The sequence below is a fragment of the Aotus nancymaae genome, unplaced genomic scaffold (assembly GCF_030222135.1).
Source record: "Aotus nancymaae isolate 86718 unplaced genomic scaffold, 86718_ANA_hifiasm-v0.15.2.pri h1tg000012l, whole genome shotgun sequence".
NCBI classification, from domain to species: Eukaryota; Metazoa; Chordata; class Mammalia; order Primates; family Aotidae; genus Aotus; species Aotus nancymaae.
Window position 1 is genome coordinate 11,494,661 of NW_026988423.1, and position 576,716 is coordinate 12,071,376.

Genomic DNA, 576,716 nt, shown 5'->3' on the forward strand with positions numbered 1-576,716 from the left:
TCAGTTGGCCTGGGTAAGAATTCCAGAAATCTAAAGAAGTGATTGAATGAGTTATAAACCTGCTAGCCCATGCAGAATAATTAATTTAATACCAACAAAATGCTTTGCCATATTTTTATGCTAACTAAGCCAGTATTAAAATACTAAGATAAGCAATTTGAATGAACTCCAAGTTTCAAGTCAATTTACCTGTGGTCAGCCAGGTAATTTAATAAACAGTGATATGCACCTAAGCTAAAATAATAAAATTGGTATTTAAGAGGATATAAGCTCAATGTTAGGTATGGACTCATGGAGAGCCTTGATGGTCTCCTGCTTCTTCCTGAGTCCTTAAAGCTTCCATTATTAAAAGCTCTGTATTCCATGACTCGTCATGGAATAGATAAAATGATGTAAATAAAATACATATGTACATGCCCATATATGATGTTGTTACCGTTCTAAGTTTCTGTAAGTTTATACCAATGTTTGTTTTGTCAAATCCCTAATCCTGAGAAAGAGAACTTCAGTTCATTCCTGCTACCTGATGGACCACTTGAACATTAATAGAGGAATTTCATTTAACTGCCATTTTCATTGCATGTTTTCTGGTTTTATAGAAATTCTCTCAATCAGGAAGGTCAATGATATAACAGTACCTAAAATGTTGTTAGGAACTGTATTTTTTTCATGAGATATTACTTGAGAAATATTCATTGATAGAAGTACTTCTCTTACTAGACATTCTGTAAAAGAATTAAATAAGACATTACAGATACAATAGCATTAGGCAAAACTAACTGAATTGAGGATTGCCTTGGTGAAAGGTATTATAGTTTTGTGACAATTAGATCCACTCTCAGTGTAAAGCAGAAGTTGACCTCCTATAAAATAGTCAGTGGGAGGCTATTTATGTTTCTTATTTATATCTTCCCATATATCTTCCACTGCTAAACTCTGCTGTGTCTAAATGCTGTGAGGCTTTAGTGCATTATGCCAAAGTGTATTTTCTGTAGGTAAAGGAAGCTTTTCATGATCTACTGACTGACAGCAATCAAACCCTTCATGATCTAGAACTTAGAGATTGTGTCTTCCAAAAACCAAGAGAAAAACTGCCTTTTCACACACGCTTCCATAAAACTTTGGGACTTCAAACCTCAGGTCTGTAGTCTTACAACTCAGAAGGGTTTCACCAAATTCTTGGAATATGGCACACTCATTGGAAACCATAAGGTAAAGCCGGTCAAGAAAGCTGTCCCCAGAAGGAGATGACATCCTAGATAGGGACAGTTTCCCCAAGATTACAAATCAAGACTTCTCTGCCATCACAATACTTTTAACTCTCTTAATTGTTTTCCTTGCTATGAACAATAGAACTGGAAAGGGGGCCTTTGTAATAACCCACTTTTATTTGTGAAGGATTTTGCACCCTATCTTATACATGGACAGTGTTATGTCTTGATAAATGGAAGATGGAAGTCTGCTGTGGGTTAGAAATTTTAATAGCACCTTTGTTACTTCATAGTTAAAAGCATAACATTGGTCAGCTCCTCTCAACCTACATCATGGGTTAAAGAGAACAGTTCCAGGAGGCCTTTACCTTTCTGGCTGGGCATCAGTTTTAGTTCCCATTTTCCATGGCTTAGAATAAATGGGGCAATAATTTAAAATGCATCCCTTATAATAAGCTCTGTAGCAGGATTCCACTGCGAGTTTATTGTTGCACAATAGAATTTCAAAAATTATCTTGCTAAAACTGTACTAGATTATTGAATTGCTCAAGGTTGCCTACTGGATGACAAAGGAAAAATTTGTGCAGTTGCTGATACTTTTTGTTGCACACAGATGAATGCATAATACCTTATAAAGACTCAGTTGCAAGGGGTTAATGAACAGACTGCTTGGTTAAAGCAAGTAAACTCTTCATTTGGGTCATTCTTTGATTTGATTCTAGTTGGTTTGGATCATGGGGACTCTAGCTAAGGAACATACTGAAAATTTTGGTATTATCCTCCTAATAATCATATGGTAGTCTCCTTGGTGTGCTATATTCTTTCAAAAGTTGAAATGTTTACATATAGCCCTTAATACAATGTCAAATGGTCTCTCTTTGGCTTGAATGACAACAACTCAAAGAAATGCATATTCATAAGGACAACATTATCCACAAATGATATGCTGAGATTGAAAACAAAAAATGATGGTAACTGAAAGTAGCATTAAAGCCGCAAGCTTGGTCACACTCTCACCTAACTGAGAATCTCATCAAAAGGGTGTAATTGTAAAACAAAATTATGGGAGGCAATTGTTTTGGACAGAGCTTGTACACTACACCACAACAGACCAAACCAAAATAAAGTCACTCATGCTAAATGCAATATAATCAAACTGAAACTTTAAGCAAACAGATATAATCCTAAACAGACCAGCTTTTTTTTCCTGCTAGAAATAGGAGATTTCAGCAAAGTAAGAAAGTATTCTCAGCTCTAATCCTTATAAAAACGTAACCTGAAGTGACCTTATGTTAACTCATTAGGTATTTTTTTTTTCTATTTTCTGTTTCCTTGTTTCCAGCATACAAAACCCACTGATTTATTATTTCCCAGATATGTGGGAATAAGTGGGAACAGATAAGTGTACCAGTAAGTTCATGTATCATGGTAACAGAGTAATGTTAATGCCTCAAGTTTTGATCAACTCTTTGGTCAAAATTGAGAGGTTGACCAAAAGGGAGGAATTACCATATTAAGTTTATCCTAAAGTTGCCTCCTTACATATTTTATGTTTGGCCTAAAGGTATTTCCATATATTTAGGGTTAATATTGTTATGTGTGAATTTGATACTGCCATTTTGATGCTAGCTGGCTGTTTTGCCCTTTAGTTGATGCAGTTTCTTCATTGTGTTGATGCTCTTTACCATTTGGTGTGGTTTTAGAGTGGCTGGTACTGGTTGTTCCTTTCTATGTGTACTGCCTCTTTCAGGAGCTCTTGTAAAGCAGGCCTGGTGGTGATGAAATCTCTGAGTACTTGCTTGTTCACAAAGGATTTTATTTTTCCTTCACTTTTGAAGCTTAGTTTGGCTGGATATGAAATTGTGGGTTGAAAGTTCTTTTCTTTAAGGATGTTGAATATCAGCCCCCACTCTCTTCTGGCTTGCAGGGTTTCTGCTGAGAGATCTGCTGTGAGTCTGATGGGCTTCCCTTTGTGGGTAACCCGACCTTTCTCTCTGGCTGCCCTTAGTATTTTCTCCTTCATTTCAACCCTGCTGAATCTGATGATTATGTGCCTTGGGGTTGCTCTTCTTGAGGAATATCTTTGTGTTGTTCTCTGTATTTCCTGGACTTAAATATTGGTCTGCCTTGCTAGGTTGGGGAAGTTTTCCTGGATAATATCCTGAAGAGTATTTTCCAGCTTGGATTCATTCTCTCCGTCACATTCAGGTACACCTATCAAATGTAGATTAGGTCTTTTCATATAGTCCCATATTTCTTGGAGACTTTGTTCATTCCTTTTTACTCTTTTTTCTCTAATCTTGCCTTCTCATTTTATTTCATTGAGTTGATCTTCGACCTCTGATATCCTTTCTTCTGCTTGGTCAATTCAGCTGTTGAAACTTGTGTATGCTTTGTGAAATTCTCGTGTTGTGTTTTTCAGCTCCATCAATTCACTTATATTCCTCTCTAAGTTGTCCATTCTCATTAGCATTTTGTCAAATCTTTTTTCAAGGTTCTTAGTTTCTTTGCATTGGATTAGAACATGTTCTTTTAGCTCACAGAAGTTTCTTATTACCCACCTTCTGAAGCCTGATTCTGTCAATTCATCACATTCATTCTCCATCCAGCCTTGTTCCCTTGCTGGTGAGGAGTTGTGATCCCTTGTAGGAGGAGAGGCGTTCTGGTTTTGGGTGTTTTCATCCTTTTTGTGCTGGTTTCTTCCCATCTTTGTTGATTTATCTACCTGTCATCTTTGTAGTTGTTGACTTTCAGGTTGGGTCTCTGAGTGGATGTCCAGTTTGTTGATGATGAAGTTATTTCTTTCTGTTTCTTAGTCTTCCTTCTAACAGTCTTTCCCCTCTGCTGTAGGGCTGCTGAGGTCCACTCCAGGCCCTGCTTGCCTGGGAATCACCTGCAGCGTCTGCAGAACAGTAAAGGTTGCTACCAGTTTCTTCTTCTGCTATCTTTGTCCCAGAAGGATACCCGCCAAATGTCAATCTGAGCTCTCCTTTGTGAGGTGACTCTTTGGATATACAGGGGTCAGGGAGCCACTTGAAGAGACAGTCTGTCTTTTATAGGAGCTCAAGTGCTCAGCTGTGAGCTCCGTTGTTCATTTAGAGCTGCTGTGCAAGTACATTTAAGTCTGCTGCAGCAGAACTCATAAACCACCTTTTTTTCCCCCATGCTCTGTCCTGGGGAGTTAGGGCTTTATTTATGAGTTTCTGTTGTGCTGCTGCCTTTTTTTCAGGGCTGCCCTGCCCAGCGAGGAGGCAGCCTAGTCACTGTCTGCCTGCGGAGGCTTTGCTGAGCTGCTGTGGGCTCCGCCCAGGTGCCGTGTGAACTTCCCTGCAGTCCTGTTTATACAGGTATAGTTAGAACTGCCTTGGCAATGGCAGCCCACCTCCGTGATGGCAGACTCTCTCTGTAATGGTGGGTTGCCTCGGCAACTGCGGGCTGCCTCAGCAATGGCGGACTACCTCTGTAGTGGTGGAGTGCCTCAGTAATGGTGGATTCCCCTCCCCCACAGAGCTGGACCTTCCCGGGTTCAGCTGTGCTTGCTGTGAAACTCTGAACCCAGAGTGTTTCCAATTGCTGTTTTTTTGTGGGGGTGGGACCAGCCGAGCCTGATCACCTGGCTCCCTGCCTCAGAGCCTTTTTTTAGTTGAATGGTCGACTCTCTCCCAGGTGTTCCAGTTGCCTGTTGAAAAGGTGCCGGGATCTGTGTAATTTCCTGTGTGGCGACCCACTGTGCTGGCTGAAACAGCGGTGCTGAGATTCGTGGCACTTTTTTGCCTGGGAATCTCCTGGCCTGACTCCCTGTTTCAGTCCCCTTTTTAATCAGATGAATGGGTGACTCTGCCTTCCCGGAGCTCCAATCACCAGCTAAAACGGTGCCCAGACCCGTGTATTTTGTATGGAGAACCACCATGCCAGGGCACCGACAAAACAGCCACGCCAGCCATATATACTAAAGTATAGCATAATGAATGTGCCAACAAACTGTAACCTACTCATGTAACAAGCAGCAGACTCTCAGCCAGTCACAAGCACACCCAGCAGTGACCAGTTCAGTTGTTTCTGTACCTTGCTTTCATTTTCCTTCTCTGTCTGTAAATGTTATCAGACCATGTGGCAGCTGGACTCACTCTGAACCTATTCAGATTTTGGGGGCTGCCTGTGTGAATCATTTTTTGCTCAATAAACTGGTAAATTTAGGTCATCTGAAAAGTGTTCTTTTAACACTTAAAAATGCCAATTGGATGAAAGGCTTCCTAGAAAAATGCAATCTATTAAAAATGACTCTATTAGACATAGAAATTTTGACAGAACAATTCAATAGAGGAAAAAAAATGGAAAAAAGCCTACCAAGCTTTTAAATATCACATATTTCTAATGCTACTTAAACTGTATCAAAGTTGAAAAAGAAAACTAATGAAAAGTATATAATATTATTACAAAAATTTGATAAAGATTATATTAAAAAGTAAAACTACATACCACTTATTAATATAGTTATAAAAGCCTAACCATTCTGCTATATAATTCAACTGCATATTCAAAAATGCATTATATACTGGGGTTCATTCCATGGATCCACATTCAATAAGTGGAAAATCAATACAATTCATTATATAAGTAGATCTGAAAAAGAAAAATTCTGCTTATCTCCATAGATATTTTAAAATCTGCTAGCTCTTTAACTACTAGGGAATCATTAGAGGTATCCTAGTAAAGTGAAGATATGACACAAGCATGGTGATTTTTGCTACTATTTGGCAAGCTATTGGTAGCATTATGATACGTATTTAGGTAAGTAAAAGCAATTAGTCTGATATCTAGAAACACACAACCTAACAAAACTGACTCATGAAAAAATAGAAAGTCTAAATAAAACTATGCTACTAAGGAAACTGAATCAAAAACCTCCAACAAGTCCATAACCAGAAAACTTTACTGATGATTTTTACCAAATATTTGTAGAATTATCACCAATGCTCCTTAAATTTTTTCCAAAAAACTGAAGAAAGGAGAATACTTTTCACAATGGTCACAAGCTCTCTCAAATGGGAAATGCAGTCTTTTTGACGAACAGTTTTGGGAAAACTGCATATCAACATAGTTACAGAAAACTTTGGGCAAAGAGCTAAAGGAAATCAGAAAAATACATACATTAAATGGGAATATCAATAAAGAGATATAAAAAAGAACCAAGCATAATTTCTGTGCCGAAAAGTACATTAACTAAAATGAAAAATTTGCTACATGGGTCAACAGCAGGTTTGAGCAGGCAGAAGAAAAATATAAGTGAATTTACATTTATATTATATAAGTGAAATTATCCAGTCTGAGAAGCAGAAAGAAAAAGAATGAGATTGCCAATTCTAACCTCTCCTATATAGGTTCCAGAGCTGCCACTAAAGATAAAATATTCCATTTCAGCCCTCTTCACAACTCAATTGTCTGTATTCCCTTTGCAAATAATTCTACTTCAGGATGAAGAAAGTGCTAGATGAAGGAAGATTATCCTTTCTGGTCAGCTCCAAGGGTTTGCTATGTCCTGGTTGCCTTTTTGGGTTAATACCCAAAAAGCACTTTGGAAGTCAAGAAAGCCTAGGCAATTCTGTGCTTCAGTGATGTTTACAGATTGTGCCTAGGCCTCCTCAAAATATATTTTTCACTGCACACAGTGTCCTCATTAGTGGGAGTTGATATTTAGATTCATAGGAAGCCATTTACCTGAGTATAGAACATTTACCTTAAACTGAAAAATCTGAGATCCCATCATCTCAAAGCATTTTCCAAATACTTATCTCACTTTGCAGAAGTGTTCCAAGTCTTCTTCCTTGTATATACTTTTGACATTTTCAGCTTCTTTTTTTAAACATCTCTCTGGAAGCTCTTCAGAGACCTATAGTTTATCCTGATTATATAATGTCAGATTCTTTTTGTAAACTAATTCCTTAGGGAACACATTGTTTTTCTAGATTTAAGAAGGAAAACTTATACTTCAACCTTCTCAATGTTCTGTATTTAATTAAGGATAGCTAACCCTTTGCCTTTTCTTCACATACCAGTAAGCCTCATGTTGTGAAAATTAAAGTTTCAAAACTTATGAATTCAATCAAAATGGGTAAGTTAAATTTTACTATTGTTTATATTTCTGTTCTCATTTGTTCACACATAAATACAAGGTATGATAAAGTTAACAAAAATTGAATACAACCAAAAATGGACTCAATTAACTGGAACTCTGCCAGCCTACATTTCTGATTAAACACTATGTAGTGTTATTGGAACTTTATTAAATAGCCTTGAAGCACTTCAAGAAATTTTAAAAAATTGAATCAGTATCAAATTTTTAAAAGTAAAACCTGCATGAATTTGGTATACTTTTAGGCCTGAATACATTTGATTGAACAATTGTAAACTGGTAATTTTTTAGTGATGTGTATAGAAATTTTCTTTTAACTGAAATATTGAATTATTTAATATTTATTAAACATTGATTAAATCCTGATATATCAAAACAAGAGTGACAGTCAAAATATTTAACAACTTGTATGTATGGTACAGATAACTTCATTAGAATGGGAATCAGTCATAAACAACCAGTTTGACCATACTACTGAGTCTCTATTATAACTGTTTTTGGGAGTTTTAACCCCAGGTTTTTTTTTGTTTGTTTTTTTGTTTTTTTTAGCTTTAATACTAGGCCATCTTCCTCACCACCATGCTGTTTATATTAAGCTTTAAAAATGTAACTTAATGGCAATATGCTGAAACCTTTCAATGAGAACATTTCAAATGGTTCAAGATATATTAGATAACAGAATTTTATTTTGCTCTATATTCTCTTATATCATCCAATCAACAAAAAATATGTATGGTCTCTTAAATAACGTCTAACTTGTGATCTAGCTCTGATTTCTTGAAATACGAGGGGGCTGTTGTACATTTCTTTGATTGAAAAAAGTGGGATTCAGACAGATAAAAGTAGTCTAAGACAGATACAGTCATATACAGTGTGATAAAAACTATTTAAGTACATTTAAGGTGGTTAGTATTTCTTTATGTAGGCTTTGGAAATAGGTCACAGAGGAGGTAATACTTCAGGTGAATTTTGAGGATAAGTGAGTTTATTTTTTTTTTGTACTTTAGGTTCTGGGGTACATGTGCAGATCGTGCAGGATTGTTGCATAGGTACATACATGGCAAGGTAGTTTGCTGCCTCCATCCCTCATCACCTATATCTGGCATTTCTCCCTTTGTTATCCCTCCCCAACCTCCCCATCCCCCACTGTCCCTCACCTAAACACCCCAAACAGTCCCCAGTGTGTGATGCTTCCCTCCTGTGTCCATGTGTTCTCACCGTTCAATGCCCGCCTATGAATGAGAACATGCAATGTTCAATTTTCTGTTCTTGTGTCAGTTTGTTGAGAATGATGGTTTCCAGATTCATCCATGTCCCTACAGAGGACACAAACGCATCATTTTTTATGGCTGCATAGTATTCCATGGTGTATATGTGCCACATTTTCCTTGTCCAGTCTATCATCAATGGGCATTTGGATTGGTTAGAGGTCTTTGCTATTGTAAACAGTGCTGCAATGAGCATATGTGTGTGTGTGTCTTTGTAATAGAATGATTGATAATCCTTTGTGTATATACCCAGTAATGGGATTGCTGGATCAAATGGAATTTCTATTTCTAGGTCCTTGAGGAATTGCCACACTGTCTTCCATAATGGTTGAACTAATTTACACTCCCACCTACAGTGTAAAAGTGTTCCTATGTCTCCACATCCTCTCCAGCATCTGTTGTCTCCAGATTTTTTAATAATCACCATTCTAACTGGCATGAGATGATAATCTCAATGTGGTTTTGATTTGCATTTCTCTAATGACCGGTGATGATAGCATTTTTTCATATGTTTATTGGTCTCATATATGTCTTCTTTCGAAATGTGTCTGTTTATCTTCTTTGTCCACATTTGAATGGATTTATTTGTTTGTTTCTTGTATATCTGCTTTAGTTCTTTGTAGATTCTGGATATTAGAATTTTGTCAGATGGGTAGATTCCAAAATTTTTTTCCCATTCTGTTGGTTGCTGGTTCATTCTAATGATTGTTTCTTTTGCTGTACAGAAACTCTGGAGTTTAATTAGATCCCATTTGTCTATTTTGGCTTTTATTGCCGATGCTTTTGGTGATTTAGTCATGAAGTCCTTGCCTATGCCTATGTCCTGAATGGTTTTGCCTAGGTTTTCTTCTAGGGTTTTTATGGTGTTAGGTCTTATGTTTAAGTCTTAATCCATCTAGAGTTAATTTTAGTGTAAGGTGTCAGGAAGGGGTCCAGTTCCTGCTTTCTGCACATTGCTAGCCAGTTTTCCCAACACCATTTATTAAAAGGGAATCTTTTCCACATTGCTTGTTTTTGTCAGCTTTGTCAAAGATCAGATGGTTATACATGTGTGGCATTGCCTCTGAGGCCTCTGTTCTGTTCCATTGGTCTATATCTCTGTTTTGGTACCAGAACCATGCTGTTTTGATTACTGTAGCCTAGTATAGTTTGAAGTCAGGTAGTGTGATGCCTCCAGCTGTGTTCTTTTTTCTTAGGATTGACTTGGCTATGCAGGCTCTCTTTTGGTTCCATATAAAATTTAAGGTGGTTTTTTCCAGTTCTTTGAAGAAGGTCATTGGTAGCTTGATGGGGATAGCATTGAATCTATAAATTACTTCGAGCAGTATGGCCTTTTTCATGATATTGATTCTTTGTAACCATGAGCATGGAATGTTTTTCCATCTGTTTGTGTCCTCTCTTATTTCCTTGAGCAGTGGTTTGTAGTTCTCCTTGAAGAGGTCATTTACATCCTTTGTTAGTTGTATTCCTAGGTATTTTATTCTCTTTGTAGCAATTGTGAATGGCAGTTTGCTTTTTCTTTGGCTCTCTTTAGGACTGTTATTGGTGTATAGGAATGCTTGTGATTTTTGCACATTGATTTTGTATCTTGAGACTTTGCTAAAGTTGCTTATCAGTTTCAGGAGATTTTGGGCTGAGACAATGGGGTCTTCTAAATATACAATCATGTCACCTGCAAATAGAGACAATTTGACTTCTTCTTTTCCTAATTGAATACCCTTTATTTCCTTTTCTTGCCTGACTGCTCTGGCTGGAACTTCCAGTACTATATTGAATAGGAGTGGTGAGAGAGGGCATCCTCGTCTAGTGCCAGATTTCAAAAGGAATGCTTCCAGTTTTTGCCTGTTCAGTATGATATTGGTTGTGTGTTTGTCATACATAGCTTTTATTATTTTGAGATACGTTCCATCGATACCTAGTTTATTGAGATTTTTTAGCATAAAGGGCTGTTGAATTTTGTCAAAGGCCTTCTCTGCATCTGTTGAGATAATCATATTGTTTTTGTCATTGGTTCTGTTTATGTGGTAGATTACATTTATAGACTTGCATATGTTGAACCAGCCTTACGTCCCCAGGATGAAGCCTACTTGATCATGATGGATAAGCTTTTGATGTGCTGTTACATTCGGTTTGCCAGTATAATACCGAAGATTTTTGCATTAATATTCATCATGGATATTGGCCTGAAGTTTTCTTTTTTTGTTGAGTCTCTGCTGTGTTTTGGTATCAGGATGATATTGGTCTCATAAAATGATTCGGGAAAGATTCCCTTTTTTTTTATATTGTTTGGAATAGTGTCAGAAGGAGTGGTATCAGCTCCTCTTTGTATGTCTGGTAGAATTCGGCTGTGAATCTTTCTGGACCTGGGCTTTTGTTGGTTGGTAGGCTCTTAATTGCTACCTCCTGAGATTTTACAAGTCAGAGAAGTAAGGTGATGATTTCAAGATGCCAGAATAGTACATGCTGCTCCTATACCTAGAAATGATATCCTATACTTTCTATTTTTATTTATTTTTATTCTTATCCTTAACACATCATTACTCTTAAAATATATCTCAAGCAAATAAAATTATTTAGAGAAAAATATAATGAGCACCATGTGCCATCCCATTATTTAGCTTTATCAAATATTATTTTAGTTATATTTGTTTCCACTCACTCTCTTTTAAGAAATTATTAAACCAATACCTGCAAAGTGATACAATCTGAATACCCATGTCTGAACATATTCATCACCAGACATTATCAATATTCTGAATTTATCCATATTAATACATGCATTTCTCATTCTAGCTTATTAGAATTATATTGTATGACTATATTACATTTTTGAACTCTTTTCGTACATGCCTTCTTCTGTACATATGCATACATTTCTCCTGCTTATTCTACATACATTTCAAGTTACTGGATTCATAATACGTGGTATCTGCAGCTTCAAATTGGCCAAACCATTAGGTGGGGATTGTTTTGTTTTGGTTATTTATGTATGTTTTATTTCACTTTAAATTGACACATATTTGTACATATTTATAAAGTTCAGTTTATTAGTCTTCTTGCACTGCTGATAGACATGCCTAAGAGTGGGTAACTTATAAAGAAAAAGAGGTTTAATGGACTCACAGTTCCACGTGACTGAGCAGGCCTCACAATCATGGTTGAAGGTGAAAGGCACATCTTACATGGTGGCAGACAAGAGAGAATGAGAATGAAGTTAAAGGGGAAACCCCATCAAAACCATCAGATGTCATGAGACTTATTCATCACCACAAGAACTGTATGGGGGACACTGCCCCCAGTGATTCAATTATCTCTCACCATGTCCCTTTGACAACATGTGGGAATTATGGGAGCTACAATTCAGTACAAAATTTGGGTAAGGACACACCAAATTATATAATTCCTCCCCTGGCCCCTCCCAAATCTCATGTTCTCACATTTCAAAACCAATCATACCTTCCCAACAGTCTCCCAAAATCTTGATTTATTTCAGCAGTAACTCAAAAGTCCATAGTCCAAAGTCTCATCTGAGACAAAGCAAGTCATTTCTACCTATGAGCCTGCAAAATCAAAAGGAAGTTAGTTATTTCCTAGATCCAATGGGGGTATGGGCATTGAATAAATATAGCCATTCAAAGTGAGAGAAATTGGCCAAAACAAAGGGACTAAAGCCCCCATGCAAGTCCAAAATCCAGCAGGGCAGTCAAATCTTAGAGCTCCAAAATGATCTTCTTTGATTCCATGTCTCACATCCAAGTCACACTGATGCAAGAGGTAGGCTCCCATGGTGTTGGGTATCTCTGTCATTGCGACTTTGCAGGGTACAGTCCACCTCTTGGCTGCTTTCATAGGCTGGCATTAAATGTCTGTGGCTTTTCCAGGCACATGGTGCATGCTGGCTGTGGAGCTACCATTCTGGGGTCTGGAGGACTGGCCCTCTTATCACAGCTCCACTAGGCAGTGTCCCAGTGGGGACTCTGGGTGGGCACTTTAACTCCACATTTCCCTTCCACACTGCCCTAGCAGAGGTTCTCATGAGGGCCCTGCCCCTGTAGCAAACTTTTTCCTGGGCATTCAGGCATTTCCATATGTCCTCTGAAATCTAGGCAGAGGTTCCAAAATCTCAGTTCTTGACTCTGCACCTGCAGGCTCAACACCACATGTAAGCTGCCAAGGCTTGTGGCTTGCACCCTGTGAAGCTGTGGCCTGAGCTGTATGTTGGCCCCTTTTAGCCATTGCTGAAGCAGGTTAGATGCAGGGCACCAAGTCCTTAGGCTGCACACAGCAACAGAGGGCTGAGCCCACAAAACCATTTTTTCCTCATCGGCCTCTGAGCCTGTGATGGGAGGAGCTACCACAAAGATCTCTGACATTCCCTGGAGACATTTCCCCCATTGTTTCAGCAATTAACATTTGGCTCTTCATCACTTATGCAAGTTTCTGCAGCGAGCTTTTATTTCTCCTCAGAAAATGGGCTTTTGTTTTCAATTGCAATGTCAGGCTGCAAATTTTCTGAATTTTGTTTTATTTCTTTCATAAAACTGGATAATTTTAACAGCACCGAAGTCACCTCTTGATTGCCTTGCTGCTTAGAAATTTCTTCTGCCAGATACCGTAAATCATTTCCCTCAAGTTCAAAGTCCCATAAATCTCTATGGCAGGGGCAAAATGCTGCCAGCCTCTTTGCTCCAACATAGCAGGAGCCACCGTTACTCTGATTTCCAACAAGTTCCTCATCTCCACTCGAGACCACCTCAGCCTGAATTTTATTGTTGAAATCATGAGAATTTTGGTCAAAACCATTTAACAAGTCTCTAGGAAGTTCAAATAGGGAGGCCTCACAGTCATTGTGGAAGGCAAAAGCCATGTCTTACATGGTGGCAGACAAGAGAGAATGAGAGCCAAGTGAAAGGGGAAAGCACTTATAAAACTATCAGATCTCATGAGACTTATTCATTACCGAGAGAACATTATGGGGGAAACTGTCTCCATAATTAATTATCTACTACTAGATCCCTCCCACAACACATGAAAATTATGGGATCTGCAATTCAAGATGAAATTTGGGGGAGATATAGCCAAACCATATTATGCATTGTGGTCTTTTGATACATATATATTGTTTAATGATCAAATCAGGGTATTCAGCTTATTCATCATCTCAAACATTTATTTATTTATTTTTTGTGACACTTCAAAATCTCTCTCTTCTAGTTATTTTGAAATATACAATATTGTTAACTATAATCATCTTACTTTGTTTTGCAATGGAACACCAGGACTTATTTCTCCTATCTTTAATAATAATCTTTTCCTGTAATATTTTTCTTTATAGTTTCCCTGGGGCTTTCATTAAAAATCTTGTAGAAGATTATTTTCAGCTAGTAACAACTTAACATTGCTCATATACAAATATTCTAGCCATTTATCTTCCTCCCCCACAGTTTGTAATTTTGTTACCTTTATCTGCATTTTTGTAGGATATATTCCTTGACTTATGTAGTTATAGATATCAATGACCATTTTGATGTTTCATCGTCACAGGAGATACTTCAAAGATTATATGCCACTATTAGAGTAATGAAGTCTTCTGGGTTTTATTATGCATTTACCTCTACCAGTCAGTTTTATACTTTCATTCAATTTCATGGTAGTCATTGGTATCCTTTCACTTCTAGTTGAAGCATTGCCTTAAGCGTTTCTTTGTAAGGCTGCTCTAGGGTTGATGAATTCCCTCAGCTTTTGTTTGCTTCACTTCTGAAAGATAGCTTTGCTGGGGATATTATTTTTTGATAACTGTTGTCTACTTTCAGCATTTTGAATATATCATCCCATTCTCTCCTGGCCGAGAAATCTGCTGATAATCTAATGAGGATTAGATATGACTTGACACTTTTCCCTTGCTGATTTTGAAATGTTCTCTCTGTCTTTGATGTTTGGCAGTTTGATTATAATGTGCCTTGAAGAAGGCCTCTATTGGTTGATTCTAATTGCAGCCTTTAAACTTCATGTATATCAATGTCCATGTCTCTCTCATGACCTGGGAAGTTTTTAGCTTTTATTTTGCTACATAGCTTACTGTGCCTTTCTGTCTCTTCTCCCTTTGCAGTGCCCATAATACAGATATTCCTTTATGAGTCCACAGGTCTTGAAGGATATTTTCACACTTTTTCATATTAGTTCTTTATTTTCCCTCTGACTAGGCTGTTTGAAAACACTTATTTGAAGTTCAGAAATTGTTTCTTGATCTAGTCAATTGTCTACTTGATCTAGTCTGTTCTCAAAGCTCTGAATCGTATTTTTTATTTTACTCATCAAAGGCTTTAGCTCAAAGATTTCTGGTTTTATTAATATCTATCTCTGTTAAATTTTTCATTCAGACCATGAATTGTTTTTCTGATTTCACTGAATTATCTCTCTTTGTTCTCTTTTATCTTGTTGAGTTTCCTAAGATCATCATTTTGGACTCCTTTTCAGGCAATTTATAAATTTTCTTTGGGGTCAGTTATTGGAGAATTATTTTGTTTCTTTGGTGGTTTCAACTTTCTTTGCTTTTCCATGTTTTTTTTCCCCTGCGTTTATATCTGTGCATCTGGTGGAAGAGTTACCTCTTCCAATTATATAGAGCATCTTTCACTGGGAAAGATTATCAGCTGCAGATATGTTTTCTGGTGTTGGTTAGGTGGGATGCATTGACTTGGTTCCAGGCAGGCAAAGAAGTGTTGTTTCATGCAGTTTCTTTAGCTGTAGTCAACCTCAGTGATGCCTGCCAGTGACTTAGTGGCCTAGGCTACAGAAGTTTGTGCAGCTTCTCAAGAGCAGCCTCCCCACTGGATCCAAGGGCACCAGATTGTTCCATGCACCAAAGGTATAGAGGGGCTGCTTCACCATTGGGACTGGCATGACTTCCCTGCTGGTTATGGCATCACTGGATTGTACCATGCTCAAGGGTGCCTGGAGGCAGCTACACCACCAGATCAGTCACAGCCTCCATGCTGGGCAGCACTGCCTGTTCCTTGGAAGGCAGGGCAACTTGTAAGATTGAGTGCCAGTATTATGGCTATTGTTTTGGGCCTAGGCTTTGAGTAACAAGGGTCAGGACTCTGAATCAACTTGGATAGGAAAAAGAGAGTGCCTCCTATGCAGTTTATTCTCAGAAGGTAAAGCTGTAGCTGCTTGGCTAGGGAATGGTGTGTTGTCATGTGTGAGCACTGTGTAGTGGCAGCAGAGCCTCAGGTTTGGGGAGTTGCAGTGGCTACTGGCCCCCAGTGCAGGACACACTCTAGCAGTGGCTTCGGTCTCAAGAGAGCACCTTACAGCAGCAGCTTGGATCATGTCATGAGATAGAGGAAGCACAATGTAGCCTTCCGCTTTGGAGCAATGCAGTCATGTGAACACTTGGCAGCCCCACTGTAGACTGGGCTCAGGGCCTGAGAGTACTAGATCGTTCTCAAGGAACAAAGACAGTAAGTTTTGACAGTTTTATTTGGGACTTCTGGAGGCCTCTTGGTTACCAACTAGGGAGATGGAGTAGCAAAAACACAGTGTTTAGTTTCCTTTTCTGTGCATCCATCCTGATATGGTTTGACTGTGTCCCCACTCAAATGTCATTTTGAATTGTAATCCCCATAATTCCCACATATCATGGGAGGGACCCAGTGGGAGGTAGTTGAATTATTGGGGGCGGTTACCCCCATGATGTTTTTGTGATAGTGAGTGAGTTACCATAAAATCTGATGATTTTATAAGCATCTGGTATTTCCCCTGCTGGCATTCGTTCTTTCTCCAGTCACTCTGTGAAGAGGTGCCTTCCACCATGATTATAAGTTTTCTGAGGCCTCCCCAGCCATTGAAACTGTGAGTCAATTAAACATTTTTTTTTTTTTTAATAAATTACCCAGTCTCAGATATTTATTTATTGCAGCCCAAGAACGGACTATTACACATTCTGTGCCCCTGTGCTCTATAGGCATCTGCTAGGCCCCTGCTACATACCAGGACTCTCCTTCAAGTACTTTGGCCAAAATATGGTTGTTTATTGTTTGAATCCTTTTTCTTGTAGGGGAAAGATGAATATTAGGCACCTCTAGTTAGCCATCTTGCTGACATCACTCTGAAACCTTAATTTTGTAACACTTTTTAATTTTTCCCAATAGCTGGATTTGAAATGGGGTATCATTGTCTTAATTTGCATTTCCATGATTATTAGTGAGTTGCACACCCTTCACATATTTATTGGCCATTTGTGCTTCCTCTTTTGTGCCAATCATTCTCATGCTTTTCCTTTGTAGTTTCTGTATCTGTACATTTGTCTCTTCCTGAAAAATATATTCTTCAATTTATCTGCTCTTTAATATTATATAAATAAAATCATATTGATATTGATTTTAAAAATGTGTTTCTTTTGGTCCACATTATATTTTAAAGATTTATTAATGTTTCACCATATTTTACTTTATAATTTAACATGCCTTTTCTTACATCATTTTAAAAGCTTACCATAACTGAATTAAGCTATTGTTGATAGACATATGATTGATAGACATTTTGGGGGTTTTTGCCTTAAAACAAGTATTTTGTAAATATCTTTGAACCTGATTTCTGGTGTGCATGAAAAATTTCTCTCACATATATATATAGTAGTGGAATTAAGAAGTCATAAGTTACAGGTATGTTGTGTATATTCAGCTTTAATAAGTAATGCAAAACTGGTTTTTAAAATAATTTTCCCTATTTTATATTCCTACCAAAAATGAACAAAGCATTTCACTTTCTCTGCACACTCTAGTCATCACTTGATATTGTTTGACTATTTAATTTTGTCCATCTGGCGGATGAAATGATGTCACATGGTGGTTTCAATTTGTATATCCTAAATGTTTAATGGCTTTAACATTCTTCATATGTTTGGAACAATTATAGTATCTCTTTTGTGAAATTTCTTTTTCTTTTGTTTATTTATTAGGTAGTTGGGTTTTTTAAACTTATTTTTAGAAGTTCTTTAATATAGGTTGTGTATTTCTTATCCAAAATGCTTGGAAAGAAAACTTTTCTGATTTTGGAATATTTTCATATACATAATAAAATATCTTGGAATGAGATCATATTTAAACACAAAATGTATTTATGTTTCATGTAGACCTTATAAACATAGACTGCAGGTAATTTTATATAGTATTTTTAATAATTTTGAGCACAAAACAGTTTGTGTACGTTAAACCATCAAAAAGCAAAGGTGTCACTACCTCAGCTACCCATGCGGACAATCTGTGGTTGTTTGACATCACCATCCTTCTAACTATACATTTATAAGCTACCTATTGGTAGCAATCTTTATTTTACATTTATTCATACATAAGTACTTACCAGTAAAAATATGCCATATTTAACACAGTGAAAAAACAATGTTTTCAGGGTTACTAAACAACACAGTAGCATCACCAGAACACCTGTATCAGTTATTCAACAACAGCAACAGCAAACAATATTGTTTTTCTGGCCTCCATCTATGATTCTGTATTTTGATGAAATGGTTACTAGACACTGTATTTTAAATTTTTGATGAGAAGAAACATCAGAAGGAATTGAGGGCCCAGAAAGTAGGTTATCTGAGGATGAGCAGGCATTCTGCTGGATGGGCTTTTAAAACTTTCTTCCAGAGTCATTTGTCTCATTAAAAATTGTTTCTGTCTTGGAAGTCTCTCTTTAATTTTATAAACTGATGCGATTTCTTGTTTTGTTATGAGGGCATGCTGCTCTAGTACTACAAAAGCCCATCACACATTTTTATCATGTCATCTATAGGCAGTTTTTCTCTAGTGTTAACATCTTCACTATTCTCACAATCACCTTAACTTGGAAAGATTTTAATTAATTTACCATGGGTTAATGAATGAACAACTGGAGCCTCATTATTGATGTTAAATCTTCAATATCCACTTCTTCCAGCTTACAGATGGATTCTGAAGGTATATATTTAGCACATAAAGGAGGTAAGGCATTACTTTTTTCTCATTTGAATACAGAATCAAAGTCACCATCTTTTTCATCATCACTGTACATAGCTCAGGCCAGAGGTTGTGCCAGGCTTGCACACTGTGTCTCTAGTCACTGTGTTCCAAGTAATGGGGACAGCATATATGGCGTCCTTCATGATAAACTTATTTTGACGACCTTCCACACCCACACCTTTGTTCACTGCTATTTCCATGCTGTTCAAGAAAGTGTTTTTATATTTACTCTTCATTGATCTAAGGGTACCTGGTCACAGAGTTGAATTAATACAGTCATATTTGGAAGAAAGTACATGACATAAACATTATTTTCAATGGAAGTTTCAGCTGGAGAATAACAAACTCTTATAGTCATTATCCAGTACTACTTCACTGCGTTCAGCATGTGCCGCTAGTACAAAATCTTTGTGAAACCAATCAAAAAAGATGTCCCTGGGGATCTATACCTTTTTGTTAGCAAAATAATGGATGTAAGAAACTCACTACTTGAATACAGAGATAATACAAATTTTTGCCTATCCCAGCAAGTTTACACTTAGACATACTTGCTGTATTAGCACATCCCCACACAATTATTCTTTACTTGGCATCTTTAATTTCAAGGCTGAGTCATCAACTGTAGTCAATGTCTTCTGAATAAAAATGCCAAAATAGTGATTCTTCATCAGTGTTTTAGACTTGTTCTGGCATTGTATTTTCACCAGCAATGACCTTGGCAAGCTCATCAATGAATTTCTCCACTGCTTCATCATCAGTGGATGTTTTCTTACCACAAATCTTTAGAAGTTTAATGCTATATCTTTTCTAAAATTTCTGCAACCAACCTGTTGAATATTCAGTTCTCTTTCATTTTTAATTCATTGTGATAGTTTTTTCTTGTTTCATAATCATCATACAATTAAGTGACACATGGTTTTCTGTGATGCTGATGGATCCACTCATTCACTATACTATTGAGATCTTCAGTATTAGCTTCATGCAATGTTTCTGTATTTTTCATTAATCTTGTTCATCACTTGCAGCATAGAACTCAATAGTTTTTTCCTTCTGTTTCTTCTGGTCATATTTGCTGGTCATTCCAACACCATACTTCTCTGTAAGATGTTTCGTACTTACACTGCTGTCCAATTTCTCCAAGAATGACTTTCTGTGCTATAGCTAAACATGAATGCTTCTCTTTTTCTAATTAGTATTATCCATATAGGTATCTGCAAGTCTTTTTGACATTTGTAACAATATTTTTATATCACAGAGCAGAGAATAAGCAAAAACAAAAACAGAAAACAAAAACACAGTGAGTAATACAGATAGACCTTGGCCTCATATGGGTCGCTGTAGGGAACATGCCTTTGGCATGTCCAACCTGCAGATGTGCCGTTTTATTGTCCTTTTTGAGCATGCTTGCATGAGAGAATCTGGGCATGCACAAAAAAACGGGTCTAACAGCTGAAGGAGGGTTTTTTTTCTCTCAGAGATGCTGAATAATTGTGTGTTGTGTGCCCACATTTTGACTGTGACTCATCACATGAGGTCAGGGCTAAAATTTCCACTTACAGTGTCATTTCAGCGCTCAAAAATTTTGGATATTGGAACGTTTTGAATTAGTGCTAAAGGTAAATATTCTGAATATAAATGCTTTATTGATCATACGTGATGCAAACATGTTTTTCCAGTTTGCACTTCTTTTTCCACTTCCTTTGTGGTTCTTAAAAAAATAATAATGTAGATGAATATGCCAGCATTTTCTTTATGACTTCATACTTTTTCTGTCTCAGTGAGATATCCTTCCCTGCCCTACGGTCATATAGATTTTCTGCTCTGTTTTCTTCTAAAGTTTTATAGTGTAGCCTTGCACATTTAAATTTTTAAACCACCTGAAATTTGTCTTATATGTGATACGAGATAGAGGTTTGGTTTCACTTTTTCACATGAATGTTATGAAGATCACCATAGAAACCTTACCATTTTGGCATCATAATATTCAAATGATTTGTGGGTCAAAGAACAAATCATAAGGAAACTTAAATAATAATTAGAACTGAAAAAAAGCAATCCTTTGAAATTTGTTAGGATGTGTCATGTAGCAGAGAATGGAAAATCTTCAAACTATTTTGTGCACTTGAAAAGGGTATTCTGCATCAGTTAGATAAAATGTTCTATACATGTTGTTAAATGTATACATGTGTTAAATTCAATTATTTCACATCCTTATGAATTTTGTATCTGCTTGATCTATCAATTACTGAGTAAAGTGTGTGTAAAAAGTATTTTTCACTAAGATTGTTGATTTGCCTGTTTTACTTATCCTTTCTGCCTACTTTTGTTCGTACATAGATCGTTTACATATGATTATCTGTCTATTTGTCTGTCTGTCTCTCTCTCTCTCTCTCCAGCCAGCCCTCCATATTTGCATCCTTGAAATAAACCCACCACAGGTCAAAACCTGAGGACATGGAGGACCAACTACATGGTATTTTCTTCTGCAGTTGGTTAAATCCTAAGATGTGGAGGGTGCAAATATAAAGCACAACTAAGCTGTACTGTTTTATATAAAAGGCTTAAGCATCTGGGAATGTTGTTATCTGTGGAGGGTCCTAGAACTTCCACATTTGGAGGGCCAATATATCTGTTCATCATACACACATCCATACACACGCACACATAAACCTCTCCTTTACTACTGGCAAGTTTATAATTTTACTATCGTTAAGTAAATGGAACATTTCATAATTGTGAAAGTGACATTCTTTTTTTTTTTTTTTTTCTTTTCTTTTTTTAATTTTTTATTTATTTATGTATTTTAATTTATTATACTTTAAGTTCTGGAGTACAGGTGCAGAACGTGCAGATTTGTTACATAGGTATACACACGCCATGGTGGTTTGCTGCATCCATCACCCCGTCATGTACAGTAGGTATTTCTCCTAATGCTATCCCTCCCCTATCCCTCTACCCCCTGCTATCCCTCCCCAGCCCCCCACCTGCTGACAGGCCCCGGTGTATGATGTTCCCCTCCCTGTCCATGCGTGTTCTTATTGTTCAACACCCACTTACGAGTGAAAATATGCAGTGTTTGCTTTTCTGTTCTTGTGTCGGTTTGCTGAGAATGATGGTTTGCAGATTCATCCTTGTCCCTGCAAAGGACATAAACTCATCCTTTTTTATGGCTGCGTAGTATTCCATAATGTGTATGTGCCACATTTTCTTTTTTTTTTTTTTTTTTTTATTGCATTTTAGGTTTTGGGGTACATGTGAAAAACATGCAAGGTTGTTGCTTAGGTGCATACGTGGCAGTGTGATTTGCTGCCTTCCTCCCCTTCACCCATATCTGGCATTTCTCCCCATGCTATCCCTCCCCAATTCCCCACCCCCCCCGCTGTCCCCCCCACTCCCCCACAACAGACCCCCATGTATAGTGCTCCCCTCCCTGTGTCCATGTGTTCTCCTTGTTCAACACCCGCCTATGAGTGAGAACATGTGGTGTTTGATTTTGTGTTCTTGTGTCAGTTTGCTGAGAATGATGGTTTCCAGGTTCATCCATGTCCCTACAAAGGACGCGAACTCCTCGTTTTTAATGGCTGCATAATATTCCATGGTGTATATGTGCCACATTTTTCCTGTCCAGTCTATCATCGATGGGCATTTGGGTTGGTTCCAGGTCTTTGCTATTGTAAACTGTGCTGTAATGAACATTCGTGTGCATGTGTCCTTATAGTAGAACGATTTATAATCCTTTGGATATATGCCCAGTAATGGGATTGCTGGGTCAAATGGAATTTCTATTTCTAGGTCCTTGAGGAATCGCCACACTGTTTTCCACAATGGTTGAACTAATTTACACTCCCACCAACAGTGTAAAAGTGTTCCTATTTCTCCACATCCTCTCCAGCATCTGTTGTCTCCAGATTTTTTAATGATTGCCATTCTAACTGGCGTGAGATGGTATCTCAATGTAGTTTTGATTTGCATTTCTCTAATGGCCAGTGATGATGAGCATTTTTTCATATGCTTGTTGGCCTCATGTATGTCTTCTTTTGTAAAGTATCTGTTCATGTCCTTCGCCCACTTTTGAATGGGCTTGTTTGTTTTTTTCTTGTAAATCTTTTTTAGCTCGTTGTAAATTCTGGATATCAGCCCTTTGTCAGATGGGTAGGCTGCAAAAATTTTTTCCCATTCTGTTGGTTGCCGATTCACTCTATTGACTGTTTCTTTTGCTGTGCAGAAGCTGTGGAGTTTGATTAGGTCCCATTTGTCTATTTTGGCTTTTGTTGCCAATGCTTTTGGTGTTTTGGTCATGAAGTCCTTGCCTACGCCTATGTCCTGAATGGTTTTGTCTAGGTTTCCTTCTAGTGTTTTTATGGTGTTAGGTCTTATGTTTAAGTCTTTAATCCATCTGGAGTCAATTTTAGTGTAAGGTGTCAGGAAGGGGTCCAGTTTCTGCTTTCTGCATATGGCTAGCCAGTTTTCCCAACACCACTTATTGAACAGGGAATCCTTTCCCCATTGCTTGTTTTTATCAGGTTTGTCAAAGACCAGGTGGTTGTAGATATGTTGTGTTGCCTCCGACGCCTCTGTTCTGTTCCATTGGTCTATATCTCTGTTTTGGTACCAGTACCATGCTGTTTTGATTACTGTAGCCTTGTAGTAGAGTTTGATGTCTGGTAGTGTGATGCCTCCTGCTTTGTTCTTTTTGCTTAGAATTGACTTGGCTATGCGGGCTCTCTTTTGGTTCCATATGAAGTTTAAGGTGGTTTTTTCCAGTTCTGTGAAGAAGGTCATTGGTAGCTTGATGGGGATAGCATTGAATCTGTATATTACTTTGGGCAGTATGGCCATTTTCACGATATTAATTCTTCCTAACCATGAACATGGAATGTTTCTCCATCTGTTTGTGTCCTCTCTTATTTCGTTGAGCAGTGATTTGTAGTTCTCCTTGAAGAGGTCCTTTACATTCCTTGTTAGTTGTATTCCTAGGCATTTTATTCTCTTTGTAGCAATTGTGAATGGCAGTTCGTTCTTGATTTGGCTCTCTTTAAGTCTGTTATTGGTGTATAGGAACGCTTGTGATTTTTGCACATTGATTTTGTATCCTGAGACTTTGCTGAAGTTGCTTATCAGTTTCAGGAGCTTTTGGGCTGAGATGAGGGGATCTTCTAGATATACAATCATGTCGTCTGCAAATAGAGACAATTTGACTTCCTCCTTTCCTAATTGAATACCCTTTATTTCTTTTTCTTGCCTGATTGCTCTGGCTAGAACTTCCAGTACTATATTGAATAGGAGTGGTGAGAGAGGGCATCCTTGTCTAGTGCCAGATTTCAAAGGGAATGCTTCCAGTTTTTGCCCGTTCAGTATGATATTGGCTGTCGGTTTGTCGTAAATAGCTTTTATTATTTTGAGATACGTTCCGTCAATACCTAGTTTATTGAGGGTTTTTAGCATAAAGGGCTGTTGAATTTTGTCGAAGGCCTTCTCTGCATCAATTGAGATAATCATGTGGTTTTTGTCTTTGGTTCTGTTTATGTGGTGAATTACATTTATAGACTTGCGTATATTGAACCAGCCTTGCATCCCCGGGATGAATCCTACTTGATCATGGTGGAGAAGCTTTTTGATGTGCTGTTGTAATCGGCTTGCCATTATTTTATTGAAGATTTTTGCATCTATGTTCATCATGGATATTGGCCTGTAGTTTTCTTTTCTTGTTGAGTCTCTGCCAGGTTTTGGTATTAGGATGATGTTGGTCTCATAAAATGATTTGGGAAGGATTCCCTCTTTTTGGATTATTTGGAATAGTTTCAGTAGGAATGGTATCAGTTCCTCTTTGTATGTCTGGTAGAATTCGGCTGTGAAGCCATCTGGACCTGGGCTTTTTTTGGGTGGTAGGCTCTTAATTGCTGCCTCGACTTCAGACCTTGTTATTGGTCTATTCAGGGTTTCGACTTCTTCCTGGTTTAGGCTTGGCAGGAGGCAGCTGTCCAGGAATTTATCCATTTCCTCCAGGTTTTCTAATTTATGTGCATAGAGTTGTTTGTAATAATCTCTGATGATGGTCTGAATTTCTGTAGCATCTGTGGTGATATCCCCTTTGTCATTTTTTATTGCATCTATTTGATTATTCTCTCTTTTCTTTTTTATTAGTCTGGCTAGTGGTCTGTCTATTTTGTTGATCTTTTCAAAAAACCAGCTCCTGGATTTATTGATTTTTTGAAGGGTTTTTCGTGTCTCTATCTCCTTCAATTCTGCTTTGATCTTAGTTATTTCTTGTCTTCTGCTAGGTTTTGAGTTTTTTTGATCTTGCTCCTCTAGCTCTTTCAATTTTGATGATAGGGTGTCAATTTTAGATCTCTCCTTTCTTCTCATGTGGGCACTTATTGCTATATATTTTCCTCTAGAGACTGCTTTAAATGTGTCCCAGAGATTCTGGTATGTGGTGTCTTCATTCTCGTTGGTTTCGAAGAACGTCTTTATTTCTGCCTTCATTTCATTGTTTATCCAGTCAACATTCAGGAGAAAGTTGTTCATTTTCCATGAGGCTGTGCGGTTCTGGGTTGGTTTCTGAATTCTGAATTCTAACTTGATTGCACTGTGGTCTGAGAGACTGTTTGTTATGGTTTCCGTTCTTTTGCATTTGCTGAGGAGTGATTTACTTCCAATTATGTGGTCAATTTTAGAGTAGGTGTGATGTGGTGCTGAGAAGAATGTATATTCTGTGGATTTGGGGTGGAGAGTTCTGTAAATGTCTATTAGGTTTGCTTGTTCCAGGTCTGAGTTCAAGTCCTGGATATCCTTATTAATTTTCTGTCTCGTTGATCTGTCTAATATTGACAATGGTGTGTTGAAGTCTCCCACTATTATTGTGTGGGAGTCTAAGTCTCTTTGTAAGTCTTTAAGAACTTGCCTTATGTATCTGGGTGCTCCTGTATTAGGTGCATATATATTTAGGATCGTTAGCTCTTCTTACTGCATTGATCCTTTTACCATTATGTAACGTCCTTCTTTGTCTCTTTTGATCTTTGTTGCTTTAAAGTCTATTTTATCAGAGATGAGAATTGCAACTCCTGCTTTTTTTTGCTCTCCATTTGCTTGGTAAATCTTCCTCCATCCCTTTATTTTGAGCCTTTGTGTATCCTTGCATGCGAGATGGGTTTCCTGGATACAGCACACTGATGGGTTTTGGCTTTTTATCCAATTTGCCAGTCTGTGTCTTTTGATTGGGGCATTTAGTCCGTTTACATTTAGGGTTAATATTGTTATGTGTGAATTCAATCCTGTCATTTTGGTGCTAGGTGACTGTTTTGCCCTTTGGTTGATGCAGATTCTTCATTGTGTTGATGCTCTTTACCTTTTCGTGTGTTTTTGGAGTGACTGGTACTGGTTGTTCTTTTCTATGTGTAGTGCCTCCTTCAGGAGCTCTTGTAGAGCTGGTCTGGTGGTGATGAACTCTCTGAGTTCTTGCTTGTTCACAAAGGATTTTATTTTTCCTTCACTTATGAAGCTTAGTTTGGCTGGATACGAAATTCTGGGTTGAAAGTTCTTTTCCTTAAGGATGTTGAATATCGGCCCCCACTCTCTTCTGGCCTGTAGGGTTTCTGCTGAGAGATCTGCAGTGAGTCTGATGGGCTTCCCTTTGTGGGTAACCCGACCTTTCTCTCTGGCTGCCCTTAGTATTTTCTCCTTCATTTCAACCCTGGTGAATCTGATGATTATGTGTCTTGGGGTTGCTCTTCTAGAGGAGTATCGTTGTGGTGTTCTCTGTATTTCCTGGACTTGAATCTCGGCCTGCCTTGTTAGGTTGGGGAAGTTTTCCTGGATAATATCCTGAAGAGTATTTTCCAGCTTGGATGCATTCTCTTCGTCACATTCAGGTACACCTATCAAACGTAGATTAGGTCTTTTCACATAGTCCCATATTTCTTGTTGACTTTGTTCATTCCTTTTTACCCTGTTTTCTCTAATCTTGCCTTCTCGTTTTATTTCATTGAGTTGATCTTCGACCTCTGATATCCTTTCTTCTGCTTGGTCAATTCGGCTGTTGAAACTTGTGCATGCTTCACGAAGTTCTCGTGTTGTGTTTTTCAGCTCCATCAATTCGCTCATATTCCTCTCTAAGTTGTCCATTCTTGTTAGCATTTCGTCAAGTCTTTTTTCAAGGTTCTTAGTTTCTTTGCATTGGGTTAGAACATGTTCTTTTAGCTCACGGAAGTTTCTTATTATCCACTTTCTGAAAGCTGATTCTGTCATTTCATCACACTCATTCTCCATCCAGTCTTGTTCCCTTGCTGGTGAGGAGTTGTGATCCCTTGTAGGAGGAGAAGTGTTCTGGTTTTGGGTGTTTTCATCCTTTTTGCGCTGGTTTCTTCCCATCTTTGTGGATTTATCCACCTGTTGACTTTGTAGTTGTCTTTCTGATTTTGGTAATTTTAAGTCTGCTGTGGCAGAACTCATAAACCCCCTGCTCTTCCCCCCAGGTGTTCTGTCCCAGGGAGTTACGGTTTTATGATGTTCCCCTGTGCGGTTGCTGTTTTCCCTGCCCACAAGGTGGCAGCTTAGTCACACTCAGGTTGCAGAGGCTTCGCTAAGCTGCTGTGGGCTCCACCCAGCTTCCGTGTGAACTTCTGGGTGTAGTTAGAACTGCTTCCGATATGTTGGCCCGCCCCTGTAGTGACGGAGTCTCTGTAGTGGCGGATTGCCTTGGTAGAGAACAGCAGGGTGCCTATGGAGAACGCCCCTCCTCCACAGAGCTGGACCGTCCTGGTTTCAGTTGTGTTTCAGGTCTTCTTGCTGGGTAAGAGGGGACACCGTCTCATCTGATCTGCCTCAGGAGCCGCTGCGTTGGCTAAAGCCGCGGCTCTGAGATTCGTGGCGCTGGCCTGGCTCCCCGTTTCAGCTCCCCTTGCTGGCTTATAGGGGACTCAGACTCTCTCACTTTGTACAGTGAGCCGTTGCCTCAGGGTGCCGGCCCAGCGGCTGCGCCGTTCAAGCCAGCGGCGCCAGCAGCGCTGGCAACCCGTGTGGCTTCTCTGCGTGTGAATCTCCTGGTCTGTGGGCAGTAAAAATCAGTCTGGAAATACGGCGTCCACTCACCCTCTGTGCTTTCTCTCGGAGCTGCATTCCCGAGTTCCTCCTAAGCGGCCATCTTGGATCCAGTATCGACATTCTTAATATCTAGTGGTGTTTTTTGCCTAAAGTCTATCTTCTATGATATGAATATAGCTACATTTTGAGAGGGGGAATCTCAGTATTTTTTTTCTATCTTTTTATTTCTACTTTTCTGTACGTTTATGTTATAAATATATTTCTCATAAATAACATATAGATAAACCTTCCCCCAGTCTGACAATTTTTCATTTTTAACATGACCTCTAATTTTGTCTCTTTTTAAAATTTAATGACATATTTTGATTTATTGCTCACATGATTTTGTGCTTTTATTTCTCCCAGTATTTTCTGTTTCTTTTTCTTTGATTCTTGTCTTATTTTGGATTGAGTGACTATTTTATTTTTCCTCTACTAATCTGGATATAATTTATTTATACTATTTTAATATGTATCTGTAAATTTAAAAATATACATGCAACTTACCAAAATCTCATGTTAATCAATACCTTTATTTAGCCTCTGGCAAATGACACAGGGTCTATTCTTAGAACATTTAAGGATATATAAATATCTTTTATATTATCTGTGATTGGCCTGTCCCAACCTATATGATATTGTTGTCTTATGTTCTGGTTTAGTTTTATAATTTATAATCCCAAAATATTATAATAATTGTTTTACGTGGCCAATGTATTTTTTGATTTATTCACTTTTTTGGCTATTTTAAAAATTAATTGTAGAGTCTTACATTCTTTTCCTCTGGGTTCATTTTGCTTTCATCTGAAGCACATTCTTTAGAAGGTTCTTCAAAAAAGTTCTGGCCAGGCACAGTGGCTCATGTCTGTAATCCCAGCACTTTGGGAGGCTGAGGTGGGCGGATCTTGAGGTTAGGAGTTCTAGACCAGCCTAGCCAACGTGGTGAAACCCCATCTCTACTAAAAATGCAAAAATTGCTGGACATGGTGGCAGGCACCTATAGTCCCAGCTTTTTGGGAAGCTGAGGCAGGATAATTACATGAACCCAGGAGGCGAAAGTTACAGTGAGCTGAGATCCTGCCACTGCACTCCAGTCTGGGTGACAGAGCAAGACTCCGTCTCAAAAAAAAAAAAAAAAAAATGTTCTGTCAGAGACAAATTGAGATCATTTCTTTTCTTTTACCTTAAAGATTTTATTTTGTATCCACTCTTGAAAAATTTTGGTTGGGTATAGAGTTTAATAAATGAACATTAATTTTTTTAACACACTCTGGAAACCGTCTCACTGTCTTATGGCATCTAATGTTACTGTTAGTTCATTTTTCACTATTTTAATAGCCAATCTCTTTTTTTTCTTACTAGTTTTAAAATCCTCATCTTCAAAGTTCTGCAGTTATACTATAATATATCTAGCTCTGGATTTCTTTTTATTTGTTTTATTTTGATGTTGTTTGACTTCTAAGTTTTCTGGAAATTTTAAACTGTTACCTATTCAAATATTACCACTGCCACATTCTCCCCCACCACCCTCATTCTGTTCCTCTTCGCATCTCAGTTAAACCTGTGTTAGCCTTTCTGACTTTATCTTCCATTTCTCTATATCTTTATATTTCTATCTCTTTATTTACCTAATATACCTTCCCATATTTTAAATTCTATCATCCCATTCGCTATTCTTTTCTAATTCTGTCTAATCTGTGGTTAGGCTTAAAGATTGAGTTTTAAGTTACATTATTATATTTATTCATTTCTATAAATTTTGTCAGCTCTGTTTATATCCTGCTCGCTATTTGTTCTTGTTGTAAAGCTTCTTTAAATTTCTTGAAACTGTTAAATATACTCATTATATATTCTGTGTTCTTTTACTTCCAACATCTGAAAAATTTTACTGCATTAATTCTGCCACTTTTTTTTAGTTGCCTCTGTCTCATAATGCCTGATTTCCTTTGGCTATTTTTATCTGTTAAACACTTTCCTTGAAACTTATCTGAGTAGTGTCTTTATAGCCAGGGCAAAGTTAGGTTCCTCCAAAATAACTTGTCTCCTTGCTTCTCAGATGCCTGGGATACAACTGGTTTGATAAGACTCAAAATAATCCTTGGCTTGAGGTTATTGGCCAGCCTAGGCAATTTTCATTTGACTTGCTCACCTGTATTAGAATCAAGATGCGGTTATAATTGCTTAAGGGAGATTTTTAAATTTCGTCCTCTAATTGGTGCTAAGGAATGAACCAGGCAGTTTTCTTTGCTATTTTCAGAGTGGTAGGGAGAAGAAATTACATTTTTGTTTACTCTTACATCAAAAGTATAGCTCTTTGTGGTCTGAGTTTATGGAACAAAGGCAAAATCCTGGGTTTATCTTGTGTTTTCTAATGATACCAAGTTCTCAACTCATCCATGTTCAATTCTACTGGGTATGATAAAATGTTCAATGGTAGGTTGGCTTTATGGCTTTTAATACTTGGCTCCTGCTCTATTTCTTATACCTCAATTACACATATATAAACACCCACACACAAGCGTGTGTGCATGCACACACACACATAGATAATTTTAGTATTCCATAGAAAGGCTGCATGGGTGAACTAAGTGCCTGCAAAATTTATGTTATAATCTTAACCCCCAAGGTGGTGGCATTAGGAGGTAGGGCCTTTGGGAAGTGATTAAATCATGCGGTAGAACCCTCACAACAGGATTTGTAACCTTATAAAGGCCCAAAGGACTTATTTATTCTTTTTGTCAGGTGAGGACACAGCTAGATGGCATCGTCTATGAGGACGCTGGCCTTCACCAGACACTAAGTATGTGTGTGTTTTGATCTTGAACTTTCCAGACTATAGAAATGTGAGAAATAAAATTTTGCCATTTGTAAGCTACCTAGTTTATGGTATTTCACTATAGCAGCCTTGAAAGACTAAGACCAAGGCCTAGACACCTGGACTTTCATCTTTGGAGAAATTGAACAAAGCATTTTTCTTTACCACTTAAGCTGAAAATTATCATTATTTGGACTGGCAGCATTAATTGATTTACATTATTGCCATTACTGTTATATTTATACACATTCTATTTTATATTTTTTTCTTGACCATGCCTATGTATTCTCTTTTTCTGTTTTTTTTTTTTTTTGTATTAATTGAAGCTTTTTTAGTTTCTTTCCACATATTTTTTGTTTTGTTTTCTCTATGTTTGAAAGTTTACAATTTAATTCTGTTTCTTTTGAATTTAAATTGTAACAGGCATAACTCATGTAGAAAGTCTAATGTTAATCAACCTTTATATCCTCCTCTCGAGGATATAAGACTTAAAAAACTTAACTCCGATCACTTATTTTCATTTTACATGTTGTTCTTTTCTGAATTATTCACTTTGATTTTTTAATCTCCTAAATTAGCATTATGGTTATTATGTATGTATATAGTCAATGCTTATTTGGATTTACCAAAGCATGCGTTAATATCTTCCTTCTTATTCTTCTATGTCTCAGATCATCTTTCTGAGATTTTTTCTAATTTCTTCCAGAAATATATTTTTAAGTAGCTTTTTGTGATGAGTTCATCTTTATGTAAAAATGTCTTTATTTTGCCCTAACTTGTGAATTCTAAATTTATAGTCTTTTTCTCTCAGCACACAAAAATATACCAACTCCTTTTTGACTTGTGTTATGGTTACTGAGAAACATGCTGCTTGTCTAAATATTAGTCCTCTGTGGAAATTCTATTTCTTTCCTCAGGTTACTTTTAAGGTCTACTCTTTTATAAGATAATTCTTTTGTGTTTACTGAGATTAACAATTCTTCTCCTTTCCGTCTTTTTCTGTTTGTACATTTCTGGTGGAAGGTTTTTTTCTGCTTCTATGTCTTGAAATTTTAGATTGTGAACTAATGTTTGGTAGTGCTTAATCCTTAGAAACTCTATTTCTTCTGGGTTGGAATACTCTCATTCCAGAGATATTTTGCATTTTCTTTTTGCTAGGCACCCAAGGAGTTTTAGCATTTCAGGGTAAACTATTTTATGGTAGCATAATTTCAATAGCCTAACTCTGGCCTGTGGTCATCAATACTTAGGAGAAATTATTATTTGTGCCCACCTGAGTCAGTATATACTGAGACAGAAAAACTTCCTCTATGCAACTATCCAGGAGAAGGTGGATTTTTTTTTTCTCCCCAGTCCACCTTTTTTACTGACCCCATATACGTTTTGAATTTCTCCCAAGTGTTTTCAATTCCCTTTGGCCTATGATCTTGTGCCTGTTAGATGTTAAAGTTTCTTATTTAATGAGACCAACATCCATCTTTTTTTCATCATACCACTACAGGGCTTCTCATTTTACATGTTGTTATTTTCTCTATTATTCCACTTTTATTTATTTTTATTTTTTTATTTTTTGGAGGATGGAGTTTTGCTCTTGTTACCCAGACTGGAATGCAATGGCGCAATCTCGGCTCACCACAACCTCCGCCTCCTGGGTTCAGGCAATTCTCCTGCCTCAGCCTCCTGAGTAGCTGGGATTACAGGCACGTGCCACCATGCCCAGCTAATTTTTTGTATTTTTAGTAGAGACGAGGTTTCACCATGTTGACCAGGATGGTCTCGATCTCTTGACCTCGTGATCCACCCACCTTGGACTCCCAAAGTGTTGGAATTCTAGGTGTGAGCCACCGCGCCCGGCCCCCACTTCGATTTTTTAAATTTTCTCTCATCATACCAAGACCTAAAGGGCTTCAGAAGCATCAGCTCAAGTGTTTCTGTGACTTTTTAGCTTCCAGTTCATCCTCTTACTTTCTTGTATACCAATCTGTGTATTTCATTCTTCATTTCTACCTCTTTTTTAGAGGGGCATTTTAGGCTTTCTCCTCTTGTTACGGTGCTGGAGATAGAGACCTCCCTCTACTATTTTTTTGTAGAACTCCTACTCACCCATCAGAACTCAGCTCAAAATCTACATTCTCAGTGATTTTTTTCCTTCCTCTCTGTTGTACGTATCACAGTACTTCTTAAGTTTCCCACATCACATCATTCACAATTTGTGTTTGTATATTTGATTGTGCAATTGTGATTAATCTTTGTCTCCTTTACCATGTATTCAGTTCCCTCATGGGAGGAAACGTGTTTACTCATGATTGTCCAAGAGTCAAGCACAGTTCTAAGCACAAAGTTTATGTTTAGTAAATAAATATTTGATGAATTAATGAATGTGAGAACCTGGATAAGGATGATGAAAAATTAACACATACCATTCAAAGGTTGCAATTCAGGCTCTTTAATGTAAGATGAAGAAAACTGGAGGTGGTTTTAAGTTAAGACAGGGAAAAATACCAAATGGAAAGATTTAGTGTTCCTCTGTAAGTATTGGAGAAATACAGGTAATAACACTGAATCTGTTATTTAGCTCTGTAATCTACCAGCTGATTTTGGAAAAGTTGCTAATTCTCGATATTTTTTTTTTTTTTTTGATAGATAATAGCAAATACCCAATAGCAAATACCCACATACTAATGTTGTCAAGATGGGGACAAAATGAAAAAATAATGTAAAATGGACCCTTCCACATAGTCCAAATTTACTAATAACCATAGCCCTTCTTACCTGGAAAACTTTAAAAGATAATTTACTATTAAACTTAGCCTTAAGAAACCCCTTCTGAATAAAGATGTGAAGGATTGGCTAAGAGACTTGGAGATAATTTGGCATCTTCTGTTGGAAACCTGCATGTGGGGTCATTGTGATTATGTACAGTGGTTCCAGTCATCTTGTGCTGAGGTAGTGGGTGGATTAGGTGCCCATCCTTACCTGTGAGTCTTGATTAATTGCACATAACAAGAAAAAGCAGCAAAAGTTATTTGCAGAGTCCTTTTCATCTTAACTGGCTGAAAGTCTTGCTCTACATTTAAATGTGTTACTCAGTGTGTAGCAGGTACTTAAATCACTCTCTTACATAAGCACTAATAGACTCAAAGTTGCATTAACTTATTGAGACATCTTAATAAAGAAGTCTTCCATCTGTGGTCCCAAAGGAGAAAAATCAATCTTCTGGCTAGATGGGGTTCCTACAAGTTTAGTATTATCATTGATCATGGACCTCCTTCCAGAGAGAATGTAGGAACCCTTCCAGGTGAATAATAAGGAGCAGACAGAAGGTAGAGAGACAGACATTAAAAAATCTGTTTAAATTAAGATAATATCTCTCCACATGAGAGATTCTCTCTCAAAGTCCCTACCCTCAATACAGTTAATAATTTAAAAGAGACATGATTTAGCCGTGATAGTAAAGCTCACATTACCTTTTGTCTGGTCATAGAACTGCCTTTATGCTTACACAAAGCAGGAGGCTACCTACATGATGTGACTTATAGAATACTAGGAACCAGAACTAATCTTCATCTGGAAATATTACCTTTGATGCACTATTTCACCACTAGTGTTGATTCCTACTTTGAAAATGCAAATATCTCTACTATACTGAATTGGTTACACTGGGGTAATAGATATGTCTAAAATAGGTTGTGTGTTTTGGGTGACCCACTGGCAGGTTAAATAATCCTGAAATATCTGTAATAATTATGGCAAGCCCACTAAATCCACTCCATATTTTTCCCTTTTTGTTGGGTAAGTACCAATCAACAGCTGCATGGATGCTTACTTACTGCCATAAACTAATGGTAAAATTTTCTCCCCCTTTAATTCATGCTGAGTTCAGGGTTGTATTATAATCCAGCTTCCATAAGTGAGGGTACAGCATTCCTCTGGTCAAAGCAATTATTTTAAATTTTATACTTTAAAATTTTAAACTTTCAAATTATTTTAAAGTTTTATGCTTCACATCAGAACATAATCCAGAGGAAGAGAGAGGATCTTGTTTTCCTTCAATGACTGAAGAAAAGTATAACAAAGCCATTTTGTTTTCACAAGAGAAGCCAGTCTGAGGACCAGACTGACAGGCAAAAGAGGGTGGAGTCACAGGTACACAAAATCTGTGTGTACCACATCTGAATTCTTAATTCTATGCACGTATAATTTTTCTTTATCTTTGTAAAAGCCCATTGAGTTGGACTTTCTATTACTTGCCAGTATAGCCATCTTAAAAGACACACTTGCTATTAATGATTAATGGTTCCATTCTGTTTATGTTCCTAAGGTTGGGATGATCTCACTCTGATACTAATGTTCCACAGTGGCATTAAAGGGTGTTCGAGAGAAGATAAGAAAGATTACACAAAGGCAGAGATAATAGTAGTCACATTGAATAATGGATAAACATTCTCTAGGTAGGTCAGGACAATGAGCAAATATTCCTGCAAACTAAAGAATATTAAAAATAAACATCTGTTGTTAACCGTGTCTCTCAATACAGCTAAATTGGTCTTTCTGTTACTCAACCTCTAAATTAAAAACTGGCTTTCAAATTGAATTGATTTAGCATCATGTATTTTTGCTTTTATGAACAAAGAAAAGTTTTTAAAGATAAGTGCTGTTTTGTGGACGAGTGCTAGTGAAGCATTGTCTAGGTAAGAGACAGTCGCACCTGCCGTATCCATGACAGCAAGAACCACAATGCTGTGGTTGAGGGTGGAAAAGAAGTTCTCTAAGGCAGAAACTTCAGGATTTGGTGATAGCAAACAGGTATTATGTGTTACATTTAATTATGTGACAGATTGTGCTTGTGTGATCTCATCTCTAAAAACTCAGTGACATTTTGAATTTAAATCCTCTCCCTCAAGTTTAAACAGATCTTTTGGGGAGGACATCTCTTCCACAGACTGTTAAACTAATTACCTGGGTGTTGAGACAGCATTCCTTATTGTCTAGGCAGCATGTGAGTCCTTAGCAGAACAACTTCTCCAGCTTTGGCTTTTGGGCTTCCTTCCTATAAGAGTTCACATTGAGTCTCTGGGGCCAGGCTGGGGAACAGATACTGTATACTCATTTTTGATTTTTTCTGTTTTTCTCCTTGGAGCCCACCTATGTCTCCTCCTTGACTTTAGCATATGAATAAGTATCTTCAGGTTAATCAACTCATGCAAATAAGCAACTATGCTTATTCATCCAATTACTTCTTAAGCTTAGTTAGGACACTCTGTAACCCATTTTTTCCTTTTAATTTTATTTGCCACATAATAATTGTACATGTTTATTGAATACAGAATGATATTTTGATACATGTATACAATGTATAATCTTATTGGGACAATTAGCATATCTATCACCGCAAACATTTATCATTTCTTTGTGTTGGAAACATTCAAAATCTTTGAGCTTTTTTAAAAATAATTTATCATTATTAACTTTACACACCCTACAATGATATAGAGCCCTAGACATTTTTCCTCCTATAAAGCTATAACTTTTTATCCATTAACAGTCCTCTCCCTGTCCTCCTCTGTCTCCTCCTCTTCTCAGGATCTAATCACCATGATTCTCCTCTTGACCTCCACGTGCTCACCTTTGTAGATCCCACATGAGTGAGAACGTGGATTATTTATCTTTCTGTGCCTGACTCACTTCACTTAATGTAATGTCCTCCAAGCTCATCCATGTTGCTTCTAATGACAGGATGTTATTCTTCTTTATGACTGAATAGTGCTCCTTTGTGTATATATTAGACATTTTCTTTATTCATCTGTTGATGGACATTTGGGCAGATTTTGTATACTGGCTATTGGGAATAGTGCTGCAATTAACATGGAGACACAGATATCTTTTTGAAACACTGATTTCCTTTCCTTTGCATAAATACCCAGTAGTGGGACTGCTGGATCATATGGTTCTGTTTTTAGTTTTGTTGAGGACTCTCCATACTGTTTACCATCATGGCTGTATAATTAACATTTCCACCAATAATGTATAGGAGCTCCCTTTTCTCTGCATCCTTGTCAGCATTTGGGGTAAGGTGATATCTCATAGTGGTTTTAATTTGTATTTCCCTGATGATTAGTGATCTTGAGAATTTTTTCATATACTTCTTGGCCACTTGAATGTCTTTTTTTGAAAAGTGTCTATTTGTATCCCATATTTTAATGGGATTTTAAAAGAACTCTTGTGTTGTTTGAATCTCTTGCATATTCTGGATGTTATATGGATACTTGTCACATGGATAGTTTGCAAATATTTTCTCCCATTCTACAAGTTGTCTTCTCACTCTGTTGATTATTTCCTTGGCTGTGCAGAAGCTTTTTAGTTTGAGATAGCACCATTTGTCTGTTTTTGTTTTTGCTGTCTGTGCTTTTTAAATCTTATCTATAAAGTATTTTATGAAATAGCTGTCCATTGAAATCCTTACTCTTCTTTCTGGTGACAGTGACTCTCTCCTTGACCAAATCTGAGTCAGGGTCCTCTCAGTCCTCTGTCTGACTAGGCCCCAACTTGTCCTGCTTAGCCAGTTGTAGCATTAATCCTGCTGAGTCAGCTTAGAGAAAATGGTTGAACGCTTGATATCTGATCACACTCAATATTTGAACGAATTCCTCATCTTCTACTCTCAATAACCCATCATGCTGACCTGCCATCAGCAAGAATCCTGTCATAGGTTTAGCCAGAATTTCCCTAGCTTTGATGTTTTCTTTTGGTAATTTTCCATCCATTGATCTGCACTCTGCTCCTTGCCCTTGTTGGAGTTAGAGTTGAGCCCAATCTCTCTCCCCTACTGCAAAACCCCATGGCAGTATCCCACAAATAAAGTCTGCCTTATCATCTTTAACAAGTCATTGAAAGATTTTTCTTTAACACTGGTATGCAAGTGGAATACCTTTTACATCTTTTTTGCAGTTTGATATGGCTGTGTGACTGACTCCAGAGGTAGGAATGTGAGTGACAGTGATCTGTGCTGTTATTAGGCCTGGCCTATGAAATCTTACCAGGTAGAGTCCTCGTCAGCCTGGGCCTCTAAATAAATATGAAGCAGCTTTACTCCAATCTGGTATCTTTCTGACCTGATATATTAGTGGGAAGTACACGTTTATTGCAAGAGGTCTTCATCTGTTTAGATTGTTTAACCTAGCCTAACTAATACGCAGATTATGAAGCCTTGAAGATGAGTGCTCACATAACAAAAGCCTAAATGCTGTGGCCCTGGCTAAGAACCAAGGTGGGAGTTTCTGACACAAAAAACTAGGTGGTAGCAAAACACTTAGTAAAAATGTTGACTCTGGATAACTTGGAAGGCGGATCAAGTGCTCTCAGTGTCTACATTTAAAGGGGAGTGGTTGAGGGGAACCAGAATATCAGTAAGTGCTGGCTTCTTGTGTTACAAGGAAATTTAGGACAAACCTAGGTTGTTTGCAGACAGAAAATGAAGAATGCCAATGATTCTGTCCTTCAAAAAAAGGAGACAAGACTGATAAGGACTGAGCAACAGAGACTCATTAAAACTTCTCATTTTACCGAAGGGACTCAGCCCCCTAGCAAAGATTGGACAAAGAGTCCTGCATTCCCTCCCAAACCTTCCTTCCAGTTCTGTGTGAAATCAAAGTAGCTGCCATTAAATTAAGGGACAAAGAAATAAGGCAGGAATAAAAACTTTACCTAGGAGAGAACCTTGGTTTGGATGTCTTACATAGGACAGATTGGAAGCAAGCAGATGAGAAGGCTTTCAAGTTTTAAAGCGACCGTTCCATCCAACAATAAAGACAAATGTGATCTGTCCTGGATCATATTTCAAAATGATCCAGTGAGTCAAATTGAATGTTTCAACATGCAAACATATACTAGCAAGCAGTAGTCTATGAAAAGTATAAAGCTCCCAAGGAGGGCATATTTCCTAATACTCACTTCACATGCAGCCGTGGTATGGAACAAACAAACAAGACCATCCCAGCCAATGGAGACAAGTGCCACAGATGGAGCTGGAGGTCGTAGATAATGATTCCCCATAGGGACTCGAGCCAGGGCAGGGGCATCTTATTACCTGTCTATCATGCTGTGAAACGGAGAATTAAAATGTGCTTTCCCTTTCTTCCTTGAAAATTTTTATTGAAATTATGCCTTTGTCTTTGTCTGTCACTCATCTATCTATATGAACAGGAATACACACATACATTTATGCGGGAGTGCGGGTAGAGAGGGAGAAAGCAGACATTTGTGTTTTGGTTCCTAAGTGACTATGTGGTGATGGAGATGAACACATATCACCCAGCATATCTGGACGTGAGCCAGCTGTTGTAACCGAAAGAAACTCTTATGTTGTCTTTCTTGTAGAGGGACGTGAAGGCATTCAACTTGTTCAGGAAAGTGTGCAAATCAATATTTGGCATGCAGAAGGTCAATTGTGTCAAAAACTGCTGGTTCTTTACCAAAACCATTTCTAGTTTTCCTCAGCACAATATCACTTAACTACAGTCTGTCTTGTAGTTAAGTTCTAGAAAGTTCAAACTATTAACAAAAAGTAGTCTTCAGTCTCATCATGTGTTAAGTAGCAACCACCTTGTCTGTTACAGACAACTTCTTAGTCTCTCTCTCTCTGCTTAAATTTTCTCACCTCTAAAATGAAGAGAGCAGATTTTCATAGGATTATTAGGATGTAATTGAGAAAATGGTTCATAAAAGCATTCTACATTGATTATCGTTTAATAACTATTCATTAAGTGTTTCTTCTTCATTTACCTATTCAATGTCAGTTCTCTTATGGTCAGGGAAGTGGCTCTCAGGGGTGGCATGGCTTCTGAGCAGCAGATAATATGAAGACAAGGGCAGATGATGAGAACAGCCCTGTTTTGTGAACACAAGATGAAGACTCCCTTAAGAACTTCTAGAAACAGATGGAAATTTGTCTGGTTGAGGCTAAATGATTATAGAGGAGAGGGCAATTAAATAACAAAGATAACTCATTTCTGTATAGGTAGGCTGCAGAGTGTTCCAGAACACTGGAATAAAATGGTCTTGTAGGTATGTGCTGCAGCTCATCTAGTTGATGGGTGTGCTCTTGAAAGTTACTCAGTGGACATTCAACTGACATTTAATTCTAATAGTAATATGAACCCTTTTCTCTGTCCTTTCAAGAAAGCAACTGGCTAGTCAGAAGACAAGTGAGCTATGTCTTTTCTTTGTGATATGTATTTGGGGTACATACAGTAATTATAATGTGTGCTCTTTGGTTTTGCAAGAGGACAAAAGAGAGATTTCAGGTTAAAAAAAATTCAAATTGGCTTTGTCAGATATTGTGTCAGCAGCTGCATCTGCACCCATAAAGGCACTGCATTATAAATACCCCTTTCACTCCTTTACTTGTTCCCCCATTCTTTCATCTATTATTCATTCATATTCTTAGGCATTGTTATTCACCTTCACTTTAGGGAAAAGATGCTAAAAAGAATATTAAGATGCTTTTTTGATATTATTTATTGATTTAAATATTTTATAAGTGACAGTTTGGACACTTTTAAGGTAAATAAATGCATGATTTAACTAGACAATTTTGTAATGAATTATGTAAATATAACACACAACTGTCATTTCCATTTTGTTTTATAAGAATCCCATGTTTCCATCACTCATTTTTCAGACACAAATTCACCTTGTTCTACAGTCTGTAAATACGAAGACATTTTGTATCATGAAACATGCTATTTACATTGTGAATGCTTTAGAATAACAAACAAAAGAATGAGTAAAAAGTGGTGTTACATGAAAAGCAAAGACGATATTGTGGATATTTATAATCTTATATGCGTTATACTTTTACATGTATTCTTAAAATTCTAGTGAAATGAGGCATATTTTATTATTTCAATCAGAAAAAGTTTCTCTAAACCTGTACTACTAGATAAAGAAAAATATTTTAAAATATAATATGAAATACCAAATGAAACTTTTTAAAAATTAATGGTACAGGTTTAAGAGATGCATTCATTAAAAAAAAATAGTTTGACATTTCAAAATATATGTAATTTAATCATGCCCTACATATATATTAGTATATTTACCTGGTATTAGTTGATGACATTATAATTTAAGTTTGTGATAACTACATTTTTAAAAGATATTATTCACAAAGTAAATCTAATAGCAAGGGAGCAGATGTACAATATAATTTACATTGCAAGCCAAACCAAAAATTTAGACCCATGAAATTGCAGCAAACAAATTAGCCAAAATGTTAAAGTAATTCAGGTTAAATAAAAACCACCCCATGCAGAGGATGCTAATGAAGGCCTAGCACATTATAACTATGTGTTTTTATTAAGTGATTTTGGAAACCTACTTATTATTATAGTGCCTGAAAACTTGATGGAAATGCATTGGCTGTTTATTTTATGCATTGCAATGAGTATTAACAGGATTAAGTTTGATATTTAAAGTACTGTTTGGGAAGTGAGACCCTTTGGTTTTGTAAAATGGCTACTCACAGTTGAAGAGTCAGAATTCAGGTAGGTTGATTTTGAAATGAAGAATGATATGTATTATTTCTGGAATGCACTTAATCGAGATTTTAAAAGCATAATGAGACAGTTTTGTCACTTGATTACTGAAGTTATAATGTAGCTACAGGCAGCTGTTATAAAACTTTTGACTTCTTCCAAGGCAGAATTCTCAGGAGGACTTTTTTTTTAAATAAAGAAAAAGCTTTTCATCCAACTTCAAGAAAAATCAGAAAGTATTTCTCTCCATGGACCATTATTCTATTTGAACCTAACCTGGATTCTCTCATAGTCAAAACCTGCCATGATGATGTGAATCGATTTCCGCATAGTCGGAATAATTTTCGCTCCAAATTCTTAAGGGAGGCAATGAATTAGTAGCTTGTAAATTCTGCAGATCTGGGCCTTCAATAACTCAGTAGAAGGCACTAAAATAGAGGGAAAAATGAAAATGGGACTGTGGAGTACAGCTGTTCAAATTTCATCTTAATTTCTGTTTTTCTCATATTTATTCTACTTTTACAATCATTATTACAATATTTCCCTAAAGAAATAAAAATGGTAAAGGTATTGAAAGTCATATTTCTTTATCTGAACAAGTATTAAGATTGTCTATCATTTCAAGACAAAGGTTTTCTTAACATGAAAATCACAGGAAGAAAGTAATCAGTATTTTCATAGGTACCAATTTATATGGTAGCTGCCTGTTTTTTCACAATTTCAAAATAATTTAGTCAGTGTGGAATAAACAGAAGTTAATTAACAGAGAAATTAGTCCTTTTTGAAGTTTTAATTTTTTCTAAATATTTTCTACCCCTTTCTTTGACTACCTCATCTGTTAGAATTTAAGACCCCTGAAGCACATAACAAAAAAGTCGAAATAAGAAATGAGAACCAAAATTCAAGGGTATTTAACTCATTGAAGCATATCTTTCCACAGAGGCACAAAGAATAATTTTTTCTATATGATTTTCTATTAATTAAAACAAACTATGTCATGAAGACAATTTGTTAAATGGTTTGAATATAATCTTAATACATGAAAATAAACCAGAAAGAACACAATTTTAAGTTAGGGAGATTATAGATTCTTTAAATCTTGTTCAAGATTTGTTCAAGTTATTATAAAGTCAATGAGAAGTACCTACAGTGGAAGAATATACTTACTCTTAAAGAAGATACTTGACTTATCTTCCCTTAGGAATCAAATACTCTGCTAGAAATGATTTAATTATCCCTGAAAAATAATGGCTTTGGATTGAGATTTGTAAATTATTGATCTCTTGATCCAAGCTGTATTTTTTTGTATTTAGTAACATGGCAATTTGTAAATTCTGGCGAATACTCAAAATTGTAGTTAAAAACAGCTATCTGAATACAGGTTAAAACTTCGAAGACACAGAACTAAGAAATATGGAATACATTGTATATTGCTTTTTCAGTAGAGTAGACATAAAATTGATGACAAATATTTCCAAACCCTTAATAAGAACTCAAAACATAATACTATGCCAAGCTGAATTACAAAGGAGTATCTAAGAAACAAGACAGTGCATCAGTTATCTCTAGATACAGAGCCAGTAAAATCAAGTTGCATTTGATGTATACACCTTATTGGAAAGTAGTTTTCAGAAATCGATTTCCCTACAAATAGAAAAAGCATTTTTTCTATTTCAATCTTTAGCAGTGTGGTACTCACATTTAAAAAAAAAAATGGCTACTTGAAAATAAGAGGATTTTTCTAACTTAAGACATTTGTAGCGGCTAAAAATAGGAGATTGTCTAAACAGATTGACCCTGATACTTCTTGAAAATGTGTTTAAATTCACTGAAAACAAACACACATATTTTTATAGACCCACGTTTCTCTTGACATACAAAGTCTCTGGAAGTCAAGGTCCCAATTCTCTCCATTACGTCTATCCTCAAATGATCTGTATTTATGTGCTCATCTTCTTTCCCCTTCCCTCACAAATCCACAAAGTTTTCAATCATGTGAAAGTGAAAAAGAGAGGAAGCCCCAGCCCAAACAGTAAAATACTATTGTCATTTATCTTATAAGAGTTAGAAAGAAATAAAGCAAAGAGGGCAGGAGGGAGGGAGGGAGGGAGGGAGGAGGGAGAAGGAAGGAAGCAAGGAGGGAGGGAGGGAGGGAGGGAGGGAAGGAAGGAAGGAAGGAAAATTAAAAAGGAGGAGCTAACCATGCTAACAAATTTTAAAGCCTACTTAATTTACTGCACATAAAACCTATATATGCAACCCGTTTGTTTTACATTCATTAAGCCTTTTATTCAGGAACACCAAACTCTGTTGATTCAAGTTATAGCCACACTTGATATTTGGACTCTTGCAATGGTTTCTCACTAGCAGAGAGACTATACTAATGTTTAATTAGATAATACAGCAAATATTGTTTGAATACATAATACCAAATTTTCCCAGTAGTGGGGAGACATCTATGATGTGACAAGTTCTTTTTGTCTCTTTAAATATTCACTCTAATTAGCATATTTATTAAATCTATTGTTTGTTTTAGCAAAGTTTTGACATGCTGAATTTCATGGCATTCTGTCATTTTTATGACATTCTATTAAATAGGAATACTGTGTTTAAAAATCTATAATCATTTATCCTTACCATCTATTTTCAGCTTTATTCTTAGGTTAACAGGATTTGATGACAGAATTTTAATGTAAGCAAAGTTTGATTTTTCTGTCTCTTTTCATCTTCTCTACTGGTATCCATTCCTTTCTCTGAGTTGCATTCCAGCTGAATCCAACTAAATATTTCATAAATGCTCATAAAATGAGACTTCTCCTATAGTCAAGTAATAATTTGCATTTTAGTAGGAGAATTCTTTTAGACAGAATAAAAGTGTTTTTAAGGATCAAAAGAAAAAGCAACAAGCACCTATTATTTCAGGTCACTGAGTTATAAAACAAATAAAAGAAATCAACGTTATGAATGCCTAGTGACACACTTGAAACGAATTTTAAAAGAAAATAATAATTTGGGCTGCCATCCATTAATTTTACACAAGAACAAAAATTAAAGAATTTTTCTAAAAATCCCCCTGTATTACTTTAGATAATTATACAGTTCTCTAGTTGATCTAGACCTTCTTGGCTAGAGTTGGAGCCACTATAAGACATAATTTATTTTTTTTGAGAATACTTTCTAGTCAAAGAACAAAAAAGCAATTTATCTGAGAGTCCGAGCCAAGGTTAAGTTTTGGTTTCAATGTGGTAATTTTTACCAATAAAATTCAGAAGGAGGGTTTCACATTGTTGATAAATCGACCAAGTGGTTTCATATTTTGTTTCATTTTATAAAAATTTTTAACTTAAAAGGCTAAAAAAGGAGATGGCCTTTCAAATGGTTAGATACATACATATTGATCCAGATCCCCCAAGCCTCAGCAGAAAGTCATGTTCATTTGCTATCCTTTAAAGAGTGATATTGACCATGAAGAAATACTTCCTGGGAGGCAATAAAAGTACAATGGTTCTAGGAATTGAGGTTTCATTGGGTATGGAAATGCATAGTTTCTTGTTAGTCGGAGGTGATGTAGCAATATTCATATTTGTTGTTCAAATGATTTGAACATGAATTGCTTTTGACTTAGATTTTATTCCAACAAGTTTACTATGCATTGTTCTATATTCTAATGTGAACAAGACAGAAATACAGTATTATTTGACTCTTATCCTTAATTCTTATATTATTTCAAAAAAATGTAGTATTTTAAGTAAAATAATATTGCCAAATTTGCAAACCCTGGCTCAATGCCACGATTTGTAAGTCTGTCATATTTATGACTTTTTTTCCTGTAACAAATGGAAGATATAAAGTAAAAATCAGTGAAACGTATTTCACAATTAGGTGTTATCATCAGAGGACAAAACGCGAAGGAACCTAGGAACAAAATTAATTTTATTTCTCATTGCTGGAGAACTTCATACATCCAGAAAACTTTCAAAAGTCTCTGACATTCTAAGTTTTGGATATGAGTAAGTTGACTCTTTCAGGACAATAAATCTTTGTCCTAAATTCTTTTTCTAGCTGATAATTTTGTATAAAAATTGTTTGGATTTGTTCCCTGCTTTTAAAGTTTCTGTTCTAAGCGAACTCTGCACTAATTAACCAGTTACATGTAAGTGAAAAATCTTTTTGATGATTAAAGTAGTACCTAACCACTTTTAAGTTTAGAAGACTAGAATCTTCATGTCTCTTACACAATACCATTAAATGCTATGGGGTGATTCTCTGTCCAGCTCAAATACTCTAGCACATTCTCTAAGGGATAGATGGACATCTTCCTGCTCTAAAGTTGCACCTGTTTTGCTAGCAGCCAAACCCAGCTTGAGAGTGTGTGAAGAATATGGCACAGAGCACAGCCTCCAAAAGAAGTTTACAAATTTCAGGAAACAAAATAAATATTTCCTATTATTTGTGATTAAATTTTTCAACTAAAGGAATATGACATTTCTTTAATGTCAGAACAACAACAGTTTTTTTTTTTTAATGGTGCATGAGATAAAAGCATATTCTTCTCACTGAATGCTAGCTCAGCCAGGCATGTTATAAAAGGAAAAATAATTGTTTTAATATCACTTGCATACTGTTAGTCTGTTTTTCTGTGCTAATTTTAGGAGGCTTTTCTGTGGCATATGGCAGAGCTGGTATTTGGCCTTCTTTGCTCCTTCAATCCAGATGTTCTGACACTTTCATTTACCTTCATCATTGTAACCAAGGCTAGTTCTCTCTGCCACCTTCAGAAAGTATCTATTTGTAGCTCTGTAAGCTTCTATCCCAGCTTCGCTGAGATGTGCAGCTGCCAAGAGGTTGGCACTACCTCAGGAAAACTAAAAATGGCTTGTGAAGGGTTTCTCTTTTTTTGTCTTTCTCTTTTCTTTTTAAACGTGAGTGACCAGTAGTCAAATAAATCATTTGGCTTTTAAGCCAAAGGTGTTCGCTATAGAAATTGCCTCTTCTTTAAGAGTCTCTACATTATCCTGAAGAAAAAATTAACTCTCTTTGCATCATCTCATCTAAAGCTCCTGCCCACCTCACTCACTCCATTTGTCCCTTTGTCCTGAGTCTGATGTGTAAATGCCAGGCAGCAAAATGCAATGAATTGTCTTCAGAAAGTGAGGTGGTATAAAGAAACCATTTTGCACATTCCTGATTTTATTCCAGTAATTACTTTCCTGTTAGACATAGGCTTAATGTCATTTAATAGAGTACAGTGAAAATATGTTAAGTAGAATTCCTTCTTTATCTGCAAATAGTGAAAAGTCCACAGAGGAAGACTGAATATACAGGGATTTCTTCACTTCAAAAATATGTATCAAAAGAATCAAAAACAAACTTATTACTCCGACTTGCCATTTAGTTTTTCTTTTCTGCTTTCAAATAATAAGCAACAGTACTTAAGTCAAATATTAAGAAACTTTGGGAGGCCGAGGCGGGTGGATCACGAGGTCAAGAGATCGAGACCATCCTGGTCAACATGGTGAAACCCCGTCTCTACTAATACAAAAAAATTAGCTGGGCATGGTGGCGTGTGCCTGTAATCCCAGCTACTCAGGAGGCTGAGGCAGGAGAATTGCCTGAACCCAGGAGGCGGAGGTTGCGGTGAGCCGAGATAGCGCCATTGCACTCCAGCCTGGGTAACAAGAGCGAAACTCCGTCTCAAAAAAAAAAAAAAAAAAAAAGAATGATCTGATCAGCAACTAGATGAATTAACTGAAAGAATAAATTCAGTGTAATTTAATAGATTCAAATTAAATGTTTTCCATTATTTATTAAGCTCAAAAGCATTCTTACTAAGGATTTAAGGATCCAGTGATATTCAAGAGGATAATTGTCATAACCTCAGTGAATCAACAATCCTGTTTGCTCTTGATAGGGAATTTTTCCATACTGTGGGAAGGAAGATGCTAAATTAACTTTTGCTATGAGTAATAGGAAGGTAAAGACAAAATGCTACCAGACACACCCACCATTCAAATGTGTTTGTATTGATGTTTAGAGGAGAATTTACCTTGCTAGGCAATAATAGGAGCTGTCATCTTATGTAAATGCTAAGGAATGCTTATGTGCTAAATAACAATCTGATGTTTAGATATTGTTCAGTGTAAACATAAATTTACCAGTTGATTTTAGCTGTAATGCTCATACATTATTCCAAATGATGGAGAAGTAAATTTAACTACTAAAGAACTGGTTAGCAGTGACTATGCCACATTCTATTAAAATTGTATTTTAAGAAGACTAAAAATATGATTTTTTCATTTCAAAATCTGAAAGCTTTAATGTTTGTCAATATTACTGAATAATCATTTTCAGACATTTATTAATTGTACTACAGGCAACTTTCAGCCAGTCATGTTCTGAAGTCAAAATACTATCCTACTTACCAAACATTTGCATAGCTATCATTGAAAACAGTGATAATGAGCTCTTTTATCTTTATTCTTTCATCTTCCAAGACCTTATCAAACCAACATTTGAATTAGTTAATCTGCCTGAGACTCATCTGTATTTTTGCAAACCCTACTTTCTCAATCCCCTCTTCCAACCTATGCTTTACTTCCACTCATTTAGCCATCCTTAACTTCTTCTTTACTATTACATACTACAAAGATCCAAAAATTAGGCAACATTACAAACAATACAGAAATCTCTTTGACAGGGATAGAAATCATATTTTGATAGCCATTTTTTAAATTATGCACCAGAAATAATCCGATATATATTAATCACTTTACAGCATGTTTGCAAGTGAGTAACTTCTAAGATAGATTACGCATGTCATTTGCTCAGATATTTTTAATATGAGTTATCACTTGCTGCTCATTTTGCTATAGAATAATGAATATCTTTAAAAAGTCCACACCAGCTATATTATTGCTTGTATAAAACATGTGTCTGTTTTCACAAAGGTTCTATGAAATGCAAAGAAGTGCAAGCTTCATATGGCATCATCACCATGGCTTAAATTATTGCTTGAAAGGTCGTTATAATGTATTGCTTGGAAATCACTTTCAGATAATGTACAATTCAATATGAAAAGTACATAGTGAGACTCAGTATTAAGTTGGTGTCTTTTCATAACATAAAAATCGAAGTATTCAGAAGTAAGGCTGTCTCTTTGACATTTGCTTCTGTGTCCCAAAGGTCATAGTTTTTACCTCGGTGGTGAGGATTAGCAAATGTAATATACTGCACAGCTCTGGCAGTAACTAAGAAAATGGTGCTGTATCTAGTATGCCTAATAGCCCTATAGTGAGCAATATTCATCCCTCATGCTTATCAGCGTTGATATCTGTCTCTAAGTTTGAAGATTTATGCTCAGAAAGAAAACCACAAATTGGAAATCAAAGCTAAAATTAAAATTTGTGAAACAAATAATGGTATGAGGCCTAGAGTATTTAACTTTTCAAAATAACTACAAATGAAATAACATTACTATTCCAATCAACTTGTATTTACTCCTAGTAATTGGGATTATTTGAATACTTTTCAATGATTCCCAAGTCTGGCGGTATATTAGCATTACTTAGAGTGATTTACTAAACACAGGTTCCTAGGCCCTACCTGAGACCTACTGAATCCCACTCTCTGAAGGCAAAGCCTAGTCATTTGTATTCCTAAAATTCCCTACAGAATTCTTATGAAGCCAGCCAGATACTTCAAAGCAGATCAGCTGAACCACTGAACTAGGTCATTTCTTAATAAGGATGGAATGACAATGAGGTGCTTAACTGAAACCCTGATCTGGTTATAACAAATTAGAAATAAAGACACAAACTTCTCTGCATTCCTAAGTCCTTCCAGAGAAAGTTATTTCTTTCAATGATGTATCATCTACTTTCCATAAACACACACATACACAAACTGAAAATGTTAATCACATTATAAAACGATTTTAGAATATGAGATTAGCTGTGATACTTCCTATGCTATAAATGTATCAATGACTTATTTTAATTAAAGGAAAGAAAGAACAAAGGAAGGAAGAAAACAAAGGCTAGAAGAACAGTAGTATGTAGGTTTCAATTATTTGGATCAAGTGTGAGGAAGGAATTTTGCACACTATCTATCTCAATATAGTCTGACAAGATTGTGTTATTCTGTATATTATATCAGTGTCTGCTCTTCATTCACCACCATGAGGATCTTGAAATTGAGTCCATAGCTGGGGTCAACTTACCCATTTAACAATAATTTTTTTTCAATTACATGAACACAATTTATGTGTATGTTAAACCAGCTGGTTGTGGCTTAGGAATATTCATATCAAGAGCTGTCCATAAATCGTTTAGAAATATGTTAAACTTTAATGATTCAGTCTCATATATATCATGATTTTTGGGCTATATCAAACTATGCTTATAGAAGCCTCTGAAATGACATAATTTTTAGTTGAACATGTATATAATCTAATAGTAGGAATAAGCTATAGATATGGGGCTTGGTTCTTGGACTTGAGTTTTGAGATACTGTTGACTGAAAGGCTTCTGGTACCACCCAAAGCCTATACAGAGTCATGTATAATTAATTTCAAAGGAACATCCAGTGAAGTTGCATGAAGTGCTTTGAGTCAGACTGTTTTGAAGAAAGAGCAGAGGGAGAAGCTGCAGATATAATCTATGCCCCAGCACATCTGGTTCATTACTACACTGCAGAAGTAATTGTTACTCAGGTCTGACTTTGTGTGGTCCTTCCTAGCTGCAGGAATGAGGTACCAGCAACTCTTTGTAGCCATTCTGGGTTCAGAAGTGAAGAGAGCATGCTGTTTGCTGGGGCCAGGCTTGAGGGGGTGAGACGGTTTCTGGTGACAGAACAGAGTAAGAAAGGGTCTAGAATGGGCTAAGTCATTCTCAAAGTGTCAAGACAGAAACCTGTGTTTACAAGTTTTACTTTTTGCCTTAATCATCCACATCACCTGCCCCCAGAAATTCAGGAACCCAAGGAGACTTGAAAAATATATTTAATGATGGTCATAATTTTGAGCTCCTTCTTGATGCCTCATAACTTCACATATGCAGTTTCATTCAGCAGCAATATGATTCTGTGTAAAACACAGAGCCTAGTGAGGTTTTCAGAATTCTCCATGGCTTTGCCTTTTGTATCTATCAATTTAAATTTGCTTTATTGCTGGAACTCTTTGGAGGCATTTGGAAAGTTGAAAGTCTTGCTCCCCTTGTGAATGAGATTTTAAGTTGTTATTGCCCTCTTTTGCTTTGTTTTTCTAGGAGAGATATGCACATTCACACTAAATGCTGTGTCCTGACACCACTGTCACTGGACAAGAGGAAGGTGTGCAAGACTATGAGAAATAGCATTTGAAGCGCTGAACCTGTGGACCCACTCTCAAGTCTCAGGTATCAAAGTCGGTCTCAGAGTCCCAGACCAAAGCTCACTTAATTCCACACAAAATCAGATGTTAAAAGGAAGATCTGAAATTATTTGAAATGTAGAATAAGAGATGAATATAGAGGCAGTTGGTAGGCAGTTGGGTCCCATTTTAGCTGGAAGCTGTCTTATTCCCCTTCTCTACATTATATAGACAAGAGATCCAACTACTGTGTTTCTGAGGTATATTCTTATTTTTATTATGGCCAATGTTACCTAATTGTTAAGGTCCACAAAGAAGATACAGGTGTGTACATTCTGAGTACATATTGGGGGATTCTCATTTTGTTAGATAACTGATTTATTTGCAAATGATGACATTATCTCCATCAAAATAATCCTGATGCCAGTGTGATGCTTTGGTACTAATGGCTAGTTATAAGGTGCCTTCTTTAAAATAGCAGCTTAAAAGAATATTAAAATACAACAGCTATAGGTGCCAAATTATATTTTAAAGTATCTCTTGTAGAGTGGGTTAAAGCCATTTCCCCAATTTAATATCATTTGGTTTCTAAGGGAACATCACATAAATTCTTTTTATCTGCCATACTAAAATGCATGCTGTTGGTAATAGTTTGTAAGTAAGTGAGAATATAGATATAAGTCAAATGAAATAACACATGCCACCACATTGTTACAATCACAATTCGTAAGAGAAGAGATGTAGATGGCATTGTTTAGGACAAATAAAAATATAATTCTTCTCCAGCTTGAAGTTTGAATGAACAGACATTTTATATAGTACCTCACAATATATAGCAACATTGTAACTACAATAATCAACTCTAATAGATTATCAAAATGATAACAGTTTGGACCATTATCTCAGACTATAGCTTTGAAAATGCACTTAGATTATAATGTGTGAAAGATGTAGTTGACATCCTGTCGGGGGTAGATAAGAAATCTCTGGCATGTTCTTCATCGTGACATATGTCCAATGTAAATGGATACTTCTCTAGGTAAAATCATATGAACTAATGTAGAGTTTGTGATTCTCCAGGCCTATCACTAGTAATGAAGTGGATTTCCAATGATGCTTTTCAAATATGCTTCCCGTAGATACTCTTAAGTATAGAGAGAATAACTATGTGTTTAGAGTAGTTGCTTAGACAAATCTTTACAAAAAGCAAGAGAAATAGATTGGATATTCCAGGAAGTCCCTTTAAGCCTAATGATTACAAAATACGTTGTTTATCAGCAACATGTTTATCGATTTAATATGCCATACTAAGTTCTAAGTTACTGAAGACAATAGGCGTAAATGACATCAGTGAGCTTGTTCTCTCCCATGCTTCAGTGCTACAAGGAGCCCATTAACATTGCTAAGGCATTTTCTAATATCAGCATGAGGACTGATGTGCTCCCAGCCTGCTCTCTGTCCATACTGGCTGTGAACTTCCCCATTGTCCAGAGACAGACGCTCACAGAAAAGGGGGATCGGGCAAAGATTTAGAGCTCAAGGTCTATTTCCTGTCTTCTCCACATAAAGAGTATTACACGCATGTCCTTGTAAACCCCCAGGGCAAGAAAATAACTCAAATCATAACAGGGATCATGATTATAACAAATATTTGCATATCTAGAAATGCCTTATAGCCACACACATAGAAAATTTAAAAAATTAAATAAGCCTCATAGACTACATTGGAAACTAGTAAATATACTCCTTAACTGAGTTGAGTTATAACCAAACCATAATGCAGCCAAAATCCCTGAACAGAAAAGAAATATATTGCATTCAAGTAGACATAAGCTATCAATGAGTAAGAAAATGACCTCTCCAAGGTTTCAAGGAAACAAACAAATGCTTCCAGCTTCTTAACCTCAATAGAAACTTAGATTTCATATCTGATCCAAAACAGAAAAACTCTGGACACATGGTGCTCCTAATTTTAGTGTGAGTCAGTAATAACATTTTCATGCAGTATTGATTAATGGAAACAGGTCTTCATTTGAGCAGGACATGCAATGGAATCCTACCTGTAACTATAATGATTCCTAGTTCTGAAGATTATACCTACTTCAGTGTTCATGAAGCCGATTCACTGAATTTAAAAGCCATATCAATCAAACTGCAGAACATTCTTTAAAACCTCAAAGCCATAAAATACAGAGGTTTCCTTGCTTTGTGTCGTACAAGAAGAAACAACATTCTTGGCAAAATGTCCTGACACTTCTTTGTCACTAATGCCAGTATCCAGGAATTTGCTCTCGAGAATAGCAGTCAGCTCTTAGGAGGCATCAATTGGGGAAGGGGAAGGGGGTAACTAACATGTCATTTAGTTGAATGCTGTTTATTTCAATGCAGTTTAGTGTTGCGAAAGCTACTATATTTGTAAGTGCTAAGTTGAAAAGGGTCCAATGTAGCAAAGCATTTCATTTTAACTGATGTTTGTTAGAAGGTGGCAAAAAGACCTTTCTTTAATCTTGGTTACAGATATATCTGGTATTAGGAAATTCCATTTCCTCTGGATTCCATGCTACATTAATTAAATCTAAAAGATAAGATAATATTTACTAAGCAGACATATAATTCTTTCTCAATATCTGAAATCCTTGGTTATAGGTATTCTCAGCCCAAGCACTAATTTCTCTAAGCGAAAATATATGAGATTACTAGGTTAGCATTATCTAATATATTAACGATACAGAAGCAGATTCTGAAAATCTAATCATGTTGTGTGAAATGTAGTTATCTAGAAGAGATATGTATAAAAATAGGTAATATCCCTAAAATATTTTGCCGAGTTACAATTCTTCCAGTTGAGAAGTTTACCACACTGCCATGATACATGTATGAAATGTCTGTTCAGAAAAAGAAAATTAGAAAATATTCCTCACTCACCAGTTTACTAAATGTAGGAATATATAATCAAAACTGGCTCTTAAAAGTGGTACAAATATGTAGGGAAAGATACTTGTATGCATGATAAACAAGAAAACATGGAATCTATTTATTGATTAGTTGTGAAAGGGGGCCCACACTTGTAATTAAAATATATGAATATATATGACCAAAAACACTTATATGAATGGACACATCTTATTTCCCTCATCCTCCGGCTTTTTATTGACAGCGGTCACCTCCACCTTTTAGTAGGATTATTGCCTGACATAATACAGAAATTTGTGGGTTGTTCTCAGCAAAGCAATGAAAGAGACACAATCTCTTTCCACTCTCCTGTGGTGACCCATGTTCTGGGCTTGTGCTTTTTGGAGGAGTCTTTGATCTGCAGCAGGTCTCAGAGGCTTGTCTCCCGGAGAAACATGGTGCCGATGTTGTAGGAAACCTTTTTTATTCTCGACGAAGAAAGAGAAGGCTTTGGTGGCTTTGGACCAGTCCTTACCTCCAGGAAATAGCAGATCCCAGGAATTTCCTTTGGAAAGTTGTCTGGAAGCTCTTCACGAGACCGCGGAATGAATGTGAAACTTTCTTCCCGTTTTAATAATCTAAGAAGAAAATACAGAGCACATGAATCAAGGAGGCCAGGGAAATGTAAATACATGGAAAGAAATTTTAAAGGCTCAGGAAGCCTATCTCTGACTGCTCAAGGTAACACCTCTATTTCTTTGTATAGATGTGGCCTTCATAGGATTCCAACTGCTAGGAAATGTTATAACCTAGAAAAGATCCCTTCATGTAATAGTAATTAAAAAGAAAACACCAAAGCTGGGTATGTTACTACCTGAAAATATTTGTTCAAGATTGATTTCTTTCTAAACAGCATTCCTTGAAAATTCTTGTTCAAATATGATCGTTTTCCCTAAACAAAGGGCCAAGAAAACTGTATAATACAAGTTTTATTTCAAGCACGCAGGATTGACCTTGTCTGTTTTTAAAACCTGCCCAAATGCTAGTGCACTCCTTTTACATTTGGTAAACCATAAGCTTTAAATGTGCATTCTGTATGTAGAAAACATTAATCAAGTATTTAACTTTGTAGGACATTTCATGACTCCCAATGTCTCTGATATCTGCTTGCTGATTTCTAGCCAAGCATGCTATCCAAATGCACTAGCATTATTGGTTAAACAGCTTGATTCTTCTCTTCCAGTCACATTTACAGAATCTTTTTCAGGACACTGACATTGGAATAAATTTATTCTTTAAACTTGTCCAGTTCCATGAAAGGTTCAGTTTGATACTTATTTCTGTAAGTGTGGCCCAACAATTCTACAGTTTGTTATAGAATATTTCCTATTTCCCAACAAGAGCCTCCTAGACAATTATGTGAATATAAAAAGTAGAGCACTCCTAAAAAGCTCACAGTTTTGTCAACAGATACAGAAACAGAGAATACAAGAAGTAAAAAAAAAATCAATACACGAACAAAACATAGAATAATATAAAAGTATAAAACAGAATAGGCTAGATGCCATTCAGAAAAGTAGACACAAAAATTGCAGAAGTATAGAAGAAAAAAAGTATTTGCAGTGGGAGGACCACAAAGCCTTCATGGACTAGATGTTATTTAAAGTCATGTACAGTTTCAACAAGTGGATACAGAAAACAATGTAATCAAAGGGTTAGAAACAAGGAAACTGTAAAGTTTCTAACCATATAATAGGATTATCCAGTGAGGTAAGAATAAGGATTAAGGCGGGGAAAGTAGGTTAGGAAAAAGTTTTAAAGCCCTAAACTAAGTGTTTAGACTTTATTTGGAAAGCACCTTGGAGCCAAACTCATTATCTTTTTCTTAAAAGCAACTCATTCTCCTAAAACAGGTTAATGTTAGCAGTAGATCCAAGTTACGCTGTGTAGGAGACAGGTCCTGGCAAAAGAAAATGAGCACAAGAAGAATAAAGGATGTATGAACATATAAAAGAACACGGCACAATCAATTATGATAATCTCTACACTAAGGGGAAGAAGAAAACATTACTCCTTCTCGAATGCTATTAACGGATAGAAAATACTACCTAAAATAACAGCTGGTAGTACTAGTAAGTTATAATATGAACAGTCTATATTTACTTTTAAAAATAAGAGCTACAGTATTTTGATTGCTAAAGGATATAACGGCGGTTCTAATTGATCATTGCTTTAAAAAACACATGATTATATTCATTTGGTATATAAAAAATGAGGCTCTTTCTAAGATTTCAAAATTCTTTCAAAAGCTTCACCTGATTTTATTCATATAATATAGTTGTATGCAAAAGTTAAAAGTACATATTATGCATCCAACAAAGGTCTAATATCCAGCATCTATAAGAAACATAAATTTACAAGGAAAAAAACCCCACATTAAACAGTGGACAAAGGACATGAACAGACACTTCTCAAAAGACCTACATGAAGCCAACAAGCATATGAAAAAAAGCTCAACATCACTGATGATCATTAGAGAAATGCAAATCAAAACCACAATGAGATACCATTTAACACCAGTCAGAATGGCTATTATTAAAAAGTCAAAAGCCAGGCACGTTGGCTCAAGCCTGTAATCCCAGCACTTTGGGAGTCTGAGGTGGGTGGATCACCAGGTCAGGAGTTCGAGACCAGCCTGGCCAACATGGTGAAACCCATCTTCTCTAAAAATACAAAAAAATTAGCCTGGTGTGTTGGCGCATGCCTATAATCCCAGCTACTTAGGAGGCTGAGGCAGGAGAATCTCTTGAATTCAGGAGGTGCAGGTTGCAGTGAGCTGAGATCATGTCACTGCACTCCAGCCTGGGTAACAGAGTGAGACACCGTCTCAGAAACAAAAAAAAAAAAGTCAAAAAATAACTGACACTGGCGAGGTTTTAGAGAAAAAGGAACATATGTACATAGTTGGTGAGAGTATAAATTGGTTCAGCCATTGTGGAATACAGTGTGGAGACTCCTCAAAGACCTACAGACAGAAATACCATTAATCCAGCAATCCCATTATTTGGAATATACCCAAAGGAATATAAATCATTCCATTATATAGACACATGCACGTGTATGTTCATTGCAGCACTATTCACAATAGCAAAGACCTAAATGTCCATCAGTGGTAAACTGGATAAAGAAATGTGGTATATACACGCCATGGAATACTATGCATCCATGAAAAAATAATTATCATTAGCAAACCAATGCAGTAACAGAAAACCAAATACTGCATGTTCTCATTTATAAAAGTCAGAGCTAAATGATGAGACCACATGGACACATAGAGGAGAACAACACACACTGGGGACTTTTGGAGGCTGGACAGTGGAGGAAGGGAGGAGGGAGAGGTTCAGAAAAAAAACTAATGGGCAGTAGTGTTAATACCTAGGTGATAAAATAATCTATATAACAAATCCCCATGACACTTATATACCAATATAATAACCTTGCACTTGTACCACTGAACTTAAAAAAAACTGCAAACTCTGCTTTTCTTTTTTTTTTTTTCTCTCCATTTGCTTGGTAAATCTTCCTCTATTCCTTTATTTTGAACCTATATGTGTCTTTGCACATAAGATGGGTCTCCTAAATACAGCACACCAATGGGTCTTAACTCTTTATCCAATTTGCCAGTCTGTGTCTTTTGATTGGGGTGTTTAGCCCATTTACATTTAAGGTTAATATTGTTATGTGTGAATTTGATCCTGCCATTTTGATGCTAGCTGGTTGTTTTGCCCATTAGTTGATGCAGTTTTTTCATAGTGTCCATGGCCTTTACAATTTGGTATGCTTTTGCAGTGGCTGGTACTGGTTGTTTCTTTCCATGTTTAGTGCCTCCTTCAGGAGCTCTTGTAAGGCAGGCCTGGTGCTGACAACATCTCTCAGCAGTTGGTTGTCCATAAAGGATTTTCTTTCTCCTTCGTTTATGAAGCTTAGGTTGGCTGGATATGAAATTCTGGCTTGAAAATTCTTTTCTTTAAGGAAGTTGAATATTGGCCCTCCCTCTCTTTTGGCTTGTAGCATTTCTGCCGAGAGATCCACTGTGAGTCTGATGGGCTTCCGTTTGTGGGTAACCTGACTTTTCTCTCTGGCTGCACTTAGCATTTTTTACTTCATTTCAACCCTGGTGAATTTGACCATCATGTGTCTTGGGGTTGCTCTTCTTGAGGAATATCTTTATGGTGTTATTTGTATTTCCTGGATTTGAATGTTGGTCTGCTTTGCTAGGTTGGGGAAGTTCTCCTGGATAATATACTGAAGAGTGTTTTTCACCTTGGTTTCATTCTCCCCGTCACTTTCAGGTACAACAATCAAATGTCGATTGGGCCTTTTCAAATAATCCCATATTTCTTGGAGGCTTTGTTCATTTCTTTTCACTCTTTTTTTCTCTAATCTTGCCTTCTTGCTTTATTTCATTGAGTTGATCTTCAGTCTCTGATATCCTTTCTTCTGCTTGATCGATATGGCTATTGAAACTTGTATATGCGTCATGGAGTTCTAGTGCTGTGTTTTTCAGTTCCATCAGGTCATTTATGTTCTACTCTGTGCTGGTTATTCTACTTAGGATTTCATCTAACCTTTTCCTAATCTCTGATAAAACAGACTTTAAAACAACAAAGATCAAAAGAAACAAAGAAGGGCATTACATAATGGTAAAGGGATCAATACAACAAGAAGAGCTAACTATCCTAAATAGATACGCACCCCAATACAGGAGCACCCAGATACATAATGCGAGTTCTTAATGACCTACAAAGAGACTTGGACTCCCACACAATAATAGAGACTTTAACACCCCACTGTCAATATTAGACAGATCAATGAGACAGAAAATTAACAAGGATATCCAGGACTTGAACTCAGATCCAGACCAAGTGGACCTAATAGACACCTGCAGAACTCTTCATCCCAAATCCACAGAATATACATTCTTCTCAACACCACATGAAATTTATTCTAAAATTGACCACATAATTGGAAGTAAAACACTCCTAGCAAATGCAAAAGGATGGAAATCATAACCGTCTCTCAGACCACAGTGCAATCAGATTAGAACTCAGGATTAAGAAACTCACTCAAAACCACACAACTACATGGAAACTGAACAACCTGCTCCTGAATGACTACTGGATAAATAATGACTACTGTAGAAATAAAGATGTTCTTTGAAACCAATGAGAATGAAGACACAACGTACCAGAATCTCTGGGACACATTTAAAGCAGTGTCTAGAGGGAAATTTTTATAGCACTAAATGCCCACAAGAGAAACATGGAAAGATCTAAAACTGACCCTGTAATGTCACAATTAAAAGAACTAGAGGAGCAAGATGAAACAAATTCAAAAGCTAGCAGAAGACAAGATCACAGCAGAACTGAAGGAGACAGACACACAAAAAAATCAGTGAATACAGGAGCTGGTTTTTTGAAAAGATCAACAAAATAGACCACTAGCCAGACTAATGAAGAAAAGAGAGATTTAAATAGATGAAATAAAATTTGCTAAAGGTGATTTCACTACTGATCCCACATAAATACAAACTACCATCAGAGAATACTACAAACACCTCCATGCAAATAAACCAGTAAATCTAGAAGAAATTATAAATTTCTGAACACTTAAAGCCTCCTAAGTCTAAACCAGGAAAAGGTCAAATCCCTGAATAGAACAATAACAAGGTCTGAAATTGAGGCAGCAATGAATAGCCTACAAACCAAAAAAATTCCAGGACCAGACAGTTCACAGATGAATTCTACCAGAGGTACAAAAGGAGCTGGTAACATTCCTTCTGAAACTATTCCAAACAATACAAAAAAAGGGAATCCTCTCTAACTCATTTTATGAGACCAACATCATCCTGATACCAAAACCTGGCAGAGACACAACTAAAAAAGAAAATTTCAGGCCAATATCCCTGATGAACATTGGTGAGCAAATCTTCAGTAAAATACTGGCAAAGCAAATCCAACATCACATCAAAAAGCTTATCCGTCATGATCAAGTTGGCTTCATCTCTGAAATGCAAGACTGGTTTAACATACACAAATCTATAAATACAATCCATCAGTAAACAAAACCAAAAACGAAAACACATGATTATTTCAATAGATGCAGAGAAGGCCTTCGACACAATTCAACAGCCCTTTATGCTAAAAACTCTCAACAAACTAGGTATCAATGGAACATATCTCAAAATAATAAAAGCTATTTATGACAAAACCACAGGCAATATCATACTGAATGGGCAAAAGCTGGAAGCATTCCCTTTGAAAACTGGCACAAGATAAGGATGCCCTTTCTTACTACTATTCAACATAGTATTGGAAGTTCTGGCCAGGGCAGTCAGGCAAGAAAAAGAAATAAAGGGTATTCAATTAGGAAAAGAGGAAGTCAAATTGTCTCTATTTGCAGAAAACATGATTGTATGTTTAGAAGACCCCATCATCTCAGTCCAAAATCTTAAGTTGATAAGCAACTTCAGCAGTCTCAGGATACAAAATCAATGTGCAAAAACCACAAGCATTCCTATACACCAGTAATAAAGAGCCAAATAATGAGTTAACTCCCATTCACAATTGCTACAAATAGAATAAAATACCTAGGAATACAACTAACAAGGGATGTGAAGGACCTCTTCAAGGAGAACTACAAACCACTGCTCAAGGAAATAAGAGAGGACACAAACAGATGGGAAAACATTCCATGCTCATTGTTAGGAAGAAAGAATATTGTAAAAACTGCCATACTGCCCAAAGTTATCTACAGATTTGATGCTATCCCCATCAAGCTACTATTGACTTTCTTCACAGAATTGAAACAAACCACTTTAAACTTCATATGGAACCAAAAGAGAGCCCACATGGCCAAGACAATCCTCAGCAAAAACTAAAACAAACAAAAACAAAGCTGGAGGCATCACACTACCTGACTTCAAACTATACTAAAAGGCTACAGAGTAATCAAAACAGCATGGTACTGGTACCAAAACAGAGATATAGACCAATGGAACAGAACAGAGGCCTCAGAAATAATGCCACACATCTACAACCATCTGATGTTTGACAAACCTGACAAAAACAAGCAATGGGGAAAGGATCTGTACTTAATAAATGGTATCAGGAAAACTGGCTAGCCATATGCAGAAAGCTGAAACTGGATCCATTCTTTACACCTTACACAAAAATTAACTTCAGATGGATTAAAGATTTAAACATAAGACCTAACACCCTAAAAACCCTAAAAGAAAACCTAGGCAATACCATTCAGGACATAGTCATAGGCAATGACTTCATGACTAAAACACCAAAAGCAATGGCAACAAAAGCCAAAATAGACAAATGGGATCTAATTAAACTAAAGAGTTTCTAAACAGCAAAAGAAACTATCATTAGAGTGAACCAGCAACCAACACAATAAGAAAAAATTTTTTCAATCTACCCATCTGACAAAGGGCTAATATCCAGAATCTACAACAAACTTAAATGTACAAGAGAAAAACAACCCCATCAAAAAGTGGGTGAAGGATATGAACAGACACTTTTCAAAAGAAGACATAAATGAGGCCAACAAACATGAAAAAAGCTCATCATCATTGGTCATTGGAGAAATGCAAATCAAAACCACATTGAGATTCTATCTCACACCAGTTAGAATGGCGATCATTAAAAAATCAGACAACAGATGATGGAGAGGATGTGGAGAAATAGAAATGCTGTTGCACTGTTGGTGGGAGTGTAAATTAGTTCAACCATTGTGGAAGACAGTGTGGCAATTCCTCAAGGATCTAGAAATAGAAATTCCATTTGACCCAGCAATCCCATTACTGGATATATACCCAAAGGATTATCAATCATTCTATTATAAAGACATATGCATTCACAATAGCAAAGACTTGGAACCAACGCAAATGATAGATTGGATAAAGAAAATGTGGCATATACACACCATGGAATACTATGTAGCCATAAAAGAGGATGAGTTCATGTCCTTTGCAGGGATGAATCAATCTGGAAACTATCATTCTCAGCAAACTGACACAAGAACAGAAAACCAAATACCACATGTTCTCACTCATAAGCGTGCTGAACAACGAGAACACAAGGACACAGAGAGGGGAACATCACAAATCGGGGCCTGTGGTGGGGTGGAGTCTAGGGGAGGGATAGCAGGGGGTCGGGGGACAGGGGAAGGATAGCATTAGGAGAACTATCTAATGTCGGTGACGGGGTGATGGATGCAGCAAACCACCATGGCACATTTATACTATGTAACAAACCTGCATGTTCTGCACATGTACCCCAAACTTAAAGTATAAAAAAAAATTTGAAAAAGAAAAATGCTTATCTCCACCAAATTTATAGAGGGTGACACTGAGTTCAGAATAAGTTAGACTTATTTGCTCAAGGAAATAGGAAGACACTAATGACAATGGAATTGGAATCTAGGTCTGTAAGCATAGTCAAGTTTAGCCCAGCAATAAATAACAAGACTACGTAAGATAGCTGTCCATCACAAAACAATTAAACTGAGATGAAATTAATGACAATAAGAATAGAAGTCATCAGTACTGTTTGCTTTCTTTTCATTTTCACAAATGTCAGTTTTTTCATTATCAATATATAATCAGTCACTTCAGAAATAAAATGTAAAAAGCCTTAAACAGTAGTTTAATTCAGCAGTAAATTCCAGAACTGTTTTACTGAGCTCAAATAGAACAGTCATCAATGTGTACTATGTGGGTGTCAATCATTGATGTCAATCAAACAACAAACTTTTTTTTTTTTTTTAGTGGTTATGACATGCTAAATAGTCCTCTGAATGGAGGCAAATAAGTGGGGATTCACAGAAAAAGTTAATATAATTAAAAAGATAAGAAATGCTCATAGAAACAAATTAGCAATACACAACAGTATATGATACAACATTCGATACAATCCGAAGGAAGAAATTCTATAGGAGAAAGGGAGGGGTGATGACTATGAATTTAAGTACGAAAGTTAAGAACCACATATTGCTATAGTTCAGTCTTTCCAAAAAGTTTCCTTAAAGCCCGTAATCAACAATTAGGACTCCACATGAGCTACTTTCCCTCCTCCCTGTCTTTTAAGTCCTCAATTGTATCTTTTACAGTTTGTTTGTCTTACCAAGATCTTTATGTTTTGCTATATTGAGATTTTCAGTGCAAAAGAAATTGGGGTTCCATCTATGAAAGTACTCGTAAATGACTGAAAGAAGTTGGTACTGGCTGCTTCAGATGTCAGAACTTTTAAATAATTAACTGTATGTTGGCTGGGAGGAAACTCTTCACAATGACTTGATCTTGACATTTTAAATAAATCTCACGTACTTTGCTAGAAATCACAGAGACAACAGCTTTTATGAAATTGTATTTTATTTTCCAAGTAAACATTTTGGTATCCATAAACTAAATACAGTTTTAGATTTCAGTAATAAAAATGAGAGCACATAGGATAAACTGATTCAAGCTTCTATGATATCCAGTATTTATTACAGCAGACTTAGTAGATAAGAACACTGAAGTGCAATATTCAGTTGACTCCCAATAGGACAATCTCAATGACTTACTGGGGGGTTTGTGGAGGAGGTCAGGGAATCATTTCACACAGCATTGCTGGTGATGATATGAGTCATGGTGCTGAGTAAACAATCAAATGTATACAAGGATTAGGAATTATTTAGAACCTGATCATCCCAGAGCCTCAGATCCTCTCTGAAATGTTTTATTAAGTCCAAGTTGGCTCTAAAGCTCTCAATTTATTTCTTTAGCACCTCAGGGCTGATATGGAAGCTTAGATTCTATATAAATCTAAATTAATCCCCAGCTGTAATCCCCAACTGGTTGTTATACACTCTGGGAGTTTTGGCAACATGCTTAATAAGCATTTGGAAATCACACAAATCCTAGTTTACCTGCCTGTCACCCTATCGCTGCTCAACAGTTTTTTCTAGAAATTGATTTTCAAAATTACAACCCACTGCTGCTTTGATCAATGGATGGCTCCTAATCACGTGCAGGAAGCTTGTTTCATGGAGGTCCATAGAGCTTCTCCATCACAGCTTCAGAAATGAAGCTGGTCTCTGACTCTCTCACCTCTTGTTTGCATGCCCATTTCCCCCAATTTTCACTAAGCTCCGTGCTTTGTCCTATATCTTACCTTGGGAAAGGGTCTGACACTTATTCAAATTGAAGTACAAATGATCTAAATGTTGTTTAAATTTTAACACAAGACTCAGTTTTTAAAAAGAGTCAGTGAGTTCAGCAGTCAACCAGTCAACAGGTTAAGGTTAAGTGCCTTCTATGAGCTAGGGCTGAACCAATACTTTCCTACCTCTGATCATAATATGTATGGGACAGGATAACACTGAGAGGGAAACGAGAGAATTTTGAGTTTTGCTGTAAGTGTCTTTCCATAAAGGGATTATTTGCTGAGTTGACCCCATGGACAGAATAAACCATGCTGAAATGAATAAACCATGCTGAAATGAATAAACCATGCTGAAATGAATACATCCAGTTTCAGCCTCTAACAGTGGTGGACTAGTATATATAGCCCTCTGACACCTGCAGGGTTAAAATCATTGTGTGAAATTGGAAAAATTTTTGTTTCTTTCAAGAACTGGAAAGATCTGTATGATGTACAGGGCTGTAAGAGAGTGACATTCACAGAGTGACATTCTCAATGCTGTCTACCAGAGGGTAATCACTAATTTGTCTACTCACTACCCAGCTACTGCTCACCAAGGGATACTTTAAGGGGAAGGCAAAAGACAGTAAAATATGCATCTTGCAGAGGGCTATAAAAGATGTGAGGACAGTGACCTTTTTTTTTTTTTTTTTTTTGCTCTACCAAAATATTGGAAGATAGAAATGAGAATAATCAGGGCAGGGGAGACAGGTTTGTTTGCAAGTTCTTTATTGGCCAGGCTGAGATGTTCTGAGGACAGATTAAGGTTTTTTCTCTACAAATTGAAGACTTAGTTTCTGAATGTTGAAGAATCTATGTTTTTATTTTGTTTTTGTTTTTGTTTTTTTATCTATCTCAGTCTTTATGAGATTTAATACATGCAATGTGAGTTGATATATGTAATAATCTTTGGCACACTTTTTTTTTTTTTGGCTGCATAAGAAAGAAAGAGAGAAAGAAAAAAAAGAATGAAGGAGAGGAAGAAAAAGGAAGAGAAAGAGGGAGAGAGAATGGGAGTATTGCTTTATTGCCCAGGCTAGAATGCAGTCTAGAAATGAGTATTGGAAACCTCTTTTATGCCAATAATTATGCTTAACGATGGAGACAGGAAGGAATAAGGGAAGAAAATAACAAACAAGCAGCCAACCAATATTTCATTTAAACCTATGAAATGCTATGCAATTACTGAGGAGTGATTTACTTCCAATTATATAGTCACTTTTGGAATAGGTGTGATGTGGTACTGATAAGAATGTATGTTTTGCGTATTTGAAGTGGAGAGTTCTATAAATGTTTATTAAGTTTACTTGTTCCGGGTCTGAGTTCAAGTCCTGGATGTCCTTGTTAATTTTCTGTCTCGTTGATCAGTCTAATATTGACAATGTGATGTTACAGTCTCCCACTATTATTGTGTGGAAATCTAAGTCTCTATAAGTCATTAAGAACTTGTCTTATGCATCTGGGTGCTCCTGTATTGGGTGCGTGTATATTTAGAATTGTTAGCTCTTCTTGTTGCATTGATCCTTTTACCATTATGTAATGTCCTTCTTTGTCTCTTTTGATCTTTGTTGCTTTAAAGTCTATTTTATCAGAGGCGAGAATTGCAAATCCTGCTTTTTATTTATTTTTGCTCCTGTTTGGTTGGTAAATCTTCCTCCATCCCTTTGAGTCTTTGTGTATCGTTGCATGTGAGATGGGTCTGGATGCGGCATACCGATGGGTTTTGGCTTTTTATCCAATTTGAATAATAATATATATGAGTTTAATACTGCTATTTGATGCTAGCTGGCTGTTTTGCCCATTAGTTGGTGTAAATTTTTCATTGTATTGATGCTCTTTACTTTTTGATATATTTTTGGAAAGGCTGATACTGGTTGTTCCTTTATATGTGTAGTGCTTCTTTCAGAAGCTCTTGTAAAGCAGGCCTGGTGGTGGTGAAATCTCTAAGTACTTGCTTGTTCACAAAAGATTTTATTTTTCCTTCGCTTGTAAAGCTTAGTTTGGCTGGATATGAAATTCTGGGTTAAAAGTTATTTTCTTTAAGGATGTTGAATATTGGCCCCCACTCTTTTCTGGCTTGTAGGGTTTCTGCTGAGAGATCTGCTGTAAGTCTGATAGGCTTCCCTTTGTGGGTAACCTGACCTTTCTCTCTGGCTGCCCTTAATATTTTCTCCTTCATTTCAACCCTAATGAATCTGACGATTATGTGCCTTGGGCTTGGTCTTCTTGAGGAATATCTTTGTGGTGTTCTCTGTATTACCTGGAGTTGAATATTACCCTGCCTTGCCAGGTTGGGAAAGTTTTCCTGAATGATATCCTGAAGAGTATTTTCCAACTTGGATTCATTCTTTTTGTCACATTCAGGTACACCTATCAAACGTAGATTAGGTCTTTTCACATAGTCCCATATTTCTTGGAGACTTTGCTCATTCCTTTTTATCCTTTTTTCTCTAATTTTGTCTTCTCATTTCATTAAGTTGGTCTTCGACCTCTGATATCCTTTCTTCTGCTTGATCAATTCGACTCTTTAAACTTGTGCATACTTCGTGAAGTTCCCATGTTGTGTTTTTCAGCTCCATTAATTCACTTATATTCCTCTCTAAATTGTCTATTCTTGTTAGCATTTCGTCAAACCTTTTTTCAAGGTTCTTAGTTTCTTTGCATTGGGTTAGAACAAGTTCTTTTAATTCACAGAAGTTTCTTATCATCCACCTCTTGAAACCTACTTCTGTTATTGGAACACACTCGTTCTCCATCAGGCCTTGTTCCGTTGCTGATGAGGAACTGTGATCCCCTGTAGAGGGAGAGGCATTCTGATTTTGAGTATTCTCTGCCTTTTTAGGCTGGTTTCTTCCCTTTATTATATATTTATCCATCTGTCATCTTTGTAATTACTGACTTTCTAATTAGGTCACTGAGTGGACGTCCATCTTGTTGATTCCCAGCACCGAAATCTGAGCAATCCACTGCACTGGCCAAAACAACGGTGTTAAGATTGATGGTGCTTTTCTGCCCATGAATCTCTGGTCTGGCTCCCTTCTTGAGTCCCTCCTTCAATCAGCTGAATAGGTGACTCTGCCTTCCCAGAGCTCCAAACAACATCGGCCAAAAGGGGATCCAGTCCCGCTCACTCTGCACCAAAAACTGCCACGCCAAGGCACCAGTAAAATCGCCGCACTGGCCACAAGAGTCGCCCTGGCGACCCGTGGGGCTCCTCCACTGGGAATCTCTTGGTCTGTGAGCAACAAAAATTCGTCTGAAAGTGTGGCATCCTCTCGTTCTCTGCACTTTCACTGGAAGCTACAATCCCAAGCTGCTAGTGATCAGCCATCTTGGATCTTTTTTTTTTTTTTGGGAGACAGTTATTAACTTTTGTTTTATTTACATATGCATGCTTTCATTTATGCTTTTATGGGTTCATCCTAAAAAATCTTGTGGGTCAGTAACAGGATGGTGGAGTATGTTTCATTTTTTTCTGTAGTTATTTAAACACATGAGCTCTCACCTCCTACCATCGTACCCCACCCTCCCTAATGAAGAGTCTTTAATGTGACCTGGAGATACTTTTAAAAATTCTGTCCTAGGCAAGTAAAATCTCAATCTCTAGAGGATGAAGCCCAAACATGGGTATTTTGGGAAACCTACTCAGCTGATTCGAATCAGGGTTGAGATTGACTTTGTAGCCTAAGATCAGGCTGTGAATCAGGCCTCAGGAGCCATGGGTCTGACTTCAGCTCCACCTACAGCACCTGTCACCCCAGCTCAGAGGACAGTGACCTTTTAAGGACTTTAAATGACAATCCTAAGCAGAAAGAACAAAGCTGGAGGCATAACATTACCTGACTTCAAACTATACTGCAAAGATACAATAATCAAAACAGCATGGTACTGGTACCAAAACAGAGATATAGACCAATGGAACAGAACAGAGACCTCAGAAATAATGCCCCGCCTACAACCATCTAATCTTTGACAAACCTGACAAAAACAAGCAATGGGGAAAGGATTCCCTATTTAATAAATGGTGTTGGGAAAACTGGCTAGCCATATGCGGAAAGCTAAACTGGATCCCTTACTTACATCTTATACAAAAATTCACTTCAGATGGACTGAAGATTTAAACATAAGACCTAACACCATAAAAACCCTAGAAGAAAACCTAGGCAATACCATTCAGGACATAGGCATGGGCAAGGACTTCATGACTAAAACACCAGAAGCAATAGCAACAAAAGCCAAAATAGACAAATGGGATCTAATTAAATGTAAAAACTTCTTCTCAGCAAAAGAAACTCATTAGAGTGAACTAGCAACCAACAGACTAAGAAAAAAATTTTTCAATCTACCCATCTGACAAAGGGCTAATATCCAGAATCTACAAAGAACTTAATCAAATGTACAAGAAAAAAAAACCTCATCAAAAAGTGGGCAAAGGATATAAACAGACACTTCAAAAAAGAAGACATTTATGCAGCCAAAAAACATTAGAGAAATGCAAATTGAAATGCAAATTAAAACCACATTGAGATATCATCTTATGCCTGTTAGAATGGCCATCATTAAAAAAGCTGGAGACAACAGATGCTGGAGAGGATGTGGAGAAATGGAAACGCTTTTAAACTGTTGGTAAGGGCAGAAATTAGTTCAACCGTTGTGGAAGACAGTGTGGCAATTCCTGAAGGATCTAGAAATAGAAATACCATTTGACCCAGCAATCCCATTACTGGATATATACCCAAAGAATTATCAGTAATTCTATTATAAAGACACATGCACACGTATGTTCATTGTGGCACTGTTTACAATAGCAAAGGCTTGGAACCAACCCAAATGCCCATCAATGATAGACTGGATAAAGAAAATGTGACATTTTAAATCAAGAAAATTTACACCATGGAATACTATGCAGCCATAAAAAAGGATGAGTTCACGTCCTTTGCAGGGACATGGATGATGCCGGAAACCGTCATTCTCAGCAAACTGACACAAGAACAGAAAAACAAACACCACATGTTCTCACTCATAAGTGGATGTTGAACAATGAGAACACATGGACACAGGGAGAGAAACATGACACACTGGGGCCTGTCACGGGGTGAGAGGATTGGGGAGGGATAGCAGAGTGTGGGGCTTAGGGGAGGGATAGCATTAGGAGAAAAACCTAATGTAGATGACAGGGTGACAGATGCAGCAAACCACCATGGCAAATGTATCCCTATGTAACAAACCTGCACGTTCTACACATGTACCCCAAAACTTAAAGTATAATAAAATAAAAAATAAAAAAAAAATACTTTAAATGTCAGAAATATCTTTAGTTCATCCTTCTCTCAACTTGATTGGTTTAATTAGGCATTAAGTTCTTTTTAGAATTCATTTTCTCCTCAGGATTTGGCTGTTAAAAAGTCACATGTCATTCTGTTTTTTAATCCAGTGCATGTAAATTTTCTCCCAGTCTTTCTTATCTTTGTGGTCATCACCATCTTTTTATCGCTGGTATTGTGAAAATTAATAGTAATATGCCTAAGTGCATCTTTTTTATTTGTTACAATGACAATTAGTGGATCCTTTTGAAACTTTTGATGTAGCAAACTATGTCTTTCAGTTCTAGGAATTTTTAAAAAATTATTTATTTGATAATTTCATATGCCTTGTTTAATATGTTTTCTTTTTATGCATTTTGGCTTAGACATTGGATCTGGTAAATTAATCCTCTAATTTGTTTTCCTTTTCCTCAAAGTATTCTGTCATTTAAAAAAATTCTATTTTCTGGGAGATTGCATCCAACATTATTTTCCAACACATAAAGAATTTTAAAATTTCAGATACCTCATTTTTAATTTCCACTCTTGTAGTGATTGCTTACTTTTTCTTATGTTGTGTTCTTACTATTTTAAATCTATGAGAATATTAATCACCTTTTTGTAGTTTTCTTCTGTATAGTGTCTCTGTTTCCTCTAGATATTCACTGACTAGATTTTGTTGTTTGCTTTTTTGTTTTGGTCTCTTTTTTTTCATGTCAAGGCATTCAACAAATTACTAATGTCTGTAAATATCTTTCTATTTAAAATGTGAGGCATTACGATTTGCTTAGGTTTGTGTATAGCAAAATCTTGTAGGTTTCCCCTGACCATTACATTAGGGTTCCCAAATATGAATATATTTACTGTGTTTCCTTTGGTCCAGCTTGTCCAGGTAACAATATTCCAGTCATTCCTATGGGATTACACCTGGTTTCCAGCATTCTGGAAGTTAAATTTAGGAAATAACCTGGGAATCTCACTGTTATGAATGTAAATTTTTATTTAATCCTCCCATATTCACCTTCCTGAATTTAGAGTTCCTCTGGCTCAATGTCTCAGGATAACAAACCTCTTCCATTCTTCTAGAGTTAGCTGTCCCCCAACATTTGTTCTCCCTTTATTTATTGGTAATAAAGTTCTACATAAGTACATGGCTATCCAGCTTGCAACTATATTTCCCAATTTCCCTAGCTACTATGGTTCTGAGTAATTATTAGGTTCCTAAAATAAGATTGACTTGACAAAATTTTGAATGGCAGCAGTGAAGTAGATTCCATTTCCCTTGGCAACTGACCATTAACAGTGACTACTGATACTGGAGTTTTGCAGAAGCAGGCTCCAGTTTTTAGCGTGCTAAGTGTCAAGAAAATGGCCCAGTACTGGTGACATTTTAGTCTAACATCTAACTTCCTAATCATGGGAATGCATATTTAGGCATCCACTTTTTAGTTTCCTGAAGTCCAGAGGCTGGTATGGCTGTGATGGTTGTGACTATGACTCCAGGCCTAGACTATTACAGTTTTAGTGGTGAGCACAGGGGTAGGAGCTTGTGGATCTTGCCAGTTCTACGTTTTGTGGGTATCATTTAGTTTAGGACCTGACTTTTATTTCTTCCTGTGATTCTGTAATCACATTGTTCCCTGTATCGCTTCCTACTTAAAATACCTTAGAGTGTTTTCTGTCTCTTGTACTTTTTCTGGAATCTCTTTTGGTCATATTTTGGATCTTTTAGATTATCCTTCTAATTAGGTTCTGTGCGTGATATTTAGATTTAGAGTGAATATACTTGCTTCTTACCCACTCCCTCTCCTGTAGGACCTGAGATTTCAGCTTTCTTTGAATCATTAAGCCAAATATAACTCAGGCATACACTTTCCACCTTCCTCTCTTCCATTTTTAAATCCTCTTCCAGTCTTTGTTTGTATGAGTATTTGTCATTTTGTTCCAACAAAATGAAAGAGCGGAAGATGGAAAGTGCATACATGAGTGATATCTGGAAGTCATTTTGTTGTTGTTTCAAAAAAGATTATTCACTTCAGAAAAGGATAATGATAAACTCAGGGGCTCAATTTGCTGTGTTAAATTAGAAATGTCTGTTGTTGGAAATTATTCAGCTGAATATCTTTTTTGCTAAGGAATGCATTTGGATTCTATTTTAATGGCATTGGGCACTGAATTTTTGAGTGTAGGATAAGGATGATGGTTCTGAAAAATGAAAATAAAAAACATTGAGACACATTATGTTTTCGTAAGTGTTGCAAAGTTTACTGAATTTTTTCCTGTTTACCTTCTTCTTTCTACTTGAGTGAAAGAAAGGAAGGAACACTGCCCTGTATGTCTGCTTTGTGCTTCACTGCTCCAAGGTCTGATGCAGTCTGAAGACAGGTCCAATGAAACTGTAGTCATTGAATCAGCTAGACAGCCTGAAATCCCTTGAAATGCAATGATTCATTCTCTGGAAATACACCTTTCCAAATAAGGAAAGTAAGAATCTAGCTCACAATGAAACAAAACAGAAAAAAGATTTCACCAAATTTTTATGCATTTGAAGGTTGCAAACATTTTTACTTGCAAATGTAGAAGAAATTTTATCATTTGGGGCAATTTGTGGGTTCTAGCGTTCAGGCTAATGAATAAGTTCTCAGAAAGGAATAGTCCTCCTGTATATCCTCTGAAAATGATAAGGCAGAGAGTCTCAGAGGCACTTTGGTGACACTCATGTTTATTTTTTTTTTTTCTGCAACCCACCCTGGAATAAGTACTAATGGCAAAGTGTGCTTACTATAGGTTCTGTACTCTGCACACCTGATACCTGCTAGAGAGTGTATATCTTCTGGGATGTTCCTATTTGAGTGGCAAAACTAATGCCTTTTACATTCTTGAATTTGAGAATGCTGAATAGCTAAAGTTCATTCTACTCCATTGACTTCTCGGACCCTGTCAATTTTGACCTTTAACAGTCCAAAAACTACATTTCTAGTAAATGTCAAGGGATTTTAAATTTAAAACACTCATCCAAAGTTTTAATATGTCTATAGTAAGAACTTTAAAAACAGATGATAAGTGAGAGACTAGAAAAGATAACTGTAACCAGTTCTTGTAAGTTAAATAATATCCTCACATTTTTCACTTCTCTGACCAACAGGCTTTCTTAAAAACAAGTCCATCATCATTGTGCTGATCTTTCTGTATAAAAGATAAGGGAAAAAGTGAAAATAAGAAAATAAGCACAACTATTTTAAACAACGAGTATTAGTTGATTTCATTACTTAAAAATTAGTGCCAAAATAGATTCCTAGACTTAAGAATTCTATGTTCTCTATTTTCCATATTATTCAACCAATGAGAAATAGAGTTAGCCTAAGTTTATTCTAAGGACATCATGTAGAATTGTAGTAACTTCAGCCCCAAGTAGGTAAGTCAACCTAAGAAAATATTTGAAGGCTAAAACAAGGGCATACATTTTTCCTTTCCTTTAAGAGTTCAACTGACCTCTTATATGAACAATGTTTGTTTTATAGAAAATAATCCTTGCAAATTCCACTAAAATGATGCTTCTCAGAAATACTCATTTTTGTAGAGAGAAACTATGAGCTAGGAGAAGAGGTCTAGATAAGTTCGGTAAATCTGATCCCTTATGTTTTAGGGATTTTCTTTTCCCCATACAGGTTAGATAGAAATAAATTAGTTGATGTCATTAGTTAAGTCACTTAAATTCTCTGGTTTCTTAATTTCCTTGTAGAGAAAGAAAGATTTGACTCTAATTTATTTCAAAAATTAGTTACAGCTCTCACATTTCGTGAAGCTTGAGAATTTACATACTACTCAGATGCTAGAGGATCATACAAAGCAGCATGACCAAACATGTTAGTTTCAGAGTTGCAAATCTGAAAAATGTTCAAATAAGATCTCTAGAGGAAACACTGTCATGATGGCCAATATCACAAAAACTGATACAGAGCAATTTTAATTTAGTAATGGGGGACTAAATGCATGAGAATCTTTGCACTTTAGTAAGAGCCATAGAAAGGATTCTTAATATAGCATTTAGAGCAATCCGAGTTTTCCCGATGCACAGTGTTACACACAAAAGAACAGTGAGAAGAACTGACTGCTAAAAGATTAAGGCCCGATTGTGACTGGTTTCAATTCTCTAGTTTAAAAATGAATACTCCAAACATACCGCATTTTATTAAATATTAAAATGTATTTAAATAATACAATTCATGATCAGTTTTTGGAAGGTACACTGCCTTGTTTTGAGGGGATTTGAAACATATTTACTTAATATAACATAGTACTATATACAAACAGTACAATATTAAATTATGCCATTTCCTTCAAAGGACAATGTACACACAATTGGAAAAAAGGAGAAATTTGAAATGATATAGAGGCTTGATTACATGCTAAACCCAAAAGTAAGAACATTAAAGTTAAAAATATATTCATAAGGCATTAATGCTAAAAGTGAGTACGACTTTCCAATTTCAAGGTACAGTATTAACTATACAATATATAAAATGGCTATGTGTTTTTGCCCAGTCAGCCCTGTCAATTATTTCTTTAAAGCTTTTTCATACCTTCTATACCTCTGTTCCCACGAGCATGGCCTTAGTTCATGACTGTACCTTAGGCCTGGAACAACGCTGTTACCTCTAGGTGTTCCCCACTCTACTCCCTGTGGAACATCGCTTCCAAGTAAGCTTTCCTTTGATTGTGTTGTTTCCAGGCTCAAAAACAGTCAGTGGGTCTTTAATAGTATTTCAGATCCTCTGTTACGTAAGCTGAAAATAAATTTTCAGCTTTCACTGAATGTTACATCTTTTTTTTTTTTGAGACAGGGTCTCACTCTGTTGCCGAAGCTGGAGTGATGTGATCACAGCTCATAGCAGCCTCCATCCCCTAGGCTTAAATGATCCTTCTCCTCCAGCCTGTTGAGTAACTGGGACCACAGGCACATGCACCATGTCCAGGTAATTTTTTTAAATTTTATTTTTAGTACAGCCAAGGTCTCGCTGTGTTGTCCACACTGATCTCAAACTCCTGAACTCAAGTGACCCTTTCCCCTTGGCCTCCCAAAATGCTAGGATTACAGGCATAAGCCATTGTGCCTGTCTGGATGTCAGAAGTATAATAATTTTTTTAAATACACCTTTTTTTTTGGAATAATGTTAGATTTACAGAAGAATTACAAAGATAGTATAGGGAGTTCTCTTAGAGTCTTTACTCAATTTCCTCTAATGTTAACATTCTACATAATCTGGGTACATTTGTCAAAACTAAGAAATTAACAATGGTATATTACTATTAAGTAAATTGCAGACTTTATTCAGATTTCACTGATTTTCTCTGAATGCTACTTTTTCTATTCCATGATTTAGTATAAAATATTTTGAGAATTATCTAGACCTGAGTTTTAGAATTTATAAGTAAATGAAAGATGAGATAATTTATGTGGCTTATCCAGGGTCATAAACTAATTAGAGGCAGAACAGGAATATGAAATTCACATTCTTTTATTTGGTCATTCATTTATTTAATCAGTCAGTAGTGGTTCTTAATATTTTCTGAATCATGGTCCACTTTGAAATATGATGAGAATATTTTTAAAAATTGTCTCCAGAAACATGCATATGTGAGTATGCATAAAAGATGCTTCATAAACACACTAATCGTAGGGTTTAAATGCAACAGCAGCCCCCAAAAACCTCAACAATAATTATTTTATCTATGTTCTACCTTGGATTTTAAGTCAGATATTACTTGAATTATTTCTACAGCCAAAACATGTTTAACACTTAGTTTTCTAAAGAACGTGGCCTTTTTAGCTAAACTGTGGACATCTAAAGGAAATTTCAGAAAGGATTATTTAACCGGTGTTAATTACAAAATAAATATTGACTTCCAGGCCACTAGAAATGGTGCCATTTTTAATGGAGAAAGGGAAAACTGAATGTAAGGAGTGACTTTTTCTTTTGCTTTAAGTCATGCTTAATTATCTGAGTAACTAATTTGCACTTTATAGTATTTTAGATAAGGCGGAAAATTTACTTAAGATTGACATTGTTTGTAAATGTTATTTATGACCAATGAAACAGTATTTATACTTCAAGGAAATTCTTTTTTGTGTGTGAAATTAACAGATGTCTACCATATAAATAGGAATTATCGACATGAATACCAGATTAGAGCCTTTGAATTCTAAATCCTAGAACTAGGTAATTAATTTTTTAGCATTGCCATCACGGGAAGAGAGAACCACTAAGGCTTTCCTTCATACTAGTTAGGAATGAGACCTAATAAAATAAAAGCAAAACTTTACTTCTGAATTTAATCTTAGGATAAATCATATAAACAAAACCTATACCAAATAATAAACTAAATCATAAAGAAAAATATGTCCAAATTGCAAGACATACCCTTCTCTTCGTTTCATACCTATGAAAATAAACACAGTACATAATTATATATTTTCTCATTGCTTCTTACAAATTTTAGCAATTAGACCTTTAAGAGTAAACTAATAGGTAAGTTTTTACTATTTTTACTATAAAAATAACTGCAACATTATATTCTGATTTGTAAAGACTTCACTGCAGTGGCCTTAAGTAATCTGGTAAATATATGGAATGATTGAAGTGGGATATTCTAAAAGCTCCCTACCCCCAAAAAAGACTTATTTATTTTTAAAAAATTAGGAAAGCATCAAATTACTGATCCACAAAACTACATTTTCTGGGGAAAATGCTTTTCGATATAGCAGGGAGGCAAAGAAAGAAAAAGCAAATCGAAATATTGAAATGAATGGAATAGCTCATTCAATTTTGCTAGATGTGACTTCTTTTATTGGCACATTTAAAAGGATAATATTAATGTTGCTGTCTATAATTGGAAAAATAGAAATATAATTCTTGAGGCACAGATCAAGTTTCTCCTTTTGGGAAAACTATTAAGTCATTTGTCTTTACTGATTGATTATATTTCTTTCGTAAAATATGTTTACTGTTTTGGCGCTTCCATAGAGAAAAGGATAAGATGATTAATAAAGTTATTTTAAAGACTGAAGCGTAGTAACATGCCAGCCCAAATACTTAATTTCTTTAAATATCAAATCACTAGTGCAGATGAGGATGTTGATTTTTTTTTTTTTTTTTTAAGAAAAGAAGGCTACAGGAAAACTACTAGATTAGACTTTCTTGAAGCTTCTTTGGATCTTTCCCCACATTAAATGTCCATAGGAAAAAGAGTAAATATTCATAACACAGTACCTCACCCTTGTAATAATAATTATATTGACAAAGGAACAGAAGCAGAGTTTCTAGCTAGTGTTTTTGACTAGTATTACTGATTATACCTCTAGTTCTCGTGTTCTGCAGCACTTAGGGTGAATACGGTTAATGATAATTTATTGTGTATTTTCAGAAAGCTAGAAGAGCAGAGTTTCAATGTTCCTCACACAAAGAAATGATAAATGTTTGAGGTGATTGGCATGCTAATTATCCTGATTTGACCATTATGCACTGTAACACTTATCAAAATGTTTCTCTGTGTCCTATAAATATGTACTATTATGTGTCAGCTAAAAGTTAAAAGAAGAAGTAATTATTGTTTTATTTCATGTTATTTCAAGTACTTATGAGCCCAGTGGGACAACTTGGCCATGGATAAGATCTCAGGCTTAAGAGTAGGGCAGCTATGGGTTTTAATCATGACTCCCACACTTATTTAGCCCAATGTTCTTAGTGACTTATTTAACCTATGTTTTAGTTTTTTTCATCTGAAAAACAAAGATAGTCACAATGCCGAAATCACACTCTTGCCTTAAGGATTAAATGATAATATAAATACATTGTAAGTAATCCAATAAATGGTTGCTGTGATTATCATGAGATATTGGAGCTAAAAGATACAAGAGAGCTCATCTAGGTCATCAAATAGCTTAACCAATATTAAATTCAGTTCTCTTAATTCCTACAATAGGAATTATGCACTATATTAAACTCTTGCACAGAAATGTGGTCGGTGCAATTTTAAACTTGGTGCTAGTGATCTAAAGATAAATTAAATATTATAACTTCTTCAGTTTTGTAAGAGATGATATGTGGGTAGCTATGTCTGAGGGCAGGTCAAGTAGTGAGAAGACTGCGATTATCTTTATAAAAACTCCTTATTTCACAGGATAGCTTCTTAGGCTTTCTTTGTCTCAAGCCAAGGACTCTACTGCTTCTTAAATAATATAGAAATAAATATAATTCAGTCCTATCTCAGGTGCCTCTCTTCAGGAATCTATATCTTAAGTCTCAGTAAAAATCCTTTAGAAGTCAGAGGTCTCATTTGTGAAAGTCCTTTTCCTCCCCTGATTTGCTTACATAATTTATATGTTTTTATTTAAGTAAGTCCTCAAAGACAGGGATGCAGAAGATTGGGCCTCTATTTCCAGGTAGGTTTTAGCATTTAAATTTTCCATTGTTGTAGGAAGAATTACCCCCACCTCCCAAGATGTCCACGTCCTAATACCAATCCCTGAAATCTGTGAATATGTTAGGTCTCATAATGTGATGGTTAATATTGAGTGTCAACTAGATTGGATTGAAGGATGAAAAGTATTGATCCTGGGTGTGTCTGTGAGGATATTGCCAAAGGAGATTAACATGTAAGTAAGTCAGTGGGCTGGGAAAGGCAGACCCACCGTCGAGCTGGGTGGGCACCATCTAATCAGTTCCCAGTACAGCCAGAATACAAGCAGGCAAAAGAATATGGAAAGATTAGACTGGCTTAGTATTCTGGCATCTTTCTCTTGTGCTGAATACTTCCTGCCCTTCTACATTGGACTCCAAGTTCGTCCGTTTTGGGACTTGGACTGACTTCTTGCTGCTCAGTTTGCAGATCACCTATTGTGGGACTTCACCTTGTCATCCTGTGAGTTAATACTCCTTAATAAACAACTCCCCTTTATACATACATCTAAGAACCCTGACTAATATGCATGGCAATGATGAATTAAGGTGGCAGATGGAATTAAGATTGCTATTCAGACGACATTAAAATAGAGAAATTATCAGGGATTATCCAATGGGCCCAAATAATCACAAGAGTCCTTAAAAGCAAAAGAGGGAAGAAGAGTCAGTAAAAGTTATGTGATGATGGAAGCAGTACCAGAAAGATGAAATATCTTGCATGATGGAAGACAGAGGCTCTGAACCAAGGAATGAAGATGGCTTCAAAACTGGAAAAGGCAAGAAAGCATATTATCACCTAGAACTTTCAGCAAAGAATAAAGGCATCGTGACACTCACCCTGATTTTAGCTAAGTGAGACCTGTGTCAGACTTGTGTCCTACAGAACTATAAAATATTTGTATTGTTGAAGCCAACAGTAAGCTAATTAGTAACTAATCACATATATATGTAATTACTTACTATATATATTAATCATATAATCACATATATATGATTACCCACTAATTACTATATATGATTACATACTTACATATATATGATTCCTACATTTAAGCAGAGATACATAATTAATCATATGAATTGAATTATGTACTTCTGCTTAAATGTGGGAATTTTTCATGTACACAGGCGATTTTTAATCATATGACTACGATTTAGACAGCCATCAGTAAAATGCTTTTGCTAATAAAAACACATAGGAATAAACTGATTACTATTTCAGCTCTTAGTTACAGCTCAAAATGCACCTTTGACCAAGTTACCAAACCCATTCTTTCTTTGGAATTTCCAGATGAGGTCTGTAATCCTACTAGCACATAGCATTCATCATGGCTAAATTTATAAATTATGAAATTTAAGCGCAGAAATAAGATGGTTTCTTCCTCTATGGAAATAATAGCAGGATGAAGAAGTAAATTAATGTCTACTAGGTTCCAAGTATTAGGAGCTTTAAAAACCTCACATTAAACAAACACTAACAGTATAAACGGATACAATTTAAAGATGAAAAAACTTGGTCCAAAGAAATGAAGTCACTAAATTTCATGTAGACAGTAAATATGTGTTAGAGCCTAGATTCTACATTAGGCACTTTGATTCTGAGCTTGTGCACTTCACCACTGTCTAATCTGCTCGACTGTACATCCCCTCATATAATGAGCTGCTCATGTAGCAGTGGTTAGGAAGAAGCTTGGTTTTAACAGAAAAAAACCTTTCACAGTGAATAAAAAATAGACATTCTAAAACATCTGGAAGTAGATCAATAGTAAAATAAGAAAAGCAAAAATGTTTAAAGATTAAGAAAAATTTCACATCAAAGTAATTTGAGTCTTTCTACATTTTTAGTTTGCACTGTAGCAAGAAAAAATAATTATGCTGAGATAAATCATTTGTTTCAAAATCTGCTAAAGCCATCCTTCATATAAGCAATTATTTATTTCTGTTTCACAGATCAGTAGCACGATGTTAAAGACAGTTGTTTATAAAATATGCACTATTTTTAAATTGGAATGATGGGAACAAAGATAGGTGTAAACACATTTTTTGAAGAAAAATGAAAACATCTAATTTGGAACACTTAAAACTCAATAAAAATTTCTTTTTTGTAATGTCAGGTACTGGGAGCAAGCTTTGTAATAATTAAAAAGTATAAAATATACCTAAGTGTTCATCAACAGAGGAATATATGTATGAAAAATTAAAATATGTTGGAGTCATACACTGGAATGTCATATAGCAATTAAAATGATGAGCTAGAGCTGTATGTTCCAACATGGATAGATCTTTAAAATATGAAATTTTGTTTAAACAAAACCAAAATTAGAGAAAGAGTCATATAGCAAAATACCATTTATAAAAATTAAAGCATGTAAAATAAAATTATATTGTTCATGGATACATGTGTAGAAAGTTAGTTAATATATAAAACACAGGACTTCAAAACACACCAAGCTCATTAGAATGTCACAATGAAAGATTTAGAAAATTCCAAAGCAAATGTTTAGTTCATTTAAAAAAAAAAATCTGAAGCAAAATATAAAGTGTTAAACTATGGTGGGATCATGGATATTATCTTTTCAGTACTTCACGATAGTTATAAAAATATTTTTAAAATTCAATTATTTGAAAATTTCTGACCAAATGCAGTTGGAATGAATCATTCAAAAAATGATTTTGATTTATCATAATATTGAAACAACCCACTTCCAATATTTATAATAATCATATAGTTTTGCTAAAAATAAATGGGATTAAAACCTCTCTGAAGATTTCAAGATAAACGGGTAATGTTGACATTCTACAGAATGTAATTCAGGGATAAAACAGAGATTACAAACTCTTATGAGCTTAATACTGGGTTTTACTTCATAAATTCTATTTGTTCTAAGAATCTACCCACCTGGCAGCTCGATGTGTCTATCTATGGCTCTGTTTGATTTTGGGGGCTCTAGGGGTAAGAATACAGAAAAATAACAGAACAGTAAGCTTCAGTGTATGCAGTAGTTGAAATGATTAAATTCCTCAGACCTTGTTGATCATTAAGGATAATCATAAACTCACTATGAAAAAGATTACAAAAACTCTGAGTCACCACCAAAATGCTTAGATTTGTGTGGCTGGCAATATTTTTTATCCATCACTATGTAAACAAGGCCAGCTACTGTTATGATGTCTAAGCTCAGGGCATGAACTCTTCACACAGGTTGGGCCCATTCTTTTCTTTTACACATCTTTTTTTTTTTAGTGAAGTTATCACAGAAGATATAAATCTACACTAAGTTACACAAACATGGAAAATAAGTATCAATACCATGATGGGATAAATGGAACTATGTAATAGGATATGAGTGAGGTAGTTGATCTTCAGTAACTTTTTTTCACCATCTAGAGCAGAAAGTGTCAGAATCACTGATCTCTACTAGAGAATTTGACAAAATTCAATTTGATATGGTAATAATTGTCAGATCATCTGTAATATGCCCAGAATTGTGTTGGGAAAACTGGCAGAAGTTTAAAAGATACAAAATTCTCTTATAAACATCCTGAAAATAGCAAGTAGTTTTTAGATAAGTAATGATTAGATGGAATCCTGAAACTTTGCCCAGAAGTTGTCTGTGAGGCCCTCAAAATCTCTTGTGCTCCTTAAAATTAGTAAGAGGTGTGTCTTTATTCAAAAACAGTAAAATCAAGATGTTCACTACTTTAATGAGCTTAGCAAGAGCTTTAAAATATATTTTTAATGTGAATTTACTCTTGATTTCGTATTTGTAATTTAAGTTTTCTTCCTCATCTGTTTTGCAGAATCTGGAAGTATTTGCTTTTCATTTAAAATCTTTTAATTCCCTCTCTGGGAATAAATATCACTTTTATTATATTCAACTTTTATTATCTTTATATTCATATTTTCTGATTGAGATTTTTGTAACCATGTCAATAAAAAAAATCAATGGCCTCTATTTCTACTTTACATTTTTTTAATATGATTCTAGATTATCTAAAACATGAAATTAATTAAATGGCTGTACAATAATGCCCAGAATAAAGCCAAAGTCTGATAAAGTAAGATATTTTCATGCTTTTCTTTGCTGTTAATCTTGGAGATGTCTATCTTATCAATGTATTTATTCATTGATTTGATAAATATTTATAGAGTGCTTATTATGTGCTAGACATTTTTATAAGTTTGGGGATATAACGATGAGCCTAACCAGACACAGTCCCTGCCCACATATGGGGCATAATATCTAATAGGGGAGATTTCTACCAGACACAAAATCAGAATGAGTTCAGGAGGCAAAAATGTGTAGTGTTGTCAAAGATTACCTTTAAGATAAAAATAATTTAACATTTACTCTGTACCTAATACAACAGAGCATCAAAGTCCAAAATGCTCCAAAATCTGTACTTATTGAGAACCAACATGACACTCAAAAGAAATGCTCTTCAGAACATATTGGATTTCAGATTTTCAGATTTGGGATGCTCACCAGGTAATATAATGCACAAATATTCCAAAAGTCAAAAAATTTCAAACTGTAAAACACTTGCGGTCCCAGGCATTTTGGATAAGGAATCATGTATGTATGTGCGTATGTGTGTGTGTATATTTAGAGTCTTTATTATTCAAAAAATAAAAACAGTCCAGCAACCTCTTCTATCATATTTGATTTTTGTAAACAATGGGAAACATTTTGGAAATACTGGGATTTCTATTATAATGCAGATCCTCAAGAACATTTGCTTTCCTGTATTTTAAACAAACAGGTATACTTAAGAAGGGCAGAGATAGCCCTGCTGGGTGGCTCATGCCTGTAATTTCAGCACTTTAGGAGGTAGAGGCAGCTGGAAGAAGGTCAAGCGATCAAGACCATCCTGGCCAACGTGGTGAAACTCCGTCTCTACTGTGAAAAAAGACTGTGAAAAATGACAACCTTATATTTACCTGTCAGTTATGTCAGATTTTTCATGCACTCTCACAGGGTGCAAATAAAATTTGTGTCACAATCACTATCTTTCAGGTTTGGGCGGTTCTACTCATAATATATCTTGGAGAATGACAGGATCAAGATAAAGAACAGGGTCTCACAGAGGACAGCACAGCAGTCCAAAACAAAGCCTCCACAGGCAGGAGGAGGCCAGAGAACACTTACTGGTAAGTGGTTGGGCTGACATTGATGCGCCGAGGGTGACTTCCTGACTCGAATTTGCTTGCCAGCGTGACATTATTTCCGAACAGGCAATAACGCGGCATTCGGACCCCAACAACTCCAGCCAGCACGGAGCCCGAGTGAATTCCTATCCTCATCTGAAGAAAAATGAAGGAAAAAAAGAACGCATTTGTTTCCATTTGGTATGCAACTATTTTAATGAAAGGCACTGCTAATTATTAAAAAGTTAAACTATGAGCTCCTCAAAGACAGGAACTGAGTCCTGGTCATTTTTGTGAGCCTAATAGCTGGACTATTATAGTGCTCAATGAACATATATGCTATGGAATAAACAAACAGATTAAGCATATGAAAAAATTTATGTTTAATTTGCTACATGAATCTGGTCCAGTTACAGGTTAACTCGGGTTTCATTTGTACATAATAAAGTCTAACTTAAAAAGCGTGTTTTTCTCCACTTTCTCCCTCCAGTTATTCTTACATAAAACCTTATTTGTTCCTTTCATAGCAGCAAACATAATTGTAAATTAAATATTGATTTCTGTTTATTTTGTTTAAATGTTGGATTTTCCCAATACAGAAGGAGCTATATGTACATACATGTATATATGATATCTATTTATTTACTGCTAAATATTCAACATTTAGCATAGTACCTAGAGCAAAGCAGGTATTCGACATTAAGTGATAAATGTTGAATAAATTGGCTGAATTCCCCAACATATTATTAAAATGGAGGTAAAATAGAGAATTCAACCCTTGAGACAGTCAATAGGTATTGATTAAAAATTCTGAAGGGTAAATTAAGTGCTGTATATTTACTCGCTGAGAACCTGATACATATCAGTCTGTCTGGTCCACGCCTTGGAAAAACCCTTAATTTACAGTTGATATACAATTAAACATGATCACAGAAATGGAGTTATATTGACACAGTCTACATCAAAATAACTGAAGCTAATGGAAAACAAGTGGGAGACGATATCCTTAGATGAATGTTTAGTGTTCCTTAGAGGGAAGAAACCTGACCCCTGGATGCCCACCAAGTAGCCAAACTATCACCCTTTCACCACCGGGCTCTCTTTGCCACTCTGGTTGTAAGGATAAAAGTCACTCTGAGAACAGCCTTTGTCTTGGGGCTGGATATTTCTGCATATAGCAACTCATAAAAAGATAGATAGGTGGAAACTAATGTGACCTAGCCGCATCTCCTGATAACCTTGTCACCTTCTTTTAAAAAACTGACTCTCAAATTTATTTGGAAATTTAGTATGGTAGAAAGAATCAAGATATATCTGAGAAAGATGACAAGTTCGAGTATTTGCCCTAGCAGATATCAAATGCTAGTATAAACATATCTAATTAGTGCATGGATACCATCATATAAACAAATAGACTAATGGAACATTTAATCTAGAAAGGCTGCCATGCATATGTAATACAAGATTTATAAAAGAGTTGGCATTTGAGGTAAGTGAGAAAAAGATCTTGATGTAACAGACATAACTTTACAGCTTTAAAAATGATTATATTAATTAAGAAACAATTGGTAGTATCAGTAAAACTACAAAATATACTTTAAAAACACAGACTTTTGTCTAGCAATAATAGTTCCTAGGTGGGTCATCCAGATTGCCAGGCCATTCTGTTCCCCTCAGTAATTCAGAGACCTGATCTTGTTCACTGGTCCTCCTCCATGTCTTGATACATATCCAGAGCACCCTCATGTTCCAACTCATGGGATGTGGAAAGAGCAAATTTATCATTTAAAATCATCTTCATTTATTTCTGTAGATTCAGATTTGGATCTGGCATCATTTTTCTTCTTCCTACAGGACTTCTTAAATATTTCTTATATTGTAGGCTGATAATAAATTCCCTCTTTTTTTTATGCTTGAGAAAGTCTTAATTTTGTCTTCATATGAGAAAGATATTTTCACTGCATACAGAATTTTAGGTTGAAAGAGTTTCTTTCTCCCAGTAGTTTAAAGATGCTGCTCCACTGGCTCCCCTCTTGCAATATTTTGGATACAAAATCTGCTATCATCTTTATCTTAATTCTTCTATATATAACATATCTTTTTCTTCTGGTTGCTTTTAAGTTTTCCTTTTATCATCAGTTTTAGGTAATTTAGTTATGATTTCCCTTGATTTTTTTTTTTTCTGTTTCTTGTGTTTTGGGTTTGTTGAGCTGTTGGATCTGTGGGTTTATAGTTTTTAATCAAATTTATAAGTTTTCTAGCCATTATTTCTTTGAATACTTTTTTTTTTTAGAGGTAGTTTTGCTCTTGTTGCCCAGGCTGGAGCGCAGTGGCACGATCTTGGCTCACTGCAACCTCCGCCTCTCAGGTTCAAGCCATTCTCCTGCCTCAGCCTCCCAAGTAGCTTGGATTACAGGCATGCGCCACCACACCCAGTTAATTTTGTATTTTTAGTAGAGATGAGGTTTCTCTGTGTTAGGCTGGTCTTGAACTCCTGACCTCAGGTGATCCGCCTGCCTTGGCCTCCCACAGTGCTGGGATTACAGGCATGAGCCACTGCACCCGGCTTCTTTGAATACTTTTTTCTGTCTATCTATCTCTCCCTCTCAGAGATTCCAATTACACATATGTTAGGAGCTTGAATTATTTCTAAAGTCCACTGATGATCTATTCAAATAATTTTCTCCATTTATTTGAGATAATTTCTATTGCTATGTCTTCAAATTTATATTTTCTTTTGCAATGTCTAATCTGTTAATCATATTCAAGATATTTTTCATCTCAGATATTGTAATTTTCCTCTACAGAAGTTCAATTTGGGATTTTAAAAAATTTTCTAGGTTTCAATTTAACTTTTGAACATATGGAATACAGTTTAAAAAATCATGGTTTTAATGCCCTTGTCTGGTAATGCTAACATCTGTTTCAGCTCTGCATCTATCCATTTGGATTCATTTTTCGCTTCATTATCAGTACTATGTCTCAGATTTTCTTTACGTCTAGTAATTTTTGATTGGATGCCAGATATCATAAATTTGACTTCTTGAGTGTTGGATATTTTTATAATCTCATAAATATTACTGAGCTTTGTTCTGGGATTCAGCTAAATGACTTGGAAACAGTTTGTTCCTTTCAAGTCTTGCTTTTAAGATTTGTTAGGCAAGACTGAACAGTGTTTCATGAAGGGCTAATTATCCTCCCTTACTAAGGCAAGAACCTTGGGTTCTCTCCCCAGTGTCCTTGATTTATGAGGTTTTCCAGTCTGCCTGATGGAAAGAGGCATTTTTTCCCCAAATACTGTATAAGTGCCAGGTGCTTTTTCATCTCATCTTTTTGGGTATCTCCCTCACACCCAGGGCTCAGGTAGTTTCCTCACATATGTGCATTAATCACTACTCTGCAGAATACATAACGAGTATCCTTGGAAGATCTCTGCGGGTCTTTGTGCCACTCTTACTTCTCTTTAGCCTCCTTGCTTTCCCAAGACTCTCAGCCCCATCTTTTCAACTCAAGAAGTTTGTTGGTTATCTCCTGGTTTGCCCCTCCCAGAGCCACAGCATGGATGCCTCTCAAGGCAGTTAGCTAGGGCAATCATAGGGCTCATTTAATTTGTTTCTTATCTCTCAGGAACCACTGTCTCCCATTGTCTAATGTACACTGTCATGAAAACTGTTCTTTTATATACTTTGTCCCAATTTCAAAAAAATTTTTAAAGATAGGAATATCAGTCTATTCGTTGTACTCCATATTGGCTGAAGGTAGACATGAGAGCTACTTTTTTTTTTTTTTTTTTTTTTTTTAAAGTAAACTGTTTGTTTGAAAACTTAAGCCTGTTCTGATGAGGGATTCTCCTTTTGGACTTAAAGCAAAACATGCTGAGTAACAGTATTCCTCTTAAATGAAGCAAGTGTAAAGCACCTTTCTCTAAGATTAGCAAAGCACACGGCAATATTACTATATTTCTTTGGGTTTGTTTACTTTCAACAGATTTATATTGTTACCTTGTGAAATGCATGCTTGCTTGAAGTACACCCAAACCTTAGATGCTGACTAAGCATCTAAGTCAGTTTGAGATTCTGATCACTATAGTGATCTTTTCAAGCAGGAGGAGAGCAGAAGTCAGTATTATATCCACACATTTTAAAGCCTCTTTTTTCTCTACTTTCTGTTAAAAAAAAAGACTCCATACACCATACCAACTATTTGAAAGGCTTATCTAGTTCTATTTCTGCCTCCTTTCAAAAGACCTGAGGATTGGAATAGTCATTAAATTAAAATAAAAAGTCATCTCTCTTAGAAACCTATCTAAAAGAAGCACAAGAGTATCAACAACCACAAAAACAGCACTGACCCACTGTCACCATCACTATCCTATCATGGAACAGGACTCAGAGAATTGTTTAGTTTGGGAAGTAAGGCGATACCACTGGAAACTTACAAGCTGAATCAGCAGACTGTTTTCTTTTTCATTTCTTTTGACAATTTATTGAGATTTCCCAGGAATTGTTGCCTATATAAGGAAGTCACTGATTGCCCCATTCAGAATGTGCCAAGAGTATCTAGCAGTAAGACAAACAGTGAGATACATTTAACTATCAATGAGGGCTTTACATTCATTTCAGCAAGATTTAACTTTGTTTAAATGGGTTAACTAAGCAGTAACACTTGCATTTTTCTGGCCAGTATGCTCTAGTTAAAGAGGATTACTTTGCACTAAACCAGTGGTTCTCACCTGGGCCATTTGAGCCCCTCAGTGGACATTTGGCAATGTCTGGAAGCATTTTGGTTTTTCACAACTGGGAGGGAGAGCTACTACTGGCATCTGTCTGGGTAGAGTTAGAAATTCCTAGAACAGTTCTCCAGCCCTGGAAAAGAATTTTCTAGCCTCAAATATCAATAGTGCCAAGTGTGAGAAACTCTGTACTCAACAGACCTCTAGCAACCTATTAATCTTAGTAAACCAGGATAAACAAAAATATAAATGCTTTCATCTAAAGTTTTGACAAAGCATACTAGACTTTACTTTTAAGAGAATGCTCATGGAAAAAAAAAATTGTCCTAGGGATTTACTGCAAAACACACAAACTTCAGGATATATCCTGAGATTAGGATATCGATCACCCAATGTTTTACATATTCAATGTATAAAATAATGCAAAATTCTGGGACACATTAAACTCCCCAATTATCAAAAGATTCAGTTATTCTCACAATATTCTACTTATTAACAATAAGTTCATAAACAACTGCATTTTAAAAAAAATTCCTCCTACAACTTTTAAAAGTAGAATGCTTGTACAGTTCTATCTCAGCAAGCCAAAACTCTCTCTAGCTTAATAAAGAAGGAATTTTGGGTTAGGAGAGCAGCACAGATCCTTTAGTCCAGCTCCCTCATTTTACAAATAGACTGAAGACCGGAGGAGCACAACAGAAACAGTGCATTAGTGTTAGGGTCAGCTCTAGATCATATTTCACTTGGCTCTGAGTTCAGCGCATTAGAAAAAAAATGCCCAAACTGAAGAGATGCCTCAGGCTGCTTCTATTAGGCTCATCAGACTTAATCAGATAAAACAACAAACAAAATCAGATTTGATCTGGTTTTACCTACTTCTTCTACACAGAAGAGCTAGCGTATTCCAGTTGAACCTCAGCAAATATAAGTTATGCATCTTATTGTTCATGCTTTTCTACACTAAATATGTCCTGACTGGTCTACTCAGCACACCTCCCAAAATGCTTAATGCATTCAAACCTGTCAGCTTTTACTCATATTGATTGCCTCATCTAAAATACATTCAACCTTAATCACAGACTCTCTTCCAAGTGCTCAGAATATAAAGAGAAATAAGTCTTCATTTGTTGTTTTAGAGTTGTCATTTGCTGTAAAAGATAAAATAGCTAACAAATTAGGATGATTGCTACGAAGTTAAAGTATAAAAGAGGGCAGGGCACTAGCGATGGGTGGGTGGGGCTGACCAAGTCGGGAGAATCAGTAGTCTCGCTCAAGAAAATACTCCCTAAACTCAATGCTTCCCCACCTAGGTGTGGAAAAGTGATACAGCTGTAGTCAGGAGGGTTGGAAGAAAACATCCAGGTAAAGTGAAAATAATGTTCAAAGATCCTAAAGCCCGAAGAGCTTTGGCATATTTAAGAAATTGAAAGGAGGCCTGTCAAGGCAGGTGCTGCTTAAAGAAAAGAGGAGGGAGGCGGTTTTAAAGCGGAGGGAATACGCCCGACAGCAGATCATACAGCACAGGGTTTCCCAATCTTGGCACTCTTGACATTTTGGGTTGGATAATTCCTTTTTGTGGGTGGCCTGCATTGTGCATTATAGGATGATCACCGTCCCTGGCCTCTAACCACTAGATGCCAGTCGTAAACAGAAGGAAGAAATCATGTCCTGTTAGTTCTGTGGCATAACCGACAGAGTGCAGACTTTATATCCAATCCCGGCTCTACTATCTACCCAGTGGTGGTAGAAATTCTCCAGCCAACAGCCCTGTGATTTTCTTTAGGCAATTCACTTTCTCCTGTTCTCAGCTCCACAGGTTTTGTGGGACTGACTCCACCCCCAGGTCTAGAAATAGATCCAGACTGCCTAGGGTATGACAGTCCCCCAAGGTTAGCAGATAATTTAAGAAAAGACAAGAGTAAATCTCAGGAATTGTAAGAGAGCTATAAGAAGAGACCTTCTTTTCCCCAGCTAGTGCGGGATACATTTGTGAACACTGTACAGCGTTCCCGTGAACAGCTAGAGCCAATTTGAAACCATGGTTGTGGGGGTGAGGGAGACTTGGGCTGTAGCAGACCCCCCTGTAGAGCCTGAGGATGAGGCCAATGCTGGGAAGGCAAGGCAAACCAAAGAGAACAACAGAGATGCCAAGTTCATGGTAATATAAAATTTGCAGCTATATCTAGCCTCTTAAAGAGCTACTCCTACCTCTGGGCTTCTGTTATTTGAGTCAATGGATTCCTTTAACTGTTTATGCCAGCTTATTTATTTTGTCACTTGCAAAAGAAAGACTCTTATAAAAGAGACTCTAGCTGTCTCTTTTAAGAGGTTAGGCCGGTCAGCTAACCTCTGTAAAGTTTTTATTCATAAGATAATAATGGTGATACCTTCTCTGCATTTTTAACATCTTCTTAGGTGGGCTGTTAGCAGAATCAACTCAGAGAAACAACAGGCCCACAGTAGACACCCAAAAAGCCGTAAGTTCCTTTCCCACACTTCCTGACATCCATTCTATTTCTCATGGTGTCAAGGACAATGCCACACACCCACTTATAATTAAGTAAATAGATGTACTAATTCTGGAATGTGCAAGTCAAACTGAAACCATGATTAACATTGTGAGCTAACAAGTTAATAAATAAAAATTTGTATTTAAACTGTCTTATTTGTGCAAGAAAACAATGTCCAAATTAAAATAGGTCTATAGTAGAAAAAGAAGAAAGTCTTTTAGTAGAAAAAGCCAGTAAGCTCTTCACTCATGCTTGCATTTAAGCGTTGCTTTTAGATTTATGTGATTTAGATTTTAGGCTTTGGAAAAGTCTTTAATTAACTGCTTTAATAGAAAGGAGCTTAAAATCATTGTACACATTGCGAGGTAAGGGTGAAACAAATATTTAATCCTTTAACCAGAATTAAAGTGTATTATAAAGTTTTATTATTAAATACTCCTTTAACCAATATAATGAGGTAGGTAAAATTTTTTACATTGTTGCTTCCTTCTTTTCTTAATAATCAATATTTTTCTTCAAGAAAGCCAATTAATATTTTTCATTCAAATTTTGGAAGCTCAGGATTCTTAGGAAGAAAACAATCAGCTCACTCTAGCTGCTTTTACAATTTCAGCTTATTTCTTAGATGTTCAAGGAAACAGGGTGAAATAATTTCTGTGGTTTTGTGGCATTTTTCTTTTTATCAGAGGACTCAGCCTCCAGTCCAATGGTGTCAGAATTTCACATTTTCAAGTAATACGCTAGGACAAATAGCACTTTGGGCTAAATACCTTACTGTGTTTTCTGTAAACATTACAGAAGCACCATTCATAGATAAATTTAACTTATAGAAAGTATTTGGCCAAATAATCATTTTCATCACTGGTAATTTCAGACCATATGATGTAAACTATTATGACTTATAAAATAAAACATGGTAAAATTTTAAATAATATTTTGCAGTTGGGGAAGAAAGTGGGTTTGTAATCTTGTTTACATTTTCTGGTGAGGAAGGATGAAAACCTACAAACCACTCATTAGGAGGACATGTCTCGAATCATAAAGCTGATGGCACTGAACAAAATATCAGATAATGCTGTGGGGTTACAGCCATATGGCTCGAATTCACCACTACCTTCTCACAGGGCACATATTAATGTGAATGTTGTTATTTAAATACATTTGATGCCTGATAAGATATTTAAATTTGACTCAGCTTGTAGGAGTGTTATTATTAACCCCTACAAGCTGAATCTGAAATTTACCTCTTTACGAAAAAAGCCTTAAAAATCTTCTCAAAGTAAGAAACTGATTTAAATCAACTGAGATACTTAGATTTAATATGCATGTACTTAGAAATAACCAGCATATAACTTAGCAGTTAAAAAAAATATTTTGTGTTAGAAATGTGGACAGTTGACATATTTAACAACATAGTGATATACTTTAAGCACATACAAACTGACCATTATACTGAAGAGTAACAGCAGAAATTCAAAGATGAAAAACATATTTAAGGAATTCAGGAAAACAATTGTGACTTTTTTCTATCATTTGATTTTCATACTCATACATAGAAAAGAATTGGAAACCTTTTGCTGACATCCAGTCTTTGGCGATCTAGCCAATGGTGCTAAGAAAACACTTACTCTAATAATCACATTTACAACATTAATCAAATCATTCTGTGATATTTTAGTTAGTAATACATATGTCTTTATTGTGTAATTGCCCAGATTGAAATCTACCTTTTATTAATATCCTTGTTAATGGCTTCGTTTTTAACAAAGTCTGCTAACTGCTAAAACTTCAAAGCTCTTAGAAGTTTCTATCTTGAGACTGCCACTGGAAAATATTCCTACCTACTTATCAATTCAGTCAGTTAATAAGGAAAATCATTTTCTGTCAAAATGCAGCTCTTAATAACAGATAATCTAGAACAAAATTTCTAGGAAGAAATTTCATAGCAGCATAAATTTAAAAATGATTTAAAAACTTTATGTAGAAAATAAATCCTTTGAAAATAGATAAAAAGATTTAGGAAAGGATTCTCATTGTATTACACGTGTGTTTATCAATTAGTAATTCATTCATCTAAATTACTTAGAGAAAAAACAATGCATTTGACAGAGGTGTAAGAAAAAAAGGAATTTTAGTAATGAGTTTGATTGTTAAATATAATGCTTATCATCTTAGTAAGCTGTATCTTCTTTTAAAAAGAAGAATAAAGCATGGCTAAGTTCATGCTCCAGAATAAAAGTACAGGAGCAATATTAAACCCCTGAGTTACAATATAGAACTCTTGGTACACACTGGAATCACCTGGGGAGCTTTAAAAATGCTGCTTTGAATTTGATTACTGGAGAGTAAGAGTTAACTGATCTGGAATGAGGATTAGGTATTGGGGCTTTTAACCCTCCCTAGGGTTTCTAATGTGCATCCAAGGTTGAAATCCATGAGTGTACAAAAATCACTTAACGTTTCACAGATATATTCACAAATAATATTGCAGGGTCCAAGTAATTTATATACCTCTACTCTTTGCCCAGCAAGTCACTTTAACCAGCATTCTGCACATTCCTTCACATGTACATACACATATATACTAGCTATTCAATTAGGAAATACGATATTCCATCCTGCTCCCAGGACACTGCAGTTATCAACAAAATGTTTCCGTACATCTCCTGATGGCTTTTAAAGGCCACAATAATACATGTTTAATTAAAATATTAGTAACCAGGACAGAATTGTGAACCCTCCTCAGACTTAATGCATTCCAGTTGGTGTAAGACAGAAGTTTCCTTGAGACCTCAGCACATCTGTTTTTGTGGCAAACACAAAACAGTTTGGGTGGCAATCCAGGCTCATGTATAGAACATTTTATATAAACTTTCTCTATAAAAATACAAAGTGCTTGTGGGGGGCAATGGGACTCCAAAGAGAAACGACTTCTTCTTGGGTGTTGATAATTACAGAATCCCTGGCAGTGCATGGCACTAGGGTAGAGGGCATTTTAAGCTTACGAATGCTGAAAGAGGTGTTAGCGTTTTGGAAGTTGTCATAGGCTTTGGAATATGACCCTTCATTTATTTATTATATTATCTTGGCACCCTTGGCAAGTTAAATATTTTGGTAATCCTCTTTCTTAACCCTGTTTTTCATTATTAGAGATGAATGATACATAATGATAGTGTATATCTATACAAACCCCTATAAAACTGAAATAGTCATACAGTGTTATCAAGGAAACAGAACAAGGGAAAGCGTTTTCTGCAAAGTTAAATTGTTTTAAACTTCTGAAAAATAACAGAAAGCTAAAATAAAATTTAAAGACATACAATACCAAATGTAAATCAAACTGTCATAACTAAGCCTAAGGGGGCATGATTAACAAATTTAATGCGTGTCCTTAAAACATAAAAGAATATAAGGGAAAAATTAAGAAAATATGAATAAATTATAGACTTTAGCTAATAATACTGTATTGATACTGGTTTCTTAATTGAGGCAATTGTGCCATATTAATTTTGGGTGAAACTGGGTGTGGGATATTTGAATATTCTCTGGACTATCTTTGCAAATTATTCTGAAAAACGAAAACCATTCTAAAATCAAAAGTTTATTTTAAAATGTCTCCAATAAAAATGACATATTTACAAAATGTGGTTTTGTTTTTTTTTTGTCACCCAGTCTGGAGTGCAGTGGTGCCATCTCGGCTCACTGCAACCTCCACCTCCCAGGTTCAAGCAATTCTTCTGTCTCAATCTCCTGAGTAGCTGGGACTACAGGCGTGTGCCACCATGCCCAGCTTATTTTTGTATCTTTAGTAGAGATGGGGTTTGACCACGTTGCCCAGGCTGCTCTCGAACTCCTGGCCTCAGGTGATCTGCCCACCTCAGCCTCCCAAAGTGCTGGGATTACAGGCATGAGCCACCATGCCCAGCCAACAAAATGTTTCTTATTGTTAAAAAAATGTTTCTTATTGTTTCTTATCTTCGAATTCAGACAGTAAGGAACTGTAATGTGAAATAAAAAGGTTGAAAATGACAGTATCAAAAACTAATTGACAAATGTTAGAGAGAAATGAGTCAAGCAACCATAACAAAGCTAATTTCTTTGGTACATACATCCCATACTCTAATCTTCTGTGTATTAATGTTGTTACCAACATTTATTCCGTTTGGGCATTAGATGGCGCTCATGTTCACTTTACTGAGCAGGTTGGCTCTTTAATGTCAGCAATAGGTCTCTCAACTGGAGAAGTCTTTAAGATTTGACCCAATATTACTTTCAGAGATTAAATATGAAAATGAAATCAACCTCGTAATAAGGCTAAAAGCTTTGGATTGGGTGACAAAATTCAAACAACGAACAAAACTGGAAATTAAGAAATTACTAAGCAAAATTCGTAAGTCTCAAGGAATCCAGTGGTGGGCTTGAAGGCATCCTCAGACCTACTGAAGTTATGAGGATAGATGTGCCTGTGTTGCATCCATAGTATCTGTCAACTTTTCAAAGAAGTTCATAGATTTCTCAAATTTTGAGAACCATTATCTTCAGTTTCTTTTCAGTCCAAATCATTGCTGCGTCATCAACACCCACCAGTGGATTTTGTATTTAGTACATAATCTTTAAATACTTGTTGATTGAATAAGTAAATTAATAAGCAGAAGAATAATTGAAAAGGAAAGGAAATGCTATGCCATACACAAATGTTCCTCTCTTTCTCTTCTAAATACTTGCAGCATGATATTTTTGACACTGAAGGCATCGGATGCTCATTCATCTTTGTACTCTTCAAGATTTGCAAAGAATGAGAAGCACCATTTAAACAAGAAATCTTGAATCAGTGCTTTATACCTAGTCCTACTTCTGCTTGTCAGATTATTCCAATAATTGATAAAGTAATATCAGACTAGACTTTATCAAATTATATGTTGAAATCCTCCCAAATCTAGCTATTAAAAAAAACAAACTAGTTAATGGCTGCAAAAAGAAAACAAAAAGTTTGGTAATGGGGGTGAAAATCACTACTCAAAACTCAAGATTTTTCTTTTAGTGCTTCAGTACAGCTGTGATGTTTTTATTTTAATAGTGCCCTTAGTACAAAATAAAAGAATAATAGAATTATGACCCAGTGAGTCTATGGACTAGAATATGTCATTTGATTTAACTAGAGCTCTTCTTTTAACCTGGGCTTTGAGAAAAAGCTCTGAAGTTTGAAATAAAAGGCTTAGTAGCATTTATTTGTGATTAGCGACTCATCCATCCCATTTAAGCAAACAAAAGAAAAAAAATAAAAAATTTTCTTTTTCAGAAAGGGGACTTGCTAAATGAAGAACCTATACAAAGTAGTCATCTAAGATCAATTCTGTCTGTGTGTGCGTGTTGCACACAGCGTCAATTTTAAGAAATCCCTTTGCCATCCCTAAATCAGAATGGGTAGTACTGATTTGTTTTGACCCCATTCCCCCAGACACATGAAATTCAGAATACGAAATGTGTAGTTTTAACCAAAGCAATATCTTCATTAGCAAATGAATTTTTCATTATTTATATGTTTACATATGTGTAATTTTATAGGACTATTAAAATAGTTATTTTGGTATATTTTATTATGATACAAAGTCACCTGTAGATCTTAAAACACACCAAGCTGTTTGTCTGCCCTGATCCTTTAGTATTGTTTCTTCTGACTGTGCCCCAATACTTCTCTTGAGAAATTCCCATCGCCACACAGGCCCAGCTTAGCCATCATCCCTGCTCCATGTCCGTGTATAAGTTGTTTCCTCTGGTTTCCTTAACCCTTCATCCAGCTGGATGGTTTCTCACTTTTCAGACCACAGCTTATAAGTCATTTATTCTGGGAAGACTTTCATCAGGAACTACTTAGGAATCCCTGGTATGAACTGTATGCACGATTCTTCTCTTCTAACATTTCCAACACTTTATTTTGATTGTTTTGTTTTGATTACCTGTCTCCTTTGCTTAGTACTGAGCTCTGGGAAAACAAAGATATAACAACATCTGTCTTACTCACTGTTACATTCCCAGAATCCACCAGAACCTTCCTGGTACATAGCTGTAACTCATTATTTAAGTAAATAATGGCCAGCCACAGTGAGTCACACCTATAATCCCAGCACTTTGGGAGGCCGAGGCAGGCAGATCACCTGAGGTGGAGTTCCAGACCAGCCTGGCCAATATGCCAAAGCCCCATCTCTGCTAAAAATAAAAAAATTAACTGGTCATGGTGGCGCATGCCTTTAGTCCCAGCTACCTGGGAGGCTGAGGCAGGAGAATCACTTGAACCTGGGAGGCAGAGGTTGCAGCAATTCAAGATCATGCCACTGCATTCCAGCCTGGGCAACAAGAGTGAAACTCCATCTCAAGAAAAAAAAATGAAGTAAATGTATGAATTTAAACTACTTCTTTCAAAATCTCTGAACATACATTAATATGCTTTTTGAATTAGATATTTGAAATGTATTTTGTTTTCTTCAACTATTTCACCTCCTAAAGGGAGTTTCCTAAAAAATGAATTTAAGTAAATTATAATTTGACAGAAACTTAAGGAATTCCTCCATTCCCTTTCAGTTTACTTTTTCTACCAAGTTAAAAACAACCACATGAATAAATGAAACAAGCCAGTTGTATCCACGCCATGGCACCTGCCCTGTGAAATTATCTAAGGGTAGCCTGAGCCTCTTTCAGCGATGTATACCAGGAACCAGTAACACAGCAGAAGGCCAGGACAGCTACTGTGGGCCTCAGCCCTGCAAGCAATCTAAGGGCATATGGCAGGCAGAATTGGCCAACACAAGAGTTTATTCATCAGACTCAATTTGTCAGACCCTTCTACTTCTCAAGTTAAAAGGAAGAAGAGTACAAGAACCCTACAAGGAACTTTTGTTGAGCTGGGTTTATTTTTCATATTGTCACATAACTAGATCCACATTGGCCTCAATCCCCTAATCTAATTACCTTGTACTTCCCTACTGTCCCATCTCACTCTCTTCGGTCACTTGCCCTTAAGTGCTTGTATCCTGTTTACATAGGAGGAAGCTGCGGCTCTCTTGCTCTTGAGCGCTGATACCATCCACACTGGGTAATCAAGGCTTTTTATTCTTCAAATTGTGAGAAGTCCTTGCTAACATCATGGTTTAAGAGTCTTGGATTTAAGCATATTTGAAAAATCAGTGTTCCATTCCCGGTTATGCAACATATTATCTGTTTGGCCTTATAAGTGAGTCATTGTTACTGTCTCAGCTTTCCTATCCCTGTGTGTGAAATGAGGATAACGTGGCTACCTGACAGTGCAGATTTGAGGATAACTAACTAGCCTCATCACTATCTCTAGCATTTATTGAGGACTTAGCGTGCCCCTCACTCTGTGTTAAGCCCCTCTCATCTGTTGTTTCACTTGAATTCACTTACTAGACTAGCTTTACCACCAAACCTTATTTTCCTAAATCCTCAGATAAGCTTATCTCCAAGTATACAGACAGCTTATGTTTATTAAAAGAAGCCCCCAACAATTGATGTTATTACTTTTTAAGAATATTAATTTTCATAATATAAATTTAATTACACTGTGCAGAAATAATTAGGATTGCAGACCCAATTATTTAAGAAATCCCTTATTGTGGTAGAGCACAACTCAGATATTTATGATATTTCTATGTATCTTCTTATTGACATAAATTCTTATTGGCTAAAATTCTAACTATGATACTTATTTGCATGCTGTAAATATAGGAGAGTATATTCTAAAATTATTAGAATTATACCAAATAGTTCAATTTTAAAATACATTTTAAAATGTTAATCAGGTAAAAATATTATCAAAACAAAAATCAAGCCATGGTAGAATATCATTTATAGTATACAGTAACATTTTAAAATGTAATTAATTTTTATCACAATATTAATAAAGTATTTGTTCCTGTGGATAGGGGTTAGTAATATTTCAGAATACTTTGAGCCAAATGTTTGAAATGGTAAATTATCTTATGAACTTACAAAGTAGTCATTGACAGGCATTTGCACGTTTAATTAAATGCTTGACTCTCCAGTGGCTACCACAATGACAGCAGTGAACCCTAGTTTCTTACTCCAGATTTTTTTTCCTCCTTTTATATATCCATCTATAGACTGTGCATTACTCTGGGGGGAAGGGAAGGGCGAGGAACAGTAGATCTTAACCAATGCAATTCCCCATTTTTCAACTGGTAGGCTGGAACAGACTAGGATTTTATGAACTACAAGGGCTTTCAACGGATTCTGAAAGACATTGAGTGTGAAATTGACTATGAATATTTTAATTATTGTGATAACACTGCTTCCTTCCACAGTGCCTGACATATAAAAAGCAGATCAATAAATGTATAAATATTGGGTAAGCAAGCAAAAATGAAGTAGTATATTGACAGATTGTATTTCTGTTTTAGAATAGTAATATGGGCTACAGGATGGATAATGACCTTAGATTTGGGGGTGGGCAGGAAAGACTACAGGCTAAAAGATTTTAGTGACATTTGAGTGGTAATGGTAATGAAAAGAAAGGAACTGATTAGAGACATATGTAGGAGGAAACTTGATAAGACTTGGTCACTGACTGGATATAAAAGATAAGAGATGGCATTATCAAGAAGGATATCCCAAACCCAGCTTCATGGTCTGTGCCATCGATTGGAATAAGAGCTAAAGGAAACCTAGCGAGTTCCCTTTGGGTGGGGTAAAGGTGGTGGCAGATTGTGAAATAATTTTGAATGAGAGACATCAGCTTTGAGATGGTTCTAGATGTTCTGGCTGTGGCAGGTTTACCAAAGAGTGTGTAGCCTGGGAAACAAAAAGAGCCGGATGAATAATTTTGGAAGGTGACCACTGAAAAGATTCATAATCATGGGTAAAACCAAGGACCTGAAGCCAAGTCAAGTATGTGAAATTTTGGAGCCAACAGGTTGGGATTGCCGGTCAGAACAAAATGGCAGAACAAAACTAGGAAGCAGGAGATGCACGAGAAGTCAAGTGTTGAAGTATGCAGGAAAGTGTGATAAAAAGAGTCCTTGATATCCATGCAGATCTCTTAGGACAAGAGCGAGTCCCAAAGCAAAGCCTGCCGAAGGTGTAGAGAAAGAAGGAAGATGCAAAGAAGGACATCCATGTTGTGGTGAGCCAAGTCAGGGTCCCATCCTGACAACACCAGACCAATTCAAAAGCTGTTCTGTGGGATGCAGCCCACCCTGAGAGTTTCCTGGCTCAGAGTCCTCGGAAGCAGGCTCACTGAATGTCAAACAGAAGCCACCCACTGGCCTTTTTCCACATCTGCAAGATGAAAACATGACATGAACTTCTCCATTAGATGACCTTAGTCCCTTGATCTTGGAAGAAAACCACATTCTTAATTTCTTATGCCCCTGAATGATTTTCAATCTACTAAATACAATGCTCGGGTCACATTTTTGAAGGGCTCCTTTGCTCCAGTCATTTAAAAAGAATTCAGTGAAAAAGTATATATACATTTACAGAAAAATATCACAGAGTTCTTAAAAATAAAAGGAAAAACCACTTATATTCAGAAGCTAGACTTTGTACACTAAAATTGCTTAGGAAGCGTCTTGCCAATTCTGCCTCCTAAATGTCTCTCAAATTTTCTTCTTTTCTTCATTCCTACTGTTCCAACTTTAGCAGAGGTTTTCATGCTCTTACCTGGACAATCACATGAATCTAATTTCTCCACCTGTCTCCAGGCAATTTCTCCTTCAAACTTCAATACACAGCTACCAAATGGTTCTTTCCAAAACATTCTAAGACATTCCTCTGAACAGGTTTCTTCCAAATTAGAAACTCCCAGTAGCTCCCAACTTCCCACTAATAATATCTAGAGGTCCCTGTGAAAGGAAGTCATAATGGTCTGGCTCCTCCTAAATGTCCCATTTCATCTGATGCTCCTCCTGCCTTTATAATTGTTTCTCTTAAAACACCATGAGTTGTTGTTGACTACATTTCCAAAATAATTTCATATTTCTCAATTTTTGTACATGCTATTTTTTCTTCTTGCACTATCCTACCTTAATTACCTGAGAGTTTCCTATTCGATCTGTTAATCTTCAATACTCGTGTCATATAACTTAACAGCAAAGGCTCTCCTGACTTCTTGCCTTCCTTTCTCTCACCCTTTACTAGCCACAGATCCTCTCTGCTATCTCAGTCTCTTGTACATTCCTGTATTTTAGTACATACAAATCATAGTAGAGTCTGATAATTCTACCAAAGAGATAGAGAAGACATCTCTTTGGAAATCCAAACAAATACTTGGAGATCCCTGAATTCATGATGCCACAGCATCAAATAATTTTTCCCCAAAAAATGTTTATCTAAGAATGAAACAGAACACAAGCCATGTGGATGTGCAGATGGTGAACAGTAATCTAAAATCACTGACTAGCTCTCTAAATGCATGCATGCTTAGGCAAAAATATATTTACTATATATAACTTCTCTGAGATCACTTCTGAATAGTTAAAACTGAAGATGTGAATTTTGTAATTACCAAGGATCAATATTATGACACTTATTTGTTTGCATATTTGCAACCCCATCTAAATCTACACTCTTTGAGAGGAGGGACTATGTCTATTTATCTTTGTGTAAGAAATAGTAGATGTTCAATAAGTGTTGATTGCAATGTTTAAACAATCACAAAATGTTCATTTCCCTATCCCTTACTTTTGAGAAGAATGACAATGTGACAATATCTTCGTATTTATGAAAAATATGATTGCCAAGGAAAAGATTTACTTCATTTAGTATTGATTTATTCCACTTACTTATTCATTCATTCACCAAACATTTGTTGAGTATGCAACACATGCTTTACATTGTTCCACGTGCTAGGTATAGAGGAATAAATAAGACAGATGAGGTATCTGCTTTTATGGTATTTAAAGTAATAAATACATGCTATAAGCAAGTAAATAAAAATCCCATACTGCCACAAATTCATTTTTTAAAGTCTTTTATTCTTTTTAAAACCTGGGAAGGAGTTAGGTGGGAGGAAGATATGGGGATTGAAGCTGGAAGGAAGAATTGGTGGGGACTGCTGTCTTACTGCCGTCATCCAATACAAACTCTGAGTGTTATCACTTCAGATTCTGAGGATCTTTCAAATCTTTGCAGTGTTCCTAATTACCTGTTTGTGTAAAAAGTGTTGCCAAATGAATGACTAAAATGTTTTTTTTTTAATTTCTGTGGGCTGGGTGTGTGACTTTGCAAATGAGCAACTTTGCCAGGAAACTGAGAAATATATTCAAAAGATCTTACTTTTGTCATAGGGACTATGTCTTAGCTGAGAAAAAATGGAAAGGAAATGAGAAGATACAGCCATTTTGTGGAAACTGCTCTTTCGAAGTTCAGGAAAATTTAATTAGAGACCATTTTCTGCAATGACACAAGCCAGCTTATTATTGTAGTATCAGCATGGCAAAAATTGACTCTCTCAGTGACAAAATAGCTCTTTCTGTAAATTTAAAAGATGTCATTCTTGCCAGAGTCATCACAATTAATTATGCCAAGTTAGAAAGAGTGAAAATATCCTGATATTGTTTCTCACAACTGTTACCTTATTTGGAATAATATCCCCTCTACATGTCTTTAAAGGTCTAGCTAAGGGATCACATTGTATTTAATTATTTTTATAAACCTATTTCCTCTCTCGATTGTAATCTTCTTTTGTCTATGTACATTTCTAACCCTCAGGAATTATCCTTCTGGAATGAATGTGTTGAATGAATAATTATAATCTATTTTCTACATTGGCATAACCAAGCATATTATTCTCAAGTGGTAAGCAAAAATGTCATTCCTTAATGACAAAATAGCTTTATTTAATCAGCATGGTATGTGTGTGTGTGTGTATATATGTATATACGTGTGTACACATATATATACGCTATATCATCTATCTATATATATATACCCTGTATATATTTATATAATATACCATGTATTTATATATACACACACATATACATACCATGTTGTACCACAAACACCCATGGCATGCAATTCAGTTCACCTATATAACAAACCTGCACGTGTACCCCCAAACCTAAAAGTTTTAAAAATGGTATAGGTAAATTGCATTGCATGTCATGGGTGTTTGTTGTACAGATAATTTTATCACCCAGGTAATAAGCATAGTACCCAATAGGTAGTTTTCCAATCCTCACTCTCCTCCTACCCTCTGCCCTAAAGTAGGCCCTAGTGTCTGCTGTCCCCTTCTTTGTGTCCATATGTACATGATGTCTAGCTCACGCTTAAAAGTGAAAGTGAACATGTGACATTTGGTTTTCTGTTCCTGTGTTAGTTCACTTACAATAATGGCTTCAGCTCCATCCATGTTGCTGCACAGAACCCAATCTCATTCTTTTTTTCAGCTGTGTAGTATTCAATAGTTTATACATACAACTTTTTCTTTATCCAGTCTACCACCGATGAACATTTAGATTGATTCCATATCTTTGCTATTGTGAATAGTGCTTCAGTGAACATACACATGCAAGTGTCTTTATAATGGAACAGTTTATATTCCTTTGGGTATATACCCAGTCATGAGATTGCTGGGTTGAATGATATTTCTGTGTTTAGGTCTCTGAAGAATCACCACACTGTCTTCCACAATGGTGGAACTAATTTACACTCCACCAACAGTGGTGGAGTCCTTTTTCTCCATAACCTTGTGAGCATCTGTTATTTTTTGACCTTTTAGTAACAGCCATTCTGACTGGTGTTAAATGGTATCTCATTGTGGTTTTGATTTGAATTTCTCTATGATTAGTGATGTTGAGCATTTTTTCTTACACTTACTGGCCATGTGTATGTCTTCTTTAGAAAACTGTCTGTTTGTGTCCTTTGCCCACTTTTTAATGAGATTGTTTTTGGCTTGAAAATACTTTTAAGTTCCTATAGATTCCAGTATTAGACCTTTGTCAGATGTGTATTTGTCAATATTTTCTCCCATTCTCTGCAGCTCATCTGTTTATTGACAGTTTCTTTTGCTGCGCAGGAGATCTTTAGTTTAATTAGATCTCCTTTGTCAACTTTTGGTTTCATTCCAATTGTTTTTGGCATCTTCCTTATAAAATCTTTTCCCATTCTTATGTCCAGAATGGTATTTCCTGAGGTTATTCTCCAGGGTTTTTTATAGTTTTAGGTCATATATTTAAGCTTTTAATGTGATTCATCAAATAAACAGAACTAAAAACAAAAACCACACGGTTAACTCAAAAGATGCAGAAAAGGCTTTGGATAAAATTCAAAATACTTTCATGTTAAAAACCTCAACAAGCTAGGCATTGAATGAACATATTTCAGAATAATAAGAGCCATCTATGACAAATCCACAACCGACATCATACTGCATGAGTGAAAGCTGGAAGCATTTCCTTTGAAAACTGGAACAAGACAAGGATGCCCTCTCTCAACACTCCTATTCAAAGTAGTTCTAGAAGTCCTCACCATGGTAATCAGGTAAGAGAAATAAATAAAAGGCATACAAATAGAAAGAGAGGATGTCGAACTAACCCTGTTTTCAAACAATATGATTCTATGCCTAGAAAACCATAGTCTCTATACCCCAAAACTCCTTGATGTGATAAACAACTTCAGCCAAGTTTCAGGATACAAAATTAATATTTAAAAATTATCAGTATTCTTGTACACCATCAATATCCAATCTGAGGCCCAAATCAAGAATGCAGTCCCATTCATAATAGCCACTAATAAACAAACAAACAAACAAACAACCTGGGAATACAACTATCAAGGGAGGTAAAAGATCTCTGCAATGAGATATACAAAACACTGCTCAAAGAAATCAGAGATGACATAGACAAATGGAAAAATATTCTATACTCATGGATAAGAAAAACCAATATTGTTAAAATAGCCATACTGCCCAAAGCAATTTAGAGATTCAATGCTATTCCTGTCAAACTACCAATGACATTCTTCATATAATTATAGAAAACTATTTTAAAATTCATATGGAACCAAAAAGAATGCAAATAGCCAAGGCAGCCCTAAGCAAACACATCCAAGCTGGAGGCATCACACTACCTAACTTCAAACTATACTGTAAGGCTACAGTAGCCAAAACAGCATGGTACTGGTACAAAAACAGACACACAGACCAATGGAACAGATGAGAGCCCAGAAATCAGGCCACAAACCTACAACCATGTGATCTTTGACAAAGTCGACAGAAACAAGCAATGGAGAAAGAACTCCCTATTTAATAAATGGTGTTGAGATAACTGGCTAGCCATATGCAGAAGATTTAAACTAGACCTCTTCCTTACAAAAATTAACTCAAGATGGATTAAATATGGTATATTTTTATATTCATATTCTTCAATTTTAAGTAAAGTTAGTTTCATAAAACATTTAGCTCTATTTGTTGAATTTGTTCACTATGATAAAATGGAATATTTAATGAATCTTTAAACTACTAGAAAATATGTAAATGTTAAAGACTGTTGTTGTCTTTCCATACTGCCAACAGTGCATTTAGATGGTGGTAATGATGATGATGAAGCATTTCCTTGAAATAAAACAAAACAAAATGTTATTCCTAACAGTAAAATGTTTAGTAGGATTAGACTTAGTGAAAAACCATTAGGAGAGCAATAAATTGTTCTATCCTTAGCATAGACAATGTTTCTTACTACAGAAATTAAGAAATGAAACATTATTGACTCCTTTGTGAACATATACACACAAAGCAAATTGATGCAGAAGTCATTTCCTAATGAAAGTAGAATGATAAGATCAATTTAAAAGAAAAGATACCAGAAACAAGACTGGAATAAAATATACCCTAGACTTCATAAAAACAATATCCTTACTTTCCCTGTCTCATTCATCTGCTATAAAATCACATGTAGAAATTTAGTCCCTGAGAAAAATAACACAGGAATGGAAAATTCAGATTTGGAATAATCACAGACAACTGTAATCTAAGATTATTTGTTACACTTTCTTTCAACACTATAATAGTTTCAAAAACACTTGTTTTTCAGCAAAGTAACATAAGCCACCAAACATATTCCTGTTCAAGCTTGCCAAAAGGACCTGTTACATATCAGGGTTTTTTAAACTGCTAGTTGCAATCTTTTAGTGAGTTATAAGGCTAGAAGTTTTATTTTTTAAATGAATCTTTTGTTTTGATTAGATGTACTTTGCATATACATATATATAAACATATATGTCTGTTCTGGGGTCAGGATGTAAAATATATTTATTATGAGTTGTCAAAATATTTGAAAGCCATTGCTTAGAGAGCACGAATATGCTAACAATGTTTAATGAATATTACTGTCAATAATATGTTCGTACTGGACCATAAGCAACATTTCCTCAAGAAGTTAACTCTTCAAACACTGGCCATGGCGTCATTCTCTCTTCTTCCCTTACCCAGAAAGTCTCACCATTTAGTACCTCTTTAAGGTTAAGAGAATAGCTGCTTAAAGATCGCATATAAAGTAATACTTTTTATGAATATGTGATAGAATTTTAAGTCTAGTTTATGAAAGCAGCACTTAGTAGACTGAAGATACAGAAAGACTGGCTCAGAAGAACAGAGATATGGAACATATACATCAGGTAGTTAGAAGTACTGAGCGAGCTGACCCAGTGGTGGGGACGGGCCAGGGGCACTGATTGGAACTAATTTGAAAAGGAAGAGGAGCTTGGACAGGGAATCCATTCCTTAGTAGCCAGGAGGAAAGAATAAGGATGCTGGCCCAGACGAAGAAGGAACCTTGGCAATGAGATGCCCAAACTTGGATATCAAAGGCAATCAGGGAATCTCTCTTAGAAATATTATCAGTCCTCTTTAGAAAATACATTCATCAACTCCTCCTAGGGGAGCATTCCCCTAACCCCTAGAGACTGAAACATTTGGCCACATGTAGACTGTAGGCTATAACTGGTCAGTCACAGTACATGACTTTGGATGTGAATAGGTAACAATATAATATTCTCCCTTGAGACAAACTATAATGAGTTTATTTTCTGTTTGTGCAACAGGCAAAAGAGGAAGAACAATTTAATATTTTATGGCACCTTTCAAATGCACTTTGAACGAACCTTATCAGTATCCCCAGAGAAAATGCAGAGGTGACACGACCCACACACGTCCACATACCCAGCAATCATTGGAGCAAGAAATCAAACCCGAGTCTGCACTCCAAATTCTTTGTCCTTTACTTACACTGACCTGCTTCTCTACTTGAGAGAGAACAGGAGTCAAAATCAAAGATATATTTTGCTTACCTCATGGCTCTGCCCTTAGCCTGCCTTGGTCTAAGGATATGTAAGAATATCCTATCAACTTGAGGGTCTTGCTCTGTCCTATCTTTTGTTTGTTTATGCACTCTTTACAATAGGTTTGAAAAAAAATGTATTTCATAGAATGTAAGATTCCATCAATAGCAAAAGATATGAGTATTTTGTGTACCACCAAGAAAAAATACAACCAATTAAACCATAACATGTTTTCACATCTCTCAGTATTTCCTTAACAATTGCTAAAATATTTTTAGACTGATTTAGATACAGTTTTCATCATATTCATTCTATTCACACGCAAAGAGAAGATATAAGTACAATAATTCCGTGAGGTTATTACCAAAGTTCCTCATGTTCAGGGTCTAACTCTTATGAATCATGTTTCAAGCTGCAGGTATTGTCCATGTTTTCCCACCTGTTTCATTCTCTGTGGCATCAAGAATATTTCTTAAGAAGCTTCACTCTTCAGGCTTTGAGAATGGAACATCTTGATTTTAACAGAAGATGAGCAAAATAATGTTTGCAATCACTAGGACCCATGATATTTTTTCAAATATGGCAAGACATATCCTGGGTTCAGTGATTTTAAATAGGAAGAAAAAAAATGTGTGTGTGAGAATTGGTGAAATAAAATATTCTCCTTTTTTAAAAAATTGTTTAATTTTGGATTTTTTATGAGTATATAGTAGGTATATATATTTATGTGGTACATAAGATATTTTGATACAGGCATACAATGGGCAATAATCACATCAGGGTAAATGAGGTATCCATCACTGCAAACATTAATCATTTATTTGTGTTATAAACATTCTAGGTGTATTCCCTCAGTTATTCTAAAATGTACAAAAGTTATTCCTGACTGCTGTCACCCTGTTGTGCTATCAGATGCTACATCTCATTCATTGTATCTATTTTTGTTCCGATTGGTCAACCCCATTTTCCTCTCTCTTTGACAGTACCCTTTCCAGTCTCTGGTAACCATCATTTTACTCTCTATCTTCATGTGTTCAACTGTTTTAATTTTTAGCTCCCACAAATGAGTGAGAACATGCAATATTTATCCTTCTGGGCTGGGCTTATTTCACTTAGCATAATGTCCTCCGGTTCCATTCATGTTGTTGCAAATAACAGGATCTCATTCTCATGGCTGAATAGTACTCCATGTGTATATGTACCACATTTTCTTTACTCATTTTTCTGTGGACAGGTTAAATGCAAATCTTGGTTATTGTGACTAGTGCTACAATAAACATGGGAGTGCAGTTACCTATTCAATATACTGATTTCCTTTCTTTTGGGTATATACCTAGCAGTGGGATTGCTGGATCATATGGTAGTTTTATTTTCAGATTTTTGGGGAAACTCCACACTCTTCTCCATCAGAACTGTACTAATTTATTTTCCCATCAACAGCATATGAGGGTTCCCCTTTCTCCAGATCCTTAACAGGATTCCTTATCATCTGTATTTTGGATAAAAGCCATTTTTATCTGGGTTGAGATGCTATTTCATTGTAGTTTTGTTTTGCATTTCTCTGATGATTAAAGATGTTTAGCACCTTTTCATATACCTGTTTTCCATTTGTGTGTCTTCTTTTGAGTAATTTCTATTCAGATATCTGTTCATTTTTAATAGAATTATTAGTTTTTTTCCTATTGAGTTGTTTGAGCTCCCTACATATTCTGTTTTTTAATCCCTCATCAGATAGATAGTTTTCAAATACTTTCTCCCATTCTGTGGGTTGTCTCTTCACTTTTTTGATTGTTTCCTTTGAGGTACAGAAGCTTAAGTTGATGTGATCCTATTTGTCCAGTTTTGCTTTGGTCACCTGTGCTTTTGAGCTATTACTAATTAAATCTTTGCCTGCTCCAATGTCCTGCAGTTTCTGCAGTGGTTCCTTTTAGTAGCTTCACAGTTTGAGGTCTGAGATTTTAGTCTTTAATTTATTTTGATTTGATTTGCATATGGTGAGATACAGTGGTCTAGTTCTTTTTTTTTACGTATGGATATCAAGTCTTCCCAGAACCATTTATTGAAGAGATGATCCTTTCCTCAATGCATGTTCTTGGCACTCTTGTCAAAAATGAGTTAACTATGGATGTATAAATTTATTTCTGAGTTATCTATTCTGTTCTATTAGCCTATGTGTCTGTTTTTATGCCAGTACCATGCTGTTTTGCTTACCATAGGTCTATAGTATAATTTAAGTCAGGTAATGTGATTTCCAGTTTCATTCTTTTTGCTTGTGATAGATTTGGCTATTTTAGGTCTACTGTGGTTCATATATATTTCAGAATTATTTTTTATATTTCTGTGAAGAATGTCATTAGTATTTTGATAGGGATTGCATTGAACCTGCAGATTGCTTTGGGTAGTATGAACATTTTAATGATATTGATTCTTCCAATACATTAAATATCTTTCCATGTCTGTGTGTCCTCTTCAATTTCTTGCATCAGTGTTGTATAATTTTCATTACAGAAATCTTTCATTGGTTAAGTTTATTCTTAGGTATTTTATTTTATTTATAGACATTGTAAAATGGGATTACTTTACTGATTACCTTTTCAGAGTATTCACTGTTGGCATACAGAAATGCTACTAATACACACACACACACACACACACACACACACTTATATATATATATTTTTTTTAATTTCAACTTTTACTTTAGATTCAGGAGTTACATGTGTGGGTTTGTTACATGTGTTATCTTTTTACTTTCTCTTTTAAAAATAATAGCTGAGAGATTGGAATCCAGTCATTTCACCCATCTAATTCTTTCCAGGGAATCAACCAAAAGAGGATAAATTTTCAAAGTTAGCCACGAGTAGTCAAACATAAAACTAACATTTATTGAACACTTACAGAGTGCCAGACACCATGTTTGTTTTACCTTGTTTCAAATTCTTAGACCTTACTTTTTACAGATGAGGAAACTGAAACTCAAAAGAGGATAAGCATCTTGCCTGTAACCTAAAGGCAGCACGGGCCAGCGCCTAAATTCAAACCTGTGGAGGACACTGAGCTGTAACCCTCAGTTCTCTCTTATGCTCCTAATTTGTTCCTTATTACCTAGAAAACATATCTTTAAGAATTATTTTCCCTACTTCATTTCTTTCTGCCTCTTTTTCCTTTGTTAATTTTTCCTCACTTAACAGACACTTTATGGTGAGCCATAAGATACCCCAATTCTCAGGAGACACACTATTGGAAGTGTTACTCTTGTGTGTCCCCTCCCTCCTGGAGTGATGCATGGGTGCCAGGCGAGCTACTTCCATTTCAGTAGCTAAAACCAGAGTTTAGCTCCTCAGAGGTCCCTAGCAGCATAAATGATGTAGCATCTTTCTAGTCTGTCGTAAGTAGCACTTCCTTTGCACCCTCATTGAGAAGAACCTTTATTTTCTCAATGGGAGTAGGTAAGGGAGTAGAAACAGATACTTTTTAAAAAACTGGTAAGAAGCTTAAAATATTTTTCTGAATAAATTTTTATTTTTCTGTGGTTGACCACAGAGCATTGATGTGATAAAATAATATTTGAAGTGACTGTCAATATGTCTTAACTTACATTGTTTTCCGTACTTGAAATGCTAATACCATTGCCCTCCTTCTATGATGATTCAGTATCACTTCTTCCATGGATATTTCCTCAAATGCCCTGTTAGAAATTATTATTCTTCTCTTTATACCCTCCTATGGATCTTATCACTTAATGATATTATAGTTACCTTCATATCTAGCTGCACAATCTTGGAGCAGAGAGCATGCCCTCTTTAACTCTAGTGTCCTTTATTGCAATGCTGTCCAATAGAAACACAATCTAGGCCTCAGATGTAGGCCATGTACACAATTTTAAAATTTCTAACAGCTATATTAAAAATGAAAAAGTCAAAATAATATTTAATTTAATACATTCAAAATATCAGTTCAAACTGCAATCAAGTTAAAAATCATTAATGACTTTTTATTCTTTTTTTTTGTAAAAGTCTTCAAATCTGGTATATAGTTTTTATTTACAGCACATCTCAATTTGGACTAGCCATATCTAAAGTATTCAATAGCCACATGAGGCTAGGGGCTACCATATTGGACAGCAGCTCTGGAGCTGCACTGAAGTGTATATGTGGGCTGGAAACCTTACATTTTTATTGAACAAAAAAGGCAGTACAATGTAAAGATCAGCAACATGTGAAGGCATTGCATATCAAAGGAGAAGGAAGAAGGAAAAGGAGAAAATAACCACAAAATGGAGCTTGGGAGAATAGGCTATGGTGTTCCATTAGTAGAAACCAATAAATGATTGGAAATAGAGCATGTAAGGGACCAAAATAAAAAATGACAAGTTTTGTACTATTGTTGTCAAAATTACCCTTGAGAAAGCAAACGTAATGCTTTTAACAAAAGTGTGGTGCTTCTACTAGCACCACCTACATATGGATATTTAGAAAAAAGCTTACAGTGGTGATAATGATGAGAAGACAAATACATGTAACCTTTCCTCATTTTGCAGTCACAAGCAATTACCATGAATCAATAGATTCTACAAATAAATAAAATGTCACAATCAATTGCACTGAATCCTTTTAGTTCTTAATCTAGATAATTGCTTCATGAATTTGACTCACATTCACTTCTACATAGTGCATACAGCTAGATAAAACTGAATGAAGTTATGACATTTGCATGCATAACTAGGTGGTTCATTTTTGTTCTCTCCAACTAATATATGTATCACTTGATTTAATAAAATGACCCTGATATACCTACTTAGTATTACTTACCTAGCAATTACTGCCTTTCAGTTACCTGCCATTTTATTCATAGTTCATGTTATCAAAATACACTCAACAAAATCAAATAGTAAGTGGGGATATAAAAGTAGCACATGAATGTCAGATGGATGAATTTTCTTTCCAACTTTTATTTTATGTGAAGTATGTGCAGGTTTGTTACATAGGTAAATGTGTGCTATGGTGGTTTGCTGACCAGATCATCCCATCACCTTAATATTAAGCTCAGTTTCTACGAGCTCTTGTTCCTGATGCTTTCCCTTCTTCCACCCACTACCCACTGAAGGTCCCCAGTGTGGATCGTTCCTCTCATGTGTCCATGTGTTCTCATCATTCAGCTCCCACTTATGAGTGAGAACATGCAGTATTTGGTTTTCTGTTCCTGTATTAGTTTACTGAGGATAATGGCTTTTAGGAACCATCTATGTCCCTGCAAAGGATATGATCTTGTTCCTTTTTATGGCTGCATAGTATTCCATGGAGTATATGTACCACATTTTCTTTATCTAGCCTATCACTGATGGGGATTTAGGTTGGTTCCACGTCTTTGCTATTGTGAATAGTACTGCAGTGAACATACATGTGCATGTATCTTTATAATTATATTCCTTTGGGTACATATCCAGTAATGGGATCCCTGGGTCAAATGGTATTTCTGCCTCTAGGTCTTCAAAGAATTGCCACACCGTATTCCACAATGGTTGAACTAATTTACACTCCTACCAACAGTGTAAAAGCATTCAAATGGATGAATTTTCAATAAGGAAACAGATATTTTAAAAGTTTTGAACTTCTGAAGTACCCTTTCATAAAGATCCAAATTTTGTTTGGTATTTGCCTATTAACCTGAGTTTTCAGTGTTGATAATATGGAAAAGTATAAATATATTTATTCTTTTGATGTTCAGTAGGTTCCCATTAATGTCACAGTATCATACCACTAAATTCCTGCTACCCAAGCTATAATCCTAAGAGCAGTCTTTCATTCCTTTGTGTACTTCATTTAATCAAGTAAGTTTATATTCATATATATTTTTGAGTCCTGCCCCATCTCTTCTTCTCTGTCTCTAACACTACTGCCTGACTGAGTTCAGGCTTTCATCAGCTTTCACATGACTCCTCTGGTCACCTCCTAACTGACCTTTCTGTTCCCAAGTTTGTCTCTTCAAATTCATAATACATAAACCTACCAGAGATGTACCTTCCCTACTTCAAAAAAGTCAGGCTTCTCAGATGACCACAGTGGTTCTAACAAAAGTGTGGGGCTCCTATTAGCTCCACCCACATATGGGTATTTAGAAGAAAGTTTACAGTGGTGATAATAAGAAGACAAATACATGTAACCTTTCCTCATTTGCAGTCACAAGCAATTACCATGAATATGACAGAATTTACCATTAAATAAATGTCACAATCAAGTGCATTGATGTGGTTTCTGCCCAGCACCTGTCTCTCTTCCTGTCACTCAATTACTCTCCATTGACTTTGTATTAATACTGAACTCATGGTTTCCATAACTATAGGGTGGGATTGGGACCTCCTTTACCTTTCATATGCTATCCATATACTAATTTTATACTTATTTTTCTGTATTTTAATTATGTTTCTGTGTCTGTCTCTTTCACTAGTTTGTAAACTCACCGAGGTCAGGGAAAGCCATTAGGTTTTTCAGTCTAGTTATTTGCATAATACAGAATGTGCTTCGATCTTGATTGGACAACCAGAGTCCTAGGGCAGTGCTTTACATGTAAAGTGGCACTGAGTAAATGTTTGTTGACATGAATTAAATCTATGAACATGCCTAGAACTAGACACAAGATTCCAGAGTTGAACACAATATTCAGAAAACTAAAAAGTTGCTTTTTTCTGTAAGTCCCTAGTTTAAGAATCCACCCCATTTTTAGAAGAATCATGTTCTAATTTAGAAACTAGTTCAGAAGTGAACTACCATGAAAACCATGGGTGTATAATATACATCATTATTAAATGAAGAGTATTCCTAGCCACCATTCGTTACTCCATCAAGGAAAGGAAATACAGTTTCCTATCATTCAGAATTGAAAAGAGTACTGAATATAAGAAAATTGAGGAGGAGATGAGAAACTTTGTAAATTTCCATTATAGCAAATATCTTTCTGTGTTTCATCAATATAAATGCTTTTAAAATTATCAGAATGGTTGCCTTCCTGAAGAATTTAACTTTTATCTTGTACAAGCTTTCCCCACCCTTATCCTTTTGACCTTACATTTTTCTTAGACATTTTGAGGATGTGCTTATAAAAAATAAGCAGGAAGGTTTTCTTGTCATGTCTTATAATAAGTTTGTTTTAGGAGTTATTCGAAGAGCAACATAAAACCTGTTTTACTGAGTGAACAAAGAAAGAGCTTGCTAGGACTTTCCTAACATTTAAAAACAGTAATTTATCATCATAGAATTATGGAGTGGGGGATAGGGGCAGAACTTATTTTATGGTCCATATAAAGGCAGCTAATTATGTACCTCATTAAAAATTATATTTTGTTGGGTACTTATGTTGTCAACATGAATAATAATTGACTTCTCTTTGTCCTTAAACTGCTACATACTTTAGTTAAGCATTACTACTCTGCCATTTCCAAAAAGGCTGCCCAACCAAATATTTTGATTTTTATAACAATCTTGTGAGTGTAAACTACTTTGTGTAACATTTTAAAAATACTATCTAAAACACTGTTAACTATGAAGGAAAAGAATAAAAATCATTAGATTTAAGAGAGGAAAACAGGTTAAATTTACCATAAGTTAACAAAGTATAGAAAAAAGGAAAGAAGGATTGAACTTTGTCATGGTTTATCCTCTGAAATATTCACAGTAAATGCAACTAGCAGTTACTAGATTACTACATTTAGACTGAAAACTAATTTAGTTTCTGTATTTTTATTTAATGCCATCTATATTTAAAAGGGTCTTACTAAATAAACCCCATTGTGTTTTAATGTGTGGTGACATGTGTAGACACACACGCACACACACGCACACTTTCTCTCTTAAAAAATAATTGAGAAGTACTTTGTCTAATTGGTTCTCCACTTCTTAAAAAAAACAGTGAAACTTATTAGCCATTTTATTATACCACTGTGTATTATAACTCTCATTGAATTGCCTCACATTTTTAAACAATAAAATCCTATCAAATATTTATTTTAATTGCCATTTGTTTCCACATACCAGTATTTAGTGAACTGAGATTTTAATATTCAAATGCTTTTTTGGCATGGTGTTTATTCTGTGGCAACAGAAGCTAAAGAATATTTCCTTCTTAACTACCAACCCGTCTGTACACAATAGATATTGCATAAATAATGACTAACCATGTGTGATGACTGTCCTAATATGCATACACAACTGTTCTCAGAATGAACTATATTTGCAAATGGGGCCCTTCATGGTCTCTGTCATGTCTTGCATCTGGATAACATGTTTCATCTTTTGCCATGAATTCTTCAAACATTTCTTACATCCTACTAAAATTCAGTGCTAATGACAGCCAGAGGGATATATTTTGAACCCAGCAAATTGGTGCTATCTACTATAACTTCTTCAGTTTATACTCCCTTTGAGTAGGCTTTGGCTCTCAAGCTTGCACATTTTCAGTCATTTTGGTGGCGCTTTTCAGTATCTGTTACAGAAACAAATGGCTAATTTCCATCTTTAGCCCCACTACTAAGGTAAAGAAACTGGGGCAAAAATAAAAGTCTTCTCTCTTTGGCTAAAGGCCAGGCACTGCCCGGCGAAGTAGAAGCTGTGAATGAAAGCCACTGGAATTTGGAGAGTCTATCAGTGCCTGGCACCTGAGAGATGATCAAGCCCGGAAAGCAGCAGCTCATAGTGCGGGGGGGAAAAGCTTTGATCAAAATGACCTAAGTTTGATTTTTGGTTCTGCCATATATTACCATGTGACTGGGGCAAGTCTTTTCTTTTTTCTTGGCCTATTTTATCTGTAAAGTGAAGAATGTCAAGACATAATTTATAGGGTTGCTGTTAAGGACTAAAAAAATTAACATTTACATATGCTCTAACATAATATTTGGGACGAAGTAGAATCTCAACAAACTACCATCACTACTACTAATAAAAGGATGATGATGATATTTGAATAAATGAATAAAGATTATACTTAGAGAAGTAAGTAATAACCGACATGCACAGCTGTATCCTCTGTTTTCCTTTTCCCTGGAAGTGAAGCTCATTACGTTTTCAGTACCCAACTCCATTCCACTTTAACGCTGATCTGGGACTAGCTGGGTGGAAACAGCAAAGGAGAAAAGGAGTTCACTCCTCTGGGGCTTGAAAATCACACTGAGACACCACGTGAATCAAGGGACAAAAATCAAGAATCAATACTGTGACATTTTTGATTTGCATATGCAAATAGCCATGATTTTGTAGTTTATGACCAATGTCACTGAGGTTGACACTGGAGGTACAATAAAAAAAAATACCTAGCATAGAAAGCTATGTTGTTTGAAGGGACGGGAGAATATTCCAAGGGAACTTAGAGGGACAAAGCATCATAGAAAAAGGAGTGTAAAGGCACCCGTGTGATACAAAACGGCACTCTGGGCAAAACGTTACTTTCCATACTGAGTTGTGCACATAGTCACTGTCCTTTTAAGAACTAAAAGATATGTTTTAAGAAGTAATAAATGTGAGAAAGTCTGGTTTTGAAAAGTTAAATTTCTTAAACTTGACACTTTTCAGAGTCATTAAAGTACACTGTGCTTTTCAAATCTTCATGTGGTAGGCAACACTTTACAAAAGTTACTTCACCACTAAATTGTCATTTCACAAGACACCAATTGACCTCATATGAGGTCAGTTTTCAGACTGCTCTACTGAAGGATCTATTGCAATGAGGAGAAGGCAGTAATTACCTAAGGACTGAAACTAATGGTGCTTATTAGAAACAGTTGTGTACTCAGTTGTAGAACACAGCCAGCAGTAGCAGGCAAAAGGCATATGACTTTCTGTTTTTTTGCATTTTTTTCCCTCTATCCATCCCTTTTGGGTTTTATTCTCCAGTAAGTGGAAGATAATCAATTACAACTGAGATTCTGTGAAATATTGATATTGATAGGTAACCTGTGAGCACATATTCCTGTGTTATCTTTCCCATGAGACAGATTTACAGGCGTGCTGAGGTGGGTTAGGGGTGCGGGCTTCCAGGAGGAGCCATACACAACAGCAAACGTGGAGCTTGTAAGCATGAAGGATCTGATGGAAAAGTTACAGCTGTTGTGAGGGTTACTATTTCCTTATTGTTCACTTACTCTTTAAACTGTACTCTTTTGTGAGACAAGTCTTACAACAGCAGTGCTTGTAGATCCCTGTGGCTGTGATATCCTTAAACACAACAGCTGACTGCAGAAAGAGGCAGCAAAGCCCATAGAAACGTGATGGGATTTCCCATCTTCTTAAGCTCTCATTTCCTCTAAAAAAAAAAATGAAGAAATAGGAAAGAATAAAGTAGTTCTTTAAAAAATCCATTTGATTTTGAGGGCAAGGTGGGTGGCTGAATTATGATGATACACCTTCAGAGCATAAAAATTATAGGTAATTTTCTCTTTTCTAAAAGGTGATTATGATAATGGAGCTCTCCTCTTAGGAGACTGAAAGCTCTTTCCCTATGAAAAGAAAAAAGAAGCTTAAAAGTGACAACTGTCAAAACAATAAACCTGAAACAAACATAAGATGCAAAAAGATCCTGAGATAGGGCACTAGCCAGCTCTACCTACAGAGCAGCATCTAGCTGCCCGTGTAGATGTGCATAAACTTACACAGGTTGCATACATGAATCTCCTCACTAAATGTGTATGAATTGGGATAGCAGGAAACACAGCAGCTGAGGTAAAACAAGGAGACACAGCACCTCATTCTTCAGCCCTTATGTGTTCCCTCCCTGTTAGTTCTCTTAGGGAGCTGGATGTTCTTTACCCATTTGTAGACTCTGAAATGCTGACAGATGAAATCCAGAACCATGGTACATGAAACCATGCTACTCTATTTTCTAATTTCTTAAGAATTTAGTCTAGTCTGTCTTAATTGACCTTAATGCTATGACCTTTATTTCTAAAAATTTCACTGTATATGGCTCCAGGTTACATGATTTTCATTGTTTTTAAGATGCTATCACTTACCTTCTAAGGTAAATTAATTTAATTATCTTTTCAGCCAGTGTTTTCCAAACCATGGGTTTGAAAATTACTTTAGGGAATTATGAAGAGCAGTGTTTAATTAAATAGAACAGATTAACACAGCATAGTACAGAATAGAAAATATCAGACGTCATTGTGCATAGTAAGAATATAATTTCATAAATTTTGGTCTCTGTAGCCCAGTAGAATCATACACAGCCATGTGTCACATAATGACATTTTGGACAAAAATGGGCTCACATACAGAATGGAAATCCCTTAAGATGATAATACCGTTTTTTCACTACACATTTTCTTGTTTGGATACACAAATACCATTGTTACAATTGCCTACAGTATTCAGTAGTCACATGATGTACAGGTGTGTAGCCTAGAAGCTCTAGGCTATATCAGATAGCTTAAGTTTTTAGCAAGCTGTACCATCTAGGTTTATTTAAGTATACTCTGTGACATTTGCATAATGATTAAATCATTTAGTGATGCATTTCTCAGATCATATCCCTGTCATTAAGCAACACATAATTGCATATGTTGTTCACAAGACAAAATATTTGATATCTATTGTTTTAGGTGCTATTTGGGTGTCATGTTTTCCTCTGGGCTGTGGAATCAATCATGTCACATACCCGCTGCCTAACGGAATCCTTCTGCTGTTCTCCTTCACAGTCTCTCAACCCACCTCTGAGTTCAGCCATAGCTGCTGGACTGTTCTTAGAACTTTTAGGCTTGTTCTGCACTGATCACCTTTTGCCTTGAGGTAAGTTAATGAAGTCTGGAAGTGAGAGGCAGTTAATGTCCTTGGGACATCAACCAATATAGGGGAACCAGTGGATATATGTTCTTGCCTGCTCTTCCCTAGACAGATAATTCAAGAGGTATCCTCTAGGCTTGTCAGGAGCAATCCCCAGCAGAATCAAGTCTACACTGTTCACAGGGGCATAATCTTGAAAATGTACCCATACATTGCCCTTTCCTCCATCTCTGTCTCACTCTTCACTCTCTTTCCTGACCCTATCTCCTTCCAAATAAATTACCTACACCCAAGACTTTATCTCAGACTCTTGAGAATTCACACCATAATATCACGTAAACATCTACCACTAAATGTCTAATAATACAATTGTATTAGTCAGGGTTCTCCAGAGGGACAGAACCAATTGGATCTATGTACATATAAAAGAGAAGTTATTAGGGAGAATTGGATCACATTACAAGGTGAAGTCCCATGATAGGCTGTCTGCAAGTTGGGGAGAGAAGGCTATAATTTCTGAGTCCAAGTCGAAAAGATGCAAAACCAGAAAAGCTGACAGTGCAGACTTCAGTCTGCTGCCGAAGTCCTGAGAGCCCTGAGGAAGCCACTGGCGCAAGTCTCCGATTCCGAAAGACAGTGAACATGGAGTCTGGTATCCGTGGGCAGAGAAGTGGAAGCAAGTGTCCAAAACGGGCAGAAGAAAAAGAGCCAGAAGATTCAGCAAGCCAGCTTATCCCGCCTTCTTCCCCGGGCTCTATTCTAACCATGCTGGCAGCTGATTGGACAGTGCTGGCCCAAACTGAGGGTGGGTCTTCCTCTCCTAACTCACTGAGGCAAATGTCAATCTCCTCTGGCAATACCCTCACTAACACACCCAGAAACAATGCTTCACCAGCCATCTAGGCATCCCTCAGTCCAATCAAGTTGATACCTAATATTAACCATCACAACAACATAACAAAATATTGAATATTTCGTGAGCTATTACAAAGCTAAAATTTTACATTATTATGCAGTAAAGGTAAGTCCTTGTGGCAATTAGAAAACAGTATCAATTCAAACTGCATAAAAATACAAAATGACACTACTATAAAAATGAAATGAATTCAGCACTACAAATGGTTGCTAAATAAGAAAGATATTTGATTTATACCAATTACCCCACAATTAACGCATTTTTCCAGTGTAGTGGTTTTAGCACCACAGAGGATATAAAAAAAAAATCCTGTATTTTCATCATAAATGAAGTTCTTAATCAGAAATGCAGTTTCCTTTTTTTTCTATAATATTTCTTTCTTTTCTCTTGGGAAATCTTTTCAAGGTGTCCCTGGATTGCAGGAATAGAAACACACTTGATGGATCCTACCTGTCAATCAAATTGACAGCTATAAAATAAAGTCAGTCATTCTGCTAAAGTATAACTTTTAAGGATGAATTTTTAGCTCAGAAATTTAATCATATGACTGCTTCTGAAATAAAATGATGATGCCTGGTTAATTATCTCTATGTGCCACTGCATATTAATTCACACATCTCCTCTTTAAGAATACCATTTTAATGGGATATTGTCACTGTGTAAAATATATGACTAGCCCAATTGTTGATGCAGTTTGTATTTTTTCTACTTTTCACTGCAAAGATTGATAGTGATAAATCTAATAACTAGTAAAGGGCAGAAATGCTAATTATTCAACCTTTGGTAACTTCACTGAATTCTGTAAGTAGTCCTCTATATTCAAGACATTAAAATGTACACATATCAAAAGGAAGAATCTGCTCTATTTCTAGAGTCTTGCCAGCTAAGGCAGTAAATGTGACACAGTAGAATTGGAAATGATCAGTTTGATTAAACCCAGCTTATAAAGATTTTGAAGTTTTATTCTCCTGTGGTTACTAGCATGCATCAAATCATTAGATAACATCCTCTTCTCTGGTCCCCTAGGGATTCCCTTCATGGGACTTGACACAGGACCAGGTTTTCAATGTGTCTGAGTACTATATGAATAGTACTATATTACATCCCAGGGTTCTGAGCTATGGTTCTTAAGAGACCACATGCAAACATTTCCAGTATTTTCTAATTTACATTTTAAAATAAACTTTCACATTTTTATTTTAAAATATAAAGTAAATACATTCCCCAAATGCTACCATAATGGATTTATTTGTAAAATTAGAAAACTGTTTATTTAGTGCCTTGTATCAAGCACATGGTAGTGTCTTGATAAATATTTTATATGTAAAATCAATGTATGAGAAAATGAATAAAGAATAAACGAATGCATATCAGGATATAATTTTCCATATTCTGCTGCAGAATTTTGTAATGTTCTACATTAGTACATCAGTTTAATTAACAAATAATACATTCCTTGCACTATGATATACAAAGATGAGCATGACATAGTCCTAAACAGGAAAGTTATCACAGCCTAGTCATACAGCACAGGAATTTACACCACACAATTCATTTGCAAGTTATCATATGTTAAATATCAACAGTAAATTGTGACAAAGTTATCAGTTTCCTAAGGAAGAAGCAAATAATTGCTACTAAAGAGACTGTGAGTGTTGGAAATGACTTCTTAGGATTTGAGCTGGTCAAGAAAGATGGACAGATTAGGAAAAGAAACAAAATACAAATATAACAAACAAACCCAAATATAAATATACCAAACCAATTAACAACATGGCTAAGGTAAATTTGGTGAATATGGTAAAGAGATAGCAATGTACAGAAGGGCAATAATCTGGAATGTTTAATGCCACAATATTATGGTTGAAAAAGATTTATTCAATAGAATATAGGTTTTAACAACTAGCTTGAGAACACATTAAAGGTACTTACTGAGTAGGATTTAGCTCTTATTTCATAGACAATGAAGAGTCAACAGAGTGGCTTTCCATTATTGTTTGATAATAAAGAAGCAGCATATAGCACAGTTAGAGAGGGAAGCTTTCAAAGAAAATGACATTTTTGCATTAAAGAGGAAATTTTCTTGACACACTGAGGCCAGCTGAAGGGGAGAGATGAAAGGAAGAGAAGATATTTGAAGAAAGAACAAGGTTGGGAGGGATATGGAAAGAATGTCGAGATCATTCATATTGATGACTTCTAGCGTTTTATCTAATTTGGAAAGGAGGAATCTGTTTGGAGTAAGAGTAGCAAAGTTAGAAAACAGACAAATGCAGTGAGTACGCTCACTACCTAGGTGATGGGATCATTTGTATCCCAAACCTCAGCGTCACACAACATATCCATGTAACAACCATGCACATATACCCCATAATCTAAAGTAAAAGTTGAAATTATTTTAAAAAATGACAAGTATTTTCAACAGTCACAGCTAGGGGATAGTGAAACAAGATCCCTACAGATTTAGGGCCCAGCTGAGTTCAAAAGGTATGCATTTTCAATGGGTATTTAATTACCATGATGACATAATTTTTACCAGTAATGTCCATTAATTCCAGAGCAAGAATTTTCTACTTAGGTAGCTCTGTATGATGAAAGACAAAGAAGAATAAAATTAGAGGGGTGTTAGGAGCCATGTTGAGATAGGAGATAATGGGATTCTTCTTTCCTAGATAAGAAAGAAGGCATTATGGATTTAATTGTGCCCTCCCCCATCAAATGCATATGGTGAGTTCCTAATCCCCAGTATCTCAGAATTTAATCTTAATTAGAAATAGGGTCACTGCTGATATAATTAGTCAAATTAATATGAGTTCATACCAGAGCAGGGTGGACCCCCCCCTTCAATCCAATATGACTAGTATCCTTATAAAAAGGAGAAATGGCCAGGCACTGTGGCTCACGCCTGTAATCTCAGCATTTTGGGAGGCCGAGGAGGGCAGATCACCTGAGGTCTGGAGTTCCAGACCATCCTGGCCAACATGGCGAAACCCTGTTTCTACTAAAAATACAAACAATTAGCTGATGCTTGGTGGCGGGAGCCTGTAATCCCAGCTACTGGAGAGGCTGATGCAGGAGAATCGCTTGAACCCTGGATACAGAGCTTGCAGTGAACCGAGATTGCGTCACCGCACTCCAACCTGGGTGACTACAGCAAAACTCCGTCTCAAAAAAAAAAAAAAAAAAAAAAAGAAGAAGAAGAAGAAGACATTTGGACACAGATACACACATGCCCACAGGGAGAATACCATGTAAAGTCTGGAGTTATGCTGCCAAGGAACTACCAGAATCTAGTAACAGTAGAGAGACCTGGAACTGCTCCTTCCCTAGTATGTTCAAATTAAACATGGTGTGGCCAACACGTTGATCTCAGGATTCTAGCCTCCAGAACTGTCAGACAACAAATTTCTGCTGTTCTAAGCCACTCAGTTTGTTGGTACTTTGTTATGTCAGACCTAGAAAACTAATATACTCCAAATAGACTGGAAACGTAAGGATGTATAAAGGTTACACATCACAGTGATGAGTGAGAATGGTAGAACAGAAAGTGGCAAAAGAACAAGTAATTTTAACTATGAAAAAACATTTGGAGTTGAGATTCTATCGTTGGAACAATTCTAAGCTACGATGAGTTTGGAGGCATGGCTATATGTGAATTTCTAAAGTAGACCGAACTTCAAGAAATTATACATAAAACTATCATTTATGTGAGCATATATTTTTATAATAGTCATAGTTTTTTACTTTTTAATAAATGAATAGTATTTATAATTTGATATTTGGACAAAGTAGGTAAAATAATTTTATCCTAACTTTTTTGACTTACTTGAGGATGGTAACAAAGAGAAGAAATGAGTAAAAAATAAATATTCCTAAAGATGCACCACTATTTTTAAAAGTCTGGTATTTTCAAAAAATTCATATTTTCTGAGAGCTAATACAGAAGAGGTGTGGGGATATAAAGGTACACATTTATTGTTTTCCTCCTTTTATAAGCTAACAAATAACTGGCCTAGAATATCCATAGAAAATGGTAAAGGTTAAAAGGAGAAAAAATCTATTTGTCAACTTTGGCTAAATTCTAGGTGAATAATTGACCCATAACTTATAGTTTTAAAAGATTAAAAATGAAACAGTAAAAATAGTAATACTCCGATAATAGAGAAATGATAAGAGGTCAAGATATTGGAACTTCTGCCACAGATTTGTGCAATTTTCCACCTTTTGTGTAATATCTTCAAAAACATTCTTTTCAAATGATATTTCTTCTATCATGATGAATAGTTGTCAGAAAAAGAAAAACTACAAAATTATTTCTCCTTCTTCTGGCTTTATCTTCTTCATTAGCTTCCCTGGTGAATTTTAAATGTTCAGATCCTAGCATTAACTAGTTACATAACTTAGGTATAATCAAATACTTTTTTGATATATTTTTTATCATGTATGAAATGAGAGTTGATCTTCAAATTTCCAACTTTTAAAAACCTAAAAAGTTTAGTTATTGTCAACTAAATTTCCTAAGCTACTATATAATTATCCTTTTATAAATTATCTCTGGTCCATTTCTGGCTAAACTAAACCATAAGAAAAGAAGGATGGATATCTTAACCCCAGTTGAGTAAAGCAAAACGGCTTAATTTACAGTCATAGTTGCACTGCTTTTTCAGATACCAGCAGCAAATCAGAAAACATCTGGAGACCTCGGGCAAATACATTTGGCTCTAGAATCTGGTATAAACTGGCCATCAAAAGAATGCCATACAGCTGGATAGAAATATATTTGCCTGAGATAATTTTTAAGTCTGAATATCAATCTAACACACTAATAACTTTCCCAATGTAAAATAGGAATTAGTAATTTTGGAGCAAATCTTTGAAGGCATAAACAGCCCTGAAGCACCAAGTTTGAAAGGGAAGCTCTGACATGATTTTTTTATGCTTAGATTTCTGATAAACTGTATATACTTAAAATATGGTTTGACTCTTGCTTCCCTGGGCATGCCTTCTTAACCACAAAGTAAGATAGAGTTAAAATGAAAAGAAAAATAACACGGAACAATGTTTGAATATAGCGTGTTACAATAACATAAACTAGTAAAGTGATTTTAATATAGCACAAGATGTTGAACTGCATACAGCACAGTATAATCACTATATCATAACCTCCTAATAAGGTATTCTCAATACCGGTGTAATGAGGCAGGTCTACTTTACTTCATTATACTTTGGGTAGCAAAATTACTCATTTATATTTTGAGTGCTGGGGTGAAATATGAGCCTGGGATAAGTTTAGTATTTTTCAAAAGGACAACATTCTGAATATGCAATTTAGAGTAAGAGAAAGATGAGAAAACACAATAAAAGAAAGGGGGAAGGCTGGGCACAGTGGTTCACCCCTGTAATCCCAGTACTTTGGGAGGCCGAGGCGGGCAGATCACAAGGTCAGGAGTTCAAGACCAGCCTCACCGATATGTTGAAACCCATCTCTCTACTAAAAATAGAAAAAATTAGCCGGGCATGGTGGTGGGTGCCTGTAGTCCCAGCTACTCAGGAGGCTGAGGCAGGAGAATTGCTTAAACCCGGGAGGCAGAGGTTGCAGTGAGATGAGATCATATCACTGTACTCCAGCCTGGGTGACAGAGCGAGACTCTGTCTCAAAAAAAAAAAAAAAAAAGAAAAAGAAAAAGAAAAGAAAAGAAAAAGAAATGGGGAACATTAAAAACCCGGAAGTCAATGTATTTACTTATTTATATATGAGGTAAATGCCATGGCAAAAAATTGCCAATATAAAAGAATATTTACTTGTGCAACTAAGGATCAGAGAGAAAAAAAATGATAATCATACAAAGATATAATAGCTATCACTGCCGCAACAACTAAATTCAATTCTCTACTTTCTCCAACCATTGGTAACATTTAATTCAGTTTATTGAGCATGAATGTCTAGAACAATGATACAGCTTCTGTTAATTCATCAAATATTTCCTTAGGCTAATAAAATAGTTATAGATCAAGACATTTGTACCCAAACAAAGAAGTACAAAGATTGAATGAAGAAATTTACTAATGCTGAAGAATTGTTATGAAGAAAATTATTTTCTGGACTAAATGCTATTAAGTCAATTTAATTCTTTTATCTATTTTCTATCTAAATTAATTCTAATATTTTATATTTCCAGTTGTGTCCCTCTGAAAGTATTTTAACTGGTATGAATTTTTTCCCATTGAAATTTTACAGTGATGGTTTATGACTCATTTAAGCAGTAGTTTGCTCACTTTAATTTCTGCCAGTATCGTTTTCTTTTATGGTCATTATTTCTACAGACCCTCAATAGGCTGCCAAATGTTTCACAACGTAATTTTGTCAAAAACATTGGATGCTCCCACCAATTTTTAGCCAATAAAAATTTTATTCTGGGCAATTTTAGGCATTGCCTGCTGATTATTTCCTATGAACCAAATACATAAGTGAGAATTTGTGTTTATGTCATTTAGAAATTTTGTTTATGAGTCATTTTAATATAGGAAACTTTAAAAAAGAAAAACGGTCCATGATGGCACCTCCCATATAATTTCTATTGATACTAAAAGTGAACACATAAATAAAAGTAATTCATACATAAATTTGGAAAATGTAAAAAGATCTAAAACTGCAAGATTAAAAATGGAAAAAGCACTTTCCCCTAAATTAACCAGTATCAACAGTTTTACCCACATTATCCATAACAACGTAATTTCTGTTGGTAAGTTATTCTTAGGTAATTCATGGAAAATTGATGTCACTTGTACAAAATTGAGACAGCAATGGAGCCTGAGGGGTCTGAGAGTTGGGGGCAGTGAGAGATGGGTGAGACCAACTCAAAAAGGATGGTGAACAGTGTAGGAAGCAGAAAACAACACCAAGTCTGTTAAAAAAAGCTTGATGGAGATGGGAGGAATAGAATCTGTGTTTTCTTCCCTCCATAACTGTACCTTTTCATAGGTAAGATGCCAAGTACTATTGAAATAACTAAATATAGGCTATTGCCTATTTGACATAACTTTCAGATAAACTAATTAATTAAAGCAAACAAGCTGAATAGAATCCTGGAGTCAGAAAATCTGGGCGGTCAATTGAATTTTTGACTGAATAGATTTAAGTGACCAGATGTTTGGGTATTGTGTAGACAGAATTTTGACTCGAGAGCCAAGAAAAAAAGCAGATTAGTATTTGGCACTCATGCAGTTCAGTCTGCAACTCAATTACATAGTTTTGCACATGAGAGAAATTCAGTAAAGGCCTACAGGCTGGCTGATCGAACTATTTGACTACATTTTTCATTTTGAATCAGTCCTTTTCGTTATTGTAAAGGAAAAAAAATGTGAGATAACTTAATATCCAAAAGGATCAACTGATACCATCTGGAAACTAATATGTCCAGAAGAGTAAATATGCCTTTTGGATTCTCTGATGTGGTTTTAAATCTCTACTTTCCTAGTTTTTGGATTATTATGTTGCCACAAAAAGAAAATCATTTCTTCCATTTTTTATAAAAAGCTAATATTACAGAAGTATATATTTCAATATTCCCAACTTAATTTTTTCTTCAGAGATTTTGAAATTCTATAGAACTATCAATTTTCAACTCTTTCTGTTAAATGTTGAAATAATTATCCTCATGACTTCAACATCTCTGTATAGAGGTATAGTCAATAGAGTTTGCCTTGAGTTGGAATGCCTTCAAGACATTGCACTGCTATTACGTCTTCACAATTCTTCCTTAAGGAAATGGGACAAGCGTTAATTTTTTAGGGAAGATTAACGTTACTAGTTTAGTCGTAAGTTCAGAAATCATATTAAATACATTCTAATTGTATTGTGAGTGGCAGCATAGGGTAATGGTTAAGAGCATTAACTTTGAAGTCAAACAGATTTGAATTTTAATTCTGAATCAACTCGTATTTAGTATTATTGATTTATTTAATCTTATTTGACAAAGTCTCTTAACCATTCTGAGTCTTGGTTTTCTCATTTATAAATAGAGATAACATCTAATTCATGGTCCATGACTGTGGTAATACTTATGTATATACAGTACAAGCATATTTCACAAATATGAAAATATGCCTAAAACATATCCATCCACATAAATAAATTAATTATACAGGTATATGTGTATATGTATGTGTATTAGGGAGGCAGAGGACATGTAAGAGAGTGCACATGCACTCTGGCTTGGCATAATACTGAGCACACAGTAAGCAGTAGGTGAAAGGTAACTCTTATTATGAAGTACTCAGGTAATAAAATTCTACTCTGGGCATTCTGGTGATGAATTCATTCTGGTGATGAATATAGCCAGTTTGCTATAATCAAAAAAGCCAAGTTTTTTCTTTTTTCCAAGAAGATATATCTGGATTCAAATTTAGTTTTGCAATTGGCTAGCTACATAACCTTGATCAAATTATATAAACTTTCTAAATCTCAAATTCTTTAAATGTAAAATAAGATAAATGAAACTTACTTTGCAGAGTTTTTTGGGGGGTCAGGAATAAAAAAAGTGCATAAAGACATGGCACAAGTCTGACATCTGGAAGACGTCTAATATGCATTTTTGTCTCCTTAATCTTATATATACTTTAACCCCTGATGTCTTATTTTTTGATCTTTTAAATATATAAAAATTGCATATATGCCCTTCATAGTTGTTGTGTATATTAAGTGAGATGATATGTAAACTGTCAATCTAACCACTACCACATAGTTGGTTTTCAATGCCTTTCAACCCCACTTCCCTAAGAACATATGAAATCTAAAAAGACACCAAAATAATATAGATCTGAATATAAATGACATCTTGAATATTTGCTCTACAAAGAATTTAAAGACTTTGACAGATATTTCTAAAAGCCTAACCAAAACCTCTTGATATTAAGGTGAAAACAGTATTGAGAGAAAACTGTCTATTTCTCCTTCCTCACCAAGTTAGTTATTTGTAGTTGTTGGTTCTATAGACTGTAATCGTTGAGGGGATCAGGGACATATCTGATTTGCTTACCATTACATTCCTAATACCTAGTCAATTGTTTAGAAAATAGTAAGCATTCAAAAAACATTTGTTGAACAAATAAGTAAAAGTCTCTGCCAGCAAGGCTCCAGCCAGATTCGTGTAGAATCAAGCTTCATTTGAGTTGCAATAGCAAGCCTCCAAAGTAAGCCCTTTCTCCCCTGAGACACCCCATGCATACTCTGGACCTGTGTTCTGTCAACCTTCTGATTACATGGTCATTTGACCATCAAAATTACTCTGTTTCTTCAACTTCAGGAGGTCTCCCTCTAAGAACTATTTGCATGTATTTTGGACATTGTTGTCAAAATTACCATATTTCCCTAAAGAATCTGAATTAATGAGGCTTTCTGAATTCATTTTTTTTATGATTGGTTTAACCTCTGAACAAACACATTAAAGGCAAGTGATAAGGCAAAATAATTTCTTAGAATTGAATCTACATGTAAATTTGGACTTATAACATTTGCACACAAGGTGACAATTTCTGATGCGGTAGAAAGCATTACAAATGTGCAGAAATCAATTCAGCCATTAGTAAAAGGTGAGAGTTGCTAGGAAACCATATTCTAAACAAGGAATATTATAGTGGTGACCCAGACAATTACCATATGCCTGACATGGCATCAACAAAAAGCTTAACATACTATGAAAAACACTTGTGACCCTGAACTGTTAGTACCACATTTGCAACTCAGGTCATTAAAGAGTTACCTTCCGGTGTCTCAAAAATTTAATTGTAGGAGCATAAAAATACAAAACCAAAGTGAATTAATAATAATGAAAGATGCTTCCTAGGGCTAACCAATGTTTTTTTCTGCATATTTATGCTGCATGCACATCTGTGGTACACTGTGTGTCATGACATCACCAAGCTGAATGAAGCTTATTCCGTTTTTAAAAGAATCTACTTTCTAAGTCTGTACCTTCTATTTCTATGCATTTGTATTGAATATATTAATATAAAAAAACTGTAAAGATAAATAAAAATGTAAAATACGGCTATAATTGGTAAATTACAGGTGATTTTAACTACTATAATACTAGTCTTCAGGGATCATTTTATTTTTGTAATTTTAGAAAACTAATAAAAAGAGGAAATAATTTTTAAACTTTTATTTGGAACTAGATATGAGATCTCAAAACCATAACAGGTCAAAAACGCAACAGCTAACTAAATCAATAGTGTGGTTAGCATGCAGATAGCACATTGTGTCTTACATATCGTATCTTGCTATTTTCATGTCATTTTTCATATTGTAAGTCGTGCTGCCAATGTTGGCCTATATGCATATAGCCTTAAAAGAGACATAGTGCCAGTAAAAGATGAAAAATCTGTTCAAAAACACCAAAAAAAGGGACCATATGGTAAAGATAATGGGCTCCTACTAAATAGGTTGATAAAATCACATCTTACTGTCTCTTTAGGGTAAAAAAATTTTGGCAGATGGAGATTCCTATTCTTTACATAAACCTCAGATAGATAAAATCATGAGCTTCCTAGCTGCCTGGAAGTTTCACATTTCTAAAACACACCACACAAAAATCAAATCAAAATGAGTACCTTTGCTAATATAACTTTTAGCCTCTTCTGTGGACATTTTATTAATAGTCTTAGTGGGACACTGGAGAAAAGCAGCAGGATAAAACACATGAAATAGATTAAAACTTATTTAGAAGTGTTTACCTTCATAGTGATAATATTTAACAGACTAACATTATAAAATACTCAAACCATGTCTCCACTAAAGAATATATTTCTCTTCCAAAAACGTGAAAATCAAAAGACTGCTGCACAAAGTCAAGCTAAGCAATTTTGTGCTTTGCCTGCACAGTTTCATGTGAATCAGTTTAGCTTATTTTTCCATCACTTGGTTTTATTTCTCCTTTCACTAACTTATTATTACTATTTTTTTGGTAGCATAAATATGCAAATATCTTCACAAAAGGACTTCTTGGGAAATATGTTTGACAAATATCATAATAAAACTTTTCAGTAACTCTAGCATTTTTAGAAATGTATGCCTGATAAACTATTTCATAGTCTGAAAATATGATTAAAATTCTGTGATCATATAAAATTAGAATCTTTCATGATTACAGATAAAAGCTAAAATAAACTAGCAGTGGAATTCTGTCTCATTGACATACACATAGCAGATGCAATATTGTTTTAAATCATTATGCTCACATCTTATGGAGGAATTGTAAGGCATAAAAGATGCTCAGTCTATTAAAGTTGAGCACTATAGCGTCATGCCAGAAGGGTAATCCTATGATTAAAACAAATAAATGTGCTCAATAAATAAAAATAATTAAATAGAATATGACCTAATCTTTAAATTCAATGACTACCCTATGAGATAATGTAAATATAACATGTTTAAATATGTAGCTTCTGTATTACAATCCACAACAAACAATAAACAAGGGGAAAATACAAAAAAAAAAAAAAAAAAAAAACCACCAGAAACAAAAACAGAGCATCATGACTAATAGATTCCCCCACCCAATCTGGCCAGTGATTCCAGTTTTAAATATCATTTTTTTCCCCACATAACTGATTTTAATCTTTCTTTATTTTTTTTAGACAAGGTATTGGTATGCTGTCAGCCTAGGCTGGTATCAAACTCCTGGAGTAAAGCCATCTTCCCTCCTCAGCCTCCCGAGTATCTGGGACTACAGGCATGTCCCACCACCTCCACATGCAGCTAGAATCTCTTTTACTTTCTAATTTAAAAATTAATTACTTTATGTTTGGATGGAATATCTTTAAAATAGAGAACTTACTTCCACTTTTTCCTTCTTTATTTTATTTTTTAAAATTATATTTTAAGTTCTGAGATACCTGTGCAGAAGGTGCAGGTATGTTACATAGGTATACACATGCCATGGTGGTTTACTGCACCCATCAACCCTCATCTACATTAGGTATTTCTCCTAATGCTATTTCTCCCCTAACCCTCACCTGACAGGCCCCAGCGCATGATGTTTCCTTCCCTGTGTCCATGTGTTCTCATTGTTCAACTCCCACTTATGAGTGAGAACATGCGGTGTTTGGTTTTCTGTTCCTGTGTTAGTTTGCTGAGAATGATGGTTTCCAGCTTTATCCATGTCCTTGCAAAGGACATGAACTCATCCTTTTTTTATAGCTGCATAGTATTCCATGGTGTATATGTGCCACATTTTCTTTATCCAGTCAATCATTTGGGTTGGTTCCAAGTCTTTTGCTATTGTGAATAGTACTACAATAAACATATGTGTGCATGTGTCTTTATAGTAGAAAGATTGACAATCCTTTGGGTATATAGCCAGTAACGGGATTGCTGGGTCAAATGGTATTTCTAGTTCTAGATCCTTGAGGAATTATCACACTGTCTTCCACATAGTTGAACTAATTCATACTCCCACCAACAACGTAAAAACTTTTCTAATTCTCCACATCCTCTCCAGCATCTGTTGTTTCCTGACTTTTTAATGATCACCATTCTAACTGGCGTGAGATGGTATCTCATTGTGGTTTTGAAAAGAGGACATATAATATACATTTAAATTTATTGAAGATTAAAGCCATGAAAAGTCTAACTTTAATGGACTATTCAAGGAAATAGGAAAATATGACAATACAAATTTTATTTAGCATGCTTCTATTTAATGTATACGCAGTATATTCATTAGGAGCTCTGGTTAGCTATTTTTTTTCTTCTTTACTTATTTACAACATGGAATTAATAGCCATACTTCCTGCACAGAATTATTGCAAAACTTAGCATATATACATATTAAATAACAGATTATACCATTTGAATTACCCTATGCTGGTCAGCTAACAAGGTAATGAAAAAGGATTGTATCAAGATATGGCAGAAGATAAACCTGAGAAGTGAACAGTAAACTTGGGGGTGCTTTTATCCTGTGAGCATCTTCTGGCTCCAGAAAAGGTAATGGAAAGGTTGAGAAGCTGAGCAGCATTTTTGGCAGGCAGGGCTAAGGGAACATAAACTGGAGTCTAAGAATTCCTAGGGGAAAGACCTTAGAAAGCCATCCCCACTTTGAGATGGGACCATGGTCACAGGTAAAAGGGTAGTGACAAAACATGGAGGTGAACCAGAAGTAAACAGGTCCTCACAGAGACCAAAACCCAGCTTTAGATCCCCTAATCCCTGAATGCTAGAGCCGCCAGTCTCTTTCAAGAAGCACACTAACATTTGCCTGCAAAATTATTCTAAGTCTTAAATTATTTCTATGATATTTTACATACAATCTCCCACACTCAAACAAAAAAATAGTAATTTGTTGCACAGGAAACAAGTAATATGACTAAAAATTAAGTGAAAGAGCAGATTATGTAATAGACAGCAGGAGTTCTAGAGATGGACTTACCAGAAGTGTTTATAATCATTACTGATGATGGATTCAAGAAAATATATAAAAACAGTATGAAAAATTTTGTCAGATAAATGGAAATGTAAAACACTATAAGCTGCTATAATCAGCATTTAAGGATTAAGTGGATGACTTTCATACATAATTTTTACAACCAACTGATGGAAGTATTAGGTTAGAAAACAGTTCTAAGGAGAGTATATAGAATAAGGCGTTGATTATTAAAAGAAAGCAAACTACAGAAGAGATTCATAACTTTGCTGGTAAACTCAAAAATATTAAAATTTTAAATACTTTTTAAAACATAAACAAATTTATAGTTCCCAATAAATTTACTATGCAGAATGAATCTATTGGAAAATGTATCTATCTAGTCATAAATTTCACCAGTAATATTATATAGTATTTTTCTATACTATTGCTACAACACAACAGTGACTTATGAAAGCTGCCACTATATGCATTATCTAGGAGATTAAAAGCAAATTTAAATAATCCTAATTGATAAACATGAAAAGTGAGGATAACTGGGATCAATAACAGTAATTTTATATAATGCCTATGTAGTTTCTTCTGACCCTTTAGCTTTTTCTCCTTATATGTATATATAGTCTCTAGAAATAGAACATTTCAAATAAATACACACACATTGAGATGAAAAAAAACTAATTTGAGTTTTATAAATAATTATCAAAGAATCTTAGAAAATTAATTAGGTGACCAAATACAGTCGACCCCCTGTATTCACAGGTTCCACATCTGCATGTTCAACCAAGTGTGGATTGAAAATAAGGCATTAAAAAATTGAAATAAAAATATAAACAAACAAATAAATAAAAATTCAACAATTAAAAAATACAAACAAAATGATATTACCATAAATCATTACAATGATTTATGTAGTATTTACTTTTTATTAGATATTATAAGTAATATAAGAGACTTTTGGCCCTTATATTAAGTAGTGTTGTATATGCATATAACCTATGAACATTCTCCTACATACTTTAACATGTACTTTTAAAGTACATTTACTTATAATATGTAATGTGTTGTAGATAATGAGTAAGTAGTTGTTATGCCGTATTAGAAAATAATGACAAGAAAAAAAAGTCTATACATGCTCGGTACAGATACAACTATCATTGGCCTACCTACATATTTGACCTGCAGTTGGCTGAATCAGAGGATGCAGAACTCATGGATATGGAGCGCTCACTGTAATTAGTTTTTCATTTTTCTAAATACTGTGTCATGCTGTAATCTGACAGGTTTAATTAAATATTGAAATATTTCCAAAAACCAAATCCCTTCAAATATTAAAATAACAACATCAGGTTTCCTTTGCACATAGCAACAACTATTTAAAAATTAAAAATTAATTAGAGAATAATTACTGCATAATCTCAAAAAGTCCTGTAAGCTCATTAAAAGTTGAAGCGTAAGGAGCTATAATTTAATACATTACAATACATGTAAATTTTATGTTAATATTCCCGCTTTTGCACCAGTCAGTAATACTAATGTGTTTAGCAATCTCAATTGCAAATCAGGGAAATGCTATGAGTCTTTTTCTCATAGCATTTCCCTGATTTGCAATTGAGATTGCTAAACACATTAGTATTACAACATGATTACACATTGTTTAACTCTATTTCAAAATGTCTCCATACTTGCCTCATTATATAAAATGTACTGTTCTTTGAACTAATGAAGAAAATTTGAATTTGTATGGCTATGAGATAAAATTTAATGAAAATAGCTTTTAAACTAAGTACAGAATTAAAAGACATTTGGACACAGTCAATATTCTTCAAAAGCCTTAAATCGTGAAAATGCTATTTGTCTTTCTAATATACCCTAAGCACATTCTTTAGTTAATCCTTGACCCAACTTCCCTTTTCCTATCAAGAGCTTTTTTTTTAAAAGAAAGAATAAATGATAGGCAGTAATAAATACCTGGTTATTTCAATCAAAGTGTGGTTAAACTATTAGTATAAGTTAGCCAGTCAGCACTAAAAACTATTCAAAATACCTTTATAAAATTAGGTTCCCAAGATTAAAGAACAGTGTAAAGTAATACATTTTTCTAGTGAATTCACAATATAGCTAGTGCAAACAAGGGAGAAACACTATAAATCTAATTTTACTTTTCAGTTCTCTACAGTTTAATATTTAAAAATTCAGGCCTGGCATGGTGGCTCATGCCTGTAATCCCAACATTTTAGGAGGCCAAGGCAGGAGGATTGCTTGAGGCCAGGAGTTTGAGGCCAGCCTGGGCAACATAGGGAGACCCCTATCTCTAGCAAAAAAAAAAAATTTTTAAATAATCATGTGTGATTCCACATGTCTGTGGTCCCAGCTACTCCAGAGACTGTGTTGGGAGGATCCCTTGAGCATAGGAGGTTGAGGCTGTAGTAATCTGTGATCATGCCACTGGACTCCAGCCTGGACAACAGAGCAAGACCCTGTGTCTCAGGCGGAAAAAAAAAGGAAAATCAGATTCTCCCTTGGGAGGAACAAAAAGGAAATAGTCATAATGCTGATTCTTCCATATTTTCAGCCAGCAGAAGAAATATCATACTGATCAAGTGTGAAAAAATTCTAATAACTCTTTACAAAAGCAGTCCTAATTAAAGTCACCATGAACTGAGTTTTCAGAATTTATTGTATAGATAGACCATTTTTATAGATGCCTTATAGATACAGTCTAGAAGTAGCCTCTAAGTTTCATTAGAGTACTTATAGAACAATAATTTTCTCGAGTATTTATAGACTAAAAAAACAAAATGCTACATTCTCTGGTTATTTTCAAAATTAAAAAAAGGAAATACAGGCGGTTTTACAATTAGTGAGTCAAGGGCATTCCCAGTCACTTCCAGGCAATTGTATACGGCAATTTTCGCTCCTATTTCCCATCGTTACAGCATGCCTCAAAGGTTATAAAACCATATAAAAATTATCAATTTACGCTTCAAAATTCAACTGGATTGAGTTTTGTGCAATTACAATTTTAATAACTAATAATTTAAATCACCTAAAAACTTATATAATTTGAGGTAAAGAATCAACTATCACGTCAACTCTACTACAACATCTCAGCATTTTTATAATAAAAGATTCTCTCAGTAAGTTTGGAAATGTTCCCATAGCACCAAGCTAGCAGGCAATTTAAAATCAAATTAATATGCTGAAAAATAATTCCAAACCATGAAAATACTATAAATTCGTAATGAAGTTAAAATTATTAAGGTGGGGCTTATTGTTTTGAATTCTCTGTCTGCATTCTTATTAAATCTTTGTGGACATTTCCTCTTCTGATTTAATAAGACTATCTGATTCATAAGAAAGAGCTAATATTATATCACACAAATGAAAATACTGATGAACACACTGTAAAACACAATTCCCTGGTTTTGTTCTCTGGTAATTTAACTGTGCTACCACAATGCTAAATTCAATACAAACATATTCTCCATAAAAGAAAATCCAACAACCAAAACAATCCCCAAATGAGAAGCCTGCCCAGCTGGTAGGCCTGAACATTTAAGAACTGATTAGTTCAGTCTGAAATGTCTGTATTTGCAGTGTGTAGCAGATCTGAGACACTATTCCTTTTGTTTGTTTTCCTGGCAGTGGTAGAGTACCATTCATATATTTGAATAACTCAATAATTATGCCCTAAGGGAACTTAAACTAGATTTTTATTTTGAATGCTCCATATTTTCCCATTTTCATCACTGGTAAAGTGGTTAGAAAACTCTCTTTCCACTTTTAAATGATCGAATATAAACATATATGTGCATATTACAGAATAAAAAATTTTATATTATGTTTATTTTCCCTATTGTATCCTCTTCCTTCCCATCATCTTGCTCTCAGAGATAAGCAACAGCCTGAATTTTGTATTACACATTCCCTCCCTTTTTAAACACTTTTTTCCATCAATGCAGGTATTTCTAAATAGAATTTTTTCAATTCTTCCAGCTTTAAACTTTAGTTAACTGGACTAATACTGTAGCATTCTTTAATGACTTCATTCTTTTGTTCAAGATTACGTTTTTGACATTCATCCATGTTGATGTCAGTAGCTGAGATCATTCATTTTCCCAACTATATGGTATACCAAGGTATAAATACATCACAGTTTATCCTACTGTTGATGGATATTTGAATTAGCTAGTTAGAGACTATTATTAAAACTATTCCTGTGAATAATCTTGTGTGTGACTTTTGCTATACTGCCAAGTACTTCCTTCCTACATGTGTAAACATCTAGGAGAGGAAATGCTGGACTGTAGGATATGCAAAAGTTAAATTTTACCAGCTAATGCCAAGTAAATTGTACCACTTATACTTCCACTAGCTATGGGTGAGATTTCCTGCTGCTTCAGATCCTCACCAACAGTGGCACTGTCAGACTTTCAAAGTTGTGTCAAACTACTAAAGAGAAATGCTAGATGATAGTGTTGTAAATTTATATTAATTTGATCACTGACAAGGTTAACTAGATACTTACTGATTACATGTGTTACAAAAAATATTCTCCTAGTTTGTGGTTGCATTTTTTAGTTATTCTTAACTAAACAGGAAGGTTTTAATTTTAATGTTCTAAACTTTTATTTTATGATTTGCAAATTTTTGACCTGGAGTTCACAAAAAAATCCTTCCCTACTTGTCAAAATTTTCTAATGACAAATTTAAAGTTTTATAGTATGAATCTTTACATTTACCTCCCCCCATCGAGAACTGATTTATATGCAGATTCATAAAGTAGAATGCCAATTTCAATTAGTTTTCCTCACGAATAGCCAATAGTCCCCCAACCATTCACTGAATACCTTGTCCTTTTCACACGGATCAATGTCAGTTTTATAATTTATCAAGTACTCTTTTTCTCTGATGCCCTGCAGTCTCATTAAGATGGGTTTAGTTTTGGATTCCTATGGCTTAACTTTCACAGAATTCTTTTAAATTACTCTGTCTAGGTACTGACTGACATCTTTTAATAGTTCCCGAAAATAATTATCTTTTTTGCATTCACTCTATTTGGAACCTCAGTTGAATAGATATTACATCTTTCCACTCTCTCCTCCCTGTCTCCCACATATTTTATATTTTACATTCTCTTATTCATATTTCCCCATTTTTAAATATCTGAACTTAAGTATTGATAATTTCTTCAGTTCTTTTAATGAACAAATTATTGTTGCATCTATGTCTAATTTGCTTTTAAACTCACCCACTTTGTTCTCTCTTCTTTTCTAAAGTATTACCTTGATTGCTTAGAAGTTCTCTGGTTCTTCCCCAAATCTTGTTCACTTCTCACAGTTTTCAGCTTCTCTTTTATTTCTTATAGTCACATTAAACATTGTGATTTTAATCCTGTGTATGATAAGCTTGATGTCGGAAAACATTCCAGATATGTCTTTCTCATCTATAATTTCCCCCAATTCTTCCCCATAGTACTTTGTTTTCGTGTGTGTGTCTGTGTGTATGTGTGTGTGACTTTTTTTTAGTATTATGTTATTACCACTTTTAATAACCTTTATCTTCCATATGGGTCAAGTGTAAAACTCCATACTATAAAACTATAGATTTATCATTAGAAAATTTTGACTTAAGTAGGAAAGGATTTTTTTGTGAACTAGTCAGGTCAAAAGTTTACAAATTATAAAATATATAAATATGTATCATTTAAAACATTAAAATTAAACCTTCCAGCTTATCAAGAAAAAATAAAAATATAACCACAAACTAGGACCATATTATTTAAAACACATAAAATCTGCGGAGTTTATTTGAAGATAGGATTGAAGTTGACATCTTCTAGGGGGAATAGTACTTCCTAGTTTCCCTCTATCATTGCTAATAACAGGGCCCTTAAGTTAAATTCACCAATTAGGGTTTTGTTTTTTTTTTAAATCTACACACATAGTATAACTGGCATGTCTCTCTTGCCTATGAGTTCAGCAAAGTGCCTAATAGTTTTTTTAAAAATATTTTTTAACATCTTTTACCCAATATTATCATAATTTTAATCAGATTGTTCAGGGTCCCCGGTCTGCTATAATACCAGAACTAGAACGGTACTCGCATTTTTGGCCATTTTTTTCCCATGTGTTTTCTTAACTCTTAGCTGGTGAGCTGTTATAAAAGGGTGGACCTGAATTCAAGTTTACTTCCCCAAATATAAGATTTCTGGTTTCAAAATAATGACACTTCTGGGATCCATCATTGGGCTGTAGCAGAAATACAACAGATGACCTCATTCATTCCCAGAGGCAAACCTCAGATTGCAGAAGACTATCAGAGCCAAGAGTACAACACATCAGGAGCTGGACTTGCCACCGTTTTAAAGTTTTTACAGTTATTGGGCTGCAATCTTCAAACTCTGCCACAAGAAAAACTGCTGAAGTAACCCTGAGGTCTGAAGCTTCACAAGGAAAACCTGTATACTACTTACGGAAGTTGTGTAGGTCCTCCATTTTCTTCATTTTTTGTGTGTTTTACTTCTTGGATTACCTCTAAAACTCCGAATCTCACCATCATTCTTGCTTGAATTTGGTGACCTGGTCACTGGCAGTAACCCTTGGGTCTAATCTTTTAGCTCTTTCTTTCCTCCACAAGTAATTTGCCTTCCACAAAACTTTTCCTATCTTGGACCATATTCCATTTGTTCTTTTCCTGGATTTATAGAGTTATCTCTAGTCATCCCTTGCCCTCCTTAAGCACCCAACTTGTCTAGATCTATAAATTATAAAAAGTAGGACTTGGAATGGAATTACTTGCCTCCTCCAGTTAATGGTGCACTTACTACTCAAACCAGATTGTTGGGAGGGTTACCTGAATCGGTCTTCCATCAGGTGTCAGCACCTCTTCTGAAAGTTCCATCATCTTCAAGGCCATCAGAGCAATGGGTTTAGCATGGCAGAGGCTTTTTCTGTGGAGTCCTGCTGCAACACAGTAGGCATCACCTATTGTTTCCACCTGCAGCAATCACAAATAAAATGCAAACGTATGATAATGAGCCCGAAGAGAAACGATTAGATATCTGCAATCACAAATGTTGCTGAAAAACATGTCAGCAAAACATCAATAAATTAAGCAATTAGACAACTGTGTATAATTACAGCAGAGTTTGCAAACAGCCACAGTCAAATACTGACATCTCACTCCAGGGCTGTTCATTAACATTATCACCAGAGATGATCATTGAAATTAGGAACAACTGTAATATAAAATAATTATCCCCCACAAAAATAGAACTGTCAGTATTTTGCCTAGATCACTTCCAAATAATTGCCTTTTGCAGGGCCATTCCTTCATCTCCTTCCAATTTCCAATAGTCTTTTGGAAAGTATTTTTTCCCCAATTTTTTCATCTGAAGGAAATTGTTCCATACTTTTAGATATATCTGTAATTTTTGGTCATGTATGTTCTTTCTTACTCTTAAAAATTGCAATGCGTAATGTTTCTTAAATATTCATACTCCATGTGTCAACTACTCTATGTACGTTGTCCCATTTTATCTTCACAAATATCATGCATGAAAGAAACAAGTATCGGGCCAGGTGTGGCGGCTCATGCCTGTAATCCCAGCACTTTGGGGGTCCGAAGATCATGAGGTCAGGACATCGAGAGCATCCTGGCCAACATGTTGAAATCCCGTCTCTACTAAAAATACAGAATTTGGCTGGGCATGAGGGTGCATTTGTAGTCCCAGCTACTCGGGAGGCTGAGGCAGGAGAATCACTTGAACCCCCATGAGGTGGAGGATGCAGTGAGCCCAGATCATGCCACTGCACTCCAGCCTGGAACAGAGCAAAATTCCATCTCAAAAAAAAAAAAAGAAAAGAAAAGGAAGAAAAGAAAAAAGAAAGAAGTATTAGTGATATTTGAAAGATGAAAAATTGAGGTGCAGAGATGCATCCACAACTATATAATTGAGAGTTAACAGGCACTATAGGGGTCTTTCTAGACTCTCTTCTAATTCTGTTGTCAACATCCATTCTGAATGCCCATTGCTGTTGATAAATATTTTACATATTTGCCACAGGTTAAAACTCCCGAATTTCCAAAGAATAGAACATGGGATAAAGTTCTATTATTTCAGAGAAAAGTTCTCTAATTATCCACGATACAGATCGTGGTACTAATGGCAAAAATGCAATTAGTTTCACACCAACCTAATAAAATCCTCAATAGTTTTAATATTATTAATTAGGCTGAAGTGATGAAAAATTATACTAAATGCACAGTTTCAATGTCACTTTTTCTGTAGTGTGCTCCATGTTCCTTCCATTAGTTTCTATCAGATAATTTATCAAAGAACTAATCCTTTCTTTATTCTGTTTCAACAGCACTTCCACAACTCTCTGCTTTAACATTCAGCACAGGCTATAATCAATATGTATCTATATAAAATCAGTACATATCCCTGGCTATGATATGAGCTTTTAAGAAATGGAACCATTTTTTTTTTCATCTCTGTATTCATAGAGCTTAGCATAGTGTCTATAACATAGCTATTTAATAAATATCTAATATTTATTGAGTATCTGCTAAATGAATGTTAGCCATGTTAACCATAATTACAATAAGTAATTTTAACTGTTTGCTTATTTTCATCATTCATTTTATGAGCGCCATCTAGAACTGTGTGTTATGTAAACCTGTATAGGAAAAATATGCATCAGTGATAGAGATGATTCCAGCATAGATATACCAAGACTTAGAAAATATTCTTAATTTTTAATATCAAAAATTAAATTTCCATGGAGAAGCATTCTAACACTATGGTATTAAAAAGATATACTGCATGAAATGATATGAGCACTAATTTAGGGAACATTGTGAAAACACTTAAGAACCTCATGGGACCAACACTGCAAAACTTATCACTTGATCATCAGGAAATATGCATCAAAACTGATTCAAATACCCCCAGATCTATTGTTATATTCAAAAATTTCACTTTGACTTGTTTTCTGATGCCAGAAAAATGAAAATAAAATTATACTGTAGGAATAGAAAGACAGTGCAATATGAGTTGGCAAAGGTTTTATTCTAAAGACTAAAATATATTTCCTGGAAATAATGCTCACTAAGAAAGACACCCATCAAAGAATAAACATTTAAAATGTGGCTATTTAACAATTTTCCCTTAATAAGACAATGTTCTTTGCTAATCCTCACATTATCCCACACTTTCATATTTGTATACACTTTAAATTTCTATGATGCTATTAGCTGTGTACTTGGAAATTTATTTCTGGTTTTCAGATAACAGAACATACAGTCAGTAAATTGCCTGCACAAACCAAAATGCTTTGCAGTCACTCTTAACATGCAAGTTCCTAGAGCACAATCACTTCCTGAAATGTCTATCATCATCCTCATCTTCATCCACATCTCAATTATCTTTTCAGAGAAACATGCATTGAATTCCACTAAATGTGCATTTCTAGAATTTGCACAAGAATACATGAAGATTAGTTATATGTTTCACTTTCTCCTTAGGAGTGTGTACTCTAATTGCATATAAAAGATGGACCAATATGTTATCAACTCATATAACATATAAGTGAATGAAGTACAAAATAAATATAGGCACAATGTAAATATAACAAATTCATATTACAATCCATACATGATTGTATAAAACTTTAAGGCTTGGCATGGTGGCTGACACCTGGAATCCCAACATTTTGGGATACCAAGGCAGGAGGACTGCTTGAGTCCAGGAGTTCAAGACCAGCTTGGGCAACATAGTGAGACCTCAATCTCTACAAAAAAAAATTTTAAAAATTAACCAGGTAAGGTGGCCCTTACCTGTAGTCTCAGCTACTTGGGATCAGTAGAATCCAGGAGATCAAGGCTGCAGTGGGCTATGACTTCACCACCACACCGCAGACTGGGTGAAAGAGTGAAAGCAAGACCTCTCTCTCCTCTCTCTCTCTCTCTCTCTCTCTATATATATATAAAATCTATCTATATATAATTATATATAAAATCTATCTATATATAATTATATATAAAATCTATCTATATATATAATCTATACACACACACACACACACATATATATGAAAACATTTTTTAAGTTTCTATATGTTGGGTATTGATGAATAATTGTGAGAATTTCACTTCCTAATATGTGTCACCGTTTTTTTGATGTCTATGTCTTTCCCAGCTCTTTGGTCCTATTATTTCTAATATTTGGAAACTAAATACATGTATTTAGTATGTATACTAAATACATGTATATACTTACTAAATATATGTACATACTAAATATATGTATATGTGTATATATATATGTATATACATACTAAATATATGCATGTGTATATATATACATACTAAATTTGGAAACTAAATATATGTATTAGTATGTATACTAAATATATGTATATACTTACTAAATATATGTACATACTAAATATATGTATGAATATATATGTATATACATACTAAATGTGTATGTGTGTGTGTGTACACACACATACTAAATACATATATTTAGTTTCCAAATATTAGAAATAATAGGACCAAAGAGCTGGGAAAGACATAGACATCAAAAAAACGGTGACACATATTAGGAAGTGAAATTCTCACAATTATTCATCAATACCCAACATATAGAAACTTAAAAAATGTTTTCATAGGCTAGGTTAGATTATGATACAGTAACAATATAACCTCCAAATCTTAATGCACTAAATAAGCAAAAGTTTATTTCTCATTCATTCTACATATCCCTTTGGGTTAAGACATTGGGGTGGAGGACAGAAACTCTGTGCCACAACTCTTCTCTTCAGGAACAATGCTATTAGAACCTTCACATCTGGAACTAGTTGCCACAGCAGAAGAAAAGAGGTTCTGACTAATTGTACAGGCTCTTTTAAAGCTTCCTCCTAGATGTGACATATATAGCTTCTTTTTGTCATTCATTGACCAGAGCAAGTTGCGTGGCTATGCTTAACGTATAGAGAATGGGAAATGGCAGACTACCTTGTGCCCAGAAAAGTATAGTCAGAAACACAGAAAAATTTAGTAAATAGCATTAATGAAGACATGAATGAAGAAACAATCACTTACACATTCTCTAATATCAAAATGTCTGGAAAGTTTAAGAGATTCACATATACATTAAGTAAAGTCTAAGTAATATATATCTGTGATTTTTTTTTCTTTCCAGATATATTTGACATCTTAAGAATTCTGGCAGAAACACAACTGTCTTAATGCAGTTTTCCATGAATGCTCCATTTTTCTCTCTTCTCCCTTCCTTTAAGGCAGCTCTATATAAGTTTAGCAAAATTAAATATATGTGGAAATGTTACTGGATTCCTTTGAAGTAATTAGTGGGTTTTTCTTCAAAAGGAGCAGGAAAAGTGAAAGTGGTATATATCAATTCTGTTGCTCCTGAGTTTATTTCCTTGAGCTAAACCAAAATGAAACAAGTGGACATTGTAAACAGACCACAAACAAAAAATGTCCAAAGAGTTGACTTTGTTCTGGATTCTTTTATAATTGCCTCAGTGTTTTTAGATAGTTTTAAATACAACAGACACAGTTGAAAATAGTGCATTTAATTTATTTTCACCATCTCCCACCTGTTCATGAATGGCATTGGATAAGAATAAAGATGGCTAAACTAAGCATGGAGATGGGAAAAAGATAATACTTATGCAAATGTCTGAAAAACTTACATTATTTTCTGAACATAGAAGAGGAGGTTTGAGTACTAAAAATACGTACAACGGCTGCCTTACATATTACTATAGCTGCTTTTATAAAACTTTAAAGAATTTGCCTATCTCAGTTTATCTTTTCTCAAAACTTTAGAATCTAAATCCTCACACTATTCCAGAACAGAAATAAAGGTGGTGTAAATAAATTTATTAGAGCTATGCATTCACCTTTTGTGTGTGCGTGTATGGCAGGGTCTTACTCTGTCACCCAGACTGGAGCACAATAGCATGATCTGGGCTCACTGCAACCTCTCCATCCAAGGCTCAAGCAATCCTCCCACCTCAGACTCCCAAGTAGCTTGGACTACAGGTGCATGCCACCATGCCTGGCTAATTTTTTTTTTAAATTTTTGTAGAGACAAGGTTTCACATGTTGCCCAGGCTAGTCTTGAATACCTGGGCTCAAGAGATCTGCCCACCTCAGCCTCCCAAAGTGCTGGGATTACAGGCATAAGCCATTGCACCCATCCCATTTACCTCATTTGTTTATTTTAGTTTTAGATAATTTTAAAGAATTTACTTTAGCTCCTAATAGAATTTCATTTTCATACCATTTTTCTCCTTACCCTCTAGGATAATACTCAAGAAATATCTGGTAATTTCTTGGATATTTGGGCACAAATGGAAAAACGAGTTGGGGTAGGGGGGTCAGTATTGAGGATAAGATTAGCCAAAAAGAATAATGTACACAGTTAGGCAATTAACCATCCCTGTTCCGTGGGACTCATGACCACCTCAGTCCTTCAATCCCACAGTCCTAGTTCTGTCCCTCTTTGAATTTTCTATGGGTGTAAGAGCAGAGGGTCCGAGAGGTCTGGTAGTCTATCTTACTGAACAATCTTCCCCAGACACAGCCAAGAGAAGCAGCACATTCGAAAGTTTGCTTTCTAGATATTTTGTATTCTGGGGCGTTCCAGTGCCTTAAAAAGAGAAAGGGAAGGAGAGAAGAGATATTGGAATGAGAGGTAGGCAGACAGATGTAGACAAAACTTAGAGATGAGAAACACCTTCTTTTCCCTCCTAGTATCTCACAGAGCACTGGGACACCTGATCATGCTCGCTGGGTGAAAGGGGACCGGTAAATGTCCCATATTCTTCATGGGTTTATTAGCTGTGGCCAAGAATGCTTGGTTCTTAGAAAGGATGCCATATTTCCCTTGCTGAGAGAACTGGGCCACACCTGCCCGCCCAATCACCTGACATTTGGTGTGGTTCCTAGGTGACAGGGAGGAGGGCACAGTAGAAGCTTTCTCCAGTGGTTGGCTGACGGTCTGAGTCCACAAGCAGTTGTGGAAGTCCTTGTTGACTAGAAACTGAACAATGAGGTCAGTGGCGCTCTGCACAAGAATATTCAAAAGGCTGTCCAGGACACACACACACACACACACAAACACACACACACGCACACACAAACACACACACACCCCAGGCCTTCGTGGATATTTACTAGTAACAGAAGAGCAGGAAAAACTATCGTCTACATTAAGAGGCCCTCTACTTTTTGTACTTCACCTCAGACACACACAGCAACTTGCCACTGTTTATGTCCCTGTTTTGCCAGATAGTAGGGTGGCTGAAATGATCTCCTAACCAAAGATGAAAATCTATGTGACTGTGGTCAAGCAAAGGTATTAGGTCCACGGAATGCCCACGGGACACACCCAAAGATGAGCAGCTTGCCGCCAGCCTTGCACCCAGCCTTTTGTTTTTCTTGAGGTTGAGGTTCTTAAAGATACACTGACCCTCTTTGAAGAAAACTCATAAAGATCCACATCAAAAAGAGACAGGAAGGCCCTGACACAGACGAGGGTTCCACCATGTAGATGAAAGAATGCAGTTTTCATCATTTTCCTGCCTTAGACAAAGTGATGGCCATGTTAATAAAAACCACATTCTTGAAGCTGGGAGCACTAAAAGTCCAGACAAGCCAAGATGCAAGCTGGTCAGCACATCGACATCGCTGTTGGCCAAGCACAGGTCCAACGATAGATGGCAGATAATCTGGAGCAGGGGTAACTTCCGAAAGTAGGAGTCAGCTACACTGATACCAAAACAGCCTGAGTATCTCCATGGGTTGTCCTGCTGAAGGTAACCTGGCTTTTCCTCCACATAACAGTTGGTATTTCAGGAGTTGGGCCAGAGATCCCTTTAAAAATAACAGCAATTTTATCAGGTTCTGGAAGGCTACAGTCTGAGGACCAGGTGAAGAACCGACAGGTGATATCCTGCTCCTATAGGAATGGGGCCTGGGGTCCTTGCCATGTAACTAGAATGAAAGGGAATGCCGCTTGTCCAGAGGATCTGACCCTGTATTTTTTAATGATTACCTTGTTTGTGAAGTAAAGGTTTGTTCAAAATAAGAATTTGAACATGTAGCATGTCCTTAGATGTCTAAACTCTTTTTACCTCTTAATTTAGATGATCCTCAGCAAATCTGCATCTTGGCCCCTATGCATGACCTTTGCGTGGGGGTGGTTTCAAAAGGTGGCATCCCAGAAGGTGAGTATGTGTATATTTTGTTTGATGAATCTGTGGTCTCCTCTGAGTATCACCATACCCACCCAAACTTGGGCTCCAGCTGGAGGAAGGCCCCATTAGCCTGTGCATATACTGTCTCCAGCTGCAGCCTTCAGAAAGTCCTTGGCATTTAGGGGCCAGGACTTTGCCTTCTCCTTCATCTCTGTCACTTTATTTTCCTTCATCATTTCCTCTCTTCTCTACATGGCAATCACCTCATCAACTCTTCTTCAACCTACATTTCTTCCTCCTCCAGCATCTCTCCACCTTCTTTTCACCCACCACCTCCTCAGCTTTCCTCACCTCTCCTGCTGGTATTGAGAAAATGGCACACTCCTCAGTTATCACTGTTTTAGCCAACTCACCACACCAGCTACTGCCTGAGTCCCAGTCCCAGCCACAACCCTGTAGGTTATTCTCCCAGTACTTATGGGGGTTGAGAGGCCACTCCTTCCTGAAAGCAGGATGCTCACCAGGCCCAGTGGAGCCAGTAGAAAGCTAAATCATGATAGGGGATGGCTGCAGGGTACCTGAAAACTGCCATACTTCTGTCACCCTAGCTCTAGAGGAGGGAGTGCCCCTGGTCCCAAGTTGCTGGGACCAGAACAAGAGATGAACAAAACTGAGTAATAAGAGGCTCCACCTCCCATAGGGAACAAAGAAGCGGCCTCTGCCTCAGCTGGGCATAAGCATACGCATTTTAATTAGACATTATAATGTGAATCTACTGCAACAGTTTAATTTTATTCTTCCCCATAAATGTGATTACCAAAAAGCAAAATTATTAGGATGTTCTTTTTTGTTTCTGTAAGTAATCTTGTAGTCATTAAATATTAACATCTACATCATATGATCTTATTTGATGATGCTAAAGGTTAATATTCTAGCAATAATTTTTGTATATTAATGAGATTTATGTTACAGAGGCTGGAGCTCCATACTTGTCCTCCATGTGAAGTCACGGGTAATATCTGCAGAACTAAGGAGTGATAAAAAGTCACTGAAGTAACCTTGTGATACCTCTAACTTTCTATGGGCTTACTATCTGTCATGTGAAGTAGTGAAAGTCCTCAGCTGGCATTGCCATTAACCTACACTGGCACTTCAGAGAGAAGAATCTGTGTACATAGGTATCCACTCCTTGCATAGGCTCAGGAAAATAAAAGGTCACCTGCTCCTAAGGCCCACCATCATTTTTAGATGTGGGCAGCTTTTTTCTCCACTACAGCTTTAAATTCAAAGCTGATTATTATCAGAGACCCTAAGAGAGAGGATGGATTGAAACTAGGCTTATTTACTCTTTCTAAAGGCCCCTGAAAGCCTCATGGATGCACATAATTACTTTTAAAGGAGAAGATGCAAAAAGAAAAGAAAAACTATTTCCACTTCACTGAGTACACAATTCTTTTAGGGCACATCCCTAACAAAACTGCAAACTAGGCATAGTCTGTCTCAGGACTCAGCCCACAGGATTTTCAAGTTTTCTTTTCCAGTTTCTGGATCTGTAATTTTTGTTTGGCAAGGGGAGAATCTGTGACTTTCTTACAACCATATCTGATGGACAAATTTCTATCACTCTCACAGTATGTATCGTGTGTGTGTGTGTGTGTGTGTGTGTGTGTGTATCTCCTCTCCCCCTACTAGATATTAACTTTGTATCCCTGGACCTGAGCACAGTATCAGGATGCCCATAAGAATTCTATTAGATGCTTTAAATTGCTTCCAATTTCTACATTTAGGGGTCAGAACTGGTCCTTAACAAAGTTTTCAATTGCAAAATTCAGGACAACCTGCTTAAGAATCACCAAGAGGATATTTGTTAAAAGTTAGATTCCCAGGCTCCACTTGATTTACTGAATCAAAAAATGGATATAAGGCCCAGCTATCTGCATTCACAAGCTCCAGCTGTTTAATGATTCCCAAGGTCTGAAGATTTCTGTGTATGAAGTGAGTTAAAAATAGTACAATATTCACCCAGATATTCACCTTTTTTTAAAGAGCAGTGGCTTTCGGAAAGGAGAAAAGCCATTCTGACCTGACCCCAGCTAGTCCCATGTACTCATTTTCTGTCTTCCACTCTATCCATAGGGATAATAAACTTTTCCAGATATTTCCTTGTTTGTTGCAAGTGCAGACCACAATGACCAGTCCAAACGTGCACATGCACTCGCACACACAACACACGCCGAGAGTCATCTGGCACAGTAGGCATTCAATGATCCAAAGAAAGTTTGTTGAGCTCAATTAAACACACCCAAGCTCATTGTACATAATGATTTAGCAATTCAAATGGAAACAAGTTTAACTAAGGATTTTACTGACAAGGATATTTAAAAAACAAAGCAAAAAAGTACCCCTTCCTTCTTTCTTTAAAAAAAAACCTGTCTAATTATACTCATTTGGGTTGATATTTTTGACCCAAATACGGTGCTTTTAAAGATGTCTCTACAGTGCTCAGCTGGTACAGTGTTGAAAAGGAGGTCACGGATATAAATAGAACAGTGATTTGGCCTGGGAACTACTCCCAAATGAAGGAAAATGGATTCCAAATGACTGCCTATCACAGAAAGCTCTCCTCCTGATAAAACTCTCAGTAGACCTTTCAATGTGCATTCCAGTTCCTGCACAGGAATCTCCATTGTGTGGAAAATACTCTTTCTACATCCCAGGTTGTTTATCATAAAGTATATTGAATACTGAGGCATGTTAGGAAAGAGAAATACATAAAAATATCCAGAAATACATCAAAATATCAAAATTTCATTCTAAATCATTGTTAGATGTGGGGCAATTCAAAATTTCTTTCTGATAAACAGTCCTGTAAGATCTTCAACAACAGGGCCCCAGTTTCCCAGGTTCATCCCCCTCTACCATTGTAATTTACTCCATGTTCCAATCAGAATGGATAACTCAATGTTCTCTGCAAACTTTCTGTACCTCCCACCACCATATTAATACTCAAAGTTATTGCTCTACCTAGAATTCATCCACTCACTCTTTTAATAAAATTATATTGAGTCTATTATTTTTCAAGGATTTCTGATTTACCAGAACTTTAAACATACCCTCAGAGAATGGCAAATGTCTGCTATATTTTGAAAAAACACGTAAGGAGTGCTAAATAATGTTAATTGATGTCACAAAAGTAAATTCCGTGACCCAATTAGCATATTAAGTGAAAATGTTTCATTAAGATTTTGTTTTCCAGTTTCTTTTTTATTAATTTTTTAATTTTAATTATGGGTACACAGTACCTTTATGAAAGAGATTTTAATAAAAGTGTGAAATGTGTAATAATCACATCAGGGTAAATGGAATATCTATAACCTCAAGCATTTACCCTTCGAGTTATAAACAATCCAATTATACTCTCTTAGTTATTTTTGAATGTACAATTAAATTATTTTTGACTATTATCATCTTGTTGTACCAGCAAATACTAGGTCTTATTCATGCTTTCTCTTTTTAGTGTCCATTAACTATCCCCACTTCCCCATGACTACCCTACTACCCTTCCTAGTGTCTGGTAACCATCCTTCTGCTGTCTATCTCCATGAATTCGATTGTTTAAATTTTAGCTCCCACAAGTAAGAATGTGGGAAGTTTGTCTTTCTGTACCTGGCTTGTTTCAATTAACCTAATGACTTTCAGGTCCATCCATCTTGTTGCAAATGACAGGATCTCATTCTTTTTATGGCTGAATAGTACCCTATTGTGTACATATGCCGTATTTTCTTAATTCACTCATCTGTTGATGGACACTAAGGTAGCTTTCAAATTCTGGCTATTGTGAATAATACTATAATAAACACGGGAGTGCAGATATCTCTTCCATACACTTACTTCCTTTCTTTTGGGCATATACCTAGGAGTAGGATTGCTGGATTGTACAATAGATCTATTTTCAGTTTTCTGAGGAACCTACAAACTATTCTCCATATAGGTTGTACTAATTTACATTCCCATCTACAATGTGCAAGGGTTCCCTTTGCCCCACATTTTCTCTAGTATTTGCTACTGCCTGTCTCTTGGATAAAAGCCATTTTAACTGAGGTGAGATACTATCATATTGTAGTTCTGACTGGCATAGCTGTTTGCCATTTCTCTTCTTTTAAGAAATATACACTCCGACCTTTTGTTCACTTTAAAATCAGATTATTAGATTTTTTTCCCTATTGAGTTGTTTGTACCCCTTATTCTGGTTATTAATCCCTTATCAGATGGGTAATTTGCAGTTATTTTCTCCCATTCTGTGGGGTGTCTTTTCACTTTGTTAATTGTTTCCTTTGCTGTGCAGAAGTTTTTTAACTTAATGTAATCCCATTTGTCCATTTTCACTTTCATTGCCTGTGCTTGTGGGAGATTACTCAAGAAATCTTTGCCCACTCCAATGTCCTGGAGAGTTTCCCTAATGTTTTCTTATAGTGGTTTCATAGTTTGAGGTCTTAGATTTAAGTGTTTCATCCATTTTATTTTGATTTTTCTATATGGCAAGACATAGTGGTCTAGTTTCATTCTTCTGCATAGGCATATCCAGTTTTCCCAGCATCATTTATTGAAAAGACTGTCCTTTCCCAAATGTGTGTTCTTGGCACCTTTGTCAAAAATTAGTTAACTGTAGACATATGGATATATTCTGGGTTCTCTGTTCTATTCCACTGCTCAATGCGTCTGTCTTTATGCCAGTACCATGATATTTTGGTTACTATGGCTCTGTAGTAAAATTTGAAGTTGGGTAATGTGATTCCTCCAGCTTTGTTCTTTTTGCTGTATAGCTTTAGCTATTCTGGGTCTTTTGTGATTCCATATACATTTTAAGATTAAGTTTTAAATTCGTGTAAAGCAAGTCATTGGTATTTTGACAGGAACTGCACTGAATCTGTAGTTTGCTTTGGGTACTATGAACTTTTTAACAACATTGATTCTTCCAATCCATGAACATGAAATATATTTCCATTTTTGTGTCTTCTTCAATTTCTTGAATCAATGTTGTATACCTTTCATTGTAGAGTTCTTTCACTTATTTGGTCAAGTTTATTCCTAGGTATTTTATTTTATTCCTCTGACAATGTATTTCAAATAGCTTGTCTTCAAGCTCACTAATTCTTTCTTCTGCTTGATCAGTTCTACTATTAAAGGGACTCTGATGCATCCTTCAGTATATCAATTGCATTTTTCAACTTCAGAATTTCTGCTTGAGTATTTTTAATTATGTCAATTTCTTTGTTAAATGTATCTGATAGAATTCTGAATTCCTTCTCTGTGTTATCTTAGATTTCTTAGTTTCCTCAAAACAGCAATTTTGAGTTCTCCGTCTGAAAGGTCACATATCTCTGTTTCTCCAAGATTAGTCGCTGGTGCTTTATTTAGTTTATTTGGTGAAGTCACGTTTTCCTGGATGATCTTGGTGCTAGTTGACTTTCAACTGTGTCTGTTCATGAAGAGTTCAGAATTTATTGTAGTCTTTATAGTTTGGTCTTGTTTATACATGTCCTTCTTTGGAAGGATCTCCAGGTATTTGAAAGGCCCTGGGTGTTGTGATCTAAGTCCTAGATCTACCGCCATCTGAATTCGATTTGCATTAGGGGGCACCCCAAGCCCAGTAACGCTGTGGTTTTTGTACACTCATAGAGGCACCACCTCAGTGGTCTTGGATGAGACTCAGAAGAATTATCTGGATTGCCAGGCAGAGACTCTTATTCTCTCCCTTACTTTCTCCCAAACAATAGGAGTCTCTCTCTCTGTGCTGAGCCACCGGGGCTTGGGATGGAGGGACACAAACAATGCTGTGGCCACCAACACTGGGACAGTGCTGGGTCAGACCTAAAGCCGACACAACACTGCTATAACTACAACCTGCCTACTGCCTTTGTTTTCATATGGCCCTTGGGCTTTAAAAGCAGCAGGTGGCAAAGTTAGTCAGGCTTGTGTCCTTGGCTTCATGGAAGCGAGTTACCCCAAGGCCCAGAGAGGTCCAGAGATGCCATCTGGAGAGCTAAGGATTGGAATAAAAACCTTAGAAGTCTACCTGGTTTTCTGTTCTGGTGTGGTTGAGCTCGCCCTGAAACCATGAGACACCTTCCTACTCTTCCCTCCCCTTTCCACAGTCAGAGGAGCCTCGCCCTGTGGCCAGCACTACCATAGGCCCAGTGGGACATCAGACAGGCTATTGCTGATATTCACTTAAGGCTCAAGGGCTCTTCAGTCAGCTTGCATGAATGCTACCAGACCTGGGGCCCATCCTTCAGGGCAACGGGCTGCCCTCTGGCCCAGGCCAGGTCCAGAAATGCTATGCAAGAGCAAGGCCTAGAATCAGGAACCTCGAATGGCCTACTTGTTGCTCTACCTCACTGTGGCCGTGTTGATACCTAAGGTGTAAGACAAAGGCCCCTTTACTTTCCCCTCTGCTTTTCTCAACCAGGTGGAGTTGCTCACTGTTGCCACCACAGCTAAGATTGTCGAGTCTCACTTGAAGCCAGTGCACCTAGAGTCTTGCTCAAGGCCCACAGACTAGGATCTGGGTATCATCTGTGATTACCCAGGGCCCAAGGTAACTCTTTGGATGATGGGTCCTGCCAGGACTGGATCTTTCCCTTCAATACAGTAGATTCCCTTGTGGTCCATGGTGTGTCTAGAAATGTCTGGGAACTAGTGTCTGGAATGGTGACCTCATGACTCTGACCAGTACACTATCCTGCTGTGGCTGAGCTGGTATCCAAGATGCAAGATAAAGTCCTCTTTACTTTTCCCTCTCCTCTCCTTAAGTGAAAGGAAGAAGTCTCTTTTGAAGGTGTAAGTTGCACTGCCTGGGGTTGGGGGAGGGGTGCTGCAAGCATTTCCTTAGCTGCCAAGTTGGTATCTCAGTAAGTTGTGTCTCCCACAAGTCCACTGGCTCCAAGCCCACCTCAGCACTAAAACTTGCAGTATTTGTGGCCTGGACTGACTCAAGTTTATTTAAGACCCCAGAGCACTTTAGTCCATGGTGGCAAGGTTTGGCAGAACTCGAGTTCTAACCACTGGCATGGGTGATTCCCTCTGCCTATAGCTGGTCTAAATGCTCACTCTGTGTGAGGATGTCAGCCGAGTTCAGCTCGGTTTTGCTTTCTGCTGTGACAGGACAGCACTGAGTTCAATGCAAAGTCTCACAATCACTGCAGTCTTCTCTCAAGTGCACACATTTCTCCATGCTTTGTAGCTCCTGCAGGGGAAATTGGGAAGGTGTAGTGTCAACGGTTGAGGACTGTCTTTCCCATATTCTCTTGAGTGCCTCTTTGAGCGATATGAAGTTTAAACTGGATACCATGAGTATTCACCTGATTTTGCTTCTTATGAAGGTACTTGTGTGTGTGTGTGTGTGTGCGCGCGTGCACGTGCAGATGGCTGTTCAGTTTGGTGTCTCTGAGAAGCAGACAATCAGTGGGACCTTCTAATCTGCCATCTTGCTCCACCCCTCAATAATTCATTTTTTAAAGAAGACAATCTTAGCCCATAAATCCTACAATTTTTATGTATCTATGGAATTACTATCTTTTATCCCCTCAGAATAAGTATAGATTTACAAAAAAGCCTCCCCAGTCCCTCTTCCAGAAGTCAAATTTGTCACATGCTTCCAAGTTCACTTCTTATACCATATCTTTTCTGAAAGGATCCCCAGTCCTCAGCAAAATAATATATTTGATTCCTTTAGAACACCAATAAAATTTGGTTTTATATATCTTATACTGAACTTATTTATGTCAGTTCCTACCGAAACTATTCCAAAAAATTGAGGAGGGACTCCTCCTAACTCATTCTATGAGGCCAGCATCATCCTGATACAAAAACATGGCAGAAATACAAGACAAAAAAAAAAAAAAACTTAGAGCCGATATCCTTGATGAACACTGATTCAAAACTCCTCCATAAAATATTGGCAAACTGAATCCAGCAACAAATGAAAAACCTTACCCACTGTTGGCTCACACCTGTAATCCAAGCACTTTGGGAGGCTGAGGCAGGTCGATCATGAAGTCAGGAGTTCAAGACCAGCCTAGCCAACATAGTGAAACCCTGTCTCTACTAAAAATACAAAAATTAGCTGGGCATGGTGGCAGGTGCCTGCAATCCCAGCTACTCAGGAGGTTGAAGCAGGACAATCGCTTGAATCCAGGAGGCAGAGGTTGCAGTGAGCTGAGATCACCCACTGCACTCCAGCCTGTGCAACAGAGCAAGACTGTCTGGAAAAAAAAAAAAAAAAGCTTACCCACTATCATCAAGTAGGCATTATCCCTGGGTTGCAAGTTTGGTTCAACATATGTAAATCAATAAATGTGATTCATCACAAAAACAGAACTAAAGATAAAAACCAAATGATTATCTCAATAGATGCAGAAAAAGTCTTTCAATAAAATTCAACATCTATTCATGTTAAAAACTCTCAATAAAATAGGTATTGAACATACCTCAAAATAATAAGAGTCATATATGACAAACCCATAGCCAACATCATACTGAATGGGCAAAAGCTGAAAGCATTCTCCTTGAAAACCAGCACAGGACAATGATGCCCTCTCTTCCCTATCATATTCAGCATAGTATTGAAAAAGAAATTAAGAAAATCCCATTTAAATTAGCAATGAAAAGAATAAACCACTTAAAATTAGTTTAATCAAGGATGTGAACAATCTGTACATTGAAAACTATCATATATTTGTTAGAGAAATTGAAGAAGACACATCAATGGAAAAATATGTGTTCATGGAATGGAAAAATTAATACTGTAAAAATGCCCACAGAACCTGAAGTGATTACAAATTCAATGCAATCCCTATAAAAATTCCAATGGCCTTTTTCACAGAAACAGAAAAAATAATCCTAAAATTCATATATAACTACAATAGTCAAAATAATCTTGAGAATAAAGAACAAAGCTGGAGCCTTTGGATTTCCTGATTTCAAACTAATCACTAAAGAATCATAATGAAAATAGTATGGTGCTGGCATAAAAAAACACACAAAACTAATGGAACAGAATGAGATACCAGAACTAAATCTACCCAATCTTTTATAAGGGCACTGAGAATACACAATGGAAGAAGGATCTTCTCTTAAATATATTGGTTGGGAAGCTAGATTGGGTTGGGGAAATGAAATTAGATCCTTTTTCTATGACATACAGAAAAATCCACTCAAAATGGGTTAAAGACACAAATGTAAGCCTCAAAACTATAAAACTCTTAGCTAAACACTTAAGGACAAAGCTCTGTGACACTGGCCTTAGCAATGAGTTTTTCAGATACACCAACAACACAGTCAACAAAAGCCATAAGCAAGTGGGATTACAGCAAACTAAAAATATTCTGTATAGAAAAAAAACAAAAAACAAAAAAATTAACATAATGAAAAAGGTAACCTACAGAAGGGGAGAAAATATTCGCAAACCACGTCTGATGAGAGGTTAATATCCAAAATATTCAAAGAACTCATACAACTCAATAGCAAAAACACCAAACAGCCTGATCTTAAAATGAACAAAGGACCTGAATAAACATTTTTCAAAACAATACATAAAAATGGCCAACAGGTATACAAAAGGACTCAAAATTATTAATCATCAGGGAAGTACAAATTAAAGCCACAATGAGATATCACCTCACACCTGTTAGAATAACTATTATCAAAAGTCTGAGATAACAATTGCTGGTGAGGGTATGGAGAAAAGGGAACATTTGTACACAGTTTGTGAGGATGTAAATTGGTACAGCCATTATGGAAAACACTATAAAGGTTCCTAAAAAATTAAAAGTACTATAATTTTCAGGAACCTCACTTCTGGATACATATCCAAAGGAAATGAAATCAGTATGTTGAAGAGATATCTGCACTTCCATGTTCATTGCAGCATTATTCAAAATAGCCAAAATGAGAGATCAACCTGTATCTATCAGCAGATAAATGAAGAAAATGTGATATACACACTCATACACACACACACACACACACACAGCTATATGTAATGAAATATTATTCAGCCATAAAAAATAACAAAATCCTGCCATTTGTGAATGAATCTGGAGGACATTACACTAAGTGAAATAAGCCAGACACTATATGATCTCACTTACAGTGAGAATCTAAATAATTCTCTGTGTTTCTCATATGAACAGAGAGTAGAATGGCGGTTGCCAAGGGGTGAGGGTGGAAAAACTGGGAAGATGTTAGTCAAATGGCAGAAATTTTCATTTATAAAGTGACTACATTCTGGAGACCTACCAGATAGTAAGCCAACTACAGTTAATAATATTGTATTTTATACTTGAAATCAGGTAAGAGAGTAGATCTTAAGTGTCCTCACCATACACAAACACACACACACACACACACACACATATACTCACAAACATAAAGTGTAATTATATCTAATAGATCAACTATGAATTAGATTGTAATAATCATTACACAATTTATGCATAAACCATCACACTGTAAATCTTAAATTTACACAATTTTTATTTAATTATTAATATAATTCAAAAAAGCTGGATAAACAAATACATAAATTCAATAAATAAAATCCAAATCTAATAAAATAAATAAAACATCTCAATAGTGTTATTACCCAATGCCTAGATTAGTACTTAAACACAGTATATGATAACTATTTATTAAAAATGAAATTAATGAATAAACATATATAAAAAGTTTAGCATGATACCTGGCAAGTATTAGGCATTCAACCAGTCCCTGTCCCTTCTTTCATAGCAAATTCCTCAAGACCTTCTCTCTGATTTTGGTCTTCCTTCATATGAATAACTCGTGATGGAGTCAACTGCTGCTACTGTTGCTTAATGTACAACAATTTTCCACATATATATCTCATTATTATTTTGAATTATGAATAGACAATTTCCAAACAACAATCATTTGCTGAACAAATTTTCTGTGTCAACTGCAACAAATATGTGAGACCTATAATATTGCTCCCATTTTATAGATGCAGAAGCTGAACACAGATAAGTTACATGACTTAATTAGGTGACAAAGATATAATTAAAATCAGGTTTTCAGACTTTAATATCCTTTCCCCTACATTTAGTTGTCATTTCACTGTCATAAGCAATAACAACAGTCCTCATCTGGGCTCTCTCTGATGGTCAAAGGACCTTATACTAATCAGAGTGCTGAAATATGCCCCATCAGACATGACGCAGTGAAACTAGTTATGGAATTTAGTAAGGGAAACAGAGAGAGACACAAAGTTGCCCTTTGATGACAGCATAAAAAGCTATCCAATATTAAACTTTGACTATCATAGGAAAATACAACATGGAAAATTGCTTTGGACAATCTTAAGAACAGCATTATCTTAATAGACAGCTTTCATAGATTCCAATACATTGTGCACGTGTACACCCTCCACCCTTGAAATACACAGCTAGATCAGCAGTCTAACAGGGATTTTGCTTCAACTTGAAGCAAATTTTTCCAACTTGAAAGTCATGTTACCCATTTCAAAACTTGCAAAATGCATCAAAACTTACATTTATATTCATTTTAACCCAAATTTAAGATGACAGAGTTAAATTCTCATCTTTCCACTTTAAAAGATGTTTGCAAAAATAAACGCAAATCATTTAAAACTTGCCATGGATGAATAACTTATTAATAGGGAGGCAACAGCATTGATTTGCAGTGTGAAAACATTTTCCTAGCAAACTACATACAGCTCCAACACTAAGAATTTAGACTCTTAGAATCTCACAGATTTAGGGACCTACTGGGAACTGTTCCTACCTGCCCCAACAAAAGGTGGTGGCATATCACCCCTGGGATCGGAGCATATGCTTCAGCCAGTCTGTTTCATTGTTAGGGACACGGATTTTCATAAGGATCTTCTACTGTGCTGAAATTATTCTTTTAACTTTTGTACAAAGATTCTCTTTAACCTCCGGGAGCCAAAGAGAACAAGTATTTATGATGTGTAACACATATTCAGAAATAGTGCACATTTGTTGAATACCTTAAAAAAGGAAACCTAGTTATGTTTTTACCTCTAGGCTAGAATTCAAATTGCAATTTACAAAGTCATGCTCATCCTTTAATTACAACAACGAGGGCCTCGTATTTGTAATAAGGACCTTTGGCTGTTAGTTCTTTTTAGCCTCAGAATAGTCCTGTGACATACTATTGTTTTATTTTAAAAAGATGAACTCTGGTAATTTGTCAGTCAGACAAAAAGTTGCTGGAGAGAACATACCAATTTGTAAATAAATAAATATCTCATTTATTTATTAAAAGGAATGGCAAAAACCACAATTACTTTTGCACAAACCTATAATATATAAGTGCCAGAATAATGTTTTTGTCCTGGTTCTGCATCTAGGTAACTAGAAACACTAGCTATCTGACTCTGACACATGAATGATTTAAACGATTGCATTCTTTTTTCTCTCGCTCTCCCTTTTTTTTTTTTTTTTTTTTTTTTGAGATGGAATCTCACTCTGTCACCCAGGCTGGAGTGCAGTGGTGCAATCTCGGCTCACTGCAACCTCTGCCTCCTGAGTTCAAGCAATTCTCCTGCCTCAGCCTCCAGAGTAGCTGGTATTACAGGCACGCACTACCATGCCCTGCTAATTTTTGTATTTTTAGTACAGACAGGGTTTCACCATGTGAGCCAGGATGGTATCGATCTCCTCACCTTGTGATCTGCCTGCCTCAGTCTCCTAGACTGTTGGAATTACAAGCATGAGCCACCATGCCTGGCCTAAACCATTGCTTTCTAAAATATGAGCTTTAAACTAAATCACAACTAAATTCAAGTAACATTTGCAATTTACTAAACTCATCTTCAAAAGGGACACTTAGTATTTGATAGCACAACAGAGTGATCATAGTTAATAATTTAATTGTACATCTTAAAAGAGTCTAACTGGATTGTTTGTAACACAAAAAGTAAATACTTGAGGGAACGGATACCCCATTTTCCATGATGCCATTATCATGCATGGCATGCCTGTATCACAACATCCCGTGTACCCATAAATGTATACACCTGCTATGGACTCACAAAAATTGAAATAAAAAATTTAAAAAGACAAAAGGGACATCATAACACCTATTCCACAAGATTGTTCTAGAAAATAAATATCACAACTTAAGCACTTAACACTGATTCAGGAACACAGTTTGTACTTAATAAATGTGAATTCCGTTAATTTCATTTTGCTTTCAGAAATTTTTACTTTTAAAATAACTGTTATTAAGTGGTATTTAGTGGGAGAAGTATTTACAGCATTTCTGCTACATAAAAGCATTGGTTAAAGGTTTGTTTATTTAAAAGAGGTAATAAGAACACCTCAATTCAGTGAGATTTGCACATTGTATTAAGGCTATCCTGTCAGATAAGTGAGAGATAGCTGTCCTGCCTAGAAAATCAATTTCCATTTTAGTTAACTTGCTCTATGTACAAACTAAAAGCAAATTGTTCATACTGTTCTGCTGAAGTGGTTAGTGGCAAAGATAAATGAGCAGTTTGAGCTTAGAGCTTAACATCTTTGCAGTTTATTGATATATATAAAAGAGAGATATTGTGTAATAACACAGTTAACTCTATAAGGCTAATGAAAATCTTTCATTTACATCATGGGGTAGCATTTATTCTTATTAGATATAGGATATCCTAGCAACACGGACTAATCTGCTAAGAGAACTTACTAGATACTTGTATCATGAATAAATTTCCACACTGCCTGTAGAAGTGATATATCTTCTCTTGGGATTTCAGTCTGCTCAGGCTGCAATGCCAGAATACCATAGACTGGGTGGCTTAAACAACAGGAATGTATTCCTCATAGTTCTGGAGGCTGGAAAGTCCAAGATCAAGATGCCAGACAATTCACTTCCCGGGTGAGGGCTCTCTTCCTGGCTTACAGGTGGCTGCCTTCTTACTGTGTCCTCACAAAGAGGAGAGAAAGCAGGCTCAGGTCTCTTCTTCTTATCATGATGCTAAGGCCATCACTGAGGACCCCACCTTCAAGACCTCATCTTAACTTAACTCCAAAGACTCCAGCTCTTAATAATATCACATTAAATAGGGCTTCAACACATGAATTTTGTGGGGGGGGGGGGTGGTCATAAATATTCAGTTCATACCACTTGGTTGTAAAAATCAAAAACATCAATCTCTTTGAAGTTGCCACCACTCTTTAGAAATTAAATATCAATAGGGACAAAAATAACCCCAAAACACTTCAAAAAATTCAGCAAGATACTTCATTAATATTAATTTCTGCTTAGCAATTGAAAGTATTTTAGTCTTCTATCTTCAGAATATGCCACAACACTAAAAGAAATGTTCTTTGAATATAGAGGAAAAATAATTCAGGCTGTCATATTAGAATATAAAAAATAGACATTTGGGGTTCAGTTTCACAGCATTGGTCACAGACATCCCACAAGTCATTATGACTTTAAGAAACACTGTCATCTTTATAAATTCCATATTATAATTCAGAGTATGCAGATGTATTCATCTTTAAGAGTCTTTGAGGCCCCATGAAGGTAACACAAATAATGCATTTCAGAAAGCTATTTCTCTCCCTCCCTCCTTATCTTTTATCTCTCTCTCTCTACCCTTCCTTCACAGTCTTTGGCTTACAATGCAATTCTAATAATTTGAAAGAATAAATCCAAATAAATAAGCATTTTATCTATTTCTAGTAAGCGTTGCATACACAATGTTTACATACATAAAAATGCCTGCACATATACACACACACTCACACAGACACACATGCTTCTCATACAGGACCAGATATACCTGTTTGAAAAGTAATAATAATTAATATGTACATTTACTACCATGAAGCAGACACTGTTCTAAGCACTTTACTTAAATCTCATTTAAAAGCTCATAAAATAGGACTATAAAGTGGTAAAATTAGTCTCTTATTTACAGATGATAAAACTGAGGCAGAGAGATTAAGCCATGAAAAGTGGGAAGATGAGAACTCCAACTAGTGCACTCAAGATAGCACTGGGATTCCACAGTCTCGGCTGAATGGAATGAAAGAAGAATATCTTACCCTTACCTCTTCCTTATCTCCAACCAAAGTGCTGCCAAAGGCAAACATATGAATGAGGTTAAACCCTCTTCAGGTAATTTTTACAGCATTATGGTATTTTGAAACTGACAATATAACTCCCCCCATAGAACTATCAGAACAGAATGCTTATCTGTGACTTTCACCTTACCTCCTAAAGCATATAAATGAGTTCTTTTCTATTCATTAAAATTGTTCTAAAAATACATGCTAATTTCCATAACATTTTTAAGGTTCTATGGAAGTCATGCCTCCTTATCAAATGAATTCTAAATGTTTATTGAGTGATGAATGAGTTGAATAAATTTTTTACTTAAGAAATTCTTTCCTAACTTACTAAAAAACATTGTTGCTTCATTTCTAACAAAAGAGCAAAAGTAAATGATGTTGATGTTGATGGATACTACTGAAGAGAATTAACACAAACCTTTAACAGTGCTCAATTTTAAAAGTGTGTACACTGATCATTAAAAGAGGAAATATGTAAATCTTCAAGAAAAAATGAAGCAGTTACTCTTTACTAAATGGAACTGGCATTTCATGCTGCAAATGAAGTAAAATAGCATATACATAATTTAAAAATTCCAACAATACCCTAAGTACCTGAGTACTTTGAAAGGCTGTTTTACAACAAAACAAGGTGGAAGTGAAGCATTTCATATTCCTGTTAAATCTAATTCATGCTAAAGTGATATCCTTGAGAATCTGCTGCATTTTCTGAAGGCTGGCTGAAGGTCCAGTGAAGAACAGAGCGCTTTAGTAGCTTCATATCAAATGTCAAGACAAATCAAAATTCTTGAGGCATAAAGTTGTGCAGCCTTGAAACTCTATGTCAGGAACATCTGTTTTCAGCTTTTACAAAGGTTAAAGATGGGGATTTAAGTCTGCTATAGCTCCTTATTCAATACACAAGCTCAGGTGCTGTGAGTATATCAATGCAAAGCCCTGGCAGTCTTCACCAAGATACTCAGACCAGAAGGGCTTGCCTGACTCTCAGTTTCCCTGGGATATTAACATTCACACTCAAAAGCCAACACTGATCATTTATATGTAAACTTATGTACAAGCATCTCTCTCATGGATATTTATCACTATTCACTTTTGCATTTTGTATTTAATTTTAGAATGTGCTATGGTTTGAACGTGTTCCTCAAAATTCATGTGTTGTAAACTTAATCCCCAGTACAACAGTGTTAAGGGTGGGACCTAATGGGAGGTCATGAGGATATAGCCACTATTTGAAGAGCTTGTAGGAATAGGTTCACCTCTGCTCTTTCTTGCCCTTTTGCATTCATCCATGTGGGGATACAGCAAGAAGACCCACACCAGATGCCAGCACCTTCATCTTGAACTTCCCAGTCTTAAGAACTGTGAGATATTAAATTTCTGTTCTTTATAAATAACCCAGTCTCAGGTATTCTATTATGACAGCACAAAGTGTATTAAGACAGAATGTCTAGATTTTTTTCCCCACAAAGTGGTGAAGGAATTATAGTTAGCAGGAGTCTACAGTTAATAGAAGACTAAAGCATAATAATATACTAGTATAAATTAAATAATGTACATGATCTTAATGGCTTTTCTAACTCTTTTAATTGTTATTGTATTTATGGAGTTAGGAATTTATAAAGTTAACACAGTGTTTTCATTGGCCTCAAAAGATTTTTAAAAGGACTCAATGTATCTTGTAATTTTCAAATTGTATTAATTCCAAGAGTGTCCCCAAGCACATTCTCTGCATTTTCAAGGAGGGATATAACCAACCTCCTAACTCTAGTATCTCAGTGAGTCTAATCCTGTTTTAGCATTTAAAAGCTCAGTGGACATCTCTATATCCTTCGATGAGGTTGCCATATTCAGTTCCCCTTTGATGCTGTAGACTTGTCCTGTGCACCCTCTGACTCTAAGCCTAATTCTGCCCAGGGAAAAGACTATGCTTCATCATAGTCTGCTCTGATACACATATTTGTACTTTCTCTCTAGACATGCTGCCTGGTTTCCAATTCCTGTCATCTAGTCCCCTTGTGCCCAGTCCCAAGGTCTTGCATTCCCTAAGAGTGTGCCTGGATTTCCTCCTACTTTGCTAATTGGCTTGAACTCTGCTTTTTCCAGCTAGACTTATAATACTTGCATTCCATGCCAAAATGAACTTTGTGTTCTTGTTTTTCAGATTTTCAACATGAGGTCCCCCAATCTAATAGAATTTTGGTCCTAGTATTTCCTGGTTGCCCTATCTTGTCTTACTGTTCCTTCTTCCCAATCCAAACCTGACACTCAATGTTTAACACCATGGATATTTGCAAACCACACTTGAAGGCTGTGATGGGAATACGCCACCTCTACCTTTACTCTGACAGGGAAAAGTATTTTGTCGCTAACATTTTTAGTTACCTGGGAAAGATGTTTTTTAAAACCAGATCAACTTTTATTCCATTTCATTATCTTAAAAATACACCTCTTATTGTCTGCAGCTGGGACCACTGCTCCCCAAATGCCTTTTTTGGTGTACCACTTTCCATAGTAGGAGTGAAGACAGAGGTGCTGGCTGGTTTCTAACATAGAGAAAAGATGACAGATGGGAGAATCTCCAACTCAATGTAACTACAGTTATTGATTATTTAACATCATTTTTAAACAGTTTCCATTCTTTATTTCTATAATTTATTCTTTGTCTAGATCACAGCCTAACTTGTACAAAACCTATAGGCTTTAGAATCAGACAAGTCTCAGTTCAAATTCTGACTTATGAGCTATGTTATCTGGATTATTTAACCTTTCCAAAACTCAGTTTTTTTAATCTGAAAATGTACATGCCACATATTATTCATGGAGGGATTAAATGAGGTCATATTTTGTTCTTTTCCAAAAAGCTCTGGACACACTAAGTATGTATATATATACATACACACAAACACATATAATCACATAACACATACCCCTGTGTGTCTAGATACACCTGTCTGAGAAGTTCTATTGGCAGCTAATATTTACATTTACTACCATGTACCAGATGCTAGTCTAAGCTCTTTGAGTATAGGAAAGCTCACTGAAATGCTTATGATGTAACTATGAGACTGATGCACTGAATATCTTTATTTAATGGGGTACAGACCTGGAGAAGAGTCAAGTTAAAGTGCTTAAAGGTGAAAAGATGGGAATGCTAAAGATTGTATTTAAAATAGAACTGGAATGCTGCAACCTTGGCAGAATGGAATGAGAAAAATTGGAGAAGTCTTTCACCCTGGCTTATCTAAAATCAAAGGTTTTGCCAAAGACAAATGTAAAATAAGGCAAAATCTACATTAATTTGCTTCAATAGCCAATGCCATTATTTGTTATTATTATTATGTATATGCCATTAAATTACAAAATCAGATGCTGGTTCTTTATGTCATTAATGTGAGAACAATCTGAGAAGCAAAATGTTATATAGTATGTTGTTTTATGTTGACTTTCACTGAAAATTTGCCTTTCTAATTACAAGAGAAACAAAATTATAACCCAGGCTTTCTTCAATCTGCCTAGCTCTTACTTAGTATTCAAACACCTGTAACATCTGGCAGTTAAGCATTGTAAAGGCCTTCATTTTCTCAGTGCTTCTATGTGCAGAGTAAAATCCACAGCTTCTTCCCCAACCCCCTATTTTATAGAAAGCTTGATTATTTTAGCAGAATGGCCTTATTATATCTTAATTTATCTGAATTCTACCACTAAAATTATAATCCTTTACTCTGTCACCTACCTAATGATAGGAAAACGTGGAGTAATGACATGAACAAGAGAGAGGCAACCACAAATTCAGAGACTAGTATCTCACCATGTAGCACACTGTGAAAGCCCCATGTGGGCCACTCCATCTAGTTCTTTCCTCTTGGCATCTAGTTTTACCTGGCTTCCTTTCACATTTCTAACATAAAAGGTGGGCTGTACCTTATTTTTCTCTGTGTTACGGTTATTATACATAATTACTCAACTTCTACACACACTTAAATCTAGCAAAGCTCTTTTCATTTCATAAAATCAGAAGATTTGTGGTCCTTATAAAAAATCTACTGCCTCTGGGATTTTTATTTCAACAGCAATTAAAAATTTAGCAAATAGATCATGGCTTAAAGTAGCACTGTGTATATTTTCTAGGAAATATACTAGAATGATTATGATTATTACAAATCAGGCTGGTCAAATAGAAGTTTTCTATTTATATCCCTTTTAAAGCATTTCTACCAATGTACTTTTTAAAATTCTATACAGGAGTAATACCTCTTTTTGTCTTTTCTTCTCTGGCCAAACCATTATTGCTATGGATTTAACCTATATTGTATTTCCAGTCTGGATCTCCCAAACTCAACCTCCCTAATCCTAAGCAGCCAAAACTGCCCTATACACTTATCATAGATACATACACTTACTAGCAGTGATGGTTAATATTGAGTGTCAACTTCATTGGATTGAAGGGTAAAAAATACTCTTCCTGGGTCTGTCTGTGAGAGTGTCGCCAAAGGAGATTAACATTTGAGTCAGTGGACTAGGAGAGGCAGATCCAGCCTCAATCCTGGTGGGCACCATCTAATCAGCTGCCAGCGTGACTAGGATAAAAGCAGGCAGAGGAATGTGGAAGGACGAGACTGGCTGAGTCTTCTGGCTTCCATCTTTCTCCTGTGCTGGATGCTTCCTGCCCTTGTACATTGGACTCCACGTTCTTCGGCTTTTGGACTGTTGGACCTACACCAGTGATCTGCTCAGGGTTCCCAGGTCTTCGGCCATAGACTGAAGGCTGCACTGGTGGCTTCCCTGCTTTTTGAGGTTTTGGGACTCAAACTGACTTCCTTGCTCCACAACTTGCAGATTTCACCTTGTGATCGTGTGAGTCAGTACTCCTTAACCAAGTCTCCTTTATATATACATCTATCCTATTAGCCTTGTCCCTCTAGAGAACCCTGGCTAATACCCTAGTATTGAAGGTACGTTAAGAACACCAAGCCATGGAATCTTATTTAGTTATAATTCATTGCAAAATTTCCTAAGAAAGTGTAGTTTATAAGTTGTGAACTAGAATTATATACACACACACACACACACATATATATATATAAACATTTTGTAAGTTAAAACTTGTTAATTTTTATTGATGACTATATGAAACTGTCCATGGTTTAATAACATTTGAAGATCACAGAGAATATTTCTACTGTTTTTCTTTTTCTGTGAGATATCCTAGCTTATGTCAAGGAAAGAAATGCTTGATGTCTTAAGAAAACAAATTATATTTTAAAACTTTGAACTTGCTTTGGTATACTCAGAAGCATCACATTTTTCCTTTTCTCAAAATCTAACTTATACAGCCAGGCATGGTAGTTTACGCCTGTAATCCCAGCACTTTGGGAGGCTGAGGTGGGTAGATCACAAGATCGGGAGTTCAAGACCTGCCTGACCAACATGGTGAAACCCTATCTCTAGAAAAATACAAAAATTAGCTGGGCATGGTGGTGTGTGCCTGTAATCCCAATTACTCAAGAGGCTGAGGCAGGAGAATCACTTGAACCTGGAAGGTGGACGCTGCAGTGAGCCAAGATCGTGCCACTGCACTCCAGTCTGGGCGACAGAGTGAGATTCCGTCTCAAAAAACAAACAAAAAACAAAAAAACTAACTTATAATTGTGTTTATCAAGGATTCTCATTTTTTTTTACAAAGAAGAATTTATTTATCTATTTATAATCTCATTTAGCTGTATGAATTTAGGGCTGAACAAAAAACATGATTGCTTAACTAGAGGAAGCAAACACTACAAAAATCAGTAGTTTAGAGGGAAAAGATCGGTTGTCGCAGAGATTGGTGTAATAGTGCCCCAAGTCTGGAGGAAGGAAAGTGCTGCCAAATTCAGCTGATCTCCTCTCTTCTGGAAGTGACAGTATAGCATTATAGTATCTCTCCAGTTTAGAATCAGACATTTGGCTACCTCTACTGCAAATTATATACCAATAAATTATAAGAGAATTAAAGATAATTCATAAGAACTTTATTTTCTATAACAAGGAAAATCCCTCATATATACTTCATACTGAATGTTTACCACACAGAAGAAACTCAAGTAAAATATTTAACATTTGCTATATATTCTACATAATGGAACTAAAGAATTCCTTTCCCCAAGAAGACACACCTTCATAAAAACACTCTCTGGATGATAATATGAAATTCACAAAGTGAATCAGACAGTTTCTTTCCAAATCTGCTTATGTGACGATCACATTATAAAAATGAGTAGCTGGTCAGTAAAGAAAAAAAAAATAAAACCTGCAGTTCACAACTATTTATACTAAAAGTACTTGATGCCCTTCATATAAAAAAGTCCTGCGCCCTGACATTGTGCAATCTACGTAAGATTCTAGGTAAAGTTGTAGAGTTATCAGTTAGGTAGATACGGAGCTAGATGACTCAACCTATTCCTATGATCTTAATAAGAAATTAATAAGGAGTTCACCAAATCAAACCAACAAATGGTAGTTAGCAACCGTTTTGAAAGTGTTTCCATTATGTAGCTTGGAAAATTAAGGTACTTCCTCTAAAACCCATTAGTCATTTGGGCAATAGCTAGAGTATTTATATACAGGTTTTTCTTTTTTTTTTTCTTTTCTTTTTTTTTTAGAATTTGAGAGATCTCAATTAATGATGCAGTGCAAAATACTGATTAGCATATTTGATAATACAATGCATATTTTAATATAACTTGCTATTTCTTTTTAACTATCAAAATAAAATTCTATGTTTATATTGGAACCCCATTTTCTAAGCAATAATAATTATGTGGTGAAAAGTTGCCTAGGATTCAACAAGTTTAATTTTTTAATAAAAATAAATTTAGAGGAGTAGCTATATAGAATTCTTCCTTACTGAGAAATGTCACGATTCTTCACAGTTATCTGTGCCCATACTACAAATCAACTCATATTGAAAGTTTACTCATAAAGAAGAAATACCTGTATTCTCTATAAAGATTTCTAAATTAAAGAGTTGTCAATTATTTAGTATCAAGTTTAAGTAAAAAAAATCAATTTAAATAAGATGACAATTTACTATTTAAAAACATTTATATATAAGTAACTAAACATCCTTACCTTATAAATATCCAAAAATCCACACTGGTGGTCAAATCTGGTGTACAGCTCGTTCAGCATGCTGATGACCTGCATGGGAGTGCACTGGGCACATATGGCTGTGAAGCCGACAATGTCTGAAAAGAGCATGGTGACATCGTCAAACTTTCTGGCCTGTACTTGCTGCCCTTGCCACAGTTGCTGGGCTACATCACCAGGGAAAATAGAATACAGAAGATCCACTGTCTTCTTTTTCTCTTCTTCCAGGGCCTGGTGAGTTCTTTCTAAAGTTGCCTTTAATTTATCCATCCTTTTCTTCAAGCCATCTTGAGCCTTTGCCTGCTCACCAACCAAAATGACATCTCGGGTGGCATCATGGATAGGGATGTCTGAGAGATGGAGCCCTCGGCCCATGAGTTCATCCAACTTGTCCACACATGGAGAGCCCAAAAATAAAATGGAATTTGATTCTGGAACATGGATCATTTGTCCTTTGACTTCCATCACCTGTGAAAGTAACATGGAATTTTGATCAGTACTCTTCACATAGTGGGTTCACAAAATTTAATATGTTATCTGATGAACAGGAAAAACAAAAATGTTTTATTAGCCATACTGCATTACTGCATTCATATAGGCAAATTAAAATCTAGTTTTTAGCCAATTTAAAATTCATGGTTCTAAAGAGAAACAATTATTTATACGTCACTCAGATACTTTCTAAAGACAATAATGAAGCAGAAAGTAAGATCAGTGAAAAATGAAACAGGAAAACATTTTTTATTCAAGATGATACTCCCAGGTACATCATGAAACTAGTTTATGAGCCAATTCAAAAGCTTTCAATGTGCAAGATACTAATAAAATTAGGATAAATCCAGTCAAAATAACTGTATTTAACTGTCATTACAATAATACTCCTTTCAGAAAATAAATCCAGGAGGTTACAATGAATCAAAGTAATTGTTTGGACTTACGTAAGTCATTTTTCAACAATTATAGTACTTTGAAAAGATACTAATCATCACACTAGTTAGATTAGTGGACAGTTCACTTATTCTTAAAAATAAAAGGATAAAACTAGATATCATTAAGCTAGCATTACCATAAAATAACTATCAATTAGCATGTTCATATATAGCTAAAAATAAATGAAAAAATATTAATTATAACACTAAAGGAATTTGGGTCATATGATAAAGAATCTGAGGGTACAATAATTTAAATCTATTCCTCTTTTCTGTGCCCTTTCACTAGAGAATTTAGGGAGGTGGTATTTAATGGAAAACTTAGTGAACACAAACTTATGCCTGGTAGCCTAATGAACACCTTCAGAGGGGACGAACAAGGAGCACCAGTAGGAAAGGAAGGTGACGTTAGGGTATGGCCACAACTATAGCTATTTGGATTGGACTAAGGTTAGACTAAGCACATCTGGAAAAGAAGCTAGTTGCAACTACTTAGAAAGAACAGGCTAAAAGTCGACCAACTGGGACTGTGCATCAGTTTCATGTATGTTCCACTACCATATGGAATGTGCTCAATACATGTATTTTCCTTCTTTATAGCTAAATAGTTAAGCTAGTTGATAAAAACTGGTGGCACTGAACAAATATGGAATAAACTATAGGGATTTGGATTTTTAAGTCTGTTACTATTTTTACTTTGCTCCCTTGTACCATTCACCAAGATCTTGTTTATAAGAAAATAAAATGAAATCATGCTTGATGTTATATTTTTTATGAAATTAAATGCCCACTTTATATAAAATTTCTGTATTTCATCCTTTTATTTATATTACTCTCATTTATTCACTAGAATATTTATTGAGCATTTTCTATTTACTAGTAATGCTCTACTCTGGGTGATAAAGATAGAAAGATAAAATAAGGTTCCCCTTTTCAAACATATCACAGTATGGTAGAGAACCAGATCAATACTGGCCAGAGGACAGGAGGAAGAAGACATTCTAAATTCACCACCTAAAACAGGCTTTCAAAATACTGTAGGCTATGGCTTGAGTAAAAATAAAATAATTGTCTAGTAAAATATGTATGGATTGTTTTATATATGTTTCGTATGCTTTTGGGAGGAGAAGTGTTGTTAATAATACATATTTTCTTGTTACTAGGATCTTAAGGGCATGGTAAGGAAGATATATATAGTTTAAAAAATAGTACACAATTTTTTTTTTTATTGCATTTTAGGTTTTGGGGTACATGTGAAAAACATGCAAGGTTGTTGCATAGGTGCATACGTGGCAGTATGATTTGCTGCCTCCCTCCCCTTCACCTATATCTGGCATTTCTCCCCATGCTATCCCTCCCCAACTCCCCACCCCTCCGCTGTCCCCCCTCCCCCCCAACAGACCCCCGTGTATAGTGCTCCCCTCCCTGTGTCCATGTGTTCTCCTTGTTCAATACCCGCCTATGAGTGAGAACATGTGGTGTTTGATTTTGTGTTCTTGTGTCAGTTTGCTGAGAATGATGGTTTCCAGGTTCATCCATGTCCCTACAAAGGACGTGAACTCCTCGTTTTTAATGGCTGCATAATATTCCATGGTGTATATGTGCCACATTTTTCCTGTCCAGTCTATCATCGATGGGCATTTGGGTTGGTTCCAGGTCTTTGCTATTGTAAACTGTGCTGCAATGAACATTCGTGTGCATGTGTCCTTATAGTAGAACGATTTATAATCCTTTGGATATATACCCAGTAATGGGATTGCTGGGTCAAATGGAATTTCTATTTCTAGGTCCTTGAGGAATCGCCACACTGTTTTCCACAGTGGTTGAACTAATTTACACTTCCACCAACAGTGTAAAAGTGTTCCTATTTCTCCATATCCTCTCCAGCGTCTGTTTTCTCCAGATTTTTTAATGATTGCCATTCTAATTGGCGTGAGATGGTATCTCAATGTAGTTTTGATTTGCATTTCTCTAATAACCAGTGATGATGAGCATTTTTTCATGTTTGTTGGCCTCATGTATGTCTTCTTTTGTAAAGTATCTGTTCATATCCTTCGCCCATTTTTGAATGGGCTTGTTTGTTTTTTTCTTGTAAATCTTTTTTAGCTCGTTGTAAATTCTGGATATCAGCCCTTTGTCAGACGGGTAGGCTGCAAAAATTTTTTCCCATTCTGTTGGTTGCCGATTCACTCTATTGACTGTTTCTTTTGCCGTGCAGAAGCTGTGGAGTTTGATTAGGTCCCATTTGTCTATTTTGGCTTTTGTTGCCAATGCTTTTGGTGTTTTGGTCATAAAGTCCTTGCCTACGCCTATGTCCTGAATGGTTTTGCCTAGGTTTCCTTCTAGTGTTTTTATGGTGTTACGTCTTACGTTTAAGTCTTTAATCCATCTGGAGTCAATTTTAGTGTAAGGTGTCAGGAAGGGGTCGAGTTTCTGCTTTCTGCATATGGCTAGCCAGTTTTCCCAACACCACTTATTGAACAGGGAATCCTTTCCCCATTGCTTGTTTTTGTCAGGTTTGTCAAAGATCGGGTGGTTGTAGATATGTTGTGTCGCCTCCAACGCCTCTGTTCTGTTCCATTGGTCTATATCTCTGTTTTGGTACCAGTACCATGCTGTTTTGATTACTGTAGCCTTGTAGTAGAGTTTGATGTCCGGTAGTGTGATGCCTCCCGCTTTGTTCTTTTTGCTTAGAATTGACTTGGCTATGCGGGCTCTCTTTTGGTTCCATATGAAGTTTAAGGTGGTTTTTTCCAGTTCTGTGAGGAAGGTCATCAGTAGCTTGATGGGGATAGTGTTGAATCTGTAAATTACTTTGGGTAGTATGGCCATCTTCACGATATTAATTCTTCCTAACCATGAACATGGAATGTTTCTCCATCTGTTTGTGTCCTCTCTTATTTCGTTGAGCAGTGATTTGTAGTCCTCCTTGAAGAGGTCCTTTACGTTCCTTGTTAGTTGTATTCCTAGGTATTTTATTCTCTTTGTAGCAATTGTGAATGGCAGTTCGTTCTTGATTTGGCTCTCTTTAAGTCTGTTATTGGTGTATAGGAATGCTTGTGATTTTTGCACATTGATTTTGTATCCTGAGACTTTGCTGAAGTTGCTTATCAGTTTCAGGAGATTTTGGGCTGAGGTGATAGGGTCTTCTAGATATACAATCATGTCGTCTGCAAATAGAGACAATTTGACTTCCTCCTTTCCTAATTGAATACCCTTTATTTCTTTTTCTTGCCTGATTGCTCTGGCTAGAACTTCCAGTACTATATTGAATAGGAGTGGTGAGAGAGGGCATCCTTGTCTCGTGCCAGATTTCAAAGGGAATGCTTCCAGTTTTTGCCCATTCAGTATGATATTGGCTGTCGGTTTGTCATAAATAGCTTTTATTATTTTGAGATACGTTCCGTCGATACCTAGTTTATCGAGAGTTTTTAGCATAAAGGGCTGTTGAATTTTGTTGAAGGCCTTCTCTGCATCAATTGAGATAATCATGTGGTTTTTGTTTTTGGTTCTGTTTATGTGGTGAATTACATTTATAGACTTGCATATATTGAACCAGCCTTGCATCCCCGGGATGAATCCTACTTGATCATGGTGGATAAGCTTTTTGATGTGCTGTTGTAATCGGCTTGCCAGTATTTTATTGAAGATTTTTGCATCTATGTTCATCATGGATATTGGCCTGTAGTTTTCTTTTTTTGTTCAGTCCCTGCCGGGTTTTGGTATTAGGATGATGTTGGTCTCATAAAATGATTTGGGAAGGATTCCCTCTTTTTGGATTATTTGGAATAGTTTCAGTAGGAATGGTACCAGTTCCTCTTTGTATGTCTGGTAGAATTCGGCTGTGAAACCATCTGGGCCTGGGCTTTTTTTGGGTGGTAGGCTCTTAATTGCTGCCTCGACTTCAGACCTTGTTATTGGTCTATTCAGGGTTTCGACTTCTTCCTGGTTTAGGCATGGGAGGAGGCTACTGTCCAGGAATTTATCCATTTCTTCCAGGTTTTCTAATTTATGTGCATAGAGTTGTTTGTAATAATCTCTGATGATGGTTTGAATTTCTGTGGCATCTGTGGTGGTATACCCTTTATCATTTTTTATTGCATCTATTTGGTTATTCTCTCTTTTCTTTTTTATTAGTCTGGCTAGTGGTCTGTCTATTTTGTTGATCTTTTCAAAAAACCAGCTCCTGGATTTATTGATTTTTTTGTACGGTTTTTCATGTCTCTATCTCCTTCAATTCTGCTTTGATCTTAGTTATTTCTTGTCTTCTGCTAGGTTTTGAGTTTTTTTGATCTTGCTCCTCTAGCTCTTTCAATTTTGACGATAGGGTGTCAATTTTAGATCTCTCCTTTCTTCTCATGTGGGCACTTATTGCTATATATTTTCCTCTAGAGACTGCTTTAAATGTGTCCCAGAGATTCTGGTATGTTGTGTCTTTGTTCTCGTTGGTTTCGAAGAACATCTTTATTTCTGCCTTCATTTCAGTGTTTATCCAGTCAACATTCAGGAGAAAGTTGTTCAATTTCTGAGGCCGTGCGGTTCTGGGTTGGCTTCTGAATTCTGAGTTCAAACTTGATTGCACTGTGGTCTGAGAGACTGTTTGTTATGGTTTCCGTTCTTTTGCATTTGCTGAGGAGTGATTTACTTCCAATTATGTGGTCAATTTTAGAGTAGGTGTGATGTGGTGCTGAGAAGAATGTATATTCTGTGGATTTGGGCTGGAGAGTTCTGTAAATGTCTATTAGGTTTGCTTGTTCCAGGTCTGAGTTCAAGTCCTGGATATCCTTATTAATTTTCTGTCTCGTTGATCTGTCTAATATTGACAATGGTGTGTTGAAGTCTCCCACTATTATTGTGTGGGAGTCTAAGTCTCTTTGCAAGTCTTTAAGAACTTGCCTTATGTATCTGGGTGCTCCTGTATTAGGTGCATATATATTTAGGATCGTTAGCTCTTCTTGTTGCATTGATCCTTTTACCATTATGTAATGTCCTTCTTTGTCTCTTTTGATCTTTGTTGCTTTAAAGTCTATTTTATCAGAGATGAGAATTGCAACTCCTGCTTTTTTTTTGCTCTCCATTTGCTTGGTAAATCTTCCTCCATCCCTTTATTTTGAGCCTTTGAGTACACAATTTTTTTAAAGATTAACATTAGAGCAAAAACCTTGATAAGTTTTCTAGAGTTAATCACATTTTTAAATGGCCATAATGACATCTGATATTCATATAGTTAAACTTCTACGTAGTCTCTCTCTCTCTCTCTCTCTTTACATTTCTTTCCAATTATTTCTTTTTTCTTCTCTATCTTGCTTTCTTCTCTCTTCTCTCTTCTGCTTTCTGGAGTTATACTTTTTTCATCTTCCTCTCTTCACTTGGTGCTTGTCTCTCCTTCTGCTGGTCTCCCTTCCTCATCGCTTGGACTCCACTCTCTCTCATTTTTTCCATTGGCTCCTGTTTTGTTTTTCTTTCTCTTTTCTCCCTAGGTATCAACTTCCACATTTACCATCACAACTAGACCTTATTCTCTTTTGCCTTTATCATCTTCATCTTAATTTTAAATATGGAATCAATGTATGTATGTATGCATGCATACATTAATATATATTATTTCCTATATATAATACATTTTAAAGATTTATAAAAAGTCTGAACTGAATAGTACAAATTCCTGTCTAAAAAATATAAAACAGCAAATATGTTCTTGATTTATATGTGACTTTTAGTTTGTTTTTTGAAATCTCTATGTAAAGAGACCCTGAAAGAAAAAAAAGTTACTGATTGGCTACACTACAGAAAAACATTGAAGAGAAGCCCTAACAAATAAAGTAAATAACTTCCTTTTCAATATTTTCTATCAATGAATTTTTATTTAATGTATGGGCAGATTCAATGGCACCATTTGTATCTCTACCATCAATGCATTTTTACTTAAATTGGGAAATAATATAAAGTACCCTTCTCAGATTTTCTCATTATAATTATAAATTCAGAAATTCACCCTGATCTGCATTTATTAACTTAGCAATAAGCAAAATTATTATAAGAACTATATATTTGTATGTAAAACAACTGTGGAAAATTGCTTAAAATAGAAACAGCTATATAAGGTTTTATTGCATCTTACATTATACTGAAGTTTCAATGAGATAGCACAGAAGACATCAGAAAAATAAATTGTCCTAACAATTGTCAGATTTCAGAAATTGGCAAGCATAACAAATGGGAGCATTATACTCTAAGCTATATAGTAAAGGGTTAAATGTCATACTATCACAAACCTTGATTGTTCAGGTTCTGTTAAACTATCTGCATTATTTCTTTTTGCATTTTACTTTTATTTTCATTTGGAGGGTACATGTGCAGGTTTGTTATATAGGTAAATTCATGTCATGGGGGTTTGGTGTATGTTAATGAACAGATATTTCTGTGAAAAGATTTACCACTGTTATCAATAAGTAATCAGAATGGAATAAGTCCAGGTCATATAACTGCACATTACACATTTTATGTTTTTGCATATCTCAAGCATAGACTAATCCATGCTCTCATGGAGATTCAAGTTTTATAAGAAAATACTTTGAGGCAGTGTTACATAATAGTTTGAAAAGAAGGATTTGGAAGAAGTCAGGCCTGAATTTGAATTTCAACTCTCCTGATGATTAAATGAAAAAACTGACCTAGGTTCAGTTCCTTATCCTTTCAAAGCCTAGGTTTCCTTATGTATAAACTGGAAAAGATGATAATGATTGATAAGGATGATGCCTGTAGCTAACTGAACCCATCTGTGAGTACTTGCTGTTGGCTATGTACTGTCTGAGTACTTAATTCTTAGTTAATACTTTGTTACTGATCAACTTTTTGCTAGGTATTACTATCCTCAGTTTTAAGACTTGGGGAGGTTAAGAGACTTGTTAAGAATACACAGCTAATAAGCAGTGAAGTCACCACTCAAACCCATTGGCTTGACTCCAAAGGGAACATTCTTAACCACTGTGGAAGCCTGATGCTGAAAGAGAGAGAAGGGAAACAAATAATTTTAAATATAAATCAATGTGAAGGCAAAACAACCCTAAAGAGAAGTTGGCAATGAGCAGTTGAAAAGAGAGAAACTGTTGCTACAGGTATAGATTAAGCTGCTATTTTCATGCCTATTCACTAAAATTCAGTTCAGTAACAAAAAATGGACACTTCTAGATGTGGTTTCTGGTCTTTCAGATCCCCGAAATGTAATTTATGAAAGTACTAATAGAATAATATGTCTCTGGTGCCTCAATGATTAAAGGGGCTTCCAGAAGGGCTATTTCTCTCACAGAGCATCATTTACTTTCAAAGAACTAGCTCTAGCTAAAAAAGCAGGATACAGTGACCAGCCTGAGAAGCTTCCATGTCCTTAAAGTCCTGATATTCTCCCTCTCACACCCACCATAACTCACCACCCAAGAAATTGTACTGCTAGAGTCACCAGCAAGAGAAATTTTGCGCAACAAACACCCAGCTAGGAATTATTCTTCATCCACATGGGCTGAAAAATCCCCTCCATATAGAGACATAAGGATACCGGACCGGCAGAAGCCTGTTCTGCACCCTCAAGCAGCATTAGCAAGGACAGTGGGAGCCATGAGGCATAAAATAAACCACGATGAAAAGAGCAGCACATAACCTCTGAAAATTACACAGTCACTGCAACTAAAACCCACAAAAGTAGACCAGGACCTACATGCCAAACCTAAACAGAGAAACTGACTGTGAAAATTTTAAATAGAATCTAGAGTCTCCTAACGCAATACCCAAATTATCCAGAATATAATAGAAAGTCAACCATCATAATAAGAATCAAGAAAATCACAACTTGAATGAGAAAAAACAATCGATTGACGCCAACACTAAAATGAATCAGAAGTTGGAATTATCGGTCAAGAATTTTAAAGAAGGCATGAGAAAATATTTCAACAGCAATTATAAATTCTTTTTAATTGAATTTTAAAAACACAAAATCTCAGTAAAGCAATAGAAATATAAAAACCAGTGGAAATTATAGAACTGAAAAATACAGCAACAAAAATAGAAAACATGCTGGGTGCGCTCAAAATTAGAATGGCAATGACAGAGGAGAATCAGTGAATTGAGGACAGCTTAATAGAATTTACTCGATCTGAACAACAGAGAGCAAATAGGCTTAAAAAATGTTTTAGGACTCTCTAGAACAATAAGAAAAGAAATCCACATTCATAAGAGTTAAAAAAAAAATAGGGAAGAGTAAGGTTGAAATAGTATTTGAAGAAACTGTAGATGAAAATGTCTTAAATGTGGTAAAAGACATAAACTCACAGATTTAACTATACGGATCCTAAATAAGGATAAACTCAAAGGAATTCATTCCAAGATGCATCATAGTTAAACTTCTGAAAATTAAATACAATTAAAAAAAATCCTGAAAATAGCCATAGAAACATGACACATTACTTATGGGAAACACCAATTTGAATGTCAGCTGATTTGTCATCTAAAATTATAGAGTTCAGAAGAAAGTAGCACATTATTTTTGAATAATTGAAAAAGAACTTTCAACTCTGAATTCTACATCTGGGGAAACTATCCTCCAAGAATTAAGCAGGGGTTGGGGGAAAGGACATCTCCAAACAAAAACTAAAAATCTTTGTCCTAGAAGATCTATTATTAAAGAATGGCTGAAGAAAAGTCTTTAAATGGAAATAAAAAGATGAGAGAAAAAATCGTTGAGCACCAGGAAGGAAGAAAATAAACAGAAAGACTAGAAATATGGGTAAATACACAGATTATCTTCTCCTCATGGGTTGTCTAAATCATATGTGATGACTGAGACAGATATGATAATATTATACATCCTGATACTTTGATCATTATGGAGTGGCCTTAACAAGAGGAAGGCAGAGGGAGACCAAACACGTGCACGCACGCACACACACACACAAACACACACACACACAAAAACACATGCACACCACACACAAAGAAGAAGGTGATGTGAACAAAGAGATATAGAGTGATGTGACCTCAAGTCAAGAAACCTCAAGACCTGCCAGCAGCCACAAGAAGCTAGAAGAAGCAACAAATGAATTCTACCCCACAGCCTCTGGAGACAGCATGGTCTTTTTGACACTATGACTTCTGGCATCCAACACTATGAAAGAATAAACTTATTATTTTTTTTTTTTAGACAGAGTCTCCTTCTGTAGCCAAGCTGGATGTAGTGACGTGATGTCAGCTCACTGCAACCTCCACCTCCCAGATTAAAGCAATTCTCCTGCCTCAGCCTCCCAAGTAGCTGGAAATACAGGCATGTGTCACACGCCCATCTAATTTTTCATTTTTAGTAGAGACAGGGTTTCACCATGTTGGCCAGGATGGTCTTGAACCCCTGACCTCATGATCTGCCCACCTCAGCCTCCCAAAACACTGGGATTGCAGGTGTGAGCCACTGCACCTGGCCAAACTTACGTTGTTTTAAGCTACCAAGTTTGTGGTAATTTGTTAGAGCAACCATAGAAAACTAATATCTTAACAACAAAATCTACAAAAACAACAAAATCTACAAATATGGTCTAATTAATATCTATAATAATTTGACAATCCAACAACAGCAGAATACTCTTTCTTTAAAAAAAAAAAGAAAGAAAAAAAAAAAAGGAGACATTGTGGAATATATACTGACCAAATCCTAGGCCATAAAAAAACATCAGAATAAATTTTAAAAGTTGAAATTACAGAGTATGTTAACTAAATGAAATAATACTAAAAATCAATAACTGAAAGACAACAGAAGAATCCCTACAATGTGAAAAGGAAACAATACTTTTCTACACAATTCATTTTAAAAGACGAATTAAGAGAAATTAAAATGCATAAAAAGAAATCAAAATGGTAAGTAGCATGCAGCCAAAGAAGGGAGGAGAGTGCTTAGAGTCAAGGCAAGAACAAATCACAAATCAATAACCAAAGTGTCTACCTCAGAGAATGAAAAATGTAAGAGCAAAATAAACCAAAGCAAGCAGAAGGGAGGCCACAATAACCATAAGAGAAGTGATCAGTGAAATCATAAACAGGAAAACAATAAAGAAAATGAACAAAAAACTGGTTTCTTTAAAAAAAATCAATAAAATCAGTAAAAGTCTAGCAACACTGATGAAAATGATAGATAAGTCAACAAATATCAACTTAAGGAACAAGATAGGGGATATCACTATAGCTAATAGAGCCATTAAAAGAATAATAAGGGAATATTACAAGCTGTTTTACATTAAAAAATTTGACAGTTTAAAAATGAATCAACCCCTTGAAAAAAACACAAACTACCAAAACTCAACCAAGATGAAACTGATCATCTGAATCATTTTATAACCATTAAAGACATTAAATGTACAATTTAAAATTTTTTGAAAAAAATCTTCAGGTCTAGATAGTTCTGATGGAAAATTCTAACAACTATTTGAAAAAGAATTCACACCATTTTTTCAGTCTCTTCCAGAAAATACAAGGGGAGGGAACATTTAAATGTGGTGCAATTCCACCCCTTCCTAAAGACTGCATCGGCTAAGTTAATGAAGAAATAATTTGTCCTGTAACGTTCATCTTCTAGCTAGGATATGATAAGCCCTATAAAATGACAGTCATATCTGGCCCAAATTAAACAATCACAAATGAATTTTCATTAAAACATATTGATAGATGTCATCTGGCTCCAAAGATTTATCATTATGCAAAGTTCATCCTTCATGTTTGGAGTATTCTGTCTATCTATAAGTATTTGCATGAGGACCTCCAGCAAAAATAGCTCCTATGACTTTAGTTCCAATAGCTCCTATTTAAGACTAGAAACTGTAAACTATTAGAAAAAAACATAGAGGAAAAGCTCCTTGACATTGCTCTGAACAGCGACTTTTTGGACACGACTCCAAAAGCACAGGCAATAAAAATGAGAAGAGATCAAAGAGATTCTATCAAATTATCAAATTAAAAAGCTTCAGCACAGCAAAGGAAACTTCAACAGAGTGAAGAGAGAACATACAAAACGGGAGAAAATATCTGCAAACCATATATCTTACACGGGTGCGAAGATCTCAAATAACTGATTAGGCAGAAAACAACCAAATTAAATGGGCAAAAGGCCCGAATACAGACATTTCTCAAAAGAAGGCATAAAATTAGCCAAGAGAAATATGAAAAAAAAAAATGCTCAACATCCTAATCATCAGATAAATGCAAATAAAACCATAGTGAGATATCACGTGACACTGGTTAGAATAGCTATTATCTAAATGATGAAAAATAATGAGTACCAGCAAAATGCAGAGAAAGATAACCTTTGAACACTGTTGGTAAGGGTGGAAATTAGTACATCTATTATGAAAAAGAGTATCAACATTCTTCAAAAAAGTAAAAATAGAATTACCATATGTCCAGCAACCTCACTACTGAGTATATATTCAAAAAATGAAATCAAATGACAGTTATCTGCACCCCACTACAGCATTATATGCACAGCCAAAATATAGAATAAACCTAACTGTCCATCAGCAGATGAATGGATAATTGTGGTGTGGAATGTGGTATATACAAGCATACCTCATTTTATTGTGCTTCACTTTACTGCCCTTTGCAGATATTGCATTGTTTTACAAATTGAAAGTATGTGACAACCTTCTGTTGAACAAATCTACTGGTGGCATTTTTCCAACAGCGTATGCTCACTTCATGTCTGTGTCATATTTTTTTGGGCAATTCTCATCATATTTCAGGCTCCTCATTACTGTATGTGCTATGGTAATCTGTGATCAGTGAGCCTTGATATTACTAAGGCAATTGTTTTGGGGCACCACAAACCACTCCCATATAAGACTGTGAACTTAATCACTCAACACGGTGTGTGTTCTGACTGCTCCGCCAACCAGCCATTCCCCAGTTCTCGTCCCTCTCCTCAGACCTCCCTATTCCTTGAGAACAACAACATCGAAATTAGACCAATGAATAATCCTACAATGGCCTGTAAGTATTCAAGTGAAAAGAAAAGTTGCAGGGCTCTCACTTTAAATCAAATGATAGAAATGGTAAGCTTAGTGAGAAAAGCATGTCAAAAGCTGAGATAGACGGAAAACTACACCTCTTAAGCCAGTTAGCCAAGTTGTGACTGAAAATGAAAGGTTCTTGGAGGAAATTTTTAAAAATGCTACTCCGGTGAACACAGGACTGAAAAGAAAGTAAAACAGTATTATTGCTGATAAGGAGAAAGTTTTAGTGGTATGCACAGAAGATCAAATCAGCCATAACATTCTGTTTAGCCAAAGCCTAATCCAGAGAAAGGCCTTAAATTTCAGTAATTCTGTGACGGCTGAGGGAGGTGAAGAAGCTGCAGAAGAAAGCTCGAAGCTAGCAGAGGATGGTTCATGAGGTTTAAAGAAAGACGCCATCTTCAGCATTAACTGTTTGGAAGAAGTTTATTTCAGCCCTCAATGATGACTTTGAGGGCTTCAAGATTTCAGTTGAGAATATCACTGCAGATATAGTAGAAATGGCAAAAAGCACTAGAATTAGAGGTGAAGCCTGAACATGTGGCGGAATCGCTGCAATCTCATGATAAAACTTAAATGAATGAGAAGTTACTGTTTTTAAAAATTTTATTGTACTTTAGCTTCTGGGGTACATGTGCAGATCATGCAAGATTGTTGCATAGGTACTTATGGATGAGCAAAGAAAGTGGATTCTTGAGAAGGAATCTACTCCTGGTGAAGATGCAGTGAACACTGTTGAAATGACAACAAAAGATTTAGAAGATTACATAAAATTAGTTGATAAAGCAGCACAGAATTTGAGAAGACATATTCAAATTTTGAAAGCAGTACTGCTGTGAATACAATGCTATCAAACAGCATTGCAAGCTATCAGGAAATATTTTGCGATAGGACAAGTCAATTGATGCAGCAAACTTCATTGCTGTCTCACTTTAAGAAATTGTTAGAACCCCAACCTTCACAGCCACCACCCTGATCAGTCAGCAGTCATCTACATCAAGGTAAGACCCTCCACCAGAAAAAGATTATGACTTGTTAAAGGTTCAGATAATCATTAGCATTTTTAGCAATAAGGTTTTTTATTAAGGTATATACATTTTTTAGACATAATGCTATTGCAAACTTAATACACTACAGTATAGTGTAAACAGAATGGTAAATGCACTGGAAAGCAAAAAACATTATGTAATTTGCCTTTTTGTAATATTTGATTGGGGTGGTTGTAACCAAACCCATAATATCTCTGAGATACACAAGAGAATACCATTCAGCCTTACAAAGGGAAAAAAAAAGAACATTATGTAAAGTGAAATAAGTCAAGCATAGAAAGACAAGTACCCAAATACTGCATGGCCTCACCTATATTTGAAGTATAAAATTCAAACTCATAGACAGAGATTAAAATGGTGGTTACCAGAGGCTGGGATATGGAAGGATGGAGGAGATGTTGATCAAAGAACACAAATTTTCAGTTAAAACATAAACAAATACAAATAATATAGGTTTGTTTTAATTGCTTATTTGTTTTTATCAATGTGTGTTTGTGTTTTGATTCTTAACAGTTATCAAAAAAAAAATAAGATGCTTTGAAACAAAACCAACTTTCCCCCATAGAGCTATTTTAAAAAAATAATCCTAATGTCTGAATTTATGATAATCATTCATTTATTTATTTGTTTTAAAAATATTTACTTAATATCTAAAACCTATCAATACTATGGTTTTCCTTAAGAAACTGTCACAGCCACCGGAACCTTCAGCACACACCACCTTGATTAGTGAGCAGCCAATACTAGGCTAAGCACTTTTAAAAAATTATAATTCATTTATTTAGAGATACAGTCTCACTCTGTCGCCCAGGCTGGAGTGCAGTGACAAGATACTGGCTCACTGCAACTTCTGTCTCCCAGGTTCAAGTGATTCTCCTGCCTTAGGCTCCCAAGTAGCTGGAACTGCAGGCACATGCCACCACTCCCTGCTAAGTTTTGTATTTTTAGTATAGACAGGGTTTCACCATGTTGGCCAGACTGGTCTTGAACTCCTAGCCTCAACTGATACACTGGCCTCAGCCTCAGGCATGAGCCACCACACCCACCCTAGCCTCTGCACTCTAAATTTGCAGGAACTAAAGCACAAAATATTTGCCTTTTTACTGAAGTGAACCCTTAGAAAATGTATGTGTGAGGAGGGAATATTAACTCAAGGCTAATTATGCTACTATTTATTCAATAGATTGAAATGTTGCCTTTGTTGAGATACTATATAATTCATATTGTTTATTCATTAAATAAACAAAAACTTCCTGTGCTTTAATTTTCCTGTGTGTTTGTATTTAGTTTCATTTATATTCTTTAAATCTCAGAAGTTCATTCTAAAAATGGATTTGAATTCTTTTTTGATAAAGAAGCCATAAACCACATAACCAAGTGGATTTAATATTCTATGATTAGATGCCACTTTTCTTTTTAAAATCACAGCAGGATTCATATAATATTTAAAAGAAATGGGTCTTTGCTTTATAGTTGAAAGAAGAATGTCAACAAATACTTTGGCATTCTGTTGTGCAAATTTTCCAAATATGAAAGGTTTGTGTTTTCCTTTTAGATTCTTTATTCAATTTTACTTAACAAGCACTAAATTTTATGCTACGTGGAGAATATTAAATTTATATGCAGTCTTTAACACCTTACATACACAAACTGCTTTTTTTCCCAAAGGGTGAAAAATGATTTTAGTTTTCAGCACATTTGCATAATCAGTAAATCATACACATTAAAGGCACAGAACTAAAAGTTTTCCTTGCTTTAAAACCAGCAGTTAGCCTGAATGCCTGGGGAGCTTTTGTCACCACACCCATTCACACATCCCATGGGAGATGTGGGCTCTATTTCTATATATCTGGTTTATATAACTACACTTCAAGAAGCTATAGTAATTATACAGCACCACCATTCAATGTTCTGCAAAGACAGAAAATTCTATACTTTCTTCAAGGCAATATTACAAGAATGATTCTGCACAAAGCACTAACACAGTGTTAATAGGACCGAATGAAAAACCTACTCCTAGTAATAGAGAGCCATTTGGATGTGTAAAATCGTATTCGCCATTCTGACTCAGCCAATTTAACACAGAATATTCTGATAAAGCCTTAAAAACCAAACATCCAATTATTATTATTTATGTGTTTATGTATTATTTATGCTATTATCACTAAATTATTATTATTTATGTTAAATATATTTGTTCTTCCAATCCTCATTTCAATTTCGTGGATTAAGGGTAAGGAACAAGTCAGGGGTAGTTCTTTCATATATTGCTTAAGAATAAGGATAGTGTTTTGGCATTCTGGTGAATTGAATTAAATATTTAAAAGAAATAACTAGAGTTTATGCTGGGACCCAAGTCAGCAAAGCCCATTGTTACATACTGAGAATCCTGGTTGTTGCATAAGCAGAATTCAGAAAATTTGAGTACAAAAGGAATTTTCTAATGGAATAATACAGCAGTTGCTTAGTCTATAGCTAAGAAATACAGATAGCTGCTAAATTTAGTTTTATTCATTTATTTTTCAAATTTTAGGATTTACGTAGATATTGGAGACTTATCTTTCTATATTACCATATAAACAATTTGGCTTTTTCCTTGCTTTGCTAAATATTAATTTTAATTGACTATGACACTGAAGTAAAATTATGAAAATTTCCACCATTTTTCTTTTCTTAACTTTTATTGTAGGTCCAAGGAGCATAACTGTAGGTTTGCTACATGGGTAAACTGTGTGTTGCTGGGATTTGATGTACAAATGATTTTATTACCCAAGTAGACAGCACAGTCCCCGACAGGTAGTTTTTCAACCCTCACCTCTTCTCACCCTCCTCCCTCAAGCAGGGCCCATTTTCTATTGTTCCCATCTTTGTGTCCATGTGTACTCAACGTTTAGCTTCCACTTATAAGTGAGAACATGCAGTATTTGGTTTTCTGTTCCTGTGTTAATTCACTTCGGATAATAGCCTCCAGCTGAACAATTTGAATAAGTAATACAAATTCTGAGAATTTTGTTCTCAAAAAGGTCTAGAGTTTCAGAAGAATATTTTTTAACTCCTGTACTCATCATTGTCCCTTATCAAAGTAAAGCATTTCTTTCACAGCTGATACAGTAATACCTCTGTTAACGAAGAAAAGACACATTTTAATATCACAATGTGTCATCAACAATTTTGTGGTTAAAATAATAGAAGCCATTGGAATGTGTTCTAGGAAGAGGGAGAATAGGGAATAGGATGCAGAAGATATTATCATGATTTGTAATTGTTAAACTTTAAAAAATGTAGACTGGGGGAACATGTGCATGTTTGTTGCATGGGTGTATTGAATAATGGTGGAGATCTGTCTTCTGGTGTACCCAAGGGGTAATTTGTCACTGCTCAGAGCCCTCCTACCTTCCCTGCTCTTGGTGTCCCCACTGTCTACTATTTCCCTTTTTATGTCCATGTGTACCCATTGTTTAGTGTAGACTTATAAGTGAGAACAGGTGATATCTGATTTTCTGCTCTGAGTTCATTCACTTAAGGTAATGGCCTCCAGCTCCATCTAAGTGCTGCAAAGGATATGACTTCATTCATTTTCATGACCACATAGTAGTCCTGGCATGTATATATCACAGTTTTTAAATAAAATCAACAGTTGGTAAACACTTAGGTTGGTTCTATGACTTTCCTATTATGAAGAACTGTAATGAACATTCAAGCTCAGGTGTCATTTTTAATATAATGACACCCAGTAGTGGGAGTGCTGGGTCCAACACTAGTTCTATTTTTAGTCCTTTGACCTATTTCCATACTGTTTTCCATAGAGGTTGAACTCATTTACATTCCCACCAACAGTGTATATGTGCTTCTTTTCTCTGCATCCGCACCATCTATTGTTTTTTGACTTTTTAATAATAACCCTTCTGACTGGTGTAAGATGTTATCTTAGCATGGTTTTAATTTGCATTTCTCCAAAGATTAATGATGGTGATCATTAGTTCATGTGTTTGTTGGCTGCTTGTATTTCTTCTTTTGAGAAATGTCTGTTCATGTCTTTTGCCCACTTTTAATGTACCTGTTCATTTTTTTCTTGAGTTGCTTGAGTTCCTTTTATAAATTCTGGCTATTAGTCCTTTGTTTCAGGCCTAATTTGCAAATATTTTCCCCCATTCTGTAGGTTTTCTGTTTACTCTGTTGATTTTTTTCTTTTGCTGTGTAGAAGGTTTTTAGTTTAATAAAGTCACATATGTCTGTTTTTGCTTTTGTTGCATTTGCTTTTGGGGTCATCACAAATTATTTGACTGGGCCCATGTTCAGAAAAGATTTTCCTGGATTTATTTTTTACGATTTTTATAGTTGCAAGTATTATGTTTAGGTCTTTGCTCCATCTTGAGTTGATTTTTGTATATGGTGAGAGATAGGAGTTCAGTTTTATACTTATGTATATGGCTAACCAATTTTCACAGTACCCTTTATTAAATAGGGTATCCTTTCCCTATTATTTTTGTCAACTTTGTGAAAGTTCAGTTGATTGCAGGTATGCGGCCTTATTTAAGAAGTTATTATTTTACTTTTAAAATTATTATTCTTTAAGTTCTGGGGTACATGTGAAGAAAATATTTTTTAACAACACCTACACGTGATTCAAAAAAAATCAACTAGACTGAGGAACTACTGTCTCAGATATCATCTGGTCCAATCCATCTATTCAATGGTATAAATGAAATCAATAAGGCATGGAGAAGAGAACAAGTTGCATGGTATCGCAAGGCAAACTAGCAAGAAGGCAAGGATTGAACCCTAACCTCTCAACCTAGAGAGCCCAGCATAGATGGCTCTGTGCCAGAATATACGTTTTCAAAGAATGAAGACTAGAATGTGGAGTTCAGTGGAATCCCAGAGCTAGGATGTGAACAAGTCCATCAAATAGCCTATAAATATATTAATCAAAGATGAATCATATAACTATTTCAATAAATGTTCCAGAGAGTATTTAATAACTTTATTAATGATTTTCCTCCACATTTGTGAAAACATTAGAGGTGTAAAGGGGCCCTGACATTTTCAGTGGCACTGCTGTATTTTCTAAGAGGAATTATACATTTGCTTTGTTTCCAATTTGGAGATTCGAATGCTCTGGGCATATCCTTACTTTTTTTTTTTTTTTTTTTTTTTTTTTTTGAGACGGAGTTTCGCCCTTGTTACCCAGGCTGGAGTGCAATGGCGCGATCTCGGCTCACCGCAACCTCCGCCTCCTGGGTTCAGGCAATTCTCCTGCCTCAGCCTCCCGAGTAGCTGGGATTACAGGCACGCGCCACCATGCCCAGCTAATTTTTTGTATTTTTAGTAGAGACGGGGTTTCACCATGTTGACCAGGATGGTCTCGATCTCTTGACCTCGTGATCCACCCGCCTCGGCCTCCCATACCCTTACTTTTTGCCAAGAGTCTGCTAGACAAACAAAGTCAATCTGTGACTCAATATTAATCTTCTAATTATCCCTTGGATTTGGAATTTTCAAGGTTTCCATATACCTTCTTGTATTTTGTCTTCCTGCAGTTGTGTGGAACACAATCATGATTACTGTAATCAGAGAAACGAAGATGAGGGAGGGTTGGGTGAATTGCCAGAGCTCACACAGTTTGTAGTTAGGGAGCCGTGACTGCGGCCTGGACTGCCTGTCTCGGTATTCTTTCCATACATAGTGTGGAAAGATGAAAAGAATGAGACTTTTGAAACTAAAAATGGCCTGACTGTAAAGCCTGGTTCTACCACTTGCTGGCTGAGTGACAACAGGCAGGTCACATGGCCTCTCAGGGTCTTAGCATCCTTATCTGTAAGACTCAGATAACGATAATTTTAACAGAACAGCATTAGGATGAATGTGATGGTTAATACTGAATGTCAACTTGATTGGATCGAAGGATGCAAAGTATTGAAGGATGCAACAATTCTATTAAGCTGGAAGTTAAAACTGCCACCAGGATACTTTGAGTTCTTCCTACTTTTAAGTCAACAGGCTAAGAAGGGAGTTACAGGGTTGGCTGGGAGACTGACCTGGACTATCAAGATGAAATCAGTCTACTATTTCACACTGGAGGTAAGGAAGAGTATGTGTGGAATACAGGAGATCCCTGAGGGTATCTTTTAGTATTACCATGCCCTGTGATGTGATTAAGGTCAATGGGAGACTAGAACAGCACAATCCGGGCAAGACTACAAACAGCCCAGACCCTTCAGTAATGAAGGTTTGGTGCACTCCACCAGGTAAAAAACCACGGCTTGCTGAGGTGCTTGCTGAAGGCAAAGGGAATACAGAATGGGTAGTATAAGAAGTAGTCATCAATACCAGCTACGACCACGTGACCAGTTGCAGAAATGAGGACTGTAATTGTCATGAGTATTTTCTCTTTATTATGTTAGGAACATGTTTGTGCATATATACACTTGTACTAAGAGAATCTTCATTTTATTTAATTTCTCCTTTATCATGTGACATAAGATTTATTGACTTCATGTCAGCATTTAAGTGTTGTTAACGTTATGTAATAGCATTTAGGTTGGGGATTGGTGCATTTCTGGTTGTGTGAAGGCGAGTTGTGTTATGTTAGGTATGATTATGATCTTATTATCATTATTTGAAGATTATGTATGATTTCAGGATATATGTATGGGTTCAAGTTGACAAGGAGTGGACTTGTGATGGTTAAAACTGAATGTCAACTTGACTGGATTGAAGGATGCAAAGTATTATTCCTGGGTGTATCTGTGAGGGTGTTTCCAAAGGAGATTAACAATTGAGTTGGTGGACTGGGAGAGCAGACCCACCTTTAGTCTGGGTGGGCACAATCTAATCAGCTGCCAGTGTGGCCAGATAAAAGCAGGCAGAAGAAAATTGAAAGATTAGACTGGCTTAGCCTCCAAGCCTACATCTTTCTCCCTTGCTGGATGCTTCCTGCCCTTGAGCATCAGACTCCAAGTTCTTCAGTTTTGGGACTCAGACTGGCTTCCATGCTCCTCAGCTTGCAGGTGGCCTAATGTGGGACTTCACCTTATGATCATGTGAGTTAAGACTCCTTAATAAACTCTCCTTTATGTATACATATATCCTATTAACTCCGTCCTTCTAGAGAACACTGACTAACGCAATAAAGTTAAAATGAAATAATACATATCAAAAGCATAGGCCAGTACCCATATATGCATACACACAACAACTATCAATTATTATTGTTATTAAGCATTATAACAATGATAATGATTATTCAGCTAGCATATGAAAGATACAACCAACAGGAACTATTAGTAATGAAATTATGTTGAAGAATTTATAATACATTTTATGAAGCTATATTGAATAAGCATGGAATACAGGTTAAAAATACATCCTTATTCAGTACAGCATTTTCAGTAACAGTGAAACTCGGAAATAACTATAATGTCTATGACGGATTTATTTAATTCTATAATAGAATTAAAAATAATTGATGAAACTAAGCAGAAATTAAAATTAAAAATAGTTTTACAAAGCATAAAACGTGCCACATAAATTATAATATCATGATGAAGGTTAACTTTGTACTAGCAAAATGTCTCAGACAGAGATCATCAGAATGTGTCTTTCTAGACATTCCCATGAACATGAACAACGTGTAAGAAACTCCTTGACACAATGATAGAGCTCAACTGAAGAAATGTTCTTTGGAGGCTTCCTGTGATGGCGAAAAGCATGCAAATTATTGCGATATACCAAGGAAGTGCCCAAGATGAGTAAAGGAAAGTTCAAAGGCCCACGGGAAAAGCAAAATTGCATATTTAGAGCACTGAAGAAAAGCCCATATGATGACAGCAGAAAGCAAAAGGTTATTGGTCAGAACCTTGTCAAGTTACAGCTATAGCGACTGAGCTATAATCATTAGAATGTGAGTTTAGCCCATGTGACTCTCCACTTCTCTCTCTACTCTTTCCTCAGTAATCATGGAGGCCACTTGTCTAAGATGGTAAAATCACAAGATAGGAGTGTGGATCCCGCAGTCTCTCTTGCAGCAGGGCTGCTCAGTAGAGACACCTAACCTGCCTCAGATCTCTGATGCGAACAAGAAATAAATGTTTCCTGTTTTAAAGGACTGTGATTTCAAGATTGTTTGTTATAACAGCTAGCAATATTTACCTCGACTAATACTGGGTCTTGGTAAGAAATCATTCTCTCCCAACTCCATTATACACTTGAGATGTGATCTAGACTCACACCTCCTCCAAGCTAGGACTGTAGTGAAAAGAATACATCAAGATCCTTTCCCAGCCCAATCTGACTATATTCACTCTCATTCTAATTAATATACTTCCCATTTTTAGGTTCTATGCCATAAATTAATTAACGGCAGGTCCTGAGATTAACACACATTTTAGTCTATAATTCTGAATCCAAAGCTTTGCTTAAAGGACTGATATTTAGTTGGTTTTATGCTCATTCAACATGAATCATCATGAATTATAATTTCATATCATTTTTTATCTCTTTGAAAGTAACAGTCTGTGTAGTTTGCATTCTATTCAGATGGTTTTAAAGCCTTTCAAGTATTCTCTAAATAATTTAAATGATTCTTAAATCTGAGTGTTCACAAGTAGTGTATAAATTAATACATTATTTGGGAATATATTGAGGGGATAATCCCTTTAAAATGAAATTCTCTAGGGCAAACTATGTATTAGAGACTTTACTCCTTTTGATGTTTATTTTAATGTTTAAAATTATCATCAGGCTTAATTTTATAATAACCTAGTTAGTATTAGGAGGTGTAAAATGGAGGCTGAAAGAAGTGATGTGCCCTGGGTCTATGGCTCAGGAAACAGAGGTGAAGGACTAGGACACAGGTGCTCTCGTCTGGAGCATGGCCTTTGCCTACATCTTTCACTATCGCTAGAGAATGTGCTTTTTAAAAAGTCGCATATGTGTACACGTGTTATGTGGCATCCTCAGGAAAATCTTCTATATAAGGTCTAAGAATGTCTGCCCTGCCATGTAATGTTTGCTTGAATGTTTTCCTGACATCTTTAAATTGGAAATAATAAATGAACCTATATAACACAATTGTTATTTGGACACATATTGGTTAATATTTACAAACTTTCAAGAATAGTCCCTGGTATATCACAAACATTATATATTTGTTAAATTAAATTAAATAGACCCTGGTATATCACAAACATTATATACTTGTTAAATTAGAGCTCTTAGCTCAGCATCTCCTATTGTCCTACATACTATTAAGCTGGCTATATTAGTTTTCTAGGGCTGCTGTAATAAAGTATCACAAATTGAGTGGCTTACACAACAGAAATTTATCGCCATATGTATTGGAGGCTAGAAGTCTGAGATCATGGTGTTGACAGAGCTCTAATCTCTCTCCTAGGTTCTGGTAGTTTCTTGGCTTGCAGCAGCATAACTAATTTTCACATGGTATTCTCCCTGTGTTTGTTGTATCTGTATCCAAATGTTTCCCTTTTTGTAAGGACAGAAGTTATACTGGATTGGAGCCCATCCTAATGGCATCATTATAACTTGATTATTTCTATAAAGAAGTAATAGAGAAACTTACCTATAAAAAAACTTATCTCCAAATAAGGTGACATTCAGAGAGACTGGGGGTTGGGACTTCAAGATATCTTAGGAAGAAGTACACAATAAACACATAACACTCACTCTCCTAAACAGTCTGTTCACTAGATTATGGGAATGATCCGCCTGTGATCTAACAGTCCACAGAATGCACTAAGAGCATGGTCAGAAACAGTGAATCCATCTATGCACTTAATATTACAACACCATTCTTGATTGCTTTTCCAAGCTTTATTTTTCTCCTTAGCATTTGCTATCTATTGTACCATTTACTTTAATACCTTTTCTCATTTATGTCTATCATGATGATAGGATGCTAAACCTGTGAGTGGAGATTTCTGTCTATATGTTCCTTGATATATTTTCTACCATGTGGAATAGTACATGCCATATAGGCACTCTGTAGATATTAATGGAATGGTTAATTTATATGAAATTAATAAACCATAACTAAAGATTATTAAAAGATTCCAAAGATTATTGGAAAAATAGACTAAATATTTATCTTTTTATGTCTTAGACTTCTTAATGAATCAATTCTCCATTTTTCCTTGAATTTTCCATTGCAAAACATATTAAAATAATGAAAAAAGAAGTTTTAAGAAGAGCTATACAGTAGTAGTCTCTGAGTGACTCAGTCACCACTTCTGTAAAACAGAAATTTTTTTTTCAGCCTTAAGGTACTATCGATAAATTAAAAATTGTATATATTCAACGTTTACATCATGATGTTTTGACACATTTATACATTGTGAATTGATTACCGCAATCAAGCTAATTAACATATCCATCACTTCATATATTTATTTTTTGTGGTAAGAATACTTAAGATCTACTTTTATAGCCTATTTCAAATATATAGTGCATTAACTACAGTCACCATGCTGTACATTAGGTCTCTAGAACTTACTCATCTTATACCTGCAAATTTGCACCCTTTGACCAACACCTGCCCATTTCTCCCATACCCCAATCCCTTGTAACTACTATTCTACTATTTGCTTCTATGTATTAGCCTTTTTGCAGTTTTCACATTTAAATGAGATCACACAGTAATTGTCTTTCTGTGCTTAGTTTATTTCACCTAGCATAATATCCTCTGGGTTCATTTTAAATATTTTACTAACACAATATTTTAGGTTGCATCCAAATAGCACAAAGTGCCAAGAATCAGTAGAGACTACTAAACTGGACAAATCAGATGCCAAGTTCATTTTTGTTTATTCTAAAGTGTTCCAGTTTGGCTTATCTATATTGATCAAAACCACATGATAATTTCCAGATTGACATTGTGCTATAGGCAAAAATACCTATCATTCAGCTTCTGGCCGTGGGCTGGAAAGAGCCTCATGAAAAACAAACAGAAAAAGTAGGTCTTGCATAAAATACAATTTTTGTAACACTGCTGGACTTAAAGTAGGTAAGGAAAATCTCCAAGGGGCCTAAGCAAAAGTAAAGGCAAAAACATCGAGCTAAAAGCTTAACTATGAGCTGTAAGTGCAAACTTAAGATAGGATAGCTTGAGGGTAAATGCCAATCTCTGCACTGCAGTTTGGAGATTTAGCTTTACCTTAGCAACAAGGAAGAGAAGCTGAAAATGAGATTTTTGGATTACACCTGAGACCTTGGGAGGGGCTAAATTGGTTCCAGGTTTGTAATGTCTTCAAGATCCCTGTGGAAACACATGAACCTTCTCTCACAGTTTTCCTCAGAATAAAATAAAGTCAAATATAAGGTAAAAATCAACAATCACCAAATTTATAATAAAACTCACCACCAGAGATGAGAGTAAGTAGAAAAACACACAATAGATTTAGCCCACCAAGGGTACCAAATACTAGATGCTAAGACTTGGAATACAAAATATACACAGGAGATTTAAAGAAGTAAAGGATGGCATCACAAAAATACAATGAGAGACAATTAAAACGGATGAGGAAGATGTGGAGAAGAAAATACAACCTCTATATATTAAAAATCGTGGTTGACAGCAAAACAAAACAGCAGATGGGTTAAAAATATATATATTAGATACCACTAAAGAAAGTAAGTAAACTAGAACTGGAAGATAGATCTAAAAATACTATAACATGTAGCACAAAGAGCTAAAGAGTAGAAAACATGAGGAGGATCAAGTGATATAGAAGATAGAATATGAAAATCTAAATTAATCAGAGTACCTGAGGGAAGAAGAGAGAGAATAGGGGAAAGGTAAAATTTGAAGTCCCAGATTGTGAAACTCTCTGAAGCAATAAAAAATATGAACTCATGATATCAAGCACAGACTCCAACAAGAAACATAAATAAAAATAAATCCAAAATTAGACATTTAGTCATGAATCTACAGATACTTAGCACACAGATCATAAAAGCAGAGAGAGTAGACTGACACTACACACTACATAGCAGTAATAGAAACTGGAACACAATGAAATAATATTTTCAATGGATTGAGAAATAATAACTGTCATCCTAGTGTGGTAAAGTCAGAAAAGCTGTATTTTTATAATGCTAATAAGATCAACACAAACCAAGACACTTCTCTACAAATAATCTAACACAAAAGAAACTTACAAAAGTGCATTTTTGAAAAAAAGAAAAATGAAACCCAGAATAGTCTAGGATTTAAAACATAGGAAACAAAGTTATTGGACAAATATAGGTAAATCTAAGCAAAAATTTTCTATGGAATATAATGGAATAATTATATTAATAGCAATTGTAGTATGCTATCTTTTACAAGCATCCCAAATGATTCTTTGTATTGGGTGAGTTTAAGAAACAATTATGTAATTGAAAAGCTTTATAAATCATATAGAGATTAAAAAGAGTAAATTATTAAGAATGAAAAAAGTGCAGTTGATCCTTGAACAACATGGGAATTAGGAGCGCTGGTACCCCATGCAGTTGAAATTCATGTGTAACTTTTGACTGCCCCAAAACCTAACTACTCATAGCCTACTGCTGACCAGAAGCCTTATCAGATGATAAATAGTTGATTAACACATATTTTGTATTGTATATGTATTAGATTCTTACAATAAAATAACCTAGAGAAAAATGTTATTAAGAAAATCATAAGGAAGAGAAATACATATATAATACTGTATTGTATTTATCAATACCATAAGTTTACATTGTCTGTTTACAAGATGAATCATCTGTCTGAAATGACAGGCAAATGCAGCTGCTGACCTCAATATACAGTATGTATAAAGTAATTCAACAGTTTCTTGTCATGTCCTGACTTTTCTCTGCCTCTTGGAAGCATATTCAACATCACTAGTGGGACTTCATGTGGGCCCCATGGTGTTATTCAAGAATTACATTATTGCACTGAACACATAAAAAATACACAAAATCCAAGAGAGGTAACTTTTTGCTGTATTACACAATTTACTGGAGAGATGAACTACTCGTGCAGATCTGATTAACATCACATGCTATTTTAAGAGGATACAACAGGCGCTCAATAGCAACAAGAGGTGGTTATGAAATTACTGCAATAGTATAGTATGTAATATAGATAATTCTATGCAGTTATGATTTAATACTACATCGTTACATTTCTCTCAACTGTTAGTGGTAGTGCCAGGTATAGTCAGTGTTTGTGTGCATAAGTTTTGATAAATTTCAACTTTTTGTGACACATTTATATATATTTTAGAGTATTAAATGATGAGATAGACTAGTATCTACACTTTTAAACTTTTATTTTAGGTTCAGGGGTACATGTGCATGTTTGTTATATAGGTAAACTTTTATAACAGGGGTTTGTTGTACAGATTATTTCATCACCCAGGTACTAAGCTTAGTACCCAATAGTTGTTTTTTTCTGATCCTCTCCTACCTCCTAACCTCTACCCTCAAGTAGGCTCCAGTCTGTTTCCCTCATTGTGTCCATGAGTTCTCATTATTTAGCTCCCACTTACAGGTGACAACATGAAATATTTGCTTTGCTTTTCTTGTATTAGTCTGCTAAGGATAATGGCCATCCATGTTCCTGCAAAAGACATGATGTCGTTCTTTCTTACAGCTGCATAGTATTCCATAGTGTATATGTACCACATTTTCTTTATCCAGTTGGTCATTGATGAGCATTTAGGTTGATTCCATGTTTTTGCTATTGTGAATAGTGCTGTAGTGAACATTTGTGTGCCTGTATCTGTATGGTAGAAAGATTTATATTCCTTTGGGTATATACCCAGTAATTCTGGGTCAAGGGGTAGTTCTGTTTCTAGCTCTTTAGACAATCACCACATTGCTTTCCACATGATATACCTAACTTCTAAATTATTTCGATATTTTTAGGCCACACAGTTCATCTGCAAGTTTTTTTCAAATTGTCGCAAATCTCCAAAACATTTTCCAATGTATTTATTGAAAAAAAAATCTGTGCATAAGTGGACCTGCACAGTTCAAATTTGTTCCTCAAGGGTCAACTGTATACTGAAAAATTAGTACATATAAATTACTGTCACTACTGAAGTGCAACTGTTCCCTTGCTGCAAACAAATGAATCCCCAGAGTATTATTAGTTTCTTCTTGAGAAGAACCCCTTTGCTATTTCTGTTTAATAATAGTTTTTGGCTGATGGGTACAGCAAACCACCATTGCACATGTATACCTATGTAACAAGCCTGCACATTCTGCACAGGTATACCAGAACTTAGAGCCTGACAAAAAAATAATAATACCTTTTTCCATTTGTAGAACATGTAGTCTGGTCACCATTCCAAGCCTTTTCAGGATTCAATCTTATTCCATGCTTTGCATCTTCTCTATTCTGAGTACACACTCTATGCTAATACTTTCCTCACAGGCTGGAAAAATGTGCTTTTCTCCTATCCTGCTATGTCTCTGTCCTATCCACTCTGGGAGATGCTTTCCCAATGTCACCTCCATTATAAAATTGTCCTTTATATACAACCCTACACTCTCAAGTAGAAATAACCTCGCTTACTTCAGATGCGGAATGGCTTTACACAAGTCTTTCTTTTGGTGCTTAGCACATTCTCTCTTGTCGTATGTCTTCGTGTCTTACCCCCCTTCTAGACTGAAAGTTTTTTGAAAGCAGAATCTGCTTAAAAGTTAACTTTAAAAATAGAATCTAGCATGGGACCTAACACACGCACGGTAATGTTTCAGTGGATATTTGGAGAATCAATCAATGTATGAATGAACAAATGAAAATGTATAAAGCTGAAAACAAGTAGAATTTCAGTTGCAATTTCAGAAGGATCAAATATTTGCAAATATATGTATATATATTCATAATTTTATTCTTATCTGTTAATAACTAATGGACAAATAAATTTACATCTTTATCTTTATAAGCAATCAGATACCATGAGCAACTGGTGTCATTTATCATAAACTATGTATTAGAGTAACCCCACATTTGGCAAGATCAGAGCCTACTATATACAAATTTTCCTGGTTTCTTTGTGATATGAAAAATGTCTACTGTAAAATAATTTAACATGAGCCACTGAATCCATAAAGTTTGAAAACGTGACATTGTAAGCTGGTTAAGAAATCATTCCTTCAATTGTGTCCATCCATCTATACATTCACCTAAGAAATAAGGTATCTCTCATCTGTGCCCAAAATGACAGTATTGTTACTGGAAGAAAAAAAGCACTATTTTTTTCTGTGTTAATATTCATCAGGGCTACTGTAGTGGTGAAAGAAAATATCTGGAAAAATAATAATGTGGAGAAACAAATGATTGGCAGGATCCCCAGTACTTCCGACAGTGATCTTATGATGGGTTTTGACAATAAATCTTTTTATGAAATGATACTGTCTGCATAAATGCTTCTAGCTCAAGAGGGACTCTGCATGTCTTTTTGTTTGGCTAGAATTCAAAGAAATACATATTCATTGTGATTTACCTTCTCCAGAAAGGCATAAAAACTATATTGATATAGAAATGTCAATAAGCTGAGGCAAGCAGATGAAGAAGTTAGAAGGTAACTGCTTTGCTGACAAAGAGATTAAACAATTCAAGCAGTAAGAATACACACATACATACACATAAAGAGGTGTGAAATTTATTTCCTAATTATTGACATAATTCTATAATACTTTTCGTGTCCTACTTTTGGCAAGAATCAATTTAAAAGGGTTCTATATTTTTAAGATTGTTAATAAAGAATACTTGCTAATTTCCTTTAAAAAGATATTACTACTTTAATATACAGCAAAAGATGACAGAAAATCCAGAACAATTCAGCTATTTTCTTACATTAGAAGAAAAAAGCTTTGGAAAAAATTTTCAGAAGAATTCATTCTTATGCTTATTTCTCAGAAAAACTTCAGAAATAAACAGTGTCAACATAAAGTTTTAGTTCAAAGTGATAGTAATATAAGTCCAAATTTTATATTCATAATTTTTCTATTTGATGGAGTGATTCATTTACTCAGAATATTGTAATACCTTTCCAGTGCTGTAGGATAAAGGACAAACACCACACTCCCTTTGCTTTCTGCTCCAGTTATAATAGATCGCTTTCACTTTGTTAAATATGCTATGATCTCTTTTCTCCCTGGGCCTTTTGAACACATGATCTTCTCTGCCCTTCTGCTAGTACGCCCCGACAAACACCCTCATCTCCACCGCCCCCTAGCTGCCCCTCACCTTACTATCCTCCATGACCTGAATAACCTTCTACTTATACTTCTTAAATGCTTCAAGGAGGCTTTTTTGGCTCCCCTATATAAGTTAAATATATTTGATATAAATTCCTAAAGAACTCCGTATTTCTCTTTTTAAAACACTTACCATGCTTGAATTGTGTAATTAAAGTCTATCTTTCCAACAAGATTACAAATTCCCTGTGGACAGGGACCAAATCATTTTTGATTCATTATTTGTTTTGAATTTCAGACTCAAAGACATAGCCTGGCATATAGCAGGTGCTTAGTAAAAATTGAATGAATGAAATAAAGCATTCCATTCCATGTGCGTATCATAATTTTATTTTATATTTTTGTCCTTTGACCAAGATCATAGCTCTCTGAGGAAGGGACCATGTTTTATAATTTAGTGTCCTTAGCAGTACCTACAAAGGGGTATGTGCCAAGTACAGATTAACAACATTTTCTTGCCTAAAACTTTCTACAGTAGAAGAAAGTATAAAAATGCCTCTTCAAAGCACACACTTTCTGCTACATCGCACTATTTCTTAAAAATTCCTCTTTGTGCTTAATATACATACATGTGTATGAACATATATGCAAACAAAACAAGCAAATGAAACCTTTCCATTAGAATTTTACTTTATTACCTTTTTTTATTTACAAATCCAACTATTTATCATGTTAGATATCTGAATTCCCTCTTCAAAATCACCTTCCACCTTCTGTTACTCTGTACACCAGGAAGTGACTTGTCTGGACTGCATCAAATCACTCCCCTGCAATCTAGTTTCCTGTTGGGTTTGGACAATGTTAGACAAGGGCAGGTGACCAAAGTGGGAGAGGAGAGAAAGTCTGGTTTATTTATTCTCTTGGTTTGCTCTCTGCTGATCTGTGATTTGGCAGTGGCTATATTCTTCCACCTAAGGCAAGAGCTCCCACAGTGGATCCTTCCCATAGTTAAAGCTTTCCCTAGGTTACCTCTTTTCCCTTGCTCCACCAAGACTGACAGTGTTAGTGGTTCCCACCATTGCTAGTCCCTACCGGCTTCACCATCACTTAGTGGTTTCCTTAAGATTGCACACAACTTTGTTAAAAAGACTCTTCAATTATCTCCATTGAGTGTGTCATTAAGTTCCTGTTGGGGCCCTGACTGATATGCTAATATAAACAGAGGCCACTGTATAGTCCCTTTCTTTGAGTCAACCTTGTAGACGAGACAGAGCACTGGACTGTCTACTAAATAAAATAAAATAATAAAAACCTTGCATTCTATATTCCAAGACTCTAAAGATGGCATTAGTGCCACTATTTCTTGTTCTTTTTGCCCACTGGGCTTCCAGCTGAGAATCAGTCAGTGTGGTGTGTGAAAGGACAAAATGAACACCACTCATCTCTATGGGTTAACTAGTCCAGTAGTTACTTTTCACATGGAGTTGCATCTATCTCTAAATCAGGGCTTAACAAACTTTACTGTGAAACAGATCACCGTGGTGAATAAAAAGCAGATAGGGAGGAACGAAGGGGGGTTGGGGGGGCAATAGAAGGGATCCTGTTAGAATGTAGATTCTGATTCAGTAGGTCCCACTGGAGCTTGATATTCTCTAATTAGCCTTTGAGATTCTGCTTCTCTAACCAGCTAATGCAGCTGATTACTGGACCACACTTTGAGTAGCAAGGCCCTTAGGTGTCCGTGGCAGTGCCACGTCAGTCTCACAAGGATGGGAAAGGCTAAAAGGGTAGGCCTCAAGGACTTCTCCTGCATCTTTGCCTTCATCTGTTTTACATATTATGATTCCAAGTAAGAGTTCATTCAAGGGAGAAAAAGGCTCTATTTATTTTGTAAAGTGAAATCATCAGTAAATTCCAAATGTTTTATGTTCTTCCACACATGCACAAATTCCAAAAAGGCTCTGCTTGTGAAAACAATTGCTACCATTTTGAAAACTTTATAAGGAAGGCATGGAGGCCTACGGTTGAGTAGCTTAAAGGAGTAATAAGATGCAGTATCTGAATGTTTTTAAGGAAAAAAAGTAATAAAACAAAATGATACATTGGACTTTGGGGAAAGGGTGGCGGGTATCGAGAAACAGAAGACTACACAGTGGGTACAGCCTATATATCACTGCTCGGGTGATGAGTACACCAGCATCTCAGAAATCACCACTAAAGAGCTGATTCATGTAACCAAACACCATCTGTTCCCCAAAAACCTATTGAAACAAAAAAATAAAAAAATGAATTAAAAAGTGAATGAACACAAAGGGCTACTGAAAGGCAGGGAAATAAACGTGCAGAGGCATATTGGATGTATTAGGGTGTAAGAGCAAGTGGGAGAAGTTGAAATTAAAAGCATACAAGCGTAAAGAATAGGAAAAAGATCAGAACATCAGCAACAGTTTAACTGTGTAAAAGTGAAGGAAAGAAACTTTTCTCTACTATACTTTATTGATAGATGTTCTGTTTCTTCAAAGATTTGGAAATTACTGAAATACTAGCCTAATGTTCATTTCACAAGTGAAATCAATAGGTAACATGATTTTCCCAAAGTCTCTAGCTAGTTGGTGACAGAGACACAACTAGAATTTAGTTCTCCTGACACGATACTAATTATTCTTACTACTTTACTGATTCTTTTTTTCCTTTTCTCCTTCCTATCCTTATTTTTTAATGTCACATTGCTTTGGAAATTGTGAGAAAAATCTTCTATTTATTATAACAAAGGTTGTTGACTCTTAGCACCATAGGATCCATCACAGAGCACCTAGAAACTTTCAGTAAATGAGGTCTAACATTGGTCAGCATCTTGTGATACCATTGTAAGGCACTCTTAAAGAAGTCATCGTATGAGAAAGACACCTGCACGTGCATGTTTATGAAGTAAGCATCTCCTTATACAGAACACCAAGGCAGTATTTTCAAATACAAAGAAAAATTGTCATTGTTTATGTTTCAAATTTGGCTGGCATTGCTTTTCCTCTGTATTCTGGAATCTGTGGACATAAATATTTTTAACCTCAGGTACTAATTTAGATTTTCAGTTTACTTTTGACATAGAAATATGGCCCATGCTCTCTGCCATTCAGCTTACATGATTTCTCTAAAACTTGTGCCCTTCTGAAAATATAATACAGGAAGAGAAAACATTTCCAAAGGATTTTTTCCATCTTTTTACATCTTTATGTATTTACGAATTTGGGATATGTGCAAAACCTAAGAAACATTTATCACCAGACAAATTCAATAGTATGTATCATCAATATTTACTCACATTCATCTTTAATTTGGCTAATCTCAGTGGGTATCAAAATTGAAACCTTACTCTGACAAAGTTGGTTTTATGCTTTTCATCTGGTAGCTACTTGTGACTCACAGCTCTTAATTACTATTCCTTCAAAATATTTATGTTATGCTTCTTGTATCTCACAATTAATATTTACAGGCTTGAAATACACTTTTTAAGCTTGGTCAAAGCAGAAACATAAAAACCAGGACTGTACTGTTTTGCTCTTTTTCAATATCATTGCTGTTATCAGACATGTTTTCAATAAACCCTGTTTTGTTTAATATCTTGCCATGGATAGGCCTGTTGAACAGAATTGGAGTGAAAGGGCTTATTGTGCTACAAATGATAAGTTGCAGGATGTTATCAAGAACAGTAATTTATCCTCTCTAATATCACAGAAATGCTTCTGCCTGTGATTCTCACAAACGAGTGTACTTTAAGGCATCATTTTTCCAATTACCTTTCAGGTAAACATAACAAAAAAAAAAAAAGCTTCATCTGTGGAAAAGAATGACAAATCCTTGCCGTCAGTAGGTTCATCTTTGCTTATACTATTCTCTTCACCTAAAGTTACCTCCCCCATCTCCATATGTCCTAATACCACACATCTTTCAAGGTGAAGTTACCTGTTCTTCCTAAAATTTCTCAACCCTGGCTGCACATTAGAATCACCTGGAGATGCTGTGAAATATTATCAATGTCCAGAGTCCACACCAGGCCAAGTAATGAGAAAGCAAACAGCTTATGTTTCATAGAAGTAATGCTTTCTTCTTATTTAAAATAAAACAAAAAACTAAGAAAAATCCCTGAGGCAGATTTTTAAAAAATACTCTATTTTCCTATAATAGGGTATGAAATTGGAAGTCCTTACAGTACTGCTCCCCCTCTTCTTTCAGAATGAGTTTGATATTTACAATTGGGCGTGTCTTAACTGTTTCCTTGAAGGAAAGGAGACATATCCAAGGATGAGTGCTAGAGACAACCATGTTACATGGATTGTCTTTGCTTCCCTGTGAGATCACTTAGGTGCTCATTGACTATCTCTTCCATAGTGAAGAAGTTAAAGAGCAGGTAAATGTAGATATACTTTGTGTTCCTGATGATCATTAGACACTTAATACTGCACTTATTTCTTTTTTGTAAAAGAGAGCTCACTGTAACCTACCAGATAGTTTTAAAAAAGAGGCCCAGAAAATTTGGGATAGCTACCTTAATGAGGTAGGTCATCACTGTACTCAAGAAGATTAGGGGTAGAATTAGAAAATAACCATTTTGCCACCACTGATATAATAATTGATTCTGGCAAGGATTATCAAAGACTGCTAAATGCATTCAATGTAAAGTTGCTGGAAAACAAGGTATGTTCACATCGTCTAAAGAACCACCCCACAGATAACTGGTTAATTACCAAATGAAAGTTATCCTTTCAATGAAAAGATTTACAGCCAACACCTTAACTAAGTAATTTGAGATAACATTACAAAGAATAGGATAAACTACTATTTTGTACCTCTTAATGTGATACAGTTCTTGGCAAAAACATTTGACCTAATCATGAGGAAACAATCAGAAATCTGAATTGTAGAACTCTAAAAAATGTTAACATCATAGAAATAACATGAAGAAACTATTTAGAATAAAGGATGTTAAAGAAATATGAAAACTAAATGCAATATGTAATACTCAACTGGATCATAGCAGAGACAATCTATAAATAAAATTGTTGAGAAAATTGGGAAAATTTGAATATAAATTACATTTTTGGTAATTACTTTCTAGTTAATTTTGGGGGGGCATTGTGACTGTGTAGATGAATCATCTTTGGAGACACATGATGAAATTTTAGAAGCAAGATGGTGGAATTTAATTTTAAAGAGTAATCAGTGAATCTAGATTTGTTTTAACATTTTGCTAGTTTCCAATTTTTCTGGATGCTTAAAACTTTTTAAAATCAAAAGTTGGTGGAAAAAAACTCTAGATTTTAAACTTAAGCATTAATATCTTTTGTCTATACAGGACTTAGCACACAGTAAATACACACTAAATGAGGGCTAAATACTAATTTAGAAAACAAGAAGAAGCAGTGCTCTATTTGTACTATTGTAGGGAGTTTATGATGGCTCATATGGAGATCTTTAGGGGAAACATTTTGATTGGGCTTCCCAGACATTCTGACCTCTTTATCACTACTTGTTCTGAACTGTACATCTGATACCTTTCCTTAATCTTTGCTTCTTATAATGTCTAACATCTACTTAGCATCTAACTAATTTGTATTTCCTCTTATTTTCCTAAAGTAGAGAACTGAACAAATGGAATACAAAATTATTCCAAGATATAATAGAGGAATATTTCTGTGAAATAGAGAATTCAATATTAAGATAGAAATGGCATACCATGTATCAAGGGAAAGGTTATTAAACTTCAAGATTAAATTTAAAATTCTATAGGCACCAAGCAGAAATAAAGTAAGTCTCAAGGGACCAAAAAGAGGCCAGTTTCAAATATTCCTAACAAGAAAATTATATATAAGAAAATAAAACGTTCTGAGGGGGAAAATGTAACCCAGATTTATTTTGCAGAGAATAATTTGCTCAAATTCTCATTATGAGCAGAAACAATCCTTATAAAACCATGATTTTTTATATATATACATATATATGTATATATATACACACACACACACATATATAAAACTGAAAAATTATATAAATCCATTCACTCATTCCACTAACATTTGATTGAATACTCAACATGTGCCTGGCAATCAAGATACACATTTGTTATAGTGATATTGCAAAACTCAAAATATATACACACACACACACACACACACACACACACAATTGTGTTTTATAAGGATTGTTTCTGTTCATATATACTCACATACATATTTATATGATTATACATGTGATAAAATATATACTCACACACATATTTATATTATACATGTGATAAAATATGATATATATAGTATATAAGATAAAGATGATAATAATATCTTTGCTGTAAGATACGTTTAAGAAATAAATAGGATCTTTCACATAAAGTATCTGACTCAAAGGAAATGCTTAATCAATACTAATCATTGCTATTATTATTATTGTTTAAGACAACTAAGAATTATACATAAATTACTGCAAGACAAGGCAAAATAAACAAAGCTACAAAGCCCTAGGGACCCAAAGGAAAGAGAGAGCATTTCAGTTGAGTTCCATTAGTGGAAGCTTCCTGAAAAGGTGATATTTCATTACATATCCCCTAAGTAAATTTCAGTGGCACAAAAAAAGATAAACTATCAATTAAAATTTGAGTTTATAGAGGCTGAGCCCTAGAAATTTTTGAAAGGTGTATAAATCCATTGTATTTCCTTCATTATCAATATATATACTTATTTATTCATGGGATAAGAGGCTAAAGAAAGGATACACCAAAAAATAAGCCAAAATCAAGTTCTGAAAAACACTAAAAGAAATACTTCTTTAAAATTAGAAATATAACCCATCGTAGCCGGGCGCGGTGGCTCACGCCTGTAATCCCAGCATTTTGGGAGGCCGAGGCTGGTGGATCACGAGGTCAAAAGATCGAGACCATCCGGGTCAACATGGTGAAACCCCGTCTCTACTAAAAATACAAAAAATTAGCTGGGCATGGTGGCACGTGCCTGTAATCCCAGCTACTCAGGAGGCTGAGGCAGGAGAATTGCCAGAACCCAGGAGGTGGAGGTTGTGGTGAGCCGAGATCGCGCCATTGCACTCCAGCCTGGGTAACAAGAGCGAAACTTCGTCTCAAAAAAAAAAAAAAAAGAAATATAACCCAATGTATTAAATGGGGAGGGCAAGAATATTATAAATGACTCCAGAAAATGACAGACTTTCACCAATATCTTTTAACTCTGTTCTACAAAGGACTAGGAGAGCAGCCACTGCAATAAGAGTGCAAAATACCATGACCAAATGAGGAAGGATTTGGACACTGATTACTTGAAGTAACTTAATGCATTCAAATCTGTAAGCCCAATGATGTTTACTATGCAGAAATTGGAAAACAGGTTGAAAGCATCACAGAGCTCTCCCAATCATAACAAAGAAGGCATGCAAAGTCGGTGAAAATGCTGGAGCAACTTTCCTTTTTCATGTGGTTCAATTTTTTTTTTTTTTTTTTGTAATTAGGCAGAAGCATATAAAAATCAACAGAATGTATGTCAATAGAAACAAGGCAGAAGCCATGAGCAGAAAAAAAGAGTTCCAACTGCAGGCATAAGCACAGAATCAGTATATGCAAACTGTGAACATGGAATAATTTGGTTTTGCAGAAACTTTTACAGTTATTGCTAAAGATGTACTCTCTTTAAAGTAACAGAAAAAATATATTAATTCATTCACTCGTTAAACCGATATTTAACTGGATTCTCAACATGTGCCTGGCAGTGAACCAAGATACACATTTGTCATAGCGAGATTGCAAAGCTCAAAATCCATTTTTAAAAACTGTAAATGGTAGCATATATTCTTAACAGTGGATATAATTTTGGAAGCACCCCAAAGTGATTCTGAGCTAACCCTAGAATGAAGTGGTTGACTAACCAGAGTATTATAGTTTTGGTTATAAACAATTATGATGGAAAAGTACCAAAATTGTTTATTCATGTAATTTGTACGCTGGCTTTGAGAGAAAGACAGACTTTCCAAAATAGCTCCAAAAATGATTTTATAATAGTAGCATTAGTGGGAAAAGTGTGCTGCCTGCCAAGGACCTCCTATGAAAGACGCTTATTTGAATGTTTAGTCATTTATTGAAAATTCCATCCTACTGCTGCATTACATCTTGCACATGTGGAATACTTGTACCATATGAAGTATTTTCAGCATTCGTTTTAAACTTTGCAAAATGTATGACAGGAAAAGTTAGGTTTTGAATTATATTTAGAATTCCAGTAAGTCAAAGTCTTCTAAGCCAATTCTATTTCACAGAGGTACCATTTTCTGTACAAAAACTAGCTACTCAATGATGAGCTTTGTAAGATCCTGTAGAGCGTCTTTAATCTTAAGCCATTCTACAATTCCCTGGATTACTGATAAAAGCCACTCGCATTAATGCTCAACCCCTTCTTTCTGGTGTAGAAACTGGCATTATCTACTACCCAACTAGAAACATTTATTAATTAGCTCATATATGTAGTGAACTGTGTTAGGCCTTTAGGAAACTTTAAAAAGCTTTCTTCTATTGGCTTATAATTTATAAATTAAGCTAAATATATATTATTATATGCAAATTATTGTTTTAGATATTATACATGTAATATATAGAGACATATATATTTAACTTTATACAACCCTGCATATGGTAATTATAAGCATATTATACAAAAAGTATTACAGAGGTTCAAAGGAGGTAGCAATTAGTGTTTCATGGTTTGAGCTGTTGGATTTGCAAGCTAGTACATAGTAATTATGGTAAATATATTTGATTGAGTATATTTTGAGGAATAATGTCAAAAAATAGGAGCTACAAAATGTAATTTGAGCCCTCCCCCAGCTCCAAAACTGAATTTTAAATCTTTTATCATATATCTACAGCTCTGTTTACATAAACATTTTATAATGTTCCAAAGGACAAGGTAACCCCCATTTAAGACACTCTTTTGAAAAATACTTGATGGAAAACCACCAAACCTACCTGAAATTTTCAGGGAAAGGAGAACTAATAATCCATCCCAACTGAGCATTATCTTAGAATTTAGGGAAAACAGTCACAGGAAGGAGAACATGACAGAGGTGAAGAGGCCCCTTTGTCTTTATTTTTAATAGTTTTCTTTAGATATAATTTGCATAACATAGAATTAACCCATTCAAAGTATACAAGTCAATGGATTTCACAGGTGATTCACAGAATTACAGAATCATCATCCCAAACTCTTTTAGAATATTTTCATCACCTCACAAAGAAACTTTGTATCCATTAGCAGTCAGTCTTCATCTCTCTCCCCCTCCCTGCCTCAGTCATAGGCAAACTACTAATCTTCTAGTCTTCACGGATTTGCCCATTCTGGATGTTTCATATAAATGGAACCATACTCCCATATTTCATTCTAAGAGATTTATTAATATCATTTGAGTTTTTACATTTAAGTCTACAATCCATTTTTTGTATGTCTTCCTTTGAGAAATGTCTGTTTAGCTTCTTTGCTGACTTTTTAATTGGGTTATTGAAGGGGAGATTACTGTTGAATTGCCTGAGCTCCTTGTATAGTCTGCATATTAATCTCTTGTTGGATAGTTTGCAAATATTTTCTCCCATTCTACAGGTTGTCTCATCACTGTTGATTTGCTGTGCAGAAGCTTCTTACTTTATATAGTCCCATTTACCTATATTTCTTTTTTGTCACCTGTGCTTTTAAAGTCTTACCCATAAATTATTTGCAAACACTAATGTCCTGAAGTGTTTTCCTTATGCTTTCTCCTAGTGGTTTTATAGTTTTTCATTTTAGATTTAAGCCTTTACTCCATCTTGAGTTGGTTTCTGTATATGGTGAGAGAGAGGGGTCTAGTTTCATTCTTCTGCATACTGATATCCAGTTTTCCCATCACTATTTATTAAAAAGTATATTCTTTACCCAATATATGTTCTTGGATCCTTTATTGAAAGTCAGTTGCTGTAAATACGTGGATTTACTTCTCTATTCTGTCCCATTGATCTATGTGTCTATTTTTATACCAGTAGCGTGCTATTTTGATGACTATTGTTTTGTAGTATACGTTGAAGCCAGGTGGTGTGATGTCTCCAGCTTTGATCTTTTGCTCAGTATTTCTTTTACAATAAGGGTATTTGGGGACCATACAAATTTTAGGATTTATTTTTCAAATTCTGTAAATAACGTTATTAATATTTTTGATAGAGATTGCATTCAATCTGTAAATTTTGGGGGGTAATATGGTCATTTTAACAATAAGCAAGGGATGTCATTCCATTTGAATCGTCTTCAATTTCCTTAATCAGTGTTTTATGGTCTTCATTGTAGCAATCTTTCACTCCTTTGGTTAAATTTATTTCTTGTAAATTTATTTCTTTGGTAAATTTATTTTTTGTAGCTATTGCGAATGACATAGTTTTGTTGATTTCTTCTTCAACTAGTTCATTATTGGTGCATATAAATGCAATTTTACTGAACTTGAGTATCACTTCTAAGAGATTTTTTAGGGGGTCTTTAGGTTTTTCCATATACAAGATCATGTTGTCTGCCAAGAGGGACAATTTGACTTCCTCTTCTCCATTTTAATACATTTCTTTCTCTTACCTGATTTCTCTGAATAGGACTTCCAGTACTACATTAAATACAAGTGGTGAAAGCAGGCATCCTTGTCTTGTCCCAGGTCTTAGAAGAAAAGCTTTCAGCTTTTCCCCATTCAGTATGTATGTTAACTGTGGGTTTCTCATATATGATTCTTATTATATTGATGTACGCTCTTTCTGTGACTAATCTGTTGAGTCTTTAGCATGAAGCGATGCTGAATTTTATCAAATGCTTTTTCTGCATATACTAAGATCAATATGACTTCTGCCCTTCATTCTGGTGATGTGACATATCATATTTATTGAGTTGTGTATGTTAAACAATCATTGAATGTCTGGGATTCCTATTTGATCATGGTAAAAGATCATTTTGATGTGTGATCGGGTTTGGTTTGCTAGATTTTGTTGAGGAGTTTTGCATCTTTGTCCATAGGGGATACTAGCCTGCACTTTTCTTTTTTCTTGTGTCCTTGCTTGCTTTTGATATGAGGGTAATGTTGGCCTCATATAATCAGTTAGAAAGAACTTCCTTCTATTTAATTTTCTGGAATTGTTTGAGAAGAATGTGTGTTACTTAAAAAATTTGGTAGAATTCAGGTTTGAAGCCATCTGATCATGGGCTTTTTTTTTGGTTGGGAACATTTTTATTACTGAGTTAATCTCATTATTTGCTATTGTTCTGTTCATGTTTTCTATTTCTTCCTAGTTCAATCTTAGTAGGTTATATGTATTCAGAAATTCATCAATTTCTCCGGTTTTTTCAATTTGTTAGCCTATAGTTGTTCACAGTAGTCTCTAAACATCACTTGCATTTCTGTGGTCAGTTAAATGCCTCCTTTTTGTTTCTAATTTTACTTATTTAGGTCTTTTCTCCTTTTTCCTTATTTAGTCTAACTAGTGGTTTACTGACTTTATCTTTTCAAAAAAATCAACTTTTTGTTTCATTAATACTTGTTTTTTTCATCTTTGTTTAGTTCTGCTCTGATCATTACTCATTCTTCTAAGTTCGGTTTGTTCTTGCTTTTCTAGTCACTTCAGGTGCATCATGAGGTTGCTTATTTGAAATCTATTTTTAATGGGTGTTTATTGGTATAAAATTCCTTGTTAGCGCTGCTTTTTCTGTATCCCATTTTGCCATATTGTTTCCATTTTGCATTTTTTCAAAAAAATATTAAATTTTCTTCTTAATTTCTTCATGGACCCAGTGATCACTGGGGAGAATGGTGCTTAATTTCCATGTATTTGTACACTTTCCAAAGTTCCTCTTGTTATTGATTTCTAGTTTTATTTCATTATCACCTTTGTCTCTTTTTATGTATTTGTTAATTTAAAGTCTATTTTGTCTTATACAAGTGTAGCTACTTTTGCACACTGTCAGTTTCTGTATGCATGGAATATTTTTTATCTTTTCACTTTCAGACTATGTCTGTCTTTACAGGTGAAGAAGTTTATTATAAGCCACATATAGTTGGTTCTCGCTTATTTTTTCAATTTCTTCAGCCAGTATATATATTTTAATAAAATAACTTAACCATTTACAGTCAAGGTTATATTGGTAAATGAAGAGGTACTCTTGTCATTTTGTTGTTTTAAGATTATTTTGTATATCCTTTTTCTTTTCTTACTCATGTTTTGTTTACCTTTACAATTTGGTGGTTTTTAGTAGTAATGACCATTGATTGCTTTCTCTTTCTCCTTTGTGTATCTGCTCTACCAGTGAGTTTTATACTTTGGGGTGTTTTTGTGAAGGTAGAGACTGTTCTCTAACTTCCAGATGCAGGACTCCCTTAAACACTTCTTGTAGGACTAGTCTAGTGGTGATGAAAGCCCTGTTTTTGCTTGTCTGAGACAGATTTATTTCTCCCTCATGTTTGAAAGACAGCTTTGCTTGGTATAGCAGTTTTGGCTGGCAGTATTTTTCTTTCATCACTTTGAATAAATCATTCTATTCTCTCCTGAGCTGTCAGACTTCTGTTGGAAAATCTGCTGTTAGTCTGATGTGGCTTCCCTCACATGTGACTGGATCCTTTTCTTTTGCTGTTTGTAGAACTGTCTTTTACTATTGACTGTTTGACTATAATATGCATCAGAAAATACATATGTTCAGGAATATTTCAACTTTCTGTATCTGGATGTCTCTATCTTCCACAAGACTTGAAAAATTTTCAGTTATTATTTCATTAAATAGGTTTTCTATAGCTTTGTCCATCTCTTCTGCTTCTGAAAATCCAAATATAAGAATATTTGTTTGCTTCACAGTGTCCCATTTGTCATATGAATGCTCTTCATTCCTTCTATTTTCTTTAGGATTTTTAAAAAATTGTTTTTTTTTTTTTTTTTTTTTTTTATTGGATCTGTGTTATTTCAGAAGATCTATCTTCAAATTTAATTATTTCTTCTGCTTAGTCTTTTGTTGAAGATATCAATTGTATTTTTAAAAATTAATTGACTTCTTCATGTCTACAATTTCTATTTCTTTTTTATTCCTAGCTCTGTCAAATTTCTCATTCAAATCATCAATTATTTTTCTGATTTCTTTATATTGCTTATCTGTGTTGTCTTGTATCTCACTGAGTTTCCTTAAGATCATTATTTTGAATTTTTTCCCGACATTTAATAGCCTTTTCTTTCTGTAGGATCTGTCACTGAGCAAGTATATTGCTTTGGAAGTGTCATGTTTCCTTGCTTTTTCATGATTCTGTGTCCTTATACTGATGTCTCTGCATCTGTTTTAATAGTTGCTTGTTCTAATCTTATGGACAGGCTTTAGTAGAGAAAGATTTTCACCCTGTAAGATCTTTATTGTTGGTTCAGTAGGGTATTTTGGCTTTGATTCTGGGAAGGTGCAGTAGTGTAGTCTCCATATGATTTGTTTGGCTGTAACAAATATGAGCGGAATCAGTGAGTTCCTCAGTGACATTGGCTGCAGTTGTTACCGGCTGCTGTGACAGGAGTTGCTGAGGACAAGGTCACTGGTGGGCTGGTCCTTGGGCATAAGTGATGTTGCTGGTAAACTAGGCATGCCAGTCCTAGGGCATTTAGGTGGTACACGATGGCACCAGTAATGGCTGTGGGGGGACCCAGGTAAGCTGATCCTCAAGCCCCAGGCAGCATGCTTTGGCATTAGTGGTAGATGAGGAGGGCCAGGTTGGCATGTCTTTGGGTCACTGGGCAGTGTGCACAGCACTGACAGTAACAATAGCAATAGTAGGACAGCCCGTGGGCCCATGAGAGTGCAGACACCAGAAGTAACGTTTGCAGCTGGGTAGACCACTCCCCAGGATATTGGATGAAATGCCTAGATAAAGAGCACAGCAGCAGGCTGAGCAGATGTCTCTAGGGGCCTGGGAAGTGCACATGTGCACTGGCAGTGACAATGACAGCAGATGGCAGCAGGCTGGTATCTGCCAGTGGCAGTGGACATGGTAGGCCTGTCCTCAGTCTTCTGGCTAGTAGACAAGGGAGCATATGGTAATGAGAAGGATGAGCTGATCTTCAGGCTCCAAAATAGTGCATGCAGGCAAAGAGGGTAGTACTATGTGAGGTGGGTGTGCCCTCAGGCTCCTGGACAGCATGCACAAGCATCAACAGTGGCGATCAGGGCAGGCCTGTCCTCAGGGCCCTGGATGAACAGGTGGTAGTGGTGGCAACTATCAGTGGGGCAGGCTGATATGCAGGCATCCAGAACATGCATGCAGGCATTAGAGACAGTAGTGCCTAGAGAAGTCCTGTCCTCAGGCCCTATGAAGGTGTATGCAGGTATGAAGCTGGAGTGGAGGGGAGGAGGTTTCTCTCAGTTGCAGCAGCCCAGGACAGGCACATCTAAGGCTCTGGGGAGTATCAGTTCCCTTTGTACTGGGACAGCCACCCTGGTGTGCTAAACCACCTGTTCCCCAGGGTGTAGTGCACTGCATAGGCCATAATCCTGGGGACCAAGCCACAGTGCTAGGTTTAGCTACCGTTGTAGTGTTGCAGCTTTCTGGGTGAACACAGAGGATAGAAGTGGGACTTTGGAGATGTGAAAGTGCAAGACCGGTTGGGTCCCAGAGAATAACATAGTCTAGTGGGAGCTGGGTTCTAAAAATGGCTCCATGCTGCAGCTGCTTTGGTCTTGGGGAGTGAGTGGGAGCCAGTGTGAATCCCTCTCCGGAACAATTCACTTGCACAGACCCTAGGCAGCTCCCTATACTAGGCTAAGGGCCTGTGAGTGCTGAGTGGCTCTCCTGCGGCTAGATTACCAGCAACTGTGGTGGGAAAGTGGACAGCAAGGGATCTCTCACCTACCTCTTCCCCACAATAAAGACACCTTCCTCATTCCAAGCTGTTCCTGGGTAGGCCAGCTGCTTGGCTGCCCTCTCCCTCTGTGCCTCGGAGGGTCCCTGTCACTTCCTTGCTGAATTTCAGTGTTCTATCTTAGACACTCTATTCAATGTGTGCTTACCCACTTGCTATTTTGGTCCTTTTTTGTGGAAAAGGTGAGTGCTAGACACTTCTAGTCAGCCATCTTGATCTTTATTCCTGGTCTACAATGCATTTTGAGTTAATTTCTGCATATGTTTTAAGGTAGCAGCCTGAGGTTATTTTTTCACATGGAAACAGACATTTGTCCTAAAAACATTTGTTGAAAAAAGACTATACTTTCCTTACTGAATTACCTTGGCACCTTCATCAACAATTAACTGACCATAAAGGTAAGGGTTTATTTTTGAACGCTCAATTCTATTACTGACCTATGTGTCTAGCTTTATAGCAGTACCACAGTCCAATTAAGACCACTGTCTTAATTACTGTAGTTTTTAAAATAAATTTTGGAATCAGAAAGCATTAGTCCTTCACACTTCAAGGGTGTTTTATCTGTTTGGGTCTCTTGTTTGCTTGTTTGTTTATTGTGACAGGGTCTCACTCTGTCACCCAGACTGGAGTGCAGTGATGTGACCTCAGCTTCCTGCAGCCTCGACTTCCTGGGCTCAGGTGATCCTCCCACCTCAGCCTCCCAAGTAGTGGGGACTACAGGCATGTGCCACCAAAAGCTGGCTAATTTTTTCTTTGTATTTTTTGTAGAGACAGGGTTAAAACTACATAAATTAGCCAGCCATTATGGTGGGTGCCTGTAATCCCAGCTACTTGGGAGGCTGAGGCAGGAAAATTGCTTGAGCCCAGGAAGCACAGCTTGCAGTGAGCTGAAATCATGCTACTGCACTCCAGCCTGGGTGACAGAACAAGACTCCATCTCAAAAAAGAAAAACACATGTTAGCTAGAAGAAAATTAATCCTTCTTTACATGCCCAAAAGCCTGTGCATTTTGTTCCACTGTCATTTTATATAAGTAATATGACAGAAAGAACCACAGAGAATAGAAAAGATCTACCTTTTTTTGTCCGAGTCTGAAGCTGTATGATTTTTGGCAATCTTACATTTCTTATCTGTAACTCGAAGATAAAACCATCAGTTCTACCTGTTTTCAAGGATTAATTTTGAAGATAAAGTGAAATTATGTTTGTAAAATCTTTCTGTAACTGGAAAGCTTCATTCCTTTATATCCTGATCCATTTATTATTTCTTGAATATAATATAAAAAATCTCTCTCTGCAGACAGTCAAAATTCCCATTAAGTGTCTGAGAAGCAAGCCTGGCACCTTCATCTATGTCCCTGGGGTATTACAGCAGCACATTGTGCACTGTACTGAAATGAACACCCATGGCAGTGTGAGTGTGTACCCAGTTCCTTTTTCTTTCCATCACTCTTTCTTCTAAACTCTACAGTGCCAAAAGTAGAAGTCAGAGCTCTGCCAACTTCCCTACTTGGTGATTCAATTATCTTTATAAGAAATGCAGACATCATCTGGACATTCTTTTCACTTAAACCGAACAGTTTATACTAGTCCCCATAGTGCTTTTCACTGCTAAGAAAACAAAGCTAATCTCCAAATAACTGGTGTGCTCTTTTAAAATGGATTATATCCTACCTGGACAATTACCTACATGAGTATGACATGTCTACTTCTATGTCCAAACCTAGCATTCAGAGTTAACTTCCTCATTTCTATAATCTTGAGAACAAATTTAGTCCTTGTCTTAGCTAGGGCTGCTGTAGCGAAATACCACAAACTGTACGGCTTAAACAGCATTGATTTCTCATAGTTTTGGAGGTTGAGGGTCTGAAATCAGTGTTCCAGAAGAGTCAGGTTCTTGGTGAGGACCCTGTTCCAGGTTTTAGACTGCTGACTTTTCACTGTATCCTCACATGACAGAAAGCTCTCTTTTTCTTACACGGGCACTAATCTCATTCATGAGGGCTCCATCCTCATGACCTAATTACTTCCCAAACGCACCACCTACAAATACCATCACATTTGGATTAGAATTTCAACATATGGATTTTGGAGGAAACATAAACATTCCATCAGTTGTAGTCCCCTGCTTACACATAGATCTATATAAAACCAGTCATTGCTGCTTCTCATATCTTACTCTCTCAACTGACCTGACCTTTATCCTAACTCCTCCTTCTATTGTAGGCCATCTTGCCTTTGCCAAAAGATTGATAATTTTTCAAGAATGTGAAGTCAGCCCTCCATATATGTGGGCTCCACATCCGTGGATTCAACCAACTGTGAATTTAAACTACTTGAAAATAAATTGCATCTGTACTAAACATGCATAGACTCTTTCTTGTCATTATTTCCTTAAAAACATAGTATAACAACTATTTACATAGCATTTACATTGCATTATGTATTCCAAGTAATCTACAGATAATTTAAAATATATAGGAGGATATGCATATGTTATATGCAAAGGTTATATGCAAACACTATAGCATTTTATATCTGGAACTTGAGCATCCTTAGATTTTGGTATCTGTCAGAGGTCCTGGAACCCATCCAGGACTCTAAAAAGGAAAAGTACAAAAGGAAGAAATATGTGATGGAAAGATTAAACTTCTTCAAGCTAAACCCAAGATAGGCCTCTCAGCAATGACAACCAACCTGAAAGGCAATGAGCCCCAAATGTACCTTTCACCAATATTGTCGAAAGCTTTCACTTCAATTCACTGTCATGCCTAAATCTTCAACAACTAATAGATTGCAAAAAATAAGGTATCTCTTAAAACATAAATAAGTCTTGGAGAGTTATGGTTACCAGTGACTCAAATCTTAGTAGAAATTAATACAGCTAGATTGCTTTCCTTTTAACATCTATTTAAATTCTATCAGTTATATAAAAAAGTGAATTATTTTATTTGTCAGGGAAAAAGCAGATTAGATCATCTTGAATGAGAAGCAATTGTTAAAGTTGAAACACTTTGGCTGCATACCATATTAAAGATTTAGGACACCATAATGTTAATACTCTTATATATTTAGTGAGCTACATCATTTAATCTTCTTGACAAGCCTCTCAAATAGGTACCATTGTTATCTCTGTTTTGTAGATTAGAAAACTGAGACTATGGGAGATTAGGAAACGTGGCTAGGAATGCATCATCAAGAGGTGGAGGCAGTAGGATTTAAACACAGGTCCCTCTAAACTCAGAACCAGAGTTCTAGACTTCTGTGATGACTGGCAGGTACAGACCCAAGACCAGAAGAATTTGTATTATAAGACAAATACAGATGGAGTACAAATATGTGAGACAAATTCCTTTGACAACCTTTGTTGGTATCAAATATTGCTCTAGTCCTAGATCTAGAAGACAAGGAGAAAAATCACTATGTTGCCAGCCCACTCCCAGCTTTCTTCAGGCCAAAATGTTAGATGAGTACAATTCCAGGCCACTCTATTTAGATAGTAAGCTGAGAACATAATAAGAAATAATGTCATATAAGCAGATAATTGTTGCTCTAATTGCAAATAGCTGATTTAAAATCGAAATATTGCAGCAGGGGCTATTCAATAGTTCCAGATTCCTTGATCACATATAAGATACATAGGTTATGAAATCCAAAATCTCTAAATTAAAATTAACCCTGGCCTCCTTTTGTCATAATTTTTAGGGACTGTAGTTCATTGTTACAATAATTTGACCTACTACTGACACTATGTAAAATTAATGAATTCAGATTAAAATGAAGGGTATGAGTGTGGTAATTATAAATAATCTTACATCTACAATTCAATAATCAGGCACTGAATTGTGAACAAAGATTGTCAGTGATCTGACAGCTTTAAATCTGAATCTAATCCTGTGTTAAGGCTTGGTATTTTTGTATGAACATTTGAACTTCCCTGAAGAAACAGTACTTTATTACCAACAGGGGATAACAGATACTGTCTCATACTTAAATGGAGCTGGCCATCCATGCTAAATTTATATATTTATTCTACTGAACCTCCTGTATTTTCCCTATCCTTTTAAAAAATAAATTGCAATAAAGGTATTGTGCCAATGGAATTGTACAACAGATTTAATTAATTGACTTCATAAAAGTTTACTGAGCATCTGTTATGCAAAAGGCATGATCAAAAATTTAACAGATTCATGTTCTCAAGAAAAGTGCATTTTTAAAAGTGAAATACGATTCCTCGAAAAATAATGACAACGATGCCAGGTAAAAGTACAGTCATGCGTCACCTAACAATGTTCCAGTCAATAACTGGCCACTTATACAACGGTGGTCCCATAAGATTATGATACCATATTTTTACTGTACCTTTTCTATGTTTAGATACACAAATCCCATCATGTCACAACTGCCTACAGTATTCAGTACAGTATCATTCTGTACAGGTTTGCAGCTTCAGAGCAATAGGCTACATACAGCCTAGGTGTGCAGTAGGCTCTACCATCTAGATTTATGTAAGTATGTACTCTATGATACCTACACAATGATGAAATCACCTAAAAATGCATTTCTCAGCAATTATCCCTATTGTTAAGTAATACATGACTGTACTGCAATCTATCGCTAACGGGAGGAGTTTCACCTAATTCAGCACAAATAAGATAAATGAAATTACATGCACCAATACGTATAAAGTGCTTTTAATCACTATTTTACTATTATTACTCAACATTTAAATTTTATAAATTGCTTATGTTTTAAAATAGCAAAATATGTTTCAGTTGTAACATACTGGGTTAAAAAGAACTAATATATACACACAATGCCCTGCTGTTTTCCAGAGTATCCAGACATAAATATTTCTCAAATCTAACAGTAATATTATGAAAACTGATTTTTTTTTACTGCAGTGTAATACAGTCATAATTGCAGAGGAAAAAAGGAAAAGACGTGACATGAACTAAGTGTCTAGTATTTATCAAACACTTTACATATTAAATATATACTAAAATGTATATTTCAATATTCATTCTAGTTCCTGTCTTTCAAATTATAGGTCATTTTCCTTTATAGCTCCATTGACATCAGGTTTTCCACTGTCACATTTGCTGTATTAGAGTCAATGCTTCCATCCAGTGTATTTTACCATACTGTATCTAATCTGTTGTGGACTGGAAAACCAGACAACCAAGCACATTCAAAAGAGAATAAGCGAGGGCTTAACAAACTCTTTGTAAGTGCCTGAGTGACTCAGATTTTGTGGTCTATATTTTAGCTTCTCAGAGCTTTCTATACACACTTAGCTGAGTTGTTAAAACATGAGACTGTCAGATAATGCAACGACATATAAATGAAGTGCAATGTCTATCCCTTGACTTATTGTTCTAATGCCTGAATTAACTCACAAAAATTAAGACAGTGCATCTTTTGTTGCTGCCACTGAATATGCAATGCCATCATAAATAGCTAAACAATACCCACCCCAACCCTCATTTCAGCTTGACTCCAGCCCAAGAGATGAATCATAGATAAAAGCTCCACTCTTCCTGATATAAACTTTCAGAAGGAGGAGGAGAAGGAGAAGAAGGAGATTATTGGCTTACATAGGGAAAGAAGGCAACTTCCTTCTCTTCTCCTCTTGAAAGAGTCTCCTTAGAAACACAATGTGCTTGAGTCCTTGTTCTAACCTATTAGATATAAATGGTCTCTCCAGGGTCTAGATAAACCCAGTCTCTAGTTTCACATTGCAATGATGTCTCCAAGGTTACAGGCCTCATAACCCCTTGAAATAGAAACACAGACCCTTAGAGTTAATCTAGAAGCCTATCTTGAGATATAACTGAGGAAACAAAAGAAATGTTATTTTATATTCTTCTTCTTTGCTGTATAAATTGTGTGAAACGTCATTCTGATTTCATAGGTTTTGTGGGCCCTCTATATGTATGTAGTCTACTGTGTTTACCCAATAACAAATCAGTGTTCTTTTCTCTCCCCAAATTGAATGTGGATAGGTATCTCTTTGTTGCTAGGACATTTTACTTATAAACTTCCCATTTGTCAGCCATGTTCCCATCAACTCTCAGTTCTGAAATAATCTTCTTCCCCAAAGTACCAAGCTTCAGAAACAAGTTTGGGATCTATCACCCAAGAGTCAACATAGCTACAGTTAGCAAGTTAAAGGGATGTATTTAGGATAATAAATACATCACTAATTCTGAAGGCAGAGATGTGTATGAAAGAAGAGCATTTAAAATTAGGATTTCCTTTTAGGTATCATACAGTCAAGCTTAAAATACGGTAATTGCAATTTTTTTCTTGAACAAATAAGCTATTAAAAATGAAATGCTCAAAATCAAATATGGGGAAATTGCTCATCTTTTTAAAAAACGCTTTTTTCTATCCCATTTTTATATATTTTATTATCTTAACAATGCTTATAATTATCTAACATTAGCTTTTATTCTACAAACCATTTCGTTATACCAAATTTTCTGTAAAATAATAAAACTGACAAACTAATGGTGAAAAGAGGAAAACTTCAAAAAACAAATGTTAAGTGCAGTTTTGGTTTTCTCCCTCATTAAACATTAGCTGGATTTTCTGATACATTAGGACAAAAACTTGGGAAGTATAAACTGCCCTTGTTTCTATGCTTTTACATTTCTCTCTTTCATTGAGATTCCTAGAGAAGATTTCTTCTGAAAAAATGCTATGCTTTGTAAACTAACAGGAAGAAAGATCTGCCAACTTTAGAGCATTTGTGAATCATATGTGACCTGGGACTGAGATGGCTGGGACTGAGGTGGCTGGGGCTGTCCGGGACTATGCTGCTCCCTTTCCCTTTTTAGGCCTCAAAGATAAACTTGTAAGAGATTTGTAATGAGACTAAACACAGAGGGAGAGTGAAAAATAATTCCTTTTGCTCTGCAGAAGCTCTTTAGTTTAATTAAATTACATTTGTCAACTTCGGCTTTTGTTGCTATTGCTTTTGGTGTTTTAGTCATGAAGTCTTTGCCCATGTCTATGTCCTGAATGGTATTGCCTAGGTTTTCTTCTAGGGTTTTTATGGTTTTAGATCTTATGTTTAAGTCTTTAATCCATCTCGAGTTAATTTCTGTATAAAGTGTAAGGAAGGGGTCCAGTTTCAGTTTTCTTCATATGGCTAGTTTCAGTTTTCTGCATATGGCTAGCCAATTTTTCCAGTACCATTTATTAAATAGGGAATTCTTTTCCCATTGCTTGTTTTTGTTAGGTTTGTGAAAATCAGATGGTTGTAAATGTGTAGTATGATTTCTGAGGCCTCTGTTCTATTCCATTGGTCTGTATCTCTGTTTTGGTACCAGTACCATGCTGTTTTGGTTACTGTAGCTTTGTTGTATAGTTTGAAGTTAGGTAGCATGATGCCCCACCTTTGTTCTTTTTGCTTAGGATTGTCTTGGCTATGCAGGCTCTTTTTTGGTTCCATATGAAATTTAAAGTAGTTTTTTCTAATTCCATGAAGAAAGTCAATGGTAGCCTGATTGGGATAGCATTGAATCTATAAATTACTTAGGCAGTATGGCCATTTTCACAATATTGATTCTTCCAATCCATGAGCATGAAATGTTTTTCCATGTGTTTGTATCCTCTCTTATTTCTTTGCACAGTGGTTTGTAGTTCTCCTTGAAGAGGTCCTTCACATCCCTTATAAGTTGTATTCCTAGGTATTTTATTCTCTTTGTAACAAATGTGAACAGGATTTCACTCATGATTTGGCTCTCTGTCTATTATTGGTGTATAGGAACTCTTGTGATTTTTGCACATTGATTTTATATCATGAGACTTTGCTGAAGTTGTTTATCAGCTTGAGATTTTGGGCTGAGACAATAGGGTTTTCTAAATATACAATCTTGTCAGCAGAAAACAGAGACAATCTGGCTTCCTCTCTTCCTATTTGAATAATGTTTAGTTCTTTCTCTTGCCTGATTGCCCCGGCCAGAACTTCCAATACTATGTTGAATAGGAGTGGTGAGAGAGGGCATCCTTGTCTTGTGCTGTTTTTCAAAGGGAATCCTTCCAGTTTTTGCCCATTCAGTATGATATTGGCTGTGGGTTTGTCATAATAGCTCTTATTATTTTGAGATATGTTCCATTGATACCTAGTTTATTGAGAGTTTTTAGCATGAAGGGCTGTTGAATTTTATTGAAGGCCTTTTCTGCATTTATTGAGATAATCATGTGGTTTTTGTCACTGGTTCTGTTTATGATGGATTATGTTTATTGATTTGTGTATGTTGAACCAGTCTTGCATCACAGGGATGAAATTGACTTGATCTTGGTGGATAAGCTTTTTGATGTGCTGCTAAATTTGGTTTGCCAGTATTTTACTAAGGATTTTCAAATAGATATTCATCAGGGATATTGGCCTGAAATTTTTTTTTGTCGTGTCTCTGCCAGTTTTTGGTATCAGAATGATGTTGGCCTCATAAAATGAGTTAGGGAGGATTCCCTCTATTGTTTAGAATCATTTCAGAAGGAAAGGTACCAGCTCCTCTTTGGACCTCTGATAGAATTTGGCAGTGAATCCATCTGGTCCTGGACTTTTTTTGGTTGGTAGGCTATTGATTATTGCCTGAATTTTAGAACTTGTTATTGGCCTCTTCAGGGATTTGACTTCTTCCTGGTCTAGTCTTGAGAGGGTGTACATGTCCAGGAATTCATCCATTTCTTCTAGATTTTCTAGTTTATTTGCATAGAGGTGTTTATAGTATTCTCTGATGGTAGTTTGTATTTCTGTGGGATCAGTGGTGATATCCTCTTTATCATTTTTTATTGCATCTGTTTGATTCTTCTCTCTTTTCTTCCTTATTAGCCTGGCTAGTGGTCTATTTTGTTAATCTTTTCAAAAAACCAGATCCTGGAATAATTGATTTTTTGAAGGGTTATTTGAGTCTCTATCTCCTTCAGTTCTGCTCTGATATTAGTTATTTCTTGTCTTCCACTAGCTTTTGAAATGTGGCACATATACACCATGGAATACTATGTGGCGATAAATAAGAATGAGTTCATGTCCTTGGCATGGACATGGATGAAGCTGGAAACCATCATTCTCAGCAAACTAACACAGGAACAAAAAACCAAACACCACATGTTCTCACTCATAAGTGGGAGTTGAACAATGGGACACATGGACATAGGGAAGGGAACATCACACACCAGGGCCTGTTGTGGCATTGGGGGCTACAAGAGGGATAGCATTAGGGGAAATACCTAATGTAGATGACAGGTTGATGGGTGCAGCAAACCACCATGACATGTGTGTACCTATGTAACAAACCTGCACGTTCTGCACATGTATTCCAGAACTTATAGTATAATAATAATAATAAAGATAATCCCAGACTTGAATCCTTTCTACTCAGGATTTTTTTAAAAAACTCTTATAGCAATTATAATTTATATATAATTACATAAAAATGTATATGGAAATTATTTCCTTTGGTAGAATGTAAACTACTTGAGAAAATAACAGTTGTCTTTTTCCTTGGTTTTCTCCACAACATCTAGTAAATGCACATAGTAAATGCTCAATACTTATGTGTTCAGGCTTATAATATTCACTTATGCTTTTATTTTAGAACGTGTATTATAAAGAAGCAGTGTATATGGTGCAACAAGAACTAGATCAGGAACATCTAGGAGCTAGTTCTGGCTCTGGCAATAATGAACCTGTTTGGGCCTTAATTTCCTCAAATGAAAAATTTAAATTGGATTATTGCTAATTTAACTTCAAGATCTTGAATTTTAAAAAAAGGAAAGAAGGAAAGAAGGAAAGGAGGACAGAAGGAAGAAAAGGGGGAGGTTAGGAGACAGAGAGGGAAGTAGAGAAATGATGCTTCTACTATTAGACTAATGAATTACCAAACATTTCCTAAGGAAGCATATTTGTCATTTAATGACTTCAGTGTATGGCTTAAGACACTGTGGAACTCGATGCTGCTATTCAACTAAAGACAAATTTCAGTAAATTTTAAAAGATTTGGAGAGAAAATGAACTACTCCATGCTCAGCTAGATTCAAGGAAGAGAATGTGGATGAGTCACTTAAAATTGCCAATTCCCAAGGTCATTCTGCAAGTTGGTCCTCCTACGTTGAGTTAGCACAATTGTACTTTTATTTGGTCTGTGGTTATAATGACATTTTTCCCTCAGTTTGCTAAAGCCTGAGCATTCATTTAGTGCCTCATCTTTGTAATTCAAAAGGTGAAGAGGCAAATCAATTAAAATGCACAGTATCTGTGGTGTGTACCTCAATGGCTTAGAATTCCTATCTGCTGCTCCATGGAATAACACAGGAAGTCTTTTCTAAAATGCAGGCAATGAGACTCTTATCTTGTACTAACAACCTCCAATAATGAATTATGTTGCCATTAGTGGATACTAGTAAAACCTTTTCCAATATCAAGAAAAAATCTATTTTAAAAGATACCACAGGTCATAGCTGCCTACCAAATTTCCACAAGTCCTACTGTCTTCTCTTAAGTATAAATATTAACCAAACTTTCTTTAGAATACTATTCACTTCAACAAATAATATCAAGTTTCCCCGAAATTAATTAATTGATAAGTCAATTAATTTAAAATAAAGTGCTACTGGACTCACTCCTTTAGGAAGCTAAAATATCTGATGGTTCTCGAAGAGGGACAATCATTTGTTGATTATAAACATAGATGGTTTTCCACAAAAATGTACAATTTATTTTTAAAACATTGTCCAAAGTATATTATGGGATAAACACTACACAGGGAAATGAAAGAGACATGAAAATATTTATCAGCCTGCTATCACAATCTCAATCTTTTTTTCTACCATTCTGAAGACACCGTAGCATCTGGGAGATAGTCACATGTATCAGTCACCAACACAACTATGAGCAACAGAGACTCTGCAGTTAGGAAGAGAAAACAGAACACACGCTAAAACAGCATTATTTCTAGTTGAGACTAGCTGAAAAGCCATCTTAATTTTTCAGTCTGTAGAGAATCCTCTAGAATTAAACTTTACTCAGACTGGCTAAGTTTTAGTACTGCCTCATCTAAGATTCAAAATATCTCATCAGCATCTTATAATATATTTAATTTAAGATAGACTACATTAAATACAAGTTCAAGGTCACAGCATGAATGCTAAGGACCATTATAACACTTTGAGAGCAAAATTAAAGCTTAATAGACTCCTCTGAATATGCTAAAAATTTCAAAATAAAACAGGCCAAATGAATTTCTGATGCAGATCACTGAATAGTTGATTTTCTTTCAAAGACAAGAATATCAATATTTACCACACAAAATAAAAAAGAGAATGGAATGGAATTGAGATGTTTTTAGGGATCATTGTGTGGTAGCTCAGCGCTAGTAAGCACAGGACTATTTATAAACTAATCTGCATACGGAATGACATGAATTCCAAATTATTCTTGAATCTCTGTGAGAATTGCCTCTCCCACCTCAAATACACAACTTCAACCCCCAAAAAACCCTCTGGTCAGGCGACAGATATGCAGAGCAAACTAAAAGTAAATCCTGAAAGTTCTATTCCTAAAGTGAGTCGCATATGTAGACTTTGGTTTCATGAAGTTCAAGATAAAATACTGAATAAACTAGATAAAACCCAGGTTGGATAACACAACTTAAAATTTGGTAGCTATACAGCTATGCCTGTATCTAGAAAAGGCAAGACTGAGTAGGTGAAGTGATAAGTAGTCATTACACTGAATGATAATTTACAATTAAGGAAAAGTGTGTCTCACATATTCAACCTAATAAGCAGTGCAGTTTGGGTCACAAATCTATCATAAATAGTGCTTGAGAGTAAGAAGAGGTTCCACAGGAATACAGTGATGCTGAAACATAAATGAAATGACCATATACACAGTCTTTAAAATTCTGTGTGAACACAGCACAGTGTTGACAGGTGGCTCTTAGAACACCTTTACAGTTACTGTAAATATTAACTGATAGACACATAAACACAAGTTTATTAAGTATCCAGCTCTGTGCAAATTAAGGGGGTTAAAGCAAAAGTTCTATTGCTTTTAAGTTACTTTTTTCTTTTTTTTTAGAGAAAAGTATAACATTATATATATATAAATATACATATATATATATTTATTGCACTTTAGGTTCTGGGGTACATGTGCAGAACATGCAGGATTGTTGCATAGGTACATACATGGCAATGTAGTTTGCTGCCTCCATCCCCCCATCACCTACAGCTGGCATTTCTCCCCATGTTATCCCTCCCCAACCTCCCTACCCCTCGATGTCCGTCCCCTAGTTCCCCCGCAACAGACCCCAGTGTGTGATGCTCCCCTCCCTGTGTCCATGTGTTCTCATGGTTCAACATCCACTTATGAATGAGAACATGCGGTGTTTGATTTTCTGTTCATGTCAGTTTGCTGAGACTGATGGTTTCCAGATTCATTAAGTTACTTTTTAAAAAAATGTTAATTCAACATTTTCAATATTGCCTTCATTCCATTCTCTGTTACTTAAAAACCCTATGTCACTAATTCACTATGGAAGAATTTGAAAGTAGTGGTAACCAAGTAGCCAATTTCTGAACAAGAATTTTCTGAAAAAACTCCTATATTGTAATGATATTTTATATTAATATTGTGCTTTAAGAAAGATTTTCATTAAACTAGATGCATTCATATTTGAATCCCTTCATCTAATAAAGTATCCAAATGCTCACTGATATTTACAAAGAAAATATTTTGGAAATGAATCTCTTTTAAAAAATCTGAAATCTAACAATTATCAAAACTATAATCGTTCAGTGTCTTGAAAAACAAAAATAAACAAGAGTCATCATTAACCAAAACAATGAGTATAAATAGCATAATTTAGAAACATATGAATACATGGTATGGTTTAATTTCAAATAGAACTCATTCTGTCAACTAAAATAACAAATTATAAGAATTAAACCATTCAACATATTAAGTATTTTATCCAGTTACCTTTCAATGTTTTATTAAGTCTGAGATATCACTGCTGTCCCATATGGTAGGGGCTACTGAACACCTGAAATGTAGCTTGCTTGAATGAGGAACTGAATTTTCAATTCTATTTAATTTCATTTGATTTAAATCTAAATAACCCCCTTTGGCTAATGGCTACTATATAGGACAATGCAGATCTGTACATTAAAAAGTTAGCATGCAATTTAATATGTGTTAACTCCACTCTCCAAATATAATAGCCAAGCTCAGTCCTGGAAGTGATTGGCTCGCTACCTACAAAAGACTTAAAACCCCATGAGGAAAAGAATCTGGTATTTTTAAGCCACCTCTATGTCACCAGTACTTGCCACAATACCTCAGTAACTATTTATTGCATAAATAAATATATACATACATACATACTTTTAAATGAGAAAATAAAACAGAATATCCTTCTTTTAATGATGTTTTACTAAGTCTTTATTACCTATGTGAATAAGGTCCAAACTGAAAAAACAAACAAACCTGATAGGAGAATGGCAAGACCAGGCCCATCTCTTGCCTTAAAATGTTTTAATGTAACACTTTTTCAAAATGGAATCAGTCCACCACATTTCTAACAAAATTTTAACTTATTATAGAATATACTTCGTATAACAAAATATTTTGAGTTATCGCTATGTATTATTACACAATTTAAGTGATTTTTTTGTTTGAATTTAGGTTATCTTTAGCTTTAAACAGCATAATTTTTATTATCATAGATTAATGAGAAACAAATTGGTTGTTTTTGCACTAAGTGAAAATGTAAGAATATCAGGATGCAATAGAGAGTATTTTACAGTGGTTGAAAAGGTTAGTACCAGAACTGAATTATTACCTGGTACATGGGAGTAAACCTATTTTATAATACACCTGCTGATAATGCTAATCTATGAGTTTGGCTACAGTCTTTAAAGCAGTCGATTGGAAAAAAGAATCTATGACTTTTGTTGAATTATTAAACTTAGCTAAATTTTTCTGTTAAACAGTCAAGCTTTGCCTTTGATAGTGTTACTTTTTATTCCTTCTTGTCCAGTTATAAATGTTTTAATGCCAAATATGTATATTTCTGTCATGAAATTTCATATTTTATTAAATTGCTAAATATTTGCTAACAGCTTTTGGTAAGCAAGAAAATCTTAGAGAAGAAATTGCATATTTTCATCCAAAGTTTCAAAGTACCATGCTGTTTTAATTAATGGTACATAGACAGGATAAAACATGTTACTAAAATAAGGAACTAATCTGGAAGTTTTTAAAAAACTACACTATAGCAGGTGCAACTTAGTTTCAGTGAACATTTGCTTTCATGTAATTTAATTGTTTAAACTATTGTCAAATTCAGTTTAATCGTTAAACTGAATTTGATTAGTTTTGTGGGAGTTTTTTGGTATAGTTTATAAATTTATTTTAGAGTTGTATGTGAATTACATGTACAAAATTCCAAATTACTTTTAGGTTTGAACATAACCAATTAACATCAACACAAAATAATTTAAGTAAATACTGGGGATCAATGACAAGTTATTTTGTATGTTTTTGTTGTTGTTGTTACGTGTTTCCGTTCCTTTGAAAGAGCTTCCTATACAACTAAAGTGCATAGAGGTGGAGTCATTATAATGAGTGCCTATGACCTTCAGAAAGAAATCCAAGATCTCTAATGAAGTAAGTCCGGCCAACTTTTCCAGCCTTTCTCCTCTCTGCCACTGACCATATTCCAAACAAATCTACTTACCCAGATTTCCAGAAAGCATCTTGTTCTCTCACATCTCCATGCTATGCAATGTTCTTTCATTCTTTTATTTTTAATTAATTGCCTTCTTTGGCTTAGCCTAAAGCCATAAATCATATTGCATCCAACCTTAAATTCAATGCTATGGAAAACTTCCCCAGGTAGGCCTATTCTTGCTTTCTCCTAGGACTGCAGGTATCCTCCTTCATTACACTTGTTGCTCTAAATTGTACTGATATTTTCATTGGCCTATCATCGTAAGCTTCTCAAGTCCAAGAACCATGTCCTTATTTCTAGTGTCTAGCTTAGTCTCAAGTGCCTAATTAGCAACTAACAAACAATTTTAAATGAGTAAATAGTGGAGTGAGTATACGACTACCTGAAATTTGTATAAACTTAGAGGAACACTAAAATATCCTGATAATGTGATGATTAATCTACCTTCAATAATCTTCAGAGAAACATAGAAAATCAAAACATTGCCAGAGAATTAAGATGGGTATATACTGACCTACTTTCAAAAAGGGGGTTAAAATGCAGTGTGGACACTAGCATTATGTCTAGGTTTCTTAATTTTCTACAAACTGGCAGTCTTAAACATTTATCCTTTCACAGTTTTGGAGTCTGGAAGTCCAAAATCAAGGTGTTGACAGGGTGGTGCTCTTTCTAAAGGCTTTAGGAAAGAACCTGTTCCATGCAGCTCTCTTAACTTCTGGTATTGTCAGCAATCCTTGCTGTCTCTCTGCCTTCAGAGATGTGACTCCCATTTCTGCCTCCATGGTCACAAGGAATTCTTCCTGTGTATCTGTCTTTGCGTTTCTTCTCTTCTTATAAGGACACCAGTTATATTGTATTAGAGACCCATCATAATGACCTCATCTTAAGGTCATTTGATTATATCTGTAAATAGCTTATTTCCAAATAAAGTCACATTCACATGGAAAATGAAATGGACATATTTCTGGAACTCAACAAATGTGCATTAAAGGAAAAGGTATGTCAAATTAACACCATTTCTATTTGTTTAAGGTTGTCAAACTATTCGACCTGGGTAATGTCAAAGATGCAGTATACTTTGATTTAAAAGGCATTTAACAGACTCATTATGAATTATGAGTATAGACAGGAAAATAGCTGGTTTAGGTGAATTAAACTAATTAGTCAAATCTCCTAAGTATTTTATATTGCACATTCTGCATATTACCAGCCTTGACGTGTGTTCTATAGATGTTGTAGATGTTGTAACATATCCTTTGAAATTCTACATTTTTATCAAAAGTTAGAATGAAAGTATATTTATCTAAGCTAAACAGTATTAAAAAACATAAGCAGTTGATAACACAGAGAAACAGACTGAAGATTTAACTATCTCTATAGGAAATTATGCTAGACCAAAATTAATTTTAACTAAATTGAACAAGAATAAATCTAAAACTTTGTGCATGGGGATCATCTGCAAGATTTCAGGACTGAGCAGAATCAACCCAGTAGTAAGTCATGAAAAACTAATCTATGGGTTTTAAAATCAATATATACAAATAATACAATGTAGTTAACAATTATAGCAATAAAAATACGAGCATTATCATAAGTGACACTCATATCCCTACTTGCAGAATCCAGAGAAAGGTCACAACATTGCTACACACCAGCCAAGCTGCTTATTAATTAGATTATCTACATTCTGAGGCTGGAATGTTCTAAGAAGAGCATGATAAATAGTTAGAATGACTGAAACTTTAATTCTGAAGACTAGCAGATAAGGAAGAGACACTTTTAAATATCCGAGGGATTGTCATATAAAAGAACATTATATCAATTTTAATTTATGAAGTCGGGAATAGGACCAGTGAATACAAATCAGAAAGACACAGATCTCAGCAAAATATATAAGCAAAAATGTCTGGCAATTAGCACTATTCAAAAGTGTAATTGCTGCTTTGTGAACTCTGGATATGAGCATGCTGTATGGATGACCCATTTAAGGCTCAATTCTTCAAAATGGTGAATGTGCAACACACATACACACACAAAAGCTGTTTTTTCTTTTTTTTAATCTTAAGTTCCGGTATACATGTGCAGAACGTGCAGGTACGTTACATAGGTATACATGTGCTATGGTGGCTTGCTGCACCTGCTGACCCATCCTTTAAGTTCCCTGCCCTCACAGTGATGTTGAGCTTTCTTTCATATGTTTGTTGGCTGCATAAATGTCTTCTTTTGATAAGTGTCTGTTCATGTCCTTTGCCCACTTTTTGATGGGGTTGTTTCGTTCTTGTAAATTTGTTTAATTCCTTTTAAATTCTGGATATTAGACCTGCATCAGATGGGTAGATTGCAAAAATTTTCTCCCATTCTGTAGGTTGCCTGTTCACTCTGACGATAGTTTCTTTTGTTGTGCAGAATCTCTTTAGTTTAATTAGATCCCATTTGTCAATTTTGACTTTTGTTGCAATTGTTAAAAAAGCTTTTCTTAATCTAGTCTTTATCAATAGATCAGTTTCATCTCATGTCAATCTGTTAATAATTCTCCAAATTGTCTGTGATCTCTCCATATCTCCATGTTTTGCGTATTTTCTCCTCTGCCTGCTGTGCTCTGTTTTCTAAGCTTCATGTTCAAAGTCTGACTCAAAGGTTAGAGCTTTCTAGAACCTCTGATATATATATACATCAATGTTCTCCTTTATTATAAGATATTTTAGTAGACTGTTCACTTCGTTCATCCATTTCATTACATTGAGAGTTTCAGCAGGAGGGTATTTTGCTCTTATCTATCCTTGATATGTAGCATGATGTCTTCTAATTAATATGTAATCAAAAAATATTTGCTGAATATATATTATATAGCGCAGTCTCTCACTGAGCATGATGTTATGTTAGATAACTTTATTTGAGGGCTTTTTAAAATCCAATAAACTGTGACCTTTGTAGAATAGGACTGAATACAGAAACCAAGTAGTGCAGGAATTGATTAATAAAGAAATAGCACATATACGTATTGAGGAACAAAGTCAGCTATCATACAGTAGCCTGATAATAATTAAAAGGTGATCTAATTATTCATCCAAGAAGAAAATTTTTCAATCTTCCCTTCCTCTGCCTATCTTATGTCAGTCTCAAAGCAGAGTTGTTCTGAATTGCACGCACTGCGTAGTGACTTTGCTCTGTTCATTTGTTTCTGAGTAATTTTAGTATGCCAATGTTATATTCCAAATATTTCTGCAGTGCCACCTATATGTAAAATTTAGACAATTTTCTTTTCCAAAGAAGAATGCTGACCTTATTATTGGCATAAAAATCTCAGCAAACCAGAAAAGAGAAATGGGCACAACTTCTGTAAGAGTTAGCAACAGAACTACTCCCTCTATATGGGGTGATGAGAAAGGAAAGCCACTAAAAGAAAAAAAAAAAAAAAGACAGGAAAAGATATTGTAATATTTAATCTTTAAAAAAAAAACTTAAAGTTTCTCCCTAAGCAGAGACTATGGAATGAGAATCAAGACAGACTCCTATCATTTACTGGATATTTCACGTTCAGTGAAATCTTTTAAGATTCTTTTAGCAAAACTATCTCTTACTCCTTATAAATACCCCAGGAATCCCCCAAAGTTTATCACTACTGAAATAAAGAAATAATCCATCATAGTTATATATAAATTGAAGACGGTCTTGTGCTCATTCCTCTAATTCCATTAACAAGAAAAATATGAAAAGATTTATCAACCAGGTTTTGGCTCCCATTATGACAATTAAATATTTTTTCCTTTAGAATCCCTGTATTGATGCTGCTAATAAGAGTACCATATTTGCAGAGAGTTGTATGACTCAGCAAATTACCAGCAGGTAGCAAGGAAATCTAGCTCGCTCCTTCTGCTAAGACACAAAGTAAGGAAGCTGAAGGGGAACCCTCAACACCTTGGCAAACATACCAGAGACGGACCTTGAAGAGACCTTGGAGCCCAAGTGAGAGTTCTGGTTGTACGGGTACTGCGCAAGAGTGGATTCTTGACAGAAACTGATAGATGAACAACTAAAATGAGCTTAAATAATGAAGAAAATGCACTGACATATAAACCAAAAGAAGCAGAGAAATATTTCAGTTTAAATCATGGTTGGATCCAGTGCTCAAATCATCTCACCAACACTGAGACTCTTTTTTATGGGCTTTGCTTTACTCTGCACTGATTTCATCATTAAGAAAACTCTCTCTAATGGTGACTCTCAGCAGCCCCAGACTTAAGACTTACCACCTAATCCACCTCAGTAGAGAGTGGGTGTCTTATCCCCATTGATCTAGCAAAAGTTCCAGCCACAGGTTACAGACCAACTATAGAATTCATTACTGATACTAAACGACCACCAATTAGAGTTGGAGAAGGGCAAAATTCATGGATTGCAACAGGTAAGGGATGGAGAAGGAGCATATTACCACAGGAAAAAAAAAGTACACATGCTAGGCAAGTGAAAACAATAAATATCTATAACGCATGCTGTCCTTTCCATTCTGGTGCCAGAGCAAACATGGCTCTTTACTCTGATGTTAAATATAATGAGGACACCATGGTCTTGGGACAATCAAAAAACACATCACAGTTAATATTCCATTACAATTAAAAAGGTGAATCCTTTTTATCCAACTAGTGTTGAACCTTTCCAGATGAAAGCAATGAAAGTTCCAGTTAAGATGTACTTAAGCCAGGCACAGTGGTTCACACCTGTTATCTCAGCACTTTAGGAGGTCAAGGCAGGCAGATCATGAGATCATGAAATCGAGACCATCCTGGCTAACACGGTGAAACCCGTCTCTACTAAAAATACAAAAAATTAGCTAAGCATCGTAGCATGCACCTGTAGTCCCAGCTACTCAGGAGGCTGAGGCAGGAGAATCACTTGAACCCAGGAGGCGGAGGTTGCAATGAACAGAGACTGTGCCACTGCACTCCAGCCTGGGCAAGAGAGTAAGACTCCATTTCCCCCACCCCCCAAAAAGATGTATTTCAAGTAAATATTCAGCCTGATGTCAGTATCTTCCACCTTGGAAGAATTCACTAATATCACCAATTTAATAATTAAAGAAGAAAATTTATAACAATACCTAAAAAAGTAATTTGTCATCCCTAACATAAAGTTACTTTCACAAGAACAAGGAAAATTTCTCTGAATGAGAAAAAGAAGAGTCCTTTCAGAATAGCCATTAGCACGTAGGTGTTAAGACAGAGGGAAAGATATGAGGAAGCAAAGAAAAACCACTGACTGACACTGCATAAATTGACAACCATCACTGTGGTCGAAACACAGATACGATATAAAATAACTGAACTGTAAACAGTTTAATAATTGCTACTTTAATTCAAAAATACAATTTTTGAGTCAATTTATAGAAATGTATCGTATCCAACATATGTAAATAACTATGCAAGTACCACATCTAACTGTACATTTGCCATTCTCCCTGCCATCAAACTTTCTCTCCGCCAGCCTGTTCTACAAATTATACATGACCAACCTCCCATAAATACCATTTTCATAACAGTAGCCACTTCTTTTTTTTTTTTTTTTGAGACGGAGTTTCGCTCTTGTTACCCAGGCTGGAGTGCAATGGCGCGATCTCGGCTCACTGCAACCTCCGCCTCCTGGGTTCAGGCAATTCTCCTACCTCAGCCTCCTGAGTAGCTGGGATTACAGGCACGCGCCACCATGCCCGGCTAATTTTTTGTATTTTTAGTAGAGACGGGGTTTCACCACGTTGACCAGGATGATCTCGATCTCTTGACCTCGTGATCCACCCACCTCGGCCTCCCAAAGTGCTGGGATTACAACAGTAGCCACTTCTTAAAAAAACTTGGAATGGCTCCCTGGTATTAACTGCATTAAATCTAAATCTCCTGTCCTGAGTTTTAAAGACCTGTGTTACTTAAACCAGCCTACTTAGCAATCCTATTTGCCACATTTCTTAATATGCACTTTACATTTCATTGTGATCTTTTTAGCATTCAGCTATACACTCCAAGCTTATTCCAACTTCCTTAACTTTGCTCATGATGATTTTCCCCCAATGGTAGAAAGAATAATGGTCCCCGAAAGATTAGGGGACCATTCTTAATAATGGTCCCAGTCTTAATTCCAAGAATCTGTAAATCTGTTATCTGACATGGTAAAAGAGATTTTGCAGAGGTAATTAAGTCAAAGATCTTGAGATGGAGCAATTATTCTAAATTGCTCAATTGGGCCCAATACAAATCACAGGGTCCTTATAAGAATGAAGCAAAGGTTATAGTGATGCACTCTGAAGATGCAGTAGAGGGCCATAAGCCAAGGATACAAGCAGCCTTTAGAAGCTGAAAAAGGGTTCCCCATCTGGCTCTCAGCTTGACTACTGTTGTTGTATAGAAATGCTAGTGATTTTTGTATGATGATTTTGTATACTGAGACTTTGTGAACTTGTTTATCATCATAAGGAGCTTTGGGGCTGCAACTACTGGGTTTCCTAGGTATAGGATCATGTCATCTGCAAACAGGGATAGTTTGACTTATTCTCTTCCTATTTGGATGTCCTTTATTTCTTTCTCTTGCCTCATTGCTGTGGTCAGAAGTAAGCAAAAATACCAAGGCAGGAGGCATCATGCTACCTGACTTCAAACTATACAACAGGGCTACAGTATCCAAAACAGCATGGTACTGGTACAAAAACAGACATGTAGACCAATGGAACAGAACAGAGAGCCCAGAAATAAGGCCACACACCTATGACTATCTGACTTTCAACAAAGGTGACAAAAACAAGTAATTCAATAACTGGTGCTGGGATAACTGGCTACCCACACAGAAGACTGAAGCTGGGCACTTCCTTACACCACATACAAAAAATTAATTCAAGATAGACTGAAGACTTAAATGTAAAACACAAAACTATAAAAACCTGGAAAGACAACTGAGGCAATACCATTCTTGGCACAGGTATGAACAAAGGTTTCATGATGAAGATTTCAAAAGTAATTTCAACAAAAGCAAAAATTGACAAATGGGATATAACTAAACTGAAGAGCTTCTACACAGCAAAAGAAACTACCAACAGAGTAAACAACCTACAGAATGAGAGAAAAATTTTGCAAAGTATGCATCTGACAAACTTATATCTGATATCCAGCATCTATAACAAACTTAAAGAAATTTACAAGAAAAAAATAACCCAAACAAACCCATTAAAAAGTGGACAAAGGACATAGACACTTTTCAAAGAAAACACACAAAGAGCTAACAAGCACATGAAAAAAAAAGCTCAACATCACTGATTATTAGAGAAATGCAAATCAAAACCACAATGAAGTATCATCTCACACCAGTAAGAATGTCTATTACTACAAAGTCAAAAAAATAACAGATGCTGGCAAGGTTGTAAAGAAAAAGGAGAATTTATACACTATCAATGGGAGTGTAAATCAGTTCAACCATTGTTGAAAACAATGTGATGATTCCTCAAAGACCTAAAAACATAAATACCATTTGACCCAGAAATCTCATCATTGGGTTATACCCAAAGGAATACAAACTGTTCTGTCACAAAGACACAAGAAACATCTATGTTCATTTCATCACTATTCATAATAGCACAGACATGGAATCAACCTAAATGCCCATCAATGATAGGCTGGATAAAGAAAATGTGGTACGTATATACCACAAAATACTATTCAACCATAAAAAAGAATGAGATCTTGTCCTTTGCAGGAACATGGATGTACCTAGGGGTCATTATCCTTAGCAAACTAACCCAGGAACAGAAAACCAAACACTGCATGTTCTCATTTATAAGTGGGAGCCAAAAGATCAGAACACTTGGAAACATAGATAGGAACACCAAACACTGGGGCCTACTCGGGGGTAGGGGGTGGGAAGAGGGAGAGACTCCGGAAGAATGACAAATGGGTACTAGGCTTAACACATGAGTGAGGAAATAATCTACAGAACCAAACCTGCCCACGATATGAGTTTATCTATGTAACAAACCTGCACATGTACCCCTGAACTTAAAAGTTAAAAAAAAAAAAAAAAGAAGTTGGAAAGGGGAAGCAAATGGACCTTTCCCTGGAGTCTCCAGAAGTAATGCGGCTCCACCAGTACCTTAATTCTGGCTTCATAAAACTCATTTCAGATGTCTGATCTACAGAACTATAAGATAATCTGTGTTGCTTTAAGACATTAAGTTTGTGCTAATTTTGTCACAACAGCACTCAGAAACTAATATAACCACCAACACTGCTTTCAATAATTACTGTTAATGTTCAACACTACTTTCTTTACAAAGTCTTCTATGATCTATTCCTTGTAATTGGTATGTCCTATATCAAGGGTTTCACATAAGAATGGTCTTTTTTTTTAAGTGTGTTGTCTGAAGTACACTCTAAACCTTTTGAGAGAAGGGATCATCAGAGCTAATGCTTCACATACTCTACTGTACACTTATGCATGCTTTCATCATATGTGTATTTATTCAGCAAACATTCATCAACGGCAGGATTCATACAAAGTAAATGCCCAGTACCTGTGGAACTTAGTAAAACAAGCTACTGTCCTTGTCCTCTAGAATAATATCTTGGGAGTGATGAAACATGTACTCAACAAACTAAAGGAAAATCCAAAACAGGGTAAGTAAAATTAGAGTCAAGAAAGAAAACCTTTAGGAGTTTAGATGTGGAAGAGTTCGAGACTCCATCTCAAAAAAAAAAAAAAAAAAAAAACCCTCCAGGAGACGGCATATTGCCCCATTTACTGTTAATGTGTCCATGTTTGATGTCTCTCCTTCCTTTCTACTTCCCTCACACTAATCATCTTCCTTGTATTACTTTCCGGTATTTTTACTTGATTTGAGGTTTGCTCCAGTGAGAAACAGATGGGCCTGAAACAACCTATCCTTCTCAAATGGCTCTGACTCTCTTCTCTCTCCTCTCTGTTTCCATTGCCATGGTCTAATACCTGTATTTCCATTACTAATTACTAAGTACCATTTTCATCAGTACGCCCTCCAATCAGTTTTCATTAGCTAGAACCTTATTCTCTCTCCCAAGTCCTTTCACTGAATCATGAAATGCAAAGATTTGAAAGCACTTACGGGATACTGACCTCTCTATTGAGCATCTGTCTATGTCCATTAAGGTAGAGCCATATGCTACCACTTGTTAATCTAATTTTAAAAATTAATCTGTCCTCTCCTGGATTCCATCTTTCTGGATTCTCTCACTCAGTGTGAGAGTTAGCTGTTTCTTTCTCTCTCCTTCTCCTGTTGCTCTCTCTCTCTCTAAATAAACCACTTTCTACAAACAAACAAAAAAAATTAATCTGTTATAGTTTATGGCAGATGCACCTGACAGCAATGATGACTTAAGCATACCCTTACAATGACCCTGTGTGGTCAACATAGCTGACAGCATTATACTGAAGCATACCTTGAGAATGCCCCTGTATGGCCAGTGACCTTGACAGCAATAACTTAAGCATGCCCTGAGAATGACCCTGTATGGCAGCTGCACCTGGCAACAATCACTTAAGCACGCCCTGAGAATGACCCCATGGCCTAAGAAGAATGTATGTTCAGAGTTCTGAGCTAAGAAATCCAGGAACAGCCAACCTGAAGATTCGTTTCTTATCTATAAGGAACCTCTGAACCCCTGACCCATCCTGTGGAATGCAGGCCCATGCAGGTGGATTAAAGCTTTTTGTTTTGGGTTAAATGATGGTTTGCCAGGGGATGGTTTGCCAGGGGAAGGTTGCTAAAGGGACGGTGCTGAGTGAAGACTGCATGCTTTTTACAAACTGTAGTGGTTCTCCCATCCAGCCCACTACCATTGGACAATCTATACGTGTAAGTCCCTCAATAAACCCCATGTCTCATTCACTGGATCCAAGTCTCCTCTTCATCGTCTTGAATATGGTGCTATCCCTATTGAAATCAAAAGAGGTTTGGCACGGCATATACAACCAAGCTGCATGCTAAGGAAAAACAATCTAATTTTATAGCATTATCCAAACTTTCTTCCTTAAAACGCACTGGTTGTTTAGTATAGAAGAGGTTCAGTTGTCAACAAATTTGGGGAAGAGTGGATTAAACGGTTACATAGATTCCTTTACTGTAGGGTTTTGTCAGAGATTTTACTATATTCAAGTGCACTGTGGATCCACGGCAGCATTTCAGAAAGTTACTGTGCCACAAAATGCTGATTTTGTTATTGTTGTTTGATTGTTTGTTTTGGTTTCACTCACATGAACAATTTTGGAAATGACAGTTTGGGAAACACCAATACAGTAGAAAGGAAGCAGAGAGTAAGCCCTGAAATCTGAGTTTTAGTGCTAGCTCTTGCTTTAACTAGCTGCATGACTTAAGCTTCTGTGGACTGCAATAATTTCCCTATTTATAATTGAAAGGAGTAAATTAAGTTATCTCTAAGGTTCCTTCCAGCTCTAGCATTCTATGATTCCATTTTCCCTGAATTAACCTAATTGTCCAGTGGTTTGGATTGTGTTCAGACAGTGAATAACTAATACTTTCACTTCCAATTGGAACATCCCTTTTAAATGTTGGAAGTCCTAACATAACTTTAACTTTATATACATATAAACAATGTTACTTTATAGGGTTAATTGCATATAAATATTAGTCACACTCCAAATGTTAAAAAAATAAATGAATTACAAATAATCTAATTGTTGGTGACAGAACTAAAGTAGCCTCAAAAGATGGGCATAACTCAGTCAACCTCTGACTTCATGAATTATTATACTTACTATTTTTGTTTTTGAGTTTTTACCAAAAATTTTTCGAGATCCAGAATGATTACACAACTTGATTGCAAATTCACAAAACTGGGCACTATTAAGTCTGCCTTATGGTATAGTATTTTTATTAAAAATTTATTACACATGAAAGTCTGCCTTGTGGTATATTATTTTAAATTTTTATATATGAAAAAGAATAAGAAAATGAATACCAATTTACTGACTGTCCACCTAAAGCTGTAAAATGTTACCAAATGTCACCTATGCTACATTCTTCCTCTTCACCCCAGATTTAATTCACATTACTTTCAACAGTAAATAAAACAAGAAAATAAAGAAAGCTCTACAGCAAATGCAAATTGCAACCAATTGGAAAGAATTGTCCAGATTAATTTGATGTATGGGTTTTATTGATTTACATGTTCTCTGCATGAGCATACATTTAGTTTTATAGGATTTCTGAAATGCTGATTACCAATAAAGGGATACTACAGAATTCATATATAAATGACTAGGCGATGATATAAATATCATCACAATATTTTTTAAAAATATCAATCAGAAAATCCTTCAGAATATTCCCAGACTATGTCCTGGCCTATCAATGACAAGGCTTCTAGCATGATGAGTAATTCTTTCTCCAGTGGAAATTTTCAAAAAGCATTTTCTCTCATTTACTTGCTTTTCCTTCCTTCCTTCCTCCTTCTTTCTTTTATTTCTTCACATTTTCTATACTATGCCAAAGAAAAATAAATATTGACTCAGCTTTTTACACTACATTTCAGTACATAACATCTGGAGGTGGGAGGTTTATAGATGTATCACCATTATCTAAGTGGCCAAGGCATTTACTAAAGGTTATTACATAATTTGTAGAGATGTGGAGATTCTAAAGGAAAGACACAGTGAGAGTGTGCTAGGAATTACATTGTGCAAAATGGAATTTTACGTGAATCTAATTATCCAGATGATTGCCAACTGTGCACCTTACTTTTCCCCAATAGCAGCAGCTTACAAAATGTTCTTGTAAGAATTTAATGGAGTCAAGATTTGTAAAAAGTAGCTCAAAACTGGGGCGGAGGGTGAAAAGGAGAAGAAAGAAAAAAAAGTTTGAACAATCATGAAAAATCATGTTTTATCTTACTGCTTTCTAATGGCTACAGTAAGATAAAACATGTATTAGAAGATTTAAAATATCTAGTGAACATAGACACAAAGCACTCTCCAAAGACTTTATAAATCTAATCCATAAGAGAAGCTATCTGGATATAGGGCTTGGCATGACTGTTCATTCTAACAGTATCTGTAATTTTCCCACCATTATGTCACAGAAAGTTACACATGTCAAAAATATGCACTTATTGCTATAAAAATGTGTCCCCCCAAGAAGAAAATTTGTCCCCAAAGGAAAAGGAGTAATTTACTTGGTAAAGAAATATAACAATATAATCAACTTACTTACATGAAAGAGATATGTTATTAATATTTTATCGGTTCTCATTGTGAAACTATAAAACCAACCCATTTAGAAGTTGCCCAATTCCTCATTCAGTCATTCAGATTCTCATCAGAAAAGCACATGAAAACTGAATTTTGAGGGTCATCATTTAGTTAAGTAGCAGATTTTCTAATATTTCTATGTCATCTCTGCATATACAAGCCTGTGTTTAGATAAATATAAATTATATTTGCCTTTGATATTACACATTAAAGGCGTCTAGAGAAAGTGAATTATTATTGAAGGAATTAAAATAACACTACTGAGCCATTTAAATTCATTCTGTCCTCTGTCTGTAATTGCATCTTTTAAGTCCCACAACACTGAGAACAACGCCTACATGCCAACCTCAAAACCAATGATTGGACATTGATCTTTCATTTTTTAACTATGCTTAACTCTCAGTTCAGCCAACAAATAAGGCGACTCCTGGATGCCTTTATCTATGTGTGTATAACTTACACAAAAGCTATTTTCATAATGTGTTATTTATATCTATAAAAACATATTCATTCATTCAAAAATATCTATTGTGCACTTAGTATGTGATGAACATTGTACTGGACACTGGGGATTAAGTTGTTAGAAAAGCAACATGGTTTCTGTCTCCATGGAGCTTACCATGTAATGTGTAGGAAGAAGAGCTAAATGATCCTATAAGATATATACCAATTTTATAAATCAGAATTCAGGTAAGGCTTCCCTGAACAAGTGATAATTAAATTTAGATCTAATTTAAATTTAATAATTAAATTTAGTCTTGCATATGCTATTCTTATGACAAATGTACCTTTAGAAAATTTACTCGACAAGAGGGTAAAAGTATTTTGTATTAATTTTATTGCCCCCGGGATAGAAATTATAAACTATGTCCAGTTGAGCAATGTACGTCACCAGCTCAAAACACCATGATTTGAGTGAGGTGTTGAAAGCGCTTCATTTTGCCTTTATGGTAATAACATTTACCAGGGCTCTGTTTTTACAAAGTAATATTGCAGAACAAAGATAGTGGAATTTTTGGATTACTTTATACAATGAATGTGTCAAAAAACCATTAACTTGTAGACAACTTTTGCAGTTACAACTGCAGGGAAATGCATGATTGATGAGTAAATTTATTTATCAGTACAACATTAACTGAGCAACGCCACACAATCTATCTGTCCTATTAAAAGAAGAAAACAGTTACAGCTAGGGGAAAATGGGATGCTCTTGACCCTGGCCAAGATACTATGTGAGAAAAATATTTTAAATGTTAATTTATCAAACAAATAAGAATTCACATCCACTCGCCTACATTCATTCAAATTAAAATACAAATCATATTCTAATTATCCTCTGTTCTCAAAAATTCATACTATTATTCCCTTCTATTGCTAACCCTAAAGTAGGAGTCAGTGAATATCAGTCTTAGTTTCAATATCAAACCACATAATTCCATTTCCCCACATATAAAATAGGGATAGTACAACATCCTGTTTACCTCAAAAATGTTATATAGATTATATAAGATGACAAGTGTGAATGTACTTTAGTAAATATTTTTAAAGCTCTATACAAATGCAACTTATTACAATCATCACATGTAGTATACACTAAGCCAATTACATAAACACAAGCATTTCAAAAATGCTTTTGCTTATAAAATGTTGTTATTGTCCACAAAATGTGTGTGGTTGTATGTTACTTCTATTGGAAGAACTTGTAAAAACACGCTCACACACATACACCCACCCACCCAGAGAGAGAAAGAGAGAGAGAGAGATTCTCTACATAGAATTACTGGGGGAAAGGAGGATAACTACATGTATCTGGCACAGAGAGCTCATTCTCACGAGCTTCTTCTTCCCCTTCTTGATCATAGAACAGCCATCACTGTTAACTGGGTATACCGCCATCCAGAAGGGATGATATTTTACAGCTGCTTTTGTAGCCAAGTGAGGCTCTAGGGCTAAGTTCTGGCCAATTAAATATAATTTAAAATGTCATGCTGAATGTGTCTCTATAGTAAAAGGGTCCTTTAAGTTTTCCATCCTTTCCTCCTTGCTGTTAGTTGGAATGTGCACATGATGCTGGAACTCAAGCAGACATCCTGGGCCATGGGGAAAACCTACAGGCTTTAAGAAGCAGAACAAAGTGATAAAAGGTGTCTAGATATATAAAACACAAATAACAACTCTAGACTGCCTACGTATTTCTTTCTCATGAAAGAAATACAAACTTCTGTTATTTTGGGTCTTCAGTAACTCATGGACAAACCTCATCCTATCTGGATATCACATATATATGAAATTATGTATATGTATTTGTATATACATATACAAAATGTGTGCTTATGCTATCTATAATGATTTGTACAATTGTTTATAAACTTAAATATATACAATTATTTATACTAATGTACATATAAATTTGTTCATGTTTAACTTGAAATAAAAAAACAAAATAAAAGACCATGTTTATTCAACTGTCTAATAGAACAGACACTTCAAATTGGAATACCCTAAAAAGGCCCACAGTATTACCCTCTTCAATAAAATCTCTAAACTGTCAAAAAGACAGTCATTGGAAATTCTGACTCTAAATTAGATCTTATCACAGTCCATCTTAGAGTCCTCCGATGGCTCTCTATTTCCTTCAGAACAAAGTCCAGATAATAATTCTGGGTTGCTAAGGGCGTTCCTTTATTCCTCCTCCACATGCATTTTGTACTCCGGCCTCACCCTGCATCTCTGCCTTTGTACAGAGAGGCATATGTCTCTTTTGCTTTGAATTCCTCACTCCAGCCCCTACAGTCACTGATAGCTGACTATCTTTCAAAATTCAACTCAAATCTTATCTCCTCTGGGTGTCTTTCCATGACACTCTTCCACATGCATCTGCCTATTGCCCCTTCTGGGTTAGTTCCTTCATGCAGTTATGATTTCATGCATAAATTTAGTCTTTTGATAAAAATCTAAGTACCTACCAAGCAGCAGGCACTACTTCTATTATAATCATCAGGTATATTAGTCATTAATTTTTCAAAACCTGTTACTGCCCAATCCTACAGCACATAAATATTATGTTTTCCAATTTATTTAATCCTTTACACCAGGTATACTGTGTTCAGTAACTGACTGATAAGTTAATTTGGGGGAATCTGCCCTACTCACCCTGTTGTCAGAGTTTCTTGACTTCATTTACTTCATTTATCTTCCTTTCTCCACTTACATGGCCTCCAAATTTAGACAGCATTATCCAGAGACAAAGTTATATTAAACTTCAAAATCTGAAAGTCATCTTTTTTATCCATGAAGTAACTTCTTGCACTGTTCGTTCTCCACCAAAACTCCACTTAAGCGTCCAGTCCGACTCCATGCTTTTTTCCAGCCACCAAGCTCCGCCTTTCACTTCATTTCAGATTCGGCTTAGACCTCAAGCCAATCACTTCAATGACTCTCAGTCACACTATTGAGTCTTTTATTCCTGCCACCCTTATGTTGTATCACAGCTACCCAAATTACACCTGGTTCAACTTAATTATTTGTTTACAATGGCAGATGCTACCTGGGAGAAGAAAAGGGAGCCTGTGACAGAGATGAAGATGCTTAGGTAAAGTGACAGGCATAAAAATTAAGGTAGGTAGAGATATTCAGTGATATACACTGATTAAAAGCCAGGAAATTAGGTCTCTCAAATCAGAATTCATTCCAGCCTTATATTTCCATTATTACACTAGAGATTGTCAACTGCTGCAATTTATAATGTCATCTTCATCTTTGGCCAGTAGGGCTAGAGTCCTACCTAGTTCTTTATCAGTCTTTGAAGGTTATTACCACAGCGCTCCTGGATAAATCACTTAAAAGCTTGCCTGAGAAAGTCTCTCTCTGACGGGCGGGAGTTGGGGGAATGAACAATCACCTGGGTCTACCTACTATATTCTCTGTGCAAGTTGTCCAAAAAAGTATTTTAATGATGCTGAAAACCAAAAATGATTTTGAATGAGCAGCCTATTTATTGCACAGGGTTCGAATGAGAAATTCATCATCACATGCTGCTGGGAAAGTGACATGACTGTTTTTGTTTCCCTTGCCTTCTGGTTTGAGAGGTGTCCCTTAGAGCCAACAGGTATTTGTACCACAATAAATGCAGTGATTAGAATCATTTTAAAGGTTCATTGCTCTAGTGCCATATTTTCTTTGATCATTGGAAAAGCAATTTGATTTCCTTTCCAATTAGACATCTTCATATATCCTTCTACTTTGGCCCATTCTCTACCTTAGAACAACCAATTATTTTAAGACTTCTTGAGGACAGGAAGACCAGGGAGAGCTATAGATAATACAAAATGGCTATTCAAGACAAAGCAAGAAAAGCCCCTTCAAAGGTACAACTTAGAAGGTTATAGGTTAATGCAGTATTCTCTATTTAGAAAAAAAAAAAAGTTAAAAATTATCCATTAGATTAATCAATGTACTGGGTTTTTGTTTGTTTGTTTTGAGATGTAGTCTCACTTTGTCACCAGGCTGGAGTGCAGTAGTGCGATCTCAGCTCACTGCAACCTCTGCCTCCTGGGTTCAAGTGATTTTCCCATCCCAGCCTCCCGAGTAGCTGGGATTACAGGTGCCCACTACCACGCCAGGCTAATTTTTGTATTTTTAGTAGAGTCGGAGTTTCACCATGTTGGTCAGGCTGGTCTCGATCTCCTGACCTGGTGATCCACCCATCTCAGCCTCCCAAAGTGCTGGAATTACAGGCGTGAGCCACCACGCCCAGCCATCTCTTAACATAATAAGCATTTCATAAATAAAAACTGGTTCCCCTAAATGGCTTTTCATTGCCATGCCTCTAGGTTTCCACTTTCTATTAGTCATTTAACAATATTTCCAAGAATAAAAATGTACTTTAACTCCTACCCTTCAGAAGACAATCACATTATACATTCTAAGAAGTTTAGATATAATATTTTTGGCATCTTTTTTAAAAAAATGTTCTCCAAGGTAAGTTCCTGTGTGTTTAAAAACACTCAGAAAAATTGTGGAGATAGAAGCTTAAAAAAAGACAAATCAGACAAAAGTAAAATGACAGAAAATAAATGACCACGTAACAGATTCTCATAAACTTCTGAAGAAACCATAGAGAATCCTGACTTCCTTTCTCAGATCTGCCTACATCTAACCCCTCATGTCTCAAGAATTTCAAAATCTATTCCAATTGTCTTGCAGCTCACTTCCACAGCAAAGAAAAGTCCAGTGCTAACACATTTATTACAGGACCTTTGAAACCTGAAGAAATTTTGGAGCAAAGATGAAAAAATGATTTTATTTTACTCAAGTGCTAAAACTGTTAGGTTTTTTTTCTTCATTTTGAAATCCCTTGAGATGTCTGCAAACCTATTTTACGTCTTGGCTGCTTCACCGTTCGCTGTCCAATAAAATTCCAGTTATTTCACAGTATCAGTCAACTACATATTGTGCATGTGGCTCTACATACCTGCTGAAAGATGTCTATAGAAACTGAAGGCTATATTACAGTCAAAGCTCCTTCAGTGTGATAAAGTATATTAATTTTTGGCATTATGCAATTTAATGTATTTCAGAGGGTTAATACTGATTTTTATTTACAATAGAAAAGCAATTACCAAAAATGCAAGCTTGCAAAAACTTCCATACTAAGTCTACCTTATGTAATTAATAAATCTCTTAACCTCTCTAGATCCTAACATTACTAAAATGATGCATCTCTGCATACTGTATTATAAGATCATCACCTCATTTGCTACTTCACTTGCCCCAAACTGCCTTTTCTTCTGATTTTAATTATTCTAATTAAGTAGTAATAAATTGTTATGTGATCTTCATTGCCAATTAAATCTGCTACTGTATTTTTTTCCTTGCTTTAAGTTCAAAATCTGTGAATTTATTATCTATCTGCTATAATTGTACTCCCTCAAAACTCTTCACTAAACATTTCTCTAATCTTAAGTGCACTGTGATTGCATAACCAGCAACCTGTTCTAGCTAATTTAAGTAACTTCTTTATTATGCTTCACAATCTCACTACCTACAATAATTAAGAGGAAAACAGTAGCACAATCCTTTTTCGATGTTCTGCTGATACTCTTCAGAATGCTGGTTCTGGCTCTTTGGCTGACTTCACTTCTCCCACTTGAAGCTTAAGTTCTAGTCTAGAAGGCTCAGTAAATGGCCATTGTTACATGCCTTCTCTACGCACTATTTGGGAAGTTCACAATTCTAATTTCTTCCTGTATGTAATGGTTCATGACTTTAACCTCCCACACTACCTCAATTTTTCCTGCTGGCAACAGAATAGAACCTCTTGAAGATTATGCTATCCAATCAATTTTTACACAAAATTTCATCTAGTTGATTACCACCAACCACCTCAGCTGTAACTGCAATCTTCGCAGCTCACTGTATTGCATAAATATTGCAGAAGATACCATTTAAAAAACATTAGACTTCTATTCAAGATGACTCTTCAAGTTTAAGCCTAGAGAAACTACTGAAGTTCCATCACATTGCAATGATGACAAAATATAAAGAGAGAATATTATAAGGTTATACCCTATGAAAGAACAATTGGGTGGTTTCCCGGGTTGGGAAGTTATTCATAAGGCTGTTAGACACATTCATGTGCAAATCTTTTTATAAGCATTGTACCTATTTCCCTTCAGTATATTTTTATTAGTGAAACTGTTAGGTCATAGGGTAGATTAACATTACCAGTGATTGCCAAATAGTTGTGCAAAATGGTTATACCAGTTACATTTCCACCAGCAAAGAGTACAATTTGCTCCTTATCCTTGCTGATATTTAGCATTGCCAGTCTTTCCAATGTGAGCCACTGGTAGTGGTATGTCACTGTGGTTTTAATTTACATTTTTTGATAATGACAATGTAAGCATTTTTTCTATACTTTTTTTGTCCATTTATTAAAAATAGCTGATGAAGCCTTTGCTCATATTCAAACTGAATTGTCTTTTTATTGATTTATAGTAATTCTTTATGTACTCTAGACACAAGTCTATTGTCAGGTATATTTATTGCAAATATTTGCTCCCTGTATATGAACTGCCTTTTTACTTTCTGCCTTTTGATGAAGGAAATATTTGATTTTTATGAAATTTAATTTCTAATTGTTTTCTGTTATTGTTTGTGCCTATTACATTCTGTTAAAAATTTCTTGCCTTTTTTAGATCATGAAGATACTTTGTGATTTGCGCTAGAAGTTATATTTATGTCTATGATCCATCCTGAATTAATTTTCATTTATTTGAGGTAAGTTCAAGTTTGTTTTTCCATATTAATATTCAGTTATTGCAATACTATTTAATGTAAAGGTCGTCTACTCTTTATTGAATTGCTTTGGTGCCTTCATCAAAAATCAATATACACTTGAACCTATTTCCAAACTTTCTATTTTGTTCCATTGATCTATATATCAATTATTATGCCAATACCATACTGTGTCACTTCCTGCCAGTTTATAGTAAATGTTGGGTATTGCTTCTCCTCTTTGTTCTTTTTCTTGAAGAAATGTCTTGGCTAATCTAAGCACTTTACGTTCTCATTTAAATTCTAAAGTCAGCAGCCACTACAAAAATGCAGTTGAATATTTATTGGGATGCACTGGAGCTATATATCATTGCGTAGAGAAACAGCATCTCAATGATAGTTTTTACATCCATGAATGTAATATACTTCAACATTTAAGTCACCTTTAATTTCTCTTTGCAAAATTTTCCAATTTGGGGTAAAGATGACTTGAATATCTATTATTTTAGGTATTAGTACCCTAGGTATTTCCCAGATAGTAGCTGATGTTATTGTAAATGGCATTTTTAAATTATTTATTTATCATTACTTATTCTACTTTCTTTCAATGGTTTGTTCATAACATATAGAGTTGTCTCTGGTGACACAGTAAACAGTAACTACAAATTTAGGGCCATTTCCCCTTGACCAATGCTATCTCTCATTTTGAGATCTTTCTCTCATATTCTGGGCCTGTAATATATTTGTAGGCATCATCCTAGCCAGACTTTAACTGAACTTCTGTAATCCTTTCTTGTTTTCTGGACTTTCAACTAAAAACAGAGATTATAGCAGAATTGTTACTTTTCTTTCATAATTGACATGTTTTCTTTCCCAAAAACTTTCCAATGCCCAGTCCTGAAATCTCTGAATCTTCCTACTTTTGTTCTTACAGCTTATATCAAGTTAGCTAGCCCTAGCATCACACCCATGGGAGTTTCCAAATTTATTTAATGTCTTTCCTCCCTCAACAAAGAATGTTCCAAAAAATAGCTGTGTATCATTTTTTTCCTGGTTTTAGTAAACGATGTTCAAAAATTTATTTCCCTCTTCTAGTAAAAAATGCTTAAAATGTCATTGTAAAAATATTTTGAAATGTGATGGGTGTCTTGGCATGAAAATTATCAAATGTCCAGAAAATGTTTGCGGTTGTTAAGAAACTTGTATTCAGTAAACCTAAATAAGGCCATTATTTACATACAAGAGGATTTTTAAAGTCCTTTCCAAAACTAAAATTTAATTATTCCTAGAAATGATGATTAAATAAAAGAACTGTATTTAGTCACCAGTCCATTATATGTGTTTAAAGACTAGAAAAGTGGGGCAGATGTATTTTTTTTTACAAAGAAACATTAACAATAACAAAAAATAATTTCCTGTGAGGAAAGATGTTCACTTAGCAAAGTCTTCTTCTTCCCAAAAAATGTAAGGAACAATATTTAAAGGGAGCTTTAAAGGTATCTGTTCTTTTTGACATTTCAAGTGTACAAATCAAAACAGAAAAAATATATTACAAGATCATCCTAAACATCTCTGCAGTTCCGGGGAACTACCATCATATGTATGACATAATTTCTGGCTAAGCCAGAAAGGACTTTAACATAATTTTTGGCTACGTCAAAAAGGACTTTAACTTGACTTTAAAGATAAGTAGCACGCATTTATTTGTAATCACTGAATCAAAATATGTTGGCTAAAGGCATTTTGCTGAACTCAAAATGTACAAAATTTCATGGAATGAAAGAGAAAATAATTTAGTCTTATAAAAAGAAAATTTCCTCCATATTTGGGGAAAGAGGAAATAATCCAATAAATTTTGTTTGTTTTCTTATTTCTGTCACATAATATTTCTATGCCAAATATATATACCACCTGTACTGAAAGATAAAATTATAGAGTACAACACAAATGATATAATTTAAAAATATATGATGGTGGCCTCCAGTTTCTGGTCCCACATGTAAGGAACTTGGAAGTTACCACTTCATACTAACAGTAAGTAGAAAGCTGAATAAACTCAAAAATCAACAACTCTTCTTAAATCCATAAGACAAGTGAGGTCACTGGGCAAACCACTGCCCCTAAAATTGGAGAGAAAGACAGGCAGATACAGAGAATCATGATTTACTGGAGCAGCAACCTACAAGCAAAAACCTCCTTGGGGACCAATGCCACAGTAGAAAAACCTGAACAGTAGTTTACAAATTACTGGAGCCTCAGTGTGGGCAAGTCTGAGAGATTAAAAATTCCAGGGGGAACCAGTCATCCCAGAGACCGCAAACTTTTGCGATTACTACCTCATGGAGCTCTACCAGCTTCTCCCAGGGAATACTAGAGGAAAGTTCCCTTATGACTCCCACAGGGGAAAGGGAAAAAGACCCATTTAGAAATACGCCAGATCATTCTGTACTTCTCAAAAATATCTGCCCTCAGAATACATTTAATCACAGCCTATCCTGCTGGGGTTTTATCAGAGCCTAACTGACCCAGGTAAAAGGAAATACCCAACTCCAATCAGCTCTAGCCTTCCACAGGAAGGAAGAGAAATACCCAACATGTCAAGAAACAGAGAAAGTAAAGTTATCAGGGATAAAGAGCGGCATTACATAATGATAAAGGGATCAATTTTCCAAAAAGATGTAACAATCCTTAATGTGTATGTGCCTAACAACAGAGTGTCAAAATACTTGAGACAAAAACTGATAAAACGTTAAGGAGAAATAGAGGAATCCACTATTACAGCTGGAGACTTCAACACCCCTCTACCAGAAATGGGCAGATCCAACACACAGAACATCAGTAAGATCATAGCCGAATTCAACATAATCAATCAAATGGATATAATGTACATCCAAAGGTTACTTCATCCAACAAAAGCAGAATACACATTATTCTCAAGTTCACATGGAACATTCACCAAGCTAAACCACAGTCTGGGCCATAAAACACACCTTAACAAATTCAAAGACTAGAAGTCTTACAATGCCTTGAAATGGGGTTAAATTATGAATCTTTAACAGAAAGATAGCTAAAAAAAAATCCCCCAACACTTGGAGATTCTAAATAACACATTGCAAAAAAGAAATGTGAATAAAAATGTAAAAATATTTTTGACTAAATAAAAATAAAAATACAATGTATGAAAATTTGTGATTCAGTGATAGCAGTGCAAGGAGAGTAATTAACACCACTGAATGCATATACAAGGAAAAAAGATCTAAGATCAATTATCTAATCTTTCACTTTAGAAAACTACAAGAAGAAAAAATTAAATCCAAAGTAGGCATGAGAAAAGAGATAAACTTAGAATATAAATCTATGAAATTGAAAACAGAAAATAAACAGAGAAAAGTCAATGAAAACAAAACATGTTCTTTGAAAAGTTTAATAAAACTAATAAACCTCTAGTCAGGCTAACTAAGAAAAAAGGAGAAAGGACACAAATGAATAAGACCAAAATAAACCAGGAGATATCGATACCCATCCTCTGGATGGACATTACAAGGATAACAAAGAAATACTGTAAATAACCCTATGCCCACAACTTTGAGAACCTAAATAAAATGGATCAATTCCTTAAAGACACAATCTGCTGAAACTGACACAAAAGATAGATAACCTGTAAAGGTCTATATCTATTAAATAAATTTAATCAATAATTAATAACTTTCCAAAACGGAAATCACCAGGCCCAGATGAGTTCACTGGTGAATTCCATCAAACATTTCAGAAATAAACTATACCATGCCATCTTCTAAACCTTTTCCATAATATAAAAACAAAGAGAATACTTGTTATATGGTTTAGCTGTGTCCCCACCCAAATCTTATCCTGAATTATAGCTCCCATATTCCCCACGTGTCATGGAAGGGACCTGATGGGAAGTAACTAAATCATAGGGGCAGGCTTTTCCCATGCTGTTCTCATGATAGTAAGTCTTACCAAATCTGATGGCTTTATAAAGGGCAGTTCACCTGCACAAGCTCTCTTGCCTGCTGCCATGTAAGACATGCCTTTGTTCCTGCTTCACCTTCTACCATGAGACCTCCCCAGCCATGCAGAACTGTGAGTACATTAAACCTCTTTTTCTTTATAAATTACCCAGTCTTGGGTATGTCTTTCTTAGCAGTGTGAGAACAGACTAATACAACTTCCTCACTCATTCTGAGGCCAGTATCACCCTAATAACAAAACCAGACAAAGACATTACAAGGAAACTACAGACTGATACCTCTTATAACATAAATGCAAAAATTACTAACAAAATAGATTCACAAATCAAGCTGGGCACGGTGGCAAGTGCCTGTAATGTCAGCTACTCCAGAGGCAGGAGAACACTTAAACCCAGAAGGTGGAGGTTTCAGTGAACCGAGATCACACCACTACACTCCAGCCTGGACAACACAGCAATACTATCTCAAAGAAATAAGTATATATATGTGTATATACATATATATATACATGTACATTATACACACATACATATATATTCACAAATCAAATCCAACAATGTATAAATATAAGTATACACCACAAACAAGTGGTATTTATCTCAAGCATGTAAGTCTAGTTTAATACTTAAAAATAAATTAATGTAATCCATCACATCAACAAGCTAAAGAAGAAAAAATCACATGATCATATCAACAGATGCATAAAAAGCACGTGACAAAATCCAACACCCATTAAATCTCTCAGTAAACTAGTAACAGAGGGGAATTTCCTCAACTTAATAAAGAATATCTACAAAATCTCTACAGCTAACATTATACTTAATGGTGAAAAACTAGCTTTCTCACTAAGATGAGGAGCAAGGCAAGAATGTATCATCTCACTACTCCTTTTAAATACTGTACTGAACCTGTAGCTAATAAAATAATAAAGGGATATAAAATTGCTATGGTTTGAATCATTTGGTCCTCTCCAAAATTCATGTTCAAACATAATCTCCAATGCCACAATATTAAGAAGTGTGGCTTTTGGGAGGTGATTTACATCACAAAAGCTCCACTATCATGAATGGGATTATCATCCTTATAAGAGGGCTCAAGGGTGATAAAAATGCTCTCTTGCTATTCCATCCCTTCTGCCGTGTGTGGATGCAGCATTCTTCTCTCGAAGAGGAAGACTGGAAAACACCATATTGAAAGCAGAGAGCAGCCTTCACCAGACACCAGTCCTGCCACTGCCTTGATCTTGAATTTCCCAGCCTCCAAACCGTAAGAAATAAATTTCTGTTCTTTATAAGTTACCAAGATTGTGTTATAACAGAAAAAATGAACTAAGGCAAAAAGGTGTAGTGATAGGAAAGGATGAAATAAAACTATCTCTGTTCATGAATGTTTATAGCAGCTTTATTCATAATTGCCAAAACTCAAAGGGACCAAGATGTCCTTCTATAGGTGAGCAAATAAACTCTGAAACATGCAGACAATGAACTATTATCCAGTGCAAAAAGAAATGGGCTATCAAGCCATGAAAAGATAAGCAGATAAATTAAAGGCACATAATTAAGTGAAAGAACCCAATCTGAAAAGGTTACATACTGTGTGAGTCCAACATTCTCACAAAAACAAAAATATGGAGACAGTAAAAAGATCAGTGGCTGCAACCTGGGGTTAACGGGTAAGGAAGGAGGAACAGACAGAGCACAGAGGATTATTAGGGCAGTGAAAATATTCTTTATGATACTAAAATTGTGGACACATCATTACACATTTATCCAAACCCATAGATTATACAACACTAAAACTGAACTCTAAAGTGTGCATTTTGATTATAATGATGTGTCAATGTAGGTTAGTGAATTGTAACAAATGTATCACTCTAGTAGAGAATGTTGATAATAGAAGGCTATGTCTGTTGAAGGGGCAGAAGGTACATGGGAAATCTCTGTACCTTCCACTCAATTTTGCTGTAAACATAGAACTACTCTAAAACATAAAAACTATTAAGATGTTATTAAGCCATATATGTAAGATCTGGGTTCTTGGTATATAAATTATACCTTAAAAAATTAAATTTTTAAAAATCTGATGGAACTTTGTGGCCAGGCGTGGTGGCTCTTGCATGTTAAGATTTCTCTGTAACAAGCAATGATATTTTGATAGCATTTTACCCACATGGGGAACTTCTTTTACAATTGGAGTCAATCATCTCAAACCCTGCTGTTGTCCTATTATCCAATATCCTAAATCCTTTGTTGTCAACAGTCTAACTTACATTAAAAATCATATTTTCCTCACCACAGAATTAAAATATTTATGGTTGTTCCTTAATTACAAAATAATTGAGACTAAGTATTTCTAATCCCAACACTTTGGGAGGCCAAAGTGGGCGGATCACAAGGTCTGGAGTTCAAGACCAGCCTGGGAAAGATGGGGAAACCCCATCTCTACAAAAAATATAAAAATTAGCCGGGCGTGGTGGCAGGCACCTGTAATCCCAGCTACTCTGGAGGCTGAGGCAGAGAACTGCTTGAACTCGGGAGGCAGAGGTTGCAGTGAGCTGAGATGGCATCACTGTACTCTAGCCTGGGCGACAGAATGAGCTCCGTCTCAAAAAAAAAAAAAAAAAACTTTATGATGAGACCCCAAAATGAAAAATTTTTGCAAGAGGAAAATACTGAAAAACAACATTAGGAAACACCCAAACAAAAAACGCTGTAATGAATGACGGCAAGGGAACCGACCCATACGACGAAAGCCGACTCCGCTGAAATGCGCTTTTAAAAGAATATTAAACTTTACTGCATTTCTGGAAACAATTTAAATGAAACAATATAATCTGAAGAATATATCATTAAATATGAAAGTAGAAATAGCCTGCATATGAAATATTTAGTAGCAGCTCAAAGCATGCTGTTTCCATGGAGAGATAAATAAAACAAGGGTGGGTGAATTTCATGTACTGTAAATTAATTCAGACATAATTAAAGGACTTAGGCTTTGTCTACATATTACCAGAACAACAATTACAGAGAGAAAATTCAAGCAACCTGTGGTTTAGTCTAACTTACGTTAAAAATCATATTTTCCTCCCCACAGAATTAAAATATTTATAGTTGTTCCTTAATTACAAAATAATTGAAACTAAGTATTTTTAAGAAGTTCTTTTGATAATCTGATGAATCTTCATCCAAGAAAAAGGATCCTGTGCCAAATTTTGCATATTAATAATGCAGGGGTTTCATGGAGCCTCTGAAAAACACCCATCTGCCCCACATTAAGAATCAATAATATATGTAGTCAATCAATATAAGATATCTGATAACTACGAAAATGTTTTAACCAAACCAACATAATTATTATTATCATTATTATTATTTTGAGACAAGGTCTTGCTCTATCACCCAGGCTGAAGTATAGTAGCACTATATCTGCTCCCTGCAACCTCCACCTCCTGGACTCCAGAGAGCCTCCCACCTCAGCCTCCTGGATAGCTGGGACTATGGGCACGCACCCCCACACCCAACTAATTTTTGTACTTTTGTAGAGACAGGATTTTGCCATGTTGCCCAGGGTGGTCTCAAACTCCTGAGCTCAAGTAATCCACCTCAGCCTCCCAACTTACTGGGATTACAGGCATGAACCACCACACCCAGCCATGAAACAAACATAATTATTAATCTAAAAGTCTATAATTATTAATCTAAAAGTCTATAATTACGTGGGCCAATTTGACAAAGAAACTAAACATAATACATTTATACTTGAATAAGCATGTAATATCTGCAGTAAATCTGAATAAGACTCGTGTGTCTCTAGAGATAAGCTTCCTTTTCTGAATAATTTCTGAAAATATCTTCTACGTAGCCAGATTTTCTGTAATGGCATCGCTCAGAGATACTGTGAGTTAGGTTCCAGAATACTAAAATAAAGGGAGTCACTTGAAATTTTTGGTTTCCCAGTGCATAAAAAAACAGGACAAAGACCTTAACAAATATTTCACCAAAGAAGATAAAGAGATGTCAAATAACTATAGGAACATATATTCCACATCATATGTCATCAGAGAAAATGCAAATTAAAACAATGAGATACCACTACACACCTATGAGCCCAAAATCCAGAACACTGCAGTCTGTTAAGTGTGCAGTAGCATTATGTCTAAAAAAAGCAATGTACATACTTTCACTTTAAAACACTTTATTGCTAAAACTGGTAATGATTATCTGAGCCTTCAGCAACTTGTAATCTTTTTGCTGGTGTGGATTTTGCCTCTGTGTTGACTGCTAACTGATCAGAGAGGTTGTTGCTGAAGGTTGAGGTAGTTCTGACAATTTCTTAATAAAGTTTGCCATATTGATCGACTCTTCCTTTCATGAAAGATTTCTCTGTAACATGCAATGATATTTGATAGCATTTTACCTACATGGGGAACTTATTTTACAACTGGAGTCAAAACTTCTTTTACTACTGGAGTCAATCATCTCAAAGCCTGCTACTGTCCTGTTATGTAATATCCTAAATCTTTTGTTGTCATTTCAACAACGTTCATACATCTTCACCAGGAATAGATTCCATCTCAAGAAACCACTTCCTTTGTTCATCCATAAGAATTAACTCCATATAGGTTCAAGTTTTATCATGAGAATGTATCAATTCAGTCACATCTTCAGGCCCCACTTCTAACTCTAGTCTTCCTTCTATTTTCACCAACATCTGTAGTCACTTCCTCCACTAAAGTCCTGAAGCCCTCAAAGTCATCTCTGAGAAGTGAAATCAGTACCTTCCAAACTTCTATTAATGTTGACACTTTGACCACCTCTCACGAATCATCAATGTTCTTAATAGCATCTACCATGGTGAATCTTTTCCAGAAGGTTTTCAATTTACTTTGCCCATATCCCCCAGAGGAATCACTATCTATGGTACCTGTAGTTTTCCAAAGTTTATTTCTTAAATAATAAGACTTTAAATAATTCCTTAATCCATGTGCTATAGAAATGATGTTGTGTTAGCAGGCATGCAAACAACATTCGTCTCCTTGTACACCTCCCTCAGAAATCTAAGGTGACCATTACCTTTGTCAAAGAGCACTATTATTTTGAAAATAAACACTTTTACTGAGCAGTAAGTCTTAACAGTTGTCTTAAAATATTCAGCAAACCCGCAGCAAACCACCATGTCATGTGTATACCTATGTAACAATCCTGCATGATTGGCATATGTACCCCAGAACTTAAAGTATAATTTTAAAAAAAGAGAAAAATAATGGAAATTTGAAGGTACAAAACAAAATAAAACAAAAAAATATTCAGTAAAACACAGTGTAAGCAGATATGCTGTCATCAAGGCTTTGTTGTTCCATTTATAATACAGGTAGAACAGATTTAGTGTATTTTCTAAGAATCCAAGGATTTTCAAAATCGTAAATGAAAATTGGTTTCAACTTAAAGTCATCAGTTGCATTAGCTACTAACAAGAGAAGGAGCTAATTTTGAAGTTTTGGAGCCAGGCATTGACTTCTCCTCTCTAGCTATGAAAGTCCTAGATGGCATCTTCTTCTAACAGAAGGATGTTTCATCCACAATGAAAATATTTTGTTGAGTATAGCTATCATCATTAATTATCTTAGCTAGACCTTCTGGATCCAGCTTCTGTATCAACCCGTGCTGCTGGCTTTCTATCATAATAGTGAAAGTATTTACAGTTAACCATCAATATCCATGGGTTCCACATCCAGCTTCAACTAACCACAGTTTGAAAATATTATTTAAAAACCTGTTTCTGTACTGAACATGCACAGACTATTTCCTTGTCATGATTCCCTAACTATACAATATAACAACTATTTCCATAGCATTTACATTGTATTAGTCACTATAAATAATCCAGAAATGATTTAAAGTATACAGGAGGACGTGTGTAGGTTATATGCAAATACTACACTATTTTACACCAAGAGCACCTGTGGATTTTGACATCCATGGGAGGTCCTGGAACCAATCCTCCCATGAATACCAAGGGACAGCTGTACATGCCTCTTGATTATGAACCTATATCTTACAAAAATTTTTCAAATATAAGAACTCTAACTGAACTTCATATATGTCCAATGACTTACTGTCCTCAAACACTGATTTTATTCTTTAGAATGCAACTTCTAAGGATAAAAAATAAATCTGTAAAATATTTTTAAAAGATGCCACCAAAGTCCCAGGAACAGGAGAATGCTAAATAAATATTATCTAATAATTATTACATCTTCTGAATTGGTTAAAAAAAAAAAAAACATTACCAATTTCTAAGCCTTTCACAGTCAGTCAATTTCATTCTACTCTTCTACAATGCTGTCTGGCCACATCCAATTTTCGCAGTTCAGTTGCATTCCCTTTATCTTGATTCAATTTTCTTTGACCTTTACTGAGCTATCTCTAGAGAAACAATGATACGGAATTTCTTTATATTACATTTCAGCTTTACGTGTCTTGTGGATTATATTCCATCAAAACATAAAACCAAGAGAACTAATAACCCTAAAGGATTTACCTTGGAGTCTTTGGTCAGGGTCGATTTTAAGGCATCATAGTCCTTAGGCCCTGGCTGAATCTGTAGCTAACTATTCAAAAGACAGTTGGGTTTTTTTTTTTTTAATGACTTTGCTATCTGGTTTGAAATTTCTAGATCCTATCCAAACAGAGAGTCATGCTTTTAAAAATATAAACTCTGAGTATATATCGTCATCTAAATAGCAAAAAAGACTGCCAAGGGCAGGGAAGATGATAGAAAATGATAAAAGAATTTCTGTGAAGTGTTATTACCTCTCTTCTAAATTACCATCAAACCACAAAATGGTCACGATTGGGTAAAATTGTCTACAACTGCCTGCAACCCTTCTTGTAAGAATACTAGCAACATAGCAGTGCATAATTCCCAACTAATAATGTAAAAATAACATAGCTGATGTGGAATATTTTCTTAGAAGAAGCGTTTTTCCAACCCAGCTTCTAAACCTTTTGTTAAATCATAACTGTGGCTAAAGGACATTGGAATAACCGGAATTACTGCTTCACTAAACAGAAAGCCATCAACTTTATCATAGCTATCACAGTCTAACCTAAAGTTATTTATAAGTAACCAAATTCGTTTGATAGCAGCCACAAAGCCAGAGCTACTGGTAAAAATATGTTTTACAAAAATTTTTTTAAAACAATATATAGATGTCTGATATTTATTACTCACTTGACCTACTACACCTTCTTCTGAGCAAAGCTGCAACTAATTAACAGCAAAGCAACAAAATATATACAGGACTTGGCCTGTATCTCATCCAAAATGGAGATAAGTAGTGTAGTGAGTGTTTATCATAAGAAGTTTTCACTGTTTTCCTTACATACAATGATAATGGCGTTGTGTAATTCCTATAATGTTATCTCAGTATTCCATTACATTGATTAAATGTTTAGAATGTGTAATCATTGATTATTGTGTTAGTAAACATCTATGTCTCAGTAACTCAGAACATGAACTTCTTTGGAAATGTTTGCCAAAATTACTCTTTGAGGAGCACTTAATCAATTTCACAGTGTTTCAAATTTTTACATGAATTAATTTTGATATGATGGGCTTTTTCAAGTTGTTTTGTAATGTACAACAAATACCTATCCATCTAGTCTCCTCATATGTTTCAGGCACTAAGGTAGACGTTAAGTGAAGCTAAACAAAAGACAAAAACTTTTCCCACACTTATCAGAAAATCCATATTTTATTAAGTTCCAAAATCTACTATAATTTTAGTATATTCAATCTGAGAGTAAGAGCTCAAAAACAGCTATGAAAAGCATGAAATTGCTATGACATATCTCCTTGAGGGGAAAAAAGTATGATGCTAGTTGATAAAAAATAATTAGGTGCAATTATCTTATTTTCTAGGTAGTTCTGACTCTTGAAATGACTCCTGCTCTGAAAAAAAATTAAGATATATAAGCAACACCATTTTGCATTACAGAAGTCTCTAGCTCACAAAGTGTTTCGGTGACCTAATTGAATTACATGGCACAATAATTTCATATCCTGAGTGTCAAAAAAGACAGGAAATGATGCATAATGCCTAACCATGAATGTAAGTCACTGAGGTGGCTAGAAAAAGTAGTTGCCATTTCATGTAGTTCATTAAGAGTCAGCAAACATGGAAAGATACAACCAATGGCTCATTTACTTTATTTAATGCCTAAACACCCTAGAACAAAAATAGACTGTTATAAAATGATTTCTAATAGAAAGCTGACTCATAACCCTATTTTCCAGAGCATTAATTAATATGACAATCACTCTAATGTCAGACTTAGTGTCTTAGTCAGATAGGGTTGCAACAGTATCATATACTGAGTGGCTTAAACAACAGAAACTTATTTTCTCACAGAACTGGAAAGTTGAAAGTTACGAAAACTTTACAAAATCTTTTAAAGGATGGTGGCATGGTCAGGTTCTAGTGAGGGTTCTTTCTTGTTTGCACTGAGCCACCTTCTCATTGTGTTCTCACATGATGGAGACACAGCTCTGGTAATCTTCTTTTTATAAGGGCACCAGTTCTAATGAACCAGGGCTCTATCATTATGACTTCATTTAACCTTAATCACTTCTTTCAAGGCCTTATCTCCTATACAGTCATATGAAGGGTTAAGGTTTTAACTTATGAACTTTTGGGGCAACACAACTCAGCCCATAGCAATTAGACAATTGGTAACAAGCACTTATCACTGATAAAAAAGAAGCCCAAACAAGCCAAGACCCTGTCAAAGTTGCAGATACCAGGATGGAATCCTCATGGGAGATCTAAACAAATTAGAGCCAGAAAAGCACACAGGAGGGCAGTTCAGGCTTCCATGTCTGAGATAGGAACAGTCTCAAGGACTTGCTAAAATAACCCCGTAAGAAATTCCTTCTCAAGAGAAACTCATTTCCTTAATGCATCTCATGCTTTTCATGACCTATGTTTTACGTGTATATACAGGTTTCTGTGACCAGGTTTATTCTAGTTATTCTTTAGGACTGCAGCAATACAGATAAGATGCTTTTAAAAGAACACTTGCCTAGTAACAGCATCTCCACCAATGAACTGACACCAATTCCATTTCTGAGCCTCCTGAAGCAAAGAATTCTTGCTTCCAAGCAGCTTATATTAACTTCTTTTTGCCAAATAAAAGCTTCCCCTTCCACTCCCCTCTTCAGGGGCACCTATGGCTTGCTATAGTTGTGCCTGAATTCTTTTTTATTTACTCCCAAATAAATTCATTGTATTAGGAGATATTTTTCTCTGAAGTCTTTTTTTGGGGTGTCAATCCATTTGCTTGAGATTGTCCTAGCTATGGCTGAGACACAGCAATTATTATCTTTATGCAAGTAAATTTATCCACACAATCTCAAAAAGATAGTTTCAAATCTTTTTGGCAGATTTCTGTCAATGAAAATTGCACAATCCAAATACAATGAGAGAACTTTATTAGGATTATAACAAACTTAAATGTTAGTAATATAACACACACCTAAATATTAGTTCATGTACAGCAAATGTAGTAAAAATAATTAAAGTCTGTATACTAAAAGTATTATCAAAGAGATATTAGGCAAATGACATTAGGAGTCCCTTATCAAAATCTCAAGAGAGAAAGGAAACATAGATAACATCAATTGTATTGCTTATCATTAGACCTTTCTTTACTAGGCAAGCACTAAACATAGTGAAAAAAACTCAATTTTTCTCAAATTAATCTATAAATGGAATGTAATCTTAATCAAAATTCTAGTTGAATATTTTGAAGAACTCAACAAACATGCAAATTTATATAGAATAATAGAAATCTTTACATAATTAAATTACTTTAAAAGATATATATGGCACAATAATATTTGTGTAAATGTGAAATGCATGCAAAATGTTACAAATTTTACGAGGATATACCTATACATAAAGCAGAAAATTGAGTGGGAGTATTGGAGTCGGAGCAAGCGACAAAAAAAAGAAGTGATAAATAACCATATGAATAAAGAAAAAGAAGGGCTTTGCACAGAGACATGATGATAAAGGTTTTAAACTGAGGATGTGAGGAATATCACTACTCAATTCTCCTATTTAGAGCAACTCTTAAAATGAAAAAGTGAATAAAATCAGATTCTTTTCTGATAAAATAAAAGAACACTTTTAACAGTATAACTTATTGACCAAGAGGATATAAATAGGTACAATCAGTTCTTTATGCACTATATCAACCAGAGCTGTCCAGAAATCCTTTGGCGGTTACATCTAAAGAAAACAAAAATAAAAATGTAAAAAATAGGCTGGGGTCTGAGCTACCCTACAAATAGGTCAATGAAAGATTTGGGATCGTAAGTCAAACAAAAAGGCTAGAAGAAGGTGAAGAAATATTTTTGGAATTGCCATTATGTGCAATAAGAACTAAAAAGTAAAAGAAGAAAATTTGGTCAGGGAAACAAGAAAAGGTCTCAGAACACATAACTACCAGCCAGGAATGGTAGGAAATGAACAGAAGGGATAATTTCATAATTACAATTACAGAAAAGTTTAAATCATCAAACAACAGAACCTTATTATATAAAAAGTACTAAAGCTATATTGTAAATTTTGTGCACTATATTTTAATCAAACTTTTACTATGACATAAATTCACATGCAGCTAATTGCAAGAAATAACAGAGATCTTGTATGCCCTTCACTCATTTCTCCAACGATAACATCTTGTAAAACTGTAGAACAACATTGGAAACAATACTGACATTGATATAATCTATCACCTATCTGATTTTCCCAATTGTACTCATTTGTGTGTGTGCGTGTGTATGTGTATGCTTTTAGTTCTACGCAACTTTTTCACAAGTGTAGATTTGCATATCCACCACCACAATCAAGAGACAGAAAGTTTCTCTCACCGAAAAGATTCCTGGTGTTGCCCCTTTATAATCACACCCTTCCCTGCCTGCTCTTCCCCCAATCCTTAACCCATGGCAACCACTAACCTGTTCTTTTTTTAATTTCAAAAATGTTATATAAATTGAATCATACAGTATCTAGTCTTTCAGGACTGTCTTTATTCACTCAGCACAATTCTCTATGGATACATCCAAGTTTTGCATGTGTCAAAAGCTCCATCCTCTTTATTGACAAACAATATTCCATATGAATGCAGCACAGGCTGCTTAACCATTCACCCAGTTAAGGAAATCTGGTTGCTTTCAGTTTTTAGCCAACATGAAAAAAGCTACCATGCAAATCCCAGTATGGGTTTTTGTATGATCATAAGTTCTTATTTCTCTGGAATAATACCAAAGAACAAAATTTCTGGGTCATCTGGTAATTGCCCACAACTTTGTGAGCACATTCTTCCCTGCTCTTTGGGAGGTAAATTGGCAAAAATCCCTTGAAAATCAAATGAACAGTGTGTATTAAGAATCTTATATATATTCATATTCTTTGAGTCACCAAGTCAACTAAGGTAATATTCAGAAATGCAGGTATGAATTTATGTATAAAAGTTATTCACTAAAAACATACAGTAAACAATGAAAATATTATCAATTCCATCAACAGATTAATAACAAGTTATAGTATCCTTATGATAAAAATATGTAGGGCCATAATAAATAACATTTTCATGTATATTTAGTGGCACGAAAAAAGTTCAAAACATTAGTTTTAAACAAAAAATTAAAAACTATATGTAGTATGATCCCAATTATATTTCAAAATGCATGCAAAAGGCCAGAAATACAACAATATTATAACATTCCCTAGGCTATGTGATTACAGGCAGATTTAGCATTCTTCTAAATTGTTTATATATATTATATAAGTTTCCTACACAGCTCAAGGAACATTTTTTGTAAATAGGAAAAAAGGCATAGAACTTATTTTTAAGGTTTTTAAATTAAAACCAGAATATCTTTGTGAAAACTGCTAGTTAGTTCTGACTCATCCATGACTATGGCTCCACGACAATGTACATCTACCAGAATTCATTGCCCACTTCTTTCTAGGCACAGGCCTATATTCCTTTTCTCAGTTTCCCTCACAGTGGATACGTGACTACAAAATATGAATGGAAATTACGCATAACGTTCTCAGGTCTGGTCCATAAACTCCTTTGCACAATACTCCATTCTTTGTATCTTTTTACATTGGCTGAAATGGCTTAGACCCATGCAGCCATATAGCAGCCTTGGTCCCTTACAGACTCCATCATCCCACTTGGAAACACTGGCTGGTAAATGTCTCCTGAGAAAGACTTCAACTTTGCTTGAGCTAGTAGTACATGTTGATTATATTTGATACAACAGTGTAACCTATCCCAGCTAATATCATGACTCTAAGAGAAGGGGACTTAACACTTGCACCAAAACCAGTCAGCTGAATGTATAGGCAGTTATTTGATTGTGCCCTTCGTTGTCCACGAAAACTAACATTTCCTCCAGGGCACCACTGTTAAGATACAGACATACATGCCTATCACATAGTTGAGGTTCAGTAAGTATGTATTAAAGGAAGGAATAAAGAGAGGGAGGAAGGAAAGGAAGGAATAAAAGGGAGAAGAGGGGCCTGAAGAAGAAAAACAAACTTAGGAAAAATGGGTAACACTAAATACAAGCTGTACAATTTAATGTTGTTTTCCCAGAGCTCACCTCACTATATATAAAAATGCGTTAAACATGTTTAAGTTCCCACAATAACCACTTCTACTGAAGCCCAAAGTAAGAGAAAGTTCTTGATGATCCAGAAACACAGAAAACAAAAACTACTGTGAAAGCCACACACTGTGTTAAACCCACCTTAATCACTTTGTTTACACTCTTTAGCCAAACAGGATCGGTAATAAAATGAACTAATTTGTATTGCAGGCTCTCCTTCTTCCCTGCTTCTTTCTCTGAGAAAGTATCAATTAGCAAATAAATAAAAAATAAACAGAAGCAGCAGAAGTTTAAAGCACAGGATTTAGGTAATCTTTAAATTCGACAATCATCCTTTAAATGCCCAAACATTGGTTTTGCATGTAAATTACAAGTTAAAAATCCCAAGAGATATAAGGTCTGAGAGTTTCACAAAATGATACTAAGTTGTATGCACAGTATCTAATATTTCTGTTTTACCAACAAGAAGGAAGAACATTATTTTTGTGTGTGAACAGACATGAACAATGCTTTGGAAATAACATGTTTTTTTAAAGTCCTTTTTAAAGCAAACTATTGAAAACTATATACAGTTAAATACATCAAATTTGTATTTAGCTTGAAAAGTTAGAAGTTTCTAAAATAATATTGGAAGTCATATTACATATTTAGATTATATTTTGGATGGCAAAATAAGCAAATACTCTAATATTTTTAGTATTTCAGTTGATCACTTGCATCTAATTGGTTGTTAATTTTTGAATTCACATAGAATATTTAGAAGAACTAATATGTTGATCATTAAGAATTAATCTCAGTGGAAATCCAAAGCTGCAGGAAACGTGTACTCCACTGTCACACCCCTCCAACAAACTAGCTGCTAAAAGAAAATAAAAATCAATACAAGTTTTATATTAAAAATCACCTGAACTCTTTCTCTTTTTTATTTTTATTTTTATTTTTTTTTTGAGACAGAGTCTTGCTCTGTCGCTGCCAGGCTCGAGTGCAGTGGTGCAATCTCAGCTCGCTGCAACCTCCACCTCCCTGGTTCAAGCTATTCTCCTGCCTCAACCTCCCGAGTAGCTGGGCCTACAGGTGCATGTCACCACGCCCAGCTAATTTTTGCATTTTTAGTGGAGACAGGGTTTCACCATGTTGGCCAGGATGGTGTTAATCTCTTGACCTCATGATCCGCCTGCCTCAGCTTCCCAAAGTGCTAGGATTACAGGCATGAGCCACCGCACCCGGCCTCATTATGTATACTCTATAGCTCATGTTAACTCACTGGTTCTTACTAATTCATACCTAAATTTCATAACAACTCCCATCTTTTTTTTTAACCAGTTCTTAATACAAATCCATCCTCAATAATATAAGATTAAATTTTCTAAAAAAAATTTACAACTTAGAATTCTGCCTACCACTTAAAAAATATTTTAAAATATTTGTTGAGCCATTTATTATTTCATGGATCTTTCCAGCATTATACAAACAAATCTATGGAGAAAAAGCCAAAATTCCATTTGAACCCAAACCTTTCCCTTTAACCCATATGTGCATTCTCTTGTTTAAAAAACTATATCCTTCCCAGAACCACATAAACTGCTGTGAGGTTCAGGGGACAATATAAATCTCTATTCTATATTATCTTCCATCTACAGATACTCATGAACTAAATTTTCCTTTTCAATGTGAGAAAACTGCAGTGGGGTGAGATTTAACTCTGCGGTTCTCTACATTCAATCACTATGAAGGCTTGAGAAGAAGCTCGCCACAATCCTGTCAATGGAATAGAGTAAATGATTTCTCTATGCCCTAACGGCACTTTGATGCTATAAGAAGGAAAATAAGAATCTATGAAGAAAAAAGCACAGTTCTGTACAAAAAGAAAATTGTTAACTGTGCCCTTTAATGAAACCTTCTGTTTCTCTATTTGACTAAAGTTATGTCTACACAGCATCAGAACAATCAACTCATCAGTGAAAAATATTGTTAACCAAGTAGGAGTTGAATCTTTCTGCTTCCGAAAACCTATACTGATTTCTACCACTGAATCTCTCATAAAAATTAAATATTTTGTATCAAACAAACACAAACTATTTGCTTTCAGCAAACACACTGTAGAGACATTTTCCAAACCTAGGAAAACATGTTGGTTTTAGACACAGTACCAGCATTCTATACACAGTTACAAATGTAAGTTGATGCTTTTCTATGTCTTGGAATTTTTTTTCAAAATAACTATATCTAAAAAGCACCCAAATGTTTTAATATAATTTGTACTAATCTGTAAAACACACAAACACATTGTCTTAGTTCTTTGGCATTGCTATAAAAGAATACCTGAAGCTGGACAATTTATAAAGAGGTTTATTTGGCTCATTATTGTTCAAGCTGTACACAAAGCATGGCACCCGCATCAGCATCTGGGGAGAGCCTCAGGCTACTTCCACTGATGGCAGAAGGTAAAGGGGAACTGCCATGTGCAGAGATCACATGATGAGCATAGAAGTCAAGTGGGGGGGAAGATACCTGTCTCTCTTTAACAACTAGTTATTATAGGAACTAATAGAGTGAGAACTCACTCATCACCATGAGGAAAGCACCAAGCTGGTCAGTCATGAAGGATCCAACCCCAAGACCCAAACACCTCCCACTAAGCCCCATCTCCCCACACTGCCACACTGGGGATTAAATTCCAACATAGGATTTGGAGAGGTCAAACAAAACGTATTCAAACTATAGCATACAAACACACATACACATCAAAGTACAGCTCTTCAAAATACAAATCCAGTACCTAAGTGAAGCTAGACAGGTGTAGACCTAATGTGCTATGTAAATTTATAAGCATGACTTGTTTCAGCTCAACATTATTTAAGTTAAAATACTCAAGACCATCCCACTAAATCATCTTTAATTAAATGCCAAACAGATTTCCTATAAGTGAAAAATACCTTATACTCGAGGGCCAAAGTGTTCCTTAGCCACAACATAGAAGAGTACTTAATCTTATTTGGCAACCATCAAGTATAACCTGGATGAAGACTAGAAGAGTGCTTATGTTTCTTGAGTCACTGATTTGAATCAGGTAATGGAAAAAGACAGACAGACAGAGAGAAAGAGAGAGAGAAAGAAAAAGAAAGAAAGAGAGAGAAAGAAAAGAGAGCCAGTGAGAGAGAAACCAAAAACCTATTTGTAGGGGAGACAGGCAAGTGAAACAAGCAACTGTATAGTAAGTATATTACATTGAATACTATGGGAGCATATACTAGGGAGTCTTAACATACATGAGGACATCGGTATCCATACAGGTTTTCATTGAATGACATCCTCTTGAACTTAATGGGTCACACTATCCTTCATCTACTCCCACCGAATATCTATTTATAGTGCCACTCCTAATGTATATAATTAATGTGAAAATGTTTCTACTTTAAAAGTTTTTTATCCAGACAAACAAAATTCAGCTGCTGAATTACTCTGATGCCATCAGCAAATGGTGATAAAGCCAAGCAGGCAAATGTTTAGTTACCTTATCATGTTGTCAACAGTCTTCAGTTGGCTTGGTGTTTCTGTGTTTGATTTTGAGGCATTTTAAGAATATTACTAGCCATGCTATGTCCAGTAAGTACAAATACAGTGACAATAAAAAGAGAAATAATTACAAGGAAAATTAAATAAAAATAAAGAGATGTAATTGCAAGGAAAATTAAATAAAGACAATATTTTAAAAATGGAAAATCTGAGGAGAGAAATAATTACAAGGGAAAATAAAGATAATATTTAAAAATTGAAAATATGAGAAGACTAAAAATGTTTCATGGGTGTTTGGAATTTTACAGCAGTATAAAGTATTTTGAAGGACAAACAGTAAGTCACAAAGGGATATCTTTAATTCTAACATGTAAAGAGCTTGCAAATTGTCACTCCATCTTCCAACAAGAAAAAAAGATGAACAAAAAATCAACAACTTTTCTTGAATCAAACAATGCAAGCAAGAAGAGAGTGGGATGAAACATTTTGTTGAAATCTTAAAAAACACCAACCTAAAATTGTATGTGCAGCAATACTACAAAAGTAAAGAAGAAATAAAGACTTTTTCAGACAAACAAAAGCAGGAAATTCATTGCCAGCAGACTTACCCTGTAGGAAATGACAAAAGAAGTTCTTCAGGAAGAAGAAAAATCATACAGATCAGAAACTTGGATCTTTTTTGAAGAAAGGAGGAGAGGTAGAAAAAGAATAAAGGTAAAATAAAATATTTTATCTTCCTTAACTGACTTAATAGACAATTTTATTCAAAGTAATAATAGTAACAACATAGTGCTTGAATATAGCTTATGGATCAAACCACATGGATAAGTGACACGAATAGCAGCAACGTTATAGGGGACAGGAAGGCAGAGATTAAGCATACTCTGTTATAAGGTATCTGTACTACCCATGAAGCAATATAGTGTCATTTGAAAGTGAATTCAAATTAGTTGTAAATATGGGTTGAAAAATCTAGGGCAACCTCTAAAAAATGACAACACATGTAAAAGTGCCACATTGTACAACTGACAATCTATCAAGCAAGAGATTAAAAAATCACTTTTTAAAATGTAGCTTGAACATTGCCTAATATTAATCATGGGTAAGATAAAAAGTTTACTCAAGAACACACAAAAAATATAATGATTACCTCGCTGTAAATTCAGTAGTAGTCGCTGAAGCATTTCTAAGTTACTTCCAGAGATCATAAAAAAAGGGGACTTCTTGCTTCAACCCAATTTTAATATAAATGAACCATGTAAAGCAAGTGAAAAATAACTATGCCTGATTTTAAGATTTCACACTATTTGTGCATTTTAAATCTCACAACTGCTTGTTGGAAAGGCATTTGAGCATTACAAGCTGAAACCCCTTGAGCCATTGGGATTTTAAGAACAACTGAAAAACAGCCTTCTGGGACCTAACCTGAAATAGAGAAGCTTCTATATACACAGCATTTTAATCTGTCATGGTTACTGCCACTCTCGCTGTAAAAAAAAAGAAAAAGAAATCCATGAAGGGAAACAAGGGAAAGTAAGAGGGTAAGATACATAAAGGATATGATCAAAACGCACTAACATCAACACCCTAATTTGTGACTCTGATTATAAAGAGAGCTTTCTAAACACTAGCCACAAAAAGTATACCTTTGATTAAAGCTAAAAAGACAAAAGATTTAGTTGACAGTTTAGTCTTAAGCGTAAAGTACTTTTTGATTAAATATTAAATTTAGACTACTTTGCAAATCATAAATGACAACAGCTGTTATATCAATCCTGTTTATTAGCTGTTCGGGAAAAATAAAAGATACAGCAAAACCCACAATTTTCATGGCTATAAATTATCAGTCTATATATGTAAAACAAATGTTATAATTTACTGACTCTCTCTAATCCACACTGATAAAATAATACTTATCTCATTTGGCTGTTGTGAGCATTAAATATAAGTAAGAAATCAAAGAGGTAGCCCTGGTCCTGGATCATAGTTCTGACTCTCAAATATCAGCAGTTACACATACGGAAGGGATTTCGAGATATCTTTTATGTTCCTGCTTAAAAAAAGACTGTGCTTAAACCAGATGAGCCATATTTTAACTAGAGTGAAATGCAGTTTTCAAGTACACATGTACATAGATGTATATGTATTTTTTTAGATAAAAGTAGCATACTAAAATTTACATCAAAGAAGAATGAGTAGCAAATTAATGTAGCAGGGTTCTGTCATGTTTTCATCTACTGCTAAGTAAACCGACTTGTTGGTTTGGTCCAGATATATCTTGATTTCAGACATCATCACACGAAAACCTGGGCCGAGTCTGCTCTTTCGTATGAAAGACAACTGACATAAAACGTACAAACACTTGCAGAAATAAAACATTGTGGTGATAGAAAAAATTAGAAGGTACAAACTAGAAATTGAAGAACTGAAAATCAATCATTCATAAATTAATTTTTAAAACATTTATTGAGAATCTATTATGTAATAAAATGTTGTTCTAGGAACTAACTGGGAATATAAGAAGAAAAACAAGACAAGACAATTAGGCCCTCGCCTTCATGTCACTAACATCTTAGTGAGGACAACAGAATAAAGAAACAAATCATTACAGATAATAAATAGTGTTATAAAGACAATAAACTAACATCTTAGGACAACAGAATAAAGAAACAAATCATTACAGATAGTAAATAGTGTTATAAAGACAATAAATAGAGCACTGAGACTGGACTACTTCTGTTTCGCATAGATGAAGAGAAACGTCTCTCTGAGGAGTTGATATTTAAGCTAAAATCTGAGCACTATGAAGCCATTTAAAGAGTTAGGGAAAGAGCATTTCAGACCAAACAAGCAACATATTTAAAGGCCCTGTGACAACCAGAAGGAGCTTAGCATATTAGGAAAAGATGCAAGATTGGGGCAGCTAAATGAGACTGAGTGTGATACAGTGACAAGACAAGGGGGTGGAGGTAAACAGCAGCCAGATAGATCAGGCAATGCTCTTAGAAATTAGCAAAGCCCAACAAGGAGAAGCAGGCTGTCTCCACGGGCAGACAATAATGTGATTACTCTTCAAATTGTGGTTCTCGTAAGATAATTTAAACAATATTTAAGCATTGAGTAGGAACTGAGTGCTGCTCTGGGTAAGAACAGAGAAGGAGAATTAAGGGTACAATGCCCCTGTTTGCATGCCCGGCTCTGCAAAACATGCCTGCAGTTCACCAGTTCTCCTTGGAGGACACTGCAGAGACCACCTGTTGCGATAGAGCACACCATAGATTTACTTGCAACCACCTGTGTTCTCTCCTTGAAAAAAAATTCTAATAAATGCAATTTTCTCTATTTATTACATTTGCAATGACAATTCAGAGCCCCACATAGGATGCAGCACTTGGCAAGTGTCCAATTTGCCTTTCCTTTAATTCTGCCCTGCAAAAGAAAATATTTTACCCAACACACCATTTTTTCAAAAATCCTACTCTTAAACAAATGCATAATTCTACATATTCACTTGTAAGAAGACAACAGAACCCAAATGTGTTTGCGTATTCTTCCTTGCCATGGGCATTAGACATACATAAACACACACAAATTCTCTTCCATACATGTGCACACACACACATACACGTGACATACAACAATGTCACATTAATTTCAAATTCAGAAAAAAAGAAAGGAAATTTTCAAAATTTATTGGTGACAAGACCTGTGTATCTGTTAGATCACTTACTCAGGCAAACAACTAAAGAGAGAAAAGATTTACTGTGCACAATTCATCTCATGACAAGAAAAAAAGGTCAACAGCTTTTTATCTTTCTTCGCAAAGAATTACAAGGCAGTTACCAACTCAAGTGTACAATGCACCTAGCATTTAAAATAATCAATATTAGAAAGCCAATAAAACCTTGATTTATCATCTTCTGGGGTATACAGTTTTAAAGTGGGCAATATCTTTAAAAATCTGATATTTAACCTAAATTTGATACTGCCCAGGTATATAGCCAAATAATTATTGTCTGCATATTTCATCTTGTATACAAGACTATAATTACATTCTTTTATTATCTATGTATTGAATTCCTACATGCAAAACATTGTAGAAGACACCAGGTACACATTGGTGGATAAAGGAGGCATTGTCTCTGCCCACATGGATCTTTCAGTCAAATCACTGCACAAAAAACAAAGTGATCATATATTCTTGTTTTTTTTGTCCAATGTTCATGTTCAAAAACATAAAGACACATAAGAATATATAATTGCAAACAGGCATAAATTGCTCATAGGCTACAAAATTTTTCAGTTATAAGATGAATAAGTTCTAAGAATCTAATATGCAGCTTGATGACTATAGTTAACAATACTGTACTGTATACTTAAATTTGCTAAGAATGAATTTTAGATGTTGTCTCCACCCCACAATAACACAAAAAAAAGGTATCTAGGAGAGATGATAGATGTGTTAACTAATTTGATTGTGATAATCATTTCACAATATATCCACATATCCACAGTGTGAAGAGAAGAGAGTAACATGAGTTCACACTACAAAGAAGCCACATTTCATTTTTCAGACTCTGAGCTTAGTCTTGATGGAGTTTGTCTACCAAAAGTAAATGAGTTAAATGTTACCTACACTGCTTAACCCACAAAGACAACTGTGAAGATGTCCAAGGAAATATGTAAAAGCACTTTAAAAATTGAGATGTGCTAAATCAGAGTTCAGCAAATTACATGTTGACTCATTGGACAATGGATAAACTAGCTAATACCTAAGCTCAAAAATCTCTGACATTTAATTACATTTTTTATAAAGCTCAGAAACAAGTAAAAGTAAACAAATGTATTTACAGATATATACATTATGGGAAGGCCATTGAAAAACACACACACACACACACACCCTAGGGCAATAATACCAAACCGAGAATGGTTATTTCAATGGGTGGAACAGTGCAAAACTGGCAAGAAAGTGGATTCAGGGAGTTTCCTATTATAAAATTGGGAATATTTTAACTGTTAAATTAGGCAGTGGATTCACAGGTTATTATCTTATTTATGCTTCATAACTTGCATTTCTATTACATATAGATTATATTCATTTGTCTTATAAAGTATGACTTATTAAAAATTAAAAAGAAAAACTTCTAATGGCTTTTGTCATTCAGTATTAAATTACATTCCACCCATTCAAAATGTATAATACATTAACATGGGTGGAGTGTAAATTTATTAACCACTGAAACTGTAAACATTACGATTTGAGGGCAATTTTAATCTATTAAAAGAAACTGAACCATGTTTAAAGGCTTAAACATTTCCATTTGTTTATTATTTAGATCTCATAGTTACAAATGATGCTTAAATAGACACTAAAGCAATCCCCGTAAGCTGCTTCCTGTTACCATTTTGTTAGCAGTTCTAGTAACCAGCACAACATTAAGTTGCTGGTTTCTTTCACAGTACTGAATAAAGTCAATCATAATAACAAAATCTTATTTCTTCTTTAAAAATCTATACTTCCTGGGTTTCTTTTTTTCAAATTTCCTTACTATAATTACTCTCAAATAATGGTAATTCAGTGCTTCGTTAACTACTGGAAAGCAATGACATTCTAGTAATGAAAAGCAATGGAGCCTGTGCTTTCTCTGAAATTGTATCATATTCAGAATCCTATCATGAGCCTCATTTTTTCTTTTTATATTTTATAATTAACTCAATACATGCAACATGAACTAAAGCCAGTAAAAATATCAAGGGTATAAAGTCAACTGTTACATACTCTGCCTTACTCAATCCATGTGCAATGTAATATAATTATGTGATACCATGGGAAAAGCCAAAAACAGGGCATGGAAGTCACCTATTTTTAAAACTTGTTTATGGATTTCTCATTATTATTTCCATATTCACTAAATTCAATTCCCACATCCTGAAATGCTCCAAGACCAGAACTTGCGGCATCACTTCTCTTACTGGACCTGACCAGAAAAATCCCTCAGATGTTTCCACACTTCTAGCCAACTAGAGCATTCTAAGATGCCCTTTCTTAATATTCCCAGGGACCCATGCCAGACACGTGATCTTAAGACAAAATATGATCCAAAAAGGCTTCAAAGATGATTAAAGGAATAAAACAATTCTGGTTTAAATAAAAAACTGCTACTCTTTGTGAAAAATGTACTTTTAAATCTTTTAGATCTCTTCCTTGACCCATTATGATCATACCATTCTCCTATTCCCAATTTCCTTCTCCAATTCCTCTGCAAAGAACCAATTGTCCACTCACTGATGGTCCCACAACACAATACTCACACTGCAATTTTCTTATCTGTAAATGTCAATAGTAATTTTACACCATAGGACTGTTGGAAAGAGTAAGTAAAACCGTGTCTATAAAACGCTTACTCCAAGGCCTTGCTCAATGCAAACACTTGATAAAACAACTAAGCAAACAAGCAATAAAACAAACAAACCCCTTCCATTTTAGAGGTTACCACAATGTATTTGCTTTTGCCTTCCACTTGGGTGAAAGCCCATTAACAACACATGTCGTATTCATCATCACATCTTTAACATCTAGCACAGCACAGTGATTCGTACAAAGTAGGCTCTTGGGAATTAATAAAATTACCATACTCAGAGAGTCACTCAATTCTTTGTCTAAGTAAAATGTTATTATAAAGCGCACATCAGCTCTACCCCCAAAAAACATTTACTCTGTACAATTTGAAGAAGTGATGAACTATTAACACTTCTACAATTAGCTTTTTGCCTAGGTTGCTTTCCTCGTGAAATTGATTCTAAGAGAGGTATCAGCAGACCAGTGTGATGGCACCACCAGAATACAGTAAATCATTTGCCTCTCTGTTTCTTCAACTATAAAATGTGGATGCCAAATACCTGCCCCTTTACTTTAAAATGTTAAGGTGAAAGAAGAATTTGAATTGAGGTTTATAAATGAAATATTTTTATATGTGCCCTCCAAACATAGGACAGAGTCTTTGTGACTTTATTCCTTCAATAACTGAATGTCTACCTATGCCAGGCACTGTACTGGGTGCTAAAGAAATACAGATGGATAGGATACAATTCATGTTCTTAAGAAACTCACAGTTTAAGAGACATAGAAACAAATATATACATTCAAATATATATTTGTATATAAATACATATACTTGTTTCTATGCCTGTTTCATATTAAATTCTGAGCATATATATATATGTATATATACACACACATACACACATACACACTCACACATACACACTCACAATTTAATAAATAAATGGGTGGTTAATTTTTATATATGGGTGGTTAACAAAAGATCCCTTTAGGACTGGAAATCTGTCATTTCACATGTATACTTCCGATATGCTTAGAATGAAATCAAAGTTCAAAAATGGTCTTGAACAGAACCCTGACTGAATATACATAGGCAACAGTGGCAAAGAAAGAAGAAAAAGGAAGATGACTAGAGACTCGAGGTCAAAATTTGGACTACCTGTTGTAAAAAATACTAGAAAATGAAAAAATATAGTAACATTGAATTGCTATGTTACAGGCAATGATTGGAATTGTACTAATAGCCAAAACTGGGGACCCACTGGGAAATGACTTCATTTGGGTTTTATTTGCAATTTAGGTCTCGCAGATTATAATGACAACTAATTTGGAGAAATATTGTTTAAGTAATCAGGTTATTTTATGTTAACAGTGAACGTTTAAATACAACCACTAATTAATGGATGAATAATTTTCTCGAATATGATACTTTACATAAACAGTGCCCTTTAAAATGCTGTCATATGTATTCTCATACTTGGAGAATAAATTACAAAATCCTTAAATCACTCTCAGCAAACATTTCCTGAACACCTGCTGTATGCAAAGACAATAGCTAAACGTCAGGGATAAAATAATGAAAAAACTTAACATATTCGACTGAAAAACATGAAAGAAGAAGACAAGGCATCAATGTCTCCTACATGTGACTGGCCTAGGTGAACTCCAAGGACTCCTTTGCAAGGCCCACAGCCACATATCCTTGTAAACATGCCATTGTAAAAGCAACATTATGCATAAGTTAAATGTGATTATGTGGAAAAACTTTTTTTTAAACATATGACAAGTAGATACATTAGAAGAAAGATTTTTTTAAAATTTTTATTTGAGCAAATATTAACATATAACATAGGGATGGTAGGACAGGCACGGTGGTTCACGCCTGTAATCCCAGCACTTTGGGAGGCCAAGGCAGGTGGATCACCTGAGGTCGGGAGTTCGAGACCAGTCTGACCAACATGAAGAAACTCTGTCTCTACTAAAAATACAAAACTAGCCGGGCGTGGTGCTGCGTGCCTATAACCCAGCTACTCGGAAGGCTGAGACAGGAGAATCGCTTGAGCCCGGGAGGCAGAGGTTGCCGAGAGCTGAGACTGCACCATCGCATTCCAGCCTGGGCAACAAAAGCAAAATTCCATCTCAACAAAACAAAATAAAATAATAAAATAAAATAAAATGGTGATGGTAACAATATATCAAAACTGTATTGAAGAGAACAGGGAGTAGAATAATAGACTACACTATAAATTTATTCTGGATGAGGAGACACAACAGGTTATAAATAAAATAAAAGCCTTGTGAGACAAAGATGGAGAAGTTTGAAAGTATTAAACCAATCTGGAACCTGAAAGAACTACCACACATCAGAGGAAATTTTCATGGATCAAAATCTGATGTAGGTTTTCCCAAGACCATTTGTAAAATGAAAGTAAAATGACAAAGATAAGACTTGCCATCCATCTATTGGGATAAACCAAAATTATAAAAATAAATTTTCTTAAACCTTTGAAGAATGTTACATGAAGCAATTAATATAATATTAGGAATTTTCTTACTTGATGTTAGATCAGGTGGTAGCAGGGAAACTTAGGTTATTTCAAGTTTCCAGAGGTAGTACACATATTTTTGACATAATATTTTTAAAAATTACAATTGCCAATAGTATAGTTTACTATAATCAACACTTGTGTCCACAGGACAATCAAAATAATTACTTAAATGTAACATTTTTTAAAATTCAGCTTATCTCAAAGGAAGAACATTATAACCTCATGCTGATTATAGTTCAATGGACAACTTCTTTATACCTCTGCATTAATCCTTACATATATTTATATCTCTTTCCCAAAATTTATCCTAGACTCCATAAAAATAAGAACTTTATACAGAGCCTATCACAAAACTTTTTTACAATAAATGTGTGATATTCCTTCAGAAGACTATGCTAGTGAAGTTTATTTCAAGCCATGCATTGTGGCACAGGCTCTATCTAGAGCCTGACCATTTGGGGCCAAATATTCTCCTTAGCATGTACTAGCTATATAGCCTTGGAAAAGTTTTCTTAACCTTTTTGTATTTCAGTCTCTCATCTAAGAAGTAGACCTTAGTATGTCACTACCTCACAAATTTGCAATGGGAGTTAAATAAGATAATACATATAAAATGGTTAGAAGAAGGCCCGGTACTAAGAACTCAACAAATACACATCGTCGCCCAGCTCGGTGGCTCATGCCTGTAATCCTAGCACTTTGAGAGGCCAAATAGGGCAGATCACTTGTGCCCAGGAGTTCAAGACCAGCCTGGCCAACATGGTGAAACCCCATCGCTACAAAAAATACAAAAATTAGCCAGGCATCGTGGTGCACACCTGTAGTCTTAGCTGCTGAGGAGGCTGAGGTGGGAGAATCACCTGAGCCTGGGGAGGCCAAGGCTGCAGTAAGCCCAGATCATACCACTGTACTCAGCCTGGGTGGCAGAGCAAGATCCTGTCTCAAAACAAAACAAAACAAAACAAAACCATGCATTATCATCATCACCTTAATAATCATAATCTTTGAAAGGGTAGCAAGAAACTATTATGCGGCTTGTCAGGCTAATTTGCATTCTGTATTTATCAAAGTCCATTAAAATCCTGAAAAAGTTTTCCAAAGATCTAGTCCCTAATGTCATCTTTATGCACACACACAAAGACAGAGAGAGAGAGAGAAAGAGAGAGAAGAGAAAACAGAGGGAAGAGAGAACAGAGAGGAGAGAAGAAGAGAGAAGACAGATTTCAACCAGAAACTGAAAGCCACTAATTTTAAAGAAAAATCATATTATTTTTAAACTTCGATAAACTGTATCAGTTATGCACAGTAACTACTGTAATAGAACATTGTTTTATATCTGCACTAGTAGAATTTCAGAGTACATTCTTCTATATCCTACTGCCAGTGAGTTCTATACCAAGAGGTATAAAACCTGTTTTACATTTTCCTCTGTTATGAAAAGTAAATGATGTCGTAGATTCTGGGTCTCCAATCCAAGTTAAATGTAAATAGGTATTTAAATGTTTTGATTAATTCTAGTAGAAACATAAATGGAATAAATACTTAGATGATCATTTTTACCCTAATTTTTGGCAAGATGAATAAAATGATTTTTGACATTTTATACTAAAAATAAAGAAAAATATTGTCTACATTATAATATATATAATATATAATAATTTATATACAAGTTAATGGTTGGTCTGATAAGCAATCTCAAGACTCCACACTATCAACACTCAAAAGCTTCTTCCCAGTCAGAAAGTGTGCTTTTGTAAAATATACTGAAACTTACTATATGCTAAAAATAATCAATAGTCAATTCACCTTCACCATTCCAAGCATTAAATGCAAACAATGACAAAATAGATAAAATTGGAGGATGAAGTATCTTAAATAAAATAAATGTAGACTTTTGAAATAAACCATTATTTTTGTTGATAGCAATCTCTGGTTAGGGTAAAGAAAATTAGCGTAAGGAGTAATTGAAAATTACCCCAGGAAGCCCTCTCACCTATGATAGTATGATCTGTAAAAGTGAAAACAATATAAGTATAATGAGTCAAGAATTATTGAATATAAACATAGGATATAATAAAGTACTTCAGCCCATTTTTATAAACATAATAACAAAACATTTAGAAATTTATGAGACTAGGTCAGGTGTGGTGGCTCACATCTGTAATCACAGCACTTTGGCAGGCCAAGGTGGGCAGATCACTTGAGGCCAGGAGTTCCAGACCAGCCTGGCCAGTATGTATTTAATAAAAAATAAATAAGTAATAATAATACAAAAATTATCTGGGCATGGTGGCACACACCTGTAGTCCTAGCTACACAGGAAGCTGAGGCATGAGAACTGCTTAAACCTGAGAGGCATAGGATGCGGTAAGCCAAGATCACACCACTATACTCTAGCCTGGTGACAGAGTAAGACTCTGTCTCAAAAAAAAAAAAAAAAAAAGAAAAGAAAAGAAAAGAAAGAAATCTATGAGACTATTTTTCCACCTTCAGGAAAGATGAGGTCAGAGCCTTGCTCAGATTATAGAGAACAGTTCATACCAGACCCACTGAATCATCTCTTCGCCTTAGAATAATCAAATTAGTAGTTAAGGGAAACATAGCAGATAGTCATATACTCTATATTTAGACTTAAAGAAGGCTCTGAACATATTTTTTAAATTAATTAATTTAAATCGTTATATGATAGTGGTGAGAAGCAGCCCTATAAACTGAGTATGAACAGTGCCCTGGAGGTCACACTGTAAAACAGTGGTTCACTCCAAAGAAATGTCTGGGGAAAACTAAAGTGATCACACTGCATATAAACTTTCCAAAATCATGTTCTTTAAGGAAAATCAAACACAGTTTTATAGAGTCCAATGATCCCCATCATGAACAGCAAAACAGTCTTTTTTCTCTATTTTCTCTTTTTTAAAACTTGAATTTTTACCAGTAAATAACAGAAAAGAACGAAAAATTGTACATCCTCTTCTGTAATTTAGTGATAAAGATTTAAGTTTAAAAATCCTATCTACTTAAAAAAAAAAAAATTAACAGGGTGAAATGTAAAATCTATGAAATACATAGTCTCATAAAATCAAGATTATAGAGAAACAGGAAACGGAACTTATAAAGAATTTATTAGGTACTATTATTTCTATAAAGTGGGGGAATAGGTAAAAACACAAACTTCACAAAATTGTATTTCTTTTTGAGTTATCATAGAATGTAAATATTGTATATAAAATAATATATATTATTTCACAGAATAACAAACTCTTGTATGGAATAAGTCTTTATAACTACAGAACAGGGTAGAATGGTAATTAAACTACTGAAACATAGTTGTCATAATTAGTTGTATTAAGATAGATAAGAATCCTTAACCTTCCTAAAAAATGTATCAGATTAGCACAAAATTCTTTTTTTTTAATATGTATTTTATTGCACTTTAGGTTCTGGGGTACATGTGCAGAACATGCAGGATTGTTGGATAGGTACATACATGACAATGTGGTTTTCTGCCTCCATCCCACCATCATATATATCTGGCATTTCTCCCCATGTTATCCCTTCCCAACCTCCCTATCCCCTGCTATCCCTCTCCTATTCCCCTCGAAAAGACCCCAGTGTGTGATAATCCCCTCCCTGTGTCCATATGTTCTCACTGTTCAACACCCACCTATGAATGAGAACATGCAGTCTAAGATGTTCATAACAATTTCTTTCTAACACTTGCTTATGGTAATTTTGTTGTTAGATCTACACTTACCTTATTCATAATAACATCTAAATTAAAAAATATGAAAGTGCAAGCTTCCATAAATCATAGTATGAGTTCTCCAAATACGTTCACAGAGAGAAAGAGATTCCCTCACACCTCTTCTACAGTGGATGGAAGGATTTCTGAAGCTGGTGTTCAATGGCCAATAAAGAATCATTCATTCACCCAAAATTTCGAAACATGTAAGCTTGAAATCTCAATCCTTTGAAGGACCTACACATTTAATACCAGCCAACAACAACTTCACAGATGAGTCCGACCTGACAAGAAATAGACTTTTTGACCTGTCCTTCAAAGAGCAAGAGTTTTGGAATCAACGTCCTCTGCTTGTCACCTGCAATAAGCTCAGATTTTTGACCCCCCTGAATCTCCAAGAAAAAAAAAAACTAATCTTCATTAGGAAAAACAGAAAACAAACTAAAATCATTATGTGATTCAAATATAAATACAGGCATGAATTACTTAATGCCAACAGAAATACCTTCTGAGAAACGCACTGTTAGGCAATTTCACCATTATGCGAACAATACCTACACAAACCTAGATGGCATAGCCTACTACACATATAGGCTAAAGGGTATAGTTTCTTGCTCCTAGGCTACAAGTCTATACAGCATGTGACTATCCTGAACACTGTAGGAAACTGGAACACAATGGTATTTTTGTGTCTTAAACATTGAAAAGGCATGGTAAAAGACAACTTTATAACCCTATGGGAACATTGTCATATATGCAGTCAATCTGACTAAATCATCATTATGCAGTGCACGACTGTACTTTGATTTTGATTATTTTCAGAGAAACAAAATGTGGTAAACTGTACTCATTTCTTCACAGAATAAGGAAATGCTGTTAAACAGAACTAAGAGTTCTGAAGCATACAATAGAAACTGATCTCTAGTAAGTGATCAGAATCTTTAGCCACTAGTGCAACAGAAATGTGTAAACTGGCTGTCATTGTCTAACAACTAAATAAACTGAAATAAAACTTGTTAACAACTCATATCCTAATTACTTATTTACTATTTCAGCATTTCTTAAAGGTCCAATTTCATGGATGCTAAAAAACATAAATTAATGGCTTTCTTATAAGGCGCTCCTATAAGTTCAAATGTTTTAAAGGCAGCTTTTACTATATATAAACTATTCATCATAGATCAGAGAAATCAAGTTTTCATTGAATTTTGAGAAGTGGAAATTGTCTACTAAACTTGGAATCCAAATATAGGTGGAATTTTAAAGATACTTTATTGAGTTGAATTTTGAAATCCACCATGTACTAAGCTTTGAAAGAAGAAGAATTGCTAAATAGAGTTAAAGCTTAGATTCTAAGTCTCTCTATTCCACCAATTTATTACTTTTTAAGGTAAACCATATTTGCTATGAAAATAAATTGAGTTTTTTTTTTCACAAAACGTTTACAGTATAGATACTATCCCTATTCCTGAAACTAGCATTACAAAAATAATGCAATCATATTATTTACCTTTAAAGTTTGGATTCCCTTTATGAATCTTCAATAAATACCACTGAGTGGTTGTCATTCATTTTCTTTATGAACTCCCAAGTATTATATAGCCCACTATTTCACTAGGCAACCCCCTCCATTTTTAATGTCTCCAGTTGTTGGAAAGTTCCTCTTAATCCTTAACCAAACCTACCTTCTTATAACATCTACTCTTTAATTCTAGTTTCGCTATCTGAAACAAAATAAACTTTATCTCACTTTTATATGATAACCATTAAAATATTTGAAAGAAGTTTTCACTTCTTATGAACACTTTCATGCAAGACACTTAAAATAGTGCCAGAAATATTAAGATACACAGATACAGATAAATATTGATAGATATGCCTTTTAAATATTAAACAATATTTTGGCATTTGTCTCCAAGAATAAATATTAAAATTTAACAAAAGGAGTAGGGTTTAGTCAAAACTAAGGATTAAAAATGAGAAAAACAACCAAGGGAATGTTAAATATATGTTCAGTGACAAAACTAAAACAAGGAGTAAATAAACTTGTGGAATTCAGAAGAATGTGGTAGTTATTCGTACAACGAAATGAGAGCAAACAAGAGAGGTCCACTGACTATGAGGTTGGCAATGAAAACAAGCTTCAAAAAGTTACCATGCTCAAGGTTACCCAGCTAGTAAATAACAGCCTGAAGCTGGGAAGTCCTGCTACACAGACTGCATTTTTAATCATATACAATATTGTCTCTCAACACTGCTTTATTCTGTGCTTGCTCAGTGATGATGCCCTATCAAAGCATATGTAAAGCTAATTGCTTCTATCAGAATTATAATAATTAGAAATTACCATAAAACCCACTTGCAAAAAGAAAGATTCTATAGCTTAAGTCATGATTCAAAAATTGCTATAGAAAAAAAAAATAAGTTGTCATCTGAGTTCTGGAACTCAATTATGCCAAATCTCAAAATCCTTGAAAAGTAAAACCATTACAAAATAATAAGAAAAGAAATCTAGTGTGTTATGTTGCCAAGCCTCTGTTATCTTTTCCTGTTTTGAATGTACTTCAGGGCTTAGCATGGTGGCTCACACCTATAACCCCAGCACTTTGGGAGGCTGAGGTGGGTGGATCACCTGAGGTCAGGAGTTCGAGACCACCCTGGTCAACATGGTGAAACCCATCTCTACTAAAAATGCAAAAGTTAGCCAGGCATGGTTGTGGCCACCTGTAATCCCAGCTACTCAGGAAGCTGAGGCAGAAGAATCGCTTGAACCTAGGAGGAGAAGGTTGCAGTGAGCCAAGATCGTGCCATTGTACTCTGGCCTGGGCAACAAGAGTAAAACTCTGTCTCAAAAAACAAAAACAAAAAAGACAGAATATACTTAAGAAAGACAAAGGCTACTGTGACTACCTAAGCTATCTTCCCATCAGAGCAACTGTCAAGCTCTGGGGCCCTCTTTAGATGAATATAGGGTGAGGGTTGCTAAGAAAACTACTCTGCATTCTCTTAGGTAAAGTATCCTGTGGTGTTGCGGTAATTATAATAATATGTTAATGTTTTTCTAAATGGTCTTCAAATGCTTGATTAGCCCATAAAGTTCTGTTGCTCTGAAAATGAAGAGTAAAGGTACATGCTGGCTTTATGGTTCAGCTGCAACTTCTTGGGTACCACATGGCCACACAGAATATATCCAAAGGAAAAACTGTTATTTCAACCTAAGATATCAATAGAAAGGATAAAGTCAAGTACAATTGACTTTTCAGATATTTCTATGAATGAAACTTTCTGAACAGAAGTTTCTCCATAAATATTTTTAAAGGAGAGTAAATTTAAAATTATACAAGACAACTGCATAGGAAGTAACAAGAATCTGAATAGGAGATGTGCCAAAATAGCTAAGACTCTATTGAATGATCAGAGAAAATATGCCATAGAAAAATAGCTTAACTACACTACTAAAAATAACTGAAAGAAAAATATAAAGACTACACTGGCATGTATTTTTTTTTTTTATCAGAAAAACAGAGTATGTAAAACTCCAATTATCTATAACTATATAACTAATGAAATTTACATAAAAAAGTAAAAAGAGGTACACCAAAATGTTATCAATGGGTGTTTCAAGGAATTAATAAAAAATAGATGGTTTTTATTAGTGTCCTGCATTTTCCAAATTTTTCATAATTGTAATTATATAAAACAATAAAAAGGATCCAATAGCAAATTGAAAAAATACATATGATTAAATGTCTACAGTATCCAGCAAAAGATATATTTTGGAAAAAACGAAAAGAAAGAAAATAAATTAAACTGGATGCTCCAGACAAGAATGTTTAGAAAGGACATAAAATGTGTCGAACGGCACAATAGAGTAATTACTTTACAAATCCCATCAGTACCAGGATACTAGAGAAATGTATGAGTCCTACCTACTCCCTTTAAAATGATTACATGCCAATTTCTGAAAGAAATCTTCCCTACCCAATCAATCTTTTCAATGCCCAAGGCCCATTACTTTCTGTTACATCACCATGTTCTATTTTGTTCACAGAAATGGAGAAACAACAATGTAATTAACAACTAACTTCTAATTTGAAACAAAATATGCCAAAAGACAATAAATAGCATATTGAAACTGCTGAGGAAGAAAACACTTCCAATCAAAAATTTTATATCCAGAAAAACTATCAATAATGAAGGCGAAATAAAGGCATTCCCAAATGAACAAAGAGTAATAGAACGTGTTGCTGGCAGATCTACTATAGAAGATATACCAAAGGAACATCATCCAGTTGAGAGACGATGCATGAATACTAGGGTAAGAATGAAGAACACTGGAAATGCTAGATATAAGAGAGTATATGAATACACTTGAATATATTTTCTAATTCCTTTAAAAAACATATGTAATATACATAATTGTTATATATTTTATGTATATAATTATATCACCTATAATTACAATTATTTTATAATTGAGTTTATAACATGTAAAATAATACAACAAAAAATGCAACAGATGTAGTTGAAGATTTCAATATTCCATGCTCAATAACTAAAATAACAACTAAAGAAAAGTATCAGATTTAGAAGACTTAACACCATCAGTTTAACCTGACATTTATAGAGTACTCAACTCCAAAACAGGAAAATACAGATTCTTTTCAACTGCATATAAAACATTATCCAGGATAGAACATGTGCTGAATAATAAAACAAGTATTTATAAATTTTAAAGGATCAAAATTGTTTAAGGTATGTTCTCTGACAATCATGAAATTAAACATTAATAACACAAAGAAATTTGAAAAAAATCAAAATTTTTAGAAATTAAATAGCATAATACCAAGTGACCAATTTGTCAAAGAAGAAATTACAATAAAAGTCAGAAAATAATTTGATTTAAAAAATACACTCTATAGGTTAAAATTTATGGGATAAATCTAAAGCAGTGCTTAAAGGAAAATTCATTATTCAAGGGACTATATAAGAAAAGAGTGTCTTTTGAGTATCTCAACTCAGTAAGTTTCTGCATTAAAAAAACTAGAGAAAGAGTAAATTAAGGCTAAAGCAAGAAGAACACAAATAATAGACAAGTGGGTGAAAATCATAATTTTTTAAGAAAAGAAAGATTCTGTTTCCTTGAAAATATTAACAAAATTGACAAATCTTTATCAAATATTACCAAGATAAAATAAGAAAGGGATAGGATATGAATTACCAAAACCAGGAATGGAAGAGGAGACATCACTAGCTACACTAAAGAAATTAAAAAGATAATATTAAAATATTATAAACAATTTTATGCCAACAAATTGGATAATTTAGATGAAATAGACAAATTCACACAAAGATACAAATTGCCAAAACCGACTCAAGAAGAAACAGAAAATCTGAGAAGATCTGTAATAAGTAAAGTAACTGAATTGGTAATTTAAAATTATCCCATAAAGAAAAGCCCAGGCTCAGATGGTTTCGCTGGTTAGTTTTATCAAATATTAAAAAAACAGTGCCAATCTTACACAAAGTCTTACAGAAAAAGATGAAGAGTAAACACTTTCTAACCCATTATCTGAGGCTAAAGATGTGACCAAAAATATTCAATGCTATGGACTAATATTTTCTGTAAACACAGATAGAAAAATCCTTAACAAAGTATTAGCAAACTAAATCCAGCAATGTATAAAAAGGTTAATACACCAGAGCCAAGTGGGATTTATGCCAAGATTTTAAGTTTAGTTCAACATATGAAAATCTGTTAATAATTTTCATATTAACAGATATCAATAAGGGGCAAAACCACATAATAATCTCAATAGATACAGAAAATAGATTTGACATAATCCAACACCCACTCTTAATAAAAAGCTTCAGTAAACTAGGAATAAAAGAGAACCTTCTCAATCTGATTAAGAACATCTACAAACAACCACATGCAATCTAATACCTATGGTATTACCGAATGCTATTCTTCTAACTTCGAAAAAAGCAAGGATGTGCATTTTTGCCACTTCTTTTCAACATTGCAATGAAGGTTCTAGCCAGTGTAATAAGGCAGGCAGACAGGGAGTGAGGGAGGGAAGGAGGGAGGGTGAGGAAGGGAGGGAAGGAGGGGTGAGGGAGGGAGGGAGGGAGAGAGGGAAGGAAGGGAAGGAAGGGAAGGGAGGAAGGAAGGGAGGGAGAGAGGGAGGGAGAGAGGAAGAGAGTGAGGGAGGGAAGAAAAGGAGGAGAGGGGAGTGGAGAAAAGGGGAGGGAGAAAATAAACAAGTTAGGCCCTCATGGCATATACAAAAATTACCTCAAAATGTATTCATGAACCTATATGTCAAGCCAAAGTTACAAAAACTTCTAGAAGAAAACAAAGAAGGGAATTTCTGTGGTTTTGAATTACATAATAATTTCTTAAATCCTGTAACAATAGCATAATCTATAAAAGAAAATATTGTTTATATTAATATTTAAACTGCTAAAACTTTTGTTCTTCAAAGGCAGTATCTTTTAAAGACAATATCGTATCTAGAATGTATATTTTTAATACAGTTTATTAATAGGAAAGCAAACAACAATTAAGTATGGGCAAAATATTTTTCTAGATATTTAACTAAATTATACCAATGACTAAAAAGTATAAGAAAAGATGTTTACCACCACCTTTAGTCATCACGGAAGCGTAAATTAAAACCTAAGACACCGCTTTGCACTCATTAGAAAGGCTATGATGGGCCGGGTACGGTGGCTCACTCCCGTAATCCCAGCACTTTACGAGGCCGAGGTGGGCGGATCATGAGGTCAGAAGATTGAGATCATCCTGGCTAACATGGTGAAACCCCATCTCTACTAAAAATATTTAAAAAATTAGCCAGGTGTGGAGGCATGTGCCTGTAGTCCCAGCTACTTGGGAGGCTGAGGCAGGAGAATCACTTGAACCTGGGAGGCAGATGTTGCAATAAGCCACGTCGTGCCACTGCAATCCAGCCTGGGTGACAGTGCCGAGACTCCATCTCAAAAAAAATGGGAAATGCCATAAATTCTTTGAAGAACAGTTCAGCAATTTCTTTAAAAACTAAACATAAACTTATTATATGATGCAACAATTCTTCTCCTGTAAATCAGCTCAAGAGAAATGGGAATATATCCACACAAACTCTTGTATGTGAATGTTCATTGCAACATTATTCATGATAACCAAAATCTGGAAATAATCCAATGTCCATCAACTGGTGAATGGATAAACAAACTGTAGTGTATCCATGCAATGGAATACTGTTCAGGAAAAATTAACAAACTGTTGATGCATACTACAATATGGATAAACTCAAAAACATGATGCCAAACCAAAAAAAAGAGAAAGGCAACTAATTGTAGGAAATTTGTAAGCAATGTCTAGAAGAAGCAAATCTATAGAGATAAAAGTAGGCCAGTGGTTGCCTGCGGTTGGAGGTAGGAGCAGGAATTGGCTGCAAATGGGTACAGGTTTGGGGGTGATACAGTTTTCTAAAACCACACTGTTGTCATAGATGCACTATTAAATACATTTACTAAAAATTACCGCACCGTATACTTACCAAAAATGTACATATGAACAAAGAGGGAACTATCAAAAATGAAGAGGTAGACAACACATTCAAAACATATTTTTTTCACTAAGACTTAAAGCTACTGGCTAAAACAAAATGATTCTAACTTAAACACAAAAGGACTTTGGGAGGCCGAGGCGGGTGGATCATGAGGTCAAGAAATCGAGACCATCCTGGTCAATATGGTGAAACCCCGTCTCTACTAAAAATACAAAAAAATTAGCTGGGCACGGTGGCACGTGCCTGTAATCCCAGCTACTCAGGAGGCTGAGGCAGGAGAATTGCCTGAACCCAGGAGGCGGAGGTTGCGGTGAGCCGAGATCGCACCACTGCACTCCAGCCTGGGTAACAAGAGCAAAACTCCATCTCAAAAAAAAAAAAGAACAGTTAAAGGAAGATTCTGTATGATTTTTAACCAAAGGGACTGATTTTTCTCCCTCAGAACCTACAAACCTTTAATAGAACTAAATAAAATCTGATCTCCAATAGGAGGTACCTCCTGTTATATTCAGGGCTACAATCTCTCTTGTTAATAAAAATTAAATATAGCAAAATAAACACTTTAAGCCCATAGATGATTATTAGGAATACATAATTCATCATGTAATCATGTACAGTCTCTTCTGACTATACAAAATAAAGTAACTATACAGGAACAATGCCATTAAATCTCCTGTGTGCTTCATTAAAAAAAAATACAGCAATTTTAACACTGTACTAATTTTTTTAAACCCAGAACTAGCATGAACATCACAAATATCTGCATCAAAATATCAGTTTCTCAAATCTACTTTAAAAGGCAATGACCAGGCAGCAAAATTTCTATACGCCAAGAGTGTTCAAGTTGAAAGCCAAATCAAGAATACAATCCCATTCACAATAGCTACAAAATAAAATAAAATAAAATATCTAGGAATACATCTAATCAAGGTGAAAGGTCTATGTAAGGAGAACTACAAAATACTGCTGAAAGAAATTTTTGTAACACACAAATGAAAAAACATTCCATGTTCATGGTTCAGAAGAGTAAATATCATTAAAATGGACACACTCCCCAAAGTAATCTACAAGTTCAATGCTATTCCTATCAAGATACTATTATCATTTTTCACAGAACTAGAACCAAACTATTCTAAAGTTCATATGGAACCATAAAAGAGCCCAAATAGCCAAAGCAATCCTAAGCAAAAAGAACAAAGCCAGAGGCATTGCATTACCTGACTTCAAACTATACTATAAGGCTATAATAACCAAAACAGCATGATATTATTACAGAAACAGATACATAAACCAGTGGAACAGAATTAAAAACCTGGAAATAAAGCCACACAACTACAGCCATCTGGTCTTCAGCAAAATTGACAAAAAATCAGCAATAGAGAAAGGACTCCCTACTCAACAAATAGTGCTGAGATAGGTGGCTAGCTGTATGCAGAAGAACAAAATGGGACCCCTTGCTTTTTACCATAAACAAAAATGAACTCAAGATGGATTAAAGATTTAAATGTAAGACCTCAAACAGTAAGAATCCTAGAAGAAAACCTAGGAAACACCATTCTGGACACTGGCCTTGGGAAAGAATTTGTTATTAAGTCCCCAAAAGCAATTGCAACAAAACAAAAATTGACAAGTGGGACCTAATTAAACTAAAGAGCTTCTGCACAGCAAAAGAAATGAACAGAGTAAACCACCTAAAAAATGGGAGAAGTATTCATCTAATAAACTATGCATCTAACAAAGGTCTTATAACCACAATCTATAAGGAACTTAAGCAAGCACAAAATAACACTATTAAAAACTAGGCAAAAGATACGAACAGACATTTCTCAAAATAAAACATAAAAGCAACCACCAAACACATTAAAAAAAAGATCAACATCACTATCAGAAAAATGCAAATCAAAACCACAATGAGATACCATCTCACACCGGTCAGAATAGCTATTATTAAAAACTCAAAAACAGCAGATGCTGGCAAGGCTGTGGAGAAAAGGGAATGCTTATACATGGTTGGTGGGAATATACATTTGTTCTGCCTTTGTGAAAAACAGTTGGGAGATTTTTCAAAGAACTTGAAAAGAGCTACCATTAAACCTAGCAAATGCATTACTAGTTATATATCCGAAAGAAAATAAATTATTCTACTAAAATAAATTATTCTACTGCACTCATATGATTATTACAGCACTATTCACAATAGCAAAGACATAAAATCCATCCAGGTGTCCATCAATGGTGGATTGGATAAAGACAATGTAGTACATATATATCACGGAATACCATGCAACTCTTTAAAAGAATGCATAGTTGGATGCAGCTATGCAGCCGTAAAAATGATGCAGCTTGAGGCCGTTATTCTAAGCAAACCAACACATGAACAAAAACCAGATACCACATGTTCTCACTTAAAAGTGGGAGCTAAACATTGGTACTCATGGACATGGAGATGGCAACAGCAGACCCCGAAGACTAGACGGGGAAAGGGGGGCAAGAGTTGAAAAGCTGTTGGGCACTATGCTCAGGACCTGGGTGACAGGATCAGTCAAACCCTAAACCTCAGCATCATGCAATATACTTAGGTAACAAACCCATACATGTACCCGCTGGATCTATATAAAATTCAAATATTAAGAAATAATAAATTACATTAAAAGAAAAAAGAGCAATGATCAGAAAGCAGTTCTAGAGAAATGTAAGCAACACACAAATTAAAAATTAAGGTCTCATTCATACTTAAAAGAACAGAGTGAACTCCAGATAATTTTCAACTAAGTAATGTCTCTGTTCAGCTAATGTATAGAGAAAGCTCTAATGTTAAGTTGTTCAGCACTAAAACTAAAGTTCAATATTTGAAATTCTCTAATAAAATATTATTATCTGAACAAAAAAGAACTGCTCACACTTTCTGAAATTAAATTAAAGTTGAAGTCAAATAACGTATTCTTGACAGTAAAATGAAACTTGTCTTTCAACGGTTTCATTATGGTATGGTAAGATTAATAAATATATTTAAAAACTTTTCAATCATCGCCTCAGAAAAAGATGGGCAACTGTCTACAAAAGATAAAAGAGTATTTTGAAAACTGATTTGGCCACAGAAAACCAGACATTTCCTACTTTATTCTTTGAAAATTGTTTCCCAGTATTTGTTTGTAGCTTCTAATTAATAAGACAAATGAGAGCATATTTCTGGGAATTAAACAAAACTGTGTTTTTGTAATGCTTTTCCTCAGTTCCAACCCTGAGAACAAAAGTGAAGATGAATAACAATGCTACGGCTCTGTGGCTGGGATGGTGTATTTCAAATGCTGGGTTTCTTCCGAGGTGTTATTAAAGTTCTCTGAAGCGTTGCTACTAAAAAAAAAAAATGTCAAAAGAACTCATGTTATTTATTGTTTCTCAAAATTCATTGCTGCTTCAGGTTGTGTCTAAGTTAATACATCCATTTTATTTTGAAAGTCACTGCAAAATGCTCTGATAAATGAACATAAAAGACATTAGTAGATACAGGTAATGAAAACTCGATTCCAAACCTTCATGAATATGACAAAGAGACCAGAGATTTTAAAACGATGATAGTATGTAAATAAAATGCAGATCCAAACAGAGCTCCTATAGAATGTATTATGAGTGATCTTCTAGTCTTTATTAAGGAGACAAGCAGCAGGGACCAAGGCATATTTTGTGAAGATGTTAGGTGAGCTCAATATTTCTCTAAAATTATCAAACCTACTGATATCTGGTGCTATCTCATATAAGGCAGTAAGTGAATAGGGGACTAAATAGGGAGAATGTTATAGGTGGAAACACAAATGATAATAGGAGAAGAAGCAATAATGGACATTTATGCAGTGCTTAACCCTGGGGTCAAAGATGCTAAGAATTCTACATGGATTATGTCATTTAATCCTCCCATAACTTCCTGAGGTAGGCAGCCTAAACTGTCAGAGATTTATTTTAACTAATTCTTGATGACAGATGAGCCCTTCATGGGAGATAAGTCAGATTCTCCCCACTTGTCTTTTAAAATGCATCTGAATTCACTGAAACATAGAGATAAAAGACAGCTTCATGCCAAGGTGCGGTGGCTCACACCTGTAATCTCACACCCTGGGAGGCCAAGGTGGGTGAATCACCTGAGGTCAGGAGTTTGAGACCGGCCTGACCTACATGGTGAAACCCAGTCTCTACTAAAAATACAAAATTAACCAGGTGTGGTGGTGCACACCTATAGTCCCAGCTACTCGGGAGGCTGAGACAGGAGAATCGCTTAAACAGGAGAGGCGGAGGTTGCAGTGAGCTGAGACTGCATCACTGCACTCCAGCCTGGGTGAGACAGAGCATGGCTCCATCTCCAAAAATAAAAATAACTTTTAAAAAAAGAAAGAAATTTTCATGATCAATTGACCTCATATATACGTATATATGCTAAGTATGATTTGTAAAGGAGTAAAAATATTAATTTGTCCAGGTTCATTAATTTCCAATGTATAAAAAGGAGGCTCTAACATTAACAAGATTTACTAAGACATGGTTGTCAGACACCTCTCTTCCAGTCTGTTGATACTTTCACCACACATCATGACCTTACATGGCAGAGAAGGAAGCTATGTGCTATTACTCTGATTTCTAACAACGTTATCCACAAACAAGATTCACTCTACACATAGAAGCTTTGTAATTCATATTAGTGGGTTACGTTTACATTGACTAAATATTAACCTGCAAACTGCTCATTAAGCTGCAAAAAAAAAAAAAAACCTCAAATTCACCATAATGCCTTGTAATTCAAAAGATCTATGCAATACATTTCCCAATTCTCAGAACAATATTTGATGTAAATGGGGCAAAAGAGATACACACCCCAAATTAACATGAATTAATTCAGTCTTTATTCTCTATACTGAATCTGCTGCGTTTTTAAAAAAACAACCAATTCATTCATACTTAATGTTTGACATCTGATAAGGAAAGAAGATGATGAATGGAAGTTGAGTTTAGGGAAGGACGAAAACACAGGAATACTATAAGGGGGAAAAGAAGAAAACAGAGAGGGAGAGAGAAGAATATGTGAGGCATGGATGATCAGTTAGAGAAAATGTAGAGGAAACCAAGAGGAATCAAAGCATGGTCGAGCCATCTGGAAGAGTTTTTTTCTAACCTCAAGACTGTTGAAGCCTGCTACTGATTACTGTATCAGATGCCCCTAGGTGACATTCTTGCTTCTGATGACCAACCCTTGCATCTTTACAGCTCATGACAGCAAAACCAAGATGCAAATACTTTGGAGGCTAGGACAATAGCTTTCCATTCATTTCTATCTCGCCAAACTGCTCGTGAGCATTTTCCACCTCTAGTCATACAATTAACCTGTGACTGACAACAGAAAATCACAAAAATCATGATTTATCAAAAGCACTGCAGTTCAATCTGCAAATGTTTAACTGTCATACAGCTACATGATTAGCTCTTGATTTTTTTTTATGGCAGAGGTAGTGTTTCATTGGTATTAAATGCACAGACAAAATAGTTAAATTATGAGAGCCTTCAAAGTTAGAATAAGGAATAAATACAAATTATATTAAAATTGCATTTTCTTATAAAAGCTAACTAAGAAATTAGAGACTTCAGACAACATAGAGGTATACATTAACAAGAAGAGCTATTGGGGGAAAATAATAAAGATCAAAGTCAAATTTATCAACAGAAACACAAATTTTACATCTGACTTTTCTTCTTTCCATGTTGTAATAAATTGCAAATTTGAAGCCTGATGACATACTAATTGAAAAATGTTATTATCTGGTAAAACTGTACATGACAACTTTACTGACTATAGCTTCAATTTGGGCAAATGTAACCTCCCAAATGTCCCATTGTGGCAAACTCAGGTGAGTAAGCAGAAATAAATATAAGGATGAGTGGATATCTATCCTTATTTTAACTGAAAATCCTGCCTATTGCTTTATTTTTAAACTGCTACTAACATGTTTAAATGATAATTGCATCTCCTCAATGAGCACAGTTCCTTATTATTGGAATTGGCAGGGGGCCTTGACATTTGAGTCATCGTTTCATTATGTCTATTTCTTACTCTGGTATACAAATTAAATAGAAATACAAGCCAAACGAAATATAAGGGGGAAAAATCTGAAGCAGTAATTTTAAAATGAATTATTTTTTCTCAAATCTATAAAATATATAAAGCGACAAGACTGATGATCATATATTCTAGTTCAAACATATTTCCAAAAATACCATCTTCAATTCTAAAGGCCAAAAATGCTTCAAATTCTCCTAGCCAAATACTGTACTTCTGTAAAACAGAACTGATAGCTTTGATATTCCCTAAATTAAAGAGCGAGAAAAATGTATTTTAAAGCAACTACAAATGAGAACAAAAATGCACATTTAACAAGTTTCTTCCATTCTAAAGGACTTCAAAATGGGTAATTATTGAACATATATATATATATGTATAAATATACATATAATATACATGTGACAAATTTTATTCAAATCATCATCATACGATCAAATAGTAACAATTCATTCAGACTACAATATCCAGATGTGCCAAACTGGAATCCAGGTCTATCTTTAGATATTTTCAAGTCACTGAACTTACATGATAAAAAACACTGAATTCCTAAATCACCTAATTTAGTCCTATTGAATAAATGAGCATCATTCTATCTTTCCCAAATGATTTGTTTGTTTTTGAGACAGAGTCTCACTCTTGTCACCCAGGCTGGAGTTCAGTGGCACAATCTGGTCTCACTACAGCCTCCACCTCCCAGTTTCAAGCAATGCTCCTGCGTCAGCCTCCTGAATAGCTGGGATCACAGGCGCTCATCACCATGCCTGGCTCATTTTTTTGAGTTTTCAGGAGAGACGGGGTTTCATCATGTTGGCCAGGCTGGTCTCAAACTCCTGACCTCAGGTGATCTACCCACCTCAGTTTCCCAAAGTTCTGGGATTACAGGTGTGAGCAACTTTGCCTGGCCATCTCTCTCTAATATTTATTTTAAAACATTCCACTGAACTTCAAAATTATAAAAATCATCAATCATGAAACTAGTGCTGTATAAAATCCTCAAAAACATGTTAAGCACTGCTTTCAAGGGGCTATTTCCTCATTTATTTATTGTTACTCCAGAGTATGTAAAAATTATTTTCACTGAGTATTTAATTACTGATACAACTCTTCTTTCCTTTAGCCCAGAGCAACCTGTCATTTCTAATAGCTAACAGCTTCCCCCAAATGCTTGGAAATAGGCTGAATAGACTAAAAGAACTTTATTTACCCTGGTACAAAGTGGTGAAAAGATACTCTACCAGAAACGGAATGACTGTACATTCAAATGTTTCTCCTGGAAATTAGTGGATTTTTTTAAATCACTGAAAGTGTATTACTAAACATAAAAAGTCATGGTTTATTTTTCTTTACATTTTATTATTTATTTTAATGTTGACTTTTTAAAATATTTTACCTGAGTGACAAAATGTTCATTTAAACCCAAATATTTTAAGATTTATTTCTAGTATCTTTTCATCAATTATTTATAATTTATAACCCACATTTCCCAAAAGAGATTCAAAGAAATCCACAAACAATTTTCTCGTCTTCACTTTATTCTCTCAACTAGGGATCATGTTCTAAAGTGATGAATTTGTATTTTAATACTAAAATTTAAATAGAAAAGAAGTCTTGAGATAGTCAATTCTCAACTTTTAGGGAACACATTATTCTGCATATTAAGACAAAAATAGGATGTAAACCAGATGTTCCTAGATTATAAAATTTAGAAAAGAACATATTCAAAGTGAAGGTAGCTGTTAGCATATATATTTAAAGATACTGCAGTCACACCCCACAATGTTGAAATGCTGTATTTCTCATAGTTTGACTATAGTCAGTGGAAATATTCATGAGTTTATATTATTAGGTTTTTAGTGAGTTCTATCATTTTTGTAATTGCTATAGCTAGTATTAATAAATGTCTTCTTTTTATATGCTGAAATAAATTAATGGAGGAGGCAGACACTATGCAAAATGGCTGGGAATTGGGCCAAATCTTTTTACATACATCCAGGGACCAGTAATCTTCTAAATGGCACTTTATGCTCTCTTGCCTAAATAATTACAAGTACAGCCAGCATGTAATTTACTGAAATAATTATCCACTCTTCCAGTTCCCATCACCCATCTCAAGTCCATAGCCACTTACCTTGTCTTTATTTTCAAAGCCAGAAGCCTCAGGCTTGGTTCTAATCACAAACGGGGTAGACAGTCGCAGCAGGACCCTTTCAAAGGTGGCATTAACCTTTGGAGATACAATCTCAAAGCAGTCCTCAAACTTGAGCACTTTGTGAGTGTCACACCGAAGCTGCTTCCTTAGACCTTCCCCCAGCTGAAGGACTGACATGCTGGGGTCAAACATCAGGTGGAAAGGGAAGGCTCTGCAGAAGGTGTTGATGCTAATTCTGAGGTCCGCAGGAACTTGGGAAGTTCCCTGTGGAAGGTTCTTTGTGATATTAGTATTTTCACATTCTTTGATAAGGAAAGTAAGACAGCTACAATTGCCTGGGTTTGAACCATCAGAGCACAGCTTCTCATTCGCAACCTGCTCCACTTCCACGTCCAGCCGATAGATCTTCTTTCCTGCAGCCTTAATCATCCCCAGCATTGCAAACCCCACAATATGGTGAGGGTGGAAGTAGTGGAGCATGAGAGTACCTTCAGGGAGCTCTTTGCATAGGAAAGATGGTGACTCCAGAGTGGCCTGTTTTCCAAAAGAAGTTCTAATGTGTTCCAACAAAGCATCGAAGCCGTTAAAAAAGTCCTGCAAAGTGCCACCTACAGCTCGAAGGACTCTCTCATTCTCATCAAAGCATATATTAAAGAACTCTTCACCAAATCTTTCTTGAATTTCCTCAAACTTCAAACCTAGAGGTAAATGGGAAGCAAATGTTAGTGAAATTTAACATAAATAATTGAATTTATAGGTTTTTAAATGCATATCAAAAGCGGTAACTACTGAGTGAAGTGACAAAGGTTTTGTTTCTTGGACCCACAAATTTCCACGTAGGTTAATGCACTCACTCAAATCAGAAAAAGTAAATTTCAGTTCATCTTTGGGATGCTTCTAAAATGTTAACGAACAACCTTGTTGTTTGTTTTTAAATAGAGTACATATTTTTAGACCAGTTTCAGATTCACAGCAAAATTGAGCAGAAGGCACAGTTATTTCCCAAATCTCTGCCCCCACACACGCACAGCCTGCCCCATTATCACATCCCCCACCAGAGTGGTACATTTATTACAATCTGTGAACCTACATGATGCATTATTATTATCCAAAGTCCATGGTTTACATTAGGGTTCACTCTTAACACTGTATATGCTGTGGGCTTAAACAAATGTATAATGACAGGTATACACTATTATCATAGCACATAGAGTACTTTCACTGCCCTAAAAATCCTCAGTTTATCCCTTCCATCTTCCAAACTCCCACAGCATCAACTTTTAACATGCTGCTAATCTAGTTGTTCACCTTTCAATAGCCTTGCAGTAGTTATCACAAATAACGTATTTTTCTTTTTCTTAATGACTTCCCCATTCTTCATAATATCCAAGTTGTCTACATATTATATCCACATACCATCCATATTATCATCTTACTTCTTATCAAAATGCATGTATTAAGTGGAAAATATAAACCAGAGAGGAAATCTACGGCACATGAGCGAAGAGAGGCATCAAGCTATCTGGTGGAAATGAAAGCCTTACATTAGCAATCTCTGGGAAAGTCATGCAGGTCAGCTAGACCTCAGGGAAAAGGAGACAAAACAAGAAAATAATGATGGCAGAACTATGGAATGATTTGCATTCTTTCATCCACAAAAGTGAGGGCAGCCAAGAAAGGAGTAGGAATCTGATGAGACAGAATTAAAGGTTGCTGTTAAGTTTTCTCCATGTATAATCACTGCCTGATGCCCTGGCAAAAGGAATTCCACCTTATAGTACTGGATATTATAATGAAAAATAATTAAGTGTGCATAATGTGTTATATAGTAATGAGAAGCAGGATCACATGTGATCACAAGATCCACCCTTGAGGACGATCTGAGGACAAATGAGGGAATTTATGTGCCACGGAGGACTATGACACATATAAAAGATTTAGGTCTGCATATTAAAGACAGCTTCTACCTAAAGTCACTCTATTGCTTCTCCTTTAACATTGGTTGAAATCAATATATGTAGTTTACATATTCATATTTTCTTGCTCCATTTACGTCATCTCATTAGGAAGTTCTACAAATCAGGCAGAACTGGAAAAAGACAGGTTACTTTGCTACTGCCCTGTGAGAGTGCAGAGCAATCTACACTGTCTATGGCTTAGTTGCTTTCCTACCTTTATCATTCCCTGAGTGTTCCTCCCAACCAGAAGTGAGGCAAAAGAACAGAGTCGATAATATTATTCTTAAACTAGAGTCAAAGCACATCTAATATTCTTTAAGAGGTTACTACAGAGTCTAAAAATTGTGGTAGCCAAGAAGTCATTTTGACAAAGAACTTCTTACTTAAAATTAATGTGATAGGAAAATGAGTAGAAAACCTAAGTGAGAAAGAGTCTCTTTATTAATAAGCATTTCATATTAATTTGGGTTTCATGGATTGGATGCTCAAGACTCGCTGAAAAAGTCACCTATTAAGATAAAAATATCACCACTCATCTCACATTGCCAGGTTACAAGGCTGCTCTTCAACATCCGTTGCATTCACTAACAATAACGTCAGCCAGAACTGATAATAATACTACTTATCTGTCCAGTTCTCTAGTGTAGAAAACAAGATAAATAATATTCACTGCCATTTGGCTCTTGTTCTGACTGCTCTGCTGAAACTGCTTTCATAAACACTTAACCCGATAAATACTGTTTTGTCCTTATCTTACTTAACCTTGTTCGCAGTTTTTCCTTTAATTTGACACTATTCATCATCTCTTCCTCCTATCTTTTGGCTCATCAAACGATACTCTCCTGGTTTGATTATTATCTGTCTGAACATTAATTCTCACTTCCTTCACTATAACTTCTTTCTATGCCAAATCCTTACATCACCGTCACTACGTTATAACTAGAAAACTCTAACATACAAATTAAATTTATATCACATTCAATGACAGTCCTCTCTTGCTATGAAATCTTCCAGTTATGAAATTCTTATTAAAAACTAAATACAGAGTAAATAAAAATTCCTATAAACTGACCATATATGCTGAACTACAATATTTCGTATGCCACTGAAAATATTCCATGGATAGCTTCTAAATTTTGAAGAATTGTATTTTCAAAAGACTTAGGGTCCATATGCATTGAAGAGAAAAAGAGAAGTTCTTCTATCTTTCTCATAACATTGAAAATGCCCTCACAGTTATCATGCACACAAATGTAAAGATAATACAGTAAGCTTATGTTCTCTGTCTAATGCCAGGATCTCAAAGAATCATCCAGAAAATAACAAGTTCACCACAGGCAACAAAATAAAAACTACTCTATGCACAGCAAAGTCTCAACCAGAAAACCTTGCTGCTCCATAAAGGAGCTTGGTACTACAATGACTGTACATTTTCTAATGATGATACTGAGGAATACCAGAAGCTAAAGTAACATTTGTATCACTAAAAAGTTGAATTTAATAATATATTAAAATATTATGCATGGCAATTCTATATAAACCCTTAATATTCAGTTAACTAATAAAGATTTTATTCTCACAACGGTTAAACTCCACAAGATCAGAAAAGAAGAAAATAAATTCTTAGATTTGAAAAGATTAAAACCAAGAAAAGATTACTTCAACTTTTACAAATATACTACAAGTCAATAGCCAAGACTTTCATTTTAAACCTAATCTCAAAAATTCAGAAAGCACAGACAAAGTGATTCAATTCAGACAACTGATGCAATTCTGACTCCCAAGGTTCCTCCTACGATTGACGCAAACCCCCTACTTACAGTAAATCACTTGAAACATATAGACAATGCTCAACTCCTCACATCACAAGATTCTATGACAGCTTGACATTTGGGTCTATAAGAATACACTTCCTCAAGGGGCAAAATTTATAACAAAACTGCTCTTATTAATGCGTAAGTTAAGTTGGAATTTTAAACTACTGTTAATTCACCTCTTTAAAAAAGTGAATAGCATAAATGCTGGCATCCTTTAGCTGTAAATAAAATAGAACCTGTTCCTTCATGACCTGGTCCTGTTGTCTCTCATCTGCTATCCCACCCCACTTCAGATGGCATTTCTTGAGGACAAGAACATTGCCCTATTTATGTCTGCGTATCTATCACTTGCAAAATGCCTGACACCTGGAGAATAAGCTTTTTTTTTTTTTTGAGATGAAGTCTGGCTCTGTCACCAGGCAGAGTGCAGTGACGTGATCTCAGCTCACTGCAACCTCCGTCTTCCAGGTTCAAGCGATTCTACTGCCTCAGCCTTCCAAGTAGCTGGAACTACAGGTACATGCCGCTATGCCCAGCTAATTTTTGTATTTTTAGTAGAGACAGTGTTTCATCATGTTGGCCAGGATGGTCTCGATTTCTTGACTTCGTAATCTGCCCACCTTGGCCTCCCAAAGTGCTGAGATTACAGGCATGAGCCACTGTGCCTGGCCAAGAATAAGCATTCTTTCATAGAAAGCATTCATTTAAGTATTTGTTTGGTGAATATTACTAACCTTTTAAGGTTGCACTTGTGCCACATCTAAGGATATGAAGACAAAAAGACACATTATTTTCTCTCACAGGCCCCTACAGAACAGTAAATTACATTGTGGTTGGGCTACACAGAGGTACACAGTAGTACCTACGGAGGTGCAGGAAAAAGAGCACCTGCCTCTCCTCAGGGAGACGATGTTTGAAGGGAGACTTGAATAAAAGAGCAGGGTAGGCCAGACACAGTGGCTCATGCCTGTAAACCTAGCACTTCGGGAGGCCAAAGCAGGCTGATCGCTTGGGCACAGAAGTTCAAGACCAGCCTGGGCAACATGGTGAAGCCCTGTTATCTACAAATAACACAAAAATTAGCAGGCCACGATGGTATATGCCTACAGTCCCTAGACCCAGGATGTTGAGGTTGCAGTGAACCATGATCATGCAACTGTACTCCAGCCTGGGCAGGGAAGTCAGACCCTGTCTCAAGAAAAAAATAAAATAAAAGCAGGTGTTCCCAGCCTGGGAAACATTGCAAAACCCTGTCTCTACTAAAAACACAAAAAAGTAGCCAGGCATAGTGGTGCAGGCCTGCAGTCCCAGCTACTCTGGAGGCTGAAGTGGGAGAATCACCTGAGCCCAAGGAAGTTTAGGCTGCAGTGAGCTGTGACTGCACCACTGCACTCCAGCCTGAAGGACAGTGAGACCTTGTGCTGAAACTAATTGGTCCCAGGCTTAATATCTGAATGACGAATCATTCATACCCAAAACCCCCACGACACAATGTTACCTATATAACAAACCTACACATGTACCACTGAATTTAAAAGTAAAAAAAAAAATCTGTGAACATATGCTTTAAAATATACATCAGATACAAATTTTAATAATGAGAAATGTGGTAATGAGGATGAAGCCAACCCCTATCTGAATACTCTGAAACAAATCAAATTTTTTCACCTAGTAACTACAACTAACAAGTGTAGTATCATAAAAGTACACTATAAAACTATCAATAGTACCCCTTCCTTTCAAATCACAAAGCAAATGTCTGTGTCTTTCTTATAAAATAAGAGATAGTCCCTTGTAGTATTTGTTCTGTGATCCTTCTATTTTCCATAAACATATTTAGAAGAACAACTTCTAAAACACTTTAATGTACAATGAGAAAAAAAAACCCAATGGAGGAAGGACTATAACTAAATGAACTACAGAGAGAATTTCCCCTGAACCACGGAAAATCCTGAATCTACAGATGGAAAAGGCATAAACTGCCTCCAGGATTGATCAGAAACACACGCATACACATATACACACAGACACACAAACACACACACACGCACACACAGAGGCATGCACACACATTCCTAGGAATATCTGGTTGGATTAAAAAAAAAGATCTTTTAGTTGCGAGATAAAACAAGTAATTTAAACAAAATTACTTTTCATCTGCAACAAGGAAAGTTAGATGACGAGAGAAAAAATAGGTGAGATACTGACAGAACTGAAACTTAAAAGTTTACTACCCAGTCAAGATATCTGTCAAAGATTCAGAGATTCCAACACTCAGTGAAACACCTTAGAAAATGAGAAAACACCTTAATCAAACAACAGATCACTCAGAACGAAGGAATAGAGGAATCCAGTTAAGAGAAGAAGGGAAAGCAGACATATTAGTCAACAATGAACCTTACAATGCACACATACACACGCGCTTTCTGGTGTATGTGTATATATACATCATATCCAAATGTGTATATACATACAAATATCCATGCATTATATACATATTAGATATATATTATGGATAATGACCTATTATCTGGACATTTGTAGTATGAACACTATTTAAAATTACTGATAACATAGAAAAACTACCTAACTACCGCAAGGTAAATTTTATTCGTATTTTGAAACTAAATAACCTCAGCAAAACCCAGGAGTTGGATGGTGGGCAGAGGGGAGAAAGTAGAGAGGAGAAAAATAAACCTATTCTAAGTTTCTTCTTAATGGAACTTGGGGGAAGAGGAATAATATTATCTTAAAAAGGAAATAATTGATATTTTCTTTTAAATAATAAAAAACCCATGGGTCTAATTTTACTAAGAGAAAAAGGAAGATAATAATGAAATGAAAAATTAGAGAACTCTCCAATTACAAGGTCAGCAAAAGACCACAAACAAAAACAATACAAATATGATAAATCAAGAAAATCATATACACCATGGATTAAAGTAAATGTAAATGAATAAATTATCCTATTAAATGAGAAAACTATCACTCCCTCTATAAGAATTGTACTTATAAAAGGTGATTAAAAAATAAAAGATTGAAAATGAATCAGCAGGCAAAGAATTCCAAGAATCTCCAAGAAATAAAGCAGGAATGGAGGGGCAATATTAATATCAACAAGGTAGAATTAAGGGGAGAAGTGATAAACAGAATAAAGAGAGACAAAGTAAAACAAAATTATAATTTACAAAGAAAACCTAAGAGATAAAAATCAAGTAACATTGTAGCTAAATATATAAAGCAAAAGCAATAAGGAATTAATTGCTACTGGGGTTTCTTTTTGGAGTGATGAAAATGTTGTAAAATTGATTACAGTGATGGTTGTAAAACTTTGTGAATATATTAACAACCATTGAATTGTACACTTTCACTGGGTAACCTGTACGGTATGTAAATCATATTTCAATAAAGCATTATATATTTTCAAAATTAAGAATGAAAGAAGACTCTATATACTTACAATTACAATAGGAAACATTAATACATGTCTCTCAGTACCAAGGTATCTAATGAATAAATCAGCTAACTCGTAGAGAAATTAAATAAAATTATATACAACAGAACAATGAAGATAAAAAAAACCTTGATAAAAATAAAATTTTCGTGGAAAACTTTAATGTGTCCTTTTGAGAAACCAAAATATCAACAATAAAAAGCAAAATCAGATAAATTAAATAAATGTTAATAATAAAGAACAAAAACTAATGAAAAGGTAAAGTCAGATAAATAAAATTTAATAGCAAAAGCAACAAACTCAAACATATGTTTAGGTACGTATGTATGTGTATGTATATAAAATTACAAAAATTGCTCAAATACTTAACCACAAAAACCCCACAAAATATTTTAAGTAAAGATATTGCAGATCACATTTTTAATAATAAAAAATTAATAATAAACAGAAATAACAAAAGGTGGCATATATATTTGAAAGTTAAGCAATACATTCTCTTGGATGATAGAGAAAGTCAAAATTTGAATTATAACTTTTAGAAATCAATAAAAAGAAGCCACATCATACATAATTCTGAGGTACAACAAAACTATACTCAAGGAAAATGTATGCCAGAAATGTTTTCAGCAACAAAAATAAATAAGTAAATAAAGAGCTTCCAAATTAAGAAAACTGTAATGAGCTTAAGGAAAAGAAAAAATTGAGAGTAGGAATAGATAAAAGTTGAAATTAAGAAAGGAAAAAACTAAATTGGAATAAGAATACGTGGCCGGGCGCGGTGGCTCAAGCCTGTAATCCCAGCACTTTGGGAGGCCGAGGCGGGTGGATCACGAGGTCAAGAGATCGAGACCATCCTGGTCAACATGGTGAAACTCCGTCTCTACTAATACAAAAAATTAGCTGGGCACGGTGGCGCGTGCCTGTAATCCCAGCTACTCAGGAGGCTGAGGCAGGAGAATTGCCTGAACCCAGGAGGCGGAGATTGCAGTGAGCCGAGATCGCGCCATTGCGCTCCAGCCTGGGTAACAAGAGCGAAACTCCGTCTCAAAAAAAAAAAATAAATAAATAAAAAATAAAAAATAAAAAAAATAATAATAAAAAAAAAGAATACGTAAGCACATATTAAGACAAAATAAATAAATCAGAAAAGAACCATGCAACTTTCTGTGAATAAATGTGTAAATGAAAGGAAATGGGTAAGTATCTGGCAAAGTATAAATGACCAAAGTTGACCCAAGAAGAAATAGGCAACATGAGTTCTGGCTAGCAATTAGAAATAAATAAATAAATATATATATATATATAATTGCAACATTCTTAAAATATTTTCAGGCCATACAAAAAAGTTATAATCACTCAATTCCTTTATTAATCCCATATAACTTTATGTCAAAACCAGATATAGTACACTAAAACCAATATCTTATATTTGCTAAACTAGTGGCAGATAGAATCTAGCAATTTATGAAAGAATAATTCATCATCACCAAGTTGGATTTATATCAGAAATGAAACAGTTCATCAGTAGAAAATACATCAGCATAAATTATATTTATAAAATTAAACAAGAAAATAATATGATCAGTAGAATCTGCAAAGTCTGAGATTCAACCATCTTAATAACCATTTTGAATAAAATAGGGATATAAAGAAACCGTTCAAATATAATAAAAGCTCTTTTCCAAAAACCAGAAGCAGCTATTCCAAATAGTGAAATACTAAAAACATTTCAAGTAAAATCAGCAATTTGACAATTATGCCTGCTATTATCATTGTTTTCAATAGTATCTTGGAGGTTCTAAAAAATACTGATATGAAAATAAAATAATCAGTATACACATAACAAAAAAGCATAAAATTGTATCTTTTTGTTGAAGTAAATCTGTGTATATGAGAAGCTTTAAGATACCACAGAATACTATTTCAATTCAAAGGGGAAAGAATGGTTTACTTAATAAATGGCACTAGCCATCTGGAAAACAATAAAATTAAATCCCATCTCATGCCTCAAACAAAATCAAATTCCAGATCAATTAAAATCTTAAAATGCAAAAGACAAAGCAATAAATATTTTAGAAGATCTAGGGGACTGTATGTATGCCTTAACCAAAACAAGCACACATATAAAAAAGATGTAAAAAGATATTTGATTTTACAGCATATAAAGCTAAGCAAAAAACTGTCAAAATAATGTAGAATATGATTTTAATAAAATTATGAGAGAGAGACTGTGTGTGTTATGTGTATATTCATAATGCATCTTCCCTGACATTCTGCTAGTCTCTCTATCCTAAACACCACTACTTTGTTTTAGGTCACCATGATCAACAGTCTAGAATTATACATCTTATCATATTGTTTCTCTGTAAAGCCCTCCCATGACTGTTGCCTTCTGAATAAAGTCCAAAATCAGCAAAGCTTGGTTTAGTTTTTACTTACTAGCCCATCCTTCTCTCTCTCAATCCCCCATTTCACACTTCTACACCAGTCATTATGAACCATTTTTAGCTTCCTGAACATGCTCAACGTTCTCTCTCTCTTCTACAGGCTTCTGTACATGCTGATTATGTGTTTTGTTTTGTTTTCTGACTAGGATTCTGTTCTCCTACCTACCCCACTTAGCTAGTTCTCCACTTCACTCATCTTGCATATCTTCACACCAAAATTCCATGAGAATGTTTTCCTTGACACTCCGAGACTGAGACAGATGTCTCTACTTTCTAGGCTTCCAAAGCACCTTGTGGTTATTCCCATCCTAGTATTTCCTACACAGTAGCTGCTAATGTGCCCAATCCCTCAACCAGACTTAACCTCTTTGAAGATAAGAGTAATGTCCTGTTTACTGTTTACTTCTTAATTTAAAAACAAAAATTAAAAAGGAACATCTCTCTCTGTCTCCATGCTGGGCACTGGGGATACAATGGTGATGAAAACAGGGCCTTATCCTTATTGAGCTATGTGACAGAATAATCCAATAATCATACACAGACCCCAAAAACTGTACTAATAGATACAATGACAATGGCTGTTTTGAGGATAAGGGACAGAATTCTGTGAGAGCATGTAACAGGGGCCTAATGTAATCTATTGGGTCAAAGATAGCTTCCTTTAAGAAGTAATGTATCTGATGGGAAAGACTGTGTCAAGCAGGCAGCCAAGAAAGAAGTAGATAGACAGGGGAGGAAGGAAACCATTCCAGACTGAAGAAACATATTATCTAAGGTCCAGGAAGAGAAACTATGGAGTGTTAGTGAAACTAAATGAAGACCACTATACTAACCCTAATTTTTGGTACCATGCCTTGTCTGTGGTGAATCTACAAAAGAATAAATCAATTAATGAATGAAAAATAAATATATCTGGGTGTGACTGATCATATGTCTGTGCATAATATATGTAGTAGACATAAATTCATATACGTGTGCATATGTGATTTTTCCACTGCTGTATTTTGTCCCCTTCAATATTCACCGGCAGGTTTTTTTTTTTTTTGGAGACTGAGTTTCACTCTTGTTGCCCATGCTGGAGTGCAATGGCACAATCTCAGCTCACCACAACCTCTGTCTTCTGGGTTCAAGAGATTCTCCTGTTTCAGCCTCCTGAGTAGCTGGAATTACAGGCATGTGACTGGCAGGCCTTTTAACACTAACTTGGGCAAGCTATGCCAAATGACAAATTTAACAGGTGTGAATGCTTATTATCTCACAAATTCTTGTTCTTTTGCCAACGAAGAGCCACAGGTGTTGAGTGCTAAGAATTGGGCAGCTTCAGGGCAGCACATGTCTAATCAGGCAGCCTTCTCAGGCCTTTGTGCTATGTCTGCTATCAGAAGCTGGCCACCTGGCAGGTGGCAAAAGGCTCATCACATTCGCCCGCCTTCCTTCCCCAGCACCCTGGAATATCGCCAGAGAAGACACAAAGCCAGCAGCAGCCCAGCAGCAGTGAGGGGCAGAGTCAAAGAATGAGCAGACATGAGCTAATTACAAAGAGGAGCTGCAGGAGCACCTGCGTCAGCTCTGTGCCCACACCTGGCCCCTTCTGGAATGCAATCTGCCACACTGAAAACAGGGCAGTGGCTCCCAAGCTTTGGAATCTCCCTGCAGATAAGTATTCTCACCATTTCTCACACCCATACGTTTTACCAGTGTCTTACCTGCTAGTGAAGAAGGTGGAGGAGGAGATTACCGTGACATACATAGATTCTGGCTTTTGCTGATAATGACCGGCCCTGTTCAAATTGGAGGCCACAAGAAAGGAAGCAGGAGAGCATGATTTCCACATGGATGAATCCTCAGAGGGCTTACTCAGAGCTGTTAATCAATGCCAATGCCTCTTTCATGGTCATATTTATTTTTTATTTCTTATAAAAAGAATGGGATGCATGTGTAGAACATGCAAGTTTTTTACACAGGTATAGTGTGCCATGGTGGCTTGTGCACCTATTGACCCATCCCTCCCCTCACCCTCCAACGGGCCATGGTGTGTGGTGTTCCCCTCTGTGTCCATGTGTTCTCAGTGTTCAACTCCCACTTATGAATAAGAATATATAGTGTTCGGTTTTCTGTTCTTGTGTTAGTTTGCTGAGAATGATAGCTTCCAGCTTCATCGACGGCCCTTGCAAAGGACATGATCTCATTCATTTTTATGGCTGCGTAGTATTCCATGGTGTATATGTACCACATTTTCTTTATCCAGTCTATCGCTGATGAGTATTTCGGTTGGTTCCATGTCTTTGCTATTGTAAACAGTACTGCAATAAACATACATGTGCATGTGTCTTTATAGTAGTATGATTCATATTCCTTTGAGTATCCAGTAATGGGATTACTGGGTCAAATGGAATTTCTGGTTCTAGATCCTTAAGAATCACCACACTGTCTTCCACAATGGTTGAACTAATTTACATTTCCACCAACAGTGTAAAAGTGTTCCTATTTCTCCACAGCCTCACCAGCATCTGCTGTTCCTAGACTTTTTAATAATTGCCATTCTAACTGGCGTGAGATGGTATCTTACTGTGGTTTTGATTTGCATTTCTCTGATGATCAGTGATGTTGAGCTTTTTTATATTTGATGGCTACGTGAATGTCTTCTTTTGAGAAGTGTGTGTTCATATCCTTTGCCCACTTTGTAAAGGGTTTTTTTGTTGTTGTAAATATGTTTAAGTTTCTTGTAAATTCTGGGTATTAGATCTTTGTCAGAAAATTACAAAAATTTTCTCTCATTCTGTAGGTTGCTTGTTCACTCTGATGATAGTTTCTTTTGCTGTGCAGAAGCTCTTTAGTTTAATTAGATCCCATTTGTCAATTTTGGCTTTTGTTGCCATTGCTTTTGACCTCTTTGTCATGAAGTTTTTGCCTGTGCCTATGTCCTGAATGGTATTGCTTAGGTTTTCTTCCAGAGTTTTTATGGTTTGGAGTTTTACATTTAAGTTTTTAGTCCATCTTAATTTTTGTATAAGGTGTAAGAAAGGGGTCTAGGTTCAGTTTTCTGCATATGGCTAGCCAGTTTTCCCAGCACCATTTACAAAATGGAAGATCCTTTCCCCATTGCTTTTTTGAGATTTTTTGTTTTTTGTTTTTTGGTCAGGTTTGTCAAAGATCAGATGGTTGTAGAGGTGTGGTGTTATTGCTGAGGTCTCTTTGTTCTGCTCCATTGGTCTATATATTTGTTTTGGTGTCAGTACCATGCTGTTTTGGTTACTGTTGCCTTGTAGTATACTTTGAAGTCAGGTAGCTTGATGCCTCCAGCTTTGTTCTTTTTGCTTAGGATTGTCTTGCTATACAGGGCTTTGATTCCATATGACATTTTTTAAATGTTTTCTAATTCTGTGAAGAATGTCAATAGTAGTTTGATGAGAACAGCACTGAATCTATAAATTACTTTGGGCAGTATGGCCATTTTCATGATATTCATTCTTCCTATCCATGAGGATGGAATGTTTTTCCATCTGTTTGTGTCCTCTCTTATTTCCTTGAGCAGTGCTTTGTAGTTCTCCTTGAAGAGGTCCTTCACATCCCTTGTTATCTGTATTCCTAGGTATTTTATTCTCTTTGTAGCATTTGTGAATGGAACTTCATTCATGATTTCACCCTCTGCTTGCCTATTATTGGCATAAAGGAATTACTGTGATTTTTGCACATAGACTTTGTATCCTGACACTTTGCTGAAGCTGCTTATCAGTTCAAGAAGTTTTTGGGCTGAAATGATGAGGATTTTGTTTTGAGACAGAGTCTTGCTCTCTTGCGCAAGCTGGCACAATCTCAGCTTACTGTAACCTCCACCTCCTGGGTTTGAGCAATTCCCCTGCCTCAGCCTCCCAAGTAGCTGGGACTACAACAAGCATGCCTGGCTAATTTTTGTATTTTTAGTAGAGATGGAATTACACTATGTTAGCCAGGCTAGTCTAGAACTCCTGGCCTGAGGTGATCTGTCTGCCTCAGCCTCCCAAAGTGTGGGATTACAGGTGTGAGCCACAGCACCCAGCTGGGGTTTTCTAAATATAAAATCATGTCATCTGCAAACAGAGACAACTTGACTTCCTCTCTTCCTATTTGAATACCCTTTATTTCTTTCTCTTGCCTGATTTGCCCTGGCCACATCTTCCAGTACTATGTTGAATAGGAGTGGTGAGAGAGGGCATCCTTTTCTTACACCAGTTTTCAAAGGGAATGCTTCTAGCTTTTGCCTATTCCATATGATATTAGCTGTTGGTTTGTCATAAATAGCTCTTACTATTTTGAGATATGTTCCATCAATACCTAGTTTATTAGAGTTTAGCATGAAGCAATGTTGAATTTTTTCAAAGGCCTTTTCTGCATCTATTGAAATAATCATGTGGTCTTTGGTTTTGTTTAGGTGAAGGATTACATTTATGCATTTGTGTATGTTGAACCAGCCTTGCATCCCAGGGATGAAGCTGACTTGATCATGGTGGATAAGTTTTTTGATGTGCTGCTGGATTTGGGTTGCCAGTATTTTATTGAGGATTTTCGTATCAATGTTCATCAGGGATATTGGCCTGACTTTTTCTATTTTGTTGTGTCTCTTCCTGGTTTTGGTATCAGGATGATGCTGGCTTCATAAAATGAGTTAGGGAGGAGTCTGTCCTTTTCAATTGTTTGAAATAGTTTCAAAAGGAATGGTACTAGCTTCTCCTTGTATTTCTGTTAGAATTCAGCTGTGAATCCATCTGGTCCTGGGCTTTTTATTGGCTGGTAGGCTATTAATTACTCCCTCAATTTCAGAGCTTGTTATTGTTGTATTCAGGGATTCAACTTCTTCCTGGTTTAGTCTTGGTAGGGTGTATGCATCCAGGAATTTATCCATTTCTTCTAGATTTTCTAATTTATTTGCATAGACATGTTTATAGTATTTTCTGATGGTAGTTTGTATTTCTGGGGGATCAGTGGTGATATCCCTTTTATCATTTTTTTATTGTGTATTTGATTCTTCTCTCTTCTTCATTAGCCTAGCTATTGATCTATTTTGTTAATTTTTTCATAATATCAGCTCCTGTATTCATTGATTTTTTGAAGGGTTCTTCATGTCTCTCTCACCTTCAGTTCTTCTCTGATCTTAGTTATCTCTTGTCTTCTGCTAGCTTTTGGATTAGTTTGCTCTTGCCTCTCTAACTATTTTAATTGTGATGTTAGGGTGTCGATTTGAAATCTTTCTAGCTTTCTGATGTGGGCATTTTGGGGTATAAATTTCCATCTTAACACTGTTTTAGCTGTGTCCCAGAGATTCTGGTACGTTGTCCCTTTGTTGTCATTGGTTTCAAAGAACTTCTTGATGTCTGCCTTAATTTCATTATTTACCCAGGAGTCATTCAGGAGCAAGTTGCTCAATTTTCATGAAATTGAGTACTAATTTCATTGCATTAATCCTGAGTTCTAATTTCATTGCACTGTGGTCTGAGAAACCGTTATGATTTCAGTTATTCTGTATTTGCTGAGGAGTACTTTATTTGGCCCCACCCACCATGGTCACATTTTTAAAATCACTAAATTGCTATTCACCCTCCTCAACTGCTCCAAACAAGTGTTGGGAGCTATGCTGCAGTCCAAATGTACAAAGGGGATTGACTTTTGAAAAAAAAATGTATTGTGGTAAAGAAATGAAATTGATGGAAATCTGAAATTTTTAATAATTTTCCTATTAAATTAGGTAATAAACACTTAGCCAAAGGCCTAAAAATGTATTTCATTAGACAGATAGCATTAGATGTTAAGAGTGACAGAAATTAGTGTGTTATTGTGTTTCCATGCTGTAGCTATTACAGTAGCATCACAGCATTTTTTACAGCATTCACAAGCAATGCTAATATTTCTATACTTCTGGAAGATGAAATCTTATGATTACGTATATTTTGTTTAAAGTAGAATTTGTGAATACACAAATAAAACATTTGGTATAACGTTGATTCATGAAGCCATCAAATACATGAGAACTTGACTGATAATCAGTCCAATCTTTCTCGAAACACAGCAGATCTCATAGACAGTCATCCTTCCTCTTTTTAACCACCACCCTGATGAGCAGCTCAGGAAGCTTGCTCTTCCAATACTGAGTATCTCCAGTAATTACAAAATTCCTTCCTTCTTCCACAAGGCAAAATCTATTCCCATAATTTTAGTCCACTAGTTCTAATATACCCTCATATACTAGGTGGTGATTTGAACAAATCTATCTCCTTTTCTCATAGAAGTCCTTTAAACTACCTGAAAATAGTTCTCATGTTCCCCTTTGTCTTGTCATCTTATATTTTCAAAGAAGTAATTCAAAATGCATTACAGTCAGCTTTAATGAACTGTATAATATAAAAAACAAGGATACTCTAGAAAACTCACACACACAGTATGTGTGATTTGGAAGGATATCACAAGTTATGCTTTGGAAGGAAATAAGAAAGCAGTAGAGAAATAGGAAGTCTATTTCAGATAAGGGAGCTGACATGAGAAGCTTGTATGCCAGGATTACAGTGTATATGTGCTCTAACTTGGGAAAACAGATGCCCAGGTTTGTTCTTCTTCACTAGCATGTACGCTTCAAACTGTTTTCCCAGTATTGTATTTGATTTATTTGCCTTGTGCCATTCACATTTTTCATGCCCAATTTCCACTTTGATCATGCATACATAAAATGTTAAGCTGAGAAAGGAAGAAATTTAGAGCCATGAAAATGAGTATCAATGGTACATGTAGTTACTGAACTCATAACCACTGCTTCTTTATCATCGTGGGTGACACCACCCTAGGAACGACTAAAAGCACACCAAGCAGAGTGACTATTCTTATTTGTTAGAGTCTCAAAGTAGATCTCAGAGAACACTAAGCTATGTTTGTCACTATGTCATTACCCCACTCTAACATACTGCATAAATAAAACACAAGGGAAAGGCTAGACCTGAAAGAATTTTCTTAATGGTCTTTTAAAATTGAATGAGGAAGAAAAAATATATACTTGAATTCTTTCATTATTTTAGAGGAAACGATCATCTGTTTGGTTTCATTGTTTATTTAATGAAAGGGGTATGTTCTCATGGATTCTCTTTTCTTTCGTAGCACAGCCATATTCATTTTTTCAGTGTCCCCTCCAGTTTTTGTGCATACTCACACATATTTTACGTACTTGGATTCATAATGTTCATGATGTGCCCAAACAGTTTAAATTTTTCCTTTTTGTATAATTCGTCATCCCTAACAGATACTGGGAGTGTTTGTAGCTGTCATCTCTCAACCGAATCTAACTCTAGGCATTGCCTTCAGGGGAAGAGAGCTGCCGGCCAAAGATCCCACCACCTCCGCAGGGGAGCCTGCTTTTAAGATAGTTAGTTTGGAGAGTGGGTAGTCATAACACAAAGACACCTCCTTCTTGTCCCAGTCAGGGGCAATTCTGAAGAGATCAGCTAAGACCTCTGTCGTGATGGCATCTGCAACAGCAACTCAACTTTTCCCTCTGCCCTATCTACCTTCTTCACATTCTCACATGGAGACAGTCTGGTAAAATTCCTCAGCTGCAAATATGTACTACCTTTCATGGGAAAAGGATGACCCAGAAGGCAGAGCTGAGAACCACAGAGGATCATTCTCAGGCCTTGACACCTAATGAGATTTGCCTGGTGGGATCACTCGTCCTGAGCATACTGCCCAGGAGCCTTCCTGAGTGCAAATCTCCATGTCGGAGTCTGTTTCTTAGGGAACTAGAGCTATACCAACATCGTAAACATTTTCCCATGCTGTAACATAATCTCTCCACATAGTTCTCATTCAAGTGCGTGGCTTAAAATTCTAAGCAGAGCTATCATATTTTAACTGACTCCTTCCTTACAGCTGGACTGTTGGTTGCCAATACTTTGTCAGTTTATAGAGCATTCAATGAACAGCACCACGCTGTTATTTGATGTTCCTTCTTGTTTTGAATTATTTATTTTGTTTAAATCTCAGGTGTGGGCAATTACTAAGATAAAGATATGACGGATTTCAGTCTATCATTATTAAGAATTTTAGATTATAGTACTATAAGCCATAAATCCAAGTGTAAGATATATCACCAGGACACTAAGGAATTAGGACAGATTATTTTCTGTATTGTTGTATCTTCAACACAAGACTCAGCATAGGATGCCTGAAAAGCCCAAAAGAACAGAACAGAGTAGTCTGTTTTTAATTTGTGTAGCACTCTACTGTACCTGGCTGAGTAAATCAGTACCTACACAATGCCAGCATCCAATGAGCAATAAATATTTCCTGAATAGATATTTGAATGAATAAATGCATATTCAGGTTGCTTTATATTTTAACTTAAATTCAGGAGGGCTCATTAACAGGGAAATGTAGATAATGTAGAAAATACGGGCTGGATACTGATAAGCCTTTGGCTTTAAGTTCTTAAATCACTGCCATTCCAAAGCAAAAATGATGGTGGTGGTAACAGCTGCAGCGCACATGAGGATGTTAAATCCTCTTTTCTACAAGAGCTAGCACAGACGGGACTAAAATGAAGAGCTAAGGAAGAATAAAGCAATAGCCAAGACAAGCACTGAGTCAACTAGGTAACAACAAGCCAAGTTTCTAATTATCTCACCAGGACACATACCACAGCTTCATGGAAAGGAGTGCCAGAGACTCCCCAAATTTAAATCCAACTCTTTAAATTTGGGGACCAGTGAGGAACGAAAGAGGATGTTAAGTTGAACAAAGCATATCTAGTGAGATTCACTGGCACATCCTATAGACACAGCATAAGAAATATTCCCTGTTCTCGTTTCTTATAATACACCTCTTCAATGCAACGTGCGCACATGTTGCTCATTCCAGCTTGTGTCCTTCCATTCACACTCCTGAAATGTCCAAAGGACAGCAGTCCCCACTTCAGAGTCATAAACGGAGAAAGGCACTCCATTTCTTAGGGAGCAGAGGGAAGAAAAATGTGTCACATAGGAATGTTAAAAACACAAGCAGAAGCAGGAAGAAAACAGCACCAGAGAGTTAGTTTATTCTTATAAATACCTTAATAGTAGGCTTAGGGCTGCCTGAGCCAAAAGAGATATAAAACAAAAATGTCTGAATGTGGATCTTTATTTTTCCCATAAACTTTTACCATTCCCTCAACACTGTTTAACTCCTAGGGAAAACAGAAGGTTATATGAGAGATCTTTCTTAATATTTGAAAGCAAACAAAAACGTATTATCCAAAAGTTCAACTGAATCTAGTACTTGGCAGAAAAAAGATATTACAAAGCTGTAAGATCTTGAATTCACACATGATGAAAGACGCCACATTCCTTTCAAAATGCTTAAGTGTGTTTCAAAAAAAAGTCAATTAAAAGTAAAGAAGCAAGCTGGATTTTCTCTTCTCAGCCCATTCCCAGCCTTGCCAGTATATTATTGCTATTTCCTTTCTAGCTTGCAGAAGAATGTTAAAGGTCTACACAGTTTGTTTTCTCTATCCCACTAACAGTGGATCAGTTGGCTTGGTGCCCTAGAAGTCAAATAGATATTCGAGAAATGTTTCAGCCTTGTGACTATGGTAACCTTGTTCTAAGTAGATATCTCCCAATGTAGGCAATCTTCATTTTACACAACTGGACTATAGACTTCAATTCTGCTGTCTGTAAAGCTTACTACTAATATCCCTGTTTCACTACTCAGAACTATCCAAACAAAGACTTGGATAAATAAGAAGAAAGTTAAGTCCAGTCAGGTTCTTATGTGGAAATATCAAGATTTACTCCATCCCATAAATCCCTCCTAATTTCCTAACATTTATACTAAGGTGAGAGAAGGAACAATGGTCAGTGAATACCACTGTTACTTGAATTTTTGCCTCCTATTAGCAGGACTAGATTTATTTCATTGTTTAGTTTAAAATTTTGTTCCCAAAGGATTAGGACTATGAGGTCCATGACAGCATGAAAGTGGGTATATGAGTGTGCACAGGGATTGTGGGAGTAGGTGAGGGGAGTTATATCCCATAGCCAGAAGACTTGATTATGTCTTGCAAACGTTTGCTTCGAATTTTTAATTTTTAATAAATTTGAAATGTGAGAATAATTTACATGAGCTCAGTATTTCTATGCAACAATTAAATTTTTAAGGAAATATATATATATATATCTGAAATGAGCACCACTTTTAAAATTGATCTTTCATTTGTCTGTTCCAACAAAATGGAAAATGAATATCCAGTATGTGCTTACGCTCAGACTTGTTATTAATTTTAAAATGTAGAACCAACCCAAATGCCCATCAATGATAGACTACATAAAGAAAATGGGGCACATAAACACCACGGTATGCTATGCAGCCATAAAAAAGATGAGATCATGTCCTTTGCAGGGACATGGATGAAGCTAGAAACCATCATTCTCAGCAAACTAACACAAGAACAGAAAACTAAACACACATTTTCTCACTCATAAGTGGGTATTGAACAATGAGAACACATGGACACAGGGAGGGGAACATCACACACTGGGGTCTGTTGAGGTTGAGGGAGCTATGGGAGGGATAGCAGGGGATGGTGGGATTGTGGAGGGATAACATTAGGAGAAATACTTAATGTAGATGGGGGTACGGATACAGCAAACCACAATGGCATGTGTATACCTATGTAACAATCCTACAAATGTACCCCAGAACTTAAAATATTATATATATATACACACGCAGTGGTAATAATTTTAACCATATATAGCTATATCATCTTCTAGACAGTTCACTTTATACACCTATTAGCTCAGTAAACACTAAACACCTACTTAGTGTGATGTCCTGCTTCAAGTGAAGATCCTATGTAACTAATTGTACACACTGCTAAATGGAGATACAGAACGTACTGCTACTAGATATAGAAATACTTTGATAGCACATTGCAATATTATCTAATGACTGATGACAGGCTATGAAAAATAATTTATACTGGCTATTTAAAATGTCAGGGAAGCAATCAAAAAATCAGAGTCTACAGAGGTGAATATGTCAATGACTGATGAAGCTTCTGAATTCAAGGAAAGTATCTGGGAAGTCCAAAATTATCATAATAGTAAGGGGATGACAAGAAGAAAGCTACATGTCCTTGTAGAGATGTCACTCACTACAGTATCATGAAAATAGGTACCTTAAGCAATAGAAGTAGTTAGCAGTTTCATTTTTACTTTTATTCTTTGACAATGTGATTTTATTCTTGAGCAGTATTTTTCTGTGTAGAAGAAATGAAATGAAACGTTCTGGAACATAGAGTAACCAATCACCTATTCTGGTATCAATTGCCCTACAATATTAGATAAAATGAGTGGGACTATATTTAGACACTACTCCAATTTCATATTTAATCTCACATCACCAAGTCAAGTTATAGGGGAGACAGAAAACAAAACTTGAGGAAAATAAACTCCACAGCTCAGCTCCAATCTGGACACTAATTATATAGAATTTGATGCATTCATAGGTGATACTAGGAATTTTAAACTAGCATAAAATTAGGCTACAAACTCTTAAACTCACTTATGTTTGTTATTTTAGTTAGTTATGTGGTATTGTCCGTTTGTTTTTAATTGGGGATACAACCCAATAGAAACAAAGTTCCTTTAGATTTATATATTTTAACTTTATTCAATCATTTTTGGAAATGTTTATTTTGGTATGTTTAAACTTAGAGAAAAGTTGCAAGAATAATACAAAATTATCATATTCTTTTCTCAAGTTTCACCAATTTGTGAACAATTTGCCCCATTTGCTCTCTCATTCCCCCTTCTCTTTCTCTACACACACACACACACACACACACACCCCATTTGAGAGTAAGCTGCAGACATTGTGCCCTTTCATCCCTAATACTTCCTTGTATAAAAAAGTACTCTTTGATACAATACTATCTTCTAACCCACAATCAATATTCAAATTTCGCTCATTGTCCCAGTGATCTACCTTTTAGTTGTATTTTTTCCTAGTCCAAGATCCAGGACAGGATCATGCTTTGCATTTGTTTTTCTTGTGTCTTTAGTTTCCTTTCCTCAAGAACACTCCTCATTCTTTGTCTTTCAAACAATAATGCTTGGATAGCTCTCCCTCCAGGGCCTCTGGCCTTTCTGCTGTGTTTACAAAGACTTAAATAGGGCACCTGACCACTAGGTACCTACATTCAAGTCAAAGAGAAGGACATATAAACAATCAGGAAGCACATCATGAAATGTGCATTAACAGAAGTATAAGCTGGGTTCCTCCTATTTTTATCAACTCAAAATCCTTGCTCTCTAGATCTTTATTTTTCTCTCTCTCACGTGGAGTCAGAAAAATACTCTCATAGCCAGAATAATTATTGTCAGTGCTGATTCTGGCAGCACAGATATGAATAATCATTGGAAAAATGTGTTTATAAAGTATTTTTTAATTCAGGGAGTTGGCCAAAATAACATGCAGTAGTACCATATAGTAGTATATACTAATACATACACACAGGGTGTTTATTTATTTCATATTTTTAGGAAACAGGTGGTTCTTTTAATGGAAGATGTGTTACAATTATCACTTATTTTTTTGAAATAGAGAAAAATGCAGTACGGTAAAAAGAGCTGTACTACTTCCCCATAGTTGAAAAAGCTATATTCAAATCTAGCCACAAGCATTTGTTGGCTAAGTGATTTGGAGTAAAGCACGTAAACTCTGGGCCTAATTACTTGATCTGTAAAATAGAAATAATAATACCTAAGTATAGACTTTAGCAAGGTACAAAATAATATACATGAAAGATCTTTATAACTAGTAATGCATATAAAATTTATACATGTTTATACATACGTATGTATATATGTATGTGTGTATATGTACTTAGTTATATAGGCATATATGTGTATGTGTGAGTATATGGAGAAAAACAGAGAACAAGAGTAAGAGAAAGTGGAAGTAAGCATTTGACTCGTGGATTTTCCTTCCACTTCTCTTGGGATGGCTCTCTTCTAGTGGTCACACTCAAGCAGCCTTGCATTCTGCCCACTGAGTAGAGAAGTTTTCTACCTCATGTCATGTGGCTTTCCCATTACCTTCTATGCTGATAGAGCCAGGAGAGCAGAGATGACATCTGCCTTACTCACTCTCAAATCTTCATGGCCAGCGCAGGCCTGGTACATAGAGGTACTCAAAACACACCGGTGGAATGATGAACACCGGTTGATACTTTGTCCAGCCCAAAATACAATGCTACAGCCTCACTGTCTCCTTTCATTCATATTCAATAGACCCAGAGTAGCAAACGCTACTCAGACATCAGTGGAGAAACCAGAACTTTCATCAACCTCAACCTCCTCCATATTAAAGTGAATGTTTTAAAAAAAAAAAAGTTCATTTTTGGAGCTCTAAATCCAGAAATATCAGTGAAACAGCACAAATACTACAGTCATACAGAAATCCTGTGAGTTGCTTAAATGGATTTGAGAATATTATCATTAACATATTATTTAAGCCCTTCCCACCCTTTTACATTCCATTGTCTCATTTTTCCCCACAGCATGCATCACTCTGAAGGTTTTGTATTTGTTATTTTTCTGTAGTTTTTTACTGCCTGCCTCCCGGCTTTCTATTTTCTCCCTGATGATCACCAGTACCTAGAACAGTACCCAAAAATACAGCATATTCAATAAATATTTGTATTGATGGAACAAAGTACTTAAAAACTATTCCATTAATAGGGCAAACACTTCCTCCACAATATTATATACAGACTTCTCTGGATTAATCAGTCTTTTCCTGCAGTTAATATAACAGTATACTAGTCCAGCTAAAACCCTAGTGATCATTTAGAGCCCTGAATTAAAGAAGCTGTACAGATTTGCAGTAAGTTAGAATCACTTGACTACTAAATTTGCCAACTAGAAATTAAGCTTAAATATGGCACTAAAGCAAAAATGTAATGACAAATTAAGAGAAGTAAACTTATGCTTAGCAGACTTCAATAGTTGCTTTTTATTAAAATATAATACTGAGAATAAGAAAAATGAAAATAGAAAGGTTATAGAAACAACAAAAAAAGAGGTAAATGAAAAACAGTCTGAGGTACTGGAAGTGAATGAAGAGGTGAATGAAGTCTTATATAATGTTATGGAGAAGTACACAGAACTAGAAGAAAGAGAATGAAAAGTAGAAAAATGATGGCAATTGGGTATTTTCAGTCAAAGTTTTCCTGGGCACTAATCAGTGGAGTAACTCACAAGGGTCAGGACCATTTGTCACTGTTCTGTTTGTTCTCTCGCTGAAATCCCTCTTGATTTCTTCTTTGTAAAGGTCCTAAAATGACTCTGTGCTTTATGAAAACTCGCAGACAAGTATAAACTTCCCTTTCCTATTGCAGCAGTGAATTCTATTGCCCACTTTATTTTCCCCCTAGGGTAAAACTGTCCTCTGGGAATTAATAGGATTTCTAGTCCTAACAATAGTAATAGTGGACAGGAGAATGTTATCTAAAGCTCTCAAGTAAAAAAATCTAGCAGTAACCAGGCATTTTATGAAAACTATGCATGACCCACTATTTCTGACATTAGTCTGAACTACTGCATGTCTCTGTGGAATGACATGGGATGAATAAAGGGAGGGCTTTATCGGAGAACGTTGGGGAAAAAAAATGATATTCTAATTGTGTGATGCAAATGAAGGCAGTCTAAACCGGTAATCTAAGCCAGCAGTTGTCAGCATGAAGGAGATTTGGTAAAGAGATAGAGAAAAGGCAAAAGAGGGGGAGGGAGGGAGAGAGGGAGGGAGGAAGGTAGGTCAATTAAATACAGAGCATCTAGTAAGAGGCATTAAGCCTGTATCTGGAAGACGAAGAGTAATGAATGGAAGCAGAGCCCCAGTTCCTACGTGAGATTCAGAAATAGAACTAAAGTTCTAAAGAGAAGTAGGAATAAGTCAAAAGAATTGGGTGGAGTACAAGGCAATAACCCAGTTTCAGGAATAAGACAGAAAGAGAAACACAGGATTTTAGATTCCAAACTAACAGTAAAGGTGACTTGGTATCAAATGTCCTAAGAATTGACCTACAGTTTCTTAAGCATCCTTGCCCAAGAGCAGGATTAGCCTTAGAGTTAAATTGTCAAAAGTCATGGGTGCATACTAAAATTATCTGGAGAATGTATTTTTAAAATAGAAAGTTCTGGTCTCTGCCCTAGATATGACAAATCAGAATATCTGGGTATAATGTCTGTAGGCCTCTTTTATTTCTTAATGTCTCTAGATGATCCTACTGTACCATCGCTTGTGGAATGTAAGGTCTACTGGTCTAGAGTCTAGCATAGACATAATTACTTTTGGGATTAGGATTCAAATCAATAATGCAATCATATTTCCCTATGAAGAATAAAAGCATAAATGTTTAAATATCAAAACTACAATTGATATTTTCAGAGTTAATTTTTTCTCTTTACTTATCTGGCTCTGGACAATGTTCAGTCCTGACCATTAAGTAGGAGTCAGGAGTTATTTCAATATCCTTGCTTATGAAAATCACATGCATTTCTTATTTAGTTGACTCCTATGTATGCTCCATCAGTTTCTTTCATGCCTGTCACCAACACTGGAGGTTCTCCCTCCATTCCATCAATGAGTCATGTCTTCCTTGGGGACCTACACTGGTTCTTCTGACTGCCCTTTTCTACCTGGGAAGTGAAGCCCAGTCCTCACATCCCACACCATTCCCCACCGCCCAACAACCTCTCTACCCTACCTGATTCTAGACCATAATGCTGGTGGGTAACAGTGTATAAGCTGCCCACAAAGGCTAAAATAAAATTCATTTATAACACAGTGGAAAATTCCAACAAGTATTTCCAAAATCTACAACTTCTTTTTTCATATTGGAAAATTGCCATTTCTCAAGGTTGAGATCAGACTTTGTGGAAATCAAGAAAAAAAAAAAAAAAAAAACACAATAGACCAGGAATTGGAAGTGTGGTCTCAAACTTATTAGTTTTGAAGGAGATGTCACTTTAACTAGGTAGTACTATGAGGAACAGAAATGGGAAAAGAGCACTCCAAAACACCTATAAACATCATCCACAATACACAACGGTCATAGCTCCCCTGACGGAAAACATAACATATGGAAATCTTTCACTGAACAGGCTCATAAAAAATACAAGATTCATATTTTTTGCTTTTGAAAAATGGGACTAACAGTGGGATAATAAAGGGAATTTACCACATATAAAACGTCTTAATTTGAGTAACATCTTTATTGTGACACATAAAACTCTACTCACCAGACTAATTTAAATAAATTACAATAGAAATGCTGTCAAAAGCACTTAAAATTGACTGAAGAACTGAACTCAAGACTAATAAGAATGACAACTCATCTAGCACAGAACTCAGGATGTTTGAACTTAACTCCAGTCTTACTTAAAATTTTTTGTTAACTGTCAGAAGAATTAAAACAGCATGTTATTAAAATTTGTAGTTGAGTCAAAGTTAGAGTTATGCATCAAAGAACAATGAAAACAGAAATAACACAATGGACAAAAAAGTTAGCCTCATGCATAGGAAATAATTCGTTTAATTAACAAAAGTCATCTAACACAAAATAGAAAGGTTGGGGGAGAAGGGAAGGTGGTGTGCTCACTTGAGCAAAAAGACTCCAAGACTCAAAGAAATAAAGACAAAAAAACAGTATTTCAAAAATCAAATGTGCCAAATCACTATAAATCTACTCCATGAGATGGCAACAAAATAAGCTATGGGTTTAACATATGAAATGATTACAGGCCCACAGTCACGTTTCTCACATAGTAAGGAAAGAATAATCTTCCTTCTAACTCAGAGAAAAAGCAATAATAACGATTATTCTTTGGTAACAGAAGCAGTTGAGGGGTCAATAAGTAATATAGCAGGCTCTCCCATCACCGCCTCATAGTTCAATCCCTGCCCTCTCCACCGGCTAATGGTGTGACCCCATGAAAGCAGCCTCACCTAGCTATGCTTCTATTTCTCCTGCTCTAAGTCATACATAAGTGTTTTTATTTGGTTTTATTTTATCCGACTAAGAAGTTTTGCAGATTTTAAATGGTGGTAATACTATCTCTGAGAAAACAAAAATAGGAGAGTTTCTAAAAGGTTTGAGAATTTTGTTATGAGAATGTATTGTGTAAAGGAGCTTTAGTTAAATGAGTTTGACTCACTGGCTATTGATAGTGTTGAAAGGAATCTTAACTCAGGCAAGCTGGGGGTTAGGAGAGCATAATGATATTGACAAAGACCATTTGTGGACATCTTATATTTCAACATCTTCAACAAATGGGACTCTGTTGGTCATATCACTTCAAAGTTACACTCAAAGTCCTAAAATATTTCACTTCCTAGTGAGTAAATGCTGACTAACTCCATTGCAGGAACTTATTGTTACCAAGCCAAAGAGAAAGAGTTTACCTATTACGGTAGTATCGTGGGCAATCACTACTGTCACGAATGCATTTTTAAGCAGTTTCTAAATTCAGTCATAATATCAGAAAAAGTATTTAGAATGACAAAACCAGAAAAAAAAATTCTTAATTATAGTTGGTATAAGCAGAAATTGTAAAAAGATAACAGGTGCTGCTTTTGTTTATTACAACTTCCAGGAGGAAGGCACATGTATTAGAATGGCTAAAATCTAAAAAACTGAAAATACCAATTTCTGGAAAGAATGAAGAGGAACAGGAAGTCTCATTCATTGCTGTTGGAAAGGCAAATGGCACAGCCACTTCGTAAGACACTTTAGTCGTTTCTTACAAGGTTAAACATAGTCCAACAATTGAACTCCTAAATATTTACCTAACTGATTTGAAAATATAGTCAACATAAAAATTTGCAAGTGAATGTTTTATAGCAGTTAATTCATAATAACCAAAAATGGAAGGAACAAAGGTATCTTTCAATCAATGAATGGATAAGAAACTGTAGTACATGTCAAATGAAATATTTTTCAGGAGGCGGGGGAAAAGGAATGCACTCTCTGCCAATGGCATGGATTAATCTTAAATTCACACTTTAAACAAAAGAATCCAATGAAAAGGCTACATACTATATGATTACATTTATATGACATTCTGGTAAATGCAAAACTATATAGCACAGCAAACAGATCAGTACTTGCCAGGGATTTGGAGGTGACATGGGGTTGAAAAAAATGGAACACAGGATTTTTTTTATAAAAGTGGAACACAGGAGATTTTTTTTTATAAGGGTAAAAGTATTTGGTAGGATCTAATGGTAGATATATGACATTATGCATTTTTTAATACCCAGTGAACTTTTCAGCAGAAGAGTAAAACTTACTGTATACAAATTTAAGAGTGTGTGTGTGTGTGTGTGTGTATTTAGGAGGTCAAAATATCACAGGATGGAAGACTATAATAAAATAATCTAGCTGTATTACAAATATACGAAAAAATCTCACTGGAAGTGGTGGGGTAGAAAGGTGCTTACCTAAGTAACACCAGAAATGAGTCGACACTACAAAACTTTGTACATATTCCCAAACTGCCCATAGGCAATGTATTCTAGTTGATAAAATTGTTTCCCCTGGGAGTTTGTGTTGACAATTTTGAAACAACTGTAAATGTACACTGGAATTGAAGAATTTAGTAAACGATGGCTAACGGGAGTCAGGTTTCTTCATATTAGAAAGAAGGTTATAGACAAGCAAGGGGGGAAGGTTAGAATGATCTATATGGTAATGGAGTAAAGTTGGAGATATCAGTATGAACTTATATTTAGCATAATATGATGAATACATATAAAAATGTTTATACATGGGCATATATATATGAGTTAGTATACACACATATATTCTCTTACTCTGTCAGCTGAAAGGGCGTAGAAGCAAAACATCCCAATAGCAATGAGTACAACCAGGGCCCAGGTCATGGTTTCTAATACCATTCTCCAATAAAAGGAATCAGGACTCCTTAGAGAAATGGCTGATTCTAGACAACTGGGGCAGGAAGTATGAAAGATAACTCTGGAACATCTTATAGTGCTGGAAAGTAAGGAAGTACTCAAAACACACCATGTACACACACACGCACAATATGATCATATGTCAAGGCAATGATGAGCATGTGGGCACATACCAAAGCCAACAGGAAACAAAAGATCTAACCAGAATGCTTCAAAACTGTCAAGGTCATCAAAAACAAGCAAAGTCTGAGAAACTGTCATCAACAAGAGAAGCTATGGGGATAAGTCAACTAAACGTAAAGTGGTATCTGGAGTGAAATCCTGGAAGAGAAAAAGGTTAAAAATTAAGGACATTAGAATAAAGCATGGAATTTTGTCCATAATATATCAATATTGTTTCATAAATTGGAACCAAGTTACTATATTAATGTATGATGTCAAATGGGGAAAATGGGTGTGGGGTACATGAGAACTTTCTGTACTATCTTCACAGCTTTTCTATAAATCTAAAACTATATTAAAATTAAAACTTTATTTAAAAAAAAAAACTTAAAGGGAAAGGAAAAATAATCACCAAACTACTGAAGAGTTTAGAAAAGAGAACAAAAAACAACCTGAAGAATTTAGGAATGTGAGAGGTTGTCCTCCCCTGATACAAAGTCGTTAGTGATAGGGAAACAATGCATTAGAGATACAGAAACAAAAACTGTAAAGTAAGAAAAAGGACTGCCCTGTTTTTCCAGTAAAAAAAAAAAAAAAGCCATGTCTGGAGAAATTTAGCAGCACAAATGGGAATAGTCTGTCACAAGATTCAGAAGAAAATGTTCCTAAAAGAGAAAAAATATCTAGAAGAGGGAAACCATGCCGCATTCCTATTCAATATCCTTGTAACTTCTTAAACTGACTTGTATAGCCTAAGGCCGTGTTTTTGTTACAGTGTTTATCTTATACATATAGGAAGCAGTGTCCACACACAATGCTCTCATACTTTCTCAGGACTACTACTACATCTGATTATTTCAGGGAAAGCATATAAACAGAGAGCAGCAAACAGAAGTTTTCTCTAATTTACACAGAGCCACTACCTAAAGTCTCTGTTTAGAAACTGTTTAATAAGATTCATGATGACATTCTTAAACTTTTCCATTAAAAGAAATCAACAACATCAGAAAAACAGCCTTTTTGCAGGTTTTGTGCTGCCCTGATGATGTCTAACATTTGAGGCCAGCTACGTAGCAAGATCAGGTTAAAATCTGAGCAGCAAAACTGGCACAGTGTTTACTACAGCAAAGCTATGAAACCATGTTCGTGTTGTGATGGGAAACACCGTCACCCTTAATTTGCATTTTCAAAACCTGAAATCTAAAGAATAATCCTAGTTTCTAAACTGAAATGATCCAAATTGCAGTGAAACTGCACTTCCTCAATACTGACAAGAAGTTTGTCACATGCAAGCAAGTATCCCAAGTACATTTGAAAGAGCAATGCACTAAGCAAAATGCGACATCATGACGATTCTAAGAATTTAGAGAACTGGAAAGATGGTGTGTAATTAGCATCAGAGGAATGATGACACAGTCAACAGCTCTGGAAGGCAGCACGAAGTACTGAGAAGAGCATGAGGTCTGGAATCAGACTGAAATGAATTTAAATTCTGCGTCTGGGACTTGTTAACTCTAACCAAAGACATCGATAAGTTAGTTAACCTTGTAAAGTATCAGTTTCTTCACCTAAAAAAGTAAGCAAACCTCCTGCGTCCGACGCAAACATTATTTGGGGAATACTCAATAATAATAAAAGCAGTTGGTTATATACCATGCTGTTCTAAGTATGTATTTTATAAAAATTAACTCATTTAATCTTCTAACTCCAGGAAGTGTATAATTATATCATCTCCATTTTGCAAATAAGAAGTATGAGGTAAGGAAAGATGAAGCGAATCATTCCAGTCCGTACAGCTAGTAAAGAGCTGAGCTGCATTTTCAACCCAAGTAGTCTGACTCCAGTCTTGCTCTAAATCACTACATTATAGCAACATTATTAAACTATTTCCCTTCCAACGACCTTAATTCCAATGCATTTTAGCAAAATACTGAAAATATTTAAACTGCGAATCTTTATTTGCTATAACTCATCAGTAAATGAATTAACCTAGAGCTCTCATTTCTATTTGTTCTCTAAACTACTGTGGGAAGTCTTTTTCCCACACCCTATCTCGCCCATCTCGCAGCTCTTAAAGCTCTACAACAACTGAAACACCCACAACACCCTTAATAGTATTAGAACTTGTTAAAACTGAAATAGTCATAACCTCATTTATATTTAACTTATTATGACAAAGGAGACTATGCAATTCATCATCCTTTTCCCTTAACTCTCCTACTCACTTTGTCTCCCTGCCTACAACACTATCTAAATCCACCCCATAGGAACAAGTAGCAACATTTCAGCAGAAAACATGGTACACATGCTCTAATACTTGCTTCATCATACCATTCAACCACTACAATTTCCAAGAAAATACTAAATGTCATGTTTCATAAGAGCATAAACACATTTCTACTATTTAATTTGAGCTAAAAATAGGCTTTGCAGATTAGGACTAGAAAAAAAATTTTTTTTGGACAACTAAAATTAGATCATTTTGGCATGCAAAAGACATCATGTACCAAATAAAGCAATAAATTTAACTCTAAAGTCCTCCAGCAGGGAGGGCACTATTATCTTTCTTTGCATGGCCAGAGTTTCAAGGGCCCAGCCTCCATTATCACAGCGATTGCCAGAGCACCAAAATGTAGGGAAGAGACAGCAATAAACAGACCATAATCAATATCTGTAATTTGTAAATGATGAGACAGAAAATAGAAACAACCAGTTTCTAAGCCAACAAAAGGAAAATAGCAAACATTTTGATATCTGGAAGCAGCTCTTTCTCATTACTCCAGAGGCATGAATCACTCTGTAGGGCACGACATGCGCTCCCAGGGAGTCTCGTGGAAGAGGTGAGAGAACAAATGAGTGACAGAGGCATAACTGGTCGTCTCCAGCTCACCTTTTCCCTCTCTCCAGGTCCTCTTTTTCATTCCATGTCACCCTCTAAATGCAAACTTCAACCTTAAGAGCCAGTAAATGACCAAACTATCTAGAGGAGGTATTAATAGTAATTAGACAGGAATGGTCATTTTGGAAGGAGAAAAATTGCTACTATGATCATATTTTGTGATCTACAACTTCAAGTCTCTTTTGATGATGAAGTATAAATAACATACAAATAAGTGAATAAACCAACACATTTCCAGTCTCTATCACAACCCTGTAACAGGTTAAGAAGGTAAGAGAAATATATGTTTGCCAATCTCAGTCCACCAATATTTTAATCACACTCCCCAAAGGTCACAAATATAAACCATGAGCTGGAACACTGCCTTCTGCCATCCAAAAAAAATTGTTCCTAGGCATCAAAATTTTTCTCAACTTGGTTGAAATGCTATTTTCCTGTGCCACCCCCCAACAACCTCCCCAAAAATATTTTTGTGTGTTGCTTTTCTGTACAGTAAACTAACCAATTCTTTCATTCTCATAAATGATTACACAAGAGAATTTAAACACAACTTTAAAATAGGATAAAATCTAAGCAAGCCAAGATTAATCATAACTCAGCCACTTGTTAAAAACAAAGCTTTTATTGAATATGGCCACTAAAGCTGTCCTCAGAGAGTCAATATATCAAGAATTCTGAAAAGACATTATTCAAAGAGAACAGCTACCTCTTAGGCACATAATCATCTGTGCCAGCATCTGGTTGGCAGGTGGCAGGCATTAAATGTTAATCTCCAGAAATGTAAACTTTACAAGATCATGCTTTAAATCTTCAGAACAACCTATCATCATTTAAGAGGAATAAAATAATCAGACCTAGTATCTGTTTTGTAGAAAAAGTTAGTATTCATGGAAATCTAAACCCTGATACACAGTCACCTTCTAAGTTATACACTTCATTTACCCTAATGTCATCAGGCAGCACATTGCCTGCTGTTCTCACTGACTACTTACTCAGCATCTCGGGGCAACCTTCAACGGCAACTAAGCCGTGCTGGGCCAACAGTGTCCCCTGGTGGTCACTATTTCAAATTGTCTGACCCAGGTTTTCTTTCCCTAGAAATTCTACACACTCATTTACAAGCCACAGCCCAAATGCCTTTAGCACCCTCAACATATTCATTACCTTCGAACACCTCCTATTCCCTCTAACTCAGTGATTCTAAAGACAGGGAGCATAAGGAAGAAAGATGTGAGGGTCAGGAAAATGTTTAGAAACTGGATAAGAAGCAACTTCTCAAAATATTAAACATTCTTTCACTGAGATTCTGATACAACCCTTTTAGTGTGGCATCATCACCCCACCCCTTGAAGTCACAATGCATTAAGAGAAATAGATGTTACTGAAAGGAGAGTCCCTGAAAATATAAAATCAGAAAACTAAACAGCTGTTGGGTAATGTCTCTTTTAATCTCATCCCTTATTTTCTCCAATCATAAGATTTACTTGGGTATGGTGACATCCCTGCAGTTGTTCTAAGATTAAGGTGATGAATATTTGGCATCCTTTCAACTACCCATCACTGTCCTGCATACTGTTACATCAAACCACTAACATATATATGCCTCCCCTCACAAAAGGTATACATTTTCTTATTACATGATTTTGTGTTTACAAAAATTACCTAGGATGAAAATGTAGCCAACTGGCGGCTGGGTTTCCAGGCTGAATGTAAAAGAAGTCTACCTCTGGAAGTCAGGCATGTTTAGAAAAATCTGATAGACTCTTGGGTTGAGGTAACCTGGAAACTGTTTGTAGGAAAAACTCGGATGTGTCCAGAGAAATTATTTTAAAGGAAAAGAAAGAACAGGAAAACTGGTTTGCCTTATTCTCCATCACCTGAACCTAAAGAGAAGTCATTCTGCATTCTGTATGAAGTAGCTCACTAAGATGTGTTATTCCCCAATAGCACCCTCCAGCACCCCATGGATTCCTATCTGGGTCATAAGGAAGAAAATGATTCCAAAAAGAACTTAAAGAGAAATTTCTCACTAGAAACATCTGTAAGACATTAGGGAAAAAATATTCCTCTTAGAATATTTTTCATGGAATACAATATAGCTCTCACACACAAAGAACTTCAGATAGTATGGTAGTACAGCTCAGTTATAGTAGCTTAAGGATGTGTGACTGGATGCAAACTGCAGCAGTACTTTTTAGCCATGTTGGAGCATCCAAAAACAGCCCCTCTGTCATAAGTACAAATATCTTGAAGATGGACATTCCCCCAACCCCAAGTAGGGCATGGAGACCTCAGTAGATGACCCCTTCATTGACAAAGCCACAGAAAGGAACACTGGATTGTAGAGTGTTAAGAGTACCTGTGGGCCACCCGTCTGCCCCAACCACGATCTCCCAGAAATAACAGAGTATGACTGAGAGGGAAAAAAATCCTACAATTTCAGCTGAAAATATGGGCCAAAGAAATATGGATTATAGAAAGCTAATATTATTAACATGTGAGTATCTGAAATTGTTTCTTTGGAATTTAAGTATTTTTGTTTTGATGTTTCTCCATCTCTAAGTAAATGGCATGCAAGCAATTTCCACTCAAACATCTTTAGCAGAGTTAACATTCATCACCTCACAAGGTCTGGGTCTCAACTTGCCATATTCTCCAAATCTCTCTCTGGTAGAAAATGAAACATTTTAACCTCAACTTTCCCTCTCTTTCATTCTCTCTCAACCATATAAATATATAGTTAATATACCGAGTATATTCGCAGTACATTGAAGAATTCCTGAGACATCTTCAATTTCTTCTTTGTTGGAGTGGTCTGCATAGGAGCATCTATTAGAGATATTGTGGAAATTCTTTTCCGCATCCCTGTAACTAAGAAGAAAACAAAATTAGCATAAGGAGAAATTTTTGAAAGCATCTGTGAATGCAACTCATATACACACGCACAAGCACGTGCAGTCTATGCTTTCATCATAATCACACTTTAAAGTAAATGAAACTTTGAGACCCAATTCTGGCATAACCCACCATTCACATCAGCATTTGCAGTGTAGACCTGGAACTGGAGGCAACTGTTAACAAGAAAGCTACGTGTGAAAACAGAAAAATAAGGAGGAGAACAAAAAATATATCAGCTTTGTATAGCTAATGTATCACTCTGTGAGCACTTCATCAGGGCTAGCGATCTGTTTCTATAAGGAAGATCATAGAAGAGGAAAACTTAACAATGTTAATTTGGTGTCCTGGCATTCAACAGTGTTGAAAGTAAATACACCATAACCTCTATCACAGTCAAGAAGATAGCAGTATGGTATAAAAGTAACATACACCTGGCAGAATTTGAGTCTTGGTCTTACAATTTTCTATCTGTAAAGATACTTTAGCAAGTAACCTAATCTCTGTTAGTCTAACTTTCCTCTCATAAAATGGAGGTGCCTCCTAGAGTTCTTGTGAGGACTAAATAGCACAATGTCTGAGCTGGCTGGATATTGACTGGGACTTTTCGAGTTGCCTCTGAATAAAAGCTAAGACAGAAAGGATGATGACAATAAAGGCCAAACCTTCCCACATTCCAAAGGGGTAGTCAAGAAGACCAGAGTTTTTCTTCAGGATTTAACAGGAGACTAAATAGCCACTACCCCTGTCGCCCTACCACCAGCTTACAGAAGCAAAGGAATAGAAAGACTTTAAAATCTTCGGCAGAGTGAGGAATTGACCTGGAAAGAAAGTGCTGTTGTACTTTTCCCCCTCCCCACCTAGAAAACGAGAAAAGGGGAGTGTTCCCTGCAGAACTCCGGTCGGTGAGGGGGATCCGTAGCTGGTAGAGGTTGGGGGTTGCCCATCGCATTCCCCAGTGAATGTCTGCAGAGGCAGTGGATTTCCTGACCATATCCCCATGTGTGACTGATAAGAGGAAGAAGATTCTGGAGAGAGTTATTGACAAAGAAAAGAAATAGAGCAAAATTGGGAGCGACCTAAAGGCCCAGCATTCGGCAAATATGTGAGTTTCCTGTGGGTTAAGGAAGAGAGAGGCGAGCTCAAGTTGTCTGGTTGTCATGCTGCTCTTCCAATCTAGAGGCTACCAGCCATGGACAGGGCTCCCACTAGCAAGATCACGAGAGTGCAGGAGCTGGGGCAGCCGAAGCAATCAGGGCAGAACTCATACATGCACCCTAGCGAGGGCATCACAGCCAAGAGAGGACTGCTACAACCCCAGTGGATGTAAAAAGGCTTCTGCCATTTTCCATTTCATTCATGCCTCACCCAACACATCAGAAGAGAAAGCAGCCAGAAAGGAATGGCCTGGAGAAGAGGAGTGAAAACCCACATCATCCACCCTGTTCTGCATTCCAAGCCTCTTAGGCCAAGGCCCGATCCAGACAGAGAAAGGAACGTTAGAGTCAGACTGGCTATGAGGGTAAAGATTTAAACTGGTCTAGAGTAAACTTCCTAATTCTAGGAAGTACTTAGAAAATGGAGCAATCTAAGCTAATATCAAGGGGAATTCATGCTAGCATGTTTGATGTGAGTGAAGAGAAAAATAAAATGGTTTCATGTTTGTACACCCCATTGAGATCAGACTCCAATAAACCAGTTAGGCAAAATGCTTACTGCAGTTTCCAGAATGCAGGAGTCACTCAATAAGAGGTGGAATAGGGAGCACAGATGTTAAACACAGACAGCCACAGGGTTATTTTTAAATCAAGCTCCACCATTTTTATCAAAAGGACCTTAAAAAAGTATTTTTTTCTCTTAGCCACAATTTCCTCATCTGTAAAATGTGCTTAATACGGTAGTCTTATGCAATATGTTCAGGATTAAATAAAAGATGGAAAGTATCCAGCATACCTCCTCAAACACAGTAAGCAAAGATATCAGCTTTTGTCTGTTTATCTGCAAAAAGATACAGTTTTTTCTACGTAAATATATTAAAAAGCTACATTACTTTTAAATAAAGTAATTTAAGTCACAAAACCTGATCATGAAAGGTTAAACAGTATCCTTGAAGCTTGTTTCCCAGAATAATCAGAATTTACCCACTCTTAATTTCACTTCTAGTGTTCTATTGAAATTATTCTGGCTTAATTTCTTCTCAATTGTCAAAAGAAAAAGAGAACATAAGGTTGGCTGTATAAAACAAACATAGGGCCCACATTAATAATTGGAGCAATAGAATTTAATTTTAGATGACTATAAGAATTGGTGTCCCAGACTAATATGGGTTTGGCAACAGTCCAACCCATGATATTAACACAACAATGCTTATTCTGGCAAAAAAAAAAAAAAAGGATAAAATTAGTGGCATGGTTCTGAATACATATTTCTTTATTCTTCATTGTTTAAAATATATAGCAAGTGAACACTGTATCTCAGAAAGATTATCACATCTCCCTTAATAGTTTACTGAAGAAATCTATGCTTTATCTACACTGCCACAGCAATTCATTTTTGTGAGCCATAGACCAGCAGGAGTCGTGTGGTACAAACATGAGTGACAGCAGTCAGGTCAAGCTCTCTAGAGACAGAAATTTCAGTCAAAAAAAGGAAGAAAGAAAAAGGTGTTCCCTGTAAGAAGAAAACTGTAGCTAGAACATGAACTGGGCATGTTCAGCTCCTGATGCTAAACAACAGATTCTAAACTTTAAAAGGTCCAAGGAAGACAGGAAACGTTTGCAGCAAGAGGATAAATTGAAGACAATCCACAAAAGTTGAACTGCAAAAGAGTCACATACTAACAGTAGTCATAATAATTCAATGCATTAATTGATGATCATTGTGTGTACCAGGTACTATGCTAACTACTTTATGTGATTACATAACTTCATACATTATTAAGATTTTATTTGAACCTCACCACAACCCTGTTATTATTCCCATTTTTAAAATGATAAAACTGAGGCTCAGGGATTTTAAGTAACCTGCCCAAGATTATTCAGTAGCAAAGCCTGACTAAGTCTAGTAAGTCTCATATGTGTACTTACAAAACACAGTCTTTCCACAACATACAAAGAGAAGAAAGGGCACAAGATGACGGCAAGAATTATATCAGAGGGGGAAAAGTACCACTACAAGCAGACATTCTTCCACCCTCAGTTTCTTTTATTTTCTACAGTGAATCCTGCCTGTCTCCTACTGACCCCTTCTGCTTCTCACTAATCTTTCCACTCCACATTAGCCAGAAAGCTAGTCCATTCCCTAGAAGTTTGAGTTAAAGAGCAACTAACATAAAGATGCACACTCAGTGACCCCTTACTCTTACGTGGAGGAAAGACAATTCTACAGGAAGAAGGAGCTCTCCAAGTGAGCATGAATATATAGAGTTTATATAGTAATCAAAATTTTCTACAAAGTCAACCTGACACCATTGGAGTTAGAGGTAGGTGATGGAGAGACACTTTAGACTGGGTGGTCAGGGCAGGCTTTCCTGAAGAGAAGACATGTGAACAGAGACCTATATTTATAGAAAGAATAAGCCATGCAAACATTTGGGAGAAAAGCATTACATAAAAATGAAATGGTACATGCAAAGGCCCCGAAGCTAAGGTTGGTAAGTTGAGAAACCAACAGAAAGTTGAAATGGAGTGAAAAAGGGGAAGTGGAAAGGGGTAAAATTCGAGAGGTAGGCAGAGGCCAGATCACAGAAAGAATTTAGACTTTATTCTACCATAATAAGCCATTGTATGGTCTAAAGCAGGAGGTTGAAAGTGTGATCCCTGGACCAGCAGCATCAGCATTACCTGGGAACTTGTCAGAAACGCCAGATTCCTGAGCCCCATCTAGACCTACAAAAAATCAGAACTTCCGGGAGCAGGGCCCAGTAACACGTCTTTTAACAAGGCTGGAAAGTGATTTTGAAGCACATTAACATCTGAGAACCATTGGTTTCACGTAAGAAGGTGGCGTGATCTAATTCTTTTAATCACTTTGCTGCGGTGAAATACATATCGTCAGACAAAAGTAGAAACCAGAAAATTAGCCCAGAATGTCTCGGTGAGATGATGATGATGACAGTGGAGATGAAGAGAAGATGATTTATCACATTGCATGAATAAATTATTTTAGCACTCATTTCCCCAACTTGAATAATCTCTATGAATAAATAAATGAACAAGTGAATGGATAGATTAAGGAATAGAATAATGTTTAAAGATAAAGTGGATGAGGTACAGAGAGGCTATCTTACTCCCTCACAGGAAGTCCCATCAGCTACTCCCTCCCAATCCTTCTGTCTGTGACCCTTCGGAACAGCTGCTCTCTGCATTCAAGTCTCAGTCCTGGCAAACAAAAAAAGCCTCAGAGAGTTTCTATAGGCAACTAGTATAAAATCCAAGGAGCAGAACTGTACAATCCTGGAGCTCTGATAAATAAAACAGATTAAGGACAGAGTTTTAAAAGTAAAGAAAGTAAGGTCAGTGGTTAGAAGATAATTAAGAAATTAAAAAGAGAAGGGCTAGCTCATACTCTCTGTTGCCTGTTCTGCTTCAGCACCTCAACACAAAGTATTTAAATGCTGAGTTATTTCAAGACAGCTTTAAGCAAGACCCATGTCAGAGAGTAGGAAAAGCCTCTCCTTCCCACCCTTATCTCCCCAAAAATAACTAAAATAATGCTTGTCTGCACTTATTCTCAATTCTCAATAAAAGGATTTCTAAATCCCTTTAAGAAACACATTCTTTTTCACAATTAGAGATAAGAACATTTAAACTGTGTTTTCTTAATTGTAACAACACACAGTTGTAAATAATTTTTAGTTCAAGGGTGAATGATATGAGCTGCTCCGCTTATTTTGACCGAAAAGAGATAAAAAGTAGAAAGATGGAGTATAAAAGGCAAAAGAGGAAATTTGACGGAAAAGTCATCAATGAGAAAAAAGGTAAAAAAGGGGAATACAGTCAAGAAAGGCAAACATGACAAAATTGCTGCCAGCAGGTCCCCTTTGTCTTCATCAGCATGAGTGCAAATAAAGGCAGCGAGCAAAGGTACTTCAAGTCCCAGAAATCAGCCAACACCCAAGCAAAATATGCTAATAGGCCTATTTGGATCCTGTCAGACGACAAGACTCCTCTTTATACTGGAGTCAAATTCTCTGTTTTCTTTATACTGTGTCTGCAATAAACAGAACTAGGGAAAGATCATTAATGCAATGGACAAAGAATCACCACAGGCCACATCTAGGTTGCTTCTAGACATGGGGAGGGCTGAGGCAGCTAACTGGATAAAAGAGAACTCCCTCACATTCTATCAATGGAGAAAAAATGTTCTGATTATAGCAACATAGTTTGGTTATCTATTTTGGTCACATTATAAGAATCCCACTCCAATTTGCCTTAAAGGCACACTTTGGTTCACAAATGAGAATATTTCATCAATTATTATTTTATTTCAAAACAGAGCATTCATAATCCCAGAAAATAGAGTTTGATGATGGATACTGTCATAAAAATGTTAACAATAACAATAATAAACAAAGAGCAAATAGGTATGTGGTAGTCATCACATACAAGGAACTATTTTAAGTATACTAACTTATTTAATTCAAACACCATACTTTGAAAGCAGCAGATTCAATGAGAGTGATTAAGTTTTATTTCAGGATGTGTGGAGAAAGATGAATTTGATATTCTTTATCTTCATTAGGATAAACCATTTAAAATCACTAATGGCCTCAAACTAAAAGCCATCTCATGAGTTTAAATAATATGTTTTTCCTAGAACTACACTCTTGAGGATTAGTATGACAAAGTTTCAAAGCAATTCCCTTTGAAATGACAATTAACATAATCATCAAGCACTTAAAGTACATGCATTGTACTAGTTACAAAGATTATTTTTCCATTAAATTTTCTGTCCTTCTGTTCTGCAAAAAAAAAAAAAAAAAAAAAAAAAAAAAAAACCATGACACCCTCATAGCCAAAATTATGTTCTTAATCCCTATGGCAATGACTACTGGCCATAAATAAATGTTAAGTGATCCTGAGAGCAGTTCAAGAAGTACCACAATTTGAATCTTGACTTCTCAAAAGTTCTTAAAATCTTACAAAGATAAATCACTGTGGCATATAAAGAATACTAACAAGGTAAATTAAAAATATATTGCCTCTAATGTCAATAAATTTAATCTAAAAGCTAGATTGCATGAGTAAGTAAATTTCGGCTTTTGTATTTGCCAGTTGCTTTCTGCCATAGCCAATTAGAGGTATACCTCACACTCATTTGGAGCTTTCTGTTTACAAATGCTTTCACTGAAATTATCTCATTTAATCATGACATCTAATCCTTTACTTAGTTATTATTATCATCATGTTATACAAAAGAGATAAAGCTACTTAGTAAAAGATCTATGTGATAGCGCGGCCTTGAAGTCCTGTTTTCTGACCTCAAGTATTCTTACTTTGCACCACATCACAATCACTTCAAGAAACAGGAGATAATAAAGCAAAATATGTAGCACGTGACTCTAAACCAATTCCTCTCACTAAACTGTGCTAAGATTGTAGTGATTTTTATCAAACTCTACTTAAGGATTTTGAAATCCCATTCAAAGCATCTGGGTTGGTACCAGTAAACCTTACGACATTAGTAAGGTATAATTATAAGATTCAACATCAGAATAAGAGAGTAAGAACATGAGAAGACTAAGAAAAAAAGGCAAAGCAGTACCAAAAAGGAACTTCATTTAAAAGAATTAAGCACAAATAAGCCAAAGGAAATCACTCCAAGGGACCCCCCAACAAGCCTTCACCCCCACCCGCACTATAAAATAAGGTTGACCGGGATAGCAGAAAATCACACACTCAGCGGCTATGTTTGAGTAATTACCTTTAATTTGCTCCCAATAATAACCAAAATCAATTTTTACTTACCCAATAACTTGATGTTCATAATACTGCAGTGTCCTCTTGAGAGTTTGCTGTATCGTCTGAGGCTAAAGAATAATAATAATAATAAAAACATATTATCAGCAAATCAGTACCATTCCCATTGTGAGCATCATAGGCAGATAGGTGAAGCTTCTGATTTATCTCTTGAGAGTTTTCCTTCCACAATATTAACCCATTTTGCATCATGCTGTGTATTTTCCCCACAGAAGCTAGTATGAGGCACTGAGCAACTACCCAGATCTTCCCAATTTCAAGTATAATAGTACTTCCTAGGAATGTTTTCTTCAAATCTTTTGTACCAGCTATTAAGTTCAATAAAATACTCATTGGCTGCCTACAATACACCCAGGCCTTAGGGGTGGCGGAAGGGTGCCCTGCAGAAACATGAGTCATGGTTTTTCCTTTCTAGTATATGTAATCTGCATGAGGTAATGACCAACTGAAATGAAATGGCACGTCTTAATATTTTTTACTATGTTTTAACAAGGCTTTCAAGGATGCTCTAGCAAGCAGTGACAAAGTAAGTTAAAATAGTCAACTTTATAATAAGAGATATTTTTAAGCTTAAATGATTTTTTTTTCCTGTTCTTCATCTGAGGAGACTAATAAAAAGGCAGAATAGGATAGGAAGCAGGTGACCCAGGGCCCCACAGCCGTGACTTCAACCAGCATTCGGCCTGACTTCCTCCATGTCCCAAGAGAATTCAAGCAAAGGTTCTTTCTGGAGCATACTGAATAGGCCACAAGTGCTTCAAGAAAAAAAAAAGTGAGGTCTGCAACAAATACCTAAGCAGCTCATGACCAAATTTCATAATCTCCTTTCCGTGATGTCTCATGGATTAAGAACAGAGTTTCTCAATCCCAGATCAGGAAATTAGGCAACAAGACTGAGCTTGGAGTTTCAGACTTAGAGAGCCATCAGTGGGACACCAAGATGCTGGAACCTAGATTTTATTAGGAAGTTATGGTAAGAAGAACCAAGTTCTCAGTAGCGAGAGAGTGAATGTTTTAAATAAAAAAAACCAGTACTCAATCAAACAGGAAAAAAGCAGTCAAGTCCTCATCAAAACACTGATCCGTTACAGCCAAGAATGAATTCTAGGGGAATATAAATGTAATACGAACCCTTCAAAATGAGAAGCAGTATGGTAGCTTGGGAATCTCGTGGGCTATTGCTAATTAACTACAGAAGCCTACCACTACCTCTAAAAAGGTAATCTGCAGAAAAGGTCTAGTATAGTGCTGTTACTTAAAAAGCTATTAATAAATATCAATTTCCAAACACCAATCCTTCAAAGTAGCTTTCATATAATGTATCATCTAAAGGAGACCCCAGGGGCCACACACAGTGGCTCACACCTGTAATCCTAGCTACTTTGGGAGGCTGAGGCAGGAGGATCATTTGAGGTCAGGAGTTTGAGACCATAGTGATCAACATGGTGAAACCCTGTCTCTCTAAAAACACCAAAAACTAGCCAGGCATGGTGGTGCATGCCTGTAGTTCCAGCTGCTTGGGAGGCTGAGACATGAGAATTGCTTGAACCCAGGAGGCAGAGGTTACAGTGAGCCCAGATCACCTCACTGCACTCTGTCCTGGATGACTGAGTGAGACTCTAAGAAAAAAAAAAAGGAGACCCCAAAGGTCTATGTCAAATCTCACGTGGACCCACTCCTTGTCCATCTCTTTGTAAGAATGTCCAAGACAGATGTAACACTCTCCCTACCTAACACTCTTCGAATCTTTAACATCCTCCTTGGTAGGCAATGGTTAAAGTGAGAGGAAAGTGAGCTTAAATTGAATCAGGGGCATCCACTGAGATCTACTCTACACTAGCACGTAGGAGAACCCTTTCACCACACAAGTCTAAGGCCTCAGCTACCTACTGCACATTAGCCAAGCCAATTCACAAATTAATTGTAGGAGCAATCCGCTCCTAAGTTTTCAAAGGAAGAGGTAGAGAGCAACTTTTCAGGAGCTGCTTTTCATTTACACCAGGCCTCAGACTGGCACAGATGTTTCTACTCATCCAAACAGACTCAGAGCAGGGTAAATGGTATGCACCTAAGAAAGAAAAATTATTCCTGAACCAAGAGGCAGGGGAATGGTTGAGAAATTCTAAAGAGAATGAATCAGATATAGGGATCCAAGTGCACACAGAAAGCATTCTTAATTTAACAACCCAATCCCTGAGTGATCTAAACGCAATCATTATCAGTCACTACCCCAGGACCCCTTGGATCTGGGTCTCTCGCACTGGCTTGGCAGTTCCTAAGCCAAGCTAACATTCCCCTTGGCAAGAAGCTCAAAAAGCAGTGGATATCCACAGAGGGATTATCTTTCCAATAACCTCTGGTCACAAATGGAACACAAAGCAGGAACTCGAGTGTACAGGGCTAGTTAAGACCAGAATGACCTCATTTGTAAAAAAAAGCACATTTTTTTTCCTGTGCCAGGAATTTCCCAGTCATTAAAAAGCACATATTTGTGAAAGGAGTTAAGCCTTTTAAAGAGCTGGCTTTTTTCTTGTGTGAAGCAATTACTTCCACTCCCAGCAGGAGTTAAATTTATAGTTTCCAAATACATTAAAAGGAAAAGTTCTCTGAGCACATCCAACAAAGCTTCAGGTTGATAAAGCACTTATGCACTTCCTATTTCTTGCCAAAGTGGGTAGGCACATTCTAATTGTCTAAACCACAGGCATAGAGGCTGACTGCACAGCATCTCCTAATCTTTAGCAAGCCAAGGCTGACTTCAACACGGTCCTGGCCCCTCCGAATATCTTATCGCCATAAATTCATTCCAGTTTTCAGAGTTTGTCTGATGGTCTCAACCCATGGCCTCAGCAGTGAGAGACTAATTCACATAATCTCAGCCTCTCTAACCTAAGTAAAAAGTATGAAGTGAAGACCCACAAATGGGCCAAAGTCTTCCATCAGATGACTTCTGCCTAAAGGGTGGTAGGGTCCAGCTCTCAATAAAATTTTATTAAGTGCTCATGTACGCCAGTGATGCTCTGAGGAAAAAAAAAAAAAAAAAAAAAAGGAGACCCCAGAGGTTTATGTCAAATCTCACTTGGACCCCTCCATGTCCACCTCTTTATATGAATGTCCAAGCAGATGTGACATTCTCCCTGCCTAACACTCTTCAAATCTTTAACATCCTCCTTGGTAGGCAATGGCCAGTGATGCAAGTCACTGTCCATCAGTAGGAACAACAAGGGCTTTGAAGAACATGCGAACTTGCTATCCTCTTCTTTAAGAATGCAGCTCTGTAACTGTCTCCTACTTAAGAGAACCATCCAACATCATACAGGCCAAGATCCCACTCCTCTTTTGTGCATCTGTCCTTTTCTGCAAGAAGGAAGTTGGAAAGATGATTTAGAAAAGAGGCTTTAAAGTCAAACTGAATTCAAAAGCAAGTTCTGTGACTCACTAGCTAGATGACCTTGAGTAATTTACTTAAGCTCTTCTGAAATAAGATTCCTTATGTGTACCTTATTTAATTTAATTACCTTTAAAAAATTTTTTATTTCTTATTATACTTTAAGTTCTGGGTTACATGTGCAGAACATGCAGGTTACATATGTGTACCTTATTTTTATGGGAATACACTGAAATAATTAGAGCAACATCTCTGACACATAGTAGGTGTAATAAATGAGAGATATGGCTATGCTAAGCTGAAAAATACGGTTTCTATCCACAAGAGTCTCATAATCTAGTGGATGAGCACAGATTTCAATCAGAAAACTCATCCCACAGGTATAATGTTTCAAGATCTTCATCACCTAAAAAAAAACCAATAAAGCTACCAATATGAGATGTTGACAAAAATTCAGAAAAATGGCAGCTGGATTTACAAGTATCTCCAATGAAACATTAAGATCAGTTGAGAGAGAGAGTGATACAAGCAGAATTCTCAAAATTAAGGCTGAGAATAGAACTAAAGCCAGGTCTGCCAGTTAGTGGGAAGGATGCTGAAACACCACAGCTACGGTGAAACCCCCAAGTATTTACAACTACTAAGAGACAACCCATGAACTTTTTCTTGTACACAAAGAATATGCAACAGGAGAGCTCAGTGGCCTAATAATTTTATAGTCCTATGCTGGAGGATCAAAGAGACAAGGGTGGAAAAGGAGAAAATCCACTGTTCCTACTATCAGAAAAAGAAAGTCAAGAAGCCTGCAATTTTTCTCTCCTTTTTCAAACTAAGATATAGATAGTGGCCTCCTAGTGTCCCAACTCAACACAAAGAAGCAACGGAGAGGAAGCCAGCTGGAACGGGGAAGCAGCCATCGGTGTCCTGCACACATGTTTTCTGGGGTTCAAACAGAAGGTACCCAAAAGCATCGATCGTATGGCAGCAAAAAACCATCTTCATCTCTAGTCTCAATAACAGCTTCACTATACTTGACCAACAGTGACTGACCCCCACAGACCAAATGTTATGCTCATGAAAGGTCATGAGATCCGAAGAGCCAACCACAAAATAGTCCCAAAAGAGCCAGAGAAATGATCCCTGAAGAGGGGGAGGAAGCCGTCCCCAGCAGCTGGCCCTGCAGGCTCAGACAGTCCTGCTGAGTCTCCCACACAGTCCCTGCTCTGGATATCCACGCCATATGGTGCGGGAATCAGGAAGGAGGCACAGAGTAAAGGGGTGTGGGTGTGGGTGTGTGTGTGTGTGCGTGCACGCGCGCGCGTGCACACATGCGCATGTGCACGCAGTGTGAAACACAGTTGTCATTGCACAAAATACATGTTTATCTCAATTTTACAGAGATGAAGAAGCCGCGGCTCAGGGAGGTTGAGTGCCACAAGATCACACACCTAGTAAGTAAGTAAGTCACTACAACCAGGACTGACTTCAAAGTGTGTCCTCTTGCACTGGACGCCTTTGAGGCTCCTTCCCCACCTTTCACATTCTGCAAAACACACACACACACACACACACACACTCACACACTTTAAAAATAATCAAACTTCTCATTTCTACTTAGTGATATATACTGACAAGATACAAACTAAAGGGAGACAACAGGTCTGCCTTTAAAGAAACATCCATAAAGAGCCATTTTATTTTGGTTTTTGTTTTTTGGTGGTTTTTGAGATGGACTCTTGCTCTGTTGCCCAAGCTGTGGTGCTGTGGCACAATCTCAACTCACTGCAACCTCCGCCTCGCAGGATCAAGCAGTTCTCGTGCCTCCGCCTCCTGAGGAGCTGGAATTACAGGTGCACACCAGTGTGCCAGCTTATTTTTTTTTTTTTTGTATTTTTAGTAGAGATGGGGGTTTCACCATGTTGCCCAGGTCTTGAAGTCAAATGATTCACCCATCATAGCCTCTCAAAATGCTGGGATTTCAGGCATGAGCCACCATGCCTGCCAATTATTTTGTTTATTCAAATATGACAAAATTATCTATCAAGGTCAGAAACTAAATGATATAGGTATATATTTAATCACTACTGCTCTAAGCCAATGGTTTTATATTCTGCCTCACATTAAAATCATTTGGGAATCTTTATAAAAAAATACCAAGGTCTGAGTACCACTCCCAAATTTTCCAATTGAGCTGGTCTAGGGGAACCCAGCTGCTTCCAATGTGTAGTTAGGGTTGAAACCTTTCACTTAAAGTATAAGCATGATAAACAAGACAAAAACACTTATCTTTGTAAGTGAACCTTATCTTTGTAAGTCAGCATTAATGAGAATAGTCTCTTAATTCAAATATCAAGAGAAGTAAGATTCTGAGATGGCTATTCATAACTGCTTAATTCAAACATAGTCCCTTTCATTAACTGTCACTAATGGCTTATAATCACATACGACTTTGTTAGATAAACAAAGAGCTATACTGCTTGAAGCATAAATACAATATATTTTTATAAATTTCACAGTAACCTGCTCCCATGCAAGTAAGTCAACATTTAGTTTTGGGCTAACATGCACATAAAAATACAACAGCTACTATGATTATGGTGTTTCACACCAGGCATTGCTTTAAGCCCACTATGTGTATGAACTTCTTTGATTTTCACATCACAAGAGGTAAGGTAAGTGTTATCATTTTTCATATTTTATGGATGAGAGTACTGAGACACAAACTTTAAGTTGCCCTGTTTCACACAGATAAAAAGGAACAAAGCCAGGACTGAAACCCAAGAAATACGGCTCCCGAATCTAAGCATGTAACCTTCAACCTTTACTGCACACAATATTTAATATTCTTCATTTGGTTGAGCACTTTACAGTTCATATTTTTAATATATATTATCCTAATTGATCCTTGCACCAATCAAGTGAAATAATCAAACTAGTGTTATCACTGAAAAAGAACCAAATTTAGAGAGATTAGGTAATCTGTTCACCATCACATGACTAAAAAGTAAAGAAACTCTCTTGTACAAAAAGAACATGTCTTCTCCTAGGAAACTGTCTTAAGAAAGTTTTTAATGTTACATAAAATTAGGAAATCACATGCATTCAAAGTAATTGATTTTTTTCTTGAGAACACACAACATTCTTTAAAGCTGTATCAACAAGAAAGCCCATAAGCAAAATCAGGTATTAAATATTATTAAAAATTTTATTATTAAATTAAATTTTATCTTAAAAGATTCCACTTCCCCTTTCTTAGCTTTCTGTCACTCTAGGTCATCTCTTCCCCACCCTCTGGGCACCCAGAATCTTTGTGTTCCTTTCTGCTAGGCCAGATCCTCACCACCCGAATCTAAACTCTTACCGCAAGTATCCAAAAGCCATTCTTTGAATATTCCCTTTCTCTCGTCAAAATTTCAAATTCCCTTACTACCTTGTTCTAAGATGATGCTCAAGAGGAATCCTATCTCCATTCTCTCAAAACCTCAAGCCTGAATCCTTGGTAGGGTAGATGATTGTGTGAATGAGCTGCTCTACAGTATAGAAGATGGCCTGAATCTTTAAGAGTTTAATTTTGGTAAATAGGGTTGTCAGGGAAGATAAACTGTGGGGACAAGGAACCCTTCTCATCCTCCTCCAGGTCACAAAGTGGAGATCACCACCTTATCCACAATATGAAAACATGTTGTTTCTTAGGATACCCTATGCCAAATTCCACAACTTAATCAGAATTATAATCCTAGATATCCTTTCTTTGTAGGTAGGCCTGTAGACACCAATGGATCAAATTATATGACTGACTTTATTACTAAAACTAATCCAAATAATGGCATTTCGAACAACGAGTTTGCTTCTGAAGGAAAGGTAATTGTGTAGTCATCAGTCTTGCTAAATATCCAGACATAATGTTTACTTTCCCAGCCTCTAATTAAACTTACTACATATAAACCAAAAAAAAAAAAAAAAAAAAAAAAAAGGACTGCAAATTAAATATAGAACTTTGAGTCAGGACCTCTATATTACAAATCCAGCTGTGCTGACCTTTTTTTCTTTTTTTTAAATAAAATTAGCCAAAATCTCTTCACCTGAAAAGAACTTTAGGGGAAAAAATGCTTCCATTTTCCAATCTGAAAAAAACATGTAAGAAGTATGTAGTTCTCAGGGTCATTTTCAAGTACAGCATGGCAAAGTTTAAGCACTCATAAATACAGAGTTGGAACATACTGGCAATTAACCCTTTCTGGGTAATCATAACCACACTTTTTAGAAGGTTAGCAGCTTCTTAGAAAGGTAGGAATGCCATTTCAAGTGACCTACACCACTAATTTGCTTAACAAAACTAGTAGTTCAGACAACTAGTTACAAAATGCAAAAATGCTAGGTATGCTAAAAGAAAAAATAAAAAGCTAGATATGAACAGTATGGTTTTTCTATCCATACCGATTTAATATCTGCATAATTTTTCCAGTCTCCATCTTATTCTCCTTGTGAACACAGGTATATATCTGCATGACCTCATTAGAGCTTGGGGTGAAGGCTGACATTATGCTAATTGGCTCAGTTGGAGATTCAAACAAATAACCTTTTCCTTATTAGAAGTATGCTCTAATAGCAAAGCACAGTGGTTATCATCATTATAATTATTGGTTGTAACTGATTATACTTAACATATAATCAATATGGTAATTAAGTTTTTCTATACAAAATGTATGCTTGCTTTCCAAGTATTTCCCCTTTGTTACTTCACTTTAATGCCTTTCCAAAAATAGCCATTGATTTTTAATTTGATATAAAACCTAATACCATCAATACTAATTTAAGCTGAAAACATAGATTCCCTAAAGTATGAGTTATTCATTTAGTTTTTCATCTGCCTTCAGGCAAGAACACACTTAAGTCATCCAAGACTGTCTGATGTTTTCAAAGAACTCCAGAAAGTAACACCACCACCTTCGGTTTGCATAACACATTATGGTTTTTACAAATCACTTTTTTTTCCATCCTATTAGATACTCACAATATCACAAGTCTCAGATTTGATTATCCACATTTTACAGATGAAAAAACTGAGCATCAGAAAGGTTAAAGTGTTTTGCCTCAGCTATAGAACTGGAAAGGAACACCATCAAGTCCAGGACGTGGGTGTCCTGTGCTCTATCACAAGCCGCTTCCTTCATTGGTAATTTAGTTCACTTTGGTGACCATTAGGAAATACTTCCATGCATCTAAACGACAGTCCTTATTTCCTATCATTTTGTCTTTGATGGAATGAAAATGAGATTGTTGTTTTCCCAAAACTGTAAACAGTGTCACTATTACTTAAATCGTTTCAGTATGCTCACTAAATTCTTAATAGTGAAACTTTAGGAGATATTAATACATGCTTCACTGGTCACCATCCTGGCCAATTTGGCTCAGTCTGAATGAAAATACTGATGATAAGACAAGAGGGTACTGCTTCTAGACATTTTCATAGGAAAAGGGATCATAGTATAGCAAAAGCGTTTTGGTAGACATCACTTCCGTCTTAAAGCTCTAACCCAAACAAAATGTCACAGATGGCACAGGGCTGATTCAGTCTTCAAAGTGTAAAAAGGGGAAGCTTTCTGGGTTAAACACTGTCACAGCAACCGGCAACTGCTGAGTGCAACACTGGGCCCTACATGTCACATGCATCCAGTCATTTGATCTTCAAAATAATCCTACAACAGAGTTAGAAGTATTACCCCAGTTTGATGAAATGTGAAAAACTGAAACCCAGAGAAGTTTAAAAAACTTGCCCAAAGTCACTTAGGTAGTAAGTGTCTGAGTCAGAATACAATCTAGGTCTGACTACCTCCAAAACCTCCAATCCCTTAACCCGCCCTTCTAAGCTAAAATACATTGTTCTATCTTCACCAACAGCAGAGAAGATTACAGTTGAAAGGGATTAACTCCAGGTTAGCCTGTGTGATGTGGAATACAGGATTTATTTTTCTGAATCTCAATTTAATTTTTATAAAATAGGAAAATTCCTGGATAACCATTTCTCAGGGCTGTTGAAAGATCAAAATGAAATAAAACTATAAAGTATTACACAAATACGTGTTATGTGATGATTCAACTCAATGTATAAATCTCTTGATCATGAAGCAGTCAAAAAATTGCTAAATTGAATGAAACTGACCATGTGTAACATCTAGGACTGCTGCCAGGCATGCCTTACAGCCCAAAGATGCCAATTAGTAAATGCTGCAAAGTTAATTAGTGACTTCAGCTCACAGATAACCTACCAAATAGCAATGGATCTCATGTGAGGAAATCATTTCTAGTCTTTTAGGCATCTTTGTAGCTTCAGTTTGAGTATTTCCAAAGAATTCTCTATTGTGTCCAGTACTTGAGAGTTTCAGTGAGGTATTTCCCAACGAGAGTCTGAGAATAAGGAAAATAATATTTCCGTATGACAGTAAAATTGTAAAATTAACATATAAAACAAAGAGATATGTTGTCAATCCTAAATGCACTAACTTGAACAGTAATTTGTAAACCAGTGGTAGAGAATTAGCTCCAGTCACGTGCCTGGGTTTCACTCCAGGCAAAATAAGCCACTGAACAATATAAACATATCTAAAGGTGACCAACAGGGAAGATATGGAGGAAGTGATAAAATTAGAGACAGCAACCCATAGGAAAAAGAAGGGTAGGGAAATTGTTTATGAAACATTATATCCAATACTGTTCAGGAGCATATGGGCCCTCTGTCACATTGAGAAAGATTATTCCGAAGGTAAGAAAAATTCTTCAATCATCTTAACTAAAAATGACTCTTATGAATGGCCTTGGATGTCATTTCTCACTGGCAAGGCCTTCCCTACAGATGGAAAGCTCCATAAACTGGATTAAAGAACTTGGCATGAAATTAATTTTGCTTTACTCTAAATGGATTAAAGCAAACTTCTAATTATGATTTGGTTCCTCACGTGGTTCCTCACGTAGCCTCATCAGGTAAGAAATGTGTTGATCATTAAGATTTTGAGTAATAAGACACATTTCATAGTTACTGCTCATTGTAAATAAGTAAATCATCATTCACATGCCAACCAGAGTGCCATGGGCATTTTGTTTAGTCAGTCCGTGGCTGAGAGTCTGATTAGTTCAGGACACTGACAAGAACACGTCCTTGGACTTTAAAAGTCTCAGATGCTGAGACATGCAGAAATCTTCAAAATACTCCTCAGGGTGGGTCCTGCCTGGCTCTACTGCTTCCACCTCTCTTGAAAGAAAAATCTCAGTTAGGGTCTGAATGTAATTGGATCTAGTGTTGACTATAATCTGATGATCCGAACGGATATAAAACGTGCTTACTAGGCAGATGTTTGGCAGATAATGACTGCCACATCATCAGTGTCTATAATGCACTAGATTCCTAAGTTAGAGATACAGAATAATCACATTTTTTCTGGAAGAAAAACCATGCAGGCAGAAGATTAATACTGCATAACATAAAAAGTCTTTTTTAGTTTAACTCTAAACTATCCGAACACATTTTTTAACCTAGTTATCACTCTATTATATAACTATTATATTGCTTCCTCATTCCTTCTAATAAATTAATTATGCCAAGACACATGGATATATTGGCATGCATAGCTTATATACAACATATGGAAATATATACCTTTATGCATGTAACTATTTATCTGATAATCAAGACTTCCTTCATATTCAGAAATCAAACCTCAAGTAATGTCATTCTTCTTCCAGCACTTTGTAGCATAAACTAAGCTGCTGGCAGTATCGGTGGCTTCTGTCACGTTGCCCATAGCTGCCTCATCCACAGAAGCCTGGAGCATACAAACATGACAGTGGACAGGCAAACTAGGTCAGCCTAGAGGCAGAGTCCTGAGGAAGAAAGAGCCCTTCATCATTTCTAACACAGGCCTATGTTGTGTAAACTCATCGCATCGTCTGGAACTAAACAGCTGATAAGAGGAGTAAGGCCCAAGAAAATCGCTACCAGCCACTCCTTAGCAAGTCAACAAACTAGGAGCCATAGGGGAGGCAACATAGGGAGCTCACCTTGAACAATATTGTATATTAAGGGTAGAACTATTTGTGGCTATCCTGAGAAATAATAGCGTGGTAGAAAGAGCTTAAGTTTGAAACAGGAGAACCTGGAACTAAAATGCTGGTGGTTACCAGCTTTCGGCCTTGGTTTCCTCACCCTTCCATTGGCCCTAACAAGAATCCTTGTCCTGCCTACCTCATATACTTCCTGTGAATCAAAGTGGGTGAATCAAAGTGGGTGACTCAAAATGGGATAATGTATGTGAAATGTATGTGAAAAACATGCTTTGGAAACGCTAAACAGATGTTACTTATTGCTACTGGCTTTTCTGTATGGAAAGTATGGACCAGCAAATCAACCTCTCACAGTCGTGAGGTGGGGAATACTGAAAAGAAAAGAAAAACAGTGATGTCACTAATGCCTTGTGTTTTTAGGTGTTAAAAAAGCAGTATACCTGTAATCCCAGCACTTTGGGAGGCCGAGGCTGGTGGATCACGAGGTCAAGTGATCAAGACCATCCTGGTCAACATGGTGAAACCCCGTCTCTACTAAAAATACAAAAAATTAGCTGGGCATGGTGGCACGTGCCTGTAATCCCAGCTACTCGGGAGGCTGAGGCAGGAGAATTGCCTGAACCCAGGAGGCAGAGGTTGCAGTGAGCCGAGATCGCGCCATTGCACTCCAGCCAGGGTAACAAGAGCGAAACTCCGTCTCAAAAAAAAAAAAAAAAAGCAGTATAGTTGGGGAAAGCACTGGCTTTTCAAAATTCTCTTCAAATCTGCTTACTCTTAAAACCTAATCAAAATAAGCTGTTTATCGCAAAATGGCCATGATGATGTGAATTGCTGTGGGGGACATTTTCAAAGACCTCCCGCGAAAGACATCAAAACTTGTTCACTTGAGAACCAAACAATAAACTAAGTAGTATTGTTGGCCATCTGTTTGTCTCATTACCTAATGGAAAATTAGTAACTCAGAAAAGGAGAGAGTGAAAAGATGTGAATAAGAAAGGGATATTGGGAGCAGCTGCTTACAGGGGAGAGGAAATGTTTCTGACATGGCGTCATGTTTTTTCAAATTCTTCCTAGATATTACATCAGTTTAAATATCTTGTTCTACCTTTAAGCTTTACAAATATCTGTCAAATGTAGTCCTGTACAAGTTAGGTAAGTAACCATGTGCACATATTCACACCAAATAACAGGGAATGTTGATGTTATGATGCTTGAAAACAAGGCATTGATTGGATATTACTATTTTCCAGCTTCTAAAACCATTTTAACTGCCTTGCATGCATAAGGACTCTTAACTGGAATTTCCAAGGCAAATCCAGTATGGGGCATGGATTATTAGCACAACACATATTAATTCATAGATTATTCATATAAATAGCAAAATCTCTGAAATCTCTAAGCATTATAAAACATAAGGACAACATCAGCCACGTTTGGTCCTGAGCCTTATTTAAAATGAATCCTAAAGTGGCAGTAATAGTTCTTTAAAATAAAAACAGTTTATAATCCAAAATTTAAAAGTATAATGCCATATCATCAAAAATGCTATGTATTATTATTTTGTTTTTACTTCCCGATGTATCCATGCTATCATTACAGACCAAGAACATTAAATAATTTACTGTTGCAAAGGAGATCTCCAGATGGCTGACTCAGAGATCCCAGAAGTATCACTGCTATATACTAATCACTACATGGTAGAGTCTTGTGGGGTCAGACACTAGATTTGACTTTAGCACCCAGAGAGCTATCTCCATCCCACCCACAACCCCAGTGTTCCTCCAAAAAACTTACGTTCCACTCCTACGCAGGTCCTTAAAATCAAGGGAGGTTCTTTGGAATTAATAATTTTACATAAGGTACTTACAATGTACACAGTACAATTTATCTGGTGGGAGAGTTTCCCAGCAGATTTTTGTGGCACGAGGTTTTGATACAGGAATAGAGAGTGAGAGAGAGAGAATAAGGATTACTAAAAGTAAATGTCCCTACTTAACATTTTCTTAACCTTAATCCATAATATATCAGAGGCTGAACTAGTACAAAATACCAAGGCAGAAACCGATAGACTTGACTTTAATATGCCCGTGATTCATTTCTATTAGTCACTCTGGAAGAGCAAAACCATAATAAACTTTGTTATTTTAGGTTTTTAAGATGTTTTCTTTTTGTCATATAACATCTTAACGTGGTTTATAAGATTTGTGGATTTATAATCACATATAGTAGCTGAGTACCTTATCCAATAGCCAAAAAAAATGTGTTGTTCTGATCTTATTAACGGATTCACTTTTTATAGTTATACAATTGGTAATATTTTGTTGACTCGTATTTGAAAGTGACTTACTAGTATATACTCTTTGAAAAAGTAGGTTTCTTAGGGTAATTTGTAGTAAAATACTTTTCCCAATTACATGTCCAATAGAATTGTTCATTTCTACCATTATAATTGTCACTAGCACCATTAAGGTGATATATTCCATCGGTATAATCAAAACAATTTTATATTTGTGTTTTCTAGGTGTTTGAGACCTAGATTATCTGGCTTTTTCTAAATAGTCAAGAAAGCTAGATTGATGGTGGAAAATGACATTTACAACTTAATTTGCTATTCCTTCCATTTTTCCCTCACCCCCACAACCCAAGAATGCAGCTGAATAAGGAGATAAAGTGCCTAAGTTCTTAGAGAATCTGCAGGCAACAGCCTCATCCACCATAATTCATATAATTAGCCACTTGCAATAAGCTGCAGAGGAATCCCACCCATTCTCCTTCAGCAGGAAAGTTAGGTTTACACGTTACAAGTACACTTTTGGAGAAAGAATCTAATTCAGAACAAAGAGGAAGACTGGTTTTCTTTGAAATGTGTTTATAATGGCAGTAAGTTAACACGGAGAAAAAGAGAGAAAGACTTTATAGCTTGCAAACACTGTCAGGTCCACAAAGCAGTTACTTATCTTTATATCAGGTGAAAACAATAAATCTTTCTTCTCCAGCTTCCACACTAGAAACTCCCTCATATCTGTCTGAAGCTACAAATGGAATTACAATAGACTGTAGCTAAGATTTACTCTTTCCCTCCGTCTCTGTTCCATTACAACACAATCATCTCATCATTATCACTCCCTACAATAATGCCTTTGGAGGCAGATTCTTTTGTTAGGGAAGTAAAAGACATTTTCATTAGTTGTGGCAAATTTTAAAAAGATACAATAACGGTAATTATGCCTACTCCAGATTTCTATTACACGGTACTTTTAAATTCAGAATCCAATGACAGGGTCATCTCTCTTCCTCTCTTCTACCCTATATAATCAATAACAGACAGGTAGATAAATACATAGATATAAATAAATATAGATATTTCAAATATTTTATTAAAATCAATAGGTATATGTGTAAATATTATGATAAAAACACAATTTGTAAGGATCTCTGCATTCTTTCCTTTTCAGAATATAAACTCCCTAAACCAAAAAGCAAATAATTGGTAAGACATTTAAAATTAGACATGATTCATAAACAAATTAAACCAATTAAACAAGGGAAAAAATGAAATTGGAAGAAGGCAAACAGGCCCAAAGTGACCATGCACTGAGAGAACTTGGTCAACAGTCATTTAAATAAGATATTTCTTTTCTTTTGTTAAGATCTACATAAAACTACTGAATTAAGATGATAAGCTTCTTACTAGCACAATGACAGGTTTTTCTTAAATTTGTTGAAGGGGTAACGTGAAGTTTTCTTCCACAAGTTTTTTCTTTCTCTTGGGAAGACTTAATACAAGAAAGAAGTTGGAAGAAAGATAAAATCTTTCTGAAACTTCATTCCTGAAATGTTTGAAACAGAATTGCAAGAAATTGGTGGCAGAGCAGCAGGTAGGGACATAGAATTGTAAGTATTTTCTCCAAATAACTGAGACATCTCAAATCCCTGGCATAGAAACAAAAAATATCTGTTTAATAAAATACTATTGACTTCTTAAAAATATAGTTAGATCATGTACACAGAACTTATTTTTTCCTCCTAGTATATAATGTAAGTTGACTGGTATACCAGATCAAACATTCAAGGAAAATTTTTTTTCAATTCTGCTAATGACTGGAACCATTTTTGTTCCACAGATTTGAGGTTCTGGCTCATGAATACACAATAAATATATGAAATAATAAAAATTAAAACAGGGCATAATAATTATTTACATTTTTATATTCTCTGTTTTTCTACTTTGTTTTTGCTATTGTTGATTTTATTTTTCTAAAGTACATTTATATTCCTTATCTTTTCTGGTTCTTACAACATTTGTGCAGTATACTTAAAATAAGTATCTTTACATTCACTCTAAATTTATTCATTTAAAAAATATTTATTGGCCAGATGCAGTGGCTCATGCCTGTAATCCCAGCACTGTGTACAGTTGAGGCAGGTGGATTACTGAGGTCAGGACTTCGAGACCAGCCTGGTCAGCATGGTGAAACCCTGTCTCTACTAAAAATACAAAAGCTAGCTCAGCATGGCGGCAGGTGCCTATAATCCCAGCTACTAGGGAAGCTGAGGCAGGAGAATCACTTGAACCTGGGAGACAGAGGCTGCAGTGAGCCAAGATCACGCCACTGCACTCCAGCCTCGGTGACAGAGCAAGACTCCATCTCAGAAAAAAATAAAATTGCCCAACCACAATGTGCCAGACATATTGTATTCACAAAATTTGGCAATATATAAAATAGATAAAATTCCTTGCTTGATGAAATTGATCAAAATTCACCCAGAAAAGGAAAGAAAGCCAAGAAGCTACATTTGATGATGTATGTCCTATTTGGCCTTATTTTACCTTCCACACTACCTTTCAACAGTGTAAAATATATTTAATATACCAACAAAATAGAGTTCTATTCACTTGGCTCCTAATACCTCGAGAGTTCCTTCCATTAGTGACCTTTCCACCAGTATCAAAAAAGTGTCAAAAAGAGCTCTCACCCTGAACAAAGTCATATCAGACATGGAGAAAATAAGTGTGTGTGTGTGTGTGTGTGTGTGTGTGTACATATACAACTCACATAAATATATACACTTTTATAACTACATATATGTATATAAAACACTTTTATAATAAAATAAGCTAATACAAACACAAATCAAAAAACAGTTCCCACCACATAGTGTTCAACTTATAAATGCTTATTTTTAGGAGGACAGAAGAAAATCTGAAGTCTAAAGCTATTGATAAGACAATCCAAAAGTTATTTAAGCAATGGATTATAGAAATGAAAAAATGTACTCCCCATGACTTAAATATAAAATTACTGAAGAATGAATTATGACATTTCAACCTGATTTGACATCCCACAGTCAGTGCAGCTACCATCATTAATATATAGGAAGAGAACTGCAAATTACATGGCAATTTAAATGTGGTACGTGCTAGATATACAAAATTACTGAACAATGACTAAGTTATAATGGTAAAATCTAGACAAGAATGTAGTAATAAATTAGGGATGAATAAAACCAAAATATGACAGTAGCCTTTGCACTGTACTCATACTATGCCATATTTCTGCACTCCCCTTGGGTATACGGAAGTGTCCTCATTCTTAGGAAATGGGTTAGAGAATGCCTCTAGGGAGAACCTATCCTTGATCAAGTCTTAGCTATCTCATCCATCTCCAGTTTTTTACTTATCTTTTACCTTCACACATGAATTTCCAACTCTAATAAACTTAGATTGGGCCTCACAGGTGCTGCTATCTCTCTATTTTTATCCAACTTCTTGAATCAGAGATGTATTCCCACAACATCCTTTGTTTACTCACCACATATTCCCTCTTTAAACTTAGGTAATTACGTCTTTATTTCAGTTGCAAGATTGGTATCGCTTTTCTAAGGCCACTAGCATCCATACTCATACTGGATTTGAAAAGACCATCCTTAAATTTCATTATTTTGCAAATATCAACCACTGAGTCCTTGCTCCCAGCTGCTCCCCAGTCACCTCCCATCTTGCAAACACAAAAAAAATCCTGACACCTCTATTCTTTTGATTCTTTCTGTATATTTCTCCCTAATTCTCTATGGTTCTGATTTTTTTCTCTCTCATTCAGAGAGTTTGTCAATTTTCAAGATACTAGCTATCAGCTCTAATGTAACTATCTTCAACTACAAGCTCTTAGCCAGATTACCATCCCATATTTTCAATCCTCTATATATTGAATCAACTGGCAGGCACTGAACTGAGCTTGGTGATTCAGTAATACAAACCCTTAAAGATCTCACAATGCAGAGCTAATCATTTTTACCTAAATTCAAAATATCCAAATCCAAATCTATCATTATATTTCTCCCATATGCCACCTTCCCATTGCTGAATCTTGCACTTTTGTTAATGCCATGACAGTTCTCAAACTCACCATCACAAGTTGGGTTCCCCAGGAAGCAGACTCTAAGGAGGAGATTAGCACACAGCAACCTTATTAGGGAGTGCTCTTGGGATCAACAACTGTGAAAGGGGAAAGAAGAAAGCAGAACTGGCCACAGGGAGAAGCTGGACTATGATGAAGTCTCAATGGAAGTCTCAGCTGACCCTACATGGAGCTCTGATCTCAGAGTTGACTAAATTAGAGCAAGAAGGCCTAGCTTTCTTAACCCATGCTGATTAGTCATGGGAATGGGGCATGACTTTGAGCAAGGCAGCTCTCCTCTGGTGAGGCAATATATAGAGAGGACTAATGACTGAGGGTTGTCAAACTCCCAGCATCCAGAGGAGTAAGTCCTTTGTTACTAAAGGGGCATCTAGGCAGTGAATTACAATGTCTACCACATTCACCAAAGCTTGAAATATATAAAACACTGAAAGACATATGCGATTTGGAGTTAAACAGAACAAGATTCCAATCTTATTTCCATCAATAATTAACTGCCATCATAGGCAGGTTATTCAACTTCTCTGAATCAAAATTTTCTTATGAGATTACTTTGAAAATTTAGTGCTACATATTATAAAAGCGCCTGATAAATGCTCACTCCATAGCAGTTGCTTAACATATGTTAATTCTCCTTCTCCCCTCCCCCATGAGTTATTTTTAATTATCCTCTTCCTTTTCCAAGCTCTAAGTCTTCCTCTGAAATGACACTATACATCAATCAAGTTATATAGAGATGCTACCTCTATATAACTTTATTGTAAAGTTATATGTAAATTTATAGTAGTAGCTCGGACTACTCTAGGTGCTGCAAAGCCCACAGTGAGCAACCCTGACAAGGTTCCTCCCTTGTGTAACTTAAATTACAATGAGGGAAGACAGTTAACAAATAAGTAAACTCGTAAATAAGAAGACAATTTCTGATGGTGAAGCTATGATGAAAACAACAAATAAACAGTGATGTGATAGAGAATGGCTGGTGTGGGAGGGCTACTGCCCGATGAGGTGACACTGAGCTGGAAGCTGAAAACTAACAAAGAGCCAGTCTTGAGAGAAGTGACATTTCTGACATGGGAAGCAGGACAAAACTCCTGAGGCAAAATGATGCCTGTTTGGTATACTCAAGGAGTATATCATAGAACCATGTGTATATAAATTAGAATGCCGCAAGATATGATTAGAGACATAGGCTCTTGATGTTCTCTGTTAATGTCCTATGACCACAGTAAGGTATCACCCCTGCATTACCATCGTGAGTACTTAATGGAATAGAATTCGTAGAACACTGAGCACACTGGCCGATAATGGTGAGCCTCAATAAATCAATATTATTATCATCATCATTACTATAGCTTCAACTGATCTTTTTAGATACAGACTGTACTTTGACCATATGTCCTTCACATCGTCCCAAACTAGGAAAAGTCAGCATAGAATAAGGGGCAGAGACAGACAGAAGAGCAGACAATAGCTGCTGTGGACATAACTTGGTAAATTTTAAAATGTGATTTTACATTTTTTTTTGGAGACAACCTCTCACTGTCACCCAAGCTGCAGTTCAGTAGTGTGATCATGGCTCATTGCAGCCTTGACCACCTGGGCTCAAGTGATCCTCTCAACTCAGCCTCCTGAATATCTGGGACCAGAAGTGCACGCCACCGTGCCCTGCTAATTTTCCAGATTTTTGTAGAGACAAGATCTCACTATATTGCCCAAGTTGGTCTCAAACTCCTGGGCTCGAGCAATCCTCTTATCTCAGCCTCCCAAAGTGCTGAGATTACAGGTGTGATTTTACATTTTTAAATATACGAATGACAATGTCAATTATTTTTTCTGAGAGCCCCCACTTCATTCATGTGTTTAAAGTATATGGAGTATATGCTAAATAAATTTTTAAATGCTTATTTGATAATAAATGCTGTCTGAATTAATGAATGAATGTGAGAGGTAAGTGAATGTTGAATAAACAAGAACCTGGTAAGATCATATTTGTTTTTAAGATTTCTGAAAGAGAACATCTTTTGTAAGTATATTACCCCTACAGAATAACCCTGAAATGTCATATACCCAAAAATGTTGGAACTATTTCCCATAAAAAGCATAAGAGCACTAAACAGGAACCATGATAAAAGGTAATACCTAGAGACTTTGCCAAAGATTGTGACTAGAAGTAATTGAAGGTATCAGGATAACTGTTAAGAAGGGGTTAGAGAAAGGCACCAAAATCTATTGATCATATTCTATAGTCCAAATACTGTGCTAGGCATTACTATACTTTTAATCTTCATAATCCTATTGTTAACCTCATTTTATACACAACCTCTAATACCCTCAGAGAGTCCAATTTATCCAGCGATAAACAAGATAACAAGAAGAGTTTGCCAGACTACAAATCTCCTCTTTTCCAGAATGTAAAGAGTTAAAGAATCTGAAAAAATATTTTGGTTTAGAAGAAAGACGTGAGGCAGCACAAGGAAGTCATGAATAATAGTAAACACAATGTCTTCCATTCACTGTTCACATTTTATTACATATTTACTCTTGAGTGAGAGATTAGTGAGATAGATATGATTTCAGAGATGGGAAATGGAGACAAAAATTATTTCCCCAAAGCCAAATTAGAAAAAAACCAGAATGCAGCATTTATTGAGTTGTAGGATCAGCCTCCGACCATTACGTGCACACACATACACATACAGGCTGATAGGTATTTTTCAAGGAAAACAAGACAAGCACATTCATCAAATTATCCAGAAATCTAAAAGATAGGAAAAACATTTGTTAAACTCTACTCACATTATCTTTCCCTTGCCTAAGAGACTCCCTGGCGGCATATGAGAAATGGTATGCACATTCACCTCATCAGACCACAAGCGCTATTTACTTCCTCAGTGCTTCTGTGTAGAGCAAGTGTGCTGTAATCAAGCACTTGCTTATCTAAAACACTGCCCATACCAGGATGTTCACACATCTATAGCAGAGTGATAATTAATACTCATAAGGACAACACTGAGGCACTGAAACACACAGGAGAACCTTGGGGATTATTAAGGACTGATTAACAAATTTAAAATCCTTAATTCTTAAGTGTATTTCATTGAATCTCATCTTTCTCTTACAAATCGGTACTGCATATGCAATAGCTCACTTAGAATGTTTGACTCACCAGAACGAATTTCTACCTTTTTAAGAAAATAGCCACTGCACTCTCCAACCCAATATGAAATGTTTTGGTGGCCACTGCTACTCTAAATCCTACAGACTATCTTACACTCAGGAAGTAATATATCAAGTCTGAGCCAAGAAAACCTTACAGTATAGCAACTATTAACTGGAACCATAAAAAAATGCATGAATGATGTAGCTAAATATCCTTAGGCTTTTCAAGGATGAGTCCTAACTTTGAAAGCATGATGTAAATACTAATCAAGCAGTTAGTTAGAACTGAGTTTCCCAAAGACTAACTAGCTACCAGGTTACCCGATTCTGGTTTAGAAGTGGGGTAAACAAATCAGCTATTCCAAGAGAGTGAACTGAATAGGGAAAGAATGCGCTAGATATATTCAAAGTAGTCTTAATATCAGATCGGTGTTCAAACAGAAAGGCTAGAAATGCCTTTGGATTATTGCAGTTTTTCCCATTTGGACAGTAACTCATTATTTCTTAAGACATAACCCTCTACTCCAATGGATTGTCCCCAAACACCTCAAGCTCAATCTGACACGTAGGCCTTCCAGTGTATAAATAATACCATCATTGCTTTATACCTCTGCATGTCATACTCATCCTTCCAATTTGATTTACATATTTATTCTCTCCAACCTCAGCGGGGCCCTGAAAAAAACACGCAATAATATTTCTTCCTATTCCTGGTCAGTTCTCTTCCCCAGTCTTTAAATCAGCAATTTCTAACTTTATACTTTTGTCAAGGACACTATCCCTCCCTGTGCCACTATTGTGTCCTCTAATGATTATTGTAAAATAGATCTATGAATATGCTGGTTTTTAAAATTTTATTTAAGAGAATATTTGGTAATACAGGATTTCTTAATACTAAAATAAAATGAACAACATAGCATGATAGATTTACTGTCTCTCTATCTTCAGATACACATCTCTTTAGGAGATAATACACACACCCTTGTAAGTGGCGGCACATCAGTGCCCCCAAACAGCTGTTTCTACAGGCATTTTAAGATAATGATACTTCCCAAAGTGAGAGGCAATGCATAAAATCTACAGATTATTATGAAGTTCAAATAAAACCTCAGGTAGGAGAATGTTTAGAAAACCTTAAAGCATTCTAAAAATAATGTTATAACTATATTCCTATTTATGTCTGAGAAAATGCTATGAACAGAACAGTCAGATAATCAATTAAAAATCACAAAATCATTATAGCCAAAAGAGCAGTACCAGATACACCACAAACTACGCAAACTTATTCAATCATTTATTCATTCTTTTAACAAACATTTATTGTGTGACTTTATAATTCAGATACTCTATTAGGCATGGGCATGCAAAGGGAAATGAGATATGTTTTCCATCTTAAAGAGGTAGAATAAACCAAAATCAAGGTACAATACAGTAAGTCCCATAATGGAGATATAAGTAATAACTTAGAATTCCATAGGGGAAGAAATGCAGTGACAGAAATCAGCATATATGTGTGCATGTGTGTGTGTGCGTGTGTACATAAAAACAGTCAGAAAAACCATCCTCTCCCAGTATTAAGTTGGAGGGTTCACGTATGAAGAAGCATAGACATAAAGCAACAAGGAATGGAAGCATGCTTTGGAACATTCCGGTATTTGCCATTGGCCAGTCGACTCATACATAACAGTGAATAGAAAAGGAGTCAAGTGGACTTTATGGACTTAAATTAAGGTAACAACAGGACCTCCACACAGATAACTCCCTTTCATGATAGATTATTAGAGTCGTCTGCAAAAACAAATTCTTAAAATGTTGGATCACCATTTATTTCCTTGGAGAGTTCAACTAGACCCCCACTCAACTTCGCCACTGAATGACAGAATGACTAAGGAGCAGAGATTAGCAAGCATTCATGTTTATGTCATATTTTGGTAAGGTTTGAGAGATGACCCTATACATCTGATATCTGAACCTCCTATTGTTTTCTTTCTAGAAAAGGAAAATTCTAGCATTCAGATCTGTTTTTTCTCCCTTTACCTTTTTAGTTTTTCATTCGCATGTGAACAAGTCATTCCTCCAAAATGAACCAGTAGACGGAGTATTTGAGAAGTGTGTCAATCTCACTCTCAGCATTAGAAAACACAAATGCTGATGGTAATGTCAAATTCACCCTCACAACAACACTCTTTTTCTTTACAATCCCCAACCTTTTCAGATATTTGTTTCTGTTTTGGGGAAAGGGGCTACAAGATACTCATAGCAATGATATGTAACCTACTGAACATCAACATAGGCCAGTTAACAAAACATTGTCAGGAAAAGTTGTCAGAGCCCACAGATAACAAAGCTACAAATGGTAAAACCTCAAATACCTTCTACCATACAACCGATAAGATTATTTTGACCACAAAAGATCAGCCAAAGGATGTGTGGATAATAGCGCCAATTCACCACCTTTCTCCCTGTCCCAGTTAAGGTAATAATTGTCTGGATATATTAATCCCGAGGCCACTTTCAGGATCATTCTTTCCAAAAATCAGCTCGTAGAGCTCACTGCTCAGTAGTCCTCAAGGTATGGAATTCAGTCACCACTAGACATACCTTCAGCGTGCTGAGCAATTACCTGGAGTTTTGTTCAAAATGTAATATAGGCCCCTCCATGTAACTATCCAACCAGACCCTCTGAGGCTGAGACCCAGGAATCTGCATTCTAACAATTTTCCTCAGGTACATCTTGGGTTCAAAGAAGCTTGAGAGCTACTAGATTAAATGAAGAACTGTTTGATAAGCCTCAAAGAAAGCCTGCTCTGGGAGTGATTTCTCACTGTTTATAAGAATGTCTACTCTTTCTCAATTCCCTACAACAGCCTCAGCAAATTTCCCACCTTCAGAGATATTTCCAACTGCCCTACTTCCCAAATGACTCTAGCCCTCAATGTTATGAAGTACTCTGAGCTAACAACATGTAATTCTAGATCTTCAGATCCTGGCCTGAAGTGATGTTTAAGGGCCACAATTATGTCATTTCCACCTCCTAGGAGTGCATTTTTGGCAACATTAACCCACTTGTTGACAAACATGTCTTCTCGTTTGACCGAGAATTGCGTAGAAAAAAATAGCAATCCAGACTGGAGAAGTCATTACATTTACCCACCTTCCTAAAATATTACATAATGGAGAGTCCAAGAAGGAAGATACTATTCAGTCTGCTCTTTTTGTAAAATGAATTCCTTCTGAAGTTTTGCTTTAGGTGTAAGCAAAATTCAAACAGGTTTGCACACTTGAATATGTCTATCACAGGCTGGATGAAAAATCTAAATATTTTGGTTGATGGAACCAAATATACTACACACTAAAAAAATATCAAACACAAAACATCCATCCATTTCTCCCGAGCATCACTTTTTTTTTTAAGATGGAGTCTTGCTCTGTCACCCAGCCTAGAGTGCAGTGGCGCAATCTTGGCTCACTGCAACCTCTGCCTCCCTGGTTCAAGCAATTCTCCTGCCTCAGCCTCCCGAGTAGCTGGGATTACAGGCACCCACGACCAAGCCCAGATAATTTTTGTATTTTTAGTAGAGACATGGTTTCACCATGTTGGCCAGGCTGGTCTTGAACTCTTGACCTCAGGCGATCCACCTGCCTCGGCCTCCCAAAGTGCTGGGATTACAGGCATGAGCCATTGCATCTGACCCTCCTGAGCATTTTATTGAACAACCATACTGTGCTAAACAATAGTTAAACATACAATATCAATGACAGAGGCACTGCATTTTAAACTAACTCACTGGCTCATCCATCAGACAAAGGGCCTGTGAAGAAAACCTGCTCGCCTTTCAGCTGGAACCGCCATATTCCAGTAATTCGCCAAAACGACGAACACAAAGGGAAAGAGGAGAGGCACTCGATACATGTTCTCTAGGCCTTTTAGAAAACATGGAGTTGTTCCTTTGGCCACGTATATGCGAATCTATAAGAAAGGTGATATTGTAGACATCAAGGGAATAGGTACTGTTCAAAAAGGAATGCCCCACAAATGTTATCATGGCAAAACTGGAAGAGTCTACAATGTTACCCAGCATGCTGTTGGCATTGTTGTAAACAAACGAATTAAGGGCAAGATTCTTGCCAAGAGAATTAATGTGCGTATTGAGCACATCAAGCACTCTAAGAGCCGAGATAGCTTCCTAAAACGTGTGAAGGAAAATGATCAGAAAAAGAAAGAAGCCAAAGAGAAAGGTACCTGGGTCCAACTGAAGCACCAGCCTGCTCCACCCAGAGAAGCACACTTTGTGAGAACCAATTGGAAGGAGCCTGAGCTGCTGGAACCTATTCCCTATGAATTCATGGCATAATAGGTGTTAAAAAAAAAAAATAAAAGACCTCTGGACTGTTAAAAAAAAAAAAAGAAAGAAAGAAAACCTGCTCAATAGATAGCCTTTGCAAATATTCTCCCTGTCTATGTGACTACATATGTGTGAAATCTCAAAAAAGAAAATTATACCTTCCTAATAACTCATGACCAACAATGTATATGTCAAATGATAATGCATTTATTTTCCTATCATATTCAATAAAATATTTATGTTTCATTTTACTTTCAGCGCTCGTATTTTACTTACGGCTCTGTATAAAGAGGCAACAAGACAAAAAAGTAAACAAAAAGACTGATGACTACATAGATGGGAAAAACATGTAATAGCACTCAAGTACTTCACCCATGCATCTCCGAGTCGTTAAAGGTAAATAAACTATACACTAAAAAGGAACATATAATCACTTCTGACCTCTACTTACAAACCTAATAATCACTGATGTCATTTCATATTGTCAAAACTTACCTTTAAAGTAAAAGATGTTGCCCAGCTTGGGGAACACAGCAAGACTCTATCTCAAAAAAAAAAAGAAGGAAAAAGAAAGCCTAGCAATTGAACTAATAGCCAAACAAAAAGAGAGCACCGTAAAATATAAACAGCATTTGCTTTGTAACTGTTGCATCTCACTCTCAAGGCCTTTGAACACACATATAGATTAGTTTGAATGCAGTAGATGAAGAATGTTCAGAATTCTCAGGCAAATGAAATAAATTATTTCTCTTTTAGCTACGGTTTTTCTAATTTAAAATTAACTTATCATGAAATACCTACATTCTGCCAAATAAATATGTTCTTGTATTTTTATAGAATTTATAAAGTAGTTTTCATATTGCCACATAGCACTGATAATCTGATGGAAATCTTTGCATCTGCAATTTGTATATGTCTGTGTACAGGCATGAATTTGGCCAGGGAGCCAAAAAGGGACTCCAGCTCTAATTTTTTTAATGGATTGTCTGGGCTATGCCAACTAAAGTGCTTCTTATCACCTTTTTTTTTTTTTTTTTTTTTTTTTTGACATCTGTTAACCTATTCTATAAACTCTTCCAATTAGGTGATTAGCAAGTGAATTACTGAGGAAAAAAAGGAAAAACTTTAGATCACTTTAAGGCATTCAAATTCAGTTAAAATGAATGGATCGCATTCTGAAACTATCATCTATTGAGTTTGGGAAGTTTTACAAAGAATTAATAACTCCTGACCAACAATTCTATAACAAATCCACAAAGTAGTTATTATTTCTAATTCACAAAAGAGGAAACTAAGGCTCAGAGAAGATAAGAGTTAGCTTTCCCAGGGACTCACACTTAGTAAGGGGCTCAGCAGAGGATTACTCAAACCTAAATTTGTCAGACTCTAAAACTTTGTTATTTCAACTCTGCCATGTTGTTTCTAAATGATTAGGGATAAGGTAAAGAAAGTCAATAGATTGCCATTAAATTCTAATTTCAGATTATAGTATCTATTTTCAACAAATGTGAAAATGTTAAACAATTAGAATGTATTTTATATAATTTTATAATTATAATGAATCTGTTTCTATGACTTTGTTAGCTCAAATTAAGCCCCAAATTTAAAAAGCTTTAATTAAACTACCTAAATTTGTCAAATAGCCTACCTTACAAATACATTTTGTACATTTTTCATTGTCTACATGATAGTTACACTCATACTTTCTAAGGATATTTTTTCAGAGTTTATACATGTCAGAAAGCTCATTTTATTTAATATCAAAGGAAGCTAAATATGTATTTATATCTTTTCATTCTTTCCTCAATATGTACTAAGATAATTTCCTTCCCCAAAATAATAATTTATGCTTTTCTGTCACTTGAATCTAAGCTTCCCCCTTCATTTTTTCCTCTTCACTGGTCTCTGTTTCTTGAACAACTCCATAGCTCGGTCGCTTTCCTCTCTTTATTTGCCACTCTTCCAATTCTGTTACTTTTTTTTCCCCTGCCATTCTGCTCTCTAAAGCTTCTGAGGTCTTCAAAGCCACTTACAATGTTCCCTGTCAAGAAACCTAGAGAAGCCTTGCCCTTATATGACTCTAGTGGCATATCTTCACTGACAGGTGACACCTGCAAACCCAAAATCGATGTCACAGTGATAGGGTAACTAAGCAACTCTCATTAATAAGAATATAATCCAAATAAATGAGTTGCTAAGTTCACCCATGACGTGAAATCCCCAGCTATTTCTTAATATGTATTCCCAAATATTAAATTATTTTAAAATAAAGAATGTAATAAATGGTTTATACATCTTCAATCAGGTCTTAAGGTCTTGAGGTATTTTGTTTTGTTTTGTTTTGGAGACACAGTCTTACTGTCACCTAGGCTCTGGAGTGTGGTGGTGTGATCTCAGCTAATTCCAACTTCTGCCTCCTGGGTTCTCATGCCTCAGCCTCCCAGTAGCTAGGATTACAGCCTCCCAAGTAGCTGGGATCACCATGCACAGCTAATTGGAGGGTCATTTTTATTATTTTGGCTGCACCCCAGAGATTCACAGTGAACAAAACCACCCAAAGTGGATGATAAATAAAGCTTCCCCTAGATTTCTCTGAGACACTTGAAGTTCTTATGTTTTCCCTTAATATAGTTTCATTAAAATAAAGGTAATGATTAAAGAGGTCCCATGAAGTCAAAGACTAGACAGGTTTTGCTCAGCATTTGCCTTTCAAATGTCTGCACAATACCTGCCACATAGATCCTAAAATATTTTTAAGTACTTAGGTGGATTAAATAGTTTTTTGGTGCCCCTATTTTGAAAAGTAAACTACTTTCCTCGAAAATTTTAAAACTTATAATATACGCCATGTTTTCCTTTCAAATGCCAATATCACAGTCTATCCAAAGCCTGGGAAATCCCAGACATTTAAAGTAATGTGTCCAGAGATACCCAAGTTTCTCAAGGCAAATTAGAATCAGGTATTGCCCAAGGCAAAATTAGAATCAGGTATCCTGAATTCTGGAAGTTTTTTTCAATTTCACCAATGCAACTTACTTTCATTATTAAATAGTAGTATAAATTATTATAATCTTTACACTCAACATCAATGCATCTTAAAGTGACCATTAAGTGTCAAAAACCTAAGTCTGGATATCCCATGGGTCAAATAATTAGTTTAATACTTAGCAATGTTCTAGTATTTATTAAATTCATTTTCATTTTTTATTTGCAAATCATTCTGAATGAAAAAGAAATTTCAAGTGACTGAGACATTCCATGATGAGACAACTGAGAAGACAGGAGCTTCCGTAGCAAGCACAGTTTCTCCAGAAGTATATTGCACTGGCATGCAAGAAAGCTCACAAGACTCAAACAACTAGAAATTCCCAACTAGAAATGCTCTGGTAATGGCTCAGTTTAAAAAAAAAAAAAAAAAAAAAAAAAAGGCTGCTCAGAGAATAGAGAGGACATTAAAAAAAAAAAGCTAATCAGAGAATAGACAGGACATAATCCATCTTCTGAAGTGTATTCAAAGAAGTTTCAATGACATCCTGACAATGTCAAAAAATGAATCTGTTGGAACTTTTTGAGGTAGTGTCCTAACTTGCCAAATAAAAGAAAATAAGGTAAAGACCACACAGAAATAAGTCACTGCTCTGAAATATAATTTATGTCTTTTATTTGTGTCACTAAGTCTATTGGCGATATGGTTAATCAAGGAGAATTTTTCTATACATGTGTTATGATGTTGAAAATGTTTATACTATACTCACCTGTATGTTCTCAGCATCCACCTGACAGACCCTTTTCATAACAGAAAAGAATTATGGTGTGGAAAGTATACATAGCTGTTGCATTTATTTGATCTTCACAATTATTTTCAAATTGCCTATTCTGAAAACCATTCTCTGGATACATTCTTTTCATCCAGCAAAAAGCCAGAGTCATTTAAATTTGATTTATAAAAGTAACTATCAGAGATTATTTCCTCCCTCTTGTTCTGGCAGAAAATACTTCAGTTCTCAGTTTCTCTTATCTACTCCTCATGTAAGTTGTTGAAAATAGTCTTAGTTTAAATTAGCATTATCAGAGGCATTGCCATTACTTTTTAGAAATTTGTAAATTCTAATTCTTAGTCAAAAAAAAAAAAATCCCTCCAAGGTTATATCAACAATTCTCCCCAAACTAATTAAAAACTAATCATTATCTTTAGCAAAATCATTTCATTAAATAAGAATCTGTTGTACTGAATAACTATTACATCACACAAATGTTGCTTTAGGTACTGACACAAGCCTACAGATGCTCGGGGTCACTCGGGGTTACTAGACCCTGCTATAAAGAATTATGTTCAACAATTTGCCACATCAAGTAATTCATAAAATTACATTGCCTGGGAAATATTGGCAGGTAAGAACAGCAAAAAGCAGCCAACCTATCCCGAGGATTGTTTTCTAGGTTATCAATAAAGAAAAAGTGGCAGAAAGATGTATCAAATGGGAAAATACACAAGAAGAGCAAGATGACTTTCTCCGTGTGTTCCTAATAACTAAATTAGTTCAAAATAAATAACATAAGTAATTTAGATATCTTCAATCAGGTCTCGTAAAAGAAAAACATCATTCTCCATTAATGCAAGTGCCACAAGAATATTTGAAGAACTGCCGGGTACCGGTACTCAGTCCCCTCAGGGTCCCACTCCTTCTTCGGTCCCTCCTACCATCAACTGCAGTAGTAACCTCAAAAGAGAGACTCAACAGTAATCAAACAAGATCAATGTTCAGATTCATTCTGGAAACTCTGAAGAAGTAAAAGTCCTAGGGGTGAGTAGGTAAAAGTGCTGTCAGGAAGAGTTAAAGCTCTTGTATCCAAGGTCAGGGTGAGGATAAAAGATGGGACTGGGGAGGATTGACACTGAATCCTATGCAAATTCTGTCTGCAATAGAGTGCATTCCTTCAAAACAGAGCTCACCCAGACAGGGAAAGACTGGATCAGAGGTCTGGCATTCCAGCAAGAGGTAAAAGCCAAGGGTAGCCGAAATGCCTGGGTGGGAATGAGGCAGGAGTACTCTGGAAGGATGCCTATAACCAGGGGGAGTTCGGTGCACACCTGAACCTGCTGATACAGACATCCCAAGATGAGCACAAGTTGAAGAGGTCTAGGAAGGCATTTATTCTCTCCACAAATATTTAGGAAGAGCCTAGTATAAGGAATCCATCAAAAAATGAGAGAGAAAGCACTAGAGAATCCATTGAAGAGAGGGTAAAGAATGAGGTACAGGTGCAAGAAGCATAGCTCATGCAGGTGGGGCTGAATACCTCGGAGATGGGTTCGTAGGTGTAGCAAACCACCGTGGCACACATTTTGTACCTATGTAACAAATCTGCACATCCTGCACATGGATCCTGGGACTTAAAATTAAAGTTTAAAAAAAAAAAAGGAAGAAGAAAACCAGACACCAGGTTTATCCAGAGAAGAATAAATGCTTAGCGGATAAGAAAAAAAAAAAACAGCTACGGGGTTGGGAGAACTCGAGATTTGAGATTCCTTCATCAGAAGGCAACTCAGAAAAGTATCTGGCAAAAAGTATCTGAAGATCTGAGAAAAAGGATGCAACACAGAATGCAGATAGCCTGTGGAATTCCAAGATGTCAGAGAAGGTCATGCTAAGACCAAGAGAGTGTGGGAAATAAGGAGAGGAAGGGTTTCCTGGAAGGGGTTGGGGCTCCTTTGGGATGCTAGAGAACAGGATGAAAGACAGGGAAACCGAACTGCAGAACACAGTGCCTGGGAAAGTTTAGGGGAAAGAAAACAGGTGGGTGTGAAGCAGCACTGGGGCTGTCCAGGGGGAACAGTGGTAAAGTAGGGTTCAAGGCTAGAGGTGGGCAGACAGGCCCCCGAATCAGGAGACCCCAAAGGAGTAGAATCTTACTCCCTCTCGGTGCTCTAGTCTCCGCTTCCACCCTAGCCTAGGATATCTGCTGTAGCCCAGAGCCGCTGAAACCCTAGGCCGGGCGGGGTGAGGCCGGGCCGCCCCCAAGCGGTCGGGCTCTGCGCTCGCGCCCTGCTCGCCGGGCGCCAACTTTACCGATCCGTGTCCTCTCCCCAAAAGGCAGTCCCCCCTTCCGCCCCCTGCTCACCGAGGGCGCTGTCAGGCGGCTGATGCTCTCGCCCAGCGAGTCCAGGTTAACCCTCCTCCGGCGCTGCACTCTCCTGGCCCCGGCCGTGGCGGCGGCAGCGGCAGCAGAAGCAGCCGGGGCTGGGGCTGCGGCGGCGGCGGCCACGCTGGGCTCAGGCGGCCCGGGCGGGCTCCGGCTGCCATTCCAGCAGAGCCTAGACAGGGGGCACTCCCCCTCCTCCTCCGGGCTCGTCTCCAGGTAGTCAGACCCCAAGGAGCTGAAGGATTCGGACGAAATCTTCCTCCGAGACATGCTGCCGGCGGCGCTGCAACGGCCGAGGCGGCGGCGGCGGGGACACGGGCGGCGGCGGTGGCGGGACCCGCGAGCGGCAGCGTTAAGCGCGTCGGAGCCACTGGGCGCTGTGGTCGCGCTCGGCAGGGAGGGAGTCCCCGGGGCCGCGGAGCCCCCCGAGCCAGCTGCTCATGGCGGGAACTTGGGGTGCCTCCGCACCTTGGGGCCCGGGTTCGGCGGCAGCGCCGGGCTGGGCTGGGGGCCGCCGCCGCCTCTGCTGCTGCTCAAGCGGCGCCGCTCAGCGCCCGCCTCGGCGCATCGCCGTGCGCCTCGCTCCCGCTCACGGGGAGGCTCCAAGTGTGTGACCGCGGTCGGCGGGGCGGGGAGGGCTGCGGCCCAAGCAGAAAGGGAGGCAGAGGCTTCTGCCGCCTGCGCGCCTATCTCGCCCCCTTTCCCTCTCTGCTCCCGCCCTCTCCTCCCGCCTCTCTCCACTTGCCCGCCTCCCTCCTTCTCCCTTTATCTCCCGCCCCCCCACCATGCTCTCCCTCCGCCACTATCACGTGTCGCCATCATACTCATTGGGAGTCTCTGCCTCGCCTGTCGCCACGTTTCAGGAGCAAGGAGGACACTTCGTTGCTGTCCTCTGCGCGCCCTCCCTGCTCCGAGGAGGTGCGCACAGGAGCTTGGGTCGGACTGAGGGACCCCAACCCCCAAACACCTTGTCCTGGGCCCTGGGGAATACACCGGCCCTGGTGGCGCTGGTGGGGAGAAGGGTTCGGGGGTAGGAGGTGACAGGCCTCCCCCTAGAGCCTCCTTAGGGAAGCCTGACAGTGTGAAGTGGGGGTTAGGGTTCATGTTGTCCTTTCTCCGAGTTTATTCAGGAAGTTACAAGGCGAAAGGGAAAGGCCAAGCGTCCAGCCAGCCCATTCCAGAGGAGACGCTTACACGGGAAGGGAAGGACAAGGGGCAACATGTTGGCGCCCATCCTGCTGGAGCAGCTCCTGGAGACTTGCGTTCACCGCCTCTTGCGAGGCCGCGTGGGCGGGGAGCGAGCCCAAAACGGAGCGGCAGTGAGGACAGCGTCTGCTCTGGCGAGAGCGCTGTTGCTGAGCCTCAGCCCGGCGCTATGCGCCGGGCTCCCGGCTGCGCCGGCTCCTCACTAGTGCTGGACAGCTCCGCTTGTCCCCTACAGCCGTTTGCAGGCGTGGAGAACTGGAGAACAGTTCCTCAAACTATCTAGCACCTGGCCCGGGGGAAACCGGGGAAAGATCCCACATCCGTCATCCTCAGGGCTCTTTGCGCCAAATATGCGATCTGTTTGCACTTGACTGCAAATGCTGCTCAGAAAGCTAAGAGGAGTAAAGATAAAGGCTTCTCAAAGCCGGAGAACTGACTCGCCACATCGCAGGCATCACTTGTCGCGCACTTTCAGCTGTGCGGCTTCATTCCAAAGCTTATCTCTTTGCAAACCAGTCCTCCCAGCGCCTGACCCCTCTGTACCTTGCCTTAGTCCCAGAAAAGCCTCATACTGGTTCTGAGGATAGAGTAAGGGATGGGAATAAGGGGCAAATGACAGTATCCCAAAAGAGGGATCCCAGGCTGTACTTCCCCTGCAATAATGTAGATGAGCACCCTCCCCAGCTCCCCTCCATCAGCGGAGAGAAAAGTTCAGGGGCTCTGGCTTTAGTTCCCCAGTGAATCTGAAGCCAAAGCACTTTTTCCAAAGAACTGGTCCTTTCATGTGAAGACAGATGGGTTTGTGTGGACTGTGTTTGTTTAAAAATCAAAACAAAACAAAACCGTAAAACCTGTGCTGTAACCCCACTCAAATTTGCTTTTAACTCTAAATCTTCCCAAGTGTTTGTGAGGGTTTAGATATAAATGCTATTTGAGGTTTCATTTGGAAAAATCCACTCAGACTGGTTCAGAGACATACCTTTTTTCCAGATCTTAAATGGGCTTTAAAGACAGAAAAGCATGTACTATCACTCAGACACTCCCCCTTCTATATAAATTTATATATATATATTTATAATGTATATTTATATATATATATTTATAATGTATATTTATATATATATATATAATGTGTGTGTGTGTGTATTTTCTTTCTCCTGCGGAGGAAGTTTCTTTTAAAATAATAACCATTATAATTATTATTAAACTACGTGGTGCATCTACTATTGATTTCCCTGTTACTTCAATTAATTCTGTATGCATTTGTCTCCATTGAAAATTAGAGTCAAATTACACTTTCAATCATAAAAAGTCATCAATTTTGCTAAAAAGTTTTACTAGCTCCTTTTTCTAACTTACAATGAAAATTACATTATTCTAACTTGGGGATAATTGTTTAATACTTTTGCTGCGCAGTATCAATCAGCATAAAGGATTGGCATTCCTAGTTCTCTTCCTTGGTACTGATGATATAATTGTCAAGTTCTTTAGAATCATAGAATTTAGTTAGCATTAAATATACTAAATAGCATGTATCCTTCACATTCTTTCAATAAACTACTGCTGCACACACAAATAAATGACATTATGGTAATGGCAAATAAACTTCATATTGAACTTAGAATTGAAACTTTTTACTAATCATTCCAACTCTTGTTTCAAAGTCATAATTATTGAGTGCAAGGCAATGAGTATCATTTGTCTCTAAAATTTATAAGAGGCCCAAGAGCCTTCCTGTTTACAGTGGAAGTTTATTGCCAGAAAGAACTCTGAACCTATGGGACATTTTTTCTTTGTGTGAACCATTTGAATCAAAGGCTCTTTACAGAAACTAGCCAGATGAAATGGTCTTATGGTTTTCTGTATGAATTATACCCTGTCTTTGATCATTATTTTCCCATGGATTTTTAAACTATAAACAAAATAAGGCCTAGATAGAGTCAGTACAACATCTGCATTGCTTTCAAGGGTTTCCTTTGTATTTCTGTTCAGGAGCAGGGTTCAAAAGCTCTCAATACGAAGAGTGCTGAGTTTATACTAAAATTAACATTTTTTAAATGGAGCATAGCTACTCTCCATTAAAAAAAACAAAAAAACAAAAAAGAAGCCTTACAGCTAGCAAAAGCAAAACAAATACTTTAAATAGAGAAGTCTGCTGAGAATGAATAGTTTGTGCTCTGATTTTAGGAAAAGAAACTTGCGCAAACTCATACCCTCGAATCCAGCCCTGCTAGATATATTGTGTTTCAATAAAGTCTTTAAAGCCCACTCTTTTACTGGAAAAAAAATGCAGAAATATACTTGGTTTATTTGTGAAGTTGGCATAGGCACCTGACGATGCACTCAGATTTATCAAGCATTGGGAAAGACTCCCAGAAAAAACATAAACAAACAAAAAACCAGATTCTTACCTTAGTCAAGACAGTGACTATTTTACATTTAAACGTAAAGTAATTGTTTCCCTTCACATAAAGCAATCCTGTTTATAAACTCTTTCACTTATGTTGCTTCATTTAACCTAATTTTCATCCTTCTCAGAGCAGTTGTTAAAGAAAAATCACCTCTGTCAAATTCAAATAAAAACAACAATCAGTCCTCATTCCAAAATTCTTTGCATTTTCCAGGTCCAAACTCTTAACTAGTTTCTTTTCATCCATCTACTACTCCAGCAAGAAAACCTGTAAGATCTGCATAAGCATTCCCTGGAGTAGAGCTCTATCCTGATGGAAGACTGAAGAAATTCTCCCTGTAGTCAATTTTTACATAAATCTGTCAATTCACAGGAATTGTACATGTAATATTAAAGCAAATTCTCTAAAGAAGTATCACAGCTGGTGAATCCTTAACTAGGGCAAGTTTTTGTGGATCCCTAACCTAGAAAATCACACACACACACACACACACACACACACACTCTTCACACTGTTCACCTGCTAGTTGAACCCGGTTTGTGTTTGTAAATGAGATCTGACTACTCTCTCACTTAACGTGTCCCCCTCTTTTACAAGAGGGCAAAAGTGCTTTCTCCAAGAAAGACAAGCAGCAAATAAGAGTAGAGATACTATACTTCATATTGTTGTACAATTGTATAAGTAAAACTAACTATTAAGGATAATATCAAGGTGAGAAGAACCATCTGCTGTGTTCACATATAAAGGGACACATAGATGACAATGTAATCCATTGTCCTTTAATTATATTTTATCATAAAACCACCCCAAAGGGGTAGGATGCTTGCTGCTCAAAAAAAGGATAGAGGAGGAGAGGGCTGAGGGAAAGGGGAAAGAAAGAAAGAAAAACAACAGAGTCTAATGCTACACTTAGAATTTGACTCAGAAAGATTCTTAAGGGTGGAATAACTGCCTTGTTTTGATGCATCTAATCCATGACAGTGAGAAAGAGGCAAGTGATCAGTGTATGTTGGTGCCTCTGATGCACACTACTCTCTTCTTAAGTGGCTTTACATTCAACCATGCACCAAAGAAATCCATCCTCCTCTAAGAAGAGACCCTATTGGTCAACATCTGGAATACTAATATCAGCACCATAGTCTTCTACAACTCTCAGCCTTACTGTATGCATACTCAACAATCCCAGCTCCCTATATACTTTATTTAAATTTGGATTCTTAATCTCAACATAATAGGACAATTTTCCTATTATAAAACTATGGAAATTCTGGCAAAGAGATTTAAAGTATCTTCTAATGTCATGGAGCTGGTAAATATTAAAGTCAAAATTGCAATCCTGACTACTAACCCCATGCTAGTTCCACTGAAACACTTTCCCTGCCTGTCTCTTGTCCTCAAATGTCCTAAAAACAGAGAAAAACATGCTAAATTAAAATCACAACGTGAGTGGATTCTTGCATTAAAAATAATTATTAAATACACAACTAACTTGTTTGAATTTGTCCTGGAACATAATGTGAAAAAGCACTGATGTGCAGAAATTCTACATTCTAGTCGTTTCTCTGCTGATAACTAGCTCTGTGACCAAAATCAAGTTGTTATCTGCTGTGGGACTCAAACCCTTCACCTCTAAATCAAAAGTGTTGGATAAAATCCTTAAGTTATCATCAAGCTTCAAGATTTTATAATTTTTCTGTTTAACAATTCATTTCCTTTCGAAATATATGTTATGCCTAAGAAATGTACCCATATACATCATCATAAGGTTAGATTCTCTTTTTCTTCCCTATCATATCCTTTCTGAGAATTCAGTTCCTCTACAAATCCCTTTTTAAACCACCCAAGATCCTCTCTTGATACAAAACTGTCATGGACATGGTCCATGGAATTAAATGAATTTTAAAAAGAAAATTTTCAACTGAATCCTATTTGGTTACTTGCTCACTATCTCTCTGTCTTTTCATAACTTAATTCTTCTGTCTGCTTTATTGTATTATGTAAAGGAATCATATCTTCCTGTCTGCAGCTTATTAAGCTTGACAGCTAACAATAATAAATATGAATTATCAATAAGAATGCCTCGATATAACTTTAATGTTAATAGACACTTAAATATGTCCAATTCATAGTAAATATGCAATGTTATTTAATCATTATTTTAAATAATAAATCTTTTAAAATCCAATGTTAACATGACTACTAGAATTCTTAGAAGTATTAACATTAAGAATGAAGTGTGCTTTTGTCACTAGATAAGAAAACATTAGAAAAATATTATTAATAATGATTAAGTGGAAATGTGATAGATCCCTTAAGATGATTCATGGGTACAATTTTCGGTTTGAAAACCTAAGAAACAAATGACAGTGAATACTCAATGTTATGATCATTTCTGGAAAACTTTTCAAGGTGGACATTGAAATGAGGGCCTCAGTTACGAATAGATTAGTTCATGCCTAAAAACCCATGTTAATGTCAATTCTAAAACATTTCTCCACCGAAGGTAGTGAAACTTTCAGGATAAAACTTATGTTTACTCACTTCTGGCAGCTCTCGTTAGAGTAAGTAAGCTTTAATTCCTCTATTTGTATACAAAAATGGACAGGCATCTGTACCACCACAGTGAACTAAAATCAAATGTTCCATTTCTCTATTTCACATGGGGTCTCATTAGGACCACAGAAGTTCAGTAATCCTTTTTTCCAGGCAAGCAATATGCACACACAATCATCCCAAAGGGAGCCCATTTCAGTCCTCTCCTCCAGGACCCCCCAAGTGACTCAGTGTTTCCCTCCTCAGCATGCAGACATAAGTTGGAATCATTTCTGCTCAAACTCAAAAAAATTCTTTGGACTTCTATCTCAGAGAAGAAAACTCCCAGATTTTCTTGGTTTACAGGTTTTCTCAGCAATTTTTAACAGCATCCTAGGCCAAAAGAAATACCTAACAATTCAATTTAAAATGTAGGCCAGGCGTGGTGGCTCATGCCTGTAATCCCAACACTTTGGGAGGCCGAGACAGGTGGATCACCTGTTGGAGTTCAAGACCAGGCTGGCCAACGTGGTGAAATCTCGTCTCTACTAAAAATACAAATATTAGTGGGGCACGGTGGCATGTGCTTGTAATCCCAGCTACTCAGAAGGCAGAGGCAGGAGTATCACTTGAACCCGGGAGGCAGAGGTTGTAGTGAGCCAAGATTGTGCCACTGCACTCCAGTCTGGGCGACAGAGTGAGACTCTGTCTCAAAAACATAACATAAAATAAAATAAAGTGTAGCTTGGTCCAAACCATTTAATAACAATTTATAACAACTTAGTAGCACTTGAAAACATAACATGTGTAAAGTGAAAGAAAAATATATTTATTATTAAATAACTGTAATTACTTAATTATTTTAGCTAATAAAGTTGAACACTGCACAACTTTTCAAACCTTGGGATATTGGATATTGTCATCCTCATATTTTATTCCACATTGATTTTTCCATTGTTGTTGCTCATAATCATAGCAACTTCAAAACCCAGCTTCACAAATGCATAAGTGATGGAAATAAGGTAGTACAATCCAATGCTAAAACAATAAACTACCTCAAGCTAATAGTCTGTTTGGTGCTGAGCTGACATTAAGCATCACAGTGTTCCTCTCAAAATGATAAAATATACCTCAGCAGCCATGTGCATGCACTGTAGCAGCCAGGGCCTGTTGGACTCTGGTTGCTCAGCTCCCAAAGTTCTCAGAAAAGCTTGTCTTTTATCTTGATTAAAGACTTTGAGTAAATAGGTAATAAGATCTTACAAACGTAAAATGAAAATGATGTATTTTAAGGAATTTTTGCTGCAATAATTTTGTAGACATAGTATTGTCTATGCAGTTTGGTTTACATACAGTACATTATTCTATATTCAAACATTTTATAAAGTTTTAACTTATTGTCTATAAGCTTTAAATATATAAGAAACAAAAGAATTTTCAAAGACAAAATATTTGCTTTTGATACTTATTAAACATGTAATCTTTTACCAAGGGCTGTACATGTGATAGATTAGCAGAACAATATTATCTCACGAAATACTATTTTTAAAAAGACTTCATATATTTAATCATATATATGTACGTATATACATATATTTTTTTTACATGCAATCATATATATTTTAAATACTGACCCTGAAATCTTGGTAACCATTTTTTGTTTGGGAAGAACAAGAAAGGCAAAGGTAGGACTCATTATTTTCTATAACTTCTATTGTCAAGCAAGGGAAAGAAGGCACTTATTGTATGTTGCTAATAGAGAAACAAAGGCATGCAAAGATTGAGGAAGCTGTCCATGGTCCTGTGGTACATAGTTAATCACAGGTAAGCTCTTAGCTCTTGGCAAAATCTTACTTTATAGTTCTAGTGTAGAAAGCTGTCTCTAAAAAAGACTACTGCTTGAGGAAAAAAATAAGTGTGGCTCATCATTTGTAGAGAATATTATGTGAGTCATTTTCTCAGGTAGTAATGAGAGGTTTCCATTAGTCCGGTTACACATAACTACATTAACTTATCCGTTCATTTCAACACATAGTTGAGTAACTGAACATTTAATATTAAACCAAACACAGTGGCCATTATAAAGATAAGATATGGTTCCTACTTTTGAAAAACTTACACTTAATAAATAAGCATAAGGAAAAGTTAAATAACATGAAGAGTTAAATGGCCATAGAAAATAGTTCTAGATTAGATGTCATATGGAAAATAAGTAATATTTTAGGAGAAAAAGAAATATGAACTCTAAACATTTGCTTATTAAGGAAATGGAGCTTGAACTAGTCTTTGAAGAATGGGTAAAATTTTAATAGGTGGAAATGAATTAATTGGGCATGGAGAAGAGGAAGAGTATGCTGTGTTTGAAAATACTACGTATCACACCGAAACTTGGTAAGAGATTGCATACTAAGAAACAGCAGGAAATAGAATAAGAAGATAAAGACCAGACTGGGAAAGGTTTACTGAACTTTCTCTGACAGGCATTGAAAAAAATAATTTTAACTTTTTCACCTGGGAAATGGCACAAATAGAGTTTCGTACAAGCCAAGAAAAGCTACTGAGTCATCTATAAAGTTCTTAATTCCCAAGAACATAAACTAGCATTGCAGACTGCCTCAATGTCAAGGACACCAGTTGCAAACTATTAGTAAGGTATGTGCAGCCTCAGAGACAGAGTGAGATACTTCTCTAAAAAACAAAAACAGAAAACAAAGCTAAGGTATACATCTTCTTTATGCTCTTCCCCGCTCCACATACGCTAACACATTTTTATATTAGTCAAATTGGAAGCACACTTGCTATAAATTATTTGCTTATTATATTGTCCAAGAATAGAATTCTAGTCAATAAAGTATATCACCTCCCTTTTTCAATTTACTATTTTTCTAAATCGGCTAATTTTCCAAGCATGTCAGTCTTTAATAGACCAGTAGGATAAAAGGTTAACAATTACAGAAACTATTTTTTAAAAATAAAAAAGTTTTAAACTCCCCCAAAGACCTAGTAAGTGCCACCTCTGTGTTAGGGTCAGTGGTGTGTCTCGCACTTAACAAACAGACCCAAAATTCCTTAGTTTGGTGTCCCAAGACAATAACTTAGTGGATTCAGTGAAGAGGATTTTAAACCAGATTGGTCAAAAACGATAATAATTCCAGCTTGACTCATACCAAATATAGTGTGCTCTTCTGTTCAACCTAATACATTTCTTTTTTCTATCAGAGAAAAACATTTCAAGCTTGCTACCTTTATTTTTAACTACTGGAAAGACAATGTTCATCCATACAAACTGAAAAGATTAGCTCTCAGGAATTTATTGTCATTTAGTGAATCAGGGTAAGTATACATAACAAACACTTGCAGCTAGGTTCAGAACGTATTAGAGGCAGAGAAGAGAATGGAGAAAGACGGATATATGTGTGAATATTGAGATTTGTCAAGGTGACTATGGAATATCTGAAGAAGGGAGGAAGACATCATGTGCTCAGCTGTAAATACAATTCTAGAACAAAGTTTGGCCAAAAGGAGTTTGAAATCACCAGACCAGAATGAAACCAAAGCAATAACCAGCTGAGTTTGCCAGAGGCGCACAATATAAAGAAGAGCAGCTTAGGGGACAACATTTGATTAATAAATTAATAAGCATTTTAACAAATGGATTATTTGCTAAGAGACAGCATAACTGAAAGTGCTCACTACTGTATTTGCAGAAACAAATGAAAAATGAACAGGAGTCATCCCCAGTCATCCCATATACGCTGTCCATTTTTATAAGGCAGTAGCCACCATTTGCAACTTTGTTTAAAAGTGCCTCAAAAAGAGATCCAAATGATTTGATTGGACTGTAAATCAAAATGTTCCATCCAAATATCACAATTAATTACTTCAAAACTGTATTTTAATGAGATAACTAAACATTAAAACCACCAAAGGGAAATGTTTGACTTGTTCTCTATCAGTAATTCGCATTTCTTCTTCGTTTTTCTTAGTTTACATAGTGCTTGTATTTTCAGGAGGTTATGTAATGAACCATAATAAAATTCATTGTCTCCAGGCTGATGAGGTCATAGATTTTCAATGTCCTTGAGTCCCAATTATTTTAGCAGAATTCTTCCTCAGTTGTTCTCTGTCTATTTGGTGTCCTATTTCAAAAATGAGCCCTTTACCTTTTTGCTGTTTGCTGTTTTCTTTTTGCTGGTAGTTTTCCATTAGCAAAAAAAAAAAAAAAAAAAAAAAGAGTACCTCATTCTTATATAAAATTACAATTTCTGTGCCATCTATCCAGATTTAAAAAGAAGTCACTGTAAATCACTAATAAATAGCGTCAATTTATACAATAGATGATAATATTCTTCATACATCTGGGAATTAAGTAAACATGAGCACTGGCAAAGCGAGGCTGTCACTCAGATTCACTGGAGTATAGCACTAGTAACAGAAGCAGCTGATATTAGATCGGAGCAACGTCCAGCACTCTCAAATGAAGCTATATAGCACTAATAACAGGAGCAGCTGATATTAGCTGCTCAATGTGATCGGAGCAACGTCCAGCACTCTCAAATGAAGCTATATGTTTTTTTAACAAAGAACAATCTTTTTCCAAGGTGTTAGTCCTGTGTTACTGTGATACAAAATAGGTATATTCCTATTGGGTAAATTGACAATTTGGAATTTGTCATTGGTCCTTTACTGCTTGAATGAGTATGTATACAAGTATAAGTAGATCTCACTTCTATTAATGGTTATTTGTAAGAAATTTAAACTGTATTAATAAAGGCATTTTACATTTTCTCTTCATTATACCTTCAGCTTACTTATATTGAACAAGGCAAAAATAGAAAAATACTTTCATAGGGACAGTAAAAGCATTCTTCTATTAAACATTAATATCATGGTTTCATGTTTATTATTTTAGGTAAAGCAATTTCTTATCAAGACAGGAATCCATATCACAGGTAAAATTCATTTTCTTTTCTTCAGCATGGTAATTGCCTCCACTATGATTATTATCTAAAGACTTAGAGATACCTTCATGCAGAAAACACAATGCCTATTTCTAATCTTGTTGAGAAGATGATAAAAATGAATATGCATACACTCTTCATTCAAGAGCATTTACTGAGGAATATTTTGTATCAGGAACTGTGCTAGACATTGTGAAGAGAGAATAGTATGAAACACAATCTTTCTTTTCAAATATCCAGCAACAGAGTAAAACACATATACACACACAGGAGAAACAGACACACAAACTGATATTTTTTAGAATGGTAGGTTTATAGTGGAGATACACACAGGATATAGAAGACCACTTAATACAAACTTAGGGAAAACAGAATTTAAATACCTTCTTAGTGATTATGTCTGAGCTGAGTTTTAAAGAACAGGTAGGATTTTAAAGATGGGGAATTAAAGGAAGGGAAGTCTAGGCAAAGGTTAGCCAGAGTAAGAGCACAAAATTGAAAACAACAGGTCTGTACCAAGAAATACAAGGAGATCAGGTAATTCCATACTGCTAAAAGAAGCAAATTAAAGCAGGATATGGCTCAGTAGAATATGGTAAAATATAGGACATAGATTCCAGATCACAGAGAACCTTGTTGAGGAATCATTATTTCTTCTCAGAAATATCGTGTGACAATGAGGACTACAGACTTGAAGAGCCAAGCTTATTATCAGGGAAAATAGGAGACTATTTGAGTAATTCAGAAAAGATGAAAGGAACTTAACTAAAGTAGGAGAAAAAGCTGAACCCCACATTTAAATTTTAACTCTCTCATTATGTAACCTTGCAAAAGGTTCTGACTTCTTTATGCTTTAATTTCTTTATCTGTAAAGTTGGTGTCATAATGCTTACAAGAATGATTCACTATCATTCCATTTTGCAAATGGGAAAACTGATAATTGAATAAGGAAGCCTTAGAGGAGACATATTAGACAAAAGTAGAAGTTAAATTGGCAGGACACAGCAACTGCTTTAACATGGGAACTAAGAGAGTGGTGAGATTCAAGAATGACCACATATTTCAGTTTTGTAGACTATTAACTGATATAAAGAACATAGGAAGGGAAAAAGAGCCTGGAGGGAATGATAAAGTCTATTTCTTATAATTGAATTTTAGGTAAATCCAGGTGAAGATGTCTAGCAGGCAGTTGGCTATATGAATCTTGAGTGCATAAGAGAAAGCTGGGTAGAATATACTGATATGAAAATCATCAACATTTAATCAAAACCGTAAGAATGAAGATTATCAACAAAATTGTGGTAAACTAAATAATAACCTCCCCAAAGATTTCAACATCCTAATACCTAGAATTTGTGAGTATGTTAGCTTATATGGCAAGATGGAATTTATAGATGTAATTAAGTTAAGAAATTTGAGATAGAGCAATTATTCTGGATTATCTGGGTGGGCCCAGTGTAATCACAAGGTTCTTATAAGAGGAATGCAGAAAGAATCAGAGTTAGAGGAGAAAATGATGTGATGACATAATTAGGGATTTGAGTAGTATCACATTGAAGATGGAGAAAGGGGCCACAAGCCAAGGAACATAGGAGACTCCTAGCAGCTGCTAGAAACACATCATCCCCTCACAGCCTAAAGCAGAAACAGCCATCCCACCACTTGGACTTTTGTCCAATAAAACTGATTTTGGACTTCTGACCTCTAGAATTGTAAGAACATAAGCTTCTGTTGTTTTAAACCACTAAGTTTGTGGTAAATTGTTACAGAAGCAATAGGAAACTGATACACAGAAATAGTGTAGTGAAAATACAATAAAAATACTTAAGCAACATCAACATCTAAGACAGCTCTCAGAGGAAAGAGGGAAAGATATTTACACAGACATATGAAAAAAACTCATCATCACTGGTCATTAGAGAAATGCAAATCAAAACCACATTGAATACCAACTCATGCCAGTTAGAATGGCTATCATTAAAAAATCAGGAGACAACAGATGCTGGAGAGGATGTGGAGAAACAGGAACACTTTTACACTGTTGGTGGGAGTGTAAATTAGTTCAACCACTGTGGTAGATAGTGTGGCAATTCCTCAAGGACCTAGAAACAGAAATTCCATTTGACCCAGCAATTCCATTACTGGGTATATACTCAAAGGATTATAAGTCATTCTATTGTAAAGACACATGCACACGTATGTTTACTGCGGCACTGTTCACAATAGCAAAGACTTAGAACCAACACAAATGCCCATTATTGATAGACTGGATAAAAAAAAAAGTGGCACATACACACCATGGAATACGATGCAGCCATAAAAAAGGAGAGTTCATGTCCTTTGCAAGGACATGGATGAAGCTGGAAACCATCATTCTCAGCAAACTAACACAGAATAAAAAACCAAACACCACATATTCTCACTCATAAGTGGGTGTTCAACACCGAGAACACATGGACACAGGGAGGGAGGGGAACATTACACACTGGTGCCTGTCAGAATGTGGGGGGCTAGGGGAGGGATAGCATTAGGAGAAATATCTAATATAGATGATGGGGTGATGAATGCAGCCAACCACCATGGCATGTGTATAGCTATGTAACAAACCTGCATGTGCTGCACACATAACCCAGAACTTAAATTAAAAAAAAAAAAAAGCCAAAAAAAAGAAAAAGGGAAAAACAGTCATCTTACAGTAGAAAAACCTAGCAGACATCATCTTATCCAAGTGATTAAAGTTAACAGTACCAGTGATAAGTCATATTAATACTATGTCCCTCTAATATGTTGTGATGGGAAGGACACTCTACTTCTACAGTATTTCTCCCCAATAAAACTATAACCCAGGTTAATAATGTGAAAAGCATCAGACAACCCAAATTGAGGGACATTCTATAGAATTTTTGACCAGGACTCTTCAAAACTATCAAGATCATGAAAAACAAGAAAAGACTAAGAAACTGTCTCAAATCAGAGAAGACTAAGAATACATGATAACTAAATGCAATATTCTATCTTTTGGATTGAATTCTAAAACAAAAAACAAGGACATTAGTGGAAAATTGGTGAAATCCAAATGAAGTATGAAATTTAGTTCATAGTAATCCACCAATGTTCATTTCTTAGTTTTTTTTTTCTATTATTGCACTTTAGATTCTGGGGTACATGTGCAGATCATGCAGGATTGTTGCATAGGTACATACATGGCAATGTGGTTTGCTGCCTCCATCACCCCGTCACCTATATCTGGCATTTCTCCCTATGTTATCCCTCCCCAGCCTTCCCATTCCCCACTGTCTCTCCCCTAGCCAACCCCATCAGACCCCAATGTGTGATGCTCCCCTCCCTGTGTCCATGTGTTCTTGTTGTTCGACACTCACCTATGAGTGAGAACATGCGGTGTTTGATTTTCTGTTCTTGTGTCAGTTTGCTGAGAATGATGCTTTCCAGATTCATCCATGTCCCTACAAAGGACACGAACTCATCGTTTTTTATGGCTGCATAGTATCCATGATGTATATGTGCCACATTTTCCTTGTCCAGTCTATTATCGATGGGCATTTGGGTTGGTTCTAGGTCTTTGCTATTGTTAGTTTTAACAAACGCATCATGGTTATGAAAGTTAAACGTTTAACAGTAGGGAAATCTGGGTCAAGGGTACATGGAATCATTGTATTATCTTTACAGCTTTTCTGTAAATGTACAATTATTCCAAAGTAAAATGTGGTATTTTTTTTAAAGTTGGTTGGCAAGTTTTGAAATGCAGAATTTAACATTAGAGATAGTGAAGTGTAACCACAGTGGTGAATGATTTTTTAATGCCAAGATCTAAATATATTAGCTCCATCATATCTATGACCCATAAAAGTCCTACAAAATGTTTTGAAGACCTATGGTAGTGATAAATTCTATTATTCTCCTTTCAGAAGACATTGTATTCATCTTACTGCAAGATGATTTGGACAAACTCCCCTTTTTCACTTTGAGAAAGAAGGTTTTAAGCCAGAATATTCTATCTGTAGGTGAGTCTGGGCAAAGTGTTGATAGGGATATTTAATTTCAGGGTACTCTTCAGGGTGAAATCATCTATAATTAGTTTTAATTATTCTAACAGCGTATGACTAGCATTTTAACACATTGTAAGAATAAGAGCAAGAAGAGGTTCTGGGGCCATGATAGTGCAAACATTCTACCATCATATAGGCAATACTTTTTTAAAGTTTAAGCTGAATATCAACTGGGCTGCAAACAGCTAATGCACCACATAACTGAGGTCTTTCCCTGCTTTGATCAGCACTTTCAATGACTCGTATGCCTATTATCGCAGACAACTGCTTAACATAGAAAGCTCCGAATATTCATTCATTCCTTCTCACTCTGCAGTTTCATCCCCATACTACTTTGTCTTATCTCTCCAAGATTCTTTTCACTCTTGACTGCTGTTCCCATTATGCCTTCCAGAGTTCTGGTAGTATTGTTAATAAATACCCTTATTGGATTAGGTACACTTCCCAACAATGCAATACGACTTTATACCCACTGGAATGGCTTAAAACTGACTATACGAAATGTTGTTGAGAATGTGGATGAACTGGAAACCTCTTACAGGATTATTTAGAGTGAAAATGGTATGACTACTTTGAAAAACTGTTTGGCAATTTCCTTTTTAATTGGCATATTTTGTGAAAATGTCCTTAATTTGTTGATGTAGCAAACAAATTTCAACTTTGATTGCTATGCAAAAAACAGAAGATCATCTGCTTTGCACTGACCTTTATATAGTTCAACTGCATACAGGCAACACGCTACGTAAGAAAAAACTACTAACTGAACTACAGTATTTAAATACTGAAAAGACTAAAGTTTCTGAGGAAGCAAAGTAGAATTTCATAAGAACAAAATGGATGGAGAGAAGAAACCTATGGTGGCTGTGAAGGCCCTGATGCCATGTAAGTCAAATTGGTATCATCTGATGGCGATTTCTTATAAAATTAAAATAACCCTTACACAAGAACTCAGAAATTCCATTTTTGGGTTTATATATAAGTGAAAGCATATGTCTTCAAAAAGGCATGTATGAGAATGTTCACAGCACTTTCATTTAGAATAGTCAAAAATCGTAAATGACTTTAGTGTCCATCAATAGTAGAATAAGTAAGCCACTGTGGTATATTATACAAGAAAATAACACATTGTAATAACCACACTATTGATATACTCAACAACATGGATAAATTTCAAAAACGCTCTGCTGAGTGATAGAAGTCATACATAAAACAGCAAATTCCATTTATATGAAGTTTAAGAAGAGGACAAATTAACATATTGTTATAGAAATCAGAAAAGTAGTTGCTAGGAATAGGAGTGTGGGCAGGGTGAATTGACTGGAAATGGGCTTAAGGGAAATAGGGAACTTTCTGGGGTGATGAAATTGTTTTATAACTCGAATTGGGGATTGGGTACACAAGTAAATATATTTGTCAAAACGTATCAACTGAAAACATATTATCTGTGCGTTTACAAAAATCTGATTACTAAAGAAGTCATTTCTGTCTTAACTAATCTCTACTTAATATCTAGTATAGCACTGAGCCCAGAGTCTGTGCTCAGTGAATAGTCATTTAATGAATAAATATTATCAATACAATTTATGTTTATGAATATTTAGCACATAAGACCAGATCTCAAACTCTATGGACGCACATTCCTTCTAACCCAGTGAATTCCTTCAGTTTTTTTGAAAAGTATCATTTTTAATATGAATACATATATCCTTAAGAGAGTTAGCAAAGACATAATCCAAGATAGATATTTTAAATTATCAATATTTTCATTTTTTCCTTTTTGTACTTTCTGATTTTCTGCAGTGGCCATGTTCAAATGTACCCTGAAATGCAGAATAAAATAGCAGAAGTCACCCTAACATGCAGGAAATGCAAAAGCAGAGGCATGTGAAGGAGTCACTTATTTTAAAAACAAATCTTAAAGGAACATGTTTAAACACAGAAGTTAATATAGATGTATATTTACATTGAAAAATATTTTTCATTTTTGAAATACATTTCCTTTTTGAAACTTAATAAACAAGTGAAAGAGATTTAGACTATAAAAGGAAACCTCAACTTTTAAAAATGTGATGTTAATGGTTTTTGTGGAGATTTGAAAATTATCTAAAGATTTTGAGGAAAATCTCTCCACATGAATATTTAACAAAACATCTACAAAGGAAAATTTTATCTTGGTTGAAAATGGGATTTTCCCACCCACCCTATCAATATCTTTTTTCTTTATGATTTTGTTTAATTAGTATAATCTTATTTTATTGTAAAACATTTCATGGCCACTGCAGAATTCCTTCAGTTCTATCTGAGCATGCTAGCTTAGCATTCCCCAGTCATAGAGGTAGGAGAAGTCACAGAAAATGGAAAAAACCCTCAGCATTTAAGTTACCCAATAAAAATGAGAGGCAGATGAGAAGGAGGCAGATAGAAGGAGGAGAAGAAAGAGATAATGTCTACGACATGGGGAAAGAAAAGGCCAGGAAGAGGTGTTTCATCACATGGAATGCTAGCCAAATCTTTTTTAAAGTACCATTTTATGTTAGATATGCCAATACATAATCAATCAGTACAAAAATTCAAAATGCAAAAAGGCAAACTTGCTATCTGGGCAAGAAAATAAAAATGATATATACATCCACTAGAGTAGATCACTGGGGAAGAAGCAATACTTCTTCCAGAGTTGTTTTTAAAAATATTGCACTTACTAAAGTTTGTAAGCTTTAGATGGTTACGCACTCACTGCCCCATCATGACAGCAGCAGCAACAGTCACAAAATGAAAATTAGGTAAATGCCTGCTTTGATGGGCCACAAATACCGTTGTCTACTTATAATTTAGCCCCATCTTGTGGTAGTCTAGGAAACTGGACTAAAGGCTCTCACTGTCCTATTGTGTTTTTGAAACTATAGGCATAAATGATACTATTCCAGTTAGGTTTAAGCCAAAAGAAATGGGTCTAAGAGGACTACATGGCCAGTTCATCGATGGTTTCCCACTCCTGAGCTACACAATAAAGACATTCAAAGAAGTCTGTGAAGTACTTTTGTTTCCTGGGACAAGCCGCTTCTCTCAGAATACTTGTTTTCACAGAAGACCGGGGCTAAGTTACACAAGTCTTTATGTAATATTCCCCCCTGCCTCAGCAAACCAAAGCAAGAAAGCTCGAAATCCATCTTTGGGAACTAGTTAGGGAAAGTCAAACCACTTGAAAAGAACAGAATAATGTTGTTCTATCATCTCCATTACCATTAAAATTTTGAAGTAAATGACAGTTTACAATGCTATTAAGGAAGACATTTTAACAAAGATTCATGGTAATCAGTGACATTCAGCTAAAAGATTAAATTGGAATTTATTTCTTTGAATTGCTTTTTTTTTTAACATTCAAAATTAATGTGGGGAAATGCCTTTCAACCGCCCTTTGGCAGTAAAAGTGCTGCAGTTTTTGGAAGTGCCATTTAGAAATGTCCTAAGCCTGACCTTTCAGCACTAAATGAAACTTGTTCTATGTAACCCAAAAATAGATATTTCTTTTAATCCAATTTAGAGAGTTGACCATAATATGACTCTGAACTCATATATAATTATCAAAATGAGAATTATTCAGATATGACCATATAACTCAATCACATTAGATTAAATACATCAGTAATTTACAAAAATATATTTTTATTTGAATCTGTGTCAAGGTAGCCTGCAAATTTAAGTATGAAAATCAATTATAAGCATACTTCAAGTACTACTGCCCAGTACTTACTTACCACACGAATGATATGACATAATACCACAAAGGTCAAAAATTCCTTTCATATACATTCACTTAACTTTTAAAGGAAGAATATGTAGCTAAAGTTAACAACAAAACTTAGAATAAATAGATGTACATTTACTTAATGTGATAACATAGGTTCCTGAAATTTAATACACAATTCTCTTATAAATTCAGTAATATTTTTATATTAAATGTTTTATTTTTATTTTTAATTCATCATAAGTTGACATATAAGTGCACTAAGTTATTCATACTTTAAAAGGTGCCCTCCTAATGAACCTATGCTATAACAAATAATTATTTTGGAGTAAAAAGATTCTTCTTAATTCAAAATTAGATGCATCAAGCTAACAAAATGCATCTAATTATGTAGAATTCTTAAAGCAAGGCAAATATTTGCTATAAACACAAAATTTCATTCCCTCTAACACTCCTTTTCCATTACATAATATAATTCCCAAATATTTCTCACTGCGTTTTATCCCCATTAACACTTCTGGACAACCATTTTTATAAATAAATGAATCAATTAACTAAGCACTCTTGAAATGCGTGCATGCTTGCATGTGAATGTGTTTACTCTCTCTAACTTCCATTTTACAGACAGGTGTAATTATTAAACCTCTCATCTTCTCCAAATATGTAACACAATCTCATTTTCTCCCCACTTACCCCATGTTCTGCTCTTCTCCATTTATTTTCCGATTCTCTTGCTTTTTATTTCCCCATCTCTCTTCTGTTTTATTTCCTTTTCTTTTACTGCCACATCTTAAAAATTCAATACATAATGTAATTCTTTTATCTTCCTCATTGTATCTCTCTATATATCTGTATACTCCTTGATTTTATCTTACTTGATGGCCTGCATGATAAAGCTAATGTGTGATTTACTTGATTAATTATATATTAACATAAACTTTATACTCAAAAGATATAAATCATTATATTATAAAGATATGTCCATGTGTATGTTCACTGCAGCACTATTCACAATAGCAAAGATATACAATCTACCTAAATGCCCATGAATGACAGACTGGATAAAGAAAATATGGTACATGTATGCCATGGAATACTATGCAGCCATAAAAAAGAGCAAGATGGAGATGGAGGCTATTATCCTTAGCAAACTAATGCAGGAACAGGAAACCAAATACTGCATGTTCTCACCTGTAAGTGGGAACTAAATGATGAGAATGCATAGACACTTAGATGGGAGAAACACACACTGGGGCCTATTAGAGGGAGAGGCTGAGGAAAAACAATTAATGGGTAGTAGAGTTAATACCTGGGTGATGAAATCATCTGTACAGTAAACCCCCATGACACAAGTTTACCTATGTAACAAACCTGCACATGTACCCCTGAACTCAAAAGTTAAAAAAAAGAACTTTAATGATAGCTCAGTACAGAAGAAATATATTAATACTTAGAGCTTATGATTACAAAGTATTCTAAAATACTTTAAAATTACATATATATAGTCAGTTCTCATTATTTGTGGGAGCTATATTCTATACAGTTGCTGTGAACAATGAATTAACAAAACTGAAACATTGCTCCTAGAGGAAATACAAAGTTAGGTTCCTGCAAGCCTCTGGTCACAACATTTTTATCAACCAATCAATATATAACTTGTTTAATGGTATTTCTACTTTAAAACCTCTTGTTTAATGTATATCATTGATTCAATAACACTGAATTAACAGCCAATAAAACTGTAACCCCTGCCTGAAGGAAGCTCTTGTAACCCACATGTGCTCTCCCTGTGGCACATCATAGTGTTGCTATGTTTAGGAACACCAGATAGCATGTTAGCACTATACTTACCATAAACAAGGCAAACCACCAACAAAAAGCACAGAACATCTGCTAAATAAACTCAAAAAACACACTCATTTATAGCAGGAAGACAGAACATAGCCTTGTTTGACTGCAGCTAGAAACACAGGCATTGGGTGACTCATTTTTCTCACTGCTCTTTGCATGTCTGTGAATGACCACAAAAGTGCTACGAATACTGATTGTGGGGTTGCAAACAAATTTTAATGAGTAGGCAAATTTGCAAATACAAAATTGACAAGTAATGAGGATCAACTGCACTTTGGTTGCAAAGATAGATAATGCTACAATTTTTAAAACAAAACATATTTGAGTATAAAAACTTTAAGATAGCATTCTGAAGGGAAAATGGAACAAAAGTACAAGGCCATGGAGAAAAAATCATGATGTATAATTTCTGACTATTAAAGAAAAAGTTGTCTCATGTGTTTTATAACTGGATGACAATCACTGTATACTATAGGATACATTCAAAAGACTAATGTAACTGGTACATTGGCTACATTAAAGATGTTACATTTGAAGCTTTAAATTTGTAATGAAAAACTTTACATATCAACTTAAAAATGCATGGATGGGTGCAGACTTGTTGAAAACTTTCGGAAAGTTCATGACAAAAGATGAAAGTCGATCTTTGTGCCTGATTCTGAAACTGAAGTCTCAGAATAGCTATGTGATATTGGACAAGTCTGCTGTATTCTCTGTCTCTTAGCATCTTCATATTATGGGAACAAAATATCTATCTGAAGGGATTATTCTTAAGATGTGAATAAAATAAGAAAAATTTATATAAAATTTATCATTGTAATTATAATTAATAATCATAATAATATAATCACATGATGCTAGGACATTGGTAATTCAAAGGTACCTGAACTCCTATTGGCCTGTGAAAGCATTAATAAAATTGTACAGCTGGTTTTCATCATTTTTGAAGAATGGCTAGTGGAAATCACAGCTGTATCTCTAAAAAGTGAACAAAAGTCTGACTAAAACCATTTTTTTCCTTTCCTAGCTATAATGTTTTAATTGGTTAGAATTTCTGAATTATGGCTGTTGTTATTAAATTGGGAATAAATGTTATTCAATACAAGAAGTTTGATAAAGGACAATTTTTCAAAACATGATACATTTGATGGAGATAGAAAATAAAAGACATTCTTAATGATTAAAAGAACAGAAACATTTTATAATCAAAAGTCACTCTAAAATATCAGAGTCCTGCTGGGGTTTTGTCACATCTCCCATAGAAAGACAGCACTTGCCTTTCTCTCCAGCATACTTTCCTAAGAAAAATGCTGGTTTTGGGGGGAACAGAGTGAGCCTTCTAAAATGCAAATGAAGATAAATCTGTGCCTATTTATAGCAAACAATAAGCTGATGGTATGTAATTAATTGTACACAGTAATGAGAAGATGCTTTTTGCAGCTCAAGAAGATTCTAAGCCAGTCGCTTCCACAGTCGGGGAGACCATATCACACAATCCCATCTGGCACATACAAAATCATCCTCAGCTCCTTGTCCGCATTATGCATCCATACATCCTAGCAAACGTGACAGATCGAGGTGACTGACAACAGACACATCTAGCTACTTGTCTGCAGCAATGAAACTTCCTCAGCCAAGAATAGAGGAGCAGTGCAGTGCATTGCAATGAAGCTTCCTAGTCACAGGCCTGATGTTGTTAACGCTTCTCCTTTGTTTTAGTGCTTGCCTTTTTTTCCTGGAAGCTCTTTAAACTAGCACCTGTTCCCATTACAAGAATGCAACAACTAAATACCAACTTAGTAGTTAAACTAAGTTATATGATCAAGGGAGATATACAACAACTATTAAGAAACTAAGTACTCTTAAGTCAGTTCACAAATACCACTTAATGTCACATTTGGGTCAGCTTTATTAAAGACACAGACTAAATAAAAGCTCTGCCACAGAGCATCTTTAGGCGCTACCAGGGCCATGGTTTGCATTTGAAGATTAGGATTCAGTGGTCATAGTTAATCACAAGTGATAATGCCACTTTGAAGGCTATACTAGATATACTGGCAATCTTGGTATCACAATTCATCCCATGAACTCTAGGCCTTGTTCTTTTACTGCCACAAACTCCCGCATGGAGTCAAACTGATATGACCTAGCTGAAAATAGCTTTTTGGGTTTTGTTTTGTTTGGTTTGGTTTGAGACAGAGTCTTGCTCTGTCACCAGGCTGGAGTACAGTGGCACAACCTCAGCTCAGTGCAACCTCCAACTCCCTGACTCAAGCAATTCCCCTGCCTCAGCCTCCTGAGTAGCTGGGATTACAGGCACATGCCACCACACCCAGCTAATTTTTGTATCTTTGGTAGAGACAGGGTTTCACCATGTTGGCCAGAATGGTCTCCAACTCCTGACCTCATGATCCACCCGCTTCGGCCTCCCAAAGTGCTAGGATTACAGGCATGAGCCACCACACCCAACCTGAAAATAGTTCTTTTATTTGAGGTTCTAACACTGTGTTTATTCATTTCTTTATACAGATAAGGAGCTTGTAATACAGAGATATTAAAGGAGAACAAAAACTAAGATCATCTTAGCCACTATTCTGTTTTTTCTTCCCACAGGATATCTATCTGGCTTCTTCCCACACCATCACTAGATAAAAGGCCCAAATTAGAGGCTTTTTAAAAGCCACTAAAACAACCAAGAAACCAAATCATACTCATCTTGTGACTATTCTAATTTCTACGGCACTGACCTCACATTGTTACTATTGCTGTCTCCAGATCAAAGCTTAAAACCAGCAAGAACAATGAGAACTGGCATGTGTGGTCAGAAGCAGCAACAGTTTCCGAGTCTGAGTCAACAGAGTGTGGTCTGAGGAAGAATGTGGAAAGTTAAAATTGCCTGGTTGCTAATGCACAGCAATGATTATCTTTTAAAAATCAAAATTTCTACACACACACACACAAATCTATTCCCTTATTTACATACATGACAGCCCTTCACATTTGCAACTAATAATTCTGCCATTTCCCTTTTCCACCCCCACTTCCTGCTTTGTGCACAGCAAATTATTCCCACTTTTTAAAAGCAATTATTTGTATGATTTGGTTGATGGGTATCCAGACTGGTGAAAGACCTTTTTCCAGATTGCCAATGTTCCTTTTAAGCAGTAATTTGGTATTCAGTAAAACTTTACATTCCTACTGCACGTAAGATAACAATAAATGCCATTTGTGAGCCTTTATATTCTGCCAGTCAGTATGCTAAGTGAGTTAAAAGAATTTTTTTATGATGATTGTTTTATCATTATCGTCTCAGTTTACTAAAGAGGAAACTGCGATGCAGGAAGTAGAAATAAATTAAGTAGCTTACAGCTATTCAAGAGCCAGAATACAAACCCCGTTCTCTTTGACTCCAAAGCTATTGCTGGAAAGTGAGGCAGTTGAGTTGATACCAGTAAAATACACCAGAAAACCAGATAGTATATGCCATATTTTCTTGGTTCTAAGAAGCATATTTTCCTCCATTTTTAAAAATTTCTGTAATCAGAAGGTATCTTAAAATTGGTGTGGACATGATATGTATCTGTGTTGCTTTGCTCCTTCCTACTCCCTGCGAAAGAGCTGTTATTAAATAAGTGACTCATCTTAAAGCTGACGGGGAAGTAGAATCAAGGAAACACTCCACTCGTTCCCGATTCTTCTCAGGCCTCATCCACCTGTCTACCTCTAGATGAGAGCACATCAACAATAATAATGAAGATGATGCAAATTCTAGTGGCTGTGGCCGCAGCCAACTCTGCCAATACCTCAGCTCTCAGGAAAGTCCCCAGAGTGTTTGTTCACTCCTGAGTTTACCAGTTCTGTAGAACTAGGCACCAGTGCTGTCCATCTAGGCTGAACCATGACTCCAATCCTATTGCTTCACAAATACCTTTGCGAGGAGAGCTCCTGCAGCACCTGCCTGAAGCTTTCTCCCCAGAGAGTCTGATCCATGAGACCAGGCATGGCAGGCCAAAGAATAGATTCCATTGTGACCTTCCAACCATGCCATCCCCAGGTACTCTGTAGAAAATTCTACCAGACAGGCCCCTTATGCCCTTATAAATAAACCCATCAAAAAGTTAGCTCTGAGTTATGTGCTCCACTAATTCATATGATACTTCAAATACATCTGAATCCCACCAGGCTCAACTGATCCTCCCTCAAGACCCCGTGCCCACCCACTCCACATACATTTGTCCCAGATGAGGAACCTCATGCATGATTCCATCATGGCAACAATGCCATTCTCAAATATACGATTATAATTATTTCCAGAAGTAGAGGGAACTGGTCCAGGTGCAGTGGCTCACACCTGTAATCCCAGGACTTTGGGAGGTGGAAGGATCACTTGAGGCCAGGAGTTCAAGACCAGCCTGGCCAACATGGTGAAACCCTTTCTCTACTAGAAATATAAAAATTAACTTGGTGTGGTGGTGCATGCCTGTAATCCCAGCTACTTAGGTGGCTGAGGCAGGAGAATGGCTTGAACTTGGGAGGCAAAGGTCACAGTGAGATGAGACAGCACCACTGCACTCCAGCCTGGGTGACAGAGTGAGACTCTGTCTCAAAAAAAAAAAAAAAAAAAGTAGGGAGAATTATGATCCTTCTGGTTAGAAATGTTTATAAAGTTGGGGAGACCCAAGAGAGGGTCTAAGAGCTAAACTTTCACAATTAGGAAATCATGAGATTACCAGATTGTTTAGGATGAGGCCACTTTATCTCAAATTGTTTTGTGCAGAAATACCTTAAAGTTAACATTTAATACATGCATACGGTTTCAATGTTCATGATGACCACTGACAATGAAAACCAGACTCCTCCATTAGGAGTGAGAATGACCATCGAGGAGAAATGCCGAGAAGTGGCAACAGTGGAGATGAGGTGAGCCTAGAGAGGCTGTGAGCAGTACCAAGAAGCCGATTTACATCAGGGACAAGTTGCAGGGTCTGTACTTAATCAGAAATCATTAAGAAAAAATGGGACTAAGATGATGCGTATAGTTGGTTGTGCTAGTGCGAGCAATCACACGTGAGTACAGACCACTGTTTAACAGCTTTAAACCTATACAAAGTAATGATCATAACAGCTACCATTTATTGAATGCTTACTGTGTGCTAAATCCTGTCCTAAGCCTTTTACATAAGACCATTGTTCATTACATAAGCAAAATGAGCTTTATAAACCAAGCTTTACTAACCCTAAACCAATAATTTTAAAATGTCAAAACTTAAAAGGTAGAATGAAGGTTGCCAGGGACTGGTGGGGAGGAGAGAATGGGGAATTATCATTTAATGAATATAGCATTTCAGTTTTACAAGACAAAAAGTTCTGTAGATGGATGGTGGTGATGATTACACGATATTATGAATGTGTTTAATATCACTGAACTGTACACTTAAAAACGGTTAAGATGCTACATTTTATGTGTATGTGTATGCATATCACAATTTTAAAATTGGGGTAAAGGTTTAATAAGAACCAAAGAAAACTATGATCTTCAAATGTAATCCTTTTAAATAAAACACAGAATCAAATAGTGAATGCTATCAGCACATATATTCTTCTAGACAGCACATGCACTTTCGATTTTGGTTCACACATGAAAATATAAGCAACATCGGTAAGCAGCTCCAGAAGGACAGCAAGTGTACCTGCCACACCATAGGTGGTGATATACACCCACGATAGGTGTACCTATCACCACCACAGGTACACTTGCAATCTTTTTGGGAGCTGCTTACTGATGTTGCTTAGAGAAGTCAGAAAGTATTTTGTTAACTCTGGTAATAAATGTGATTTTGAAGATCAAACTGTTGATTAGCATGCAGAAGATAAAATCATTTTAAGTCACCCCAGAGAGATGAAAGCATTCCTAAGACTTCCAAGGTGAGATTTTTTAGTCCTTTCTGGAGCACTTAAATTTCTATGAGTAGAGGCTCCTGTTAGAACCCATTCCAGTATTCGAAACTGCAAGAAAATTATTTCTAATGTGAAAATTTGTACTTTGTCTTGGAAAAAAAGAATACACTTAATTTCCAGTAGGCTTAGGATAAATTTCAGACCTTAGCACGATGATCAAGACCGTTTTAGACCTGGATCCTGCTGACTTCACCAACCTCACAATGCAGGTCTCTCTTGCTGTGACCCTCGGCCTTCTATAATGAGAAGGCCTTGGAGCTACACGAAGGCTTTGCTCACCACACGGCTCTCTGTCCACCATTTCCTCTGTCTGGGCTGCTCTTTCCTTGCTTCTTCCCTCATTAGGTGAGCCAATGCCTGCTTACCCTTCAGAGCTCAGTTTAACTGTCACTTCTTCTGAGAAGTCTTCCTTGACTCCTCGGTATTGGAAAAAGATCCCCTCCTTTGGGGAGCCTCCTACAGGACTCTTAGAATCAGGTTCTTAGAGTCAGGTATTGTTTTACTTGTATCCTCAATATACAGCATAGAACAGAATACAAAGTTGGCATGAATAGCTATGTGTGAATGAATTAAATACGGAGACAGGATGCTGACTCTGGGCATGGCATGACCAAAGCCCTAGGTGTAGGACAGAAACCTCACTATCAAGGCATGTTTAATCTATGCAGTATTTATCTAGATGGAAATAAAAACAAACTGGCAACACATCTTCTGTACAGTAGCCTTTTAAGTATGTAGAGAGTATTGTATAATTCTTATATGGGAAATAAAAGTCTAACGTCTTTAAACTTTCTTCTCAACCTTATTGTTCAATCTTTTAGAATTATTTCCTTCTTCTGAATCCTCAAAAAGCTTTCAAGATTTGATGTCTACAAATCATTTTAGGAAGCAGTTTGTGAAAAGGTTCATCAGGTTCACGATTATTTAGCAAGGTTGGGGCTGGTCAGTGTATCCTGCTGAACTCCTTTCCTAGAGGATCCCTTGAAAACACAAATAAGCTGATATAATCCCTCTGCTTAAAACCCCATTTTGGTTTCCCATTGCACTTAGATTAAAACTAAAGCTCCTAGGAAACAGGTCATACAAGCTCTGTCTTGCCCTCCTTGTTGATGTATCCCTTCCCCTAGCCTGCTCCCCAGCCTCATGCGCTCCGTGGTAGCTGGTCCTTAAACATGGAAAGTTCATTCATGCCTCAGAGTCTCATCCCCTTACCTGGTGTACTTTTTCATCAGGTATTTTCATAACCTAATCACACACTTCATCCACGTGTCTGTTTTAATATATCCTTGTTAGAGAGTCTTCTGTCCCTACCCTATGGTGGTGAATATTACTCTATTTTGCTCAATTTTACAGCCTTCATCATTACCTGAAATTATATCACACAGTATGTCATGTGTGTCATACCAAAGCACACCTATGTTTATTATTTGCAGTTTGCATCTTCCTCACTATGCACACACAATCTGGTCTTGTCTGTCATGACCACTACTGTATCTCTATCTCCAGAATGGTGCCTGAAACATAACAGAAGCATGTTAATTACTGGTCGAATTGATGTATAAGCTTACTGATATTTACTATATAAGCTGCTTTTGGAGGAGCCATCTGTGCAAATACTCACCACTTCAATCACTGGAAACTCTTGTGCAGGCCAAGTGCAGGAAGGAGAGAGTTCTAACCCCTGATATGAGTAGACTGGGGACTGAATCCTGGCTCTTCAAGTTATATGACCTATCTCTCATAGCCATGGCTTCACCTTTATAAAATGTAAATAATTACCACTTTCCTAGGTCTATTATGAGGATTCAATAAAAGTGCCCACAAATCCATGAAAACATATATGCTTCACAAAGCGGGATTTTTATCTAACCCCCCTCAGGTCTAGATTAGTACCTGGCAAGTGGTAGGCAGATCTCTGCTGAACGCTCTTAATAATTAATTCAGTAAATGTGTCAAGGGTTCAACATGGTGCTTCAGATGTCTGGGAGGAATAATCACAGGGAGTTTCCTTCTCTACTCCTTCAATGTCAGAAAGAAAAAAACATTGGAATATCTAAAAGAGTATGTTGTTGAGGAGGGAATTTTGCCCAAGAAATAATTAGGTTAAAAACTTATGAAAATGACAAAAGTTATATGAATTACAAAATTCTCAGTGGTGAGGCCAAAAATTCTGGCACTTTTTTTTTTTTTTTTTTTTTTTTTTTTTTTTTTTTTTTTGAGACGGAGTCTCGCTCTTGTTACCCAGGCTGGAGTGCAATGGCGCGATCTCGGCTCACCGCAACCTCCGCCTCCTGGGTTCAGGCAATTCTCCTGCCTCAGCCTCCTGAGTAGCTGGGATTACAGGCACGCGCCACCGTGCCCAGCTAATTTTTTTGTATTAATAGAGACGGGGTTTCACAATGTTGACCAGGATGGTCTCGATCTCTCGACCTCGTGATCCACCCGCCTCGGCCTCCCAAAGTGCTGGGATTACAGGCTTGAGCCACCGCGCCCGGCCGGCACTTTTATTTCAAGGACTTTTCAGCCTTCTTTTTAGACATACAGAATACTTTTTGTTACATAAACTGTATGATAAAGACAATAAAATTAATTATCTTGGTACATTCACTATCTCGACTCACATTACCTTTCTAATCATGTCCTTTGTAACTCTCTAACCCGAGCTCCATAGCTAGTCAGACAAGCACATATCCCTAAGATTTCTATCAAAGATTCCTGTGGTACTGATGGCAGAAGGCAATGCCAAGCACCAAGTTACCTCTCAAATGGAAGAACCATAAGAAATGGTGGTTTTTAATATACTCTTACAAGGACACATGGGGAAGGGTTAGAATAGCCATAAAAGACATTCGATGCCCTTTTAAATATTCTAGTCCATCTAATAACATATTGAACCATCTAGAAGCCCTTAAAACAATCTTTTCATGCCAATACTCACAAGTAATAATCTAATGCGAGAGTTGACTATTGAAACCATCCTTATAAACTTTACAGAATTAGTCAGGAAAGAAGGGAGGAGAAGAATTGAAAATAAGCCAAGCTTGCAGCACAGCCTTAACCATTAGCTCAGCTTTCTCTTTGACCTCCTTCCTCAGAGTCATTTGGTGCCTATTGCCTCAGAATCACACAGATCCTGTTGCAAAAATACAGTCCTCCTTAACCACTCTATATGCAACAACTTTAACATTACAAACATTGTTTTCCATTTGAGATATTCTTTCAAGGCCTGTATTCCTGTGTAACTACTGATGTCAGATGGTTTAAAGGACCCCACAAGAAGCTGCCTCACCAAGGAATGCGCTTTCCACATCCTGATGATTTTCACCCCCTAGATCCCAACCAATCAATGACCCCAATGATCCAGTCCCTCCCTTTCCGTGATCCTGTTAAAAACTCCAGCTCCTCACAACTCCTTAGTGTTGGATTTGAGAGTCTCCTCCCATCTCCTTACTTGGCATCCTGCAATGATCAAACTCTTTCTCTGCTGCAAGCTCACCATCTCAGTGAATCGGTCCGTTACTATGCAGCAGGCATATAAACCTATTAATCTTTGATATGGTTTGGCTGTGTCCCCACCCAAATCTCATCTTGAATGCCACACGCTGTAGGGAGGGACCTGGTGGGAGATAATTGAATCATGAGGGCAGGTCTTTCCCATGCTGCACTTATGATAGTGAATAAATCTCACAAGATCTGATGGTTATAAAAATGGGAGTTTCCCTACACAAACTCTCTCTCTTTGCCCGCTGCTATCCATGGAAGATGTGACTTGTTCCTTCTTGCCTTCTGGCACGATTGTGAGGCCTCCCTAGACATGTGGAACTATAAGTCCATTAAACCTCTTTTTTTTCCCAGTCTCAGGTATACTTTTATCAGAAGTGTGAAAATGAACTAATACAGTAAAATGGTACCAGTAGAGTGGGGCATTGCTGAAGAGATACCCAAAAATGTAGAAGCAACTTTGGAACTGGATAAAAAGAAGAGATTGTAACAATTTGGAGGGCTCAGAAAAAGAAAGACAAATGTGGGAAAGTTTGGGAGTTCTTAGAAACTTGTTGAATGGCTTTGACAACAATGCTGATAGTGATACAAACAGTAAGGTCCAAGTTAAGGTGGTCTCAAATGGAGTTCAGGAACTTGTTGGGAACTGGAGCAAAAGTGACTATTGTAATGATTTAGCAAAGAGACTGGTGGCATTTTGCCCCTGCCCTGGAGATTTGTGGAATTTTGGACTTGAGAGGGATGATTCTGGGTATCCAGCAGAAAAAATTTCTAAGCAACGAAGCATTCAAGAGGTGACTTGGGTGCTGTTAAAGGCATTCAGTTTTAAAAGGGAAACAGAGCATAAAGGTTTGGTAAATTTGCAGCTTGACAACGTGATAAAAAAGAAAATCTCATTTTCTGACAAGAAATTCAAGCTAGCTGCAGAGATTTGCATAAGTAATGATGAGCTGAATGTTAATCACCAAGACAATGGAGAAAATGTCTCCAGGGCATGTCAAAGACCTTTGCAATAGCTCTTCCCATCATAGGCCTTGAGGATTAGGAGGAAAAAATTGTTTCATATGCTGGACCCAGGGTCTCTCTGCTGTGTGCAGTCTAAGGACTTGGTGCCCTGTGTCCCTGGCCAAGCTACAGCTTGGGCTGTTGCTTCAGAGGGTAGAAGCCCCAAGCCTTGGCAGATTCCACATGGTGTTGAGCCTGCAGGTACACAGAAGTCAAGAATTGAAGTTTGGAAACTTCCATCTAGATTTCAGAGGATGTATGGAAATGCCTAGATGCCCAGACAAAAGTCTGCTGCAGAGGCAGGGCCCTCACGGAAAACCTCTGCTAGGGCAGTGTGGAAGGGAAATGTGGGGCTGGAGCCCCTACACAGAGTCCCAATGGGGACACTGCCTAGTGGAGCTGTGAGAAGAGGGTCACCATCCTCCAGACCCCACAACGGTAGATCCACTGACAGCTTGCACTGTGCACCTGGAAAAGCTGCACTCAATGCCAGCCCACGAAAGGAGCCAGAAGGGGGACTATACCCTGCAAAGTTACAGGGTGGAGCTCCCCAAGGCCATGAGAGCTCACCTCTTGCATCAGCGTGACCTGGAGTCAAAGGAGATCATTTTGGAGCTTTAAGGTTTGACTGCCCCTCTTCTCACAGCTCCAGTAGGCAGTGCCCCTGTAGGGGCTCTAATCCCATATCTCCCTTCTGCATTGCCCTGGTAGAGGTTTTCCATGAGGGCCCTGTCCCTGCAGCAAACTTTTGCTTGGGCATCCAGGCGTTTCTATACCTCTTCTGAAATCTAGGTGGAAGTTTCCAAACCTCAATTCTTGACTTCTGATTTTGGACTTGTATGGAGCCTGGAGCCCCTTTGTTTTGGCCTATTTCTCCCATTTGGAATGGCTGTATTTACCCAGTGCCTGTACCTCCATTGTATCTTGGAAGTAACTAACTTGCTTTTGATTTTATAGGCTCATAGGTAGAAGGGACTTGCCTTGTCTCATATGAGACTTTAGACTGTGCACTTTTGAGTTAATGCTGAAATGAGACTTTGGGAGACTGTTGCAATGGAAGGCATGATTGATTTTGAAATATGAGGACATGAGATTCGGGAGGTGCCAAGAGAGGAATGATATGATTTGGCTGTGCCCCCACCGAAATCTCATCTTGAATTCCCATGTATTGCAGGAGAGACCTGGTGGGAGGTAACTGAATCATGGGGGCAGGTCTTTCCTGTGCTGTTCTCATAATAGTGAATAAGTCTCACGAGATCTGATGGTTTTAAAAATGGGAGTTTCCCTGCACAAGCTTTCTTCTTAGCCTGCTGCCATCTATGTAAGACATGACATGCTCCTCCTTGCCTTCTGCCATGACTGGGAGGCTTCTCTGGACATGTAGAACTGCAAGTCTATTAAACCTCTTTTTCTTTCCAGTCTTGGGTATGTCTTTGTTAGCAGCATGAAAATGGACTAATCCAGTCCTACAAGAGTTATTCCTTTAACAATAAAGTTTATAATTCCAAATATAATTTTAGTTCTTCAAAATTTTCTCCTTTCTGAATGCTTTAACCATTTTAATCCTCATTCCTTTTCTTTCTTTACAGCATTCACTTATGCAGAGGAAGAAGGAAAAGCTGTGTTCTTTAGAGAAAGTACTTAATGATAACAATTTATAGGAAGTAGAGAAATATTTAACCAAACATATATTTAGTGTGATTCAAGTGACTGCCAAACCCAGTATCTCTGCTGTATGCATGCCATCTGCTCAGCAAGGCACAGGAATCTATAACCCTTCTTAGAATGACAGAAGACAGGCTTCACAGCATAAAAGATATTGGCAATTTTGAGGCAATTTTGTAATTAAATAAATATCAATTCTTTTAAAAATTATTATAAAGCATACTAGTATAAAATTACTATAAAGCAATGGATACAATGTACACTCTTTAGGTGATGGCTACTCTAAAAGATCAGACTTCACTGTTACACAATATATCCATGTAACAAAATGACACCTGTACCCTTCTAAATCTATTTTTCTTAATTACTGTAAGGCAAATAAAAGAAGGACGTCTTGTTCATATGCATGCATAATTTCATCTAAGATCACAGGATAACACATTTTACAATTTTCATATAAAATAAATGACATTTTTCCAAGTGTCATTCATAACTATCATATTTGGTTATCACTTAAGATTCTATGAAGTAGATGAACCATAATTTATGTAACACCCCTCTACTGGTGGTCAATTAATGTTTCCATTGTATCTTTATTTTGAGTAATGTAAAAAATGTAAATGTGTGTCTGCAAATACAACATTTAAAACTTTTGTGTGAATTATTTTCTTTATAAATGTTTATATTCATTTTAAATCATTTATTTAAGAAATGTTTATAACTTGCTACATGTTCAATGCTTTGTGCAAATACAAACACTTCCTATAAAAGGACTTCCCTATTCCTCATGGCAATTCTTTAATGACCATTATCATTTAATAATGTATCACAAAACCTGTAATGAATGTGCTCTTAATTAAAATAAATTAATATCAGAGGCTTGAAAATTAGATTTACTCTCTAATGCTTTCCTTTGTCTTAGTCCGTTCAGGCTGCCATTAAAAAAAAAACAAAAACATATTCTGGGTGCCTCGAATAAGACAAATTTATTTCTCACAGTTCTGGAGTTGGGAAGACAGATCCAGATTCTGATAAGGAGTCTCCTCCTGACTTATAGATGGTCATCTTCTCACTATGTCCCCACATGTTCTTTCCTCTGTCCTTGGGGAATGAGTGAAAGGGGTACCAGAGCATTCTCCAGTGTGTTTTATTAGGAAGGGCAATCTGCTTTATTTAGTCTGTCAATTTAAATGTTAAATCCTGTGAAACCACTCTCTCAGAAACACCCAAAATAATGCTGACCAAATATCCAGTCATCTTTTTTTCAAAATGGAGGATTAGAGGCAGTGTTAGCATACCTCTCCCACTTGGAAGGACAGAAGTTAGAAGTTCACACTTAATGTTTTTTTTTTCCAAGAACCAGCACAGGAACTTAACAGAAAAACCGAAAGAATCCACAGACCCTTTGAAAGAAGTGACAGGCTGCTTTTTGAGACAGGTGAAAAATTGTAAGTTCTCAGAGTGTGAGAGGAGGACAGTCTGCCCTTGAACACACATCCCCCCCTGCCAAGGAATATGAAGATTCAGGCCATGGGAGAAGGCCTTACCCCTACCCAGAGCTGGAACAAACTTAGGGAGTAGCATGAAATATAAAAGCAGAAGCAGCATTAACAAGTGCCTTGCAGGCATTCCCAGTCTCCAGTGTGAACCAAGGTAAGCCATTCCTGACTATATCTCACAGGAGCCCTTGGGGAAGGCAGCCGAAGAGCTCAGGGAGGAGCCCCAAGGTGAAAGAAGCTCCCAACTGTACTTTGTAATATAATCTCAACTGGGAATGAATTCCTTTGACCAGAAGGTTGATTATTAAGCTACTCAAAGAGACACCAGAGAAAGATGAAAATCAACATGAAAAAATTAAAATACAATCCAGGACATGAACAATTTTCCAGAGAAATAATATCAAAAGTAAAACCAATCAGAACTTCTGGAAATTAAAGACACACTTAAGAAAATACAAAATACAATAAAAAGTTTCAACAGTAGACTAGAACAAGTAGAAGAAATAATTTCAGAGCTTGAAGACAAGGCTTTTGAATTAACTCAGTCAGACAAAAATAAAGAAAAAAGTATTAAAAAGGATGAACAAAGTCTTCAAAAAATATGGATTATGTAAAATAGCCAAACCCAAGAATAAGTGCGTTCCTGAACAAGAAGAAAAGTCTAAAGGTTTAGAAAATTTATTTGAGGGAATAATTGATGAAAACTTTCCTGGCATTGCTAAAGATCTAGATATCCAAATACAAGAAGCTCAAAGAACTCCTGGAAAATTCATTGCAAACAGATCATCACAAAGGAACATTAGTCATCCGGCTATCTAAAATCAACACAAAGGAAAGCATTCTAAGAACTGTGACACAAAAGCATCAGATAACCTATAAAGGAAAACCTATCAGACTAACAGCAGATTTCTCTCAGCAGAAGCCTTACAAGCCAAGAAGAGACTGGAGTCCTATCTTTAGCCTCCTTAAGCAAAATGATTGTCAGCCAAGAATCTTGTATCCACACAACAAAATAAGAAAACTTCAGACCAATATCCTTGATGAACATCGATACAAAAATCCACAACAAAATACTGGCAAACTGAATCCAGCAGCACATCAAAAAGCTTATCCACCATGATCAAATAGGATTTATCCCTGGGATGCAAGGTTGATTCAACATATGCAAATCAAAAATGCGATTCATCACATAAACAGAACTAAAGACAAAAACCACATGATTATCTCAATAGATGCGGAAAGGACTTTCAATAAAATTCAACATCTATTCATGCTAAAAAAAAAAGCTCAATAAACTGTATTTAAAGAACAGACCTCAATATAATAAGAACCATATATGACAAACCCATGGCCAACATCATACTGAATGGGCAAAAGCTGGAAGCATTCCCCTTGAAAACTGATGAAAGATAAAGATGTCCTGTCTCACCACTCCTATTCAACATAGTATTAGAAGTCCTGGCCAGGGCAATCAGGCAAGAGAAGGAAATAAAAAGCATCCAAATAGGAAGAGAGGAAGTTAAACTATCCCTATTTGCTTATGGCATGATTCTATATCTAAAAAACCCCAAAACCTTCTTTTTTTTTTTTTGAGATGGAATCTTGCTCTGTTGCCCAGGCTGGAGTGCAGTGGCACTATCTTGATTCGCTGCAAACTTCACCTCCCAGGTTTAAATGATTCTTGTGCTCCAGTCTCCCAAGTAACTGGGATTACAGGCACATACCATCACACTGGGCTAATTTTTGTAGAGACGGAGTTTCACCATGTTGGCCAGGCTGGTCTCTAACACCTGATCTCAAGTGATCTGCCCACCTTGACCTCCCAAAGTGCTGGGATCACAGGTGTGAGCCACCACATCTGAGAAAAAAAAAAACAAAACCAGAAAGCCTCTTAAAATGATAAAGAACTTTAGCAAAGTCTCAGGATACAAAATGAACATGCAAAATCAGTAGCACTCCTATACACTAACAACAGTTAAGCTGAAAGCCAAATCAGGAACATACTCTCATTCACAATTGCTACAAATAGAATAAAATACCTAGGAATACAGCTAACTGAGGGAAAAGATCTCTACAAGGAGAACTAAAAACCACTGCTCAAAGAAATCTTAGATGACACACAAATGGAAAAACATTCATGGTCATGAACAGGAAGAATCAATAACATTAAAATGACCACACTGCCCAAAGCAGTTTATAGATTGAATGTTATCCTTATTAAACTACCATGGAGACGCCTCACAAAACTAGAAAAAACTATTTCAAAAGAGCCTGAATAGCCAAGGCAATCCTAAGCAATAAAAAACCAAGCTGGAGACATCACACTACCCAATGTCAAACTACACTACAGGGCTACAGTAACCAAAACAGCATGGAACTGGTACAAAACATTGGGAAAGGATTTTCTATTCAATAAATGGTGCTGGGATAACTGGCTAACCATATGCAGAAGATTAAAACTGGACCCCTTCCTTACACCATATACAAAAGTTACCTCAAAAACAATCTGTGCGATACTGTTCAGGACATAGTCATGGGCAAAGATTTCATGAAGATACCAAAAGCAATTACAACAAAAGCAAAAACTGACAAATGGAATCTAATTAAACTAAAGAACTTCCACACAGCAAAATAAACTGTCAACAGAGTAAACAGACAAACTACAAAATGGGGGGAAAGGCACATGCACATGGATGTTCACAGCAGCATAATTCACAATTACAAAGATATGGAACCAAAATAAGTGCCAATCAACCAACAAATGGATAAAGAAAATGCAGTATATATACACCACGGAATACTACATACTACCCAGCTATACAAAGTAAAGAAATAATGTGTTTTGCAGCAACTTGGCTGGATCTGGAGATATTATTCTAAGTAAAGTAACTCATGAATGAAAATCCAAATGTTGTATGTTCTTACTTATAAGCGGAAGCTAAGCTATGAGGACACAAAGCCATAAGCAGAATATTATGGACTTTGGGAACTCTGAGGGGATGGGGAATGAAGATTGGGAGGGAAGTGAGGGATGAAAGACAGTGTATATTGGGTACAATATACACTGCTTGGGCAATGGATGCACTAAAATCTCAGAAATCACCACTACTTATGCACGTAACCAAAACCCACCTGTACCCAAAAACCTATTGAAACAAAATAAAATTTGTAAAAAAACTTGTAAAGGCCATCAAAAATGAGAAAAGTATGAGAAACTGTCATAGCCAACAAGGTCTCAAGAGACATGGTAACTAAATATATCTGGTGTCCTGGATGAGATCCTGGAACAGAAAAGAGATACTAGGTAAAAACTATTTTATCAATATTGATACAATAACATTAACTAAAGTTCATACTTTATTCTTTAGTTAATGATAATGTATTAATATTGGCTACTGATTGTAACAAACGTGTCATACTAATGTGGGATGTTACTAATAGGGGAGGCTGAATGTTGAGTATATGAGAACTCTGTACTATTACAAATCAAAGACATTTCTAAAGAATAAAGTCAATTAAAAATAAAAATAAAAAATACATATCCAGGCATCCTTCTATAGGATCAGTGTCCTACCCTTATGACCTCATTTGACCTTAATTACTTCCTTAAGGTCCCCTCTCCATATTTAGCCACATTGAAGGTTGGGGCTTCAACATATGAATTGAGGAGGTGGGGAGTACACAAATATTTCATCTATAATGTTCTACCCATAGGTAGGATAGTTCTATCATATTAGATGGAATTATGACCTTGCTGTTGTCTTCATATGGAGATTAAGTATGGTTTAAGGGGAGGTATATGGAGTTGACAAGGGATGGGCCTGTGATAGATAATTTTAGGTGTCAACTTCACTGGGCCACTGGATGCCTGGATATTTAATCAAACGTTATTATGGGTATTTATGGAAGGGTGGTTTTGGATGAGTTTAACATTTAAATTGACAGACTAAATAAAGCAGATTGCCCTCCCTAATTTTAGTGGGCTTAATCTAGTCAGTTGAAGACCTGAGTAGAACAAAAAGTTGAACTTTCTCCAAACAAAAGGGAATTCCTCCTGCCTAATGGCCTTCAGGCTGGGACATCGTTTCCTTTCTGCCTTTACACTCAAACTGAAACATCATCTCTGAGTAGTGAGCCTGAGGCCTTTGAATTGGAATTACACCATCAGCATTCCTGAGTTTCCAGCTTGCTAACTGCAGATCTTGGGTCTTGGGTCTTGTTGACCTCCATAATTACATGAACCAGTTCCTTATAGTAAGTCAGTGTCTGTCTGCCTGCCTGCCTGTCTGTCTCTGCCTCTGTCTCTGCCTCTGTCTCTGCCTCTGTCTCTGTCTCTGTCTCTCTGTCTCTCTGTCTCTGCCTCTCCATATGTGTATACATCCTATTGGTTCGATTTCTAATAACCGTGACTAATGCACCCTTTCATTAAGATGCTTTTAAAAGCAAATTTAAACAACCTCAAACTTAAACTAAAATGTGCCTTATTTAATAAGTAGTTGTATTAGTAACTCAGATCAAAATAAAATGCCACAGTTCTGGGATCAATAAAATTCTGAAGGCATAAATGTTCAGCTCTGAAGAGAACCATAGATTTTTCAGAATTTTAGAGAGCTCCATTCAATTTCAAATCATCCACTTTATTTTACCGATAGCAGGAGGGTCAAATTATTTTAAATCAAGTGTCACAACCAGAAGCAACTTCCTTAGTATTCTGATAAACCTCAGCTTTGGGAATGTGCAGAGCAACAAGTGGAATAAACCCTGACACTTGCTTATTTTTGGTACAAATCCTAAGAATTTATCCTCTCTCACTATGCCAATGTAATACCAATGGTTGAAAAACTTAAATACCTATGTCTAGCTATATAAATAGGGGTGTGTGTGTGTGATAGGGGTGTGTGTGTGTGTACTGAGTGAGACAGAGAGAGAAACAATAACTTTTGTAGCAACATGGGTGGAACTGGAGGTCATTAACCTAAGTTAAATGGCTCAGCCACAGAAAGTCAAATATCACATGTTCTCATTTTTAAGTGGGAGCTAAATAATGTGTGCATATGCACTTACAGGGTAGAATAATAGGCATGGGAGACTCCAAAAGGTGGGAGGCTGGAAGGAAGTTGAGAGTTGAGAATGTACCTATATTGGGTGCAATGTTCATTGTTTGGATAATGGGTACACTAAAAGCCCAAACTTTGCCAGCAGCCAATACAGGCATGTAAGAAATCTGCACTTATACCCCCTAAATATGTATTTTTTAAATTTTAGATATAAAAATAAGCATTTCTTTGTAAATTTCCATATCAAAAAGGAGATGAATGTTACATTTGTTCTATATTCAGCATGAAAGCACCAAAGCACCTTTCATAAAGACAAAGATTAATTTTTCAAAGCCAATGGAGAAAGGGTGTTTTAAAGATCATCTTCCTTTCCAACTACTGCCTGCAGGAAAGGTCACCTTCAAGATACCAGGTCTAGATCATCTATCTTTTTGACTCAAAAGTCAAGAAAAACAAAAAGTTTCAAAATGCTAACAAAAGTTATTTGGGAGTGGCTATCAGGACAAGTGAAATGGTTACTATGGATGTGAGGGTAAAAAATGGAGGCGAACCTGCTTCTTTTGAAAATTATCTGCTCACTCCCAAAGAGAGACACTTACATCATGAATGGTCTCTGAAACATGCATCCACAGGCATCTCATAGAAAGTGTCAGATCATTGTTAAAATCTTCTGCTTCGGCTTGAACCTGGCTTGCCTTACCCACCAAATCTCATGTTGAAATTTGATTCCCAATGTGGCAGTGTTGAGAGGTGGTCCAGAGTTCTCTCATGGCATTTGTTCTCTTAGGAATAGTCTCCATGAGAGTGAGTTGTTAGCAGCAGGGGCTGGGGAGGGTGGGGAGGGATAACATGGGGAGAAATGCCAGATACAGGTGAGAGGGGATGGAGGCAGCAAACCACATTGCATGTATGTACCTATGCAACAATCCTGCATGATCTGCACATGTATCCCAGAACCTAAAGTGCAATATATATATATATATATAAAAGACAGGATACTTCTTGGGTCTGGTCCCTCTTTGCACATACCTGCTTCCCCTTTGGCCTCTGCCATGTTTTGATGCAGGACAAATCCTAAAAATTCATCTATTTTTTGATATGGAAATTTAAAAAGGGATGCTTCTAGTTACTGTTTCTGTCATTATTGCTGTTGTTTCTCTCTTTCTCGCTCTCTCTCTCTCTCTCTCTCTCTGGGATAGAGAGACAGTAATTTATAGGGTTTGTGACTGAAGTAAACAAGTTGCCAAACTTGTTTCTAAAATAACCAAAAGCTGAGGAGATACCAGCACCATGCTTCTTGTACAGCTTGAGTAACTACGAGTTAAATAAACCTCTTTTCTTTATAAATTACTCAGTCTCAAGTATTCTTTTGTATTAACACAAATTGGACTAAGGTACTCTCTGGACTCAAAGTGTATCAATTATTAACTTTTATTGACACACAAATCATGTGTCTACTTTTTAGCACATATTATTAAACATATCCTCCTTTTCTTTATTACTCATACACACTGCCAGTATGCTCGACATCACCAGCTAATCTCATGGTGATTTTCTAAAACCTCTTTTATAGGGCTGCAACCAGATTTTTCTCCCTCTGAAGAACTCTAAGTTCCAAATTTGTGTTTCAGTATCTCTTGCCCAACACACAAACACACACACACACACACACACACGCACACACACCCTTCCATCCCTTCAGCTAAGTGAACATCTCATCAAAGGCAAGTAAGCTGTGAATGATGACTAAAACTTTCCCCACAGGAGTGCATGTAAATTCTTAAATACTAATTAGCGGATGATGGGGTATTTTGGAAAAGAGATGGTAGTAAGAATATTCTTTTCTCAACAAATACTACCCACTTATATGCCCACATCCCCACTCATACACAAATATATACACCCACATGGTTAGAAGAATAGAAATTAGACCCTTAGGAATTAACTCTGAAAAGTTTTCTACTTCTAAAACGTAGCCAAACTTATTTCTAAAATGACAAAGCAGTGTCTTATCTGCAAGGACAGTGTAGATGAAAACACAGCCTCTCCTTGGCAATATGAGAAAGATTTGAAAGTTTCATTTTATCTAGATGTCTAATTGAAATGCGGAACTGAGTTATTTCATCAACACTTTTAATGCAGTCATCGTCATCATCACCTCTTTAAAGGAACGCAGTAGAGAGTATTGTCTACTCTACATAACTTTCCAGAGATGTTTGAATTAATTCAGTCACAGACTCACAGTTTTGGAAACCATTCATTTTTCTCCCTTTCTTGTTAAGAAAATATTTCAGGTAGAACTCACATTCACTGGTTGTACTTAACCAATCATAAAGATTTAAAAGGGACAGTGAGTCTTCTTTTGGCTTTGCTTGCCTATGCCTTTGGCTGTATATCAAAAGCACTCAATTTTGCCACCATAATTCTTTAATAATGTGGCTTGTAGTATTGATTTCAGTAAACAGACCCTAGAGAGCCTAATAGAGTTTAGAGATTTATGAATGATAAGTAGACCCATTTGGTTATGTCTTACAGAGTAATAAATGTCTGAGCCAATTTCCTTTGACTTTGTACATGCAGCATGTACTCTTTACCTAATGCAGGCTTTGAATGGAAGTGGAAGTGGCTGATAAAGAGCCCAGGCTTCAGTGCCTGACCACCAAGGTGGGAACCTGACTCTGCCAGTGACTGGTGACTTGGAACTATCCATTTATTCATTCAAACATACTAGCAAATAATTCAAAATATGTATTGAGTACTGACAATCTGCTAGACATTCTTTTAAATGTTCATGATACAACAAAGAACAAAACTAAGCTCCCTGCCCTTCTGGAATTTATTCTAACAGGAAGAGAGAAAGAGAGAATAAGCAATAGTTACCAGAAAACAGGTAAGTAATTACACTTGGCATATGAGACTGTGCTAAGTTTAACATGCAGGAAAATATAGAGTCGGTGACAGGGACAGTACGGTGAGAAGTTGTCATTTTAACTAAGGTAGTTTGGGGAGACCTTACTGACATTTAAACAAAAAGTTGAAGCGGGTGAGGAATTTTATCTGTGTCTGCAGAGTTCAAGGAATATCTTGGAAGCTACTTTGGCTAGAAGACTCCAGATTCATATGCTCAGTTACTTATCTAACAGCGAACAGCTACAATTGAACATCATCCAGTCACCTCAAACTTTTCATGTCTAAACTATAACTCTAGATTTTCTCTCACAACACATCTCTGCCACCAACTCCAATCTTCTTCTTTTCAGTGAGTAACCCTGACATCCACCCAGTTGCAGAAGTCAAAAACCAAGGAAATGAGCTTGATATCATCTTATCCAGCCATATCCACATCCAGTGCATAATTAACTTCTGTCATCACAATCTCCAAATGACCTTGCAACTGTCCACTTCCCTGGGAGATTCTCTGCTGCCCCATTATGCTAGGCCCCATCATCTTTTTTTTTTTTTTTTTAAGAACAGGTCTCACTCTGCCGCTCAGACTGGAGTGTAGTGGTGTGATCTCAGCTAACTGCAATCTCCACCTCCCGGGTTCAAGCGATTCTCCTACCTTAGCCTCCTGAGTAGCTGGGATTACAGGTGCCCGTCACCATGCTCGGCTAACTTTTTTGCATTTTTAGTAGAGATGGGGTTTTGCCATGTTAGTCAGGCTGGTCTCGAACCCCTGACCTCGTGATCCACCCACTTCAGCCTACCAAAGTCCTGGGATTACAGGTGTGAGCCACCATGCCTGGCCCCCATCATCTTCTTGCCACCTAACTCCCTGCTAACTTGTCTCCCCATGTCCATTCCTGCTTTCCTCAAATCCATATATCACACAACACCCAAAATGAACTCTTTAAATATAAACCAAACCATACCATTCCCTGGCTTGAAACTATTCAAAATAATCATTCCAGATGAAAAGATAGTTGAATTCATTTATAATTTATTTATGATGTGGGAATGGAAACGGTCTTTTAATCATAGTATAAAACCTAGGTACCATAAAGAACAACCTGATAAATTTGACTACCTGAAATCAAAACCCTGGAAAACAAAATATCAAGCTGTGAAAATATGTACTATACCAGGCATACTTTCCTTAATTACAAATTAATCATTTTACAAGGAACTCAGATAAATCAGTGATGAAAAGAATGACCCAGTAGAAAAGCTTTGAAATAGGACCACAAAAATACAAACATAAAAAACTTACAAACATAAGAAAAGAAACTCGATTGCAAGAAATTCATTTCAAATGACATTGAGATACCATTTTTTATTTCCGAAATAGAAATTAAACATTTCTGATATCCAATATTCTGGGTTGTATAGAAAAATAAGCACTTTTGTATAACTAGACGGAGCAGTTTTAAGTTGGTGAAGTTATTCTGGAAAGAAAGTTTAACATTCTCTCTCCATGATATTACTCGATAATGACACTTGCAAAAGTTTGCCATGATTTACATATGAAGATGTTTCTTGTAGTATTTGTCATAACAAAAAAAGAAAGCCATAAAAATATCAATAGGTGACTTTTAAAAAACATATTAATATAAAATATTAAGCACTTTAAGAATGAGATATTCTATGAGCAATGATATATTTTTAAATGAAAGGATAAACACAGAATGATACAAATATAACCCCATATATGTGTGCATATAATATAAATATATATATGTATTTGCATAAAATTTGAAAGAAAAGAAACTAAGTGACTACTCTTGGGAAAAGGGCATGAACATCAGAGTGAGAAATAGAAATATGTGGCATTCACGTGGATACAAATAAAACTTTTCTTTTTAATCAAAATATCATTATGCTATTTAGGCAGGAAGATTATGGATCATTTAATTTTTGCATTTCTCTGTATTAAAATACAAACAAGAAAATGCTACACAATTTCAAAAAGAGAAATTTTGATCTTAGAAGTAACAATTAAAACTCTTTTAAAATACCTTCAATGGTTCCCTATTGCACCTAGAATATGATCCAGGCGTCTTACCATGGCCTAGATCCTGGAGCCTGCATGCGCTAGGGTTTGCTACCACCTTTACCACTCTTTCCCGCTATAAACAACATCCTCACTGCAGTCTTTCAATTTCTCAAATGTGCCATAGTATGAGAGCCTCTGGAGCTTTGCGCCTGACCCTCATTCTGCCAAGGATATTCTTCCCCTGGCTCTGTATGACTAACTCTTCATTTCTTAGGTCTTAGCCTAAATGTCACTTCCTCAGAAAATCTTTTCCCATCTGCTCTAACTAAAGATGTTCCCCTACTCCTGATAATTATCTTGGGTCTTAGTTTATTCCTTCATATTGTCCTCTAATTTATTGGTTTCATTTTCCTTTTACATTTTTGGAAAGTAAGGGCAGCTGGACCTTCCACTAAAACACACCTGGAGGACAGGGAATCACGTTTCTTTTGTTCACCTTTGTGTTTGTCTCCAGTGCTTAGCATGTAGGTTTGCAATAACCAAGGTGACCATATAGCTGATCATTCAAACAGTGACACTTTTCAGGGAAAAAAAAAAAAAAGAAGAAGGAGCTGAGTAATTCCTCCAGGGTAAAAAGCACGAACAGGAGAATTACAATCAACTTAAAAATGCATTCACCCTATCAGATGACCATTGATAAAGGAAAATTCAATGATTTCATTAGGAAAAAGAGACAGCTCAAAATAGACAAATATTAAAAATCTGTCTTTAAAAGTCATTTTCTGAATTCCTCCCTTCCCTTTATGCTGTTTCTTGTTCCTGCTGTCCACAAACAGAAATGGCAAGATTTCCAATTTATGTTTTGGGTTGACCTTCTAATTTAATTCAGCCAGCTAATCTATAGGACCTGCCACAAACTATAATTCTTCTCCCTAATTCCAATTGCTGCTTTTTTACTACCCTTGAATGAAAAATAACACCATGCAAACAGTCCTCAAGAAAACATTTCTAACTCAGAATGGGGCTTTGTCCAGGCAGAATTCAGAACTGCAGTTAAATATGTTGTCAATTTCCCTCTAAACTGTGCTAACTAAATTAACGAGAATCAATTTTATTTTCCTCTTGGCCAGAATAGATTAAAAATAAATAAGGATATAGCCACATATCTGCAATGATCACTCTTATTAAATAATTCAGGCCTCCACAAAGCCCTGGAGTGCTATCCATTTATCAATGTTATTACACAAATATGCACATGCACACACACATACACTGAATAAAAGGTAGCCTATAAGAGTGTAATTCTTGACACTTCAGGGTGCCCACACACCTCAAAGGGACGGGTATATTTCTTTGCAAGTTTCTGAGACACTAGTATGAGTTGGATGAACCTAAGTTTGAACTAAGCTCAAACAGTAACTATAGAATTATTTAGACTTTTTTCTTTAGTTTCTTGTCTTTCTACATAAGGTCAGTGGTACCTAATCTGTAGGGTTTTGTGGGATTAAGTGGAAATGTAATAGCAAATCTTATTATCCAAATAGCAACCAGCCCAGTACTTGGCATATACATCAAATGTTCAGTAAATGTTCACTTCTTTGATACTCTCTCCCCACACCCACCACAGGAGACCAGCATGCATTTCCACAGGACACATCAACCTAACATATGATTTGGAGTGGGGAGGAGGGTTATGAGGAAAGAGAAAAGGGGGAGTGAATAATGAGGGCAAAAATCAAAATGATTTGTCATTCTCCCTGTGAAACTATTTTGTGTTCTTGGTACTGTTGCCTGTGTTCCCTCCATTCTGATTCATGAGAGTCTTTTCGTAAGTTTCCAGATACATGATGTTCCGACAAGCCAACTGAATACAGCAGTTTTGCATTTTTTACTTGACCCTTAGAAATAAGCCATTATACTTTTAGCTTTTTTTATTACTAAGTACTATGCTGTATATAAAAGAAATCCCTCCTTCAGCTTCAGTAGGAAGAGTGACGTAGGTATGAAAACCTGGGATAGGGCACAAATCAAGGGGGGGCTCTCAACAATGGCAGAAGGGTCAAAGGTGGGTTGAGATCTAGTTGGAGCACAGAGTTCAAGTGTCTGCAGGTGCTGCTTGAAAACACCATAAGCCAGGCCGGGCACAGTGGCTCACACCTGTAAACCCAGCACTTTGGGAGGCTGAGATGGGCAGATCACTTGAGGTCAGGAGTTCAAGACCAGCCTGGCCAACATGATGAACCCCATCTCTACTAAAAACACAAAAATTAGCTGGGCATGGTAGTGAGTACCTGTAATCCAAGCTACTCAGGAGGCTGAGGCAGGAGAATTGCTTGAACCCGGGAGGTGTAGGTTGCAGTGAGCCACAATTGCACCACTGCACTCCAGTCTGGGCAACAGAGCTAGACTCTGCCTCAAAAACAAACAAACAAACAAACAAACAAACACAAAACACCGTAAGCCAGAATCGGAAGGTGGTTTTTTTTTTTGAGACGGAGTTTCACTCTTGTTACCCAGGCTGGAGTGCAATGGCGCGATCTCGGCTCACCGCAACCTCCGCCTCTTGGGTTCAGGCAATTCTCCTGCCTCAGCCTCCTGAGTAGCTGGGATTACAGGCACGCGCCACCATGCCCAGCTAATTTTTTCTATTTTTAGTAGAGACGGGGTTTCACCGTGTTGACCAGGATGGTCTCGATCTCTTGACCTCGTGATCCACCCGCCTCGGCCTCCCAAAGTGCTGGGATTACAGGCGTGAGCCACCGGGCCCGGCCGGAAGGTGGTTTTTAAGACCCTGAAGCATTCATGGTATCAAACCAGACACCTCAACTGGTCCTGGTTTATAGGACTCTTTGGAATTTACAGGTTGGTTACAGCATTGACTCTTCTCTTTCCCTCACCACTTCATTTAAAAACCTCATCCCCAGTGTTTTAAAGTTTCTCCATCAATCAAATGTATATATCCTCAGGCAAATAGAACCACCAGTAAATCCCTCTATTTTTCCAGAACTCCTGAGGCAGGCACTCAGATTAGAATTCAGCTGCTGGGATTCTTACTACCCTAAAAAACAATTAGAAAACTTTTAAACTCCACAAGGGAGATAATGCTAAAATTTGAATCTTGTTAAATGTCTTTGCAACTCTTCCCCATTTTTTGGTACATAGTATGAATGTAATTAGTAATCAGTGTTTGAAGTTTCTCCTTGTCTATGTAAAGCTCCAGCTCAAAATATTTTAGTATCTGCTCTTTCCTTCAGCAATGCTAAATGAAGCATTACAAATTCATCTTTATACACAATGATTTTTTGAAAAACAAATCCTAAAAGGATATAATTATTTAAATTTAATTTCATGAAGAAACTAAATTCACTGCATTTCCATTTTATAATTATTTCCCTTTGTTTTCAAGCAGTTATGGTCATGATTGATTGTTTCTTCATAGTAATAAGTCTTTTCTGGCATTTGAAGAAAAGATACTTAGCTTTCAAATTAATACTGTTCTTTTACACTATTCTTACCCGTTTTGAAACCCTCTGATGCACAGACATTTACAAAATTTGGAAAAAGGCAATATTTCCATTTGGAAAAGAAAAGGGAAAATAATTCCAAAAACTGTCAATAAATTTTTGGCTAACAAAATACAGCAAAATAGAATAGGCTAATGTCAGTAAGTAAATGCATTTAATGTAAATGAATTATTTGCTATAACAATTATGCAAACTTATTCTCATGACCACTTTTTGCTTCCAAGTAACTCCTTAGTGTTAAGAAGTTACGACTGGTAATAGACCAAATGAGGTATGGGTAGAACTTTACCTTATCTTAGAAGCGGCAGAGCTGACACTGACCTGGGCAAATGACACCAGGTTTCTTTTAATTCTCAGGTGCATTGATGTATTCTCCAGTCCTTCATTGTGTCTCTTTCAAAGTGTGCCTCTCCCTTCTCACAAGCCCCTTGGACCTCCTGAAAAACATATCAACTCAAATATGTAGATCCCTCCTATGATTAACCACACCTCACTGAAGTCCTCTGCACTGGAATAATTACCTCATGTTCATCTCTATCACGTGAAATTTCAACCCAATATGTGAAGGAGCCAGACAGCAACTCTTTCTACCTATAATTCTTTGATCAAAGTATTAACGTCTCTGAACTTGCTTTCCTATCTTTAAATTAATGATAATACTTTTTCATACTGCTTCTGTGAAGACTAAATAGACTAATATATGGCTACACCCTAGTATGGTGCTACTAAGCTCTAAACTCTAGAGAAAGCTGCAATTCTACCCAGCCTCCAGGACCCTGGTCTTGAGTAAGATTTAGGGCATTTACTTTACTTTTACTTAGTCCAACCAAAGATGCTGTAAAATTAATGGTGACAATGGCTATATTTAAATGTGGGGTGCCAATCCTATTGACCAAGGGCACGGCCTCTTGGTTGGAGAAATTATTTTCAAAGTTCAAGGTTCCTGGAGCTTTACTAACAGAGACCACTTAGCACTGATTTTTCTATGTCTTTATTCTGTTCAAACATTATAGAAAAGACATATTTTTGCACACGTCTCTTGTGCATATATTGCTGTGTAAAAAAAAACTAATTTCCAAATACAGCAGTTCAAAATAACAAATTTAAAAAGCAGGGTTTTGGGGGAGTTGGGGAGAGAAAGCATGGGGAGAAATGCCACATATAGGTGAAGGGGAGAAAGGCAGCAAATCACACTGCCATGTATGCACCTATGCAACAATCTTGCATGTTCTTCACATGTACTCCAAAACCTAAAAAGCAATAAAAAAAAAAAAAGGCAGGGTTTTTTTTTAGTTAGAAAACCAAAAACAGCTTAGCTGAGGGTCTCTGTCCCGAGGTCTCTCATAAGCTTACGAAATTGTATTTGAGCCATAAGTCGGGACTATTGTTTCATCTGAGGGCTTGATGGGAGAAGTATTGAAGGGGATTTATTTCTAATCTGCATATAGTTGTTGAGATACCTTGGTCTCTCACCATGACAGCCTCTTCACAAAACATGGCAGCTGAATTTTCCCAGGGCACGTGATTTAAGAGAGAGTGAGTGCTATGGTTTGAATATTTGTCCCGTTCATAATTTCTGTTTAAATTTAACCTCCAGTGTGGCACTACTGAGAGGCTGGGCCTTTAAGAGGTTATTGGGTCATAGGGCTTCTGCCCTTATGAATGAACTAATTTTGTATGGATTAATGGATTAACAAGTTAATGGATCTGTGAGTTATTATGGGAGTAGAACTAGTGCCTTTGTAAGAAGAGAGGTTTGAGTTAGCATGGTCAGCTCCCTCACCATGTGATTTCCTGTGCTGCCTTGGGACTCTTCAGAGAGTCCCTACCAGCAAGAAGGCCCTTTGCCAGGTGTGGGCCCTCAACCTTGGACTTCTCAGCCTCCACAACTGTAGAAAATAAATTTATTTTCTTTATAAATTACTTAGTTTAGGTATTGTGCTTTAAGCAACAGAAAATAAACTAAGACCATGAAAGAGTACAAAAGACAGAAGCACAGTCTTTTTTATAACCTAATCTCAGCAGCAACATTCCATTACTACTGCCATATCTTTTTCATTAGAAGTAAGATCCTCAATTCATCCCACACTCAAGGAGAGGTAATTACACAAGAGAATAAATACCAGGATATGGGGATCCACTTAGTGGGTAATCATTTATGTCTCGAAGAAAGGCTGGATGACTGCTCTCTGGCAGTGACCAATTTGTTGAGTTTCTGGACCATCAGGATGCTGCTGCTATCTCTCCCACTTCTTTACCAAGTTTACAGAACTAGAAACCCATCACCCTTTAGCAAAGTTTGTATCTGACAAGTCTATCACATGGCTTCAGACCATGTTTACAGCCCATTCCTACTTAGTACAGTTTCATGATGTGACTTTGTGAAAAGGGCAAATAAATAGCATGCTCCAGAAGATCCTTGTCACTGGTATTTCTGTTCAAATTCTACTCTTGGCTAAGCTAATGCAATATAGTTAGAATGCTGTGCATTCTCTGATTGTCCTGGTATTTATAAGTCTTCCAACCTAAGCATGAATATTTCCATAAGCACTAGTTCAACCCTCTGGAAATCTATTTGGGCCACAGTGGAATACACCAGTGTATTATATTTACCCTTGAAGTTTGCTAAATGTTTCTCTTGTGACCCGACACAAGAGTTAATATGACACACATGGCTTAATTTGTAATGACGATGGTAATTGAGCATTGAACATAATAAAGAAGCTTATATTGGTACCCTACTGAGATCTGGTTAATAGTCATTGTAAACAATGCATAAACATATAATGACTTTTTTCTTTTGTGCCTGGAAAATTAGAAATTATATTTAAACACCACTAAAACACAAAGATTATTAGCAAAAGGATCACACTATCAATTTGAAAGCTAAGTAACTTTTCTTCAAAAGCCAGAAAAGGCATATTACTATGAAAAAACAAATAATTATGGCCACAAAGACAATTGAAGAAACAATAATTTTCAAACTGCAGTAAATGGTGCCTTGGGATTCCCTATCAATGCTCCCAGGAACCTACTGACAAGGGAAAGGGGAAGCCGACCGGGCAAGGCTCTGCGTGCTCCTGAGTTGGGCTCCCACTCCACTCAAGGTTGCTGTGCCTTGCTCTGTTTCACAAACAGGCTTAGTTTATAATGTTATGCAAAAATTGATTGTATTGAGCATGGCAAACTTAAGAGAAGTGAGATCTTATGCATGCACTGTAGGTGAGCATGCTAAATACTGTAACAGCTTTGGAGGGTAATCTATCTACAGAGTCTATCACAATTTTACTCTGAATACGTTTTGCCCCAGAGAGTCTACATCTGAAGTACTGCAGTGGGCTAATAGCCAGCTCCTGTGTGGCACAAATTCAAACAGAATGATACATTTACTAGGATAATTAACACCTTTTGACTTTGGGACAATAATATAGCCCCTTACTGATTTAATAAATTAAACTAGTCTTACCCTGTTTTGAAACCCTATGGTACACAGACATTAACAAAATTTGGAAAAAAAGACCATATGCAGGACAACGTTTATCTCTCATTGGACAATAATCTTTTTGTAAAAGAGTTTATATTTTGTATTTTCATATCCAGCCAGCATGACCACAGACTGATACAAAGAAAGTGTCTGAAAGATGTTTGCTGAATCATTAAACGAATAAGTGTTAAATAATATGTAAATACATAAAGAAAAAGTGATGATAACTATCATTGCTTGACAGTGTCACTGGAAATGGCTCCTTTCAGGAAAATCAAACAGCCACTTATTGTGTACTATCTCCCTTATTTTCTACTCAGATCCACAAAAGAAAGAAACAAGAAACGTGTCATAGAGAATGGTAAATTAAACAGATTGCTCCATGGCCATGGAAAAGATTGTAAGCTATATACCTGTGACAGTAGCAACTCTAAAAGTATTTTTATTATCATAAGGGCAAGCACTATTTATTTGACATCTCCAGGTAACAGGAAAAAATGTACAGTTAGTTTTGTACTGTCAGTTAGATATCAAGTCACTAAAATAATAATTCTACTAAACATTTTCAGTGATAGCCTAGAGGAAAAGTTTGCCTGGTCTGAAACATAATTTCCCTTGACACAGTCTGTGTCACTCCATAGTCTTACACTTTAGTGGACAAGATACAGAAATACAGCTTTTTTCACATGCCATCTATACTGCACTTCTACCAAGAAGTAAAAAACTGTTTTAATACCCAAAATATCAGCTCAACAAGGGAAGGGAATATATATATATATATATATATATTTTTAAATTTTATATTCAATAACTAGTATGTTATTTGACACACAGTAGATATCAACAAATATTTGCTGTTGGGTGATACTCCCAACAGTTACTATACATGCCCTACCTTACTCAGTATCATCTGTCTTTTCTACTCCACTCTCATTACTTGAAATGAGGGCCAAAATATCTTTAACAGCTCTATCTAGGTATAATTGACATATAATAAAATTCACCTGGGTGGTAGAATTGGTATTTTCTACTGGATGGGCCAAATATCTGAAACATCTATCATTTGCAAAGCTCCTTCTAAGGGGCTTCATCGAGTCCCCTTCTTAACATCTTTCACACAAGTCCCCATGCTACTGCCATATCACCTGTCAAACTGCAATTAGCTGATTTAAGGAGGGATGGGTCCCTGAACCAAAGGCAGTCAGTCCACTGATATCCCTTGAACCATGAGGTGAGTTTTAAGAAAAGGTATCTCCATTAGGCAAGATGGTAAACACCTATACTGATCATATACATCTCTGAGAGAGTTTGACATTAAGATATATAGAATTCAGGACCTAGAAGTTAAACTGTAACACCCAGAATGTAGCAGAGACAAAGTGAGAAACTGTAAGCACACCAGAGGAGGGAACATATGACCCCAGTTGTGAGGGATCAAAGAGAGAGTCTGCTCCCTAGAGCAGAGAGACTATTCTAGCCAACTCCATGGAGGGGTAAGTGAGCCCTATCTAGCAACTGAGGCACAAGATTTATCAGTGTTCACTGTCTAGCCAAAGCTGCCACTGATCTCCCAAGACATCTTAACAATACTCGGTTTTGACCCTGGTTATGCCCATTTCCCCAGCCTTGTAAACTGTCCTTGTCCACATAGCTTCTTTGATCAAGTCATGCAAGCCCCAGAAGCTTACCTTATTGCCTTGAGCTGCCAGACAGAGTGCAGGTTCATTAATTTATTTTCTTCTAAGTCACTGGCAAAACTATTTTGCTTCTAATAAAAATGGTGGTGGTAATACCTGACATTTGCTGAGCATTTTTTCTTTACCCAACCCATCTTTATCAGACTAAATTTTTCCAAGAACCACAAGTAAGATTGGTCATTACCCCTATTGTACAAGTAGACTAAGTCTTAAAAAACAGTAAGTAACTGGATGAAAAGGCATGCCTAGTGAGTGGAGTCAAATTTTAAGCCAGGACTGCCAGATGCCTGGTCTTGAACATCTAGCCACTAAGCACACTGCCTTGAATTTATTAGGTTCAAAGGATAAGGCTATGACCCCTGGATGTCCCAGGGAGAGTTAGATACAAGGAAGAACTTAGAAAAATATGTAGAAGAGCCAGATGTGTTCTGCAGGAGTGTAAAAAGTGATTTAAATAAAACCAAGGACCCTGCCACATTATTAAGAATTAACTCATACACACCCACCTCAAGGAGACCCTAAAGGCCTAACCATCCTAAAGAGAATGAAAGGGACATAGAGCAAAGGCAATCAAGAGCAGCAGGATCCTGCAGCTCATGGGTCTATTAAGATGACTTCCAGTTCCCCTGAGACCAAGCTGTGCTGTACTGTCAACTTTCTATAAAGGCCATGGTAGAAGTTACTGTCCTCTCTATTCCTATTGATGTCCCCACAACAAATTCCTATTACTTAAACTAGTAGGAGTGTGGCTTAGCTCCTTGAAATCTAAAAACAAAACAGAACAAACAAAATACTCTAACTAAAACATACGTTATCACAAGGAAAAGCATTCCTCCTTTGTTTCCTTCTACTAAAGAATGGATAGTAGAGCTATGAAAACAGAAAGATGGTGCACATAACAATTCTATCAGTCAGGGTCCCAGCAGGAAACAGCTGGCACACTCAACGTGGAGAATTTGAAGACAGTTTAATAAAGGGACTATTTGCAAAGGTTTGAGCAGGCATGGGGGGAAATCATGGTGAATGATGCTTCCCTTCACCCTCCGGCCTGAAATAGTGAGGGAATGGAGAGGTAACTAGAACATCTGGATAAAAAGAATTGTGTGGGGAGGGCCACGTGAGAGTCGCTGGTGCCTCTGGTCATGAAACAGGGAAGCAGCAAACCCAAAGCGACTGCAGAGAAACAACCTGGGAAATAAACACCCCGACCTCACTGTCTTCCTCCCTCCAATTTTGATTCTCCCTGTTAGCCAGAGTAAATGTGAAGCCAAAGAGCCAGGGAGCCTGTTGCTGTGGTTTGGCCTTCTGGGGCAAAGGTAGAGTTGAGAGTAGCTATGGAAGAGAACATTGGAAGACATCTGCATGGAGTGGGAAAAAGAGAAAGTTAATGGGGATTGGATTTAAGAAAAGAAAAGAAGGGCAGGTGCACTGGCTCACTTCTGTAATCCCAGCACTTTGGGAGGCCGAGGTGGGTGGATCATCTGTGGTCAGGAGTTTCAGACCAGCCTAGCCAACACAGTGAAACCTTATCTCTACTAAAGGTAAAAAAAAAAAAAAAAAAAAAAAGAAAGAAAGAAATTAGCTGGCTGTGGTGGCACATGCCTGTGGTTCCAGCTACTCAGGAGGCTGAGGCAAGAGAATCACTTGAACACAGGAGGCGGAGGCTGCAGTGAGCCAAGATCATGACACTGCACCCAGATTGAATTAGTAATCTAAAAATTTCCCACAATAAATTGCTAAGACCCAGATGGCTTTGTAAGGCCGGTTGCCTTTCCAGGAGACCGGACACACCCACCCATTCTGCACTCGGCACCTGACTCTGCACCCGGCACCCACCTCTGCACTTGGCACTGGTCTCTGCTCCTGGCACCTGGCTCTGCACTGGACACCTAGCTCTGTGCACGGTTCCCCTGGAAGGCCCCGGCTGATGCAACGCTGGCCGGCTCTTGCATTAGAAAAACCCGCCCGACAACCAGCCAACCAATAATGGCCCACCCCATCCCAATCCTGCTCCTCTGGAGCCAATCAGAGCACCCAGCTGTTGCTCGTTACTCATAGCCCTAAAAACCCCACGCCCCAGGAAGTCAGCGCGACTGGCCCCCTTTCCCCGGACCAGGGAATCTTGCCCAGGATCTGAATAAACTGGCATTTAATTTTCTTATACTGGCCTCAGTTTCTTCATTTTAAACTCGGCAATAACTCTTACAGGCTTCACTACTGAATTCTACTAAACATTTTTCAAAAATTAATACTAATCCTACACAAAATCTTTCAAAAAGTGTAAGTGGAAGCATAACTTCTAAACTTATTCTATTATATGAAGCCAGTATTACTTTGACAGCAATACCAGACGAAGATACAAGAAAACTACAAATCAACATCTTATCAATATAGATGCAAAATTTCTCAAAATATCAGCAATGCCAATCCAACTATATATCAAAAGGATTATATAACATGATCATGTAGAATTTATCCTAGGAATGAATGATTTAGCATCTGAAAGGCAATCAATACCCTAGAATATTAATAAAGAACAAAAACCACATGATCACCACAATAGATGCAGAAAAAGCATTTGACAAAATCCAATATTCTTTCATGATAAAACACTCAACAAACTTGGAATAGAAGAGAACTTTCCCAGTCTTATAAAGTGCATCCATAAATCCAGCTAATATCATCATATTTTATGTTTTTCTCTTAAGATCAGGAACAAAACAAGGGTGTCTGTTCTCCCCACTTCTCTTCAACACTGTCCTGAAAGTTCTAGCCAGGGGAATTAGATAAGAGAAAGAAATGAAAAGCATTCAGACTGGAAATAAAGAAGTAAAACCATCTCTATGTGCAAATATCATTATCATATACATGAAAACTTGTAAGGAATTTACTAAAAACAAATCATTAGAACTAATAAACTAGTTCAGAAACATTGCAGTGTACAGGATCAATATGCAAAGTCAATTATATTTATTTCTATATATCAGCAATGAATACTTAGAAATGAAATTAAGAATACAATTACATTTATAATAGCATCAAAAAGTATAAAATGCCTAGAAATAAATTTAGGTAAAGAACTGAAAGACTTATGTGATGAAAAACCACAAAACATTGTTAAATTAAGGAAGACTGAAATAAATAGAAAAATCCCATGTTTATGAATCAGAAGATTTTATATGGTTAAAATTATAATTGACAGATTCGAATCTTGCCCAAATTCCTACCTAAGGGGTCTAGAGAATCATATCCTACAAACCACAAATTCTCATTAGGTGAGTTTTATTTGGCTCTCTACATTGTGTCTTACTTTTCAGTCTGACTCTGGCATAACATTATGAGACAAAGAAAAAAATTATTTAACCCCAAGATGTATTTTCTCGTCATACCTTGAACTTGCCCTGCAAAGCATCTTATGGGGAAAAAAATCCACATTCTGTGGAAAATCCCCTTCTCCCTTTGTTCTCTCTCCTTTATTTTCCAGATCCAGGAGATAATCAACTAAGAGCCAGGCACCCTTTTAGGTCCCATAAGAAACATTTTACAACCTGCTCTCTCCCCTGAAGTCTGCTGAGAGATTCCCCTGAAAAATAAAACATAATCTCCACAACCTTCGTCTTAACCTGAACATTCCTTTCCATTGATCCCAGGTGTTCAGATAAACTCAACAAATTATCAACCAGAAAATGTTTAAATTTACCTATAGCCTGAAAGTGCCTCCCTTCCCACCCCCCTTGAGTTATCCGGCTTTTCTGAACCAAAGCAATGTATTTCTTAAATGTATTTGATTGATGTCCCATGCCTCTCTAAAATATATAAAACCGAACTGTAACCCTACCACCTTGGGCACAAGTTCTCAGGACCTCCTGAGACTGTGTCACTGGCCATGGTCACTCATATTTAGCTCAGAGTAAATCTCTTCATAATAGTTTACAGAGTTTAACTTTGTTGACATAAGCGACCAATAAACGTTAGCTCTATTCTCCTCTTCTCGGAGATGTGTCTTAAATTTACATTCATCTATGGCATTTTCCCTACGTCTTTGGAAAACACAAGCTTTTATTGGTGATTTCACTCTCTTGATAAAAAATAAGAGCCCCCTGTAAAACCTCTCCATGGTATCTGTGCTGTTCCCATGCATTGATCCATCTATCTCTGTCCTTCCTCTTGACGGGAGCCAGTGTTTCCCTAAGTGCTTTTTACTGATGAAAAGGCCAAGAGATGACCATGTGAATATGGGCCAAGAAATGTTAACTTCTGGCTTCCGTAAGAAGACAGCATTTGACTCCTCTCCAAAACAACCCCATCTGTGGAGAGCATCAAATGTTAGTGGGCTGCTCTGTTGTGCTTAAAGTATTTCTGGCTACCTTGTTAGGAAAAAGATAACACTTATCCTCTCAAATTCAAATCACCATGAAAAAGAGCCTTTATTTATTATGTACATTGCAATGGTTATCTCCATTTGCACTTAGATTGTTAGGTTATCTCCAATCAGAGTTGACAAAGGGAAAAGATAGAAGTATGTAGTTTTTAACAATTACTTTCCACTTCCTCGTCCTAATCAAAGGTCAGTTTTGATAACTGCACCTTGTCCTATCTAAAATTCCTTTCATGTTCATGGGGAATAATATAGCCATTTATTTTTATAAATGGCAGTGTTTTATCATCTCATGATTGTGTGTGTCTGTGTGTGTCTGTGTGTGTGTGTGTGCATGTGTTTACACTCATAGTACCTTTATTCACAATAGCTACAAACTGGAAATAACAAAAATGTCCACCAACATGTGAATGACCAAACAAAATGTGACATATTCATGCAATATACAACTCAGAAACAAATCGCATGATGTTTTAATGTTCTTATGCACCAGAGAAATTTCTTTATAAAATCTTTATTTTCTTCAGAGTGGTTTATGGTTTTGTTATTGTAAGCTACTCTTCTAGGGTTATTTTTGCCTAAACAGTCACAAGGACTCTGGATTACAGAAGGGTCTCTTCTAGAAAGTTCTTTTTATCTTGTACAAGGTCTTCAAATGTTTCACCAGTCCCAGACTGGTAATTTTAAGATATCTTTATTAAAATATAATAGACAAAAATAAAATGTATGTGATTAAAGTATATAATTTAATCAATGTTGACCTTTGGAGGCAAAATACACCCAGAAGAAAAAAAATTGACATAAGTATGCACCCATGAAAATATCATTGCAATACAAAATTAACACATTTATTACCCAAAAGGATACTTGTACCACTTTGTCATTCCTCTCTCCTAACCTACACACCACTCCTACATTCCGAGACAACCACCGATCTGCTTTCTGCCACTACAAATTTGTTTGCATTTTATAGATTCTTGCACAAATAAAATCAGGATTAAGTCCTCTTGGTTGATTTGCTTCTTTTATTGAACCACAATTGTTTTAAAATTCATCCATGCTGTTATTTCTTATTAACAGTCTATTTCTTTTCGATGCTGAGTAGTATAACATTGCATGAATGTACTACCATTTATCAGTTCACCTGCTTGTGGACAGTCGGAGTTGTTTCCAGTTTGGGGATATTACAATTAAAGCTGCTATGATCATTCTTGTATAAGTCTTTGTATGGATACAGCTTTCATTTTTCTTGGGAAAATGCCTAAGCATGGAATGCTGGGATAATATGGAAAACAGAAACTGATTTCTAGAGTAGTTGTATAATTTTACATTCTAACAATGTATGAGAGTTCCCATTCATCCACTTACTCATCAGTACTTCATATAGTCTTCTTAATTTTAGCCATTCAAATAAGTATATAGTGGTTTCTCACTGTGGTTTTAATTTGCATTTCCCAATGACTGACTATAGGATGTATCCTAAGACTATGGCTTCAGGAACACTCTCATGCAAGTCCACACTCAGCCTCCAGCAATTCATCGAAATTAACCATGGAACTGTTGCTACAAGAGTTTATGCCCCTAGTGGTTTTTGCTCCAGTTAAGCAGATTTTAGGTTCTCTATCTTTGTATCTTAGTATTGCTGCAAAGGAATACCAGAGACTGGGTCATTTTTAAGGAAAAGCAGTTTCTTTGGCTTATAGTTCTGCTGGCTGTACAAGAAGCATGGTACCTCACATTTGCTTCTGGTGAGGGCTTAGGGAAACTTCCATTCATGGTAGAAGGTGAAGGGGTGCAGGCATCAAATGGTGAGAGAGGGTACAAGGTGGGAGGGGTCAGTGCCAGGTTCATATCAACAACCAGGATCCACTGTCAGGGAACTAATAAAGCAATAACTAACTCATTACCACAAGGATGTCACCAAGTCTTCATGAGGAATTTGCCCCCATGACCCAAACACTTCCCAATAGGCCCCACCTCCAACATTAAGGATCAAGTTTCAATATTAGATTTGAAGGGGATAAATATCTAAACTGTATTAGTTTGGATGTGCCTATGTCTCCATATTTTGGGTGGCAGTTTATTCCAAGATTTGAGTTCTTTGATAGGTCCAAGAAAAGGCATTGATTTTCTAGTTTATCCAGCTTTTCCTTATTGTGAAGATTTCAAGATTATTATATGTCAAAGTTGAAATTATGTATGGAAAGGTTTTTAACTAGAGTTTTTAATAAAAATTTATTCAATAGATATAGGGCTATTTTGGTTATCTGATTATTCTATTGTGGGCTTTCAAACTTTGTGTTTTTAAGGAATTTTCCCATTTCATTTAAGTTGTCATACTTATTGGCATAAAGCTTTTTATAAAAACTTATTTTTAATATCTGTAAAATCTATAATCATGTTGTCTATCTCATTTCTAATATTAACGTTTTACTTTTTTCCTGATTACTCTGGTTAGAGGCTTATCAATTTTATCTTCTCAAATAATCAACATTTACTTTTATTGCTTTTCTCTATTTGATTTCCATTTTAATCTTCATTATTTTCTTTACTTTTCATAATTTGGTTTTCATTCACTTCTCTTTTTCTAGTTTCTTAATGAGGTAAAATCCAAGATCACTAATTTAAGAATTTTTTTCTAATGAAGTTTAGTGCTATTAATATCCCTGTATATACTATTTTAGCTGTTTCCTACATATCTTAATATGTTGTTTTAATTATCATTTACTTAAAAATATTTTAAATTTTATATTGTTTCTTTGAATCTTAAATTATTTAGAAATGTGTTAGTGTTTTTTTTCTGATTTTTTTTAATTGACTATTTAATTCAGTTTTGCTCAGAGAAACTGCTCAGTGTGTCTTGACTCAAAATTTATTCAGACTTATTTTATGGACAATGATATTATCTATCTTAATAAATGTGTACTTAAAAAGTATCTGTCATTTGGTGGTGCATGGTCAAGTTGGTCTACAGTATTGATCAAGTCTTTACATTCTTGATATTCTGTCTATTCATTTTAGGTATTATTGAAAGAAGAGTTAAAATGATTGAACTACAATTGTGGATTTGTCAATTACTTTCTATTCCAACAGTTTTTGCTTTATTTATTTTGGAGCTCTGTTAATAGATGTACAAACATTTAGACATTTTTTAACTTTAAGTTCGGGGTACAAGTGCAGGTTTGTTACACAGGTAAACTTGTGTCATGGGGGGTTGTTGACAGATCATCACCCAGGTATTAAGCCTAGTACTTACTAGTTTTTTCCTGACCCTCCCCCTCCTCCCACACTTCAACCTCTGATAACCTCTAGTGTGTGGTGTTCCCCTCTATGTGTCCATGTGTTCTCATTATTTAGTTCATTTTATTACACTTAGGAATCATATGCCTTCTTGACAAACATGTCCTTTGTAACATTGCAAAATGATTCTCTTTATATCTGGTTATAATTTTTGCTCTAAAACCTAATAGCCACTCCAGCCTTCTTTGGATTAGGGTTACTGTGGTATATATATTGTTACCATCCATACTACATTTAACCTAGTTGTGTCTTTATATTTAAAGTTCCAACTGACAGGTTCCTCCAGAGCACTCTACTAGATAACCAAGAAATGCTAGGGAGGAAAAAGGTAAAAGAACTGACAATGAGAATTGAATTTGCTTATTTGTAAAACTAAGACTAAAACAAATGTGTAGATTCAGGTAATAAAAGAAAATAAAAGAGGCGGTGCCAAGATGGCCGAGAGGAGACAACACCGGAATGCAGCTCCCAGCAAATGAGATGCAGAGGGCTGGAAGACTTCACAATTCCAAGTGAGGTGACGGGTGCATTTTGGAGGGACTGGAAGGACTCTGAAAGTAGCCCAGGGAGGGAGCCAAAGCAGGGTGAGAGCCGCCCAGGGAGAATGAACCAGGGCAGGGCAGGGCGCATCCCCACCTGGAACATGCAGATAGGAAGGTCAGGAGACCTTGTCACATGGTCTGGCAAGCCCACCCCCTACAAAACTCAAACTGAAGTCCATGTGCCAGAGAGCTTGGCCAACAAATACACCAGTTTGACCCTAACCAGGAAGATGTAGCTCAGTAAAGGAGAGATGCCATTGAAAAGGTGGGGCTAATTTCACCTGCAAACAAACCCCAGGGAAGACCACCCACCCAGCAACCTGACTGAATACGAGGCAGCCCAGCAGCTCCTCTATAGGCCAAGAAAGATATAGCTCCAACTGCAACAGAAAGGACATACACTCAGATTTCTCCTGAAATCACCAACTTCAAAGATCAAAGGGAGATAAACCCACGAAGATGGGAAAAAAATAGCACAAAAAGGATGAAACCTTCAAAGACCAGAACACCTCTTCCCCTCCCAGGGATTGCAACTCCTCACCATCAAGGGAACAAAACAAGACAGCAAATGAGTGTGATGACTCAGAAACAGGCTTCGGAAGGTGGATAATAACAAAATTCTCTGAGTTAAAAGACCATGTTCTAACCCAATGCAAAGAAACTAAGAACTTTAAAAAAAGGTTAGATGAAATGCTAAATAGAATAACCAGCTTAGAGAAGAAGATAAATGACTTGATGGAGCTGAAAAACACAGCACGAGAACTTCGCGAGGCATGCACAAGTTTCAACAGCCAAATCAATCACACAGAAGAAAGGATATCAGAGACAGAAGATCAAATCAATGAAACAAAACAAGAAGGCAAGATTAGAGAAAAAAGAGTGAAAAGAAATGAACAAAGCCTCCAAGTACTATGTGATTATGTGAAAAGACCTAATCTATGCTTGATCAGTGTACCTGAATATGAGGAGGAGAATGAATCCAAGTTGGAAAATATTCTTCAGGATGTTATCCAAGAGAACTTCCCCAACCTAACAAGCCAGGCCAACATTCAAATAGAGGAAATACAGAGAACACCACAAAGATATTCCTCAAGAAGAGCAACCCAAAGGCACATAGTGGTCAGAATCACTAGGGTTGAAATGAAGGAAAAAAATCCTAAGAGCAGCCAGAGAGAAAGGTCGGGTTACCCACAAAGGAAAGACCATCAGACTCACAGTGGATCTCTTGGCAGAAATTCTAAAAGCTAGAAGGGAGTCGGGGCCAATATTCAACATACTTAAAGAAAAGAACTTGCAACCCAGAATTTCATATCCACACAAACTAAGCTTCATAAGTGAAGGAGAAATAAAATCCTTTATGGACAAGCATTGCTGAGAGATTTCATCACTACAAGACCTGCCTCACAAGAACTCCTGAAGGAAGTACTAAACATGGAAAGGAACAACCAGTACCAGCCACTACAAAAACATCACACCTACTCTAAAATTGATTACATAATTGGAAGTAAATCACTCCTCAGCAAATGCAAAATAACAGATATCATAACAAACAGTCTCTCAGACCACAGTGCAATCAATCCTGAGCAAAAAAAACAAAGCTGGAGGCGTCATGCTACCTGATTTCAAACTATACTACAAGGCTACAGTAATCAAAACAGCATGGTACTGGTAACAAAACAGAGATATAGACCAATGGAACAGAACAGAGGCCCTGGAGGCAAGGCTACACACCTGCAACCATCTGATCTTTGACAAACCTGACAAAAACAAGGAATGGGGAAAGGACTCCCTGTTTAATAAATGATGTTGGGAAAACTGGCTACCCATGTGCAGAAAGCAGAAACTGGACCCCTTCCTGACACCTTACACTAAAATTAACTCCAAATGGATTAAAGACTTAAACTTAAGACCTAACACCATAAAAACCCTAGAAGAAAACCTAGGCAAAACCATTCAGGACATAGGCATAGGCAAGGACTTCATGACTAAAACACCAAAAGCATTGGCAACAAAAGCCAAAATAGACAAATGGGATCTAATTAAACTCCAGAGCTTCTGTACAGCAAAAGAAACAATCATTAGAGTGAACCAGCAACCAAGAGAATGGAAAAAAATTTTTGTCATCTACCCATCTGACAAAGGACTTATATCCAGAATCCACAAAGAACTAAAACAGATTTACAAGAAAAAACAAACCCATTCAAAAGTGGGCAAAGGATGTGGACAATTTTCAAAAGAAGACATATATGAGGCCAACAAACATGAAAAAATGCTCATCATCACTGGTCATTAGATAAATGCAAATCAAAACTACATTGAGATACCATCTCAAGCCAGTTAGAATGGTGATCATTAAAGAATCTGGAGACAACAGATGCTGGGGAGGATGTGGAGAAATAGGAACACTCTTACACTGTTGGTGGGTGTGTAAACTAGTTCACCCATTGTGGAAGACAGTGTGGCAATACCTCGAGGACCTAGAAATAGAAATTCCATTTGACCCAGCAATCCCATTACTAGGTATATATGCAAAGGATAATAAATCATTCTATTATAAAGACATATGCACACGTATGTTCATTGCAGCACTGTTTACAATAGCAAAGACTTGGAACCAACCCAAATTCCCATCAATGATAGACTGGACAAGGAAAATGTGGCACATACACACTATGGAATACTATGCAGCCATAAAAAACAATGAGTTCATGTCCTTTGTAGGGACATGGATGAACCTGGATACCATCTTTCTCAGCAAACTGACACAAGAACACAAAATCAAACACCGAGTGTTCTCACTCATAGGTGGGTGTTGAACAATGAGAACACACGGACACAGGGAGGGGAGCATCACACACTGAGGTCTGTTGCGGGGGACAAGCAGAGGGACAGTGGGGGGTAGGGAGTTGGGGAGGGATAACATGGGGAGAAATGCCAGATATAGGTGATGGGGATAGAGGCAGCAAACCACATTGCCATGTATGTACCTATGCAATAATCCTGCATGTTCTTCACATGTATCCCAGAACCTAAAGTGCAATTAAATATATATATACACATATATATATGTGTGTGTGTGTATGTGTATATATATATATATTTTTTTTTTAATCTAATGTGAGTCTTGGTGTTGCGGCTTTGGCACCAGTACAGTTCCTTATGGAAGTCAATCTTGGTTTCTACTCTGCATGAACAGAAAAAGCGGCCAGGCGCAGTGGCTCATGCCTGTAACCCCAACACTTTGGGAGGCCGAGGTGGGTGGATCACCTGAGGTCAGAAGTTTGAGACCAGCCTGACCAACATGGAGAAACCCAGTCACTACTAAAAATACAAAATTAGCTGGATGTGGTGGTACATGCCTGTAGTCCCAGCTACTCGGGAGGCTGAGGCAGGAAAATCTCTTGAACCTGGGAAGCGAAGGTTGCAATGAGCCAAGATGGCACCATTGCACTCCAGCCTGGGCAACAAGAGCAAAACTCTGTCTCAATTTGGTAGATGTCAAATTGCATCTACCACTTAGGTGTTACAAATTTTAAACTCACTAGTTACTCTCCACATGCATATTTCTTTTTAAAATCATAAAGATTTTACTTTCAAATGACACTGTAATCAGATAACAATAAACTTTAAAATGCTTCTTAATTCAATTTAATGTTAAAATTCATTTGAGTATAAAATAAGAAAACAAAGATGCTTTGGTTAGAAATAATTCAAGTTTTATTTAACTAAATATACTAGAGTTTGGTTTAGGACGTTTGCTAACACTTCTCAGCCCCATATCCTTCAGTAGTTCTCTAGCATGAGGCCTGCCCCAGGTTCTGCTCTGAGATCAACTGACTCTCAGGTAGTGTTATGGTCTCTTATTAATATCTCCAAATGTAGAGGAACATTTTTCAAAGTACCTTTGAAGAAATTCAAGAAAATAATTTTTCTACCTACTATAGATAGTTCATGGGAACTCTGCCATTCTAAGTAGAAAAGTAACCCAATCTGTTTCAAGGTAAGGTTAATAATTGAAACACGATCAAAAAATTAAATTCAGTACTGCAAACTTTACAACACAATACTACTATCTTCTAGAGCCTCTAACTCAGTGTCTCATCCTGAGTAATTAATATATCCTGGTTATAGTAAGAACTTTCCAAATCTCTACTCCTTTGGTGACTTTTAGAGCAGCAGCAATAAAGGGCTTATAAATAAGCATGGATTTTCCCCACTGGCTTTCTTCAAAGCCTGAAACTGCCTTGGAATGGAGCAAAAAGGACTAAAAAGTTTTAAATATTCAAAAGCAGTGGGCACAATGCTCCAGAGCCTGGGGACATAATAGAGAAAAACTGAACTGTTCCACTTTAAGTAATTCAAGCAATTATCTGAGGAATGCATATAGCATATAGAAGGCTTAAAAATATAGAAGCACAGTCAAGGAAACATAATTGGAGCTGTTGGGTTGAGAGGGGAAGGAAGCATTGGTTAATAGGTTACTGAAGTTGCAACCTTTTGCATTGGGAAGTGTCCTGGATTTAGGTGAGAAGGCCAGATTCCTAGATCAGCTCTACTATTATCATCTGTATGACATGAGGTAAATGACATATATCCTAATTCAGTTCCTGCAGAAGTAATACAATCTTCTTAGAACAGTTACGAGAATGACATTTTTAAATATAAAAGCACCTGGCATCTCAGCACCTGGAGATGGATTTAAGACTTGACTTTAATGGTCTGAATTAGTGTCTTTGAACATGTTACTTAACATTTCTGAACGTCAATTTCTTTCCTCTGTTTAAAAATTGCTGGTATGATTCTGATGCTTGGGCTGACTACCAGAGAACAAACATAAACCAGGCCCATACCAAGAGATTAGGACTTGAAGAATGAGAACAAGAAATGGCTTAAGCTACGTGGACAATGCACACTGATATATACCTGTAATGAGTAGGGCTCAAAAAAACTGATAAGTCAATTGTGACTTTATGAATTTATGAATGCAAAGAAGAATTGGTACCAATCCTATTGACATTATTCCACAAGACAGAGAAACAAGGAACCCTCCATACTTCATTCTATGAAGCCAATATCACCCTAATACCAAAATGAGGAAAGAAAGTTACCAAAAAAGAAAACTACAGACCCATATCCCTGATGAGCATAGAAGCTAAAATCCTTAACAAAATACTAGCTAACCAAATCCAACAACATATCCAAAAAATAATCCACCATGATCAAGTGGGTTTCATACTAGGGATGCAGGCATGGTTTAACATACACAAGTCAATAAATGTCAGACACAATATTAACAGAATTAAAAAGAAAAATCACATAATCATCTCATTAGATGCAGAAAAAGCATCCAACAAAATCCAGCATCCCTTTATGATTAAAACTCTCAGCAAAATCAGCAAACAAGGGACATACCTCAGTGTAATAAAAGTCACCTATGATAAAGCCACAGCCAACATAATATTGAATGGGGGAAAATTGAAAGCATTCCCTCTGAGAACTGGAACAAGACAAGGATGCCCACTCTCACCACTCCTCTTCAACATAGTACTGGAAGTCCTAGCCAGAGCAAGCAGACAAGACAAAGAAATAAAGGGCACCTGAATTGGTCAAGAGGAAGTGAAACTGTTGCTGTTTGCTGAAAATACAATTTTTTACCTAGAAAACCCTAAAGACTCCTCCAAAAAACTCCTAGAACTGATCAAAGAATTCAGCAAAATTTCTGGATACAAAATTAATGTACACAAATCAGTATCTCTTCTATATGCCAACAAGGACCAAGCTGAGAATCAAATCAATAATTCAACCCCTTTTACAAGAGCTGCAAAAGAAAAAATAAAATACTTAGGAATATACCTAACCAAGGAGGTGAAAGACCTCTACAAAAGAAATGACAAAACACTGCTGAAAGAAGTTATAGACAAAACAAATGGAAACACACCCCATGCTCATGGATTGGTAGAATCAATATTGTGAAAATGACCATACTGCCAAAAGCAATCTACAAATTCAACATAATTCCCACCAAATGTCACCATCATTCTTCATAGAATTAGAAAAAAAAACTCTAAAATTCATATGGAACCAAAAGAGAGTCCTCACAGCCAAGGCAAGACTAAGAAAACACAACATTTGAGGGCATCACATTACCAGATTTCAAACTATACTATAAGGCCATAGTCACCAAAACAGCATGGTACTGATATTAAAAACAGGTACACAGACTAATGGAACAGAATAGAGAACCCAGAAATAAGCCCAAATACTTAACAGCCAACTGATCTTGGACAAAGCCAACAAAAACTTTAAGTGGGGAAAGGACACTCTTTTCAACAAATGGTGCCGGGATACTTGGCAAGCCACGTGTAGGAGAATGAAATTGGATCCTCATCTCTCACCTTACACAAAAAGCAACTCAAAATGGATTAAGGACTTAAACATAAGACCTGAAACTATAAAAATTCTAGAAAATAACATTGGAATAAGCCTTCTAGACATTGGCTTAGGCAAGGATTTTATGACCAAGAACTCAAAAGCAAATGCAATAAAAACAAAAATAAACAGCTGGGTCTTAATTAAACTGAAGCATTTTTGCATGGCAAAAGAAGTAGCATAATAAACATACAACCCACAAAGTGGGAGCAAATCTTCACAATCTATACATAAGACAAAGGACTAATAATCAGATCTACAATGAACTCAAACAAATCAGCAAAGATAAAAACAAAAAGTCCCATCAAAAACTGGCCTAAGGATATGAATAGACAATTGTCAAAAGAAGATATGCAAATAGCCAACAAACATATAAAAACATGTTCAACATCAGTCACTAATGATCAGGGGAATGCCAATCAAAACAATGCAATACCATCTTACTCCTGCAAGAATGGCCGTAATAAAAAAAAAAAATCACAAAATAGTAGATGTTGGCATGGATGTGGTGAAAAGGGAACACTTCTACACTGCTGATGGGCATGTAAAGTAGAACAACCACTGTGGAAAACAGTGTGGAATTCCTTAAAGAGCTAAAAGTAGAGCTACCATTTGATCCAGCAATCCCACTACTGGGTATCTACCCGGAGGAAAATAAGTCATATGAAAAACATACTTGCACACACATGTTTATAGCAGCACAATTCACAATTGCAAAAGTGTAGAACCAACCCAAATCCCCATCAACCAACAAGTGGATAAACTCTGAGATATATAGTGTATGTCTACATATATATATATACACATATATATATAGTAAATGTCTCTCTCTATATATATATATGTGTATATATATATATAGTATATGTCTATATATCTCAGAGTTTATCCACTTGTTGGTTGATGGGGATTTGGGTTGGTTCCATATATATATATATATATATATATATATATATATATATATATATGCGTGTCTCTGATGGAATAATACTCAGCCATAAAAAGGAATAAATTAATGGTATTCACAATGACCAGGATGAGATTGGAAACTATTTTTCCAAGTAAAATAACTCAGGAATGGAAAACCAATCATCATATGTTCTCACTCAGAAAAGGGAGCTAAGCTATGGGGATTCAAAAGCATAAGAGTGAAACAATGGATTTTGGGGAATTGGGGAAAGCATGGGAAGGTGGTGAGAGATAAAAGAATACTAATAGGGTGCAGTGTATACTGTTCAGATGATGGATGCACCAAAATCTCACAAATCACCACTAAAGAACTTAACCATGTAACAAAACTCCACCTGTCCTGCCGTAACCTAGGGAAATTTTTTTTAAATTAAAAATAAAAATAAAAAATCCTTTCATGATGAAAATTCTCAACAAATTATATATAGAAAGAAATTGATTCAACACAATAAAACCTGTAAGTTAAAAGCCCCCAGTTAAAATCTTGCTCAGTGATGAAAGCTTTTTCTCCAAGATCTGAAACAAGGCAAGGATGCCAACTGTCACCACTTCTACTCAGCATCATACTGAAAGCCTTAACCAGGGTAATTAAGCAAGAAAAAAATGCATCTAAATAAAGAAAAAAGTAAAATTACCGGTTTGCAGATATGTTATATACAGAAAACCCTAACACTTCCACAAAAATAATTGTTACAATAAATGAATTCAGCAAAATTGCAGGATATGAAATCAACATACAAAAATCAATTCCATTTCTATATGCTAACAATTACCCAAAAAATTAAGAAATAATCAATTTTTCACTCAATTCTTTCACCTCCTTGGTTAAGTTTATTCATAAGTATTTTTATTTGATACAGTGTAGGGGGTGCATGGCAACATATTCAAACTTATGTACAAGGCATTTGAGGTGGGGGCATGGAAAATTACTGAGGCACTGTGTATGTTATTTGTGTATGGGACTGAAACCCCTTGAACCTGAAAACAGGACAGGGATTGGAGTGTGTGGTGTGATAAGGAACTGCATTCCTAAGAATGCAGTTTGAGTGTGTACAAGGCCACAGGTAACCCACCTCAAATGACCATCTAGTGGATGTTTGTAGTTAATACAAGCCCTTTCAATAAATACTTTGTGGATGGATGCTGGGGCGGACTCTCTTGGAAGAGCTATGCCCTAGCCCTGCTCAGCTAGAACTGAGTACTTTGTTCTTGGTGTTCACTGCAAGCTATAAGCTCTGCAACTGGTGCCCCCGATGTGATCACCTTGAATTTATGCATGGAGGAAAGCTCCTCAATTTTTGAGGAATACTGGTAAAAGATGCCCCAAATTCCCAAAATCTCATCCCTCAAAAGGATGGGATGCACGTTTAAAATATCAGGGGCTAGGTTATCACGGGTCAAGAAATGACCCAAGAGCAGAAAGCATTATTAAAACAGTCCAACAGCTACTTAAGGCTATTCAGTGCACTGTAGAGCCTGGAGCTGTGCACAAGCTTGTGCTCTTAACTTGGCAGGAACGCCCTTGGTTTCCTGATCAAGGAACCTTAGATTTAGAGTTAAGGGAGCAGGTAGGTTGCTGCCTGAAAAGAGGTTATGAGCAAGGTCATTTTACTAATGATGCTATTTTGACCACCTGGGCACTGGTACGCTTTATCTGCCTGATTGTGGTGAGTCAACCACCCATCTTCTCCACCTGAAGGGGATTCGGGAGATTTAAAGGAGAAGAAAAAACAGAATCCAGAACAACAGGGAGAGAGTTGCCTTCCCAGTTCATTCTCTTCTATGGGGAATAAGAAGCTTTTTCTAGTGAGGATAAGGATGGACCAGAGCCTTTTCCTTCCCCTACAGAAAAGCCATTGCCCTCTTTTCCTCCACCTTTGAAGGGACCTGTTGGCCCTGTTCAGAAAACAGAGCCTCCCATCCCTCTTAAGGAGATTGGAGGCTGCCCAAGAAGACCCCCAGTAAGTGAACTGGGTGGCCGCAGCCCTTTGACAAGCTTCCCTGCTGGAGGGGCGCCTCCAGGAGGGAAGGAAAGTGGCTGACTGTGATGTCTTCCTAACATGCAAGTTCTCACTTCCTACTTCCAGCATTGGCCTTTCTGGCCTTGTCTTTTTTCTGTTTCCCTGGCCTGTAAGGGAAAGTCACATGCTGCCTCCTGGGTTTATCCCAGATAGCTTTGGCTTTCTTGCTCCCTACAGAGGCCTAAGGCATGACAGTCACTAAGATGCCATGGAGTGCCCATTTCACTGCCACTGACAGTCTAGGCAAATTGCCCCTTTTTGGGTTTGTGGTAATAAGGGGAAGGCCAGGAGGCACAGACCGAGTCCCCCGGTGGCTGCAGCAGCTCCAGCTCGGTCCTGAGGATCCTCCTCACCATGGTCACCTGCCTTAATAACTGTGCCCAGAAAGTGGCGTGCTGCTTGCTGTGCTGCTGCTGCTTTGCCTACTTCTGCCCTTCCCTGCCACCCCTCGCATGTCTCAGTTGACAAGCAGTTTCTTGTTTTCCCTACGGAAAGGGCTAAGAAACAGTCCGTGGGCACCCTGGACCTTATTAGCCTAAGGTGGGCCGAGGAGTGTGGAGCAGCCTGGAGTACAGAGCTCTGGGGGAGAAGCCCGCTAATAAGGGGAGCTCTCCTGTAGTCTCATGTTAAATGCCAACTAGACTGAGGTGGACGAGCTCTGCCAGCTGCTGTCGTCTTCAGAAGATAGACGCAGCAGTAACGAATGTTTGTTTCCCTTTTTTATAAAATGTTTAAAAACTCTCTGGCTGGGAAACTTTAAAGCAGACCCTGTGCTGCCTGTCTGCTCCTCCCCTGAGCCTCTCTGCGTAGAGGCGGTAAAAATAATAAAAATATTTTCAGTACCTTACCTAACAGGGTTGGCTCCAAGCGTAGCTGGCCTGCAGGATGACGGGAGTGATCTTCTCCCAGCCTGTTACCCTCTTGCCTCCTGCCCCTGCTCTTAGAAACTTTACCACCTGTTCATTCTCTGTTCTCCTGCCGCCACTTATAGTATAAGGGCAGCAACAGGTGGTGACTGTTAAAAAGAGAGGCTGCCTAAGGAGCACGGAGCTGATCAGGAGAAACTGGCCACAGCCCTACTTTCCCAAGCTCACTTCTAAGACATTCCAGCTAAAGGCTAATGCAGAAAAATGGCCAGGACCTAAAGACTTTTAAAAAAAGTTTTTTGGCATTTTTTTTTCTTTTTTTACACACTTAAGTTAACTCAATGCAGGTTTATTATCCTGGCAGCTTGCAGTCATATTCTAATAATTTTCAAAGGCCAAAATATGGTAAAAATCACTTAAAATATCCCTTCCATGTCTTAGCTTAGCAGGTAGGCTTTATCTTTCGCCATTTCTGTATTTTATGTTATGTACCTGTCTCATAATCCCTGTAAACACATACAAAAGACTACAGATTTAATAGCTTCTCTTTATTATAAAGGGATGCCGACGTTGCACCCAATTGTCCAAATATAACCCTGCTACTCTTTTTCTACCTTTAAGAAGGAACAATTTCATACTCTCTTAGCTTGTGATCTTGATTGGCAAGTAGCAATGGCTGACTTTATTGGTAATATCACTTCCGTTTACCAAACTCTAAGCTCCTGAACCTTTTACAAACTGGGCCTGTTACATTTGTGTCTATCGTTGCCTCTAAGCCCTTGCTTCCTGCCACTACTGTCTTTATAGATGGTTCAGGGAAAAAAAAAAAAAGTAAAAGCAGCTATAGTGTGGCAAGATGCCATGCAAAATTGGCAATACAAAATCCAGGAACATTTTAAAACTATGCAACACATGGAGTTAGGTGCCCTAATATTGGCCTTACAAGCTTTTCCTCACCAAGACATAAATAGTTAAGAGATTCTGCTTATGTGGCATATAGTATTGTATTACTCATTTAAATCTTGCACATGTGAAAGGCATTACTAATGAATCTCTACTAGCTTTGTTTCTTGCAATGCAAGAGCTCCTCTGTGCCCATAGTCACCATTTTTTACATCACACATATTTGCTCTCATTCTAGATTACCTGGTCCCTTATCAGAAGGGAATACTCATGTTGATGCTCTGGTACAATAACAAATGTGGTTTGCAGACTTTTCTGCTTTTTAGCAAGCTCAAGCTGATCATGCTTTTTTTCATCAGAATGCCAAAGTCTTAAACAAGTTTCATTTGACACTTGCTCAAGTTTGCGTGATTGTTAAAACCTGTCCTAATTGCCAATGGCGTTCTCTCTCCTCTTTCCTTAGGGCTTGGTGCCTACCAACAAGATCTGGTGCCTAATGCTATCTGGCAAACTGATGTTACTCAGTATCCACCCTTTGGATGATTCAAGTTTCTCCACGTTACCATGGACACTTATACAGTTTTAATACATGTTACCCCCTGGACCAGAGAAAAAAACTAAAGAAGCAATTGATCATTTGTTTAAATCTATTATAACTTTAGGCCTTCCACAAACTATAAAAACTAATAATGACCTTACTATCTTAGAGCTCACTTTGCATATGCATTGCAACTTTGGCACATACAACATAGAACTAGCATCTCTTATAACTCAACCGGTTAGGGTTAGGCCATTGTTAAAAGAGCTCATCAAACTCTTAAAGTGTATCCTAATAAACAAAAAAGGGGGAATATGGGGCTCTCTCCTCAAGAACAGGACCTGTCATTGGAGAATCGACCAGCAATGACAGTGATGATTCAGAAGGCACCTGACATTACTTGAGGACAGCTAAAGAGATTGGATCAACAAGCAACTATCCAGCTTGCCATCATGGAAGCCCCTGCAACTGCAGAGAACCAGCTTCTTTTGTATCTGGTGATAATTGCAGAAACTTCTGAGAAAGTAAGACAGACATGGATATTAGGGTGGCTGGTAATCCTTGTCCTTTGCAAAATGGAATCAGCTCAAGAACATGTTTATTGGAGTCATGTTCTGAGTCCCCCTCTTTTTAATGTTATTACATGGTGGGATGCTGACCCGCTTTGTCATCTAATGATACTTCTTGGACAGGAGGTCAATGGATGCCCTTGTCTTACTCCTTAATTGAAAATTTGAGATGAATTAAATTTAATGACTCCTTGGCTTTATTGTGTAGTAATCTCACTCTTAGTTTTTCCACAATAGCACATGACAAGTGTGTTACTCTCATTCCTCAGGAGTCTCTTTACTATCAGCCCAAAAAGGGATGCTAAGCTTGCAAATTTAACCTTTATTTCTGCTGTTACTGCTAATCTTACTGAGGTGTCTAATGAAGCTACACATGTGCCTGATTTTCCTATATGATATCTGAGTAGGGACTGAAGTCATAAGTTTGAGGCTGTCTATTAGTCTCTGTGCAGACAACCTGTGCCACACCAAGGGCCTCTGTTTAATAATGGCACCTTACTTGATTGGGGTCCCCATGTTTATGTCTGCAAATCAGACTATTGGATTTGGGAGTCCCTCCAATTGTTCTATCACCTGGTCAGGGTATGAGCTTTCAGGACCAATATTACAACTAAAAGGGAAACAAGCTTTAAGCCCTGCTCATACCCTAATTTGGAGATTAGGACTTTTTTTTTTAATGGGTTCTTTAACATGGTGAGTACATTACTAGTGGTGGCAACTATACTTTCTTTTTGCAGACTAATGTTACTGATACAGTCTTGATTTGTACTTCACATCCTTATATACTTCTGTTTGAGCAAAGTGTTCTTAACATAGAGCAGAATCAATCCTTTTATAGTATTAAAGTCTCTTCCAGTAGCTGGTATCCGACATGCTTGTCTCATCAAAACATTATACAGTTAAATATAACCTATGTCATGATCTTAATACAGCGAGCAGAATTGTGGCTCCCTGTAAATTTAACTAGGAATTGGGAAAGAGATTCCACCTTGAAATTATTTAGAAAAGTACATCTGCAAGAAGCTTATCATGACAATTTGCCTTCTCAAATGTTCACTTTTGAGTGTGAATTAAAGAAGCAACTTGAAGAATGGCTGCAGCAATTACAAACAAGTACCCTTCAGCAATTACAAGAAGGCTTTCAATTTTAAACCCAAACGCTTGGTTGTCTAGGTTAAACATACACATTTGGGTGATTGGATGCTATACTTATTCTTTTTTATATCTATTTGCTAGGTATTTGCAGATGGCTCTGTGCTGCCACCAGTGATGCCTCTATGACCAGAGAAGAACACGAGAAGCTTACCTTGTACTGGATGACCAGCATGCTCTAAGAATTAAACAAGGGGAGATGTAGGCAGTGTATGGCAAACTATTCAAGCTTATGTACAAGGCATTTGAGGTCAGGGCTTGGAAAATCACTGAGGCACTCTGTATATTATTTGAGCATGGGAATGAAACTCCTTGACCCTGAAAACAGGACAGGGAGTGGAGTGTATGGTGTGATAAGGAACGCCAAACACAGCCTCCTGAGAATGCAATTTGAGAGTGTACAAGGTCACAGGTGCCTCAGTAACCCACCTCAAATGACCATCTAGTGGATGTTTGTGGTTGATACAAGCCCTTTCAATAAATACTTCATGGACAGATGCTGGGACAGACTCTCTCGGAAGATCTACCCACTAGTCCGCTCAGCTGGAACTGTCTGAGTACTTCATTCTTGGTGTTCACTGCAAGCTATAAGCTCTGCACAACAGCATCAAAAAATACTTATGAATAAACTTAACCAAGGAGGTGAAAAAATTGTACGTTGAAAACTATGAAGCACTGATGAAATAAAATAAGTAGCCACAAATAAATGAAAAGACATCTATTTTAAAAAGTAATCCAACAAAATATAAAAATAATAATTCCTCATGACCAAGTGAGGTATACCCAGAAATGCAGAGTTGATTTAACATTATAAAATCAACCACTGTTCCAAGCATGGCTGCATTTTAAGTTTTTAAAAAAATACATATAAAGAAAAGAAAATCAACCAATATAATCTACCATATAAACTAACATAAATAAAAACTGTTTAATCATCTTTATAGATGCAGGAAAAAAAAGCACTAGAGAAAATACAACATTCATACCTCACAAATTCATAACCTCACAAATTCTTAGAAAACTAGGAATATAAAAGAATTTCCTCAACTTGATAAATCACTAACAGTTAATGTCATAATTAATGGTGGTAGATTGAACACTTTCCCCCTGTGACCATGAACAAGATAAGTCAAGGACTCTTACCATTTCTAGCCAGTATTCTACTGGAGTTTCTAGCTGTGCAGTCAAGAAAAAGAGACGGCCAGGTTAGAAAGGAGTAAACTGACTTTATTTGATACATGTTAAGTTTATGTATAAAATTAAATATAATCTAAAAAGAAGCTACTAGATTTAATAAGTCAATTTATTAAAGTTTCATGATATAAGAGCAATGTATAAATATTGAATGTATTTCTTTTGTTTTCCTTTCTTTTTATTCATGCCAGAAGACCCTAAATCCAATGTATTTCTATATGCAGCAACAAACAATTAGAAATTTAAGTTAAACAAGCCCACTTACAAAAACATCAAAACTATAAGCTACTTATGGGCGAATTTTACAAAAGATGCATTAAGACTTGTATGCTGACATTTTTAAAAAAACACTGCTAACAAAAATTTTAAACCATTTAAATAAAGTGACACAACATGTGCCTGAATTGGAAGACTAATATTGTTAAGATACTGATTCTTCTCAAAATGATCTTTGGATTCAATACAATGTTGAATGTAAAAATTTACAAGCTGATTCAAAACTTTATATGCAAATATAAAGAAACTAAAATTGCCAAAATGATTTGAAAACAAATCTGAAGAGCTTGCACTAGTTGATTTCAAAATTATCATAAAGCTACACTAATTAAAACAGTTGTGGTATTAATGTAAAGATGACCAAATCAATCAATGGAGCAGATTAAAGAGCCCAGGAGTGGACCCACACATATATGGTAAATTAATTTTCAACAAATTTGGCAAGGCGTTTTAATAGAAAAAAATAAAATTTCTACCCATTTGGCAAGAACTATAGTTTGTATGGATTCTAACGTCACACCTCACACACAAAATTTACCTAAAAATATATCATAGATTTAAATATAAAAGCTAAAACTATAAAATTTCTAGAAAAAGACATGGGAGAAAATCTTACCTCAGGCTTGGCAAAGATTTCTTAAATATGACACAAAAGTATAAATTTTAAAAGGAAAAATCCATAAAATGTATTTCATTAAAATTAAAAATGTACTTCAACAGACACTGTCGAAAAAATGAAAAGACACAGAATGGGAGAAAATATTTGTACAACATGTATGCAACAAAAGACCTGTATCTAGAATATATAAATAACTTTTACAGCTTAAAAGAAACAAAATACCTAACTTTAAAATATGGGCAAAAGATTTTAAACAGATGATGGCAGATGGGAGGCATTGTTAGCATGCCTGTCTCATTTGGAAAAACAAAATAGTGAGTAGAGATTCACCTGTGAACTTTTTTCCAAGAAGCAGCACAGAAACTTAACAGAAAACTGAAAGAAACCACAGACCCTTTGAAACAAATGGCCGGCAACAGCCTACATGGTAAACCAAACTGAAAACAGTGAGTCTCCAGAGCATGCGATGGGGAGACACTGCCAATATGACATACACTTGAACGGGGGAGCCAAGCAATCTAGGCCATGGGAAGGTCTTGACTCTCCCCAGTGCAGGAGCTGATATAGGGAGTGGTGGGGAGTATACAAGAAGGAGAGTCATTGAGATGTGCTTTGCATGCACTCCCGGACTCCATCAGGGATGAAAGGAAGCCATTCTGATCCTACTTCACAGGGGACCTTGCAGAAATCACACGTAGTGGTCACAGGTTGAAGAAGCCCCCAACTGGGATTTGAAATATAACCTTGAGTGGGGATAAGCCCCATTGGTCAGAACTGAGGGATAAGAGGGACACGTGCTACAGCCATAAGCACAGGAGCTGGATACCCTTGCTTCATGGGCAAACAAAGAGAGGCATGGCCTGAGAGCCATGGTTTCTGTCTCCTTCAGGAAGGCTTACAGCCTGGGGCAGTTTTGAGTTATGAACACAGGCTGCCTGGAACCTAGGAAGCTGCTGTTAGCAGCTAACGCTATGGGTATGAGACCAGCCTTGCCAAGTGTGTAGGAGCTGAGTGGGGCTTACTGCTGTGTGCCATTCCCTACTCCCCACGTAGATTCTTTTGTGCCATAAAGGCAGCTGCACTCCTCCCTGGAATGTTACCCCAGTGTAAAGGGAACTACTCTCTGATCGCCATTGGGGCCACTACTTGTCCCCACATGCGGGGAACCAAGGCACAAACTTGGCTGACACAGATCCTGCTGGTTTTTACCCTCCACCTACCCTGGTAGCATAATACAAAGAACAGGAACATTTGGGACCTCCACAGCCCCACCCACTGCCTGAAACACCAGATCACCTCCCCTGGGTAACATAAGGTAAGCACAGATTCCACCATTCTCACCACAGCTGGTGCTTCTTTTGCAAGTGCCACATATTGACTGGAGGCCAACTTGCACAGCCTATACATTATCTGCAAACACAATAATACAGCACTCAGGAAGGAGAAAACTTTTGTACAACCTCAGCTATCAGCATTACTTGCATCACCCTGGCTAACCGGGAGTTCTTGAGTCTGACCACATGCCCAATACATTAGTACTACAACTGGCACTTAAGAAAGCCAAAACACTAAGGCTATTTATAACAAAGGAAATCTCAGTGTCTACATCATTGCTATCCCACCTTCATCAGAGCTGGTGCTGGGAACCTAGAGGACAGGTCACATCACTGGATCCTTTCCCCAGCACCAGCCTAGACTGTTGCAGCCCCACCAGATGGCTAGACCCAGAGAGGCAGCAGGTTAATAATAGGCTGGTCCTCAGGGATAGCTACTCCTAGGGGAAAGATGAGGGCAACACATTAAGGGGACATCCTATGGACAAAAATACCAGACTGCAGGCCTTGAGTGCAGGAACTTTCCACTTAAGAGAAGTTTTTTCAGAAGAGGCATAGGTCCAATGTTGTGCTCAGTGAGGAAGATCTGCAACTTTTCCTCAATAGTCAGGTATTCCTGGTGCTCATGAAGGGTCTTGGAGAAGACTTTTTCTCCCCCTTCCCCACCACTGCAGACACAGTTGGGGCTTCTCTCAGAGAGCTTGGCATGGGTGCATCTGTAGATGGCCTTTTTGGAACACTTCAGGGTAACTACATAACCACAGGAGGAGTGCCCCATCAGGGTCCAGGCTTGCATGAGAGTTAGAGTTGCAATCTCTCTTGCATGGAACATCAACATTCCTGCAGATGAAAGGAGGTGCCTGTCTGATCTGAAGAGCAAGAACACTAGGTCTGGAGTGTGCCTGGGAGGTGGATCGCTTTCCTGCTGGCCTGGAAGATCTGTGCTAGCCCCTGAAAACACCTCAGTGCATTTCACTAAGAGCTTCCCTAGCCACCTCTGTCAAAGCTGAGACCTCTGCCCACCATTGAGGTATAGCATTTACTCACCTGCTTTAGCCACAGCTATTTTTTAGCTAAGCTAAATGCCATAACCTTCATGAGACCTCTGCCATTCGCTCCCAAAGGAAACAGTGAACATGCTCCCACACCTACTACTATAGAATCTGAGAAAATCATCACACAAAGATTCTCTATAACTAAGTGTATTAGTCTGTTCTCACACTGCTATAAAGAAATATCTGAGACTGGGTAATTTATAAAGAAAAGATGTTTAATTGGCTCATAGTTCTGCAGGCTCTATAGAAAGCATGGCTAAGGAGGCCTCAGGAAATTTATAGTCATAGCAGAAGGCAAAGGGGAAGAAGGCATATCTTATATGACTGGAGCAGGAGAAAGCTGGAGGGGCGGTACCACACACTTTTAAACAGTCAGATCTCATGAGAACTCTATCACAAGACAGCACTAAAGGGGTGGTGCTAAACCATTAGAAACTGCCCCCATGATCGAATCATCTCCCGACAGGCCCCACTTCCAACACACGGTATTATAATTCTTTGACATGAAACTTGGATGGGGACACAGAAGTGAACCATATCTCAAAGGAACTCATGCAGATTCTTCACCATTGAAAGGACTCAGAGTCAAAGATAATTGACAGTAAACATTAAAGTCATATCCTCAAGGGGGAAAATTTTTTTAATCCAGTTGAATAAAAAATAAACTCAAAAATACTTAGAATAAATAATTTACCCAAATGAGAACAAACTAGAAAGGTAATTCTGGCAATATGAAAAATTAGGGTTTTATAACAGCCCAAAAATCACACGAACTCTCCAGCAATGGATACAAGCAAAGATGGAATCTTTGAAATAACAGATAACAAATTTAAAAGATTGATTATTAAGTTATTCAGAAAGATACAAGAGAAAGATGAAAAACAACATAAAAAATTTTTTTGGAAAAAATTTCTAAAGAGGTAAATATTTTAAAGAAAACAAATAAGAACATCTGGAAATGAAAGACACACTTGGGGAACTATAAAATGCAGTGGAAAGTTCTAACAATAGACTACACCAAGTAGAAGAAAGAACTTCAGAGCTAAAAGACAAGGCTTTTGAATTAACCCAGTCAGAAAAAAATAAAGAAAAAAGAAAAGCAAGAACAAAGTCTCCAAGAAATATGAGATTATATAGAATGACAGACCTAAGAATTATAAGTGTTCCTGAGGGAGAAGAAAAAGCAAAAAGTCTGGAAACCCTATTTGGGGGAATAACTGAAGAAAACTTCTCTCACCTTGCTAGAGATTTGGGCATACAAATAAAAGAAGGTCAAAGAACTCCTGTAAGACTCATTGCAAAAATGACATCACCAAAGCATACAGTCATCAGACCGTATGACTAAAGTCAAAATGAAGGAAAGAATTCTAAGAGCAGTGAGACAAACACATCAGGTAACCTATAAAGGAAAACCTATGAGACTCACAGCAGGTTTCTCCATAGAAACGTTATAAGCCATAAGGAATTGAGATTCTATCTTTATACACCTTAAATAGAATAACTGAAGCCAAGAATTTTGTATTCAGCAAAACTATGTTTTGTAAATAAAAAAGAAATAAAGTCATTCTCAGACAAGTAAATGCTGAGAGAATTTGTCCATTCTAGGCCAGCCCTACAGAAATGCTAAAAGGAGTTCCAAATCTTGAAATAAAAGGTTGATATGTACTAGAATAGAAACACCTAAAGGCATACAATTCACATGGCTTACCAAACAGTAACACAATGAAGAAAACAAAGTCACTAGGAAACTATCCACATGATGGCTGGAATAGTACCTCACATCTTATTGTTAACAATGAATGTAAATGGTCTAAATGCTCCAGCTATAAATATACACATTGACATAATGGATAAAGTAGCACAAACGAAATAGCTGCTGTCCTCAGGAAACATACCTAACATGTAAGGATTCTTATAGATACAAAGTATAAAGAAGTGGGAAAAGATATTTTATACAAATGGAAACCCAAAACAGGCAGAGGTAGCTATTCTCATATCAGATAAAACAGATTTTGAAACAATAATTTTAAAAAAAGACAAAAGTCATTATATAATGACAAAATAAAAAATTCAGTGAGAAGATATAACAATTCTAAATATGTATGCATCTAACCCCAGAGTTCCCAGATTCATAAAACAATTACTACTAGACCTATAGAAGGAGACAGCAGCACAGCAATAATGTGGGACTTTAATACTCCTCAGATGGCACTAGACAGATAATTGAGGCAGAACATCAACAAAGAAACACTGGATTTAAACTGCACTCTAGAATAAATGAGCCTAACAGAAACGTACAAAACATTCTTCTCAAGAACTGCAGAATATACATTACTCTCATCGCCACATAAAACATTTGCCATAATAAGTCATATGCTAGGCCACAAAACAAGTCTCGATAAATTTGTAAAAGTTGAAATAATATCAAGTATCTTCTCAGACCACAACAGCATAAAACTAGAAATCAATACCAAAAGGAACTCTCAAAACTATGCAAATACAAGGAAATTAAATAATCCACTCCTGAGTGGTTTTGATGTTAATAATAAAATCAAAATGGAAATTTTAAAAGCTTTCAAAACCCAAATCTAGCAAAAGAAAAGAAATAACAAAGATCAGAGCAGAGCTAAATAAAATTGAAACCAGAATGACACAAAAAATCAATGAAGCAAAAAGCTAGTTCTGTGAAAAGATAAACAAAATCGATAGACCACTACTTATATTAAACAAGAAAAGAGAAGATTCAAATGAGCTCAGTTAGAAATGGAAATGAAGACACTACAATGTACACCACAAAAATATAAAAGATCATTTGAGACTACTATGAACAACTCTATTCACACAAACTAAAAAAAGCTAGAGGACATGAATAAGCCCTGGAAATATAAAACTCCCCTAGGTTGAATCAGGAATAAATAGAAATTCTGAACAGACCAATAACAAGCAGTAAGGTTGAATCAGTAATTTTAAAACTGCCAACAACAACAACAAATCCCAGGGCCAGATGGATTCACAGATAAATTTGATCAGATATTCAAAGAATAATTGATACCAGTTATACCAAAACTATTCCAAAAGATTGAGGAGGAGGGAATACTCCCTAAATTATTCTACAAAGCAAGTATTAACCTGATACCAAAGCCAGGAATGAACATTACAAAAAAAAAAAAAAAAAAAAAACTACAAACCAACATCCCTAATGAATATAGATGCAAAAAATGTCAATGAAATACTAGCAAACTGAATCCAAGAGCACATTAAAAAGAAATTCACCATGATTGAGTGGGTTTTATTCCAGGGATGCTGGCATGGTTCAACATAAGCAAGTCAATAAATATAATTCATCACATAAGCAGAACTGAAAAAAATACCATATGATTATCTCAATAGGTGCAGAAAAAGTATTTGAGAAAATTTGGCACCGCTTTATGATTAAAAACCCTCAAAAAACTAGCCATAGAAGGAACTTACCTCAAAACAATAAAAGCCATAAATGACAAAACTACAGCCAACATCATAATAAATGAGGAAAAGTTAAAAGCATTCCCCTTAAGAATTGGAACAAGACAAGGATGACCACTTTCACCAATTCTATTCAACATAGTACTAGAAGTCCTAGCCAGAACAATTATGCAAAAGAAAGAAATAAAGGACATCCGATTGGAAAAGAGGAAGTCAAACTATCTCTGTTTGCCAATGATATAAACTTACACCTAAAAAACCCCCAAAGACTCCTTAAAAAGACTCCTGGATCTAATACATGAACTTGGTAAAGTCTCAGGTTACAAAATCAATGTACACAAATCAGTAGCACTACTATACACCCACAACAACCAAGCTGAGAATCAAATTTAAAATTCTGTCCCTTTTATATAGTTGAAAAAAATACTTAGGAATATACTTAACCAAGAAGATGAAAGATCTCTACCAGAACTCCAAACACTGCTGAAAGAAATCATAGGTGACACAAATAAATAGAAATACATCCCATATTCGTGGATTGGAAGAATCAGTATCATGAAAGTGACCATACTGCCCAAAGGAATCTGTAGATTCAAAGTAATTCCTATCAAAATACCAACATTATTTTTCACAAAATTAGAAAAAAAAAGTCCTAAAATTCACATAGAACTAGAAAAGAGTCTGAATAGCCAAAGTAATCTTAAGGAAAAAGAATAAATCTGGAGGGATCACATTACTTGACTTCTAACTATACTACATGTCTATAGTAAGCAAAACAGAATGGTAGTGGTATTAAAGTAGATACATAAACCAATGGAACGTATTAGAAAAGCCAGAAAGTAAGCCAAATACTTACAACCAACTGATCTTTCACAAACCATACAAAAACATAAATTGGGGAAAGACACCCTATTTAATAAGTGGGGCTGGGAAAATTAGCCACACATAGAAGAATGAAACTGGATACCTATCTCTCACCATATAAAAAAAATTAACTCAAGGTGGATTAAAGACTTAAATCCTAGACCATAAACCATAAAAATTCTAGAAGATACACGGGGGTCTGTTGGGGGGGAGGGGTGATAGTGGGGGGGTGGGAAGTTGGGGAGGGATAGCATGTGGAGAAATGCCAGATATAGGTGAAGGGGAGGGAGGCAGCAAATCATACTGCCACATGTGCACCTATGCAACAACCTTGCATGTTATTCACATGTACCCCAAAACCTAAAATGCAATAAAAAATAAATAAATAAATAAATAAATAAAAAAGAAAAAAGAAAAAAAAAAAAAAGAAAAATTCTAGAAGAAAAAAAAACCTAAGATAAACTCTTTGGGACATTGGTCTTATGACTAAGACTCTAAAAGCAAATGCAAGAAAAACAAAAATAAATAAATGAGATCGAATTAAGCTAAAGGGATTCTATAAAGCAAAAGAAATAATCAGAGTAAAAAGACAATCTACAGAATGGAAGAAAATATTTGCAAATTATGCATACAACAGAAGACGAATATCCAGAATCTGTAAAGAACTCAAACAAATCAGCAAGAAAAAACAAATAATCCCATTAAAAAGTGGGCAAAGGACGTGAATAGACATTTCTCAAAAGAAGATATACAAATGGCCAACAAACATATGAAAAAAAGGTTCAACATCACTAATCATCAAGGAAATACAAATTAAAACCACAATGAGATACCTCCTTACCCCAGAAGAATGGCCATTATTAAAGTCAAAAAAAAACAATAGATATTGGCATGGATATGGTGGAAAAGGAATGCTTATACACTGGTGGTGGGAATGTAAATTAATAAAACCTCTATGGAAAACAGTAAGGAGATTTCTTAAAGAACTAAAAAATGTCACTACTGAGTATCTACACAAAGGGGAAAAAAAAGTCACTATATCAAAAAGACACCTGCATGCACATGTTTGTAGCAGCACAGTTAATAATTGCAAAGATAGGGAATTAACCTAAGTGCCCATCAACTGATGAGCTGATAAAGACAATATTGTATATATACGCCATGGAATACTACTCTACCATTAAAAAAGAAAAACATAAAGTATTTTGCAGCAACTTGTATGGAACTGGAGGGCATTATTCTAAGTGTAGTGACTCAGAAATCAAAAAACAAATTCTACAAATTCTCACATTGTAAGTGGGAGCTAAGCTATGGGCACACAATGGCACACAGCATGATATAATGGACATTGGAGTTTCAGAACCAGGGAAAACTGGAGCAGGGTGAGGGATGAAAAATTACCTATTGGGTACAATGTACACTACTCAGGTGATGAGTACAGTAAAATCCTAGACTTCACCACCATAAAATTCATCCATGTAACTGAAAACCACTTGTACCTTTAAAGCTATTAAAACTGAAAAAATTGTAAGATTAAAACAAATGCTTCATCAAAGATAATATATGAATAATCAATAAGCACCTGAGAAAAGGATCAACATCATTAGTTATTGGGGATATTTAAATTAAATTCACAGTGAGATACCACTCATTAGAATGGCTAGAATTTAAAAACTTGATTAAACCAAATATTAGCAAATACATAGAACAACTAGAACTCTCACACATTTTTGTTGGAATATAAAATGGTACATCCTCTTTGGAAAACAGTTTTGCAGTTTCTTAAAATAAACATAACATACACCTACCATATGACTCATCCATTCCACCCCTAGATGTTTATCTAAGAGTAGTAGTTTAGCAAACGTTCACAAGAAAGACTTGTACACAAATGTTCATAGCAAATTCTATTTGCAATAGCCAAAGATCAGAAACAACCCATCAACAGGTGAATGAATAAACAAATTGTAGTGTATCCATAGAAAGGAACTCACCAAAAGGAATGAACAGTCAGTACATCCAAGAACATAAATGAATCTCAAAATAATTAGGTGCTAACTGATAGAAGACAAACATAAGAGTAGCTGCTTCTGTATCATTTCATTTATTTAAAATTCTAGAAAATGCAAAGTAATTCATAGTTCGAGAAAGTACAGCAGTGTTTGCTTGAAGATATCAGGGAAGTGGACACAGAGGGACGATTTACAAAGGGGCTTGAGGAGATTCTTGAGGGCAATGGATATATTCATTAATTTGATTGTGGTTATGATTTCAGGTGTGTATTCATACATCAAAATTTATCAAATTATATACTTTAAATAGAATCAGTTTATTAGATATTATGTACCTCTGCAAGGTTAAAAAATGAAAGTGGTACTCTATGTATATGGGTCTCAAGGTTTGTGAAAGATGTTTTAGATAATTTTATAAACTTAGCTAGTATTTTTATAATTCATAATTGTATATATACATTTCAAATGCAAGAGAATTCACTGGAAATTTTCTTTTATCTCCTCTCTTTTCTCACCTTGGATTAAGTCCTATTTGATACACACTATAAAAGCTCAGTGTAACTTCTGGTGGTTTAGATAGGTTTTATAATTATCAATCCCGGCTGCAGGTGTTTATGACAAGCTTGAATTAAACAGAAGTATTCCCAACAGTTTCTAATCTAAAGCCAACACAAAGTCTCATTTTTCCAATATACAATGACAGCCCAAGACTGCACGTATCTGTCATAATGAAAATGAGAAAAACTGAATTATTAAAGGGAAAACATTGTCAGACTGGGTAAAACACACACACACACACACACACACACACACACATTTCTGTCCATAAGAAATACATGTGCATCAAAGTCATTTAAAAAGTGGAAATAAAACAGAAGAATTATACTGGGAAAATACACACATAGAAACACACAGCGAAACTAGAAGATGGATATTTATATCAATCAGCCTTTCAAAAAAAATTGACATAACAAAGGACAACTGAAAACAATAAAATGTAAATTTCTTATTGTTTTATTTAAATTTTGATGTATTAAATAGTAAAATATCATTTTTCAAAATGCAATCCTCCCAAAAATAAAACAGAAAGTACAATAATATTAAGGAACTTTTAATTCACCTTTTTCAAGGTGAATTTAATTGAAAATTAAATACATTATCAAAATAAGTAACAATATGGAGAAGACTTTTTTTTTTTTTGAGATGGAGTTTCGCTTTTGTTACCCAGGCTAGAGTGCAATGGTGCGATCTCGGCTCACCGCAACTTCCGTCTCCTGGGTTCAGGCAATTCTCCTGCCTCAGCCTCCCGAGTGGCTGGGACTACAGGCGTGCGCCACCATGCCCAGCTAATTTTTGTATTTTTAGTAGAGACGGGGTTTCACCTTATTGACAAGGATGGTCTCGATCTCTTGACCTCGTGATCCACCCGCCTCGGCCTCCCAAAGTGCTGGGACTACAGGCGTGAGCCACCGCGCCCGGCCCGGAGAAGACTTTCATAAAGTGTGGACCAAAGACCACTTGCAGCAAACTTTCCTAGGATTCTTATAAAATAAAATATATTTCAAGACTGCACTCTGGCCTATGAAATCAGGTTTTCTGGGAGTAGTTCCCAGAAATCATCATTTTTCTCAGCACCTTAAATGATTTTTATGCATTGAGCATATCAATTATATAGTTAATAATATAATGCTAATATATTTACATATAAGCATTGCACTCAACAGAATATATAATGTCTCATCCAGGGACTAATAAATGCTTATAAAAATGAACCAGAAAGTGTATTAAAATTTTAAAAGGTAGAAATAGTAAAGGCCACACTCATATTAATCGTTAAAAAAAAGAGAGAAAAGCTATAAATTAATGTTTTTAGAAAAAAAGGAAACAACACCTTGACCAGCTGAAAATGTAAAGTTTTCTCTTCAACAATATGGGCCAAAGAGATAAACCAAAATGTAGAAAGTTTAAAATAAAATAGGGTGATGTACATATTAGAATCTATGGAATGTGATTAAGTAGAGCTCAAGAGATATTCCTAACCCTAAACACTTAATTACTATGCAAGAAAGAATAATAGCAAATAAATTCATAGCTCACTTTAATAAATTTGGAATATAACAGTAAAATAAAGCCAGTAAAATAGAAGAAAGCAATTATAAAGATAAAAGATTAATGGACTTAAGCTGATTTATACTACATATAACAACATAATAAGCACTGGAGCTGCATCTTAAAAAACAGTAAAGTTAATAGCTGACATGTAATCAAGAACAAAAGATTATACATTTTCTACTTCCATTTATAAAACATCAGTGGTTTCTGGAGCTGGAAGGAGGAACAGGAATTGATTGCAAATGAACATAAGGACACTTTTTTGAGTAATCATTGAATATGAATTGAAATGTGTCAATTTACTAAAATTCATCAAACTGCATATTTAAGATGGGTAACAAATTTTATGTTTATATTTTATTTTTTACCAAAATAAAACTGCTAAAAATATATATCTATATAGATCTTACTACAGCAATAGAAGAAATGCAATACCTAAAAATAATGAAGGTGCTATTTTGTGAAAGACAGTGACAAAGACTTGAATGGATAAAATGATATGACTTATTCTTGGACAAGAGAAGGAATGTAAAATACCCCTGAGTTTATCTGTAGATTTAATGCAATCTCAACAAATAAAACAGAGTAAAATTAACATTTTACTCAGTTTTTACAAATTGCATTTAATTGTACAAAATTTGATTATTCAGTGGATAGTTGGGATAGCCATTAAAAGGGGGATAAAAAATAAGAACCCAATTCACTCTCAACACCTTATAATACACTCAGTGGAAAAAAGAAAGAAAATATTTTGTGCAATTTAAAGTGTAATTTTTAGAAAGCACAGATAACCCAAAAACCATGAAGAAGGAAATGGGTCAAATCAACTATACAAAAATTAAAAATGCATTAATGGTACACACACACACCAAACTATCTAAAAATCCAAAAATTTTGACAAAGATGTAATTCTATTGTTGTAGAAGCAACTCTTTAAAATTCCAGGTCCAATATATCAATAAAACTTGTTGGCTCTATTGCCAACACATATTCAGACCTGAGCATTTCTTATCACCCTACACTGCTCCCCTGAGCCAGTAACCATCACATCCTACCTAGTTTATTTCAATGGCCTTCTAATTAATTTATATCTGCCCTTGCTTACTTTCAAATGATTCTCAAACAACAACTAATGTAATCCAGTTAAAACTATGTAAATCAACAACACTTCTGCTCAAAAACCTCCAATAGCTTCCCATTTTAAAAGGCTGTGAAGCTAACAACTAGTTTCATGAGCTTAGAAGTGCCTTCTCTAGTTCTAGTCAATCCTTCAGATGGCTGCATTTTCAACTAACACCTGCACTACAACATCATAGTAAATCCTGAGCCAGAACCACCAACCTAAAATCCTGACCCATAGAAACCATGAGACATAAAAGTCTTCTAAGACTAATATAGAACTTCTCAATCTACCTTTCATGTCTTATCTCTTCTTTTTTACAGTTTGCATCCATACATCTGGAAACATGGGCAATTTCATTCTATACTCTGGTCAGAATCTATTTGGCTGACTGCATTTTTATTTCAATAATGATATTTCTCATACACATTGCTCTTTCTTCTTTTCTTCCTTGTTTCAAGCTTTCTGATTCTTTTTTAAGGAAGTGATATTTTCATTTAGGCCTTTGAATGTCTTCAAAATAGTTATTCTAAACTTTTTTCAGGAACATAGTCATAATATTAATTTCATCTGGATTAATTTCAGCATCTAATTATTTATTGTATTGGCTGCCTTTTTTACTTTGGGGATCTTCATTTTTAGCCTCATTTTGAGTGAGAGTGCTTTTGTTATTATTATTTGTTTGCTTCATATATGTTCATTCTTTCCTTTTGTTGTTCTTCCCTCCCTTCCATGAGGCTAGTTTTACGGTTATCTCTACCCAGGATTTGACCTACTGATTCAGAACCAGGCTTAGGGTGTGCTTTTCAGGATAATGGACCCATGATAATACCAAAAATACTATAGATCAAGCCATAAAGCCAGTAATGGCCTTTATTCAAGATTATTCCTGAGAAACTGTGGCCGTATCTTCTTGTTTCTTTGGACTTTCAGCTTGCAACTACTAAAGACCTGGGCATCACAAAAAGAAAATAGGAACACAGCTAACTAGAAAGGTGAAAGATCTCTACAAGGAGAACTCAAACCACTACTCAAAGAAATCATAGATGACAAAAACAAATGGAAAAACATTCCATGCTTATGGATAGGAAAAATCAGTGTCATTAAAATGGCCATACTACCCAAAGCAATTTATAGATTCAGTGCTCTTTCTGATAAGCTACTACCAACATTCTTCATAGAACTAGAGAAAACTATTTTAAAAGTCATAAAAGAGCCTATATAGCCAAGGCAATCCTAAGTAAAAAGAAGAAAGCTGGAGCCATCACTTTGCCTAATTTCAAACTATACTACAGGGCTACAGTAACTAAAACAGCATGGTGCTGGTACAAAAACAGACACATAGACCAATGGAACATAATAGAGAACACAGAAATAAGGTCATACACCTACAACTATCTGATCTTTGAAACAATGGACAAAAACAAGCAATGGGGAAAGGATTCCCTATTCAATAAATGGTGCTGGAATAACTGGTCAGCCACATGCAGAGGATTAAAACTCTACCCTTTCCTTATACCATATACAAATATTAACTCACAAAGGATTAAAGACTTGAATGTAAAACCTAAAACTACAAAAACCCTAGAAGACAACCTAGGCAATACTATTCAGGACATAGTCATGGGCAAAGATTTCATGAAGAAAATGCCAAAAGCAATTACAACAAAAGCAAAAAGTAACAAATGGAATCTAATTAAACTAAATAGCTTCTGTTCTGCAAAAGAAACTGTCAACAGAGTAACCAGACAACATACAGAAAGAGAAAATTTTTGCAAACTATGCATCTGACAAAGGTCTAATATCCAGCATCTATAAGAAACAAACAAATTTACAAGAAAAAAACAACCCCATTAAAAAGTGGGCAAAGGACATGAACAAACACTTTTCAAAGGAAAACATACATGCATCCAACAATCATTTGAAAAAAAGCTCAACATCACTGATCATTAAAGAAAAGCAAATCAAAACCACAATGAGATATCATCTAACACCAGTCAGAATGGCTATTACCAAAAAGTTAAAATAACAGATGCTGGTGAGGTTGTGGGGAAAAAGAAACACTTACACCCTGTTGGTGGCGGTATAAATTAGTTCAATCATTGTGGAAGACAATGTGGAAATTCCTCAAAGACCTAAAGACAGAACTATCATTAGATCCAGCAATCCCATTTGGGTATACATCCAAAGAAATATAAGCCATTCTATTACAAACAAACATGCACATGTACATTCATTGCAGCACTATACACAATACAAATGACAAGGAATCAACCTACCTGCCATCAATGGTAGACTGCATAAAGAAAATGTGGTACATATATACCATGGAGTACTATGCATCCACAAAAACGATCGAGATTATGTCCTTTGCAGGGACATGGATGGAGCTGGAGGTCATTATTTTTAGCAAACTAACACAGGAACAGAAAACCAAATACCATATCTTGTCACTTACAAGTGGGAGCTAAAATGATGAGAACACATGATCACATAGAGGGGAATACACATACTGGGACCTATCAGAGTGTGAAGGGTGGAAGGAAGGAGAAGATCAGGAAAAAGAACTAATGGGTACTAAGCTGAATAACTGGGACATGAAATCATCTGTACAACAAACTCCCATGACACATGTTTACCTAGATAACGAATCTGCACATGTATCCCTGAACTTAAAAGTTGAAAAAAAAAAAAAGACCTGAGCATCAGTTCAAAGCAGTTTTTCAACTTCTTATGTGTTGATGGTTGCACATAGTGCCAATCCGGCACCTGGCTTTAAGCAGTGGGCATGAGCTGGCCATCTCAAGTGGAGTCCTTCGGGTGTCTCTTATTCCTCAGAAGCTCAAATCCTAACCCATAAAAAAAACTAGTCAGAAAAAATAATACATAAAACTGTCATCATCGAAGTTTACGGTTCTTCTTAAAGATAAAATGCTTAGAAATAAGTCTATGCTTACTGAGACCATAATTTCATGCCTTCCAAGTAATCCTCACAACTTATGCTAGAGAGAGCCCTTTTCATAACCCACACCTGCTGCGGGGGGCTCTTGAAAACATCAAAATTTAAATCACACAATTTTCTTTTTCTGTGAACAATGCAGTGCCACATGCAATTCCCTTACAATTTATATAAGCATATTCTCTGTAGATGAGGATTTTTTTCTTGCCTAGCTTTCAGGAGTCTTACTTACGGTCTTGTATTAAAGCATGTTCACAAGATCCATCACAGTTCTCCACAGTTATCATACTTTAATGCTTGAATGCAGGAAGTTCTGCATTTCATCACTTGCCTTTGTTCATTTGTGTGTCCATCTGTTTTCATCTTTGAATTAATCTTCCTTTACAAGATGAATAATGAGATTTTAGATGACATGCAAAATATCAGGAGTTCCTATATGTGAGGAAATTGTGTGTGTGTGTGTGTTCGATATTAATTAGAAAATATCATGTCATTTTCATCAATGGTTTCAATTAAATACTTGAAGTCTTGAAAGGAGAGCCTAAGAAAATCTCCCAGGATGTTATGATGCCAAAGATAAGCTGAAGATCCAGGCATGGGAAGAAGTAACAGACTGGAAAATAAGTCCCTAGGTGGGGGTAAGTTCTTTGTGTCCAACCTCATTGCTGATTCGTCTTTCACGGATAAATGGCTACACTCTCCTATTCAGTACTTCCATTTGTTCATTCCTCTGAGCCTAACTTCAATGGCATTTCAAGGCTATACATTTCCCTGGTTCTCACATCAGCAAAATAAGTTTTCCTTTCATATGCACTTCCACAGTGCCTTATGTATACCTATATTTTAAGTACATTAAATTGCCTGCTTAAATATATGATTACCCTTTAGGCTAAACTGACATCTCAGCATCTAACTCCTGCAAAACTATCAGCAACAAGGCTGACTGCTATGGGAAGTCTTCCCTGACTCTCCCAGGAACACTTAAGTCTCCTTCTCCAATGCTTCTAATGCAAGGCAGGCAAGCCCCCAAATTGGGCTTATCCCAGGAGACTTCTTGGCTTCATCCAGAAAAGAATTCAAGGGTAAGCCGGTGGTGTTAAACAGCAACTTTTACTTAAGCAGCAGTGTATACCAGCAGCAGAGATACTGCTCCTTGTGAAGCAGGTCTATCCCATAAGCAGTGTGCCCAGAGTTACAGCTCAAACGCAGTTCTGCAGTTATATTTACACCCACTTTTAATTACATGCAAATTAAGGGGCAAATTATGCTTTCTTTACTGAACTAGCAATATTCCCAGAAAAATAGGCCGTACCTGTTACTGTACACTGGCTGATTTTTTGCTCCATCTGAAGTTTTATTCTGGTTAAAGAAAATGAATCCTTCAAGAGAATTTTGCTAGTGCTATTATTTTCTCAATATGTTCTTCCTGTCCAAGATAAGTGTAATACCATCTTTACTTTTTAGCCATGCCATACAGTAAGAGCCATGCCATATATATATTGAGAATGGCTTGGTAAGGGGATAAGAACAGATGACAATTGGATACCTAAGATGCAACTGACTATGGATATTTCAAGGGAAACTTGATGATAATTTGAATTTGATTTTTCATTTTACATAATGCAGCATGGATACGTTAGATGCTACTAACCATGGACATTTCAAGGACAACTTAATAATTTGAACTTGATTTTTCACTTTACATAATAGAATATATCTGAAGGTCTCTCTAAAATAAGATTAACTCAAAGGTCTAGCTCCAGGAAGAAACAGCTGCTTTTGTTGAGCAAAGGTGCTGCATCCAGAGGCAGAATGGCAAGTGCTATGGTTTGAATGTGTTCCCACAGTTCATGTGGGGAAACTTAATCTTCAATGCAACAATGTTGAGAGGTGGGACTTTTAGGAAGTGATCAGGTCATACAGGCTCTGCTGTCATAAATGGATTAATGTTGTTATCAAGAGAGTGGGTTAATCATTCCAGGAGTAGATTCCTCATAAAAGAATGAGTTCAACCCCCTCTCTTGCTCTCTTTCTTGTCTATATAATGCTTTTCATTATGTTGTGACACAGCAAGAAGGGCCTCACCAAATGCATGCCCCTGGGCCTTGGACTTCCCAGCCTCTAGATCTGTAAAAAATAAATCGCTATTCTTTATCAATTACCCAATATCCAACATTCTGTTATAACAGCACAAAACAAACTAAGACAGTAAGCATCGAGAATCTTAGAACGGCTGCAACTGCAGACCCATAAGCACAACATGTGGTCATAAACATGCAAAAAAGACTTGCTGTCACGAATTACTAGGCTTTTAGTCATCCATACACTGTGACGCATTATTTCAAAGGCCATACCAGCTATTTTCTCAGTTGCCAGAAAACACATTATGCTTTCTATAAAATTACTGTCATCATCATTATTACTATTATTGTTAGAGGTTTCAATGGATCAGAAATGGAAACTGGCAAAAGAATTCTCATCTTCAAAGTCACACATACACACACACACACACACACACACACACAAATAGTCTCTGTTAATCCTACTTGCTGAGCTGTCATTATAGAAATTTTCCCAATATGATGGGCAAAAGTAAAATAGTTCAAGTGACAGAAACAAGCTTCAGTTGTTTAATCTATGGATTATAAAGAATGAAATTTATATATGAATATATGATTAGTGCTACTTCACTAGTTATATAAAGTCCAAATTGGACCTCACTCAGGAAAATTTGGAATGAAAATTCAAAGTAATTTTTGTCATATGCTGTCTATGTCAAGATCTTAGATTGAAAGCAACAGAAGTCAACTGTAGCTTGAGCAAAATGTTGAACAGAAAGATAAGAAACATTAAGAATGGATAAATACGCTTAAAAATGGGTAAGAACAAAAGAAGAAACAACGGAGTCTTAGAGCAGAAACAATTTGGTCAAGTCACTGCCAGAGTGAATGTATTCCTACCAAGATGCAAATTTCAGGAAGGAAGCAATTAATTGGCTTTGTCAAATGCCTGCCCCTTGGTTAAGAAGGTTAATGCACATGCTTAACATTTCCTTGAAATTATACCCAATAAGAATGACATGACACTTTCCTGAAAGGAAATTAGGATGCTTTGGAGTAAAGGAAATGGATACTTAACAAACTAAAAATAATCCATTGAATCCAGAAAGAATAAAATAATAAAACTGCTGTTCATATGTACTATTGTTTTTTCATTGGCAAGTCCATTGCTAAATCACAATGGGGACATGAAAGTTTATTTAACATTCTCTTAATAAATTTAAGACGTTCCGAGTTTTTCTAGTGCTACATCTACTGTCTAATTAACAGCTAGGGATAATTAATGATGTTGACATTTATACCCCTCATTTGTGTCACCAATTCCTACATCATACTAATTGGCATTTAGAACCACAGGAAACGTGCTTTCAAACTGAACACTGACACCATCATGCTGATGCAGTTTTTTTTTAACTAAAATACATATTGTCCTGCTGACATGTTAGTATCATTTTTAATTGCATTTGTTTAGAGAGATTACTCTGAATACAAGAGAACTTCAACTAGGTACATGTTACGTCTACTTTTACAGTTAGAAGTTACAAACATGAGTTCACTCCCTAAGGCACTTTTCAATATCTTTGTAAAGTTAATATGTAACAAGCATGACCATGTGTACATTTGGGTTTAGTAGCAGAAGTCTGTTTAGTACTCTGAATGTAGGCAAAAACAGATACCTTGCTGAAAAAGTGCGTAACTACGAACACTAAACTCCTGAGCCAAAGAGTGGATATTATGCCCCTTTTCTACATAATTACAAAATAAACTGGCATGAATACTCTTCAACATGTTGAGTTTATTAGACAGTTTTTGGGCTTATGGAAAGAGAGAAGAAAGAGATTGAGGAAAGGAGGGACAGAAGAGGGGTGACAAAAAAGAAAGGAAAAAGGAGAGTAAGGGCCCTCTCCTTTCCCTGTCACTTCTACACTTCCTCTCTTTTACACAGGACCAAATAAATAATTATTCTTCAACAATCTAAGTGACTAATCTTCAGTCACAGGTGCCCACTCCCACTGCCATTAGATTCAGCAAATTTAGATGATTTGCTGAAATGCCTAATAGATGTACACACAGTATTTCCAAGAGCTTCCAAAGGCCAACAATATATCTATGCTTTTGTATCTGTTACAGAATATAGTTTCTTACTAGTTCTAACAAACCTCAAGTTTTGTTGTTGTTGTTGTTTTGTTTTCATTTTTGTTTTTCTGGAGGAAGTGAAGCAAAATAGCCAAATGGAACCTTCTGGCAATCACCCGCGACAGGAAGAACACCAAATCGAACAACTATCTGCGTAAAAAAAGCGTCTTTATAGAACCAAAAATCAGGTGAGTGATCACAGTGCCTGGTTTTAACACTACAGCGAGGGAAGAGGCACTGAAGAGGGTAGAAAAGACAGTCCTGAACTGCTGGGGGTGAAGAGAGCAGTGACTGTGGAACTCTGCATTGGAACTCGGAGCTGACATGTCACAGTGAAAAGGAACACAGAGCAGAATTCAGCCAGCACCAAGGGAGGGAGGATTTAGACCCAACCTACCAGAGAGGAACTGCCTTCCAGTGGTCAGAACCTGAGTTCCAGCTGGGCCCACTGTTGTGGGCTAAAGTGCTCTGGCGTTCTAAATAAATTTCAAAAGCAGTCTAAGCCACAAAAACTGCAATTTTGGGGCAAGTCCTGGTGCTATGCTGGGCTCAGGGCCAGTAGACTTGGGGTGCATGCAACTTAGTAAAACACCAGTGGGGGGCCGGGCACGGTGGCTCACGCCTGTAATCCCAGCACTTTGGGAGGCCGAGGCGGGTGGATCACGAGGTCAAGAGATAGAGACCATCCTGGTCAACATGGTGAAACCCCGTCTCTACTAAAAATACAAAAATTAGCTGGGCATGGTGGCGTGTGCCTGTAGTCCCAGCTACTCAGGAGGCTGAGGCAGGAGAACTGCTTGAACCTGGGAGGCGGAGGTTGTGGTGAGCCGAGATTGCACCATTGCACTCTAGCCTGGGTAACAAGAGCGAAACTCCATCCCAAAAAAAAAAAAAAAAAAAAAAAGAGTACTTTGTCTTGCAGCTTGGGTACCAGCTCAGTCACAGTGGATTAGAGCACCAAACAGGCTCCTAGGGCCCCCAGTTGCAGGCCTTGGCTCCTGGGCAGCATCTCTGGACCCACCCTAGGCCAGAGCAGAGCCCATTGCCCTGATAGAAGAGACCTAGGCCTGGAGCATTTATCACATGCTGTTTAAAGAGCCCATGGGTGTTGAGTGAATTTCAGAGGTAGCCAGGCAGTATTTGCTGCAGGCCTGAGGCAGTGGTGGCCATAGAAGAGTCTCCTGCTTTAAGAAAATAAGAAGGAACAGGGAGGACTTTGTCATGTGACTTGGGTACCAGTTCAGCCATGGTAGAATAGAGCACTACTTAGATTCCTAAGGTCTCTGACTCCAGGATCTGGCTCCTGGATGGCAATTCCAGACCTTCCTTGGGCCAGGGAGAGCTTGCCATCCTGAAGGGAAGGGCACAATCCTGGCTGGATTCCCCATCTGCTGACTGAAGAGATGACCTTAAGTGGACATCACTGCTAATCAGGCAGGGGTAGCCACAAGCCTATGGTAGGACTCAGTGCTGTACTGGCTTCAGGTCTGACCCAGCGGAGTCCCAGTGCTGGTGGCCTCTGGGTTGCTTGTGTCACTCTTCCCCCAGCTCCAGGCAGCTAAGCATAGACATATGAATTCCACTTGTTTGGGTGAAAGTTATGGAAAAGAATAAGAGTCTCTGCCTGATAATCCAGGGAATTCGTTCTGATCTTACCCAAGATCACTAAGGCAGGGCCTTTATGAATCTGCAAGAGTCACAGTGTTCCTGGGCTCAGGGTTCCTCCTAATGCATATACAGCTTCAATGACCAAAGAGTTAGATCACAACACTCAATACCCTTTGAATACTGGGAAAGCCTTCCCAAAAAGGATGGGTACAAACAAGCCCAGACTGTGAATATTACAATAAGCGCCTTATTCTTCAATGCCCAGACAACAACAAACAGCCACAAACATCGAGAACATCCAGGAAAAGTGTCCCCAAAGGAACTAAATAAGGCACTTGTGACTAATCCTAGAGTGACAATGATACACAAGAAGTCAGACAGGGTATTCAAAGTATCTGTTCTGAGGAAGCTCAAAAAAAAATTCAAAATAACACAGAGAAGGAATTCAGAATCCTATCATAAATTTAACAAAGAGATTGAAACAATTTTTTAAAATCAAACAAATTCTTGAGCCAAAAAATTCAATGTACATACTGAAGAATGCATTGAGTCTCTCAACAGAAAAACTGATCAAGCAGAAGAAAGAATTAGTGAGCCTATTTGAAAATATATGGTCAGAGGATAAAAAAATTATTTAAAAAACATGAAGAATGCCTACAAGATTTAGAAAGTAGCCTCAAAAGGGGAAATCTAAGAGTTATTGGCCTTAAAGAGGAAGTAGAAAAAGAAATTGGGGTAAAAATTTATTCAAAGTGATAGTAAGTTTTTTTTTTAACTGTACTTTAAGTTCTGGGGTACATGTGCAGATCATGCAGGATTGTTGCATAGGTACATACATGGCAATGTGGTTTGCTGCCTCCATCTCCCCATCACCTACATCTTGTATTTCCCCCCATGTTATCCCCCCCACCTCCCCAACCCCCTGCTGTCCCTCCCTTGACCCCCAACAGACCCCAGTGTGTGATGCTCCCCTCCCTGTGTCCATGTGTTCTCATTGTTCAACACCCACCTATGAGTGAGAACATGCAGTGTTTGATTTTCTGTTCTTGTGTCATTTGCTGAAAATTATGGTTTCCAGATTCATCCATGTCCCTACAAAGGACACAAACTCATCATTTGTTATGGCTGCATAGTATTCCATGGTGTATATGTGCCACATTTTCCTTGTCCAGTCTATCGTCAATGGGCATTTGGGTTGGTTCTAGGTCTTTGCTATTGTAAACAGTGCCTCAGTGAACATAAGTGTGCATGTGTCTTTATAATAGAACAATTTATAATCCTTTGGACATATACCCAGTAATGGGATTGCTGGGTCAAATGGAATTTCTATTTCTAGGTCCTTGGGGAATCGCCACACTGTCTTCCACAATGGTTGAACTAGTTTACACTCCCACCAAGAGTGTAAAAATGTTCCTATTTCTCCACATCCTCTCCAGCATCTGTTGTCTCCAGATTTTTTAATGATTGCCATTCTAACTGGCATGAGATGGTATCTCAATGTGGTTTTGATTTGCATTTCTCTAGTAATCATTGATGATGAGCATTTTTTACATATGTTTGTTGGCCTCATATATGTCTGCTTTTGAAAAGTGTCTGCTCATAGCCTTTGCCCACTTTTGAATGGGTTTATTTGTGTTTTTCTTGTAAATCTGTTTTAGTTCTTTGTAGATTCTGGATATTAGCCCTTTGTCAGATGGGTAGATTGAAAAATCTTTTCTCATTCTGTTGGTTGCTGGTTCACTCTAATGATTGTTTCTTTTGCTGTACAGAAGCTCTGGAGTTAAATTAGGTCCCATTTGTCTATTTTGGCTTTTGTTGCCAATGCTGTTGGTGTTTTAGTCATGAAGTCCTTGCCTATGCCTATGCCCTGGATGGTTTTGCCTAGGTTTTCTTCTAGGGTTTTTATGGTGTTAGGTCTTATGTTTAAGTCTTTAATCCATCTGGAGTTAATTTTAGTGTAAGGTGTCAGGAAGGGGTCCAGTTTCTGCTTTCTGCACACTGCTAGCCAATTTTCCCAACACCATTTATTAAACAGGGAATCCTTTCCCCATTCCTTGTTTTTGTGAGGTTTGTCAAAGATCAGATGGTTGTAGATGTGTGGCATTGCCTCCAGGGCCTCTGTTCTGTTCCATTGGTCTATATCTCTGTTTTGTTACCAGTACCATGCTGTTTTGATTACTGTAGCCTTGTAGTATAGTTTGAAATTAGGTAGCGTGATGCCTCCAGCTTTGTTCTTTTTGCTTAGGATTGTCTTGGCTATGCAGGCTCTCTTTTGGTTCCATATGAGGTTTAAGGTGGTGTTTTCCAGTTCTGAGAAGAATGTCATTGGTAGCTTGATGGGAATAGTGTTGAATCTATAAATTACTTTGGGCAGTATGGCCATTTCACAATATTGATTTTTCCTAACCATGAGCATAGAATGTTTCTCCATCTGTTTGTGTCCTCTCTTATTTCCTTGAGCAGTGGTTTGTAGTTCTCCTTGAAGAGGTCCTTTATATCCTTTGTTAATTTTATTCCTAGGTATTTTATTCTCTTTGTAGTAATTATGAATGGGAGTTTGCTCGTGATTTGGCTCTCTGTTAGTCTGTTATTGGTGTATAGGAATGCTTGTGATTTCTGCACATTAATTTTGTATCCTGAGACATTGCTGAAGTTGCTTATCAGTTTCAGGACATTTTGGGCTGAGATGATAGGGTCTTCTAAATATACAATCATGTCGTCTTCTAATAGAGACAATTTGACTTCCTCTTTTCCTAATTGAATACCCTGTATTTTTTTTTCTTGCCTAATTGCTCAGGCTAGAAGTTCCAGAATATTGAATAGGAGTGGTGAGAGAGGGCATCTTTGTCTAGTGCCAGATTTCAAAGGGAATGCTTCCAGTTTTTGCCCATTCAGTATGATATTGGCTGTGGGTTTGTCATAAATAGCTTTTATTGTTTTGATATATGTTCCTTCAATACTTAGTTTATGAGAGTTTTTAGCATAAAGGGATGTTGAGTTTTGTCGAAGGCCTTCTCTGCATCTATTGAGATAATCATGCGGTTTTTGTCTTTGGTTCTGTTTATGTGGTGGATTACGTTTATAGACTTGTGTATATCGAACCAGCCTTGCATCTCTGGAATGAAGCCTACTTGATTGTGATGGATAAGCTTTTTGATGTGCTGTTGCAATTGGTTTGCCAGTATTTTATTGAAGATTTTTGTGACTATGTTTATCATGGATATTGGACTGGCATTTTCTTTTCTTGTTGAGTGTCTGCTGGGTTTTGATATCAGGATGATGTTGGTCTCATAAAATGATTTGGGAAGGATTCCCTCTTTTTGGATTCATTGGAATAGTTTCAGAAGGAGTGGTACCAACTCCTCTTTGTACATCTGGTAGAATTCAGCTGTGAACCCATCTGTACCTGGACTTTCTTTGGTTGATAGGCTATTAATTACTGCCTCTATTTCAATCCTTGTTATTGGTCAGTTCAAGGTTTCAACTACTTCCTGGTTTAGGCTTGGAAGGGTGTAAGTGTCCAGTAATTTATCCATTTCTTCCAGGTCTACTGGTTTATGTTCATAGAGTTGTTTGTAGTAATCTGATTGTAGTTTGTATTTCTGTGGAATCGGTGGTGATATCCAATTTATCATTTTTTTATTGCATCTATTTGATTCTTCTCCCTTTTCTTTTTTATTAATCTGGCTAGCAGTCTATTTTGTTGATCTTTTCAAAAAGCCAGCTCCTGGATTTATTGATTTCTTAAAGGGGATTTTGTGTCTCTATCTCCTTCAATTCTGCTCTGATCTTAGTTATTTGTTGTCTTCTGCTAGCTTTTGAGTTTTTTTTTCTTGCTCCTCTAGCTCTTTCCATTTTGATGATAGGGTGTCATATTTAGATCTTTCCTTGCTTCTCCTGTGAGCATTTATTGCTATAAATTTCCCTCTAGACACGGCTTTAAATGTCTCCCAGAGATTCTTGTATGTTGTATCTTCATTCTCGTTGGTTTCAAAGAACATCTTTATTTCTGCCTTCATTTCACTGTTTATCCAGTTGACATTCAGGAGCCAGTTGTTCAGTTTCCATGAAGCTGTGCAGTTCTGAGTTAGTTTCTTAATTCTGAGTTCTACTTTGATTGCACTGTGGTCTGAGAGACTGTTTGTTATGATATCCGTTCTTTTGCATTTGCTAATGAGTGACTTACCTCCAATTATGAGATCAATATTAGAGTAGGTGTGATGTGGTGCTGAGAAGAATGTATATTCTGTGGATTTGGGGTGGAGAGTTGTGTAAATGTCTATTATGCCTGCTTGTTCCAGATCTGAGTTCAAGTTCTGCATATCCTTGTTAATTTTCTGTCTCATTGATCTGTCTAATAGTGAGAGGGAGTGTTAAAGTCTCCCACTATTATTGTGTGGGAGTCTATGTCTCTTTATAGGTCATTAAGAACTTGCTTTATGTGCCTGGGTGCTCCTGTATTGAGTGCATATATATTTAGGATCATTAGCTCTTCTTGATACATTGATCCTTTTACCATTATGTAATGCCCTTCTTTGTCTCTTTTGATCTTTGTTGGTTTAAAGTCCATTTTATCAGACAGTAGGATTGCAACTCCTGCTTTTGCTCTCCATTTGCTTGATAAATCTTCCTCTATCCCTTTATTTTGAGCCTATGTGTGTCCTTGCATGTGAGATGGGTTTCCTGGATACAGCACAATGATGGGTCTTGACTTTTTATTTAATTTGCCAGTCTGTGTCTTTTGATTGGGGCATTTAGCCCATTTACATTTAAGGTTAATATTGTTATGTGAATTTGATCCTGCCATTTTGATGCTAGCTGGATGTTTTGCCCATTAGTTGACACATTTTCTTCATTGTGTCGATGGTCTTTACCATTTGGTATGTATTTGGAGTGGCTGGTACTGGTTGTTCCTTTCCATGTTTAGTGCTTCTTTCAGGAGCTCTTGTAAGGCAGGCCTGGTGGTGATGAAATCTCTCAGCAATTGCTTGTCCATAAAGGATTTTATTTCTCCTTCACTTATGAAGCTTAGTTTGGCTAGATATGAAATTCTGAGTTGAAAGTTCTTTTCTTTAAGAATGTTGAATATTGGCCCCCACTGTCTTCTGGATTGTAGGGTTTCTGCTGAGAGATCCACTGTGAGTTTGGTGGGCTTCCCTTTGTGGGTAACCTGACCTTTCTCTCTGGCTGCCCTTAGCATTTTTTCCTTCATTTCAACCCTGGTGAATCTGACGATTATGTGCCTTGGGGTTGCTCTTCTTGAGGAATATCTTTGTGGTGTTCTCTGTATTTCCTGGACTTGAATATTGGCCTGCCTTGCTAGGTTGGGGAAGTTCTCCTGGATAATATCCTGGAGAGTGTTTTCCAGCTTGGATGCATTCTCTCCATCACATTCCGGCACACCTATCAAATGTAGATTAGGTCTTTTCACATAGTCCCATATTTCTTGGAGGTTTTGTTCATTTGTTTTCGCTCTTTCTTCTTTAATCTTGCCTTCTTGCTTTATTTCATTGAGTTGATCTTCAATCTCTGATATCCTTTCTTCTGCTTGGTCAATTCAGCTATTGAAACTTGTGTATGCTTTGTGAAGTTCCTGTGTTTTTCAGCTCCATTAAGTCATTTAGATTCTTCTCTAAGCTGTTTATTCTCAATAGCATTTTGTCAAACCTTTTTTCAAGGTTCTTAGTTTCTTTGCATTGGGTTAGAACATGTTCTTTTAGCTCAGAGAAGTCTGTTATTATCCACCTTCTGAAGCCTGTTTCTGTCAATTCTTCAGACTCATTCTCCAACCAGCTTTGTTCCTTTGCTGGTGAAGAGTTGTGATCCCTTGGAGGAGGAGAGGCATTCACTTTTGGGTGTTTTCATCCTTTTTGAGCTAGCTTCTTCTCATCTTTATGGATTGATCTACCTGTGGTCTTTGTAGTTGGTAACTTTCGGATGGGGTCTCTGAGTGGATGTCCTTTTTGTTGATGATGAAGTTATTTCTTCTGTTTCTTAGTTTTCCTTTTAACAGTCAGGCCCCTCTGCTGCAGGACTGCTGGAGGTCCACTCCAGACCCTTCTTGCCTGGGATCACCTTTGGGGGCTGCAGAACAGTAAGGAAGGTTTGCTGCTGGTTTCTTCTTCTGTTATCTCCATCCCAGAAGGGTACCTGCCAGATGTCGGCCTGAGCTCTCCTTTATGGGATGTCTCTTTGGGCAAATGGAGGTTGGGGAGCTGCTTGAGGAGATAGTCTGTCCCTTTTAGGAGCTCAAGTGCTGGACTGGGAGCTCCATTGTTCTGTGCATAGCTGCTGGGCAGGTACTTTTAAGTCTGTTGCAGTGGAACTCATAACTGCCTCTTTTCCCAGGTGCTCTGTCCTAGGAAGGTCGGCTTTATTTATAAGTTCCTATTATGCTGCTGCCTTTTTTCATAGATGCCCTGCCCCACACAGAGTAGTCTAGTCACAGTCTGCCAGCAGAGGTGCTGCTGAGCTGCCATAGGCTCTGCCCAGCTGCTGTATGAACTGCCTCGGTAGTGGTGGTCACCCTTCCCCATACTGAGCTGGACCATCCTGGGTCCAGCAGCACTTGCTGCAAAACTCTCAATGCAGAGCATTTCAGATTGCTTGTTTTGTGGGGGTGGTACCCACTGAGCCAGATGGCCTGGCTTCCTGTCTCTGCCCCCTCCCTTTCAGTTGAATGAGTGGCTCTGTCTCCCAGGCATTCCAGGCACCAGTTGAAATGGCAGCCCAGATTTGTGTGAGTTTCTGTGCATCAACCCAACACCAGTTGAAACTGCCGTGCTGAAAACTTGTGGCACTTTTTGGCCCAGGAGTCTCCTGGTCTATGGGGAGTGAAAACTTGTTTGGAAATGCAGTGGGCACTCACCCTCTGCATTGTTCTTGCTGGGAACTGCACTCTAGAGCTGTTCCTATTTGACCATCTTGGATCCTCCCCCTGTGATAATAAGTTTTTAAACTTCCAAATCTAGAGAAAGATATGAAGATTCAAGTACAAGAAAGTTATAGGACACCAAGCAGATTTAACACAAATGAGACCTGAAGACATTTAATCATCAAACTTCCAAAGGTAAAGGATAAAGAAAGGATCCTAAAGCAGCAAGAGAAAAGAAACAAATAACATATAATGAACATACACAGGAGTGTACATCTGGCAGCAAAGCCTTACAGGCCAGGAGAGAGTGGTATGACATAGTTAAAGCACTGAAGAAAAAATCTTTTATCCTAGAATAGTATATCCAGTGAAAATATCCTTCAAACATGAAAGAGAAATAAAGACTTTTCCCAAACAAAAGCTGAGGGATTTCATAAACACCAGACTTGTGCTACATAAAATGCTAAAGGGAGATCTTCAGTCTGAAAGAAAAAGACCTTAATGAGCGCTAAGCAATCATCTGAAAGTGCAATCACCGGTACAAGTACACAGAAAAGCACCAATATTATAACACTATAATTATGGTATGTAAGTGAGTCATATCTTGAGTAAAAAGACTAACAATTAACCAATAAAAAATAACTATAACAATTTTTCAAAATATAAACAGTATAATAAGATATAAATAGAAATGACAAAAAGTTAAAAAGTGGGGGATGAAGTTAAAGTGTAGAGTTTTTATTAGTTCTCCTTTTGCCTGTTTATTAAATTGTTTAATTTTTCAGTGTTATTATCAATTTAAAATAATGGGTTATAAAATGTTATTTGCCAGTCTCATGATAACCTCAAATCAAAAAACACAAAACAGATAAATGAAAAATGAAAAGCTAGAAATTAAAGTATGCCATCAGAGATAATCACTTTCACAAAGAGGAAAACAAGAATAAAGGAAAGGAAGGGAAGGGGAGGGGAGGGATGAGAGAGGGGAGAAGTGAGGGAGGGGAGGAGTGAAGGAGAAAGGGAGGAAGAAAAAAAGGTCGCCAAATAATTAGAAAAAAAAATTAAAGGCAGGAGTAAGTCCTTACTTATCACTAAAAACATTGCATAATAACATTGAATATAAATAAACCAAACTCTCGAATCAAAAAATATAGTGGCTGAATGGATTTAAAAAAAAAAAAAAAAGACCTAGTGATGTGTTGCCTACAAGAAACACATTTTACCTATAAAGGCATACACAGACTAAAAATAAAGGGATGGAAAAAGTACATGCAAATGGAAACTAAAAAAGAACAGGAGTACTAAGCTTCTATCAGACAACACAGATTTCGAGACAAAAACTATAAAAAGAAGCAAAGGTCATTATATAATGATAAAAGGGTCAATTCAGCAAGAGGATATAACAACTGTAAACATACATGCACTCAACACTGAAGCACCCATATACATAAAACAAATATTATTAGAGCTAAAAAGAGACAGGCCCCAATACAATAATAGCTGGAGCCTTCAACACTCCACTTTCAGCATTGAACAGATTACCACAGAGAGAAAATCAACAAAGAAACATCAGACTTATTCTGTACTACAGACCAAATGAACCTAATAGATATTTACAGAACATTTTATCCAATGGCTGTAGAATACACATACTTCTTCTCAGCACATAGATCATTCTCAAGGGTAGATCATGTGGTAGGCCACAAAACAAGTCTTTAAAAAGTTTAAAAAAATTGAAATTATATCAAATATCTTTTCTGATCACAGTGGAATAAAACTAGAAATTAATAACAGGAACTTTGGAAATTATACCCACACACAGAAATTAAATAATATACTCCTGAATGACTAGGGTGTCAATGAAGAAATTAAGAAGAAAATTGAAAAAAGATGTGAAACAAATAAAGATAGAAAAACAGCATACTAAAACCCATGGGAAACAACAAAAGCAGCATTAAGAGGAAAATTTACAGTAATAAGTGCCTACATCAAAAAAGTAGAAAAACTTAAATAACCTAATGATGCATCTCAAAGAAGTAGAAAAATGAAAGCAAACCAAACTCGATTAGTAGGAAAAAAAAAAAAAAAAAGGTAAAATCACAAATAAATGAAATTGAAACTACAAAAAAGAAAAATAGATTAATGAAACTAAAAGTTGTTTTTTTCAAGAAGATAAGTATAATTGACAAATCTTTGGCCAAACCAGAGAGAGAGAGAGGAGAGAAAAGAGAGAGAGAAGAGAGGTGAGAGAAGAGAGAGGGAGAGAGGGAGCGAGAAGGAGAGTGAGAGAGAGAGAGAGATCTAAATAAATAAAATGAGAGATGAAAGGGATGTTACAACTGGCACTGCAGAAATTCAAAGGATCATTAGAAACTACTATGAGCAACTATATGCCAATAAATTGGAAAATCTAGAAAAAATTGATAAATTTCCTAGACACATACAACCTACCATAAGAAAATCCAAAACCTGAGTAGACCAATAACAAGTAATGAGATTAAAACTGTTGTAAAAAGTCTCCAGCAAAGAAAAGCCCAGGAAACAATGGCTTCACTGCTGCATTTTACCAAACATTTATAGAAGAACTAATACCAATTCTACTCAAACTATTCCAAAAAAATAGAGAAAGGAAAACTTTGCATGTTCTCACTCATTTGTAAGAGCTAAAAATTTTAAAAATGAACTCGTAGATAGAAGGATGATTATCAGTGGCTGAGAAGGATAGTTGTAGTGAAGTGGTGATGGTTAATGGATACAGAAATAAAGTTAGATAGAATTAATATGATCTAGTATTTGATAGCACAACAGGGTGATTACAGTCAATAATAATTTACTGTACATTTAAAAATAACTAAAAGTATAATTAGAATGTTTGTAATACAAAGAAAGGATAAATATTTAAGGCAGTGGACACTCCATTTACTCTGATGTGATTATTATGCATTGTACGACTATGTCAAAATATCTCCCGTACCCCATAAATATATACACCTACTATGTACATGTAAAAATTAAAAGTTAAAAATATTAATAAAAATTTTTTAAAACCTCAATGTAAATGAATATAAGGACAAATCTGGTCAGATCCCTAAGTCCTTAGAAACCTGACTCCCTGACATTCATTGAGAGGTAATCACACTATTCCACGGCAGCTATCACCATTCCAAGCAGCCATTCTCTGTGACATCCCAATTCACCCCAAATCCCCCTTCATACAATACAAAAAAAGGGATCCTCCCTAACTCATTTTATGAGACCAGCATCATCCTGATACCAAAACCTGGCAGAGACACAACTAAAAAAGAAAATTTCAGGCCAATATCCATGATGAACATTGATGCAAAAATCCTCAATAAAATTCCGGCAAATTAAATCTAACAGCATATTAAAAAAACTTACCCATCAGAATCAAGTCAGCTTCATCCTGGGGATGCAAGGCTTCAACATACACAGAATAATCCATCACATAAACAGAACCAAAGGCAAAAACCACATGATCATCTCAATAGATGCAGAGAAGGCCTTAGACAAAATTCTACAGGCATTTATGCTAAAAACTCTCTTAAAATAATAAAGCTATTTATGGCAAACCCACAGCCAATATCATACTGAATGAGCAAAAACTGGAAGCATTCTTTTTGAAAACTGACACAAGACAAGGATGCTCTCTCTCACCACTCCTATTCAACAAAGTATTGGAAGTTCTGGCCAGGGCAATCAGGCAAGAAAAAGAAATAAAGTGTATTCAATTAGGAAAAGAGGAAGTCAAATTGTCTCTATTTGCAGACGACATGATTGTATATTTAGAAGACCCCATCATCTCAGCCCAAAATCTCCTTCAGCAAAGTCTCAGGATTCAAAATTAATGTGCAAAAATCACAAGCCTTCCTATACACCAATAATAGACAAAGAGAGAGCCAAATCATGAGTGAACTCCCATTCACAATTGCTACAAAGACAATAAAATACCTAGGAATACAACTAACAAAGGATGTGAAGGACCTCTTCAAGGAGAACTACAAATCACTGCTCAAGGAAATAAGAGAGGACACAAACAGATGGAAAAACATTCCATGCTCATCGTTAGGAAGAATCAATATCGTGAAAATGGCCATACTGCCCAAAGTATAGATTCAGTGCTATCCCCATCAAGCTATCATTGACTTGCTTCACAGAATTGATGCAGATAATCTTTCACTCACTTCCTTCGGTGCTCATTTCTACTGATCCTCTTCCCTCCAGGGCCAACAGATAGTCCCTGAAGGAGACTGTATCAAGCCCAGGAATTGACGCCTGTTCCATCAGGATCCTATTAGTAACATATGAAACACTCAAATTAGAGTAATTCAAGAATGAGTTAATGAAGGCATAAGTGCAGTTCCCAGATCAGCATCAGCATCACTTGTTAGGAGCACAAATGCTCAGGCTTCACCCCTCGACCTACTGAATCAAGTGGTTTTTAACACTTAAGAATCACTGTTGTAGGAAACCACAAGAAAAAGTACAGGGCCAAGGGGCTAGAGAGCTAGTTACTGCCCTTAGGCTTGGATATAGCACAGAGAAGATCACCTTCAAGGAGCTGTAATGTTTGGATCAGGAACGCAGTTAATCTGAGAAGACTAACATTGACAAAATGGGGGTAATAAATGCCCCAGCTTCACTCTCCTTCCTCCTTCTGATCTCGTGCTAGAGTTTCCCACTGGAGAAACCCAATTGGAAACTGAGGATAAAGGAGTCCTCTTATGCATCTATACAGGTCAGCCTCTTGAGACACAGAGCGCATCTGGAGAGGTAACTAGATTATATCTGATACCCAGGCATTTCCAGGCTCATCTCATGTCTAGCTGGCCTCACTCACAAAACCTCACCCATTATGCTGTTTACAGGGATTATTAACTACATACTCTTATGTGTTGTTCTATCAACACTAATATTCAGCTGAAAAGAGCCATAGTGGTTTCATTGTTGCTATATATAGTCAGGCAGTTTAAACAAAGACACATAGATATTAAGAATGTGATTATATTGCGACTAAGAAGAAAAGGACTGTCTCCTTTCAAAGGGGCCCCCAAATGAACACATATTTCCTGATCTTATTTATCCATAATCAAGCCCCAACATCCCCTCACCCCTGAGAGAACACATGGAAGGAAAGGCGAGCCTTAGACCTAGTAGCTTCCACCAAGGAACTATTAGAGAAACATAATTCACACAAGGACAACATTTTGTTTCACAGCTGAGATGCCAAAATGTCCTTAGCAGCTACTGAATGAATCACTGTGTGTCTTTTACCTTTCCCTGGATATAAAATTAATTTTTCTAAATCCTTCATTATCTGTTCTATCAATATTCCAAAGGAGAGCCTTCCCCAGCAGCACTTAGGCTGATTACCTTGGGTTTTACCTATTTAGGAATTCAAATTACTCCTTTTGTAACAGATATTTTCCTAGCCAACATTTAATTCTCCATATCCAATGGTAAAACTGGTCTTGGCCCTTAATCCCTAATGCTTTTCTACCAAGGAGATTGTAATTCAATTCTTAAAAAAATGTTTCAAAATATCTTTCTTTTCATAAAAGCCTAGGGATTCTCCTCCTTCTTTTTATTTTCTCTCAACTCTCTAAAAAAAAGAAAATTAAATTAAAATATTTTCTCATATTCTCTTAATAGGAAATTGGTTTCAACCAATGTATCCTAATGCTGAGCCAAATGGACTGATACTTGTCACTTGGACCATGGAAGAATTGTTCATGGTAACATGAACCAAGGAAGTGTGTGACTTTCATCACACAGAGCTCAGGTTGCCTGATTTCCAGGTCTTGTCTTTGATTCCACTGTATCTTTGTGCTTTCACACACGCATGTCTCATTAATTCCCAAGTCCTGTTACTTTTATCTCCCAAATTTTGGAGAAAAAATGAGATGATAAAATTGTGCCCTTCTGCCCACTAACCACCTGTGTCTTGATTTAAGCTTTACTGTCCCTCCCCTGAGCTGTAGCATCCACTTCCTAATGGGCCCCACACTCCAGTTTGTTCCCATTCAATTCCATTTCCACTAAAATGACCCTTTCAAGCTCAAACACGGTGTGTAGCTTTCCCACTTAAAACTCCTTAATGGTGCCTCACTGCCAACAGGATCCAGTCCAGACTCGCTAATAAGGGACACAAAATCCTCCAAGGACTGTTATGCCCAACCCACATTATTATTTCCTTATCAAAACCTGCATCACATCATATTCTAACTCCCCAGGCACAGCATGTGCTTTTACACCTCCGTGTCTTTGTTCATGTTGTCCTTTTGTCTGGAACATCTTCCTCCCACCCACTTTGTCTTTGCCTATCTCCTTTCACGCTTTAAACTCATCCCCAGTCTCATTCTCACCCTCACTCCCGGTGCCAGGATCCTAGAAATCCCTCTTCGTACTGCTCCAACCCATGCGCATGCCTCTGTCCTTGCACTTAACATAAGCTGTATTCATCTGGAATTATCTGGAAAAGTTCATTTTCTCCACTTACAAACAGAAATTATGACTTCATCTTCTTTGTGTGCCCATGGTCCAAAAATACCTGAATAAGTGTTTTTTGAATAAATGTAGGAACTATTGCTAAATAGCATATTTCCCATAAGCTTCAAGGTTTTTTGCTGCCGCTGCCCCAACATGTCCAATATGTGGTTCACATTTTGGTAAAAATATAAAATGAGCATCATCCTGCAACTGAGAGTTTCTCACTCTGGGTAGGGCAAATACAAAAAAACTACTTTTCCCTAAGTATAGTGTTAAAGCTAGAAAGGAGGAGTTTATATTGAGTGTGATCTTTGCTTCTAGTAGAGGAGAAAAGAGAATAATTACCATAAAATTTCATAAGCTCTGCACAGGAAGGTCATCTCATCCAAGCCCGAGTCACCAGAAAAAGAATGAAGCCATCTTAGCTAGCCCAGGCCTCTCTTTATCCTTTAGTCACCTTGCTATAGTGGCAAACAGAGGTCCAGATTCAGGTAGCTCAGCTCCTTACATTGTGCGGTTGTTCCAACATGAGTCACTTCTTCCTGCTTATTTCCATGAAAGGGGAGGTATGACAGCCCTATGTTTACTCTGTAACAGCATCTACCGTAATTATCAACGCAACTCAGGAATCATCCGGCAGCAGTGTGCTGGATGCAGTGAGACAGTCAGTCCCAGGCTGAAGGAGCGGAGGTAGAAAGTACAGACAGCTTTAGGAAGTGTAAATGCAGTGAGTCATTTAGTCAGGGGGGTGGGTGGGAGCTGAAAAGAAAGAATAAAAGGAAAATTTGGTATATGAATTTGTGGCCAGCATAGTCCAGAGGAGGAAGGCAGCACTTTTACTAAACAGGGGATGCCTTCCTGGCCATAAAGACTGAACTCACCTTCAGGACCCCTCCGTTCTTCCAGCTTGGCCTAGTGCTGGGTTTTGCTCCTTTCTGGCCTCCATATTGAATACATGGTGGCTCTACCCTCAAGGGAATAGGCACAGCCACGCAAAACAGGTTTTGTTTTTGGTTTTTAACTGCCTTTTAAAATTACTACAAAGTATTCTATATTTATTGTAGGAAACGTTTACTACAAATAAGTGGAAAAAATAAAACCTTCCATAATCACAGAGCTCAGAAATCAACACATATATACATATATAGGATAAAAAATAGAATCACAGTACTTAGAAAACTTGCTTTTTAAAGTTAACAATAGGTTATGCACATGCTGTCCATGTTGTGAAGTATCCTTTTATAATGTCATTCTTAGTGGTAGAATATTATTTCTTTGTCCAGATACACCATAATTTATTTAACCAATTACAAATTGATCGACATTTAGATTATATTCAATTTTTATTTTTAGCACTTGCATGATGAACATCTTTGTAGGTAAAATGTTTACGATCTATAATTGCCCTAGAAGAAACTGCTGCACATAGAACTACCACATGAAATATATAAATGTACTGATGCTACTTATATGTAAAGCTAAATTTGCCTGCAAAAAGTTGCACAAATTCATACTCCCACCTGCAGGAGATAAAGGTACACATTTCCCAATTTCCCACAAAGAGTTTTTAAAAGAAAAGCAATTGAATACATACTACAAAGCTTCTATATAGAAACCAGTCTGTTCGTCACAGTTTATTCACCTGCTTGATTTCAATTCAACATTTATTGAGTACTTCTGTGCTGAGCAATATGGATAGAACCAACACACTTAATGAGCCTGATAATGAATGCTCTACTCAACTTGGCCAAAATAGTCACACTGGCTGATACAGAAACACCTGTAAAGTATTTTTAAAGTATTTTAGGGTTAAACTTTCCATTTTGAAACCCATCTTCTATCGATTCTGATGTTTATTTAGCCTCTACCTAAGAATTAATGACAAAGAGTTCACTGCTAAACTAACACATGTCCAAGTTGAGAGTCTTTAACTAGGGAAAGACCTTCATGGTATTAAATCTAAAATATTTCTCTATAAATTCCACATATTCGTTCTGCTGTTGCCTAAGGAAGAATCTATTTCCTCTTCAAATATGTTATCTGTTCTTTAAGACAGAGAGCCCAAATTCCTTCCACATTCCTTATAAAACATTATTTCTAAAATCTTTCCACCATCTGGAATGCCTATAATTATTTTGTGTTCCTTTTCCTACATCCTGGTGAATCCCTACTCAACCTTTATGGTTCAGCACAAATGTCACTTTTCTTGACACTTCATCCCCTATATAATCTGTCTAGAATTAATTGCTTCCCTTTGTATGTTCCCACAGCATTTTGTATATATCTTTATTATAAGCCTTCACTACTGAATGTAGTAATTATTTCTTTGCATTACTGTCTTTAGAACTCACCTGTGACTACTTTGAGGACAAAGTCTATGTCCAAAGCACCTGAAATCATACCTATTAGACATGGTAGGTATTCAAAAATGTATATTAAAATAAAACAGTAGGAGTTTATAATCTAGTACTAATCTGGTATCTAGTATCATAAGTGAGATATGGATACAAATGGCTGTAAGTCATAAAATATAGAAGATAGCAAATATCATGAGATTATTACAATTAGGTTCTGCATAAATGCAAAGATAAGGTATTCAGAAGCTAAGAAAGGTGGATATCCTTGAAAGCCAAACTGAGGACACTGTCTTCTCACCATGGACCATGTGAACACATCCTGAGCAGTGTGGGCAGAAAAGCTCAGAGGGAGGAGCAAGGGAAAGGTCCATTTACAAGCTATAAAGAGTATAAACCAGGATCAGCAATAGCATAGAAAGGACAAACAAGAAAACCATTGGGAGAAAAGAAGCAATAGCGTTTGGTCATGGATAACTTAAGGGTCGGGGAAGAAAGAGGAGGGAGGGAAATCTGTCCAAGATATTCAGCTTGGGAAATTACGATACTATTGCTACCCAAAGGTTGTAAATTCATAACTCCAGAAGACGGAGCTTGCAGATGTGGATTTATAGCCCATACACTGAGTTAACTTTTTTTTAATTTGAAGGCTTTTATAAGTGCTATGTTATTGTCAACACACCACAATCCCCACTACTTTCTTTTGTCATAAACTCATGGCATTTTACTTATTTATATTTCATATCTGGCCCTTGTAGGCATTTGATTTTATGATTCCTAGCAACAAAAATTAAAAGCTCAATAGTAGAATGAACTAGTTTAGAACAAATTGTGGTAGCTAAGAGGTTTCCAAACATTTCTTTACCATTACAATCCTTGATTAGAAAATTAAATCTCACTTAGAAGTCCCACATATTTAAAAAATAATAATAATAATGAGAGTGCTCCAGTTAGTGGAAGCACTAGAGTCTTCATTTTCGTAACTATCAGTCCCAATCTCATTTAGCACTTAAGATATTTTCATGAAACTTAGGGATCTGGAAACCACAGTTGGAAAACCTCTGATACGAATGATAAACTGAGATGTATATATATTGCTTTTGAAGTACCAACAGATCTACAGGTGAAAATGTCCAGCAAGCCACTGAGTAGAGACAATAGGAGACTGGGAGAGAGTTAAGATCTGGGTAAAGATTTGAGAACCATCTGGATGAAGGTGATATTTGAAGCCATGGTAAACAAATGAGAAGAGTGAGAAAATAAGTGGGCAGGAAAATAAAAGATACAGATAAGAATAGGCCTTTTGGGATTGCCTACATTTTTAAGGTGGGTGTAGAGGGAAAAATCAGCCCAGTAGACAGATGAATAATCTGACAAGTAGAAGGAGAATCTGAATAGTACAAAATATTAGAAATTAAGGAAGCAGTTTCAGGAAAAGAAGAGTGATGGAGAGTCTCAGACAAACCAGAAAGGAAAATGGGATTGAAGAAAGGTAATCTGTTAGACCACAAAAAGATGCCTAGAACAATAGTTCTGCAAGAAGCAACTTCAGAATTATGGTGGAGACAGGAGGCAGAGAGCAAATGGGATGAGGAGTGAACAGGTAGAGTGTTTACTCTCTTGAGACATTTGGAAGTCAAAGAAAAATACAAATAGGTTGATAAGGTGAAGGCCTCACGAGAAACATGACAAGGTTACTGAGAAACGTTGTGTTAGGTGATAGTGAAAAACATTTTTATGGCAAGTAGATGCCTATATTTCTTTAGATGAACCCAGCTGAAAAGTGAAGACATACCACAAGCTCCCCACAAGTGGTTTCCAAATTGTTGTAGGGGCAGTTGGCACTGAAGGGCTAGTGAAGTCTCCTCCAGGCTCAAGTGTCTGTGGCTATGTATCAGGTACTGTCTTAAAGGAGATATCCTCCCCAATTATCAATAAAGATTATATATCAATAGGGCAAGTTAGTTTGTTTTGCCTGTGGGGAGACAGAGGAAAAGGAACCATCCTAGGATGATGAAAGCATGCGGATAACCTTCAGGCTGGGAAACGTTCTTCCAGGATATACCAGATGTACCAATATCTGTTGTGACAGTTTGGCTCTGCCCAGTGTTCTAAGGTCATGGTCAGGGTTGCAATTCCTGTGTGAAAATACCCATCTCTTTATTTGAGCTGGAGGTATATTATATCCAGGGTCAGCAGTCTTGTAAATGCTCATCACTGAACATCAATAAAATCAGGAGAAAGTGAGAATGTATCTGAACAAATTATCCTATCACAAAAAGTAAGTCAAAGCAATGCCATAGTGGTGTGAGTCAGAAGAGACTCTTTCCTCTGCAAAGGACAATACTTCTTATTGAAGCCAAGCCCAAAGAGAAATAAATTGGACTATAAGACACAGATTTCAGAATCTCGAAAATGTAATCATAGAAAATATAATACTAAGAGTTCGATGATGAGAATTATAGCCACTGTCATTTATGGATCCTCTAATATACTTAGTCCCTTTACATACCTTGTCTCATTTAATCCAAATAGAAATTACATAAAGTAGAAATTTCTGATTTTACTTTTTATTTGAGGAAAGAAAGATTCATAAGGGCTAAGAAACTATCTAAGGGCACAGTCAATAAGTGACAGAGCAGGATAATAACTCACGTGTCTCTTATTTCTATGTTAGTGGTTCCCCAGCATTCTACACTGTGTGACGGTAATGTTAGTATAACCCTCTACTCTGCATCTGCAGATTGACTGAGAGAGAACCCCATTACTCTTTGAAGGTCAACTTTTTACCAATAGACCAAGTGCTTTTGGCAGCTTTCTGCCTCAGCAGGACTGTTTACCTCACTGGGCTCAGACCACACTTCACATGTCCCAGAAAGGTAGACTGTATAATGGAAATAAAATATAAAACTGTTTTAGTCTTGGAGCAGCACCAGACAAGAAAGCACACAATATGGTTAGCAATCCCTGACACCGGAGAGGCTCCAGACCAGCAGGGTGATCTTATCCAAATGATGACACTTGAAAGCCAAGACTATTCAAGTAAGAATTAGATACGTATGGAGATTTTCCAAAGGAGAGGCTGTAAAACTCTTTCTTCACACAAGCTTAGTTTTCCCTACCAAAGCTTTGGGAGGGAAGGAAAGATAAGAGTCCTAGCCAGCCTTCTGCTGGGAAGTGTCAGGCATGCCTAGAAGCCCATCATTCCTCATTGTGTGGCACGGATGATTAATATGAACAGCATGCATGTCCACAATAATGACTGGATTCAGTTTTCCATTTATCAAATCCTATCTGTATGGTGGATAGGACTTCAGTCTTGCTGTCAAGGCTACAGATCAGTTTCTCCTATGCTAATGTAAATCCCGAGGTTTGGTTCCTCTTGCCAAAATGGATCCCATACATACAATAAGTACTAAGGGAAAACAAAAATACCACATCTCTCTTATTCCTGAATGAGTTTCAGGACATTAAAAATTATCTAGTGCCCAAGGGAGATAATACAGTCATGGATTCTTAGTTTTCATTTCTGGTTGGGCCAGTAAAGCCCCTTCCTCACCCCTCTTTTCCACTTATCACTAGAGACAGACACTAAAAACTATGGCTTCAGGCTGCTAAAGCCTAAAACAAAACCAAACAGAAAAACAACAATGAAATAAAGTGGGTTGTACAAACTCGATATAGTCTTTCCCTTTGTGCCTTAAAAAAGAAAAGTGTGGCCACACATACATCATTCTACTATAAAGACACATGCACATGTATGTTTTTTGCAGCACTGTTCACAATAGCAAAGACTTGAAACCAACCCCAATGCCCATTATTGATAGACTGGATAAAGAAACTGTGGCACACATATACCATGGAATACTATGCAGCCATAAAAAAGGATGGGTTCGGAGAGAGATCCAAGATGGCTGATCACTAGCAGCTCGGGCACGTAGCTCCCAGTGAAAGCGCAGAGAACGAGAGGACGCCACACTTTCAGACGAATATTTGTAGCTCACGGACCAGGAGATTCCCAGCGGAGGAGCTCCACGGGTCGCCAGAGCGACTCTTGTGGCCGGCGCGGCGGTTTTGCTGGCGCCTTAAAGCGGCGGTTCTTGGTGCAGAGTCCAGAGATTCCTGGGCAGAAAGACACCATCAACCTTAACACCGCTGTCTTGGCCGGCACAGTGGATTGCTCAGATTTCGGCGCTGGGAATCAAAAAGTTGGACGTCCGCTCAGAGACCTAGTTAGAAAGTCGGTAATTACAAAGACGACAGATGGATAAATATATAATCAAGGGAAGAAAGTAGCCTAAAAAGGCAGAGAATACTCAAAATCAGAATGCCTCTCCCTCTACAGGGGATCGCAATTCCTCATCAGTAATGGAACAAGGCTTAATGGAGAATGAGTGTGTTCCAATAACAGAAGCAGGTTTCAAAATGTGGGTGATGAGAAACTTCTGTGAATTAAAAGAACTTGTTCTAACCCAATGCAAAGAAACTAAGAACCTTAAAAAAGGTTTGACGAAATGCTAACGAGAATGGACAATTTAGAGAGGAATATAAGTGAATTGATGGAGCTGAAAAGCACAACACGAGAACTTCGCGAAGCATGCACAAGCTTAAACAGTCGAATTGATCAAGCAGAAGAAAGGATATCAGAAGTCAAGGACCAGCTCAGTGAAATGAAACGAAAAGACAAGATTGGAGAAAAAAGGATAAAAAGGAATGAGCAAAGTCTCCAGGAAATATGGGACTATGTGAAAAGACCTAATCTACATTTGATAGGTGTACCTGAATGTGATGAAGAGAATGAATCCAAGTTGGAAAATACTCTTCAGGATATCATTCAGGAAAACTTTCCCAACCTAGCAAGGCAAGGTAATATTCAACTCCAGGTAATACAGAGAACACCACAAAGATATTCTTCAAGAAGACCAACCCCAAGGCACATAATTGCCAGATTTATTAGGGTTGAAATGAAAGAGAAAATACTAAGGGCAGCCAGAGAGAAAGGTCAGGTTACCCACAAAGGGAAATCTATCAGACTCACAGCAGATCTCTCAGCAGAAACCCTACAAGCCAGAAAAGAGTGGGGACCAATATTTAACATCCTTAAAGAAAAGAACTTTCAACCCAGAATTTCCTATCCAGCCAAACTAAGCTTTATGAGCGAAGGAAAAATTAAATCTTTTGCGAACAAACAAGTACTTAGAGAGTTCACCACCACTAGGCCTGCTTTACAAGAGCTTCTGAAAGAAGCACTATACATATAAAGGAACAACCAATATCAGCCTTTCCAAAAATATATCAAAAAGCAAAGAACATTAATACAATGAAAAATTTACATCAACTAATGGGCAAAACAGCCAGCTAGCATCAAATGCCAGTATTAAACTTATATATATTTCAATTGGATAAAAAGCCAAAACCCATCGGTATGCTGCATCCAGACCCATCTTACATGCAACAATACACAAAGACTCAAAGAGAAGGAGGAAGATTTACCAACCAGAGAGTAAAAATAAACAAATAAACAAAAAGCAGGAGATGCAATTCTCGCCTCTGATAAAGTAGACTTTAAAGCAACAAAGATCAAAAGAGGCAAAGAAGGACATTACATAATGGTAAAAGGATCAATGTAACAAGAATAGCTAATGATTCTATAGATCAACGAGATAGAAAATTAACAAGGATATTCAGGACTTGAACTCAGACCCGGAACAAGTAAACTTAATAAACATTTATAGAACTCTCCACTTCAAATACACAAAACATACATTACCACCTCACACCTATATAATTGGAAGTAAATCACTCCTCAGTAATCGCATAGCATTTCATAGGTTTAAATGAAATATTGGTTGGCTGTTTGTTTGTTATCTTCTTCCCTTATTCCTTCCTGACTACATCATTAAGTATAATTATCAGTATACAAGAGGTTTTCAATACCCATTACTAAATTGCATTGTAGCCTGGGCAAGAAAGCAATACTCCCATTCTCTCTCCCTCTTTCTTTTCCTTTTTCCTCCTCCCCATTCTCTCTCTCTCTCTCTTCCTTTTTCCTCTTCCCCATTCTCTCTCTCTTTCTCAAAAAAAAAAAGGATGGGTTCATGTCCTTTGCAGGGACATGGATGAAGCTGGAAACCGTCATTCTCAGCAAACTAACACAAGAACAGAAAACCAAACACAACGTGTTCTCACTCGTAAGTGGGAGTTGAACAATAAGAACACATGGACATAGGGAGGGGAACATCACACATTGGGGCCTGTTGGGGGATGGGGGCTAGGGATGGGATGGCATTAGGAGAAATACTTAATGTAGATAACGGGTTGATGGGTGCAGCAAACCACCATTGCACATGTATCTCTCTATGTAACAAACCTGCACATTCTGCACATGTACCCCAGAACTTAAAATATAATAAAAAATAAATAAAAATAAATAAAATAAAAGTGTTGCTTGTTGGTCCTCACTATGCTAAGAGCACTCTGCTTGAAATTGGGCACCATGAGGTGTAAACTGATCGTCAAAATTCAGATCAACAGTGAAAACAGTTCTCTGATTCAGAGAAGGCTACTTGATTCCCATGGAATCTGGCCAGGTGTGGGCACCAGGGAAAGATGGAGTAGGTGATAAATGTACCAGATCAGTGGTTTCATAATAGTTGTGACTACATTTCCTCATCAGTAAAATAAAGAATACCAGTGATATCATCCAGCACCACCATCCCATGTGTCAATCACTAGCCCATAAAAAGTCTATGCCCTTCAAATATCACTCACTACCTCTTCAGAATAACCAGGAACTTCTACTGCTTACCTAAAGCAAGATGGGGCTCTACCAACCTACTACTTTCCTATTGCTACCGTAGACTAGATAATCTTTGATGTCAAAAATAAACAAATAACCAAAGTCCATACTGATATAAATATTAATAAATGATAATAAGTGGGAAAGAGAGAGAAATCTCTTGTGCAGAAAAATTCTAAATTATTTATATAGCTATTCTGCTCACAAAGAGATGGAGCATAACTCCTCACTCCTTAAGCGTGGGTTGTGCAGTGACTTCCTTCCAAAGAGTACAGTATGAAAGGGGAGAAAAAACAATAACTTCGCAGCGGAGAAATCTGACATATACTACCACAGCCAGGTGATCAAAATTAACAACAGCAGTAAATTATACTGATAGTACATACCCTTGATATGATGTGATGAAAATGGCACTTTAGGCTGGGCATGGTGGCTTATGCCTATAATCCCACCACTTTGAGAGGCCGATGTAGGTGGATCACTTGAGGTCAGGAGTTTGAGACCAGTCTGACCAACATGGTGAAACCCCATCTCTACTAAAAATACAAAAATTAGCCAGGCATGGTGGTGAGTCCCTGCAATCCCAGCTACTCAGGAGGCTGAGCCATGAGAATCACTTGAACCAGGAAGCAGAGGTTGCAGCGAGCCAAGATTGCAACATTGCACTCCAGCCTGAGAGACGAGAGCAAGACACTGCCTCAAAAAAAAAAAAAGGCACTTTAATTTCATGGTCTTCCTCCCAAAAACCCAAAACAGACTAGTTATGGGAAAAACATCAGACAAATCCTCCCAGTAAAGTAGTCCTTCAACATGCCTGACCAGTACTCCTCAAACTTGTCAAGGTCATAAAAAACAAAGCAAGTCCGGGCTATGGTCTGAATATTTCTTCCCCCCAAAATTCGTATGTTGAGATTCTAAACTTCAACGTGAAGGTGTGGGAGATTATTAGGTTATGAGGGTGGAGCCCTCATGAATAGGATTAGTGCCCTTATAAAGGAGGCTTCAGAGAGATCGTTCATCCCCTACACCATGTAAGAACAGGAAGAAGGTCCTGTCTATGAGGAAGGGGGGCTTTCACTGGACACAAATCTGCCAGCATCTTAATCTCGGACCTCTTAGCCTTCAGAACTACAAGAAACAAATTCCTGTTGTTTATGTGTCACCTAGTGTATGCTATTTTGTTATAGCAGCCCGGACAGACTGTGACAGTCTAACAAGTTGTCACAGCCAAGAGGAGCCTAAGGAGACATGATAATCGAAGGTAATGTGGAATCTTGGATATTAGGTAAAAACTAAGAAAACCAGAATAAAATATAGACATAGTTAATAATAACTAGTAATAGTATTAATAATTAGTTGACAGTGTATCAATATTTGTACATTACAATAAATATATATTAATATAAAATATTAACAATAGAGTAACTGAATGGCAGGTATATAGGAACTTTTTATATCATCTTCACAATTTTTCTTTATATCTAAAACCATTCTAAAAAAGTGAAATCTATTTTAAAAATGAATGAATGTGTAAACAAATAAAAAGACCATTTCCTTTTAAGATCCTACAGTAGAGAGTTGTAATGAAGAACAGATCAATTATGCATCCCATTACATAATCTGTGTTACGGCTGCCTCACCCTCCCAGGCCTCTGTCTTCATGTCTGTAAAAGGCATTGTGGTGTAATGGTTAAGAAGCATAGGCTTTGAACCAGACAGTCCTGAGTTTCCATCCCAGCTCTGATTTCTATGAGCTCTATGATCTCAAACCTTGGTTTCCTTACCTAATAATGCCTACCCCATAGAGTTAATGTGAGGATTAAATGAGACAGTGTGTTTGGAAGCATTTAGGTAAGTAGAAAGCATATAAAAGTGTCAGGGATTAGTCGCTGGAGGAAGCTGGAGCCTCAGTAGGAATAAAGCCCTGTGATCACTTGTATAAATGGACAAAGCTGTATCAGACATTGTTAGCAGAATGATTTGCCCTCAAAGTCAAGCAGCAAGGAAGGCAAGGACAGTAGGATCAAACCTATGTTACATGCAGAGCTTGGGAGATGAAGCCCCTCTCTTGTCCCTTTTTGGGCACCCGGTCTGTTAATCTCCCTTCCTAAGAAGGACAAGGAGCTACAAAAATGAAGCAGAGCTGCTAGTCTGGACCCGTAGTTGAAGAGGAACAGGCCGGCAACACCATCTTGGACAATTTATAAAGAAATCAACTGACAGTTTTATTTATTTCAGCTGCTTAATGGAGCACATTTTTGTCAGCGGGCCTTCATTCCTTTCAGGGGAATGATTGCTACACCTTCCTCTTTAGGACCACTCACCTCATGTTTAAAATATAGCTTTGGAGGAGAATAAAATGTTTTTCAAGAGCACATAGAGGTTGCAGCTTTTGCAGTTAAGTTTCCTCATATAGCTTCAGAACTCATCAAACAATGAACTCCCAGCAGGCCTCAGTCTCTGCTGTCTTATCCTGTGAGCCCAAACTTCCAGGAGCACTAGGCCAGGACTATCCTGAATCCCCCTGCCAAAGACACAAAATTCAGGCTGATGTCCATTCTCTGAATCCTCTGTCATTTACCCAATGCTGGATTTAAAATTATCGATATACTTTTCAGCTATGATGTGACCCTAGAAAGACACATTTAGAATCATTTTCAAGAGCCTTGCCTTGGCACAGGTAAGATTCTTTTCATATCAATCTTTGTCTAAGATCACACTGGGTAATGGAAAGACCTGGGCAATGCTCTTCATGTATCAAATTGTGATTCTTCGCATATCAAAAAAAAAAATGGCAAGATCAGAGAATGGCTCTGGAGTCAGAGAAGATGGAGTTAAAATCCTGATGCTGTCACTTATTGGTTGGGTGACCTTCTGGCAGGTTGCTTAACTTCTCTAAGCCTCAGTTTCCTTATCTCTAGAAAGGCAGTACAATCTTTACAAGACTCAAGTTAGATAATGAATGCAAAGTGCCTAGTGCCATGGTAGGTACATGCTTGTCATTCACTAAACAATATGTTTAGCAGAATGGGGGTTTCAAATAAAATAGAGATGGTTCCACAAGTCTTTGGAAACTTGCTTAATGCAGAAAGTGAAACAAGCTACATAAATGGAGCCTCATAATTTGAAATTGGTTGAAAAAAATGAACTCTCAATAAGATTGTGAATCGTTCTAGTTGGTTGCTTGGACTTGCTCCAAGTATAATCATCGTGGTTTCAATTTACAAGATGAAATAGGAGCTGCTTCTGAGACCAAAGGGAGAAACAAGAGGGTGGTCTGACCAGTCCCCACCACCCACACTCACGACCCACATGGCCAACACCAACCAGTGGCCCTCCAATTACCGCAAAGCCCCTGGAACAGCTTCATGTCCCTAGAAACGGGTTCTGACAGAGGCCCATAGGCCCAGAGAGGATTGCACCTGTTCCTGAACAGGTGACACAAGTTCCAGCCAGGCTCTTCAAAGCACAACCTGTTCTGTTCCCTCTGCTCGCCCCCTCCTGCTAGTTCAGGATGTCAGTGAAGCTGAAGAACTCAAGACTGACTGATAACAGCTTCAATCTCCCGAGGCTCACTTGTTCCTTTTAAAAACATTTCATTCTGCTTACCAGCTGCTTCTGTTCATAAAAGGCTAGGGAAACATTAGCACCATATGTCTCCTGGTTATCTGGGTGTCTAATGCAAATGTATTTAAAGGATTTATCAGATTCTAATAGACAAGCAAGCATAGGAATCAGCCTAAAACAAGAGTGAAAGTTCTGGTTTCCTGCAGACACTTCAAATTTTCTCTTTCTTTTCTTCGAGAAAAGTCATGGCTCATAGCCTCAGACTCTGCCAGCTGTTCCCTCTCCCTCCTCAATTTGCCTCTAGTGCCTGGCATAGAAATCTGCATCTATGCATATTGAGTAGATATGAATGAAATTTAAGGGAACCCTGAATATAAGGGGAGAATTGTCCTGAGTTACACAATTAATATAAACACAGGGCTTGGCATCAATTTTAAGTTAGAGTTCATCTGTTAAGTCATGAAAATGTAATTGCTTATGATGAATGATGTATTCTTGTATCTCTAGCTATATGTTGGGGAATAATTTAAATACATACCTTTGATTTTTTTTTTTTTTTTTTTTTTTGAGGCATAGACTTGAATGCCTTGCTTTTAATCTATGAATTGGAGAGGACTACCCTCATTTACCACTTCCCCTGGAGAACCATAAACCCCACTCTTCCTACCAAAAGACTCAAATTAACTGACTATTTACCACAGATAATGAAACTATATCCCTTAATTTAAAATCAATAGCTAACAATCTCAAGGGCTTACTGGGCAAAAAAAAAAAAAAAAATGCTTGACATTCTTCCAGCACGTCATATCTTTGGCTACTCTAGTTGAATTTTAGTTAATTGGTCTCTTTCCTGGTTGTTTTTCCATAAACACTGAAAAATCCTTAATGGAAGGGGCTGCACCTCTGTATACAGTATACATCCCTAGGACTGAGCGACGTGCATGGCTCATAGTGGCACTGGAACTGGGAGAGACCTGAGACAGGATTAGGTTGTTATTTAAAAAGCCAAAGCAAGTGATAAAGGGATAAAGCAGGCACTGCCCAGTACTACCTTACTGAGAGCACTAGATGCCACACAAATGACAAAACAGGGGACCTAATCAAGTATCTTGCTGCAAAGATGAACATGGCACTCTATGCCACACTCCAGACTGGGCAGCAAAGCTAGAAATAATAGCTCCAAAAGTCCACAGTGAAAACATTATTATCTAGAGATAGCATCTTGCATTCTATGTTTTGCTCAGCACCAGTCACAAGACCTCCTCTGCACGTGAGAAACACCGAGCAACTAGGTCCTGCGCACTTCCCCGTAACGCAATAGAAAGACGAGGCGAACCCACTTCCACCAGGTCCCAGTAGCACGATCTCTCCACTTCTTCCAATTCCCACTGCCTGTCAGCCTGCCAGCCTCACTGTGGTGTTTTATAAATTCAGCTCTCAGCACAGACATGCTGTTTGGGGAAAGGGAGCATGTGCAGCAGAGATCTTGCCTGAGTTAAATGCCTCTCCACTGCTTCTGAAGTGTGACATCTCATTTGATGTGAGTTCACTCTAGCTGCACACGGTCCCCTGGTACAAGGAACATGTTCCTGCTTCTCAGTCAACCTATTACCTCTGAGTCCCTGACAGTCAGGCTTCCTCGTGTCTGACTTGTTCCAACTCCAGCAGGGAAATTCACTGTTTAATGTAACTGTGCAAATGGTATATCTGGAAATCCACGTGCTTCCTTTGGCAGCTGTGTTTTCTAATAGCAAACTCAGGGGTCACAAGTTTGTTTACTCGTATTTTTAAATAATTTGCAGGAAAGTATGCAAAATAATTTAAATGACATAAAATCCAGTTAAGCAATATCTAGCTCAGAGGCCAAGGTAATTCCAGGTTAGCTAGAAAGGGGTCCAGGTGGGCCTAGCTGAAAATTACTCTTAATCAGAAGATGGCAAAGAAGGAAGAAACTGAGAGTGATAGTCACGTGTGTTGACTCAGCTGTCTACAACTAAAGATGATATTCATTAAGGATTTTAACATCTCACTCTCAAGATATTATGAAAGTTGCAAGAATGGGTTTCCTGAAACCAAAATGCTTAAGGGAAATTTCGATTCTATCCACCACATTGCAGCAGAGAATTTTTCATTTTTTCTAACTTTCAGCTTCTATTTTTGTAATACACTCCTAGAGTCAGGAAAATACCATTTATTACTTTTCTAGTTTTAGCTTGTTTCATTTGGCAGGCTGTGAATTCTTCCTTCTTAGAAGATCCTTGTGGGGCGAAAGCGATGATGGTACTGTTTACCTTGGCAAGCCTCTCCTTCCGAGAGGTCAGTAGAAAGTATAGGATGGTCATGATGCTTGGTTTCTTTCTGTTAGGGGAAAAGGATGCTTGGAAACATGGCAGTTTCTCTCTAACTGATGAACAGATATTCAGAGATAGTTTTACCCATATAGAAAACAAAGAAGTAATCCCACTTTGAACAGGAACCCTTGTACGAACAGTGACTGAGGGGACTGAATAAAGAGAATCTTATCTATATGACAAACTGACAGTGAATTGGGTCCCAAAAATAATTAATTAGCAGTTAACCTTAAGTGAGAGACTCATTTTGAGCACTGGATCCTCCTCCTCTTCTTCCTCCTCCTTCCCCACTTTCACAACTCTTTTTTTCCAGTGTCTTCCCCTTTCTCTCTTTTTCCTCCTTCATTCAGAGTAACTAGAAAACCATGCTACAAAGAATAAGCTCTCTGCTGAGATGTTTTAAAATAGCTTTGAAATGGAAAAATACTAAATCTGTAGCTTTTGAAGGGTATGGAGAAGGAGAAAGAATAAATCCCTGAAGTGGATAAATGTGACCAATAGAACATTAGACGTCACCTTTTTCTGAGTGTTTTCTTACACCCTCTCCATCCCCTGGCCAAATTACATGTGGGGTTGCTACTAGTGAGAAGGGTCACTGCTGCACAGATCAGCCTCCCCCAAGATCCCTTCCCCAACATCTGCTCCTGGGTGTCCTCCTGGAACCTTTTCCCCCGCATCTCAAGCTCCTGCCTCCCCTACCCCATCTTCTATTGCCTGCATCTTTACTGTCACCACCTGGAACTCCAGGGCCGCAAACCGAATCCAAGGTTTTCTTTCCTTTCTGGCATCTGCCCTTCTTTGAGCAAATAATTCCATCATCAAATCTCCAATGTATGACTCTCAAGCTTATATGGAAAAACACTGCTGACTGGTTCTCCCAAACCACAGTCACACTTGGGTGCTGTTCTCATTTTAGAAATTAATCTTCAGGAGTTAATTCTTTCTGTTGTCTAAGCTACTCAACAGTGACTCCACAGAAGAGATTAGACAAGAGGTTCTAGACTGCTCAGTCGCCGCTGCTAGCTCGCGTACAGTGTTCTCTTGCCGCTCCACCATCCTACTGCTCCGCCGGTTGCAATGGAAGAAGAAATTGCTGCGCCGTAATTGACAATGGTTCCGGCATGTGCAAAGCTGGCTTTGCTGGGGACGACGTCCCCCGAGCCGTGTTTCCCTCCATTGTCGGGCGCCCTTGGCACCAGGGCGTGATGGTCGGCATGGGCCAGAAGGACTCCTACGTGGGCGATGAGGCCCAGAGCAAGCGCAGCATCCTGACCCTGAAGTACCCCATCGAGCACGGCATCGTCACCAATTGGGATGACATGGAGAAAATCTGGCACCACACTTTCTACAATGAGCTGTGTGTGGCCCCAGAGGAGCACCCCGTGCTGCTGACCGAGGCCCCCCTGAACCCCAAGGCCAACAGAGAGAAGATGACTCAGATCATGTTTGAGACCTTCAACACCCCGGCCATGTACGTGGCTATCCAGGCCGTGCTCTTCCTCTACGCCTCTGGGCGCACCACTGGTATTGTCATGGACTCTGGAGACGGGGTCACCCACACGGTTCCCATTTACAAGGGCTATGCCCTTCCCCACGCTATCCTGCGTCTGGACCTGGCTGGCCGGGACCTGACCGACTACCTCATGAAGATCCTCACCGAGCGTGGCTACAGCTTCACCACCACGGCTGAGCGGGAGACCGTGCACGACATCAAGGAGAAGCTGTGCTATGTCGCCCTGGACTTTGAGCAGGAGATGGCCACCGCTGCATCCTCCTCTTCTCTGGAGAAGAGCTATGAGCTGCCCGACGGCCAGGTCATCACCATTGGTAACGAGTGGTTCCGGTGTCCGGAGGCGCTGTTCCAGCCTTCCTTTCTCGGCATGGAATCTTGTGGCATCCATGAGACCGCCTTCAACTCCATCATGAAGTGTGACGTGGACATCCGTAAAGACCTGTACACCAACACTGTGCTGTCTGGCGGCACCACCATGTACCCAGGCATCGCCGACAGGATGCAGAAGGAGATCACTGCCCTGGCACCCAGCACCATGAAGATCAAGATCATCACACCCCCAGAGCATAAGTACTCCGTGTGGATCAGCGATTCCATCCTGGCCTCGCTGTCCACCTTCCAGCAGATGTGGATCAGCAAGCAGGAGTATGATGAGTCGGGCTCCTCCATCGTCCACCGCAAATGCTTCTAAACGGACTGCGAGCAGATGCGTAGCATTTGCTGCATGGGTTAATTTGGAAGTATAAATTTGCCCCTGGCAAATGCATACACCTCATGCTAGCCTCATGAAACTGGAATAAGCCTTCGAAAAGAAATTGTCCTTGAAGCTTCTATCTGATATCAGCACTGGATTGTAGAACTTGTTGCTGATTTTGACCTTGTATTCAAGTTAACTGTTCCCCTTAACCATAACAAACAGTCTCTCAGACCACAGTGCAATCAAGTTCGAACTCAGAATTCAGAAGCCAACCCAGAACCACACAGCCTCATGGAAATTGAACAACTTTCTCCTGAATGTTGACTGGATAAACACTGAAATGAAGGCAGAAATAAAGATGTTCTTCAAAACCAACGAGAACGAAGACACCACATACCAGAATCTCTGGGACACATTTAAAGCAGTCTCTAGAGGAAAATACATAGCAATAAGTGCCCACATGAGAAGAAAGGAGAGAACTAAAATTGACACCCTATCATCAAAATTGAAAGAGCTAGAGGAGCAAGATCAAAAAAACTCAAAACCTAGCAGAAGACAAGAAATAACTAAGATCAAAGCAGAATTGAAGGAGATAGAGACACGAAAAACCCTACAAAAAAATCAATAAATCCAGGAGCTGGTTTTTTGAAAAGATCAACAAAATAGATAGACCACTAGCCACACTAATAAAAAAGAAAAGAGAGAATAACCAAATAGATGCAATAAAAAATGATAAAGGGAATATCACCACAGATGCCACAGAAATTCAAACCATCATCAGAGATTATTACAAACAACTCTATGCACATAAATTAGAAAACCTGGAAGAAATGGATAAATTCCTGGACAGTAGCCTCCTCCCATGCCTAAACCAGGAAGAAGTCGAAACCCTGAAAAGACCAATAACAAGGTCTGAAGTCGAGGCAGCAATTAAGAGCCTACCACCCAAAAAAAGCCCAGGCCCAGATGGTTTCACAGCCGAATTCTACCAGACATACAAAGAGGAACTGGTACCATTCCTACTGAAACTATTTCAAATAATCCAAAAAGAGGGAATCCTTCCCAAATCATTTTATGAGACCAACATCATCCTAATACCAAAACCCGGAAGAGACTCAACAAGAAAAGAAAACTACAGGCCAATATCCATGATGAACATAGATGCAAAAATCTTCAATAAAATACTGGCAAACCAATTACAACAGCACATCAAAAAGCTTATCCACCATGATCAAGTAGGATTCATCCCGGGGATGCAAGGCTGGTTCAATATACGCAAGTCTATAAATGTAATTCACCACATAAACAGAACCAAAAACAAAAACCACATGATTATCTCAATTGATGCAGAGAAGGCCTTCGACAAAATTCAACAGCCCTTTATGCTAAAAACTCTCAATAAACTAGGTATCGATGGAACGTATCTCAAAATAATAAAAGCTATTTACGACAAACCGACAGCCAATATCATACTGAACGGGCAAAAACTGGAAGCTTTCCCTTTGAAATCTGGCACTAAACAAGGATGCCCTCTCTCACCACTCCTATTCAATATAGTACTGGAAGTTCTAGCCAGAGCAATCAGGCAAGAAAAAGAAATAAAGGGTATTCGATTAGGAAAGGAGGAAGTCAAATTGTCTCTATTTGCAGACGACATGATTGTATATCTAGAAGACCCTATCACCTCAGCCCAAAATCTCCTGAAACTGATAAGCAACTTCAGCAAAGTCTCAGGATACAAAATCAATGTGCAAAAATCACAAGCATTCCTATACACCAATAACAGACTTAAAGAGAGCCAAATCAAGAACGAACTGCCATTCATAATTGCTACAAAGAGAATAAAATACCTAGGAATACAACTAACAAGGAACGTAAAGGACCTCTTCAAGGAGAACTACAAATCACTGCTCAATGAAATAAGAGAGGACACAAACAGATGGAGAAACATTCCATGTTCACGGTTAGGAAGAATTAATATCGTGAAAATGGCCATACTGCCCAAAGTAATTTACAGATTCAGTGCTATCCCCATCAAGCTACCAATGACCTTCCTCACAGAACTGGAAAAAACCACCTTAAACTTCATATGGAACCAAAAGAGAGCCCGCATAGCCAAGTCAATTGTAAGCAAAAAGAACAAAGTGGGAGGCATCACACTACCGGACATCAAACTCTACTACAAGGCTACAGTAATCAAAACAGCATGGTACTGGTACCAAAACAGAGATATAGACCAATGGAACAGAACAGAGGCGTCAGAGGCGACACAACATATCTACAACCACCCGATCTTTGACAAACCTGACAAAAACAAGCAATGGGGAAAGGATTCCCTGTTCAATAAGTGGTGTTGGGAAAACTGGCTAGCCATATGCAGAAAGCAGAAACTGGACCCCTTCCTGACACCTTACACTAAAATTAACTCCAGATGGATTAAAGACTTAAACATAAGACGTAACACCATAAAAACACTAGAAGGAAACCTAGGCAAAACCATTCAGGACATAGGCGTAGGCAAGGACTTTATGACCAAAACACCAAAAGCATTGGCAACAAAAGCCAAAATAGACAAATGGGACCTAATCAAACTCCACAGCTTCTGCACGGCAAAAGAAACAGTCAATAGAGTGAATCGGCAACCAACAGAATGGGAAAACATTTTTGCAGCCTACCCGTCTGACAAAGGGCTGATATCCAGAATTTACAACGAGCTAAAAAAGATTTACAAGAAATAAACAAACAAGCCCATTCAAAAATGGGCAAAGGATATGAACAGATACTTTACAAAAGAAGACATACATGAGGCCAACAAACATATGAAAAAATGCTCATCATCACTGGTCATTAGAGAAATGCAAATCAAAACTACATTGAGATACCATCTCACACCCGTTAAAATGGCGATCATTAAAAAATCTGGAGAAAACAGATGCTGGAGAGGATGTGGAGAAATAGGAACACTTTTACACTGTTGGTGGGAATGTAAATCAGTTCAACCACTGTGGAAAACAGTGTGGTGATTCCTCAAGGACCTAGAAATAGAAATTCCATTTGACCCAGCAATCCCATTACTGGGCATATATCCAAAGGATTATAAATCATTCTACTATAAGGACACATGTACACGAATGTTCATTGCAGCACAGTTTACAATAGCAAAGACCTGGAACCAGCCCAAATGCCCATTGATGATAGACTGGACAGGAAAAATGTGGCATATATACACCATGGAATATTATGCAGCCATTAAAAACGAGGAGTTCAGGTCCTTTGTAGGGACATGGATGAACCTGGAAAACATCATTCTCAGCAAACTGACACAAGAACACAAAATCAAACACCGCATGTTCTCACTCATAGGTGGGTGTTGAACAAGGAGAACACATGGACACAGGGAGGGGAGCACTATACACGGGGGTCTGTTGCGGGGGGACAGCGGGGGGGTGGGGAGTTGGGGAGGGATAGCATGGGGAGAAATGCCAAATATAGGTGAAGGGGAGGGAGGCAGCAAATCATATTGCCACGTATGCACCTATGCAACAACCTTGCATGTTTTTCACATGTACCCCAAAACCTAAAATGCAATAAAATAATTAATTAATTAATTAATTAATTAAAAAAAAAGGTTCTAGACCAAGCTTTGCCCTCCAAGTCAGTGTGAAGTGCTAAATGGGGGCTCTGTCTAAGGTTCCAGGGAGTAAATATGACCTCAAATGCAACAGGAGCATGCCAGGACACACACACACATGCCCACACACACAACACAACTTCATAAGATAACCATTTGTTCCCAGAATTGATTTGTTACTGATTCGTGTTGAAGAAAGAGAATCTCCATGAATTGCACACACCCTGCCTTTGGCTTTTCGTTCTCAGACAGGATGCGTCAGCCTCCAGCACGTTCAACTTACGACTTCCAGGTCATGTCCTAGGGCTTCTGTACATTAGGAAGGACAAGGGCCCCCTTAATATCATCAATAATTTGAAAATTACAATTAAAACAGTAAAATGTCAAAGTTTTTTTTCTCTACCTAACTGGAAAGGTTTAAAAGTTTGACAATACATGGTGAGTATAAGAAAATGAGGAAACAAATATTACATACACCACTGCTAGGAGTATACATCTGGGTAATCTCTTTAGCAATCCATTGAGCAATTTATTTCAAAATCCAAATTTTCCCACATATACAACAATGTGTATATGCATCCGTGTTGGTAATAACGTAAAACTGAAAGCAACTTAAAGTTCCACCAATAGGGCACTGATTAAATACAGTATGGTATATCCCTCCAACGAAAGAATACACAGCTGTTTAAAAAGTAGACATCGATTTGCAAAGGCTAATAGGAAAGACTGCCAACATATATAGTTAAGTAAAAAGGCAATCTATAAATACTGTGATCTCATATATAATTAAAAAGAATAGCTACATATCTAAACATATAGTCACGGAAATTTTCTAGTATCAATCAATGTCCAGTCAGAAAACAAACTATCCTAGGTATTTAAAATAGAGGAATTTAACACACCTGTTTAACAGACTAAGACAAAAAGCTGAGAAGCTAAAGAGTAGAGTGAGATAATGTAGCCTTTAACAAAAGCAGAAAGTCACTACAATCCTCAGGCTGGAGAAACAAAGAGAGGGGACCGTGTCATCACAGCCCTGTGCTTAGGCCACCCAAAGGAAGCTGGAATCATGATGGGCCTCCCCAGAATACAGGCATTTGCCTTAGGGATGCCGCCTAAGAAGGTGAGTTTCTCCTTCTTCTCTCTCTACAGTCCCCCACTGGTGCATTCCATTGGCTAAAGCTACCTGGAAACATAGGATAATCAGAGGATGGAAGATGAGTACCCTGCAACACAGAACGGAGAAAAGAAGGATAGAGACTTGATCTGAGAGCAAATAGGCAAATGGCTGGCAGAATATTACAGTAACTCCTTGGCTGTGGTTACTTCTTGGGAGTGAAATGAAGTTTAGAGATAAAGGATGATTCTTCTTTTGTAATTACTGAATATTTTATAAATTGCATAGATTTATTTTTAACATAACAACTTTTTTAATATAACAAATTCACCTTTTAAGATTTTATGTTTCTATATTGCATCACCTATGTTTACAATACTTCAGTATAGGACCTCTCTTCTTCAAATGAAATATCAGACCTAAAAAGGACCTCAGAATGTATCCTTTATAAAATAACTGCTTTATGGACACAAAATTTGTACAACTTAAAATTCAAGTATTTAATGTGTACTATTCACTGGTTTGTAGTATATTCACAGAACTGTGCAACCATCACCACCTTCAGAAAATTTTCATTACCTACCAAAGAAATCTCACACCCTTAGCAGTCACGCCCTGTTCTCCCCCTCTCCAGTCCATGACAATTACTAATCTACTTTCTGTCTTTAAGGATTTGCATATTCCGAACATTTCATTTAAATAGAATTATACAGTATGTGGCCTTTTGTGACTTATTTCACTTAGTATAATGTTTTCGCATTTCACCCACGAGTAGAATGTATCAATACTTCATTTCTTTTTATGGCTGAATAGTATTCTGTTGCACAGCTATACTACGTTTTGTTTACCTAATCACTTGGCTTGTTTCCCCCTTTGTATTATTATGAGTAATGCAGCTATGAAATTTTGTGTATAAGTTTTTGTGTGACCATATGTTTTCAGGGCTTTTGGAGATATATCTAGAAATGGAATTGCTGAGTCATATGGTAACTCAGTGTTTAACGTTTTGAGAAACTGAAAATTATTTTCCAAATCAGTTATAACATTTCCATCAGCAAGATATGAAGTTGCCAATTTCTCTACATTTTCACCAATAATTCTTATAACAAAACTTTGTGGTTTTCAATGTTTATTTTATATTTCTTTTGTTAAATTTATTCCTAAGTTTTTTATTCTGATTCTAAAGATTTTTAAAATTTTCTTAATATCTTAATTATGCTTCTGAATTTCCTTTTGATTTATGCATTGCTAGCACATAACAATTCGATTGATTTTTGTGTATTGATATTGTACTCTGCAACCTTGCTAACTCACTTATTAATTTTCTGCTATAAATTTATAATTATAGCTATAAATGTCCCTCTAAATACTGCTTTTCCTGCATCCCAATAATTTTGGAATGGGTTAACCCTCTTATCATTATAAAATATCCTTCTTTTCCTCTAGTGACATTTTTTTGTTATTAAAGCCTGTTCTGTCTGATATTAATATAGCCATTTTAGCTCTCTTTAGAGTAGTCATGTGGTATCATTTTCCATTCATTTACTTTCAACTTATTTGATCTTTACATCTAAAGTGTGCTTCTAAGCCAAGCATGGTGGCATGTTCTTATAATCCCAGCTACTCAGGAGGCTGAGGTGGGAGGATCACTTAAGTTAAAAGGTCAAAACCAGCCTGGGCAACATGGCAAGATCCTGTCTCAAAAACCAACAAACAAAAAATTTAAATAAATTACATGTGCTCCTAATAAACAGAATATAGTTGCAACACCATAAAAATCCTAGAAGAAAACATAGGCAATACCATTCAGGACATAGGCATAGGCAAGGACTTCATGACTAAAACACCAAGAGCAATGGCAACAAAAGCCAAAATAGACAAATGGGACCTAATTAAACTTAAGAGCTTCTGTACAGCAAAAGCCAAAATAGACAAATGGGACCTAATTAAACTTAAGAGCTTCTGTACAGCAAAAGAAACAACCATTACAGTGAACTAGCGATGAACAGAATGGGAAAAAATTTTTGCAAGCTACACATCTGACAAATGGCTAATATCTGGAATCTACAAAGAACTAAAACAAATATACAAGAAAAAAACAACCCCATCAAAAAGTGGGCAAAGGATATGAACAGGCACTTTTCAAAAGAAGACATTTATGTGGCCAAAAAGCATATGAAAAAATGCTCATCATCACTGGTCATTAGAGAAATGCAAATCAAAACCACTTTGAGATACCATCTCACACCAGTTAGAATGGCAATCATTAAAAAATATAAAGACAACAGATGCTGGTGAGGATGTGGAGAAATAGGAATGTTTTTACACTGTTGGTGGGAGTGTAAATTAGTTAAACCATTGTGGAAGACAGTGTGGTGATTCCTCAAAGATCTAGAACAAGAAATACCATTTGACCCAGCAATCCCATTACCGGGTATACGCCCAAAGGATTAAAAATCATTCTATTATAAAGACACATGCACACGTATGTTCATTGTGGCCTCTTCACAATAGCAAAGACTTGGAACCAACCCAAATGCCCATGAATGATAGACTGGTTAAAGAAAATGTGGCACATATACACCGTGGAATACGATGCAGCCATAAAAAAGGATGAGTTCATGCCCTTTGTAGGGACATGGATGAATCTGGAAACCATCAATCTCAGCAAACTGACACAAGAACAGAAAATCAAACACCACATGTTCTCGCTCATAAGTGGGTATTGAACAATGAGAACACATGGACACAGGGAGGGGAACATCACACACTGGGGTCTGTTGGGGGGTGTGGGGCTAGGGGAGCCATAGCAGGGGGTAGGGAGGTTGGGGAGGGATAACATTAGGAGAAATATCTAATGTAGGTGAAGGGGGGATGGAGGCAGCAAACCACCATGGCATGTGTATACCTATGTGACAATCCTGCAAGATCTGCACATGTACCCCAGAACTTAAAGTATAATAATAATAATAAAATGAAATAACCACCAAAAAAGAGAGAGAATATAGTTGCATTATATTTTGTATTCATTCTGCCAACTTCTCATTTTTAATCAAGGTGTTTAGCCCATTTACATTTAATGTAGTTTTGACAAGGCAAGATTCATGTTTGTCATTTTTAAATTTGTTTTCCACGTCTTTTTTTTCTTTCTCTTCTTCTGTTACTACTTCTATTGTGTTTAATAAATATTTTCCAGTACAGCATTTGAATTCCCTCATTGTGTCTTTTACTATGTATTTTTTGAGTTATATATCTCAGTGGTTGTCCCAGTATATTAAAAATAACAACTTAAAATCTTCTAGTTAAGAACAACTTAATTTCAATAGCATACAAAGGCTTTGTTCCAATGAGCTTTGATACCACTTCCTTTGTGCTATTATTGTCATACAAATAACATCTTTATAAGTTTTAAGCCCATTCATGCAAGTTTATAATTATTGTTTATGTAGTTTTCTTTCAAATTAGATAGTAGACAGAAAATAATTTTTTTAAAAAATTTATACTATTATATTTATATATGCAGTTACCTTTACCAGTACTGCTTATAACATTTTGTGGATTTATGTTTCCATCTATTGTCCTTTCTTTTCAACCTGACCTACTCTCTCTAGTATTTCTTGTATGGTATTTCTACTAGCAACAAATTCTCTCAGATTTTATTTATTTGGAAAGGTTTTAATTTTTTCTTCATTTTTAAATCACCATTTTGCTAATCATAGATTTAAAACACAGATTTGCTGTCAATCTTGACTGACAGTTGTTTTCTTGCAGCACTTTAAATACATCATTTTGCTGCTTTCTTGTGTCCATGGCTTCTGATTAGAAAAGTAATCTATTATTATTATTGAGAATCTTTTCTGCATGATAAGTCACTTTGCTCTTGCTGCTTTCAAGATTCTTTCTTTGTTTTTCAACAGTTTGACTGTCTGGGTGCAGTGGCTCACCCCTGTAATCCCAGCATTTTGGGAGTCGGATCACCTGAGGTCAGGAGTTCGAGACCAGCCTGGCCAATGGTGAAACCCCGTCTCTAATAAAAATACAAAACTTAGCTGGGCATGGTGGCATGCACCTGATGTCCCAGCTACTCAGGAGGCTGAGGCAGAAGAATCACTTGAACCCGGGAGGCAGAGGTTACAGTGAGCCAAGATCGAACCACTGCATTCCAGCCTGGGCAAAAGAGTGAGACTGTCTCAAAAACAAAAAAACAAAAAACAGTTTGACTATGATGTGTCTAGATATGGGTATGAATCACTTTGAATTTGTCCTACTTAGTGTTTGTTGAGTTTCTAAGATGCATAAAGATTTTCATCAAATTTGGGAATTTTTTGTCATTCTTTCTTCAAATATTATTTCTGCTCCTTTTCTTCTCTCCTCTTTCTGGGGAATTCCATTACGCATGCTGCTATGCTTAGTGATGTCACATAGTTCTCTGAAACTGTGCTCATTTTTCTTTATTATTTTTTCTTTTTGTTCCCCACATTATATAATCTCTATCAATCTATCTTCAATTTATCTGATTCTTTGGGATGCTCAAATCTGATGTTGAGCTCTTCTAGTGATTTCTACTTTTCAGTTATACTTTTCAACTCCAGAATTTCTATTTGGTTCCCTTTGATCATTTCTTTCTCTCTTGATATTCTCTATTTAGCAAGACATTGTCCTTACACTTTCCTTTAGGTTTTTAGGCATGGTTTATTTGAGTATATTTTAAATAGTTGATTTAAAATAATTGTAGTAAGTCCAATGTCTGGATTTCTCAGGGACAGTTTCTATTAATGCCTTTTTTCCTGTATATGAACCACACTTTCTATTTTCTTTGTATGTTTCTTAATTTTCATTAAAAACTATACATTTTAACCACTATAATGTCGCATCTCTGGAAATCTAATAACATTCCTTTGAATGTTGCAATTTTTAATTTTCAGAGTCCTGAAAATTTTGAGTTTGATAATTTTTTCCAGTGTTCTCATTGCTTTTCTAGAGTAGTGAATTTTCAAAGGTCCTTATTCTATCATTCCAGTAGTGTTTCTTCATCTGGAATGCATCTTGTGTCTGACTTTGCATTTTTAACAACCTTCCAAATATCTCTCTTTATTTCACACTCATAATTTTACATATATTTATATCAATGGCATTTACATAAAACATATGCTATTATGGAAAGGTTTTTTCTTACTTATTAATGTACTATGGATCTTTCCATATCACTAAATGATCCATCGTTTTAAATGGCTGCATTTCACCTAAGACATATATTTCCACATTTGATATTTAAATATGATGCATAATATTTAAGTTATGAAGCTAGAACCAAAAAATGAATACCCACAAACTCAACACTCAAAAATATTAAAACTTTCTTGGAAACATTAAATCAGACTGAATAAATGAGATATGCACTGTCTTTATGAATAGAAAAACTTACCATTCTTAAGATATCAATTTTACTCAAATTTGCTTATACAGTAATGAAGTTTCAGTAAAAACCTCAACATGATTTTAGAGGAACTGACAAGCTGACTTTAAAATTGGCACGCAAGAGCAAAGCCCCAAGAAAAGTTGAGAAGACTTGTTCTCTTAGATATTAACTATAAAGCATTAGTTCATATGATTTATTGTACAAAACCAAAACAATCACTAAGTATAAAAAAAAGACTGACAAAAGTGATTGCTTTAAAATGAAGAATGTATAAAAGAGCACCATAGAGGAGAAAGTAACAAAGGCCATAAACAGGAAGACGATATTGATAGGATTGCACTCTGTGGGTCAATTTGAGGAGAATTTACATCTTTACAATATTAAGACTGATTTCTCACTGATATGGCAAGTATCTCCTTGTATTTATCCATATCTAATGCCTTTCCATAAAATTTTGTCATCTTTGTAAAATTCAGGTTACTTGACAAATATTTTCAAAAATTTGCTGCTCTCAAAGTTAAGGACGAAAGTCCTAAAATCCTCAGTCAGTTAGATACAGATGGATCCCAATTCCACTTGCAAATTTCTAGTGAGTTATCTGTATTCTTGGGGCAAGATAGAAAATTCAGGAGCCTAAGAAATCTTAAAAGAAGGAGATAAAATCGAAAAGCATGATAGCCACTATGAATAGACTCTCTACCTGATGTTTTATGTGCATCATCACATTAAATTCTCATAACACCATCTGAGAGAACTGAAGCTCTGAAAGCCAACATCTCACAGCTTACAGGAGATCACATATAGATAGACATAGATATGTCACCACTGGAAAGAAAACAGACTTGGATATCGCCAGTCCCACTGCAGAGTGAGTTTCTTGACACCTTGACATTCTGCCTTCTACTGCATCAGAAATAGAGCAGAAGCATCTGTTGATAATTGAACATTCATCCTCACTTCTGTAACAGGTACAGGAAAGTGCACAAATGAGATGAGCAGTTCCATATTTGGCAAAAAAAAAAAAGAGAGAATATTTTATTTATGTATTGTGTATAACAAATCATCACCAGACTTAGTGCTTATAACTATAATGGCTCATTATTTTCCACAACTCTGCAGTCCCAGTGGACTTTGGTTGACATTTTTTCTATTGGTGCTGTGTCAATCAAGATGACTCCCTTCACATGTCTAGCACCACAGTTAGGATGGCTGGAACCACTGGTTCAGTTCCAGCTGTTACAGAATCTCTTTCGCTCTCTCTGTGTGGCCTCTCCAATAAAATAGCCAGATCTCTTTATCTGGTGACTCAGGGCTCCAAAATTGTGCAGTTCATGAGTACATGTCCCAGTGTGCAAGTGCTTTTAAAGCCTCTTAGTGTGTCATACAAGCTAATGTCCCATTGATCAAAGTCCAAAGACAATATGGGGAAAAACTACAGAAAATGTAAATATCAAGAGGCATGGTTTCTGGGCTTTACAATGTATGAGTTAGAATTTTTAATTTACACTGTAGGTCTAGTCATAAAGGACAGATCAGATAGAAAAGGGCTAAGAGGAACCTGGAGTCATCACACCTTCTGAAGATGAGCTGGAAGTGGATCAAGAGGACTCAAATGCCTTTTAGTTCGGACGACTTAAGTAAATTTTTAATAAATAAGTTGGTTTTAAAATTGTTGGTAAAATAAAAATAGAAATGTCTTCAAAATTCTTAGCATACATTTTACCTGTTTACTGGTCAAATAGTTTTATATATGTTTCTGATAAATGTTTTAACATATCTGGGTTTGACACAAAGGTTATAAAACTATAAACCCCGCCTGAAACAGAATGATCTTTGTTTGTATAATACTTTAATAAGTACCACTAATGTAATATAGTTGGTTTAATTAAAACAGCTATATGGTTTGAGTTATCAGCAAAATATCCACTTATGTAGCTCTAAGCTTCTTACTTAGGTAAACACCTGATACTCACAGGCTATAAATACAGTTAATAGAAAAATAACTTGAAATTATGACTAACTCCATCTAATATCTCAGTTTTCATAAGGTAAATTGTTCAAGATAAATAAATTCGGTAAACTTAAATGAAATAAACACTTATAAATGAGCTTTTCATGTAATTTAAAATCTTAAAATTACGTTAAATTACATAATAGATAATCATTAAAGTTCTATGTCATTTTTAAATACGGAAACAAATTGACGAACATAAATATGTTTTTTCTTGGCTTCTTACATTTTATAGAAAGATTAAATATATTTGGGTCTCAGTATACATGTGAAGATTATGTTATGGAAAAATGTTTCTAAAAATTACAAAATGGTTCTTTTCTATAAAATACCAATATGTGACAGATAATTCAAAATTACTTTCTATAAATTAAGGTTACTAAGAGTTAAAATTCTAATTAAAATACACAGTTCTGCATATAAAGTGTGCCAGGAAAGTAAGATGTGTTTTTTAATGAAAAAAATTACCAGAAAGACATAAAATGTGTTTTTATTGAGAAAAAAATGGGAAGGAAATAGAAACAAGATAAAAAGGAACCGGTAAGTAGGAGAGAGAGGGAGATGTGAAGAAAGCTACAGGCATGAAGATATATTTATGGTATGGAAGGTCACAAAGAAAAAAAAGAGTCATTTTGTATGAGAAAGAATCTTGTGTGATAATTTTTTTTCTAAAGTATAATGACTGCTTATTTAAGAAAGAGGAAGTCTAGGACAAAGCAGAAAGTTTAATTATGTCACCAAAGGTCTGAGTAAGCCATGGTAAGGTGCATGAAGGATGAATTTATGAGAAGAATTTGTATGTGATCAAGTTGCTATAATTAGAAGAGAATTATTGGTAAGTCTTTCTAAACAACGAACTTTGATTTTAAAAATACGCTAATACAAAACTAAAAATTTGGTCCCCTATGGTAGAACCCTGTTTGGTTCCTATGCTAGAAACTTTTTTCAAGCATTAATCTATTAGTAGTAAAAATTCCAAGAGGTTTTGATTTTTAATTCTAAAATCTGGTTCTTTAAAACCATCTTTTAAACTGCAGGTAGTGTGTATTTCTGTCACATTTCTTCCTTAAATCCACTTAATTCCCCTAGTGTCAGGTCAGAAATGCTGTCCTTTTCATTTAGAAGGGTAATTTCATTTCTTGAGGTACAGTTTTTTCTCTTGAAGCTTTTTTGGGGAAATTTAAAAAACAGAAGACAAAGATTTCAAAGAGAAATCTGAAATTGCCTGAGGCAATATTCAAATCAATCAGATTAATATCTCAGAAGTTCAACTCTTGCTGTATCTTGCAGCACATAATTTGTAATTCATGTATCATTGTCTTCAGTTCTTTATCTTCTTGAGATGACCTGGGATAAGTCTCTCCTTCAACTTTTTTGAAAGCTCCTGTAACTCTGCTGTTATGACCTAATGCTGAAAAGCTTTTCTTAAAGGCGTTTTTTTAAAAGCAATTTTTTCCTCCAGTATAACTTGATTCTACACTCTTGGTATTTCCTGATATGTCCAAATTATTCCTTGTAACTAGACACACATTCTTCCTATGTCTGATTAAATTCAAGAATTTAATCAGATCATTAGGTTCAACTTCCAGGTTATCTAAATGGACTTTTCATAAGAAGAAGCAATCAAAGTGCAGGAGGGATATTTGTTGTTATTGTTGTTTGTTTTACATTTTTGTTAACTGGCTGTATTAGTCCCTTCTCACATGGCTGTAAGGAAATACCTGAGACTGGGTAATTTACAAAAGAAAAAGGCTTAATTCACTCACAGTTCTGCATGGCTGGGAAGGCTGCAGGAAATTTACAATCATGGTGGAAGGCGAAGAGGCGTGTCTTACGTGGCGACAGGTGAGAGAGAAAATGCATATGAGGAATTGTCAAACACTTATAAAACCATCTCATGAGAACTCACTATCATGAGAACAGCATGGAGGAAACTGCCACCATGATCTAATCACCTCCAACCAGGTCCTGCCCTCAACACATGGGGATTATGGGGTTTACAATCAAAAAGAGATTTGGGTGGGAACGCAGAGCCACACCATATCACTGGCCTAAAAAAAAAATCACACTTTATCAAAATAATTTCTGACGTTGTCCTTACTAGGTTTATTATTACTTAGGAAAGCTAGGCTTTGAAAGGGTTAAGGGTTTGTGTTTTGTTGTTGTTGATCTCTGTAACTTTCTGTACTGCTTTTAAAGACTTCTGATTATCACTCTGGTTGAATGAATGACAATTATTTCACAGGACCTGTGATCCTAGTTTAATCAAGTATTTTGAACTTTTTGACATCTTTGGCAGGTTTCTCCAGGATCAAAATTCTAAATTAAGTATTTTTGACCTAGAAATAACTTTGGCATTTTCCAGTGAAGTCCCTGGAAAGCCCAAAAGAACATGCCTCTCATCTTGTAGAGATATCAAATGATAAGGCTTATTTGGTAAATTGTATAGGAAACATTGGCAAATTATAAGTAATGCCAGATCTTTCAGTTACATTTATGTGGTATGTTATTGATATGAATGTTCCAATATTGTATAAAACTCTTAGAAATTTAATGTCATCAATCATGATTTTATGCATTATGTTACATGTCATAAAAATAACTAGATCTCGTTAACTACTGATTATAATAAACTTTCATTGTATTTTAATTTTGACTATTCTAAATATTTTTTATCCACAATTATTTTTAAAATTCTTTTCTAAAAGCATTTGCACTCAGATTTGTGGAAATCTCTAACCAGCAATCTTAAATACAGGTTTCTAATAACTTTAAGATTAATGGATTAAATAAAATTTTTTCAAAACTTGAATGAAGAAACTGATAGGGTTATAAAACTGTTAATCATGTGACCCCAAAACCTAAAATACAATAAAATAAATAAATAAATAAATAATATATATATAAAATATATATTATATATTATACATAATATATATTATATATTATATTATATAAATTACATATAATTAATATAAACGTGTAAACAATATAATATAATATATTATATAATATAATACATATATTTTTTTTTTCCCAAGGAAAAAAAAGTCCTTCCCCCAAGTTCAGTGGCATGTCTAGGTAAAGAATCAAATAAAACTGCCCACTGAATTCAATGTAGAACTGTTTTGAAAGTAAAAGAGTATTTTCTTTCAACTACTGTGTTGATTATTAACTTTCAAAATGCTCTAAAATCTGATAAAGAAGAAGCATAATTTGGGTTCACAAATGAAATATTGCTGTGTATCTCAAAGTTAAATCTGCAGGACACCAAACATAATTTCTCTTTCGAATATGAAATATATATATATGGCATATTTCAACAGAATATAAGGTTGATTATCACTTATCTAAAATACTTGGGACTGGAAGAGTTTTGGATTCTGGAGTTTTTCAGATTTTGGAATATTTGCAGTATACTTACTGGTTTAACATCCTTAATACAAAAATCCATATTTTAGGATCTGCTAGAATTGTTTGCTAAAATTAATGCTCCAGTTAACATTTTCTTTCAACGTCATGTTACTGCTCAAGAACTTTTGGATTTTGGAGCATTTTTGATTTTTTCAAATTTTGTAATTTTTATTTTTATGGGTATATAATAGTAGGTGTATATATTTGTGGGGTGCATGAAATGTTTTAATACACATTTTGGATTTTTTGATTAGGAATGCTCAACCTGTAATAGAGATAATAGTGGAAATTAATTCTCATATTTCTGTCCCCTCATCACCTTGTATTTATGCTTTTTTTGAATATAGTTAACAAATATTTTGGGTACTCTAATAAAAATGAAACATCACTTAAGCATTGGTTGTATCCTCATAAGGAAGGAGGGAAGAATAAATATCTCAGTAGACTGGGATTGTTTACTTAAACAGCACAAATAATTTATATTATTAAGGACAAAATTTATGTCCAAATTAGCGGAAAAATGTTTGCTTCTTTTCACTCTCTCATGTACAACAAATAAAGATGATGAATAGAAAAATAAAATAAAATAAATAAAACTGTTAATCAAGACCAAGCAGAACAAAATTAATGAGATTAAATAATTAAAGTTAAGCCAGGCATGGTGGCTCCTGCTCGTGGTGTAATCCCAGAACTTTGGAAGGCCGAGGTGAGTGGACTGTTTGAGCCTATGAGTTCAAGACCTGGGCAATATGGCAAAACCCTGTCTCTACAAAAAGTAAAAATATTAGCCAGCTACCTGAGAGGCTGAGGCAGGAGGACTGCTTGAGCCTAGGAGGCTGAGGCTACAGTGAGCTGTGATTATGCCACTGCACTACAGCCTGAGCAACAAAGTGAGATCCTGTCTCTAAATAAATAAATAAATAAATAACTGATGATAATGTTTTTATGACTTTTATTTAAAACTTTGTTGGTTATTTTGCTCAAATATTTTGTTTTCCAGATTTCGAGAAATCTCTCTTAAGCTATCTGTAGTTTATAGCAACTTGGTAAAATATACTTTTGTGGACTAAGATGAAAGCATTTGCTTTTTCTTCCTACTTGAGTCCTCCAAATTTTATAAACTATTTGTGAGTATTTTTACGGTGAAAAGGTTATTTGCATAAGCCCATTGAAAATTTACTCTCTCTCTGTAGCAGAATACAACTGGAAACATTGATTACATTACCAATGTCTTTTATTCCTGTTTTTACTGAAATGTCATATTTGTGAATAATATTGCCTGATTTCAATGCTTCCCATCCTTAACAGCGAGTAGCTCAAAATTATCACTTCCCGGCAGGCCCAGGAACCTTAAGACTGTAGGTAAAACCTAAAGTCTACCTTGGCTTGGCTTCCTAGCTACAAAACATTTTAAATCTGAGATTTCTATGTTACCAATGTAAGAGAAAAAGTGATGTTTCTAAAAAAAAAAAGAGAGAGACAATAATACACCTGTCATTAGATTAAAGCTCTGTGCATTGTTTTCTGGATCTAGTCATCTACCTATAGGCTAGACTATATATTGAGTTCTTACAGATTTCTCTAATCCAAATTTCTTCCATAGAATTATGAAAAATGAAAAATATTCTGTTTCTAAGGTCCTGTAAACTAAAACTAGATGAATTTTAAGGAACAAGTCTCATGCCTAATGTATGGGCCACATGAAAAGTTTACCAAACTGCCTGATGCCATAACCTGTGACCTTCTAACTACAAACCAGGATAAGAAGTTGATGTTTTCATGCTATAGACAGCTTTTCCCAAGATATCAGAATAACACTTCATACTGTAATAAGACTCTTACTTTTCTTAATGCCTATCTTTCTCAATTACCAGGATAATGGTCATTTGACTTATTCAGTTGGTTGCTTTTAAGTCTAGGTTCATAGCTCAAAACTACTATGCAAACTTGTATTACATATTGCTATAAATTTTACTTTTTATTTTTCTTTTATAAACTTGTATATATTACTTGTTAAATGTTTGTGGAAATACACCTCCTAACAGAATAATGCTGGCCCAACATTTTGAGATGACAGTAAAAAAACTACAGGACAGACAAAACTGATAACTTAATAATGGACTCCAGGTGACTTGGTCTGAGAGCCATTAAACTCTCTTCTTGCTGAAATGTGTCTAAAAGCTTTGTTCACACTGACTCCTAGTCACCATTCACTTTCTCCAACATGAGACCAGACAAACAAACTGAGATAGAGCCATCTTGGAACTGAGGGACAGTCAAAACCTAACCACGGGGTGATTAATTAGTGATGCTTTCAGAGAACGATCTTGATTAAAATAGAGAAATGCGAAAGTTGTCAGAATCGAAATGGAGTCACTTGTGTTAAAAACAACACAACAACAGCTAAACCTGACAAAGAGAACCAGAGAAGGCCACGAAGAGAAGGATCCTCATGAGTAAATGCCTGATAACAAAAACTATCACAAAAGGCTAGGCAAAAACTGCAACCTTGCACAAAAAATACTTCTGAAAGTTCATCTGCCCAGCAACTGCCCGTTCGAACTTGGACTATTGTCACATTTATTATTGATCCTTGTAGCCAAGAGTAATGATCTCAAAACAATTATGTAATCCTCCTCATATTTTTGTTAAAAGCCTTGTCTTCCTTTACCTCCCTGAATATGCACATAGTTTACTATGGCTTATGTATTTTCATTGCCATGCCCTTATTCCCAAATAAATATTATTTTCTTTTAGATAACTTCTCTCTCTGTTTGCTATCTAAGCTGACGCTGTATTTACCCCAGTTTGGGGAAATTTTAAAAATCAGAAGGCAAAGATTTCAAACAGAAATCTGTAATTGCCTGGGGCAATAAACAGGCAGATTAATCAAAACAAAGATTGAGAAAGGCAAGGGTCTCTTTGCTCAATCCCCTACTGGGGATCCAAAGCTTTATGTACACAAGTGAATAAAATGGTCAGGAAGTGGTGAAGAAAAATTCCTGGGAATCTTTGATATGGGAGCCCCGTGCACTGTGGTTCTAAGAATCATTGGTGAAGCAGTGGTTAGGACAACAATTAGATCAAGAGAACATAAAAATGTAAAGGTTAAAAGGATTATGAAAGTTGGAATATTTAAACGTTTGTTTTAAGAAGTTGTGTCTCCTTTACCTAAATGCTCTATGGGAATGGATATTATATCTGACTGGGGAATACTTCCTCCACCTAGTATTGTAAAACAAAAGGCATAGAAATCTGCCCTTCAAACAATATTAATTGGATATGCTAAAGGGAACCAATAAGAGTCCCTGAGTCAACACAGTGTAGAACAGAAGCTCGAGTAATGGTAGGAACAAATTCCATGTGTGCTAGCCGTATGTAAAGCCTAGACTATGGCTTATGGCAAAAGACTATGAACCCCTCCCAGCAATTACTACTGGGAATCTGAACTAGAGAATTTCCACTTCATAGCATTACCTTGCTATGGGACATTAACTGAAGCTAGCCTTATGACTGAAGGACATTAAATGATCTTGAAACCTGAAATACCTGTGATGTCTTAAATAATGTCACAGAAACACTCTAAATGGGGATGCTAGTGCCCAGAGGAGTTCCATAATAAAATGGAAATGGCTTATACAAGATCATGTTATCTAAGAAATGTGAAGAGGAAATACTCACAAGCAGAGAGCGGCTTTTCCCCTAGGACTGACTTTGTAAATGTGTGAGGAGCTGCTGGATTCCACAGTGTCCTGTAAACAGTCTAAACTGACTATTCAAGAGCTGCTGGGTTTGCAGATGGTAATTCTCAGGTGAATGGACAACATGTTTTTAGGGCTGCTACTCTTGGGAAGGTAAAAACAAATCAGCTTGGTGGGCTGAGTTACATGCTGTTTTTCCAGCAGCAATTGAAGAACTGAGCAGTGTTAAAAGCCCCTGTGCTTGAGTTTTTACTAACCCGTGGTCAGTGGCCAATGGTCTGGAAAAATGGTCAGTCAGAAAGTCAATGGAAATGGAAACCTGGCTATTAAAGGAACACTCATATGGGCCACAGCCTTAGGGAAATTTGAAAGGTGCATTAAATTTCAATGCCTAGCATTGCCCAGGTTCAGGAGATGATTTGAATTGACCAGCAGATATTCCTGTGTGTTGATTTGAGGTGGCCATGTGGGTCCAAGAGAGAAGTGGTCCTGAGGCTACTGCAGCAGTACAGAGGTGGGCTAAGCCTAAACATTTTCCTTTTGTACCCTCTCAGGTGCATAATGCTAATAAAAACTGCTCAAACTGCCAGCAAAAGAGACAGAGATTGCCAATGACTATGGGGCAGATTCCATAGGAGGAAGGCTCAAACATAGCTAGGAGGTGAGACTGTTGCTGGTAACCCTAAGGAAATACAAATATAAGTCTTCACAGGAATAGACACTGAATCCAGGCTAGATTTTGCTTACCAGTGGAAGGTAAAAATGCTCAGAGTGTACTTAAATAAACGAACAAGAACAGAAGATATTGCATGGATCTGGATGGTCAACCATTATTGCCTTAGACCAAGGAATATACTATATATCCCATAATGTTCAACAGTAGTCATAGAGGTAACCTCCTCGGAGTAATGGTTTGATAGAGACATAGAATCTGCAATTAAAACATTAATTGACTAAATCAGGGGAAGATAAAAGCATGAATGGTTGGCTTACATACCTTCACAAGTGTGTGCTCACACTCAACATGAATCGAGCTAAAATAGTGTCCCCACTATATTTTCCTTTGTTTTTTCTGGTGGATCTGGGAAAAGGGGTGGGGAAGGATGCTGGTGTGACTAGGCAATTGTTGCCAACAGAGGAATGTGCTGTTGTAATTATTATAATTTTTTCTTTCTTCCCCACATTGTCTCAGTTTGGTTTTTCTCCCCTACGTAATGCAGAGGTCCTAGGACCAGGGCTGTAACTACAAGTGCTAGAAGCTGGGATGATTCCTAAGCAAAAAACTGTAACTGTTTTTTTGTTGTTGTTGTTGTTACTTTTCTTTTCTTTCTTTTTTTTTTTTTTTTTTTTTGCTGGAGAGGATGTGGAGAAGTAGGAATGCTTTTTTTTAACTTTAGGTTCTGGGGTACATGTGCAGATCATGCAGAATTGTTGCATAGGTACATACATGGCAAGGTGGTTTGCTGCCTCCATCCCCCCACCACTTATATCTGGCATTTCTCCCCAAATTATCCTTCCCCAACCTCCCTACCCCCTGCTGTTCCTCCCCTAGCCCCCCAAACAGACCCCTGTGTGTGAGGCTCCCCTCCCTGCGTCCATGTGTTCTCATTGTTCAACACCCACCTATGAGTGAGAACATGTAGTGTTTGATTTTCTGTTCTTGTGTCAGTTTGCTGACAATGATGGTTTCCAGATTGATCCATGTCCCTACAAAGGACGCGGACTCATCATTTTTTATGGCTGCATAGTATTCCATGGTGTATATGTGTCACATTTTCCTTGTCCAGTCTATCATTGATGGGCATTTGGGTTGGTTTCAAGTCTTTGCTATTGTAAACAGTGCTGCAATGAACATATGTGTGCATGTGTCATTATAATAGAATGAGTTAAAATCCTCTGGGTATATACCCAGTAATGGGATTGCTGGGTCCTTATGTCAGAATTCCTAAGGACCTGATGAAGGTGAGTTGCGCCCTTAGCCCATTTGGAAAAACTAGGGTTAACAGTGAATGCAACTATATTGTCCGGAGGTAAAAAATAACCCACTAGTTCTGCACCTCATAACCTTACTCTATCTAAATGGGAGTGGACTGAGAGAGAGGTACTTACTAGACTGGTATTGCTGCCTACAATGTAGACCAGTGTAATGGCCCATACTAATACCTCTTCAAAAGTTTGGTGGGGGGCTAGGTGAGAGATAGCTGGGGGTGGGGTATAGGAGAGGGATACATTAGGAGAAATACCTAATGTAGGTAATGGGGTGATGAATGCAACAGATCACCATGGCACATGTATATACCTATGTAACAAACCTGAACATTCTGCACATGTACCCCAGAACTTAAAGTATAGTAATTTTTAAAAAGGTTAGAAAAAAAATGGTATTAATGAAGAAAAGGAGGAATAGTAGCTGAGGGTAAAGAAATGAATAACTGGGTTATGAATGGAAGGAAATCCAATATTACATTGACACTTTGAAAGAGGCTCAGAGCAAGAGATGACATTGTCTATTAACTCAATTATGCCAGATGCCTGAAAAGCTGAAGCTATACACTTGCCATTCGAAACTGGCTAGATTGAATGGATTTCTAATTCCATTCTGCTCCTGTTTTGATAAGGAGCAAAACAGGGATACCCACTCTCACCACTTCTTTTCAATGTGGTAATGAAAAAGCTAGCCAGAGCAATTAAGCAAAAAATAAATAAATAAAAGTCTAGTTTCTATATACTAATAACAAACTATCTGAAAAGGAAATTAAGAAAACAATCTCATTTACAATAGCACCAAAAACCACAAAAATATTTAGGTGTAGATTTAACAAAGGAATGGAAAGAACTATACAGTGAAAACTATAAAATACTAATGAAATAAACAGAAAAAAGCATACAAATAAACGGAAAGATATCCTATGTTCATAGACTGAAAGAATTAATATTGTTAACATGACCATACTACCCAAAGCAATCTACAGATTTAGTTCAGTTCCTATCAAACTTACAATGTCATTTTTCACAGAAATAGGGAAAAAACAGTTCTTAAATTGGTATGAAATGGCAAAGAGGATGTGTACTCAATACATTCTTCAGCAAAAAAGAACAAAGCTGAAGGCATTATACTGCATGATTTCAAAATATATGCTAATATGGTTGTAATCAAAATAGCACAATACTGGCATAAAAACACACACCTATATCAATTGAAAGGATAGAAAGACCAGAAATAAATCCACACATTTATGGTCAATTGATTTTTAACAAAGATACCAAAAGCACATAACAGGACAACAGTGTTTAATAAATGAGATTGGAAAAACTGATTACCCACATGCAGAAGAATAAAATTTGATCCCTATCTTACACCATGTACAAAAAATGCACTCAAAATAGGCTAAAGACTTAAATCTAAGACCTGAAGTGGTAAAACGACTAGAAGAAAACATGGTGGGAAATCTTCACAACATTTGTCTGGACAGTGATTTTTCAGACACAACCCAGAAAAGATAGACAACAAAACCAAAAATAAATTGTATTGTACCAAACTATAACGTTTTTGCATAGGAAAAGAAACTATCAACAGAGTGAAAAGACAATGTACAGAATGGAAGAAAATGTTTGCAAACCATACATCTGATAAGAGGTTAATTTCCAAAATATGTGAGGAATGCAAACAACTCAACAGCAAGAGAACAAATAACCGAATTTAAAAATAAGCAACCTGAACAGACATTTCTCAAAAGGCATACAAATAAACAACAGGTACATGAAGAAATGCCCAGCGTCACTAATCATTAGTGAAATGTAAATTAAAATCACAATGGGATGTCGTCACCTTCCAGTTACCAAAATAGCTTTTATCAAAAAGTCAAAAGATCACATATGTACACGAGGGTGTGGAGAAAAAATAACTCTTGTACATTGTTGGTGAAAATGCAAATTAATACATTCATTATGGAAAACGGCATGAAGATTCCTCAAAAAGCTAAAAGTAGAACTAGCATATGACCCAGCAATCCCACTACTGAATATATAGCCAAAAGAACTGAAATCAATACATCAAGAGATACCTGTACTCCTCTGTTTAATGTAGCATTATTCACATTAGTCAAGACATGAAATCAACCTGTGTCCATCAATGGATGAATGGACGAAGAAAATGTGGGCTATATACACAATGGAATACTATTCAGCCTAAAAACAAAGAAATTCTGTCGTTTGTGAAAACATGGGTAAATCTGAAGGACACCATGCTAAGTGAAATGAGCCAGGCAAGAAGGACATATTGCATAATCTCACTTACATGTGGAATCTAAAAAAGTTGAATTCACAGATCTAGACAGTAGAATTATGGTTAGGAAATGCTAGCAGTGAGGGTAAGGGTAATGGTCAAAGGGTACTAAGTTTCAAATAGAAGGAACACTTTTTGAGATCTATTGAACAACAGGGTGACAACTGTCAATAATACTGCATATTTCAAAAAACAGAGAATAAATTTCAAATATATTGCCATAAAAATAAGTTAGTGAGATATAGATATATTGATTAGCTAGATTTAATCATTCCACATTGTTTACATATATCAAAACATCACATACCTGATAATTTGTACCCCATAAATGTATGTAATTCTGATTTGCCAATTAAAATATTAATAAATTAGAAACTAAACTCTTAAGTGGAATGACACAACATGTTCATGATTTGAAAAATAAAATCTATTTAAAAATATATACACCAACCTTCTGGTGTTTACATTACTCTTAATGGGCATCACTTGACCTCCAATTTCAAGTATTCATCAGACACTAACCAGAAAATCTGTGTCCTAATCCCCAGCAAAAAGAATATTATTGTACCACCTTGGATCAGATGTTTGATCTACCTTATTCTAAACAACAGTGTCTCGGAGTATCTGGACACTTGACTCCTGCTGCCAATGTCTGGGCCATGGGAGCAGCCTCTGTGATGTAAAGTGGCTAACATGTTCACCAACTCACCTTGACTCCCACAATTAGAAGAGATCAGACTCCTGGGAGAAGAGGAGGATTAGGTAACTTGAGAGCAGGAAATTTTCCCCTGAGTATCAAGAGAAACATCAGGACACAGAGGGTTTATAAGACGGTAATATTCTCATTCTATCATCACTTTTTACTTAGTTGGAATACCTTTCTTATGTCAACCACTTGGTTATCCTATAGTACAGTGTATACAAGAAAGCCATGTCTTATCTTTCCCTTCATTTATCAGTTTTCAAAATAAAGAGTTGATTTCTTAGCATTTTCTAAAATCTCAATACATTTTGTGTTTTTTAAATTTTAGTATCAGTACAAATTCTGGACTTAAACATATTTGATGTGTTTCAATCTATTGCAGTTATTACTCATATTGTTGCTCAAAACGATACCATCTTTAACCAGTGAGAACCTATTCAGGTTGAACTCCAATCCTTTCCTACACTATACTCGTCTTTAATAACTTCCTTGCTTTTTGATATGACAGATTCATCTTACATGTTTTGTTCCCTAAAATTTGTAATTAGCAATTTTTCCAAGAAACCCAGTTTTTTCACTTTTGCCAGGGGAAATGGCATTTAGAGAACACAATCCAGGTGTGGATATGCTTGTTGCTACTGGACAGACCTAGAAAGAACGCATTTTTAAGACAAAATAAATCATAATATAAAGTTGACACTTCCAATTCAAATTCACTACAGAATAAGATTTTTACTTACCCTTCTCAACATTACCTCTTCATATCCTTTCAAGAGTGCCAAATATCTTGGCTCTCCACAATGCCAACATAATTTCACAAAGATTGTACAACTTACTGGATTCTAAAAAACTTAAAATTGTTAAGTTTCTGTTTGGTTATGCCACCAACTCGATATAAAATAAAGTTCACTTATTTCATTTTGTTTTCAATTATTAAAAATTGCTTTTTAAAGTTAACCTTGATAACTGGAAAAATATTTACATGATTTCAAATAAGGTTCTAAAAAAAAAAGGTTCTCATAAAGGAAATCTAGTTTTCATCCCCCAATACTTACTTTCTCCCATTCATAGCCTTTCATTAAAATTTTATAGTTTATCTTTCCATTTTTACCTTAAGCAAATGTGTGTCTACCTGCCGTCTTTCTTAGGACAGGTACCACACAGCTTTTCAACTTTGTTTTTGTCATTTAAGTAATCCTAAAGATCATTTCATCATAACAAATAGATTCCTCTTTTCCTTTTTTAGCTCCTTGGTAATCCATTGTATGAATGTTTCATTGTTTACTACATCCTTTTGATAAACATTTCCTATCTTTCCAGACTTTAGCTATTACAAATAATGTGTATAATGAATAACTCATTTATATACCTTTAGGTACTTTTACCAGTGACCCTTGAAATACAATATTAAAGTAGAATTGCTGGGTCAAAGGTAAATTCACATATAATGCTGCTAGATTATTATCAATTTCCCTTCAAAGTGAGAATTTTTCTTATATCTGGTAATATTTTTTGTCTCAAAATCTTTTTGTCTGACATTAATGTAGCTTCATTATTTTCCTTAAAGGCAGTATTTGTATGACATATATTTTCCTATTTCTTCATGTTCAGCTCAATGCTGTTCTTTTATTTAAGGTTCCATCTCTTGTAAACAACATATAGTTGGGCCTTTTAACTAGACAATCTGACAATATCTGCCTTATAACTAGAAAGTTAGTCCATCTACCTTTAATGTAGTTACTACTGTGGATAGGTAAATTGACTTCTTTTGGTCTTCTGTTTTCACTTTTTTATTGGTCTTTTAGCTATATTTTTTTGTACTGTCTTTCATGGTTGTTCTAGAGATCATAATATGAATTATTAATCTTTTGGACTCATAGGTTACATTTAATTACTGTTATTTGACATAGCATAAAATGTAAGAACCTATATCAGTAAATTCCTTTTAACTTTCTTTGCCCTTTGTGTCACTTTTGTCATATACCTCTAAAATCTATATAAATCTTAGCACACATTTTTCATTATTTCTACTTTGAACAATGTAAGATATTTTAATGAACTTTTTAATGCACACGTTTACCAGTACTCTGCTTTCCTTTCTGAAGAGCTATGCTTTCATCTTGTATTACTGTCTTCAGCCTGAAGAAGTTCCTACTACTGTTTCCTGTAGTATGTTTCTAATAGCAACAGATTGTCCTGGTTTTTCTTCATCTTAAAACTCTTTTATTTCATCTCCATTTTTAAGGAACATTTTTACTGGATGTAGAATTTCCAGTGACAGCTTTTTTCCCTCAAGATTTTAAAGATCACATTCCATTATTCTAGCTTCTTTTTATTTTCAACAAGAAGTCACTTTCTTATTTAAAAATTGTGTACTCTTTCCCTGGTTGGTATTATAATTTTTTATATTTTTATTTTTCAGCAGCTAAACCTATGAAGTAATGGGTGTAGGTCTTTGTATTTATCCTGCTTAAAGAATGCTTTTTTAATGATTTTTTGTTTGTTTCTTTTTGAGACAGGATCTCACTCCATCACCCAGGCTGGAGTGAAGTAGCATGATCATGACTTACTGCAGCCTCAACCTCCCAGGCTCAAGTGATCCTCCCACCTCAGCCTCCTGGGTAGCTGTGGCTACAGGCATGCACAATCTCACCTGGCTATTTTTTTTTTCTAGAGCTAGAACCTCACAATGTTGCCTAGGCTTGTCTTGAACTCCTAAGCTCAAGTGATCTGCCCACCTCAGCCTCTCAAAGTGCTGGGATTACAGGCATGAGCCACTGTGCCCAGCTGAGATTGTTTTAAACTTTTAGTTCAGGTTCAAGGGTGCACATGCAGGTTTGTTATATAGGAAAACTCGGGTCACGGGTATTTGAGGTACAGATTATTTTATCACCCAGGTACAAAGCCTAGTAACAATAGTTATTTTTTTCTGTTCTTCTTCCTTCTCCCACCCTCCTCCCTCTGGGGGGCTCCAGTGTCTGTTGGTCCCCTTGATGTGTCCATGTGTTCTCATCATTTAGCTCCCACTTATAAGTGAGAACATGCAGTGTTTGGTTTTCTGCTCCAGTGTCAGTTTGCTAAAGATAATGGCCTCCATCTCCATCCATGTTCCTAAAAGGTCATCTCATCCATTTTTATGGCCGCATAGCATACTATGGTGTATATGTCCACTGATGGACATTTAGGTTGATTCCATGTTCTTACTATTGTGAATAGCTGCAATGAATATATGCACATGTGAGTCTTTATGACAAAACAATTTATATTCCTCTGGGTACATACACAGTAATGGGATTGCTTGGTCGAATGATAGTTTTGTTTTTAGCTTTTTGAGGAATCACCACACTATCTTTCATAATGGTTTAACTAATTTACAATCCCACCAACAGTATATAAGCATTCCCTTTTCTCCACAACCCCTCCAGCATGTTATTTTTTTTTACTTTTTAACACTAGTTATTCTGACTGGTGTTAGACAGTATCTCACTGTAGTTTTGATTTGCATTTGTCTAATTATCAGTGATGTTGAACTTTTCTTCGTGTGCTGTTGGTCACATGTATGTCTTCTTTTGAAAATTGTCTGCTCATGTCCTTAGCCCACTTTTCAATGGGGTTTGGTTTTTTTCTTGTAAATTAGTTTAGGTTGCTTATAGATACTGGATATAAGACCTTTGTCAGATGCATAGTTTGCAAATATTTTCTCCCATTCTATAGGATGTTTGTTCACTCTGTTGATAATTTCTTTTGCTTTGCAGAAGCTCTTTAGCTTAGTTAGATCCCATTTGTCAGTTTTTGCTTTTGTTGCAATTGCTTTTGGCATCTTCATCATGAAATCTTTGCCAGTTCTTATGTCTAGATGGTATTGCCTAGGTTGTCTTCCAGGGTTTTTACAGTTTGGGGTTTTACATTTAAGTCCTTAATCTATCTTAGGTTGATGTTTTAATATGGTGTAAGGAAGAAGTCTAGTTTTAATCTTCTGTATATGGCTAACCAGTTCTCCCAGCACCATTTATTAAAGAGGAAGTTTTTTTCCCATCACTTGTTTTTGTCAGCTTTGTCAAAGATCAGATGGTTGTAGGTATGTGGCCTTATTCCTGGGTTCTCTATTCTGTTCCGTTGGTCTACGTGTCTGGTTTGTGTTAGTATCATGTTGTTTCAGTTACTATAGCCCTGTAGCACAGTTTGAAGTTGGGTAGCATGATGCCTCCTGCTTTGTTCTTTTTGCTAAGCAAAAAGGGAATACATTTTGAATTTGACGTCTTTCATCAGTTTTAGAAAATCTGTATCCATTTCTTCTACCATATTCTATCTCCTCTCTCTTCACGGGGTTCCAAATAAACATGCATTATACCATTTAATGTTGTGACAGATGCTGGGGTTTTTTATGTTTGTTCATTTTAATTTTTATACTGTCTTTTCTCTATTTACTTCAGTTTGAATAATTTGTTTCCCTTTCTTTGAGATTACTACTTCTTTCTGTGTACTATTCAATATGCTTATAAATCCATCCAATTAATTTTTTATTCTAAATTTTAGTTCTAAAATGTCCATTTAACTTTTTTAAATACTTTCTGTTTCTCTGCTAAAATGTCATATCTGTTTGACTGCACATTTTTTTCTCCAAATTATTTTATATAAATAATATTTTTATAATGGTAATTTATACACTTCACAAATTTCTACACTTCACCATCTCTGGACCTTCTTCTATTGACTGATTTTTGTCTTTGGACCTTCTTCTATTGACTGATTTTTGTCTTGGCTATGTGCCACAGTCTCCTTCTTCTTTACATACCTAGTAATTTTCTTATTGTATCATGAACATTGTAGATAGAATACTATGTAGATTCTGGATTATTTCATCTTCCTTCAGTAAGGGCTATATTTTGTCTAATAGACAATAAATTACTGGTGAACCACTTTGATCCTATAGGTATTTGATTTTAGGTTTTTTGAGAATTTGTTTAATTTTGAAGTTAGTCCTAAATACCTAAGGGTGTCCATGTTTGTTAATAGCCATTATCCCTAGGATTCAGCACCTACTCTGAAAACTATTTCCCTGAGGTCTTAAATTTGATCAGGATTTGCACTAAGATCTCACTACTCTGGCTCCAGTACCTCTTTCTACCACAGCAGCAATTCTCTGCTAGCCCCATAGGCCTTGTTCAGCAGTCTTATCCTACCTATAGACAATTTAGTTAGGATTTGTTCAAGAACCTAAGAGAAACCCCTACACAAATTTCCGAATCTTCTTTGCAGCTCTTTCTCTCTGGTACTCTGCCCTTTCAATTCAACTGCTGTTTAAGCAACCACAAACTCCAATCTCTGATTCCTCTGCCCAGAGAGGCTAAGATTCTCTGCCTGAGTAGTATGTCACTGTTAAACTCTAGGAAATGCTCCCTAACAGAAAACCTGAGTGAATGTAGATCTTACCTTGTATGCTTCATTCCAAGATTGCAACTCCATGCTATCCAATGTGCAATACCTGAAAGTCCTGTTTCTTGCATATCTTCTAGTTTATAGTTGTTTACTACAGGAAATTAAATCTAATACTAGCTACTCTATTGTGACTGGAACCAAAAGTGCCTGTAATCAATTGTTCAAAATCCAGATTCATATTATAATATTGCTTATTTCTGTAATTATGCTTTTTATATGTTTTATCAGATATTATCTAGATATTCTGCTATTTCTTGTCACAAATAACTTTTAGAGGCATATTTTTCCTTTGAGCCTTCAGTTTAACATAACTTTTGGTGCTATAGAATATTTATAGACTCAATTTTGCTTTTCTTTGCTTATTTGTTTATATTTATGCCTGACTGAGTTGAGATTTCTTTAGGTCTAGCATTGCCAACAGACATGGTAAATTGTTTGTCCTTAAGCATCTCTTTATTAGGCATTTGGGGCATTAGACGGCTTATCTCAAATCTAAACTTAGAAACATAGTAATGAGTATATCCTTAATCCAATTTATGGTGTGCAGCAAGCATTTATACCTTGCAGCTCTGCTGAAATATGTTAAAATCTTCTTTGCTGTTGAATCCTCCATGTTAGATAATAAAATGCATATCCTGGGATGCAAGAAATTAATACACATCCTGTTTTTCCCTGTTTTTGTATACTAAAAGCTGCGGTATAAAATCAGTGTCAGAAGAGATGATTTGTTTTCCTGGGTTAGAGCAGGAGGTGAAACACTGGGACACTGATGTAAGACCTTTTCTACTTCAGAAAATATTTCCCATGCAGTGTAGGGGTGACCTGCTTGACAAGTACAGCCTTTTTGTTCCTGGGCTAGAATTAGGTAGATTAAATTAATCAAACCCTTCTCATGCAATGGAGTCAGCATGCATAGCCTAGGCAAGTGTTCCTCAATCTAATCCAGTCAGCTTTTCAATTCCTGAGAACTCTCAAATGTTAATTTATAGTGCACTCTTATTCATTCCCAGTGCTTTTGAAAATTTCCTGTATCTTCAAGGATTTTTTTTAAAGAAAAATCTGGAGAAGACAGCATGCCACTACATTGCCTCAGAATTTTCAATGATCTCTTGTAATAGACTTTGTACATGTTTCCATTTTGTTACTTCCTCCAACTGAGAGTCACTAAATATAATTTCCCCACCTGTCTTGCCTTTAAGTTTAGAAATCCAATACCAGCTATTAGGAGTAAATAGAAGATTATTGAGAGAGTCCCTTACTTATCAAATTAACATCCTAATTCTCAGTGATGGAGCATAAACCTCTGAAAATAATAAACATTGCAGTCTATGCACAAACCAGTCCATTTGCACAGAATCCTCTGCCCATCTGCAGACTAGTCAGCAACAAAGAACAAAAAAATGAACAATTGTAGACATTTTTTAACTTGAAAATAAAATCTCTTTTAAAAAACATTAAACTTTTTTTTTTAATCTTGCAAACACCAACTCCAAGCCACCTCCTCCAAGAAATACTTCCCTTCTGATTCTTCCTTCCTGTGCTTAGCAACAAGGTCAGACAGTTTAACTTGAAAAAGCAAAACTGAGTAAAGTACTTGTTAATAGAACGTTGCTATATTGGATTTGGAATGTAATGAGACATTTGATCTTGTTTTTTAAAAAAATAAAACTCTAGAATGTCTTTTATTACTTTTTCAGATAAAATAATTAAAATCATTAAAATTGAATTGTGTTCTTTGTTCCTCAAACGCTGGCATCACATATCTAAAATAGGGATAACAGTGTCTTCCTCAGAGTGCTACTGTAAAGACTAAGACAAGTAATGCATTTAAATAAAAATAGCACTATCAAAATTACTGATGAGAAATGCTCACTCTAAGCACAGAACCACAAATTTATTTGTGTATACTACAGAGAATTATAAAGAAAAAAGCAAAGCAACAAGTATAGTTTTTGTCTCAATAATTATAAACTTTTTTTTTTAACATTGTGGCTGTGTTCCTTTTTTCTCTATTCCACATCAACCCAGAGCAAAAACACTGTTGTCTTGATAGGTATAATGGTAACTTCATGACTGCTTCCTTAGACTGTAAATTCTTAGAGAGTAGAGATTACACCTAGTTAATACTGCCTGTAACCATGCCCAGGACCATGCATATGGGCAATTCAATGAGCCACATTCTATCCTGATAGGACATTATCTAGATAGTCCCTTAGGCATATTTTCAATTCCTACTTTTGATTCAGTGGAATTTTGCAGTCTGTGAAATTGATGCGTCCACCATGCCCAGCTGATTAAATATTCACCCGGTATTAATTGAGCACATTCTAGGAGTCAGCCAATGTGGTAATTGCCTGGGAGACAATCCCAAGTCACCACTTCTATCTTCAAAGATCTCACAGTGTAGCAGAGGGAATATGTTTTAAAAAAATCACAACTCAGTATGACAAGTGCCGTGGATACTATGGAATAAAATTGGGAAATCCCCTGGATAAACTGATGGCATTATGGTTAACCTGAAAAGCAAGTAGGAGTTAGCTACGGAATGAGGAGTCCCACCTGCAGCCAGCCTTGTATTGCTGAGTGGTTGACGCCTGGACACTGGCCATAGATGCTTGGGTCTGGATTCCCCCTCGGCCAACTCTGAGCTTAATGAGCTTTAACAAATCCTTTAACCCCTTGGAACTTTTTCTGCAAAATGAGGATAATAGTTTCTAGTTAATGGAGTCACAAGGACCAAATGGGTTAAGTAAAGCTTTTACCAGTCCCTGCTACACAGCAAGCCCTAGCTCAGCATGAACTTTTATAATCATTATTATTGGTTTGCTGCTTTCCCTCAGCAGCCTTCCCTGAAGTTTCCAATCAAGTTATAATCTTCCTTGTATGTGCTCATGTCTCAGGCCCATCAGGGCAGCAGCATTATGGCCATTCAGCAAAGGTTCCGATCAGAGCTCATAAGATCTGTTAAGTCTTATCTGAATAATGGGCTAGAGGAACGTTTCCTGTTGAAAAGAGAAGGAGCTTACCTCTTCAGAGTGCCCCTAGATGATTAGAGGCAAACTGTCATGCTGATGCAAACCTCAGAGTTTAGTTCTGGAAGGTGGGAGTGTTTGCTTAAAATGACACTAAAGCTGAATTTTTATAAATGGCTTTTTATTATACAAGAATTCTATGTTCACTGAAGAAACTTAGAAACTATAGACAATCAATAATGTATACAAATTATAATCAGCTGTAATCCCACTACCCATTAAAAAAAGTACTATGATATTTTGATGGAAATGTTTCCAGTCTTTCTTCTACACATGCATACCTGAGAAAAATGCATGTGCCCTTCTGCTTCTCTCCTAACTCCACACATACCCCCACTGGAACATCTCTTAGGAAGAGATCATTTGTCATTTGATTGGCCAGAGTTCAGAATGGTCACTGAGCCATATTTAACCAGTGGACCAAGTTATTATTCCTTACGGATCCCAAATCCTCCTTTGGCTCACTTCTTTCTATGACTCAGTGATAAGAAAACCAAGGAACAGAGTGTTGTTCGTGTGTGTGTGTGTGTGTGTGTGTGTGTCCCATCTACTCTGGAAATATAATTAAATAGGCAGAGGCAGACTCTATTTACTCAGCCAACCTAGACGCAGGAGGCTTCACTTAAAGTAAAGAACTCTGGATATAAACATGTTCTCCTATCCATCTTTTAACAGAAAGCTCACAGGGTGAACTAGGTGTTTATCCAGTTACTAATAAACAATACCATCTCTTATCATTTCTCAAGTTTCACTAGCTTGGTTGGCAACACCCTGAGAAAGACACATGATCAGCATGACAGAATCTTCATAGCCCTGCATCCCTGACCATAATACCATTACAGCAATACCAAATTCTCACCTCTAATCTCTAAAAATACACACAAATAATAAACTCGTTTATGTTTATAAATAATGAAATTATGCTGTACATAACAACTTATTAACTATCAGTTAATAATAAACGACCCTGATCATATATATTGATGAATATATACATAAACATGTCTGCTTCCTCATTTTTAATTTTTTTTACTTATATTCATGACTGTGGTGTGAATACTACCATAATTTATTGAGCAAATCTTCTCTCATTGGAGAGTTCAATTGTTTTTAAGCTTTGACTATTAAAAACAATGTCTCAGTGAAAATCCCTCTACATGCACCCTTGTGATTAGGATGATTACGATTGATTATGCCCAAAGACTATATTCTTCCCTGCATCATGGCAAACATACATAATTTCCTACCATCATTTCTACCAAAGCTTGACTTCCCCAGGTCTGTATCTAGGTAGCTAGAAGAACTCATAACTACTTCACTTCAGATGCAACTGCATGGAAATGGCATAAGCGGCTTGGAGCTCCACAATTGGATTAATTGGTCATCCAGGTAACTAATCTTGAATTTCTAATAGGCCCATTGGAATAGAGAAAACTGCAAATCTGAATTCAGATGTCAGAGCCAGGACTAACAATATGAAACACAGGCCTGGCGTGGTGGCTTACGCTGATAATCCCAGCACTCTGGGAGGCCAAGGCAGGCAGATCGCTTGAGGCCAGGAGTTGGAGACCAGCCTGGCCAACATGGAGAAACCCCATCTCTACCAAAAAAATCCAAAAGTTAGCTGGGTGTGGTGGCAAGTGCCTGTAGTCCCAGCTACTCAAGAGGCTGATACAGGAGGATGGCTTCAACCCAGGAGGCAGAGGTTGTAGTGAGATGAGATCATGCCACTACACTCCACCCTGGGTGACAGAGCAAGACTCTGTCAAAAAAAAGATATATATATAGCACATCAATAAGCAGAGAGGCAAAAACCTAACTGGGGTTAATTTATCGTACCTGCTGAAGCTCTGTCTGAGCTACTGTATTGGGGGTCAGGTGTGAGAGGTTAACACTTAGTAGACCTCAGAGTCACAGTAGGACAGGCTCGGAGAATTTAGAGAATATTTTTAAAGTTTTCAGGATATGGCTAGAGCCACAAATCAAAGACATTTTTTTCTTTCTTTCTTTCTTTTTTTTTTTTTGTTTGTTTGTTTGTTTGAGATGTAGTCTTGCTCAGCTGCCCAGGCTGGAGTGCAATGGTGCATTCTTGGTTCACTGCAACCTCCGCCTCTCAGGTTCAAGAGATTGTCCAGCCTCAGCCTCCCAAGTAGTTGGAATGACAGGCCCGCGTCACCACATCAGGCTAATTTTTTGTATTTTTAGTAAACACGAGGTTTCACCATGGTCTCAAACTCCTGACCTCAGGTGATTTGTCCACCTCGGCCTCCCAAAGTGCTGGGATTACAGGTGTGAGCCACCGTGGTGTTTTTTCAAACCTATATCTTTCTGGTAAGTGTAGATGATTCAAGAGACAATTTTAGGTACTAATGCCATAAAATTTTAGGGACACCACAAAATAGAGTTTCCCAACTCAGTGAAACATTTCCATTGATGTGTTTAAAATAGAAACTCAAATTTATAAATAATAGTGTTGGTCATCATCTTTTCAAATAATTATCCTTCAAAGGCTCATCATGGCTTTTTGTAAAATTAAAAACAGAGCTGGTGATCGTCACAAAGCAAGCTAGGGAATACATCAGCATCCAGGCACTTGAGCAGAATTTCTAGGGATTTGGGCCCTTTTGGTTCCCCTCCAGCCCAGAGAATGACTTGAAAAAAGAAAAGCCCTACAGTTTACATCTGCTGTTTTAGTCCTCACCTGGTAGAATTATCAATCACATGGTCCTTCCTCCCTCACCGTAAGAGAAGTCATATGACCCAGGCTGTTCAATCAAAGTACACCATGCTTCGAGACTGGCCCAGGGGCAGATTCATGACCCAAGTATAGCCAATGACAGTTATTTACCAAAAGTTTATAGGGAGCTGAGAGAGAATGTCTCTTCTATAGAAAGCATAAGCCTATGGCCCATATAAAACACGGTGCTGTTAGGTGGCATCTTAGTCGTTACATGGAAAAATCCTCTCAAGATACTCAAGTTCTTTTAGTTACCTTTCTTTGAAATAAATTTCTTTTGCAGCTAAAATAATTCTAATTTAAAAATTTTAGGATCATTTGATTCCTGCAAAGATTATCTGAGTCTGAAGAAAAGATGAATGTGGAACTGGAAAATTCATCACAATTCAGTTATAAGTTGGATATAACATTAAGATTTGGTTCCAGATTGATTTGTGCTTTCTAAAATTACCTGTGTTGCAGGATACATTTGACCTCACACTCACATTTCTTTCTAGGGAGAGAACTGACCAAACTAAGAATAATTATGTTTCCTTCATTACCCATTCATTCATTCATTCATTCAAATTACTACTTGACAATTTTTTCCATCTTCCTAAAAATATTTTAACATTACCTGCTTTATCACATTATCTTTATTTAAAGAGCAACCCCAGGTAAGTATTGCTCTTATCATAAAACATTTTTCAAATAATTGTAATGGGGGAGGAGGAAAAGGGGAGTTGTGGTTTAATGGCTATGATAAAAAAGTTCTGGAGATGTTTCACAACAATGTTAGAGAGTTCTCACAAGATCCTGATAGTGAGTTCTCACGAGATCTTGTTGAAAAGTATGTAGCACATCCCTTCCTCTTTCCTCCTTCCTCCTTCCTCTAGCTCTGGCCGTGTGAAGATGTGCCTGCTTCTCCTTTGCCTTTTGCCAATGGTTGTACATTACCTGATGCCTCCCCAGCCATGCTTCCTTGACAGCCTGAGGAACCATGAGCCAATTAAACCTCTTTTTTTGTGTGAATTACCCAGTCTCAGGTGTTGTGAAACATCTCCAATGTGGATATACTCAACACTACTAAACTATGCACTTAAAAATGGTTAAGATGGTAAATTTTATATTATGTATTTTTAACACAATAAAAAAATTGTAATAGCACAAAACAATAAAATGTGTTTTAATACTTTGTAGTGTTAGAGGCTGAATTCAGCTGATGAAGAAAGATATATTATTGGAAAAACTTATTGAAAAGCACTTGGAAGGGAAGCTCAACTCCAGGACCTTAGAGTTGTCTTGGTACCTATGCTTCTCAAAATGAGGAGAGATATTTTATGTAACAGATGGCAAAAGAGTGGGAGCTCCTGGAAGAAATCTAGGACAGAGAGATAAACATTAAAATGGTCAGAGGTTGATTTGACTCCTCTTCATGACCACATGAACTGTTTGGTGCCAGTCAATTATTTTGGGAGCAATTCACAAAGACATTTCATTACATTTCATGACATATCTGGATCAACGCTCCAGCTAAGAAGAACCATTGAGAAGCAAGGTTGGAAAGGTCCCAAATGATGTTTGTATTAAAAGAGTTTACAAGACACTTCAGTATTCATAATCTAATTAGTCTCCACAGTAGCACAAAAATGAATATTAGTACAAGTTCCAATTTACAGACAAGATAACCAAGGCCCATAAAATCTAGACATGTTGTCCAAAGTCATACAAGCAAGAAGAGATTAGCCTAGTCTTCTAAATCAAGATCCCATACTCTTCCCACATACATTTTCACATTGTCCTTCCAGGACGCTGTGCAAGTCCACAACCTCTCCTAAAAACCTGAACCTCCTTTCCTAGTGTCAGTTTAAACCACAAAACAGCTCATCTAACATGTGCAAAATGTGAGATTAGCACAAGTAATCTGATTATATTAGTCAACTCCAGCACTGCTATGTTGAAACAACTGAGACTGGGTAATTCACAAAGAAAAGAGGTTTAATTGGCTCATGGTTCCTCATGCTGTAGAGGAAACATGGCTGGTGAGGCCTCAGGTATTGTACAAACATTGGCAAAAGGCAAAGGAGAAGCAGGCACATCTTCACATGGTCAGAGCTAGAGGAAGGAGGAGGGGGTATGCTGCATACTGTTAAACAAGATCTTATGAGAACTCACTATCAGGAGAACAGCAAGAAGGGAATCCACCCCATGATCCAATCACCTCCCACCAGGCCCCTCCTCCAACACTGGAGATTATGATTCAACATGATATTTGGGTGAGGATACAAATCCAAACCCTATCACTGAGACTGAGCCCCTTCTTGAGTACAAAAGCCAAACCATGACTCTGCTCATTTTTAAATTCCTAGTGCTAGGTTCCTGGTAGTTATTCCTAATATGCTGGTTTAATATATACCATTTCAATGGTGTACATTTATATCACCTCTCATCCCAACCCAGCTGAATATAAATGAATCATTTATTGATGGAATTGAATGAATTCCAATTTATCTGATTGTTTCCCTGATGTTATAGGGTTTTCCAGGCTGGGGCTTTATTCCACATGTTATATTTTCCGTTGAAGACATTGTCTATCAATGCAAACTGAAACTACAATGAGATACCATCTCACACTAGTCAGAATGGTTATTATTAAAAATCAAAAAACTGGCAAGGCTGCAAAGAAAAGGGAACACTTATACATTGTTAGTGGGAATGTAAATTAGTTCAAGCACTGTGGAAAACAGTTTGAAAATATCTAAAAGAATTTCAGACAGAACTACTGTTTGACCCAGCAATCTTATTATCAGTACATATCCAAAAGAAAAGAAATCATTCTACCAAAAAGACACTTGCACTCATTTGTTTATTGCAGCACTATTCAAAATAGTAAAAACATGAAATCAACCTAGGTGCTCATCAAAGGTGGATTAAAGAAAAAAATGTGGTGTATATATACATATATATACACGACATTTATGTATATAAATGTGGACGAGAGGACGCCACACTTTCAGACGAACATTTGTTGCTCACGGACCAGGAGATTCCCAGCAGAGGAGCCCCACGGGTCACCAGGGCGACTCTTGTGGCCGGCGTGGCGGTTTTGCTGGTGCCTTAGCGCACCAGTTTTTGGTGCAGAGTCCAGAGATTCCTGGGCAGAAAAGCACCATCAATCTTAACACCGCTGTTTTGGCCGGCGCAGTGGACTGCTCAGATTTCGGCGCTGGGAATCAACAAGTTGGACGTCCGCTCAGAGACCTAGTTAGAAAGTCGGTAATTACAAAGACGACAGACGGATAAATATATAATGAAGGGAAGAAACCAGCGTAAAAAGGCAGAGAATACTCAAAATCAGAATGCCTCTCCCTCTACAGGGGATCACAATTCCTCATCAGTAACGGAACAAGGCTTAATAGATTACGAGTGTGTTCCAATAACAGAAGCAGGTTTCAAAACGTGGGTGATAAGAAACTTCTGTGAATTAAAAGAACTTGTTCTAACCCAATGCAAAGAAACTAAGAACTTTGAAAAAAGGTTTGACGAAATGTTAACAAGAATGGACAATTTAGAGAGGAATATAAGTGAATTGATGGAGTTGAAAAACACAACACGAGAACTTCGCAAAGCATGCACAAGTTTAAACAGTCGAATTGATCAAGCAGAAGAAAGGATATCAGAAGTCGAGGACCAGCTCAGTGAAATGAAACAAGAAGACAAGATTGGAGAAAAAAGGATGAAAAGGAATGAGCAAAGTCTCCAGGAAATATGGGACTATGTGAAAAGACCTAATTTACGTTTGATAGGTGTACCTGAATGTGATGAAGAGAACGAATCCAAGTTGGAAAATACTCTTCAGGATATCATTCAGGAAAACTTTCCCAACCTGGCAAGGCAGGGTAATATTCAACTCCAGGTAATACAGAGAACACCACAAAGATATTCTTCAAGAAGACCTACCCCAAGGCACATAATTGCCAGATTTATTAGGGTTGAAATGAAGGAGAAAATACTAAGGGCAGCCAGAGAGAAAGGTCAGGTTACCCATAAAGGGAAACCTATCAGACTTACAGCAGATCTCTCAGCAGAAACCCTACAAGCCAGAAGACAGCGGGGACCAATATTTAACATCCTTAAAGAAAAGAACTTTCAACCCAGAATTTCCTATCCAGCCAAACTAAGCTTTATAATCGAAGGAAAAATTAAATCTTTTGCGAACAAACAAGTACTTAGAGAGTTCACCACCACCAGGCCTGCTTTACAAGAGCTTCTGAAAGAAGCACTATACATATAAAGGAACAACCAATATCAGCCTTTCCAAAAATATATCAAAAAGAAAAGAACATTAACACAACAAAAAATTTACACTAACTAATGGGCAAAACAGCCAGCTAGCATCAAATGCCAGTATTAAAGTTATATATATTCTAATTGGATAAAAAGCCAAAACCCATTGGTATGCTGCATCCAGACCCATCTCACATACAACGATACACAAAGACTCAAAACAAAGAGAAGGAGGAAGATTTATCAACCAATCAGAGAGTAAAAATAAACAAATAAATAAAAAGCAGGAAATGCAATTCTCACCTCTGATAAAGTAGACTTTAAAGCAACAAAGAGCAAAAGAGGCAAAGAAGGACATTACATAATGGCAAAAGGATCAATGTAACAAGAAGAGCTAACGATTTTATAGATCAACGAGACAGAAAATTAACAAGGACATCCAGGACTTGAACTCAGACCCGGAACAAGTAAACTTAATAAACATTTATAGAACTCTCCACTTGAAATACATAAAACATACATTACCACCTCACACCTATTCCATAAGTGACTACATAATTGGAAGTAAATCACTCCTCAGTAATCGCATAGCATTTCATAGGTTTAAATGAAATATTGGTTGGCTGCTCGTTTGTTATTTTCTTCCCTTATTCCTTCCTGTTTACATCAAGTATAATTATTGGTATAAAAGAGGTTTTCAATACCCATTACTAAACTGCATTCTAGCCTGGGCTCTACTCCCATTCTCTCTCTCTCTTTCTCTTCCTTTTTCCTCCTCTTCTTTATTCTTTTTCTTTCTTTCTTTAAAAAAAAAAAAAGAAAATAATAATAATAATAATAGACCCTTGGGACTACTAGAAGAGGAAGGGAGGGAGGGAAAAGGAGGCTGAAAAACTACCCATTGGGTGCTATGCTCACTACCTGGATGACAGGATCATTCATACCCCAAACCTCAGCATCATGCAATATACCCAGGTAACAAACCAGTACATGTACCCCTTGAATCTAAAATAAAGGTCGAAATTATATAAATTTTAAAAAGGCATTGTATATCCTTAAAACTCCTACACTAGTTACATGAAAGAGAGCTGACTGATGTGAAGTGCAATTCTCAGAATTAGACCACTGAAAATCTGAGTTCAATTACCTTTATTATTCCAATCATTTTAAGCTAAAAATCTTTGAAACGCATTATGTTACTTGAAAGACACTGAAATATTCATTTTATCCTTTTTCTTTTCATGTAATTATTCGAATGAAAGATGATAAAAACTTGGTCTCCTCTGGAAACTTTTGCAGTGGTAATTCACTGCCTCCAAACAATTCAAACTACATGGTTTCTGAGTTACGTGGGTGGTTGCGTTTGTACTCTCTTACCTAGGATATGAGAGCAGTAGCTATTTGTTCTCCATTATGCCAATTATCAGAAATAGTCACAAAAATGTAGACAAGGAAAAGTAGGTGACCAGATGTCTCCTTGAGGCAATATGGCAGAATGAAAGAATAAAGTTCTTGAGCTCTGGGCTTGTGATCTTGGACGAATCACTTCACCTCTCTTTGATTTATTTACTTCACTGTAAAAAATAAAAGGCATGATCACTTCTTAAAGCCACTTAAGGTTCTGAGGAAGTGCCACAGGGATAAAGGGAGTGACCAAAAGCCAGAGATGATGTGGTCCCTCCATCGGTTCCAATCAGAAGAACTTCACCTTGACCTTTGTTATTAGTGATTGAACTTTTAAGATTTAATTCAACCAAAAAGTATTCCATGCCTAATAATACGTGAAAACTACTGACCTACCGTCCTTTTATAATTCAACATCCCTTGCGTCTGATCTCACTTTAAAAATTTTCCCATCGTACTACTCATAGCTGAAGAGGTGTTCCTACCATTGCAAATTCATGATGCTTTTGTGACCTTTCCCACTGAGGGTATATAATAGTATCAAATAAATTAAGTGGGTTTTTTTTGAGACAAAGTCTTGCTCTGTTGCCAGGCACCAGGCTGGAGTGCTGTGATGCAATCTCAGCTCACTGCAAGCTCCGCCTCCCGGGTTCAAGCAATTCTCCTGCCTCAGCCTCCCAGGTAGCTGGGACGACAGGTGCGCACTACCAAAATATATTAAGTTTTAAGCTATTTGCCAGGTGCTTTAACATTTATGATCTCATGTAATTGACATATATTTGCTGACCTTTATCAATTTGCACCACTAAGCTGGCTATTTTAAGAAGTGCAAAAGGCATGTAATGAGGTAGTATGGCATGAGTAAGTCTATACAAATTTAAAGCAAAACAATATGGTTATTAAAAAGAACTTGGGGCCAGGCATGGTGGCTTATGCCTGTAGTCCTAGCACTTTGGGAAGCTTGAGGTCAGGAATTTGAGACCAGCCTGATAACATGGTGAAACCCCGTCTCTACTAAAATACAAAAAATTAGCCAGGCATGGTGGCACGTGTCTGTAATCTCAGCTACTCAGGAGGCTGAGGCAGGAGAATCGCTTGAACTTGGGAGGCAGAGGTTGCAGTGAGCCAAGATCACACCACTGCACTCCAGCCTGGGCAGCAGAGCGAGACCCCGTATAAAAAATAAAAAAATATAAAAGAGATTGGGCTCTGGAATAAAGCATGTGTGTTTGCCAATGCTGGCTCTACCACAGATGAACATAACTTTGTGCAATTTCTCTAATCTGTCAAGCTTGGGTTTTTCACCTGCAATATGGAAAAAAGGCTATGTCATAGCATGACTCTTTAATAGAAATATTTAACATGTATTGAGGGTTTCCATTGTTTCAGGTACTCTAAGTCTTTGACATGGACAATCTAATTTAATCCTCGCATTAACCAAATGAGGTTATTTTACCCTCAGTTTACATATGAAATAATAACTGAAACACAGAGAAGCTTGTCCTAGACCACACAGCTGATGTGCAAAGGAGCTACATTTTAAACCCAAAGAGTCTAACTCTAGAGTCCACAAACTTAATCAATGCATGAGATAATGCACAGCCAAGCATCTAATACACTGCCTAGAATTGAGCAGATGCTCGCTAATAACAATCCTTTCTCTATTAGACTCATTCCACTCTCTTCACTGCATAGGTGGAGATGCTGAATAATAAATAACAACACAATATACTACCAGTCACAAACAAAAGCTTAAGAACACATGCCTACTGTTCATTCCATAACAAAATAAACATTAAGAAAATGAAGTGTCTGTCAGTCTGCAGAGAGAAATTTGTTGAAGGAGTGAACTTTGGCTGGACCTTAAAGAAAAGATGAGTTTGAAAAGACTAAGAGGAAACAAGTCAGCATTTGAGCAAACAGACTGTAAGTAAAGGCACGGAGCTACAGACAAATACAGAGATTGGGGGAAGGAAGGTAAGTTGGAGACAGACACGATTGCTCTGTAACTTTATAAACACTCTCCTTTAGGCGGACTTAACATTTTTTTTAATTTTTGGATTTTTCAGAAACAAATTAGCAATCATCATTAAGCATACAAAAGTAATCTTAGAAGAATTAGTGGAAGAGGTTATATTTAAAAAACTGAGCTCCCTTCTTTGATTTACAAGTGTTTCATTTTCAAAAAATAAATTAACTGACATGCTATTTTTAAATATATGGCCATTCATAAAGCAGTGGGATACATGCTTATTCTAAGAGCAGAAAACTTTTCCTTCAAACCAAATATTTCATAAGAGTTCGATACAGACAGCAGACAAGAAGAAAAGTACCGTAATGGCCGGAGCCAAAATGTTAAGTATAAAGTGCTGTGTAACCCTGTAGAGCTTAGATCAGTCAGCAGAAACTCCTCACAAAGGAGTAACACCTCTCTGAACTCAAACAATTGTGCCAATTTTCTCTGCTCAAAAAAATGTAATATCCAACCAGCCTCTTTGGCTAATGTTGGTTGTATAACGTCAGTATTGGCCCAGGTTTGATCTCAATCAGCAGTACCAGATGGTGAGAGGGTAGCTGATAGACTCTGTGAACCCGAAGACAAGTAAAGTTCACATAAACCCATGTGGAATGCTGTTGTGTTGAGTCGTATTTTACTTGTCTTTTCTATTTCTATTTTTTGGTGTGTAATATGTTACTCCTTCAGACCATTTCTTACAAGTTAAAAAAAAAAAAGTAAATGACATCCAGAGAGAGTTGGTATAATGCCAGGTTTTTCCATGATTGTGGAACAAAGCCGTGGTTTTTCTCTCCATTCTTTTATCAATAAATTTGAATTTCTAATCCTTTTTGATAAGCATGCCTCACCTAGGTTATCTTTTTGCCTTTCATTTTGTGTACAACCACCCACCACATCAAAAGAACAAAAAATTAGTATTTTTACAATGTAAAACAAAATCAAGCACTTGAAAAATTCAGATCTGTTGAAATAATAATTAATAACTGATAACAGAAAAGGAATTTCCATTCTCTAAAAGCAGGTTTCATAGGGCTCTATAGAATTGCTTCACTCACTAATAATAAAACTGTCTAGTCCGACCAAGACGTCTACAAAAAACCAGGAATGAAGCGGGCAATCATATCTATCTCCAAAAAAGGAGTATAAGTTTATCCATATGTGTTGTTTTAATTTTAATTATTTTCCCAGCTTTATTGTGTTGTAATTGACAAATAAAAATTATATTTAAGGCCGGGCGCCGTGGCTCACACCTGTAATCCCAACACTTTGGGAGGCCGAGGCGGGTGGATCATGAAGTCAAGAGATCGAGACCATCCTGGTCAACACGGTGAAACCCTGTCTCTACTAAAAATACAAAAAATCGGCTGGGCATGGTGGCGTGTGCCTGTAATCCCAGCTACTCAGGAGGCTGAGGCAGGAGAATTGCCCGAACCCAGGAGGCGGAGGTTGCGGTGAGCCAAGATCGCGCCATTGCACTCCAGCCTGGGTAACAAGAGCGAAACTCCATCTCAAAAAAAGAAAAAAAAATTATATTTAAAGTATATGCGATGTTTTGATATATCTATACATTGTAAATGATTACCAGAAGCTAGCAAACATATTAATCACCTCACATAGCTACTTTTGGGTGTATTTATGTGGGCTAATAATATTTAAGATCTACTCTATTTGCAAATTTTAAGTATTAACTATAGTTACCATGCTGAACAGTATATCTGCAGATTTATTCATCCTACATAACTGCAACTTTGTACCTTTGACTAACATATCCCCATTTTCCCCATTCCCCCAGCCCCTGCACACAGGATTCTACTCTCCAATTCCATGAGATCAACTTTTTTAGATTCCACATATAAGTGAGATCATGCAGTATTTGTTCTTAGTTTATTTCATTTAGCATAATGTCATCCAGGTTTGACCATTGTTACAAATCACAGGATTTTCTTCATTAAAATTGTTACTATTTAACTGACAAATATAATTTATATATTTATGAGGTACAACATGATATTTTGAAAGATGTATATTGTGGGTTGGCCAAATCAAGTTAATTAATATATGTATTATGTCACATACTTTTTTTTTGGTGAGACACGTAAATATATTCTCTTAGCAATTGTAATTTTATAGAATTGTAAATTGTATATAGCATACATAAGGTAATATATATTGTTTTATATATATGTAAAGAATGCAGTTATCAGCTACAGTATCATGTTGCACAGTAGGTCTCTGGAACTTATTTCTCCCGTCTAAATGAAATTTTGCTCCCTCTGACCTACATCTCTGCAATCTCCCCCAACCCCACCCAGCCTCGGGTAACCACCATTCTACTCTCTTCCTCTGTGAGTCTGACTTTCTTAGAATCTACATCTAAGTGACATATTTAACATAGTGTCCCCCAGTTTCATCCATGTTGTTTCAAATAATTGAATCTCCTTTCTTAAGGCTGAATAGTATTTCATTGTGTCATATGTACCATATTTTCTGTACCCATTCATCTATTGATGATCACTTAGGCTGATACCATATCTTGGATATTGTGAATAATGCCTCAGTGAACATGAAAATTCAGGTATCTCTTCAAGACACTGATTTCATTTCCTTTGGATATGTATCTAGAGGTGGGATTGCTGAGTCATATGGTAACTTTATTTTTAATTTGTTTTAGGGAACTCCATACTGTTTTCTATAATAGCTACACCCATTTACCATTCTCACTAATAGTGTACAAAGGCTCAACATCCTCATCAACACTTGCTATCTTTTGTCTATTTGATAGTAGCCATTCTAAAAGGTAGGAGGTGATAGTTCACTGTGGTTTTGATTTGCATTTCCTTAATGATTAATAATGGTAAGCACCTCTCCATATATGTGTTGGGCATTTGTATCTCTCTTTACAGAAATGTCTATTCAGGTCTTGTGCCCATTAAAAAAAAAAAACTGGTTATTTGTTTTCTTGCTATTGAGTGGTAAGATTTTCTTATCTACAAGAGGTCTTTGAAAAAAATGTGAAATTTTCATCTTAGGGAAAATTTATGCATGGATTTCAAAATCTCATGTGCCAAAATAATTTTATACTAACTTGTTACAACATGTCTAAACAAGTTCTAGTTTGAAACATTAAAAAGGATATCTGTTTGAAAGAGCCCCTATCAAAGGATATGAATTCTGCTAAAACTGAAGGAAGAAATAACATCAAATTTATGATGAAGCTTGGATGGAAGAATACTGAAATCATTTAAGTTTTATAAAACGTTTATGGGGATAATATCCCAAAGAAACTGACCATCTACAAATGAATACCTCATTTGCAGACCATCCACATTAATTTGCAAGGAAAAAATTAATCTTGTTCATTCCCCAATTGAAGAGGACCAATAATTAACAGCAGAAGCAACAGCCAACACCATAGTCATCTTAATTAATTCATCTTACACAATTCTGACTAAAAAATTAAAGTTGAGAAAACTTTCCACTTGATGGGTGCCAAAACCATTGTACCCAGATTAGCTGCAGATAAGAGCAGATAAAATTTCAATGGAAATTTTAAACAACTGGGATCAAGATCCTGAAGCAGTTCTTCCAAAGAATTGTAACAAGATATAAAATATGACTTTACCAGTATGATCCTGAAGACAACGTACATTAAAGCAATGGTTACCAAGAAATGGAAATGGTTCAGTCAAAGGAAAAGCACACAAGTTGAGAGCAACTATCATGGCAAGAGTTTTTTTTCTGATTCTCAGAGCATTTTTCTTGTTGACTTTCTAGAAGGCCAAAGAATGATAACATATGCTTATTACAAGGGTATTCTGAGAAAGTTAGCCAAAGCTTTAGCAAAATATGCCCGGGAAATCTTCACCAGAGTCTTGGTATCAATGTAATATCTCCTCTTTCATTTCTGATTTTATGTTTCTTTCCTCCTTTTATTAGTTAATATAGATAAAGGTTTGTTGATTTTATCTTTTTAAAGAAACAACTACTAGTTTTTTTCTTTACTATAGCTCTTTTAGTCTCTATTTCATTTATCTCTGTATTGATCTTTATTATATGTATTATATCCTTTCTTCTACTAATTTGGGGCTTCCTTTTCTAGTTCATTGAGATGTAAAATTAGGCTCTTTAAGAGCTTTCATTTTTTATTCACTTAAGTGTTTAATGGTATAAAATATCTTAGAACTACTTTTGAACATTCCATAAATTTTAGTATGTTGCTTTTATATTTTGGGTCTCATGTATTAATTAGGGATTTTCAGAGACAAGGAACTAATATGATATATAGAGAGATATAGGAGGAGATGTTATGGTAATTGACTCATGTTATTATGGAGGTCAGGAAGTCCCACAATATGCTATCTGGAAGCTAAAGACAAAGGAAGGCTGGTGGTGAAATTCAGCCCAAATTCGAAGTCTAGAAAATGTGCAGTGGGGAGGGCACTGATTCAAGCCTACAGTCTGAAGGTCTAAGAACCCATAGTTCCAATGCCTGAGGGCAAAGAATATGTTACCACTCAAGAAGAGAGAGCGTTTCCCTTCCTCCACTTTGTTGTTCTACTCAGGGGGGTTGTTGTTCTATTCAGGTGGTTGGTTGTTCTATTCAGGTGGTTGGTTGTTCTACTCAGGGGTTGGTTGTTCTACTCAGGGGGTTGGTTGTTCTATTCAGGGGGTTGGTTGGTCTACTCAGGTGGTTGGTTGTTCTACTTAGGTGGTTGGTTGTTCTACTCAGGTGGTTGGTTGTTCTATTCAGGGGGTTGGTTGTTCTATTCAGGGGGTTGGTTGTTCTCAGGGGGTTGGTTGTTCTACTCAGGGGGTTGGTTGTTCTACTCAGGTGGTTGGTTGTTCTATTCAGATGGTTTGTTGTTCTACTCAGGTGGTTGGTTGTTCTACTCAGGTGGTTGGTTGTTCTACTCAGGTGGTTGGTTGTTCTATTCAGGTGGTTGGTTGTTCTATGCAGGTGGTCCTTCAGTGGATTGGATAGTGGTGGCCCACATTTGTAACGGCAGATTTTCTTTATTCAGTCTGTGAATTCAAATGCTAATTTCTTCCAGAATTATCCTCACACACACTTAAATAACATCTCACCACCTAGCTAAGTATCCCTTAACCCAGTGAAGTTGACACATAAAATTAACGATCACATGCCAAGAGATTTTATTTTTTAAAATTTTTTTCTTTCACTCATTGGTTATTCAGCATTGTGTTTTTTAGTTTCCACATATTTGTTAATTTTCCAATTTTTGCCTAGTTTTGATTTCTAGCTTCATACTATTGTGGTCACCAAAGATACTTGATATAATTTCAGTCTTTTTAAATTTGTTAAGACTTTTCTCATGGCTATACATGGTCTATCCTGAAGAATATTCTGTGTGTGCTTGAAAAGATTCCTTTCTTCCTCTTGCTGCCTCCCATTGTGATTCATTAGCTTTATATAGTGGTATGTATTTATTCCTTTCTCTTTCTCTTCATCTTTTGTGACTCTACTACATTTTTCTTTTTACCATGAGAAAACACAAAACATCTTATAGTTATAATCATCTATATTAAGCTAGTAAGAACTCATAAAAAAACACTATAACTTTTTCCTGCATTTTATGTTATTGATGTAATAATTTATATATTTTGATATTGTGAATCCATTAACAAATTATTATAGCTATTATGTTATGTTTAATACTTTTGATCTTTAACTTTTATATTGCCATTACAGCATTAGAGTATTCTGTATTTGATAATATTCTCACCTTTACAGTGACATTTATACTTTCATATATTTTCATGCTGTTAGTGTTCTTTTGTTTCAACTTGAAGAACTACCTTTAGAATTTCTTTTAAGAAATGTCTAGTGGTGATGATCCCTCAGCTTTTGTCTGGAGAAGTCCTCAGGTCTCCTTTACTTCTGAAGTAGATAGCTTTGCTAAGTCTGGTATTCTTGGTTGGCAGAAGTTTTTTCTTCAGAATTTTGAATATGTCATGCCACTCTCTCCAAGCTTGCAAGCTTTCTACTGAGGAATTTACTGTAGTTTCATAATGGTTCCCTTGTATCTGGTGAGTCACTTCTGTCTTGCTGTTTCTAAAATTCTTTGTCTTTGACCACTGAGAATTTGATTATAATGTGCTTCATTTCCCTATCCAAATTTTGGAAGTTTTCTTTTATTATTTCTGTGTATAATCTTTCTGACCCCATCCTCCTTTCTCTGCTTCTTCTAAAATTTCCATAATGCATATATTGGCTTCCTTGATATAGCCCATAGATCCTATAGATTTCTTCACTCTTAGTCATTCTTTTTGTTCCTCTGGGTAATTTCAAATGACTGTCTTCCAGCTCACTAATTATTTATTTTGTTTAATCAGATCTGCTATTGAAGTTCTCTATGGAATTTTTTCTAATCAGCCATTCTGTTTTTCAGTTCCAGAATTTCTATTTGGTCCTTTTTTATAGTTTCTCTTTGTTGAAGTTCATATATTGTTTTCCTGATTCCATTTAATTGTCTATCTGTATTCTGTTGTAGCTCACTGAGCTTCTTTATAATGATCATTTTAAACTGTTAAGTAGTTCATAGATCTCCATTTCTTGGGGTTGGTTATTGAACTTCATTTTTTTCCTTTGGTGGCGACATGTTTCCCTGATGATTCATAATCCTTGTGACATTGTGTTGGTGTTTGTGCATATGAAGAAACAGATACCTTGTTCAATCATTACAGACTAGGTTAAGCAGGGAAAGTCCTTTACCAGTCAGACCATCGAGAGATTCTGGATGGGCTGGCTGGCACAGTTCACAGGTGAGCTTGTTGCTGGGGACTTTAGGCATTCTGGCATGGTGTCTAGGTTCATAGGGGTACAGCCAGCATTAATCAAGGTGAGCCTCAAGTTTGGGTGCACTTGGACAGGTCTTGTGCCTTATTTACCTCTAAAAGAAGGAGTATAAGCCCATCTACATAGGAGTTCTTAAATTAGCTGCATTATATTTTTCAGCGTGGTGAAAATTGACAAGTAAATAAACTTTTCTCCAAAAGAGTCCTACAGTTTTGCTTTTTTATTCCAAAGATACTATTATATTTAAAGTACAGATAGCATCCAAAGCATGTAGATTATGATCCCAACTCCTACCCACAAAAGGAATGTGACAATAAGTGTATGGAGGTAGAGGGAAAACAGAAAAAAATAATTTTTCTAACAATGAATAAAATAGTTTTTAAGGGATTCCCCCCAAGAATTTCTTAGAACATGGGATATAGAAGTGACTGGGTGACATGAGTAGAAAAATTTCTTTTCCTGTTGGCCTAACAAAGCAGGGGAGACTGGGATTTTTCAACAGGAACAGGGCAACCTTTTGGAAAAGTGTTTAAAGAGATCAAAAGTTGTATAAAAGGGTAAGATATGTACACTAGAGGTACAAACTTTCCTAGGAAAACACAAGTTGTGAAAGGGTAGTTCTCACAATACAGGGTATGAAGTATTTAAACAGAAACTCTGATCTAAGGAAGCAGAATGTAGTGGCATTGCTTCCACATCTTTAAAGCAAGGAAGATTTCATTTTCACCTCCGTCTCTGAGCTGAAATCTCCCTGAAACACTTAAAATTTTCTTTCCTGTGACTAAAACATGATCTAGGATAAGGAAGAAAAAGAAGCCTATGAAAAGAGAGCACAGAACATTCACATTACACATCAGAGTTGCAGAACGTAGATTCTCAGTCAGAGAAGCCATTTTCATGGTTATAAGTAACCTGAAGACCCATTCTGCAGACTACATTGACAAAAATAGTAAAGCAATATTTTGTGAAGATGCCACTAAAGATGATATTTTAAACTCATTATTTCCCTTTGTCACCACAAATAATTTAATACGGTGAGTGTGGACATTCAACTCAGCCATTGTAAAACTATTTTCAGAAAGATCTCTGTTCACATCTGACAAAGGGTGTCAAAGGGGGTCAATGCCCCTTTTGAAGTAGGAATGTCAGCAACAGTAATCCAAACAAGGAAACCCCTAATGGATGTAAAATCAGAACAGAGGGTCTGGAAGCCTACCAGGAAATTGTCCTCCCAAAGCAAAATTTTGAGACTTCTGAAATGCAATTCTTAAGGAAGGCAGCTTGTCTTTATACTCTAGTTTCAAAATAAAACTTTTTGCAAGATTGGATTACTTGGGATGGAATAATCTGATAGTATTTGAGAGCGTTTAATGTAAAATTAGGCTGTACATCATGTGTATGAAGCTCAGTGCATTAATTATAAGAATAGTATATGTTTCTGGCCCTGACACAGTAACTCATGGAAGGAGACAGCAGGATGAGAGGAAGGATGATATCTCACACAGTCTTACGGCCACACACATACACACACACAACCAGAGAGGTGCTAGAGTAGTCCTGGATTGAGGTCAAAATGTATGGAATGTCCAATAGGGAAAGGGGAGACACTAACACAACACTGAGTCATAGAGCTGATCAAGCAAAAGGATCAAAAACACAAAGCTCATCTTAGTCCAACCAAATCAAGCCCTGGGAAGCTACTCTGGACACTGCAGGACAAGCCCATCCTAGAAGAAGTTGTGAGGGAAGGAAAGTAACCAATATGTGGTATTGGCTCACTATGCCTTATGCACTGTGCTGGGTAGTACCACACACAAGAAATTTACCGCTAAGCCCTCTATGACCCTTTTTGTCTTTTTTTTTTTTAATTGTACTTTAGATTCTGGGGTACATGTGCAGATCATGCAGGATTGTTGCATAGGTACATACATGGTAAGGTGGTTTGCTGCCTCCATCCCCCCATCACCTATATCTGGCATTTCTCCCCATGTTATCTCTCCCCAACCTCCCTACCCCTGTTGTCCTTCCCCAGCCCCCCAGACAGACCCCAGTGTGTGATGCTCCCCTCCCTGTATCCATGTGTTCTTACTGTTCAACACTTGCCTATGAGTGAGAACATGTGGTGTTTGATTTTCTGTTCTTGTGTCACTTTGCTGAGAATGATAGTTTCCAGATTCATCCATGTCCCTACAAAGGACATGAACTTATCGTTTTTTGTGGCTGCATAGTATTCCGTGGTATATATGGGCCACATTTTCCTTGTCCAGTCTATCATCGATGGGCATTTGGGTTGGTTCCAAGTCTTTACTATTGTATACAGTGCTGCAATGAACATACATGTGCATATGTCTTTATATGTGCCAGATTTCAAAGGGAATGCTTTGTTTTTGCCTATTCACTATGATATTGGCTGTGGGTTTTTCATAAATAGCTTTTATTGTTTTGAGATACATTTTATCGATACCTAGTTTATTGAGTTTTTTTTTTTTTTCCATTGTCTTGGTGATTAACATTTGGCTCCTTGTGAGAGTTTTTAGCATAAAGCAATGCTGAATTTTATTGAAGGCCTTCTCTGCATCAATTGAGATAATCATGTGGTTTTTGTTTTTGGCTCTGTTTATGTGGTGGATTACGTTTATAGACTTGAATATGTTGAACCAGCCAGTTTGACACAAGTGGTGTCAAAGTGGGTCGATGCCCCTTTTGAAGTAGGAATGTCAGCAACAGTAATCCAAACAAGGAAACGCCTAATGGATGTAAAATTAGCACACAGGGTCTGGAAGCCTACCAGGAAATTGTCCTCCCGAAGCAAAGCATCCCCGGGATGATGCCAGACTGGTTCAATGTATACAAGTCTATAAATGTAATCTTGATGGTGATGGATAAGCTTTTTGATGTGCTGTTGCAATCAGTTTGCCAGTATTTTATTGAAGATTTTTGCATCTATGTTCATCATGGATATTGGCCTGGAGTTTTCCTTTTTTGGTGAGTCTCTGCCGGGTTTTGGTATCAGGATGATGTTGGTCTCATAAAATGATTTAGGAAGGATTCTCTCTTTTTGTATGGTTTGGAATAGTTTCAGAAGGAATGGTATCAGCTCCTCTTTGTATGTCTGGTAGAATTCAGCTGTGCACATGTCTGGACCTGGGCTTTTTTTGGTTTGTAGGCTATTAATTGCTGCCTCAACTTCAGCCCTTGTTATTGGTCTATTCAGAGTTTCAACTTCTTCCTGGTTTAGGCTTGGGAGGGTGCAAGTGTCCAGGAATTTATTCATTTCGTCCAGGTTTACTGGTTTATGTGCATAGAGTTGTTTGTAGTAATCTCTGATGGTAGTTTGTATTTCTGTGCTTTCAATAGTGATATCCCCTTTATCATTTTTTATTGTATCTATTTGCTTCTTCTCTCTTTTCCTTTTTATTAATCTGGCTAGAAGTCCATCTATTTTGTTGATCTTTTCAAAAAAACAGCTCCTGGATTTATTGATTTTTTGAAGGGTTTTTGTGTCTCTATCTCCTTCAGTTCTGCTCTGATCTTAGTTATTTCTTGTCTTCTGCTAGCTTTTGAGTTTTTTTGATCTTGTTCCTCTAGCTCTTTCAATTCTGATGATAGGGTGTCAATTTTAGATCTTTCCTTTCTTCTCATGTGGGCATTTATTGCTATAAATTTCCTGCTAGACACTGCTTTAAATGTGTCCCAGAGATTCTGGTACATTGTGTCTTAGTTCTCATTGCTTTCAGAGAACATCTTTATTTCTGCCTTCATTTCATTGTTTATCCAGTCAACATTCAGGAGCCAGCTGTTCAGTTTCTGTGAAGTTGTGCGGTTCTGAGTTAGTTTCTTAATCCTGAGTTCTAATCTGATTGCACTGTGGTCTGAGAGAGTGTTATGATTTCCGTTCTTTTGCATTTGCTGAGGAGTGATTTATTTCCAATTAGGTGGTCAATTTTAGAGTGGGTGTGATGTGGTGCTGAGAAGAATGTATATTCTGTGGGTTTGGGGTGGAGAGTTCTGTATATGTCTATTAGGTCCACTCGGTCCAGATCTGAGTTCAAGTCCTGGATATCCTTGTTAATTTTCTGTCCCGTTGATCTGTCTAATATTGACAGTGAAGTGTTAAAGTCTCCCACTATTATTGTGTGGGAGTCTAAGTCTCTTTGTAGGTCACTGTCTTTCTGCTGCCTTCGAAGCAGCCCCTTACCACCAACAGTCTGGGCCCTCAGGCAGTTTCCTGATGGACTCCACTTGCTCTCGCCAGCAAAGTTTACCCAGGAACCTTTCCTGATGTTTTCCTCCTTACCTGCTTTAATGTCCTTTCCTTCAATGTCTTGCTAGGTGGCAGCTAATCTTAGCAAGAATTTAACGGATTTTAATGCATTATTGAGTTTCCCTTCCCAGACTACCCTTGATAACACCTTGACCTGCCAGGAGCTTTCAGGGCCTTTACTTCTAAGGGTATTTTTGTCCCAATAATAAATCAAGAGTTAGAAGAATGTGGCTACTCAGATAAATGTAAATTGTCGAGGCTTTAAACCTTGGAGGCCTTGAGGTGTTTCTGTTTTATTTTTAATTTCAACTTTTACTTTAGATACAAGAGGTCAATGTACAGGTTTGTTATATGGGAATATTGTGTGATGCTAAAGATTCGGGTACAGATTCCATCACCCAAGCACCCAGGTAGTGAGCATAGTGCCCAATAGGTAGTTTTTCAACCCATTCTTCCCTCCTCCCCCTACTAATAGTCCACAGTGTTTATTTTTCCCATGTTGATGTCCCTGTGTGCTCAATGCTTAGTTCCCACTTCTAAGTGAGAATATATGGTATTTAGTTATCTGTTCCTACATTAATTTCCTTAGGATTATGGCTTCCAACTGCATCTATGTTGCTGCAAAGGTTTTTTTTTTTTTTTTTAAACATGATTTAGAAAACGGGAAAGTCATTAGAAATATTAGCCTCACTTAACACTGGATTCCCAACCTACCTTGGGAACCCTCTGACCTCCTCTCCTCTCCAGACTTTGGCTCATTCTCTTCAGGTTCTAATCTCCTCAGTAGTGATTTCATTTTGGTTTTGTTTTTATCTTTGTGTTTGCAAAAACAAAACAAACATCACTGCAAAATCTCATAGGAATATATTTGTTTTACAAAGTTTACGTTCTTGCAAACATGAGAGGGCAAAAGAGTCAATAAAACATAGAGATCAGTTAGGAATCTGCCCTTGTGCAGTAGAAGTGTAGGTTAGATTGTAATCATTGATACAAGCAAGACATGCCTAGCCTTCTTAAAATCATACTCTATAGTATACCAAGCTTATTGGGAAATAAATGAGAATATAACTAGTTATCTACTCAGACTTCCCTTTGTGAAAAAGATGTGAGATGCCTTTTAGGAAATGCAAAGATGTACAGGTTCTTCCTTGAGGCATAGACTGAGTTTTTTAGAGTGAGAATGTTTTGAAAATCTATTCCAACAATATAATAGTTAAGATCCTGAAATCACTGGCTATAAAATGTTATATTCACACAGCCCCAAGGATACTGGCTCTAAGAGGAGTTAACCTAGAAAGTAACAAGAAGAAACAAGTTTGCATTTGCCTACCAGGGGAAGGTGAGAAAGTAAAGTGATGAAGCCAAGACTAAGAGCTGTCCCAGATCAATCACGTGCTCAACTTTCTTGCCCACATAATCCCCTGAGATTGCAGGAGAGGATATGAAGAGCCCTAAGAATCAGGAAGTTGATCAAAAGCAAAAAAGAAAGATCTGTAACAATGAAGAAATAGGACAAATGTTATTTTATTTTTACTCCTTTCTAGAATGAATGACCCAATCTGGGAGATGTGGTTTTTCTTATCTGAAATTGTCCAATATCCCATTATCAGATTTATCTTCCTCAAGAAAAATTCTGATCATGTCATACATAAACCAAGGAGGCATCTACTAGATTCCAGGCTATACAGCTCATGTCCTTCTAATTACATTTGGAAAAATCCATCTTTCCCAAGTTCTATCACATTTCGTATTTGCTTGGGAATGACGAGAGAAAACCAGCAGAATTAAGGAAACGCAGATTATATTTGTGAGACTAAATATCCCAGGCACTAATTCAACAATTCCTACTGGCTATTTACCAAATCTTTCACCCTACTAAGTTTTACCTGGAATTCTCTTTCTCAGAAAGATGGAGTCCTGTTATCCTCCAGAAACACTCTAATTCCTGATATCTGGCCTGATTCAGGGATTCTCAATCTTTTGAAACTCAGTGCTCCCCTTATAAAGGGAATACTCTCTAGGGCTCCCTTAACTCTCCAGATATAAAATTCAAAGATAATCTAGCTACATACATAATTCAAAGGTAGATTTAAAAAGAAGTAATATGGCTGGGCGTGGTGGCTCATGCCTGTAATCCCAGCATTTTGGGAAGCTAAGGTGGGTGGACCATGAGGTCAGGAGAAGCAGGGTGTGGTGGGGCATGCCTGTAATCCCAGCTACTCAGGAGGCTGAGGAAAGACAATTGCTTGAACCTGGGAGGTGGAGGTTGCAGTGAGCTGAGATCGTGCCACTGTACTCCAGCCTGAGCAACAGAGCAAGATTCCATCTCAAAAAAAAAAAAAAGTAATATATAACAAAATAATACACTTTTAATATTTAAAAGCCACTTGAGACATGGTACAGATTTTGCAGTGCAAACTCTTCCACACAGCGAAGACTATCTAATGTCCCTGGCTGAGATCTCTACAATGCCAATGACACTCCGCCTCTATCATTGTGACAAACAAATCCTCCTCAGTGAATTTCCAAAAAGCCCCTACCAGCCCCATGGAGAACTACTTAGCCAGCGGAGTTGCACAAAACCATTAGTAACAACAGCCAGTTATCCTTAGTTGACCTCAGAGGTCAGCTCTTCCATCCTTGGACAGAAACTCATTCTTCAAGGAAAGGCACTCAACATCATCCAACAGCTGATCTTTTTCTCTGTCTTTTAAACTGGTGTGCCCCTTAGTTATCTCTGAATAAAAGTTTTAAAAGTAGTGTCAATGATCAATGAAAATTTCAGGATGAAAAGTATAACTTCAGCCAGTAAAAACTGTTGAATTGATATGACACCAAACATCTGAATATTTTCAAATACAGGCCTTTCATCATATACCTAGATAAGAGACAGACACATAACATGCAGATGACTGAATTATTTGTCATCTAGAATTTTGCATGTTTACTCAAGTAGAGTGGAAGTATATGTCTAATGCTGGTCAGTATATAGCTGATCCTAGAATAAGAGTCTTCCTACCAATGGAAAAGGATTGCTTTCATCGCAACAATTTTAAATTTTCATAACATTTTCTGAACACCTATTCCTCACACAATCTTACCTTCTTTAGAGATATGTTACATTTCCAAATGGCATTTATTCATGTATTCTTTTATTTGTTCTTCAAAACTTTACAGGATACCCCTTATAAATCATTGACTATTTGAGTCACATAAAAATTAATAAAAGGGCCTCTGCCCTCAGGAAGCTTATACTCTTAGAGGTCAGATGTGAAAAATAATTACAACTCATACAATGCTTCAATAATACACTTATATGCTAAGTTGAGTATTAACAAGAGGTAGCCTAGGATAAAGGTGTTGGAGTCAGGCTGCCAGCTTCAATTCCCAGTCTTTCTATTTACTTTCTTTGTGACCTTAGGCAAGTTACTTAACCTTTCTGTACCTCATTTTCCTTGGCTATAAAATGGGTATAATAGTAATGCCAGTAATTATATCTACTTCATATGGAAATTTTGAGAATTAAAAGATCCAATATATGGAATTTATTTAGACTGCACTCATAAAGTGCCTACTGTTGTTTTTGTTGATATAACAGATGCAGAAAGAAAGGATTTTATTTTAACACACTAAGTAGCAAAGGGTTTTCTGGAGGTTTTGCTCCAGTTTTCCAAAATAATGTTATCCTCTCCTCAACTCCTTTGCCAGTTATCAAGTGTTCTGGACAAGACCAAAAGTCCATTTAAAGATGGGGAACAATATTAGCCTCTAACAAAAGAGTAGTTAAGTAAGTTAAGAGACTTTTTATTTGTGTTCACCACTGTGCTTTAGGACTGGCAGAAGAGCTGATACATAATAAGAACTAATAATTATGTAATGAATGACAAGATCAATGGAATATTATTTAACCATTAAAAGTAAATATCCTTATATATTGATGTGAAAAATCCAGTAAGTATTAAGTGAAAATAGTCACAAATGGAAGAATACGTAAAATCTCTTTTCTGTCTTTAACAGTTTACCTATTTATATTAATGTATATGCACAAATTCTGAGAAACAGCAGACAAAGATGGTAACTGTTTGTTCTTAGTAATGAGATTGTGGTCGAGTTTTGCTTTACTCTTTGTAAATTACTGAATTTCACTATATCTTTTTGCAATATGCATGTGCTACTTTTATAAACAGGAAAATCAAGAATAATAACACTTAATGGGATGCTAATGAGTAGCTAAATGGTCAAAGGCAAAGAGAAAAAATAGTAATAAAGAGTACAAATTGTTCACTGACAAAAGGTCATTGACCAAGTCCAGAATTGGCTATTATACAAACAGGCTTTTGAAAATTATACTGAAATTATGTATTGTTCATGTTTTTGCTTTGTCAGTAGCTAATTTTCACCCTACCTTCCTTATGTTCCCACTTCAGTTACCATCAGAGCTGGTCTTACTACTGTCATCTCACTATCCAAAATTTATTATTTCTGGTCCATAATAATGGACCATTTCCAACTGATTATCCATTCTATCTCAGTTTAAAAACAGAATATTAAAGTCTGAATTTTTGTATACCTTGTAATTACTTCTCTGTGTATTTTGGAGCTTCCCTGTAATATGAGTCAACTGATATCTTTATTTACAATGAAAGAAGCATGAATTAATAAGTTCAAGGACTTTCTGGCAGTGCAATGGTTAAAATTCCTTAGGGTTTACTGCCTCTTCCTTGCAAATGAAAACAACTTCATGACTTAGTTTGTAGACTTGGAGTAAAGCATAGTTACTATGAAATGACAAGTCAACTATGAAGAAACTGTAGCAGGTGAATCTGCATTTGAACAACTCTTCTATTAAAAGTTGCATGCACAGTATATAAAAGAAGCCTGGATTTAACTCTGAGTTACTGGCCTCTCGAAAACTGCAATAAAAGGGTGAACTAGAACATTCAAGGAAGATGCATTTTTCTCTGTAAAAATTAGCATCTTAACTAAAATTTTCAGCACACCATGCCACACGAGGACAGCTTGATGGAGCAACTAACGCTGCTCTCCGTATGTCAGCAGAAGCAGTGTTTTGACAGTTCATGGCATATTTTGCAGGTCTACCGAGACCTCCGGGATTGTACTAAAGGAAGGATTTAGTCTTGTTTCTATGGAAACCATAACTACTCTGTATGCCTGTTAAACAAGACAGTTTGCAATATGGTATCTTATTCAAGATGAATAGTCTTTGTAATATATCATTGATAAATTTTTCTATTTAGATTTCAACATCTGCCTGAGAAAATTCTAAATCTGTGATGACTCCACAAAAAAAGGATCAGCCAGCCACAGTGCAAACAACCTTTATTGCAGTCTGGTTCACGTGCTGAGAAATAAAAATGGTTTCTACCTTAAAAGAAAAAAAATAAAGGAATTCTGCCCAGAACACAAGAATACAGGGATGACATTTTCACTTTGAACAACTGACAAGAAGCTAGCATTACCTTAACTGGCTTCTATTTGCATTTCTTTTAATTTCTCACTTTTCTTCACTGCAAAGAGATTGGTGAAATTAAAAATAAAATGGTTTAAGGCTTAAGAATCAGAAAATGTGTGTTGTCTCTTCTGTCTACTAGCTGTGAATATTTATGCACATGCACTAGACAGCACTTATCACAACACCCAGCACAGAAGATAAAAAGCAGTAATAATGTTATAACAATATCAACCACCATTTATAGCAACAGCTATGTTACAGATATTGTGGTTAGTGCTTTACATAAATTATCTTATTTAATTCTAACCACAGCCCTATGGGTAGATACTTTGATTAGCCCCAATGCACAGATAAGAAAATTTAAGATTAGTGAGCCTAGGAAATCTGGACATTTTCACACAGGTAGTAAAACAGCAGAAATGGAATTAAAGGTTGATCTGATTCCAAATTCTGTCATCCTGACACTAACCAATTCCGCATATGTGTTAAGTGAGTTAATAATTAACAACTTCTCTGAGCCTTCTCTAAAACAAATGGGGATGGACCTTACCTCACAGGAGGCTTGTATTGATTCTGTGGTTTACTTTGTAAGCAATAAAGAACCATACAAATTTTAACACTGATAATTAATATCATTGTTATTATTGGCTCTACTTTTACAGGCTAGACATCATCTGCATACAACAAAAAAATCATGTTTGTGCTTCCTATTTTTTGCATGTGGGTAAGTTTATTTTTATACTGATGTCTTCGGAGCATCACACAGACGGTGAATTGCAAAGAAACATGCATGTGAGTAAGTTGGACATTAGCCCTAATGGCAAAGTAGTTGTTTTATATATTATTTTGCCTTATCTCTGTACCGACTGCCTGCAGATCTGAAGACTGGAAAGTCTTCATAAAACTGTAGAGCATCTATTTTTCATCAGAGCTGGTTATCACATCAAAACAAAGTGGGACCAAACTGCTGCTGTGTTTATTGTGGAAGAACTGGGTTTCTGCTGATTGCAAAAGCTTAGGACAGAGCTATGAAAAGTAGTGAGGTAGCCACGAGTATTTACGCAACACTGGTTCATTAGTGGATGACACGGCTGATGACGAGACAGAGCCTTGCACACACAAGTGTTTGAGTGCCACAGTCTGCCTTTTATTTCTAGTAACAGTTGGTTCTTGTAAGACCTGTCATTACTGGCAGATTGTCATGCTGTGAGGGTCAACATACAGCTCCTAGGGTGGAACCAGAGGACCAAAGACCCCAACAGCTCCACCTCTCTTGCTGAGCTGCATGGAGCTGTGAACAGCAGAAACATGGGGACAGGTGGTGAAGCAGACAGTCAACTACATCCAGCTTCAAGTTTCAGCTCCACCATAAACTTATTGTATAGTCTTTGACTAAGTAACCACTGTACATTTTGATATCTTAGTTTGTAAAATAGAAACTAATAATACCGGTACAGGAAGGAAGGAAGGAAGGAAGGAAGGAAGGAAGGAAGGAAGGAGGGAGGGAGGGAGGGAGGGAGGGAGGGAAGGAAGGAAGGAAGGAAGGGAGAGAAAGAGAGAGAGAAAAGAAAGGAAAGAAAAGAAAGAAAGGAAAGAAAAGAAAGAAAGAGAAAAGAAAGGAAAGAAAGAAAAGAAAGGAAAGAAAAAAGAGAGGGAGGGAGAAAAAAAGAAAAGGAGGAGGAGGAAGAGCAGCAGCCAGATAGATAGATAGATAGATAGATAGATAGATAGATAGATAGAGTGAGCCAGCCAGGAGTGGTATGGAGAAAGAGTTCACTGAATGCTGGCTGTTACTATTTTAAAACCTCAAATTAATATCTTTATTTCTTTAATTGAATCTCTACCTTTGCAAATCAGACACCTTCTGGGTTGGGAGGACTAGCATGGACATGAATAAATGAAATATTCTGAAATGGTTTTTAAATGCTATTTGATATTTTTTCACCTTTTCCCTATACTACATCCTCTATGTATTAGTCTGTTCTTGCACTGCTCTAAAGAAATACTTGAAACTGAGTAATTTATAAAGAAAAGAGGTTTAATTGGCTCAGGGTTTTGCAGGCTATACAGAAAGAAGGCTGGGGAGGTCTCAGGAAATTTACAATCATGGAAGAAGGTGAAGGGGAAGCAGGCACATCTTCACATGGCCACAGCGGGAGGAAAAGAAAGGAGGGGGAGGTGCTACACGCTTTAAACAAATATCCTGAGAATTCACTCACTATCACCAGAACAGCAAGAAGAAAATCTGTCCCCACAGTTCAATCACCTCCAACCAGGCCCCTCCTCCAACACTGGGGATTACAATTTGACATGATATTTGTGCAGGGACACAGACCCAAAGATACTATTCTGCCTCTGGCCACTCCCAAATCTCACCTCCTCTTTACATTTCAAAACCAATAATGCCTTTCCAAGAGTCCCCCCAAAGTCTTAACTCCTTCCAGCATCACCCCAAAAGTCCAAGTCCAAAGTCTCATCTGAGACAAGGTAAGTCCCTTCCACCTGTGAGCCTGTAAAATCAAAAGAAACTTAGTTACTTCTGAGACACGATGGGGGTACAGACGTTGAGTAAATACTCCCTTTCCAAAAGGGAGAAATCAGCCAAAAGAAAGGAGCTACAGGCCTGATGCAAATCCAACATGCAGCAGGTCAGTCTTTAAATCTTAAAGCTGCACAATAATCTCCTTTGACTCCGTGTCTCACATCCAGGTGACACTGATGCAAGGGGTGGGCTCTTTAGACCTTGGGCAGCTCTGCCCCATGACTTTTCAGGGATCAGCCCCAACAGCTGCTCTCAAGGGCTGGCATTGAGAGCTTGCAACTTTTCCTGGCACATAGTGCAAGCCGTTAGTGGGTCTATAATCCTAGGGTCTGGAAGACAGTGGCTCTCTTCTCACAGCTCCACTAGGCAGTGCCCCAGTAGGGACTCTGCATGGGAACTCCAACCCCACATTTTCCCTTCACACTGCACTAGCAGAAGTTCTCTATGAGGGCCCCACTTCTGCAACAGACTTCTTCCTGGATACCCAGGCTGTGGGTAGCCACCAAGGAGAAGGAAGAGCCATGGTAGCCACCAAGGCTTACAGCTTTCACCCTCTGAAGCAGCAGCGCAAGTACCTGGGCCCCTTTGAACATTGGCTGGAGCAGCCAAGATGCAGGGAGCAGTGTCTGACGTTGAGCAGGGCAGTACAGCGCTAGGCCTAACCCACACACTCGTTTGTCCCTCCTAGGCCTCAGCGCCTATGATGAGAAAGCCTGCTACAAAGGTCTCTAAAATGCCTTTAGGGCCTTTTTTCTCATTGTATTGGCTATTAGTACTTCCCTTCCTTTTAGTTACATAAATTTCTGTAGCCTGCTTTAATTCCCCCCATGAAAATGGGTTTTTCTTTTCCACCATATGGCCAAGCTGAAAATTTTCCAAGCTTTTGGAAAATTTTTTCCTTTTTTCAAAGGAAAGCTCTACTTTCCTTTGAAATATACGTTTCAGTGTCAGGTCATTTCTTTGTTCACATATGTGAGTGTAGGCTTTTAGAAGCAGCCAGGTCAAATCTTGAAGGCTTTGCTGCTTAGAAATTTCTTCTGCCAGATACACTAAATCATCTCTCTCAAGTTCAAATTTCCACAAATCACTAGAGCAGGGGCACAGTGCTGCCAGTTTCCTTGCTAATGCGTAACAAAAGTAACATTTGTTCTAGGTTCCGAGAAGTTCCTCATTTACATCTGAGAACTCATCAGCCTTGCCAACTCCATCCATATCACTATCACCATTTTGGGCAAAACCATTCAGTCAGCCTCTAGTAATTCCAAATTTTCCCTCATCTTCCTGTCTTCTTCTGAGCCTTCCACACTCTTTCAGCCTCTGCTGGTTTCCAGTTCCAAAGTCACTTCCACATTTTTGGGTATCTTTATAGCAATGTCCCACTGCTAGGTATCAATTCTCTATGTTAGTACATTCTAAACACTGCTATAAAGAAGTACCTGAAGCTGAGTAATTTAAAAAGAAAAAAGGTCTAATTGGCTCATGGTTTCACAGACTATACTGGAAGTATGGCCTGAGGAAGCCTGAGGAAACTTACAATCATGGCAGAAGGTGAAGGGAAAACAGGCACATCTTCACATGGCCTAAGCAGGAGGAAGAGAGAGAAGGGGAGGTGCTACACAGTTTTAAACAACCAGATCTCATGAGAACTCACTATCATGAGAACAGCAAAAGGAAAATTCACTCTATGATCCAATCACCTCCTACCAGACCTCACCTCCAACTCTGAGGATTACAATTTGACATGAGATTTAGGTAGGGACACACACCCAAACCATATTACTCTCTATTTCTAGGTACTGTGAAAATAATGATGAATGATTCAGTCTTTTCAGAAAATTTAGAGCAATACACAGCACGTAGCAGATATTTAACAAACATTCATTAAATTAATTAATAAATGAGTGGCATTAAAACTTGGTTTCTTGGGGCTGGGCACTATGGCTCATGCTTGTAATCCCAGCACTTTGGGAGGCTGAAGCAGGCAGATCACCTGAAGTCAGGAGTTCAAGACCAGCCTCCCCAACATGGTAAAACCTCATCTCTACTAAAAATACGAAAGTTAGCTGGGCGTGGTGGCAGGCACCTATAATCCCAGCTACGTGGGAGGATAAGGCAGGAGAATCGCTTGAACCCAGGAGGCAGAGGTTGCAGTGAGCTGAGATTGCACCACTGCAACGCAGCCTTGTTGACAAGAGTGAAACTTCATCACACACACGCGCACACACACACACACACACACAAACACCTTGGTTTTTGGGGTTCACTGAAATAAATGTATACCTTGACACCTAAACACAATATTTTAATTTAAAAAATGTTATCATTTGCTAGTCTCAAAATAAATTGCTCTTTACAAGAGGAGGCTCTAAGGCCTACTTACTCCAATTTATATCTCGCTCTGTTTTTCTGCTTACAGGTGATGAAAAAGCATTGTACAATTCTGCATGGCTTAACAACAGGGATCCATCCTGAGAAATATATGATGGTGATTTTATTATTATAGGAATACCATACACTGTATTTACACAAACCTATATGGTACAGCATAGTACACAACTAGGCTATATAATACAGCTTATTGCTCCTAGGCTACAAACCAATACAGCATGTAACTATACTGAATACTATAGGCAATTTCAGCACAAGTAAGTACTTGTGTATGTAACATAGAAACAACGTAGTCAAAATATGGCATTATAATTTTCTGGGACCACTATTGTGTGTGCAGCCCACGAAGGACCAAAATGTCATTATGCAAAGCAGGACTGTACTATATTCACCACATCAAGAAGTCAAAGTTAACACCATTAGGACATAATTCTTGAAAAACTGATGCTTCAGAGATCATAGTCCCAGATTTTAACTTTATTAAATCATAATATTTTAGAATTGAAGGAATCTTAAAGATAAATTTTTATCTAACATCCTAATTTATAGACAAGCAGTCTGATGTCTGAAATGCTTAAGAGTCTTTCTGTGATCACTCAAACAGTGCAGTGATACGGACAGGGCTAGACTCTAAGAAAACAGTAATATTAAAACAGTCTTGTGTTTAGTGTTTACCATGTGCCAGGCATTACTACCTGGCACAACTCTTTCTGCCATGAGATTCTTTAAAGAAAAAGAAGCAGAGATCTGAGGAAAGATTTTGCCTACATGTGTGAAGAAAAAAATATATTTTTGATATTGCAAGAAAATATCATGGGCTTCCCTTACTGAGTTTTTTCCAAGTTTTAGTGAGATACAATTGACAAAAATTACATATATTCATAGTGTATAAAATGTGATGATTTAATATATCTCTACAATGTGAAATAATTACTACAATCAAATTAATTAACACATCTATACCCACACATAGCTACCATTGTGTGTGTGTATGTGTGTGTGTGTTGACAACACTTAGGATCTGTTCTCTCAGCAAATTTCAGGTAAACGGTACAGTAATGCTGATGATAATCACCATGTTATGCATTAGGCTATTACTGGCTCTTTGCTCATTAGTCACAGATTCAAAATCCTGACATACTGGAAACTGCTTTCCTTTTAAATATCCTGTCCCTTAGTAAACAAGATAATCCAAACAATTCTTATATAGCACATGCTCATTAAAAGGGGATATAGTTTTAAAGAGATAATTCTATTGTTTTTAAAGTGGGCAAAAACAATACGGGATGTGACTGTACGACCAAGTGAGAAGTGGTAAATGAGAAAAGTCCGGGAAATAAAAACTCACTCATTTCCTATCCCCGCTTCTGTCTACTCTCCTAAATCTTCTAAAAATGTAAAAGGTGAGTGCGCCTGGGATCTAGGGCTTCACAAACTTTTAAAAAACAGGGCAAGTAGGGTTTATTGTAAAACATGTCTCAGCTGCCCTGCCTAGGTTGAGATGCTTTGCAGGATGCTAAACCAGCTCAAATTATGCTGAAGCTTCATTGCAATAACCATCTTCAAGAGGCTGTTTCATTGTGATACTGCTGGCACTTTCACAAACTAACTTCCCTAAAAAGCATTATAGAGTTGAAAGCAGACTACGCCATAGCAGATACCTTGAATTGCCACTGTGTCGAATCATTTTACTATAGCATCACTATTTTACAACCGTGAGAAATAATGGAATTAGAGATGCATTACATTTGAGAAGTATTTTTATTGGTTCAAATATGTTTTATCATCTAATCCATTTTCAAAAGCCCCAGTCTGAGGGTTACTTTTGTCTTCACCCTCAGCTGTCTAATCTTGCTGCCTGCTCTTTCCTGTCCCTTCCCGACGTCCCGCTCTCTCTTTTCAGGTTGGTTTCGCTACATTTTCCAAATGAGCAGGGATCACTCTGGTCTCCTTGCCGATGCCAGCAGTTTCCACTTCCTGAATGCATCTGCATTATTATTCTATTACAATAATAATGCATGTAAAGTCATACAGTCTCAAAGGCCATCACAGAAGAGAGCAGTAGCGCCGCTCTGCATTCTACACCACCTCACTCCTTAAAAGCATTTTAACTCTAAGCTGTTTACATCCCATGATTGCCTCCACATTCCAAAATAATACGTGCCTACCGTTAGCTCTTGAATTTTAAAATCATCCACTGACTTGCTCTTATAATAAAAGACTACTTTAATTCTCTTATTATAGCCTCAATATTTTTTAATCACAATTTTTAGTCATAATTTGATTGCGTTAAAATTGCTTATGCTGAGCCAAGAAGCAAACTATGATTACGGTTCCTTTCTCGTACAATCTTTTTTTTTCCTCTAGAGTTAATAACTTTCCCCGTTTTGTTCTTAATTTGCGTTTCTTAATGTCTTGGTTTTCTTTCCGCAGCCTCTGAAAGCTCTCTAAAATGCTGCTCGGGACCATGATCCTCTTGGTCAAATCTGTCAGTCTACTACATCCATTCCTCTCTTTTCCTAATCGAGTCTGGACTGGTTGGCACCTAGCCCTGGTGTCCAGCTGTCAACTTGGATTTCCCCTTGCCACTCATCTGTTGGATTCTCTTTCCATAGTGCCCTGTCTTCCTCTCTCGTGCTTTAGCCTTCAATTTAGCAGAGCCCTTCTTCCAGGATCTCCTTTAAATAGGGCGCTTGGCAGATACACGTTTGAACTCTTGCATGCCTGACATATTTTTATTCTACCTTATACTGGATGGATTTTGCTTGATAAAAAATTTGATGCTGAAATCATTTCCCTCAGAATGCTGGAAACCATCTCCATTTTCTTCTAGCACCCAGCATAGATACTGAGCAATGCCATTCTGATTCCCAGACCTTTGCATGTAATCTTTTCTCTTTTTCTCTGAACATGTTTGGAATCTCCTTTAACCTTTGTGTTATGAAATTTTATGATGATATGACTTGCCGTGGATGAAATAAATGTTTTCATTTATTTTGCTCGGCACTCGGCAGCCATTTTCAATCAACAAATTCACGTCTTTGGGTTACAGAGAAATTTGCTCTATTATTATGATGATTCCTCTCTTTTCTTCTGTTTATCTTCTGGAATCTTTCATTTTCATGCTAGAGCTCCTGGACTGATCTTTCAGCTTTATTACCACTTCTCTTATTGTCCATTTCTTTTATTCTACTTTTTGGGAAATTTCTCATGTTTAGTAGCCTCATCACCATTCCTCTTTTTGCCTTTGTACAACTTCTGTTAGTCCAATACTGAATTAATCCTCTCATTCTCTTAACTCTTCCTTATTGTTCATTTTAAAATCTAATTTCTTAGAAATATGTTCAAGTTTTACATATTTTGTTATTAGTTTTCTTAATTTCTAAGAATTCTTTACTAATCATTTAACATTTAAGAACGTTTTCTGATCATTCATCTTAAAGCATCCTAAATCTTGATTATGAATGCAAAAAAAAAAAGTTTCATCTCTCAGGCTGTCTATAGCCTCTCTATTCTCTGCCTTGACTTACTTTCTGCCTGGATCTTTTTTACTATTTATTATTTTGGGCTTTATATTTCACTTTCTGGAGCTGTCAGGATAAATGGACTGGAACCTCACCTTTTAGTTTTCCTACTTTTATGAAATCCTCCAGTTTAGGTCTGACACCACCTCCCTGTTCCCTTCTATGTCTGGTGTCCCACTAGCTCTTCCAAGCTGGCAGTGAAAAAAAAAATGGAGAAAAATAGTCACTATGCAAAGTGACAATGGTCACTCTTTATATAAACTTTCTAATAAACCTATTTTGTTTTATTTTTAATTTTTCTAAGAGAAAAGGCAGAATTATCTTTTTCCACTTTAAAACCATTATTCTTCTCCATAAACATTTACATGATAGTCTGACTCATTTTTTTCCCTTCTCCTAAATCCTAAAATTAGAGCATAAATGACTACTGTGTTGTCCCCAGGTGTGGCAGACCTTACCTGTGCCATTTCCCTGTGCTTTGGCCAACTTATAAATGCTTTCATATACTTCTCTCTGTTTGGAGGACTTTCTAGGACTGCAGAGGCTGCTCTACCTGTGTAGACATGGCAGTCCCAATAGAAGAGGAAATGTTCAACCCCGAGAAGCATAGCATCCCCTCACGGATAACTCTAGGGAGCTGATATATTAATACCCCAGCTCCCTCCCCAGCTTAGGTGAGATAATACCGAGGTTTGTGTTTCACACATTTGCACATAGTTTTTCCATGAGATTAAGTTTCAGTTGCTCACAATGGTGGGTGTCTTAAGACCCCCTTGTGAGGGAATAAAATCTAAAACAAATCAGTAGCATAAGTGCTCCTAAGAAAAAAGATCTTTAAGAACTGAATAACTCAAGACCAGATGACAACCAGAACTCTATTGCTATTGACAAGTAGGGGTTTGGTGATACCTCACATGTCAAAGCATCATACGACTAAGATTGTCATCTATGGTGAACGGAGATGGAATAACGGTGGAAGGAAATACAGTAGCCCGTGTAGTCCCTCCGGTGTGCCAGATATATGGTAATTTTAAGTACTTTGGGGTTGGAGTTGGTAGTTGCTCTTAAGTATCACTGGGATGACTGAGGAAAAAAAAATGCCAAACTCAAGTCACCAGCTAACGTCACAGTGGAAAGCCAAAAATTCCCTCGACCAGTGATAAGAGAGACATTCAACTTCTTTCCAGATTCTCAGCCTCTTGTTCCCAAGCCAACAATCAGTAAATGCTCTGAGAATACAGGTGGTATGTAGAACGTCAGCTTACTTTATCTCTGGGCTTAGAACCCTTGAAATTCAGACCACGTCAGAAACTTTCCAATGCCTTCAAATTATTTTTTTTAGTTTAGCAGACATTTTTGGTTGTGCTCAGTAAAATACTTTCTGCACGAGCTACTCCATCATAACCACTTTTTTGCTTTGTTTTTCTCACTCTGTACAAACCAACTATTTTACATTTCAAGGAGTTTTACTAAAAATTATTCATCATGTTTACTGTAAATTCTACCAGTAGTTATATTTAGAGTGGACTTAGTGTTGCAGGTCATTTGAAGTTGTGTGAGATAAGAAACCACTTTTACTATAAGAAATTGTCCCAGACTTACAGAATATCTTCTTTTGCCTACTAAACGCCAATGTGTTCCCAACCATTATGGCAATTTCTCTACAAATTTCCAAATTCTCTTAAAGTGAACAGTATCATTGCCATGAGAACCAGTGGTCTATGACAACCACGATAGCTCCTTGTCAGCTATTCTTTCAGGAACCTAGACATAAGCCATAAGCTCATGCACTTCTCTAGCATAAGTTAATGGTCCAGAGGTAGGTTCATGATACGAATTGACCAAAATAGACTTTAAAAATGACTCTTGAGCTGGGCACAATGGCTCATGCCTGTAATCCCAGCACTATTGGAGGCTGATGCAAGTGGATCACTTTGCACCAGGAGTTCAAGACCAGACTGGCCAACGTGGCAAAACCCTGTCTGTACTAAAAATACTAAAATTAGCCAGGCATGGTACACACCTATAATCCAAGCTACTCAGGAGGCTGAGTCAGGAGAATCACTTGAACCCACAAGGAGGAAGTTGCAGTGAGCCAAGATCACATCACTGCTACACACCAGCTTGGGCGACAGAGTGAGACTCTCTCAAAAAAGGAGAGAAAAGAAGACTCTTATTCCATCATTGTAGCATTCTCTCTCTCTCTCAACAGTGAAGCATGTAAACTTATTGCACTATTAATAATGATGACATCTGATTACCACAATGCAATTATGCTTATGATGGCACTGAGTCTATGGGTGGTAGACTAAAGAAGCAAAAAACCTGGGGTTTTGGTGCCATCTCTGTGCTGCTGAATCAACCAGCTTTAAAGCTCACCTTACTTCTGAACTTCTGGCTATGTAAGATAGTTGCATGATTGCTTAAGACAGCTTGAGAAAACATTCTCTAACTTATGTTTGAAAGTATCCAAACTAATACAAGTAGGGAAAGAAGCTCTGCCTTCTAAAGATCTAGGTGTGGCTCTAACTTACACGATTTCCTCAGGAAAAGTCCCTGCCTTCCATCCTTAGAAGGCAGTTTAGCAATTACCTGTGAGGCTAACCGAACATGCATTATTAGAAGTCTTATTCTACCTCACCTAAGTAACATAACAAATAATTACTGCCAACCACACACCACATTCTTCTGAGTTCTGAATATGAATTTATGATGTATCCCATCTCCTCGCACTTGTAGTGATATTTTAGTATCCCTATGATTTAGTTAGAATTAAGCTCTGCTGCAAGTGACAATGACTTCAATAAGATACTTTATTGCTTGTTTCTAAGACGGCTGTGGAAATTCCACTGCAAAGCGTCAGAGCTGAGCTCTATCTAATTTCTTGTTCTTCTATGCATCCTCTATGCCTAAATTTACTCTAAGGTCTAATATTGTTGCTCCAGCTTCAGCCACCACAACTTGAGAAGGAAAGAAGAATGAGGATGAGAAGTGCACGTTCCTTTCCTTTGAGGCTATATACTATGAACAGGTCAAAAGATCTAACATGAGGACTACAGTTGATAGTGTATTATATTCAGAATCTTTGCTAAATGAATAGATTTTAGCTGTTCTTGTCACAGGAGAGGAGAGGTGGATGAGGGGAGATGAGTAATGATGTAAGACAATGAGTATATCAATTTATTTCACTATAGTAACTATAGAGAGAGTTTCTATAAACACACACACATCTATATATAAAATAACACTATGTTATATACCTTAACTATACACAATAGAAGTTATTTTTTAAAAATACATCCTAGAAGTCGCACTAACCATTTGTGTTTATATCTCACTGGCCAGAACATAGCCACATGAAACACCTAACTACAAGTGAAACTGAGAAATGCAATTTCTGCTTTGGGTGGCCATATCCTGCCTAAAATCCTGCAATTCCATACTGAAGAAGAAAGAGCAAATGGATATTGAAGGACAACAACCTAAGTCTGACACAGCCTAGAATGACCTCCACTCTCCCTACGACCAATTAGCCTGGCTAACTCTTACTCATTTTTGGTCTCAGTTTAGCTGTTACCTTGTACAGAAAGCCTTCCTGAATCCTTATCTCAAGTCTAGGTTAGGTGTCCTTCCTTTACACTCCCATAGTCTCTATCCCTCCTTCCCAAACAATCCACTAATCATTCTCTTCATACATACGCGCACGCACGCACGCACGCACACACACGCACACACGCAGTGATTCGCCTGGGTCATAAAACAGCAGGTGGTCTGATCTAGAGTCTAGTCCAGGTGTTGAACCACTTTACTAAGTTTACCTCCTAATATTTCCTCACTAATCTCCATAAGGGCGGTAAGTTGCCAATCTCAATTATTATTGCATGCTCATTACATAGCTCAAAACCTAACACTGAATAATTCCCAAAAAATACCGGTTAAAAGGAAAACAGCCAATGTCTCTCACTACAATCTGCAGCTGGCCTGTGTTATATCCAAAACCCAAGTAAATTATCCAGGACAAAAAGTGGCTATTCCCTGATTTATAAGATGACCATCTGTTCCAGTCCCTCATTCTTTACAACCGAAGAAAGTAAAGAGGAAGGGAAGCCTCACATATGAAACAAAAATGTCAACTTTGTTTTGGTAGAACTGGACCCAAATCTCCGGGTCCTTGTTTAAAGTCTCATGTAGGTTCCTACATGAGAGGGGCAGCTCTGAAATTCTAAGACGATAAGTCCTAGGGTAAGAACACCTGATTTAAACATTCACAGGAAAACAAGGGGGAGAATCAGACGCCAATGAATTCATGTTACAATATGTCTTTGATTTTTTCATTAATCTGGATTTAGAACTGCTAGTTTCACTACAATATCAAGATATAAAATAGGCCAGCCACAGTGGCTGATGCCTGTAATCCCAACACTTTGGGAGGCCGAGGCAGGTGGATCACCTGAGGTCAGGAGTTCAAGACCAGCCTGGACAACATGGTGATATACTAAAAATACAAAAAAAAATTAGCCTGGAACAGTGGCAAGCACCTGTAATCCCAGCTACTTGGGAGGCTGAGGCAGGAGAAAAGCTTGAACCCAGGAGGCAAAGATTGCAATGAGCTAAGATTGTGTCATTGCACTCCAGTCTGAGCAACAAGAGCGAAACTCAGTCTCAAGAAGAAAAAAAAAGATATACAACATTTCTTATATATAATGCATTTCATATAATGCACTCATATGTTTTATACTTCCGCTTTCCATATGCTGTACTCACATACTATCTGCTGGAAAACCACAGTGCTTTTAGATTTGTTGATGTTCTACATACTAAGAAACCGGGACTATGTCCTATCCTTGGAGAATGAGCATTAAGTTACCTCGCTCTCAACCCGGCTAAGATTTTATTGCTTTTGATCAAAGATAACTATGAAAATCACATCATTTATATGGTCATTCTTTAAAATCTCAGCACATTGTCCTAGATGTATAAATCTGAATCTATATTTGATGAGCTCCTACATTATTTAAAGCAATGAAGAAAAGCCCAAGCATGATTTAACATCAGCTTCTAAGACATTCACTCATTATGCTGGAGATCTGACCTCAGGGCTCAGCATGATGGGAATATAGGAGTTTAAATTGGATCAGGGAGAATTCAGACTCGTTGAAAAACAAACTCTTCTGATTCACCACCACCTCCAAATCTCCCTTCTCTCCCCCATCCACATCCCCGCTTCATAGCCCCACTACACATCTGTGTTAATAGGAAGAGTCCAACACACATCTTGATTTTCTTTTCCCAAAAGGTTCCACATTTCAGTGTTCCACATTCTCATCCAAACTGTCAAAATATCAGTATGAAAATGTAAAAGTATAATTTGTATACAAATATAGAGTAAACATTAATGAGAGTACCAAAGAATGACAAAGCTGATTCAAAGAGATTTGAGAAATGAAGATTTTTACAGTGATTGGGGAAAGAACTGCTGAGATAATACTGCTAAGTTAGACACAAAACTGGCTGAAATCCTTCAGAGCAGTAAGACCAGACTCTTTGGTGTTAAGTTCTCTACAGAAAATAAAAAAAATCATCTAAAATTATCCTACCTTATTAGGATAGAGAATTATTTAATCAAGTACACAAAGTTTATTCCCCTAAAGAGTTAAAAGATCTTCAAGAAAGCCCGTTAGACAATGTTCTTTGCATTATATTAAAACTTCAAATAATCATTTTTTGCCTCAGTTCTGTTAATTCTCTTTAGCCAAAGTCCAACAGAAACAAACCTATACTTGAACAAACTGGGTTTATTACTTGTTACAGCAAGGAACACTCAACATGGGGAATTGTTAAATGCTTCAGTTAGAGAATATGAGGATGCATATATTATAGAATCTGGATTTTGGATTTTGTTTGAGTGATTTGGGGTAGGGGGTTTAAGAGAGCCCGGGTTTGCCCTAGATCAGGTGCTGTTAGAAAAGAAATGCAGGCTGGGTGTGGTGGTTCACACTGTAATCCCAGCACATTGGGAGGCCAGCGCGGGTGGATCACCTAAGATCGGGGGTTCCAGACCAGCATAGCCAACATGGTGAAACCCTGTGTGCACTAAAAATATATATATATATACAAAAATTAGCTGTGTGTGGTGGCAGGTGCCTGTAACCCCAGCTACTCAGGAGGCTGAGGCACGAGAATCACCTGAACTGGGAGGCAGAGGTTGCAGTGAGCCAAGATCATGCCATTGCACTCCAACCTGGGCAACAAAGTGAGACTCTGTTTAAAAATAAATAATAAAAGAGAGACGATTCTATTATTGGGTAAATCAGTAAGTCTTATCTGTAGGGAGGTACACTAGAAAAAGGATACAGTTGTGACTGACAAAGAAGCAGGAGTCACTCACTTTGACTGAAAAAGGAGTATTCAGTATTTTATGAATGACACTGTGACCTTGTTTTTGTCTGTGCTTTTAAAAATATGGTCTTGTTTTATCTCATTTTATCAGAGTAATCTTGATCTCATTTATCTCTGAGTAACCTTCTCTGAGGTTGGTATTCTGTGAGACTGTTTATATCTCATTGGAGAATAATATGGCCTAGCTGTGAATGGCAAGCCAGCTTATCACTATCAGGGGCTGCTTTTTCCCCCTCATTTCTAGCTTTCAGATAATTTTTCTCAGCAGAATAAATGCATAAATAAATGAATAATCTGCCAGAATAAATTTGATTTATAAAAATAAAATGGAATGCTTCTCACTCAGGATTCATACAGTTCAAACCTGCTCACATTTCATCGTCATCGTCATCATCACCATCATCATCATCAAGAATAATTGCCTTCTCAGTCCTAGCACCTCAAGGAAAGCCTCCCCTGATGACAGCAAGAGCAGCAAGCATGGTGAAGATCAGGCTGTGATCTTGCCAAAACATGTTGCTAAAACACCTTTGCTAAAAGCTTCAACCAACTGATACAGCATTCTCTCATCTTTCAGAAAGGACGCCCCTTTGTAAGCAGGGATACTAATAGCTAGACGACATGGGTCAGGGACACACTAAGTTTATTAAAAGGGACATACTCAGTGCCCAGGAAGGTCCTAATCACTGAGTCTTAATGCTCCTCTCTTATTTATCAGCTACATGGCACCATGGTGAGAGTGTCCACTATTCAGACCCTTCCCAGAATCCTCCTCACTTCTCCCTCCAGATGGAGTTCGCCGTACCTCCTGTTGCTCACCCCCAGTTGCAGTTTACTCCATTCATATGTGGCTTTCTCGGGATCATGTCATTAACACCAGGAGGGCAACCAGGAACAGATTATGCACAGTCTAATTTTTGTCATCTTCTTTGAGACTTTTGTGCCATTTGGCTAGCTTCCAACTATGTGCTTGACTTACAGCACCAGTCCAATTTTGTTCCTGCTAGTCAACCATGCAAATTCTTCCTTATCTTGCTGAGACTTTTAAGAACTCTATGAGAGTTTTAAGAACCAAGATTCTAAAGATAATACAAAACAATCAGAACTCAAATTCATCTCCTTCTGACTCACAAACCACATTTTCTCTCTGTTTATAGGAAAATTCACTTGATTTTTTTAAAAATGAATGTCATTACTTTTCTGTCTTTCAAACAAGACTTTATAGCAAAACTAAAGAAAATGTTTTTATACCTAGTGGTTAGAAAGTGTGTGACATTCTCCGGAAGAGGACGGCTAGTGGAAGATAAAAATGAAGTTAAGTATAAGGTACGTAACACATTTGGCTTCCATTACTTCCATGAGTAATTCTTATCCACGCAGAAATGTCAACTTTAGAGCATCTCAGGAGCTGTGATCCAGTTGGACATCTTTTGTGTTCCTTAAACAGCAGGAGGAGATAGAGCAAAAAAGGGAAGTATTATGAGGAATCTGGGGAAGCATCTTCCAAGTGTGCATTGGGATTGAAAATAAATAGCTTTATTAGCCATGATGTGCTCTCTCCTTTGCTGAATGTATTTTCCATTGAGTCGCATGCTACCTTTCATGAAAAGAGAATAAATCTTGGGGCCCCAAATCACTAAGGTAAAGGGAAAAGTCAAGCTGGGAACTGCTTAGGGCAAACCTGCCTCCCATTCTATTCAAAGTCACCTTTCTGCTCACTAAGACAAATGCAGATCTGATTGCCTCATTTGGAGAGGTTAACCAGAAACTCAAAAGAATGCAACCACTTGTCTTTTATCTACCTGTGACCTGGAAGCCCCCTCACCCCTTCAAGTCCTCCAGTGAAGGCCTCAGTTATTCCACCTTTCCAGACAGAACCAATGTTCATCTCACATATATTGATGTCTCATGTCTCCCTAAAATGTATAAAACCAAGCTGTGTCCGAGCCACTCTGCCACCTGTCGTCAAGACCTGCTGAGGGTGTGTCACAGGGGTGTCCACAACCTTGGCAAAATAAACTTTCTAAATTAACTGAGACCTGTCTCAGATTCTCAGGGTTTACACTTTGATACTTTCTTCTTGCTGTGAAGCTCAGAGTTTGAGGGACCCAACACCTGCCATCACTTTAGCTGCTGTATAGCCATCCAGCCCCAGTGTCCCGTGACAGACTCTGGAATTAGATTAGGCATGAGGACGCTTTTGTGGAGACTTAGCAAAAAACTTATTTCAAAGTAAGGGTGGGAGGTTATATTTTCCAAAGAAGACAATATCAACAGGCAGCAGGTAGCAGGAGGTCAAGAAAAAAATGGCCATACACACAGACACATATGTGTGTATTACATGTATATTATATGTATATTACATATGTATGTATTATACACACACATACACATATACAAATACACACACGTATATACATACCCAGCGTAAAATACTCCTCTTACACTGTGACATTGACACTGGAAGGCAGGATATATGTGTGTTCCCCTCACACCACCTTGAATCCAGGCTGACTTCTGTGACTGCCTTGAACCACAGAATGTGGCAGAAGTGCTGCTGCATGGCTTTTCCGGCTAGGTCATAAAAAGCAATATGGCTTCCACCAGGCGCTCTCACTCTCGCTCTCTCAGTGCTTATTTTCCCTTGTGATTCAGCCACCATGTTTTAAGGAAACCCCGGCCACACAGAGTAGCCGTACATGGGTGTTAAAGCTGATAGATCCACGAAGGCCCCATCAACTGCCAGACAGGTGAGTGCTTCAGACTCCAGATGATTCTAGCCTCCTATCTTCAAGTATTCCAATCAAGACCCTACACACTGTAAGCCAGAGGCAAGCCATCTCTATTGTGAGCTATCTGAATTCCCCACCCACAGAAACCAAGAGAGGTGATGGACAACTTTTTCTTTTTTTGAGACAGAGTCTCGCCCCATCACCCAGGCTGGAATACAATGGCGCGATCTCGCTGCAACCTCTGCCTCCCAGGTTCAAATTGTTCTCCTCCCTTAGCCTCCCAAGTAACTGAGATTACAGGCGCCTGCTACCACACACAGCTAATTTTTGTATTTTTTATTAGAGATGCGGTTTCTCCACGTTGGCCAAGCTGGTCTCGAACTCCTGACCTTGTGATCTGCCCACCTTGGCCTCCCAAAGTGCTGGGATTACAGGCATGAGACCACTCCTGGCCCACAACTTATTTTAACTCATCAAGGTATGAGCTGATACGTCATATAGCAATAGTGAATATGGATGGATTTAGCAACTGAGACATCTGAAAAATAGAGACATGGCAATCTTGAAACATGACTCCAGATATACGTACCTCTCCTGCCCCTCTTTCCACTTCACACATGAGGGGATTTGCAGAGATTCCTATCACATAACTTTTTTCAGGTTAATTATGGAAGCACTAGTGTAAAGTTGAAAATCACCATTGTACTTGTTACAACCAGAATCTCAGGAAATACACTCACTCCTACATGCCTAGTATACACATGCTGTCTACTTTATGTGGTTATCATATTATGTTCTTGAATTCATCCACTGTATAGTGGAAGATACTGACATAAATATTTCTATCTCTGAAGTACAAATAAAAAGTTTGATTTGAGATTCAGTGAACTAAACAAATCTCCTGGGTCTCTCATAAATTTATTTTGGTATCACCAATTTATTTTTCTCCCACAAGGAGCTCTGTAAGCAGTGAAGCAGTCAGCCAGAACTTGAGAGTATCTAAGGGGCCCTCTACTCCAAAAGAGGCAATTGTCAGACAGTCTTCATACAAGGTCTCATTCAATACCTGCATAAACCCTCCAATATGACCACACCAGGCTTGGCTAGAAGTCCAATGCTCTATCCGTTGCGCCACAGAGCCAGCTAAACCCTCCAATATGATGAAACCCCATCTCTACTCAAAATACAAAAATTAGCTGGGTGTGGTAGCGTGTGCCTATAATCCCAGCTACTAGGGAGGCTGAGGCAGGAGAATCACTTGAACCTGGGAGGTGGAGATTGAAGTGAGCTGAGATCATGCCATTGCACTCCAACCTGGGTGATAGAGCGAGACTTCGTCTAAAAAA

General features: G+C 36.5%; 2 protein-coding genes and 1 pseudogene across 2 annotated transcripts; 2 read left to right on the forward strand and 1 right to left on the reverse strand.

Moving 5' to 3' along the window:
- Positions 1–45,677: 45,677 nt before the first annotated feature.
- GUCY1A2 (guanylate cyclase 1 soluble subunit alpha 2) lies at positions 45,678–370,089 on the reverse strand. The gene is made up of 8 exons (XM_012474492.3): positions 369,799–370,089; positions 338,294–338,355; positions 331,180–331,301; positions 296,695–297,413; positions 168,601–169,086; positions 138,975–139,118; positions 82,463–82,617; positions 45,678–53,929 (listed from the first exon to the last, which is right to left on the reverse strand). The coding sequence occupies exons 1-8, from the start codon at positions 370,087–370,089 to the stop codon at positions 53,722–53,724; spliced, it is 2,187 nt and encodes a 728-aa protein (XP_012329915.1). The 3' UTR covers positions 45,678–53,721.
- On the forward strand, positions 363,193–363,714 carry LOC105732296 (large ribosomal subunit protein eL21-like; the record flags this gene model as incomplete). Its single annotated transcript, XM_064375729.1, has 1 exon — positions 363,193–363,714. A coding segment is annotated over one exon (492 nt), but the record flags the coding sequence as incomplete, so codon positions are not given.
- Positions 370,090–496,922: 126,833 nt separating the features above from the next.
- Positions 496,923–498,256, forward strand: LOC105722479 (actin, cytoplasmic 2-like; annotated as a pseudogene).
- Positions 498,257–576,716: the final 78,460 nt, after the last annotated feature.

What these genes read in the sequence shown, in the direction of transcription:
- GUCY1A2 (XM_012474492.3), bottom strand. Translation starts at nt 370,089, where the DNA reads ATGTCTCGGAGGAAGATTTCGTCCGAATCCTTCAGCTCCTTGGGGTCT. An exon ending in GATTTTTGGATATTTATAAG is followed by an intron (nt 139,119 to 168,600) that starts GTAAGGATGTTT and finishes TGATTGCTGCAG; the next exon opens with GTGGAAACAATAGGTGATGC. An exon ending in CTGATGGAAGACCGATTCAG is followed by an intron (nt 82,618 to 138,974) that starts GTAACCCTCCCA and finishes ATTTTTCTTCAG; the next exon opens with ATGAGGATAGGAATTCACTC.